Raw genomic sequence first — 542750 nt, forward strand, 5'->3', positions numbered from 1 at the left:
AGCACTGAAGAAAGTATTTAAATGTATTCTGAATTAGCAAATAACAGTGAATTTTAGTACTGTAAAAAAGCCCAAAAAAACAACAAAGAAGCCTTCTAAACAAAAAGCGCTTGAAAATACAGTAAGGCTATCTGGGCTGTTACAATGAAGCGTTTGTGGTGTTTATATTTGTATATGGACATAAATATGTTTTAGCACTCTCTTCACAGTTTATAGCTAGAAGTGTTTCTCAATTGTTGACTTCTCAATTCTGACAGAATGCCCGGTCCTCGTAACAGTTAGAGAGGAGCATGCAAACGTTCCTACAAGATTTTGGTCAGGTAAAGCATTCTTATTTGCAGATAGACTGAGTAAATTAATGCCGTCTTTTGGGTAGCCTGTAGTATTTCAAAGTCGGACCCACGGATGTGGTTCCTTCATCAGTGTTCCCCATGCAGTTGCCTGGGACACTTTCTCCCCTCCGCACGGTGACCCTCGGGGGCAGTGACAGACTGCGGGGTGCCAGGTTCCGTTTGCTCGTGTCAGACTGCTGGCTTACCTTTTTGTGCCCTAGTTCCAATGAGAAAACTAGGGCTGAGCTGAGCGAGGTGTGCAGAAATAGAGGGACTGACTTAGAAACTTTTACAATTTAAAGCACTGTACTTGTTCCACACAGCTGTTGAGAGAATTGCCTCTGGTTACCTCTGGTTTTAACCAAACCCCTCAAAAGGCCATCAGATGTGTATGATCTTATCAAACCTCTTTTGTTTACTGTGGTCTTTTGAGGCTAAATGTGAGGGGTTACGAACTACTCCCCCGGTGGCAGCCCACCCTCTAGCAGCGTGTGGGTACTTGTATGTATTTTATTCTTGGGTATTCCCCCCGCCCCGCTTAGTGCCGCTCCTGAAAGCGTTGCTGGGGGAGGGCATGTGCGCTGCACTATCTGCCCGGTGAAAAACACGTACGTGGGTGCGGGAGGTGCCGGCGGCCTCGCTTAGGGGCCCAGCGCCGGGGGTGCCCCCGCCGGGGGGCCGCGAGGAGCGGGCCGCGTCACCCACCCCCCGCAGGTGTCAGGGCCCGGCCGCTGCGCCGGCCGCGGGGAAGGAAAGGGGCTCGTGGGGGAAGATGGCAGGCGGGCCGGCCCCGCCGGCCTGAGCGAGCACGCTCCGCGCCGCCCTGCCCTGCCTCCCCTCCCGGCCGGCGGGGAGGGGCCGCCCCGCCGCTCCCTGGGGCCGGCAGCGCCGCGGCGGGGGCCGCGGCTGGGCGCAGCCCTTCTCCCGGCACCGCGGCCGCCGCGGGGGGACAAGGGTCGCTCCGCTCCCCCGCGCACGGATCTGCTCCGTGTTTTCCGGGCCCTTCCCGTGTTCTCGGGGCCCGACACTCGAACGTGCTGCGCGGCGCTGGCCTCGGCGCCGCTCGCCATTGGCCGCGCCGCCATAGCCCCATGGGCGTGCGGGCCGCGTATTGGCCCGGCGCCGCCGTCCATCAGCCAGCGGCGGACTGCGTCAGGTTGGGTTGAGCGGCGTCCCCTTCCCTGCCTGTGTCTGGCGGCGGCTGCGGCTGCGGGGCCGGTGCGGGCGGAGGGGCGCAGCGGAGGGCGGCCCGCTCCCTCGCTCGCTAAGATGGCGGCAGCGGCGGCGGCGGCAGCGGCCGTGGCGCGGCTGGAGGGCCGGGAGTTCGAGTACCTCATGAAGAAGCGCTCGGTGACCATCGGCCGCAACTCGTCGCAGGGCTCGGTGGACGTGAGCATGGGCCACTCCAGCTTCATCTCCCGGCGCCACCTGGAGATCTTCACCGCTGCTCCCCCGCCGCCGCCACCGGCCGGCGCGGACGGGCCGCCGCCTCCGCCTCAGGGGGACCCCGCAGCTGCCGCCGGCGGTGGCGGAGGGGACTTCTACCTGCGCTGCCTCGGCAAGAACGGCGTCTTCGTGGACGGCGTGTTCCAGAGGCGGGGGGCGCCGCCGCTGCAGCTGCCCCGAGTGTGAGTAAAGCGGGGGCCGGGCCTGCCGTCCTTCCTCCTCGTAACACCGGGGCCCGGCGGGCCCGGGCCCACCCGCCGGCGCCTCGCCGCACCGGGCTGCCCCGTCCTCCCCGGGAGGACTGGTTGCCGCGGCCGGGGTGGTGCCGCTGCTGCTCGCCTGCGCCGGTTGTCCCCGTTGCTGTTTGTCTGGCACATGGTGCCGTGACAGGCGGGGATGCGACCCCGTCCTAGCGACACGCGCGAGCGAGCGGTGCCCTAGGCCTCCTTCCCCGGCGCCCGGCACCACCCGGCCACCGGCGCCTCCGCCTGCTGCCCTCGAACGTGTCCTTCCTCCGGTGGCTCCGGCCCCGCCGGCACAGCCACCTCCCGCTCCGGCAGCCGGTGGTACAGGTGGGGAGCGTGGGACCCCGGCGGCTGACAAATGGTCACCCTCCTCCCGTGCCGGGTCTTGCACGTAGCAGTATCTGTTGTGAGTTCGGGAGCAAATCCGTCTGCAGCAGTGCTCGGAGGTATTGTAGTTAGCAAATAGAACTGGATACACCCTTGAGTATTGTTTACGTGCTTCAAAGGAAACTAGTCAAGTGGTTATCCACATATCTGGGATTTCTGAATTTAAGATCAGTGCTGAGTAAATTTTGTAACGCTCTCGGTGCTTTTGCAGGATGTACGAGGATTGTTTTGTGCGTGTGGTTGCTTTCTGATTTTGTGGTACTTTCTCCCTCTTTGCCTGATTGTAACGCTTATTTTTATGGGCAAACGGAGTCATCCACGTGAAATACTTGTGCTAGTTTTAGTGTTCTAAAATATGTGTTCCCTTATATGACGACAAATGTATTAAGAGTTTTTAAATGGTAGTACATTCCTTTACCATTACCAAACATTAACAGTCTTTGCAAAATAATTCTCTGGGGGAGTGTGCGAGGCCTACCTACTGCGTTTAAGGATATGTTGAACTGTAAATAAGTGATCTACGTTTTGAGAAGTCATGTGTAGGAAAAGTGAAAGTGTTTTGGTTTAGTATATTTTAGCTGCCTTGACTAAGAAATACCTGAAAGGTTACGCATGTTTTACCTTTATAAAGCACGTGCCATTAGCGACACAGTCTTAATGTCTTTACAAGTTTTTAAAATGTGTTTAGGGCATTGATGGTGTGTGTTTTCTGCTTTGACATCTTAGTTTCCTCACCTGGTTCCTTTGTGAAAATCAAATTGTCTTACCTTTCTGCTTTCTAGGAAATGCTCGTTCTGAAAGGGTTTAACAGTGCCAGTACGTGTAGAGTTGTATAATCATGAATACAGTTGGAGGACTTGTTTGACCTTTAACTGTTACTTCTATTTTTGCTTTCTGCTCTTTAATGTTAATAATGATTTGGCATGTGGTTAATCTATATTTTAATCTAACACATTTATGAAATATAGATCAAATACTTCTTTTCTTTGTAAACAGTTTGGTATAATACACTAATTGCAAGCAAGTCAGTGTACATTATAGATGCTGATTGCAAACAGTCTAGAATTAGTTCGGGTAATGTCAGTAGCATTCTGTTAAATGCTTAAGACCTCAGGAAAAAAAACAAACCCCAACTACTTCTTCATGCTGTCCATGTAATTATTGGATTGTAATTTATTTTAGTTCGTTCTGTCATTGCCACTTTTTAAGTGTAAAGCAAATCCTGAAGGTTTTTTTGTGTCACTTTTTATTGAACAATGATGAAAACTTCTGTGCAGTTAAAATTTCTTCACGAGTGCGTGTGGGTGGTGTTACAGAAACTAGCATTTGCTTGAAACTGACTGTGTTCAGTGATTACACCATTTCTTAGACTGCACACCAGCAGCCTTCAGTTTCAAGATCTGTAACCTGGTTGAAGTAGCTATCTCCTGGTTACAAAATGTAGGTGTGATCTTCCATCTAGTCTTGTAAATAAAAGCTTTGGCTAGAAACAATGGAGCAGTGTGTACACTGGGTGAACTAGGATTTCTTTAGTCAACAGGCATAGGGATGAGTTTTATCTTGAAGGGCAGGCAAAAGCTACAGGGTCATAGTTTGATGATTAAGAACAAGTGCGGCTTCATTGCTTTTTTAAAAAAATAAATCTGTTCATATAAGGAAAGTCTTACTGGAGTTGTATAGGGAAACAGAAGTTTCATTATTTGCAAAGCTTTTTTTTTTTTTTACTTTTTTTTTTTTTAACACAGAAGCCTTCAGGCAAATTCGAAGCAGACCTTATCTGCTTATAGCAAGTCATTACTGTGAACTGTTCATGACTAATATTGTTTGTAGCCATGTTCTTGAGTTTCATTGTAGATTTAACTGGTCATGCTGAAGATGATCTCCTGGATTTTAAGAATCAGTTAGTTACTTCAGTATAATGTAAACAGTAATTAACAGTTGAAACATAATTGGAAAGAAAGTAGTTTTGGTGTGAGTTCAAGATTGATGATTGCTAACCTCCAGTTCAGTAATCACAAGATCTATTTTTGTTGTTTTTTAATCCTACTGTGTTGCCAGAAATATGCTCTGCCTGTGACTTCACAAACATTTTTAATTTCAATGGCAGGTGAAGTTTAAAAAACCCAGGGTGGCCTGTTCCTTCTGATTGTTTTTAAGTGATCTTGGAAAGCAAGAATGGAGGGTCCATCTCTTTTGTCTAATAGTTAGTTACAGATAACTCCAAGTAAAATAGTTACAGACTTGAAATGTCACTAATAATCGTATGTAGTTCCAGTGTCCTTGGCTTGTACACATACACAGCACAGTGTTTAAATATGATTGCATTAATAATGTTATTGAATTTCCTGTTTTTGGAAGGGAAAAACAAATACAACTTTGTGGTCTCCTGCAAAACACATTTTTAACATCTGGGGAAATTAAATTATTAATGTTAGAGTATACTTTTACCCGTAATAAAGGCATCTTTCTTTCCACAGATACAGATGCCATCAAACATGGAGTTATTGTGCATTAAGATAACTGTTCTGGTTGCTATTTTTAATGCTTCCCTGGAAGCCTCACTCACAATTCAAATGTTTAAGGTATCAAGCAGGAGGTAATAGCAGTGGGAAGTGTGTTTTTGTTTTTCCAGTTCTTGACAGACTCACGTAAGTACTTGTGTATATACAAACCAGCTATCATCTTGTTAGATTAGTAAGATGGGGACTGGGGAGAAAACCAGCAATTTTTTTGTTCATGTCCAGTAAGTAGCTCTCTTATCAATGTCATAACGCACAGAGGCATGGGATGAAGGAGGTTTTAGAGTTTCCTGTTAAATACACACAAATCAAAGCAGTTCTATTAGTCTTTTGCAGCTACCTTTAAGATGCATGGACTGTCACTCTCCAGTTCATAATGTTCATGCTTTTTAATTGGCTTCATTTGATGTTAATCAAATTCCCCCTGACTTCAGTGAAAGCATAGTTAAGATATATTGCTAGGTAAATAATAACGTTAGTGTTTGACTTTTGAGGTACTTGGCTTGAAAAAATGGGTTTTGTGCTGGGCGCAGCAGTTGTTGACAGAGCTCTTGTATACAGTTTTTGGAGAGGCAGGATTCCAGACAACTGATACAACTGGAAAAAGCAGACTTGCTCCTGGGTACAACTTAGCTCTGAAGTTGTTTTTGTTTAGTTTTTATTTTTGGGTTTCTTCAATGTGCTTGGTATATTAGCATTTGAATTCATAAAGATCCTGACATGTTCGGCTTGACTGTTCCAAGGTAATTTCTTGTTCATTTTGACAAAACCATAGATTTTGTATTTTAGTAATTACTTCTGGTTTTGTGGAAATAGATTTGTGAATCGTAAAACAAGTTATCATTAATATAAAAACAGCATTTCTAAGTCAGAGCAAAGATGTATCTAGAGTCCATTACCTTGCCTCCAAGAGTAGTCGGTACCGGATGCCTATGGAGGAGCATAAAAATGGATAAAGGAACATGGTTGTGTTGCCCTTGTTTTCTTTTGGATCCCAAAGTTAGAGCTGATTTTAACTCTTTTTGAGTTAAAACCATTTACTGTTTGCATTTTTTTTCCTCTTTTAAAAACGTGGGGTTTTTTGGATACCTGTAAACTTGCTGTAACCACAGCATCCTTGGGCAGTGAGTTCTGCAACATAATTGGAGCCCATGTTGGGAAAAATACCTCTTTTTGCTGAGTTTTTTGAACTTGATGTCTGGCAGTTTCATTTGATGCAACTTAAGTTAGTTCTTTTATAATAAGAGACTGTAAATAATTCTCCCATTCTGTCATTCATTTTGTATTTATACTGCTGAGAATGGGAGTTCTTACAGTAAGCCATGTCAAGTATGTTATACTTTAGCTTAACGTCTACTAAGTCAAGCCTGTATGGCTGCAAACTAAAAAAATTACGTTTTCGTGCTTTTCTTCCTAGTATACAGAGGGCTGAATCCATATTTTTAGTTTGGTCTTGTGGTGTGGATCTACGAAGTGGGGTGCTTACTGCCTTGTAAGTAGTAGAAGCTTTCCTGCTGATGAAAGCCACTGGATTCTGAACAAGGATCAAACATAGCTATCTGCTAAGTAAATTCTGTGGAAAAGTTTGTGTTCAGCATTACCTGAGCAGGAAATAGTGCAATATATTTTAGAGAAGCTATAATGTATCAATGCACTTCTGTCATCTTGTTGCAGTTAAATTACATGCAGAAATGTGATTGCCCTATGAGTTAGAGCTGTGGCTGCATGCATGCTCAATGAAAGTTTCTCACTGGAAACAACTGTTTGGCTGAACAGTTGATGTGAATGGATCGTAACATCTCCTTAGGTAATGTTACTTGCTAGCTTAGGAAGAATATTCTTTGGTTTTAGCTTATGGCTTATGTTTTAAAGATTTTTCTCATGAATACAGGTGTTAGATACTTTAAGAAATCAAACAAAACACTTTTTTTCAATGAATATGTTTGTAAGTATAGATTAATACCTCAGGCTGGGTTGGCACTTGCTTTTTCCCTTTCTTGACAATGCTTTTGATAGATAGAGTTGTTTGTGAGGAAGACAGCTGGCTGAAATGGTTTTGAGCCCTTATGATTGATTTGTCTTCAGAGGAGTATTTTGGAGTTCCATACTGGTTGTATTAAAACTATGAATTACTTGCAAATAACCTCGAATTGTAAAACTAAGAAATGTTGGACTTGGCTGTGACTTATGAATCAGACCTCAGAAATTTTTATTCACTTTCTTTAGCAGACGCTGTGTCCCATGCCGTAATGACTAATAAGGTTAACTGGGCTGTATTTATAGGTGGTTTTTTGGCTACTTTAAAGTAGGATTTGCAAATGTCAAGCTCAGTAGCAGTAGTGTTCTCACACAAGCAGATCTGATTGAAAAGGAATGTGGGAGGAAGAAGGTAGAGCACATTATTTGAAATGAAAATAGATGAGCGTGAAGTTTTTATAGTCATAATTTATGTTACAGTTGTTTCTGTCATCTCTTTTTTTTTCATATTCCCTTCTCAATTGCACACCCCTTATGAGCAACTTCTTTTTGTTTCTGAAACAATGTTGCAAATTGTCATACACCATTCAGGTGGCTGAGGTAAAGCTTAAACCGTTTTATATTTGGAGTAATTGGCATTTGCTTTGCTTTTTCTCTTGTTACGATTGACATGTATACGAAACTTCCTTAATCAATTCTACAATTTTATTGATTTTACAAATGTTCTTACATGTATAGTTAGCTATAGGAGTAAGTACGTTCTTTGTATAGCTATTTAAAATACTATAAACTGGGAAGTCATCTTAAAAAATCGATGGTTTCTTTATTGCCTGTTAAGTTCCGGTTCTAGGACAGAAGCAAGATTAGTGTTGTTTTGGTTTAAAAGTGCAAAGTTAGTATTAAAACTGCCTGTTCCAAGAATCCATAGCTGAAAGAGAGTTTTGAGATTCTTACCTTCAGTTATGATAGTGAAGTAAGAGATAAGTAAATTAAATCATTCGTTGCTTGGCATTGATTAAATCAAGATACAATACTGATATTCAGTTGTGAAATGCACTGTGTTTAAATGTAGGAAGAGACAACTTTTGCTATTGGATAAATGTAAATTAAACAGGTTAATAAATTAAGTTAATCTTTCACCCTTGCTTTTCAAAATGAATGTGTATGATTAATTATAGTTAAGAAGTGCCATAGTTTTGTAAATATTAATCCTTCGTGAAGATAGATGTGTTTTAGAGAATAATTCTGCTATGAAGGAGTTTCTGCTGCGGTTAGTTTGGTGTTTTTGGAGAAATTCTGCCGCTGTTCATTTTGGTGTTTTGTTTTGGTTTTTTTGTGTGTTTTTTTTTTTTTTTAAGCATATGTAATTCTCAGGCACAAAGCAAAAGATTTTTTTCACAGTCATGCCTAAGCTATTCAAAATAAGATGATTGTGCATCTGATTTCCTGTATTTTTCAGTAGATACAGTAGTGCCTCCAAGACCTCAAGTCCCATTAACTTACGTAAAATTATGTAAAACGCTGGAAAAAATATAATTTCAAAGAAAATTGTGAATTTGTCACGTGGTATAGTGTGAGGCCATGTCTTTTGCAGCCTAGAAGGAGCTTTCACAACAATCTTGTGTTTACTAATGAGCTGATGTCTTTCGTGGAACTTCATACTGAACTATTGGGAAGGTGGTGGTTTTAATCTGCTGTCTTGCTTGTTTTAATGATAAAAAGTTGATGTGTAGTGACATTTGTTTCCTGCGACTTCCTGCCTTTAAGGAGTTTTTTGACCTAGATAAAGCAGTCAGAGGGGAGGAACCATATTTATTCTGCAGCTATTCCACACTGGATGGCATAGAAAATAAGCGTTAGATTCTTCAGTTAAGATTTCATCACTACTGTTTTATCACTGAAGTGTGCTAAGGCTTTAGTAAGTTATTTGAAGAGGTAGTGCAAATCTGTATTATTTTGTAATACATCATTTTTTATAGTGCTAGAGAAGGTCTGTACATAATTGGAGTCTTTGTTTCTTCACGTGCGTTTGCGTGATTCTGCTGCAGCTACTGCATGTGCTTGTGTGCTTGTTCTGTCCTTCTCATTAGTGTTGCTAATCATAAACTTTTCCAAAACACTGTCTTCGTGTGCTGTACAGTTGAGTATTTGTGGGAGTAAAATTTTCAATATTCAGAATTTCAGTATGTCTTAATGAATATTGATATGGACACATCACCTTTTTATATGTCCGTGTGCACCAAATAAAATGAAAAACATGAGCAGATTGACAAACAGTTATGTCTGTGCTAAACTAAACATTCCTGTTGACTTCAGCAAGACAGCTCATGTGGATAAAGATGCATATGGAATTGAGCATTTGTAGAATCAGAGCTGTAAAGTAAAAAGCCAAGAGACATGTCATTATCACAGCTTTATGAAGCATAACAAAATTAGTATAAAGTTGACGGGAATTAATTTTAATTCAGTGTTAATTTAAGGTTTTTACATTAAGAATTCTGGAAGGCATCTCCAGCCAACCCCCTGCTGACAGCAGAAATGACTTCAGCTTTAGATCGGACTGTTCAGCACCTTGTCCATTTGAATTTTGAGTATCTCCACGGATGAAGATAACATGACTATATAAAATGCTTCACGTAACTACAAACCCATATTGAAAAAAAAAAATTTCTGTATTTCCAGTAGCAGAAATTTGGGAATACACAGGCTGGTTAGCATAGCGTACAGCTTAGAATCCTGGAACCATAGGATGGTTTGGGTTGGAAGGGACCTTAAATATTATCTAGTTCCACCTCCCTGCCCTGGGCAGGGACACCCCCCACCAGCCCAGGGTGCTCCCAGCCCTGTCCAGCCCGTCCTTGGGCACTGCCAGGGATGGGGCACCCACAGCTACCACCCTCACCGTAAAGAATTTCTTCCTAATATCTAATCTAAATCTGCCTCTTTCAGTTTAAAGCCATTCCCCCTTGTCCTATCACTACATACTTTTGTATAAAGTCTCTCTTAGTTTAGCGTTAAATAATGAAAAAAATACTTGATCGCTGCTTGATATTGTTGATCTGGAGTAAATGCAATTGCTGATAAACATTTACTGATTATATCAATGTTGGTAGATACTGTCCTCACAAAAAATGGACTTGGTTAATCCAGTTAGAAAAAACACAAAGAGAGAGAGAAACTCAGAAGGTATGCAGGCCTACCTAACAGGGTAGGAAACTGTTCTGAAAAGTAGTTAGTAAAGTGCATTTGAAAGTCATGAGTATACTGAGTTGATGTGTCAAAAGCAGTGTGATGTGATGATTGTATGGAAATAGGGGAGCTGTATCAGGCAGTACTGAGAGGTGCTGGAACTTCATGTGGTTCTGGAATCAAAATTTGTGTTAAACAGCCTTGCAGAACTGCAAAGGGTTTAAGGGGATGATTGCTAAAAAGAAGGCTGTAGGAAATCCCAAATAGTGAGGGACTTCAGGAGTTCGGTATGTTTGCCTTATCAAAAAGGAGTGCAAGATGGCTGAGGTGGTGTATATACACTTTTATGGGGATGAATTAGAGTACTGAAAGGCTTGCTAATGTATCCCATACAGCTATAAAACCCCAGAGGCTGTAAAGTAAACTCCAGGGTTTGAAGTAAGCGCATATTTTTTAGCAGTGTTGGAACAGCTTGCTAGGAACAATGGTGGTATCTCTATTTCACTATCTTCTGCTGATCAAAAATAGATATCTTCTTGGAAAAAGTGCTTTATAAAAAAAAAAGAAACCACACACCCACCAACCTTGGTATAGTCAGACCTGGTGATTAGGTGCAGTATAGGTATGGTTGGGTAAAATTTTATGGCTTATGGCTAGAAGAGGCATAGGTAAATGAAGCGTTTTAGTTGTCCAGCCTTTACTTCCCCTGCAAGTCTTTTATAATAATCTCCCATTGGGTTGTAGCAAGAGACTTTTTTTATAATGTGTTTTAACAAGGAGTCAGTACTTGGCTTGTTTTTTAATTAAAATTGTTTATAAAGCATCAAACATCCAGTTGGGCATTTGCTTGTTTACATTTGCCAGCAGTGTTCTCACATGCAAATGATTTTGATACTTTTGTTCATTATCATCTTAGTCTTCATACTGGAGTACAGTATGAAGTTCCTAAGATCATTTTCTTATACAGTGATTCTTCAGAAATTCTTGTTCTTCAAATAAATCTTACATATTGCTCATGAGGTATAAGCCTCTTAGTTTTCTTGTTGATAAGTCAGGTTAGCGTGTAATAGAAGAAGTGTTTACACCTTGTACTGAAATGAAATTCAGATTTTCTAAATCACTTAAAGAAATTAAGATAAATGTGTGGGTTTGGTTCAGAGATATGGACGAGCTAATGTGTTGCTTTTAGAAGTTGCTTTTAAATTCTAATTTTTACTGACATGTTGCAGTATGGGAGCAGATAATTGGCTTACCCTTTTCCATCTTCTTTCCTTTTTTTCATTTTTTTCCTTTTTTTTTTTTTTTTCCCAGCTGGGAAAAAATAGTTTACCTGCCATTGAAGCATCAATTTACTCAAAAAAGTATACCTGGAGTGTTAGTCTCTTAGCATGGGGCATGATATAGCGTTTTACTACTTGTAAGGTAAAAGTCTTATTTATGAACACACAAACACATAAATATCCAGGGGTGGAGTGGGATTTGTTTTAATTGGTTTTGATTTTTTTTTTCCTCCTTTTTTAAGACTGAGAATACATGAAAAATTTGATTCATCGCTTTGTGTTGTCCTACAGACATACTTGGGGTGTTCTAGGTGGAGTATTATTTAAGCAGACAAGGCACATACACACAGTTTATGTATTTTAGTAGTAGGCTGGCTTGTTGGTTACAGTATGAGTGCAGTAAGCGCACAGGGAGAGTAGTTGGAAAGTATAAATGGAAGCTGACTCCTAAGAAAAGAATTTCTCTCCTTAGGTGATGCTGCTATCTTCTGGTCTTTCTGAATGGTGAAGGTGGCCTATGTAACAATAAGGGGAGACAGAGTTTTAAATAAGATTAAAAAGAGTAAGGCTTAGACAAGAAAAGGGTGAGCGTACTCATGCAAAATTCTGTGTGGGGATAAGTTCAGATTTGAACCAGAGCAAGCTGATTATTTAAGCAAGCAAAAAAACTGTAAGAAATAATGGTAAAGGGGATGATTTTAGCACCATGCCATGCAGAGATTAGAAAAATGGAAGAGATTAATTCTGTTACTGCATGGGAAAGATGAGGGTATAGGCCAATGTGTTTTACTTCAGGATATGGACAGGATATTAGTGGTGTTTGTAGTTGTTATGTGAGGAGAAATGAAAGGGGTTTGCTGGGAGGCTTGAAAAAAGATTGGAAAGATCATCTCAAGTTTAAGACCTGAGACTGAGAAGTAGTACAACTGTTATCCTTGCAGAATGTAAGGAGGCTCTGGCTTTGGTATTTAATTTGGGAAATGTGATTCAGAAGAATCTGGGGTCTTGCTCTTCCAGAAGCATAGGCTGTGCTTTCATGAGCATCTGAGCTAATCTCGTGTTTCACTGCTGCTGAAATGAAGCATGGGAGGGGAAGGTCTTGTTTTCTGCAGTGCTTCCAACTGCAGGTTGTGCTGGCCTTGAAGCTCATCAGATGTTCTGTGAGCTGCTGATGTCTGCTGTTTTAGCTATTTTTGGGTGGTTTTCTGTTGCATTGAAGTGGCTCACAGAGAGGTCTGGCAAGCAGTGGAGCTGGCATGAAGTACGTGGTGGGCCTGCACAGACTTTCAGCAACAGTCAGCTTGCTGTGTCTTGTGGAATCATACATTAAGGAATTGCAGTTATAAGAGCCGTTAATGCTCTATGAAATAAAAATGGAAAGGAAAAGAAAGATCCAAAACAGTAGAAGAGAAGACCAGAAATAATTCTAGTGTATGAAAAAAGCACTTGCAATGTAATATAAAAATGTTTAAATCCTGGAAGTTCTTGAGACAGCATGCTTTTTGATAAAGGGGTTTACAAAGTATTTGTTTTAAGCTAAAAAATAATGTAAAAAGTTAATCTAAGTAGACGGGATGCTGAGATGACTTAGTTGTGTCATACCTTTGGTTAATGTGTGCTTTCTGGCCCTTCTTAAAAATCTCGGCATAAACGTGAATGAGAAAATCACTGGAGAAGAAGGGGTGCAAGTTGGCTGTGGATCACCTCATAGCAGAGGACAGATGATTGTATGGTCTTCATTCCATATGCTAAATCATCAATACCTCCTGCTTAAAGGTGGACTTTGCTCCATAGGTCATTATCCAGTTTGGTGGTTTTAGGTACATTGTAGGCTAGGGAAGTCACAAGCTCTAGGGAAAATGGAACATTAGGGATACAGTGAAGGTAGATGGCCCTTGTTAAAATTTTATGTGTTTTGTTTGTAGCTGTATCCCCATCCCACCTCCCTTCTGCCAGCTCTGTTGTCTTGGAAAGCAGACTTTTCTACTTATAAAGACAGGTGACTGAGTAGAGTTTGTGCAGCATTCTATCATCTTACTGAAAGAAAATTATTTTCTAAGAACATTTTTAAACTTTTCTGTATTTTCCATGTCCTTTATTGCAGGGGCTGCTATATCTGTGGTGTTTTTTCACAAAACACATGAATCTGCTGAAGTTGACTATGCAGGTAGATCAGATGTGACTTGGATTTTCTGTGTTGTCTATTGAGGGTCTCTGGTAGGATGCAAACACCTCAATAAAAGAAAAAAGTTGTCATTTGAGAGAGCTTGCTCTTTCCCTTATTTAGGCAGGATAGTAAAACCAGACTGCTATTTAAGGCAAATGTGTTAGTAGTTAATAAGTAAGTTCAGTTGATCCAGCCTTCCAAAAGTACTTAAGTAGCAGGCTTGAAAGTAGCTGTGCACGTGCTTTCTGTTCTGATCTAACTTGACTTCTCACTGTCACTCTGAGGCTCCTTTCAGAGGGGATGAGGTAAAACGTTTAAGAAAAACAATCATTTGGAGGAGGAGCAGATTGTAACAAAAAATGTCCTGCGTTTCCAGTTTAGTACTCAGTGGACTTGGATGCTGACAAAAGTTAGGAGGAGTGAATTACATAAATCATCAGTCAAAATCCTGTTTATAACTTCCACAGAGGTAAGCATTAAATAACGTATTGAGCAAAGATGTGTTAAAGGAAGCAAGTTATTTCCTTTCCTTACACATGTGAATATTCTGGGTGTGGCTGGGTTAGGTTCAGATAAGATTTCTACTAAGTATTCTGCCTGATCTGTCTTGCACACTTGTTTTGGGGTAACCAAGTGAAGTGCTTTTGTGTGTGTCGATCTGACCCAGGATGTTCTTTTATCAGGTACAGGGGGGTTGATGGCTTTGATCCTTTCTGCCCTTTCATCTTACTAACTATATTCGTTTTCGCTTTTTAGTAGCATGAGGGGCTGCAAGCCAGACAGTGAACTGTTATGCTGTTCAAATGATAAGAAAACACTGCTTTGAAGAGTATGCAATCTATTCTTAAGTAACTTTATTAAAATTACTAGATTGGGTAATAAGATTCTCACAGAATGATGACATTCACCCTCATGCAGTCCTACTTCCAGTGATACTATCAGGAGTCAGAGTACAGCCTTCTTCCTGGCAGCACTTTTGTAGCTACATCACTGAGTTGAAGAACAAATGCAGTAGTTTAAGGTGGTTACCCTCTGCTATGAATGTGGGTTCTGAAATGAATGCAGAACTGAGCTCTGAATTTTGGATGGGCTTCACAGTTTGTGGGTGATTATAGTATTACTCATCCAGCTTTCTAGATATTGGTAATCGCTACAAACGTTTTTGGACCTGGAAACCACAGTGTGTATGTCAGTTGAAACGTTCAGATGACAGGCACATTTAGCAACATGGGAGAGATGCAATAGGTAAAAACCACAGTAGAACTTAAGTTTTTTGTTTATCTTCTTGAATTGAAATTCAAGCCTTTGTTTTTAAAAACTTTTCCTGGTATTGGTCTGTCCATGAAGATGAAAAATGCAACTAGCCTGTATTATCAGCAAATTCCAGAACCCTTTAACAGTGCTTAAATGCCTTGGGAGCCCTGGCAAGACAAAATAACCTTCTGCAGTGAGTGCTACAAAGCTGTAGCATTTTGCCTGTTTCATTGGTTAGTTCTTGACTAGCTGCATCCCTTCTCCCTCTTTTTTTTTTTTTTTTTTTTTTTTCTTCTGAAGGACTCCTCTGAGGAGTGCTGCTCTTTGAGCAGAATCACATAGTGACTTCAGAAATTCTTGTGAGCTCATGGAACTGTGTAGGTTCGTTTGAGTGGTTAAGCGGAGGAATGGGGTGAGATGGAGGGAACAGCAGCAAGCTGACAACAAAACAGGCTTTTCTGGAAGTGTTTCATTTTTACTCAGTCTTTGCTTGAATGTCAAATTCTGAATGTCCAGGCTTTCTGTAACAAAACTTTCTTAATTATAACTGAGATTCTGCCAGGATTCTGTTAGAACTTCTTAAAAAATGTAATTTTCTTAGCTGTTTTCTGTTTTGAATCTTCTTCTGTGGGCTAAGGTGCTGTTTTCTCATATAGTAATTTTTTTCTTAACTGCATCATAGGATATAGGAAATACTATCTCTTTCAGGTAGAAGAATTTGGCACTAATGAAATGTTAAAGAAACTTGTCAGAAGATGAAATGGGAAACCTCATTCACAGTGGGAGAAGAATTCAGATCTTTCCACCTGTCTCTGTTTTAAAGATGCAAGTTAAATTCTGAAAGCACTTTGTGATCAAGATTTTTAAAATTCTTTCATTAATTTTGGCCTGTTGTGAATAGCTTTTACTGTCTGCTGCAGTACAGGCAGCCAGAGCAATCATCTGCAAGCACACCCTGGTACACAAATGTTTACTTTTCTGTCAGTAGTGAAATAACCCTGCTTGTTTTATGGTGTGGTTATTCTGAGGTTGGAAGATTGTTGAGCCTGGAAGAGATCACTAACCCCAGCTTGCTACTTAGCTATAAATAAGTTTGGTCTGCTGTGGGCTAGTAAGTACTCAAGATTCTTATGTGAGGTTATTCAGTATTTTCTAAAGGTTATCGGCAAAATGGGTGTTTTTAAGCCTTTAAAGAAAAGAAGCATGCAAACCGAGAAATGAAAAAGAGAGAGGCAAAAAAAAGTGCCAAAGAGACGAAGCATGTGAATGTAAATAACTCAGCCCTCAGTCAGAAGGATAAAACAAAATTTATAAAAGTTTTAAGTTTGGGGTTAGTGTTTTGAAGTTATTTTGGCTTAGTAGTAGCTGAAGAAAACATTACTCATATTTGTCTATGCATATTCTTTGTGTTAGCTGGAATGTGGCTGATAAGTGTGCCATAAAATAATGGAACTTCATCTGAAAATCTTAAAAGTATGGTTATATAGATGACAAAGTAGCCATAATGTGAGAGAGTATGATTTTGACCACTTGAAGAAATAACAGGGTAGTAGACAGGGAGAAGAGGCTGAGGAAGGTGTTTCTGAGGAATCAAATTTGGAGGTTTAATCAGAAACGTTGGCTGTAAAAATAGTCTTTTCTACAGTTTTAGAAATTAAGAAAAACCTGCAGTTGTGGAAATTAACATGGGAGATGACAGCGTAGAAATATGTTGTCCAAGTCCCTTTTTTGTTTGGGGTGACCTGAGCAGGTAGGATGTGGTTTTGGCAGTTTTCATAATACTCTGTTCCATTCTTGCACTGAAATGTGTTTACATGCCTTATCTCCAAGGTAAACGATCGTGTCTGCAACTTTTTCTTTTTGCAGCAACGTATGGTATTAGTTAGGTGGTTTTCTTGTTCTTCCAGTTAAATTTCTTGTCTTGAAGGTCTGAGTAGTTTAGGGTTAATTACTTTTGGATAAATCCAGGTAAGTACCAGGGGGGTTGGGTGCCTGTTGCAGTGACGTTGCATTTCAACTTGGAGATCCCTGGGCTCTGATTAAGGAAGTGTTGGTTACTGGATGTGTTACACTAATGCAATTTTGTCCTACTTAAGACTGTTTTGTCTTTGTGGTAGCTGCTTGTTCAAACTTTCCCAAGGGACTGAAAGAAGAGAATATGTATGACTGCCGTATGTGTTTTTATAGGGACGTTTTATGGTAAATAAATTGCTGACTAAGAACATACTGACAGTGTCTGATACAGAGAGAGCAAGAAGTTGGGCTGATAAAGTTCTTCACTGAGTGAAGGAGACTTTTATTTTTAAATCCGAAAGGACTTAGATACTTGTATTGTGGTGGTTCACACCATCTTTAAGTCATTAGAATAACCCTCTTAAAGGTGTTCTAAATGGAGACAGGATTTGACTTGTGCAGGTAATGATTTAATACAAAAAAATACAAAGGAAAGAGAAATCACTCTAGGGAGTTTAAAATTAAAGTACTACAGGATGGCTATTCAGAAAGGAAGTAAATAGGTCTGATTGTAGCCACTGCTTTGAATGCAGAAGGGGTTGATGTGGTCAGAAATTGGCATACAGTAGTGAGGTGGTGATCCTTTCTCAAATGATCTGTCTGTGTCAGCACTAGAAAACTTTCTTGGGATAACTTTCACAGAGATGGAAATGACTCTAAAGGGGAGAGGTAGAGCTGGCTGTTACAGAAGGCAGGTATTTGAAGTTGCATTTTTGAACTCCAGCTGAATTCAGGGTTTTTTTTCTTTATGTTTTGGAGTCTTAAAACTGCACCATTGCATTCCATTGCATTTCATTGTCATCCGGGCAATGGGCTGCATCATGTTCTGTATTGCTATGTTTGAGACTGTGAATGCGTAGAGAAGTTATGCACAGCTTCAGAGTGTTGCTGTTCTGAAGTTTAAATGCACACACATCTAATCCATAGCATGGATCCAAGCAGAGTTGCCTCTAAGAATCACAGATACTACAGTAGTAATTTTATATAATCTTACATAAACTGAGTCTACTGGTTTTAAAAGTTGCTTCACACTACCACTGGTTATATTTAATATAAGCTTTTCAAACGAGTTAGTGCCAAGCAAAGCATTGTTTGGAGTATGGAGAAATAACCTGCAAGCCAAAATTAGCGTGTATTCATTTTGAGTGGTGTGTGTTTCGTCAGGGCTGCCCAGATCATGTCGTCCCTAAAGGCAGCGCATTTCAAATTTAAATGTTTAAGCTATTACAACATGGAACATGCTGGTGAATGGTGCCAGTAACATACGCTGAACATATGACCAGCACATGCCCCCACTTTAGTGTAGGCCATGAATTATTTAGTTTGTGTTCCAAGCTGTTTATTTCTGAGAGTTTTTTTCCCCCCTCTGTTAGTGTCAAGCATGGAGCCTTTTGTTTCTTTTCTTCCCTTTTTTGCTCTTGTTATTGATTCTGTATTTCCAAAATTTTCTGCTGTGTTTACCAGCACCCCCACTCCTATTTTGTGCTCGTTCTTTTAGGATGCAGTGCTTGGTATCTAACATCGTGGTGTTGTTGAAGCTGTGGAGACCAGTCTGATCATTTTCAACTTGAAAATGAGAGATAAAATGACCTTATACATAATCTTTCGGGACTTGGTCTATATTCATTAGTTAGCTGTGATACCCTTCTTTGTGTGAATTTTTTTAACCGTTACGTTTAGTATCGGTGAAATGGCCATGGTTTTCCTTCATCCCTAAGTCATCTTTGGCTAGATAAAGGGTGTTAAGCATACACTCCATAGGCCTGTTCTGATCTTTAAAACCATTTTTGATCGCAGCTCAAGTTCTCAGGTGGCTTGTGCGTCTTCAGTGGCAGCAACTTTGTGCTGTGGATTCTAGTACAAAAATCTGAGTGAGCGCTGACCCAGACTGACAGTTTTGGGGGGTTCTGGGGAGCAACAGTCAATAAAACTTAAAGGTACATACAAATATGTAGCATCTTTGCACTGCATTTTATGACATTTTTATGGAGTATTACCTCTCTGATGGGGTCAGGCTTGACACAAAATTAATTTGACTTGGTGAGCTTTTTAGAATGCATCATCTTGGAATTATTTGTGTGCGCTGTCGGTAACAGGTTTAACGTTGCACACTTCTTTATATAGATTATTCTTTTAAATTCAGTTTTCTTCTGAGGGTGCACTGAGTTAAAGTTACACTGGTACTAAAAGCTCTTCTGCTTCTTATGCTTACTATATTGGTAAGCTTTATTTTTCAAGCATTTGCAGGTGTTTTAAAGTCTCTCTCATTGTTCCTGGTTTTAAAAGCTGTTTTCTTTTTTTAATCTTCACATTAGATTTGTTTATATAGTAGTACAGTTTTATGAAAACATGGACAGCACTTTCTCATTGTTTTAAGCATACCTGTATATAATATTCGGGCTGTGAAGGTAAGCTGTAACTAACCCTTTGGTTTCAAGGTTAGTTAAAACAAGCTAATCGGGGAGTTAGAGCTGAAAGAACCATTCTGTTCTGTACTCTGGTGTTAGCTCTGGTGTTCACATTGTGTGCTCAAGACAGATTAGTTTACTGGTAGGCCTGAAAAACAATCCCTTGGAAGAGGAGGAGAGAGGCAGGTTCAGGATTAGTTTTTTGTCAAGTCAGAAGTGCAGTTTTTTTCCATTACCAGATGGGAAGAAATGAATTCAGATTGATAAAGTGTCTTCACAGTATCTTATGTAGCAAGTTTTATCAGCATTTGAGCCAATCTAAAGGTTTTTTGCTCTTGAAAGGAAGATCTTGGTCATTCATTCTAGTTCCTGATCCTGGTTCCAGGGTCCACCTGCCTCCTTGCACTGGCTCTGGCACCAGTAGGTCCCTTCTTAGCTGGTTCTCGCACTAGACCCAGGGAATACTATTTTCCTCTTAAAAATTTTGTTTTGCTGGGTTACTTGGTGCTGCATTATTAGGTTGAATCAGCTTGCTGAGGGGCCTGACAAGCCCTACACTTAGCAAAGAAGTCCCTGACCTCCTACTCCATGGACAAAAGAGCTACATAATGTTTCTGGAAACTGCTTCTGTGGGGGGTGTTGGTTCAAAGTCAAAGATGCTATCCACATACCTCAGAAGAGGAACAACAAAAAAAAAAAAGTAAAAGGTGACCACTGGACAATGAAGTTGGACTGGAAAAGCAACAAAAATGTGCTTGTACTATTTTTAGTAGTTTCCAAAATGTTTGTATGGTTGATGGTCCTCATTTTGCACTTCACCACACAAATCCCTTCAAACAGATGTTTGGTAACTAGTTTCTGGTAGTCTCTGTTAAGCTTTGTGTTTTGTTTTTCGAGTAGTGACAAAGAGTTTTAAGGGTTTCAGGTTGCATTTCAAGCTTTCTGCATCAGGTGATGGTGTCCTGTCTCATTACCTTAACAGTTCTTTATGGAAGAGTCACTGGTTCTTGTGACACTTATATAAAATGACTGTTGTGTTCTCAGGAGACAGAGCAAAACTGATTGTAAGATATAATTTTGTAACTGAACTAATTAGTGCTCTTAAGGTCCTCCCAGTGTGATTCCTGATGATAATTAGAGTTGTAGTTTAAAAATACCTAGCGAACCTTTTTGATTCTTTCTTAAAATCGTGACAAACTTGTGCATTAAAGTTAACATTCAATGAAAAACTTGTAATATGTGGAGAAAAAGTCTTGAATCTGTCTTTTTTTGGGGAAGGATGTTAAAAAAACACAGTTTTATGCAGCTTGTTTTTAATTATCTGAGGTGTTCATTATCTTAGTTTCTAGCATTTCTAACTTACAGCCTGAATATTGCTGTCTATGTACTGGAAAAGTGTACCTGTTACTACAGTACCTGATAAGGCCATGGTCATGCCCTCCAGATTGTTAAAAAAGTCTCTTAGATCTTCATATTTCAATACTTCTTCTATTCTCCATTTTTACTTTAATTTTTTAAAATAGAAATTAAACCCAGAAATATTAGCCTTTTCCAGATGGATGTTTCTAAGATCATAAAATAATTTGATGGATGAGTTAAAAATGAGGGAAATGGGCTACAAATATGTTATATTTGTTGCTACTTCTGTGTTTATGAAAACTTTAACTTAGGGGCTACTTTGGATATTATGGTAAATGCCACGTTTTTTATGGTACTTCCTGTACTACATACGGATTTAGAAAAATACATTCTCATGGTAAAAGTCTTTTTGCTATTGTTGAAGGAAGAATAGTATAATGCCTTATACATGGAAATTAGGAAATGCTTTCTGTAGCTAGGGATTAAAATTTCATTTGAACGTAATAGATCTTTCTGAAAATATGAATCTTTCAAATATTGGTTGGTTTTCAAGACTAAATGGAAACATGTTAATTTAAGTTCTGTGAAAATTAGTGTTTGCAGTTCTCTTTATGCAGTAGCATATGCATAGAACTCATTTGCATCTTTTCAGCTTTGCTACACAAGTGGATTCTGCAGTGGAATTTTGAAGAAATCACGTGACTGATGAAATTGTTTGTAAATATGCAACTCTACATTCAAATTTCACTACAGAAATTTATGATTTTATAGCAATCAATATTTGTGCATGACAAATATAAATAATAACAGCAAATGATCTTTTGATACAGGGAAGGTCCAGCACTTAGATATATGGGGAGGGGAGGGTGGGGAGTCTTTCATAATTTGGAGGATTTTTTATGTTGCAGTTTTGCTAGCCCTGTTCAGGGAAGAATGATGCTCAGTTGATAAGCTGGGGAAACCTGAACTGGAACAAATGTCACTTGTTTTTTCAGAGGGATGAAGGTAAGGTGTGTTGCTTTTTTTGTAATCTATGAAAGTTTTGCAAATTTCTACTCATTGAGGGAAGTTCAGTTGTTAGAGCAGTTCAGCAGAATGTTCCTCTGGGTAGCTGTGTGTGAACCTCTTTAGATTTGATGGCAGCTTGCTTTTTTCCAGCATTTCAAAAGCATTTTGTAAACTTAACTACATCAATTTGGCTGCACAAGAGGAAGAGAAGACTGGGCTCAATATTGATTTGTGTTCTGGAAGACTTTAACTAATATTGTGTTTATTTGGCTGTAGCATATAAAGCAGAGTGATGTGTGGTGAAATAGTGCATTATATACTGGGACCACTTTTTTTCCATTTTGATGTTCTGTTTTTAGAAAATTTAATCATCTGGAAAAGCTAAATCACAGAAAAATAATTCAAAAAGGTCTGGAATTTGAAGCTAAACCAAATGAAAACTACTGTCAGAGTCATGGTTATTTTAGTATCAGAAAACCTCTGCTTGGGTTTGGTTCACACAACCCAACTACATGCTTTCTGTTACTACCCTCCCATAGAATATTCTTCATTGTATGGGATTGATCCAGTTACCGTGAATTCTGCTGCTTGTCTGTAGGAGGTTAGGTAAAGTAAAACCAAGTTGAATAGTGTACAGCAGTGCTCTTTATTTAAATAGAACAAGAAATGAAAAGTTATGATAGTACTTGCCACATATTTCCCTCTCCAAAACAGTCTGGTTATTACAAAAAAATCTAGTCATCTGGGTTTGTTTGGCCATGAAGGTTTTTGCAATTTCATTACATTGATATGGAGCAGTGTAGGAGAATGGTTAATAAAAAATAGCAGATATAACATAGATAAAATTAAAGTCCTTTCATATTGCAGACGAGTAGGATGTACACTTCCTTTTCAGCACCTGCAGCTGTGTGTTGCTGGGACATTTGCTTGTTTTGCCTGGGTTGTTCTGCACTGGTACAAGTAACAGGCGTGAATCAGTGACAGTTTTCAGTAGCTTGACAACTATTATTACTCATCTTGAATGGAGAACTCTTGTTTAATTACTGAAAGAAAGCAAATGAAGAGTCCTTTTTTCCCAGATATTTTTCAATATTTAGGATTTAAATTTTAGCTTCTTCTGCTGTATTTTTGGTTTGTTTTTTTAATTACTTTAAATACTGTTTTAGCTTTTTTTCTGTTTGATAATGGGGGGAAAAAGATCCTGCTTCTCATGGATACGTAGGAAATGAGGCTTATATAGCTTAATGTCTTCAAATTGTTCAGTATATAACTGTATAGGTTTTAATTAAAATGCATGCATGTAATGTGCAGTTTTCATGGTGTAATAGTAAAGGACTGGTGAAATGAAAATTTCTTTAGCTCTGTTTGGGAGGATGTGATAAATTGCTTAAGATGCATGTGCATGTTTTACTTTTTGCCATATAGGCTTCACAGCCACTACTTTTCTGCTCCTTAAGCAGCTATTCCTGAGCAACAAAGTGTGATTGAAATACTTCAGTCTTATTTAACTAGTCTCCCTTTTACTGAAGATGTGTGTTTCACCTGGTGTTCTGCCTCTTGAAGTGGTTGTAGGAGAAGGAAGATTTAAGGGATGATCCAGTGGTCTAAACAAAGATTGGGTGTTGGGGAAAAAATATGTTCTGTTCCCAGCTCTGTTGCACGCTTGCCAAAATGACTTGGCCAAGTCACAAATCTGTTTAATCTGTTTTTAAAAATGGGGATAATACTTCATGGGCGGAGGCAGGGGGGGATGATGAAATTTCAGTGCTCTTTTGTAGCATGTTTTATCAAGAGCTGTGCCTTGCCTTTTAGAATTGATTCCTTGGGTTTTGAAGTGGCTTACTTTGTCTGCAGTGCAAACACTTTTAATTCTCTCCCTTTCTGACTTGCCTCCCCTCTTGCTGTTTTTGCAGAGTACTGGTTCTGTTTTTGCCAGCGTTCCAGGCTTTCCCACAGACTTTGTTCCTGTGTAGATGCTACTATCCCTAAACTTGCGTGTGCCTAGGCGTGCAAAGAACACTGGACCTAACGTGTTACGCTGATCTGTGTTCAGTACTTCAGTGTTTTCTAGTGAAAGATGTTACAGCAATGCAGAGCAGTATGTTTATTGGATTACAGCTGAGACCTGTATGGGAACATAAAAATGCTGTAGTTATTTACTAATACATGATACATAATTTCCGTTACTCAGAGAGGTTTTATTCCTAGTGTAGTTTCTAGTACATGTATATCTTCAGAGTTGTAGAAATGTTGTGAGGAATGCTTGAGTGAAGTGGTCATAATCCATTCTGTTTACAGTGGCTGCAATCAACATACTGGCTTTCTTGGTCAAGCTGAAAGGTCCCAAGCTAACCAAACTTTATTCTGTTGAAAAGCTCTGAATGTGCATTCTTGTTTACAAATGGAATTCTGCACTTCCTTTTATGACTAGTAACTTCTGGAAGCTTATTTTTCTGTACTAGTTCAAATTTCAACCTTTCAACGAGAATGGTTATAATAGTTGCATGATAAAATGTTTTCTTATGTAGTAAGTATAGTACAGCTTTTAAATTAAGGTGTCATGATTTTACTTTACCTTTTTGAAGAGAGATTAAACTGTGAGATGACTTCTTCTTACTAAAACATCAGCAAACTTCTACATTTTGGCTAGAGTAGTTTTATGTTGGGTTAGTAGATTAGCTGGGGATACCAGTGGCTCCTGGTAGCAGGTAAGAAGAATAATCGTGTGGCTGGGAACAACTGGTGCAAGAGGCAGGATAGCCTGCCCCATTTGGTAGTGCTGAGCTGTTACATGGCTCTATCCTGTGAAACCACCACCCCCAAGATCACACTTTTATTGCTAACAGCGTGGTTGGTGCCTGTGCTTCAGGAACCTTGGTTTTGTTTTTCATTACTTTGTATAGTTCTTGTTTGGAGTGGGTTTCATGTTGCTTAATATTGGGGCATGCGTGAGTGAGTGTGTGTGTGTGTGTATGTCTACACCTAGGCTCCCTTTAAATTCAGCGAAAAATAGGCAACCCTAGACCTGATTTCCCCAAACCCTTTTAGGCTTTTCCCTTCTATGAAATGTACACCACTAAGTGTCTGTTCATTTTCACTTGCTGTGAAGTTACATGACTAACACAGGTACAGGTTTGCACTTGGAGAAATTAATCCCATGCTTCATGTTTGCATGCTATACACTTTCCTTCTCAGTACTGTTGTTCCTTTATCAGCACAGTGAGAACAGTTAACCTATATTCTGATGAAGATTTTGATTTAGTCTATTTTTTTATTCCTGGACAGACTCCTACTTGCATGACTATGTGACTTATTAAATCATGCCTGTTGTTACTATTCGTTTTTAATCCTTCTGCACTTTCCTGCTGCCCCTTACAACAGCCCACGATTTGAGAACTTGGCACAGTCTTAGAAGAATAGCTCAGGAGGAGTGCTTCTTGAGGAATATTTTCCAGTAACAATGTGTGTGTTGTAGATTAAATAGTTTCATCACTTTGTGGCCTTTCAGGCTCGTTTTGGAGTCTTGATTGGTTCTTGAGTGCCCACACAAGTGATCAAGGAAAGTAGGTTTGTGTAACACAGTGGAGCAGGTCATGCGTATAGAAGTTCTAGAGAGTCTGCACCTTCACTAGAAGAGTTTTAGAAATCTGCAAATAGGCAAAAAATGGAAAAATGGTTTAAGCAGACGTTCTTCAGAGTGCAGTTGGTTTTAAAAAAAAATAATCACAGAATATAACATGAAAACTTGATTTCTGTTGAGATACTCAGCCCAGCAGTATCTGCAAAGTGAAGCAAGTATGCGAAGCCCTTGAACATCAAACATCTTTAGGTAGGTAATTGTGAAATTTAATTAATGCCCATAGCTTTTTGAGAAGAGTTTGAAAAAAGTCTGTTCTTTGACCAGACAAGGAGATTTAAGGGGGAAATTAAACACTGCTGTCTACTCAAAATTAGAGTTGGTAGGAAGCAGTTTTTGTCACTCTTCAATGGCCTGAGTTAGTCATGGATTTCTGTGTGAAATAAAGGACTGTTTTGCTCTTGGAAACGGTGTTCTGTCTTGAAAAGCCCATCTAAAATAAACTTTGCTTCCTTGATTCAGGAATAATCTTTTTTTTTGTGCAGCCTTGCTTCTGTGGGTAGCTGTTCTTTTGGTAATGATTAGGGAGTTTTGGCATGATTTTGCAATAGAATGCAAGTCTCTGATGAGGTAATAAATGAAGTATTTTGTTACTAAAGTGATGTGTGAGTCATAAGAGCTTTTTTTATGATTATGCTTGCGTCAAAACACATCATGACAGCACTTGTTCACTGTCCTTCCCCTTGCTGTTTTAATTGTAAGGAATAGTTAAAATGCCAAGTGCTATATGTTTGGCTCTAAGCAGTTCAGTTTGGTTTGCTGATAGCTTTTTATTTAGTGCTGAGTAACATTACTATCATAACTTCAGTGTTACCATATGAACTTTTGCGTCCCCATGAGCACCCTACAACTGAGGGTGAAATGCCAAGCACCTCTGTAACTAGGTAACTTGGTAATAAAGGATACTAGTGGTTTTGGTTTGTCTACTTCAGCTCAGCTGTGTTTGTAAATTTTATGCTTTATGAAGTTTTTGAATGGTAGTTACTGTCATGGTGAAAGTTTGAGCTTGCATATTTGATAATAGGAAACCATTGTTAAATACAGTTATCTGGAAGGAAGAAGAAATGATGACTGATTTTTACTTTCCTGTTGCAAGTGTTTTGTTTCTGTTTTTTAAACAGGAAGCTATTGTGTTATGGAGTTATGTTTGCTCTGTTGGGACTCGCAACAGCTATTTGAAATTTGACAAAGGTAGAGGCACACAATCTTTTGGACAAATTTTAATTTGCTTTTATAGTTTAGAACGAAATTTAGGGATAGAGACCACACAACCTGACTCTGCATAAGGCTTTTGTGTACAGAGATGCTAAATACCCGAAAATGCAGTGTTTCCATAGGCGGAGTTTCTTTTGTATTCACAGGCTGGGGAGCCTCAAATTCCAGAGGCATTACATGAGCAGTTTTAATGAATTAGTGTCTGGTTTTCCTGCAGCAGATGTGACAAGCAGCTTTATAAGCTGCTTCCCATCGATCGCTGTTTTCCAGCTCTTTTGTGTCTTTCTTTTGCTTAGAGAAAAGCAACGAAGAGCTTGGTTTCTACAGTAACTGCTGCCTACATTCTTGCCTGCAGGCCAATTTCTTTCTCGGTTCCTGCAGCCTGTGCAGGGCTACTGTATTGAATTTCTTTAGGTTTTGTTTGTTTTTTGGTTTTTTGTTTTTTTTTTTTTTCTTCCTTCTTGCTGGTTTAAATATATTGCCCTTTAAGAACAGAGGAGAATGCAGTGGGAATTTATGATTTTGAGATATGTATTTTTAATTAACCATAGCACGTTGCCATGACATGTAGGATAACCTAAATGTTTTTGCTGCTGATCAATACCAGTGTTTGTGTGGTTGGTATATAGAGAAAATGAGATGTCTGACTTCTAAAAGAAGAACCTTTGAAAATGTGTAATAGCACTTTCGTTAATGCTTGTTTCTGTAGCATAATAATGCAGGGGAAGGGTGAGATCAGCTTTAAGTTGTTAACAGAATCATTTACATTTGCAGCAAAATTGCTGTAGTTGAAGAACTTCCGGACAAGTCTTTTTCAGTCTCGACTCTTAAAACACCCTTACAGGAATTGTTGTGAACATAGGGTTAAAAATGTGGTGCTTCTTATGAAGTTAGCTTTCTAGGTGGGAAAGAAGAATTCAACACAGTTTCAAACAGCAGCATGTGTTTATTACTCAGATTGTGTTTGCTGCTAGTGGTTCAGGAATGTTCCTGGTGTTGTCATCAATATTCTGTTGTCATAGGATTATTTTTTGACGCAGACAGCTTGTTCCAGACCCTTCTGAAGGCAGGTTAGCACCATTCCTGTAATGAATACCAACAGCTTTACGTAGTTCTTATGCACTTGCTAAAACATGAGTGAGGAAGTATGTAACCTAGGTTTCCGGCAGTGGGGGGCATTAATTTACGGCTAGGTCCTATTTCCAGCCTGCTTAGGATTTGGTAAAAGTGTTTTGTTGGCCATCTTGAATTAACACAAGGCTACAGCAATATTTCTTGACTTCTGATGATGCGTAGATCTTTGCTTTTGAATCTTAAGATATCTGAGTTATAGACAGATCAGTGATCTTTTTCTTTAGGGTATTTTTTCATCCTGCTTTATGTCACTGTGTAGACAGTGATGGCACACCTGGAAAAGCTCAAAAATACTTGTAAAAAGCATTCCCAGTGCTCAGAATAAAAAAATCTAATTGCTGTTTTAAGAATCTGAGTGTGTTTTGTTCCTTAAGGTATTAGAGGTCGAGCTTGCTATACAGCTCTCGCGTTTTCTGTTTGTGGAGGACATGCTTTGCAACTATTGATCTTCAGTCAACAGAAATCAATCGCAAAGGATACAGAGAATTAAGGGAAACACGCATGAGGTCATGATTCACTCCCCAGAGGAGAAAGCCGTCACTTTTTAAAGGGCAGATGCTTTTTGGGTAACCTCTAGAAGTGTCCTGACTAGTAATAGCCAAACATAATTCAATGTAAGTTTATGGTAAATTAGCCAAATCAGGACTCAGTTTAAACCATGGAGGCAGGAAGGAGGAAGAATCCATCTTAACAGCGTGTGTGTGTACATGCCCTTGTAGGAAGTGATGCTGTGTTCCTGCTGGGGTAGGTTCTCACATTGCTGTGCAGGGTGTGGTCAACTGCAAGCAGAAGAGCATTAAAAACTTCCTTTTAAAAAAGCTGATAGAGGAGTTGGGCTTTATGTTTCTTTACTATAAATTTTAGAAGGGATTTTGTTTTTTCCACCCCCTGTCGGTAGAGAAAAATGGATGCTCCTTTCTTCTATTGCCAACAATATAGAAAGTTTTACAAATACAATATTAAAGATAAAACTTGTGATAGCAGCACAAGGTTATACCTCATGTAGATGAACAAGCACATGTTTAAAAAATTGTACATTGAGAAAGTTCTCGCTGTTTTGGACAATAAGAAAATAATTATAATCTGATTAGTATTATAATATACTGGATCACCCTTTTCCAGTATATCCATTATAAGATTTCCTGTACTAGCATTTTTCTTCATTACATTTCTAAATGTAACTAGCATTACATTTCATAATGTAAGTTTTCTACAGCAGCACTTTTTAATGTAATCCTAGAAAACTTAGAAAAAAGACTTTGTAAAACAAATTTTGTGTTTAAAGAGTTAAGGAAGTGTTTTCCACAGAAAAGTGTGTAATTTTTTTCCCTAATAACCTATGCTTTATTAGTAATAATTTACTGCTGGCAGTTTCCAGGTGGCTATTTAATATTGTGACTGTTTGGATGGATTTATATATCTACCTTCATTACTAGTTTTGAAACCCAGATTTTTAACTGTTGGGTACTTTAAGGTTATCTTGACATTTTGAATCTGCTTTGAAGCAATTCAGTTCAGTTTGTCTTTTTAATAAGTTTTGGGTTTGTTGATTCTGTTTAGGTCTAAAGGTGATGATTCTTTTGTGGAAGTGGACTGCAATATTGACTTCCAGTTCAATTAAACACAGCCCAAAGTCGTAAAAATAAATTCTGGATGTGAATAATTCGGTATGCCTGTTCTTGGTGTTGAACAATCAGAAACCTTTTGGGGTAAGATTCAGAAGATGAGGAAGCTAAGTTTCTTTTGGAAAAGGGTAGGCTGAATGAAATGACCACTTTCTCCTTGGTATGGGAATTGTTGCTTTTCTGCAAGTTAACAGAAGTTACTTCTTTCAGGTACCTCCAAGACATGGAGTAGCATCTTTTCTTACAGGTTTTGTGTGTAACAGTTTGATCTGTGTGAGGAGCCAAGGTCAGCTCTTTCTTTAGAGATGCATCTTTTTCTCAGGACATCAAGGCAAAATACACAGACTTCACAAAGACTGAAATTGTATGTAGTTTTACTTCAGCCTTTAGAGCTTTTTTACCTCCGTGGCATTTCTAGTTGTTTTTGTAAAGTCTGTATTTAAGTCTTGCTTATTTAAAAAAACGATTTAAAACCAATAGCTAAATATAGTTTAATTTGCAATTAATTTCCTAATAAACCATGATGATGGAATCAATAATTAATGAAGCAGCAAATGGAGAAAAGATGAAATTGTGGTGCTTGTTCTTTCATACTGAAATTTACCCGTTAGCAGGAGGTCATACAAATTGTAATTTCCAAGTACTGTGTTCCTATGGACGCTTAATTACCACCCAGCTTTGATTTGCTGGTCTTAGATTTAATTTACAGATGTTATGTAGAAAGGCACAGAGGAAGCAGTACCCTTGCGTGGCTTTCGCACCTTGTGGCCTTGGGGTCAGTGCTGTTACTTGTCAGTGGACCTGCTGCAGGTCGCAGGTAATGCTGGATTGGGGCTGGGGAGTGGTTAATATGCTGGAGGGCAGTGCTGTCATCTGGAGGGATGCTGGTAAGCTGGAGGAATGGACTGGCAGGAATCTTCTGAAGTTTCTGAAAAGTAAAATCCTGCATCTGGGGTAGGTAAAGGCTGGGAATGACTGACTGGAGAGCAGCTCTGCAGAGGCTGGGGGGCCTGGGGGGGAGGAGGCTGTTTAAGCAGTGTATCCTTGTGGTGGTGGAAGCTGGCCTTGTACTGGGTGGTAACAGTGTCTGGTTTTGGGCACCCAGTACAAAGAAAACTGATGACAAACTGGAGAGGTGAGGGGAGGGTTGCTGAGATGCTTAGGGAACTGGCATGTGTGGTGTATGAGGAGAGGCTAAAGGACTTCAGTGTATTTTTATTTTTTTTTTAATTTTTATTTTTTCCCCTGCCTAAATGATGGTTGTAAAAAAGATGGAGCCGGGCTGTGCTGTGAGGCTCACAGTTTGAGGACAAGCAGCTGTAGCCAAGTTGCAGCTAAGAAATTATACCTGGACAAATGAGAAAGCCCCTTCACTGTTAGTGTGGCTAATTACAGGAATGAATTGGCTGCTCAACTGTATCCTTAGAAGGCTTCAAAATTTGATTAGACAAGGCCCTGAGCAACCTTGTCTGACTTGGAAGTTGCCCTGCTTTGAGCAGGAGATTGGGCTAGGGACCTTAGGAGGTCCCTCCCAAATTCAGTTTCTCTGTGGTTCTAGCTGAAGGATGTAAACCAACAATTTTTCCTTGACTTTTAAAACAGAATTGAATCAAAAGTGGGCTTAGAAATGTGCACTATAGTACCTTACTGGTGACTTAATCTTCAAATGTGCATGTCTTCTTACCAGAAGTATAAATAAATTGGCTGTGAGGAGCATTTTTACTGGAGTGATGGGAAAAGACCAACTGGAAGGTGAGTCATAAGTAGATGGGTAAGAGGAATTAGAAAAGGAGTTAGTTTCCAGTCTCCCTTCCATGGAAGGGAGGCTGTATCTAGAAGTACAGTTATTGCCATGGGTTTTGTTAGTCTACTGATGAAATTGGGGAGGAGAAGGAAGCCTGCTGTACTGTTGGAGAAAATCTGAGTTGGAAAAAAAAAGTCTATTTAGTGGTACAGGTGTTATTAATTGTTATTAATTATCTCAGTTTCACTTTGAGGTGAGTTACACTGTTGCCCATGCTTGCCTTTAAAGTATTTGAAGTCTGAAATTGGCAAAAGCAATCTCCCAGATCCTGTCTGGGTTCTTTTAAGTTAAAAAGTTGAAGCTTTTCTTGGTTCTCAGTAAATCGACAAGAGTTTGAAAACTGTCACTCAGATCTTTTAGATCTGTTTAAAATACAGGGGGATCCTTTACATTAACTGGTGTTCAGTGTTGTAGTCAATGTGAAAGAATTGAACTATACAGTTGTAACTACCATGACTTACGGGGTTATTAGTGCCGAACCCCTATAATCCATTTGAATGTAAAATGTGGAGGTGCTGATAAAAGAACAGTAGGATGGCAACTTCTGTCCAGTTTTGGTCCTGGTTCTTGAAGAGAGTTAAACCAGAATAATTCAAAGGGTACTGAGGCACTGAGTGTTATAGCAGGGTTTATGTACAGGGAGGAAATTGGATTCCTACTTCTATGTTTTGGCTCCCCAGATGGAGGCAGGATGGATTTCCTCAGTTTCAATCAGATGGTATTTCAATATAGGCAGAATTACAAGTGTATAATTAGCTTTTCCCTGCAGTACAGACAGAACCACTGAGGGGAGGTGAGAAAATATTAGAAATACAGATGTGGCAAAACTAGACTTTGCACATTTTCCCACAAGACACTTATCTGGCACCCTACAAAATTGCTAAATGCTTTAGTGGTAGTGCCTAGATCAGCATGTCTCCATTTTGCTGGGAGCTGTAAAGATAGTAAGGGTTTTCTAGGGAATAGTTTAAAATAATTTGATGCTGCCTGTGTGTTTTCCAGTAGTCAACCCAGAATGAACTTTTTTAAAAAAGAATAATTAGGATCATGAGTTGCATTTTCGTTGACACCTGTGCTGCAGTTTCCTAGATTGCATGCTGTCCTCCTTTGTGATGCTCTGTAGAAAGCACAAAGCAAGTACCTATCATAATCAATAAATGTACAAAATTATTTGTGTGGATACTGTGAATAGTTGTTTGAAATACATAAAATACAAGGCTGGCCTGTCAGCCTAATAGTGCTATTTGTTTTCATCACTTAAGACACCTAACACACTTTTCATAATATAGCAGTTTAAACATAGACGTTTTGTAAACATTTGTTTTTAGGAATCTGTTGGATCAATCTTGGTTGCTCAGTTTTATTTCCTACTTCAAATGGCATTCTTCAAAACGAAGAATGTAGTTGAGTAGTTGACACCTTGCAAAACTTTTTTCTCCCCCCGCCCCCCCCCCCCCCTTTTTTTTTTTTTAAAGTGGGTTGTGTAGATTAGTTTCTTCTATAGCAACCATCCCGTGGTAGCACATCATGAAACTATTGTAAACACTTTAAACAGTGAGTAAAATCAAATTCAGCTTGCTGTAGACTAAATGTTTGATCAGGTCTCTCCCTGTGGGTGTGCTGTGGTTTTTTAGTTCATTGTATAACTAAAGAATATGCCAAAACCAACTTGATTCTGATCAAATTAGAACATGTTCCTTCCTTTGATTTTGGGAGTACATCTAATACATTTGCGTTAATGCAATTTATTCAGAAAAATCTGTTGGTTAGGATATTCTTTATTCTACTTTTTGGCAGAATTCCAGCTATTAAAAAGCCAACTCTGTTTACAAATATGAATCAATTGACAGATGTGGTCTTTTGATAATATTCAGGTGTTTGCATGTTCTAACCAGATAGTGATTTGTAAGTATTTTGTGTCTTCCTTAGTAATGACATCCTTTCAAGCCCTGCATGTGAAATGTAAACTGTAACAGTAACACATTTAGGTTTTAATACAGTTCCCGACTATAAGTTCCAAGTTTGGTGCAATTATAAACTATACAGTACCATTGACTAGTCAGAGCTCCTGGTTTTGGGGGTGGTGTGTGGGGGGTTCCCCCCCACCCCCAACGAGAGCACCATGTCTCTGCTATAATACAAAATCTGCACTTTAGTCTTACCTGTGTAAGCTGCCCTTACCTTTTTTTGCGAAAGGTGCCCACAGGAGAGAGAATGCATTTAGGTAACGCAGTAATGTAGAAGGGAGATGTCTTAACATGCATACTCACGTGGAGGATTGGAGGACTTTTCGAGTATGTGTTTCCATATTTCTGGCACTTGTGTCTAAGTCATGAAGATTTACCTCCTTCCTGTCCTGACCCCACCCCAGCACCGCAGTACTCTGGTTGCTTATTGTTATTATTATTAGTATGTACTGGGTTTTTTTACTAAGCAATAAGAAATCTAACCAGTGAACGAGCATCTAAAGTTGTGTCCAGTTGTTCCCATGTTTTTCTGAAAGCATTAAGTTAAATTTGCAGGTATGGAATAGCCTCATAAAATATGTAAAACAGGTGACTAAAATTTAAACCTGTCTGTATGTCGAACAGATCTTATTGTTCACTTTCTCACAGGGATTTTATTTAGTCTTCCGCAAAAAGGGTGCCTTTGGCTACCCTCTTTGCACACACCTGAGTAGTGTTGTCATTATTGCTGATTAACTGAAATGTTTAGAAACAGCTGAGACCTCTCTCAGTTGTCACTAAAACAATGTAAGCAAGATAGTTTTTACTGGAAGAAGCAAAGTGACTTGTTACTGAAGATGTATTCAAAACAAAACACACACACAACACTTCCCATCCCCGCCCCCCCAAAATGCACTAAACGCAGAAATTGGTCCATTTAACTTCCTTGCTGAAGTGCATGTGCAGTTTTTTGGCATAGATTCTGTTCCTAATTTAGTACATTGAGCATGTTTCAGAAATAGGTCGTCTGTTAAATTCGGACATGGTCCATACTGAGAAGTAACACTGAGAGGAAAGGAAGGTCATTGTCAATTCTTTCTCTTTTTTCCTGATCCTTGAGCGTGTATTGTAGGAAGAAAGAACCGCTGCAGTGCATGTGGCAAGAGACATCGTGAAAATCAAATGCTGCCTTTGTTCTGTAAACACCCTCAGATTAATTTCGAGAAATAAAAACCAAAACACATGAGAGTTAGTGTTTTTAAGTCTACTCCGCAGCTGAATGTTCCTTCCAATTCTTACATCACTTTTATGTTTAATATATTTTTCCGAGAAACGATCACTTTTGTTTACAGTCTGTATCTTGCATTCATAGCTACATTTTTTTAGGCCTGTTCCATCATGCTGCTGTTTCCTTTCTTTATAAACTTGATCTACCTAGAATCATTTAAACAAACAAACAAACATTTTCTAAGTTTTTTTTCTGGGAATTCTGTTGTTGGAAAGTCCTTTTCATCATGTGGAAGTGGTGTGTAAATACAATTGTTGGTTTAGTGCTGAGAGTAGTCTTAACAGCTTAAGAACAAGGAGGTAGTAAAGTTATTAGAACTGTATTTTTATAGATGCTTTTGTTGAGACAAAATTAAGTTTCTTGTTTGCTCAATCTGTTTATTTACTGAGAAGTTAGAAACAGCCTGTTCTCTTTAATTGGGTATAGAAAGGGAAATACTCAAAGGTGCATTAATTCTGTTTTATTTTCTAAATAATTGCATATTGTTTATTTATCATTACTCTGTAACTTTGGGCTTGCGATCTTTGGTCATATGCGAAAACGGACAATTATTGCAATTGGCTCTTAAAATTCTGCTCTGAAAATGTAGTGCTACAACAGCCATATATTCTGTAAGTGATCGGAATTAGGATTGATACGTGTTTAATTCAATAAGCATTTTAAGAGAAAAGAAACCAAATCTGTTAGACCAGTCTGTGAAACTGGGTAGACCTCAAAGTGGCCAATGTTTATGCTCCCGATTAATTTTAATGTCATGGACCTGCTTGTTCAATTGCCAGTGCTGTTCTTTGGCATCATAATATAATAGCCTTTTGTCTTCAAAATAATACTTCTTTTAGGGACAGTTACAGGATCAGGATGAACCTCAAGAAATATAGAGACAACTCGTCAACTGCCCTTGTTGCAAAGAATTGAGTTTGCCTCAGTTTCTTTCCAAATTTTAAAATTGCTTACCTGGGGACCTTTTTCTGGTCACGTTGATCTTTTTATATGATCTGTAAAATGAAGATGGTTACGGGTGATTACGTAAGATACCATACCTTTTCATTTTTAAATAAAGTTGAGTGATGTGCGAATTATGCAGAAAATACTACATTCTGTAAACAAGTGGCTCATCTATTTGCTTTTTTGGTTTTCAGCTGTACTTTCAGGTTTCCCAGCACAAACATCAAGATAACATTCACAGCCCTGTCCAATGAAAAGAGAGAAAAACAGGAGGCCCCGGAGTCCCCAGTGAAGCCTGTGCAACCCCAGATCTCTCCCTTAACAATAAACATTCCAGACAACATGGCTCACCTGATCAGCCCTCTCCCCTCTCCCACAGGAACCATCAGGTATTTAAACCCTGCAGATTGCATATAGGGCAATGTGTGGTTACAGACTTGAAACAGCTTTTTAATTCCTTTTAAGTATTTTGCTTTTGTGGTAAAAGCTTAGTTGAAGCTCAGCATTACCTGCTTTGGAGAAAACCACCATTCTGCTAAGACAGTTGCATCAACAGGCTTTAATATTAAAATGTAATACGTTAAATGTGTAAGTTTGCTCAGGAGCCTGGCATTCTTAGAACAGCAAAGGAGCATATCTTCTTGCATTCCAGGTGATATAGATTACTTTTTACTCTTGCATGCTTACGGCAACACTTTAAATGAGATAAATTTTAAATTATGCCATGTTAAACATTCTGATTAGTTGCTATCCTCTTGAAGTCTATCATCAGGAAAAAAATGTTCTTTGATTATCATTAGTGTGGAAAATGGACTGATCTCTTACTCCAGAAGATTTGTTATTGATTAGTCATTGCTGGAGGTAAACAGACACTGTACTTAAGATACAGTGTAAGATGTGGAGTTTAGTATAGGGAAGTCTCCTGCACAGGAGATTAATCTGGGTTTTTTACTTGCTGTGCTGCTTAATTTGGTAATCGTAGCCATTGTCCAACTTGCTATTAGGGACCAAACTCAATTAAACATGAGTGACCTGTCCTCACAAACTGGTAAAATGAGTTTTTATGCAATTTTTTAAATTCATAGGAAGTCCATGAGCAAAAATTTCATTTAAAGGCACTGAAAGTTGTGTTTCAAAGTCACATACATGCTTTTGAAAGTTGTTTTTTTTTCTTCCCGGCTCACTTACTGTGTCTTCACTTGAGTGAAGGACTGTTAATGCTTGGTGTTTTAAAATATAGATCTTGTTAATGAAATTTGAATGTAAGGATAATTGACTTCTTTCATGCTTGCCAAGATCTTGATCTCAATATTGTAATGTCTAATGAGATCTATGTAAGTGGTAGAAGTAAGGAGAAAAGACATCTAAACTTGACTGTATACAGGTTTGCTTTCTCATTAAAACTCAGAGAAAACATATCTTACTCAAGAAATGACAGAGCAGCTCACAGATATTTCAGATAATATCATATATATTGCTGCAGTCTTTACCTTACTATGAATTTTCTGGTTTTCTTCCAGGCTTTCATGCACCTGTTGAGTGTAGTTTATTACAAAAAAACCCAAAACAAAACAACAAAAAACATCAGTTTTGAGTCTATTTTGAGAGCAAAGCTTGACAGTTTCTCTTCAAATCATCCTGTTTTTTAGAAGACTTGTAAACTTGCTTTGATTATACCATATGTGTCGCTTTGTCAATATATGCTAAAGTGAGCACAGTAGAGGGATGTTGTCAGTTGATATGTGAAAACATAGAACAGCAGTGACCTATATTTAAAAAAATAAATTAGTTACATGTTTTGGCTCTAATCAAGGAGTCTTCCATACAACACTTAAAAAATCCAGTCTTCCTTGTGTAGTATGTCACTAGTAGCAAATTGTTGGTGAATTTCTAGTGATGTGAAACTTGAAGAATATTTTTTTTAATATGTATTGCCCAACCTACAGTGCCCTCTTTTTTTCTGTACATAAAAAGGGAGGTAGCAAAAACCTTGAGAGGCCAGGCAGAAAAATAAAACTTAACAGAGGTAAATTTGCTAAGGCTTTATTGTATAAGTCTGAATAACGTTCTCTATCTTTATTTGTTACTTGATATTTTGAACCATAGATTCAAGTTAGGTTAAAGATTGTCTTTGGAGATAAGGCTGGTTCTGGGGGCACAGCAGGCTTCCTCGTCCTAATTTTTAGTTAACTGCTTTGGAATTTCTGAGGATTGTGTTGGAATCAGTTGTGTCATGGATTGCTGAGAAGTATGCATCCTTGTAGAGAACTGCCAAAATATTTTTTTGGGGAAGGGGACAGACATCACCTACTGACTGTCTCTTTCCTGTTGGCTAAATGGAGATCATAGAAGAAAAGTGGCTTTGTGCAGCTGTGGTTCCTGTGGACTGTGCAAGGCAGGGGGACAACCATTAGAAAGAAGTTAATGGTGGAATTATATACAATTTTATCTTTGTTTTTCTGAGATGGAAAGCAAAATGGGAGGTATCAAGAGGCACTTCTTTTGTTTGTTTGGTGCTGTCTTTTGCTTTTTAACAGTGTATCTGCTCTGTTGGCCTGACACTGCTTTAAATTAGATGAGTCAGTGCTGATGCATCCCATTTGTATGTGTTTATGATTTTTATACATACATATGTGTGCATATGTATGTGCACACACCTGTAAACGCGTAAAATCATGTTGGGTTAGACTTAAATTAGAATCAAAACTTTTTTCCCCCTCACTGCTCACTGTATTTTCCTCAAATGTGCAGTAATACTGCACAGGAGAGATGATCTTTTTTGAGCAGACTGAATACAAGCATATGGCACAGATTTCATGCAAGATGTGTTTCTTGTTTCAAATGAGTGTCTTAAAATTTGTGGTTGCTTATGTAGTTAAAATGGACTTTTCTGTTGGCAAATCTTACACAAATACAATACAACCTAATAAATCGGTTAATTCCTTTTCCTTTGAGGAGGAAAGCCTGAGCTTCATTTGACAGGTTTCTTCCTGCAGTGATTTTAATTCCCATGGATGAGTTAGAAAGGCTTGGAAGATGGGGTTTATAATGGAATACTGACAGACCCTTAACTGTACTCTAGAAGCTCTGCTAGTGGGCTTTTCTGCAATAAGAGCTTTTTGATTATACGTAATGTGGTGATATACTGTATAACAAAATAGTAGGATCTTCTTTTTATGCTCTACAGTGCTGCAAATTCCTGCCCATCTAGCCCCCGTGGTGCAGGCTCTTCAGGGTACAAAATGAGTCGTGTAATACCATCTGACCTACATTTAATGGCTGACAATTCACAGTCAGAAAATGACAAGGAAGCATCGGGTGGAGATAGCCCAAAGGTAAACATTGTTTGAAATCAATCCCATACATCTGAAGTGAAGACTTCGGAAATTTTGTTGGCTAAAGTGTATGCACTAAGTCGTAATTTAACGTTACAGACTTTAAAAACAATCTGTAGGTTTTTGTGATTAGATGTGAGATTTATTTATTTCTCTTCTCTTTGGGGGTGGGTGTATATATATTTTCAGTTATATATCTGTTTATAGGCTGTTGAAATTTGTTTACTGTTGTATGTTTCTCTGTTTTTTTAATGTTACCTTAAAATCTGCTAATCGTAAGAGCAGAATTGTCTTACTTTCTTTTCTGCCTCAAGATTTTGGTTATCCAAAAGTGCCTTAAATCAAGTTCATTCTGTTCTGTAAGTTTTCATTAGGAAGGGCTGTGTGTGTCTTTAAAGTTTATTGATGCATGCTTCTCTTTTTTTTTTTTTTTTAAATTTATTTTTTTCCCCTTTTACAGGACGACTCTAAGCCACCTTACTCCTATGCACAGTTAATAGTACAAGCAATTACAATGGCACCTGATAAGCAGCTTACACTAAATGGAATTTATACGCACATAACTAAAAATTACCCGTACTACAGGACAGCAGACAAGGGCTGGCAGGTAAATTTGATTTCTGGAATATTTTCTTTAGTTGTGAGTAATACTGGCAGCTGTAAATGGTCATAAGAAGTCAATTGGTGAGCCTAACAGCCCTTCATAAATAGAATTTGTCAAATGAGTGTGTTGTCTTTATCTGACAAGTTGTCCAACAGAGTAGGCCATTTACATTATTCTGTATTGGAAACATTGCTTTATTTGTGGAATGGTATTCTCTAAACTTCTAGGAGGGATACAAACAGACGCTTGGGAAAGAAAAATACAGTTGACACTGTGGATTTAAAAATACATATGCTATCTAGGAATGTGGTTGTGTTCTGTAATTTATAATTGTGTAAACATCCATATTGTTATCTTGAGATAAAATAGCATATTAAACGTTACAAGTTCAGTTTTATTTGAGAACAGTGATCTTGACCATGCAATACAGTGAAGGAACAAGTGTGTTTTCTGTTACCTTGCACTATTATGTGCCCCTTTTTTTATTTGTGCAGCATAGTCTATTTGTGAACTTAATCAAATCTGTATGGAGTTAGACCAAACCCTTCAATCCTGTAGAATTAATGCCTTCTTTTCATTTTTAAAGAGACCAACCTCAGCATTTTCCAGGATGACTAACTGAGTATGAATCAGTCTGGCATAGCCTTTCCAGATAGGCGTAAAGGTTCAGTGCCTTTGCTGCTGTTTTTAGTTTCAGCAAAGGACAGAAGAGCACAATTAGCAGGACCGGCCAGTTTGCCCGTATAACATTCAGACTGCACTGTCGATCATAGAGTATCAATTTCACTGTGTTGCTGCTTAGTACAGTCATGATCTGCAACAGAGGCATGCTCTGAAGTTATTTTCAGGGAAGTAAAATTTGGGGAGACTGGGGGAGGGGAAAAGTGAAGAAGTGATTGACTCCACTTGCTGTACAAGTAGAAGACTAAAGAATACATGCCTGCTCAGTAAAGGAATAGATTTAAAAATATTAATCAGATACTTATTTGTCGTAGGGCTTGTATGAAAGTTTAATCACTCTTAGAGGAATTCCAGGGTTAGTGGGGAATATAACTGTTCCTAGCTTTTTGCTAATGGTTTGGCTAGTAAAGGACTTAGCTGTTGTTGTGGCTAGGAATCTTTTGTTTCCCTTTCACACATAAGCAATGCAGAATCCTGGCTGCAGTTGTACTATCAGATCTGTTTCAGCAACAAGATTCTGTTTATAAAATGTTGGTGTGCTTATTGCCTCCTGTTTTGGAATACCTTGAATATCTGTGTGTATAATGCTTATTTATGTAAGTGTCATGGAACCAAACCTGCATACATTGTAATGCATGGTTAAAGAATTCTGCTTTAGAACAGTGTATTTATTTAGATGTATGGTACTGCCTATTAACCAAAGCGATAGACACAGCAGACATAGTATGTTCTGCAATAAGTAATTAGCACCTATTTGTAAAAACAATTGGAAAAGCTGAAAATCAGATGCTGTTCAGCCAGTAGTCCCAGCTTGCACTGCTGTAACACTGACAGGGCTACCTCCTGTATGATTAGCTCTGATAGCTTTGATCCATCAGGTGTTAGATTACAGTTAGGCTGACTTATGCGATAGATATTCTGAATAATGTTTGAGGCTATATATGCACATACTATTCAAAACGTAGAGTACATACACCTGTGTAGTATCCATATCCTTCACCTTAATAAATAGTATTGAGGTATTGTATAGCCTTGATTTTATAAAAGTCTCATTTTGCTGAGCACTTGAAGACTCCTCTTTGTGAACTTACTTTAGCAGGTACTTTTGGATCTACTCTTTTATTCTAGCATATGGAGAAATAAATACAATTTATAAACATGTTCTTGGCACTTCCTAGTTCTGTTTCAATTTTTGGCAGGGAAGACCATTTTTTGTTTCATCAGCTTGCATTTAAGAAACTATACATGGTTATCATTGCTTTAAGTTTTCCAAACTTGCCATCAGGGTCATGAACTCAGACATTTCAGCAAGATTTGCATTTGATTTTGAAGGTTTTTAAGATTTTTTTGTTAACGTAAAGCTTTTTCTCAATTTCCCCTCTCTTCCCCCCTCAGGTATTTCAGTATGTATGCTTATTGTTATTTTCATCTTCTTCAGTGATACTACTTAGAGAGATTTTGAGTTTATCTATCTTAAAAAAGAGGAACAAAAAATTAAATCATGTGTGTGCAAAGCCAAGCATAGATATACTCACTTCATGGTGTTAGCTGTTTTCCACATCTCTGTGATTGAAGAGGTGCATGTGTTACGGCAAAATGAGGATAAAGTGCAAAGTAGAGTGCAATAATGAAGATCTCGCTGAAGAGCTGTTTCAGGACCTACTGCCATTTGTTGTTTTTCTAGACACACTAAATCCTTGGCTCCTTTGTTGAGACAGACTGGACTGTGGGTGAACTCCCAACAATCTAGCTGCATTTGGAACTTCTGTAATTTAACCTTTTCTTTCTGTATTGTGGAACAGTAGTAGGTTTATCATGTAAGATCAGAATCAGTATATGCTGTATTTTACTGGCCCTCCTCTTAGAGTGAACTGGCAGTTTCTTTGATACCTGGGGGAAGGGTGGTGTATGAAGACTGGTTGGTTGTTGTTTTTTTTTTTTTATAAAAACACTGCATTATGCATAAGTATTTGTAGTGTTCTTACAATTTGTTGCAATCACCATGTTTGTCGTTAGAGAATTGAATGGGATTCCTGTTACCGCCACATTAGCATACTATCTTTTTAATTGTTGGGGAAGATTTTAAAAATGCAAGAGTCCTTTCAGGTTTATGGCACTGCCTTTGCAGTGCCCTGAGTTCTGTTGAATTAAGGAATTAAAAGAGCTGAACCCCGAGTCTCCTATAGTACGAACTGCTGCAGTAGGCCACGTTCTGACTTGGAAAAGTTATATGAATTCTACATATTTTTTTATGTTCCATAGAATTCAATACGTCACAATCTCTCTCTGAATCGTTATTTCATCAAAGTACCACGTTCCCAGGAAGAACCAGGCAAAGGCTCATTCTGGAGGATAGACCCTGCTTCTGAAAGCAAATTAATAGAGCAGGCTTTTAGGAAAAGGCGGCCTAGGGGAGTACCTTGCTTTAGAACCCCTCTGGGACCACTCTCTTCTAGGTAAGGAAAAACAGATGAACAAAAAGACTATGGCTGTTGTTTAATCTTCAGGCTGATACAGACTTGATAGCTTTGGATACAGTCACGAGTTTAGTAATTTAATTTCATCCAGACACAGTATTTGAATTCTGTATGATTTACTAGGAAGCTGCCCCATACACTAGGCTTGTTTTTATTGCTTGTTTGTAGTGTTAAAGAACTGATTCGGTTTGCGTAACTATCGGATTGTTAATGTAAGCAAGCCTTGCTGTACCTTTGGGATTTTTTTACAGAATTATAAGTTTAATTTCTAACTGCCATCTACTGCGTTTTAAAAACTGTTTGCAAAGAAAATTATGAAATACCAGCTACCATTTTATTGAACTTAGAGATGACATGTATTTAGTTCGATAATGTTCAAGCAGAATTCATGATGGGGAAATAAATGGGTTTAAATTACTCCCTCTGTAAAGTTACGGCCTTTCTGCTGGTGCAGATCTTTTATTACTTGCCCTGTAGACTTGAGATTTGCTCATCATCCTTCTCCACCAGAAGAAACGTTCATGTTTCACAAGACTGTTTAGAGAGTCTCCCTAAGAAGGCACCCAGCCACTTCCTCTCCATTAACTATACCTGAAGTTTGCTTTTAAATTCTGTCCCTGTTTAACAGAAGCTTTATTAAAGATCATCAGAACTGCTGTGAGTTGTAACTGTGCTTGACAGAAGGCAGAGGTGCCCTCCTGTGGGCACCGTGTGTTACGGTCTCTTTAGAGGAAGGTCACTGTCTTGCACAGTTCAGAAGTTAAAACACATCAGCTGCTGCTTTCATTTTTAAATGCAGAAGTGCCCCAGCTTCTCCTAATCACTCTGGAGTGTTGTCTGCGCACTCCAGTGGAGTCCAGACCCCCGAGAGTCTGTCCAGGGAAGGATCTCCAGTCCCAATGGAACCTGAGCCTAGTGCTATCCAGCCAAAACTAGCGGTAATACAAGAAGCGCGATTTGCACAGAGTGCCCCAGGTGAGGAATCCTGAAATAAGCGTTTGGGGGTTGGAGGCGGGAAAGGGCTAATATATAAATATTACAAAGGCTGCACGTGTACCCAGAAGTATTTAACCTCCTAACATTTAGAGCAAGTGCTGTTCCAGCACCCTTGATCACTTTGTTACTAAGCAGAGATTGTGCTTCTGTCCTGTATAGGACCCTACTGTCTTGTAACAGTTGTCATTTCCTTTCAAAATGTATTCTTTCTGGTTCAGAAAAAACACCCAAAACCTTTAGGTTACATGGGTTACAGAAATTAGTGAATGTCTTGTATGCATCTGTGGGACGTCATCCTTTCAAAGGTAGGGATAAAAAGCATTGAAAGGATAAAAAGAGAAAGAAGAAATTTTGAGTGATAAGAAACTGCCTATGTTTACCAAAACATATCCCATGATGGGATAAGGATGGATTTGTTTAATTACCTTAGTTTGTATACTTTTGCCATCCATTTTCCTGGTGATACTCTGGTACTCCCAAAGTGCCAGTGGCCGTTACGTGGCGAAGGCAAACAGCCCCAAGCAGAGGCACCAGGCTTTCCCCAGCCTAGAAAGCTGAGTTTTGCCAGGGCAGACACACTGCACACAACACCCGAGTTACACACAAGTTACTGTCTATGCGAAAGAGTGTTACTAAATGAGTATTAAACACAGCTTTGGCACTATAGCTGCATTTGGGGGGGGGGGGGGGGGGGGGGGCGCTTTTGCCCAGGTGATGTACAGGTCTTATGGAGCTAATGCAGCAGTTACCTGGAATGTGTGGCTTGGAACAGCCATGTGTCATAGTCTTCATTGTCTGGTTTTATCTTTTGGATCATTCAGGCATTAGTGAAGGAGGTTGTTAATCCTCTGAGGCTTTAGTTTAACTTTAAAAGAATGACTGGCCTAAAAGAAATAATTAAAATTGGCAGCCTAATTTTTATCTCTTTTTTGGTAGGATCACCTCTATCTAGCCAACCAGTTTTAATTACTGTACAACGGCAGCTACCACAAACTATTAAACCCGTCACCTACACTGTTGCAACTCCTGTGACAACATCGACATCCCAGCAGCCTGTAGTTCAGACAGTTCACGTTGTCCACCAGATACCAGCTGTGTCTGTCACAAATGTGACTGGATTAGCACCAGCAAACACTTACACTGTAGCTGGACAGGCAGTAGTCACGCAAGCCGCGATGGTAACCCAGCCCAAGGTAGAACCTCAAGAGAATGGAGACCACAAGGAAGTAAAAGGTGAGAACCTGTGGGATTAGTTGTTTTGCTAGCTCTTTGTACAGAAGAATTATTATTTGAAACTTCTTTCCAATGAATGCTTGAAATGTTTGGCTAAAACTGAAGATTTTGCACTGTAATTTCTCAGAGATGTTGGAGCTAGTAATGAAATGGTGTGCTTTTTCAGTGTGGGTTGATTGCGTAAAAACAAACGGTTCTTCAGCCTTTTCTTGTTTGTAACAATGTTTTATCTTCTGTTTTTCAGTTAAAGTGGAGCCTATACCTGCTATTAGTCATGCTACAATAGGAGCTGCTAGTCGTATCATTCAGACATCTCAGACCACACCCTTACAGACAGTTACTATAGTGCAACAGGCACCTCTAGGTCAACACCAGCTACCAATAAAAACTGTAACACAGAACGGAACGCACATAGTACCCATCACCACTGCGATACAAGGGCAGGGCAATGCTGGTAGGTATTGTGTCAGGAGGTTCTGTTGCTTTGTAACTGTTAAAACATTAATGTGACCAGTGCTGCATTTTTTGTATTCTGTTCTCCTGTCTTTCGTATTTATACTGAAAATGTAAGTTCCACAAAAAAAAAATAAATTAGAATTATAGCCTTGTAAGGGATTGTTCCTTCCCGGTTGGTAAGAACCAGTGTTTCTCTTCATTGATGATTACCTGAACAGCTATTTATTCTCTTTGTGGTCATTATAGGGATGTACTTAGTGGTGACAGCCCATTCTCCCTCCTCATTAAACCCAGGATATAAACGTGTTTAAAAAGAAGTTCCTGTAAAACCAGTGCCATTAAAATGGTAACTGCTCCCCAGATGATTTGTCAAGAACCAACCAAGAGGAAAACAAGACAGAACTTGCTTGTGGGTTGGCTTTTTGAACTGTTACTTTTCTGTTTTTATTGAACCTGTACTAAAAATGACAAAAATTCTGTAAGATTTTGAGAGTCATCTTGTCTGAATATCATCTTGCCCCTCCCAGGCTCAGCAGTCTGAGTGGGTAGCAGTACTTCTTTGTAATTTTTATATTTTCATGCTTGTTCACAGAATGTTCCGTTTTGGTTTGCTTTGCAGGTGTGCATACAGCATGTTGCAACAGTTTCACTTTGAGATGTTAGCTTTTTTGTCATAAAATATGTTTACAGAAATAGGTTTAGGCTATCTTATATCAATTTATTACCTGTATTTCCACTCTGAAGTCTTTCTAATGGAGTAAATTATCTGCTATTTCCTTTTTACTCTTCTTCCGTCACTGACATTTATAGGTCAGTGTTCTGTCTGCTTCCACTTCATTTCCAGCTTAAGTAAAGCAAGAGCAATCACTGTCAGACCTTGTATGCATTTCTTTTGTCAAAAGGGATGTATGAATTCAGCTGAGAGTCATATGAAATAGACTGAAAAGTTATTTTTAAGTAAGGCATAATTCTTTTTCTCTTTTTTCTGGACTCTGAAAACTCAGCTGATCCGAACATGTTTTCCTCGGTAGGGAAGCCCGATGGCCGCTAGGAGTGTTTAAGAAACGTGGCTGAACACAGGAGTAGAACTGTGATGCTTCTTACTGTTTCGCTGGGTGTGATAGGGCTGTGCTTGCAGTGATGGGTGTTTTCACTCTGAGATTCCGGGGCTGAAACACCTCCTGAGATGTTCAAAATGTGAACAGCAAGTGAGGTGTATTCCATGTCCTGCTCTCTCTGTTGCAGTAACTCCTAAACCAGCAAGAAACCAGGTAGTTCTCAGGCAAAGCACCTCAAGGGGGAAGTAGGCCTGCAGAAATAATTTGTTTGTATGTGTCTGCAGATGTCTGTGTTCACGTGCATACATCTGTATTTACGCACACATTTGTATGTGTGTTTGTCTTTGGAGAAGGAAGATTTGTGCAGCCTGGAAGCTAAGAAATCCAGAGCAGCTGCTGTTCTTCTGACATTTTCTATTTGTAGTAAGATAAGAAGGTGCTTTCAGATCTTACTCTTAGCAAGACAGTTTGGTAGTGCTTTTTACTACCCGTCAGTCTAACTGAAAGCTGTGAAGTCCAAAATAAATTCAGGTCTCTTATTGCAGCATAAAATTAAGTAACTAGATACTTTTTATTTTGACTTTCAGCGTAGGTTTCAAACATTGTTCTTTTGTGTATTTCATGCTTCCACGTATCAGCTGTGGCTGCAGCCAGCAATTCTCTTTCTACTAGAGACACCCTGGAGTGAGTAATGCAGTGATAGTCGTAATGCAAGCTTGAAGATGAGGGATAAACTTCATAGTTTTATTTAAGCAACAATAAATTTGCAGTAAAGCATTTTATTCAGAAGTAACTATGGCATCTGTTCAGAAATAGCGCAAGGAATAGCTTTTCTAATAGAAGCTGAATACTGTTAAGATAAAAGAACAAATTATTTTACAGTTGCAGTGAAGCTTTTTGCATCAGGTAAATATTTTCGGAAGTGTTTGTTCTACCAATAAATACTAAGTACAGCACAGTTTAGTTACGTGCAGAGGTGATATTCCAGGTATTCTTTAGGATAGCTTACTAAGAACAAATATAACAACTTTAGCAGATTAGAATTCCTTATGGATTTCCTGTTTTGGCTCCGCTGGCGGGCAGTGCTGTACTAAGGTCAGCAAAGCAGTGGTGCTGGAGAGGGGGAGCTTGTGTGTAAAAAGAGCAGGTGGTTTGATAACATTTAGACGAATTTTCATGAAGTGCAAAGAACAAGTAAATCTATAGCATTTTACATTATTTGTAAAGGCATTTGACTAGTCAGTTTAATAAAGTCAGGGTCAGTATGAGAAACAGACTGCTAACAAATAGAAGGAACCTTCTGGTATCTCAGAAGGTCTAAGGACTATACTCGCACGTTAATGATGCCTTGTACTATCTCCATGGAATGAGAAGGATTGAAATCTTTTATAGGATGCTTGAACTATATACATTTCTGTTGATCTAATTCTGTTGTGTACTTGACTCTTAATCAAATGCGTCGTTTCTTAATATTACTACTTGTTAAAGCGCTGCCTTTTCCTTACACTGTGGGTAAATGCCTCGCTATCTGTTGAAGAGGATTTGCTGTTGAGTAGTGTGCATCTCATGGCTGCGTGAATTGCAGTAGCTTTTCTTAAATACGGCTGCAGATGAACACGACGACACGACCTGGTGGTGGTCTCCTTCCAGGCCGAGTAACGCACTCAGCAGCGATCCACAGACGTGGCCAGAACCTACTCAAAGGGGATTTTGAATTCACTTCCTAGTCTGTAAGAAATTACTGTCTAGATTGGCTTTCAGACATTTAATCCTTCTCTGTCTTCAGCTCCTCATTGACAAAATGGAGATAATTCCCCATTCTCCCACCTTTGGCCACATCTGCATGAATGTTGAGTGATGTGAGAGAATGTCCTTCAGGTTTGTACAAAGATCAAACAGTTGGACCTGAATCCCAGCTGGGACTGCTAATACCCCACATAGCGCTAATAGAGAAATTCACCATTTTGATGAAAATGCAAGTTTGCTTTCAGTATCATCGGTTTTGCCGAGGATTAGCGTGCTGAAGTTCGTGTTCTCTCTTTACAGCTGCTGCGAGTCCTTTGCATATGTTAGCAACCCATGCGTCCGCATCGGCATCTCTTCCAACAAAGCGCCAGAACGGAGACCAGTCGGAACAGCAGGAACTCAAACGTATCAAAACAGAAGATGGAGAGAGCATAGTCATAGCTGTTAACGTGGACACCCCATCTGTGGCAGTGAGTGATAAAGGCAGCCAGAACTAGAAACTTAGGGGAGTGTTTTGTTTTTTTTTTTTTAAAAAAAAAAACAACAAACTCCATGGTGCCAAAAGGAGACACTTAAATATAACATCTAAAATGTTGGAACATGTTCTCACGCAGTGGGGAAAGGGGCCCTGTGATCAGACTTCAACTTTCAGCACTGAAAAAAAACCCAACACAGGTGGCCTTAAAACTTGGTAATTTAAAGTCAAACTGCAAAACATCTTGTTCCAGAGGCTGTGACCCCCGCTCCTCCCTGCCCCCTACCAAACTGTGTACACTGAGAAATACAGTGTTGGGGAGGGCTGCAGCTTTAAAAAAATCTTTATCAGATTATTTTAAGGACTGAGTATCTCAGTGTAACGGCAGCATGATAAGCGCTTAGTGTGAACTGGTTTCAAACGATTGTATATTCCTTAAAGGGAACAGAGGCAAGGAGCCATTTCCTACATCTTGGCAGCTAGCCTTTCATAACGACCTACCCAATGCAGTTGTTGGTAGATATGCAGTATTTTGTTGTTCACATGTGGAATTAGAAATTTTTGAGGTGTATTTTCATTTCTTTGCAAAATAATGGGGTCTTTGACATTTCAAATCACTCCATTTCTACTCCGGAAACTTTGGAATCACACAATACTTTTCATGTGAAATTTTGTTTGGTAAAAAACTGAATGTAGGGTTTTTTTAACCAATGGAATGATTTACTTTTGTCTGTCCTGTTAAAGTTCAGATAAAGCTACTTTATTACATCTGCAAATTTTCATATTTTAGCAGTTGCCTGATAAATTTAATCAAATTTTATTACCATGTGTAGTGATCAAATGCTTCTTTGGGCTTGCATGTAACTGATTAGAAATTACAATGTAAATGAGCCGTTAACTGACGTAAAGAACTGCTATGAATTTGACCAGAGCTGCACTTACCTGTTTCTCTTTCTGCTACCTTTTGCTGTTTGTTATTTTGTGTTGACTTTGACTGTCCCTGGCATATTTTTCCAGTCTAAAGTAAAACAAGAGTCTCGCTTAATATTGTGTATGTTTAAGATAACAGACTGTTCTTCATTTAGAAAGATGAAATTCTTTATCACAAGTCCTTTTAAAAAGAGTAAAATTATCTTGTCAGAGGTATATTCAATATTTTTAAGCTTAAGCACCCATCAGTAGAAATTAATCTGACCAGTTTCTCCATAACACTTTTGATGTCATACACTGACCTTTTGGGGTCTCCATTAAGAGTAGCTGTTGTGGTTTTCTAACAGTGGCTACCGTATTATTATAATAATTTTTTTTTAAGTGTGTGTTCTGCAGTTGAACATTTTAAAATGTATCGGTAATTTCTCACTTTAATTGTGGTAATAGATTCCACTTTACATTTCAAAATTAAATTTAAACGTAAGGCTGCTGTTCAGTCTTTAATTCACATAACGTCTTACTTCCTCATGCAGTAAGGTGAGTGAAAGCTAGATAGTTGGCTTAATTTGAATCTGATTTTTGTCATTTTCTGTAATAATGATGCATTATTTATATTTCCTTTCCCACTACGAAAGGAAAACTGTATTTTCATGATGGACTGAACAGTTTGGAGTGGTTTATTTAGGCAGCTTTTGGGAACTATTTACCTAAAGACCAAATATGAGAAATCTGTACAAGTTTTGTGTTCATCCACAAAATGGAACTGTTACAATGTCTCTGCAGATAATACATATTAAAAAACTATGAAAAAAAAACTCTACACAAGCTGAATTTATAACAGGCATTTAAAAAAAAGCATAACCTGAAAAGAAACCTTTCTGTAAAATTGCAACATTTTCTTTAGAGGTTTTAAAAATAAAAAAAGTAAAGTTTTAACATACTTTTTTTAAGAAAAAAATCCAGTACTAGTAATTTAATTTGGTGTTGAATGAATTTACTAGAATGTGGTTTATTTTCAGAAGTGAGAATCTGTTCACAACTAGGGCTAGGTGAATAATAGTGTATAAGATTTTTTTAAATAAAATTAAATTTTATTCAGCAAATTAACTAAGTTGAAATTACTCAACAAGTGTGTTTGAAATATTTATGTATAATCTGGGGTGATTAATCCAGTTTATGTCAGCAGTGCCACAGGAAGCGGCATCGGCCCAGACAAGCCGAGGTGATCAGCGCTGTCGCTAACGGCAGGCGGCCCGCGGTAGCCTCTGGGCACGGGTGTTCTACGCTTGCTGGTGCCGGTGAGTTGGCACAAGGATGCATCTTCGTTCAGCTGGAGAAGCCCTTCGAAAAAGCTGTGCGACGTGAGGAAACTGCTTACGCTCTTACACAAAAATCACACGTGCTTATCCATGCTTTGGTGGTGCTGGAGGAGGCTCCTACGGGATCATCTCCAGGGCTTTTGGCTCTGGTCTTTGGTGTCAGGCCTTACGGAGTGGAGTCGTCGGGTTGTTGAAACTGAACCGATCCCTGGTTTGTGTGTTTGTGCCTCCCACGGGTAATAGGTGACGGCGGCCGCGTGATGGCAACGGGCAACACTCCGCCTTTGCTTGCACAGTTGTTACAGCAGAGCTTTGTTTTAAAATGGTTTTTATGATTACTTACATCCAAAAGTGGAACTTGATGTTTCAGCAGTCTGTTTGGATCTGTGTTTTGTATCTTGGTTTAATTTCCCCCAAAAGGTAAATGTTGAGTGGTTGGTAGTTATTAACACAGGTTGGCTTGTGACTTTTTATATAGTTGTGGTTTTATCTATATGTGTGTGTGTGTGTGAGACAAATACCAGAACACACGTTTTTCTCTCTCTCTCTCTCATTTACACCAACTCGTGTGCTGCTTTCTACTAACCTGATTGACCCCTTTCTATACACGACTACACAGTTAAGACCTTCTTACTAAGAAACCTACGCTGTGTCTGACACAGGATGAGTTGATGAAGGGAGTGTCTGAAGCGGGTAAGTGCCTGGGTGGCTTTTAACCATCCCGTTCTTGTTTGTATTTGTGAACTGGCAGATGCAAACAAGCTTTGCTCCTGCTTCTACGCGTTTCTTTCCTAACTATCGATCAAGCCAGACTTTGAGACTTTTGATACAAAAAATAATTCTTAAACCATTCTCCTAGAAGCGGTGTTAGTGTTTGGGGCTGATTTCAGGTATGTGGCCAGGGATTTGCATTAGCTCAGTGATTTGGTTTTAAAAAAACGTTGGCTACAGCTGTATTGAGCTAGCACTGACCGCCATACTAACAGGTTATTACTTTTTAAAAAGAAGCTTAATGAGGTGTGCTCTTTCTGGAATAACTTTCATGAACGTTGGTTTGGTCTCTGATCCTCTCCTTACGCATTAGCTACGTTCTTTTTGTTTCTCATCCGAGCTGGGGAGATGCTTTTGTCTAAAGTGCTAGAAAAACCTGCTGGAACGCTGGGTCTGGTTTTCCTGCCAGTGCTTTCAAGCGTTGGGGAGAAATCAGAGGTGGGCAACGGAGCTCTGTAAAGGGCTGGAATATCCAAAGCTGCAAGAGCGTAACCTATTACCAGAAAGAATGGCTTGTTGTGTGGAATTCCACAGGATCTCTTGCTGAGCAGACCAGAGTTGTTGGCTTGATTAAACAAATACAACCTTTGGGGGGAGAAAAAAAAAATAAAATAATGCAGTAAAACGGGGGCGTTGAAATGGCTTAGTAAGAGCGAGGCAGCGTCATGAGCGTGTGGCTGCGAAACAAGACTGGCTGAGGCGCGTGTTGCGCTACAGCCCGTGCATGTAGGTCAGCAGCGCCGGCCGCAGCCCACAGCTGCGAGAACGAGTCCTGCTCTCACGTTTTGTGACTTCGCTGATGAGTCTTGTATGTTCTGCTTTAATCTGAGCAGCTAAAGGGTCTGAAGGGAAGTACCTGTGTTCCGTGGCTCCTGCTGGCACATGACTTGCCACTGGATTTATTGCGGTGGCTGATGGTTTAGTTTTCCTGTCAGGATTTTGAACTGACACAGGTACTGCAGAAAGAGACAGCAAAATAAGGGGGAGAGAAGGCAGTTAGGTAGATACAAAAGAAATTAATAATCCATCTACTTAAATAGCTGGTGGAAATACATTGTTTTTCAGGAATAGTCATATTTTAGGTTTGCTGTGCAAACTGGGCCTTTTCCTCGTGGCTGCCAGACGAAGGGCTCCCTTGAGCAGGGCTCTCCCCCGCTGCCACGTGTTTCTAGCCGGACAAACGTACTTGAAGGAGTAAATGCTGTTGGACCTCTGGGCTGTAATACTTCTCTTAAGCTAAGAACCTGACATTTTCAAATCTATTTAATCCTCTTTTGTCACATAGATTTCTGACAGCTTGCCTTGCTCCCCGTCGCTCTGCAGCCTCATGCAGAGCAGGGCGTGGGTATGCTTGAGAGGCACCCGGCTGCTAGATCTGGTGTTTCAGAGCCTGCCTTCTGCCGAGCTGTGCCCTGCTGGGGCCAGCGGCTTCCCCAGCCCGCGCGGGAACACGGGGTCCGCACGCGAGGCCCAGACGGTGGGCGAGCGTTCCCCCTGCACGCAGCAGCGCGGTGTGTGGGCTGCTGGTGGAGCCTCACGGCGGAACTGGGCCCACCATAAATCAGTCAGTACGGTGGATATGTGGTTGATCTAATGCTTGAAGTACTATATATTCTCAAAAAAAGTGACTTAACTAAAACACTGTTCCATTGGATCGTAGCGGTGTGCTTATCTTCTATCCCACTTCATGCAAAGTGTGGTTACGCTTACCCCAGAGTGCCGTGCGGCAGCAGGTGCTGTGGATCCTGGGTTCTTCTACATCATTTTCAATCCCTGTAAAGTAGCTTCTATACTTGAAGGTGAGGACGTGCACGTTGTACAAGAAGGGATGAGATGACAGGCTGAGGTACGTATGCAGGGATTCCGGCGCTGGTACAGCACCACTGGCTGCCTGTGCTGGCAGCGCTGCCGTCGCTCTTGCTGTTACACTGGAACGTTTAGGGGAAGTTGTACAACTTCAGCAGAGCTGTAGCTCAACCCAGAAATAGGTTCCTTGCCTCGGGGCGAGGCTGAGGTGACTTCGGCAGGAGTGGTGCTGCAGCAGAGTATGGTACATAAACCCCTCACCGGCTGGAGCGGTCTGCATGCTGTTCTAGTGCGAGCGAGCGCAGCCGCGTGGATCATAAACAGCTTCCAGCTGCACCAGAGAGAGGATCTGAGTCATCCCTGGACAACGGTTTGTAAAGTTCCCCCGCGTGCACCTCCCCGGCACGGCGGCAGCTTCCAGCTGGTCACGCCACTCACGCAGCTGTTGAAAGGTACGAGAGTGTCAGAACCGCCGCTGCGGTGGCGGGTGGGAACGGCACTGAGTGGGCACAAAGCAGCGTCCGTGTGCCAGGCAGCGCAGCCCGGGCACGGCCAAGGCAGCGCCGTTCCGCTGCCGTCCTCTGTTCTGCATTCATTCCCCCGAACCTACAACAGTCGCAAGGTGGCTGCGATCATCAGGGAATACAGCAAAATTAGTTACTTTTTATTTAAAAGAAATAACATATTACAAATAAGTGTGCAAAACAATTTCTGTGGTTAAATACACATAAAAGCAACATGCAACCTTGACATCAAAATCTGCGTAGAAGTTAGTCCTTAGTATGTTACGTGATGCTACAAGAAACTTGTCAAATTTAGATTTGCAGCTAAATCTTAAAAGAGTGAACAGGTGTGGCAGAGTTGAAGCATCTGTGACATTCGATGGCAGCGGAGCAGGACGTTCCCCCCCCGGGTACTGGGTGCTGCGGAGCTTGTGGCCGTCAGGTCCTAGTTGTGTGTCTGTGCATTAGTTCAGCAGGAACTATTAATTGCCAGGTAACAATTTTGGGAAAGAGTTTACAAGTCAGTCAGTTTAGTCTAACCTAACTGTCCCTAGGCCAACAGCATTTAGTAAGCAACATATCCAACTAAAAAAAAAAATAAAAAAAAATTAAGTTTGCAAGTTTAAAGCCATCGCAGATGTTCATTTGTTGTGCTGGGTGTGTAAGTGGCCTGTCCCGTCCCCCAGCTGGGCCGGCTGTGGCGTTCCAGAGGGAATCGCCACTCCAGGAGCCCCGTGTGCCCGTCCCGAGCAGGGGGCAGCCAGTGCCCCGCTCTGCCTGCGGCCACCCAGTGCTGTTTGGCACCTTTGACAACTGGTGCTGATCACTCAGCTCCAGCGGGTGCATGTGAGCAGCAGCCTCTGGCCACACGACCCCCAGCCCCAGCGCACCCCAGCGCAGAGGAGGAGCGTGGCTCCGCGCTCGTCTCCCTTCCATTCCCCCGGGGCAGGGAAGGCAGCGCCCCTGCTCGCCCCTGCTCCTGTAGCCGAGCATCGACGTTGACTTGAGCGTGATCCCTGGTATTCCCCCCCACCCCCAGCCACTCGGCGGAAGTAAAGCAATGCCTAAAATCTTCAGTTTTCACCTCCCTTTTCTAAGGCTAGCTGTACTCTGTCCAGCCCCCGCGGGGTGGCAGGCACTCGTGTGGAACGGGAGTCATGGCACAGTTCAGGTAAGAGAAACCCAACAGGCACAAGCTTGTTGAAAGCCACCTCTTGAAAACTTGAGTTGATGACAGTAACCCAAAGAGATTTTAATGACGAATACTTGCAGAAATGAAAATAAACATATGTAGTCCACTACTTCAGAGCTTGTGATCACGTTGGGCCAGGCTTCTCAGTGAGGTCTGCTAAACTTGATCAGTATTAGACATTCGTACATGTCCCTCCAAAGCTGCGGCACAGCCAAGGCAGTACTTTGACCCCTGTGCTCCCCTCAACTCCGTCAGAGCTTGTCATCCGTCATTTCTAGAAACTGAGCATAGACGTCCCTTGAGCATTCCCCTTTTTGGTTGAATAAGAACTTGTAGTAGCTGCCATCCGCACAAATTGCTGCAATGGAAACACACGCGTTAGTTCCGCTGTCCCTGGAGCGCAGTTCTGCTCCTTTGGTTGGAGCTGACCTCGCCCACCACGAGAACTCCCGCAGTGCCTGTGGGCAGCACGGCCAGCCCAGCTCTGCACCCACTTCCCTCCAGCCCAGGCACCGCTCGAGCCTGCTCCCTTGGCGTGCCGAGCGGCCGGAGCGCTGCTCTCCGCCGACGCAGCCGTGCGGCACCGCCTCGCCCGAGCATTGGAGCCGCTGTAGTTCAAACCTGGCTCTCCCGACAGAACCTGGGGCAGCCGCCAGTACTTACCTATGACAGCGTTTGGCTCTGTTCCAAAGGCACAAATGCACGGAGAGCCTGAGGGAACCTGAAATTTGGAAAAACTCCATTTGGAACTGAAGTATTTGGGGAGAAAGCTGGCAGAGGCCAAACTGGAAGAGAGAGAGAGAAAAAAAAAAAAGCATAACAACTTAGTAAGGTGGTGACTTAGAACTGCTGGGACATGCGAACAAGTCGCAGCGTTCACACTAAGTGCTGCTTGATGGACTTTTTATTGTCTTCTTCCACGTACCGGCTACTACACACAGTTCTCCTTCTAGGGAAGGGAGACCCTACAACTGCCTTCTCGGCTTTATACTTTTAAGTGTCTGCAAAAACCGCCAGAAGGATTGATTGTCAGTAGAGACTGCTTTATGGGAAGTATCCCCAAAGTATGTTCCTGTTAAGACAGCCACTAAACCCCACCCTAACCTGCTGCTGGGAGTTACAGCTCCACAGAGGACAGCCGACACGGGGCCGCTGCTCTACAGTCCTCAGTCTGCACCATCACTCAAGCGCAGCAAATTAATCTCACCACCTCCAGTAGCGCAGGTATTTGTGACTCCTTGACAAGACCAGTGTTAAAAGGTCAAGAACCCCCTGCCCAGCCCCCCCCCCCCCGAGACTTCCGACTGGCTCAAACCCTACCTTGACTGCTTATTTCTTTTAGGGTCTTCTGCAGCAAAAATATGCACTGTGCCATGGTCGCTGGACACGCAGATGAGGGAAGCATCCTGATTGAAGTTAATACTGTAGAGAACAGAGACGGTTACAGTATTTACACATGCAAATGTGGATAACCCCACAGCGTGTGCCGGCACACACCGGCAGCAGCCGGCATACACAGCTCCCCTGCTGCAGGGGCCTAGAGGCGCTGCCAGCCCAGCAGGCCAGGGGCTGTGGCACGCAGGGGGTCACAGCTCCTCTCCTGGAGCAGCTGGGCCACCTCCACTGCAGAGCTACTGCGCTGCCAGGGTGACCAGCCCCTTCAGCCGTGAGCGGAGAGTGTGGCTCATCGAACTGGCACCAGCCGTGTGGGCCGTGCCACTGCTGCTGGAAGAAAACGCACGACCTCTCCCGTGGGGAGCGGGCAGGTATTGGAGAAAACGAGCCCCACCTGCCCCAGCACGGGGCTCGGCAAACGGCCCTTTACCCTCTCCAGGGAGAGCTGCTCCCTGCAGCGAGTTAAGAGTCAAACTTCTGCCTTGGGCTGTCGCGCGCAGAGCGGCGCGTGCTGTAACCAGCGCCCACTCGTCCGTCCCAGTCTCTCATCTCTCTGGGAAGCGTTACACTGCATCGCTGCATCCGCACACTGCGGTGCCAAGTCGGAGGGTGCCCCCAGCTCCCTTTTGTTGGGCGCAGAGGAGCGGGGCTGGCAGCACGCGCGTGTCTGCCCCAGCCCCTCCAACCTGCGCCAGGCTTCACCCAGCTGCCAGCCACTGCTCTCCGGTGAGCAGCGCCGGGCGGAGGGGAGGCGGCCAGGCCCAGCCAATTCTGCCGTGTGCCTGTGGCAGCGTGCCCGCCCCTGGCTTGTTGAAGCTGCCCTGGGTGCTGCTGGCCGGGGTGCCTCAGCACAGCGGCACCCGCAAGAAGACAAATAAGAAGCGATTAAACATACCAGTATATATTGGCTGCCTGTGATCCTCTTCGGAGCTCCTGAATTAAATGCCCTGATGAAGTATCAAATATTCTTATGAGGGTCCCCTTGAAAAGGAATCAAGCGTTACATTAGGAAAACCAGAAGGCTCTCACATCTGTTAATGCATCCTAAAATTCCATCTCTGCCCAGCATGCCTGTGTACGCCACCGGGGTTTTCATCTTGGTATATTTGAGAGAACCTCTCAGTTTTGGGGAAGAATACTCATCTCCCTCCACAGTATCACAACATTAGAATGCTTCGCTATACCATCTTGTTACTTAGCTGCTCGACTAAGTAAGCTCCTTCCACGTGACATTCTGAAGCACGAGTGCGGCCCTGGCATTAGTTTGCAAAGATTAGACTGGTGCAGCCTTTTGTGCCCAGGTTCTGTGAACCCTTTCTCTCTTGCTCCCCACAGCCAGCACTCTATGGTGCCATTTTTTTTTCCACCCGCTAATCAGGCTGTGGATCATCTTGCCTTCTAAGTAGTTCAGTTGAACTAATCTAGCAGAATTAGTTACCTGTCACATGCTCGTTATCTGTATTGATCCAAAGCTGAGAGACCCCATAACAGTCAGGTTACAGGCAGAATACTGCCCTGGAAACTGTACTGCAATTAAGAGTAAACGATGCTTGGCACCAGAGATGTAAAACACGTCAGCATATCCCAAATAACGTGCTCAACAATGCAGCAGTACTGTCGTCTGATGAAGAGCAGGTATAGATTGTCACCTACAGTTTGTGTTATAGACCTGGTTAATAAATGCGTCTCTCCAGTCACACAGCAGTAAGGAACAGAACCCAGCAGAGACAGGTTCAAGGAAACAGCAGCTTAGTTTTAAGACACCAGCTCGAGCTGTTGCTTACAGCGTGTCCGCTACGGCAGCGTGCTCTGTATGGCAGTGTGCCCCTTCTCCTGTTTCAGTCTGAAAATGCCATTTGAACTTCATGCAAAAAAAAGGAATGTCAATACAAATCCAGCAGATTGTTACTCTATTTAGCAATGGAGTTGGCAGTTCTAAGAGCTGTGTTTAGAAGACATGCAGTAATTAAGCATAGTTAAGAGAGGCTATGGCTGCATTTGCTTTTTTAAAACTTTTTAATTTGGCTTGTTGTTGGATTGATTTAATTTTCCCTTGAGAAACTCATTTCAGCTGAGTGGAAGAAGGTAGCGAGTGCTCAGCTCGCCTCAGGCGGATGGGTACCTCTGCCTTGCGTAACTTGGGACACTTTGGAACCCGCTGAACTTTGGGATATGACGCTCGCTAGCTTGGCTGCACTCAGGTTCCCACAGAGACGGCAGGTCTGTGACTTGCTTTGCGTTCTTCCTACATCCCTCTGCATCAGCACAGCCCAAAGGGATTCGTGCTGTGCAGTAACTTCAGGGGTTTGTCAGCGTGTTGTGCCCTTTGGCCCTACCGAACATATGACCACACACAATTTGGTAAATATTCCCAGAATCATTTTATCATCTACACTCTGTATGAAAACATCTGCAGAGTGTGTATGAGAAAGCGGCAGGCAGCACGCCTCCCTCCAGGGCCATAACAGGAGTTAGGCCACAGCAAAACTTAAGTCCTCCAGAATGCCAGTTCTTTAGCCTGTGGTTAAGGTGAATTTAAGCAGAAGATAACAAAGGTGAATGAACGGAAGTAACCTTCCCCCCATCCCCTTTACTTTTAAAATTAATAGTATTTATTGGAGAACACATGAAACATGTGAATTGCCTGGGCCAGATCTTATGCAAATGTCACTGAACGCTCATTGCTACAGTCAGCTACAACATGACCACCACCCTGGGCACAGCCTGGGGATTGCTCTTCGGTATCCCAAAGGAGCAGTAAAGACAAAGACAGACCGAGAATGGGTGTTTCAAGGAGGAGTCTTCCGGTTAGTGATTTCTATGCCTTTCCTACGAAAGGATGCGCCTTCCTATTTTAGAAGGACGTACTGCACTAGAACACACAGTAAGTCAGAGGTAGGAGGGTATTATTCTTACTTTTTCTGATGCCGTTGCAATTCTTGTTCCCTGCAGGTTTAAAGCTATACAGCTCAAGACTCCTTCGTGAGCCGGTATGTCTACAGGAGGCTTTTCTGTATTAGCCAGATCCACTATCTGCACATGCCCAGTGTGTGTTCCAGGAAATGCAAGAAGGGAATTATTACTATTTGGACAAAGGACACAGAGACCTAAAAGACAAGAAAACAAACAAACAAGAAGATAACAACTGTGTAGTTTCCATAACCAAATAAAGTTTTCAAACAAAGTTTCTAAAATATCAGTAACTTCAGAATAAAACATACATGTAGTAAATCAGAATTTCATTTTAATGGCTATTGCAGTATCCGTCCATAAGTGCAGAGCACAGAGAAGTAGGGGAGTAGCATAATTTTAACTTGCTCTCATCACTTTATTTCAAAGTTATCTAGTTGTGGTTATCCAAAATCTGGATGTTTTCAGAGATCAGCTCCATCAGTCTGTTACAGCAAAGCTATTTAAAAAAAAAAATAAAAAAAAAAAGTCTCCTTAGCAGCTCAAAAAGGGTAAGAGTTTATAATAGGCGATACTTTAGTTTCTCTTCCATCAGTAGAACCGATTATTAGTAATTCATGCTTGAACCTGGTTCTTACAGCACTTGCACTTTTTTTCTTCATAACTTTTTGCAGACCAGTTAAGGTAAATCACAATCCCTGCCAGGTGTTCTGCTGACACCAAGTAAATTCCTGCAAACTCAGTCCACAGCTCGCAGAGCAAGAGGTGGGTGTCACAAGAAACAACGTACTTCTGCACCTTCCACCCTGCACCAGCGGCCTGTACGTCAGCCAGCCTGCCAGACCTGCACTTAGCGCGGCCAGCCGTTCCATCGGCGCTTCTAGCGGGTGTGGAAACCTCCAAAGACAGGGACTCCAGGCCTAAGTAACCTCCTGGGTGGGGGCAGAACATCTTCCCCATGGCCAAGCTGATCCTCCCACTCCATCAAGCATGGCCAGCACCCCTCGTTCTACTGTCTGGTACCATCAAGAGGAGTTTGGCCCCATCATTTCCGTAACTGTCCTTCAGGTAGCTGTAAGCCACCAGCTGCCACCAGCCCATCGCAGCCTCCGCTTTACTTAAGTGCGCAGGCCCAGCTCCCTCGGCCTCCTCGGGCAGGCCGCGTGCACCTCCACAGCAGGGCCTGCTGTGCTGGGAGGCAGTCACTCACGCAGCTGTTCTACCCCCCAAGTTTCAGACCCTCCCTTACACCCCTGCTCTTAAGTGTGCACCTGCCACGGGAGCGTGCCCATCTCCCCCGCCTCGAGGCTCCCCTTCCAGACACACCTCCATTTTTCAGTAAATCCTACTGCAACAAACCCTTCGGTCACCCCCAGGCCCTATCCCTCCCGTGCCGACCGGAGCCTACAGCTGGCGTCACCGCACAACACGGTACTTAGCCCGTGGCACCAGTACTCGGCTTGGCTTGGGACAGATACCCTCTGCTCGTTTCAGCAAGAGACAGAGCCATACCTTGCTATTTATTTAAAAAGAACAGTATCAATTTGCTAATTAGGCGGGTTTTGATCCTGTAGAAAATAATTTGCTAGACAGTTCCAGCTCTATTAGAAAAGAGGAACGAGGCACTTCAGTTTGTGTTTATAATTAAGCCTTCAGCACAAAGTACCTCAAGTTTACAGGTTCTTTACAACAGAAAACATAGCTCTTATAGAAATCAAATCTATAACATAACAGGAGTACATGAAAAAGCTTTTCTGTGCCAAGTATAAAATGGTTATTAGAATTCATTAATAAACAAAAGCATCTTCAAAGGACACGACTATCATGCAGTAAGTTAACCATTTAATGATGTAATAGATAACTAATTCAGGCAGTTAAAGATAAATAGCGTGTCAAGAACAGAATAAACTTGCCTTCCATTCCCCAGCCCAGACACACAACTAACCTTTAGGGTTGTAGCAGGTTTCAAAGACGTGCAACTGGTGGGGATTGTGTGTGAATGTGAAAACTTTAATCATCGAGTCCAAGACTACCACAATTCTGAAACAGACAAGAAGTTCCTATGACTTGGGGTGGGTAAACAGGGACATTAATTCAGATTGACAAAGGATTTCAACTGATTTAATGGCTATACTCTCCCCCTTGTAAAAAACACACAACTGTGAGCCTACAAAGCACTTCCATCCAAAGCTGTGACAGCAGAACCCCTCCACCCACACATACACAGGCTCCAGCTGTTAACAGATGCTCTTGCTCTAGAGATCTGCTTGAAATTCCCTTCACTCCTAGAAAACAGCAGTAGGCATGTGAGAATGTTTCCCCACATTAGGGGGCCAGAAAGCCTTTTCCCCAAGGTTCCAGATACCAGTATACCCGAGCTGTGATCCGTTACACCTAATGCTTGCCCCCAAAAGCTTGTTCTACCTTTAATGGCTGGTGTTAAAGCTGGAACTTTTTCTTTCTACAAACCGCTGGAAATGAGTAAGTACAGCGTACAAAACAAAGCTGTGTGTTTGGAACATTTGCTGTACCTACCTATCTCTTCGCAGCTTAACTGCTTTGACTTCTGTCGAAAACTCTATCTCAATGACAGTCTTCTTCTTCAGGTCATCCCAGATCATCACTAGAACAGCGCAGAGATAACATTAGATCACCAAGGTGTATCTAAGATCCACACTGTCTCCCTTATAACAACCTCTTGTGTCTGAGAAGGCTAATCAAGAGGTGCACCCAACAGCTGAGCAGCTACAGAGCAGCATCCTGCTAAGCAGAAGGTACTTAGCTACTACATATCAACCCACTCTTTCACGCAATGAATCACACAGGTAGGAGCTGCTAAAATCTAACCACAAAAGCTGACAATAAAAATACATTTTTCTAAGACAATCAGCTTTTCTGTTTTGCTTTGCGGGTTATCAAAGAACTAAGGCAGCAGTCAGAAAGTGTAGCATGTTCTCCTACAAAGCTTGCCAGCCAGGGACCTTGTCCCCCTCAGGCTGCTGAGCCAGAGTCCCTTTGCCAAGTTAACTGTGAGTGGTCAGGATGTCATTACCAGGTCTTGGAGACTGGTCATGGCAGATAAACACCTGTTAACGCTGCACCAGTAGCAATGCAACTTAACTTCACTATGTTTACTTAAACCTGCTGCAACATCCCCTATAACCTTCAGAATACCAGACCCAGCTCAAGGCATTTGGTTTGGGAGTTCTTTGGGCAGTTTCACACAGAGCAAGGCAAACATTTACAACATCCATCCCTCGAGACTCACCTTTGTTGGGTGGGTACTTCGGCTTTTTTCCTCCACCTACTAGTGCTAAATAGTTGCAACGAAATAACATTTCGACATGGCCAACACCACCTTCTAGAAATTCTGGAAGACAAATGTATTTTATTAGTGTCAGAACCTCTTAAAATGCCATCTATTTTTTACCACAATTACAAGAAAAGCTGGCATTATCTAGCACATCTCTTGGGCACCTGAGAAGAATAGTATCTTCCTACCCTGGCTGACCTTAAAAACCAGAAAATCCTCCAAGAGTGACAGACAGGAAATCTTAACTAAAAGGGCAGGACTTTTTTGTTTGTTTGATTATATTTTTTTTTGGTGCTTGTTTAAAATTAGGATTCTCAGCAAAGTTATTTTTCACAGCAATGAAGATCACTACTGTTGTTACAGGCCTCGTTTTCATTTACAGAAAAAAACGCAGCAAGGTTTAAAAGTGATATTAAAACATGCTGCATGAGAGGAGATCAAGCAGCAGCATCATGGCAGCTTGGTAATTTCTGTAAGAGAGTGGGTGTGTAAGTATGTTTACAAAGACTGTCCAGTTTGCTCAGATTCATTCCTCTCACACACACACACGTATTTCAAGGCTGGTGTTGCTCTATTATGCTAATGCCACGCATTTAGAAAAACACCAACAGTATTCATTAGCCATGAACCTTTTTATTTGCACGGAAATTTGTCTTTATAGACTTCGAGGATTTGAGGAAAGGTGGCAAACGCACATAAATATAACTGACGTACACAACTCTAGTGCTGTTTTCTGGAGCAAACCCATAGCTGTTAGTAAAGGTAAGAAATACGGTCCAGCTCCAGTGAGCCCCCATTCAGTGATGCAGGAAACATAGGGAAAGCAAAACAGATCGGCTGGCACAGCAGCTTCTCATTTAAGGGTGGGTTTTTTTCTTTTTAAGCATCAACTGCAGAGGAAGTAGAATGCGCTATGCTTACGGTGCAGGTGGAAGAAAAACGTATCAGCCAGAGCCTTTTATAACAGAATATTTCTATTTGATGACATTTGAGTGGGGTCTTGGCTTTGTTTACGTAGCTTAGAGGGATGCCTGGCACTCCACTGAGGAGAGGGAACTGAACTGCCAGGAGAGGCCGTAACTCTGGCTTTCAAGGTAGATGAGCAGAGGTAAAAGCAAACTTCTCCTTTAAAAGGCTGTCCAATACCTCCATGCACGGGCAGGTTGCAGTGGGGAAGGTGGACAAAACTCTTTCAAAGCTAGAGAAAAAACTGAAGTTTTACAAGGACTCAAGAGAGACCTACTGTCAGAAAAAGGGATGGGAGAAAACAGCCGAAGTGTCTGAGAAGCTGGGAGGAAGCACTACCATGGAAAGATGCAGACATATCCACGAAGGGTAAGACAAGGGAGGTTCAGTTAGACGTTAAGCAGCACTGCAGTACATCTGGATGAAGAATTTACGTTGGGACCTGAGCATACAACAATGCCTGGAAAGATATTCCTACTGGAGCAGTGAAGCCCTGGATGTCTTACAAGCCCTTGTGGTTTCTTTCCAACACTTCTGAGTGCCGAGCTTCCTTCCTGAACAGTTGTATTTGGACACTACCCACTTGTGCACCAGATCCTCCTCTTTAACTCCATTAAAGCATTTAAAGCACAAAGCACATTTTATTACCAAGTGGTATTATCACCGCAACAAAAAGTCTTAAAATATTTATGAATGATAACCCAAGACAATTTAAGAACACGCAATGTGTTCTGAATCTATGTTAGAACACTTTAATCATTACCTTTACAGTTCTGACAGGTGATGCTTGGATGGGGAATTTAATGGAACCCCTCGATGCAAGACAGACAAGCCACGGTGTAACTGTTAAGACTTAGTTTCATACCCGGTTACAGAAATCAAACAGAGAAGCTCTATCTGGGACCATCTCAGGTAGGTTTAAATACACATGAAAGATGAACAATATTTCTCTGTGTACCTATGCAGCCAGTACAGCCTGACCTCTCAGAATCCACAGGAAAAAGGCAATCTGACTCATAAGAAACATTTCACCACAGGAATCCTGGAAGTATGTCCAGAGCTACTGGCAGGGACAGAGCTGACAAAGAACTCAATAGGACTTCAAGCTGAATTCTGACCCTTTTAGCATGCTATCACAGATGACAGCCCCAAGACATGTTGCTTATGGAATAATTTACTATTACGAATAGAAAATACCTAATCAGCTTTGGCCACACGAACAGTGACTAAAATCTGTTACAGCACCAAAAGTGAAAGCATGCCTGGTTTCATAGGAAATGCTATTTTAAATGCATTTTTTCTTTCATTAAAACCTTTTTATCACCACAGGCTGGAAGTGCTAGGGAACCTGTTCAGCACAGCAGCTTTTTTTTTCCTATATTTAGGGTTAGGATAACAAGGCTAGGTTTCATTTTCCCTTATTTTGATTCAGTTACGTTTGCCTTCTGAGCAAAAGCCCCACTACTTGTTAATATAACTCATCTAGTAATTTCTGTTAAGACATGTTAGTAGGTTTACCACCTTAAGATCCTCCCAAATTTTTTAAGCATACAGGGACTATAAGATTTAGAGCATTAACGGTCTAAGCTTACAGTGCTCTTGCAAGCAATACTCTAAGCAAGTACCAGAACTGTTACATTCAGATCCCCCGTAAAAAGGCAGTGCTCTTATCGTGCTAGACCATCCAGGTTACTGCACAAGAACAGCACAGCTTCTCGATGGCACGCAATAGCACTGCAGCCGGCAACTCTTCTCCCACTTGTGAATAACTAGGCAACTGATCTCCTATTCAGGACTACAAACATTAGCAACAGCTAACACAATTCAGCCTTTGCAAGAAGGTGAGAGAAACTCACCATCAGCCAGCTTTATGCAAATTAACTGCACCTAGACACTGGACCAGGCAGTGGCATAAGTGAGAGTTCCTTTGGGACCAGCATGGACTTCCTTTCTTGAGGCTTTATTCAAAGCCTTCCAGTGATGAAACAGTGAAGGCTAAGCAAAAATCTTACAGGGAAAAAAAATAAAAATGAGGAGGCTGAGCTTCCAACACAGAGCTAGCATGTTATAATAAGTAAGCACTTTACCTTGTTTCTCTTTTTCTTTGAGTGGATCTGCATTATAAACTCGGAATCCATTTTCCATTCCACATGCAAAGCATCCTGTAGTAAAAAGCACATATATATATACACACACACATATACAGTAAATGCAAGATACACTCAAGAACTAAGCAAGAGCCAGAGGGTTAAGACAGCATCACTCAACTGCTTTGTTAAACTCAAGCTGAAGACCACTTGCAGGCTTTGTTAGTGATTGCAAGTGAAAACTGTTCACAGAAGTTGTCCTCTGCGCTGGCCTCTATGGCAAGTTCTCAGTATTCTTTTTACACAGGTGAGAAATCAATGGAAGGAAAGGAGAGCAATTCCCAACCCATCTGTATCCTATCCCATGCACTACAGAGGGAAAGAAACCTGCATTTTAACCGTTATGGTCCAACGGTCATCATGAAGCAAAAGCCCTCTGTTCTTACTCAAGCTGAATTTACACCATGATTAAGATTATATGAAGTATGAGCCATTGCTCACGTTTCCACAGCAGAGGGCTTCTCAAACACAGTTTTTCAGAACTATCTAATGAGAGCTTTCTACTGTCAGATACCAACAATTCTGTGCCAACTGCTTAAGCTTAAACCAGTGAATGATTAGAAGCCAGACTAAAATACTCTGGAAAATAATTCTAGTTCCTTTTATGTATAGAATTATCCATGTGCTTTTTTAATGAAATCTGTCACAGTATCCTGTCCTGCTGTTTTACTTGCTAATGGGTGAATGCAGTTATTAATATACAGAAATGCCAGTGTGAAGTTAGAGCAATTACAAGTCATTAAGAAGCAGCTACTGTTGCTAGAGGCAAACTGATGGAAGATCAGTTGCTACACAATTTACGTGCACTGTATCAAAAATCCAGTTAAGATCTTCAAAGTACTGGAAGACAGATATTCAAATTAGTTTGGTTTTATTCTTATGCACTCCAATGACTGCAATGATTTGAACCCCATGAATAAAATTGAGGAGCTATGTCTAAATGCACCCCTTCCCCAAACTCTGTACCCAAAAATCACAGGGTGGGTGGGGAAGGAAGTTTTCATTCTTAACATAAGGTCTCCATCCCATCTGCCGATAGCCAGGTGACCCATGATCTCCCACACCCAAGACTGGACTGGTTTGCTGTGGAGCGATGGCTCAGCAGCTGGCAAAAAGGCTCAGACTGCAAGAGACTGTTTCAGGTATTCCTGGTGTTAACGGTCACAAACGGCCAGCAACGGTCCCTGCAACACAGGCAACTAACAGTCTTTGTGGTCTGCATAAAAACCATAAAAAAATACATCACATATGCTCACTGAATAGCAAGCGAGCAACATTCAATACATGTCTTCCGCTGCTCATAGCTTGATGCAGGTTAAGAGGTTGGAAGAAACAATATAATTGGTGACATCTTAGTTCTGTGTTATAATAAAACAGAAAAAATATGTTCTTTCTTGCGTAACAATACAAAAATGTATAATAAACTTGATCTTGATAACTATATTAGTTTTAAACCTCCATAATTCGGGGAAAAAAAATGCAGCCATTTTGAAATTCCTTTTTAATACTTCCAAGAGTTTAATTCCAAGTGGGACCACTGTAAAAAAAATACACCCAACCAAAAAAGCGTAACCAACCAACCAAAACCCAAGAGCAACAAAAAACAATAAAAAAAAAAAAAGGTCATCACACATCCTCTGCTTTACAGACCAGTATCTTATGAGGTGTGGGGGTTTTGGCAGTATGTTTGGCAACATCCTTAGGGTTCCTATTCACTGAACTCACAGATACAAAGGAAAAACTACTACAATCCATCTCCACACCCTTCAATGTAAAAAGGAAATAAATTAACTCTTATTTATAGTCACAGACCCAACATACCAGGCTGTTCTAACAGTACAACAGTTTAGCTAAACAGTGAAGAAGAAAAAAGAAAAACACACAAAACCCCCTACTCCCTCAACTCAACTTCACCCTGTCCACAATTTTATAATAAATTACGTGCAGAAGTTCTTGTTTACAAATGTAAACACACACCAGAGTGGTTAACAAGAGTATAATAATTACACAAAGATCAGTAAACACATTGAAATAAAATTAATATGGTTAACTTAAAAGCATCTATCTCCTCCCTGCTCCGTGCATCACACTTCAGTTTGCTCTGCCAGTCAGTACGTAAGGGTGTGAAGCACAGCACCAACACGCTGCCCCCTCGTGCAGTATACTTTACTGGGACAGCTAGAAAGCAAATCACAATGGAAACATTTCTCTCTCCATAAAACAATACTGTACAGGATGTGAACTAACCTGTTTCTGGTAGCTGTAGTGTATAGCCACATAATTATTTTTCCAGTGACAGTTTTATAACACAATATTGTACTTCCAGGAGAGACAAAGGAGGGGGATGCTGAAAGTGTTCTATAGTAAAGGAGCACTGTAAAGTTTTACTTGTGTTAATACCAGCAGCTTATAACAAACCCAAATGGAGCATTCCTGATGCAATAAAACGCAGACACTACATTTCCTACACCACCACTACAGCTCTTCTGCAGGGCTAGCCTCGTGACTAAGATGTAGGCTGCTTTTAATGCCTTGGGAATACCTACGTTTTAACTGGAGACAGGGAATGTGAGCAACAGTGATACTGCCCACACAGTCAATCGTTACTGACAGAGATACAAAGGTCTCCATCACAGCAGCCTCTGAGCCAAACTAGAGAAAGAACTCATTTAAGTAGATTACTGCTACTCATTCGATTCCAGGTTACAGGAACAGCTTTGGAGCCCAGCGTTTCCCATCTGACTGACCCCAGAATTTACCAGTGGCATCACAAACCTGACTGCTACGGCTTGTAAGCTCTTATGTATCAGAGAGCTGCAGAGGGGCTGCCAAAAGAGGGAATTGCTGCAATAATAGCTATGCTTTCTCCCACAGAAAGTTAACATCTCATTTTAGGAGGGGACACACATGCTGTCAAAGAGCCCCTGACAGAAGACAACTCAGATACTTTAAATAAATAATTGATTACAGAATTATTACCCTAACCTGCAGTTGTGCTTGTTCCTGCAGCAAAAGCACTATTCGCCCACAGCCCCAGTGAGGCCACAGTGAGCTTTGTTCTTATAAAAACAAAGAAAAAGGAAGGGTTAAATTAATGACTAGCCTAGAATATGCCACCAGCTGAAGTGGGCATGCTAATGTAAAGGAATCTGCAGGCTTTAGGGCCTGAGATCCAGAAACTGCAACAGTGAAGGCTAGGGAAGTGACTATGACAGGCGCAGTTCCTACCACGTTATTTTCCCTTACTACAGCAAATTTTCTCTAAAGCCATAAAAGCACAGGATCCTACTAATACTGATGGGGTCCTACAGCTAACTAAGCATTTCAGTCCACTACAGAAGATGAAATGAACGAGCCAAGTGTTTCAACACCAAAACGAGTCCACACCTCAGCTTTTAAAACAGCCTTAGACTACAAAGGTGACACAAGGGAAATTTGTCAGAAATTTACACATACACTTTCTGGTATGGTAATTTATTATGATGTTAAGTCTATTCGTTTCTGTAAAGCACTTTAATGTCCTTCTGAAAGCATTAGAAGAGCGCCTGAAACGAGGAGTATACCAGCTTGAGTTTAAGAACCTAAAGTCAGAGTATTCTGCTTTAAAACAACTGAAAAACCTGGCAATATGTGCCTTCCATTTTTTGGGTTACATTGTATTTCTATATTGGATGCCTTTGCCACTTCTTGTTTTTAAATTAAAAAATAAACAGAATCACCCAAAACACAGTAAGGGAAGCACATTTCAGAAAAACTGCAGATGCTAGCTTTATCACTTGTCAGTCATGGAAGTTAAGACTTGGAAAGACTTATTAGATCATTCCTCCCACCTTCCCATCATTATGGGATTGGCTAGTCTTAAATTACTAAGAAATTAGGTTATTGTGACAATATATGCAGACACCCACACTATACTAAGCTTCAGCACTCAAATGACTCATATTTCTATTTTTGGTAGAAGCAATAAGGAAGAAGTGAGCTTTTCCTCTTACCTACTCTTCTTTGAGCAGCCAAAAAACGACCTATCCTTTAACACTTTAAAAAGGCTCTAAACTAGTAAAAAGTTAGCATGCTACCTACAATTCAAAAGTTATCATTCATAAGCAGGAGAGCTCCAGGAGCCTGCAATGAAAGCCTAACATGTTTTTCCTTCAAGCTTTTGTTGTTATTCAATAGGCTGGCCAGGCTGGGTAAGATGGGATTTGAATACTGTCAGCTCACAGATTCCCAAGACAAATCCCTTAATGTCACATCCAATGTACCTTATTAAAAAAAAAAAAAGTGTTTATTTTGCATTTACTGCTACAGAGTTTAAGGAAGCCTCTGCAACAAGGAACAAGTTTTAAACACCAAAATTATGTTCTAAAGGCATTTTTGCAGTAAAAGAGAAGATTACCTTCTTACACAGTTCTCTGTATAACCCAGCCCCATCACAGGCCAAGCATCAAACATTACCGCTTCATTACAGCCCCCTGCAGATCTGAAATGAAGCTCATCCTCACAAATCTCTTTTTCCACCTCTGTTGCAACTGCAAGATGAAAACAAGTACAAACAGAGCTGCTGGAAAACAAACTATTCTATTGTTTTCAAGTCAACAGGATAGCATGAAGAGAGTTACCAAAAAGCTCACTTCATTAGCAACTTGATATGCTACTGACAAAACGTCATCAGAGATGTCAAAACTAAAAACAACAGAATAATTCGTTGTTATTTGTTCAATTTATAATTGAAGTCTACACATGACTTCAAAAGCATCAGCAACAGGTATATGAACTACAGCCTACAATGACAGAAGCTGCAAGATGGTCTTAGGCAAGAGTATTACTTGTTACGACAAAAGGATGTTTCAAAATTATGACCTTCTATTCCTTATTCCACAAAAATGACACTTACTCATGAGACTAGTGCTATTTTTGTATGGCAAAAGCAAGACGAGGCGTATGCACCCCTTTCCTAGAAAAGGGCCTTCCCCTTTCTTACAAAAAAAGAAAATGAATAAACCAAGCATACAGTGAAGCTTTTCAGCAGTCCCTGTATCTGCACTTGTCTGCCAGTATGACCAGTAGTTTTATCCGGAATTTTTAAAATACAAATGAGGCAACCGGAAACAAAAATAAGTTACACCACTGATTTTGAATGCAAAGTGCTTACGCTGAGAAAGGGATATTTTGCGAGTTACCTTTTCAGTAACGCAATTCCAAAAGAACATCCCTCTGAGCACAGGTTTGAAGGCAGACACATGCAGCTCCTCAAGGGAGGCTCGCCTGTTCTAAGCGGTGCAACTCGCAGCAAGCACCACACGGCCGCTCGAGGGGCGGATGGATTGAGGATCACATTGAACGCGGCTGCTGCCCCTCCTCCCCCGCAGCGGCCGGGTCCAGGCACCGGAGCCACAACCGCAGGCCGGTCCCGCAGCCCCCGCCAGCACAGCCCCCCGGCTCCCCGGGGCAGGGCCCGCACCACCACGGCAGCGACCCCGACCGGCCCCGGGCACTCCGCCAGCCGCAGCCGGGCCGCCCGCGCCCCCCGGGACGGGCCCTCCGGCGGGGACCGCCCACGCCCGGTGCCGGTCACCCAGCGCGGCCGGGAGCGGCGGCAGGCCCGGCCCCAGCGCCGCGCTCCCTCACCGGCCAGGGGCGGCCACCTCCGCCGGGCTGCGGGCTCCCGCCGCCTCCCCAGGGCCGAGCCCGGCGCCTCAGCGCTGCCGCCCCGCGCCCGGCGAGGCCCGCTCCCCTCACGGCGCCGCGCCCCGCAGCCCTCCCACGGCGCGGCCCGGCCCCGCCACCTCACCGTGGTCCTGGTTGAAGCCGGCGTAGAGCAGCCCGTTGCCGTGCGGGTTGGCCGGGAGCAGGTTCATGGCTCCTGCCCGTTCGCGTCCGCCCGCCGCCCTTTAAACCATGGCGACGCCCGCCCGCCTCAGCCCCGCCGCGGGAGCCCGCCCCAGCCGAGCCGAGCCGAGCCGAGCCGAGCCGCGGCGGACAGGCCGCCCGCTGCTTCCGACCGCGCCAGGCAGCCCCGCCGAGCGCAGAGGCCATCCACCCGCGGGTGAGGAGCGCCGAGCGATCGAGCGGCGCCACGCCCCTGCGGCCGGGCGGGAATGGCGGCTGCGCCTGGCGCTGAGGCAGCTGCGGCTGGGCGGGAGGAGGAGGGTCTGCGCCCCCCGGACCCGCCTCTGGGGAAGGGATTGTCTCAGGGGCTGCTGCCGGGAAGGGTGCGCGGGGGCAGGCACAGGGCCTCGCTGCGGGGAACGTGGGGCTGGGGCCTGCCCCGCAGCGCTCTCGGGGCTCCTGAGCACTCGGGCCCGTAGCTTCACCCCCGAGCCCCCTGCATGGGCCTGGCAGGACCCTGGGAGCCCCCCCCCCCCACGGGGGTGCCCCCACCTCACGGGGGATCGCCCCGGACTCCCCCGAGGCCAGACCAGGGCTGCAGGGCCGGCTGGAGCCTCCACCCCCGCAGGGGTTCAGGGCAGTGTAGCCCCCGGGCCTCCTCCCAGGTCTGATGGACTATTTAGTAGAAAGCTCTCACTTAAAAGTATTAAAATAAACAAGTATTAGACTAGTACTAACGGAAGAAATACAGTTAGCATATGCTAAAATGGGGGGTGCCCTGACTTGACCAAGAAAACGCAAACCACAAAACCCAAACGCAAACCCTACCACCCCCAGGAAACCCCCAAGCACTTCAAAACTGGGAAGTTTTCAAGACCCCAGACCCTGAGCAACCTGAGCAGAGTTCAATAGTGAATTTACTTTAAGCAAGGTGATGGACCCTGTGGGCTGCTGAGGTCCAGCCTCAATTCGTTCATAGCTGAAAGCCCACGCTGTGTGCTCACACCAGCGCCAGCTATTCCGTATCTTTCACATGCATTCACTTTTCTATACTTGCTCTGTGCCTTCCACGTCAATGGCTTGATGTACTTCAGATTTGTCCGCTGTTTGCAACTTACTACAGCTTTTCAGTTCACAATGGCTCGCACAGTCCTGCAGCGACCTGCAGTGACCACTTGGTACTGCACTTACTCTTTGTGCACTCATCTATATTAAAAAACGATCAGACTGCAGCTTTAGAAGGTTTTGTCTCCTCAGCCAGTCATGAGACTTGAATACATGAATTAACAAGCAAGGAGTGCTGCTCTAGCCTCTCCTTCGTACCTTGTCTTCGTGTGGCTGGCAGGAGGAATAAAGAATCTGACCTTGAGGACACACACGTCCATGCTAACGCTCCCTCCAGCTAGGCGTACGTACTGCATATCAGATACGGAACCAAACTAATGGCCGGGTGGCTGCCGAGGCCAGGACTGTAATTTGGAACAAAGTTAAAGCAGGACGGCAATGCGCAGAAAGAGAACCCGTCACCCTGTGCCCAGCCACCAGTGAAACCACCAGACCGCTCCCCAGGCACGGATGTCTCCCGCTCAGGTTTAACCTCTTGTAGCTGTAAGGCTGCCAGGTCCATTTTCAGCTGCGAAGATGGAATTTCTACAGCCGACCAGCATCATCCCTCGGGCTGCAGCATCGCCCCGCAGCGCACTGGGCACAGACCAGCCTGCTCACTGCCCAGGCAGCGATCCCACGGGAATTCTGCCACCGCACCCAGTTTTGCCATTTACTCCTGCGCTAGGACAAGACTTGCTTTGGCTGCACTTTTCTTTAAGTAGTGATGCATCAGTTGGTCCCTGTCCTGGCATCACTTTGGCATCTTACACTGATCCAGAAGGAGTGTTACAGGCATGTAACTTGATGGCAACTCACAACAGTGAAGATGCCCAGAAGAAACTGGAATGATGCTACACCATCACCTCAAAGGACTGTTATTACTCAGGAGAACAAGTCACGCAATTCCTTCACAAATGGAAGGCTTTACATGTATTATTCTTCCGTATTTCAGTTAACAAGACTGAAGACAGATGTATCAAAAGCATTACATGATGCTTTTAGGATGACTTCACATTCCTGGTGTCTAGTTCAGGTATATCGTTCTTTAAATTCTTCTAAAGGAAGATAAAGACAACCTTCCCCAGTTAAAAACCAGCATAATAGGGTTTCTTTTTTCAGACACATTTATTTATTATTTTTTAAATAGTATTCTTTCCTTATAAAGCAGCTCATCAAGTCACATTGCTTTTACCAGAAGGTCTTTGGCATTTTCCTCCTAGAACTTTCTTGTAGAGTGGTATAAAATGTAATTATTTATATATATATTTTTTTACAGAAAAATAAGTATTTAAATCACAAATTAATTCCCCAAAGTATTAAATAACATACCAAAACTTTATCAAATCTATTACATACACTAACGGGACAAAACCTTGTTGTGTATGTGCATTATAATTATATAGACATTTTTAGCTTAGTTAAGTTAGTGCTTCAAAAGTTACCAAGGAAGCTTTACGAAAAAAATCCAAATGCACAATTGCAGTAATTGTCACGCGATTTGTAGAATTTAACAATGTATACAATACATTGTGTATAAAAAACTCTGCCTGAATATGCAAACCAATGACACTTTTATATTTTCTAACAGTTTGCAAAGACAGGATTTTATACAATTACACAGTAAGTCACTTTCCAGATTTCATGGAATTAAGAACTGAATGTGATGATAATTATCCCCTGTATGAAAACACAGCTACTTGTAAAAACAATGGCATCATGCACATCAGAAACTAAAATGCAGTATGAAAATCCGACAGCAACATGTCACATTCTTTCAGTTGCACCAAACATGTCATTCATTCCAAAGCAGCATTACTGTAGTGAGCAAACTCTAAAATAAGACTTACTTTCCTTATTTTTGTCTATGTACTGTTATAGATACATACACAGAGCACGCTCATCCTTTAAACAAGGAGCCTTCGTGTTCCACGCTTCACAGGAGGGGATTCCATTCAGGTTCCTCTTCCCATAGAGAGCTTAAGAAATTTTACAGCTGTTTCTGGTACAGTTTTTTGGTGGGCTCTGTGGTGGACGGATAATTTTAGCTTTCTTTAAGCTGTTCCTTTTATTGATGTTGCTGGATGTGAGGGAGTACGAGCGTCCATGCATCATCCTGGCATTAAGGCCATTTGCCATGGAGAAAGATTTGAGGTGGCTTCTTAAGGCAACAGGGAGAGGGAGCTTGTCCACAAGGTGCACAGGGGTACAGGAAACTATGGCACGGCAACAAAGGTCCTGCAGACTCAGTACTTAAAAACAGACATAAAACTTGCATTATAATAGCATGCTTTTGTCAGCCACATGGTACTAACGCACCCTGCAGCACTCTGCATGCACTCTGTACTTCCAGGATGAATTCTCATTTCTCCTCCCACAGCCTTTCCCACATATGCATTATTCCAAAATATCTCCTGCTTCAGTTTCCTATTTATATCTTAATACTTAGATGACAGAGGACGTAAGTTCTAGGAAAGATATGTTATTCCCTACAAAAGCAGAACAGGTTATGCCTGCAGATAGATATTTTCTGTTTAGAAAACAAACCGTACAGGATGCCTGATTCTTCTTTTCTGATGTTTTTGCATCAGTGTTAAAGTTTCTGAAAATTGTTTTATATTAATGAACCATAAACCTAAGAGTAAATTTTCACATTTTCAGTGTACATCACTTACCCTTGTTCGGCCTCCAGAGCCTGTCCATTCCATGTCTCATCAATACTATTCTTGCTAGCTCAGTAAAGGACTCTGTAATATTGAAATTACAAAGTGGACTGACTTCAAAAAAAGTCATGCCCAGCCTCTCAGCATAGGCTTGTGCTTGTTCAGTAGACACTTGGCGCTTGAAGGCTAAGTGAAGGCGATTTCCAACGAGGATTTTTGGTACACCAGGAGCATGCTGAGCAAAAATAAGCAATTAAAAAAAAATCAATAGTTTGGCTGCTATTTTCCCCTTCCCTCAATTAAAACAAACAAAAGCTTTTTCAAGATTTAAAGACTAAGTGGGAGATTGGACCAGGTGATCTCTAGAGGTCCCTTTCAGCCTACATTATTCTATAATCCTCTGATCTATAAACATCCCTTCCTCTGAAAAGACAGGCTTGCACAGATGATGTGGCAGATCTGTAGCAAGAGTGGGACTAAAATATGAAATCTTTGCCCTCCATATGCTTTCCCTCAACACCTTTAAAAAAATCAAGACACTTCAGCTGATACGTTTCCAAATTTTAGAATTATAAACATAGAAAGAAAATTATAAACCTGCCATCTTGGGTAACTCTGTAGTAAGCACTGCATGCAAATGCCAGTACAAACAGTAGAAAATATCATACGCACTAGTCTTAGTCATCTGTTAGACTAGTGACACTCTGGGGCCATACCTTACCTCATCTATTTCTTTTATCCATCGATCGATTCCATCAAATGACCATCGATTTGTAATATCATACACTAGTATTACTCCCTATATTAAAAACATAAAAATTTTAAGTTTAACAGAGGCATAACACAGAGAATACTATCTATAAATTCTTCAATTCTGAAATAATCCTGTAAGATGCCGAGCGACTTCTCAATGGAGCAGAACCCAGCATCCTGTGAAACCAAGCCCCGTCCCTCTGTGTAGATTACAGATCTGCCGAGGGGCAGAAACCCTGACTTAGTTTTAGGGTCTAATATATCAGTAAATATTTCTTTCTGTAGTGGACAAGTTTGGTTGATCATACACACATGGCAAGTCATAGCAAATAAATATTTTTGGTCACATTTGGTAGCTTGAAGATTCAATATTCTGTGCAATTCTGGAACATTACAGCTGCATCAGAACCATTACATGTCAGGAATTACAGCAATACTTGAAGACACACTGAAACTCACTATAGCTTCAGACTTTAAGTGTCATTACATTTCATCACATTTTGGAGTATGTTTGTATTTTTCACATTACTCTTTTGACAGTTTTACGTTATCAATTTCTCTTACTTGGCACGCATTTTGAAAAGAGTAGTATTAGCATAGCTTTCACATGATCAAAGTATGATAACGTGCTTAAGTTATCGAGGTAACCGACAAGAAGGCATAAGAATATGTATCACTGTATTTTACTCTGACTCAGCTTTGGTCTCATGGATTTCCCCTCCCCAAAAGAAAATCCTGTCTCTTGTTATTTCCAGTGTTGCACATTATCTTCAGACTAGCGCTGAATCTGCATGCAGTCTACAAATGAGCTACAGAAGCCATCACGATTGTTTGCTAACTCTGCTTTCATTCATCCAGCAACCATTATTTATCACTGAGAAAGCTGTACTTTGCTTACCTGAGCACCTCTTGAATAAGACCGAAATATAGTGCAGAATCTCCCTTGTCCTGATGTATCCCTAAATGAAATAAATTATATATTTTTTTAAAAGGAGTAGGTGGACGCCTATGTTAAGAGTTCAGCTAGATTAACTCATCTGTACCAATCTGTATCAGCTCTTCTGCCATTAGTCATACAGTAGCAGTCACTAATGCACCAGAGCTCTTCTCCCTCAGCAGTTTTTCCCCACTGGCATTCTGCCCTCTCCTATACATTGCTCAGATTTCTCAGGATAACAGGACAAGGACTTCAGACTTCACTCTTGTGATTGCCCTTGGAAAACAAAGGCTATTACTCAAGTGTATGTATGTCACTAAGCTTTGCATTTAATTCAGCTTGAAGAAAGATTCTGTTTTCACAGCAAAATAGAAGTGGGAGGAAACAATAGCTATCACCAAGGAAACTAACGGAAAAACAGTAAATTCTTGATTGCAGCTGAAACAGTTCATCATGAGTCTAGTATGGTGAAGGCATCCCTACAGAGCCATAGACAGCACGGATTTTTAGAAAAGCATGCACACACAAAAAAATATTAAAAAACCATCAAAAATCTTCACTGCATAAAGCATTTGGAAACAAAATAAAATTTATAGTGAAGAACATGATAGGAAGCAGAATTCCATAAAGACTTTTTAAAGGTAGATTTACAGATCTTCAAATGCAAGGCACACATTTCCATCTATAGAAACATTTCCAATCTTGTTTTAGTAAGTGCAAAGAACATCCTTGGCTTTCACAAAAAAAATGAACACACCTCCTTCCTGGCTGCTTCTCAGATAAGTTTTATGTGGTATTTTTGCTAAGCCATATAAAGTGGAAGACCCAAGAAGAAGAAAGTAGGTGAACAAAAATACCAGGTAATGAAGATACCATGTAGCAGAGTACTATTATCCATCATTGCATTTAACATTTGAAACATTATTTTGAAAATCATAAAGGCAAAAACAACCAGTGAAGAATAAATTAAAAATAACTTAGCTTTACCACACAGGCATTTAACTCCAGTAATTAAAAAAGTTCCAAACAAAAATCAACACCAGAATTAATTTTCAAGACAGAAGTGGCACAGGACTGTCTCCTTCTAGGAAGAAAAGGTTATAATCGTAACAATTCATTTTCACCTCCAATTCTCTATTTGAGCACTGCTTGTTCCTAGAATACCTCTCTGATTTATCCAGATTATGGTTCCCCAAAAATCACACTCAGTCTCCTCCTTCTGCACTGACCCTACTTCTCCCTATTTAATGCCGTGAGTTTAGGGAAAGAGGAAAACAATGTACTTAGGAGGCAGCAAGCTGCTGCATTTTTCAAGTTGTATCGCTTGCTGAGTATTTCTAAATGAACCAGAAGATGGCCATCTTCAGACAACCTTAACACAAAAGCATCCTGACAGCCACACGTCTGACCCTACAGGAAAAACATTTGTGTAAAATAATTTTTTTGTTCTTGACATGCTTTTATAAAGATCAAATCGCATCAGATTGTGAACCAATGAAATATGCGCAATAATGCCGGGTTTTTTTCTTCTTTTTAATAATACTGTGGTTATTTAATTGATCAATACTACTAATAAATTGAGCAAAGGGATGTTGTTATGCAATCACTGTATGCTTTCTAAGGTACCTTCATGGTTTTCATTACCAGTATATTCTGTAATCTTCGAAGGCACTTTGAATCTATCTTGAAGGACACTTGTATCTTTTGTGCCTTTCTTCTGCATTTGTTATGCACCTCTCATGTACAGAAACTGTAGGGTTCCCCATTTAACATGAAATAGATGCAAAAAGGAGGTCAACAGAAAGCATGACTTACTCAAAAAGCTAGCTCACCCTTCCTCAGTTGACTATTTCTGAAGCATAAGGGTGAACTCCTGCCCTGAAGAGTTGCATTCCTGTGTCTTTGAAATATAAATTATGATGAAAGTTGAGGCACACACTTACCAGAGCTGTAGCTTGATTCGTCGGCCATCCAGAAGAATCGTTGTAGTCTTGTAATCTATACCTGCAGGGAAGACAACCACGCAAATCTTAAGAGCAGCTTGCAGGTGTACAGTATACACACAGACAACTATAGATGTCAAAGAAGCTGACCATAAAAAAAGTATTTGTCATCAGTACTCTGTGAGGTACTTATGCGTAAGTACAACTTGTCCATATAAAGTTACAAAGACCTTTCATATTACTTAAGCTTGGTCCATTCAGAGCAGATGTCTCAGGCTCCCTTCAGGTTGATAAATGGGCAGTTTTATTCATTATCATGACAATATATACACTTGAAGAGTTTTATCTCTTCAACAATAGAAGGCAGAACTAGGTTTTACCTTTTCTTTCATACATATGGTGCAGACTAAATGCTGTTCTCTTCCACTATTCCCTGGCTTTACTGCCTCTATCATTTCTTCCTTCCTTATCCTCTCTATCCTGTCCTCCTTATCAACTTATCAACTCAAAGACAGCTCTTGTATCAGGTATGTGTGTCCCCCTCTTATATAAAAGCAGCAGATGGTGCTGTAAAATGCAGTAATAAGCATGTTAAGCTTTTAGCTCCTTGCAGAAATGTGAACTGAGGCATCTTCTGCCTTCGGTTCAGGCTCTTACCCGTACCTTTGCAGAAACACACAAACCCCACTGTATTACCACCAGTTTGGGGAGACTGATCTTCATTTCTTAGCCAAAGTGTCCCACTTGTCCAGCAGTATTAAGAAACAGTCAAATCTACAAACCACTAGTTAAATTTCAAAAAAAAAAAAGAAAAAAAAGAAAAAAACCCCAAACCCATAGACAAAGTCTTGAAACACTGAACAGACCAGGACATTGAAACTGTTTGTGCACTGAAAGAACAAGTTTCATCATTTCAGAAATTCCTGAAAACATAAAACATGCAGAACAAACCCTGCATAACACTGCGTAACTCATTCCAGCATCCTGTGCTACTGCTGATATTTCCCGCAGGGTGAAATACCTCCACTAGTTTATCTAAAGTTAACAAGAGACACAGGCCATGTTTAGCAAACACTGACACCTCCCACACAGTGAATGGACATCCATCATTCTGTTAAAAGACATACCAAACACGGAAAATTAGCATTGCATAGCTAGAGGATACACAGCTGAATAAACCTGGCACTGTGCTTTGCATCACAGACCATAAACTACTGCAAGTCGCTCATGTTTAGCCACATGCATAATACAAAATATTACTTTTTTTTATATGGCAGGCATAAGTCAAGTCTGAAAAATATGCTATTACCAGCTGCTGTTTAAGAAAGCACCTTACGGGTTCCTCAAAAGATTTTTGAAGAGGTGGATTCAGAAACTTCTTTATTCTTCAGCTGTTGTACAGGAGAAGCAGCTGATAACACAACCTGAACATCTCTGCAATTAGCATTTGCCATTGATTAAGAATCAAAACAAAAGCCTTTTGCCATGAATCATCAGGAACAGCATGAAACCATGAGACCAACAGATGTGGATTATGCTGTTGCAGAAATCAAATGTCCTTCCAGAACATTATTCACTCATTTAGCAAGACAGAATAGCTTTGTTTGGACATGCAACTAAAATGTATCTCTGTACAAGATGGGGAAGAAAAAGTCTGCTAAATCAAAAAAATTCACCTTTGAAGTAAAGCAGAAAAATCTCCCAGTGCTTAATATTGTCACAAGGATTTTTTTAAATAAACATTATTTTCATAAAGCTACAAATTGAAATCAAAGAACCTGAAACAAGTCACTATCCTTACTGAAGGGTTTGGATTGCTTAAATCTAATAGAAGTGTAATAGATTTTGTTCTTCTCAAAGACAAAATTAACTGACAGAAAATGGAAAGAAATATCATTGAACCCAGGAACATAGTAAGATTCCCAAATAAACAGCATTCAGCTGTTTGGTAAGGACCGCAGTGAACATGAAGCCATCCTCTCTGCATCGATGCTTCGCAGCTGTTACCACACTGTCACTTCTGCTCCGCTACCCACCGTGCGGTCACGTCCACACTGACTCTTTTACGGCTTCCCATGAATTTCTGTTTCTCTTGAAGCCTATTAAAACTTTCTGGGTTTTGCGATGGGTCTCCTTAGGGCACAATCCTTCAGTCATTCAAATTGCTCATTTTATGTTCCACCACAGGCAACATTATTTACAGCAAAGATCTTTTCAGTTTAATAACTGAGGTTCGGTGATCTCCAGTGTGTCTAGCAGCCAGCCATTTAGCTTCGCAGCAGCGAAAAAACCACTGACTCACTTGAATGACATTTGAAGCAATGGACTACAGACCAACCATGGGTCATATCTTTCTAATACAACAGAATAAAATCCAGGTTTATCTCTCAAATTTTTTCATAGGAATTGGACGTTAGCCTAATATTTTAATGGTTTGGTGCTTGTTCTGCATTTGCTTCAGATCTGTTATAACTTACTGAAGTTGAAAGACACGGGAGAAATAAAAACGGGGGAAAAAAACCCCAAGAACATTTAAGATTAGATTCTTCAGAGCTATGCCCTACCAATTCAGCACAGAAAGATTTTATTCAGCAGCACATTAAGTCTTCGAAATGCTCTTAAAACCAACCCTTTTTATACCTGAGAAAGCACGGAATACAAGACTTTGAACCTTGTGCTCTGTTACATTTTAGCTCATGAGCACTACAAGAACTGCTTTCATTGTTTTTATTTATTCCTCTTGATGTGTCCTTTCTTTAGAGTTTAAGGCATGTTGCTCCTTGTAGATAAGTGATGTCAGATTAACAGCTTTCAGATTCAATTAGAACAGTATCTAACTACTTCAAAATAATAATAATAAATAATAAAAAAACAATCCAACTCCCTGCCTCCATGGGCTGATCGCCTTTCACAGATTCAATGTTAAACACCTTCTCCAGCAATCATTTGCTCCATCAGTTTGTACAGATTAACCGTTCAGTGCTAGTTATCTCAGCCACACGCTAACGTCTCCTTCCCACTGTCTGTTTCTATGCCAATAACTGTCTACAAATAAATACGTACATAGTCAGTGGGACTCTGGGCCTGTATTTAACAAAGTCCACCGAAAATATCCTTCAGGTTCAAAGGCTGTTAACTGAATTTGAAAACGCAGTTTTAGGTTTCAGAGTCCTTGAAACCATTTTCTCATAGGCATGATGAGAGTTCAATGGTCCCATCACTTCCCACTTTAAGTTTCCTCAGCTACCTACCTTTCTATATGCACATTAAAATTAAGGTCTAACGTTTCTCTTCAGAAAATATTTTTAACTGTTTCAAGCATATTTGACGAGTGACACAACTTCCAACTCCATCCACTTATTGTTCACAGCAATGGACCCACAGTATCCTTTCGATTCAAAATTCAACTAAACTTTAAAAGCTAAGCCCCATGTTTTCAACATCATGCTGCAAAGATATAAACCTTTTGCAATAAAACTGGACTGTATCTTTTGATATATGTGAGCACGAAGGTCAGGTTGTGCGACGGTCATATTTGCCTTCTGCTTGCCAATTCAGAATAATCATAATCACCACTTTCAAAATTCCACTCTTTTCCACCACATTTAATTACTGCAATAAAAGCCATCTGTTTGAAGCACACAGCTTGCCTATTCAGATTGAAATAGAGACACTAAAATTTTAGATCTAGACTGTATTCTTCACCTCAATTAATCAAGCCATAAACCACAATTACAAAATTTTGCAGATAATTCACTCATGTCAATGGTATGATGGTTTCCCAAATTTTAAAAATAAGCTATTTGTAACAGAAAGCTCAGCTTTATGTTTAGCTTTTTCTATGGTCACAGATAAGCCAATATCACAGCCTATCCTTCAGTACACCTGTTTTCCTTTAGATGTTTAATGGAATAAAATTTAGAAGAAATCTAGCCTTAAAAAAATGGAAGGGCTCCTTAACAACTACACAGAAGCTCTTCATAGTCACAAAATTTTTAGGGGGGCAAGTTAAAATCTGAAGATCTCAGGGCACTTCTAGTTGGCTCTGCTCCTGACTGTTGTCCTTAGAACCAAAGCTAATGGTACGGGAGTAAGAAGTTTGACACAACTTTACGGTACGCCTCCAATGCTAATCCGAAACCAAAATTTAATTAACAAACTCCAAAACCTAGGAGCCCCAAAACATGAGTCAGTCAGGCTGCTGATTTACAGAAGCAGTAACTGGGTAAGTTGCTGTTCATCCTCTTAACATCAGCCTTAGTAAGTAAACAAGCCGGTACTTCACATAATCATACAGTCATTTAGGTTGGAAAGGACCTTTAAGATTGTCAAGTTCAATCATTAACCCAGCACTGCCAAGGCCACCACTAAACCGCATCCCTCAGCACCACATCTACACGGCTTTTAAACGCCTCCAGGGATGGGGACCCCACCGCCTCCCTGGGCAGCCTGTCCCAGTGCCTGGCCACCCTTCCAGTGAAGTTTTTCCTACTATCCAGTCTAAACCTGCCCTGGCACAACCTGAGGACGTTCCCTCTCGCCCTGTCGCTTGTTACCTGGGAGAAGAGGCCAACCCCCCCCCTGCACCCCCCTGTCAGGCACCTGCAGAGAGCAATCAGGGCCCCCCTGAGCCCCCTCCTCTCCAGGCTGAGCCCCCCCAGCTCCCCCCTGAGCCCCCCCCTCAGCCTGGTGCCCCAGCCCCTTCCCCAGCCCCCTGCCCGTCCCTGGACACGCTCCAGCCCCTCTGTGTCCCCCTGGCAGTGGGGGGCCAGAGCTGAGCCCAGGGCTCGGGGGGCGGCTGCACCGGTGCCCAGCGCAGGGGGATGGGCACTGCGCCGGCTCTGCTGGCCACGCTGTTTCAGACACAAGCCAGGGGGCTCTTGGCCACCGTGGCCACCTGGGCACACAGATGGCTCATGCCCAGCCGGCTGTGAACCAGCACCCCCCAGGCCCTTTCCCACTGGGCAGCTTCCCAGCTGGGAGCAGGCTGGAGCAGGTTTGCATGGAAGGTTTTGGTAGCAGGGGGCTACAGGGGGGGCTTCTGTGAGAAGCTGCCAGAAGCCTCCCCCGTGCCCGGCGGAGCCCAGGCCAGGTGGCTCCAAGAGGGACCGGCCACTGGCCACGGCCGAGCCCAGCCGCCACGGGGGCAGCGCCTCGGGGTAACGGATTTGAGAAGGGGAGAAAAATCTGCGCAACAAACTGCAGCGGGAGAGAGGAGTGAGAAGGTGTGAGAGCAGCAGCCCTGCAGACACCCGGGGCAGGGCAGGGGGCTCCAGGCGCCGGAGCGAGACTCCCCGGCAGCCCGTGGGCAGCCCCTGGGGAGGTGGGCAGAGGCAGCGGGTGATGGGCTGACCGCAGCCCCATCCCCATCCCCTGCACCGCACAGCGGGAGGAGGGAGAGAAATCGGGAGTGAGGTTGAGCCCAGGAAGAAAAGAGGAGTCGGAGGAAGGTGTTAAGTTTTGGTTTTATTTCTCATTATCCTACTCTGATTTGCTTAATTTATCACCAGTTTCCCCCGGTTGAGTCTGTTCTGCCCGTGACAGTAACTGCTAAGCACGACCCACGAGCCTGTTGTTATAACATTTTCTCTCCTCTGCCCGGCTGGGGAGGGCAGTGACAAAGCCGCTTTGGTGGGCACCTGGCCTCCAGCCAGGGTCAGCCCCCCACATAAATTCACACCCTCCCCAAAAAGAGCAGGCAAACAACTTGTTAAGTACGTGGGTTTTAAAATCATGACTTAGCTTGCAGTATTTCTGCTCAGAGGGCTAAATAAAAACTAAACATTCAAGGCAGATGACAGTTTGGGAAGAAGAGACAACCATTTGACATCAGCTAATTATTACTTTTTAACCAAAACTAGTGAACTATCCCTTTCCATTAAGAGGAAAAGAAATAAAGAGCCTGAGATCACATTTTATTTTCCTCTGTCCTAACATCTACTTGCCAACAATAGAATAGCCTCTTTACAATCAAGGTCTTGTAAAAGAAATTTCTAAGAAGAACGAGAACTGTTCCCCCCCCCCAGGTGAGGAAGAAGCAGGAACTATGTACTTCAGTTCATCATTTCCTTTCTTCCACTCCAAAAGAAAAGGATATCGGAGGCATACGGTAAGCTTGTTAACTCAAATATTTACTATAAGTTGCAGCTAACATCCTCAGATGAAAGCTGCTATATATAAACATGTTACTGTTTATAAATAGTAGCACTGCAGGAAAAGGGAATGTTATTAGCATCACTGACAAAAAGAAGTTCTTCCTTTATTTCAGCACATTTTATTAATAAATTTGAAATAAACTGGGAAGAGATTAATAACAAGATTGCTGGGACTGACTGAGGTCTTTCTTTTTTTTTCCCCTTGACCCCTTTTTCCACAGATGTGAAAGGATCAAGCGAAACAAGGAACCCGGGGCGATCAGTGATCACAGAACACCTCTGCTGCCTTGCAGATCTATATTCTCCTGCATGTAGATCCAACTGCTCATGCACAACACTGCAAGTCAAGCTTCTGACAAGAAAATTCACATTAAAAGACAAGATCCCCCAAACTACAGACAGCTCGGAAGATGGATTGAGATACGATTGTTACTGACTGGTAGCAATTGTTAGCCAAAGGTTTTTTTAATAGTTATTTAAAGCCAATAACATCCGATAACGATTTAAGAGTGCATGTGGATCACTCAGTTCCCTACGCTGGGAAAGGAACACACTCTTGACATAAGACAACAAACATTAGCTTTACGATTTCCCTGATTGTCTCTCCAAATTATTTGAAACAGAACTCAACATTAAAAAGAATGTAACATCAAGAAGTTCCCAGTTTATAGTCATTGTTACAAAACAGCAACAGGACTCTAAACCAGCTCTTCTCTACTTAAGATTCGCGTTTTATAAGAATTTCCCTCAACTTTTAGTCCATTTAACATCAAAGTAAAGATAACCATAACCTAGCATCAGTGAATTTCATTTAGAAATTTACTTCTATTATAAGTACAGAGGAAAAAAAAAATATATTCTTCTGTGATACCATCTTCTCACTGCTGCTGTTCATCAACTCCTGTAAGAGCTGCGTTGCAATAACAGCTCCTTTGCACACGTCGGGCATTGTTAAGAAGCATTGTACCTTCCTAAAAAACTCAGTCACATAATTTTCAAAGAGCATCAGCTCTCAAGGGCAGCCTCCCATGCACCATCTCCCCTCTACACTCCTTGTGATTAAATAAAGTTTCAACCATGATTCATTCTTTCCGCTTCTCTGGGATACACAGGTATCCCAAGCAACAGCTACGATGTGGTGCTCGGCACACCCACAGAAAGCACAGTGAAGGGAAGCTTGACCGGGCTAAAACAACTGACCCCCAAAAAGTGGAATTAAGTTTTATATAACAGTTGATTGTCCAATATTTTCAGTGCTTGTGGGTATCTTCACAATAATTCTTTATCATAAAGCTTAACGGTGGGTGTCAAATGACCCTGGTGCATGAGGAAAAGACCAGAAGGCAGGTTACGTATTGTTTACAATTCTACAAACAAAGAAAATAATGGGACACAGCCACGCAGCACTTGCCCCTACTGCTATCTTAAACACTAGGTTTGAAATATGGCCAGAACCTGGAAGGGAGAATAACTTCAAACCTACCACAAAATATTAAAAGCAGATGCAATATTTCACATTTTACAGTATTTTCCAAAAGAGAACAATGACCTTTTATGTCATGACACTTCATTAGCAGTAAACCAGTTCAAAAATACTTGGCATGAGAAGAACCCTAAGAACATCCAGCCACTGTTATTCTGAACTACAGGCCTAAGAGCTCATTAAGAACAGTTGCAAGCCTCTCCAAAACTTCCCTAGGCTTTAAATCAAGCCTCAAATAAATTATTCTAATGAATTAAACCACCACTTTTGGTTAAGCATATCAATATTTCTTAACAACTAGAAATATCAGAATATTCCTATATAAGCATATTCCTGTATATTATGAAATTGTAATACTTGTAATAGCCAGATATAACCAAGGCTTATAAAAACCAGTCCAAAAAGCCTACTCCAGGATGCCATCAATACTCCCAGAAGTCACAGCAGTATTTGTCACCAAGAGTAGTAAAAGAGAAAACCCCAGAAATGCAGGTATTTTTTGCACTGCTTGTTAAAAGAGGGGAAAAAAGATTACCTGAAAAATAATTCTTTGAGCTGAACGAGTAATGGATTCTGTCATTATGATGAAAGGAAGATCAAAGTGGGAATTCACAAGTAGCTCTAAGTACAATAATTTTGATTTAAAGATGCCAGAAAGCAAAATTCATATAATTATGGAAAAATTACTGTGGCTTAAAAGCTATCATCCAGAAAACATACAGCCATTGTTCCCAAAGCACAGACACTTGAGGAGGAAGAGCTTTCAAACTAACCTCCAAACCAAGGAACAGAAGACCCAACCGCACTTTCCTAACTTTGGAATTCCAAGTGAAACACATACTGCAGTAAAATCTGCTTCATAGATAACGTTACCATTAACGCTAGGAACTCTCAAGCCATGAGGTATCTTCAGGACTTACACTTCCATCAGGACAAAGAAGGAAATTAAGTCTGGCCTTGGATTATGCTTCCTCTTCTCCCCTCTCCTCCACCACAGCTATTCCAGCAGAGAAGTTGAAGTTGTAACTGTACTGCTTTTCCAGGACAAAAAAAATAACACAAAATGCTAGCAAACAATCTTTGTTAGGATTTAAAGGAGAAAGACAGACTATGTTACTGATACAAAGCTCTTGTTCCATTTATTTGGTTTCAGCTCTCCAAGAAACTAAAATAAACTGATTTCAAGTGAATAGGATCAAAGGAAATTTCAGGTTGAAACAGTCTCAGTAGGTCATCTAGATCAACCTCCTGCTCAAAACAGGATCAGAGATGACGTCTGGAGACTGCATAATCTCGCTTGGGCAACCTCTTCCACAGCTTGACCATCTTCACAGTAAAAAAGTTTTTCCTCTTACCCATTCTGAACCTCTCCTGCCACAGCTCACACCAGCTGCCTCTTACCCTCCCACCACGTACACAGCCCCACTCACCCTGTCCTCCTGACGGCCTCCTCATGGGTACTAGGAGGCTGCTCTTAGGTTACTCACCCAAAGGTCTCTGTTCACCAGAGAGGTGACTCACTAGTCTGCGGCCAAACTTCATTTAAGTTGTCAGAACTGCAGACTTTTCTTCACTTAAAAACTATGTAATTACTTTTCATGTAGTCTTCTGCACTGGACTAGCCTGTCTCGCAGATGTTGAAGACAAATACAGTGTAGATTGGTAAGTGAGTCTGCCTATAAAACTACGGTTCTCAAACAGTACTGGATTAAAGGAGACAAAACCTAGAGTTTATATGGAAAAAAGATATTATACCACATGTATCCTTGGACTCCAGGATCTTCTTGCTTTCGAATCCTACATAATTCTAAAAGGAACTGTGCTTCTTGTCCGAACTGAGAAGGGAAACAAATTTAAAGGTTTAGAGGCTATGAGGTTGTTTATAAGTCCATTTACCATGCTTCTCTTTGATAAAGTATGTGATCAAGTTAAACCACAATCTACTAATTCAGAAGAGGTTTGAAAAGTCAAGGTTGTGCTTTACACAAACTTCACTCAGCGTATTTACTGAAGCAAGCACACAGAGAGATTAGAAGAACAGAGTCCTGACTGACCGAGAGCATGCACTGTGTATAGGGGTTGCTAAAACAATTAGAAAAGAAATATATGTATCCAGATAGCCATGGTGAAAACTGTGCACCACAAGACTTGGTATACTGACTCAATCATTCCACCGAACGCATCAGCTACATGAGCCCCTTTCCCTCAGTGTGATCTTAAGAGAGTATGGAAAAGGCTGCCAGACCCACGGGGTCTCCTCTGGGTTTTCCAGCTGGCAGTTTCATATTTCATGCACTTAAATATCCTGTTTTACGGCACCGCATAAAGTCAGCTTGCAAACAAAGCGTAAGGGCACAGGAGATACATTAACGCATCGTTGCCTCCAAAATTTTGAGAGGATTTATTATTTTGACTGGAAACCTAAATACCTAAAATACCCTGAAAAACTAAAATACCCCTACCCCCCTTCTTCCTTCTTTTAATTAAATCCTTTCTTTTAAAATAGTTTGTTTCATCCAAACGTCTCTAATGGCTCATTCTCTACAAAACCAAGCAAATTAAACATGCAATCCTCAGATACACTTATGACCACTCCCTTCAATACATTCTTTCGGAGTACAAAAGCATTCTCTCCTATTATTTATCAGCTTTGCTGACGCCATATGACAGGAGAAGGTATGTGGGTAAGGTGAGGGTAGTGCTCTGCAGGAAGCCATAGCCCAGAGGACAAGCGAGAGTAATGGCAGGAGCTTAACAGCACGTTCCCAACTGCCAGGATGTGCTCAACATACCCAATACAAAACCTCGGGCAAAATAAAGACATAACACCTGAATCATCAGCCTGGAACACACCCTACAGTAAATAAACAGTGGTTATTAAATACAAGTGATTGGACTGCATATGAAAGTGTGAAAGATCAGCTGCAATCCATCTAGTGCAGATGTGTCCCCCTTGGACTGCACCTCACTTTTGAGCATCACATGTTCACTCTCCTCTACATTTACATCTGCACACATGGCACTTCAACTAGCCATATATTAAGAATAAATGCAGCTTTTTAATAAATAGGTTTTCTTCCTCTGATCCAAGAATGAGAGTACTTTCACAAACCATTTCTCCAAAGTTTTGTGTACCCAAGTACACTTAAAGAATATGCACCATTTTAACAAACACAATTAAAACAGGCATTTATGGCATTGAGATTTTGTGTTATGTGAACATGAAGCTGGGACCCAAAAATAATTTACTGGGGGAAACTAAATAGTTTGATTTTGCAGCAGTGAACGTCTTTCTTTAAAGCTGCATCTTTTGGAGGGCTCATAGCAGCCCAGAGGCGTGTCTACACTAATCGGTATTGAATGTTTCAAAGGAGGTCCCTAAATCACACTTACGCTAGCATAAGAAAAAATAAATAAGCAAAATGGTTTCTTTATGGCTTCTTCCTAATTTATATATAAAGTTGCAACTATAATTTTTAATAATAATTAAAAAAGAGCACATAGATTACCCATTTTCATAAATGAAGCAGCTGCAAAGAAGTCTACATCTCCAAATACTGGATTGGGGAGGCTGACAGGTGCATGAGGGAAGTGGACCTCAGAAAGCAGTCAGGTTTGCATGTTCCTAAGTAGAATCTCTCTTACCATTTTTAACAGAGTGCTAGGTTAAATGAGCCCAAGATGATGCTTATGTTCTTAACTTAGAAGTCAGGTACTTTTTAAAACACATGGAAATCTCCATTCCAGAAATTCTCATCATAGTTACTCCACCTCTGCCTATTAAACCACCAGTTACTACTTTGAAATCCAACACTGCACAAATAAATTTAATGTCTAAGATAACTCCAGAGTAACAGCCTTGGCTCTTCTAGCTTCCTCGTGCTCACCAGCTATCGCTTAATCACCTCCATCCTCTGAAACCACGTGCCGATTTCACACAGAGCTTTCACACCAGCACCCTTCAACGGCAAATCCCACGCACAAAGTAAAATAGCAGAGCTGTTATATTGGCTTTCAGCTTAGCACAAGAGTACATCTCATGAACAATAGCTTTCCCTGCTTTTGACAACAAACAGGATTCCAAAATATTTAGTCTTCACTGTTTATATGCCTACAAAACAGTAAAACATTACTGACGTCACAGAAATGTTTTTGTATGCACGTAAGGGTATTTTCACCACTAGGTCCTACCTGCCCTTCCACCAGCTGGAGAAGAATGACTTTTCTGTCCTAGAGAGGATTCTCACCTTGCCTTGAGTACAGTTCAGAGATTTGGTTCACCAGTCTGAACATTACAGGAACCCGAATATGTTCCACTTGGAGATTTATATCCTGTAGGGTTCCAAAAACCCATGCCTCCTGTGAGGAATCACCGATCAGATCCAGTGGGTCTCAGCAGAACACAGCACATGTATTCCTTTCACCAATATGCAGAGTAACAGCCTAATTAGCATATCAAACAAGGAAGTAATTATACCAAAAGCAGGTATTTACTACTTTAAAAGCCTTAAGGCAGCTGTTCTTCAGCATACTTTGTCACTTGGCACCACTCGTTATTGATGATACTTTCTCTCTTATCCCACCCAGCTGGAAGAGGATACTCTCTTATGTCTTTATAGTGTTTTGTGGCACCTAAGCAAGGTTCATTTCTGGACCTTTAAATCCCCTCCATTCCTGGGCAGAAATGGCATCCTAACCTCGTAGTAATTAGCTTTCCAATTTTCCACAGATTTGCATGACAATTTTGATACATGAGCAGCTGTCATGAACACCAATATTTTTGCGGGCACTAATCTACAATCAATACTGACAGATGATTTTATCTTACCTTTCTGAAAGACTGGACACAAAATACACCCTGTATGTTGATAAATCAGTGTTTGACCTGTAACAGCTTTGCTTACAAACTTGCTGCTCTGCATGGAGTATGTGACTACTTACCTTGCCCAGTTCATACTTTTATATTACAACACTTCAAGACATAAAAGAAAGGAACAATTATTTGTACAGATGTGTTCCACTATATCAACAGATTTGTATGTGGATAAAAAAAGCACCGCAAACTCAAACCAAACATGTTTGTTGTATTCCATTTGAGATGATCCTTAAATAAAACCAACATGACAAACACTAGCCCATGTAAAGTATTTTGTGCAAATATTGCATTAATTTCTTATTTTCAGTCTTATATTAAATGAAATCCAGAAGAGCTGAATAAAATGAGATACAAACATTTAAAGTTAGCCAATTTCTATTCTTATTCCCTTTTTCCATTCTTGTTTAGCTCCCAGAACAAAAACAAGATTACTGCAATATGTAAATGTAATTAAACCAACATATTGGGTGAAACTTAATCCTGGCACAGGCAACCACAGTTTTGGTTAGGCTGAAGGAGCATAAAAGGACTCAAACACCTTGAAGTCTGACCACCTTTCAAAACAGCCTGGACTTCGTCTTTCATGTTGCACACCTGTCTGGGAGCCTCACGGTGATTTTGTTTTTACGTTTTCCCACTCCTTCGTATCTATGAAAAAGCCAGGAGGAACACCAGTAGCCCAAGGGAAACGGAGACAGGCAGCACATCAAGCGGCTGAACAAGATGCACAGACAGAGGGAAGCACACGATCCTGTAGCCTCTCTGGCCGCAACGGTCTCAGGCATTACTTGTAGCAGTAAGAGAGAGCAAATTCAGACAAGTGTGTGCAGGTTGGTTTGAGGCAGGGAAAAAACATTCATGTGAAGTTAAGATTTCAAGGCTTCTTCACTCTGAAATTGTACACTAACAAGCCTGACAAAAATGTGTTTTCTTTGTTCAGTCTTTTGTTGTTGTTGAATAGGCCTTGCTAGGAAACTTAAAGGCCAGTTACTAGAAAAGAACAAGGCACACAAATACCTGGTTTGAATATGTGCATGTGCACACAGTTATTATTTTTTTCCCCTCCGATATGGTTGGGCGACAAGAGTGCTAGGAACAGAAATCATTTAAGCCTACTGGACTGAGTGGGTTTCAAGCCCTCACTGTAGAATGAGCTAGCTTTGGACCCTCACAAAATTGTAAGACAGTAATGCTTTTTGTCCATGAGATGGATACCAGTTGCAATATTAAACCAAAGAAATACTATTCATTTATTAAACTAAAGCAAAACGGCCAAGTAGAAGAAAGTGTGCAATAAAGCAAAACTAATTTTATGAACGGTTTGAAGAAACATGAAAAACCTTACATTGCCAAGCAGGCTTAGGATTTCTATTGCTCCATTAAATCAAGCAAGGTGAGCACTCATTGCTTCAACAGATGTGGGGGTTCAGCCAACAAACACAAAACCCAGCACTGCCCGATTGACCTGACCATCACAGAAAATGCTACAGTATCCTTTACCACGTTGTTTATGAAAAAAGAGGTAAAATAACATGGTAGCATGCTTGAGTGACACCTAACAGGGAAGAAAACACGATGTACTGGTCTCACAAGGTGGGCAATTCTCATCATGACAAAGTTAGCACGAGACACCAACATCAAGATTTGGGGATGGGGGAAAGGCACATGAGGGGAAGCAAAGAACAAAGCCAATCTGAATTAGATTTTTGGGGATTTTTGTTTGGTTGGGGTTCTGTGTTTTTATTTTCCATCCTGTAAAGGAACCAAACCAAACAAACCCAAACAAAAATATCTGTCATAAGTAAGGCAAGAAGAAAGGGAATCGGGTCAAACCAGGATCCACATTTTCAGCTAAAATACGCCTCTCACAATTAACTGCCTATGGAGAAGAATTGCTGCTCCACAGTGCTGTCACCTGGAAGAGATAAAATGCGGTTATAGGTGGTGGAAAAGGGGGAAATAATTTCCATTTTTCTCTTTCAAACACAGCGAAAGGGCAAGAGCAAGTACAAAGTTAGTGGCAATTACTGTTTGCTGAACTTTCTTCACATGCAGTGGATGATATAATCCAAAACTAATGTTGTCTTTCAGCAGTAAACACGACGCTTGTAAGGTAACGCATTAAAGGGGCAGTCATAACCAACACATTTAGAGTAGGATCTATTACTGCTTTACAGACTCATCCTGAAATAGGTTAGATGCCCTATTTGAAGCAACTATTTCTTTCCACCCATGCCACAGAAGCCAACAGTAATGAGATAAGACACTAGATGTCTTCTAGGCACTTAATTTTTAGCATACGAAATCAAACCTCACCTGCTTTTCCTTGTACAAGAACGCAGTTTAAATCCTTTTAAACTGAGATCACGGGCATGCAACTGGATGTTAACAAAATTCATGCCTATTCAAACTTTTAGGAAAAGTTATTTCATGACAGCTAAAAGTGATCAAATTTTGTCCCTTGTGCTGTGAGATAAAGTCTGGTCAGCCTATTTATAGGCAAGCACAATTAACCTCAAAAGGTGTTTATTCACTCAGACACCGGTGCTCAGCAACTTTAAATAACTCTTTTGCTGGAGAAATCCTAATGAAACGGACTGAAGACTGTCCCTAAACGCTGGTGCTATGTGCAAAGAAATACAGAAATTTAATGATGTTGCTGTAAGTTTCTACTGCGATCTTCAGATCATGTTGTGTTTAGGAAAACGTAATGGCTTCCAAATCAGCCACTGATTAGCAACCCATCCTATTGTTTATCATGCTGGTAGGAAAACAAAACAACATTATTTCCCCTTCCTTTCAGCCAAGTAACAGTATTATGAAGACAGAACAGACACTTAACATCAGACTTTTGTGGTAAGACTTTTACCTCCATTAGTTCTGCATTTGGTCTGGTTGGGGATGAGGGGAGGAAACCACAGTCGGCTCACAAAACGAAGTCTTTCAATTTCTCACATTAACAATATTTCCTTTTATTTCCTTATTTTAGTTAGGGTCTATTCCCTTCTCTTTACAGGGAAGAATGGCTTTGATCTGTGTATTATCAGGAAGAGCCACCATGGACTGTAAGTTTGACTGCTGGGACGTGAGCAGCCGATGACTATCCCAGTCTAAACACTCCCTATATGTAAGGGTAACCCAGCTCCCCCCATACGGTCTGTTTGAGGCTGGGCATCCAGCCTGCAGGGCTGTGTTCTAACAACTCAGCGATCGAGACGACCACTTACCAACACCTTCAACTGTTACACATCAGCATCTTTTCAAACATTCGGGTAGGACAACCAATACCCCTGTGAAGTTCTCAATCTAAGGACAGACAGAATTTCTGGGAAGACAAACGATTGTGATATGAACTTAAGGGGATATGAAAAGGTTGCTAGGTGAGAAAGGATGAGAGAGAATTAATCATTTTAAACCCGATGCTCCTGTAAGAAAAGGAGCAGGAGTATACAGGTTTGAACAATCATTCCTTTCAGTCTCCACGTCAAGCAATCCCACTGCAAGAATATCTTAGCATGAAAGCAAAACCAGAACACAGCTGAATAAAAATCTTATTAGTGCAAAACATCAAAATATTTATCTACCTAGTGACAGGACATCTAAGGTATTATGTTCTAGTCTAGAAGCCATTATTTCCTCTAAATTTATTCTGATGAAAAATTAACCATGCTTAAAAGCAAAGTTTCTGCAGCTCTCTAAAATAATTTTTGTGCAGTTGTTCTTACCAGGTTAGAGATCAAGCGTGTCCAATCTACTGTAATTTCAGTTTTGAGCAAGATGTGGGAGAACTATAAAGGCAGGTTACCCAGACAACTAACCTTACCACTTACCTGCCCACCTCCAGGATAACTGCTTTCTAAATTACCTCTATGAATCATGCTCACCAATGCATCTTCCATGGCAGTCCTTACTTTGCAACGTTAATAAAGCTTCTTCCCTTCTTCTTTCTAAACCAGAGCACTTTGGTCATTAAGAAAAATTCAGAGACTAAGAGATTGCACTCCTTAACAGCTGAGCTATATGCTGCTTGTGGACCAGCAGCAGCTTGCAAGGACTTGACTCATCACACGATGCTGGCTTCCCTTCCCATCTCCAGATTTCATGTCATTTTTGTGTACCGACAAAAACAACAGTAAGATGTATAACTGCTGTATTTTCCTGCGAATGAGAACAATGCCAGATTTATTTCTGAACAGTTAAGAAAGTGCCTGTGAAAAATTAATTTGTGGTTTATACAATTAAAGTTCGAGTCCATAGACTTGAGATGAGATATTTACAACTGCTCAAATTCCCATGCTTCATCATATTAAATAGATTGTTTTGTTCTCATTTTCAAGGCCCTTCAGTGCTCTTCCTCTCTCTCCTCTGTTGCTCTTGGCTTTTAACACATCGTCTCTCTCCCCTTCCAATGTAGTCTCAAAGCTATTCCCTTTCATCAAGCTCCACAAGAAAGTTGTCATTTCAAAGCTTATACATGTTGCACATTTTGACAGAATCTTATCATACCACTAGACTTTCTCTTTCCAGTTCAGAGACCTAGCTGGCATTCTGGAAGTGTTAGATCCTAGCCGTTAACTAAGGTAAGGACTAGAAAACAGTGAAAAAGTCAGCGTTTATCGAGTTTTTAAATAAAGTTTAATCAATTAATTTTAAATTAGAAAATGAGTCATAATACCAACAGGATGTTTAGCTCTCTCTCCTTGCATCTCTATTTTCATAGTCCCTGAGCCTGCACGGATTCCTCACAGCTGCATCCTACGCAGCCACACTCAAATGATACAGGAAAGACTGAGGGGATACAGGCACAGAAGGGATATTGGATACAGATCACCAAAGAAACTGGGCAGCTCACGTGCAGTGTTCAGAAGTATTTCAAGCTTGATGCATTCAAGAACATGATAAATCAATGAGTGAAAAAAAATAATTAATGAACTTTCACAGTTAAAATCCTTCCTTGAGTCTAGACAGTATACGTGATTGTGCAAACACTCAGGTTCAGTATGTAGAAAAGCTCTTAATTATGACACTAGTTGCCTAAAATTAAAAATCAGGTTATATTCCTTCCACATTTTACTACCATGTCATCTGTTGTATCTGCCCTTCTCTCCTAACTCATATCCCTCTATTCAGACACGCTCATCTTCTCAGGGCTAAGAACTTCTTTCAGTCTCTGTGACACAGTGACTTTTGCACAGTAGAGTTTGTGAGGTCCTGCATCACCATATTTGCCTAACCTTGTAAAGTTCAGATTGAAAAGACTACAATCCATGAAATAACACATACAAAGTCACAGCCCTGTGCGTATACATTTTGAGGTTATTAGCAGCGATGAAGAATTTCCAAGATGCATGTTAAGTACCTGCAAAATAATCCAAAAAGAATATTTGTATTCTTTGGCTGTCAAGAAATCTCTTCACAGAGTTATGGTGTTAGCCACCCAATTTAAATATTTTTTTCAGAGCAAAACCACAGGCACCCATAAGGTTTACAAGCAAAAGTCTTGAAGGAAGACTGATGAGTTCAGGAGCTGGTCAAGCATCTCGCTCAGTTACGCCAAGATACATTGGAGACTAAAGACTAAATATAAATTCTTACGCTCCTTCAGCATAAGAATTTGTAAACTAGATGGTGTGTGCAGAGCAGACTAGGCACACTCTGCCTTTCCTTCAACCACCTGAAGAGCACGAAGAATAAACACACTGCAACACCCCAAGGAGTAATTTAGCAAAACTATTAAGCAAACATCTTAAAACGTACATTGATGCCTCCAAGGTACAGTCTGACTCATAAGCGATGGCACAGAGCTCTCCTCCCTTCCTCCAGCGCTTCGCTGTGAATCAGTACCAGGAACTCAACATAATAACAGATCCTAAGTCAATGTAAAGCCTTCCAGCGAGTTAGCTCGCCACAGACTGGCAGTATATTAAAGCAATGGGTAACTCGACAAGATAATTTGCTTTTTAATATGCCACATGACAGATTTGCATGAGGGGAGAAAAGATGATGTGGAACCAGAGTATGTGCTAGGCAAACAAGATTGCAGGAGTGGTAAGAGGGGAACAGGAGGGAAGGAAAATAGAAACCCCCTTTCCCCGAGCCATTCCTGGCTTCAAACCAGCCCGCAGCATTCCCAGCTCCCTGTTCCGCAGGCAGAACACACCTGGCATGGACCAGGCTCCTCAGCCTTGCCCTTTAAAAAGCTTAAGTGAAAGAACATACTACAAACATGAACCTTGATCTTAAAGGGCTACTCTTCTGATATTAAGAACACAACAGTGAAAAAAAGGGAGAAAAAACCCCCTCGTTTTCTGACCTTTCAATTAAAGCAGTTTCCCAGCAAACACCTTCGCTGTTTAACAAAGATCCTTGACTAGAAAAACATTTTTGTCGGTATTTCCCTCGACTCACTGATGACAACTCACTGCTGCGCTGGATGAATCCTACCCCTCGATCAACACCTTCCGCGCATTAAGACATTGCTCTTAAACTTGAGCTCCAGAAAGTTTAGCGCGTAAGATCACCCGCGGGGGATTTTTAAAGCCCGACAACAATTCCACCTCCTTTCTGAACACTACCTGCAGCAAAGCTCCATCGGGCCTCCGCCGGCACCCCCTCCCCTCCGGCACCGCCGGGAGCCCCCCGCAGCAGTCCCAGCCCCCCGCACCGGGAGCCCCCCCAGCCCGGGCAGCGGGGCCGCAGCGCGCAGGGCCCGGCCCCCGCAGCCGGAGGGGAAGGGGAGCGGCGGGCAGAGGCGGCCCGGCTCCCGGGGGCGCGGCTTACCCAGGTTGTAGCCGTAGGGCGACTCGGTGGCCCCGTCCTGCAGGCTGGCCAGGATCTCCCCCTTGCCCACGTCGCTGTCCCCCACCAGCAGGAATTTCAGCAGGAAATCATAGGCTCTCACCGGGCTCCCCACGTGGCTCATCCTCCCCGTCGCTTCCCCCGGCCTCCCCGGCGGCTCAGCTCCCGGGGCCCATCCCGGGGCCCGCGGGGGCCAGCTGACGGCAGCGGGCGGCGGGGCGGGCGGGCAGCGGCATGCCCGGCGCTGCCGGGGGGGAGGCACGGGGCAGCGGCGCGGCCCCGTCACGGCAGCAGGGGCAGCGCCCGCCGCACCATCCCGCGCCCCGCCGGGGCGCTCTCGGGGAGGGGGCGAACGGCGGTATCAGCGGCGGGGCACGGCGGGGGCGCGCGTCCTGTCGCGACAGAAGGAAGGAGACCGTCTGCCTCCGACGGAGGGCCCAACCCTTTGACGCGGAGCGCTCAGCGCCACCCGGGAACGCGAAGGACCAGCGGGGCGGCCGCGGGGGCCCCGTCCCGCTCCCCCAGCCGCCGGCCCGGCCGCGGGCTGCCGGCTCCGGGCTGCCAGCTCCCCACCGCCGCCGCCTCACGCCGCCGCTCAGCCTGCCCGCCGCCGCGGCGCTCTGACAGACCCCCGGGCCCCGCCCCCCAGCCCCACCATTGGGCCGCTCGTTTCCGCCCCCGCCCTCCTCAGCATCCATTGGCGCGCCGATACGGTAGCCCCGCCCCCCCTCCCTCCTATAAGGGCGCTGCAAGCCCCCTATTGGCGTACAACAAGCACTAGCCCCGCCTTCCTCGGCTGCCATTGAGGGAAGGCAAACTTGTACCGCCCCTTCCTCGTGCTCCCCGCGAGACACAGCGGCTCAGTTGCTAGGGCGGCTCTAAGGCGGCTATTGGCTCTTTCCCCCATCAATCGCACTCAGTCACCCCGCCCCGCTGCTTTGCCTAGAGCGTCGCGGGGACGTGAGTTCGAGCCCCGGCCCCTCTGACAGCGTCTGGCCGGGACCCCGTACCGCGGCCGCTGCGCGCTCTGCTCCCGGGTCTGCAGTAGCTCCAGCGCACGCAGGGAGACAAACGGCCCTAGGACGCGGGTAGGGTGGTGGCGAAACGGCGGGGAGAAGCCTATGGGAAGTAACAGCCATTTCTGGACAAGGCACATTGCTGGACTTGGCGCCAGCCCGGAACAGGGCGGCCCCCTCCTCCTGCAGGGGGGCAGCCGCCGCTGTCGCTACGGGCCTTGCAGGTCCCTCCGCACGCCTTACTCTGATTTTTAGGGTGTTCCTAGCCAGAAGAGATGGGCTCTGTTTTAACCGTGCCCGCACCAGCACTGGCTGACGTTGCCCTCTCGCCACCCACCTGCAGACGTTGCTGCGTAGCGGTACGGAACGGGGATGAGGCTCGGAAGAGACTCAGCAAGGCCGAGATTCCCTCCTGGCCCTGTAATCCAGCCCGATAAACACATAAACCCAAACGCCCACCTGTGCCTATCCATGCTGCAAAACCTACGCTAAAATGCGGTACTTGGGGAGCGGAGGGAAAGGGGTCATCTTGGAATAAATGCTTGCTCTTCATGTGCCATTAAAATGAATTCAGCAGGTTTCTAAAACCAGGTGCATCACCTCCAACCCCAGGTGCCAGGCTGCTGAGAAAAAGGGCAAGTGACTGGAGAAAGATTTACAGGGAAATCTTGTTTCTTAAATCTTACCCTAATGCATATGTTTACTGCCTAAGCTCTACGCTAGGCCCTTGATGACCACCTTCTCCTTTGCTTGTACCTTATCTGCCAGCAAATACAATTATAAAAACCCCACCTTATGTAAGAAATACTTGTTAAAGTGAGTAATTCCCAAATAGGAAGAGAAAATGTAGTAGCGTCAAACTACTACAGACAGAAACAAAATCGATAAATAGTGCTATGTGTACAAAGTATCACCCCACATAACAATTAGAGCTTCATGAAAGGTCTTTATGTCCTTGTTTTACTGGACGCCACCCTGTACACACATTTTGGTCAAAGCACACCCAATTCAGAGGAAAAATATACACCTTACACACAGGACACTGCACTATCTGCAGCCAAACATAACCCCTACATGGAAAGGTATGTCTATGCCTTGTATTTCTACTCAAAAGAAAACCAAAGAATTCCTTGACTAATAAAAGTCTGTCTGTACAGGTATGATAAAGTGTCAGTTTACTGGTCTTAAAAAAAAAGCCTTAATATGCTTATTTCTATTTTAGGATTGCAAAGAAAGATTGCAAAGAAAGTTAACAAATTCTTTGTTAATTATTTTTTTTTAATTATTATTATTAAATTTGTATTAATTTAATACAAATTAACAAAATCATTGTATCACTCCTTGGTACTTTTAATCTGGTGCCAGCAGAAGAACACCAAAGCACCACACTCCCAGTGTCAGAACGGCAGTTTTCCTTTTAGCATACTCATGCATCCAGCAATTGCACCTCTTTATAATCCAGACATCACTTCATGGAATCAAAGTCTTGTTGGAGGTAGGATAATAAATCTGCAGCAATGAACTACAGTTTCACAGGCTCCAGTGTTCTACTGTTGAAGGTCTACATATAGAACGACAGAGATGTGCTCTTCTTTCAGATGCATCATCTATCAGAGCTTCTATTTCAGTTTTTAATTTGACATAGGCTAAATGCAGTCGAAGTAGTCATTTGTCCTTTTCCTGTGGAAGCAGCCTCTAGACAGCTGGAGTACAGCCCTGGGCATCAGGAAACTGCTGGTCTAATCCCAGTGTGAACACAGGCTTCCCTTACAGACTTGGCCAGCTCACTCAATTCTTTCTGCCTCAGGTTTCCAAACTTATCAAAGCTATCTGCTGCATCTATTACAAATGAATTTCACAGGATTTTAACCACAGATTTCAGTGCAGTGCTTTGAGATGCCGTAAGAAAAATGCTGATGTATGAACTATTCTGTATCTTGCTTTACTGAAATTGTGCACTGTTTGATTTTTCCCAGAGTTCAGTAAGGAAGAGCAGAGAAAAAAACCCAAGTGTTGTCATAAGAGTGCACTTACAATTAAATGTTATTTGCCTTTATTGTTAAATTACAAAATATGAAGAATTTTTCAGTTGTTGAAAATTAAGAACTAATACTTTTCAAATGTCTGTTTTGATGCCATAAATAGCAGAATCTGGAATGTTTCCACTTTCCTGAGTATTTCCACTTCTCTGACATTTACGTGTAATCATGTTTGGAACATAAATCTGTGCCAAGCCCAGGATTATTTTGAGGTCAGCTCATGGTTACACTTTATACAGGAACTAGTGAGCTAGAATACACCCACAAATCTTTAACCCATCGCCTGTCTGAATAATATAAAAGAAAATATATTTGCTAACCTGCTTTCAAGCATTAAGATAACCTGGTTAGGAGCAGCTGAAAGGAGAAATAAGGACACAAATATTGCTCTTTTAGCATGCCATACAGAACTAGGCTAAACAAAAGACAGAACTGCAAATAATCATAATTATCTCTGGATCAGGATTAAGAAAACCCTTGCAAACAGCTGTATTTATGTAAAAACACACACTTTCTAACCCTCACAAAGGGCACAACTTCTTACTCGTTATTACTACAATGATCCAAAAGCCCTAACATTACCCCTGAACTTCTTGTTGATGGGCAGAAGTCTGTGAACAACAAAACCCACTGGCAACTTGGCATAGTCCTTATCAAAAAGAGTGGAAGATAAAGCCAAACCAGGAAACTCTGCAAAAAACTTCTCCAATTCCTGTTTCTGCTAGAAGCAAGAACAAGTCCTCTAGCTTTGATCACACTTTCATTCAGATTTTGCCTCAAATCATGCCCCTGAAATCACTACAGAAACTGTTTAAAACTAATCTATGAAGACATTAACTCTGCAAATGAACAGACACATCAATGACTCCAATTCCAGTATCTCTGCATAATCTGAACAGTGGCCAAATTCTGCTCTTAAGATCTCAGTTCTATTTTGTTATAGGCTATGTTATATATATTATATGTCTCTGTTATTTTGATAATGGAACTTCTCATTCCATTTCCATTCATCTGCTGATAGAGCTGGCCCAAGTAATTAAAAAAACAACAAATGTATTTCTCTTCCTTAGGCTAACTACGTTTGAGGCAAAAAGAGAGAAAAACAACCACTAACAACAAATCTCGATGACTGTCTTATAAATCATCTCCTTCTGTAATGGAAAAGCCTACATCCTTCCTGATCCACCCTCTCAGTCTATCCATAAATGTGGGAGAGGAAAAAAAGACAAAAAGCTCACAGCACATTTCTCATATGTTCACACAAATAGAGGCTTGGAGCCCAAAAAGCCCTAATGAATATTTTCCATGTATGTATATATATTTAAACGACCCAATAAAAGGTTACACATACCAATTACCTTTTCCCTTCTTGTACATACTGTCAAGCAGTAAACAGAAATTAGCAGCTGCAGTGCTTTTTTATTCAGGATGTGTATATTAACTGATGACTCACCAAATAATTTGCAGCCCGGCATGCCAGTTGTCTTCTCCTCCACAGAAAGAAACACTATTTTAAACAGAAAGTTAACCACTGTGGATCTTGCAGGCAAGCCAGCATGCATCAGAACAAGATAAATATTGCTGGTGAGCCCCAACAGGGCAGAGGAAAGGGGGTGGTTCCAGTATCATGCTACAAACTTTTTAAAATACTCAGATAGGAATAAATAATACACTGGGGGAAAAGAGTGGAGGCAGGAAAGAAAGGATTATTGCAAAATCAACCCACACTGCCACATGGCCTTTTGTGGTACACACAAAAGTGTGTGGTACACACACAGGCAAGCCCCGCACTGCACAAACAGCTCTGGTATATGGCTATGGGGTTTTTTTGTAGTCCTCTTAAGTACATTTGGGGTCTGATTCAATAGTTTATTTCAAATGGGGAACAGTAATCTATGGCACAGAGGCCAAAGATGGCATGCAGCAGGCTTAGGGAGGCTTGGAGCTGGAATTTAGACTGAAAAGTGTATCTGTGAAGCAGCAGCTCCCAAATCCTGGCTGCCACTGACCTCCAGTGTCTGCAGGTGTTGGAGGCCTGTGTCCCCTGCAAACAGATGCTCTGCAGTGTCTGTAGCAATGCAATGTCTTGTGGGGCTTGCTGAGTTTCTTCCAGAACACTTAAACTCTAATTTGGGAAGCAAGCTGACAGTTCCTCCTCCAGGTTATCTCCATCCTGCTATTAATGAGCTTGACATGACAATTTTGGCCAAACTTCTGTGATATCCTAACTGATCAGACGCAATCAGAAACAAGTACAATCCAGTCAAATTCTAGGAATTAAAGGGCAATTGCTCTCTACCCTACAACATTCACTATGCTGTTCTTCAGTGCAGCACGAAAAACTTCTTTACTGACAGTATGGAATATTCTACTACAACTTAGTATTTGAAGACTGAGCCACACATTTAATTCTATTTTAACTCCATTAAATCTATTTAACATTTGTGAAAAGAATACATAAATAAGTAAATTGGACACAATAGGAATCTTCCAAGAGTTGCAGAAGTGTCATTAATAAAAATGTGGGTTTTGAATCCTTCCTAATCTCACAGTTCTCTAAAAACTACAAAATGAGAAAGCAAATCTCCTTGATCTCAGAATGGACATTACTCCTTTTCTTTCTGAATAAGAAACCGGGTTCAAAGAAAAACTCACAGCATTATTTTCCATAGCACCTGCTGCTCATTCCTAGACTGCAAATGGAGGATTAAACTCTCCCTCAGCATAATCCCAATCATTCTTTATCAACCATTGCAGACATCTGAATCCAGTGATACTAATCTATCCCTGGTTCTCAATAAGCCACAGATTTTTGGGGTTTAGCCTATCACTGTCACATCCACAAGTTATAACTCCCTCTACAGCCAACACTATTAAGTGAAATCCCCGCTCGGCTACACAAAAAGGCAAGCTAATACATACCATCCAATCAACCTTCTGCAAGTAAGATTTAGCATGCTCATGACATCTTTTGAGTGACTAAAAGCCCAAGCTGCAGCTATCATCTGTCAGTGCAGGATTTTTCAGACTGACACTGAATGTATGCTTCTAAAAAGTACCGATTCTGTTACAAATCTGCTATGCAAATACTCTTGGTACAGGCACTAAATCATACAAATCTGAGATGGGAAATTTCCTGCCCACAAAATGTGTAGCTCATTGGCTCCTGACAGTACATTCCCATCGAGTGCTTTCCAAGGAAGTAAATACATCACACACACACACACAAGGATTGTGCAGCACAGAAGTCTAATATATTGCACAAGTTGCGGAATTGGTGCAAACGCAGCACACTAATGATTTTTCCAGGCTCTGTAGAAATGGTCAGATACAACAGCCTAGCAAAAGTACTCATGGTGAGTCTGCCTGGATTGCTGTAGCCAGAAATCCTGCCAAATTAAAAAAAAAATGTTTCTACATGAATAAAATCCAGATTACTAATAAATAAATACAAATGTAAAACTGTATGGAAACTCTTGAAAAGGTACACAGACTTCTGAAAATAAAAAAACTTCAGTCCTTTCACCACTTGCTATTTTGCTGTTGCACAGGAATTATTGGAGGACCCTGAACTATAATCCTCCTGCACCAAACCTCAAACTGAAAATTTCCAAAGCAAACTCCAGTTTGAAGGTACGTATCGATAACTCTAGATTAATCCTACCTGCTGTTTGTGTGAACTACTATATAAAAGCAGATATATATCCGTAGGTGTCACTCAGGCAGCACAGTAATGCTTGTAAACACCCCAGGCGAGGCAGATGACAGTGAACAGGCAGCAGCGGGGGATAACAGGAGCTGGAGCAGAGATTACAACCAGCAGGACCATACAACGTAAGGGAATAGTAGAGAATGAAAGTACACAATCTTGCACTAAAAAACAAAAGAATAAAAGACCAGCAGGAACTTTTACCAGCTTCTACACTTAGGAAATTGTATTTAAAATAAGAAGTTACTTGCTGAAGAAATAACCAGTTCTAATGGGAAAGAACGTATTTACTTCAGACCTACGCTGGCCAGCATCCAATTATAGCAAGCTGCTCTTGTTATTGTTGAAGAACGGAATGAATTTGAGCATGGACCTTTGTAATGGCCAGAAAGCACATTAAGTCCAAATATTTTAAAACTGTCCACTGCCTTTGTTACATATATTGCCCTACTGGAACATCTTTTCCTTGACGTGCATCCTCTGGATGTACAGTAGGAAAGAATTCAACACACGCCCAAGGGAAATGACTTCAAACAAAGCGGATTTTCGGGCTCTCTGCAGTAAAAACACGTCCCCGGAGCGCGGGGACTACGTCGCACCGTTCCCGAGCCGGGGGTCCCTCCCGGGGGCGGCGCGGGGCCCCCTCCCCCCGCCGGGCCGCAGCCGCGCCGCTCCGCCGAGGCGCTGAGGCGAGGCCAGGCCCAGCAGCCCAGCGCCCCGCTCCTCTCTGTGAGAAGCCATTTTACGCTTCTCTCCCTCAGCCAGGATAGAGCAGCGCCTTCCCGGTCCCTCCCCAGCGGCCAGGACCAAGCCCTCATCCACGGCCAGCCCTGCCGCCCGCTGTACCGGGGGCTGCGCCCCAGCCGCCCGGTGGCCTCCCCGCCTCTGGCGGCGCCATTTCGGCAGCGCCTCCCGGCCGCGGCCCTGGCGGCGCAGGCGCAGTGCGGCACCTGCGGCGGCGGGCAGCATGGAGGACGCGCTGAGGGGAGCTCTGGGCACCGCCGTGCTCCGGCCGACGGGGCACTCGGGGGGCGGCTGCATCAGCCAGGGCCAGAGCTACGACACGGACCGCGGCCGGGTGTACGTGAAGAGCAACTCCAAGGCGGAGGTGTGGGGGGGCAGGGGCTGAGGGGGTGCGTGTGGCGGGCCCGGGGCGGCCGGCAGCGGTGAGGGCGGTCGCGCTGAGGAGACGCGCGGTAGGCTGGTCTTGGCCGGCCTCAGCCTCTTGATGGAGGACGGTTTGCCGGCTGGGCTCGGTAAAATGTGGGCCGCCGGTGTCAGGGAGGCGGCTTCGGTCGACAGCTCCTGCCCTGTGGGCGCCTGGCTGGCGGCTGCTGCGGCCGGGGCCTGCGCTGCGGGCCGGGTGCCCGGGGTGGGGTGGGGGTGGGTGCCCAGGGCTGGGGCTGGGCACTGGGACGGGCAGCAGCGTTTCTGGTGGCATGCTGGAGGCGGTATCGGTGCTGTGTGTCCAGTGCTGTGGCATGCTGTTGTCACCTGTGGCTGGGGTAAGGGTGGTGTGACGTGGCTGCGTATGCTGTGAAAGCATCTGGAGCAACCTGGGAGGTATAAAATTATCCGCTGAGGGTGTGCATCTTTCGTTGTTGTAACAAAACTAGTAATTCCCTGCACATAAGAAGGAGCTTTTCTCAATAAATTATATTTTTCCACAATCGTTGTTCCAAGATTTTCAGCTTTGTTCTTTCAATACCTGGTACCAGCTACTGCAGAAGGTAGTTGCCTGCATCTGGTAGTGACAAGTATAATGCAGGGTACCTGTATGGCATCCTTATTGACAAAAGGAAAGATCAGATAAGAATTACTTCAAAGGTACTCTACGCCTGTGCCTGTACAGTAGCTTCACTGGAAGAACACAAGTCAAAACTTGTATTTGCCTTTAACAGGAAACGAATGTTTTTGAAAGCACATATGCAGCTCTAACCATTCTAAATTTCTTTACTCTTTATGTACGTATCAGGGAGCTGGATGGATGCACTGACGTGGTAACATGGGAAAATATGAGAGGGTTATCCTGCGTTACATTAGGCTGGAAATAGTTTGAATTGATAGGAATATAGCCCTTCTGCTTAGGCCTTTGTTAATTGTGTATTTAGGTATACAGTCCAGTTAGCTACAAGGTAGGGCTTGAAAAAAAACATCTGCATAGATTTTTCTATTCAGTAATCATTTCATTTTCTATGCTTTTGCCTGTGTGTGTGTTCTGAGTGTTGATTAAAGCAAACTTTGCCAAACTGTATTATAATGCTGTGCTGTGTGTGCAGCGGTGGGTATATATCAGCAGTTTCTTTAGAAAAACAAAGTTCTTTGGAAAACACTGTGGGTTTTACTCTATTAAAGTTAACAGCTGACTCTAACCTAGTATGATGGTTTAGATAGAGATACAGCATTTACTGATTTCCTCTGAACAAAGCTAACTCATGTTTCTGTAATTCAGCAGTTCTTCATTCTTAATCTCCTCTAGGCTTTGGAATTATTAGTCTGTTGCAAATTGTCCTTTGGCTGTGTTTCATATATCAATACTAAAGGGCTTGTATTCTGTTTTATTCATTATTTCTTTGCTTTGGCTTTTAGCAAATACTGTAGATTTCCCACATACTCTTTTCCTGCAATCTCTGCCTAAATCTTCTGGAGTAGCATTTCTTTGTGTGTTTAGTGATGTCAGTGGAGCAACTCAAGAGAATAGGTTTTACTTTGTGTGGATAGCAGTTGCAGAAATAGGTCTTAAATTCAGAATGTCTTCAAAGCAGATTCAGTAGGTAGTGGCTTGGGTTCTGAGGATTTCTGTGTGCAAGTGCAGTAAGGGGCATTTGGTTGCTGTCATTGATATTTTGATGGGGTTTTTCCCCCTCTGTCCTCAAGAAGCAAAAGAAATAAGCCAGGAAAAATAATTCTGTGACTGCAGATTGGACTGTTTTGAAGATCAGCTATATTCCTCAGCAGTCTGTGTCAGGAAAGTCATGAAGACTGTGAATGTCATCACCGTTCTTCTATTCTCTCAACTGATGATGTATATTGCCCATAGCTTTCTAGATATTTGCAGCATAATTTCTTCACTGAAAGGGTGGTCAGGCACTGGAACAGGCTTCCCAGGGAGATGGTGGAGTCACCATCCCTGGAGGTGTTTAAAAAACACATAGATGCAGTGCTTAGGGACATGGTTTAGTGATGGCCTTGGCAGCGCAGGGTTAACAGTTGGACTTGATGATCTCAAAGGCCTCTTACAACTGAAGTGATTCTGTGATAATCCATTAATAACATACTGCTTACATTTTATATGTTTGCAGTTTGTACTCCTTCAATTATAAACACGCTTTCTAAGTTATTTTTATGACTACAGAGAATGCTAGAACCTAAGTCACTTCCATGAAGTCAGTTTGTGAAGTGAAATTTCTGTAATTGTAAAATTACTGTCAAGTCTGGTGGTGTGGATTTATCTGTATCTTGTGCATGCAGTAACCACTTGCTTCAAGCTTTTTATTTAACAATTACAGACTTGACTGGTTTTGTAAAAGAGCTTTGTTTACCTGTGACTGATATTCATAGAGACTAATGCTTTCCTTTAACATTTGGCAGGCCAGAAGAATGTTTGAGGGAGAAATGGCAAGTTTGGAAGCCATCTTGAAAACACAAACAATAAAAGTGCCTAAACCCATCAAAGTTATAGACGTGCCTGGGGGCAGTACTCTGTTTGTGATGGAACATTTGGAAATGAGAGGCTTAAACAGGTAAAATATGGTATTATCTTTGCATCCTTTAACCAGAAATTTTGACTGTTACGACAGTCAAGTTACTTGTTTTCAGAGGGGAAACCTGTATATTTTTTTTTTAAAAAAGCAATTCAAGACACATTTGGGAAATTACACAGCAGAGAACTGTATGAAATACTTCATAATATTTCACCTAGCAAATTGGTCATACACCACAAAGTGAGTGTGGTTTTTGTTTAGTTTTGGGTTTGTTTCGATTTCTTTGTTTAGGTTTTTGTTTGTTTGCTTGTTTTGTGTGTGTGTGTTTTTTTTTTTTTTTTTTGGTAATTCGTGATTTTTACAGTAACGAAAATGACCTACCTGATCGCCTGTTTCATGTACTTGCCTTTGGTATAAGAACCAATGTTTAAAATGGGTTGTGATGAGTATGCAGAGGCACTTCCCCAAGACAGTTTCAGATTTTTGGTCCTTCTTTGTGGCACACATGTTTGAGTAAATTAAAATATGGTGCATACTTTTGTCTGATTCCGTTAGGAAAGTGGGCATGACCAATTTCTTATCCCACTCTCAGAAATTCTGCAGCCAGCATAAAGTCTTAGCCCTCATCCTGCTTATCCAGAGAGTTTCTAATTCATTAAGAGCCCTCAGTGAGCTCCAAGAGAAAGAGCAGAAATCCTGTTGTGTTTGGGCTGATTGAGATGAAAAGTGTGCAAATGCAACCTCTGGCGTACAGAATTCAGGGAATAGCTACAATCTGTGTTAACAGGAACAAAATGAAGAAATAACTTTTCCTTAAATGACAGTACCTTCAGAACAGGGAAAGATGTGAGGTCAAAGATGGGGAAAGGAACATACTTTTGTTAACGTGTGAGGCAACTGGTGGTTAGAGTTGTTTGTGATTACTGTAAGACTTTCTGAACTATGTAGGGGATAAGCTTTTGTTAAAAATACATAAAAAAGACACGCTTGACTTCCATCTTCTAGGCCTTTTAGAGAGGAGAAGCTGAAGACTGAGAGACAGAGGTATGAAGAAGAGGATGAACCTTGTGTAGCTTTAATTCCCAAAGACAGTTTGCCAAAAAAACCGCCCCATATCATCTTGCACATGCTTTTCATACAGATTATCTTACTGAAAGCTCATATAGAAATGATGCCACACAGAAATTAGAACTGATAGTTTCTCATTGTTATTAAACTTAAAATTGCTGCTCACTTTCACTATTAATAGTGTTGTCGGAAGCAACTTTGTAAGTACATTTTGTTATATGTTAATGTGTAATCTTTGTAGGAAGAGGAGGTGTTTATAACCAGAGTATTTTGCACATGTACTTTGTTAGAGATGCAGAACTTGTTTTACTTGATAAATCTTTTCAAATAACTCCTGGAATATTAAGAACTGGATTCATTCATGTGTTAGTGTTGCTAAGAGTACTTTTGTTTCTTAGACATTCAGGAAAGCTTGGAACACAACTGGCTGATCTCCACCTTCATAACCAACAACTTGGAGAGAAGCTGAAGAAAGAGGAGAGCACAGTTGGTACGGTACACAGCTGTTAGCAAATTTAACCTAGTTAATGATCTAAAAAGTAGTTGAAATAGCTTTTGTTACTTCAGGATAAGTTTGTTGTCTTACACTAAAGATGTTATGAAAACAGATTTGAATGAAACACCCAGGCAGGGGTCTGGTTTTTTTTTTTTGCTTTTGTTTGCTTTATTTGGATCTCTGCAAGAAAAACATTTCAGTTTGGGACCCTTGCGATCCCAGACCACAGTTTTTGCAAGGATGATGGTATCAGAGGAGATAGACTGCCTCACAATACGATTATGAAGATTATAATACAGCTGCTTTACATCAAGCTTTAAACTTAAAAACCAACAGCAACAACTGTTATAACAAAAAAAGTATTAAGGTGCAATTTTTTTTATTCTCGGTAGAAGCAGCACTGTACCCTTGCATAGTTTTTAAGGCCCATTTGCATTGTAGATACCTAGAATCTTGTCATTAGTATTGGATTTTTGTCTTTGGTTTGAAAGGTAAAGGTCAAGGGCAAATGGAAGTCCAGTTTGTGGATCAGTTTGGCTTTCATACAGTTACCTGCTGTGGCTATCTTCCACAGGTAGGTTGTACTTCATCGAACTGATAGAATTTTAAGTTTACCTTATTTTCCCTTCAGTGACACAAAGGGCCAAAATTATCATAATGGAAATGGATGTATTGCTGTGGAGTCATAAAAAGTAAAAACATTGTTCAGCTGCTGAGGAAAGTAGTGCTTTGGACAGCACTTACAGGTAGCTGCATTGGACATTCATATCTCTGATTCATAGTTTCTTGGGTTTTATCACTAAGACAAAATTATTTACTCCCCTGATTTAATATTTTAAGATAACATTCTGTTAAATGGTAGCATTTACCGTTCTGGATGGTACCAGTACAAAGGCTGTATAATCCTCCAGAGCTTTATTTGAAAAAGAAGAAAGTCTGTCTTTTGTGTGGTGTAGAACTAACATCTGCAGTCCTGTCCCTTCAGGTGAATGACTGGCAGAATGACTGGGTGACTTTCTTCGCCAAACAGAGAATCCAGCCTCAGATGGACATGATCGAAAAGAATTCAGGAGACAGGGAAGCAAGAGAACTTTGGGCACAACTTCAGGTAGGAGGAATTCTCTCAGTTCTCGTTATAGTGATAGCTAGGTATCAGTTGTTTAGATTTCCTTTTTATAAAATGAAATTCCTGTTTGTTGGTAAAGAGACCCCAGCTTTTAGGGATTAAAAATGCACATTATTGTAAGTGATAATGGCTTTTGCCACGTTACCCTCTGCTGATATTCCAAAGTGAATGTGTGCCAAATAGTACTTCCCCTTACTGTTTAGGAAATGCTAGATCGAGTTCACATTTCTCATTCCATGTAACATGTTCATGGTGAGAGATGTATATAAGCAGAAATGGATGTAAGTACATCATTATTCATTTAAGGTTTGCATCTAATTAAGTGACTGCAGTGTTAGCTATTTGTAGAAATCTCTTCAAGGCTGGTGGGAGATCCCTGAGCCTTCTGTGATGACATGGGTGGTGGCTGTTGTTATTAAAGCAGGTCGATATTGCAGCACCAAGTGCGGTTTTAAATTTTTTTTTTTATTGTTGAAAACATTGGATAACTATTCTTCAGCTGCTGGCTTTTATGAAAAATAGAAATCTTCTTGGTTTTGTCAGCACCTCTGTTGACTAGGTCCTCCTGTACTGTTGCAAGTCATGGGTTGGTTTTTAACTGACTTTTAAGTTTCAATTCATATTCTGTATGTGTGCAGATAAAAGTCTACAATCATTCAACTTAAAATGTAGTACTTACACATCTTGCTTTTTTCCCCCTGCAGCTGAAGATACCCAGTTTGTTCTGTGACGTAGAAATTGTTCCTGCTCTCCTGCATGGGGATCTCTGGGGAGGAAATGTAGCTGAGGATGATTCTGGGCCAGTCATCTTCGACCCGGCTTCTTTCTACGGCCATTCAGAGTATGAGCTTGCAATAGCTGGGATGTTTGGTGGCTTCAGCAGTTCTTTTTACTCTGCTTATCATAGTAAAATTCCAAAAGCTGCAGGGTTTGAGAAACGCCTGAAGCTTTATCAGCTCTTTCATTACATGAACCATTGGAACCATTTTGGTACAGGGTACAGAGGGTCGTCTTTAAACATTATGAGAAACCTTATAAAGTGACTTGCTGCTTAAGCAGAATACTTCCTATGTTGCTTGCAAACCCCCACACTGGGTAGTGCAACTACAGGAGTAGTAATTTTTTTTAAAAAAGCTACTAGACCCTTGACCTTGTTGCACGGTTAAAGACCTAGAATCAGTGAGTCCTGCTGAATATCAAGTGTAACAGTGTCATCCGTTTTTAGGATAGTTGGGAATAACTTTGTGAGGGAAATCGCTAAGGAAGGAGTTTATTCAGTTGCACAAAAGATCTGTCAGTGCCAAGAAAGCATTGTGTACTTGAGACTAGGTGAGGTAATACAAATCAAACACTGAGGAGATGGCTAGAAAGCTGCTTATTGCCTTTTGCTGCCCCCCCTGACCTTTATGATAGATTGCTTAGACTCTTTAAGCTCTCCATGGCCAGTTATGTGCATGAGAACAATGTTAACAGGGTATTTTGAAAGTCAACAAGAAAATTATGTAATAGAAACTGAAAAATGATTTGGACTTGCTATTCATTATGCTAATGTGATTCTGTTGGACTGAGACTGCTTCCTGTTCTGTCAGAAAGCTGTGTGAAAATGCTTATAATTTTTCTGGCATGTGCATTTTGGTGCCTCATGGCATTCTTGTGTGCTGTTCTGTGCTTGCTGTTCATTGGGCTCTTACCTACAGCAATTTTGTTTTCACCAGAACTAGCACTCTCTTCTTTTTTTTGAATATGCTTTTGTCCAATAGTGTGCATTCTTAAAGATCTTTTCAGGTAGGACACTTCATGTGTACACAGCCTGTGAAGATGTACTCTCTCACTAATACAAACAGATGTACTTTCTGACTGTTGTCATTGCCCACAGGATAATGCCGTCTGGTCGTGGTACAGGCTTCACATAAATTTTCTGTAGATTTAGACTACAGGTGCCATAAACTAACACTTTTTGTTCAGTCCCCACTATTGTGCACTTTGTAGTTCTTTGGATAAGAGACAGGAAACCAAAGGAAGTTAAAATGCAACTCACAAAACAGTGGCTCTACACCCCTGTCAGAATTTCTTTGAGGATAGCTTTTACAGGCTATTTCTTGTACCTGCAAGATGGTAATACTAAAATTCTACTCTTTTTGATGTAGGCTGGTAATGATATTTCAGTGCAAGCGTACCAGGTAGGTGAGAGGGGTGCATGATTCCTAACATGCATTTTGAGTGTTTGGGAATGACTTTAATGAACTAAAACTGTTTTTCACTGGGTATTGGCTGATTACTAAGGGATTTTTAGTTGCTGGTTTTGCAGTTACTTGTACAAATTGGAAGCAAGTTTAGAGAAGACTATCACTTGATATAACTTTCTTTCCTTAATTCTACTTCTCTTCTCACTGGCTGTTTAACTTTTTCTACAAAAAGTTTTAAAGCCTTGCTTGGTAGAATAGCTATTACTTTTACCTTGTTGCTTAAATAAAGAAGTTTTCCAGTTGATTATTGTCGTCTCTATTTTCTGAATTAAAACCTTACGGCTTGTGTTCATTCTTGGGGAGCTGCTTGCTCTAACCTGTTAAAAGTCCCTTGTCTGTTAGACAATTATGGTCATCAGAGATGTTGATGGGAAAGTGATCCTGGATTTTAATCTGGAGCAGTGTGTCACTGAAGAAAACAGCAGTCAATTGGTTAGAACCCTTAACTGTTTATTTCCATATGCCTGCATAATAAAGTTAGAAGTTATTTAACAAAGTCCTTCTGTTTACAAATCTTTAACAAATCAACATGTTTATTTTGCTAAAATACCTAATTACTTTTTATCATTAGAAAGTGAAAAGTGATACGAAGTTGGATTTTCTGTCAGCCATAGACTTGAGTGATAAATGGTAAGTCTTCAAACATCACCTTTTCCTCATAGAATTGAATCAAAATATTTTTGTGATTGAACAAAAATTGTGTTGTACAGAAACAAATGTATTTAGAGTTTTAATTTAAAGGATATTATGCTCAATTTTTCAAAGCAATTTTTTGCTACAATTGAAAATGGAAGGGGTGTAGAGAGGAATACAAATGGAATGCAACAGCAGGCTTTACTGTAGCATGGCTCCCTTTGTTTTGAGTTCTTATAGAAAGCGGTTGAATCTGGGGATGGAGAAGGGCATGAAATCTTCACTTCTGAAGGCAGGCAGCTGGTGGGCCCTGAAGAAGAAATTGCCGCAGTTCTGTAAAGTAATATTTTTTTTTTCCTTACGTATTGTATGGTTCTGCACTGCTCTTAGAATTGTTCTCTTTGATCATTTTGTTACATTATGTGTTCCAGGCATGCCTTTGTTACTCATCTCTTTCTCTGGTAGTTTAAAGCTAACATGTCTTGCTTGTCCTTCTCATACACCCCTCCCTCTTGGCTCCCTGTGTACATTCTAAATTTGGTGAGCGTGTTTCCTTGTGCCCATGCTCTCATTCTGTGTTTCCTGGTTTTGTATCATAATTTTGCTGACTTTCCATTCCTGTTTCGACGGGGAAAAAGGGTAAAAGAACCACTGAATTTTTCTTAAATATATAATGTACATGTATTTGTATATTGTAAAGCACTGGAATAAGCTCTCATGAGGTTTCTAAGTCTCGTTCTCAAGGTGGATCACAATGTATGTGTGGCATATGCAGTCTAAAGCATCTCAAGTTTCTGTTGAAACCAGATCTCCCTATACCTGTTTCTTAAAGTAAAATTTGAAATGAATTCCCTAGGGAATTAGTTAGTGGGTTGGAATATGATTATGTGTAATTTTAACAATATCAGCCTCTGCCTTGGAGAGGAGTTAGTGGAAGGGAAACTTGGAAGTCTGGACTTGGTGGTTAGGATCATGGAGAGTTCAGGTTGGGGCAGACCTCAGGAGATCACACAGTTCAATCTCCTGCTTCAAGCAGGATGAACTATGGCGACAGGCCAGGTTACTGAGGTGTTTGGTCTTGAAACCCTCCAAGGATGGAGACTGCACAGCCTCTCTGAGCTTGACTGTCCTAATTGTGGATATCCATCTAGTTTGAACGTCTGTGCAAGAACCTGTATTTCTGCCGAATTGCTTATAGTTCTTGTGTACCCTACATTTCACGGTGATACTTTGTTTTCATTCTTGTGGACTGGTGCCATCTGCAAAAACTGCCCGCCCATAGGACTGCTGCACTGTTGTACTGTTTTTCTTCCTGCTTTTCATCCTCACTGCCATTCCAAAATAGATCTGGTGATTTTAACTGATGCTTGTAGCAGAAATAAAAGCAGGTGGGAAGTGGTATATAATTGGCTTGTCATGCAGGCATTGACTGTGACAAAAAGATTTAAAGGGAAAATAAATTTCCGATAATTAAGCTACACCAGAATCACAATAGTGTTATTATTCTTTGTAAAATAATATAAATTACTCTTCAACATATTTTCCAATGAAATCTCAAAAGAATTTTCTGAAATCTCCCAAGACGTGGTTGATACTGCATACAGAGCTACAGCCTGTGCAGTTACGCTGAAGATCAGATGTGTAGGTTTAAAGGAGCTCTGAATCATTTGTCCTTGGAATAGCTCTTTACTGAGAAACTGTAACTTCTGTCAAAGGAAGGGAGGTTTTTATTATGGAAAGTCTTTCCTTGCTCTTGGCTTACGCTGTTCTGTATAGCTGCTTTGTTTTCCTGTGATTCTTTAGATCCTGTTACTCCCAGAGGAGCAGTAAAACGGTCTTTTTTTTCTCTGTCGGTATGCATGGGGTATCTGTCTTCTGGCCAATCTTTGAAAAGAAACGTATTAGAAGCAGTTGTGAGCAAAACGGTAAGAAAAGAACTAGAAAACTGAAGAGTTACGAGCGTAACGCTGAGGCTTGGTCTCAAACCGGGAGCCCAGCAACACCGACGGGGCCAGTCCTGCGTGACTCCGCACCGTGGGTGTGGGCCATGGTACTGAACGCGCAGGGGCAGCCGGCGCTGCCGTGTGCACTCAAGCGCTCTGAGCCCCTCTGAGATGCTTTTGCCTTGTTTTCCCTCCAGCATTTGAAATGATACTGTTTGAAGTTGCTAGACTGGAAACAGTGTGAACAAATGTGTTGGGAAACCAGGCCTTTCACCTGTGCGTTACTAGTTAAATATTGATCCAGCGTGGAAGGAAACAGAAGGCTTTCCTATCTCTTGGCTACTATGTAAGTGATGCAATATATTTGGAGTAACACAGTCCTGTGTCTGGTTTAACAAAAAATGAAATAAAACGTCAGAATGCTGAAAGAAGTGTTACAGTCAGTAACTATCGGCATCTTCACTAGAAATTGTAGGAGAGAAGACCATGGCATACTTGACTGCAGAAATTTCGGGTTCAGTAGTAATATTGGGGATGAAGATCTATTCTCCTTGCTTGTTTTGGTTTTTTTGGGGGGCTTTTGGGTTTTTTCCTTACAGGTAAATAGTGAAAGATACCCTAATTCATTTGTCTATGCTCATTGTAATTTATTTTGTTGTCAAAAAACTTTATTTCTTTTCCCCAGATGCCCTATTGCAACCTAGAGTATGGTTCCCTCCTTTCAGCAGTTGGAGGCCATTGTTCTAATAGTAGGGTACTCTTCAGGGCTTCATATGTCCTGAAATTCAAATTGCTTGGTGTTTTCACTATCCATAAGTCAGTCATATGAGTCATTTTAACTAATTGCCTCAAACGGTCTGAGATCTACAGCCATAATCAAGTTCCTTTGAGTGCATGTGCACTGGTTTACTGTGATTTTATGTACGTGCTGAGCACTTCTGCTTTAAGCTTCATTTGGTTCAGGCACAGCTGTTTGCTTTAGCAGCTGTGGCTCACTTTCTAGGCACAAATTCTCCATGAGACTGTATGGACAAATTACCTAAGACTCCTACAGTAAGTGCTGACTCTTCTTCTCTACCTCTCCCCAACATCACTTTCTGCAGCTCTGTTTTGTGAAAATCTGTTTTACAGTAAGTATACCAGTAATGTGATGATCATAAAATATTACAGCTGGACTTTGTAGGATTGCCAAAGCAGTCACCGGTTACTTTAGACATATAACGCAAACATCCAACCAAGATACATAACATCAAATGTGGATTCTTACTGTTTTTGAATACTCTTCTGTGCTGCATCACGCTCTGATTCCAGGCTGAGCTGCACTTTTCCAGCTTGTGCTTTTACTCTATAAGCAATACCCTGCTCAAATAAATTGGGATGTTAGAAAAGTTCCTCCTTAATTTGTCTCTTTGAGGCCTGTGTTCCAGCTGTTCTGTGTACCATAAGGAGCTATGTTCGGAGAAATCACTTGGTTTAGAAACAACTTGTGCTGTACCAGTATTTTTCACTCCGTTTAGGACTGGAGCCATTTGTGAATGTCATGAAAAGCCTACCTAATGAAGCCAGTATTAGTCCAGTAATCATTCCTTTCTCTGTCAAACCCAAATAGCTTACATGAATCAATGCAAACAGTAGTGAAAGAGGTGAATGAAAGCAGGTGCAACAGTGGCAACAGAATCCAGAAATTCCCTGGGGAGCTGGTAGGCTTTGCTTCTCCAAGTGAGAACAAGAACTGCAGTCTTTTCCATGGATTGTAATGTGCTAGGAGTTGGTCATAGCCACCTAAGCAAATACGTGTAATCTTCATACAGACATTAAAACAAATGTTGTAGGGTCTGGGTTACGATAACATGTTTTAAAGGTTTGATGATTTATACCAGAGGGTGTCCGTGCACTTTACAAGTATGAAGTGATTGAATGCAGCAGTACCCAAGGGATCTTCTTTCTGTGTGTTAGATTGTGAAAGGAGATAAAAAAGGGAAATGACATCCTAAAGATCTTGTTAAACCTGGAGAAGCATAAAGGAACAGTATCCTAAATTTCTTTATTACCAACTTGATGCTTTTTCTATGAATTTTCACCTGATGATGTCCAGCCCTGAGCACTTACTATTTCACCGATTTGAGGGCACTTTCAGGCAATGAAAATCTTTTGACTGCTTCTGAACTACGCCCCAAGAAGGGAAAGCGTTCTAAAGATCTTAGTGATGACAAAAATACTCCAGTCCACACAAAGAAACTACAAGCAGAGAGAAAGACCCACCACCCTTTCTACATATTTCTGGTGGCTGACTTAACGGCCGGCAGCGTGATTTAATTACACCCGTACGGCCGGCAGCTTGGGTTTGCATACCCTGAATAACCGCACGACAACACGGGTGCGCGACTTGTAGTGTTGCGTTGACGCGCCCTCTGGTGGGCGAGTTAAAAATGACCGCTGCGACAGCGCGAGTGGGGCTTCGGGAGGGAAAACGGGGCCAAACTACAAATACCAGCAGCTCATCACAGCTGAGAGAGGACCCAGGACACACCTCTCAATTTCATTGTAGCAAATATTCCTAAAGATATTTATTTTTCATGTATGCCTATGGGAAACAAAGCATTTTTTGAAATGTTATCTCTGGATTTACATTTGGTTGTTTTTTTGGCTGCCTTTTTTTTTTTTTTTTTTCCCATTTGGTGGGTGGCCCTTACTACCTCATAGCAGAGTGACAGTGAAAGAAGGACCCAGACCTTTAATCTTGTTTTGCACTGGATTTAGCCGAAAGCAGCTGCAGCAGCCTGGAAATTGCCATGGAAAAAATCCTTAAAACGGAATTGAAAACTTCTGTTCTGAAGGCATTTGGAAGCTCGGGAGGAGGATACATTAGCAAAGGCCAAGGTTATGAAACAGACAGTGGACGAGTATTTGTTAAGATCAACCACAAACCTCAGGTTAATGCTAGCAGATATTTAACTACTAATATTGCATGTAGAGAGCTTTTTATTTTAAAAGCACCTGATTTTCAGTAATTCAGACTTCTGCATTTTCAGGCTGACTTTTAATTATTCCTGTTTTCCTTTCAGTTTGTTTTTTTTTTTAAGCTGTAGTCTGTTTTACATCAAGTATTAATGCATCAGGTTTGCTTAATGAATAATGAGGTGTAATGCAATGCGATAATCGTCAACAACAGGAGTTGGCATCGTGGTATGTGAAAAGGAGGCTGAGTTTTTGTAGTTTGTAAAAGCCTAAAGCTGAATTTGCATTCACTGCATTACTTCTCATGTTTCAGTTGAATAGTGGGAGGGAGAAAACTGCACCAGTGCTAAAACTCATGTATTATTTCTAAAGCTACAGAGACTTCAAACTTCCCCATTGCTTTTGGTATTTCTAGCAGTGAGATTCTTGCAAATTTTCAGGCAAAGCTCCTGACTTTTTCTATTATTAAATGAATACTCAATTGCTTTTTATAATAGCAGAGTGCATCAGAAATTTGCTTTATCAATATAAATAACATCCTAAAACTGCTGTGAAGAACAGCATCTTTACTTCAAAAATGCAAAGTGCAGGCTTAATATTTGTGCTGTCATCTCTATCTGGCTGCCATGGATCCACATGGGAAGGAGAACCAGTTTAAGGATTCAATCTTTCACTTCATTTAGTAGTGATCACCTGTGGTTTTGAAGGAGGAGGTCTTGGTATTATCCCCAGAGATACTGTTACATCTAAGTAGTTTGGTAGTAGTTCCATAAGCAGCTGGGAATCATGGTGAAATGTGCCTACTACCCTGGAATGAATTTGGGAAACAAGTTAGAATTAAGGTATTCAAGTCTCCCTTTTATGGACTGAAACCTTGCTGCAGCTTGTGTTCTTTTATCAAGATGAATTAACTCCTTGGAACGTTGTAAACAAGGCTGTTTTTCCTGAAGTGCTTGTTGCAGACATCCATCGTTTAGCCCAAGGATATTCTTATTCTTTGACAGGCTAGAAAAATGTTTGAAGGGGAAATGGCAAGTTTGGAAGCTATTCAGAAAACCGATATTGTAAGAGTGCCTCAGCCTATTAAAGTAATTGACCTACCTGGAGGAGGAGCAATGTTTGTCATGGAGTACCTAAAGATGAAGCACCTCAACAAGTACGTCTGTACATCTTTCTTTTTACTATGTTTTGGGGCATATCTTCTTATGCCTTACAGTCACTCAGAACTTTCTGAGAACAACCTCTCTGTTTTCTCAGACTTTGTATCTGTCAAGTTCTGTGTTTGTGTATGTGCATACATATTAAAAAAAATATGTTTCTGTGTGCGTGTACATACACCTTCCCCATATTTTGTTCTTCCCTGGTTTTTCCCTTCTCTGCAATAGAAATGGCATGCTCTTGCTAGCCTAGAGCTTTGTATGCTGGTCCACGTGTGCTGATGCTACTAAAGTGAGTGCGGTAATGGCTGAGTTGAGCCCACCTTTCCCTCGTGAGATTTTTCATGTGAGTTTCTTTCCCAGCCTATCAGTTTTCTTTAAACTGACAGCCTTCTTATGTTTTTGAAACCTCTGCTTCTCTAAGTGTAATCTTCAAGTATGATTGAAGTCAGTCAACAAGGTCGAAGGCACAAGGGTGAGGAAGAAATAAGTGGATAGATAACATGAAGTTCTAGCTCATTTATCAACGAACCTGAATGTGGAATTCAGGAGTCACGGGCTCCTGAACATAGGCTTTCAGGAACTGTCTGCTTTGTTCCAGGCCTCTATGGGAACACAGGGATATGGCTCTTCTGGCGGTTGTTTGTCCAAGCTATCTATTTTTATTGGGAGAATAATGGCAGTTCCACAGCCTCCCCAGCTAGTCTGTTCCAATCCCTTCCACTCTTCCTAGGAAAGTTTTTCCAATGTCTAATCTCATTCCTCCTGGTTACAATTTTAAACCCGTTATTTTCTACCTACTCTGGGTATGGAGAAGAAATTAGTTTCTGTCCTTGCAGCTCCTGTTCAGGTATCTGCACAAAATATTTTAATTGTTTTTCAGTTGTCTTGTCTTCTGCTTTAAGCAACCTCAACTCAGTCCTTGCTATGGTTTCTTTTTAGACTGACTATTATTATTGCTGCTCAGCTGATCTTGAAGTATGAGGCCCAAAAGTAGACACCATGTTCTATTCTCTGCTTATTAATGTGGAGCTGATAAGGATTACTTGATCCTCCTGCACTCTGTGCTCCTGTTTATACAACCTTGTGTTCCGTTTACCTTTCTTGCAAGAGCACTGACTTAGGTTCGTTTTGTCATGTTACAACCCATTTCTTCAGAGTTGTCTAGTCATTTGCTCCCTGTTATGTACTTCTGAAGTTGATTGAGGTTCCATATTTGCCCAAAATATACTTGGTCATGTTTCATTGAGATTTTTCCTCCCCCGTAATAATTTGTTCGCTTGTCTTGTTTGAGTTTTGATTTGGTTTTTGATCCTACAGATATTCTTCAAAGCTTGGAGAGCAGCTAGCAGATCTTCACCTTTATAACCAGAAACTTGGAGAGAAGCTGAGAAAGGAGGGAAACACAATTGGTAGAGTATTGATATCATGTACTAAATCAAAAATGAAATAATTAATTTGGCTGTGGTACAGTAGTGCATTATACTTGTAATGATAATTAAATACTGGGACGCTCTTTCATGACGTACGTCCCTCATGTCCCTATGCCACACTTCTCAAATGTACATTATATTTATATAGGACCTATAATTACTATTACAATTTTTAAACGTATCATTTTAACCTTTACAAAACTAAATTAATTTTATTTTAATTATTCATTTTGTATATACTTAGTTTCATAAAACTATGTGGATACTGAAATTCAGTAAGAAGTAGTGCTAATATTTGATAGAACTTTCAATATTTCTTAAGTCAAACTGAAAATTTGGACTACTTGTCTTTTTCAGTGTCAGCTGAACCTTTCAGCCTCATGTACTATCAACCTCTTAAAATGTTCTTGATATTACAGATATCCTCTCTTTTTGTTTACTGTTAGTTTAGGCAATTGTTACAGAATATGGTCCCAATTAGTAAGCCCATAATTAAGTTCTCCTTTAAAGATGTTAGGGATGACATTTTTGAACTCAAATATGTAGCAAAATATACAACAATTGCTGTTTCTTGAAGACAACTGTAATTCAGCAGTGTAAGGTTGTGATCCAGTTTCTATTAACGTAAATGAAAACATCTTCCATCACTCTTTGGAAAGTGGATTAAGGTGTAAGTGGAAAAAAAAATAAAAGGAAGCTATACAAAGAATTATTCTTTTAGAGTTGTTAGTATTAAGACCAGAACCACCTGTCTGTATCTGTCTTTCCTGTGACTTCCCAGGTTCTACTTTTAGTAGTAGACATATTTTAATCCATTATTTTTGAGTGAAGGCCTAATGAAGGTCATAAATAATCTATGAATTAAAAATAAGCTGTATTTAATGACAACAGGTTCAAGTGTTGGGACAGTAGATTTTGAATGTGGTGTCTGGACTCTGTTCCTGAACGTCTAACTCATTTATACAAAGAAAAGTCACTAACTGTTACTAATTGTGCCTCCATGTCCATTCAGTATCAAGTTTAAGAGAGTTCTTTCCATCTTTAGAGAGGGTTGTGACCATGAAATAAGTGTAACTTACTGCTTAAAATTATTTTGTATGTCTATTCTCTGAAATTTAGTTCTGTGTCTGCAAACTTTACCATGTAAGGATCTTGAAACTCCCAATATTTATTTTGTTTCTTAGGTAAAGGAGCAGGACACTCTGAGTCTCAATATGTGGATAAGTTTGGATTCCATACAGCCACTTGCTGTGGTTATATACCACAGGTATGTTCCATGCCTGTGAAAGCTGACACATACTCATACAGTTCTGTAAACTCCTTATCCAAAAGCTTGTTTTGTTGGCCTTCAGCTTTATGATGACAGTTTTGCTTTCACTGTTCCATTCTGATCTGACAGCAGGGGAATATGACGGCTATTCAACATACGTGGCTTGCTACTGTGCATGTAGCAAGCAGACACAGTGGATCGAATTAAGAATTTTAAATTATGTGGTAGTTTTTAGCTTAGTGACACTTAATAAAGCAAGCATCCCTTCACATACTATGTCTTTGTTTTTGTTTTTTCTAAATCCCTACTTCATGGTCCTCGAATGGTAAAATCCACTACTCTTAGAGTAACACATGTAACACATCATGTAAGACATTGGAAAGGGCTCTCAGAGATAAATCAGTCATTTGCTGGCTTTGCACATGGTAGAATTTCATTCTGCTATTTAATTGAATGAACTTCCAATATCTCAAACTCTTTGCTAATTACAACTTTTCACAGAATTAGAAACACATTACCCAGTAAAAAAATATGAATTAATAAATACTTTTGCAATTCCAGAAAGATTTTGGAATATAATATGGAATAACTGAAATGATCTCACCAGAAACTCTCCATCTAAAAAACATCAGGAAAATGTAAATGAATGAAAATAGCCAGAACTTCAATTTGGATCTCATGTTAAGAGACAACCTAAGCATGGGACAGGGCATCACTCCCAAAAGGACAATTGACGAAATGTCTAATAACATTGTGCGTAGGTCATACTAACATTGGCTACAGCGTTGTGTCAGCATTGAACATTTTAACTTGGATATCTATGTATTATTAATACTGACTAAGTATATGTTAAAATTGTTTATTACAAACCTCTGTATCATATTTTCTAGGTGAATGAATGGCAGAACGATTGGCCTTCCTTCTTTATTCGTCACCGACTCCAAGCTCAATTGGATTTGATTGAAAAAGATTATGGAGATAGAGAAGCCCGAGAACTTTGGTCACAGCTAAAAGTATGAACCACAGCTTAAATCTGCTTTTCAGAATGTTAGAAAATATACATTAGTGGAATTTTAAAGGTGTTTTATAAGCTATTTGCATAGCTTTTATATATATATAAAATGCATATTCATTGTGAATTATATATATTTTATATATATATATAACACCAGTACATGTACTAGCTTCACAGCTGGTCCAACAACATTGTCAGCTGAAAAGAATTCATGTTGCTCTTTCAGTTTTTCAATAGACAGTGAAAATAAACTTGTAATTCAGCACTGACATTTGCTTCTTCGAATACAGCTAATAATAATAATGTGGTAAATCCTGTCTAAGAACTTGGTGTTACAAAGCAGTTAAGATTCTGCTGTCCAGGCAGGTTGGTTTGGTTTTTTTTTTTTTTTTGTCAGTTGGTCCAGGCTCACAGCTGCGACTGTGGTTCAGGGGACACTCCATGCAGCACTTGGAAACCCACCAGGAATGTGTTCCTCGGCAAGCTTACATCACAGATCTGTTCCTTAGTTCTGCTTAATTGGTACAGGTGTTTACTGCTGCCCTTTTTTGCCACTGAAACATTTTAATTCAAATGAAATTTGTTTTATTTCTTGTGATGGCCAACACTATTCATGCCTAGAAACAATACATTAATACTAGGTGTTGATACCAGACTGTGAATTAAATGATTTGCTAAGCTCTGTCAAGAACAATCAGGACTGTTTATTACTGGCTTACAGTTTAGGTTTATGCTTGTAGCTATCAACTTCAAAAGCACTCCATGAGGACTGAAAATAGGCAGTAATTGACTAGCTTAGTCTCTTACATACTACAGTACTTTATTTTATTTAATAGTTTCTTCAAAACTCTTTTAATGGTTACATATTTGTCCGTGCTTTTTCAGCTAAAGATTCCTGAAATGTTCTGTGACATCGAAATTGTTCCTGCTCTCCTGCATGGGGACCTGTGGGCAGGAAATGTGGCGGAGGACGACTCTGGGCCAATTATCTTTGATCCTGCTTCCTTCTATGGCCATTCAGAGTTTGAACTGGCCATTGCTGGAATGTTTGGGGGGTTTAGCAGCTGTTTTTTCTCTGCCTATCACAGTAAAATACCCAAAGCTCCAGGATTTGAGAAACGAAACAAATTGTATCAGCTCTTTAATTACATAAACCACTGGAACCATTTTGGGACAGGATACAGGGGATCTACCCTAAACGTAATGAGAAAACTTCTAAAGTAACCAGATAGGTTTGAGAAATTAGTAACGAACAGCGCCTACTTACCAGAAGTAACGCAAACTAGGAATTAATGTTGATGGTAAAACACCTAAGGTGTAAAAGGCTTAGTACACTTTTGAGCCTCACTAAATGTTAAGAGTGATTGTGTAATTTTTAAAATATACATTAGTTTACTAGCACAGGTTTGTATGCTGCTGAAGGAAAAGACTGCATTGTTTGTGAAGAGTCCACTAGGTTGGAAAAGTAGCATGACAGTCAGCCTAACCTCACTCTCCGTAGGGAGTCTCACTTCATAGCTGCTCTGTTTCCACGGTTTGCATCTTGCCACGACTCCTGTGTCTCTACCAGCAGTTTGTTGTTGAGAGCTACTGTTGTGGGATTGCGGTGCTTGAAATAATAATCAGTTCCTTATGTCTCCCCTCTTTTATTCTGTTTTAGTTTTTTGTCTCTGTGTCCATCCCCTTTCCCCTTTATATTTCTGTTGTCTTTCCCATGTTAAGTGTCCTACTTGCAAAATTTAAATCAGATTCTATGAATCTGAAAATGAAAACATTCTCTTTTTGATTTTAAAGAGTAGACAAAGCCCTTTGGACTGCACTTGGAAAGCGTGTATAATTAATATAATTTCTAATATGTATTTTAATTTAATGTAATTTACTTACATGCATTTGTTTTTCTCTTGCTACGAGAAATTTAAATTACGGTGGTATTTCCTAAAAAGGATGTCTCTGTAGTTCCTTGCTAATTAACTGTATGGTCAGAAAGCGGGTTGTTACCATATGAGTTTGATAATAACATATCATAGTTTTAGTATGGTATTTCAGTGTGTTATACTATGATAGTAACATATTTAAATAACTTTGTAAAAAGATAGCAAAAAGTGGGAGGGAGGCTTAGTGTTTTGGTGATGAGAAAGCATCTGTGGTGCTGGGTGGTTGGTGCTTGATATATTTTCAGTTTTATAAAATGATGTACAGTAGGCAAAGCCAGTCTGTTCTGCCAATGCTGGATTATTGAAGGAACAGTGTCAAATTAGATGGCTTTGTAATGTTTTATAATGTTCCTAACTGCTTTATTTTTACAGAAAACATAGGCAATGAGAATGTGGGGAGAAAACCATGCAACAGAGATGTTGGCATACAGTGTGAGCTAGAGTACATTAGCAAATCCATGCTTTTTTTAAATGGAATAAAGTGGTAAAGAAAGTAAATAAACATTTGTTGGACTGCACTTATATGTGAACTGGAAGATGTAAGCAAGGATGACTGAACTTACATATTTAGGCTTCAGACAGCTGTCATGACTAATACCTAAAATTTTATATTAAAAAATGCTTAAATTGTCTACTTTTTTCAGCTTTAAATAGCTGTACTATAAAGATTTCATAAAATTTAATGTTGTAATTGAGATAATATTTTAAAAAATGCATTTCTCTGTAAATATAATACAAACAGTTAAAATTTTTTACTTCCTTTGAATTTGGGCTACAATTAGGGTGAAGCTGTCACAGTGTGGTTATAGTACTTAGTACAATTATAACAGTGGAGAAGTGGAATAAGAGAGTTAGAACACAGCTGAAATCATAGCTGATATCTAGAAGATCCAGGTCTGAGGAAGCTGGTATCAAAGTGCATGTGTACTAGAATTTATGAATGTTAACAGAAATACATCTGTTACATTGGAAAGGACATGTGAACTTAAGCTCCTTCTCAAATAAAATACATTGCAGAAACTAGGTATTTGTGATTGTGGTTTGCTTTAATGAATTTGGGCCTGCAGATAAGGGATTTGGGTGTGGCTGGAGTTGCTGGATACTGGGAAAGAGCAGTTACCTGTCCTAAGGTCCTGACCAGACTGAATTCTTCCTGAATTTCCTTTATAACCAGCGGAGCTGAAGGAGCACCTCTGAAGGCAACTCATCTCGCCCTGACCACCCATTTCAGTTTGGCAGCTGGTCTGATCCTTTGAGTTTATTCTCTGTGAGGTTAAAAAGATAACCTGAGGTGACTTAGTCAATGGCTAATTCAGAACCCAGCTTTACTTTTCTAGTGTTGGTGACATGTCAAGAGAGAAGCGGAAAAGCAGTGCTGTCATCTGGTAAAATATTCAGGGGGAAAGTGTGTGGGAAAGGAAGTGGAGATGTGGGATGTCTTGGGCCGAAATATGATAAAATATCTTTCCGAGAAAACTAATGGGAAAGAATATGGCATGAGAGATAGTAACTGCTGTGAGGGAGTAGACGTTTGAGTCGTCCCGCTCCCTTCCCTTTTTTTCTGTAGTTGTAGCTTTCAGCATTCGATTTTTGTATCCAGAATTTTATAAGGTTTAGATAATGAGTTATTATGTTAACCATATAATAGACAGTTTTGGCGTGGCTAGAGTGAGAAATGGAGAAGGTCATGGATAACGGTGTAACCCAGGTGCCTTCCACACGCCTTTTGTGCCCTGCGCAGCACTGAGAGCGCTGCGGGGGCGCGGGCAGGGCCTGGGCCGCCGCCCAGCTCCAGGCGCCTTCCCCAGCTCGCTGAGGAGCCGCAAACCGCGGGCTCTGCGCTCCGGCGGATCACGGAATCGGCAATAAACGCTGCAAAGCGCTCCGCCTGCCAGGACCGGCCGCCCCCGGGCCTGCCGTCTCCTCAGCCCCCCAGCCCGCCCTGCGGCCCCCTCAGCCCTCCCGCCAGCCTCCCCTCAGCCGCCCGCCGGCCCTGCGGCAGGGGCGGAGCCGCGCGCGGGAGCGCAGCCGCCGCCGCACCTTTTGGTCCCGCGCGGCGCCCCGTAGGAGGGAGGCGGGGGCCGGGGCCGGGGAGTGCCGTGGCCGTTGCCGGGGTAATGCGCGCGGGTCGCCCGTGGCGCGGGTCGCCGTGAGGGGGCGAGGGGGCCGCTCGCCCTCCCCGGTGCTGCCTCCGGGAGCCGGTGGCTGTGCGGGCCAGGCGGGGAGGGCCGGGCCGGGCCGGGCCAGGCCTGCCGTGGAGGGGTGCGGTGGGCCGCATGGCGGCGGGCGGGGCCGGGCGGCGGCTCGGCGTGAGACGTGTGTGAGGCGCGGCCGGGGCGGTCCCACTCCGGGACCCCCAGCTCCGGGACCCCTGACTGACCGGCCGTTCTGCCCAGTTGCAGGGAGCCTCGGGCATGGCTCTGGGCGAGATGGGTGGCGCGGCGCCCGAGCCAGAGGATGGCAGGAGTCAGGAGCCGGGGGTCGCCACCACGAGAAGTGTCCTGGAGAGTTTCACGGAGAGCCAGGAGGTCAGGGGGCTCATCGGTAACCTCAAGGGGGTCTTTGGGGACCTGGTGACTCGAGAAATGGCCGTGGAAAAATTCCTAGGTGAGCACATCATCCAAAGGGAGCACGTTCTTGTGTTGCTTAGAGCATCTTGCCACCAAAAAAGGTCCAAACTGTTAATTTTCTATTGGTGATAATGCTGGAACTTTATCAACAGGTAGTTTAGAGTTATTTTTCTACTCATTTGTTTTCCAGATATCTGTACCGTTATTGTAAGGTATTTAACTGCTGTAAATAAAGCCCCAGGTCTTAGATTTAAGACAACTGAATTCTGGCCCATGTTTAGCTTCCAGTTTCCTATTCAAATGCAGACAATAATTTAGTTGAAGATTGTATGTCTGTCAAAGCCATTTTTATACCTGATTACTTGTTTAAATTTCTTTGAGCTTTAAAGAGTTAGTTTCATATTTTTAGTTTCATAGGAAGTATGAAAGGCAGCTGAATCCACACAGATCTTGTAATTGTTTCTGAGTGAAGGCAACTTAGATCTTAGTAACAGCTTTTTTGCCATAGAACAAAAGCTGTTCTGCTTCTGGACCTCAGCTGAATGTAGAAGTGTTATAATTATGTACATGTAGCAGTGCCCTAGGTAATTAGCCTGTTATAAAGCACATCTGTGTATTGGAGCCAATATCCTGACCGGGTGATTTGCATGTTAATGCAAGGTTTCACGTATTTACAAATCAAGCTAGCATTTTGCAAGTATTGTTGCAAAAATGGTGAAATTGCAAAAACTTGCAGTCAAAATATTGAGCTGGTGGGTTTTTGACAAAGAGAGGTAGACAATAAACCAGAAACCCCAGAATTTGGAAATTTGACCCTGCAGAAGCTTCTCAGTAGTATTATACTCAATTGACTTAACTGGCTGTTCCATCTGAGGAGTTTAATGATGAACATGTAACTTCAGAAAGCAGTAGCAAGAACACTTAGATTTGTGTTGATGATTCAGTGTCACAGGTGAAATGGTAGATTTGGGATAGAAAAGTCATTACTGAAAAATTCTCAAGTGTCTGAAAGGACATCTTCTTCTCCAACAGATCATTTTGCGATGCCTCTCTGTCTTCTGTATCATGTGTACTGTCTCTGTGTATTTAAATTGTATTTATGAAGTTTCTGCATGCATGTCGTTGCTTAGTAAATACAGTGTTAATATCCTTAAAACTGATAGGTACTGTACATGTTGTTCAATATTTGATTATAATATTTAGTGTCATATGGTATCATTTGATCTTTCTTGGGCAAAATATCCCAAATATGGTAACAGGCTTGGTGTGGCATGTAACATTGACGCTTACGGAATACCTTTAATCCATATGCAGATAATGCCATAATAATCAGTTATGTATCATATATGTTGATATTGATCATATATCATAATTATAAAAATTATCAGATTTTGATGCAGGTCTCCGAAACATTCACAAAAATGTGTTGTTCATTTTTTTTGGGAACTGTTAGAAATGGAAGCTTGGAAGATAGTTTAATCTGCAACTATAATTTTCTAAGAAAATTTAGGAAGATCTTTTTTTGAAATAATAGCATTAGAAAACCGGTGATTTTTCACTTCATTCTTTTCAGCATTTAGATTTAGGGTTTGTTTTAGATTAGCTTGCCAGACTGATCTGGGCAAAGAATTTGGTAAGATGAGGAATTTGCTGTTACATTCCATTTCTGCTTGAGAGCTGTTGCTTTGAGTGTTGATGGAATTTCTTGTATTCGCTAGTTCTGTTATTTGTACGCAGCTTAAGGTATCATCAATTACAGTGGGCAGTTATGTGATGATTAGGAGATCAGGCTTTCCTCTTGACAGGAGACAGCACTATGGTATCGGAGTGGAATTACACGAGTTACTGCAAGGATGCTGTTGGACTGGCTGGTGTCTTTAAAGTGGTTGCGCATTGTCATCCACTGGTCAGCTACAGCGCTGTCAAAGCTGAGTTATGTCTTAAATCTAGGTGTTGATGTGACAAGTGGAGAAAAGGGATAGTGAGCAAAATTGTTTGAGAGAGAAACAAATGCAGGAAAATGAGAGGGTAAGAAGGTATTTTAGTTTTGTAATTAAAAAGCTATTTTCTGATCAAATACCTGAGCCAGGCAATCCCCAGTGCAATACTGGATCACTTGATGATCTCTTACAATATCCAGCTTTCATTCCTGTAGCTGCTTTTTGTTGATTCTAGGTTTAAATTGAAATGCTTTTGTTTCTAAAAGCTGTGGCAAGTTGTTCCTAGTTTTTTTTTCAATATTCAGTTTCAACTTGTCTTTCTTCAAGTCAGTTCCCAAAAGGAAGGTAACATATTATTGGCAAGATTTAAGTAATGTGAAAAGTTTAGAGGAGTACAGATAGTAATACCTACAGTTTGTATTTGTCAGGTTAAAATGTGTCAAGGATTCTTTGTTCTTTGCTGAATTATTTCCTGCAGTGCCTATACAGTGTTTCAGTACAGGTCTGCAGTGGTGGAATTATGTCTTTAAATATGTTCTGGGCACGGGAAGGAAGATACCCAGGTATCCAGGGAGGGTTTCCCCATGACTCTGTCGGCCTCAGAATCAGAAAAGTGTCATGGTACTACACTTCTAGATGTTGAGGTATCTTTGCGTGTGTGTGTGTTTTTAGAGGCAATCGGTAATTTGACATGCTAACAAATAGAACACCGTGTAAAAGTGAGTGGGATTCCATATGTTTAGGAAGAATATGTGAACAGCAAGGCGGGGAAAGCTGTAAAGCAGCATTCTGGTCACTGTGTGAGTAGGAGTGCAGTGTGAAGCTGGTATGCCTGGAGCAGCTAGTCCACAGTGGTTTAATGTCCTCTGTTTGCAGAGTTCCATCAGAAATCGTGTGCTGGCAAGTTGTGCTTAGGAAAGGAGAGCCCCAAAGAGCTCTGCACTGAAGGACAGCAGCAAGCGGAGTGATTGCTTGTTTCACCTAGCTGTGAGATTTGTCCATAGTAATTAGAGAGACCCCTGGAAGGGAGTTTATGATTCAGTGTAGGTAAATGATTGCACTAGGGAAGGGGGAAGACTGTATTTTTACAGTTACTTCTCTGTAGTTTTCTTCCTTCTTGACCTTGCTTACGGATGGTGGCAGCCAAGGATGCTGAAATCTTAAGCTAAAGCTGTCTGGAATCAGGCTGTATCTCACAATTAATGCCTGTAAGAGCTTTTAATTTGAATAGTTTATTACAGATACATTTTCCTTTTCAGGTATAATGGACAAGTACCAGGAGCAACCTCACTTGTTGGATCGCCACTTAGGTAGGAATATCTTCTTGAAAAAAATTTTGAATCAAAATCTTGAAAATATGTTAAACTAGAAGGTCCATATTTGCATTACAAGATTGCTGTGGCTGATATTACTCATTATATGACTACTGTCTCCCTCTCAATTCTTAGGAGTATGAGAAACTGTAAGCTAACTGCATGTCGTCTCACTTATTTTCCTCTCCTTTCATTAGAATGGATGATGAATTCATTGTTGGATATAGCACGAGACAAAGGATCTCCTCCCCCTCTAGTTCACCTGGCTTTTAAATTTCTTTACATCATTACAAAGGTAAGAAAACCCCAAATTTAACATTCTGTAACTGCAATGTTTTAAGTTTCCAATATTTTCTTTGCTGTTTAACTTCTAAATATGCCACATTTTCAAAAATAGTAAAATAAATAAACGTCTAAGTAATGCAATGAAATGTTTTAAACTGTACTGTGAAAGATTAGTTCTTTTTTTGTATGGTTTTCATGATAGCTTATGTTATTTAATGATCCAGAGTAGTAAAAATCAAGGTCTGACTGCAAAAAGAATTGCAGATGTTGAGATACTGAGCGACAAAACAGTCATAATGTTAAAAAAAGAGAGTAAAGTATGATGAAGAATTAGATGGACTATGGACTTTCCATCTGAGCATAAGAAAACGTTTTTTGGCTTTAAGGATTGAATACTGGGATAGATTGCTCAGAGAGGTTGTGGAGCCTCCACCCCTGCAGATACTGACTATCCTACAGACACGGTCCTGATCAGCCTGCTGTGGGTGGCCATGCTTTAGCAGGAGAGTTGGGACTAAAGAGTCTCCAGAGGTCTCTTGTTTTAAAGTTAAAGAATTATCATTCCATTAGTTCTTTCTGAAGGTATTTAACACTTTAATCCATATCCTTACTGTTCTTGCTACATGAGGGTCATACACAAGAAGCTCCTCAAAGGATCTTTTCTTCTTCCTCAGTACTTGACCATGCCAGATAGCTTACTACATTTTGAAACTTTTTTACAGGTGAGAGGGTACAAACTTTTCCTCCCACTGTTTCCTCATGAAGTAGTTGATCTACAGCCTGTTTTGGATCTGCTTGTAGACCAGAATCCAAAAGACTCTGAGGTGAGAACTTGCTGTGCTTTTTGTTTAACTTTTGTTTCTCCAGCAGAAAAAGCTGATGAACAGTATAAGAAAAAAGTCTGGAAAGAAATGTATAAAGCAGTGATACAACATCCTGCCCGGTGTTAACATCTGGATTTATTATGGAAGTCATCTTGTCAGAAAAGAGGTGTCTTTTTGAAAGGAGAGGTCTTAAGTTTTTCTTTCATGGGATATGTTCTAAGGATTTAGAAGTGATGGTGATAGAGGTGCAAGTAGAATCTTTATAACGACTTGTATAAGGGAACAAATGAATTGAAACAACAGTAATAAGAAAGGCTGCGAAAGATACTGAACTTCTAAAAGGAGTAACTGCAAAATTCTCTTCCTGCTATGCGTATCATTAACAGTCACAGTAATTTAGCTTGAAGTAATAAAAGTAAAATCACAGGAAACTGAGTATTTAGGTTTTACATATTTATTCCTATTTCTTAATGTAAAGAGGCCGTTTTTTAAACCTTTGAGTTTTGTCAAAGTTGGCACGAGAACTTCTATTTTGATGAGGAAATGAAGATGATAGTTACTTGTCTTTTTTTAATTTCATGAAGTGTTTTATTGTTACCCAGTCTCCCAACATCTGTCTTCAGATCTGTGAGGGGGTTTGGGTTTTTTTCTCCTTTTCATTTGAAAGGAGGGAGGTGAAGATTTGAGAAAATTGCACAATTATGGCAATAGGCATAAATCACTTGGATTTCTTCCTGTTGATAATATATTCCTGGATGTGGAAAACTTAACACAGGATTTCAGATATTTTTTTTTTACCTGTTTGTGATTTGAAAAACAGTGTGACACCACTTCATGCTGTTTCCTGATTTAAAGTTTTATTTGGCTGGGAATGTTCTGTGCAGGAATTCTGATTTGACAGATTATGTAAGCAAAGAATTTTTAAGCAGGGATTGAGATCATAGAATGGCTGGTGTTGGAAGGGATCCATAAGGATCATCGAGTCCAATTCCAAGATACTGTAGTTGATATATTTTTGAGTAAGGAAAAATAATTCCAGAAGGCTTTAATAAGGCTGAATTTTAAGAGAGATCATCATGTATTATAAGTAGCAGAAATCATGGATACGAAGACAATAATTGTATTGCTGCTCTAAATTAATTTTCTAATGAACGTCATCAATTCTGACCGCTTTGCTGTTGATGTAGTTGTACTGCTTTGAAAGTTCCTTCTTGTCTGTCTCTGAAAACACACCTGAAGTTGTTTCAGTAAACCCATGAAAGCAATACGTAAGAAATGAGGATGAAAATGTTTCTCTCATACTTGTGACTGGAGGCGAAAATGGGCTGCAGGAAGGAGAAACAAGGGAAATTGCAACAATCAGTTTTCCTTTGGGAAGAAAATAAACTTATCTGGATCTCAGGTCCAGAGGAGAGGGTCCGTTAATTTTGTTACAATTTTCCTTTTTGGAATCGCTTGTAGTTCTGTCTCTTGTGGTGTTTCAGAGCATTCAGGTTTGGAGTTTTCTCTTTTGTCATCTTACTTTGGAAATTCTTGGAGCTAGTGGATAGCTTGTGCTCCAGGTACTTTGTTGGAATATACTCCAGAAAACGGAGTACACATTTTGTTTTTCCATTTTTTTCCAGACTTGGGAAACTCGTTACATGCTTTTATTATGGCTCTCCATGATATGCTTGATTCCTTTTGATCTGGCCCGTTTTGATGGAAGTATAATTTCTGAGGAAGGGCATGCTCGTATGCCAACAATGGATCGCATACTTAAAATAGCAAAAGTAAGTATAATACATCTTGTCATACTTTCAAACCTGTGGTATTTTTCTTAGGCTTAATCTTTCAACATGTAATAAATTACTGTCTTTTCAGAATATTAAAGTCCATATTTTCTGTACCTAATCTCTAAAAAATTTCTCCATAGTTTTGGAATCTCAGCATGTTCTTTGCTGCTTTAGTGTCAGATGAGTGTTACTTGTTTTCCCTGAAGTAATATATTTTTTATGACTATCTGATATGAATGTGTGTCTTTGATTACATTAACAGCTTTTAGCATTTGAAAATACTACTATTTTTTTCTGCAAGCTAAGTTTGATGACTTATATAGGAAATTAGTGTTTGATCAGGGTGAGTAAGTAGCATTGGAAGCTATGACCGCATGAAGAATTTTCAACAGAGATAATGATGTTTCACTAGGCATAAGCCAAAGTGGCTAACTTGTCATGCCTTAGAATAAAACAACCCTCTCCCCCAAAATACCTGAACAGCTTAGGTATTTGACACTTGCAGCACATCAGTGGCTTATCACTTGCAGGCATGTAGTAGCACAAATATGACTGTAAGTTAAGGTTTCAGTAAAGGTAAACTTGCTTTGAAAGACACTTTAGAAGGGAGACTTTCTTGCCTGAGATATGGTTTGTTAAATGGGGATTTTAATTTTTTTTTAATCTTAAGCTCATTTTGTAATCATCATAATTACATAATTTATATACTCATAATGTTTGTCATTGTACATGAATATACTACCTAATATTTACAAAGTTATGTAGTTGTTAAATCTACATGTATGAATTCTTTTACAGTTAGTTTTCTTTTATCTTTAGTGTTACTTGGTTGTCAGTGATAAGGCTCGAGATGCAGCTGCTGTACTGGTTTCGAAGTAAGTCTCTTTTGTGCTTCTTGGCAGAAAAGAAAAAAATCTAGCTCCCATTTCTCCTGCCATTTTTTAGTCTGACATACTACTAATGATAGTTTTGGGAGGACTGGAAGTTGCCAACTGTATGTGGGATGTTAAACTTGCTTGAATCAGATCCAGTAGTGTGTTCATATTGAAAATACTGTATTTTCTTCTGCTTGCTAGAGAAACAGTATCCATCACAAGTGATACAGGTCTTCACTCTTATCAGGATGCTGTTCAGGTTGCCTTCTAGGGACCCGTTTGTGCTACAGAGTTTTGGAAAGATACAGTTATTTACCTTGCTCCTGATTTTTGCAGTGTGTTGCACAGTAAACAGAGAATTGGTATCTAATATTAATGGCTTGATGTTTCCTAACAGTATTTCAGTTATGTAATAGGAAATAGTAATGCTAGAATTTATTTGCTTAATTTCACTCTTGTAATTTTCTTCATCTCTCCTCCAGAAAACAATCTGTTTTCTTAGGTTTATTGTTATCAAGTAATTCATCAAATGAAACAGGTGTAGGATAATGGAACTTTCTAAATTCCATTGTTTTACATGGTTGGTGTTCAGACACTGAGCAATTTGTGACAGAGGTGCATTTGTTCTGGCATTTTTTGCATCACTTCAGTAATACTGATGCTAGGGTTGTTTATAAATTTGAAATAACGAACTTCTGTATCTCTTCTTTCTTCTCTTAGTGCGTTTCTGGAGATTGTAGTTTATTTTCATATGCATCACAAGTGAAACCAAAGACCGTAAACTGTGCTAGTACACATGTATCTTCTTTTTCCGATATATATTACAGTACATATTCCAATATATTCTAGTGGAAGAGGGCTTTAGTCAGCTCAGTTTGTCATTTTGGTTTTTCTTTTTTTTTTCTTTTTAAAGCAGGCAACCCCCTGAATCTTTATGCTTGCATATACTATATCTACACTAGAGGGCTCTGCCAACGTAGTTTTGAGAAGCAGATGCTCTGTAGGGTAAGGAAGATGAAATGATGATAGGGGATGCGGGTAGCTTTCTGAACAATAGAATCAGTGTTAAATGTTTTTCTCTGGATCAAGGCACAAAATCTGTGGGATGACTTGTATCAAAATAGTTGTTAAATGTAACATTTACTGGAGCAGATCCTAACTGTCTTTTTGGGAAATAACTCTGTACTTACTTAAAAATTATTCTGACCTTCAGTCACAGGACTCAATGCTTTAGAAATTTGTATTTAGTGAGTATAATGCTACAGTTCTGAATCAGATGACAAAACAAACACTTTTTTTGTTTTACAACTGACAGTGTCATGTGGAACATTCATGAAGGAGCTGAGAACAGAATCATAGCTCTCTGGTGACTAGTCCTGTACTTTTCTGATTTCTTTTGAAATATTTCAGAGCAAAATCTAAGTGAATACATGAATCATTTGAATAGTCTTTAATAATCTTGCATGTTACATATTTCTATGTGAGAGAATGTAGGTTTGTCTCCTTATCCTAATTAGTTTTTGCAGGCATTTTGGAAGTGATAATTGGAAGTTGCTTTTCATGTATCTGCATTAGTAATCTGCCTTGTCACAAGTTGATGGAAGCAGAGGATTTAAGGTGAACGTGTGACATAGAATGATTTACTCTTGAGCATTCATATGTGTCTGAATGTGCCCTTTATCTTCTTTGCTTTCTAAAATCCCAGAAAAATACCCTAATCAACCAACTGTGGTAGGCTTTTGAAGGTACATCCAGTATTTGGAAGCCTTCTCAAGTAAGGATGACAGTAATTTAAAAAGATGCTTTCATCACGTTATACTAATTGAATTTGCACTTCATTTGCACTCCAGGGTATCTGCATAACTAAATTACTAGTGGAAGCGTGTATATAGTAATGTGATTGACTACAGCATTGCATTCAGCAAAACCTTGTGTTCATGCAGTGCTCACCCCTGGATTTCAGGGGGATTTCATAAGTGCCTTGCATCCTAATGCAGGGTACTATGCAGGTGTGTTATTAGCAGTTGTGTTATGTTCTTTTCACCTCCATTTTATTGGCTGAACTAGTTTTTATTAAAAGTATGTATTCATAATAAGGTGATAGAATACATTAAGCTGGTTTTAGTAGCAGCTGCGTCAAGCTGTGTAAGGCTGTAATGGGAGCAAAATTATTATTTAGTGTACTTACAGTTATTTAGTTTATTATGAAAACATATTTTCAAAATAGCTTAATGATTAAAACACTTCACCAGGAATTAGAGGATCTGGGTCCAAGGCCTCATGGCCTTGATGCACTTGAATTCACTGCTTTCACATCCCAAACCAGTTCTTCAATGAACGAACGTAGTTCTTCTGAGATGAGGTCACTGTTTCATCTTCTTGAAGTTAGACTGTTAGATAGGCAGGAACACAGAAGTCCCGGGACAGACAGAGAGATAAGATACAGGAGTCTAAGTCTGTAACATGCTGAGTCGGAAACTCCCTGGGGAGGAAGAGGAAGTCTGGATTCTGGTTCCTGCTCTAAGGAGTTTTTGAATTTCAAGTGAAGTTTAGAAATGCCAAGACCCAAGACATCCTGTTTTCCAAAGTAATTTACTTTTCATAGGGCAAAGGAGCTGGAGTTTGATTCATGAATTCTCTTTTCTGTCTGTTCAGTGACTTGGTTGCAGTAGGAGGAGATGAGGCTTATCCTTATCTTGTTTCTAGTCTGGAGGTTAGGGCACTCCTTTGAGAAGGTAAGGTTTAAACTCCTTTGGGCTGAGAAAGGCTCTAGGAACCAGTTCATCTGCTTCACAGGTTACTTCCCTTCCCTGCGCTATTGTGCAAAAGGCAGCTTTCTCCTTGCTGCTCTGTTATAAACCAAACCACCCCTCCCCAAATCCTCATTGTTCTGTTGCTGAGCACAATAGATAACGACTTTGAAGGCAATTCAGGTGATCGTATGTCTGCTCGCAGTTTCCTGTGTTGACTGTATTTAATATTCCTTGTTAGCTAGCGCTTGGTACAGTTACCCATTGAACGTGTAGATGTATAAAGTAACCTGATACAGGCTCAGCGTGCATCCTTCTTTAAGCGCTATGAATTGTACTTTGTGGGCTTTCCCATGTACCTTGTTTCCTTTGATTGCACTGAGAACAAAGTTTCTTAATTTAGCCTGAATCTCTGCTGCAGCAGGCCCCTGATTGTTAGGTGCTGAGAATACTAAATTGGATAAGAGAAGCAGGTGCCCTATCTGGAGCTTGGCTGGCACTGATGGTGGCTGCGTATAGTTTTATGGAAGTAAAGTAGTGAACCTCTTTGGCTTTGAGATGGGTAAAAATGCATCCCTCATCCCATCCATTGTGTTAAATAACAGGTGTTTGACCTTTTTAAATATTTAAAAAAAAAAAAAAAAAGCACCCTGATGATTACACTTTACGGGCCTGGCTGATAACAGTGCAGTAGGGACCAACTGTTGATTTGCACCGGTTTTCAGATTTGCAGAATAGCTGTTCTTAGTGAGAGAGGTGGAGAATCTTGTACTTATTTCAGCTTTTTTTGCTAATTCTAATGGAAATACTTTTTACATGGGACCTTTGGAAACTTTGTTGCTTTACAATTAGGATGACAAATCTCTAGAATCCAAATTTATATATTGTTTTGAAGTGGAAGTGAAATTCTGGGTCAGAGCCTTGCACAGAAACAGAAAGGCTAAACATATGATGGTTTGAATTCTTCTCACCCTCAGTGATCTAGGAAAATATCAGTTAGAGAATTGTTTTTAGGAACTGCAACTAGTTTGGATAGCAGGAAAAATTAGTTTTCATTGAGTCATAATGTTAGTAACTGAAGTGTTTTGGTTTTTTTCTGTCACAGATTTATTGTCCGCCCTGATGTCAGGCAAAAAAGGATGGCAGACTTCCTGGACTGGACACTTTCGATGTTATCTAAATCCTCCTTCCAGACCATGGAGGGGACTGTTGTTACGAATGGCATGCTCCAGGCCCTGGTAAATATTGTTTTTCCTTTAAAAGATAGATAATTGCATTTATGATCTGCTATGGTAGACCTTTAATAGCAAATGCACAGAGATGTTCCTGTTCATTAAAAAAGGATAAGATAATACACAGCTAGAATTTCTTCCACAACAGTTTTGAAGATGTAACTTCCTGTGCATGTATATTTTCTTTAAGTATTATTGTCATCACCGAATGCAAATGAAGTTGCCAGCATAGATACTGATAAATAACTCTCAAAAATGCTTTAAAATATCTGATTGTGCATCAGTAGTCATTTCATAATTCACTTTGGGTTGGTTTTGCTTGATTTTTTTTTTTTTTTTCCCTTCTGCTTTGAACTAAACCCTTGAAATAAATTAAGAAATTGGAACTGTACAAAATGAAGAGGCTGGGCTTCTGAAACTGTAGTGGTCTTTCCTAGACTTTACAGAATTGGTAACCAAAATGCAAGTGATTCTTGAAAGTTGCATCCATTCTTCTTCAACTGAAATATTGTTCTCATTAGTTTTAATAAGGCATACTAAACTTGTTAGACAGTGTCCTCCAATAGTCTGAAAAAATGCACCGTTTCCCATGTTTTTGCTTGCTAATCTGAGTAAGTTTTTTGTTAATGCTCCTTACCTTGTGGAGTAGCAATAGTTTATGACTCAAAAGATCTGAATTCTTAGTTTGGATTTTAAAATTTATATACTATGCATGGAAAAAAATCTGTAATACCTGAACCACTACTATATGATAGCACTCCTCTTGTACATTATAAGAATATCTTTTTATAAAAGCTTTCTTGCAATTTTACACCCTTAAAAGTGTTGGTGTGCATTTTGAAATACCGGAATAACAGTTTTTGTATCTGTTCCACTTACTGATGTCCAAATGTACTTGTGTGGAACGGGACAGTTTGTGTGGCTGGGTGGAGTCGGTCCTTCTTGTTTTTGTTGTTGACCAGAGTTGAGGTAGTGCAAGCAAAGAAAGATGACATGCTTTTTTACAGTCTTTGCACAGGTTTAAGGATTTGCTGGTGTTTGTATGAGTTTCTGTAATTTGCATAAATTTGCAGCTTTTTTAAAATAATTGCTATGAGGACTTGTATGCCGTACGTTACTAAACATCAAAGCAAAGTTCTGGAACAAGTGTGTGTGGTGTGTGGTTTTTGTTTTGTGTGGGGTTTTTTCCATTTTTTTTTTTTTTTTTTTTTTTTCTCCCCTCTAGCAGCTCTTCCAAATCAGAAGATATAAGAAATAATCTATATTTAGAATAACTTAGGACTTGCTGTTTAAGCAGGAGGAAGCAATATTTGTATGCATTGCAGTATGTTTCAAAAGACAGAATGATGTTTCATCATTTTATTGTCAGATCTGGAAAGGGAGACTGACTGCCATTCTGCATGCATGATGAGACCTGTAGGATGTATAATACATTAGTGTTTTGTCATAATTCCTTTGAGTTTGGCTTTGGCTCTATCCACCTGTTCATTAGTGCATACTAAGCGAAACAGGTGAATACTTAACAAGTAGAATCGAAACTAGAACGTGATACAATATACCTGGAAGCAGAAGCCTGCCTTCTTGCATTTATATGATTTCTTTTCTCCTCTGTGAGGTAGGAGAAGGTATTTATCAGCCCAGTGTTATTTGTGTCCTACAGCTCGTAACACCTGTTGCAGTTGGTAGGTATGAGCAGACTGAATTTTTAAAGTCTTCTTGTGTTCAGTCTTCAATTTTTAGTTTCAGTTACTACAATGAATTATATCATTAGGGAATAAAGATTTCCAGAATGATACATATGTAGGTATGTGTATACAGACATACATAAGTGGCATAGGAAATATTTATTTCAAGAGTTTAATATTAATAATTTTGTAACACAGTTGTAACAACAGAATGTTATTAAACCAAAAATATCTGCTGAAAATAAAAGCAGTCTTTAAAACAAGTTTACATGTAACATTTTCTCTGAAACAGCCAAGATTCTAGCAGTCTGTACATAAACATAATAAACAATTGCTAAGTGTGTAAAGCAGAACACATCCTATGAGAGACAACTAAAACTTGTGTCAGCAAGCTCAAAATTCTTTGCCCTTGGATTCCTCCAGCAATTTGTTACTTCAGGAGTCAAACTGTAGTTGCCTGGCCATTTCTCACTGAACAAGCAGGAGAAAAAAAGACCATTTTTCAGTGTCCAGGCAGTACAGCAAGGCAGCTTTTGGGAAAGCGGCAGGTTTCGGGGATGTAACCCACCAGGGTGGGGATAAAAAAATCTTTCACTTCATCAGATCAGTTTAGGGCTGCCCCCTAACAGTGGATTTCAGTCAGGTTATGGTACTATACTGCTTATGGTCTGCATTTAGGAAATAGCTTGTAGTGAAATTGGCATGGCAAAACTGCTTGAAAAAGACGTGAAACTCTTGCATTTCAATGAACTGAAACTGCAAGTTAGGTACACGATGAGTGCTTCGACGTTGCTGCACTTTGATCTGCCTCTTCGTGGCCTTAAGTCTTGGTGATTAGGTATGCTACTGTTTAATCTAACTCAGCGTTATGTGTAGAACAAGTACTACTGTTTCATGGTTCTTGTTGAAACACGCAGCCTGCATTACATATTTTAATTCCACTGATGCTTTTTTCTTTTTTTTCTTTACACCTGTCGTCAGTAATATATCATTTCACAACAGGTGTGCACTAGCAAGAATCTTTCCTTACAGTATTTCAGATTTGGTTTTTAAAACTGCCCTCTTTTGTTGCAACTAACGTTGCAGTATTGAATTAAATTCACTTTTATGCTTGGATACTTTGTATATCTGAAGGATTATAAATGTTGGATTAATTAGAAATTACTACATTTTTTTATACATTTGTTTACTTGAAGGAAACTTCTAACCTGTTTCAAGAATCTGCATTTTAAATTCTCTTGGTCTGGAGGTTTGCTTTTAAACCTGCCATTATATCAAACAGCTTTTTAGTTATTGCTGCAGGGTGTAGCACTCCCAGTTCTTGCGTGACAGAGATGTCATCATGTTGAGGTAGCCTTGGGCATTGAAACTTATTAAACCTTATTTGTTTTATAAGTGATTCAGTATACAAGTGTGAGTAATAATTAAAAAAAATAAAACGCCCTACACAGTGATCTGATGAAACTCGAGAGTCTTAAGAACAGGGCATTTCCCTGAGCTGTCTCTAATGCAAAAGTTATTTAGCAATAGCTACATGCTTATGTAAATTTTGCTTCAGGGAAGAAAGAACTCTCTAAGTCTATTCTTTCAGACCCAGAGGCACAAAAATAGATTATTTCCAAACAGAATGTTTCCCAAGTCTCAATATTTTTGGCATTCTCGAAGAATTAGAGATGCTAGGATTGTCTGTTGGCGTTATTTTTTTAAAAAGGTGTTGTTGCTTAGTGGTTTTGTGATAAAGGTATAAAAAAAGCAGTGTTGATGTAAGAAGAAGAAAAAAATTCTTACGTCTGCAGGTACCAAGGGCACTGACCTCTTTCGGGTTATCCTGTATCTCCTCTCTGCATGGCCACAGAGTATTCTAATGTGGCCTTGTCTGATACTTCCCAGTTCTTTCCTTCTCACCAGAAGTACCGTGGTTAGTTGAGGGTTCAGAAGTTCTGTTACAGTAAGACAGGTCATTTTTCCTGTTAGCATATAGTGCTGTCTCAAGCTGCTATTATTATTTTTTTTTCTTCTAAGTATTTAAAATCTGGGGTTTTGGATAATCTTGTTAAGATAGAAAGGAGCTGTTTCTGTTGGATCTCTGTGTGTTAGTCTAAACTTCTTAGACTTTCAGCTGATAATTTAACTGAAGATCTCATGAAAACTGAACTCCTTTTGCCACCCATTTAACTGGGCTCTGTGTGGAGGTTTGACCTGGCAGATACATGTGACCCACAAAGGAGTACTATTTGCGTTGAAGACACAGTAAGAACAAGGGATTTAACTGATCTGTTTTACCATTAGCTGCACATACGATGCATTAAATATTCTCTGCTTCGCAGTGAACTTACTCTGACAGCACGTCCTCCCTCCCCTTGTTTACCTCCCCACATCTGGCCTGGAGGCAGGGATGGCTGATAGCTTTGCCTGGGCCTGGATATTGTGTGACTACTAGGGGGTGCTCCAGAGTAATGAAAGATACCATTTTCTGCTCTTCCCACAGAGCTGAAATTATCCTCCCCGATCCCTGACTGGGCTGGTTACAACCAGGGGATAGATTCAGAGTTGTGTCTCCTGCTCGGCAGGAAGATACACTTGCTACCAAACAGTCAGGCCACCCTTAATGGTGATTTGTATAGCTTGGGGAACATGTCCTGGAGATGATCCCGATTGATACATCTCATGAAGGTCGGGCCTAAACTGGGTTATGCAGACAATTGGAAGGTGTGGTGTGTTTCTTCTGTGATTACTAAGAAACTAGGCTTTGTTTTCCTTGCACCATGCTATTTCTAAAGCAAAACCAGACTTGACAGTCGTCATTGCTTGCACACCACTGATTTTCTCTAATTTGTAGGTGGCTTAATTATTTATAAGAGATGGAGTCACATACTTTTCAACAGTTCAACAGGTTGGGTAACTTGTTGTATGCTGTATGTCCTCATTAAAGTGAAGAGACCATGGCGTAACTTTGATTGCCTGGATACTCTTAACAGGCAGGCTCCTTACTTTCAGTATGGTTAGTTGCTGACACTAAAACGTCTATGCAGGTGGCAAACCAAGCTTATTAATTATTTTGTTTGTATCAGATTTTTTGAAATGGTGTGCCTTGGATGTTTTTCTTCCTTCAAGGCAGGAAGTTTAAGCTGCATATTGTAATGGCGATTCATCCTTTTTTCTCTTCTAGGTTTTTTTTTTCCAGGTTTTCTGTTCATGCATCATGTACTTTTCAGTATAACCCCTGTAAGCTCTAGGTTTGCAAGGTTTTTCTGAGACAGCAGCTTTGCCTTACATGTGTGACTGTTTGTAGCATGTGCTGGAAGAAGTTATGTACCCTTTCCCCCTTCCACTACCCCAAAGGCCAACATCAGTTAGTCCTCTTTTATTTCCTGTGGACAATATAGCTACCAAGCTTAAAGGTTTGGGAAATTTTGGCTTGGGAATGCTTTTGCATGCTTTGACTCATAAAGAAGTAATGAAAACTTCTTTTCTTGACTTCTCTACAATTGGAGAAAAACCCCAGATACTGGATTTCCTGCTGTGTTGAATACCTGTAGAGTAGTTCTCAACAGTTCGACTATTACCCATTTACTTCTGTAAAAATAGTTTTAAAATGGCTGTTGAACTTTTCTTTGATACAGAGAAATACCTGGTGGATCACTTGCTGAAACACAGTCGTCTGGTAGAGGGTTGTATCTGACCTGCAATGTATATTTTTGTGCAAATAGAGCTTTCTTTCCTTTCAGACATTTGGCATTTGCAGCTGTGTTCATTCCAAAATCAGTAGGTAATGTATTTTATTGAACAAAACCTATGTAAATATTAAGGCAAATTTTTAGTTATTAATTTAAACACAGTAGATACAGTGTTCTTTGGTTAATTTTTACTTCCCCTAAAAACTTGTGTTGATAAAATAAAATCCCTTAATCCATCTCAATTGGTTTACAGCAGTTGCTGTGATGATTTTAACATCTGAAAGGATATTACAAATCCTTGCATTCTGTTTGAGAACAGATGTTCTGTGTTGAACATTAGATACCAAACCAGCTTATTTTAAGTACACAGTGAAACTGCTGTAGGGAAACGGTGTATGTTTCACTTTTTTGTTTGGAAAATAATAGAAATGGTTGTGAAATGGAATCTGTCAAGTTCACTGTTCTAAGTGGATTCATAGGTGTGTGAGGCTGTTTTCTTGCTTTTTTCTAGAAAAGCATTAAAGTTTTCTTGTGTAATATTTGAAGAGTTTTGTCGTTTCCTGGTGGTGTCTTGGTTAATTTCTTCCCACATCTTGCTTCGAGGTGGTACCTTCTAGTTACGTTTTTCCTGAGTAGTCAGAACTGAATTCAAATTTGGCCTTAAGGATGTGAAAACTCATGGAGAAACTTGTAGAAAGGTGCCAAATTTAGGAACCACATAAGACTGAAAACATGTAGTTGTTCTGAGGAGTCTATTGCAGGAGCTCCTGGGCAGTATTCTGAGAAGTGTGAGTGTAGATATCCAAATGCATTTGTCCAGGAGCATTCCCAAGGGTATATTTAAAAAGCTGTTTCTTTACATTATCGCTGCTTCAGGCATTATACTGTGTTTTGTTTGAATATGCTTGAATATAATCCTAATAATTTAGAGGCCACCTGTGTGTGTGTTTGCTCTTAACTGGTCTTTTATACAGAAAGAAGTAATTGTGAAGATGAGGCACTGCAGAAATGCTGTAGTGTCTCCTAGCATCTGCTACAAACTCGCAAACTTTGTGAAGAAACCATTTGATAGATTTTTTTAAAGCAGAACACAGGAAAAAAGTGATGAAGAGAGGAGCTTCTGCATGTTTCAGCAGAGGTAGAAAAACTTTAGAGGTCCTGTAGATTTGTCAATTATACCAAAGGTTTGCAGATTTTCTGTCATCCTTTCTTCAGGCTTTATAATACAACCAGATTTGTTGTATGTTAGTTGGAAATATTTTTGTTTTGGATACTGATATGGTATATTGATAAAAGCTATGCTGTATTTATACTGTTTGTGTTGGTAGTTATTTCTGTTAGCTGTTCTTCTGAGTCTGAAGCACTTCTGTAGCATTACTGAAGTAAGCCTTACAATTGCCTAGTTACTCATGAAAGCATTAAAAATCTTAAATAATCCAATATTTATTATGAAACTTTCCTATACAGTTTGTAGTATGGCTGATCAGAAGTGCTAATTTAGGATCCTAAAATGCACTTTAGTAACAAAACAAAATAGAATGGGTACATAGCCTAAAGGTGTTTTTATTGCCTTTGTTGCTCTTAACCACACCTGCAGTATGGGAGGCATGTGTGTGTTTGGTATGTGTGAGAAAGTACATATTTTTAAGGTAAGTCTGTTCTTGTTCAACTCCTAGGCATATTTATTAAGGAAGATTTTTTTTTTTTTTTCTGGTGGATGACAAAGAAAAATAAGCAACTGAACACAGTAGTTTTGAACCATACTAAGTGAACTGGGGAAACTTTCCATGTGTAACAATTTTGTCAGGTGTTAGTAGTCCATTGGTTTCACTGTAGTGCTTGGGTCTTCATCTTACTGGGCTATTTGGTTGTATATAAAATTGTTTTGGAAACTTTTTGCTCTTTGCTTCTTTAAATCCCTCATCTCAGGAATTAAAGTTTGCCTGTTGGAGGTATGTTTGTAGCAGATTTGCACTCAGAGATTTCTGTAACTGGTTTTGTTTAATATGGAGTTCTCAAAAGCTGTTGGAGAAACAGAGTAAAATACTCAGTAGTTGAGCCTGTACTGCGTCCTGTCTGTCAGTGTGCGGTTACTACTAATAACAGCTTGCTCACATGTGTCTGCCTGTCCTGCTTCTCAGCGATGACCAAAGGGTTGGTGTGTACTGTGCGCTGGGGTGTCCAAGTCATGATCAAGGCTTGTTCAGTTTGGGGCATTCAGTGTCAGGAATCCCAAAGAGGATACAGCGTTCTCCTGGTTCTTCTACCTTTATTCACGTTCTACACATTCTGCTTCACTTTTTAGAGGTTCAAAGCAACGTGAGCTGTTGGAGATAATAGCTGCTGTGGTTGCACCTGCATTGAGCTTGTGTGACCAAGCACTGAGCTGGGTGGTTCAGAGGCTGAGCTGGCTAAAAACTAGTGGCTTTTTTCCCCCCTTTTTCCCTTCCTTTCTTGCACTCTCTTCTTTTTGCGTTCCCTGCCCGCCCCCCTCCCTTCTCTCTTGAGTTTTTTTTGGCCAACTTGGCTCCCTGAATTTGTGGCCTGTGTGATTGTATGGATGGGAGGAGAGCGCTGCGTTTACAGTATCCTTACTTTACAAAGTAGTAAAACTGCAAACTGCTCCCTAAGATTCTTTTCATTCTATGCTATTTAAATTATTAAACACTAAAGATTATTGCAAGAACATTAAAAGTCATTTTAGAATTACATGCTTGATATATTGTCTCTTAGACTCTTTATATTTTCATGTCTCTTTTCCCTATTTTAATTGTAGGCACAGTTATTTAAACATGGCAAAAGAGAAGATTGTTTACCATATGGTAAGTTTGTAATATCCTGATTTCTGTCTCTAAAGCCATTCCAATAAAAAAAAAAAAAGAAAGAAAGATTAAACTGATGACAAGTGGTACTGTAAAGAATGAAATCAACAGGGAAGTTAGAAAGCATGCAAAATGAGGGGGGGGGGGAAAAGAAGAGATGACAGTGAGGGAGGAGCAGACACCACTGGGGAATGCTGTGTTTGAACAGCTTACCAAAGAATTTGGCAGGTGATCCCATTGGCTATTGCTGTAATACAGGAGCTGAACACAGAACACACAAACTGTAAGATGTAGAAAATATTTTTTAAAACTCATTAGAACAGGAACTGGTTCTATAGATGTTACTGCTGAAAATTTTGCAGAAAATCTTCAAGTTTTAACATAAGCACCCAAGTATCAATAACCTGCTGTGTAGATGACCCAGCTGGAATCGTGTAGTGATGCTGTCAAAATGAAAAAGCTTTTAGTGGAAAGAGATTATAATGGATGCAATTAGGGATAGACAGGTACCCAAAAGGAGAGCAAGGAAGTTTCTGAACAGTGTAGCTGCATGCTGGAATTACATTCATCTCATGGTGAACCCTGGAATATGGTCAAGACTGTCTGCAAAATACTAGTTTGTTTTTTATTGATAGCATTAAAGAGAGGTAGGGAAGGATGGTGGCTAATGACAAAACACAGCAAAAGACCTTGTCCGTTTTATGCAGTGTATCAGAGCCCCAGAAATGGGGTTTGTGCTGTTGACAAGAATCAAGCTATGATGTAAATCACTTTACAATGTTTACGTTTTCACTTAGTGGAATTATTTTGACTTCCAAAAAGAAACTTCATAGATCTAGTGCTGGAAACACTTTTGTTCTCCCAGTTATTAAGTCTGAGATGCAGATGCTTCCTTAAAAAATACCTGAGATATGGGTAAAGGCGGAGATAAGATAGTGAAGACAGAATGGAATGGCCTATGTGCTGCATAGCTGGTCAGGAAGAAACAGAAAATATTGAGGAATGTTGTTGCATAGAAATAATGGGCAGCACTGTGGAAGCTTAAAGAGTACTAAGACTGCCAGATAAGCAGAATGATAGGCTAGATGAAATATGGTATAACACAGAATTATGTAATCCCAAAGATGAAACTGTGCAACACAGTAGTCATAATTAATATGAAAAGAACGTATTTGGCTCACAATGTTAACCTTGCTGGTAAAATGAGACGTTTTGGTCTATGGTATATAGAAAGGATATTCTATAAAGCTATGGCTCTGGTAATAGAAGAAAAAATCAGGGGCATACCAATGAATACATTTACTATATAAAAGACGGAATGCTCACGACTGAGAAGCAAATACTCAGACAGAAACTGTTTGGGATAAGAAAGTACGAGAGACAAAAAATATCAAAGATTTTTAATTATTACAGTTTGTTAACAGATCTCAGAATAAAATAGGAAAAAATTAGACAAACGTCAAAGGAATACACTGTTTAAAATCTTTTGCAACATAGAACTTAAATTAAAAATAAGCACTAGTCCTGAAGCTATTTGCATGGCTCTGTAGATATTTTAGCAATTCAAGAGTTGGCAGGACTTGGAAGAGGCTTGTATTTATATATTCTTAATTTTTTTTCTATCTGTGAATATTGATGTTTCTGCAGTCTCTTCCTCCTAAACCATTAGTCTCTCTAGCTTTTACAAGTGCAAAACGTTTGCTGGTTGCTGGAAAGTATCAAAGTAATAGTCATTACTGGCTTTACCTTTTTGTCTGCCTGTTGTGTTTTATTAATATTTTAGTATGTCAGGATAAATCATAAGGCTTTCCAAAACCTGAGGAGATTTTTAAGTCACGTCCTACAATTTCCCAGACTTTGAAACAATTGTTGAATCTTTGATCTCTTAGAATTTTGAAAACCCTAATACAAGACTGGAGCAAGAGGTTGCAGCATATTTTGGCAGCATGATTCCATATTTGCAGTGCTTATAGAATGACAGGTCCTTCAGAGCCCAAGTTGTTAGTCTCTATTAACTAATGATCAGCCTTCAAATCAATTGTTAATTCTTTCAGGGTCAAAATGCAAAAGGACTATTTTATTTGTAACAGGAATGTGTTCCTTGTGAAAATTTTGAATCCTGGAACTTTATACTAATTAATCCAAGATTCTCCTTTTGTCTGGGTGTTTGGTTTTTTTTTTGGTTTTTTTTTTTTTTTACTTTGCTGGACAAATAACTTTGTTACCTTTGATGTGCACAAATGAAAGGTTTTGTTGCTGATTGTTTACACACACACAGACTATTTCTCATGTCTAAATGTTTATGGGCATTCATAGTCATTAAAATTTCTGTGCCAGAGGAGTTAAGTTGGTGCTGCCTGAAAATAATAAATGAGAAAAGGGAACTCTTTTCTTAGTATGCAGAAAGTAACTGCAGAGCAGATGAATTAGATTTTCTGACTCATGGTTCTGTTAGACTACTGAAAATTCTTAGACCCCAAATGATACTTCAACATGTTACTTCCAGGGAGAGTTAGAGGCATAAATACTCTAAGAATCTAGATCATTATATTTTTTATAGTCAAAAGTAATCCTTAAAGCAATCCTTCCTGTTGGTAGGTGAATGATATCACCACTATTTGACCAGTGTCAAAGCTACTACAAAGTAGGTAATAAGGCATTTGCATTTCAGTAATACCTTAAAAATCTAAATCTTCTAAAGAACTTTCAAAACTTTACAAAGCATTGTTACTGAGATATTTTTTTAAAAAAGTTCTTCTAGCATATTTATTTTCTTTTACAGCTGCTACTGTACTTGAGTGTCTTGATAACTGCAAGCTGTCAGAAAGCAATCAGATGGTTCTTCGCAAGCTAGGGATGAAACTTGTTCAACGACTTGGACTGACATTTGTGAAACCGAAGGTAGCAAAATGGAGGTTAGTTCAAAGCTGAAACAGTAAAAAATAAAATCCAAAAGCAATCAAAAAACTTAAAAATATCTAAACCCATATATTTGATTACTGGTCTTTGGCCCTCCCAACCTCCCCTAAAAAGAGAAAGAAAGAAAAAAATCCATGTGCTGTTTGGGAATGAACATATTCTTTATTTGCACGATTTGGAAAAAGTAGGTTTCTTCCACTGTTTAGTTTCCTGCATTTCTTTTCAATTTTGGTAGTAAACTAGTGCTGTGACAAGCCAAATCTTTTGACTGTTCATGTTGCATGTTACACAAGCGAAGCCTATTCCTATATAATGCATAACTTAGTAAAGATGGGAAGACAGTGACTTTTGTTACTGAAGTTGATGTAATACAGTTCTGTAAGAGTGAACATAAGTTTTTCCATTACATAGTTCTACCTTGATTCCATAGAAAGTTCACAGGGGAAAAGTGGTTTGCAATCCCACTTTCGTTTTGCATATTAGTCAGGTTTTGGTGTCTGGTTTTACTTATTGCCAGAAGGCAAACTCTTTTTTAGATTTCTCGCACTGATATTTTAAAATTGCAGGCTCCCTTGGTGACTATTTTTATTGTATTTCTTTTACCAAGTTTTGAGAACGTCCTTAGGCATAGAAAATTCTTTTTAGGTGGAGAGTGTACCTTGCCCAATGGCAAAAGTCAGTTTAGCATGTAAAGTATAGCTTTTGTAAGAATGTATTTACACCACAGGCTAAATATTTGACTGCACCTTGGTCAGAAAGTACTAAGCTAGCTTTAAAATTTAAAAAATACATTCTAATAAGTTGATTATTTTTTTTTGCTTTGTTTTTGGACAGGCTTTTAGGGCATGGGAATGTTGCCTCTCCCTATTGTCAGCAGTGCAAAGTAGGTTATACTGAAACAGGAAAGGGAGAGATAATGAAAAGGAACCATTTAAATAGTCTAGCTCTTCTCACCTTGGAAAAGAGACAACTGGGTCAGGAGGAAGGAGAATGAGATACTTTTCCCTTTTCTTTAAAGCAGCCACTAAATAACTCGAGAGCTGTGCATTGGGAGGTATAGGAACTGGACAAGCAGGCTTTATGACAGTATGTACCTATTTCAGCTGGAGCTCAAATCAGAAAAGTAAATTAATTGTGTCTGTTTCTTGCACAGATACCAGCGTGGCTGTCGCTCTCTGGCTGCCAATCTGCAAGCTCAGGGTTCAGTTGTGCAGAATCAAATCATACCAGTTGCTGATGATGAAGCTGCTGATGAAGAGGAATATGACATTCCAGGAGAGATTGAAAATGTTGTAGGTGTGTTAAAACTGGACAGAAAGTACCCTAATGCTTGCAAATTAAACATACACTGGAGAACATGTAATAGGGCTAAGAAAGTCATGTGGGTATCTGTGCTAACGTGAACAATTGGAAGACTATAAAATTTCAGTCTATGCAACTGATTAAAATATACTATATTTTTGTCAAATTATTTTGATTTCAGCATCTCAAGCAGAAACTCAGTACTGTAGCATTTGTTTTGGGGTTGGGGGCTGGAGTTATTGAAATGCATTTTACCAGTTTTATCCAGTAATAATGAAGAGATATCTTGAACCTTTCACAGATGGAAGGATGAGTTAAAATTCTTAATGAAACACAACACAAAAAATTGTGTTACATGAAAGCTAAAGAATTATGGCTGAAATTTTTAAGCTGTGGCAGCATCAAAGGAAGAGCGTTTTTTTATTAGTATGTGATCATAGAGCAGGTCTTCTGCTAGCTTGCTGCTGGGTGTGCTGTAAATAAATAGGCAAAAATTGCATCAGAAGATTTTGTAGCTGAATAGTTTAATGAACCACTGAAAGAAGCACTATAAGTTCCATCTTAAGTCTTCCACAGTACTTAAAATTTCAAACCAGATTTTCTCTTTTAGAAAACAATTTTGATTTTTTTTGATTTCAAGTGGTACTTCTGTGACTAATAGAAGAAATCTAGATACAAATGATTTTATTTCAACTGAGGCAGTTGTGTTAAGAGGAGAATGAATTTTGAACATTTCAAGATATCTTCCTGTTATTAATTGAGAATAATTGTTTTTTTTAAATAAAATTATCTGCAGAGCAATTGTTGGTTGGACTGAAAGACAAAGACACTATTGTCAGGTGGTCTGCAGCAAAAGGGTAGGTTTCTTATGGTTACTCTAAACTAATAAAGTAAACAACATAGAAATACAGTCCGATATAATCAGTGTTTGATAATTTGTGTGTAATGTCAATATTCATGCTTCAGATGGCTTTAGTACAGCTTATGGTATGAAGCCATGTTTGTATCTTTTTCTGATATGAAATTGGCCTAGTCTTTAGGAAAATTTCAGATAGGATTGGAAATAAACATTCTGGGTAAGACTTGATTCGAAGGGTAAAGTAGCATTTCTTCAAGATGTGGTTTGGTTTTTTTTTCTCTTCCACATTAAAAAATGTATTTCTGTGTTAAGTTCGCTATTGTGTAGCTTTTGCTTCAAGTTTGAGATTGTTGGTTTAGGGTAATGTTTTAGGGTAGCGCATTGTCATCTTGAAGTCAGACATCTTATTTTAAATTTCCAGTAATTTTTTATAGGACTTATTCATCAAATGCAGTACTGATGAGTCACTATATGCTTTTTTTTTCTCCTTTTAACTTCTATAGAATTGGTAGAATAACTGGAAGACTTCCAAAAGAATTAGCAGATGACGTGATTGGGTCTCTGTTGGACTGTTTTAGGTAAAAATCTTATTCACACTTTACATGCATCTGAAACATGTCTGCTTATGAAACAGGAGGACAACAGTTAGGAAGATAGGTCTAAAAATCTTTAAATTTTATTGTCCTTTTTCTCCCACATTTCAAAATCTTCTAAGGCACACCTTGACCCCATTCTGAAGTAATATGGAAGGACAGAATTTGAACTTTGGGAAAACAAAAATAATTAAAAAAAAGAGCACCTTAACTTGCTGCTTTAAAAATTCCTGGTGTGCTTAGGTCTTGAGTGTTTGCATCTTCAGAAACAAAGTAGGACTGGAAATGATACTCAGAAGGGTTCTGAGGATCACCAGAGATAAGAAGCAATCTCTATGTGAGGGGAGGCCAAAAGATCTAGGAAGCATGAGGAATAAATAAATGGGGTATGATAGAAGTTTACGAAATCATGAATGGCATGGAAATGAAGCAAACTAAAGTATCAGGTGGCAGGTTTGGTACTGCCAAGGAAAAGGTGGTAGTTATTCACACAGCATGGACTTAAACTCTAAAAACTTCTTGCCACAGGATGTTGTAGATGCTAAGGAGTGTATGCTGGAACAAAAGTGTTTTCCTTTTCTGCGAACTTGTCCCTGATCTGCTAGAGTTTGGAAGTGTGTTGGCGAGTGTTGCAGTGTGCTTGTTGTTATACCGTACCCAAGGCCTGCACTGTTGGCCATGTCTGAGAGAGGCTTCTGGGCTAGCTGGGACATGGCTTTGGCCCCATAGAGCTGCTAGGATGTCCTTTTGATGCGCTTTATTGTTGGATGTCTTGTTTCTGTATCCATGTAGAGCATGTAAAGAGCTAAATTATTAAACAACTATCATGCTTTTTTTTGTATCAAATTGTTCATCAGGTCTGCATTGGGTACTTGAGCTTTAAGTTCTAAATTAGTGTTTTAGATTAAGCTAATAACAGAAAGAATTCCTTTATTGACAGCAAAAAATATTGGTAATGTTCAGTTCGTCACTCAGGTGTACTTGGTTTTAAAAAATTTTCTCATATTGGTTGTGAGTACAAATTTAAAATACCAGCTCAAAGGATAACCCATCAAAAAAAAGAGGTATGAAGTCTTAAAAACTTGCAAGGAAAGTATCTACTTAGCCGATACTTCCACTGTTACTGTGATTAATTTAAGAGGTGCTGTTGATCTCAATTATCCCTGGAGCTTCAAAGACCTGTACTCACTCTGTTTTCTTTCCTTGTTTTTCAAGTCATAGGGATGAGTAATCCAACTAGTAATTGAGTGACCTGCTTTCTTCAGAAACACCTGGGAACAAATGTAGACAAGGACAAAGGGAATCTCTTCTATATTCTTTGCACTAAATATTTAGTGACCAAGATAAAAATAAGTCAGTTTCTCACCAGATATGTATCTTGGGATAAGAAGGGATTCCTTCCATGTAGATTGATTACAAGAAAGGAGACAGGGAAGAACTAAACGGTCGTTTTTCACAATGTAGTGAGATTATCAGCACAGTTCCACGGGGGTCTGTATGAGCACTGTGGTGTTCAACATGCTCTTAAAGAATCCTGAAAAAAAGATGAACAACGGGGTGAGGAAATCAATTGATAGTTTGAAGTTAGCTAATGTAATGAAAACTAAAGGTGACAGAAAAGAAAATGTTATATAAGCCTAAGTTAAGTAACTAGACAGTAAATAACATACGAAATACAATGTCTAATGAATGCAAACTAATGCACTTAGGGAAAAATGCACCTAGCTGTAAAACGGTTATTGCTACTCAGGAAAGAGATGCTGAAGTCACTGATGGTTCTGTCAACATGTCAGTGGAGTGCTCAGCAGCTGTCAAAAAAAAGGCAGCAAATGGAATGTTAGATGTTATTAGGAAAGGAAGAGAGAACAAAACTGAATCACTGAAAAGTGATTTAACTGATGGGGATTCTTCCAAGTGGAAAGAAATAGTAGAGGGATATAATGGAGAGATATAAAATCATAAATATGAAAGAGGGAAAGCAAGTAATTGTTTACTATTCACTCTTTCTCATAATGCAAGAACTGGGAAGCATCAGGAAGTACGTTTTCACGCAATTATAATTAAACTGTGGAAGTCATTGCCACAGGATGTTATGGAAGCCAAAAGTGTAAAGGGAGTTCAAAAAAGGATTATACAAATTAATGAAAGAGAGTCCCATCAGAGGTTATTAAATATGACATTCTGGCTGCAGCCTCTGGCTTGGGATGTCTCTGTGTGGCTGATTGCCAAAGCTAGGAGGAGGCTAATGGGGGAATGATCCTTTACGCTTCATCTTTAGCTATACATCTACTGTTGATCCATGTCAGAGACAGGATACTGGGAGAAACGAAGCTTTGATATGACCTAGTCTGTCCGTTCAACGTTTTATTCTTAGATTCCTATCCCTAGTTTAATACAATATGAACTTTTTGCACGCTTAGTCATGCAATGTGTAACCTTTCCCCTTTTCAATCCCATATCTGCCAGTCCACCAAAAAATGTGTGCCATTTTTTATATTCTTTGCTGTGTTTACCATAGGTTGCTCTGTTCTCTTTTTATGTTTTTTTAAAGGTGGATAAACACCACTGTTGCTTACTGCATAAGCTCGTACAATGTGTTTATTGGGAACTATCGCTTGAACCTCTCGTGCTAGTTAAGGACTGTGTTTGGCACTAAATTCATTAGTTATTTTGGGTATGTGCTGTAAATCTGCATCTTTTGCCAGTGTACTGGAAAGTTGTTTTTTCGGGATGAATTTCAGGTATTGTACTCCTCTGTACAGAGGTTACATTTACATTGATAAATGGGTTTTTTGCTTATTTGATCGTGTTTATAGCAGCACTTATGTTGCACAGAAAGGGAAAGAAAACATGTTCAACTTGTCATTCTTATATTTTAGAAGTCTTAACAGGATTAATAACATGATAAACAGATGCTGGTTTGGATTATGTGTCTTTTAAAATGTTAGGAATTCACCATGAAAAATGAAATCTGAAAAGGGGAGGCTAGTTTTAACAGAACTTGTCTTTGTTCTAAAATTAGTTTCCAGGAAACAGACAATGCATGGCATGGTGGATGCCTGGCTCTGGCTGAATTAGGCAGAAGAGGATTGTTACTCCCTTCCCGAATTTCAGATGGTGAGTTGTAGTTGCTGAGTGTTAGTAAGTTCATGAATTAACAGTATTAGAGACTGAATGTGTGGCAATAGACTGGAATTTGCTGATGTGAGTGTGCTAAGTAATGACTGTAGTGTTGAATTCTAGAGTAAAAAATACGCCTATGGGGATATTTAAGGTACTTCTGTCAAAAGCGTTGTCTTGGGCGTGCCTTTTTAAATACTTAATAAATTTTTCGATCCAAAATGAAATTAGTTTCTTGGGGTTTTCTTCTTTCTTCCTGCCTGCCATGTTTCTCTGTACAGATGTATAAAAATAATTCTGTATGTCTCTGTATTGTGTCAGTGTCATTATTTAAATAGAATATATTAAATAATTGATGACTAACTTTCACTTTAAAGCTATTAGCTTATGCTGTTTGTTTCTGATTAAATTTCAGAGGCCAATTTTGCATAATTTATACATAAATTGTTTACGTTTTTAATGGGTTTTTGAAATATTAGGATGGAAAGAAAAATAACAGGGCAGAGGATTTGTTACTTTGTGTGTTCTGTATGTATCAACCTACATTGAAGTACAGAGGTATTAATGTGAAAGCAGTAGTTCTCTGTGATTTCGGTCAAGTTTTTATAGAAATGAAATGAGAGAAGCATAATGTAGTAGTACACGTCCACTATTGGGCACTTTTACAGTAGTATCTTGGGCTAGATGGTTCTTTTGATCTCATCTGCTATTCCTGTGTTGAACAGAGAAGTTGAACACTGCATTTTCAAAAATGCTTCAAAATTGTTTTTTTAATTAGGTTGCCAGATCTTTTCTATTCTGAAGATCTGTTGACTTGTTCTGGAAGAAACTGTAAAATATGGTATTTAATACAGTTAATTATTCTGTGTCGTGTCCAATATGGTATCTGTTTTGTATGTGAGAATTTTTGTGCAGCTAGCCTTTTTTTTTTTTTCTGTTTTCTAATTACTTTTGCCCTTGTATGATAAAGATGAAACAGTTAAAAAAAACCCCAACTTTAAGAATGGGAAGTCATCCAAAGGTAAGCCTCTATTTTAGTTCTAACAAAACTGAAACTATACACCTCTGTCAAAGAATCAGGGTAGGTAGTCATGCAGAAGTCATGAGTGAATCCTAGCTCTGCCAGTGATTTGACCTGTGCTGTGAAACCATCTCTTTCACTTCTTAGGTTGAATTTTTGTAAATGTAGAACAGGGGTGTTAGTTGTATCCTTTTTTTTACTGCAGAGGTACAGTGAAAGTGTATTGCTGCCTGTGAAGGTGATTTTAATATATGTAGGTTTGTATGTAAGTTTTCAATAGGTCCCAATTGCATAACAGGTAGCCTTCTGTTACTGGGGTGGAAGAATATAAAGGTGAGATGGCAGAGGAAGGGAAGGAGAGAACACAATTGTGGCAGCAAGGTCTTTCTGGGAAAGAGGCATGAAAGGTCTAAGGAAGAATTATTTTATAGGAATCAGAGTGCTAAGAATTCCAACAGTTGTTATATAAGAATATGGGTAAGAAACCTAATCAGACACTACCTTGAACAAACTGCAACTCCTTTGGTTATCTGATATTCAAGAATGAGTTACACAGAAGGCAGAAAGGTATGATATTGTGAAGGATGAGTAAAAGGGGGTAGTCTGAATTTGTAGGTATAGAATTTGGAAAGGCTTGGACATAAAGTGGGATGCAGCTAGTGAAGAATATAACTGGTAATGACATCATGTTATATATGTCTTCATCAGACTCAAACCTTTATTGCTGAGCAGATATAGGCTGCAGAATAGCCACGGCACACTTCACATTGTTCCTCCTCTGTTTTTTTTCCCTTTTGCTTCCCTTTTGCTTTAATGGACCTTGTTTTCCATTTAAATTAACATGAAAAAAATAATTTTATTGAATACTGTTTGTTCTAGTTTTAATTTGCAAATCTGTCTTACTCAGTTTTGCTTTATCTAAGTTAGCCAATCCACTTTTAATGTAGAAATTCAAAGTCCATTATAATAATTTGGAGAAAGACAAAGGAATGAATTCTGGAAGTTGGAAGAAAAGCTAGCAGTGGTAAGAGGGGTCTGTTTGAAAGGCAGACTTACGTTCAAATTGTCTAACAATGATTTCAGAAATTAGGACGAGTGCAAAGTAATATTCCTAGTTAGGAGTAAGCAACCACAATTCAAGATATAGGCTGTTACTTCCAGGCAGTGGTTATGCAGGAGAAGTCTTAAGAGTTCATGTGGGTCACCCACATGAATCAACAATTTTATTTAGCTCAGCAGAACAAGATGGTGGAAAAGAAGTCGTAAACAGTGTGTGGTTAATCTGTCCATCTCACTTGATACTAGAATTCTGACACATAGGGATCTTAGGGCATCACACTTAAAAGATCATTTAAAGAAAGCTAGCAGGAATCATGAAGAGAGCAGAAAATAAGATTGACAGGGAAAGGCTGAAAGAACTGAGGTTATTTGGTTGAGAGAAGACAGAACTGAATGCTTATTCTCTTCCTCTTTAAAGAAAACCTTTATTTTTGACAACTATTTTCAGTAACCAGAACAAGATTACAGGTATAATGTGCAGCAAGAGAATAGTTAGGTAAGCATTAGGACTGATTTTCTTACTCTAAAGGAACTGGAGCCCTACAATATTTCATGGACATTGAGTTAGAAAAATTTCTGTTAGGAAGGACAAAAATAAAGTTATTCAAGTTATGGAGAGCTGTTTGACTGGTTAACCTCTATGTGGTTCCCTTTAGCCCAGTTTTTATTTAATTTGAAGAGTGAAGATGAGGTAGACTTCACCACTGGAGCTTGTTTCTATGAATAATATCTGTATAGAGATGGTGAAGAATAAATTGTATGGAAAACCACCACAAGGTTTTTCCCTGTTGATTTAAAGACATTCATATCAACAATAAAATAGATGAGTTTTTTCAAAATTATGGACAAGGGAAACTATGAAACTTCCTGCTTCTATGAAACTTTAAGAGATTAGTGAGGCAGATAGCTTAATGTAGTTTAAAAAACAGCAGCGATGACACTAGGCTCTGTAGGTTCATGTTTGGAAATCATGGATTTGATAGCATATGTCCCTAAGCTTGAAGCTTTGAACTTGGCCTAGAAAGAAGCTCTTTCTCCTTGTTTCATCATGTACTGATGTCCAACTTCATACATCATACTTTCTTACCACCTTAACGTGGTAATTTGAGTTAACTGGACTTCTTCTGTTACCGTATTCCCTTTGTTGAAAAGCAGATTGATATTCTTGTCTTTTGATAATCCAGGAAAAGCTTTTATCTATAAAAGACTAATGTTTAGGCAGGTGAGGATGTCTATTTTCTGAATAATGAATCAATGAGAAATTTATACCCATAGTTCGAAGTGAATAATGCTTAGTCTGGGTTTGTTTTACTTAGACTGGTAGTGTATACTATGCAAATTTACGCAGGGTGTTTATACAGTGGAACAGCCTTATTTTTGTTAAACTTTTGTAGAAGTTTCGCTAAGTTGGACAGCAGCTTTAAGGCAGAGGAAATTCTGAGGTTTGTCACATGGAGCTAAAATACAGATGGATTAATCAGCATAATGAACTTCCTTCACTGAAGGAAACTCCTTTTTTAGTGTTAATTGGTATTCCGTGCCAAATTCTACTTGTAAATTGAGACTTTGGCTAGCAATTTCTGTGCAAATTTTTCTTACAAAATATGTCACAGATAGTGTAGTGAATGTATTTGTGTTCATTAATGACTTCCCATATACTTTAAGTACAGGTCACAGATTTATTTGAAAAATTGCAAGTTTATATACATAGTTATAGAAGCAGAAAATAGTTTTAGGATGTATGTAGATAGAAGCACACTGAAACTAATAATTAGTGATACATGTATACTGAAATAAGACCTTCACCAGGAGAGTTGGCCTCAGGTGAAATAAATTATATAAATAATCTTCTAGGCTTGGAGTTTGAAGGTTGCCCAGTGTCTGTCTAACCTCAGGAGTAGGCACCTACGTTGTTTAGATCTTCAAATTTTTGGTGTTGTTTTCATAGTGGTTCAGTTAAAGGTGGACATAAACTGCATTTGTTAAATTGGTGCAGGCTTTCTTTGCTTTAACTTGAATCTTGTTTTTAGTCAACGTAAGAACAGCTTGCTTATACAAGGCTTGGATCTGTTTGTTTAAACTGGCATCTGCCTCTGAGTAACAAATATTGACCTGTTGTTTTGTGTTATGTTATAATAGCAAGGTGAATTCATACACAAAACAGTTTTTACAGTAAATTCTAAATAGCCAGGTTTAATCTTAAGCTTATTTAAACTACTGCACAGTGAAATAAAAAGTTTTTCAAAGAAAAAAGAAAAAAACCCACTATTAAATGAAATTAAGCCTGAAAGACTATGACAGTATGTTATTGAACAGTATTGTTTCTAGAGCTTAAGCATCTTTTAAGAAAAGAAGTTGTAAAAGTTATTTTACATTAATACAATTGCAAAAACCGTTAAAGATTCATCTAATGTACTTTGGCTTTAGTAACGAATGCAAAAAGTCACTCATCAAAATCTGAGCTTATACAAGGGAAAGTTCAGTTACTTAAAAATATTAATATAAAATTATGAACATTATTTACATGGGAGGAATTGAATATATCTTGTCAGGGACCAAACCCAATAAGAGGCGGTTTGTAGAAATTTTATGGTGTTGCTGGTAACTAGCTTCTATGACCAGACACTCATTGGAAAGTAAAGTATTAAGATATTCTTGTTCTCTTCCTTAAAGTGAAGACTCTGCTACAGTCATTTGGCCTTACTCTTTTAGTTCCTTGCTGTGATTTTGCTGATTCTTTCTGATTTGTCCTTTTTTGTCCTTTTACTTTTTGATTGCACTGAGTATCCTGAATATCAGAAGAATTAAGAGTAGGTTCTGTACACGAAGCATTATCGTCCTGAGGACTCTGCCCTTCGTTGTCCATTCTAGCTTTGCTTGGGCTGTACGCAGCTAGCTGACAGAGGGCTACAGCTGCTGTTTGTTTCTGTTCATCACAGCTGTCAATTATTCTTAAGTCTTGAGCTTCATTATGGTGAGCTGTGAAAGAAGATTTGTCACAGGCACCGTTAACAGGGTTCTTGGGGTTACATGCATCTGCTCCGGAGGTTTCGTTTTCGGTGTTTGGAGAAGTAGCAGCACCATTATCATGAGATGGACTGTGGAATGATGGTTTTAGGCTTACTGTGTTACAGGAATCTTTTACCGAGAGGTTCAGAGGCATGTCTTGCAATTCCAGGAAGTTCTGACTTTCTGTTTTGGGTGTCGTTTTGTATGCATGCTCATGTGTAGGTCCTGTGTTTGTATCAGCCTTTTTTGAAAGATTAAGGGGAACTATCCCTGTGTCGTCTTCTGTGTTGGACAGTGAACCTTCATTGTTATGGCTTTCGTTCTGTGTGTGTGAATCTTCATCAGTGACGTTAATGCTGAAATAAATGAGGAGAAAAAGAGAATTCACCATCAGTTGCTCTTTTACATTGGGGCTGAGGAAGTGAAGTGGGCAGGGAGGAAAAAGTCTGGCTAGAAGTCTGGTAATTCTGTTGTTTCTCCTTTAACCCTCCCAAGTCCCTTTTACCATACACATTGCTGTAACACAGGTATTTCCTGAAATACGCAGACACATGCATCGTAATGGTATTGGAAATACCTGATACACTTAAGGAAAACGACTGGTCTACTCACTGTAGCAACTGTGAGTTGTACTATGCTTTGCGCAGTTAATATAGAACAAATGATCTCGATGCTGTAAATGTAAATATATTTATGAGGCATCGCATGAAATGTGCCCATCTATCTTTGTGTGTCCCTAGTAAATCTGACAAGAATTTGCAAAGTGATTTTATTATTTTACCTGGTAGGTGAATCTCCTCTGTCTTGCTGTGTCTGCACACTTTGAAGCGGAGTTGGTTGATCAGTGCTTTTTCTCACAGGTTTAAAAGCTGTGAAGTTTTCTTCTGGTTGATCATACTTGCCAAGCGACGTGGAAGATGACTTGTTAGAGAGGTCAAATAAGCCTTCGCATGCATGGCTTGTCTGGGTGAAGTTGGTTGGGCTGGGTCTGCCAGGGGAGCCTGTTGCCGCGCTTCCTGCGAGAGGGCTCATTTTAGCATTCTCTCTTTCATTTTGGTCATCTTTGGAATGACTTTTGGCATGCAATAATGTCATTTCTTTTTCATAATCTGCTTGTTTTTTATGTGAACTTAGAGGGTATTGTTGGGATGGGCTTAAAGAAGCTGGATACAGCAAGGTAGTTTCTTCCATTAGATGAGAATTTTGATCTCTGTTAATACCAGCTACATGTGAAAATCTGTAAAAAGGATCTGTTGGCCTACAAAATCCATATGGTATCGGAGGAGTGGAATGATATTGTTGGAACAATCGATAGTGTTCATACGCTGATGGATTTATGGGTTTTGGAAGCGGGCCAGGGTGGGGAAGAAAGTGTCTTTGATCTTGTGTGCCATAGACAGACAGAGCAGAGCTTTCACACTCTGAATTACCTGGAAGCAAGTAAGGTGTGTAGATAGCCAGCCTATGCTCATAAAAATGGGGCGAGTACTCAGGAATCATTGGTTGCATGTAAGGTGAAATGGAACCAAAGCCTTTTGTAGGAGCAATTTTATGTGGAAACTCTGGGAGGAAAGGAGAACCTGCTTTCCATGGGTGACTTGGTGCATGGAACGCAGACTTGGTGTGAAAAGGTGAACTTTTGTTAGAGAGTGATACAATGTCAGATACTTCACTAGTTTCTGGGCCTTTACTATCTCTGTGTTCTCCTACAGGAACGAAAGCCGAGGGCCTCACGATGCTGTCCAAAAGAGGCTGCATGCTGATGGCGCTTTCTGCTGTAGTGCTGGCAGGGTTTAATTCCTTCTGCATCACAGGTTTTTGTCCTTGAATTGCTGTGCTTGTTGCCTGGTTTTGTAATTCAACATTTTCCTTGGCATCTTCTTTTGCAAAAGGATATTGAGGCTTTGAATCGAGATTTGACAGTCCGTTTGTGACAGATTTGGAAGAAGTTGGCTTGACTGTAGATTCAAGCTGATTGATCTGTTTGGGCTCCAAAGAACTGGTCTTTGGACACTTGATAACGCGATCCTGCTCCGATACTAAGGTAATTGAGTTCTTGCAGAGGCCATACTTCATGTGGTTGAAAAGATGGGATTTCTCATTGCAAGTGAAGGGGCACTGAAAGCACTTGTACTTAAATGGCTTTCCTGGTGGTCTTGGGATATAATGAGGCTTCTTTGGTTTACGTTCTTTGAGCAGACTCATTTTTTTTTCTGCTTTAAACAATTAAATGTAATGGTTCTTTATAAAAACTTTATTGTGGTTAGCTTTCCTCAGTTTTAGCCTCTTGATGTTTCCAGTTTTTCAGGTTTCTAGAATCCTTCTTCCCAGGTGAAGAGAGGAAGCCAACTCCGGCGGTGTCTCAGGGAAGAGGGGGTGCCGGAAAACAACACTTTTGCAACTGGCAGTGCAGGAACTGTAACACAAAGTTTAAAATTAGCTGTAGTGGAATATTGGAACTAAATACAAAGTATACACTCTTTTAACTGTATTCCCCCTCATATTACATATGGTGTGTTGTGCATATTTTATTTTTTTTAACAAACCAAAAATGCTGGGTGCCAGACTTGAGGTTGATGCACATTAAACTGTGACATCCCTCTGCACCTAAGCATGGTCACAGAAGTGGCCTAATTTTCAGCAGTGCTAGTCACCTGCCTCGCTACCAGCTTGAAAGAGTTTTCTTTGAGAACTTTTGGAATGTTCATTCAGAAGATGAAAGTAGAAATCTAGGTGGAGCTGTTGAGAGAGGAGTGGAGGTGGGTAGGATGAGAAGAGGCAGGTCCTGGCAGCAGCTGGATATGGGGCAAGCCTGTCGGGCCGGTTGGGGAGAGAGGAGGGAATTTCCTGCTTTGGTGAAACGAGGGTGGAGTGGACTGGGTGCACTTGGGTAGCTGACTTGGCTCTTTCAGGACTGACCAACCCCCTCTTTCAACTGGCATGGCATTTCCTAACAGCCTAATCTCAATGGGTACCTCAAAAGTGGCCAATCTCTCGAAGGATAAAACCACACCAATTTTCTTCCTCTTCCTAATTCAATTAAGAGAAATGAGTACTGCAATATCTGACTAATAGAATCTTCTGCTTGATAAGCACATTTCACATTCTTGGGCTGTGTAGCACCTTACATATGGCGTACAGTTAACGCAGACACACAAGTGTATTAATTCAGGTTAAAAAGTGTCTGGCAGTAATTGATTTATACGGGAATGATCCATCTGCCTTTCTTCAGAAAAACGAAGGTTGTGGATACTTTATACAGCCTAATGATTTGCTCAGTAGATAAGTCAGGAGGGCTTGTATCAGCTTGTTCCATTATGTTCACTGATTCTGAAGGCGTGAGAAACTCTCAGAGTCAAGTTCTCATGATTTTATAGGATGTGTTATGGCAGAGATCTAAAAACTGATGATTTCATCATGAACTATAAGCATCATTATCAAAATGATGACTGTTGCAAAACCACGTACTGTATCTATTGTGTTACCCGAAACTACAGGAATACTAATTGTAAGAGTGACTAGATAACTTGATGCTTGTTTTTTTTTTTTTTAAAAAAGCTTTTTACATAGACGTTTGAATTAGTAGTATTAAAATACCAACTTTATGAAAAGAATTGCTGGTAATTACATGCTGTGAGATTTCAGTTAAAGTAGGGATGTTTTGCATTTCTTAAATCGGAGATTATTTAATAGAAAATGACATGCAACACATTATGAAAACTGAAGGCAAGGCTACAGAACTGCTGCTTGTTTCATCAGGTATAGTAATTCTAGAAAATTGTATTAAATGTTGTTTCTGTTGTCATAGGAATATTAGTTTTGTTAAAATAGTAATTGTGAAGGCACTCTGAAAAATGCAAAATTGCTCTGTAAGTAAAAAAAAGCTTGATTGTTTTTTCTTAGTATTTACAAATGATTAAATGTTGCAATAGCCTAAAGAAAAAGGAATGTGTAGAGAAGTAGCTTTTTATTTTTCAGGTTTTAGCAAAGCTGTTTTGGTTGTTTGAGTTGGATACTGATACTGTAACAATGGAAAAAAAAAAAAAGAATTATATAGCAGCATGTTAAAGTCATGCCGTTGAAGCCTGGTTAAAATAGTAGTTAAATAATTGAAAAAAAAATCATATCATATTTTACAAAAATAAATAATAATAGCCAGAATTGCTTTGAAAGATTAAGAATAATGCTTTTACATTAAAAATAAAATAAATAAAAATTGAGGTGTAGGAGGGGAGGTCCAGAGAAGAAACCGGTCTTTCTTTTTTTTTTTTTTTCCTTAAGTGAGCTTGTTGCATTTATTTTTGACTAATGATGTATAACTAATGTGGACAGTCTGTAGGGGACTTGGTCCAGTCAGTTTGTACCTGTTGCTCTTTATATCTTCTTGGAAGCACTTGTACTAATTATTTTTGAAAAAAAAAAATATTGTTGTCAAAACTCCATTGCATTCTTAGTTAAACCATTTATGATAACAGTCTGAATTTGCATTCAGGTGCAGCTCTTATAATAAAGAGATGTTAATTAGATTTTCTTGTTCTGCTAGCTTTCCTTTGCTTAATAATGAAAATTCCTGTGTGTCCTGTTCCCCCCCACCCCGACTTTGTACTTGGTATTTAACTTTGAATCAAGTTATTCCTGTTCAACAGAGTATTAACTATCGTTTCTTAATAAGATAGAATGCATTGTTGCAGTTTTAATGTTAGAAATTTGGAGCATTGGAGCTTCTTTGCCATGTGCACAGCAGGAAAGGATTACAACAGCTTTTTTTTTTTTTTTTTTTTTTTTTTTCTTGATTTGTTTTGATGGCATGCTCAACCTGCAGACAGTAGTGCTCCCAGAACCTGGTGCTCTGACTTGGGAGGTGTAGAACAAGTAGCTTATTTTAAAGGTTGTTTACCCTTTTGTTAACATAGACTTGTGTCAGCCAGATTAATGCTCTGTTTCTCTCTTTTACTATTTAATCCCTTTTCTTCTCATGGTTTAAAAATGCCAGTAATAAAATATTTCTAAACGCAGACAAGAAGGATAATTTCTCCTCCAGTCTCTAAGTAAAACATAGGCGTATCTGGCAGAGGTACATATTTCATAATTAAAAAAATTTAAAAGTACTTGATCCCACAGATATAGCTGGAAAAGACATTAATAGTTTAAAATAGGTGCAAACAATTAAAACTGTCTCTATATAAATAATGTTACAGTTGTACAATATATGTTTTGTGCTACCAAAATTAAAATCTAGTATTAGAAAGAAAAATCAAAATAAATAGTTGCTTTTTCCTTAAACTTGAATGGCATAACTTATGGTATCTTTTTAAAATAGAAAATGTTCTTCAGTAGCAGGATGATAGTTTTCATGTAACTTTTTTTTTTTTTTTAGATTGAGAATTTATTTTCTGTATACCTGATTTTTACCAGTGCAGATAGTTAATATTATTAAAATTTTCTCTTTCTAGCTTTGAAATGTAGTGGTATTATTTATTTATATTTTTATTGGAAACAGATTATTCAGATAATATTGGTTAAGCTGGGGTTGTCTTATTTGTCTGTTTTTTGTCAATACTGTACCTCCTCACAGCTTTCTAACCTGTAGCCCTTTCCAGCCTGAGACTGATAGCTGCAGGTTTTCTGCCTTTTATTTTTGAAAGTTTCTTGTTGCTACCTCCTTGCCTTTAATATATTAGCAAGTTCAGAAAACAAGAATATTGTTTAACATTGTGTACGTGTGTGTATAAATATATAAACAAAAATGTACGTGGGTATAAGTGTATACACACATGCACATATGTATTCATACACATGCATACACACATACATATATATGTACATATATACATGTGCGTGTTGTTTTTTAGGTTTTTAAGTAGTCTAAATTGTTTAAGATGCCCAGTTGATCAAAGAGGAAATTTCAAAATGTCTTTTATTACAAGCAGGGATGGTAATTATATTTCTTTTTAGGACACTGCTTTAGCAAACTACGTAACAGTTTGTCATGCACACTCCATTATTATTGCAGTATCCTTTTGGTGATGTTGATCTCTCTGACCAGGAGTACTCACCGGGGTGGAACATTTTGAAGGACATGCTATAATTAAAATATTGTGATGTGGCATTATTGCATAACTCAAGGACATGCCATTGTCACCTACCTAGAGTGTTGCAAGAACAAGATTTGTGAGTTTTATTCTAGCTGAGATTTTCCAGTGATTAACCACCACTCCCTTCTAAACTTCCAGTTCCTTTAAACTGAAAGATAAATTTTAACGCAACTGTTTGTTAATGAGGAGGAAATATGGGTGAGAGGAGTGGGTTGGCAAGGATGGGAAGGGAAGTGTGTGTTGAAGGTATGGACCGAAGAGGAGCGCGTGCTTGTGTGTGAGTGCGCGTTTGAGAAGTAGTGCAGAAACAGAGATTAAATAATTGGTTAGGCAGCATGGATAAGAAAAAAAATAAATTTTGTAAATATGAAGTTAACAATTCGATGTCTTCATAACTTTAATTGACTAGAGAGAGGATAGCTCAAAACAATCCTATTTTCTGTGCTAAATTCCCAGAAGCTGGAAAAAATAATAAATCAAAACTGGAGTATCTTGTTTTCATACAAGCTTTTCAGATTAACCCGACACTATTGTATGAAGAATAGTTGGCAGACGAAACATAGCAATTTTAAGCAATACAGCTTTTTGTCATATTTCAATATAATACATTAACTTCCTGTGTGAAAAAAGGTGCTTAAAACACTTTTCACCAACAAGAGCTAGTTATTATAAAAACTTGCAAGAGTTAGTTTTTCTCTCTCAAACTAAAATATTTCCCTCTCCTGTTGAAACTTTGTGCTGAAAGCTGAAACTGGTGCAGTAAGCGCACCTGCTAGGAGTCACCTAGGCTTGGGAGACAGCTGAAAAGCGAACCCTTCTGATCTGCTTTTTAGTTAATACGAACTCACTTTATTTGGAAAAAAAATGCTTGAAAGAAATGTACTTACCGGATACATAGGTGTCTGAAACCTTCAAGGGGATCCCTGTTGGGAAGCTGTAGCTGTCACTGCTGAGAGAGAAGTACCTGTTCTCTGCTGGATCTCTAAGTGAAACTGCAGGAGGCTGTTTCAGGGGAGGGACTTAAGAAGTGTAGGAGTTGAGCCCTCGGGGTGTAGAGATGCACCTGATATTACTCCAGCCCGAAGCTACGATTCATTTGTTTGCGTCCACTGCTTTCATTCAGCATTACCTCAGCATCTAAGCTATCGAAGCGAGCTCTTGTCACTTTTGTGCCCTCCAACAACCAAGTTTTACTCTAAACTGTAGGTCTGTTCCTCTGAGTAGCAGGCTGCACTGTGGGGTCAGAGCTGGCTCAGGGAACACACCGAGCTTTCAATGGCTTTAACGGCTGTAGAAGTGACTCGTAAGCAGCAGAATTGACTGTACACAGGGGGTAGCTAAGCTTAAGCATAATAATTTTTACTCTTTTATTAGAGACTGACATTTTTTATTGAACACCTTTGTAGCTTTAATATTCCTGCTCTTGTTTTCCTCCCCTTCTCCATTTTTATTTAAATCTTTTTGTCCTTCATGAGTCTCCTTTCTGAAGGCGGGACTGAACTAACTGCAAGCTTGCTTGCCACAGGAACCTGCCAAAGCTTGCCTATAATCAGCAGTCAAATGTACAGATCCTGTAAGTGGAAGAGAGTCACCTCAGGAAGAAATTGATTAGCGCGTCTGTGTGTTTGTTCAGGAGCTGTGAAATTGAATGGCAAAAGGAGAAAGTCAACTGATCATCCACAGATTAGTACTAGTACTTGTTTTTAGTTAGGGTTTATAAACGACAGATTTATTAGTGTATTTGCCAGTCATCTAGTGACATTGCTGAGTTGTTTAGTGAAATAATTACTCTTGCATACTGGTTGTTGAAAGGAAAAGCTTTTGATAGTTCTAGCGCACTCTAAAAAACATTCCTGTTACTGAATGTTAAAATAAAGGGGGGGGGGGGTTGGCTGCTAATTCTAATGTTATTGAGACATTAAAATTTTTGTTCAAAACTGTTCAACTTGCCTGGGTGAACATGATAACCCTCTTGTTTCACCCACTGTTCTATAGATAAGGCAGTTGCAGTTTATTGAAACTTTTAAATACAGAAGTATGATGAATTTTATACTTGGCAAAAGTATGGTCTTTTGAATGAAAGTTGTTAAGGAAATTGTCACTACAAAACCTGTTCAGGCAGTGGGTAAAAGTGGTTTCAAAATCAGTCTCTAAAGCAATGTCTTAAAAATAATTCTAAAGGTGTGGCCTTTATCTTGATGGAATGACTTACGGACATCTGCTTTCCTATCTAGGTGCACAGATCACCATCCTTCCCCTTGCTATGCCAATGTAGTTTTCTGGAAATTGTTTTCCTGAATATAAGCAATCACTAAATTTAAGGTAGAAAGGTGGCTCTTGGGGTTTTTTTAATTATTTTTTTATTACTATGTTCCTACAATGCAGTTTAGCAGTGTAAAAAGATGTCATATTACTGTCCAGTTGTTTGTAAATCCTTTGGCTTTAGATGGAGTAACAAGAGTGTTTGTAGTTCATCATTCTTCCATTTAGTTGTTTTGAAGAAAAGTAGTATATCAGAAAATAATGCCTTCAGAAAAAGATCTTGTAATGTCTGCATTCAGAAGCATCTCTGAAAAGATCTAAGGAGTAAAGTCCTTTGCTTTTTCAACAGAAGATGTTTCTCAGCAGTTCTCACTCGGTAGCGAATAGCCTTTCTTTTAGGTCAGTAAGTTTGCGTGCCATATCAATCTACGTAACTGTCCTCATTTTTCTTCTGCAAATGTGGGTCATTTTATGTTGTCTGAAGGAAGGTACCATCAGGTTTCTTTTTTTGCATGTGGTGGTGTGAAGGTAAGTTTCCTTGAATAGTCAGATCAGTTTTTTTGTTTTGAAAGAAAATTCCAATTTCTATCATCTAGAGGAAGTTCCTTTAATATAGGTGACTGAGCTGGAGTAAGAGGCAGTCAATATTTGAACTTTAATTTTATTTCCTACCCCCTTCTCCCTGGTCTGGTATGTGGAAGGGGACACATGATGTCCAGTTGGTGCCTCGACCCGAGGGAAGTAATGTTTTAAATCTTACCTACTTCCTGGAATTTGCTAATACTAGTCAGGTCACCTGAAATCAGCTGTGAACAAAGTAGAACTGGAAAAAAAAGAACAGCTAATGTAAATGCTCCTTTCTTGGTGCTTGGATGGTATTAAAAATTCAAATCTGGGAGAGAAGATTGATTGGCGGACCCCAGAAAAGGAACATGAGAGCTTCTGTTTGTGTATACTTCTGGAAGTAATAAGTCTTTATTGCAGTGGTGTTTCATCACTCATTTTTGTTAACTCATGATACTTGCATTCTGAGTGTTAGATACACTGAACCCAGTCACCTGTTGGTAGCACCCTTTTCCGTTTACCTGAGCACAAGTCAGAATTAATTAAGAGCACCAGAACTGACGTAGTAAAATTTGGATTTATTGATACTTTTATCCCAGGTTGCTTTCTTTAAAACGGGATGGTTTTCGTATCTCTGGAGAGCTGAAGCATTAGTTTTATATCTTCTTTGGTGTAGAATATGCCGCTTTGTTCCAAGTTCTATTTAACATTCAGTATCAGATAAGTGTTGTTTAGCTGGAGTTGAATTTCATAGGTTTACTTACCATAGCATAAAACTGCTGTTCTATAAATGTTACAAACTTCCTTCTTTGTGTTTTTATATGAAGTTTTTGGCTCAGCTTTAGCACTGAACAGAAAACAAACTGTCACTAGCAGAAACCGTATATACAGATGGGATGAACATAACCTATTCTTGATACACTTCTTACCTAATTTTTATTTTCCTCTTGCAGTTCAAAATTCCATTCCCCAGGTGTATGAAAGGGTGCCAAGTGTTGCTCTGGTCAGTTACCAACACCTCCATTAATCAGACAGCTCCTAACTGTCTGCTCCAACACAAAGAATGGCCTTGGTGGCTGGGTAGTTCTGTTTTGACTTCACCTCCTATCAGTCAGGACTCTGATGCCAGCTTTTAGGGGGCGTCCACTGGTTGTCAGTCATCAGTAATGTTTCCGTATCTTTAGAGATGCCTTAATGTGTGAACTAGTTACTTATTCCAAGAAAAAGAATGGTTGTAGGTAAATGTGAATAATCTCATGTAGCTGATCACTGATAGACGTGGAGCTGGTGAAGCTTCGCTTGCCATAGAAAGGGAACATCTCAAGAGCTGCGTGACAGACAATAATCACTTTTATCTTTGCCATCTTAGTTATGTATCTAGATGTGTGGCTTTGAGCTAAATGTTCAAGCAAGTCCTTTTGTCTTTCTTTGATCATTTGAATTGAAGTTATTGACAGGTTTTGCTATCTGTATTAGCATGTTTGGACTAGGTTATTCTATACCATTCCCAGAAGGGGGCAAATGTATTTCAATATAATTGCTGTAACTCATGCTGTGCCCCAAAACCTTACATGATTCTTGTACAGTATTCTCATAATTATTTTCTTCTATCCCATATGAATAGTTATTAGTCTTAATGCTTTTGGAATAACACCTTTGAAATGTGCCTTTGTTTTTCATAACGATTCCAGTCCCTGACTTTGGAGATATGTCTGGGCAGATTACCTTGCTGATGTTTGTCAGCCACTTGTTCATGATTACTAGAGCAAATTATTTGTATGGGAAAAGAATAAAAGCTTAGTAGTTAATAGCAACTGCAGATCATATTTTTAGATATTTATTGTGGCCTGCACTGTTAGTGTTTGGCCTGGAATGAGGATGATCTTCCTTCTGGTTCCCATCCTAACCCTTGGCCAGTGAAACGTCTTGGGGGAAGTAGGTAACATCAGAAACTGAGACTGTAGGCAAGACCATGAACTGTTTATAAGAAGAGATTTTTAATAATAATTATTTTCACTGCTAGTCATTCTAACAGAGTTGTAAAATGTACCTTTCTTCTGTTTCTACTTGATGCTCTGATTATATTTCCTTTTTAAAATCTATTATTTTAAAAGTGATTTTCATGCAGAATGTTTTTCTTTTCTGCTTTGAATGCAAGACTTATGCCAGAGATTGAGACAGTTCTCTCACTTGGATGAAGTTTTTCTCATATGATCTGGTAGTAGGACCTGACTTGTACCATGTGCAGTTCTAGTACACGTGAAGTCAGTCCCGCACATTTTTCTTTGAGGCGTAACTGGCGTTGTGCGGCTGCGGTGCCGCTCTCACAAAGCGAGCAGTGAGGCATCTAATGAATACTCCTAGGCGCAAAATATTTTTAGCTTTGAGTAATTCTTTGAAACGTGCCAAATTTTATAAAGATTTTATATCATTACTATATATTTTCTACTATATAATACATTTTAAAAATGTAGAGTATAAACTAGCAAGTGATAGCTGATGTTTTATTTTATTCCATTGAAAAAATACTAATGCTGCGGGTCTTGAATTGTAGTTTGTCTGTTATGTTTTTGAATTTGAAGTTTCATGTTACCATTTAGCTGTAAAATTTCAGTTGTTTTTAGAATGGATCATACAACTAAATTTGCATGTTGATAAAACATCTTTCCCTCCACAAAATGGCCAGAAGTAAATAAGAATCAAATCTTATGATCTGATGATGTATTTGTGTGAATTTCTACATCTGAAATTACAGCACTCCTAAACGAAACGAAACATTTCTTACTGTACAGCATATGTTAGGGCCAAAAACTTATATTTTGGTGTGGTTTCAGTATGATTTCACATCTTTTGTTTTGCGCTCTGTTTGTGGTTTGGTAGGCTTCAGGATTATATATAGGGTTTTTTATTTATTTGGGTGGGGATAAATACTGCACAAACAAGAGAATCCTAGTTTACTTGAATTTCTGGTTTGCTTGTGAAAGGACATTATTAAAATTTCTCTTGATGACAGCATAGTATAAACTTTCTAGCTAATAAAGTGTGTCATATATAGGAACATGAAACTTCCTAGGTGTTCTTAATATGTCGGTGGTGAGATTGAAAGTGTTCAGCTGTTGAAGTCTCTCAGCAGCTCGCTGGCCACTGAATAGTTGCAGCTGTCTGCTAGATGGGTAGGACCCTAAACTTTCTCTACTTAAAGCCAGAGAAAGTCTCTTAAATGAAATTAGTGGTACAAGTAGTAGTGTTTCACAGTCAAAGATAACTTGCTTTTCTCTCTTTTTGTGTGTGTGTGTGTTTGCGCATTATGTGATCCTATTTTTACTATAAACCCAGATATGTTTAAAGTAAGGTTGGAAACATTTGCATCTCTGCCGACTAAGAAAAGAAAGCCAGAGAAAAGACTGGAAGAACTGTGTGGTTATGTTTGCAATGAATTGGTGCTTATTTTGGGAGGATTCCAGCCAGAAAGATGTCATTTTCGATCTGCCTACTGTCTTATATACCCTAACCATTCACAGTGAATAGACTGAAACAATCCAACAATCCCTCTCTCCTTTTTTAACTGTGGCAACAATGAAAACAACGTTTAAACAGAAGACGATAATGCCGATGAGATACACAGATAACAGCTCATTTGGAAGTCTGATACTGGTGGGTCAATGCAAGTGATCCAAATCTTGAATTTTATTTTTTTTAATCTCAGAATAAATGGAAGGGTTGAAATGGAGTGGAAAAAAACCCACCAAAACTCGTGAAGAATCAGGCTTTATTGGTTCTGTTTATAAATTGCTTTCAGAATAAAAGGAGAAACAAAAAAGTGCAAGAAGAAAGTATGGAGCATTGAAATCCCTAGTTAAGTGCTGTTAGTGAGGGGGCTGAGATAGATTTGAGAGGGGACCTTGCAGGTTATGATGCCTTGGGATTCAATGACAAAATCATATGTTTTTTACTTTTTCAAAGAGGTCAAACACAATGCTACCAGTATTCAAAAAGACCCTGACTTAGGGAAGTATTTTGTGTATTATTTCTGAATGGTAAGCATATTGTTTAAATACAAGACACTGGTTCTTTCAGTTGACATTTTTTCTCTGTTTTAAAAATGTCCTATTGTCAAGTATATTTTTTGTGAAAAGTTTGTATGAAATTAAGTCTTTCCTGCTGTCAGGTTTCAAGTAGATGTAGCCAATCTCAATAGCAGATGCTGCAGCTTTGTAGGAATGTCTGTGTATGCATGACTTCTGTGTCTGCAATTTTAAAATTCCCTTGGCTTCTGTTGCAAATATCTTATTAATTTTGTTAGAGTCGATCTGTGCTGTGTGGTAGTACGGGATTGTCTGTGTTCCTGGTACAGAGAATACTTGCGTATTTGCCAATACTGATAAGAGGTTGGATTCCTGTGTATTTTATCTGAGAGTACAGAGAATGGTGCTTACTGATATTTATATATAGCTTGATAGCCTTAACACAAAGTCTGAAAAGTTCTACGCACAGTGAAAAAAGGAGCATTTTTGCTCGTCCAATTTCACTGTGCTGTTTATTAAAAGAAAAAGAAAACCTAACAAAAAGTAAAAACGATAATGCTTTCAAGTATGTTGTAGAAAGATATTTAACTTTATATTTAAATAGTCTTGTAGAAATCTATTATTTAACATCTTGAAGTTGTTTATATATACTCTGTTTTTAAGGATTGCTTACTGTGTTTTCATATTCTAGAATAAGTTGTTTATACTGATTTGCAGCTGCCAGGGGTTTTGGAGGAGGACGCATCAGGAAGCCAGGCTTCTGAAATGCGTTAGTCTATTCGGTAGCGGTAGTTAATTGTGAGGCTTTTGGCGAGATTCCAGGTACTTTTCATCATAGATACAGGAAGAAATGAAAAAAAGATCTACCTGTCTTTGGTGGACTCTTAGAAAATAGAGAACACCCAAACCTGAAAGGCTGGTTACAGAGGAATTCCTTTTCTCTAACCCCCAGGTGAACTTTAAAAATGATGGTCGGTCTTGAAAATAGTGTTTTAAAAAGTTATAATGCATATGTCACCGCAATAGTTTTCAAATTAGCAAGGAAGCATTAAAAATAGTGCAGATTTTTTTTTCACTAGCCAACAGGTATGAGCAAGAATAAATGCCATAGCTGAAGCTGTAGCAGGAAATGTCCCTCCTCCAGTGCAACTGGGAAACGGTATAAATGCTAAGCAGGGAATAAATGACAATGAATTGCTTCTAGCTTTTTCACTGTAGGGTTTATATCAGTATTGCACAACTTTAGCCTAAAGGTTGGGGTTTCTTCGGTGATTTTTCTTTTCTGACTTGCAGTGTTACAAGTTTACAGAATTTTTATACTCCTTCAGAGTGATTCGTTTGCTTAGTAGGATTCCCTCATAAGCCTGTTCCTTCATGTCCTTAAACTGCAGTTTGCTCCTGTTGAAGTTAAAGGAAGAGCTCTGTTAGCCGTAAACCTGTATGAAGGTCTCTAGTATGGCCTTGGGCGTGAGTGGGTAGATGAATCCCCAAAATACTCAGCGCTGTGTGTTTCGGAGAAGGTAGATCAATGCTGTGTGAGGTCAGCGGCAGGTCTTTCGGTGTAGCCAGGTAGGGGTGCTTAAAGATTTTGAGTTTTTACGGCTGAATTACATAATGATACTGAGATAGATCTGGATTTTGGCTAGTCTGTCTGCTTCCTCGTTGGCCCCCTGCTACGCTCCAAAGCTCACACTGATTTCGGTATTGTTGCACTTCTGCAAACCTGCCGTTAGTTTATTGAAGCAGGTACCTGGGAAATGAGAGCCGGTGTGTATTTCTTGTAAATACTGGATTTAAGTAATGCGACTGGTATCAAACAGTAAGTCTCTCGCGGAGCTGCAGTTAGAATGTAGTTCTTTAGGGCAGCATCCAGCTTAACCCACAATCCCTTCTCTCTGCCTGAAAGCCACCCTTTGCATTACATACTCTCCTCCCTCAGCAGCGAGGCAGACAGCAATCTCCTTCGCTGCCCAGCTGTGATTCATCGCCAGAGCAGGTCTTTCCTGTGTCTGACTGAGATAGGTCCATGGAAAAAGCTACCACGTGATCATATAATTAAAGACTTTCTTAATTCATTACGTAGTGAGAGACTGAGCTGAGATTGCAACCAGACAGACACAGCCCTTCATAGTCATGGGTTAGAAAATGCTTATTTGGTTTGTGGATAAGCATATATATAGCCTTACATACGTGGGTCAGTGTTAAGAATTGTGAGAAAGTTATGGCAACCTAAGAGACTTCACCTGTCCCATTCTCCCGTACCTCCTGAGCGTGCATGACCTGTGGTACTGTCCCTTCCCTGGCAAACTCCTACCGAGGTCAGACCCGGCTGCAGGGCGGCGAGAGGAGAGGCTGCCGGCTGGCAGGTTTTAGGCACTTGCCCCACAGGATGCAATGTCAGAGCATTTCACAGAAACATTGAGAATTTTTTGACAGACACAGCGGCCACATGCATTTTCTTATCCTCGCTGGAGAATTTATCCTCTGGAGGAAATAGTCCTTTAGGAGTAAATTCTAAAGTAGACAGCTTGTATAGAAAATGAGAACAAATCATAAATGTTTGGCAGAACTTTAAACAAATACTTACTTCTGATAATAGGCCTAACCTGAAATTATCTATGTTTGCATCTGTGTTGATATATTAAATATAACAGCCCTAATGAAGTTACGATTAGGACCTGCCTCTTTTTCTAAAAGAGGTTAGTGCGCCATGTCAGAGAATGTGGTCTGAAATCTGACATTCTTTACACTGAGAAGCCCGGAGTTCTTTTTTTAGCATATGAATGATAGTGATGGGTATGCTGTTTGAAACACAGGAAGCTGACATGCTGCAGATATGGCAGTTTACACTTTTTTTTTTTAATGCCTGAGGCTTGCAAAAAAGATGAACCTACGGAAGGACACTTCTGTGATGAGTTTCGTTGAAGAAAAATCTGAAGAATAAAATTACTATTCTTTGTATTGGTACTTATAACTGTGTTTAAGCTTCACAATTCATTAATTGCAGTGTTTGTAGTTGCTCTTACAGTGACATTGTGTATAACATTTCCTTCAGTAATAGCAGATATCCATTTTTTTGTAGTATTTTTTCTTACATTTTGTAATTCTAAAATAGAATGTTTTGCAATATTATTACTTAGGAATTGAGAAGTCTTCCCTGCATAAACAGTCCATATAAAAGTGTAATGCTTATCGAAGAGGCGAGATTAGTTTAATCTGTTTTAAGAGTGGCATATTTTAGTTTAAAATTAATTTAGGCAATTTGTAATGAACTTGAGATCCAGTGAAAATTTGTTTTAAATGAAATAGGGTTGACGTGAAATTTTGCAATTTTCTTGTGGAGACAAGACCTGAGGCTAAGGAATGGGGTTTTGTTGTTTGTTCATTTGTTTAATTGCTGTATTTGTATGTTTTATATGGTAAACATGGCAATAAATAAATAAATACATCTGACATTAAAGTGACATAGGGCTCCCAATGGCATGTGTTACAGTCTAGGTTTGTGCAAAGTATTGTTTTTGAAGGCACTTTTAAAAAGGAATGGTACGAGGCATTTTTATTTACATACGTGTGACCTTACAGTATACAATGTCTTCCATAAGTCTTCTTACCTAGTTGTTTACTGTCTGTCACCTGCATCTGAAAGTTGCTAAGCATCGGACTTTAAAAAGCAAAATATCTGTGCAACCTGTCTCCAGTATGAGAAAAAAAATTCTGCTGTTTGTAATGCTTTGAAGCCAGAAGTCGTTTCTGTATTTTCACAAGGCTTGAGCAAAGAGCTGTGTTGCAACCTGCAGTTATGTTGTTAGGTAAGGCAGGGTGGGGTGTAACAGGTGCTTATTAATACCTCTAGGCTACAGGTAAAGGTGATTGTATTTTCTTGAGCGTTCACAGACCTAAACAGGTGGATATTGTTTTAATAATTAGCTTGAGAGTGGACACTATTTATCCTCTGTTTTTAATGGCAGACTTCAAATGTAGATCTATGAAAGAAATGGTAACTGTTAAAGTTAAGTAACATTTCAAGTCTTGTTGTATCTCCCAGCCTCCTACTTTTAAATAAAAAAGGCATGTGCGTAATTTAAAAAATAATTTGTCTCCGCTCTTAAAAACTAAAATAAGCTTCTTCTGGAAGTTTGGCATTGTTTTCTAAAGCTTATTGTATTTATTTTGGGTTTGGTTTTGTTCTTTTTATAAATTGATTTTAGGTATGAATTGGACATGGTTTTAAATATGAAAAATTGAAACAATACAGAACAACACAGTACAACGTTGTGACCACACTGAATATCTGGGAGATGATTATAATGGTGAATTGCAATTGCATAACAGATACAAAATGCAGGAGCTGACTACAAAGCTTTTGAACTTCATTGCTGCTTTGTATATCAGACGCTTTAGAAGAGCATGAACGTGACCAGTTTAAATCAGAGAAAAATGTTAAATAAAATTTAACACAGCATTTTGTGTTTAGACTGGAGACAAAATGTGTACATGAAATAACGTGAACGCAGAGTCTGTCCAGCTGTGGATCAGGAAGGCCTTTTCTAAGATATTTCAGTTACAGTGGACTGAACACTACAGATGGTTTTGCTGGTACTGCTCCTTCATGACTCCTTGCAGCCAGGCTCTGCTGACACTGCAGGAAGCCAGAGCAGAAAAACCCCTGCACTGTGTTTGAAGAGCTCTGGGGTAAAGAGTGAGGTGAAATCGGGAATTTTTGGTAATGTTTCTCCTGGATTTTTATGACTTAAATACTAACAGGGAATGTAATTCTGGACCCACTTTTTCAAACACACAAACATTGGTAAGGAGCAGTTGTTATGTAGGATTTCCCATGGTCCACAGTTCACCAATAAATATTTGACCAGTGGTATCACAAAAACTTTTAACAGATGACCACTGGATCAGCTTTTCCCTTGTTGTTGTTGTCATCATCATCGTTGTATTTATATTTACTTAGCCCTCACTGCTGCAAACATCACCTTGTTTTCCCTGTTTGTCCCACCTTGTAAATGTCCACTTGTGTATCCTTCCTTTTCATTATCCCGCTCTGCTCTCCAGACTTTGCACGGCTGCTGTTCCTGTTGCAGCAGCAATGCTTTCACTCCCAGACACAGGAGCAGGACATCAAAGAGGTGTGAGTCCAAAGGAAGCTTGAGCTGCTTGGAGTACTGGTGCTGGTCCTGGCATTTTCTCAGTGTCAGGGGTTACAGACCCCTGGCAGCATCACCTGTTTTGGAATGACCCTCATAAGCCAGGTGCCATTTGGTATTATCCCTACCATTTGGGACATTAATGCCCTGAATTGGAAAAAGATGGTTTTTTTTCTTTCATGCGGATGATACAAATGTGAGGAGCTGCTTGTGGGTTCTTCCACATCCCCCGCAGTGCACAGAGATGGGAGTGCGCTCACAGCTGCCTAAAGCAGCCGGGGTAATCACCCTGTGCTGAAGGAAATTTGTAGCAGCTTTGCAAAATTGCCTTTGGCATCTGTTTTGGTGTTCCTGTAGAACCGGCAAATTCCAATTTTTTTTTTTTTTTTTCATCAGTTGATGCAGCATTTTTCAAAACAAGCTAGTCAACATTTTTAACGATTTTTATTGCAGTTTCTTTTGGAACTGGGAAGTGCCGGGATACCCATCCATCTCTGCTGTTTCTTTGTTCCTGAATAGGAATTGCTGCTTTTCCCATGTAGTTCCCAAGTAGGTTAAAATGAATTACCTTCTCCAGTTGTGATGCATATATTTTTGTTTAAAGTAGCAGGCTTACAGCGATGAACTGTACATTGAAGTTTAATTATTTTGTGATTATATCCACTCAAGTATATCCAGACACAGTTTGTTGATGAAGTACAGTTCAGTGATCCCATTTCTTGTTCCATGGGATCACCTTTTGACAAGTATTTTCTAAGGAAAAAAGATGCCTTTGATAAATTTGGTACAAGAAAGAAATTTGATAAATTATTTCTTATTTTTCTAGAGGCTGTTGTTTCTACAGATGTTATTCATTTATTAAAGTCATGCCATTGAGAGATAGATGTATTCAAATTAGCTATCTGGATTTGCAGATACCAAAAGAAAGCCCTCCGGGGAGCCTTGCATACATACAGTATTTCTTAAACTGTGGCAGTATATTCCTAGAACTGTGTAAGGGAGTTCTTCAAGTTTCTGGAAGCTGTCTTATCTGTAGGAAAACATTCACATCTGCAGTTTTGATGGGGATACAAGCATGGAAGTGAAATTCTTTACCTACTTGTTTCCCAAGCTTATTTTTGTAACTTGCTTATGATCAGTACCTCCATTATAAGGCCTTAGTGATAAGATTCTGGGATCTTAATTTTTCTTTACTTCTGTTTTACTACTGTTTTCTTGGTTTCCCTCAATGTGGTATGAAAGAAAAGGAAAAAAGAAGAAAAAGAAAAAAAATAAGAGCTGTATTCTGCTGCTGTCCTGCTGCAGTGGCACCATGTGGTTCCAGTGCTGAGCCTGGGCTTAGGCTCTCTGCAGCTGCCTTGCCTCTGCAGCTCCCTCCATAAAACGTGGCACAGAGATGTGTGTTCTAGTGAGGTCGGTGGCTTTTAGGCCTTTGTTGGCTAAAACATACTCGAACCAAAGTTCTCTGGTTGTCGGTTACGTCAGGAAACCATGCTTGATAGGTGCATTTCTAAGAGCTGCCTTGGATAAGACGGCTATCGTATCAGTTGGGTTTTGGATCATGGTTTGTTTCATGAATACAGGTAATGCCACTCTTCTCCCAGAATGAAGCTCTGTGTTTTTGAGTATATGTGTTGTTAAAGGCATCCTGACACTGTCAGTCAAGGGTGATTTTCTAGCTTGGCAAGGAGAAACAGAATATTCTAAACACGTATCACTGAGTAATAAAAGGTATCAGTGTTACTTCTTATGTAACCCGCTTGCTTTAATCCGCACTGAATTTTGTGTGAATGAAATAAAAAAATAAACTGCTACTGACAAAGAAACAAAATAGTGCATTAAAAAACCCGACACTTTCTAATTGGCTTCAAAATTAGTATGTGTTAAGAGCCATGCTTTCTTTTCTTTCAGAATACACAACTCCACCCTGTGTCTTGTCTCTAATGATAACTGTATTCTCTTACACCTTTTTTATGGGTCACTGTATGATCCTAATTGTTGCTTTTGTATGTTTTTTCAATTTAACAGTTGTCCCTGTCATTCTGAAAGCACTGACGTATGATGAGAAGAGGGGAGCATGCAGCGTGGGCTCCAACGTGAGGGATGCCGCGTGCTACGTGTGCTGGGCCTTTGCTCGTGCTTACGACCCTGCTGAGCTGATACCGTTCATTAACCAGATTTCAAGGTAAGTTGTGGCAATAAGAAACAGCTATTTACAGTTAATTTTTAAATCTATTCAAAGTTAGGAAGGAGACAGAAGTTAATCTAATAGTCTAATTCTGTCTCTTCTACAAGTTAATAATCTAGGACTCTAATGCTCTATCTCTTAGACGTTTAAAATTAGATATTGACCAGAAGTGATACATTCATTTAGGGGAAATACCTTCATGCTTAAGAAGTAGCTGATGTGTCCCATATAACATGAATGAAATTCATCGATCTCTGGATATTGGTCACCAAGGAATGGATATTTTTGTTTCTCTATCGTAATTTTTAAGGAAGTTAATTGATTCGTGCTAACAGATATGCTGAATATCTTAAAGAATTGAATATGGGTGGGATGATGATGATATAAACAATACCATTGTCTTTCCATGTGGTTGTTGAAGTCTATAATTTCTTCCTGTTGTATTATGGTGCACTTTAACTTTTTAGATTGAAATGCATCTAGATATTTGCTTATCAAGTGTGATGAGTTTATTTCCTTCTGTTTATCTGTTGTAAGAAAACCAAAGAGAAATCCAAAGAAATTCACTGTAAGAAGATTCAGAGAAAATAGTGGAGGCTTTGAATGTGTGGGTGTCACCTGTTGTCTGCTTGATCACCGGCTTTGTGGTTAGCTCAGTGGAACAGATTCAGGAAATTTAAGAAGATACGGAACCTTAGCACAGTAGAGGTAGAAATACCAAACCACTTTAAAATTGGGGAGTTGCTTTATGGAGTCATAAAGAGCTGGAAATACTAGAAGAAGAGAAAATTTATGGAAGAAATTACTTCTTACCTTTTCAGGTGAACACTTGTTTCTATTGATCCAGGCGTTCTGGTACTTTGTCAGATGGGTATTGTGCAAAGAATACAGCATGTCTTTATTGACCACCTTACAACTCAAGTTGGATAAGTTGGGTGTAAAAGAATAAATTACACTTTTGCTCTTCTCTAAAAAGCCATTTCGGAGCCTCCTGGTGCTTCCATTCAATTTATAATTTTTGTTTTGAAGTGTTCCAATTCAAAGATTATTTTGAATGAATAATAAGGTCTATAAGGTCTCCCCAGAGCCTTTTCTTCTCCAGGCTGAACAACTGCAGCTCTCTCAGTGTGTCTTCATAAGAGAGGTGCTCCAGCCCCCTGGTTGTCTTCATGGCCTCCTCTGGTCTTGTTCCATGAGAGAACATGGGAGAAGTTTTTTTTCTCTTTATACTTTCTGTTTTTATAGAGTACGCCATTCCAGAATGACTGCCGTACTAAACTCTGCTTTGCAGTTGAATGGAAACGCATGCACACACTTCTTTCTCAATCTGTGGTTTCTGTTTAAAAAGTAAAATTTTGGAAAGATTTTCAAATCACAATCTATGACACTGCAATGGTGGACCACAACTTGGTGCAGCCTTTCACTTAATACTGATCATATGTTTGTAGATACAGATTGTTTTTGCCTTTTTCTTTTTTCTTTTATCTCGTGCTTTTCCTCCTGTTTGCTTGTGGGATTCTGTCTTCAGCATTTAGTCTTTTTGTTGGCAGCACACTGGCTGACATTGCAAGGTGTCATTAATGGATGATTTGCACTGCAAACACAAAGAGGTAGCTTCTAACAGTTTCTTGGCAGATTCTTAGTACAACCATTGATAGCAGCAACTCTGGTGTCTTTGTCTGAATTTGACAGGTTTTGATCAGTAGTCATTTAGTGTTATCTTTTTAAAGAGAAAAAACAAATTGGACTGTACAGTGATTTGTGGTCCTGGTTCAATTTCTAGGGTCTGCCTTGCTTCCAGATTGCTGACAGAACTATTTCAATTTCATCCCAAAAGTCTGGTTTGGAAACACAGGATTACTTACGTAGCTCAGGTTCCCAAAGAATATCTGACTTTTTCTTTCTTCTTTAAAGCCTTTTTTAAGGTTCTCTGGGACAATCTGTAAGCCTTACATATCCTGGTGCACTGTGGTCTTGCTGGGCTTTGCTGTTCTTTGTCCTTGTATCCTCACTTTCCAGTGCTGCTCCTTTAATGCAGGGTCACACAGCAGTGTCTCTTATCTGTGTGGTACTTGCTCCTGGGGTTTTCTAAGACCTTGATAAAATCTTTCTGTCTAAGAACTTACTGTCAATTTTCTTAAGGCCCAACACTGTTTTTCTTCTTTTTTTTTAAGCTGTCATGTCTTTTCTCCAAAGTAAGCAGGCAAAAAATTCTAAGGCATCTTAGCCTTGTGTCTCTAATAAAGCAGTTTCATGTTGTTTTGATGATGTTTCATCTACAATAGCGTAGATGCTAAAGGAGGCGATTCTGGAATCATCAAGCTGTGCTGGAACGTGGTGCCATCCACTGTTTCTGGATGGCTTTTGTAACGAGAGTGCAGTGCTTCAGAGTAGACCTGCTTTAGTTAAGCATGCTAGAAATAATGCTAATTGCCATAGTAAGTTATTAAAGAAATGTTTTATTTTGAAGGGCCATATTTAATGCCCTCCTAGCTGAGTTCGTGGTAACTTATATATGCTATGAAATTCTTAAGATAAATGTACATAAAGACGTATTTGCACAGTGAAATAATCATGTGGTTACATCTTGGGTTGTATTGCTATTTTTAATCTAACCAGCACAGGTAATGGCAGCAATGAAGACACAGTGACACCGATGAGCAGAATGTTAACAAATGTTTCTAGCAGGCTGTTGTCAGCTGTGCAGAATTATTTACTGCTGTCTTTAAACTCACAGGAATACATCTGTATTCTCACTGTGAGCAAATCGGGCAAATCTTCAGGATGAGTAGAGCCATACCAATACTAAAGTCTGGCTCAAAACTGGTGGTTTGGTTTTTTTTTTGGTAGATTTGTTCAGCAGCCTTATTGAAAGTAAATCGTCTGCTTCCATACTCTGACTTAGTTGAAAAACTTTAAGGTTTCTTTTAAGGTCTGGCAAGTTTGTTCCTTGTGAAACTTAGAAAAGCCAAAGTGTGAGGCTGTAAACCTTCTATTTATCAGAATTCTGATCTGTTTGTCAGAATTCTTTTTCTGCTCATGATGCTTTGAGCAATATATTTCTTTTACTCCTTTACCCTGCCATGGTGCAAACAATGTTGTTCTCCATACATTAGATGCAATCTCACCATTTTGATTTTTCATGGTTTGTGGTATTTTGTTTTACTGTCACAAAGCTGTTAGTGGGAACTTGCGGAAAGGTACGAAGGAGGTTATGTTTCTGAAGAAGCTGCTGTCTTTTTGTCTGAACAGTCTTCAGACTGTTCTAGAAACAAATAGCTTATGTTCTCTTTAGGAAAATCTCCAGTGAAAATAATTGTTATCTTCTGCCTGTGGTAGTAATACCAGTGAACACTGTGGCTATGCCAGTGACAACAGCTTCACGTCGTTTGGAATAAGTTGGTGGAGACAAGCACGGCCAGGGGGAAGCTGAAAATTGCTTGTGATCGGTTGTAAGGTGTTGTGGCTGGTATATACTTAGTTTTCTAACAGAGCTGCACAATATCTTAGCAAGTATTAATGCTATATTAAGGCTTTACTTAAAAATCTTGGTAGTTACGTTGGCGATACGTTTCCTAAATCAGCTCTTGAAGGTAGAATTGCCGCTCCAAAGAGAAATGGTGAAAAAGAATATTCAAATAAAGTATGACACACAGTTTCACCTATTGTGTCAGCAAGCCGATAATTACATACAGCTTTTTTTTAAATCTAGCCTTAGGTGTGTCACTGTTTTACTTAAAGAAGAGTCATACTTCTAGCCACAAGCAAATTGTTGCTACCCTTAAAAAACGCAGAACTCAGCATCTTGAAACAAAGTACATAATATCCACTGTGAGCTGAATTACACAGCAAAAACATCTGCCTATACAGGAATATAAAGTATTAGATTCTTACAGAAAAATAATGAATTGTTTACCAGAAAGGAAAATACTACCTCCTTAAAAAAAATGCACCGAGTGTTTGCTTTGTCCTGGTGCTAGAATTGGCAGAGGGTTTAATCCTTCATTCATGGTCCTTAGCACTGCTGTTTACCTGGCCGGAGGAGCACAGGTAATGCTGAACTGGGAGCGTAAGGAGCTGGTTGCTACACTCAGACTCGAAAGGCGAGGTGGTCATTGTGGCAGAGTAGGCGCCCTGGGTGTAACTAGAAGTTGTTGAGGTAAACAGTGAGCTGCTTCGTGTCTTCCTACTTCATGTCATGGCCTTTGGCACATGATGTCGTTTTGGCACATCTTGTTGGGAAACTCACTTGGGTACCAAAATACAGTACTATGCTATAAACTGGGTCCTGCCCCACAGCCCGTTCAGACTGGGGTCCAGTAGTCACAAATTAAAGCAGAGGGGTAATTTGGTGGTGAAGTTTATTTTTCCTTTTCTTGCTTGCAAAGTTGTATCATCGTGTAATGGAAAGACGTTGTTTTCTGTGTTTTCAGTAGTCAAGAGACATAAATAATTCACTTTTGACTAGTGAAAAATCCCCTTAAACTGGATAAAATCGATTTTTTTAAAAGTAAAATTTATGGCAATGTTTTAAAAGAAATATCTGTCTCCATATTCAGTGATAGCTGTTTCTTCTCTGCTTTCTTGTGAATGTTCTGTTATTAAGTGATAGAATTGTCAGAATACTGAAGTTACAGGCTTAGATTGGTATAGATCATAAATCAGCCCTTTCTGACCTTACTACTCTTCTTTTAAGGAAAAAAAAAAAAAACCCAACCAGAAAAAAGTTAGAGAACACTTGTTAGAAATATTCACCTGAGAGTATTTCTAATAGTACCTGTTCGTATTTTTACACACCGGTACTTTTTCCCTATCCATATTTCAAAAAGATACACTTAGTCAGATTTGTTTATTTATTTTTTAAAGTCTCGTTAAACTAGTTTCTGAAAGCTTGCTTGATCTGTTCAAACTATAGGACCATAAAAAGAAAAGTCTTGGCAAAGTAGATGAAACTTGACGTTTATTGCAGGAGATAACCTTACTGCGATTTGAAATGCATGTATTGAAGTCGCCATTCAAGCATATATTTATAAAAGCACCGCCAGACTGAGACCTTTTTCTCTCCCAGTCTCTACGTGCATGCTTTCTTTTTAAGCCTACCTATGGGGAAAGTTAAGCATAATTTAATAACTTGGAAATACAGGTAATTTGATTCCTGCCCCCTTGGGTGTGGAAGTTACTGTCTGTAAAGCGGCAGGTGCACATTAAGAAGCTGAGTTGTTTTGTTTAAAACCTAAACAAAAAAATAAAAAGGAAAACACACTGCTATTCTATTATACAATTACAGTGATTAAATTGTTGCTGGCTATCTTAACTATTTGGAGCTGTTGCGTAGTCAGAATGTAGTTTCATTTATCTGTCATTCAGTGGTGTAGGTAATCAATAAATGAATCATTATTTAGAAAGATCTAATTGCTATCTCCCGTTCAGCAGAATACTAATACAAATAGCGCGTACAGTGTGGGAGAGCCGGCGCTTTGCCTTCCCTGCGGTGCTGTGTTGTTTTTGAAGGGGGGGGGGGGAAGGAAGGTGTGGCTATGGGTGAGTGATGTAGCTTGCTCCAGGGCAAGATTGTCCTGCAGAATTGGGGAAATCTGAAGCATTGCTCTGAGCTACATCTTGTGCCATGATGAAATATTGAGAATAGCTTTCTTCTTGTATGTACGTGAACGTTGCCTTCAGAGGAGGGTTGTGTGCGGACTGTGTCTCGCACTTGTGTAAAGTTAGCTCCTGCAGGGGCACCACATGCCTTATATTTTTTAATTTATTTTTTTTTTTAGTAGCAGCACTTGTAACTCCTGTTCTAAGCATTTTTCTGATCACTCTTTTCTACTTGTTTAGTTCTTATACTTCCATCATTTTACCCCAGAACGCTGGGATTAGAGTACCACACTGAGCCCTGTAGGCTGTTGGGTGGCTGGCAGAAAGTGTTAAGAGCTTGGTGTCAGCTGGGCTGGAGGGAGTGTGGAAGTACGCAGTGTAGAAGTGGGAATAGTCACTGCATTTCTTCTTTTCTTCAGACCACCTGCTTCCCTAGATTAATATGAGGAATTAAATCTGAGGCTGTAGTCCTGAAGGGCTTTTTTCCCTAGCAGTGCTGGCTGAGGAGGCACCTTTGCTTGCTGCTGCAGCTGAGCGTTGCACAGCTGCATGTTATAAAGTGAATGGGAGTGGCTTTTTTTTTTTTTTTTTTTTTAACCTAGCAATAGAAAAACTAATCGCACCTAGATCTGTTTTCATCATCCAGGTCACTGCATAGCTGTTCCAGTTGGGTACTGGCATGACTGAAGAGGTGTGGAAAGGGCTGTGTGCAGCAGCTGTCTCAACAGACGCGGGTCTGACTCTGGTCTCGCCTCTGTTTTTTAACTTGCCTGTATTGTTCAAAACTGTTTTGCTTTTGATGATTGTTATGCCTTCCCTTCCCTAATGTATAGTCAGGAGGAGAGTTTTCTGTCCTGTTACAAGTTAGGCTTTTCCCTTTTTTGGGCTCAGGAACGAAATTTTGGTTTTGTGCCAAATTGGCAAGAGGTTTGAGAGTTTCTTTCTTTCTTGCCGCAGCTTCAGGGTGGTATGCTTGAGTTAATGGTAGCAAATTCTCCGAGGTTAGCAGTACGATGAGCTTCTTGCTGCTTGTGACTAGTATAGACTAGAAGTGCCTGCTACAGGTGATAAAGGAAATTCAGATTTATTGTCTGGTACACCTGGGTAACTTGGTATTTCTGTGTTCTGATGTCTCTCACCTGTCTGGCCTCTGCTCTCTGCTGCTTTCTGCCTTGTCGGGGGAAGGTAATGAGATCCGTGCTGGGCTGGGGGAGTGAGGAGCTGCTAACATGCTCTGAGTCCTTTTAACTTTCCCTAGCGCCAGTTAAGTGAGTACTTGGGGGAGAGGGGAAGGGACAGGGAAGAAAGAGAGAGTTATTAGTTGACTGATAGAATTGCAACTTGCTTTTTAAAGTCCATTTGTGTTTATTGTACACTTAACTGCTTGTCGTGCAAACAGGCTAAATATACCTCAAGGAACTACAGAAGGTGTTTCATAGAGACTGCAAGATGCAAAGCTGTTCTTTGCTCTACCTGTTGCTAGTCAGGTGTGGTACGTTTTAGGCAAGTCAAGACATGATTCTTCAACCAGCTTAAAAAAAATATCCCACTTTGTTTGACATAAACAGTTTCTTTATGTTAGGAAATCCTGGTGGAGTATCACATAAACTCCCACGACAAAGCAGACAGGTGAAGACACCTTAGACATGTTTCATCTTACGCATGTTGCTTTCCTTGCTAATCCCTGTGTTACGGCAGACTGTGCTGCGTTTTCAAATGGGAATTAACTTGAAAAAGTTATTCGTGTAGTTTGATAAGTTTAAAATGCTTTATTAAAAGGATTAACATAAACCAGCAGCTGTGGCATGACTTATGAATATAATGGGACTATGGGGGCAATGACAAAATTCCTGGGTTTTTTGTTTTGTTTTTCTAAACATGGTACTCGGTTGCAGCGCTGAATAACTCAGGCGGCATCACATAGAGAGTATGTTGTTCTGCTGGTTTAACTTACACAGGTTTGTCTTCAGGTAACAGAAGAATAAGAAAAAATGGAAACGTAAAATTTGATGATAAGGTGAACTCTTGTTGTGTATAATAACCTGAAACTGGTTTCCATTATATTTAGTCAACCACATTTTAAGTCTAAATATGAAATTCAGATAGCAGTATTTATATGCCAGTGATGGTTTTCTAACATCTCCAGTTTGAAAAGACTTCATAATCTTCCAAATCAATATGTTAATATTTAATACGTAGGTCCTTACACTCATCCCTCAGTGTCCCTTTTAGGTCACTCTTGGACACAGGACAGGATTTTGGTCTGCCCCAGCACGGCTCTTCTGAAGTACGCTGTGACTGCAGGGTACCTCGGGCGCAGTGCGGGCGGTGCTCTGCGTTCTGAGCTTCTGGGCTCACTGAGGGGGTTTTGTCTGTTGGGTTTTTCTTTTTGTTTTCTCAGAAGAGATCAATATGGAAATATTGCATAACTGGCAAAATAATGTTTTATCTTATAGTCCATGTAATTGGAAAAGTTGGGAAGAAATTTGCTTCTTTTTGCTTTCCAGGATGGTTTTCACCCAGTTACCTCATTTTGAATGTTTTCTTCTATAACTGAAAAATTTATGGGAGCTATTCGTATCATTAAAACAATATACTTCTTAAGTATCCTCTTAAAATTAAGTTTCTCTCTGTGCCAGAGAAGAAAATAAGCAAGCTTGGTGTGACAGTGATGTATTTGGTCCAGTACTTTTTCAACAGTTTGCCACTTCTGCTTCCTAAGGGAATGCTTCCTAAAAATTTGCTCTTCCAGTCACTGTCGTTTGGGTGACTTCCTTTTGTCATGTAATGACCTGATGTCTTTGTGGCAGAGAGAGGAATTGCTGACGCAGGTACAATTAAGAAAGCATTAACTGTCTTTAGAACGATTTATTGGGGTTTATTTTAATTTCTTCTTGCTTTCTGTCTCTTGTTTTCCTCAATGGAGATAAACTGAAATTACAGAGGCAACATTGATTGTGCATTTCAGCGAATTTTAATAACACATTATTTCTCACTGTAGGAAACTGATAGCCACTACTCAGGGAAGCTCGATATTATCAGTGTAATTAATATCTTTATGCTAAAGCAAAGCTATCTGGGATTTACTTTTCAGCCAGTATTTATTTCCTGGTTTGCCTGGAGTCAATAAATAACGTAATGAAGAGTTGCAGAGTTTGAAAGGAATAATTTTCTGCTTAAATGATTCTCCTGAAGTGATGTTTATTTGTCACTGAAGTTAATTGAATGCTGGAGGTGGATTTCTAAAGCTGTAGACTTCCTGCGCTGGGATATATTTTCTCTCTGCTGCTGCACAGCACATTTCTGACAGGCAGTTCTTTTGAGGTAGAAGAATTAAGCTGCGCAGGGTTACCAGACCTCATCACAAAGGAGCAGTTTCATATAATCATGTCTCTGTATCTACATGTCACCTTTTAAAAAAACCTGCTTTGCAATTTATCGTGCAGGCCTCTGTTTAGCAGGATTTACATATTGTTTTCTGATTTTTGTTACTTCCAGGATGTGATTGTTCTTGTAGAGATCGCTGCAAGTTTCTGTGGCTTAACTTTTAGTTTTGCTTAAGCCTTACCTCAGGCTTGCTGTGCATTTGGCTATTGAGAAACCGTATTTCCAAGTTTGAATTTAAAACTGTGTTGTACGAGTCTCACATTAGAGATGGTAGTTATATCTTGAGTTTTAAACTCCTTCTACATTAAACATAAAAAACCTTTCTATGCAGTTCAATGTATTTGCATACTCCTTATGCTTTGATACAGTAGGATGGTGATTGTCTCTTTATGCTATGGAAAGGCCACAGCAAACTAGAGAAACAAGGAAGTACACGGTTATTTTAACGCAAATTTTAATTTAGGCTTGTATTTATATATAATAAGCTCTGTAGAGGAAATGTTGCATGTTTTGCTTGGAAGTCGAAATGTTGAAATGGTGTGACACATTTCTTCTCATATTTTGGTACTAATACTCAATATTTTATTTCCTCAGTGCATTGGTTATTACTGCAGTATTTGACCGTGATGTTAATTGCAGAAGAGCTGCTTCTGTAAGTTATCACATTCTAGCTTATATGTTTCTGTTATTCTATGATTGTTTTAATTTAATTTAATAATTTGTAGACTTAGCTCTGTAGAACTGTGCTATGTAAACAGTATATTGTTTTTTGAGCAAAAAGGTGGTTTTTTAGATCTTTAGAAGTATGATGTGACTTTAGATTTTAAATTCTATAATCCATACATCCACATTTCGATTTATGGCTACAGTTCACAATCTGCTGTATTGTTGTCATGATGGTTAAGATAAAGTATCTTAAGAAAGAGCTATTTAGCATTTTCTAGTATCAAAGATGAAAGGGTCGTACGAAATATACAAACACTGTATCTTTTTCAAGCCACCAAGTTGGTGAGTTTTGTGAAGTTACACTTTTCTAATTGTTCATCGACTGTTATATTGTAATTGTGGTAAGTTGGAAATTTCCAAAATAATTTTTCCTTTAAATGTTTTCTCAGTTATTGTATAAAACTTCTTCTGTAAGACTGGGAATTTTTAGAAGGTGGTGGTAAATCTGTTAGGCAGATACTGCTATCTGCTTAACAGGACTGACACCTGAGTATAGTCTGTTGAGCCCTTTGGTAGAAAATATTTATGCTATTGAGAACTGAAAGGAATGAGTGATTGTTCTTAGAAGGAGGGAGTTTATGAAGGAGAGGCTATAGAACTTGAGAAGAAGAAAGAATGGACATCTTTGAGAATTTAAGTTAGTGTGTTGTATACATTGAACTTGCTTTCTTAAAAAAAAAAAAGTTTTCTGTTTCAACAGATACATTCTCTTATGGAAATATAAAAAGCCCACCTTATTATTATATTAATTCAAAACAGGACCAAACAATGTCTGTCAAAGAACCAGGTGTCTCTATTACTGAGAATGCATTTAACAAGCAAAAAAAAAGAAGAAAAAAAGAAAAAAAGGCAGTCTTTGCAACATGCAAATTAATTAACAGGTCTGTCTTATTTTTTGACTGAAATTTTGAAAGCTAATGGATTTATAACATAAGGAGGATTTCTCAGGGATACCTGGATAGCATCCTTACTTTTTTCTAGCCACACCTCTGCTTGAGAGTTTAAGCTGTTGAATGAAGCTGCAGCGTAATTGCTGGGGAAGTGAGTCAGTCGCTTGTGTAATCGTATCACAAATTGCTTTGTCTAAATAGGTTAAAACCAAAGCATGGAAGCTACAATGCTGTGGATCACCAAGTACTGATACAACATGTTCTTTGCATACTGTACAACTAATGAATATGGGCAATGCTACTTTTCCTCAGACTTCAACTCCTAAATTTTAGAAACTGCAGAATTTGTTATTCTTGGTTGATTTAAGTCACCTTATTCAAATAAAATCTGTAGAGGAGAACAAAGGTAGCTTTGCTTTCCTGCAAACTGCACAAGCCATTAAGGAGTATAGATGGTGAAAAGTAAGGTATTTATTTGCTCTATAGGAATTGTCCTAAGATTCACTGGCAATATATATAAAGAAGAGAATTCTTTTTAACATGATTGCCACTACAAATGCACTCCTTACCTTTAGTAGCTTGATCTAATTGTCTTGTGTAATCTTCATTATGTTTCTATGCTTAAACATAAATGATCATTTGACCATGAAATATGGTGCTAAACCAGATACATTTATTAATGCTCCAAGCTTAGTGCAGATTGTGCTTCTGTATTTCAAATGAGTGCAAACTACAGTATGTTTTCTTCTTGCTTTTCTACTTTAAACCAAGCGATCAAAAACAGTCTGCAATTCAGTTATCTTCAGTCAAATTAATTCTTCCATTAATACATTCTGATTTAGAGCTGGTCAAACATTGGAATTGCTGTTTTGATGGATAGTTAAGGAAGTACTGAACCCTTTTTTTCTCATTTTAGAAAGTCAGGCAAAGAAATATTTCATGTTCACCAGGCATTACTACATTTTTGAAGAAAAATATCTGGGAGTCCTAAGTATTCCCAATGATTGCTACAGTTAGATACATATTTAAATAACTAACATGTTTTACTAGATTTTCCATCTATTACAATATGCAATATATTCTGATGCAGAACACCAATGAAACAAAATAGCATATAGAGATATTTTGAACCCTGAGGTTAGAGTGAGTAAAACAAGACTGTTCTTTTGACGCTCCAAAAGCATATTGAGCTGACTTCTGCAGCTCTTTCATGAATAATCATTCTAAGGAATAATCACGTGAATAAGTGATCTCGGATTGGGCTCCTTTGAGCTCTGACATCTTAGAGAAGATTTTTTATTCCTCTTGGTTGGCTGATAGTTTCTAAAATCATGATTTAGAGAATGTTTTAATATTTTTTCGGGTTCTTGGGGAAAGCAAAGTGTTCAGGTTACAAGGCTACTTGGTCATCCTGGTTCTGATATCAAGGAATTGTGAAGTTAAGGCCTTTGCATCCAGTTTTTCCATCTCCAGAAGAGGATTGTATGAAAAATTAGTATTACAAAACAATTGAAGTATTTGGCATCTTTAGGAACTGGCAGTTGTTTGAAAGTGTGATTGAAATAGTAAAATATTCAGTTAGTGAAAATCTCTTTATTATGAAGAAAAATCTTTTGTGAAACATTAAAAAAATGCTAAAGGAAAAAGGATTTCTGTGAACAGTAGGAAATTGCCTTTTCACTTGGATGAACAATATGCTTCATTATTTTCATATTTCTGTTCTACTTTCTCTGATAAAGCTTTAACAGAATAATATTATGGGGATGGTTTTCCTTGTAACTTTTTCTGTTCAACGAACTCGTTCCAACCCAGGAAAAACACATTTTTGTTGCTAAAATTGGGATTAGATGCTGTTCTAGAATTTAAATAGTCAGTGTGTTTAAATTGTCACAATTAAGTGTCTCCTGTGTTTAAATTGTCACAGCTGGAATGTGCATTGTCAACAAAGCCTTCTTAAATCTGTGGTAAAGTTTTCCAAATATAGCTCTAAACACTCTAGGGTTCTGTTTTTATGTTCCTTTGAGGGCTTTTTCTGTTTTTGTTTGAATATCTTGGGTTTCATTGTAAATTTCCCATTAACTAGCTGAAGACTTATTTGCAGAAGCACCTTTTAGTGTTTGGTTGGGTTTTTTGGGTTTGTTTTTTTTTTTTTTAATGCTCAGCAGTGCAGAAGCTGAGAGAGGTTCATGGTGATACATACAGACCTCCCTCAACCTAAGCAACCAGCTGTGAAACAAGCTGCCATACAGTTTTAGTCTGCAACTGGAAAATTTTCTAGCTACTGAGCTATGTATACAGGAATTTACTATTTTTCTTCATACTTTTATGAATTGTAAATTCATAACACAAGTGTGAGAATCTATACCAAACTGATTATTTTTCTCCAAGCTTATTAAATTGAAATCATTGACAAATATATTTATAGTAAGGCAATACTAATATCTGTCTTTGTAAGCAGCAGTTAAAGTTACATGTTTTTTATAGATAAAGTAATCAGGTATAAATTAACATGTACATTAGACATTTAGAACACATCAGATTAATGCTAAGTATTTTTGCCATGCTGCTGGACTGTTTTGTAGATCTTTATGATTGTCTTTCTAAGTTAAAAAATGAAATGGTGATACAGTGGTGGAATTTTAAAATTCCTACATTTGGTAAACAAAACATGTGAAATCTTTAGGTACAACAGCTTTTGTGCTGCCACATTCTATATAGGCCCCTATACATCTTTTTCAAGTGATTTTGCCACAGTGTATTTCAGTCCTAGGCCTATGGATGTGTTCTAAGTGGAATAAAATCCTCACTGGATTGAGACCAGATTTACATTGTTTGGGTATCAAAGTTTCTGATTTAAAAAGAAAAAAATAAAAAGGAAGAAAAAGGCTTTACAGATTTTGTACCATTAAGACACTTGTCTGAGCAGTGCAGTTTTAAAAGAAACTGTAAAGCTGTGATTTAAATGTTAAATCCCTTGGACATGATATCTGAGAGCATCATCCTTGCTGAAATGTCCCTATGCTGAGCAAAAGGGTCTCCATAGCTGGAAGGGGGATCTAAAGGTGATGTGCAAGCGAGAAGGGAAATGATGCAGGGTGACATGGGGCAACGTCCCGGCAGATCCCGGCTGGGAGCGGCTGTTGGTGGGGAAGCAGAGTGGAAAAAAAGCCGTGTCAGAAGCTGGGCTCCAGCGTACAATAAAGAGCAAGTGCAGGGCATTGCTACAGCACGTTCCTGTTCTGGAAGCCTGCGTTATGTGTTGCCCAAGGGTGTACCTGCGCCGCTGCCGCCGCGGAAGCTAGCCCATGCAGCTGTACCCGGGGCAATCCTAACCGGGTTAGCCCAGGGGCACTGCAGCAGCAGGCTGCAGTGCAGGCAGGCTGAGGTGGGCTCCACAGCCCGCCAGGGTGCTGGGTGAGTGCTTTGGAGTCAGCCGGTGCTACGTGTCCCACAATGGAGAGGCTGCGAGCAGGAGCTGAACTAGCCCGGGCACGTCTACAGGAACTGGAGTCATTATCCAGATCAGACATAACCTCAGCAACGCACCAAGGGGCTCCTGCTCCACCTGCGTGCCGGGAGTGCTTGTCCGTACGGAGGGGCCGGTACCCTGCTGAGCTGGGTTCACCCTCTGTTGTTACAGGTGGATTACCACATGCACACTGTATTTATGTAGGAAGTACAGAAGCTCTGTGTGTCAAAATTCTTGTGGCGTTTTCAGTAAAGATTGGAACTTCCCCCTGTATGTTACATTATCAAATGTCAGGTGACAAGTGCTGTCCATTGCTGGAGGTCTCTGTAGATAGAGCAATAGTGATGTTCTCTCCTCTCTGAAAATCATTAATGTTTTCCAAAGTTCTTATTAGTACTTATGATTGTATACCCTTTCAAGGAACAAAAAATAACTGGCTTTTTTTTCGGAGAAAATTTGAGTGGGGGGCAGGGAGTTAAGTAGGTTTTATTCTGTATGCCATACAAGTAGAGAGATTAACTTTATGGTTATATTTGTTGCATTTTGCAAGATTTTGAGTTTGTTTAATGCAAAACACAAGAAACATACATGAATTTTGTTTTCAGGTTTTGTCATTGGAGTGTTTCAGTGTGCTTTCAGATGTGTATCTTTTAAATAAGTATTGCAGTCCCAATATTTTTTTGTCTGAAGTTTCGTTAAGAATCAGCCTTTGCCTACTATTGGCAATTTGTGTTGACATGGTCAGACAAAAGCGAGCTGTCTCAATTTCTGTTGTCTACAGGTATTGACTTTCAATTCCAGTGCGAAGCCTTGTGTCACTACTCAAAAGCACTCTTGTGGGTGTGTCTAGTTTAATGAACTTGCATTCTTAAACTGCTGTCATGCAACATACAGCTTTAAGAACACCAGAACCATAGAGACGCTGAAACAAAAAAGCCCTGTGGGCCTGTTCTACTGACAAAGCTTACTTTATTTAAAAGAGAAAAGCCATGGGTCATTTATATTGTTGTGTGTTTTGAATTCATGATCTGGTGTTTATCAAAAAGCAAACCTGACTCGTTTTGGTATGTTTGTTCTCTGTTCCTTAGGCTGCCTTCCAGGAGAATGTTGGGAGACAGGTACGGTAACTTTCCTGAATCTTCATTCATTAGTGCCTTGGAGGCTACTGTAAACGTGTAGTACCTAAAATCAAAATTAGATGCTGTGGCTTCAGAGAAATTGAGTAAAAGGTTGTCACAAAATAATTATTTTCATTATCAGCAAACAAGTTATTGTAAAAAAATTTTTCTGAAATGTGAGTTTTATTATAGTGCTCTAGTTTTGGAAGAAAATGAACTTTCTGGTGATTTTTAGTCATTCTGAAAAACAAAATCAGTATGTATGACTGCCATTATACACCTTGCAAACAGCAATGCTCTTAAAGCAGGAAAAGTCAATTTTTCTGTTATTTTTTTGTTTCATTGACTTTCTAGTTTTTAATAGAACAGCTGAAGTGCACAATCTTTGCTGTGGTTGGTGATACAACAGTGAATTAGGTTCAGAGTCTTCAACTCAGTGTTTGGTTTTGCCTGTTGTACCATGATGTACCATCCAGACATTTTGAGATACCTGTTACTTTGGGAGATACCCGAGTGCTTGGAAAAAGAGTAATGTGGTAGGTTTCTGTGTAACTTGGCAACATTTAAGTAGTTAAAATGCTCAGACAACTTTGATTTGCAACCTTGGAGGAGAAGTAAATAGGGTAAGGACTTGTATTTCAAAGTTTCCTGGTTTCTCATCTGGAATATACAACTTGGGGGGTGGGATGCGGTGGTGGGAAGGGTGGGTGGGTGGTCCAGCTAGTGAATTCTTCTGACAGTGGGGCATGTGAGCATGATTAAAGCAAATTTTGTTATCAATCAGCCATTCTTTGAGGGACCTTTGTTAAAATGTTGTCTGTCTTTCACTGATTTCATTCCTGAAGGTCTCTGTGTTATGAGCTGGGTATTACTCCTTTAGCACTGAGGGTATTAAGCAACGTGTTGGTGGTTGGTGTGTGTATTTCTAGAAAGAATTAGGTTAATAGCATGGAAAGGGTGCAAGGAGACTAGGAGGAAGAGGGTAGGTATTTTTGGTGTCCTGACCCAGCTAGGTCTGTGATAAGTAGAAGCCAGCGTGATTCTTGCCTGGGTCTGTAGTTAGTGCCCTGGAGAGGCTGGTTAGTCATGGCACAGCAGCCCAGCCTGGATACACTTGGGAATGAAGTAAACACCTTACTGTGACTTCAGTTCCAGGTGACAGAGGGCTCCTGGGTGCTGCTGGTTTAGAAATCCTTCTGTGTAGCAAAAATTTGGTGGAGTTTTTTAATTTCTTAATCAGAGGAGTACAGTCTGTGTTAGTTAACAACCAGAAAGTTTCCTTATTGACTCTGCTTTGACCCGTGATTCAAATTTGTCAGTGTTGGTAGAACACACAACAATTTTAGCTTATACGTTGGCACATGAAGGAGAAGTTTGCGGTGAAATAGTCGGTTTTCATGGCATTAAGAACACTTTGGGACTCCAGCTGGTTCCTGCAGAAGTTCAGAAGTCCTAGTTACTGAACCATTCCTTACCGCCTAGGAAAATGGTTACTTAATCAGCGGATACACCCTCTGTAGTTCTTTCCCTGGATGTAGTATGTTGAAAGAGACACCCTTTCTCTGAATTGGAAGGAGCTAAAACATATTCTTCATCTGAAGTATGCTGATATTGACTAGGTGGAGAAAAAAGTCAACCTTGCTTACTTTCTGGTTCCTGCCCGCTTCACCTTTGCAATTCAGCATGCCCTGAGTCCAAGAGCTTGCCTTTGTGGCCTCGGAAAAAGAAACCGTTGTAGCTTACACTTCATGGAAATGCGAACTTTGAAAAATACGAATTTTTTAAAAAGTTTAGGTCACAAAAATGCACATACTTGTGATTAACTAAACTTTGATGTTGGAGAAGTAAGTTTTCAGTGTTCTGGCAGAATAGAAGCTGTTGGCTGTTCCTTGGAAGCCCGCCTCTGCCACTGTCTGTGATCTCTGTACTCATGAACTTGGTCTCAGGAATTTTGCTGTCTCACTGACATGCAGTGTGGCACCGTGACCTTCGGTGAGATGGCATCAAATCGGCACACTGACAGTCAAGTAATAAATAGCAAGGTCCAACTGGCAGCTAGAGTTGAAAATTTTTTAGCCCTGATTTTCCTTATGTAATACATTCGTGTGGATACATTCTTATATATTTCTTTGTATGTCTTGGTGTTTGGCCACAAATCATACTGAGGCGTTTCTCCTGTGTACATTCTTCTCCCTAATCAGTGTTTCACTAGTTTTTGGAGAGTGTTCATTTCACCTTTGAGTTATTGGTGCTTCCAGGTAGTCTCTTGGATAAGCCACGAATATTGTGTCTGTCCTTCTTGGTTTGCTGAGGTTCCAGGCCTTGTTTTTTTGGACTGTTGGTGTTATGCTTCCCAGAAGAAGACCTCTGCAGTAGCTCATAGCTTCCCACTGCTTGCAGTATATACTTCTTTAATTATTCAGGCTTAGATCTAGAGATATTTTCCACTATTTTTGCATGACTATATTCTAATGTAGAAGGGATGAGTGAGCTGTAAACAAACAAAACTGTATCATATCCAGAACCTGTACTTCCACATAGCCCTATTGCTTAAATATCATGTGATTGTCCCTTTTGTAGGTGAGCGTAGTGTCTTTCAGTTGGCTGTTTTCCATTTGGACTTAATTATGGCTTGTGGAGTCTTTGCTGCCTCTTCCATTCCAAAACACAGCTTTGATGCATGGTAGTATGTTAAATCAGCCATAGCCAATCGGAATTCTGAATATCTGACTTGTATTGCTTATATAAGAAGGCAAATTTTTAGATGGCAATTGCATATTTAGAAAGATAATTTGTCTTCTAAAAACAGAAATTTTTGAGCGCTGATGTCAGAAGTGTGATGCTTCTGTAGGATTCGGTGTTTCAGGCTTTGCTGGGAACCAGTGTTATTTTCAAAAACAAACCAACCCAATTCTTTTAGTTCATTAACAATTCATTTTAAATATAAACAAACAGAAGTAATTGAACTCCCATGTGTTCTACATGTGATGCATTTCTTGGTGCCTAAATCTCTAATTTTATACTTCATAAAAATCACAGCAGATACTTGTTCCTTCACATAAACTAAAACCATGTTTACATTTATCTAAACTTTCTTGTAGAAAAATAATTTTTTGTGTACATACATAGCCATGCATTCACCAAATACATATTTGGATATGACTTGAAGGTAAGATAGCTATTGCATAGTTTATTACCTGCTGCTATTTATTTTGACTGATTATCATTGACTCATAAGTGAAGCTAGGTATTTTACTGTTTATATATCCGATACCCTTTATATCTTTGATACAAGTGATTTTACTATAAATTAGAAATGAAACTGTATTTTTTCAGTGCTTGGTGAGTAGTAGTAGATTTGTTTTCAATAATGTTGCCTATTTGGAAAGTATTTTCCGTTTCAAGATAATAAATTCTTGGGTTTTTCCCTCTTCCCTATGCTGCTTCGTAGGGCACCTTTCCACATGGCATAGACATTCTAACTGCAGCTGATTATTTCGCTGTTGGTAACAGAGTTAACTGTTATCTGACTATAAGGTAAGTTTCTAAGCATTAGTTTTCTTAAACATGAGTGACCCCTTTTACATAAGGAAATATATGTCTGATTGTTTCACCTTACTGAACATTATGTTTATTACTGTTGTTTCCGAATAAATTAAAATTTGTTTTTTCTTATTGCTGCATCAAACCACTTCTTATGTGTAAGACACAGTGAAAATGTGACCATGATTTCCTTGTCTGTGTGGAGGATGCAGCCAAGAGGCAGTATTCACAGGTGTCACGGAACTGTGTGAGCTGGTCTTAGATAAGAGTGGGGGATTTTGAAGTGCTGTAGTAAAAGGAGAGGCTGTTATGATGGCAGACAGACTCTGATGTGTGTAAAAAAAAAATAAAAATAAACTAAAGCCCATTTTAAAAAAGACTTTGCACAAGTTGTTGAATTTGTCATTTGTGCATAGACCTTTAACTTGAGTGGCTGTATTTCTCATAGCTCAGTAAAAATCTAACCACAGTATGCAGTTGCATTTGAAAAATCTGATCACTGCAGGATGGAGTCTGCAAAGACTGTAATGGGAAATACCGAAACTAGTGTGGTGATGCTATAAATCAGTAGCTTGTCTTGGAATACTGTCTTCTGTTCTGGTCAGCTATCGGAAAACGCAATAATGCTGAAGTCAGGGGAATTCAGAGGCAAGCAGGGTGCACAGGATGACTAAAACAAACATAAGATTGCACTTCCTCATTAGAAGATGAAAAAGACTCAAGGCTGGGTTCGAGCTTTAGTTGTCTAAGACTGTCTAGCCTCTCTCCGTAGCCAATGCAAAGAGACAGGCACCTACAGAAGGTGATTCAGATCATTTTAAGATAGGTCAGATAAATTGCACTATGGAGTTGCACGTTGCTCAGAAACCAGCAGGTTAGGAAGGCTTGAAAAGGTTATATTCTTGGGGAACAGAAACAGCAAACAGATGTGATGGTGTATGCCATTGCCAGCTTTGTGACTTCCAATGAGCAGTTTTTTGAGAAAATTTGCACTGGAACCCTCTATCCTCTCCTCGACTATTACTTTTTTTTAATTATTATTATTAATGTCTTCACCTCCATATTGTCCCTTTTGTGCATTATCATTTCAGGCTGTACGTATGTTTACCTTTTACCTACTGTCATTCCTTCTGGGGTCCACACCCTCCTCCTACGTTGATGCCCAGAGCTCCCGCCTACTGAGCTGAGGTGGGGAGACGCGGTGGCTTGGTATTCGATGCTGCTCTAGATTCATGTAACGTCCATGGGATTTTTGTAACTCTGGCTTTTTGTACTACTAGAAAATCGAAAATATTCAAAATTGACAAAGCAGTTTCTGTTTTCTCTCTTTTTATAATTTTGGTTTGAAGACTAATATTCTACTTACTTTTTGAGAGCTGAATTATTAATATATTATTTATTTTCAAATGCTCATTTATTACTCCTTTCATTGTGAATTCCAGGGTTTTTGTAGGAACATTACTTATCAGAGTGGAAGTATTTTTGCTGTTGATTTCTTTCTTCCACTCTTATGCCTGCCTTTAAATTGTGCAACAGAAAGAATAAATTTGTGCATTCTTTATAACTAGTTTTATGCACTTAGCGTGATCCCTTGAAACCATGTTCAGTGTTATTAATCCAGCTCTTTGTAAAGTATTTGTCATCTCATTCATTATTTTACTTTTAAACATCTTTACCATTTTGCTCTTCAAGCAGGATGTCATTATTGGGGTCAATACTTAAGTATTTCTGTATTTTTTTCTGAGTAACATCGAAGGAGAAGTACATAAGCATATATTTGGCTGCACAGAAAACAGATGTCATTATGATGTGGTAGGAAGAATGGGTCTTTCTGATTGGTATGCCTTAAGGTGGTGTAACTGTTTATGTAGCTGGAAAAAGCTGCTTGAGGTTCATATGCCAGATCTAGAATCTTTAGCTGCCCTTCCCCCACCCAGATAAAACAGTCCTGGGACACTTTGTATGCCAGCACAGTGCCGCTATGTGAAAGGGAGCTGTGCGGGTGTGAAGGTTGGTAAGCTAGATTCCTCAGAGCAATAAAAGCTTGAAAAAAATGTATCAATTTCTACTGCTGAACTTCGTTTTCATTAATAAATGTTGGTATATTCTTGTAGAGAAGCAGTATCATATATATATATGATACATATATGTGTGCGTGTATAAATAGTTGCTTATATCCTTTTAAATCTGAATAGTTTTATGCAAGTTTTTCAAGCTGGATGCCTTTTTGAAACTTCTTGCTCGTGTTCTTTGGAGGATTCAGCTCAAATGTCATAACTATTTCTGAGGATGGAAGGTAGAGGAAACCCGTTTTGTGTGAACAGGGAGTAAAGAATTTATGTAATTACAGGAGTTCTGGGAAGCAGAGTTAAGGGAGAAACTTCTTAATCTAAGTAAAGTGGGATACAAAAATCTTACCATCAACATTATCAGGAAGGCTAGACTTGTATCCAAGGCTATGTGCATTACTCAGTAGGGTAAAAGAGATGAGGACTGTAGTTAAAGCTACAGACATCGACCAAGAGATCAAGTTTGATGACCTGGGCAAGGATGTTCCCAGTAAAATGGCTGGAAAGAATGGTGAGTGCTAGAACTAGCACCCAAAAAACAGCTACGAAGAAGAGACCTCAAACACGGCATGGGAAGCGTGTCTATTATTGTACGGTCTTCCAGAACAGGGAAAGGAAACAGAGAGTAATGAATTCTATCGTTTCTCAACTGGTTGTTGATGCCAGCAAAACCAACTGTGTAATCCTCCTCTAGGGCTCGCAGCAGCAGTAGGTAGTACTTGTGTATCCTGTATTGGCTCAAGGGGCTGAGGTCGGTGCTGTGGATTTCAGGATTCCTAGTCTTCTGATGAATTGCAGAGATTACCAGTATGGTAATATGCAACACTATTTGGGTTTTGTCTTTGTTTTGCTTCTAATTACGCACACATGTATTAATGGAACACTATTATGGTTGTAAAGTTAATCACTCAAAAGATATGAAAAGGTGAAATTAAGGTAATCTGTGTGTCCTTAATTTTGTCCCTTTATGCATGCCGTTTTGACACAAACACGTTGTACTGATTGTTTAGCTTTCCAAGATTATTTAACATACATCAGATATACTGAAAAAACATTTCACTTTTGTTGACCTTAACTTTCAGTAGTTGATGCTTCTGAAGATTGGAAAGCAAGCGTGGCTGTAAAGTTAGATAATTATGCAGGCTACCTAGAAAATTAATTCTGGTGTTCCCTTACCTCTTAGCCTTGACTTTGTAGCTTGGACATTTTTGTCAGAATCGACTTTTTGTGTATGCTTGATTTTTAAAAAGGACAAATTAAAAGCTAGTATTCAGTTTGGGACCATTGTATTTTTGAAGTTGTAGCATGTTTCTGTAACTTAATTTTACTTTGTACTGTGGATTACATCATTGATATGTTTCTCTAATCTGAAATAATTAAGTTAATATACACATCTAGATTTTATAGAATGAAACAATGGGAATTAAATATTTATTTTTCCTTTTTATTGCTATCAAGCTTTTTGTACGTATAGTGTTTTTTATAAAAAATCTGAAATTTTTACAAAAGTGATTTAATTTTTTCAATAATTGTAAAATATTTCCGATTGTGTTATTTCATTCAGCTGCATCTCATATAGGAGAAGGCATATTTCAGTAATTTTTTTGGTTGCTTTAGAACTGGAGGTTTTAAATCGTTGGAGTAGCTTGTTTAAAGTGCATGCAGATGTTGATTCTTGTACTCTGTCTACATGAACATTTCTTTTGCAGTGTGTATATTGCTGGCTTTCCTGAGTATACACAGCCAATGATTGATCATTTAGTTAACATGAAGATTAACCACTGGGATAGGTAAGTTCATAAAGTCTGAATATGAATATCCACAAGTGACTATTCTGCATATCATGCTTTCCCATATTATTTTTGTAATTTTTACTTACACTAGAGTTTGCAATAGCATTTGACTGAAGGAAACTGGGTAAGTAGTAGCTGATGTTATCTATACCTCCCTAGCATACTGTCACTTAAAACATGTTTATGAATTTTGTCTTTTTGCCATGACCTCAATCTGTTAATAGATTAATAAAACACATTTATATGGTATATAGTGTATGTGAGGGGTAAACACCATCACCATACAATTATCATAATTGAAGTAGATTTCATGCATAGAGATGGTGCTTAGTCATATTCAGTGTTCATGAAGATTAAAATATGTATAACACAAATGAGATTATATCAGTGCTGATAATAGTTTGCATCATGAGAAATAATAATAGTTTACTGTAGTGTCCCTGCCAATGCATAGAATGAGCCCTCAGGTTCTACCATCCACACTTATGTTTTTCTTTGTCTCTTTCAGCAATAAGTTCTATTCATATAGCTAAAAGCTAGCTGTAGGCTGTCTGTTTGGTCCGTGGGTTTGTGTTGTTGGCTTTTTTTGGGGTGGGGGGAAGCATAGGATGGACAGAGAATACTGTATTTTTGCATATTGCTGAGGTCTTTATTTTGGTTGGAGGTAGAAGACCCTTCCTGATGTTACTTTTTTTCCAATACGTTAGTTACTTCTACTAAATTGCTAACTCCCAAAAATCCAAAAATGCTTTTTTATATCTTCAGTGTTATTCGAGAACTTTCAACCAAAGCTCTGCATAACCTTACTCCACGGGCTCCTGAATACATGGCAAATGTGGGTAGGTAACACGTAAGTTCCGCATAGCATGCCATACCAACATTCCAGCTTATGTAGCAAAAATGTACTAAGAAGATTTAAATGTGCTCCATGACTTAATAAAAACTAAGACTTTACCTGCAACTTAATACAGCATAGAGACACTAATGGCTTTACCAGTCTTCAGATTTTATGCAAAAATTATAAAATACTGCCACATCTTTTTTTATCTGGGGAGTGGACTTTAGTTATCCAGCTATGCTGGACCCTACCAGTTCCGAGACAAATAAATGGGTGTAGCTCTGTTGCAACTCTTCAGGCAGCTATCCCTCGGATTCCTAGCTTTAGCTTTGTTGATATGGCTTTGATGTCATAAAGGGTGAGGGGATCTGTTTTGTCTTGTCCGGTCTGACATCTTCAGAAGAATTCCTTTTTGACTGCTGTGTGTGTAATCAAACGCTCCCTGGCATGGATTCCGGATCCTTTGCTCAGCCCGTCCAAGGTTCTGAGGCTGGACTAGCTGCTCTTTGGTCTGGCTGAAAGGCAGCAGCTGACACCCAGCGGGCTGTAGGTACGGATCTTGCTGAGGCTCCTTGTAGCGGTCCGGGGAGATGCACTGCACATGGAAGTGCAATTCCATGGAAGTACAAGCTTCATTTCCCTTACCGCTCAGCCAGCCCAGTGCCTAACAGCAAGTATGTTACTTTATTTACGTCAAACAGGGAGGTAGTTGAGCGGACAAAATGTCTTGTTGTGGTTTAGTATGCTTTGTCAGTATTTACTTATATTTTTAAAACTTGGTTTTCATATAATGGACAGGATATATTGGCCTAACTTCGCAGAAATGGTTTTCCCGTATTATTTCTAGGCAGACGTCATTACATTTAGAACTATGATCTGTCACTATGCTTTGATTTTTTTTAAAAAATAATAATTATTTGATCTCTTTCAGTGTTGCCAAGACTTCTGCCTTTATCAGTGGGCACAGATCTGCATACACGCCATGGGGCAATTCTTGCCTGCGCTGAGATCACCCATGCACTGTGTAAATTAGCAGAAGAGAATAACAGGTATAAATGCAAGATTATCTTGACTATAAATTTTCCTTTCAAGTCTCGTCTATTGAAAGCTTCCTGAGTATAATTATGGAACTCTCCATCTTATTGAACTTCTTTTCCATTGAATTTTTGTTTGTTTTGATCAGTCATGCCAAACCTTCACGTTTTATTCAATGATGCTATAAACTTTAGTCTGAATTCATCATCAGGAAAGTGAGATCGTTTGCTGCCTTACTTGAAAGAGTTCAAAGTTACCATTTAAATATAGATTAACCCCCCTTTCCCAATTAAGTATGCTGTCTTCCTGGTGAGGGGGACAGTCTTTTATCTTCAGTGTTAGAGAAGTACCTCCTCAAGCAGCTTGTTGAGTTGGACTGATTTAATTGTTGCTGCTGAATGCTGGTCCAGATATATATGTGTGTGTGCGTGTATGTATACATAGGGAGAGAGAGAGAGATACATATGGGTGTATGTGTGTGTACACAAACACATACTACATATAGGAGATGTAGCCAGAGTAGTTGGCAGAATTATTTGGAGATGTCTTTGCTTTGATGTTGTGATTAAAGAAATGAGTCATTCAACTTTCTTTCACAAGAATCACATGTGAAAAATGGTTGAAAACCTTTATTGCAAAAACTGCAATTTGAAAGTTGTGTTAGCAGTAGAATTTTATACTAGCATGACTTAAATTGGAATGAGCAGCTGTTTAAGATCGAGGCAGTGGAAAGTAAGGCTCCAGTGTGCAAACTTCACTGAAAATAAATACAGTTCTGCAGGAGTCATAGATACGTGTACCTTGAAGAAAGGTATTGTAAGGAAACAGACAGACTTTCAGGGTAATTTTTGTCTAAAAGTTGGATAATTACTCTCTGGTTAATCTTTTTTATTTTACTTCTGAGAACATTCTGATGCAGTCATACAAAGGTATCTAAAGCGGTGACATCTAACAAATCTGATGTTGTCATTGTTTGTACAAGCTGAATATACGGAGATGAATTAAAATAATAGATACCAAAGTGTGCACTGATTTTTATCGCTTTAATTATTGACAAACAAGAATTGTATTTACCAATAGTGTCTATTAAAAGAATTTGTGTTAATCTTAGATTTCCTTTTTCAAGTAAGTTGGAAAGCTAGAGAAAAAGAGGCAGAGCGTTTTTAGGAGTAGGAAATATTTGAAATTAGTGGAAAAATTGCAGAAATGTTGGAGTCCAGAAATACAACTGAGCTGAGAAGTGTATTTGGTATATTACTGGTTATAATGCTGTTAGTAAGTGACACTAAATTTTTAGAGTCCTTTAAGAATGAGCTTGCTACATGATAAGGAAAGAACTTATGTTATTATGTTTGCTGAACTATTTAGAATTAAATATTGCATGTTTATGTTGAGCATAATTTGGAAACCAAATGATTGTTTTTCTGTTTGCAAGTACAATGAAGTCAGAAGAAAAATTATAGCAAAATTAGGAAACCAGTCTTAAACATTTTGTATACCTTTGCAGATCTGTAACATACTATTTCAATGAAAAGTCATTGGAGGGACTTAAGCAAATCCATCAAGAGGTTTGTATCAAGTATAAATGTATATTTTTACCTGGAATGTTGTATTATTTTAAACAAACAATTAAGACAGCTGTTCTCCACCTTCCTCTTCCCTTTGCCAAAAGTAAACAATCTCACAAATACAAATTCGGAGATGCATTCCAGACTGCCTGATAGCCTTGCCCACGTGTCTTACTCCAATATAATTTTGTATTTGGTCCCTTTGTGTTCTGCCAGCTTCATGGCTAAGCCACTTTCTCTGCTGCTGTCAGTTACACTTCTGAAATACTGCGTGTGGTTTTGCTTTGTCTTCCTTTCGCCTTCAGTTTCTTCTCCCTTTCTGTACATACTGACTGGCCTTGCAGATAGATGTATGGCTATTGCCTTAATGTGACCATGCTCGAGAGATCTAGTGATTCCATTCTTTTTTTTATATTTTACTTTATTGGGATTTTGTTGCTAAATCCTCGCATCCGTAATTTACCAGTTTATAGATCTTGAAAATCATATTCTGTATTTCATCTGATCCATTGTCTTTATTTCTCCTTATGACAAATGAAGTCTTTGTCCTGCTCATAGCAGTTTCAAGTGCTTCTGTGGAGATAATTTTGCCTGACTTGTCCCTTTAATTTTAAGTCATCCTGCGTTCTTTGTTTTTTTTTTTTTTCTTTTGGCTCCTATTTCTTTCCCTTATGGAACAGACAGTACTCCAGCGTTCAGGCTCCTCCTGGTTTTCTGCAGTATCTGTAGTGGCTTTTAGTCCCAGTTCTGATGTGCTAAAGCTGTCAGGCTTCACTATTTAGCCGTTACGCTTTAAAGTATGTAGGTGCTTGCTCAATTCTGTGCATAGGTGAAACCTTCCGCCACAGGTTGAAAAAGCATCTCTCTCTCCTTCAGTTTTCCTATGCTAAAATGCCTGAAAGCTTCCTCAGCAGTAGCTGTACTGTTACAGTGGCCTTATTTTGCTGTGATACTTTCCAGTTTCTGCTGTTGTCTGTTGTTATAAATAATCTGCAAATTTGGTGTAAACTCTTTTTTAAAAATCTGGGGGTTTGGGGGGTTTGGTGTTTTTACTACATAGAAATTTGATAACCTTTGATACAGTTTTTTTAAGATGGCCTATAATTTAAAATGAGATAATACTTTTTCAGTCACATTTGAACTTTTGTGCAAGTTTTTTTCTGTTTAATCTGTAGCTAACAAAGTTGTTTTCAGACAATGCAGTATATCATCATTTTAAAAAGGGCCAGCTGTGGAAAGTAAATGTATTTTAAAAAGCCAAACTAGCTTCCAGGGTATGTGCAGGAGCAGCTAGGATTTGGAATTAAGAGAATTTATGGATGTGTTAAATTGATTTTCTTTTGAATACAAAATTCATATGGATGTAGAGAGCTTTTCTTGTAAAGATTTACCTTTTGAATTTTATTGATAAAATAATCCGGTGTTGCCTAGCTCACAGTGTGTAGATGTTGGATACAGGGAGGGAAAATGGAAACACTTGCATGAAACTCTGCTAACATGAATGTTTTTTGCTTCCTCCCCCCCCAGCTTTGCAGTCGTCAGTTGTACAGGTGAGAAAATGGATGCAAAAATTATAATTTTTTGTATTGGAAATTATCAATTAGAGGTAATGTGAACAGTAGGGTCTTGGTGGGATTTTTGGTTTGCACAAGTTAGTTGCAGCTGCTATGGACTGCCGGTCCCTCACGGTTCCCCCAGATGCAAGCACGTGCGTTCCTTCGGCTTTGCCTGCCTGTTGCAGAGGCTGGTGCCGTTCTGTAGTGGTTGTGGTGTCTGGAGGGCACGACGCACAGGCAGGTCAGGTTAACGAGAAAGTGGTAAGTACTGGTCTCGGTATTGTGATAGAGACAGTTAAAGGAAAGAATGTGGAACAGAATGTGCTTGCTAATCCGTGGCTTCAGCAGTGTGTAATGGATTTCTTTCCCATTATTCATCTCTACTGTAGTACTTGCGTGGTTCAAACAGGTCTATAGAAATGACCTTTAATAAGTTAATGAGTCCAAAATTTATTTATTTTTTAAAGGAGCTTCTATCTAAATTCTAGAATTACTTTCTTCATCCTGTGTAATGAGTAGGCCAGGAGGATTACGAAAGGCTCAATGCGATTTTTCAACCCTTGGCGCCAAAGAAAATGTAAATGAGTTTTCACTGAGTTGGTTTTAATTTCCTATTTATTGAAGCTTCCAGGAAGTAAAAACAATTTGCCTAAGTAACTGTTAAGTAAATGTGAATTAAAACTGGTATATGAGTTAAGAGGTTCTTCCTAAATTTCAGGAAATCAAAACATAACGATTGACTTGTATTCCCTAATGATTGTATGTGTGAGTGAGGGTCTTTTTCTGCTTTAACTGACAAATTCTTTGAGCTTTTGAGTGGTTTAGTTCACTTCTTTGAACTAAAAATAGTTCTGAAAACAGTAAATATTAGTAGTTTTTGTGTAATTAATGGCAGTTCAAAGAATTTCTATGTAAGTTTTTGTATCCTGAAACTATGTGAAAAAATGTTGAAATTTACTTTTTGAGGGTTGTACATACTGATATGAAACTTCCATTCCAAAGGTAGCTTGTACTGGTGGATGGTTCTAATGCTGATACTGTATATTAGTGTCTTTGTGGGTGGCTCTCTTGGCTCCCATAAATTCTTTAATGTCAGGGTGGAGCTTGGGTGTAATTTGTTTTTGTCATAATGTGCACTTCTTGCACTTAATGGTATTTATAAGATGCCTACAGAAATGTTTTCATTCTAGATAAGACTTGTAATTCAACTCCAAGCACAATTGATTCACTACTGTTTACTCTAATACTTAGGCTGAGACAGAGCTGTCTAATATAATCCATATTTTAAAATATTGGTATGCATGAAACATTTTAAAATAGGACAAGAAAAATAAACTAGGTTATAAAAACAAACCAGCAATTTGAGTATTGCTGGGCAAGCATTTAGTGAAACAAGCCAAACTTGTTTCATGATGAGTAATTATTGCACATAATATTCCAAAGATTTCCATTTGAGAAATTGCTACCGGGAATTTTCGGTGTAACAACATCTTGTAGGAATGTTGAAAACCTGTGTGTTTTATTTGTGTTACTAGTTTTCAGACTGCATTAACAAAAAGCATCAGGCCACATGTCTCAACTGTTTATTAGATATTTTGCTTTCACTTCTGGCAACAAAGTAGCTGTCTTTTTGTGGGTCACATGGATTTTAGTGCTTTGGTCGAGCTTCTTTCAGACATTGTGTTGGCCTGTGAGAAAGGAAAAGGAAGTGTGAAAATGCTGCAATGCTTTTTTTCCCCCCTTTTAAGAGTTGTAATTTATAAAATTTAAGTTGGAAAATGTGTCCTGGGTTTCTTGATTGTCTAATGCTCTAGGATTCCATTGAATCCATAAGTACCTCAAGTAAAAAAAGATGAAGCCAAAATGCTGTAATGGAGACCTTCATATAACTCGCCATCTTACTTTATTTAGCAGCTCTTGTAATCTTTTTAACCTGAGTTTGAATGATGGCCATGAATTATCCTTCAGACAGGACACAGTCCAAGTTTTGAGCTATACTGCACAGTCTCTCAATTTTGACTATGCTTGAAGCAATCAAATTTGTTTGTTCTAATTGAGAAAATCCTGTCCTCTACTGTAATAACATTTTTTTTAAAAATGCAAGTATCTTTCTGTCTTCCTGTGTGTAAGTCCTTTACCGGGTTTACCATAGCACGCCGAAAAAGGGGAATGCAAGTCCAGGCACATCAGTATGTACTTCCTTCCATTAGTCTGGATTCTGACACATTTGATGCACCAGTTTGTCTTGAGGAGCTAGTTGGTTTGAGCATTTGCATGTGCACTTCCAGGTGAGCATTGCGCAGTGAGCCTGATTTTCTGTATTAAATGGGCACTAGTTAGAGCAAGTCCTATGCAAACCATGCCACTTAGAGTATTCCTCCATTGTGCCTCTTTTGTGCTATACGGGTTCTAGAGTTCTAAAAATTGAGCTATATTTTCTTTGCTTTAAACATGACTTCTGTATATAAAAACCCAAGACAAAAACTTGTGGCATCTGTTGCCTTAAGCTGTCTTAGTTTGGGACTGGAAGTCAGCCTGCCACTTTAAACGTGGTGTTAATGATCAGCCCGATTTGTATTATGCTTCCACTGAACCAGCACAGTTAGTATCTTTTTTTTTTTTTTTTTTTTTTTTTTTTTTTTTTTTTTGTAGCAGGTACATTTCTGTAGTGCATCTAAGACCTTGTGCTAGTTCTCAGTACGAAAAGTTGTCAAGAAAAAATATTTTTAATAGTTCTGTTAAGATTCTTTAAAAAGGCATCATCTGATACAAGGTTCTTGACTTAATATTCAGCTGAATAGGTGTTCAGAATTATTTTTTATCTCCTTTCTTGTAGCCGGTTCTGAGTCTGATAATGTAGGTCTCAATACACAGAGCTGGGTCACGAGATAATGAGGGATGGATACGGAAGCGCTGCAGATGAGTGTGCTGGGCTTCCTCCAGGCAATTGCACTCTACCTCTGTATTTCGGCAAATGTTGTGTTTATTTGGCCTCGGGGGTGCCCCTCGGAGCTGGCTGTGACATTGGCACGGTGTGTGCTAGCGACTGCTACACTGGGTGACGCGCTCAGCGCAGGGTGCCGTATGCCGGGGTTTGCTCTGAGCTGCTCTTGTCACATGTGAAGGGACGGGCTGTGGGTATCACACGCCCAGCTACGCGAGACGAGCAACTGTTGGTTTTTAGAACAGTAGCCAGTGCAAGTTCGACTGTCATCTCCTGCATTGCAGCGTTTCCAGAAGAGTAAGGTAGCCGGTGGCTGTTGACAGGTGCTAGGTCAAAGAGAAACTCATCTCATTTCAAAGACCTTTAAGGTCGCAACTAATCTTGATGGTTTCAGGGCAAATGTGTTTCTTGGCAGTCACCTCCATAAAAGAGTTTTTTAGGCCTATTAACTTAATCAGCAAATAATGCCAGCCTTGCAACAAAGCTCACCTTAACAATTGTTCCAATTTTTTTGCGTCCAGCCACATGATGGTTCCAGGAGATCATGCTATACTGTGTTGTGAAGAGTTACAAGGTGAAATTCTTTTGCTACGAACTGAAGTCACTGGGCAAACTCTTAGTTCCATAGAGCAGGATTTCACCTGGAGTCTTCTGGTGGTAGTATACGATACAAACAGTGTAGGGTCAGCACGTGAATTTACAGTAACCTAAAAATAGGTGTTTGTCAGCTTATAGTTCATTCTCTGCATCTTAAAGGGATGACCACAAAGGCTTTGTTAAATACACAGGTTTTTTGTCTGTGCTCAAAGGTAGCTCTTTCCTCCTCTGTGTACCTTGCGATAGAGCCACTTGGTACTTCCAAAGCCCAGAAGTATACAGCCTGGACCTTTTACGATACCTCAAGTTTTACTGAGGACAAAGAGTTCCCATGGAAAACAATTGGTTACTATTCATGTGGACGTGAAAATACTTCTTCAGCAGGTGTTCTTAGCTTCCTGGAAATCCAGCATTTGCAATTGAATCTCTTCAGCTATTCCAGTAGTTTTAATTTCAGATTTAGATGTTTATGAAAATGTATATGCTATTAATTTATAAATAGCTTCAGTTGCTATTATTTTTATGATCTTAAAGACGAACACTGAACTTCTCACAAAACCCAGGTTTTAAATAATTAAAAAATATAAATTCCACAAAAGTACCTTGAAGTTCTATATGCAGTGCAAACAGCACTGCTGTTGGTTCTGATCCAGGCCTATGCAATTTTAAGATAGATACCAGATTTCTTAGGTCAGTAATCTTAATTCATCAGTTCTAAAAGGGATTATCTATTTTGATTGTATTTTCCACAAATAAATTGTGACTCATCCTCAGGTGTTTCTAGGAGGGAAGCATTGCTGTAGAGCTGCACATAGGCAGGAATGCTTAGGAGGTCATGGGACTTGGGCACTGCATCGGTCAAGTTACAAACTGAGTTAATAATTAAACCTTGAAACAGGTACATATAATGTGATTCAACTTGTGGATGTGTCTTTAGAAGCAAAAAGGGAGAATACTGACTGTGCAGCAGAATTCAGAATCTCTGAATTAGGTAGATCCGTATCTTTTTAATTTAGTGAAATACTGTAGAGCGAGATAAAGTTAATAGAAAGATGCACATCGTGTTTGACAAACTAAACAGTGACTGAGGAAAGATCTAGAATTATGATAGAATTATCAGTTCTTACAACTGAAATATGTATGAGCTGTGGAAAGGAGAAAAAAATTTGGATACCTTGATGGACACAGTGATGTCTAGGCAAAGAACTAACTTGAAAAGTTCTGCAGAGAAGAGCATGTGGTGTTGCAGTGCCTTCAAAGATAATTTGATTATAGTTTCTGCATTACGTGGAAATCTGACTATGCAAATCACTGTCACCATTCTTCATTCTTGCACAGGGACAGTAATCCTCAGTGGAGCTCTAAACTCTGAAATTAAATTGAGCTGATGTAATGCCAGAGGAAGGGAGAGCTGTCAGATTATTAATGTAAGAGTAGCTCTAAGTGGCCTGACTTCCTTATTGGCAGTGTGAAGAAGTGGAGAAGAGCAGCCTTTATGACTCAGTTCTTGCTTTGTAGTTTGAACAGAAGTCTGTATCTGAATCCTTGCATCAGCAGACTGTGTTGCACACCAAACAAATTTACAGGATCATTATTTTATACTCATTTGCAGTAAGACAACAGACAAAAGGCAAGGAATGGGTGAGGACAAAATGAAGGGAAAAGAAATGTTGAAGAGGAAGGAGCCTCACCGTGTCATTCTATTTTTGCCACTGTCTCGACTCCTTGCATCATTTCTTTGTTTTCTAATTTAAATTTTTTAGAAGCTGGAGAGCAGACAATGTGGCAGGAAGGTGGGGTAGATAACACAAAGACCTTATCAGCATGGAGATGTGGAATCTGTGCTTGCTTGCTTTAGTGATAAACTGAGTTGTAGATTATTGCATTAGCTTTATATATTGATTGTCAAAAGCAAGTTTCCCAATTAAAGGAAGACTGATCTATGGCAAATGAGAATATTCTGGAGCTGATGTCTCTGCGTTCCCTGAAAATCCAATGAAAATGTTGAGCAGTCAAAAACCCAGTCGTGTTACAGGAGGCATCTACTTGTATGGGATGGAAAAACTTGTTTAAAATGTTTAGGCTTTTGAAGCTCATATAAAAGGGTAAGTTGGAGAACAAAGTTCTAAGGGTTGTTAGGGTTGCTAGGTTTGCCTTCTGAGCATAGCTACTAATTTTATTGTGGGGAGAGAGGAGGAGAGGAGGGAAGAAAAGGTTTAAAAGAAGAAAAAAAAAAGAAACCCAAGCAAATAAACAGAAAAGCCTTTGTTGTTCCTCCTGCTTGCTGAGAGTTTCTGCCAGAGCGTGGTCATACAAACAGGTGATTAAGGGTTTGGCACACCTCAGGGAGGAAATACTGCAGGAGTGAAGGGGAGACAAGAATAAGGAGTCGAGGGAGGAAATATCCAAAGGAAGGGCAGGGGTCAAAGGTTCATAAAATGGAAAAATTAAGCCATGGAGGGTGACACAGAGCAGAACACCCTCAGCAGCGCTGAGGGCACCTTGGGGATATCCACGTAACCAGCAGGCATTGCCGAGCGCAGTGAGGAGATGTCCCTCTGACAGAGACATGAGATGCTGAAGACTGGAGACAGGCCCTGCCATCGTCAGGGTGCTCCCGCTTCTCCCCACTTTCTGCCCAGTTCAGACTGTCCCTTCCTGGTGCTGCCGGTGGCCAGGCTGGTGTTCGGACAGGGCAGCTGGGCTGGCTGAGCCTGAGGTCCCAGCTGGTGAGACCATCCTTACGTTATATGCTCTTACTTCAGGAGGGTCCGAAACATCTTGTGTCATTTCTCTCTCTCCTTTTCTGCTGCGTTGGAAGTTTTTACCCCCTCGTTTGTGGTGATGAATGCAAAACGACCTGGGAAGGGGCTTTAGTGGGGAGGGAGGGGGAACCTTGCCAGGAAAGTAAACCAGTTAGCATTTATGAAAATGGAAACTGGTAAGTGAAGTTTCTATTGAATATTCCAGAGGTGAAGATTTTGTTAAAAAATTGCATGTAATTGCTTTTCAGTCATGGAAGTCAGAAGCTCGTAGAGGCTGTATGACTGAAAAGTCCTGTGGCAAGTCCCACAGGTTTGGAATGCTTCTGAAGCAAGTGAAAAGCAGAATGAACTTGACAGTCTTCTATTATTCACATTAAAAATTAAAAAGACTGGGACCATGTTTCTCCAAGAAGAATGTTAAATATTCCGGAAGGTTTTGTATAAATCATGCTGAAGTCAAGACAACAGCTGATTTAAAAAGAAGTAGTTCAGAGTTGGTCAAATACAAAACTGCAGGTATTTTGTGATCTGCTTTCATCCTGAAATGGTTTTGAGATTTTTGTTTTTCTCGCTAGGCAGTGTGCTGGCACTGCTCGTGGTGGGTTATTTGCTGAGGCTCTGTTTCTGCTTTACAGGGGTTTAGGTGGAGAACTGATGAGACCAGCTGGTAAGTATCACCACTGTGGTGTGAAAGCAGAAAATATGCAGTAATGAATTCTCCCCTTTACTTTTTTCCAGTTTGTTTTGCAGATATTGTGTTGAATGCATAAATAAAGTATGCACAGTAATTAAAAACATACATAGTTTGGAGGCCTATCAGAAGATGGCTACACCAGAACATCGGTTGTCAGCACACTTGTGAATAACGCTGTGTAAGAGTTGGCGATAGTTCTAGGGTTGATGTCACACATTCTCTCCTGTTGTGGCACGCAATGAATTTGCTTCAGGATTGAATTAGCTTCTTTCATTGATTTACTCTGATTCCTCTCCAGAAGACATGTGAGCAGTCCACTGAGACAGATGCGGTCACGTAACTGATGATTTTACAGCAATACATGTGTGTGCAAAGGTGAAGAGTAAAGACCGTATAAACAACAGCTTGTGGAACGGGTGGTATCACAGGAAAGTTGATGGGTTGTTCACATGGATTTTGAAGATTGTTATATATGGAACCACTGTAAAAAGGAAGGGCATTGCAGCAAAAAGTGTCCGTCCTGGTAGCCTGGGTGGATAAGGAAATGATGCCAACTTGAGTTTTCTGCTCGTGGTTTGGATGGAGGAAGTGCTGCGCAGCAGATTCTGGCTTTGAAGATGTGAAGCCATCCAAACCTAGTGGGTAAAGGTGTTTCAGTACCAAGATGGAAGAGTGATCAAATAGAAGGGGTACAGGGGGCAGGGGATTTTTGCAGTCTTTGAATGAACTTAAAGTCTTGTGACATGATAATGCACGCTGAAAGAATAGGTAGGTTTTTGTCATATGTTTTAGCTTTTAAGTAGTGGAATATTTCATAGTTTTGGAGAAGCACAAATGACAGTATTTTGGCATGATACAACTGTGTAGGTGGAATAAGTAGAATTGAAAATGTTCCACAAATTGCCTGCATGTCTAATGAAGATGATGGTCTCAACCACAACAGAGCTTAAAGAAGTGTAGAGAACTAAGGAACTTGGAACTAATTGTACTTAACCTTGTCTGTGAATAAATATTAGAACAAAGAAGCTGACATACAATATTGAATAGAGTTTGAGCACAGGGAGCCTGATTGTGTGACATTACCACAGTGAGGACTGAATGCAAGAGTGGATTTGGAGCCCAGTAAGCTGGTTATAAATGAGGAAGATGATGAACTGTGTGCAGAGCCCAGAGTAAGATTCAAAGATTAAGTTGTGGGACGAGAGGAAAACAAAAAGGTGGTATTATATAGAAGCTTGTTCTGTCCTCTCCCTCCTCTCTACCAGCCCTCCACCACTCTTAAAGCAGTCAGATAGTGAGTATGGATGTATACCGATCTGTTTTATTTGAACTGATCACCAGGAGGTGAAGGATCCTGTATTCCCGAAGTGCTGAGTTTTCATTTGAGCAATGCAGTCAATCAATTGTATAGTAAAAGTTGGCAGTGTTTTCTGTGTTAATTGCTATTCCCCGGAACAACCTTGAAACACTAAAAAAAAATTCTATTCCGAAAGTGGGTTCGTAAGCATAGAATTAATTTAAGTTTATAGATTTCAAATAATAAGGACTTAATTATTGACATTTTCTCATATTCTGAGTATCAAAGGAAATAAAGCTGCATCCAGTTTTATAGCTCTCAGCTCTGTGCAGCGAACAGATGCCAATCCTTGAAGGTCCAAAAAAGTGCTAATAAGAAGTAGGAAAACCTTTCATATATATTTGAATAGTTTTTTAGTGGCTGTAGCATTGTCCTTCTCCAGGCTGGTTTACAATCAGTGATGCTACATAGCCCCTTACAGACCGGTATAGGAACAGGAAGGTGGCCAGTATGTACATATATGTACCTTAAATGGCAGAGGGGGGAAAACATACCACCAGACAGTAGATTTGTATAAGTGATGGGACTAACTCGTGTCAGAGAACAGTTGCTGCAGAGCAGCTTTTTTTGTATGTAAGAATCACAAGTGTAACTTCCTTTAAATTTCTAATTTCACGGTTTGGACTTCTATTCGCGAATTTTCTTTGGTTTAAAATTAATGTAACTTGATATGGTTATAGCTCCAAAATTGCTGCAATTTCCCATTTTTTTTCTATTTATCCAGTTACCAAACTTATTTTCTTACAGTCTGCACTTTAATTGAAAAGTTGTCGCTATCAAAAATGCCATTTAGAGGAGATCCAATAATCGGTATGTCATTTTTAAAATAACTTTCCGTTATCTTAGTTGTTATTCATTAAGCTAAATTATTAACAAAAGATGCTTTTTAAAGAAGAAAGATGAGTGAGATTGGGCGGCCTAACAAATAAAAAAATACCAAAAACATACACAAATACTGCAACAGATGGCAATGTTTTTTGAAGATGTGTTTTTAGCTGTTTCCTAATGTGGGGGGTTTTCCTGTCAAGTTTTCAGCATCACCAGACACAGTGTTTGTGCTGTAAACTGTGAATTTAAACTGTAAACCAAATGAGAATAGCTATACTAATTGAGAATCACAATCTTGTTTATTTTGGAAAACCAAGGAAATACATCAATATGTATAATTGCGGGTCTTTGTGAAAAATAACACAGAGAATGTTGAAGTTCAGGAAGTAAGAAAAGTTAATACCATTTATGTGCCTTACTGTTTCAGGTGGCTGGCAGTGGTTAATAAACGACAGTCTAAGAAGCCTCCCTCTGGTTTCAAGCACTGCACGACAGCATATAAAGGTACAACAGTTCCTCCTTCATGTGGTCCCATTAAATACAGAATTAGAACTATTTTTGCTTTCTGATGGTGGATTATTTTCCATGAAATCTAATTGATTCTTAAATGTTTGTTTCTTAGATTGGATCAAGAAGTTTTTTGTGTTTTGTTTTGTTTTTTTTTTTAAAAAAGAGAATTCCTCAAAATTCAAATGGAGCTTTTTGATTAATAGTTGGCCAGCTGTCACAGAGGTTGTTCTTGTGTCTACATGTGGACCAAGGGCTTGGCAGGTGCTGCCACTGACGGTGCGCTGGGCTGGCCATCAGTGGTCGCTGGCGGTTGCTTGAAGCTCCTGGCTTCGGCTGCACGGTTGCGTTGGTACGGTGTTTTGTGTCCGTTTTGGTGTACCTGTAGTATGTACAAGGTATGTTGGTATTTGGTAGTTTCAGAGAGCTTTGGTGAGAATTAAAAAGAAAGTCTGGATGATGTTCTCAGGCCTGATGTACTGAGATCTTTGTTAACAGTGAGAACACTGTGATCAACAGTTATTCAGGACAATGTGCTTAAATTTTCCATGAAACACTGTTGCAAATCCTTTTACTGTGCTCTCGAGCTACTCTTAATTCTGAATATTAAATCCAGATGGATATGTTTCATGATATTTTATGTACATGATCTTAACGTCTCCAGTTATTTGCCTTAATTTTCCTGAGTAATACCATGACAGTTTGATCTTCTGCTCTTAAAGGCTCTACTGAATTATAAAGACAATTTTTGAATGCCCTGTTTGAGCTTATAGCCATCACAGAGACTATTTGAATATAACTTATTGTGTTCATTTTGTTAGGTTTTAAAAATAAGATAAAAAGCCATTGCAAATATCTGGTCGCTCATCTTTTAGTCTTCCTTGGAAGACAGAGTAAACCAGAATGTATCCAAGTCACTGAAGAAAATTAAAGATTAAATTTGAATTCTTGGAATATTCTTTTGGCATTAGCAATTTTTTCAAAGAGTTTGTATGTCTTTATAACTGGAACTTCTAAACCAAACTTAGAAGAATTAATTATAGACTTTAGAGAGTTGTGATTTGTTCGGTTAATATTAATCAGTGTTGAGCCAAGTATGTTTAGTAAATATCAGTTCTCACTTGTTTCTGTATATATTTTAGAGAGAAATAATTTTAAGGGCAATACTTAAGACATTAAAAAGTAACCTTTTTTCCCGGCATACGGTATACTCTGCCCATGTAACTTCATGCATTTAGAGTGAAAACCATTCTTTTTAGAAAGTGAAGGATCTGAGCAACCTGATCTAGTTGAAGATGTCCGTGCTCGTTGCAGGGGGATTGGACTAGGTGATCTTTCAATGCCCCTTCCAACCTACAGATAATTCTGTATATTTTGCTATTATAATGCCCGTGGTAGGTAGAATATTATGTAGATGAATACTGGTTTTCTTTCAAGTCCTGGATTTTGCATAGAAAACAAGTCTGAGGTGTCTTTGAGGGTGGGATGAATAGGCTGTACAGGATGCCTGTGTTATCATTTAAGATTTCTTGTACCCAGAGAACATGAGTATTAGTGAGTATCATTGCTGTTAACATGGAGCGAACAGTGCATAGTTTTTGTATGCTTTCAAATTTATTATAATTTTGGTTAGCATTATATTGTTAGCTAAAAAGTATAATTTAACCATAAATTCTACGGGAAAACTTGTTACATGCTTTTTGAAATAGCAGCTATATTAGTTCTGTGTTCTGCAGCAGTGACCGAAACCACTCTAAAGATGAGGAGGTGCAGGTGCAATACACAACCTTTGGTCCTTTTCTAAACCAATTAAGACTGAGACACAGTGAGGCACAGGATTGTAATACTGGATATTTTGTGTTTTTTTTTTTTCTGTGTTTCCTTCCTGTAGCTTTCTGGGGATAAATGGTTTATTTCTTATCAATCTGGCACCAATATATTGAAGATGAAATAACGGCTTCTGTATTTTGTAATACTGTGTCATCCTGGAGGTCTTTCAACTGAACTGAGAATAGTTGATACATTACTATTGATGTCTTAAATATTAATTTAGCTTACTGGTACTTTTGAAGGAATAAGAGTAGAAACTCCTGGATTTTTTTTCTTACACAGATTTCCTATTCAACTGTTCTTAAACCAGTATTGGGAAAAAATGAAAAGAAAGTAAATGTCAGTAGCTGAAGGGAATATTTTTTGTTTAAAAATCCACTCTTTTTCCTTAACCTTTTAATTCTAAGCACAGTTATCATAAAGTATGACCGTAAAAATATATCAAGTTCACAGTTTTGCCTTTGTTACAGGAGTCGGCAGTCTCTGCACTGGCTGCGCTGTGTAACGAGTATTACATCAATGAAAAGGGAGAAGCTGATCCAGCTCTACAGGGTAATGACTCATGTTTACAGCAGAGGCAGAAAATACTGGGCTGGACCTAACTTGCACTTTGGAGGTATTGGGTAGAGTGGGGAGGAGCGTCACTGATTTTAAAGGACCTTAAAATGGTTCAGGAAAGAATGGTAAAACCAACTGAAAGTCTAGGAGATGTCTCAGGGGTTGCTTGCTTTAGACTGAATGTCTAAATTCAGTCTAAATTTAAAAATTTATATTTAAAAAAGAATGCAAGGTACCATAATAATGAATAGTAGGAAAAAGAGATAGCTTTTCTATTCTATACTGTAAAACAAAGAAGCAAAGAAAATATGTGTTTATGGCAAATCTTGAATTTTAATGAAATTCATTATGAGGCATTTATGTCTTATTTGTGTCTTACTATGAAATTCATAATGAGACATTTTCACATCATATTTTGATAAACTCTATGCCAGAGATCTTGGCTGACTTTAAGGAAGAAGAATTGCATAGGCATAGGAAGAATAGCCAGGACACACAAGAGTTCTTGTAAATGCACATATGAAACCTCATCTATTTGGATTTGGATCAGTGGTACAAGAGTAGGCTTAAACTTTTGTCAGAGGCATATAAATCAACATCTTTTTTTATATTGGTTTTATTGGACCTTTCTTTGTTTTAAGTATCAAAGGATATTGTGTCCACCAGAGACAAACTACTGCATTGTATAGATAGATAATTTAAGAAAAACATTTGAGTTCTTGTTTTGATTTAAATATTATATATATTTTTATATATATAACAAAATAGTGATTTTTTTTTTTTCTTTTCCATTACTAAATCATTCCTAAATCAGGTAACAGAATACGTTATTATTTATTTCTATTACGGTAGTTCCCAGAATTAACCAGATATCTATCACATATATTAGTAACATGCATTCCCTGCCCTAAAGAAGCTATGGCTTATATATAAAAGCAGCATATCCTGATTATTAAATCTTTTCTGTATTGCTAAACCTCTGCATTTTTGTAAAAAATAAATCTGAAAATAGCGCTTTCCTTCATGCAGGCTGGCACTGCATGCCTGATTTTTTTTGTAGGCAGTATGGCAAGATGTGATACGGTACTAAGGCAGATTAAAAAAAAACAAACCAATAATCTCAGCAAAAGGTAATGTTTTCTAAAAACAGAATACTTTGGGCAGGAGGAGATAATGCTGAATCAAGAAAGCAAGCTAAAAATGAGTTAAAAAGTTAATAGATCACATTCTATGTAAGGATGGAGTTTCAGACTTCTATGAAAGTGGACCAGGAAGCTCAGCCAGATGTCAGTGTCAAGAGGGAGAGAGGATCTCCTGGAAGGACATGCAATGATGGCTGCAGCCATAGATGCCCATGAAGCTTAATTGTTTTTTCCTGGATTCTCGGTTAACTTCTAGTCTGGCTTGTGCTTGAAGGAGTCATGGTGATGTAGCCATGGTGGTCTGGGGACATAATTACGGTCAGATTTGTAGATAGAAGTACATTTTTTTTATTAGACTTCCTGGAGTGATTTAGAGAATAGAATCGTGAGTTGGAAATTTTTCTGTTCTAAAAAGTCTAGTCAGTTCTGTCCTGATGATGCTTTTATTTGCCTTGTACTGCTCTAAAGCCTCTTCCACACATTGTAACAAAAGCGCCATTATACATGCAAGCATCTTTTAAAAAGAAAAAAAAAGTGTATTTTCATCTTTGTGTCTGTAAAAACTATGTATTTGATGACCATGAAATTCTGTATGTTGTGGGATTAAAATCCATTACTAAAAGTCCTCCCCATGATGCCTGATACATGCGTGTCTGCGTGGGAGCTGCGGTGCAGAAGACATTCAGTGACAATGCAGGTCATTAGATAAGTCAGTTAAAGCAGGCCTAAACATGATGAAGGGGATCAGGAAATAAAAAGGCTTTTGGTAGAATTTTACGGGTGTTTCACTATAGCTCAACAGATTAAAATGAAAACACAAATCAAAGTGATTCAGCATTCTGAATCTGTCCCTATAAGACTGCAGTTTTATTGAAACTTCTTTTGCCTTGATTGTTTGTTACCACCTTTTCTTTTAGTTTTTTCTGTCTTAATGTGTTTGGTTTTGATGACTTTATCTTTTAATATTCTTTCAGGATGGGTTGTGTTGAATTAATGTTGTAGACACCTCACAGGCTGTGTTTTATGAGGCTGAAGACTCTCAGAAGAATATTAACATTTGCATTACACTTGCGAGCATAATTACGAAGTAGTTATAAGTAAAGAGCTGCTCTTCTATTGTCATGTCTTAATTCTATGTCGTTTGGCTAAAATGTCATTTTAAGTTTACATCAGTCAAAGGGAACACTGTTGTAGTCTTGCTGTCTAAGATCATCTTGCTGTCTAAGCAAGCACGGCATCTTCCTATGGCCTCCAGACTCTAACTTTACACTCCAGTGGTTTGGAAATTTTTGAATAATAGATGTGCTTATATGAAGGTATTGCTAACCTTTGGACAGGGAACTAGTTCCATGATGTGAGGAACTAGTTGAGGCCTGCTGATTGCATAGGGACTTAAAAAAAACAAAACACCACCACCTCATGAGTTACGATTAATGTGTAATTCCTTATGGTAACTATTCTTTCTTCCTCTAGAAAATATTGCTCAATCATTTGAATCTAAGGTGACAGTAAGCAATGGCACAATTATGTAATCTTCCTACAATCTCGGATTCTTTTTCTTTGAGGATTGAAAAGTACATATTCAGTAAAGCGATTAACAAGGCCACCTTTCTGCTTTTCGAACCAGAGCCGTGTTTGCTGCCGCTATCTTGGTTGGTCTTAGAAGCACATTTCTGGAGCACGTTGTTTTTCTCTGCATTTTGCAGAACAGTTCAATATAGTTGCTGAGAAACCTGGTAAAGGAAGGATTGTCTGTTAAGTCTAGGATAAAAATCACAGCAGAAATACGCAGATAGATTCCTGACTTCTCTTTTTTGGTTTTTTATTCCTCCTCACTTTCTTCTTCACATTGCTTTCCTTCATTGTTGAGCCTCCTTTTTCTATGCCCAGTTCAGTTTATTCTTGTGCCTTTTGTCTGTGCTGCTGTTTGGAGGGCCATCGTCCCTGTCCCGCCGTGTAGCATTGCACAGACTCTGAGCGCAGCATCCCTGCTTTGAAGTGCTGCTGCTTTTGAGCTTTCTCCTGCAAAAAGCCCAGTATTATTTTTGTCTCTCTATAAAAAGTAATATGAAATTATCTCATTGCTTAGGTATGATCTCTGTGTGTGTTTAAACCCTGAGCTCAACTGAGACTACTCTGGGGGGGAAAATGTTGAATGACCTTCACAAATCCAGAGACATCTCTTTCCTAACGCAGAATACTTGTCTAATTATGGAAAATGATGACCTGTAAATATAAGAGAACTTGTTCCCCTGTGTTTGCATAGAAATTTGTGCTTATACTTATTTTTTTTATTTTTAAAACATTATATCTTCTTAACATTAAGAACTTTTTTCTCTGAATGACTAGTATTAGTCTGTCTAAAAATCTGACTTTGTATATAGAAAATAAGAATTCATTCATGTAACAGGGAACATCTTAAAATTTTTATCTTTTTTCTGTAAGAAATCAGAGGTGTTCTGTATTTTAGTTTAATGAATTTTAAAACTTTCTAGCTGCTCTGTTTGGGGGATCTTTTCCTGATTTTTTGTTTTGTTTGTTTGTTAGCTGACTATTTAATGACAGTGATGTGGTAGTTGCTTTTCACTCTGCAATGGTATTTTTTTCTAGATGAGCTGGTGACACAGTATGTTTCAGAACTGCAAAACACAGAGGAAATGATTCGTTGTGGCTTTTCAAGAGCTCTTGGGGCCCTTCCAAGGTTTCTGCTAAAGGGCAGGCTCCAACAGGTTAGAAAATATGAACATTGCAATGAGAAGAGGGCACACAGTATTTTGTATGAAACCTGTGATGGTAATCAAAGACATAATAATGATCATAATTGGCCTTTGTGAAGGGGGTTTGGATTCTAATGAACGGTAACTGCAGAAAATCATCATGAGTTTAGCTTGACATAGATTCAGATAATTAAAGTTTACTCCTGCTTTAGTGGTTTAATGAATGGAAAAGCCAGAGACTGAATTATCCTTTTGCTATGGAACATTTGTCCAAAGGGAAAAGTGAGGCATACTGACAGGTCCCGGTGAGAAACCAAACACTGTTGCCTGCTTGGCGCTCTCGTACCTGATTGAGCTCATCTTGATATGATATCTAAATTTAGTATTTATCATAAATAATGCACTGGATTTAAGTATCTCAAATTTTATATTTTTTCAGGTTTTGGAAGGTTTGAAAAAAGTTACCTTAATTTCACCTGCAGACGTGAGCTTTGCAGAATCCAGGAGAGATGCCTTAATAGCAATTGCAAAGTATGTTTATTGTCTTTATTTTTGTCTAATTTTAGTTCTTTTTCTAGAAGCTTTCACCTGTTCATTCTGCATTCTGTTGTGGGCTTGTAGCGTGATTCTTGGAATTACTTACACCGTGACATACACATTTTTAGCGTGGGACTGTACGTATCTCCATTATTCAATGTATCTTTGATTCAGAGGATTTTCTCACTTGTGAGGATGTAATACAAATCTGATGGTGTGTTTGTGGGGTTTTTTTAATCAATTAACTGACTAGCTAGAGTATACTTTAAATTTCGCCTTTCTCATGGGCTGCAATTTAGTGAGCTTTATTGAGGAGGAAGAATATGTTTTTTCCACATCCTTAATAAGAAGATTGAATTGGTTTAAAGAAATTGTACTTTTACTCTAAAGGAGTATTTTCTGTGTTGACATGCCACAGTGTAGTTACTGTTAGTAATATCATAGTATGTATGCTCTTAAACCATTACAGTGGAAAAAGCCCATGTCTTCAATGTAAAGAAGTTTGTTAAAGATCAAATTCAGTGCACACTGTATTAGTCCTTTGCTCTTCTTGCTTGCTTCATTTTAAGGAGAGTTCAGAAACTGACAGGTGCTTCAAGTGTGTTCCTTTTTGTTACTGTGGACATAAACCCAAACAGCTTATCGGAGATTTTTGCCTTGCCAGTGTTCCTTTAAACCTGAACGCTGATCGGAAATTCTCAGGTCAGATACAACACAGTAGGCTCAGAAATATCTCCATACTGTTTGCAGCAGATGTTACAGGTGTTTAAGAGTGCTGTACGTCCAGGGAATGCAGTTAAGCAGCAGAACAAAGCTATGATCTTAATGTTTCTCCTTGCTAGTGTTGTGGTGTCCCTTACTTCTTCTCTTTTTACAGGGTTTGCCAGACAGTCGGTGTAAAGGGGGACGGATCCCAGGAAGAATATGTCTGCAAAGATAACATTGCTCAGATTTATGCTACCCTGCTTAGTGGTGTGACTGACTACACCACAGACAGCCGAGGAGATGTTGGAGGATGGTAAGATGCCTTACAAACTGAGACTTCAACTTAGCTGTCAGTTTTGATGTCTAATGAAAAATTGATGTCTTTTCAAAACCTGTTAGAAATAGATAGCTCCGAGGTTTGAGTATAGTTAGAAATACACTGGGGGAAGAGGAGTAGAAAGTGAAAGGAAAGACTGACAAGAATTGGTTTGTCCTTCGCCTCAGAAGTTAGGAAGGTGTGGGCTAATGTGTTTTAAACTGGAATTCAGTCTTATTCTGGTTTTGTGGATGACATTCTTTGCTTTTAGTGAACGTCAGGAATTTATTGAGTTGCAAGAAGTACAGCGATGTAAAACATTGCTTCTGTTTCTTTGAAATAACACGTTTACTCCCGCTTGGCGAGCTCTCTGGTGTGCATTGCTCTCGTGGGACGTTTTGCCAGGAGAGGGAGTAGTTGCCTCACGTGTTAGTGACATTTCCAAGGCTGGTGACAAGGTGGATAAAAACTTTATACAATGTGCATTGGTGTTACTGACTCTTTTTTTAAGTCTAGGGTTTCAGTGATTTCAGCTACGAGATTGGAAGAATAATTAAATCCTAAGTCTGTAGGAATGTATCTACTAATGTGAAATCTATAGGATAGGTGTAAGGTTAAAACTGTAGCAGTCTTATTTTTGACATGTTCTTCAGTCTTCACAGTTCCGTTAATATATTAAGCAGATTCAGTATATAGTACCGCATTCGTCTGGAGGTTCTGTGTTCCTTCAGTAACAGTCATCTGAAAAGGCAATTTCTAAACTGATGAACCCAGAGCGCTATGAAGGCTGATATCCTCCTTGGGTTTGTGTCTGATTTCTAAAGAAGCTGGAATTGGGGATGTAACATAACTCACTGATCGGAAGTTCCTGCAGTCTTTGAATGTGGTAGACGGAGCAGCAATGAAGATTTCATGTTACTCACTTCATCGCGTAGAATTCCACAAGGTAGTTAGAGAGTGAGAAAACCATGTGAAATTTCTTTAGAGATCAGATGAGTACTAAGGAAACATACAGGCTCTCTTTTCAGGGTACTTTTCTGCGTGTATTTAGGAGCACAAATATGCCGAGCCTGAAATAGTCCTTGTTAATAAAAAGTATTAAATTATCAGAATTCAAGAATAAATCCAGTATCCGCAGTTTTAAAATATATGCTGATTTTGATGCTGTATAGAAGGCTCAGAGCAGTAACATTAATCATTATATAAACAAGCAATAAACTAAGTAAATGAATGTGATAAATTCATTGTAGTTGTCTGTTAGTTGTTGGACATTGATTTTGAGTAAAGTGCTGTTTTTGAAAAAGGCTTTGTAATGTCTTAATCCCTAATTTTGATTTGGAAATATGCAGATATATGTTGCTTTTAGATATGATTCTGTACAGATATATATATTCTATACATATCAGCCCTGTTTTAACAGTATGGGCCATGCTGTTTGTATGGTATGGTAATGAGTGGTGGTACATATTTGACTTGTCAGGCAACTATATGTAACGTCTCAGGGTACAGAGATGTGCGTTCAGGATTGTAAGTTAACAGCCTGTTGATTGTTCAGATCTAGTTTCTGAATAAAAACTATGCTTCTGTTACGTTCCAAGCAGGGAGTGGGGAAAAGTACTGCTATGAAGTAATTTTGTTGGTTGAGGATTTCCATATTTTCCCAGTTTATTAAGGAAGCTCTTGTCTAACAGTGCTGAGTCACGTGAAAGGCTTTGGTGTTTCATTTCGGTTGTATCATTGCAGAGCGTTTGTATGAAACAACAAGTTTAGACATTTTTTTCAGTCACTGTCCTCTGAAGGGTGTTTTCAGCTGTAGCTGATGAACATAAAACATAATTTTCTTCTGATTTGAGTGGTATCTATGTATTGTAACTGGCTGCAGCAAAGCTGGCAGAGCTCACAGGTGATGGTTGCAACCTGTGGTGGTACTTGCTGACTTGGGAAGGCTGCAAGGGGTGAGACGTTAGCTGTATCTCGCAGGGGAGGGTGTGCGCTCCTCCTGGCTTGTTGTGATGCTTTCTGTGACCAAAACAGTCCCAGTGGTTTGCTCCCTTCTCCCTGCTGCAAGCAAAACAGTCCAGCTCTGGAGCGTTGGCTGTTCAGCCTCAGCAGCCATGCATAGCATGCTGATCCCGGTTCAGATCCGGTATAATGGTACGTGATGCCAAGTGTGCATTGTATCAGCTTGGGAACTTTTTGCTTCGGGTCAGATTTCTGGTTATGTCTGTTTTAGAATTCTGTCCTACTCAGTCTTGACTTTAGTGTCATTACTGTATTTGTTAGCCCCAGGTTTACTTTGAAAAAAAAAGAAAAAAGTTAATTGCAGTGGCATTCTCCTCTTTAGGATTGCTCATTAGATAGCTTGAATGCAGGGGCAGGTGCTGTAAAGTACATCTGTAATTACAGTGAGGACTGGGAGCTGCTGTAACACACCCTAGAACCAACTATTTCCTAGTGTAGGAGGAACATTTGTGATTGTGCTTTTTTTGTGCAGTGTTTATCTGGTTTTCATTGCCAGCGATCATTGGGTAGTTTATACTGCTGTCAAACTGTAATGCTTGTGCTCTACCTAATCGTTATCAGTCGCTGAGATCTCGTCGGTTCCAGCGTGAGTTGCAATTATCACTACTCTGACTTTGAACAGAACGTGAAGTGTAAGTTCTGCAGAGCAAAGCAGAAGAAAGATGGTTTGTGCCATGTTAGTATTGGGCACGTTTTTAATTGACTAACCTTGTTCCTTTAGGGTACTTGATTACAGTATTTACAAATGAATTGGAAAAGTACACAGGGCAAATAATTGAGGCTGCTCTTATCAGCCTGAGTTAATATTTGTATGTTTCAATTTTTCTTGGTTTGCATAATGATACCCAGCTCCTCAGCCTTCAGTACTGGTCGTTAAAATTGTCATATGACAGGGAAATAATAACGCAGGGCAAGAAATCACTAAAAGATAGGTGTGTTTGACATCTCAAACTTAGAAGAGGAAACAAGGATGCAAACTAGTAAGGATCAAGAGCAGGTCATTCCAGCTTGCGCAAGAGAGGAAGGAGCTTGGCTTTCCCTCTCCTCCTTCCTCCGCTGGCAAAGAAGCAGGAGGGAGGTGAATGGGTCTCTGGCTCAGAAAATGTAGGAACACGAGAGAGGTGGAGCCGAAAGAAGAGGCAAGGGCCCCCATATCCAGTGGAGAGGCAGAGAAAGGGAAGAGATAATAAGCTTTTTGCTTTCAAAATGAGGCGAGACGCTGCAGTAGGTAAGAGCCTGGCTAGGTATAATTAGGTATTCGAGTTAACTTCCACATCTGACAGCTCTTGCTTAAAGTTCCCCATACCTGTTGTTTGTCCTTCTGTCTGTGTCTTAATTTAAAAACAAAACAAAACTCTACAAAGTGAAAATTTTCAAAGAAATCCTGAGGAAATTAAACTCCCAGCACCCATTAAAATTCAAATGCGCTTTGAGCACCAGATTCTTTTTAAGCTTCTTTGGCAATGCCAGCCACAATCAAGTCAAGAAACGTGTAAATTAAAGGGGGGAGGGGAATCCTTTCTTACGGCAAACGGTTGGCTGCCGAGTACTTTTGTGGCCTTTCAAATATGAACGTTTTCTCATTGTTTCTTCTAAACCATTGACTAAGATGGAAAGATATAGGGGGAATTGCCATTTCTCTGGAGAGACCTTGCCTTTGGTGTGTAATTTTTGTCTTTCTTTAATGGAATCGTGGGAAAGTTTAACCAACTTTACTTTCCATATGCAAACTTTACATTTCTTTTGACAGATTGTTTGCTGGGACTTGTCCAATCTGTCTACAGGTGTTAGACATGAATATCTAATAGTCAGCTACTATATGAAAAACTAGGAAAACATACTTTGAAAGATTGCCAAACTTGTATTAAGCTACTTAGGAAAAAATGATGTAATTTACCTTTTTTACCATTATAACAAATGTCCCACCCGGTTTTAGACTACATAGGCAACTATTTTCAACTTGTTTTGGAAATCAGAAACAAGAATCTGTCTTTTCACAGTAGTCAGGTGAACCTTTTCAAACATTTCAATTTTTTCTTGTTACTTTGAATTTTTCCCAATGTCAAACTTAACTGCTGATGTATTTATTTAAATAAATACTGGTGTAACTAAGTATGTAACTACTCCATGTAACTACTCTCTGTTTCAACAGGGTACGTGAAGCTGCTATGACAAGCTTAATGGAAGTGACGCTTCTGCTGGCTCAGAATGAAGTGGAGTTAATTAATGCCAACGTGTATGCTACTTGTACTATTTTTGTGTCTTATAACTACATTCCAGTTCATACAAGAAAGTATTGCTTATATATTATATACTTAATCTTCTACTGAGTGTGACAGAAATTTTGATAGAAGTCCATCAAACCTATACCCATACAGATGCTGAGAATATCGTATCTGTTTTTTGGAGACTAAACTTACCGAGAGAAACTGGGTGGCAGTCGCACCTTTGAAATACAGTGCATCGGTGAGATTTGGTCTGTACTTGCCACCTCTGTGGAGCATGCCAGTATTGTTCACTTCAACAGAAAGCAGACTTGCCTGCTTATCTAGGGCACTGCATTGTTAATTTGGAATGTGATATAATGTGGAGATGAGTTTGTAGTCATTTCTGTCATCTTTGCAGAATTGTTAGTAAGGAAATACAGAAAAATACTGAGCTTCTGTTTTTACTTTAATGATAGAATACTCCTAACAGTAGAAAAAGAAAAAAGAATACTTACCAGTTTTTAAGCATACATTTGGCTGCAGAAAAAAGAATACTTACCAGTTTTTAAGCATACATTTGGCTGCAGAAAAACTTTCTTAATAATGGTGTTGGTTTATGGACAGAGCATGCCCAGTGGTTAGCTGAATATATACATGATGTCTTTTTTTAATTTAAAAAATCCCAAACTTGGAAGGAAAATACTGGATTCTGTAGGAATACACTACTCCACCAGTGCCTGTTGTCCAGGGGCACTTTTGGTCTGTTGCAGAAATAGATCATTCACGTGAAAACTAGAGAAGGACTCCTGCCAGCTGGATCATATTTTCTGATTATTCTGGGTTTTGCTGTGACTGAAGGAATTGTAGCTGGTTTTACTATCGTTAGTTGTCCTTTCTGAAGGTGTAAAGCACCTTGTGAAACACAGTATTGTAGCTGAGAGTTTAGTTATGAATGTGGGCAAAACAGGATTTAGTTAAAAACAAGCCAGAGTTGAAGGAGTGATAAATTTGGGATACATAAGATTTGGGATAGACCTTGTCCTCTGCTACGCGAGCAGTTTTCTACTTGAAAATGTGCTCTTCTTAAGGTTCCTGCTCTATTTCCTTCTGAAATGTAACAGTTCATCCAGACCATAAAGCCACCTTCTTATCTTTTTGGATCAAAGGTGGTATGTGAATATCAAATACTGTGTAATATTAACATCATGATATTTTTTGATTGATTTATGGAAGATAAAGCTTTAAAGATTCTGTCACCATGTTGATGTCTTAAATCACTTGTACGTTCATTATAGAGAGTTAAACCAGAATACTTCCGTAGCAGGATATTTTGGTATGTTGAAACAACGTCAATTTCAGTATACATTCTCATTACATTATGTGATTGTTTTCTTCTTTGTAGCTGCAAACAGATTATGTGCTGGCTGGCTCAACAGTCAGCTGAAAAAATAGATAAATTTCGAGCTCATGCAGGCTCTGTGTTCCTTACTCTTTTACATTTTGACCGTCCTCCAGTTCCACACATACCTCATCGAGAAGCGCTTGAAAGGATATTTCCAAGGTAATATATTGAAAAAGTATCCTAAACCACTGGAAGTAAAAGATACACGCACACAGTTACATGTAACTCAAGCAACCTGATGTAATTTTTGTGCCCAGGTCCCTAATATGGAGGAATATTTGGTGCTGTTTGTCAGAATTTCATTAAGTGTCCAATAAATATGTATAAACATATAAAATGTTCAAAAGACAAACTTACTGTATGAGTTCCTGTTAAACCATCGTTTCCTAAGGAGACAGGTCTTACATGGTCATGCTGCATAAGTTTTTCTCTGGATCCACCCCAGTAATTTCAGACCCCATCAGCCAGTTCCGTGGTGGATGGTAGAGATCGTGTCAGTTGGTAAGACAGAACTGCTGGGAGCTGTGTTTTGGTAATCCTGCTATTTATGAACTGTCTGGTTTATAGTCTCACTTTCTCTTCATAATGTGAGAGCTGGAATTTATTGGTAGTCGCCCTTCTTGTTTGTTCCCCCCCCGCGCCCCCGACTGGAAAACATTGATTGATTATAATGGCAATTTTTAATTGTGTTCTTTTAGAGTAGTGGGAAGTAGTTATCTAGTATAGAATTTCTGGTTACAGCAAGAGCTGCAGCAACTCTTTCATGAATGGTGATCATAATACCTGATTGGGATGAGGAACATCCAGCTTTGTGTCCCCGTTCTGTTCAGCAGAATCTCACCCTCCTGTAACTGAAAAAGTGCTCTGCCTGCTGGGACACTGCTTGATCCGTGGTGGGGGGTGTCAGCCTTTCCTGGGATAAGTCTGCCTTTGTGTCAGTTGTTGACTAGCTGTTGGTGGGAGAGAACTTGGAAGGGAAAGCAAGAAAGAGAACTTTTTTTCTCTTGGTGTAGGGAAAAGTGCATGTGAAAAGAAAACTGTGGTTCAAATCCCTCATCTGAATCAGAACAAGGACTTGAATTGCTTCCCTTTACTGGCAATGGCTGAAGTTTTGATTTGTATTTTCCCCATGGGCTTGAAGACCAGTGATTAATTTGATTTTTAGGTAATTCAGAGACTTTCTTCACTGACGTGGTGCTTGAGGATGAGGAGCTATCATAGGAACGTATGGGGAGGAAAGGCAGTGCACACATACAACACTTCTTGTCCTTCCCCTTTCCCCAGGTCAGAGAAGGAGACGCTAAACTGGAACGCTGCGTCCGAAGCTTTCCCTCGGATCACCCAGCTGTTGGGTTTGCCAGCGTACCAGTACTACGTGCTTCTGGGTCTCTCGGTGTCTGTTGGTGGATTAACAGAGACAACGGTAAGAAAGCTGAGCGGCTTCCCTGCTTGGTAGGGGAGGGCATTTACCTGATAAAATTGTTGACTAAAGCGTTTAGTCCGTTACAGTGGATATTGCAGATAGTTATTGCAGATCAGTTATTTCAGGTGTAAGATTTCTAAAAGAAAACATGACACTTTTAAGCCTGATGAACTTCATATTTTTCATCTTTAGAAGTATTATTTTCTTGACATACTGAGCATGTAGGGAACAAGGAGAAAGGACACTAATTCCTCATTTCCTGGCATGACAGAACCTGACAGTTCCAGCCTGTTGGCTTGATCAACTCGTGTTTTATTTGCTCACCCTTCCAAGCGGTTACCCGAGGACTGGCCATTCAGCTCAGTGTTGTGGGTAAACCGCAAGGTGATCACTTTTTTTAAATGAATGTTCTCATTTTGTAACCTGATGCAAAGTGTTAACTATTAGTTGTGAGTGTGATAACAGTATGTTCAGGGTTTTTTTTATTTTTTTATCTTTCTACAAAAGTACCAGAGAGATGCTAGAAGTTACATGACAAAGAAGTATTATTGAAATATCTGCCTGAATCCTCTGAGCTTCGCAGTCTCTATTTCATTCTCCTGTGCGTGAGCAGTGTCTTTATCGCTGGTTTTGGTAGCCAGTTATGCTGCCAAAGTCGTCCAGACTTTATTATAATTTCAGTGTATCCTTCTGTCCTTGTACTGCAGCCTGTGTTGCTAGTTTCAGAATTTTGGATTTCCAGATATTTGGCTTCTGACTTTTTGGTTATTTGATGTAGCCAAAGATGTAACATACATAAAAGTAACTACTGGGGTAAGCGCACGGTTCAGTAGGACACTACAGAGAAATATCGGGCCAGTAACAGAATATTCTGGCCTGTCAGTTAAACCTTTAAGTTGCAGTGGTCCTGTAGCAGAGCAAGGAGGTTGCGAGTCAGAACCCTAAAGGCGTTCAAGAGTGTTACTAATGAAGATTGCCATCTCTAATTAAGAAGGCTGGTAGAAAAGTGGTAAGTGTCAGGAAGCACAGTATTTGTGGGGAGAGAACAGCTCCTGCTGGGCTGGCAGAAGGAGGGAGGTGATCACTGCAGCTTGTCTCCCATGGCTGCGACTTTTCAGTCTTAGCGTGAGCTGTTCCGCGTGTCCCCAAAGGATGGGGTTTGCCTGGTGCCGTCGGTTCTGCGCTTGTGCCCGAGCTGTCCACACGCCTTTGGGTTTCCTGTAGCTGAGAATTTGGTGTCTGTGCATTCTCATATATTTAAACCAATTTTGAGAATTCTAATGTTTCTAAAATGGCAGCTAATTATATAGCAACGGCTATTTTACAACTTTGAAAACATATGCTTATTGGTTTGTGACAGTAATTGTCAGACAGACAATGTAACTCTTAACAGATTTTTTTTAATAGCAGACATGCACATGAAAATCAGCTTTTAGTCAAACACACTTAATTATAGGAGTCTCCACCAAAACCAAAGTTATTTGTATAAGTATAAAAAGAGAGGAAAGTTGTGGAGAAACAGACATGCTGACCGCCAACCAGGGTCAGAGGAAAATTCATATTCAACATTTTAATATCTTTTTTTTCTTTTCTTTTTTTTTTTTTTTTTCTTAAAGTTTTGGTTGTGCTTGGTTTTGAAAAGTGTAAACAGTTCTCGCTCCCTTTTCTTTTTTACCATCTGCCAGTATATTTAAGGGAAACCTTCTGTACTGTTTTTAAAATAGGATTTTGAAATGTTAACTTTCTGTGACCCTGCATTTTTCCTTGACGCTAAAGGCTCGTTCTGGTTAAAATATTCTTAAGGGCTTTGGCTTTAGAAAGAAGATGACCTAATTCTCTTTTGAGCCAGACAGAAGTGCGAGGGAGGCTCAGAGTGTAGGGTACTTACACTTGGGATTATACAGTGTGTAGTGAGTTAAATTTAATATTTTACATGTGATATGTAAATCAGAGTTGATGTGCCTTCTAATGACTTGTGTTTCAAACTGTTCTATCAAAGCCTGTAGTGTTCCTTGCTGAATATCCAGGGACTGATTTAAAACATTAACAGTAAATTCTAAGAACTGTTCTTGTTAAATCCATATGAAAAGCAAATTTTTAAAATCTCAGATAAAGTAAAAGGATTATTCAGGTGCGAGCTCTTGCAGTAACCTGTGTGTGTTCTTGTGATATCTCCTTTCTTCCCCCTCTCTCTTAAAAATATACATACACACAGAAGTTAGAAAGTGAGAGGATTCTCGTACACTGCAAGATAATCTGAATTGAAATGTCAGTTTGTCTTTAAGTCATCTCAGGCAATTAGTAGGAGAAAGGCTCCACTGTAATTCAGTGGTCAGTGGCTATTTTTCCGTTGTTAAAATTGCTCTGCAGTATATTTAGCAAGAGTAGTTCTTTGTTTGGCTTTTTAAAGAGATTTTCTGAAATGAGCTGTGTGGGGGATCTCAGAACCATTTTGGTGGCAGCATGGTTGCTGAAAGAATTGAGCATTTGAAGTAATCTGGAAAAACAGAAGATGTCATTCCCTTTGGGATTTGGCATTCTGCTGCATCGCCTTGGTTCAAAGGGCACTTTTGCTGTGTAAAAGAATCTTTTAATTATGTATCTGGCCCACAATTATGTGTATTTCTTATGGCTGCATAAAACCCCCTCTCAGTATATGAAGATCAGAGCTATACAATGCTGTTCTTTCTCCAGTTCACAAACCCTGTAGTTTCAGGGATCAGGATGTAATTTTGATATAATTTAATTATTGTTGAACTAATTTAAAATTTTCTTAAAGCACAGAATGTCCTGTGATTCCCCTCCCCCCACAAAATTGTATTTTAAAATGTTGTAGAAATTTGAAGTAAAACCTTTAAAAAGAAAAAAAAAAAACCAGCAACCTATTTTGAAAATCAAAAGTTTTCTCCCAGACCACTGCCAGGGTTCCAACGTGGGATGCCAAAGACCTTACCAACTGGAGAAGCCAGTTCCAAAATTATCTGATGAATGCACACGTATGGTGAAGCATGCAACAAAAATTAAGCTCGTCAATGGCATATGGATGTCAACATTATCTATGTGCCAAATACACGATACGATTTATGTTTTATGTTCCTCAGAATGTACTCATTGTTTGCCAGGGATGGTTATGATGGCATATACCTTTTGGAGCAAGTTGCTGGGGTTTCAGCAGCTGTATTAATTCTTACAAATGGAAATGCTGGGACGTTTGTAGATGATGTTTTAGAACATCTGGTTACTGTGACAAATTGTTTGCAAATAAATGCATATTTGGTTTGAAGCAACCGGACCTAAATTCCAGCTTTCTTGGTTGATAATTCTTGAGCAAAATACACTTGAGAATAATTTCTGACATGCTTTTTAAAAAAAAATAAATAGTGTGAATTATGATATTTCTACTTCTCATCAAATATCACTGACTTGAGTCTTGTGAGTTACTGGCCTCCAAAAAAATCAATTTATTATAAAGAGTGTTGCAAGTAAAGCAAGGGAGAAATGGTTTCACTTGTGCTAAAATTTAAATGCTACGCAATTTTTTCTAAAGTTACTGGGAAAATAGGCTACTGCCACTTCAGCACTGTAAATTTGTCAGGATTAGAAATGATCCAAAACCAGCGTTATTTATTGAGCGTGACATGGTTTCTTCTGCACGCGTTACAGGAATGTCCTGACTGTGAGTAGGTCTTGCTCTGTCCAAATACTTCTATGAAAACGGGAGCCTTTAGCAATTACCCGTACAACAGATTTTGTTCGGGCTTTCCCAGGAGTTACTCCCTTGACTTCCACTGGTGGTGTGTTGGGTGCAGACGACTTAATTTTGTTAAGAGGCCTGGGGCTCCAGGGAGAGTGGTTAGAGGGGCGGCCGACAGCCGTTAGGGTATGTCGATCTACTGAACATCTTCAGCACAGGCTCTTCCTTTCTCATCGTGCCCCACGGGCTGTTTGGTCAGGTCAGTCCAAGGTAGTGCTGCGCAGTGGGAACCGGAGCCCTTGTGTGGCTTGGGCAGCTTTATAGCTGACGGGTGCCTGAGCGGCTGAATGCTCCGTTACAAACTGGATGCCTAAGCTCCTTTTCTCTTGGCCATATCGGTGCCACTCGTTGCTTGAGTCCGGTCTTTAAAAGTGCTGTACTTCAGTTTTGCAACAAGTCAGCTAGGAAACAATTTCATGAAGGTTTGTGTAGATGATTATTTCTCTGCCACGCAACTGTCCAGAGCTGTGACTGCCTTCTCCCCGCACTGGAGCTACGCTTCCTCATACTTTCCCCCTGATTCAGGAGATAATATCTTTAGGAAGTAAAACACTTCAGATTTATCATCAGATGAATGGTCCCTTTGAACGCTGTTCGCCTTATCATGTATTGCCTGTCACTCAAGTATCTGCTATTGGCTTAAATGATGGGACAGTTAAGCCTTGGCAAACCCTGTTTTTACTGTGTTTAATAAGAACAAGGTCGTTCCCAGGCCTCCTCTTAAATTCTTATCCAAAGCTGTCCCAGTTCCAACCCATTAACCTCCTAATTTCCTTTCCCTGTCCTCATGGAACCCCAGGGAAAGGTAAATGTCACACATTTGATACAGTGTGAATTCTGTGTTCTGCATAGATGAGGAAGAAATTTGGAAGTGGTCTTCTCTGCAAATACTCATGAGCAGTTTAAGTTGTAGCTCTGATATTGTCCTCATAGGTTATCTGGGGAAAAAAGGAGTGTTCACCTGAGGAGGAAATATGGGTTTAACCTGTTCCTGTGACGTTATCTTGCTGTGTTGGAGTTTCTTCCAGTAAAGTTCGTATGGTCTGTGCTATTTGGAAATGTCCCATTTTTAAATCTCCTAAGCAGTTATATGATGGTTTATCCACACCTGTGCTTTTGTATTGTTTAATTACTTGCTGATAAAGAAATGCTGACTTAGTTATACAGTTTTTCCAATTATCCTGCTACTCTGTCATGGTCTTGCTCAGCTTTGGAACATCCTACGTGTGCTATGCTTGCTCTTTTCTTTTGTGCCCATTCTTGCCTTTTCAATCATTTCAATCTGCAGGAAAGGCATTGAGTAATTAAGCTTTCTTCAAAAAATGGTGTAAGATTTGCAAAGTACTTTAAAAGACAAAAGAAACAGGAGTGGAGATTACACGGTTGACCATACACATTTTCAGATCTTTTCCTGAGATTTGGCTCAGATGTAACCTTTCTTCTACTTAGAACTGATCTCTGCTAGTGTAAGGTATTAAGACTAAAGTATTTCTTCTTTATTTGTAATGGTCTTAAATGCAAGGATTATTTTAAAGGGTAGCATACAATAATTAATCAGGTTTTAAGTTTTTAGGAAATCGCTCTTCCTTACAGTTGTATATCCTGTAAAGACCTTTCGGTGCAGGGACACAGTTCCTGCTCAGCGTACTGGAAAACTTACCGAAAGAACCTCGCTCCATTCAGTATTTCGGTTTACTGTAACTAGGTTTTAGAAATGTTGAAACCATTTTTACTGAGAGTTGGCTATCATTTTGAAATGCAGAATAACTGAATAATTTCTTGAAACTGCTTGACTTTTTTAAAGAAATATTTCTGCTTCTGTGTTGCCCAGGGTGTTTCAGCATGGAACAAGTTGGTAAAATAGCAGCTGTGCTGCTCCCCAGGTCGTGCGGATTGCTGGGCCCTGTTGTCTGCGGGTGGGCTGCAGCCTTTGAAAATGAGTTCAGAGTTTTGATTCGAGGCTACAGTGTTTCTTGGTCCTCTCTGTTGATGCACCCATAAACATTACAGATATAAAATCTAATTTAGAAAAAATGTTTAAATAGAGGTTCTTCTCTTTTGCTTTCAGGACACTTGTGACACTTCTCATACGGATCCATTATTATTTTTTTTTCTTTTCATAATAAAAGGGTCAAACTTTGGGGAACTGATTGCACCTTTGAATAAGCTATCAAAATGCTATGTATGAGCTGAAGAAAGAAAATCTCCACCAACTAAACCGGCTTAGTTATTGCCTACTCTCCCCCCTTGACTTGGAAAACTATTTAACCCTTGCAACCAAGACTGAAGGCTGTGTGTACTTCAGAACTGATCTACCCCTCCCGCCCTGCCCACAGCCCCCACTGTAAGCCAGTTTCTTGTAGGGAGACACCCCCTAACCACTGCACCCCTGTTCCCCAAGTGACCTGACCAAGCCCCAGCAGGACTGATAATCCTTCACGTCGGAGTCAGGAAAATACAGACATCTCATTAAGTTTATCCTTGATGAGATATATGACTTTGAGTTAGCTTCTGTAACAAAAAACCCCATTTTTTCTTCTTGTCCCTAAGGGAAGTCAATTAGTATTTTAAAAGATGAGCCTGGAAAATACATTCCTACCTCTCCCAGGAATGGAAGATGTGAGCGTTAGCAGTGATGTTGGTAGAGCCCGTTGCGGTCCCTGTCCCACTGCTGGGGCTGTGATGTCGGCTGCCGGGGGGCACGGGTCCCGCGGGGGGAGGGGGGGCACGGGTTCCGCAGGAGGGGGGTCCTGCCCGAGAGGGTCCGGCAGGGCTGGGAGAGGAGAAGCCGGCCTGCCTGGCTGGTGCCAGTGCTGGCTCCCAGGGGTTGGGGCCTGGCGGCAGGTACCCCTGGCACGAAGGCTGGATGGGGCCCGTGACGTTTAGCAGCTGGCGTGACCCTTCCGTGGGCTGCTTCCAGCGGACCCTGAACAGAAGCGCTTAAAGCCTCCTGCCATCTTCCCAAACCAGCTGATCAACGCGGTGAAGTTAGCCCAAGACTTACCATTTCTGAGTTGTTTTTAATTTTTAGCTGGGTTTACCGCTGGTTTGTGTGGCCGCGCCATGTGCCCAAGAGCTTGTCGGCTTTTTTCATTTTCAATTACGTCAGCTTGTTTAATAAATATTACCTCTTGAACTTCTTGCGTGCTTCTGAACTTGCAGAGCCATGACAATATTGTTATTTGAAGTAAAGCAGGATGATCCTAGCGGTTTGGGGAGGTTTTGTTTGGCGGGAAAGAATATAATGAACCTTTAATGTGGTCTTTTTTCCTACAATGGCAAAACTTAAAAGGAAAAAACCAAACCTTCCTTAAAAAAGGATTAATGAAAGTAAAATAGCCGTCTTCCTGTCAGAGATCGTTACCGAATTTATGCACTCGGCTGCTGTGGCAGTGTTCACGGGGCGGGTGTGCGCCTCGTGGCGCGGGGGATAAAGCGTGGTGCGCCGTGCAGGCGGCGCCTGTGTCTTGCGGTGGGTTTGTTCCCCCTGCCCTCACTGCTGCTTCCTTCCCCCCAGCTCCGATACTCTGCCCAGAGCCTGTTTGACTACATGAAGAAAATCCAGCACGATTCCAGTGCTATGGAGAGGTTTTGTGAGACGTTGCTAAAGGTCTTTGAGGACAACCTGCGGAATGACCGGTAATGTTTTCCTGTTGCTTTCTTATTTTCAACAGCAGGACTATTAGAAGTCAGATGTATGGCATACCGGTTTTACCGTGCCTGGGTAAAGTATGCCTGAGCCCATGTAAATTTGCGTTAATATATCTGCTTGGTACAGCAGTGCCTTTGGTAAAATGTATAACAAAGGAGTGACGATAGAGTATTTTACATTTACTATAACTTAATATTGTGCATAAGGTAATAAATGTCAGTTTTTATATAATGCAGTACTGGGGGTTGTATATTGCTGCACACTTTTCAGTGTAGTTCAGTCTGCGTTTCATTTAGGTAGTGGTTTTTTGCACATACTTGAAGTATAATTTCCTTGCAAAAGTTTTTCTTTAAAGGTGACTTATTCTGCATAATAAGATGAACTTCTTTAAGCCTCACTTATCAAACATGTGCAAAATAGAAAATATTCCCTACTGGAAAAAAACCCCATGACTATTAATAAAGTTTTCCATTCTATTTTATCTGTATTTTATTTCTTGTCTCAGCTGTTGAAGTAGAAAACATGACCATGGTTACTCCAGCTGATGTGTTGTGTGTTGGTTCATTTGGCAGTTACCTGCAGTGAGAAGGTGTTGTAACTTCTGATACATTTTGTGGAATATGTTGTTTATATACTAGAAGATAAATTAATATTTTCTACTACCGTTAATTGTGTTTTCAGGACACTGCAAGTTTAAACCAGGCATGTTGTTAATCAGGTTTTTTCCTTTTGGCTGTAACGGAATGCCCCCCTCGCAGCCAACACACAGAAGTTACTGAGCAACCCTCCTCTGTGTAAATTAGAGTTCTAATTTAAATGTGTAGGTCGATAGGAAGTTTCTTTCTTTGCTTCTAATTAAAAATACTGTATATGTGTATGCCAAGAAGTGTATTTACATTGTTAAATTATTTTCTTCCGCCAGGGTGTCTGTACCTCTCCTGACTATGCTGGACCAAATGCTGGCAAATGGCTGTTTCGATTTATTTACCAACCAAGAGAAGTAAGTTGCTGAAAGTCTTTTTTGTTTGTTTTCCACCATGCAACATGCCTCTTCAGTCTTACTCTGGCTGATGCTAGTGTGGATGTAGGTGTGGGTGTGTAGGACTCTTAAGCGTGAGTGTGTGTGGAGATAATGTTTTAATTTTCCTGAAGCGGGACAGCGGTCACACATCCTGGCCAGGTAGCCTTGACAGGGTCTTGATAAAATCCTCGGCTCTCATACCAGTGTAGAAGTTTGTTGTTGGTTCATGTTCACCAACCGGTACGTTAATCGGGTCTGATTTGCACGTTTCACCTGGCAGGCCTGGCCAGTGTCGGACCCGTTTCGCTCCTTCCCTGCACTGGCCTCCTGCGTGCAGGCTCATGGGGCACGTCCTGGCTGCGCTGTGAGCCTGTAGCCACGGCAGTGTCCTGGGGGGATGCTGCGAAACAGCGTGCCTACCAGCTGTTGGTTCCAAACCCTCCCTGCTTTTGTCAATGTGAGTATCTCCAAAGAAGTTAATTAAGATTCTAATAAGAATAATAAAAAAGGCATGTCCCAGCTTCTCCACACCGAGTTCCGTCTTCAGTTCAGGAATGGATAAACAGAGAAAGATATTCCAATGTGAAATCATGGGGTTTTGCAGATGTTTCAGAAGAGAATTATTTTAATTTCAGTAATATTAAAATATATTCCACAGACATTCTCAGGCAGCATCTTGGCACATCTATAAGCATCTGCAGAATTGTACAACGTGAATCCTACAAGTACATATACCTGGTTTGGACTCTCTTGATCCAAGTATTGCTGACAGCACATGATTTTGAAAAGTTTTTCTCAGTCTAGAAGACCCAGTTGAGTCTACTCTTGTTTTGAAGTGTGCATTTAGATAGTTTCTCTTAAATAACATTTGGTAGGCCCTTTTCAAATGGGAATTTTAAATGAGTCAAATTCAGATGGAATGAATATTGCTTGTTCAGTTTGGTAATTGTGCCAGTGATCTGGGACTTCCACACAGGCTCCAGTCCACCCCACTGGGGAAGATGTGGGTTATGGGGGGAAATGCCAGGTAAAGCCTGGCTCCCATGTCACAGGTCACGGAACAGAAAGCGTGTGGTAGCATCACTGCGTGTGCTGTGTAAGGGACACGCAAACTCAGTCCTGTGGTGCCCTTGCAATGCCTTATTAAAAAGGCCTGAAATAGAATCCAGGGGATTATGGGGGGAGGGGGGAAAGGTTTTGAAGCTGATCCAAATGTATTTGCTTCCAGTTTGATGATAAAACCAAAAGAGAAAAGTAATAATTATACAGCCCTGTGGATCATTTTTATGGCAAGGGAATGAAATACCGGCATGAAGTGCAGGAACTCGTGCTCATACAAAAGCTCTGGGAAGCCAGAGCTCTGGAAACTTTGACGACAACTAGAAAGAGACAGAGAATTTAGTTCCTGCGTGTGAGTGTGTTGGTAATACATGTACCGCATGGCTGGGAGGTGATGAGGAACGAGTTCCGTGTGTGCTTCAGGGCGAGCGAAGTGACCCTGCTGCCCTGGGTTCTGCGGTGCTCTGAGGGCCCCTGTGCTATCAGCACATTCGGTGCAGCGTTTGTGGTTTCTTACTGCGGCTTAGTGCCCTTCGGGTGATGGTAGGGGTGGACGAGCACTGAGCCTGGCTCCGAGGCTTGCCCGCCTGCGCCGCTGGGTGCCATCTGCTCCTTTTTGCATAGAAGAGAAGCGTGACCTTGGGCCCTGTTTCTTTACTCCCTTTTCAAGGAACCATGCCATAAAAATGTAGAAATACAATGCAGACTGAGCCCGACAGTTGAGACACTTTACTGGGTGGCATGGAAAGGCCATGTGTGCATGTGCTGTCGGGTACTTTATGTAAGTGTGGCTGTAATAACAGGGATGAGGTGCATGGCTGCTTTTAGGAAACGGTCTTACTGCTGGTGAGCAACTTCCCAGTTGCTTCTGTTCTGCTGGGAACGTCTTGCCATACAGCAAATGGGAAACTTTTTGGAGAACCTGGGGATGAAACATCAGCATTCCTTGGGGTGTTTGGCTCCCATTTCATCTCCTTCCCTAGTTTTTTACCACATTAGCCTGAGTGGAGTTTTAGCAAGGGAACTTGGGTTGCAGGATGTTTGGCATCAGGATTATGCTTATACCAGCTACTTTAATCAACTGTCATGTTATAAAGAAGGATTTGCAAGTGTATTTTCAATTTTCAGATGGATATTGTGCACTATCCTGGACCGTTTTGTTCTATTAAAACATCAGCTGTCCAGAGCAGGTAATATCCTACTCTGCTTAATTTAAACAGGATTAATAGCTGCTGGCTGAATTAGTTTGCCACTCCTCAGGAGCTCCGTGCTCCCGTTAAAGCTCATTGCCACATGGTGTCACTCCTACCCCGCAGAGGTGTAACCTGCGCTGTGTGCCTGCGCCTCGCGCTGCAGCTCCAGGTAGGGGACACGCAGCCCGGCGTTCCTGGTGTGCCTGGCGTGCCTGGTACCTAGCTCCTGGCGTGCCTGGTACCTAGCTCCTGGCGTGCCTGGTACCTAGCTCCCGGCGTTCCTGGCACCTGGCGTTCCTGGCACAGTGTTGCAGGTGAACTTCAGCACTGGGGACGCTCCCCTTATGGCCAGTCTTGTCACCTCCGTGTGGGAGGGTGGGTCAACCACTGGCTGTTTCTCCTCTGTTACCACCATTTGGATGCTCGTGGTTAAAGGGAGAGTTATTTGTCCTGGTGGGTCATTCCTCTGCCAGGGTCCCGCTGAACGTCCCGGTGGGGAAGCGGTGTAGGGTGAATACCCGTCCAGTGGGGTTTGGAGTGAAGCCACTCCAGTGTCACCAGGACAGTCAAAAGGCTATCAGAAGCAGCTTTACTTCGTTGTGCTATGGCTTGTTTTGAATCTTTAGTGTGAAGAGCAAAGCCCTGCCTGCCATTTTTCAGGGTGTTACTTCCTACTGGTCTTAAGCTGGTGTAAAGCTGCATGTCCAGCGCAAGAGGTTCCCCCTCCCGGGAACAGGCAGGAATGGTTTGTATCGCTGCGTGATGAATGGCATTAGAGAACTGTTCCAGGTTAAAAATACCCTTCTCCCAGTAAAATTCAGCTTGAGGTAGTTCCTCAATCTGTCCTGCTGTGTGCTCACAAATTGTGCCAGAATAAGGAGGGAAGCAGTGCTGGTGGGGGAGGGGAACCTTTCCTCCTGGCAGCAGTGCAGGCGTACGATGGCCTGAAGCTGTTGTGAAAGCTCAGCATCCTTCACCTGTGATTCCCACCCTGCCCTGCCTGTCCCCCGCCCCAAACAGGGCGGCAGTTTGTAGTTGAAATGTCATTTCTTCTCTGTGGTGGCACAACCCAAACCCTCCTGGTTTCATTTTGCTGCACGCTGTGAATTTGTGCAGCCGTTTCCATAATGCTGTAGGGAGAGCTCGTGGGTTGGAGAGACCGCGGGTGGCAAAGGCCGGCATGCTTGAAACAGAGCCGTGTCAATAAATATTGGGCTCTTTTAAACTCACCAGCAGCTACACTTAAAAGATAGTGGTGACTGTCAGCTCCCTGCTGGCAGTGGGACAAGGGATAGGGAGAATAAAGGAGAAGGAACCGAAGCTGCTTGCAAAACTGGCACTGGAGCATTACTTTCTGGGTACGGGTCTGGAGCTGGAGTCATTCTGCTGGTCTCATGAGTGAGCGACCACCATGGACGCTCCGTTTGCCAAGAGCCCGGGTGGGTTGCTAGTTCCATGGAAAGGACGGTAAGATCAGCCTCGTACTGGGTACGATGTGAACAGCATAGCCTTCGAGTGACAGTTCAGGATCTGATGCTTTCTGGACTAACACGTAAAAGTGGTGTTTCTCTGTGTGTATGTATTTTACAAAACAAGTGTTTGTGCATTGTATATGAACAATATTGATTTGGCGATCTCGCAGGGTTTTCAGATGGTATGTGTCCCCACGGATCCCTGACTAACAATTTCTGTGTATTCCATGCTCCCACGGAATTTGTTAACAGCAATTACACTGCTACAGCATAATAAACTATAAAGGGCAGAGGAGGGGGTGGTGGCTGTCCTCTGGCTCCAGGGCCAGCCTGGCGGTGGCGGCTGGATGGCCGAAGCTCGGTTCACCTTTAGGAGGAACAAGCCCGCACCGTTTTGCAGGACAGCGTGCGCCCAATTTACATAACGTAAAGGCTTTAGACTGATCCCTTTTCCCCAGGCGCCAGCTCTTGTTTCTGCTGGCATTGTGCCCACACAGGAGAAGGAATTTTCTCAATTTCCTTTCAAGAGGCCAAGCTATTTGAGTCGTTTGAGATCACACATAGGTTAGGTTTAGTTATTACAAATGTGAAATTGGCAAATGACAGAAAGGAAAGTGCATCTGTTTTAAACACAAAATGCTGCACATAAGGTTAGGTGTATTAAATTTATTCCAGATGCTCTTGTTCCAATTGGCCTCTTTGTTCCTGTACTTCTCAGCGATGTCCCTGTTGTTCAACCGATTTAAATCTCACCTAATTCGCTCTATTGCCGTTGTTCTGTGCTGAAAGCCAGGCATGCATTGCAGGTATTGTAATTAGTTGTCCACACAATGTCTTTGTGTAATTGGGGGTGGGAGGAGGAGAAATTTCACCAAGGTAGGAAAAAATATACCTCCTTTTAATATTAAGAGAGCAGATACGCTCTTCCCTTGTCTACCTAGAGACATGGATGTCTGTGGATGCACACGCGCTCTCGCATGCGGATTGCCTGTCGTTCTCATCATGTGTCTCCTACGTGTGTGCTTCCCGTACGCTGCATGTGGAAGCGGTGATGTGACCGCAGGCAGCGGATTGCAAGGAACTTTATCAGCATCTGGTGGAGGTATTTGAAATCAGCCTTCCCCAGATTCTTGGTCCTGAAAGCGCCTGTCAACTCTGAAAATTTCTTATGAAGCCTCAAGATGAACACTGAAAACCTGGCAGTTTTCTTCCTCTTTTTGTGTGCTTTTTCTGGACCATATTGAGCCAGCCGTAGGCAGCGTTCTTTAGCTTAATGGTTCCATGGTTTGTTGTCCAGGTTTTTTAATCAAGTCAATATTTGCCAGTATTTTGTTAAGAATTTTTGAGAAGTAATTAAAACCCACTAACTCTTTTCTGGAAGACTGTCTATAACGAGGTGCATTAACTTAACAAAACATTTTGTCACTCCTATAAACATCTTGTTTTAAACATTCTGGTTTTCAGCAGATGACACTAGACAGCTTTTTTGAGTAGTTTTTATCCACAGCTTTGAATCATGGTAGCAGAAAATAAACGTTACTATTTTTGCTTTCAGCTTTCCATACACAATGCAGTGAGGTTTCCAAAATATGCAGTCTAGAAGTAATTGTGCTTACTAGGCAAACATGAAATAGTTTCTTTTGCATCTATGGCACTTCAGCTTTGAATGTCGCAAGAAAAAGATTAAATAATTTGAACTGAAATAAAAGCAATATTCCCTCTTTACTTCTCTTTAATAGATCCTTGGAATATACTAACAATACTTGTGTTTGTATGGGTGTCTGGGAATGAGCTGTGAGAATCACGTTTCCCACACTGTGTGGAAAAAGAAAAGAATTTGCTAAATATATTTAAAGATGGATTCATGACTCGTACACACAACAGAACTGTAAGCCCTGTGTTTAATTACGTTGTCTGGAATCACTGAAGGAATTTGGGCTATGAAATGGTTGCATATTTAAGAACAACATCCATCCCCTTTTATGTAAAGTTTTGTTGAAGGCCTTAAGGACTGACCGCGGTGATACATCAGCTAAGTAATTTTTGTTTGGCTATAAAATCTTTTCATTCCTGACACCGTATTGCTGATCACACCACGCTTTGCTGTAAACACAGGCCATGGCTGGCCAGTTATCATGCCTATGCTGAATCAGTTTGGATAACTAGTTCATTCCTCAGCATACAGGTAGCAGCAATGTAAATAATGAATAGTCATTTATTCCATTCAGTTTAAAAAAAAAAAAGAAAAAAAGGGCCAAACATGGTGGCCAAGCTCACTGTGTCTTTACCAAAGGCCACCTAAAGCAGGGCGTGCTGTTGTGGAAGGAGCCAGTACTGCTCTGTGTTGTGGTTTTCCTCCTTTGGATGGTAATTTGGCATCTTTGCAATCATTAATTGTGTTTAAAATTCTAGTGAAATCTATTGCTCATCTTTTTTTTTTTCCCATTTTCAGCCACCCCTTTGCAGTGAAGTTATTTTCCCTTTGTAAAGAAGAAATCAAAAGATCCAAAGATGTCCGGAAGCTTCGCTCCAGCATAGGAGTGTGAGTTGGTGAAATAAAATAGCCTTTTCTCTGCTCATAAAAAGTAAAGAAAATGTAAATTACCAGCTGTAACAGCTAGATCCATGTCCTGTGTAATAGAAATGAAAAATGCACACAGATAGGTGTAATAGGAGGTTGTCAGAGTCATATTTGTGGGTGGTTGGAGTGAAAACATGAAGGATCTGATGAAATTAAACTACTTTTATTCTTAAGATTACTTAGGGTATGTTATTCTTACTGGTAATTCTTACAGATGCAGTGAATCATTTCCTTTTTGTTTGTAGAGAGCTCGACTCATGCCAATGCAAAATGTATAAAATATGCAAAATCCATTAGATCTTGTACGTGCACTGGAAATTGCTGAACGTTCTTGCACCATTCCTGGCTGCAGGGTGAAAGCCCGCAGCGCAGGCAGCAGGGGCGGCAAACCAAACCCAAAACCGCACCGGGAAGGGCGACGTGGGGTGAGGGGAGGAGGGAAAACACCAGCCGGAGCATTGCAAGGCAGTGTAAGGGTTTGTGGGCAGCAACCTGGCAAAATTATTCAGGTATAACAATGGCAAGCAGTGGTTTTATTGACTTCCGTATCACTTACTGGTCACGTTTTCAGGGTGTACGAAAGCCTAAACTGAGGTGCAGCCCATGTTTCCCTCATCGTCTCTCCTGCAGCGCTGCCCCGCCGTGTGCAGCCGGCCCAGGCTCTCGTCTGTGAGAGCCTGAGTCACACGTGGGTTTTAGCGCAGACTTTGGTGCTGCCGGTGAGGAGCTTTAAGCCGTATTTGTCCTTGGCATAGATGTGTGGCATCTCAGTAACCCTGCAGGATTTTGGTGCGCTTACCCGCCGTGTTTGCTTTCCCACAGCACTTAGAGCTGAGATTTCCTGGGGGCAGCAAAGTTTGCCCTCCCGCCCTTTTTTCTGGTACACGTCATTCTGATCCTCAAAATGTACTTTTGCAGTTCTAACACAAGATCTATTTATTTCTTATGTCTTCTAGGTTTTGTGGCCTGATTCAATTTCAAGGAGACATGAGAGAGAAAGTTTTCTTCCAGTTGTTTCTCCTCCTTTGCCATCCGTTTCCTGTAGTAAGTATTGCAGACATGGCATATTTATCACATGTATTATTTTAAATACTTTACAAGTAAAAACTAATTCAAAGTGCATGAAAGCAGCATTTTTAACAGATATTCATGTATAGAAGAGGTTTTATTTCTCAAGGGTCAGCTATCTGCAACGCTGCCACCTGAAAAGGCTAATGGATGCTTGCAGCGTGCCTGGCTGTTCCACTTGCCGATTTTCCACCTTCTGTCCTTACTGTTTTAAATTAGAAGCAATTTAGGTGCCTCAGTCATTTGTTTCTTTTACACAGCACCCAGCCCAGGGAAGATTTGTTCACCGTTTAGGGCTTGAAAGCGCCAATCAGATAAGTTACTGTTAGTGTTGTGATATTTCTGATAGTAGCAACACAATAGTAATTCTGGTTCGAGAAAAAATATATTTGTTCCTTTTGTCAGGTGGGATGAAAACTTGTGCAATGCAGGAAGGTTTATCAGAAGTTTACCTTGTTGATATAATGCACTGAAACAGAGCATAAACCCCCGAGTTATAACTTCTGAGTATGTGTAAGAGGAGATCATATGTGAGATACTACTATCTTAGGCCTTTAACATTTTTGTTGACTTAGTAAGGTTTGGAGTTTTTTTCACTCTACAAAACCTGGGAGCCACAACTCGCAGCTGCTGTGACAGCCGGACACCAGTGGCAGCTCGCAGTGGCTCCGGGGTCAGCACTGGGGTTTCACCGGGAACATTTGTGGATGTTCCGGTGCGGATGTGAGGATCCGCTGCCACTGGTGGCCGCCAAGCTGCATCTATAGTCGAGTGGGGGAGCAGAAACAAAGGCTGTCAGAGGTAATTGCAGCCCATGGGGTCTTAAAAGTGGCTCGAGAACGCATTGAATAGCCTGGTGTTGGGCCAATGCAAACCAACGCTGTTTATTCTAACACCGTTTACTTTTGCCTATTGCTTTTTGTTAAGGTTGAAATCAAACGGTACTCGGCGAAGTTGGATACTTCAGATTTTTATTCCAACTGTTCCCATGTTGTGTGTACTTGCTACACGAGGAACTGTTTGCAGGAAGGGCACACTGTAAGAACCGAAGAGAGATCATTTCAATTTCATGTTTTTTTGGTACTTTACATCATAAATATATTTTGGTTTTACAAATGGGTCAGTTTAGTTTGGCACTGCTGCTTCAGAAAAAACCCTGGAATTTCTTTGCCTTCCTTTGGTTATCACCAGGCTTTCTTGAAACACCAAACCAGGATTTGTCTCTGTTGCAATTTTGCTGTCTGACATGTAGTGTGTTCCTATACATTGTACTTCAGAAACCAGCCTCGCTCGCTTTTTCTGTGCGCACTCCAGCATCGCTGCTGAACAGCGCTCTGGGAAAAATACTTGCTGCTGGAAACCAGAGTGTAAAAACCTGATGTTACTCACATTATCATCCATCTCCCAACAGTTTTTATTAAGAGTTTCTTTGACTCTTCCACTGTCCAGGCTGGGAAGTCTGAGCCCACAGCAACCAAAGTTAGAGCCAGACTTTGGCTCAGAGTCATTTCAAGAAAAGAAACGTTTCTGTTGGGCCAGTCTCAAACATTTGTGCCCTGTGAGGGACAGAGCTGTCACCTTCTTAATCTGAAATCCTGCAAAAGTGGAGTGAAAATATACCAGATGTAGTAGCGGGAATTTCCTTGAGGTACAGAGATGACGTCTCTTCCTGCAGCAAATCGCTGGCAGGGGCAGGAACAGAGCGTCGCTCTGAGCATTACAAAGCGCCCACCATAAAATGATGGTCAGCGTGAGGAACCAGTACTGGCACTGGGCTCTTCCATCCAGGACTCTGGATACTTCACTAAAGCTTCCTCGGCCTCTTCCCCGTAGGTCCGGAAGACAACGGCCAGTCAGGTTTACGAGATGTTGATAACCTACAGTGACGTGGTGGATCCTGCCGTTATGGATGAGGTCATGACTATACTCAGCGATACCAACTGGTGAGTGAGTGAATTTGTTGCCAGACAGTAATAAGAGCTGAAATTGTGTTTGTACCGCAGAAGTTAAAGGAACGTTGATGCCTTTGAAAGCTGATGGCAAGGATGCTGTAAGAAACAATGGTGTAGTTTTAGCTATTCATTGCTTCTAGGCCAAAAAGCATTGCTGAAAGGAATTCTTCTGTTCTAAAGAACCATCCAGTATATTGTCCCACTGGAAGCCGTGTGTATAAAATCACCACTAGATAAGGTAAAATATCCATGTTTTTCTAACAACTTAAAAAGGGAGGAAATCTTGGAAATTCTCCATGAAACAGAGAGAGACTGTGCTGTGCAAACAGTCGGATGTCAACTGCACAGACAGTTTCTTGGCATTTATAAGCACTGGCAGGATTTGGGGAAAGGAAGGATCTTTGCAGGCTGGAAAACAACAGCATTAGCAGAGCAGCTCAAATCTCCCATGAAATGTAATGACTCAAAATGCTACAAATATTGTATTCGAGCAAATATTTTGACTTGAACAGTTCAGATGTTTCCCAAGCATATGACTGCATGAATTCAACAACTGCTTTGATTCATTTTTTTACCTGCTGTTACCTGTCACCTTAGCTCCTTGCTTGGGCGGGGGGAACAGGGTCCGTCCTTCGCCAGCAAGACTCAGCGAGCAGCAAAGGGCGTTCTGGGGCGGGAGGAACCTGTTCCGTCGGCACCCTTGGAGTGACAGGAGGGGACACTCACCATGGTCTTGGCACTAGTTTATTCTCTTTCTGCGAATTTTAGCATTATGTGTTACAGTCACTTGGAAAAGTTTATAAAAGACTTGTGCCTCAGATATTTGAGAAAATACGGCATTTTAAGATACTAATTAGTTTATTAGTTTTGCTGCCATGTTAAACGTTTTTCCTTGTAAGAGTTGACGGTCATAGGTCTACTAGCCCAGCACCCTGCCTCAAACAGCAGTCAAAGTTAATACATGAGAACAGACAGATATAAAAAAAAATATGATTTATTTAGTCATTATATTAAATGGCTTTTTGTCTTCATTGACATTTCATGGAAATAAATGTATCTAGCTATGTTTAAAGAACAAATACACCTTAAGGCTGTGGTTTACATTTTTTCAGACTGCAGGCTTACGTTATTTAACTGTTAATTACTTTCCAGTTCATTTCTGCGCTGAGCTTAAATAATTTTATATTTGGGAAAAGAAAACTAAGTTTGTCATTGTAAGCAGTGGCTGCTGCTATTCTGAATTTTCCAGCTCAGAATTAGAATAACTGTCTCAGATTTGAAGAACTGGTTATCAACAATTCTGCCTGTTGTTAAAATTACTTATTTAGTGTGATTCAGTGCTCGCTTATGAAACCTGAATTTAAGAGCAGGCTTGCTCAGAAGTTACATAAAGAATTTGTTAACAGAAACAATTGAATAGGCTTGGATTACTGCCGTCACACAGGGATGTTTACAATACCAAAATTAGAAGCGGTACACACCAAATTGCTACAGAAAAAGCGGTGGTAGCACAGTTCTGCTCATAAATGGGTTACTAAACCAAAGCAAAATAGTTGTAAAAACCACTTCAGAAAAATAAATATTGTGTTTTCATGTTGTCATTTTTAAGGTGTGACTGGCTGCCTGTTTTATTGTCTTAGCTCAGGACTTGCTCTGAGTTCCCTGTTGCCATATGCCCATTGCACTAAGATTAAAGATGAAGAGCTAGTTTACTTAAAACTTGTTTTATCGTGGTAGGCTTGAACTGTTTACAAAGGAAGAGGTTTGAAGTCATTGCGAAGTGTCAGCGAGAGCGGCTTGTTCTTCTCAAGCTCTCCCAGTGCCAAAGCAATCGTAGTAAATTCTGAATTACAATAAGCATTAACATCCGGAAGCCAAATGAGAATTTGTATTTGGGGAAGACTATAATTACTGGCATATGCATATTTGTTCGTTGTTGAAACTATAGACAGTTTATGATTATAAAATTCAGAGTTAAAAGAATTACTTTATATAAGTTTTGTTTAGCTACAGGAAGGTTTCCAGTATTAAATATGATAAATTGTCCAAGGTGTCAGAAAACCAGAAGTTAAGATTATTTCTAACTTGCCCTTTATGCTTTCTCTCTGCAGTTTTGAACTCTGTTTATGTGCTAAGAGTTACATTTTTAAATAGCACATTTATAGTTTTTGTACACTGTTACATGTACAAAATCAGGTACAGTTACATACAAGTAACATTACAGTTACTTAAGAAAAGCAAAATAAATCTACTCTAAATGGTGAATAATATTTGGCAGTCTCCAGTCCCACAGCATTCCAGTTAGTGGTAGATTTTTACAACATGCAAAAGAATGTTGTCTGTATGGATTTTTGGCATTTAGGGGCTTTTTGTAACTGACAGTTCTTGAGGAAATTACCTCATCGACATGATACTACTTCAGAAACTTTTTAAAAGGCTCACAAGTTTTAGGTCTGGATTTTCTGTTTCAGGAGAAGGCTTCTTTAGATTGTAGAATGTTCTCCAAATCCACTGGCATTTATTTTAATTCTTGACGTGAAGTAGTCTTAAACAAAAAAGGAGCTGTAGCTTTAAATAAAAAATTAGTGAATGGGTTGTATGAATAAGTGGGGATTTTTTGAATACAAAAGCCTAAAGGAATTGTCTTGGACATTTTACTAGTAACGGGTCACTTGTGGAAGATCTGGTGTATGTTTATGGTTTATCTGGCTTCAGGTGGTACAAAAATGTTACATTATCCTTAAAATGTGACACACACCAAAAACTTCTAAGATTTGAAACCTACGTGAAAGAACAGACGCGTACATAGCCATATAATAACAAAATGGATAGCTTAAGAAGTTGTATGTATGTAGCTAACCTCGGGGTTTTATTTCTGAATTAACTGGAAAATACTTCCTCATGCAGGGAAGCTGAATTGCCAGTAGTACGAGAGAAACGCAACTGCCTCTGTGATCTCATGAAAGTGCCCAAACCGCAGCTGGTATCCAAGGTGAAGTACGGAAATGTGCTCCGGGGGGGTCTGTAAATACCACAGGAACGATCAGTTGTTCCCCCAAGCCTGCCGGGAACTTCTGTGCAACAGCTGCGGTTCTGCGCCGGTTCCTGAACGTACCCGTGTGCACCAGGAGGAACGGCCTCACAGCTAACTCCAGAATAGATGGAATTGCTGAAACTGTTGGCTTAAGCCCTTCCACTCTCCTTTCTTGAAACCATTCCAGGCTTGCAGTGTGACATCTTACTCAAACAAAATGCAGGAATTAAATAATGCAGTACAGATGTTTCAAAAACTGCTCGTCTGCCCTTTCTGGGGAAAGAAAAAGGGATTAAAAATTCCCCGTCAATTTCAACAGCAGGATTATAACCTGAGATGTTGTGCAAACCACAGAATTCTAACGCTGCCTAAGAGGAAGAATATAATCTAAAAGCTATACGTTCATAGGATGACAGACAACTTAGCCATATGTAGGTCCCATTTCATTTTAATGCAGATAGTTTGGAATTGCCCGTCTGCTCAGTATTGCAGAAGTACAGAATTTTTCAAGGGGTTCTGAGAGGTTCCTTTCCTCTCTGTCCAAAGATAAGGAGGCTGAATTATTACTGGTTTAGAGAACATGTGTTAACATGACAATTCACAAAGAAAAATTATTTTTGGGTATGCAAGAGAAGGTGGAAGTGCTTGATGATCCAAGGCTTCTTCCCTGGCATCACAGGCACCCACAGCATATAACCTATTCTGTAAACTGATTAAGCTTAAAACCAGTGGTATATTAACTTGCTCTTGGGCTTTGTGATTTTTATTGTTGTTTTAGGAAGGTTTTGTTCTTTGTAATTATTTTAGAATGCAGAAACATCACCCATGCAGTTGTCTTTCCTAAGCTTTTCCTAATTGGGAAATACCTTCCTTTTCTGAAATACTTGAACACCATTATTTTTGTGACTAGAATTATGCAATGTTGCCCTGCACAGTTCCACTTCAGAACTGCCGTAGCATTTTTCACAGCTGCAGCATCTGGGGCTGAAAGCCACCAAGTCTTTTCTCCTGCACGGCCGCTGAGGGTGACCTTGGCTAATGGTGTTTTTAAACTGCCGGCTGCACTGGCTGGCTGGGATGTGACTGTGCGAGTCCTTGAGGTCAGCCAGTTCCTCCTGTGTAATAGTCTCATCATCCCTTACACTGAAGGTGCTTCCTGCTGTAAGTAGATCCTATATTTTCCTGAGTTATAAATATATATATCTTTAAAAAATTGGTCAGAAGACTAATACTCAAGACATCCATGAATAGCCTTCAAAGACACCCTGCTGCCCCCATGGCAGTTTCTTTACCCATTTTCCAGTTTTTACCGTCATGTCTGCAGGTTTCTGCTTTTAGTAAGTTTTAAGAAACCTGTAACTAACATTTCTGCCATTCTGGAAAACAAGAATCTGAACCTCTCACCCATACAAGGAATTGGCTTTAGAGCAAAAATTGACCTGAGCAGTGCTGTTTTCTAGTCAACTAAAAGAAATTTTATGTTCAAATGAAAGATGTTACAAGGTGAACTCCCTGATCTCAAAAAAACTTACTTGTTCCTTAGTTTTCTCCTCATTTTTCAGTCTCCAATAATTATCTCCCAATGTAAACAAAATAATAAGAAACAGCCAAATACATGTATCGGTATTTCAGATGGAACTGTCACAAGCAGTATCATGTGCAATCTGGAAGTTACGTGCTGATTCTGGAATTTTACCTTTTTTCTCCTCTTTTAACATAAACAAATAGTATAACTGTTAGCAAAAAGAGTTAAGCCTGCGCCTGCCCTGAGAACTGCTGGAGTTCACTGTGAAGGCGATACTGAACGCCAAGGACTCCACAGCTGCCCAGCTGTCCCTAGCAGCAGCCAGGCTGTGCTCACACAAGAGCGCACAACACTGCTTTTCCTCGAGAGCTCACATATCCTCAGAGCAGCGGAGAAACAACTGAGAAAGCCAAGCCTAACATTATGAAAAGGTGAAAGAAATGGATTTCAGCTGAAATCAACACTTACCCTTCCTTTAAAACTTGTCCAAATAAAATTTGCTAGAGGGTAGTTAAAAATTAGTGTTAAAAAGGACTATAAATGTTACATCTTTGTATGTCTACATTTTCTTCTTGGTTTAGTTTACTTAATTACATGATTGGGATACTGCTAAACCAGTGATGCGTGCCTACTCCACGTGACCTCTTTTTTTCTTTCTGTCTTGCAGAGTTCAGTGTAAGGAAGTCGCAGGCGCTGCTTTGTCAGCTGAAGCTCGTGGCTCAGGTAGGACTGGAAGAGTTTGTGCTGCAGCATCCTGACAAAGTGGATTCTCGGCACGAGCTGTGAAGTGCACTGTTTGACAAAATAAGAGGCAGAGATTATGTCTTAAAGCGGCACTGTACGATGTGCCACAGGAAGGCAAGATTCATTGTTTTTAGTTTTTAACGTCATTATCTGTAGCCACGAGATGGCGGTTTCTCTTCATCCTGCTGTCACGACTGACCTGGGTTGTTTTTTTTTTGATGTCGGTGATTTGTACTTCTACAAGTCTGAATGGAGCCGTTCAGCCTGTGCTTGCTGTACACACATGAAGTATTAAACCTGACTTGCTGCATTAGTCTCTTGAAAGAATTGTTTTTAGCGGTAAAAATGGCAACACTGAGTGGTAATTAAGTCTTCCTGAATATAGAAAGTGTCTCTGTGGATAAGTCTGTTATTCTTAGGCCATGGACGAACAAAGGACTTTGTGAAACAAAGGTTTCACTTCAGCTAAAGTCAAAGCCTCTCTTAATAGCTTTTTATATAACCATTTCAAGCAAATGTGGGGGTTTCTGTGGTAAAAACTAGCTTTAGGGACTGAAGCTTTATTTTTTTTCCTTTGAAGAACAGAAGTGGACTATACTTCAGGCCACTACTAGAAATTTAGATCATTTCTTATTGACTATAAAATGAAATGGCTATAACATTTCTTTTTGGTAAGATTAATGTGACGGGGAGGACAACAAGATATTCTAATTACACTGTGTTGTTTGATGGTACTCATTAAATCCCACTATCCCAGCACTTCAAGTAGAAGAGCGGCGCTGTCACACACACCTATGAAAATGTGAAAGGAAGGAAAAATTGGGGCAGAGGAGCTAAACCCAAGCCATTTCCAAAACTACAACCTGCCTGTCTCTAAGATTCTTTTTAAGAAGATAACAATAAATTACATAATTCAGTATTTCTGAAGTATACTTGCAACCTGGCTGGCAGATGAAATTCAGCGTAGATCAGGGTTACTGCCTGACCAAAACCTGAGAAGGTTCAGTGAAAATTACGAGCAGCTGTACAGATGATCGTCTGGCTGCCAGCTGATGTTACAGACACACCTGTACTTCTCACGCAGCCCCGAAGCAGAGGGTGCCACGCTTTGCCAGCTCCAGCGCTGTGCGGAGCTTCCCCGCGGGCAGCACCAGCTGAGGGCCCCGAGCAGTGTTTGACAGAAACCTCTTGGTGCTTCTAGAGGTTATGGGCTTTGCCTGAGATGTTTGTAAGGCTTCCCTGTGGTGACAACCCTCTGGCACACCTCTGGCCTGTGTTTGGTGGTTATTTCAATTAGAAATACAATTTAACAATCAAACTGAGTTTGGTAAACAAGTGATGTGCCATAGTAAAATGAGCAAATAGCATTATCCACGGTGTAACTAGGTGCGCCTTAGAAAGGGGTTACTCAGCACAAAGATTAATTTAATGAGGCGCAAATTACTAAGAGATTCTAAACCTCTGAACGCTTTGGTCTTCCTATACACGGAGAATAACACAGCTTCAGTGTCACGCCTTACCTTGGTTTTCAGTTAAAGTGGTAGTAATCCATCCCTTCCTTCAAGTTCAGCATGTTCAGGTTTGCTTCAAACGCTCCACCTGTCAAATCCTGTGAGGGGAGAAAAAGAGAATTAGATCAACCAGATAAACACATTTCAGGTTGTAACAGGTTTTGGTAATTCGGTTCTTTAGACCACAGAAGAAAGTCCCATTTGCAGAACTAAACATAAATAAACTGAGGCTCAGAAATGTTTCCATTCAAAAAGCAAGTGTATGTCGAGAACTTGGTGTTCGTATAGTCGGGGGAGGGTGGGGTGGGGGGGATGTTACACAGCTCACTGTGGCGCCTCTGTCACCTACCGGCACACGCCACCTTCCAACGCAGGCATCTCCAGAGAACAGACCCAAGGAATGAGTCTGACAAACCAGTGGGTTTTGTAGATTTTGAACAATGATTAGCTTGGCTGATGAAACAAACCTTTCATCGAGCAAATGAAACATTTTGCATAGTTAACAGCATTTCCTTTGGAGCCCTGGTTACATTATCCAAACAGGAGCCTGGTAGATTTGCTCCATGAGCTTTGGTCTTCCTGGAGTCCTTAATTCTACGGATCTTCAGGAATGGCACCAAAAAAAAAAAAAAAAAATTAAAGTTTACAAAACTATAGGAGGCAGGTGAGAGAGAGAGTGCTGGTTCTTTTGGCTGGCCCAGAGCAGCAGCGATGCTGTTCGAACAGCGCACAAGTGTCTAGGGCAGGACAGTACGAAAACAGAGTCCAACTGAGACTGGAGTTAGAGGAGGCGGAACGCTAGGCTTTGGCTGGAGTAACGGATTTGAAAAATTGCTCTGGGATCTTTAATGAACCTACGTTCAGAAACGAAAGCTTCTGTCCCACGTGGAGGACTGTACCTCCCAGCTCGCCTTGGACTCATCAGCTGAGCTGCTTATAAAGGCACTGGTAGCATCTGGGCGTTGCTGGGAGGCTCCATTCGAGGAACGCCTCCGTCTCCATCAGCCGGGAGCCTGGTACCCAAATAAGCCGACCTTCCCCTCCAAACCTCCGCGTTGTTCCTGCTGCCTGCGGCCGGTTCAGCCCGCTCGCCCCCACCAGCCACAGGTGCCCTTCCTCCTGCGCTCTACTGTCACCAGCGTCAAAAAATACAGCAGATGACATCACGTGACCCAGAACAACAAAATCCATAACCACCAGTCATAAAATTCATAAGTGAGCTCTGATGTTTACATTCCGTAAAAAAAAATTCTGTTTAAAAAAAAGAACAGTAATGAATAATTTGGGGAAGGGCAGGAAAGGGCCCCTGGCACTGGGCTTTTTAAGCAAGGCCTCCACTTCCCTGAGGTAACCAGTTTCTTATCTGAGCGATAAGGCCCTAATTGTGAACGATGCTGAGTATTTTTTGTAATTTTTTTTTTTTTTTTTTTACTTCTTGAAATCAAGACTACTTGATGGTATTTAATACTTTGAAGGACTGGGTCCTAGTTTCTCAATTCAGTTAAGATCCCAAACCATCACTGGTCCAGCAGCAAAACTTGCTGCTCTCGTCAACCGGGAATTCTGCTCAGAAGTGTCAGCCTTGGTTACAGCCTTTAGCCTCCACTAACGATTTCACAAACCCAAGATATCACAAGTTAGGACACAGGGTACAAAACGGTTGCGTTTAGCTTAAAAATCAACCTGCTCTAAAGAAGGGTTAAAAAACCACAGAGATTTATATGTAGAAGAGCCCAGATGGTAAATTGAGCAGGAGAGTTAAAACGAAACCTTCCATTCCCAGAGCACAAGACTGAGGTGACAGAACACGGCCGGGTTGTACAGTAACTGGCCTAACAGTGAATTCACTGACAACTGCATACGATCAGACTAGTTTAATTAGGGAGACGGAAAAATAAGAATCCCTTTCATTTCAAGCACTTGGCACCCGTGCCAAACCAGAGCACAATACATGATTTCTAAGCATTTTGCTGTATTTACCTCAAAGCAAGAGAAAACACCCAGGGCAAACAAACCCTCGGGTGAAGCGGGGCCGCGGGCAGCGACGCAGTTTTGACGAGCTAAAGCCACAGTTTTATTCTCTTCAGCAGAAACCCAGCACGCACACAGAACAGAATTTCAGCTCCAGACTGTTGCGAAGCCATTTTAAAATACAAACTGAGCAAAAGATCATGTCAGATGACTGCTTTTTAAAAATGATTTTATATGGTAACAACCTCATGGCAGTGGTAGCAAGAAGGAACTGCCTGAAAAAATAATGAAGAAAACCCTGCTCCGGGTACACGGCCAGCAGAGTCATTTCTTGCAAGTGACCCACTTAATAAACATATCTAATCTTCAGAATTACCCTCTTAGAGCTGCATAGAAACATGCAGGTTTTGTCTGTACCAAAACTAAAAATAATCCCCCACCACAAACAGCAAAATAACACTTTCTTCTTCAGAAGCATGGTGATGAACTTACTTTGGGAAATAATAATGCTAAATCTGAAAGACTGGGATGTTTAGGAATTTGTTAATGACTTTTAATTAATTAATTAAATTATTTTTTTTGTTATGTTATGACTTTTAATTAATTAATTAAATTAAATTAAGAAATTATCTAAGAGGACGTGCAGCTAATTCTGCCTTACATGAAGTTCCAACAGTTCCATGCAACATGGAGCTGGGTTGTAGCTGTTGCATCGGCAGCCGTCTGCCAAGAAACGTCCGTACGTTCACTGGGGGTGTTGCACACTTGCTGCACGACCTGAAACAGAGCTGGGGAAAGCTACTGGCCCAGAATGGTTTGAAAATACAGGCCATTTGTAACTCTTTTAACACAGGACTCCTCTTTTTCCCCTCACAGTAAGCACAAGGATAGTGCCCTTTTTTGCAAAGGAATTTTGTCTTTTATATTTTAATTGTAAATACATTTAAATTAATTTATTTTAAATACAGTCTTTCTCAGCAGTCTGGGACTTTTGTCACAGCAATGTTTTTTGCACAGTTTGATCTGATAAATCTGGGTGAACAGCATCAGAGAGGGAGCAAAAGCTAGCACAAACCCCAACATTTTTCATTTGATGCAGTCTTAATATTTTATGTAGTTATCCCCATCCTACTTCTTCCTGTGCTCCCACTTTCAAAAAGCGTGCTGGAAGAAGAGATGTAGAAAAGGTGATTAAAGAAAAGCAAGTGGGAAGTTTTGCTTTTAGCCGTGAATTCAGATGTGGGCTGCACAGCAAGCGAGGCAAACGACCTCCAAATACAGCAAAGACTAACGCTCAGCATTACACTGGCCCGCGCTCTATCAACATGAATGAATGAAAAAGTTACTCTGCTTTTCTCAACCCATTTAGAAACCATTTCCTTTAGTGGTCAGGTGTAGAAGCGTGAAAGCTGCTGCAGGCAGGATACCCGAGTATTTTAAACCACAGACATTTATCAACTTGTTTTGTTTTGGTAGAAAACTACTTTCCATGACAAAACTGCTGCTGAAAACTGTGGCCATTTCAATCCACCCACGACCCTCCAAGTAGGAAGGGCGGAATGTCACGGATTCTGGCAGCCTCCACAAAGACGCTCAACAGTAATAAAACACACAATGTATGACAATGGCTGAAAGAGGCTGCTAAAAACTATTGCTTAAGGTCGGCTGCGAAACCCAGTGGTGGAGAAAAGGAGGGTCCAGCAGGCTTGGTTGTGGAGTGGGACTCGGAGCACCGCTGCTTGCTTCCCGAGACCCTCTGATGCCTCTCCACTGGGTTTTACTCTTCCTACACTTTGGCACAGATAGATCTGTGGTGGTTTATTTCTTTCTTACGTTGTCTGTGGTTTCGCAGGTGATAACAGGGTATCAGGCACTGCTAACAGAAAAATTTGCTTTCAGTTCTTTATTATAAATCTGGTTTTCTAACAGTCTGAATCTATGTCTTCCTAATATTAAAATAATAACATGGTGTAACAACATAGGTGTGCTGTGAGGCTCATATTATTAACAGGTATCCGTCTGTTTAAAATCTGTAGAAAAGGAAGCTCCATTGCAGACTTTCACTGTGGTGTTACGCAAGTTTATCATCAGCATTGGTCTTGTCTCTTTGGCCACTATCTTGTTTTCCTGATGTGTAATGCTGCTGGAACTCCATGCACACTGAACTTTTTTTACTTAGAACACTAGGGTGTTCTCAGCATCAGCTCTTGGAACACCAGCGTTCACAGTATCAACTAACGCAGCCATGAAGTGAGAGGGTAAGGAGGTAACTTGCCTGCAGTTTCTAGACATTTGCCTCCATCTGAATGGCTATTGACCTTAAATTCTCCTAAAAAGTGAGCTGCTTCAAAGACAGATTCCAGAAGCAACTTTACAAACTCTGAAACTGTTTCAAGTAGGTCAAATTGTATTTCCAAAGAAAATACTGCTCACTAACTTAAACGATACTATGGCCTGCAGTGTTCTGTGATCAGCAAGTGGATTTCCACTCAGCTCAGTGACCATGAGTGGAAAATACACTGAAATCACAACTGAAGGCAGGGACCAGAGTTTTCAGACAAGATGTTGTATAATAGTCTCATTGTAAGGGCTTCGCAAATTAAATGTGCTTTATAACAGGTTGCACAGATGTTTTGTCTAGGGACTTCCACCCACCATTGTATGTAGTATGAAAAATTAAATTAGTTGTAATATTACTAGCTTATCCAAGAGTTTATCAACCAACAGTACATGATAATGCCCTAAGGTACGTGCAGTCTGGCTTTGCTACGCATAGTTATGATCTCAGAGTTGATCATAAGTTGGGAGTGCGAAGTTAAAAACAGACTGCACCAGATGCGATGAGATTCAGCTAATCAACCTCTGAACAGACCTGGTACAGCACTCGAACGTTGGTGTTTATACGTAGCTACAGGTTTTAGTTACTGCTAGAGACTTGTTTAACTAGAATGTATTTGCAATTTTGCTTTAAAACCTCTGCGTCATCCCATACATTGTGCTTTGCCATTTTAAATATAACAGCAAAATAACTGCTGGTTATCATCTTCTAGTTAAGTTATTAGGTCAATTAAACCAGTTGAAATAAGGAAGATACCACAGTCGGGCACAGAAGAGGCTTCAGAACTGGCAGTGGCAAACAAAATGGTTTTTAAGGTCTGATTTAAAAAACAAAGACTCTGCTGTACATAGGGGCTGCAGAACACGAGGACTAAACAAGGCCAGGTGGCTGACTGTATATGCTTCTTTGTGTATCGAATGTTGTTGGGCAAGAAAGTAAACCAGATCCAAGCTCCTTTACAGAAGCTTACTTTTTATTATTCTTGTTACTACTTTACTTAATAGTGCTGTTTTCAATCCCCAAAACACTCTGCACAAGCAATTTGATAAAAAAGGCCATTCAGTTGCATAGTAAAAGCTTCTGGGAAAAGCTACGTACAGTAAAGAGAAACTCATTTTCATAAGGAGCACATACTGATTTTGACATTAAGCTCGGAGTAAAGGTACTCACCAGCTTCACGCAGATAATGAAGGGTGGAGTTGCGTCTCTGAAGTGACATATAGGAATTTGGGGTTTTGGTCTCTCCTGCAGGAAAAAAAGCAGCAGACATGCACACATGGTTACTTGTTAGCCAAGTTTTAGGAGCTACTAAACACTAAAAGAGGAAAGAATTATTCTGAGACCTCGTGCTAAACAGTCCATCTGGTCACATGCTTCCTCTCATTATTTTGCCAGTCACTTCCAGTACCCCTTATTTTCTTACCATAATCTTTCCATACAATTGCGTTTCTTTGTTCAAAGTTACACATTACACCAGGTCTTTCTGCTGCTGGAAGGAGAAGGTCTCTCTCCTCTCCTCCACTGCTTCCTTACCTCCAAGCTCTACTTTTAGCCCTTTCCCAAACAATTCCCTCTTTGATCTGATTGCAAGGCTTTCACAGCCTACCCCATAAAAAAAAAAAAAAAAAAACGCTCATTCTGTTGTCAGCAGGTTAATTTTCTGCAGCTTTAGGGAGCTCCATCAGCTTACAGTGCCCCCAGAGAAGCGTCAGAGCAGGCACAGGAGCATCTTGCCCTCGGTGGGAGCTGTTAATGGTTGCGCCCAGCTGGGACTTCACCACAGATCCAAACCAGAATCTTCCAAGGATTCACAACAACTGCGGTACAATCTTCTTTACAACTGATCTGACAGGATGGGTGTGTCTTAGGAAGACAAGCGCACGGGATCTCTGACAACGATGCTGACAGTATCCCTGCACTGGTAGGTGGCGAGTCCTCACTATTCCAGGTCAAAATCCTGAACTCCAGTTGCTTTCATGCAGCTGAAAACACTCATTAGCTTCCTGGCATAGAATCTGGTTGTACAGCCGCTCCGATCCAAGCTAGAGCACTGCGCCTGAGGGGTGCCCCTGCTCTCCCCCTCCCCTCCCCCCAGGCCTGCTCCCATCAGATACAAGGATCGTGCAACCTCAGGGTAATTTGATTCACAAGATAACTTGCTGGAGACCTTTTTATTTTAAGGTTCCTTTTCTGCCGGATCAGCTCGCTGAATCAAGCCGTCCTTTGGCCACAGATTGCCAGACCCATCGCAAGCAAAGCAGCGGGGGCTGCGGCCGGGGAGCGCGGGCAGAGCACCCTTCCGCACACTGCGCCCACGGGATCTGATCCGATGCCCAGTGAAACTACGAACTGTCTTTCCACCAGCTGTTGCCGGTAGTGACTCTGGATGAAACTTTACTCCAGGTCTTAATTGCTATCATGAAATTAAGACTGCAAAAAGACAACATTGTTGGGGTTTTTTTCTATGTGGTTTGTTTATTGCCCTCTAAATTTCATGCTTCCTTGTCTAGGGAATGAAGTGTTGCTGCCTACAATTTTAGGCTCCCAAGGAACATACCAAAGTTTTATTCAGATGCAGTATAACAATAATATACAGATAGGCTCCAATTAATTGCAGAAGCTTGCTTTAATAGATATTTGAATTTCATTCATCATGAGCCACATTCTACTCGCACTTAAAAGAAAAAACTGTCAGTGTTTTACTATGTTTTACTCCATCATCAGAACCCTGTCAGAGTACATATATTTTTGTCTTTCCAAATGGACTTCAGTGAGCGTGAGGTCCATAGTTCTGGCTCCAGAGTTTGCACTCCAGCATCAGTCCCCAGCTATCTAGTCTTTTGTCACAGTCTCCTTACCAAAATCAGTTGCTATAAAGTATTTAAAATCAGTGACGTATTCCTTCATCACATTTCCCAGAACACTTCCAGATCCCACTGAAGAATGCAAGAGTACTTACAACTCACCTCAGATTCTTCATAAGTGTAGAATCCTTTTCTTATTTTCTTTTCATCAACATCACAAAATGCAGTTACCTGGAGAAACAGAAGCAGAGCAGCATTTCAGTACCGTTCTGTGCTACCAGCAGGTATTTCACCTGCGATGTACCTAAGTAACGCTACAGGCGTGTGACTGAACACAGGAATAGGGCAGCGCACCCTGGTCCTTCTACAGAGCTTAAAAATTTATTAAATCTGGGTGTATCATAAGGAGCTGGGCAAATTTTGCAGTTGTATATGAGCACATTATGTTTTTATAAACAGGCGAACAGGTGATCTAAGCTACTGACTGTGTAAAAGAAAACCTCTATGAGATGATGGGTTTTCAGTTTAGCAAACTAAAAGCAGAGACTAGCCGCCTCATCTTGGCACTTCCACTGAACACCTGAAAGTAGGTAATACAAACCTTCCGCTTTTTGCCCACCCCAATCATATAATCTACCACCAGATCCCTCCGCATCACAGTGCTGCGCTATTGCTTTGGATGCTCTGGGAACACCACCCTCAGTTCTAGGTCATAACACACCGTGTCCGGGCATTCCTACAGGTTTGGACTTTGTGTTTTTCAACTGAAAAATTCAGCAGATTTGGTGTTTAAACACATACAGTTACTGCTTCATTTTGGGTATTCTTACTGTAGCTATGGAAGCATTATTTGCAGCCCTAGCTGCCAAACATTTCAGATGGTTTTTTATGTGCATTCCTCATAAATAGGCACGCAGAATACACACCTGCTATCCAAAATACACAGTGGCCTCATTTTTGAACCATTAGGTTGCCAGTAACATTTCGGAAGACTTTGTAAAATAAACATAGCTATGTTTTCCTCTAACTTCCACTGGATCTATTCATATTATCTACACAGAACTCTTACACTGAAGTGGAACAGTTAAGATGGTTAAGGTCTTGCAGAAATCAATTATTCTGGTGCAAGTTGGATACCAGTTTTCCTATCTTTTTAATTGTTGCATTAAAAATTGATTAACAACACTTACTGCTGAGAAAATTTGAAAAGCCGAACAGCTGTTTATTAATTTATTAAGTTAGAGAAGTCTGCAAAAGGCTGGCTTAGTTTCTGTGTCTACCAATCTGTCTCACCCATTTTCTTCCCGTGGTTAAGATAGTTTTCTTTTACCTAAAGTGACCTCATTCTGTCTACACAGAGGAGAACACTGACATCAGTGTCATAATGCTGAACTTTACATCCTTTATTGCTGCTTCACTCCCGAAGCAGTGCCACAGCAACAGCCCCAAACTGCAGAGGAAGAGAACTGTTACACATCTTGTCAGGCAATGGCCAGATAGAGCTGCGTTCCCTTGCAACATAAAAGGTGTTTCTACAAAAAATAATTCAGAGCTATTTCCACAGTTTTCTATCCAAATCCTGAAAAACCGTATCAGTTCTTCCATTAAACATCAATGGAAAGAGAATACAAACAAAAATAGCAAGGGACTACAAATATGGCTAAACTTACTAGCCATTGCACAAGGTCTTTGTGGCTGATGCAGGCTGGGTTAGACAGCAGCAAACATGAGCAGCTCCTCTGAGCACAAAGGCTAAGAACCAGAACCTCTCTTAGGCTTTCTTTTTTCTTTTAAACACAAGCTAATAGACTCTACAACCCTGGCCCTATTTCCATGACCACTGTAATGCTTTATTGTAGCTGAAAAATCAGATGGTGTGACTTAAGCACTGTAAACTACATCCCAAGATAGGCTCTGCCCATCTTATTTATACACGTACACACACGTATATAAATATGTATATATATATGAAGGGAACCAAGTAGAAGCCGCTGTGGGAAGAGGTTACTTAGCTGTACACTTTTCATTCTGTATTGGCCACCTTTAAAATTTTCCAATATTCTGCAGATCTCAGTTCCAGCACTGATGTTTTACTGTCCTAGAACCTGCGAGCACTATCAACACACTTCAGCAGGACATGCCTTCACTGTCAGCCTAATAGAGTTCTGGGAATAAATACAGTCCAGTACACTGACTTATCTCGCAATAATTGAAGCTGTTTTTTCCAGCTGCTTATACTCCTGTGGATTTAAAACACCAAACCAAACCACCAAAACTTTTGCCATAAGGTAAAGTGAAATTCTAGCTACACTTTAATGCCAGTAACTGGGAATTCACTGTAAGATCTGTGCTGGAAAGTGTCACGCTGTTCACCTCGGCACGTTATAATACCGTTAACAGAAACTCCTGAAGGCTGCATAGATTTCTTCTTAACATGAACGGTGTTAGAGAACCAGAGATAGTTCTTGTACCACTAGATTACCAATAATCCTAACGCTTCCCCTCATCCTGTGCCCTAACTCATACTACCACGGGTAGAGGATTTTGCCTTTGCCCCACCAACGCCCCAGCCCACGGAACTCCTGTGACAGCCGCTGTGCGAAAAAAGAGCTTGGCAGGTAAATAACTCTGTGACAGATTTCCCTTGGAAGACGGAAAGGACTCACACCTTTTCCTGAGTGACCACTAGGTACCTCCATGTACAATTATCAATGGTTTCAGCCAGCTTAAATCTGGTATTTACAATATTATAAAACAGGTCAGGCCTGAATGGGCAGTTTTTTCTGCCAGACGGCACACCATGTGGGTGGCCTGAGTCAACCATTTTTCTGACACACACTATTTATTTTCCAATTAAAGAAAATCTATGTGTGGAGTCTAATACAGGTCTTAGGCACAGTTGTTTATCCTATAAGGAGAACTCAAGGCATCAGGCTTATATGAGCTATTTACTTTATACTATCAAGATAAACCCAGAGTTACCTATTTATTTTCCTGCATTAATGGGCTTCTTTCTTGTATCTTTTATGAAGACCATCTATCCATACATGGACTACAGTCTCCCAGGGAGGAAGCTATGAATTATAAAGCTATAAAGCAGTCCCAAGGCCGGTCCGCCCCCGTCCTTTTAGCAAAACGGCTCTTTCTGCAATGCCTCTGACAACATGACACCATGGAAGCTTACAGAGTCCTCAGATCACACTTCAGTTTAAAACATATTAATGATTACGTATTTTTGTTTTGAATATCACCTGTATGAAATTCTGCACAATTCCAAAACACAGGAAAGTGACTGCTATTTCTCTCAGGTAAAATTTGGAAGAGACAGCTAGTATCTGTTATATACAAGCTACATAATTACTTGTATAAATGTGGATCGCAACAATATACATTAACAATGGTGTAAGGGGAAAAGGAGTAATAGTTTTCTTCTTCATATGAGAAAGTTTATATAGCTCAAAAGATAAGATATTTACTCAAAAAAAATCTCTGGTAGGGAAAGACATGTTTGAGGAAGATAAAAGCACTTCTCTGGCTGGTTCTTTTTCATAAACAGAGCAGCTGTGTGAAGGGATGCACGGGCTGGGACTATCAGACCTCCCTGTGGTAAGAGGAGATTAATGGGCAGCAGATTAATCCTACTGCAAATGTACAAACTAAGAGGTCTGCAAGAGTGGGCTCGGAATGCAGCTGTAATTACCTAGCTGTTTGATCTGTGCTGCTGTTGCACAGGAATTAATAGCTTGTTTCGTACTTGACTTGTTTACTGCCTTGCTGGCTACTGCAGAGGATGTTTCCTTACACTTCCCATTCCACTCAGATTTCCTAATGGAAAACCAGAAAGATTCATCAGGCTAATAACGTCCTTTTATGGTAAAAGATCCTCACAGGATTTTATTCCCTTACTTATTTTCACCTGTGGTCTGCTTTAGGTTTGTAATGGTCATCTACAGAAAGAAACAAAACGTAATCGCAGCAAATTCTCAAGATCTGTTGTAGCTGGAACGACAAGAGAGGCGAGTGTTACAAGGGAGAGTGAGTAACTTAGCAGAACATGACAGAAACAACAGACCACCTTTTTGGTAAATGGTCACCTGCACACTGCCTCCTCTCCCTGCTCATTACATCAATCGGTCTTGTAAAACTCATCTTTAAAGAAGACAACCTGCAAACTCTCTACAAAATCCTGTATGAGATCTTCCCTCCTGCATTCTCTCCACATCTTGTGCAACCCTTCATTTGTTTTAAACTTCTCGTGACCCTGTCGATTCTTCTATTTATAATTCTTTCATTCAAACTTATATAAAGCCTTAGAAGCATGTTAATATAAATCTCTGCAAAAGTTAAATCAATTTTGGCCATTCATGTCAAAACAAAATAACCGAAAGCATTACAATGCAAGTTTAAATAGATACAGTTAAACAGAAGAGACATGCAGAGCCATAAACATCTCCCAGTATGCCATCAGCGCAACCACGACACTAGCAAGCAACTCTCGGTCACAATTGGAGCGATTTTCCATTATCAGGGTGCTGCTTTTCACAGAAGCACAGACTGGTCAGCGTTGGAAGGCACCTCTGGAGCCCACCCAGCCCACCCCCCTGCTGCAGCAGCTCTCCTAGAGATGCTGCACAGAGCCACGTCCAGGCGGGTTTGAATGTCTCCAGCGAAGGAGACCCCACAGCCTCTCTGGGCAGCCTGTGCCAGGGCTCTGCCACCCTCAAGGTGAAGAAGTTCTTCCCCATATTCAGCTGGAGCTTCTTGTGCTGCAGTTTGTGCCCCTTGTCCTGTCACTGGGCACCACTGGAAAGAGCCCGTCCCGGTCCTCTGGGCCCTCACCCTTAAGGTATTTGTGGACAGTGACAAGGTCCCCTCCCAGTCTTCTCCCCTCCAGGCTAAACAGCCCCGGCTCCCCCAGCCCTTCCTCGAAGGGAGATGCTCCAGTCCCCAGATCACCTCTGTAGCCTCCGCTGGCCTCTCCCCAGTAGTTCCCCATCTCTCTCAAACTGGGGAGCCCAGCACTGGACACCACGCTGCAGACGCAGCCTCAGCAGGGCAGAGCAGAGGGGGAGGATCCCCTCCCCCAACCTGCCGGCCACGCTCCTCCTAATGCACCCCGAGACCACACTGGCCCCTTGGCCACGAGGACACACCGCTGGCCCATGGGCATCGTGCTGCCCACCAGCACTCCCAGGTCCTTCCCCGCAGAGCTGCCCCCCAGCAGGTCAGCCCCAGCCTGTACTGGTGCAGGGGGCTGTCCCTCCCCAGGGGCAGGACCTTACCTTTCACTTCACCTCTTCAGCGTTACAGCCATGACAGACACTGTGGGTATCTTTACATCCCAAGCATGCATTTCCTGACTGCCTGAAGACACTCTTCCATTAAAGACAGCAGTGTCTTCCCTATTTGCACATATATGTAACAAAGTTGCTCAAGAGAATTTTAATACCAGAATCCAAATGCAGAATAAGCTTCTCAGTACCGCATATACAAAATTTTCCTAATTACATACAACTGCCTTTATACGCAACAGCGTGGGAACTAGTTGCAAGTGTCTTGTTTCTCTAGACCAGGTAACTGTGTCAGTTATGCCAGTAACTGTTCAAGCGCACATGCCCCTGGAGCAGCAACACGGGCATTGCAAAAAGCACATCTTCCTGAGCAGGAGCAGCAGGGAGGCTTCCCTGCCGTAGTTCAGCGTGAACTGTTTGCTGTAGTCTGAAACGAAGCCTCTATTTCACCCCATCTCATTTTAGGATGCCTTACACCTGGACTTAAGTGAAGCTTTGAAATTTCATCCCTCCGTTGTCCCCTAGGCTCTCTTCTAACTCGTTTTCACGTTGCCATTCTCTCTTTCGCTGCAAAGTCAAGGGGAGGTGTAATATTCTTCCCTCTATTTATGTTTCTTCGTTTTTACATGCCCCCACTTCAGTCCCTCATATTGTCGTTCATTTACTTTAGAGTAGTTAAAATGCTACAAAACTTAAACATTTCTTGGTTTTGTGAGTGATCACAGTTGAAGTACATGGCTTAGTGATGCTGCTCTTAGAAAAAAAGTGAAAAAAACTAACATGATTTTAAATGGTTAATGAGCTAGGAAAAAGGGTGTGCAAAACATTTCCTTGAAGCTTTTGAGTTTGCCACCGGTGGATAGGGTTGTCACAGAGAAACTTCATGGGCTCTCTGTATACTAGTACTGTTTCCATGCCACTAATTAGCTGATGCTCATTTTGTCCTTTCCCCCTCCTCTTCTGTTAGCTACTTGAGCACTATTTTCAGCTATCGGAAATGACACAAGATGTTAATGCTGAAGTTCTCCTTTTAGCTGAAGTTTGATGGAGAATAAAAGAGCAGGCAAGACAGCTCAGAAACCCTCCAGGCATATGTAGCATCCCAAAAACATTTGGTTTCCATCTTCAGCTGCAAATTATAGACAAGACGGATGTGTTTTAAACAAAAAAAGGTCTGTTCGTCTTCATTCTTGCAGAAATGCTAATACAGAACCACTGTCAACTGTCAACAGCGTGAATCAAGAAGGGGACAGCCAGGAAACAGAATTTCCCTAAGAATACTGAGATCCTGGTAATTAATTCATAAAAAGCCCTACTAGTTGAATATTTTTTTTCTTGTGTTGCTGTTTAGCAAAAATACTGAGCCTTGGATTTTTGCCTGAACTCTTTGGAGACAAAGCATTATTTTAATATTCACCATACAGAGGTCTGAAGGAAAAGAGAGAATACTGCTTAGGTGTCCCTTTCTCTTTTAACATAGCCATAATTCCAATTCAGACTGTTCTCCAAACAGACTAAAGTAATAATTTATTAGTGAGTAGAGACACAGACTGCTGCTTCCTGGAATTGCCAAAATTTTGTTTCCTAAAATGCTGACTGGCATGCAACTTACACAAAAACCCAGTCAGTATAAAAAATAAAACTGGTTTGTTTATCGGGTTTTAAAAAGCCTAGAAATATTCTTTTTTTGGAAAAGATGTTTCCTTACACGCACTAAGCTTGACACCTCAAACTAATGAATTCGCTTTCTGAAGATTTAGTAGAGTTTAGGGTTTTTTTTTTCACAATTACAAAATAATACAATCGGTATAGAATAGGGTGGTTTGGTTTGGTTTTTTTGTGGGCGGGGTGGGTTATTATTTATTCTGGAAGTACCTGTCCCAAATTTTCTGCAGGTACTTACTGCCAATAATTTAGAAAACAACTCAGCTGTGACTCCACATTACAACCAAAATCAGTCTCATGACATCTTAGGAAATTCTGAATCTCGATGAAAGGATGCAGCAGCAGTGAAACGCAGCATAGGTAAAATTTTCAAGAGTCTAAACTGACTTAAAGTATAAAACCAACTGAAATTAAATTTAGACAGGTAAATTATACAGCTTAATTAAATTATACAGCTTATCCTGGCAATTTTACCTGCATTTCAAAGGGTATTAGACCTTTTAAGATCACACTGCTTTACACAACTGGACCTTCAGAGGAGAATACGGTAATTGTACTGATGTAATACTTTGTCTTAAGGGGCTTTTGGAATTGTATTTTAAAGGTGTCTGTTCTACATAATTGATGAATTCATATCCCAGGGCCTCCATTTACAAGACAACACTAGATTCTACTTGTAGATTCAAAACGATACTGAATCTCTAGTTTTCTCACAATTAACAGAATATATGAAAGGTTACATCTTGTTAAGGTAGTCTTTAAAGGGTGAGACAGGAAAAGTATTTTATTGGTTTTAGGGCTAGGAAAGGACGAAGCAACAACTATTTACAACCTTTGTTCATATGGGATTTTAGAGTCTTTGGCAAGAGTTGAAGATTAGTCACAAAATACCTGAAGGATTTTTCAGGAAAAGTACAATGTGGAGTTTAACTAGCCTCCTCTTACTGTTACTAATTTAGAATAAAATGAAGACTTCCATGAATTACCCTCTTTTTTAGGCATAAATGTTATGAAGTTATTTCCTGAAACCCCAGCAGCATAATCCTTTGATTAGCATTCAAGAAGTGAGACGTTTTAACTACTTCTGCAGCCTTTTGCCAACGCGATACCATGAAACATCAGGGTAACAATCAAGCTTCAGTTCTGACTGAGATGGATAGACTTGGGATCTCACCTTTGGAAAAGCTAGGAAGTTACAATGGCAATCATAATGAACCTGAACTACTACATAAAACTAATGCTTTAATCACTAAAGATAGCTGATTTCTGACGAAATCAGTGTTATCTAAAAACTAGGCCTCTGCTCTCGCTTAGGAGCAGCTTTCTGAAGCTGTTTATCTTTGTTGGTTGGTGACAAAACCTCAGGATGCTTCAGGTAACACATCAGACAGTAGATAAAGTTTGATTACTTTTATATAAGGTATTAAGGATCAGACTGACTGCATTTTAGCAGTAGTCTCCTGCAGTACATTTGCAAAGTGAGTCATACTTGGCTCGGGCAGCTGCATCTGGCACGTCAGCTTGCTAGGTGTGCCTGGTAGAGTATCCAGTAATTAATGGGTTAATGCTCAATGCCGTATCTCAGTATCAAACTAAAGCATACTGGGATATGTGCAATTGTAACCTTGACAGAAGCAAAACTGTATTATGGCCTACAACGCTGCCAAAGCAAACGTTATGTAAAGGGCAGCTGCAAAGAACGTCAAGACCCAGTTAATTCGACGCATGCAGTCAGTGCTGCATTCCGGGAACGAAGGTCGGTCCTTACTGAAGGAGGGGTAAGTAAGTGCTGGGTCTTTGGCAGAAACGTGGCAAAACCCCACGTATAGTATTTTTCTCTTGCCCTTTGTCACCTTGGCAGTGACATCTTCAAATAATCATTACGTTTGCTGAACAGGATGTAAAGTGCCGAATGAGTCACCTATAGAAGTAGGTGGCAAATGTAACCCAAAGCTAGAGATGTTCTATCTTAATATCAATCTCCATTTTGGCTTGGAACATAAAAAGAGAAGAAAACAAAAGAACCCAACACCTAAGATGGTAAGACACTGCTAGAAAAAGTGTCTATTTTTTCCATAGCATCTCAAAAGTCTACCAGACAAGCTGCTATCTCTCTTGGAACTTCTTTCATAATTCTCATAATTTTTCAGACAGAAAAGTGCCGTGGTTGCTAGTAAGTTAGTGGAATTCACAAAGTGCTCTGCGAAATACTAATAAAAGCGAACATTTTCATAAACCTCCCCCCGCAAGTCATATGCACACTGCACTGCATGACCCAGATAACTCAATACTTTTAACGGACAGTTCTGCCCTCTTCAAATTAAGTAACTAATTGGAGACACAGGGCATTTCAACTTCTTTCCTCATACAGTTCACCCACTGCCATGAGATGGCAATGAGAGAGGGGTGGCACTGGAGTATCAAGCAGGGACTTCAGGTTCGTGCTGTGTATTTATTGTATGAGTGCCTCCCACGTCTGTCCAGTAATTTCAGCTATGAGTATACGGATTTATTTCTTTCTTTTCTGGTTTTTTGGGTTTTTTTGTTTGTTTTTGATTGTTTGTTTTTGTTTTTTAATGTGTGTGTGGTCTGAGGGCCACAACATTAATCAGGTTTATATAGATGTTTGTCATTCTGTCTTCCCATCTGTATTTTTTAAGAAAAGAAAACACATTCAAGTAATAAAATGAATGTTCTGTGGCTCTTTATAAGAAACAACCATTTGACATTAGCCCTAAAGCCTTTATTGGACAAAAAGTTCTTACACAAAAGAAAATGTTATAAAAGTAAGGTATGTAAACTCTCAGACAAACCTCTCCTGAGAAATATCTGCCATTGCCAAATACAAGCAACGTCCACGTTTTCAACTGATTGTAAATTGATTTACACGGTCACGTACAATAGTCTCTACTCACCTATTCACCCCCTGTTCCACCCCTATTTTTAAACAATCAAGCTTTTGAAAAGGCAGTTACAGTACAACTACTCTTTGTAACATAAACCAGGTTGCTCAGCATCCGATAGGGACCTGTCCCGTTTCCATTTTGGAACTGGGCAAATATTATACAAGTATGAAAAATCCTGGACAAGATAGTTTAGTATTATACCATCCAAATAAAGAGTTACTCTACCCACCTCGAGCACCTGGCTACTACATTGTTAGTTACACAGTCGCAGGCCATAAACACTTACACAGTGTGTCTAACCTATTACTATGCTTAGTCACCAGCAAGCAGGAACATGTGTGTACATGTTACACTACATACACACTGTACACTCTAAATACAGTAATATAGCATTTTAAAAGAAGAAATACATTATGCAGAATATTGAGAATTTTCCCAATTAATAGTAATCACCAACTGGTACTCTGGGGACAAAATATCTTGGCAGAATTTTGCTACGTTACGTTAGAAGCAAGGAGGCACAAGGAAGAGAAGAAAGTGGTTTTGTACAGATGTTACCCGCTCTGACTACTCACTTTTTTCCGATTAGCTGGTGACAAGCTTCTGTAGAGCTTCTTGCCTTGCTTGCCAGCATTCCAAATGGTGAACGACGTCCAGCAGCTCAGGACTCTGTCTTCAAGAAACCTGACTCGGTGATTCCAGATGGTTCCCCTGGAGAGTTAGAAGAAGGGTGGAATCACCATCCTTGGAAGTGTTCACAAAACGCACAGACGTGCTGCTTAGGGACATGGTTTAGCGGTGGACTTGGCACTGCTGGGTTAACGGCTGGACTTGATGATCTTAAAGGCCTTTTCAACCTGAATGATTCTATGATTTTATTCTGTGATTTTGACCTTTAAAACCTTTACCATTATTCTATACCTATTTGTGTATTTACATACTCGCACACACATAAACCTGACCAAAATGATTCACAAGGAAAAAAAAAAAAATCACATGAAAATATTATATTAGAAATTTCCAAGGGAAATGTGTAAACTGTTGCTGGGAATAAAAAGAAATTCTGTGGCAGTTCTTAGACTTTATTTTCAGGATAGACTTGAAGCTATTTAAACCACTACTATTTTCAAGATACCAGATAGAAGATCAGAAGAAGATGAAAAACTGTGGCGTTTCTTATCACTTTCAATCAGGTATGCTTTTAAAACAGCAATTCCCCACCCTATAATGTAATATTTAAGACTACATCACTTACAATGGTTTAAAAAGAACTGCCTGCTGTTAAGAACATCTGTTTTATGTCCAGGGTTCATTTAATATTCATTAATTAGGAACCTGTCTTATACTTAATAGTTTTCTAGATACAATAAATTAATCTCCTCAATTTCTGGCTTGACAGATGAATCTTCCTGAGCTACATCTCCTGCACAGGGCACCTTGAGCTGAGAATTTCTTTCATAGCAAATTCTGATAAACACCTAATTGTCTTTCCTTTCTGAAAGCATTTCTTGAAATAGGTTTTTCCATTTGCTTTATCATGGCAAAACACGATACACTTTGTAACAATTGTTACAACTTGTTCTACAATTTGTAATACATGTTGTGATCCAAGAAAGATGCTGAAATTAGTTAAAGCGATAACAGAAAAAAACCCACCACCTAATAATCTTCCTGTGAGGTCCTATGGTTGTCTTGGGAAGCACATTGTCTGGCTATATCAAGTTGATATTTAAACACCAAACATATCAAACATATCAGGTTGATATTTAAACACCAGAATACTCAAAGAGTGTTTCTCCTGCTTCAAATAAGGCTTCTGATTCACAAGTCAGCACAGGTTAGCGTAGGGCAGCTACAGTAAGCTACTTCTTACTGCCAGTGAAGCTTGTGATGTTACAGAAAAATCAAAATCCATTCACGTTTCCGTGATGTTATGGATCTAAACGGCCCAGGTGGGTAGCCAGTCAGGAACAGGAGCTGCTACAGCTACGCTGTGTCAGTCATCCTCATCAGTGAATCGCTCTGCTCTGTCTCCTAGTTGCAGTTTTGGATTATCCATAATCCTGGATGCATTACCAACTCCAGTTCTATTACAACACTGTAAAATAAATGAGTATGATCGCTATAGATGTCTGATGATCTGGCATTACAGTAACATCTGATTTCTATAAAACATTTTCAGATTTTTCCTTTTTGTCATAGATTCTTAAATTTCACAAAGCCCTGTAACAGTACAAATCTAACATTCCAAATTTTTCTTCTGAATTATACCTCTGAGGTACAAATAGAACATTTGAGGTTACTGAGTTTACCTATTAAACTTACTTGTTCCCAGATGTTTGTTAGCAAACTTTTCTAATATTTTAATGATAGGAATTTTGTGGTTTTATTTGCTTTGTTCCTTCACAGCCCTGAGTTATGGTTTGAAAAACACGCAACCCTCATAGTCCTAAAACACATGGATTCTTGCTGGGATTATTAGTTAGCTCCAGAGAGCCCACTTCACTTCACTGGATGATTTTTGAGCACAGCCAAATCCTGCTTAGCACTTCATCACTGATTGTGGTGTGGTAACTTAGAAAGAACTTCACACTCAAATAAACGTACCCAAGAAGAACAGCTACTCCATATAAAATTTCCACACCGTTTTGAGGACTATGGCTGTGCACCAACACTCCAAGCAATGGAGCAAAAAATAGTCTTGGATTTGATTGCGGATCTCTTCTAATGCAACCACAAGCTGCATTCCTGCTGCAAAGCTTTAGCTGCTGCTGGCATCCTCTGACCTTGCTTTTGCCATGTTCATTAGAGCATACTATATTCCCAGAAGGAAAGTTAAAGGAAAAGAAATATGAAGGTCAAGTATTTTTCCAGGATCACTTTACTGGAAATTTCAGAGCTTCTGCTACCTTCTAAAAAGGAAGATTATTGCTTTACACGTAAATGGAAAGGTTTTAAAACTGACTGCACTTTGAAATGTGACTTCAGAAGGATAACACGGAATTACATTCCAGAGGTATTTCAGAATCTGTTCTGGTACTTGAGTGACACAGGCAAGTTCCTTTTCTATTTGAGTTTGCAAAGCTAAGAAAGCTCAGGAAAAAACCAGGCAACCTTACAAGGCATTAAAAGAATTGTCAACTAACTTCTAGTTGTAGGGCATGCACTGGAATCTACACCCAGGCACACAGAAAAAGTTTCTGATTGTCATGGAAATGTCCCAGAACGTTCAGTATTGGTTGCTTGCAGACAGGATGCACTTGCTGTCTGGGTGATGGGTGCCTATATTCCACAGAAGTCTCTATATGGGTAAAATTCAAGCAGACCAAATCTCGTTGTTGGTGATCACCCACAAAGATTTCAGACTGAGGCAGATTTACTGACCCAATCTTATCTATGAATGTTATATTGAGAAATGCAAGGAGGGAAAGGGAATCACACCCAGAAATAAAAGGATATGAAAGTTATTAAGCTCCGAATTAGTTAGATCACTGTTCAAATACAACAGTGTTTTCAGACAGCTTCATTTTAACACCAATAAGTGGCTTGCCTAAATATCTATTCTGGGTTGTGAAAATGAAGCCAATGTACCCAGCACTTGGGATTTTTGGCTTGTATCACTATGAGACATTCTTATGAAAATGCTGACAGAAAAGAATTTAACAAATCACATCCCCATATTGTGTGTGCCCTTTTAAATGAAAATTTTAACTTATATTGAACACTTTGCAGTCTTGAGTTAACCTTGAAATACTTTTAACAGTGCAAGCCAAGATCATCAGATGAATACAGAATTGAGGGGAGAATTTGTGGCTGAGCCTTAGAGTGACAATCGCAGAGTTAATCTTTGTGAAAACTTGCTCTGCACAAACAACCTATCTCACATGTTCCAGCAAAAGGTAGCTTAGGGGGTGGCAGAAGAGAGAGTTTCAGTTACCCCCTTCAGGTTTCCGGTTCACCTAATTTGCCACATGTTTTGATGTTTCCAGAACAGATAACTGGGATTCCTGCCTTGAGGGATAAGGGAATGCCATTTTCCCACCCTTTAAGAGCCAGTGCAGGTGCAACAGACGGGAACTGTAGCAACGTGCAAAGGATGATTAAAGAAAATGCCTGCAACGATCTAGAAATTGTACAAACCACTACTCAGAGACGATTCTCACAGCTATTTTCAGATTTTGCATTATTACATATTCATAGCCACCAGCAAAAACTAGGAGGTATTATTGCTCTGCATCATCCCAAGTCAAGGCTGCTTTTTCTGCCCATTATTAAAGTGAGCAGTTTCCCAGTAGCTTTAGTACCATTTCCTAGCCTGTATTCAGTTAACAAGATCTTCCTCAGTCAGAAGGTGGGATACAAATTCTTCTGGCTGCAGAAGTTTGTTCCCACATCCTAACAGTCGTCGTCCTTGACCCAAAGTCTTGAAGCACATTATTTTTTCCCATTTCATTCATTTTTTGGTCACTTCTTTATTTCACAAAATGGATGTCAGACGTATACATTATTCCACTTGGAAAATCATTCTTGAGGCTTACATAATTTTCCTTAAGACCTCACTTGCCGTGGCCCCTCAGTACTCATCAGTTATGTAGTCAGGAAGGAAGACGAGGAGCCAAAATTCTGCAGGAGAGAAACGAGGGTATTCATGCAGTGGGTGAGAATGACTACGAAGTGTGTTCCTCAGTCCCGAGCAGTTATTACCATACCATCCACCCAAGTAATGTAACAATGGAGCTCTGTTAACATGCGTGGTGATCCACTGACCGAATACAGGAGTCAAGAAACATCTGCTCTACTCCTATTTTGAAATGACAGATAATGTGACAATAAAAGCTATATGATTTAATGCCTGAGCTCAGTTAAACCTCGCCATATTGCTTGACTGCCTTTCCCCTCCTGCCCCCAGTGAGGCTACATAAGTGAATCAACAGAGCAAAGACAGATGTACAAGTACTTGAGAAATGCACAAACACAAGCCCGATATCCTAAACAGCACTGGAATTTCAGGCATTGATTACCATCCACAGTAATACTATAAATCTATAAATCTGACCTTTTCTATATCCATCGGTCCTGAGCGCTGCTCAGGTGACCCCAGGCAGAAAGAGGAGCTGTTCGAGTGAACGGCCTCTGCCAGCGGGTTTTGTTACTCACAGCAGGATAAGAGAGCTCTGTGTTATAGGTGAATCTCATCTGATAGATAAACCAGAGATTGAAGAACAGAACCTTTTAATCACAGCCAGAGCTGAAAGAACAGATTCTTTATAGCTAGTTTTGCAGTCAGGATTCAAGGTCCTTACAATCCACAGGAAATTCAGAAATTAATCCCATTTGAACCTTGACCATACTGGTGATTAAACTGATTTTTTTCTTTTTTTTTGGGTCGTCGTTCTGTTGAACTTCATGTGAACTTATTAATTGCTGGACTATATCGTCCAACTGAGTTATTACATTTACACTGTTAATAGGTTCTATTAATGTCTGAGTTCATCTTCAGGTCATGGGTCATTAACTGAGGCATGGTTTGCATTGTGGCCTATTTTTCATGAAAGGCTTATTAAGACAGACAGACACTATCAATGTTAATGCCATTTACTTTTCAAGAATCTAATGAGGTCATTAGTTTCCATGTTTAATTGAAGTGCCAAAAGCAAGCATAGAAGATAAAAATGCAGTTGACCTCATCTTTATTTCAGTTGTACAGGAACATATTATGCTGTTCCTCTCTCCTGCCTGTTTTTGCATGTGTTTTTGCAGGAAATGAAGGAGGCATTCCTGCACTCATCAGTGACACGAGACCCTTGCCTCCGAGTACCTCTAAAACAACCAAATGTGTGTTTCAGACCAAGTGCCTGTTCTTCGCTTAGATGACACTGGAAGCTTCTAGTGCCTGAAACCAGATGGTTTCAATCGATTACGTAATTTTGGTTATTTCTGCAGACCAAGCTCTTACAATATTATACTCATTCTGAATACACGGCATATGAAATTACCATAAGCCTTGTACATGCACTTCACATTTTCTGCATAAAAGGGAATCGCCTGAATCTCAGGCAGAAGGTAGAAACCTTATTTTTGGCATATATTAAATTTCTGTTGACCAAAAGCTTGTAAACTGCTACAAAGGTTAGCTACCTGCCCCAACTGCCTGTCTTCACGAGGAACGCTACCTAAAGACAAGTACAATGTTTCATTGCTTGCCTTGCTCCAAGCTGACTTTCATCTCGCAATAAGGTATGTTGTTTTATATACAGTTCCTTTTTCTCTCCTTTGGCAAGATAAAAATCTATGAATTTTACAATGTTTTTATTATACACCAAACTTTCTTACTACAGTACTTCTCACTATCAAGCCAGCTCTGATAGTGCATCAAGTCAGTGTAATGTAGCTATGTAGCACAGAGTACACGCAGCCCTAGGACACAAGCTGTAATGCAAGATAAAATAATTTAGATCTAAGATACGCAGTAGATGGCATTTGGTGTTGTAAATTCCTGGCTAAAGAGAAGTTTCTGAAAACTTGTGTTGCTCACTCACGTTTAGCAGGTATTCATCTTAAGACTTTAGATGAAATTACAATGAGAACTTTTATATTTCTGTATGCACCTAATGAAATCTAAATACAGACACTGTACTGCATTCTGAGTCTGTCACCCACCCAAAACATTTAGTAACGCAGACTAACGCCTCCAGGGTAAGGGAGAATGCAAATAAGGATTTGTTTCCTGTTTCACAGATACTTTCACCTCTGGATATTTGTTCCAGAAGGATAGTAATCATAGGAAATGACCTAAAAATCATTCATGTTTACAATTATACATACTAAATAAAAAGAACTAAATGTCGCTTGCCAAGTAGTTTTATATATATACATATTAGGAAGTCTGAAAATGCAAAATCAGGCATTTTTTCCCTGAACAGTAGTGAAAGACACTCATATAGACTGAAATCAGCCCATAACAGACTAAAGCAACTGTTGTCTTTGCTGAAAAGATTGAATCATACACCTTTGTATAAACAAGTCCTATTAACCCGCTCTATTCTTTTAAGACTGAAACTAGGCATAAACTGTTGAAAAACCCAAGCCCAAACCAAACAAAAACCCAACAAGTTTCCTACAAGTATCATTTTGATCTCAGAAAATTTATTAACCTGGTTGTGAGTTACTACTTCCAAATGCAGGTTTAGGCTAACTGAAAAATCACAGACAACATAGGCCAATGGCAAAAGGCAAAATACCACAGAAAACTGCTCAAACAAAACATGCCATAAGAAAAAAAGAGACTTCTAGAAAAGGTAGATCACTCATTAAATAAGGTGGGGTGACCAAAAGGCAAATTAGGAAGGACTCAAATTATCAACTTAAATCTTTGTGATGCGTCCATTAATCTCTTTTTGTTCAGTGCACTCAGTTTTCAGAAACAAATGCTGGTCAACCCTTCGCAACTTAGGCAACAAACAGGGGAACGAGCCAATATGAAGAGATGTTACACAACCTCGTATCTGGAAGTTTGCACAAAATATTATTAACAGCAGTACCAGCAAAAAGCCAACAGGAAGAACGGCTAGCCTGACTCCTTAAATTGAGACAAGAAAGGTGCCAATTTGGACATCTAGACTGCACATCTGAAACAGCTTACAGTATTTCCACATTCTCACAGTATGTTGTAATACGGGGTGCTTGTGCCACACAACCTTGTAGATCTGAATAAGCAACAGCTTGCAGTAAATTCAAAACAAACTCATTTCCAAGAATAAGATGTTTTCCCACAGATACAAGCAACAGGCTTCCAAGAGTGCTAGCATCCCACGATGCGTGGCTGAAAAGTTTGTAACTAACTGCCAAAATGATCACACACTGAAAGAGAAAAAAACCTCTTACATTTAAACACCAATAAAACGAATTTACTTCATATTTGTTTGCAAAATGCAAACAATATCTTCTGTTTTCTTGGAATGACTGTTTCAGAGTTAAATGATTTTATATACATACACATATATACATGTATTTATGAAGATCTGTAACGACATTAACCATGAGCATATTTATGCTAGCATACTGTAGTATTTACAACAATACAGTAATTTGGTGATAGACAACTAAAATGCACACAAAAATGTTTTGTTTTAAGAGTCAGTTCTACAAAGCCATACAAATAGAACTGACTGAAAAGTGTATTTATATCATCAATCAGTAAGAAAACATTTTACTTATTTGCCACTGCGGGACTCCTAAAGGACAGTAAAACTCGTATAATTTTTCATTAATGTTAATGCATAAAAGAGAGAAACTACTTTGGCTCGGCTTGCAGGACTTCTAATCATGAAAAACACCTTTGATGGGCAAAATGAACACATACAGCAATCAGCAATTTAACGTTTTCTTTAAGGGTAGACCAGCACCGTAAAAGCAGTAAGCAGCAGCTTACAAAGAAGCACCTGAGATAATTACTAAACATCCTCAGGTATTTTTCAAATCTAATTATCTGATTTAGACCTTTTAAAATAGGTAAATAATATATGGAAATGCAGCACATTATCAGATGAAAGGTTTAGGTTTCTTATTTTTTTAAAGAGCAGGTTGGTGTTGGTGTTACAAGTTTCTGTTTACTTTCTAAAAATTGAGACAATTCATTTTAAAATTAAGCTTTAAATTTAAAAATATTTTTTTACATTATGGTTCACATGGCAAAAAACATGACAACCAAAACCTCACATATTAAAAATCCTAACTGAAAACCCCAATAAAATGTCACCACCAGGATATATTTCAAACACATTCTTGCAATTGTGTTCAAAGTATTGAAGAAGTTATTGCTTCACCGCTTGCTTTTGCCATGTTCAGCAGATGACATACATAATCATACGAAGTATTCTTAATCTGCTTTGAGGGTAAGAAACTCAGATGCTTTAGATAACCAGAGAGGTTATTCAGGCAGATTACAGAGTCTCACATGATTCCCAGCTGAAGGAACGGTAACTGGAATTTGAGAAAACAGTACTGCTGGAACACAGCCCCCAAAATACTTCATTGCTTTTACAATACCTATTGTGAAATTGTTTCAAAAACAGCTGCAAAGATGGAACGATTTCTTAGAATATTTTCCAATGTGGAAGTGCCCTCACCCCGTCCCCGCCTTGCTACGTGGCTAGCACAGGTACGCTGACCGCGGCTGGCCAACAGCACCCGAACCAACGGTTTCAAGTCACAATTTCAATCCCAGCATTATCAAAGCAAATGATAGAAAGAACAAACAGAAAACTAACCTTCCACCATCAAAAGAGGATACTTTTCTGTTAACATAAATATGATAAACATATTCTGTTAGGGTTGCTTTATAGCTTTTCTTTAAAACAAATAATGAAATACAACCAGGTAATTATCTCACTGTGTGATGTATTGAAGACATTAAGCATCTTTGCTGCCAGTTATCCAAGATAAAGCTAATTAATATTTTCTACCAAAAAATGCAACTTACTCTAGGATGGAATGAGTTGCAGCCTGTGGATGGTAACGGTACAGCAGGAGGCAATGGTTTACTCGAAAGACTTCACCGCCCTTTTGGATGTGCTTATAAAAAAACAACAAATCTTCTGGAACACCCTGGAAGAGAAGCAGTTATTTCAAACCAGGAAGTGACAGTATTCACAGTTACATCTGAAGACACATTTTATTTTTGGCCAAATGAAGGTTTATAATCATTTTATTCATATAACTTCAAGAAGACATACAGAAATAATCTAATGGGTCATTGAATAAACCTATCTAACAGAAAAGATACAGCTACTGAAAAAGCAAGCAGTGCTATTTAAAACTGAAGTACAGCTGACCACAAGGACAGAGGTGGAAAAATAAACACGATCTCATTTTGACAGGAATGTAAAGCTTGGTACAGGTTAGTCCCAAAAGAGGGGAACCCAGCTGCTGAACAGTTCAAGAGGCCTGAAGTAACCAAACAGCTTTCAGAAACGGAGCAGTACGTTCAGAAGAGTGTTTTTTCGTTTTACTAGAATTGTCACTCTTCTTTGGTTGCCATACGAATACGTATACTGCTCTCTACTCAGAAAAGGTGAATCAGGCCCCATAATAAAAGATCTTTAAAAAAACCACCCTTAATAAAAGCAACCTCAGCAACATCTGAAAACAAAACTTTTTTCTTGCAACTTACTTCCACAGTACATTCTTACTAATGGGATTGCAAGCAATACTGTTGAAACACTGCAGAAAAATAAACTCCTAGAATTGTGGTTCTATCAGGCTCTAAGAAATATCAGCGATTCCATGATCATATGTGATACTACCCACCTAAAAAAGCAGAAAATCTTCATGCCAGAGATACGGTGTCAGAAGGGCAATCTCATGGCACATACCATTCGATTACATGTCATAGCATATGAAAGATTAAACTCACCTTTAAAGATACAGCACTATACCAAAGCTAAAGAATTAGCATCTATTTACATTTTGCAATGATGCAACTTCTTGAAATATGGCTAGAACATTTAATTTTTCTATGTTTAAATACAGATTTTTCTTTCCTCCAACCCAGTGCTTAAAAGGTCACATGTTTTTTTATCAGGCTAAAAATCTTTGATATATAAAACCAGGTGGGCCAAATAAAATATTTAAATGCAGCATAGATGAAAGATAAGATGATAAAGTTGAGGAGGAAACCAAAAGAAGGGAAAGATACTGAAATACATTTCTTTCTTAGGCAATATCAAATATATAAATAATGGGCGTAAACCTCAACTTTAGGCAATCTATTTTAACACAGAAATATAGTAAGAGCCAAAGTTTAAAAGGGAAAAAAAACCCCACAACTATTTTCCTGATTACTACAGCTTGTGAATTTCTTCCACAATTAAGAAAAGGAAATTCTCTAATTAAAGTGCTGAACACAAAATCTCTCTGTGGTTTCTTCTGGCCTTCTAGTTACAAGAGCCGCACAGTTCAGTGCCTGTCCTCACACCCACTGGCCTGAGCTGCTGAGGGGGTGCGAGGGGAGGAAAAGAAATGAGGCAAAGCAAGCTTGGAACCCTGGAAAACAAATCCAACACAGTCATTTGAACATATGATATTCAGAATCTGAATTTTGATTTTTCACCAGATTAATGTGAATCTAGTGAATTACGTGAATCTAGTGAACTAGATTATGGTGTTAGGAGAAATCAGAACTAAATCAAGGTCTGTACTCTGCAGCTCCGGACTTCACTATATGATTAGACTGATTTAAGACACCGAATTGACCTGCACTCCCAGACTGATGAAAACGGACCCTGGTCTGACCGCCTGCGCAGGCAGTTATCTGTAGCTCTTGTTTGTCTGCGTAGGAACTTGCCTGTCTTCTAGTTTAAGAGCTGCCAGGCAGAAGAAAACTTTTAGAAAACCTCATAAAATTCATGCTTTATATAAACCTACTTTGAAAGCCACAAAAGAAATCTGGGGGAAGGTGGATGAGCAGACAGCAACCACAGTCAACAAGAACATAAGAAAAACACAGACTCAAGTTCTTTCCATTTGTCTTGCAGCCCTTTCTGTTTTCTTCTGACTCTGGACTTTGATGGAGATACTGAGAGTCAGCAGCAAAGTTTAAACCTTTTCTCGTCTCCAGTCACACACTAGACTCTGCCAGGCAGGGCACACGTTTTGTAGCACGCTGGCTTACTGCAATAGTCATATTTTGATTCAGATACATGATTACATCACATATGTATCTGCAATTCATTTTATTTTGGATAAGCATTTACATTATTCAAGATACCAGTTAATACGTATAATAAAAAAAGAGAGTTACTGCAAAAGTAAAAATATCTTTCCAAATGCTGCTGGGTTCCGAGCGCTCTCGTGTTTTACTGTAACTTGGAGGAGCACTTTGCAACCAGGTGGCCCCCCAGGACGAGCAGGTGCCTGCCCTGTGCAGCAGTGTCCTCTCACCTCACACAGAGCAGCGCTGCCAGGCATTTTTCAGGGGAGGGAAGATGCCGACTGTTCCAGATCCTGCAGGGATGGGACTTCCTATGGCTCTCAACATGTAAGCTTGTTGCAGCACAGGAGTTTCTTCTCAACTGAGATGTATTATGGGATCCAGATGGCATTTTAAACACCAGGAATCTTTGTCAAACACCACAATGTTCAAAGAAAAAGCTGTTTAACCACTAAAGGGATATTTTGATGTATTTCTGGAAAATTAATAACCATAGCTAAAAGTATCAATTAACAATCCAGCATTTCAGCAATAGGCTATGACATAAATAGTTTTCAGCATTAATAAATACGATTAAATTCCACAGTTGACATGTTACTGGACTATATGCAGAATTTTCCACATTATAGGCAAACCCCGACCCTATGTGTTCTGCTACACTAAGGAAGAAACTCACTGCTCTAACTCAAGGTTGTGCTCATCAGCTACTGGTTACAACTCCTAGTGAAAAACAGCCTCCACCTGCTCTGTTCTAACCAGCACGCACTAGCTGTATGCAAGATCATCGTTTACTTTAACATGTTACTACTAAACAGCTGAAGGATTTGTGTTTACCCAGTATTTTGGGCAGACACCACTTGCTGTGCTGACGGTTGGCTGTACAGATGAGAGGACTGTTTTTGCACAATGGGATATCAAACAGAACTTAACTTTAATTACAGCAATTCCTCGTTCAGGGACCAGACTAAATATTCCATGATTCTTCTGCTGTCATCTTCTCGTTGCTCACTGTTTCTTACTCCTAGCAGATCACTGTGCATGAAACAGTACTCCAACTACACTGTCCTCAACATATGTATTTGGCAAGGAGATGCAAGCCACCTACCACTACTACCAGCAATTCTGGCTACAATTTTTGCAACTCCACTATCAGTAACGGTGAGGAGCGGCAGTAGAGATGAAGTTACTAATCGGCAATTTTTTGAGGACTTTTAATGAGAGTGACCCTCTGTGCAATGCTGTAAATAGTAACACTTGGTGAGAGATCATGTTGTAGCCATGGGATGACCAACCAACAGTTAACTACTGCAGAACTTCAGGCTGACAGAAGTCTTTTTTTTTTTTTATTTTGGCTACTTGGACAGAACTGACATTAGGTTGTACAGGCATAAACACAACATTAAGACCTGCCTTTTACTGCTGAACCTGATACAGGAGGCTGATTCTGTGGCAGAATCAATCCGTCCCAACTTCCTCATCCATCTCTTTTTCCCTCTATTCAGCCCTCTCTGTCATACTGGACATACATCCATACATCCACCACACACGGACAGGTACTCTTCCCCATCCTCTTCCAGCTGACAGGCGCTTTGAGGCAGCAGATCCTTGTGAGCAAACCCAGTGGGGATTTAGCCCACGCAGAGCAGTCTAACTAGTGAACATGGGAAATCTAACACCAAATGGTTTATATTCCAAGAATACATGCATTTATAACAAAAAGTGATGACAAACAAGAAAAGGGAGGAAGTCTATCCACACATGAAAAAAAACTTTAGGTTTGGGAAAGCTTAGCCCTTCCTTTTGATCAGAGGCATCAAGGAATATTTGGCTATAACTTGGTATGCTTTTTGGAAGCCAGAGAGCAACATCAGGGTAACTGCTGGACAGAATAAGCTAAATTGCTTTAATTCCTCAGAGGAGCCTGATATTGACGAATGGAAGGAATGAATCAAAAAGGAAGTAACTTTTGATTCCATACTAACCTGTTTCTTACAGGACTTTGGAAAGAGTTTGTTTCATTGCTATTTTTTAAAGTAACACATTTCATACTGCACATTTTAGAACACTCATTAAAAAAAGAAAAACATTTCAGCATTAATATTACACTAGAGCTGCACAAAAGCACATCAAATGGCGTATATTACAACACCTAAGATTAAAGAGGAAAAAAATGTTAGAAACTCAACACCATTTAGCAACAAAGCAGAGATGCAGAGTAAAAAAATCAAAGTACTTTTTTTAAAAAAAAAAAAAAATACATATGCCCACAGCTGTCCAACAGCATTTCCTTAAAGTCTTGAGCTAAATCTTTGACTTACAAAAATAACACATACAGAGGGGTTGGTTGCATGGAAGTGAACACTCAAGACACCCTATGTTAAAGGAAGTTCTCCTGCCTGGGGAACAAATGCTCTTCTGCCAGGTGTTAAACTCTTACTCGCCCACAAACGCTGCTCAAAGAGTGCTGCTTGCGGGGAACAGCTCCTACACTGCTGGAAACCGCTACATATGAAATTACAGCTCTTCTCCAATTTAAATGTAAAGGTGAAAAAATTAGGAACTAAAGCAATTTATCAAGAATTATCCATCCTTTGGTCTTTCCCTAAAGAAGAGTTTTGTATTCAACGTCAATTGTATTCTTCTTTTGCAATGAACAACTTCCTATTCAAATGACTTATTTCAAGGAGAAAGTGTTGTTAATAGAAAATATTCCCTAGTTTAACTTCCTTTAGGATAGTCATCAGAGGTATGCAAGCAGACTAACCACAAGCTAACTCCATATTTAAATAGCTATTAATAGCTTCTCTTAGCTTCTCTTCAGGATTATCCAAGATACTCTTAAGTCTCTCTTTCTGCAGATCTGTCACTTCATTTTTTTGGCTCCCATCCAAATCATGTCTTTACATAATTTTGCCTGGATTATAAGACCCAAAGCCTGTAACATTTACTTCATTGTTTGGGCAATAACAGGTTAGAGGAAACTCTAAAAGATTGCATTCATCCAAATGTATTGGCACAGAGAAGTTCAGTTAAACAAAGATGATGGGGAAGTCAAATGGATGTGAGGTGGTAAATTCTAAATGACATTTAATAACAGACTAGCAAAAAAAGTCATTAGACACGGGGTACGGGGTCACTTTCCAAATAGCTTATAGAGTGCAATTAATCATTGGCTCCACCACTTTTTCTTTGCCTTTTAGATCAAATACTGATCTCTGTTCAGCCTTAACTATATCAAGACAAAAACATTAGTGCCTGTGTTTTATCCAGATTTTTCCCCAGAGCACCTTGATAGGTTATTTGACAGACTGACCGTATTTTAATTCATGTTCCAAAACCCCAAATTCCTACTTAGCCTTTTAGCTTTCAGATGTTACTGTAACTGCCTGCCTTTCTGGAGGGAATGACATTTGTGTACTCTGGCAGAGACTAATGGAAAAACGCATTAGTTAGCACTTCATAGCCTACAAAGTTATCTTAGAGCTTTGCAGCATGTGCTACAGTCTCCTGTGCACCAAAGGATATTTTGACACCTCCTCTATTCATGTTTTCTGTGACCTTTTATCACAAAAATAGATCAAAACTGAGCTACAGACACCTTGTCCAGAGCCACACTTTGTATTCAGAAAGGCCAGTGGCTTATAATGTGCTATTCCATCTGGGGCTCATTAAGAATAACTTCCCTCTGTTTACATTTTGAGATTAGTTTAGAACTTTAAGGCTGTCACTCCATTTTCTAGTTTTCATACACTTTATGTTAAAGTTAAATACAGAGGTGACAGGAAGTTTGGGACCAAGTTGTGGTAAAACTCTAGAGAAAAACAAGTGTGGCGTATTACAGTTGTGATGTCAAGAATAATAGCACTTGAATAAAGCCAAGACTGTATTATCTGCCACATTTGTTGGAGTGAAGTCTGGAGGTTAGCAGCGTTCATTTATACAGTTTTTAATTGTACTCAAGATTTCTTCGAGCACTTATCTAAAGAAACAAGCCAGGTTGTTTTATTTAGTGCCATGACACACAAGTGACTAGAACAAAAGGACAGCACACCAAAGGAGACAAATGTGCCTTCCCTGTGATCTCCATTTGGACATTCAAAGCAAGCAAAATATGTTGTCCATCCGAAGAATACATTTTTGTAGAAGTACACAAGGTCTGTTAGATACAATTGCAAAATGTTGGTTTTGTATGCACATTGAAGTGCACTATCAAACATATGAAGCAGTAACTTTGCTTAGCTAGTAACAGACACCACGTCTACCACTGCGCATGACTTAGGTTCCCTGCTGTAACAGATGATACAACTTCAAATCTGCTTTTCATATTATACAAGACCATGTACAATTTTTCCTCAGCATAACTTTTTGTGACCCTTTTGGACACAGTTATGACTTTTAAACAGTGGTGCTAGCTTTTAGAAGACACCAAAATTATAGAGGCAAAACCAATCGTGCAGATAACGTCACACGCTAATTTTCAAGTGTGGATGCTGTAGGGTTAGGTAAACTCCTGCTACTTCTTTCACTAAGAAAGTACTACACTCTTTATCCAAATCAGTTGGATAACAGGAAGATTATTTCCCTTTAGTTTCCTAAAAATTAAGTCAGAAATCCGGTTCATGTGACTGTCCTAGCACTGGATAATATTTAAAATGTTACTTAATACAATAGCAAGGCCCACAAGCCTATAATCTTATTCTCAGCACACCATTAGAGCTTCCTAAAATCAACTACTTTTAAGTACTTCTACTTTAATTGTCATATATCAGAGTTTGCATAAATATGACCTCCACCATTTTCGTTAATGCATAAAGCAAACCTGCCAGGTTCTTAGCCACCATTTATGAAGATACTATTTAAGGTTCTGCTTGGACATTGCCACAGTGATCACATAAAAGGAATACATTTTCAACAATCACAGATCTTGACAAGAAAGGGCTTTATTTCTAAAAACATTTTGTAAATATTAAAAATAAATAAATAAATCAGTTTCACGTAATGTCTGGATGGACAGAGAGATAGATGCATACCTACCTGTAATGCAAAATAAAGATTGCATCATAGCTTATATGCAACAGCTTATAGCTGATATTCTATCAGTCCATCCATACTATTAACATAAACATCAAATCACAATTTCTTCCATGGAAGAATTATCCTCCATTTGTTCTAAGTGCTGAAATATGAAGAACAGGTGTTTGGATTTAATTCCAAATGAGGATTGCAGCTTTTTGGCATGGAAATAGTTTAGCAAATGGAGAAAGGGGGCTGAAATGAGGGGATTTGTTGGCCTGTTTCTTTGTTTACTTGCAGCAATATGATACTTACAGGTCGTACTGTTAAATACTAACCCAAAAATGGAGATAGAAGTGATCAGATTAACATAGTCAGATCATGGGGTCAGGGCAGAACATACACACACGTGGATAAGATCCTGAAGTACTCAGTACTAGTTTATAACAGCTCTATTGATACATAGAGAAAAATCTTTCTTTGCCTCAAAGGAATTATTTTCAAATGAAAATGAATGAGATCAATGCTAAATCCTTTACAGCGCTAAACGCTGAAAGATTTAGGACTTGATTTTCTGTACTCTAAACCCACACAGGACAAGGTTTGACGACTTTTTTGGTATTTATGGCTTTGTTCAGATCTGTCATCACCCTTGTTCATAGGGTATTTTTTTGAACATCCTCTGTATCGGCCAGGACGTGTTGGACACTTCACAATAGGGACAAACAAAAAGTTTAACTTATCATTGGTAATTTTTAAAAATAGGGCATACCATGCATTGTGCCTGAAAAATCATTAAGATTAAGACTGTCAGCGTATTACATCTGAATAACCAGTGGCATAGTTCTAATTATAGAGAGAGTGCAAAATAAAACCAAAAAAAAAAAACAACCCACCAAAAAAGAACAAAGAGGGGAAAACCCCCAAAACTACAAGCAAAAAGCACAGAACAATAGTCTGTTTAACTTAACCTATTGAACTTTATCATTAAGCTTGCTGTTCTATTGTTGTTACTCTGTTTTAGCTTGCCTGCTTTCTTTTTTGAGCTTACTAACAATGCTTGAGAAGTTAAGTCAGATGGTTCTTCAGAGAGTGAAAATACAATGATAAGGAATAATAATAAAAGAGAAATCAAGAGCACGGGTCAGCGAATGTAGACTGCATTGGGAGCCAGGCACCATTCCCAGCTCTTCTGCTCACCCGCCATGTAATTAAGGGCAAATCTTTTCACCACTCTAAACAATTCTGTTCTCTGTCCACCGTCTCCTTAAATTCTAATTTTTTTGGCAGCCCAAAGAATAATATTTGTGTATCCTCATACATACTGTCATGGTTTAACCCCATCCAGCAACCACACAGCTGCTCACTCAGGACACATACATGTGTATGCTAGTATGTATATATACACACACTGCATGGCACAGGAGGGCTCCATTTAGAGGCTATAAAAAGAATAAGAATCATAATATGTTGTAGTTTAAATAATAAATTAGGAAATACGCTGAGCAGATTTTTCTTTGGAGTACTGTTAAATGAAGGCTTTCCAAAAAAAATTCAGAACCACCCATTCTAGCCCTAAACTCTCACCAAAATTGCTGGAAGCAAAACCTCTCAGGTCCAAACCACACAGAACGGATCCAAATGTGTCTGAATTAGATCTATTTGCCAACGTATTTCTAGTACTACCACAATAAATACTGCCAACAGACATCCCTGGATTTTATTCCATAAACATGCTGATGAGCCTAAAGCAACCAAATCAAACTGAAACAGGAAATGTATAAAGAAAAAGAACACCAAACTGTCAGTGGAGGAATGCTTCTCAGATAACAGTCATTTTTTATACTTATATCTATCTACCTCTGTAATTTGTAACCTCTTAGTCCTGATCCTTGCAGAAAAGCTACTTAAAGTCTTCCAAGGACAAGCCTGAGAACTAACATTGACAGGTAGACACAAGACAAGTTGATAAATGAGATTTAACGATAGTAGTTTGATGGCACACTGTGACCTCCCCTCCTCCCACCTTTCTTCACCTTAGGGATATAAATTGTTCACCTTCTGAGAATCTCTGCTATCCTCACCCTTCTTCCCTTCCAAACTCTTTCACCAAATCTACCTTACCATTCAGAGATGGTTTATAATGAATCTATGAGCTGACCTTTGTTTAGCTTTCAGATCTGCTGCATCTATTTCAGTGACTGAAGAGGAGCTTGAATGTCTAAATTCTTCTTTAATTTTTCCAGGTATGCTGACATATCTAAAAAATCCGTTCGATTTATCTACAAAGCCCATCTCAGTTATGTCCTTAAATCACCAGTTACCCTAAAACAACTGTACTTGGTTAACGACTGTTTTTAAAAGAAACACATGCCACCCCAAAAAAAACAGGTATACAGTATGACCCAGATATTTTTAGACCTCAGTTTTTATCCACATCCCTTTGCCTACTGTTTCTTAGTAATAGGTTTAGGGCTTTCAGAGGCTGTTAAACAAAGAGATGCTTCCTGGACTACCTATCATCCATATCTTCCATAGCACTCACCTTTCCACCCTCATCAAATTTTCCAACGTGAAAAAACCATTCTCGAGAACAGAACCAGGTTGGCATGATCACAGTAGGTCCATGGGAGGTAAAAACCTAGGAAAAAGGTGAAAAAAACCTAGTCTTAATTAACAGAATGTGTTAAAACCATAGAATGAATTAAAACCAGCGTCTGTGAGGAATGAAGTAGACGTTACACATTCACCTGAAATACTGCAAATACTTACGCCTATACTTAACCTTCAGCAATTTTAAGCACTGAAAAACGCCAAGTACTTAAAATTTAGCTTGTACTTAGTGTTTAAACTGCGGTGTATACCAGCAACTTTGAGATGTCACAACCCAACAGATTAATCTCCTTCCAGCTTCATATTCCATAACCTTCTCTTCTATCGTAAGTTGCAACACCTGTAGGTTACTTCAAACTTTATTTCAAATTTAGAGAAGTATACTGGAAATGACGCTTCTGTTAATACTGGTAATGTTGATATTGAAGTGAATCAATTGAGACGAATCTTTAAAAATTAAAGTTCTTAAAATTAACCCTACAATTGCTGTGTGTTGATTTTCCATTTTATATTCCTTATACATATATTAAGTAGGAACTTTCATTAATCTTTTATTTCACCAAAGACACTTAAATCTTAACCAAGCTTGGACAAGTAAGATGCAATTTATTTTAAATATGACCAGAGCACTATGGATTTGCTACCCAGTGGTACCTACCTTAAAAGGTTGCTGAAAACAAAATGCTTTAGGGACCGAAAAGGGAGTGGCTATTAATTTCATCCTCTTGACTAGTGACAGCCAAGAACTATACAAATCGGTCTTTGCAGCTTTAAACAAACTTGTTGTAAACACAACTGTGAAATAAACCAGAATCTGGATTACTGAAGGTAAACTGGTTCTTTCTTTTATTACAAGATGAAGTATCCAGACAAACAAGAGACTGAACTTGTCAAACAGAACGTGCAAAGTTAAGACAGGAAACTATTCCTGCTTCCCAGAACGACACAGAAAATAAAGAGCACAGCCTGGTTTACGCAGGCCAAAGAAAGAAACCTCACAATTACTGCCAGTCGTCAAACACGAATGAAAATGCTGATCTTGTGAGCAGATGACTTCATAGCATGCTACAGTGGTAACATTAATATTCCTGTGTAGCTGACATTTTTAAACATCCGTCCATGAATGTAAATTTTGTCACGTGCACCTAAGCATTTACATTTTAAAGGTGCTGCTCTTGATTTCAGCCTGGGATGGAGCTCCTTAAACTCTTCTTGCCTGGCAATTTCCATTTCCACAGATAAACACAGATTTAAAACCCAAATTCTACATGCTAAGTTCTATACAGACACTTAAACCAACTTTCCAAATAAATTAGATTAGAAATCTAATCAAAATTCAACAGGTGATCTGCTCCCACTTTTCTTATGGCATGAACCATCTGACCAAACACAGGCATCCACTTTAGGGTGAGGCACGCTGCATGCTAACTCCAGAAACAGAACGATAGAACTCCACTGTCCGTAAAGGGGTCCTAGGGTGACTCATCTTGGTACAGACACTTAAATTTTAGGCAGTCATACTTAGTCAGATTAAGCCCATCATTTAACGGCTACAGCTTAACACATTATCAGCTTCTTCATAACTGACAAACACTAGCTTCAGAAGTGCTAAATGTCAAAAACTCCCCCCAAAAGTCAGTGGGAGCTGAATGAGTCAAAACAATCCCAGAAAATCAGAGCAGACATGATTACTCAGTACATGGTTATTAGCTCCACACTAATTAGAGGGGCAATTGAGTATGGCCTGAACCAAACAATGACCAAACAGTAATCCTAAAAGAAAACAACAGTAGGGAGAAAAGCTAGGCTAGAATGCCTTGCATTGAATCGAATTTCTGAATGAAAGAAAATCTTCAAAAGAAAGTCTTGAGCCTATTGGTATACGTAAAATGTGTTTGGAGAGGCTACAATGCCATTTCCTCAGTGCTGCCGGGATTATTAGAGAACGTAAATGCACTTTATCTTAAAGACATAGCTCAATGTAATTAGTCTTGTTCACGTGCAAAGAGCATACATCCCAAAAATCTTAATCTGTGTTCCATTGACATATATACTTAAGTGAAACCAAATAGAACAAAATTGAAACACCGAGAACAAAAAACCATTAAAATGTCACTTATATCAAAATAGATTATGACATGATGATGATGATGATGCAGTCAGGATACCATCACACGCTGCCTACCCTGATGTCTTTGCTAAATCAAACAGTTCTCTATGGCTCAGTGTCCATCTCGGAAGAGACACTAGAGGGGAATCAGACAGACAAAACTGAGACTGATGATGCCACATATGATTTCAGGGTCTTATCCTTCAAGAAAGTCTTTGACCCTGGAACAGCAAACTAGCTAAGAGTCAATGAATTTGTAAACAAATGTTTCTATATGAATATTTATAATGTGATGTCAAAATAAACTTTAGGAAATTTAAATTCATGCTGCTGCCACAATGGACAAATCCATGCTCCCTTGTCCCTTGCTATGCTAACAGTAACGTTTGGGAAGCTGAAGTGCCGTGGTCAGCTCGGTTTTCAGCTGGATCTGCTCCCCGATCCAACAAACCACAAAAACACTGGTATTACTACTAAGGAGGATGGAGGAAAAAGGGTACCACAGAGAGAACAGCAGGACCGTTCCTTTCAGCAGCAGTATAGATAATCCATAAACAATCTTTAACCTGCTAGGGGGACCCATATGATCAAGTCTAGTTTATAGTACACCTATATTAATTTAAGAGCTCTCCCACTCATCCTGCCCCTGGCTTATTCATCCCAGGCACTTACAAAAGCATCGGCACCCACCTGACCCCCAGCCAGCGAGATCAGAGCACTGCATCAGTAAGAAACCTATTATTGTACTTTTTTTTTTTTAGGGTTAATTTTCTATAGCCTTAGTTTGAATCGGTTCACTGTGGGGTCAGACTAGCAGTACCGCTGACACACTGGAGAGGGAACAAGCTTCGGAGAAGCAAACAAGACCTCCCTTCTTGGTTCTTGCCCACAGTTCATCGGTCCAGCTGGAATCTGAACCGGCACCCTCTGCCCAAACACTTCCACTGATGGGAGAACTGGCTCAGGAAAACCACTGAACTCCTAACAACTCTACTGAAACACTGCAGCATCTGCCAAACTTTTGACAACTACCTTTAAGAGCTTTTGAAATTTCATCCTCAAGAGGAAAAAAAAAATAACCTCAACCTTCTACAGTTTAGAAATTCTAGATTTCAGCTTGATTTAGTCAGATGGGAAAGTCTCCTCTGGATTTCTTGTTTTGCCTACTCTTGTCATACACTCTTGCCAAAGCATTAAAAAATGGTCAAATTGGTTTACTCTGTGATAAAACCACAACTTCTCACTTTATGAGATTGACACTCAGGATTCTATCCATAAATCTTTCAGATTGCATGGACTGGAACCAGAGAAACAAAGAGGACATGCTAGCCTTAATCTGAAAAATCAATCAAATGCAGAATTTGAATTATGATGCAGCTCTGTAACTGCTGTTTAGTTTTCTTGGAAATGTTCTCCAGTTCTGCCCAATAAATGCCCTGTCTCACCTTGGAACCTCAGTGGGTTTTCAGTCCTCCGTGAGGAATTAATTCAGTGAATTGGAAAGCAGGCTGGACCTGTGAACCTTTCACACACAGCTGTATTGGAAGATTAATGCTTAATAACAGTTGTTATTAATACAGCACACTGTATGCCGTACAGATTATCTAAATCTAATCTAGCTGAATGAAACCAACTTGTTAAAAACCAACCACAGAGCTTGTAGATGCAGGTATAAATCTGTTCAGATTTAGAATTCCTGAAGAACAGAGTGTTGTCATAACCAAATTGGAATCCATCTTCATCAGTTCCCAGGGGATGGAGACAGGCTGCTATTTCAGCACTATATTCACTAAATTATTTTGAACTTTTATGGTCATCTGGTTTTATTCCAAGGACCAAGTAGCAAGTAATTGAAACCGGTTTGTTCTTGCTAACTGTTTGGCTATCAAATTACATTCAACTATTACAGAGACTCTCTGAAAATAAATCTAAAGAATATAAAGAGTTGATAAAGTGACTTTCATTTGTTGTGTTTCAAAGCTGTCAGCAGCACATGTAATCCTGGTCCCCACTGATGCTCACTTCAGATCACGTCAGCGTTCAGTATGAAATGCAAGTTCCAACACTGAGAAAGGCATTCATGTGTTTATAGTAACTCTTCAAGGAAAGTTCTATTTCCTGAAGCAGCAAATCAAAATCTAACAGCAGTGTGCCAAAAGAATACATGCAGATGGTGAAACAACCTTATCACAGTATGTCATGCAGAACACAGAGAGGAAACCAGGCAGTTCACAAAAACAAAAGATTTAATCAAGGGCCCAAATTGCTTTCCAATCTAACAAGCTAATTCCCCAAAATACACTGCACATTTAATTCTACTTATGCTATAGCATTTCTGAAAATTATGTCCACACAGATCAAGGATTAGAAGCAATCTCTTATTATAAATAAAGCTTTCCAATACCCAGGGTCACACATTAACACATTAGGTGTAAAAGAAAATGTAACAAAAGAAAAAAAAAATATCACATGGTGAAAGGCCACAATGATTTTGTGAGCTGCAGGCAGACCACAGGCTAAAGGACATCGTCACTCCTGACTTAGAAAAAATTGTGTTATGATACCAGTGCATTAACTCAGCGATGGATGTACCAAGACATTACTAAAGATTACCAGGTGCATGTAGTGTGACAGAAGAGGTATAGAAGGTAGGGAAGAGAAGAAAAGACTCCTTATCCTACTTCAAAATAGTATTAGGCAAATAATATTTAAAAAGAAAAGAAGAAAATCATAACAAACTTTATTAAGATTTAAGGAAGCTAAACACCCAGTCTGGTATGGATTACATTCAGTTAGTTTATATTGTACGGAATTGTTTTACCCTTTCATATGCCTACATAAATAATTGCCTGTATCACCTAATCATCACATGCTTCGACTTTAGCTGAAAACCCCTGCTTTGAAGAAGCTGGGGTCTGGCACAGAAAAAAAAAAAAAAAAAAAAGTACATTTCAGAAATAAAACATGCCATGACTCTCCATACTGAAAGGCTGATATATACATAGTAATTCTGGTACAGGCTTAAGTAAAAATCAGCATTACTTCACCTTCACAATCCCAAATTCTACTTAGCAACAAACTAATCAAAAAGAATTCAAGAGGCCTGAGAATTGCTAATGCCAATGAAAGCAAAGAGCATTCAGCACCTCCGAGAAGGTATTCCAGTCCTGCTCCCAGAAAATTTATGACCTATAGTTCCTCATGATTTCCTCAGGATTTGAAGCCTTAATGAAGGCTGAAATGTTTCACAGTTTGCAGGAAATAACAGACTCTTTGCAGGAACTGAACCAGTGATAGCAGCTGTAGATGATGCTTTCTCAGTTGCTGTATCTGGGTTTTTATCTAGTGTTTCCTACTACTATTTGAAGGGACCTACACTATTTATTTTCTCCAGCAAGTAACTAGATTACACAGGTAGTTCCCTTTCCAGTATATAGCTGGAGAGCAGAAGTACTGCACTGCAGAGATGTTCTCTTACACTTCTGAGTACAGTCCTTCCCAGCATTTCAAAACTTCATTGAGGTTCAAATTAGGATACTATTAAAAAAAGGGTTAGAAAAGTGCTATCTCCTTCTCTCTTTGGTCAATCTTCCACAGAAACATAGCCAATGATCAAATCTGTGTACAAGCTGTAGTAATAATAATTTATGTTTGATACTTTAACCTACACAGCCACTGTATGATTGACAGTTAACTTTTCTTGAAATATATGTAAAAATTCTTAAGCCTATTCCAAGGTGCAGCCAGTCAGTAGTATAGTACAGAATATTTACATAACGAAGTATTACATGATTTATGGAGTACCAGGAATATACACAGATTATTTTTTTTTAAAGGAAACAAACAAACAAAAAGATTCTGCATTCAAAGTTATTAGAATCCTAGTTATATAGACTAAATAATAACGCTTGAACGTGTTCATTTTTATACATAGGCTGTTTTCCTGAAAGCCCAGGAGGTTAACCAAGACATAAATGCTATTACATTAAAAGCTGATGTTTGCTTCTTGTTTTATCTTTTTATGCGGAGTGAAAACTGTTCATTAAAACATTTATAGTAGATTTTTATACTTTCTAAAGTATACCTAAATCTCAAGGGACACAATGCATGAATCTCATACAAATCCCTCCTCCCCACTTTCCTGTATCCCAACACTTCCAGTTCTCACGAAGTAAGTGGACAACAGCCAGAGGAGGAAAGCTGGGAGAGCAGCAGTGCTGGCATAAAAAAATTTGAATTTGTTTTGTTTGAACTGCTGTCATGAACTCTCTCATTCCTCAGAGATTTTTACATTCTTAGTACTTTTCACCAGGCCATTCACTTTAATACAAACATGATAGTCCTCTTTATAGATATTTGACAATTATACTAAAACATAGAATTCTATACACATAATATTCCCTATGTGACATAAAATTTTAATATCAAGCCTGTGCACTGTTGGGTGTGAAACTTCCATCTGAAATGAGTAAGAGGGCGTGTATTAACATGGCATCACCTCCTCCTGACATCCCTGGCTACAGCAGAGCACCACAAAGTGAAATGCAGGGTAAAGGCTGTTTATGTCGGGCTGCATTCTACCTACCTTTTTTTTTTAAAAAAAAATAATCTGCTGCTGAAAGAAAATCTGTTTACAAATTTTCTAGAGGTAAATACATTAACTTTGGGTTTATAGTCTAGTACATATGTATTGAATTAGCTGTGTTTTTGCTTTACGTGAGCTAGCCCATGCCAGCCTCATTGTGCTGGATAATTGAAAGCTGACTGACTATACTGCTGAATATCTCTTTTTTGTAGTTGAATGCTCCTAGTAAAACTCAATAGCAAGAGCCATTCTTCTAGGCTTTTTCAGAGCTTTTCTCTAGTAATGACGATGAATTAACCTACTGCTGAAACGAAAAGAATAGATGCATGCAAAGGGAATAGCCTGTATGATTTTAGCATGTCTTACATCTTTTTTTCTTGTCTGTAAGCTGCTAAAAGTGTTCTTTGTAACATCCATGCCTTAACAAGTCTCTCTAATTCTTGGAGACTTTCCAGTATTTAAAGAGTCAAGTATTTACAATGGAAGAATTACTCCATCCAGCAAAATGAAGCATTCTGTACCAAGAGGTTGTCTACTTGGCTTGCTGTTTATGCTGAGCTTTTACCAGGAAAGAAAGAAAACAATCTGCTTAAAGTTGTATTAGCAGATTCTAAATTGGGATGAGAACAAACAAGAAATCTGCTAAGAAGCAACACTGACCAATGCTCAGGTAACAAATCTTAAAAATTATCTTTCCATTTGACTTTTGGACACATCATATTTTTGCAAGATGAAGACTGAATAGGTCCTTTAGATTTTGAGACAGTACCCAAATGAAGGTAACATAATGGAAATATTCTAAGTTATTACAAAAAACTGTATTTTTAACATAGTGATTTTAATCTCAAAGATCCACAGAAAACAAAAAACAACATAAATGTCCTTTTTGTAATGACAGGACAATTCTAGTCTTACAAAGAGTTATAAAATCTGTAGTGTTCATCGAAAGACTATTTGAAAGTAAGTACTAGTCATTTACTGCCTATAAAAACATCAGCTATATTTGTGACTTCTAGAATAATATGTAATAGATGACAACATATACAGCATGAAGATAATGATGCGAGCCCTGCAATTGTCTGGAAAATCCTCTTTACTTTGGATTCACACCGTTACCTCTGAGGAACATCTCCTGCTTCAGTGGTCAGGAGTGCCAACTCCAGGGAAGTGTATGCTGCTGCTGGCTGAGCATTTTACTAAATTTTTTCCTTTCCTACCCATCTTCCTGATGACTTCTGCTCCAACTTCATCTCCCTACATGGTGTGTAGCAAAAAAAAAAGACTACCCTGCTATGTCCACTATTAACAAAGTAGTCAGTTGCTTGCTTCTCTACAACTTGCTAGTAAAGAGGAAAACAAACTCACGTAAGAAACAACATATGAAACTTTTACACATACCACCTTCTATAATTAATGTTCAGTTGATATGGGAATAAACCTCCAGGTAAATCTCAACTTCAGCAAATTTTAAAATGCAGGTTGTTTGAAAGAGAAACATGAAATATTTTTGAGAGTTTAGGTTTATCCAAAACATATCCTACCTACTAAGGCTCACTGATGCCCCTTTTCAAGTGAATGCTCATGTTCTGTAAGTTGTATGAACTTGGAATTGGGGGGACATATGAACCTCAGTTAAATCAAAGAAATACAAGCATCTTCTAAATAAGTATGGAATTGTAGGTAAGGAGATCACTTTTGAATTTTAAAAGTTCAGCTGTGTGCTAATGTACATGCAAAAGATTCACCAGAGAAACAGTAAATATGCAAACTTGCTGGGTTGGTATCAACACAAATGGTATTTCTTTTGTGTGGTTTTCCCCCCTATAGACTTTTAACTTTTAGAGTAGGCAAAAAGGGAAAATTTAGATAAGATCTTAGAAGACAGATTTTGATTATGTGATTAACAACTGCAATAGTAAAATGTTTTCTTTAGGAAAACAAAGCAAATTTTACCCTAAATCTCTCCCTCATGTCTTCCATCATATCACAACTCTTTGGGGGGTATCAAAGTACCAAATACTTTCCACTGTCCCAAAAGTATTTGATTTGCATTCTGTATCATTTCAAAATTGTGAACAAATTAAAAGCAGAAAATAAAAATCAGTTATTTAATTAATTTTAAAAAAGAAATATTACTTCTAGTGCAAGAAACAGTAACACAATGTATTTCACGGGGGGAAAAAATGAAACTCAGAAGAGTTTTGTTTCACAAAAATGGCCTAATACTAGCCTTCTGACCTTTGTTTCATATCTTTTACACCACAATACACTTTCTCATAATGATACATACTAACTGAGGGGAAAAAAACCAGTACCTCAGCAGAAGTTTTTACACACACATACATTTTTGGTAATGAAGGGGACCTAATACATTCAAGAACCCAGTGACCTGTTACAACAATTTGTTTTTCAGCAGCACAGAAGACAAAACTGGAAAGACCTCAACCAATCTTGAGAATACGCAGAAATAAAAATTAAGTGCCCATCAATTTGTAAAATCTGAGAAAAAACAGAGCTGAGAGCACTACAAAGCTTTTCCCTCCTATCTGCGTTCTCTTGTTTCAGCCTCCCTAATAACTTGTTGATGGGTTTATATGTGGGATTTGAATTTGTAGGTTCTTTCGCTGCCTCCCAGCCAACAATCTGATCAGCATATCCTCTTATTTGTGACTGCTTATTCTATAACCAAAACTCTCATAGCATGGGTAATTTGAAGGCCATACCGTATCCCTGCAATTGGGTTCCAAGTATGCATCACTCCTGACATTTATTCCTACGTTAAGTTCTGTCTGAACCTGGCATTCCCTGTCACTGGTTTGAATTAGTTACTGCTATTCAGACAGTCACTCAATCTATCCAGCATGTTAAAATATTTTCTAAGTCTCAAGAATTCCATGATAAGAAATAAGGTAATAAATAGCTTAAGATCTTCCCAGTGGAGCTGGTATGAATTAGCTTCAAGGCACTTATGCTCCAATTAGAACAATGCAAATCAACAATAAAGAACAAGGATTAGGGCCCAGATTAATCCTAAATCAGAGATGTATAAGCAAGCAGCCCAGGCAATATGAGTCCTCTCTATCATAGAGAATTTCTGCCACGGGGCACCTCAACTCGTCTGAGATCTCTGTTGCCGTCTCTAATGAATATAGTTGAGCCCCTAGAGAATGAAGCTTCTAAATTCACTAGTTCAGGCAAGCACCTTTAAATGGGTGAATATCTACCTAAGCCTCATGTATCCATACATTCCTATAATCAGGCTATTATAATTATCCTCAAATGGATTAAATTAATTTCTGTAATAAGTAATCACCTCTAAAACGCTGCTTTGGTATGCTACATGGATCTGGTAATAAGTGCAGCTAAACTGTTCAAAGAATTAAGAGGAAGTAAATTCTGCTACGCATATGAAAAAGATCTTTTACATTCTTATTTAATACCTTTTTCTTATCCTGTTCTGCAGAAATATTTACATCTAAAAGGATAGTAGACACATCCTATCTGGCACGCAGCATCTATCATGAGTAAACAGTAATGGCATCGTAGAAACATGGCAGCAAAAAGGGTCTTGCTGTAACTTCAAAGAAAAAGTATTAATAACTATCTGAAGGAAGCCAACCAGATCAGAAAAGAAAATGTTGTTTTTTCAGCTGCCAAAAAGCTGAAAATCAGTGGAGGAAATAGATGCTAGAATTGTACTTAATGTAATTTAAAATCTGAAAACAGAACAGGAATTTTGGCCATACTGAAAACCATGGTTATAGCACCAGCTGGAAAGAATCTACTAAGCAGCTCTTGCGGTTTATATCTCTGAAAGTTTCATGGGTCACTCAATATAAACACCTTTGTTTGTCACACACATCCTGCTAAAAATGATTAAGATTTAAATGAGGTTTCAGACCTCTTAATTACAAGTTCTGAAAAAAGGTAGCATAAACCACAAAACCACAGTAATAATGCATCTTGGAAATATTGCGTTTAACAATATTTAATAATCCTAATTGCCTTGTCATTACTTTGTAAAATCTAGATAAAGTCTTTGATAATTTTCCCAAAAGTCAATGAAATTTGTAACAAGAACTTTGCATATTGTACTTGTAAAAAAAATGAGGTAAACACAGCAATCCAGGAAGAACTTTCAGCAAAGTTTTCTCTCTGTTTTTTCCTAATAATTGTTGATGCAAATGATTATGAAGGTAGGGTCCAATCTTTTCCATAATAAGGGAAGACACAAGTTTGGACATTCCTATAGGGAACAGCAAATCTCTCTGCCACATGGATGGAGTGTTCAGTGTTACAAACTAAGCAAGTGAGGAGTTTCACTGAAACAAACACGTCAGGTAACAAACAACTGTCATTTTGAAGCTCAAGTACAATGCCAGTGTAACAAGAAAGGAAAATGAGTAAGAGCACTAATCAGATCTCCCAATAAGGCTTTAACCAACTTAGCTTTCTATTAAGCACAATCGATATATCAACAATACTTACTCTTATTTCTTATAAATATTTACTATTCTTTTTATTTGTTGCATTAAGACATTATAACTTCTACCTACTATTTTAACTCTAGATACCCACTGAAATCTATGAGAAATTCAGCTTCTGATTAGCAACATACAGGATATATAAACCTGAAGCTCAGAGTCCCTGTGCAAGATGCCAAAAAGGCCCAGCTCTAGAATTAGGGCACCTCTGCCCTGCAGTATCCCGGAACACATTCAGAGTTCCTCTTGGCCAGTGCGGGCAATTCTAGCTGTTCAGAATCCAGTTCAGAAACACCTGCATCCTTCCCTGCACTGCCCAAGAAATCTAACTCTCTGGGAATTAGACTCCCGTGTTTAGTTTCATAATATCCAACATAAGCACTATAACCTCTTTTTGGAAACGCAGATCTCTGCCGTTTTCAAAACTGTACCACTTCACAGGGGAATCCTATGTAAAAATAAATTATAGAACCAGAAGGATCCATGTGTTGCAGTAAGGGAGTCTAAGTTCCAAAATCAGCATAACCTCAGAAATAATCTTTTAAATCCTGATTCAGGAAACCATTGCTTTAGTAGCATATACGTAGGCAGGCTGTCTATGTTTAAATATTTAGCTAGGTTGAGACACTTATGAACAGCGTTTTTTCACACATGCACATGTGTTATTACAGCAGATTTTTTTGTGAGATTGGAAGGAGAAAAAGGCAGCTTTTTAAAGAGAAAATGGCTCTTCAAACATACACCAATTCATCTATAAAAGCTACATTTATGTTGCAAAGGTTGCTCATGTCATCTCCACTAGCTACGTCTTCTTTTCTAATTTGAATTCAGCAAAAGAACTGCAATTTGTGACCTTCCAAAAACAGCTGAAGCATTTTAGCCAAGCACCCAGTTTCATGATAATAAACATGTTCTTCCCCTTCAAAAAAAAATTCAAATACTGCCAAAAGACTGTAAAACTAATGAGGTATAATACCTTCAGGATTTGTTATTCTGGCATACTTCAACCAACACTCTGTGAAAAATGACAGCAGCGCTGGACCTATGAAACAGCCCGTGTTAGTGCAATAACTGGTCACCAAGGTACCAGCCAAAGGGAACTCCAGCAGCAGTTCTCTGGACACAAACCCTCAAACTCAGCAACATCACTTCTAAATATGCAAAAAATACTGACTAGCAAGCCTTCCAGCTTGCTAATGAAAATGAAAAGAAGACATCAGTTCTTTAAAGCTCATGGAACATGAAAAGACATCCTGTTCAGTTAAAATGTCAATTTATTTTCCTACTTCACTCAAATGTGAGGAAACTTGATTCTAAAAAGAAGTAGAGAATATGGTGCTGTATGTTACTGCTGCTACTTGTGCTGTACAACTGCCATGGAGATTGAGGAAAGAAAATATCCTCCAGGCTGAGAAAAACCTCCTTTTAACAGAATTACTAGAGGAAATGAGAGAAGTACACTTACTTTAATCCATACACATGCTTTAGCTGCTTCCCTGCACCAGGTGTGCCAGGTTTTTAGCATTGAAGCAAGTGTGACACTTCAAGCACTTTAATTTGAATTAGATTGTTTATAATAACTTCTTCCCTTCATTTCCAAGGGGAACTTCTCACATGTTTCATACTATACAATGATACTGTGTTTATACCAACTGCTACTTAGAAAAAGACATAAACCAGGTTTATATACAGTATCTGCAAAATGTAAAGTTGAAAAATTACACCAAGCGGCTGTTCAGTGTTTCAAGTTAAATGCAAGATGTTTCTGTTTCCACTTATATCAGTGAAAATATAGACTACCTTTGCTGACTTCAGTAGAATTACTGCATCCAGTGCAGAACTGGATGTAATGTTTATACCTTCTGACCCATAATACATTTCTGACATACCTACAAGATCCTCTGCAGGCAGATGCGAGCTCTCTTGGAGAGAGGAGGTATGTCACTTCAGGCATGGTGCCATGCCAAGCCTGGACACAGGGCTTCCAATCAAATCAACGCGTCAGCAAAATTAATTCATAACTACTTTGACCTGGGATAAAACTCATCATCAATGAATGCATCAACATACTCAGAACAGAAGACATTTCTGCTGATGTATGAGGCCTTCTAAAATGGCCTGTCCAAACACCAGGTCATTTGGACATCGAGAACGTACCTCACACTTTTTAAGAAAGTATAAATATATTAAACCACAGTTGCAATTAAAACCTTCCCATTTCATACACACAGAATAAAATACAATAGAACAGAACAGATATTTCAGTTGGAAGGGACCTATAACAACCATCTAGTCCAACTGCCTGACCAGGTCAGGGCCGACCAAGTTAAAGCACGTTGTTACGGGCATTGTCCACATGCCTCCTTAGCACTGACAGGCATGGGGCACTGACCGACTCCTCTCTCAGAAGCCTGTTCAAAAATAAGACACTTTTATTTTACCACCACCAAAAGATGATTGGACAAGTTTTACTCCGCCTTTTCGCCTTACTTTTGGTACTTCTGTGACGGGCTGGGCTTATTCTCAATTTCCAAGTTATAAAGTTTCCAACTTCCAAGCTATCAGTCCAGATAAATTTCTGCATGTCCTTTTCATGAGCATTCCCCTAGCATTTGCCCTGCTAATTCCACTAGACCCCACTGGTCACCCCACCCCATCCCACCCAGTTTCTCTGGAGTGCCTGGTCCCACAGCCACCCTGCAGAGGGTTGTACTGATGGGGTGGCAGCAGACAGCAGTTTGCCTTTCATGTCACTCAAATTCAAGTCTTCTTTCTATGGTTGGAACTTTCATTAAATGAAGGAAGGCTGTGTCTTCCAGTTTTACTGTAGGCAACACAAAATAAACAAGCTGTCCTTTGAAGGAAAAGAATAGGAAATTAACAAGGTCTTCAAGGATAGGGGAAAAAAAGAATAAAAGAAAAAAAGGAGAAAACAAAACTTCCTATGCTGTCACAGCTGTTCTGGTCCTTGCATTCTGTTTAAATACTTTCCAGGCTAACAGTCAAACAGTTCAAAATAACATCATGCGTATGCTGTACAAACCCCACCAGATCTGGATTATCTCATTTCTGCTGCAACATGAGACCTATCACCTCTTCACAAGAACTGAAATAAATAAATAAAAGGAAGCTCTTAAGATCAATACCATGACAAATGATTCAAACTTCATCCTTTCTTCTTCTAAATCTTAGAAAAATAATTACATCTTTTGATAACAAAATGTTCATTGTAGCTCAAAGGAAATAGTGTATTTATGACCTACTTTTTTTGGCAGACGTACACCAATACAAGCTACAATGCTATAAAATTAGTTAAAAAAATTTTATTTCAAATAAAAAGGTATGTACCGTGAGGGGTTAGTTTAGCTATCCTTGTAAGCTTTTGTGTAGCTCAAAAGATATCAGTGGCTCACATCAAGTATTCAAGTTAAAAAACACCCTGCTTTCTTCCTAAAAACAATGCATTTCCTAATGATGACACTTCATAAAAACCGCAAATTACTCTAGCTTCAGTACTCATTTACTAAAAATGAATCTCAATGTTTACTACATCAAGTAAGTCAGAAGTACTATGAAAGAAGAATGAGTACACAGAAACACGTTCCTCTTGGATTGCTATGTTTTAACATATGTTATTTTCACAGGGTGGCAACTTTTAAAATCCCAAATTAAGTTTTTTCAGTGATGAACACTGATACAAAGGTTTGGGTTTTAGACATATTTCATGCACTTCATTCCTTCCCTTTATGAAGAAAGGTCTGGGTCAGTGTTCTTTTTGTTTAAATCAAACTATGCATAGTTTTGACAGCATCTTAGTATTTCACTAATTTATTCAGTCTTATGACCTGTTGTCACAATAATCTTGTTCTAAATTGTTTAGACATAATTTCTTCTCTTAACTTACTAAGAATAGTAAGGTACTTGGTATTCCCCAATTCAATATAGTTTCTTGTTAGGCAGCTGCAATCAGAAGATATCCTTAGCATTGCAGTGCTTTGCAAATGCAATGATGATTTTAAATGTTAATATTAAAAATAGCAACAGAATTTAAAATCCCAAATCCATGCCATGTTATAAACCATAATCTTGTCATGAATGTCCTTTATGTTCTAAATATTTCCATTCAGTTGAAATAAACCATCCTCTTTACAAAAATGTGAAAGCAAGGCTTTTTCTAATGTAAGAGAAAACTAAGAATTTTCATGTTTTCCATTTGCAGCTCTTCCTGAGTGCGCAGTTTCAAAACCAGTTTCAGTCAAACCTGTCAATGCTGCGCTGCTCCTAAATGAACCCTCAGACTGCAAATGAACCCTGCTGCTTTAAAAAGTAACGGCAGAAATGTCTTATATGCTGCTGTGTGGGCCTGTATTACAATTAATTTTCAACAGTTGGAGAAAAGTATGAGCTTTTTACAGCATGTTACTTTGCCATTGTTGTTGCTTTTCATAAACAAGATAAATTGTCCTGTGTCCTACAAGTCCCAGGCAGCCCAGCCCTTGTGCGGTGGGGCTGACCTGGGCTGGTGGCCAGGTGCCCACCAAGCCACTCTCATTCCTCCTCCTCAGCAGGACAGTGAAGAAAATAAGATGAAAACCTCATGGATCAAGATAAAGGCAGTTGAATAAAAAAGAAAAGGCAAAGGCTGCACATGGAAGCAAATTATGAGAAAAAAAAAAAAAAAAAAGATTTATTCTCTACTTCCCACCAGCAGGGCCATATCCAGCCGCTTCCTGGGAAGTGGGGCTTCAGTGCACACAGTAGATGCTTTGGAAGACAAATGCTTTCTTAACAAATGCTCCTCCACCTTTCCTTTCTCTTAGCTTTATTGCTGAGCATGACATCGTACCATAGGACTATCCCTTTGGCCAGCTGGAGTCAGCTGTCCCGGCTGTGTCCCCTGCCAGCCCCTCGCCCACCCCCAGCCGCTGCGGGGGCGGGAGGGCAGGTTGCAGACAGCTTTGGTGCTGTGCATCACTGCTCAGCAACCGCCGCAAGGCATCGGTACCTCCAGCTACACATACAAAGCACAGCACTATATGGGCTGCTATGAGGAAAGTTAACACCACCCCAGCCAGACCCAATACACCTTGATTTGTATTTCAAAAAATGTTTTTAAAACAATAACAACAAAAAAAGGGCCGTGCATTCTGTCAGTAAAATCTAGCAATCTGCTTAAGCTGCTGTGCTTCTGAATATCTGCAAATATTTGAAGTTACTTTGTTAGTAGTTGATAGTGAAGAAAACCATGAGGTTTTAACATGTTGATCTAAAAATACAAAGCTTAACTACATATTTAGCCCTCAATTAAAAGAGTAAATAGTTTCCCCTAAATTCAGCAAAAAACAGAACATGATATTAAAATCTCAACTAAGTAACTCAAGATCTAGTGACAGATCACAAGTTTCAATCCTGTACGGAGAAAATTCTTTACTTAAAAAAGTCTTTTAGAACTCATAGATGATTTATGTCACCCTTCGGCATTTCTCTCTTGGTCTCATAATAAAAAAGGAATTGTTAACAGAGTCTTCTGATCAAAGAGTGTCACTAGGAAGCAGAACATAAATTTTTCTTTTGCTGTTTGAAAAGGTAAAACGATGTCTTCTGGGAGAAAAAGAAAAATAATCACAAGTAGAATTATGAAAGAAAGATTCAAAGATAAAGGAATAATAAAATTCAGCTCTGCTGCTAGATATGCTGTCAGCCTCCTGTGCAGACGTTCCACACTAAGAGCGCCCTGCCACAGTTCAGGTGCAGACTGCTGTCATCTCTCTCAAGGTGACAATTACAGTATCTGACCCGTATGCAGCAAAACCAGACCACATTCAGGTTTCAGTATGGAATAGGTAACCGAAGCAATACAAGGAGAGAGAAAGAGAACAGTGGAAAGGGGGGAAGGTGATGGAAGTAGAAGCACCCTGCAGAAGACCCTAGGGCAGGACCCAAAATCTGCAGATAGGACTGCAAGAACGGGTAGAAAAACATGCAAGGCTGGGAACAGTGAGCAAAAAAATTGCTTACCTTTGCCTCCTGTATGCTTTATTCAGGAAAAATGCCAGATTTTGCATGGGTAAAGAAAGCAGACCATGACAAAAAATATCTACTGCTTTCATCAGCTTATCCCATAACAGAAACAACTCACGAGACCCTAAAGTCTGCCTATCTACTCAACTCAAAAGAGGTGATGTTGTGTATGAGGCTAATACCTTTCAACATGTTCCAACACATCTCATTAATTCCACAGCTGAGTCTAATTCACATGAAGTCTTAAAGAAAAACAAAAGTAACATGATATACCAATTTATTTTATAAATGTCTGTATTTACAGACTAAAACATGTGGATTCAATCTACACAATTTTATTGATGAGCTCCCTAAATCCATCCTAAATCACCCTACACGAAATAGATACCTGCAAATTAATTTTAATACGTTTTTTCACTCTTTGCTGAGCCACAGATGCTATTAGAATATATCACAAAAATCATGTTTACAGATTTCATAAGATACACGGAACATGGAGAGAAAAATTTCAACCTTTCCATTAATTAAAAAATTCCTTCCTTTCCATTAATATTTACTTTTTTCTCTGGAAGTTTATGATTCACAGAAAGCAGAAACAAGAGATGAGTTAAGGAAAACAGTCAAACACTTTTTATTTGTTTTTTTCATAAACATTGCCACTCAATGGCATCTGCCTGAAGGCTAAGGTTTAGCCCAGTATACAACACATTCCTAATAACAGGAATTCAGATACTGATCTGATAGAAAAAGTCACAGTAGCAATTATGAAGAGAACCCAGGGGATGCACTTGCATGGCATATATATTTGGCATATACCAAAATAAATCCAACCAAACATAAAGCTTGTTCACAGTTACGCCTCATTTCATATTTGAATATAGACCACATGTTTGAGGATTAAGCTGGTGAACCCAATCTGTCTCTTCCAGGAAACAGTAATGTAACAATTGGACTATAGAACTGTCAGTTATTTCATATAGACCAGCTGTGCATGAAGCATGCTGTGCTCCAAAACACAGACTTTTACTACAAGAAGATCTTCTATAACAAGAACCTCAAACTCAAACCACACCCACGTGTAATTGAGCCAGCAGCCTTTCCACAGGAGAAAAAAAACCCTACACTCATTAACACTGCAAAAATGACACCCGCTGCATTTCAGAGTTCTCCCAGTTTGAGATGGACCTCAAATACCCCTTTTTTAATTTAATACTTGATTTACTAGGAAAGTCTTTTTTATCAGTTTGTATAGGAAATAAACTTAAAAAAGAGAAATTGTACTTTCTCCATCTACTTTATTGCTACCCAAATTATGTTGCACCAGACAGCAGGCAGACCTCTATGCAGAAAATAGCCTGCCAAATTCTAGAATTACAGGTTAAAACACAGACATGAGCCAAATGAGCAGCACAGGATCCATAAATCTCAAGCAACACTAAACTGAACTTATTTTTCCTTTTGATCTCACTCATCAGATTAACCAGGCTTTTCCAGTGATCAGTACCTAAAACTTTGAAAAAAGACATACAGAAAAGCTGACAGTTTTTATAATTCATTTCCAATACTTATGCTTTTTTTTTTTTACTTTTTTCAAGAGCTGATACTTGCATATGACTTCAGAGGTATACAGGAAAGATGGGTAGTAAATCCTCATGGGGAAAAAGGCCCCTGTTGCATCTTGTATTGCACTTCTAAGAAAGTAAACGTTAATGTTATGAGTTATGTTAATGACTTATGTAAGTCATGTTTAATCATATATGTTTTGTAAAAAGCTTCCAGGCAGTAACAGCTGAAGCGAGAGCCACAACCTTGTTTACATGAGTACCTCTTCTTCCTTTAGAAGACAAACAGATAAAGCAAATCAGGCTGTTAAACGAACTATAGAAACAAGTCAGTGAAGCCTCAGCTAGGAACCAGAATGAAATAGAAGAAATAACCACTGGAGCAATTCAGACAGTCACAACAGCCTTAAAAAAAACATGACTCACGAAGTTACTAAGAATGCCCCTCTCTCAAACAATCAGAAGGTTCTTGGGTTTGGATGCACATTGATTTTCATTATTTGAAGAGTTTCCCTCTAAAAACTTGGCTTATGTGACGGTATTACAGCAGCAGGGTACGGTTCCTTCAATCTTTTTTAAAAATGCACAGGAAGTGTCTCCTGCAGTGGAGAAGTTAATTTTGTCCTTCAGATCACCTGACTGACTTACCCAAACACACATAAGGTTACACAAGCTTATGCACAACATAACCTTATTCTGCATATATACCCTTACTACATAACAAACACGCAACAGTAGAAATACACACATATTGGAAATGTCAACCTAAACACAAAGATGGATGTGATTTTGTGTACGAATACACCTGAGGAACAAGACAGAATCGTTGAAATTCTGTTCCAAGCTGACACCACAAGACACTTAAATCTAAAGATCCAGTGCCCTTGAGTAAATATTTCCACTTGCAAGCAGCACTGCTGACTGTCAGACAAGTGCTTATTTTTTTCTTGTATAATAAATGCTTCAGGAATACACCGATGACACAAAAAGGCCATGATAAAAGAGCACACATCCTGTTCCAAAATTTTACTTTGCAGCATTTATATTCATCTCCATATATTTCCAGTCTTATGACAAAATTCTGTGATACAAGAACAGGGCCTACAAAGAGACTTCGAACACTTCATCGGAATACGGCTTCAAGAAACGAGGTAAACATTTTACTTCTATTATGAAACGCTGACATGAATGGTTCAAACGCAACTGCAGGCAGGTCGGAAGCACGCCTTCCCTCGGTGATCAATGCAGCGTTAGCATTGTAGGCTGTGGGCTTTGGCAGCTTCCCCGTGTCACACTGTGGCAAGCATGATCTGAAAACTCTGAACATAATTCGGTATTGAGACAGGAAAAGAGATTAGAAATGAAAATCTTGTTCAAAGTTGATACTTATGCCAGACCCACCAAGTTGCTTAGAGAAAGCTTTATACAGAGAGTTAAAGCTGCTTTGTTAGGCAGCTTTAGAAATATTTCGAGCTGTGGGAATTTCTCCCCGGTTCTCTCTTCTCTCCTCCCTTTTTTAAATAAGAACTTTTATGAACCAGTATTCAGCTCCAAACTTCAGAAAGCATACAAGGCCATTGGGTCATCTGCATTACAATGCCTGATTCATCATGTATTTATATCATAAATTATGTTTCACTACAAGAAAAATAAAGCCTTGTCAAAATGAAAATGCTCAATTTTGACAGTTAATTTCTATGCCTGATCAAAAAATAGATCCCACCAATAAGTCTCATTAACTTAATTTTATCTGATGCATAACCATATGGAAGTAGAGGGGAAAATTACAGATTCATAATTTTATTATCTGGATCAGAAGATTAATTTTGAATCAGTGAAGAGTGGTGTTACACAGCTATAAACATAGAAATTGTAAAGATATTAGACTACTAAGCACATCTGTATTGGTTATAACCATATTTTAGTAACCTTAGTTTTTTCCTTATGAAATCTAGAATACTTACCTTAGTAGTTTTAAACTTCAAGTGATCTCAATTCCTCTCTAAGAAAATCTTTATTTGGGACAGAAATATTGTATATTACCAGTTTTATTTTGTGTTGTTCCCTTCCAAAATAATAGAAGATTTTGGGGATTCTGTTCTCCAAAACAGAGAAAAGTAATGTATGAATAAACCACGTTACACTTGTTATATACCCATGAACGCAAACAAATTGTTGTCAATTTTCATTCAGTAACTATGGAACTTTCAAAAATGCCCTTTTCCAAATGTCAACTATTTCCCAGCAAAAGAGCTTATGTAATTCTACAGTCTAATCATAAGACAAGGTATCTGAATTTCTGAGACGTTAATGTCTGCATTTATTTGCCTTCATTTTCTTTTCCCCCTCCTTCCTGCTCAGCGGGTCCCTGGGCTTGAAACCTCAGCATCTAGTAAGACAGTCTGTCCTGTCCCTGGGGAGAAAGGTCCGGTTTACAACCTTCTGGCTTTCTAAAGTGCCGCTATCAAAAAAGAAAAGGAAAATTCAAACAAACAACCAAAACAAAGGTAGGAAAAAAGTGGAAGATTTTTAGAAAAACATGGAGAGGCCAAAAAGTGAGGAGAGCGCTAATCCTCAACTCAGCAAAGTCTGTGAAAACTCCACTAATTCAGCTGAGTGGTTAACAAGGATTTAAGGTAGAGAAACATCTTACCCACTTGTGCTCAATTGGTAGCAGCATCTTTACAGATACTGCTTTGATCAGGTACTTTTTCAGATCTCTACGCTTGAACCTTTGCAAATCTCTGAAAATGTGCATGTGGAAACTGCTCGTGGAGAGCACCAACTTCCGTTAGCAGAACACTCAGGATGATGGAAAGCAGCCATCACGCTGGGGTTTTATTTCTAACGAACAGGCTGAAACATTAGGAGGCTTACTTACAGAAATCTGTTTTCTGAGCCGAGAAAGCTGTACCGTGATTCACTGTCTACTGGCATCTACTTGACTGTGTTGGAGGAAGCGCAATCTCCGCTGACAAGGCGTCAACAGGAACAGTTAAGCCATCTCAGAAGCCAGGATGCTGTACACCACCTCACCGTTAGCAGAAACTCTCCTGTTATGTACAGACTATACTATGGGCAGATGCTGCCAATACTTTGAAGCATTTTTGAATGTGTTTGTTTCTCTGTATCACACTAGAAAAACCTCTTTATCCTTCAGGAAAATTATACACTGGTTCAGGTGTTTGTCATCCTTCTTGTTTTCAAAATAACCCTAGAGAATTGTTCACATGGACACTTCCCCTCTTGTACACTTGTATGTCAACTAGTAAGTCTGGATGCAAATCCACATGATCATGAAGCACAGTATTAGGGCAGGAAACCAGCATTTGCTCTTAACACCACTTCTAACAAAATGTGGCAAGTAAGTATCACTTTCGGCCTTACACTATTCCAGATTAATGCATCTGGAATTAATATGCCTGTACTCATATATTAATACACAGCACATCATAAAAACCAGACCGTGACTAACTGTTGGAACAAGGATAAATATAACCAGTTTTCTACCTTTTTTGAAGAATATTTTCCAATTTCTACAGGCTTTAGATGCAAACAATAGAGCTTCAGAATACCATCACTTCCAAATAGCTTGAAAATATAAGTGTCACTGACAGATTTGATTCAATGAAAATGACATTAACTGTCAACAAACTGAATACAATGAATGAATTAGAATTCCTTTTCTTCATTAAACTCTCCTAATGACACAATTACTGCTTGTTAGGACAAGTTTCCTACACAGTCCTTCTGTCAACAACAAATAATCAGCTTCATCCACCTGAAAATTCGGATAAACTGTTTGAAATAATAATGGGGACCTTGCATAAGTCCACTCTTTGTCTTCATTCAAAGCATGTTCCAAGCAAACAAAAACCACAGAGGAGATTCCATGAGATTGAACAGTGCACTCATCCGCTCAGTTATCTTTCTAAGAGGCAGATATTTTAGGTTCATTTAGGCAGCTATACAAACCATTACCAGGTGAAAACATGATCCATTTTCACCGGACAACCTTTTAAACTTGTCACAGAAACGTTAGCATTATTACATTCAGTTTAATCAGTAGGAAGAGACATGACCCCCAGTCACGAGCCTGGGAGAGAGCCTAAATCACATGCAACAGAAATCTGCCAGCTCTACTAACACATCAAAGCAATTTTCTTCCCTTGACCACCTACAGCAGTTTACCACATTTTCTGATATGCCAGTACTTTGACCTGGGATTCACATATAGCGAATCCTCAAGTTTTTCACCTGGAGCCATGGGGTCTTGCCTTAATCCACCCTTAATTTTCTCTTTAATTCCCAAAATGAGGGATCCCTGAAAAATGAGGGAGTATGCTGTTCGATTTCTCTGCCAGTTTGTTGGATGGAAATCTGATTTGGCCCCACTGTCTTACCCAATACAAAACTAAAGAAGTTAGCTCAAATTAAAAATTTCATGCATAGAGCAGAGTAATGCATTTTCAAGAAGTTATTAGTGTTTTTAATACAGGATCACTGAATGAAGCGTTGCAAACTGTGATGATACTAAAATAACCATATGAATCCAGCAGAGAAAGAGTTTTGCTCGAAATCTTATATGAAGACAAATTCCCTAGATTAAAGGATTTAAGGAATGAACTGTCAAGCAAAGCTTCTAAGGGTATTTACAACATGAATCACTATTTTAAAAGCCATACAAAACTTTCCTGTACTGCCCAAAGGAAGTCAATACAGCCATTCATTCTAACTTCCACGCTAATAGCCCAGTCAAGCTATGTCACAGTACCAACTGCAATGCTTAATAGACCACAAATGAAAAGGTATCCTCCTTCTTACAGGAATGAGAAATAAGAAGGAAATCAGAATGTCCAACTGCCAGATACTTAAAGACCCGGCTTCAGATTCTACACAGCTACAATCACAGAAACAACAGTTGGAATATGTAAAATTAAGGAGGAAATAAATTTACTGGAGTAGCTCAAAGTTTCTGTAGCAGAATAAACATATCCAGAAATTCTGATATCCTGTTGCCTGCACAACATGATGAGAAGGATTTAATGCTGTTAGAAAGACAGTAAACAAGAACCACATATCCACATACTTGTTTGTGTCTTCTGCTCTAAACATGCAGCACATACACGAGAGGAAAACGCACTATTTTGCATACTGTCACAAATATGTCAAAGGCTATTTACAAATAATGAGTGTTTGAGATGACACACACGATGTCAATGTTTAAAGCTTCTGAAATAAAGTTGCCAATTGAAATTCTTCTCTCTTGTCAGGGCTTTAATATCATCATGTCACTACCTATACTGCATAAGTTCCTGTTATGTTTTTTTCTAACTTTCATTCTATTCTATCCAAATAAGAACATTACAAATACTTATTTTCCTAGTACTACCAATAAACTCACTGGTATTCCATATCTTTGTTGTGTAACTCAAACGATGCATATGTACATAAATATGTACATGCAAGATCTGAAAAATACCCAGTGCTGGCAGGTGCAAAATTTCATCTGCTACAGCCAGTTTTTATTCTTTTAGCTTAACACTGGGCTCAGTACTAGCCTGGATACAAGTAGAAAGACAATTTGCTTTTGATTTTTGAAGAGCTCTAAGTAAGTTAGAAAAGCTCTAAGAAACTTAGATGTGCACCTCTAACTTTTGTTAGAGCCTTTGAAGCTTCTAGCAACATTTAATTGATCGATACATTTCCATCCAGTTCAGTAATTCAGAGGTTAAAGGGGACAGACTGGCAGGAGGAGAGAGGCTTCAGCTAGTTCTTGTCAGTATTGAATTGTAAATAAAGGTTTAAGCCACTCAAAATTCTGTCTTTTGTGCTGATTTCATAAAGTCTCCACAGATATCAATTAGTATTATTCAAGGCCTACAGGTGTCTGAAATTCCTTAGATGCCCTGGTGATTTTAAAGTGCTTTTAAATGTATGTTTCTATAACCACCATTATGCTTTCTAAACAAGCAAATTAAAATTCCATAGACTAGGAAGGCAAGGATTGTTTCAGTTCATTAGAGTCTGAGCCCCAACTTCCATTTTCTGAAAATCCATTTTGTTAGATAAGACAAAGTTTACACTGCATGAAATACTTCTCTTCATTTTCTCCAAATACTTACTCAAATTAGCTCTACATGTTCCCCAAGAAGCTTCTCAAAAGTATGCACTTTTGGTTTTAATCAAAGGATATTAGCCTAACAGATAGCACATTGAACAAAACTAAAGTTTAATTGTGATTTATTTTTATAAGGGAGAAATCACAGTAATTAATAGAATTTCCAGATGTAACTACTGATACTCTAACAAAGGACAGTTTAATTCTCCTAAGCCAAGTAAGCACGAGGGTTAGGAACTGGTAGGCAATAAACAGAATAGATTAAAACTAATGTTAAGAGAATGTATTTGGATGACCTGTGAATAAACCAATGAAATGACTACACATGACAATCTCGCAAAATTCGGTATCATGGAAATGATCAATTTATGTTCTTCGAGAACATACACACTTTCTTGGCACCAGCAGTAATCTTTGCTAGCAACTAAAGATACCTGTCATTTTAGAGGTGCTTTCTTCATGCTTTCTAGTTAAAGATGAACAGAACCAGAAACAAAACCCATGGGAAAATTTCTAAGTTACAGCTACCATCAAGCTAGGATCAGCTCAAAGGAGGAAAAAAAGGAAAAACATTTGTCTGGATAATCCCTGTGAAGTTTTTCAATAGGCAACTGTCACGTAGGTTTCGTTCGTAGCGCAAGAGCACTGTAAACTCAGTACTTCCGACTGAATCTGCCCCAGCTACATCTGAGAAAGGGCTGATACCAACACACAGCATGTTAAAACGCTTTATTAAATAGCTACCTAATGCAATGTCTCAGTTCTGAGAAAGCCTCAAATCTGCCTGTTGCTAAAACTGCAAGTAGAGATTTGCCCTGGTCAAGAAGACTCTGTGTACATGTTGTACTGCTTCCCTTGCTTTGTGAAAGGGATGCTCATACCTTCCTGGAACACCTTTATAGAAATGTGATTATGGAAGTGAAGCTAGAGAAAAACAGCTGGCATTGCAGAAAAGTCTCTTATTTTTGAGCAGTTGAGCAGAGGCTCAACTACGATTTTTTTATAATATAATAGGCTTTGTTCATCTACAAAATATCTATGATCTTTAAAAAAAGACATTTAAAAGCATTATCAGTTACCATCTATACAAGACTGGGTATACAAGACCTATTCCCCTATGTTCTTCTGAAACATATATACAGTTGCCAGTAATTTTTTGTCTGGTACTTTACCGTATAAATAGCCTGTTAGAAAAGTCACCGTTACCAGCAGTGCTCCTCCCCAGCTAGATCCCTCTTCCAGCTTTGCCAGACTGTCTTGTTAAACAGGAAGCTGAAACATATAGGTTTTCTTTTTTTAAAAAAAAAAAAAGAAGATGCTATCTTGGTTTACACTTTTTTTTTAATAAACACTACTTTTAAGTCTTCATCTGAAAATAATTCAGACATTGAGACTACCCTTCAACCAACTGCTCCCCCAGCCATCAGTAACACAATGCTAAAGGAAAAGCAGAACTTTCCATAATTCATATTCATAATCAAACATTTTCCTTAACCATTTTTGCTTTAAAATAATGTGCATAGACAATACTTCATATAAACCACAATTATCAAGTTTAATTGTAAGAACAAACCTGTTTTATTCTATTTCTTGAATTTCTATTTCATATAGGGCAAATTAAGTGCTACTGAAAACCATGTTAGAGGGCAAGAGAGACTGGACTGGTGACACCAGAAAGGAAGACAGTGTATTGAAGCAAGGCAGAGTTTGATTACTCAAGACAAAGGGGAGTGAAATTTGGATTAAAAAAAAATAACTTCCATCAGATTGTTACCCCTCTCCCTTTTGACTGAAAGCGCTGTACCGCGAGTTCAACTGCACTGATCCATAGCCAAAGGGGAAGAGGTGGCCCCGTGGTCCCCATGCCCACCGTCCCCATCCTGGCCTCACGTGTCCATCCCCTCCCTTGCGCTGGTTTTGGGACTCCTTTGGCTCTGTGATGAACTGATTCAGCTCGTTAAGCTGGCAAAAAAGGATAGCATCAAATGAGAAAAAAAAGAAGTGAGAGGGAAAGAGAGGGAGGAGCTTGGCTGCACGCTTTGGTGGCAGTAAGCCGTGAGATCAGCTCTGCTGTCTTATGTAGCTGCACTACGAATGTGAAGCTCCGCAAGCCCGAGCTGACGTAACTGCACACCGCTGTAGTTACGAAGAGGATCTGCTGCTCTTTCCCTCCTGGCCACACATCCCCCACTACTTCCCTTGCTACAGCCCTGCTGTTTGTCTGAACCCTCAGCAAGTCAATTCAGCTTGCTAAGCAAGGAAAATAAAATAAAAAAAAACCCACATGTATTTCTCTCTCTATTTCCTACCTGTCTAGCAAGCTAAATTGGCTCAGTCAGGAGGAGACGAGCACCAGAAATGGCTCAAGAGAGGGCTCGGGGTTGCCTGCTGGCACTCAGGTTTTCTGGGCGGCAATGAGTTCTTAGACAAGCTCAGCAGCTTTTAAGGAACCTTTAGGCTGCAATGCTCATACCCAGCTAAGTAAACGACTGCCTTGCTTCTGCCCCCTCCCTCCATTGTGCCAGCACAGGTGCTCCTCCACACCTTGATGAAACCTATTAAACAAACTCGAGAACTTTTTTTCTTTTCTTTGTAAGGAGCTGAATTGGCTCATTAAGAAGTCTGCTAAACCCCTGTACCAGCAAGGAAATGGGTGGGATCGTGAAGAAAGGAGAGAGGGTAAGACTTACGTAAACTAAAATGTCAAAGAATCACAGCTTAAAAATACAGTGAAGTGCATCTAAATACAGAAGCCAGGATTTTACTGAAACCAATCTGAAATACGTATTTACTCTATTCTAAGACAAACGTTTTGCTGAATGATGCTTCATTAAAAACTAAAATAGTCATTGCTGCTTTTTTTAGGCTAACAAAGGACAGAAATGAGACGCACAACTTTGCTTTACAATTGTGTAAAAAGAAAAGATACTTTGTAATGTTTTCTGTCTACTATTTCCAATATCACTACTAACGAGAAACCTTCTACACACCTTTCTTGCTTTCACAGCTTTTTTACATAATGCAACAGCACCTACAAGACAATCATAAAGGATCTAATACAAAGGACCCAGAGACAGACAGTGCTATTTTCTCTGCAGCACGCAGAGGGGTAACAGCCACCAGCTTTCTGATAACATTAAATGTCACCTGCTGTCCATGAGCCATGCCTTCTGAGGAGATGGCTTCTACAGTAAGGACAGCTCTCAGTATTTCTCCACACACACAGTGCTACTAATTAACATGAAAAGAATATTATATATCAAAGCTGCATTTGGTTCAGCTGTAAACAGTAAAGGATTCCCTGATCATACATTTTTTTCTTCAGATTTCCAGGTACAGCTGAATACTGGTGCTCTAAGTAAATAGTCCTGTTAATCTAGCAATTAGATAATACTTCAACCCAGATCAGACTGATTGTCTCTCACTTTTAATCACACATATAAAATCAACCAAATGAGCAAAGTGGAGGTCGTCTTTCTAATCCAAATTTTGCTACAGATCTCATCACAGTCTTCATTTCTCCTGAAAACAAGGAGACAGGACTACTCCGCTTTGCAGAATCTAGAAATTTGGAAATGCTGCCATCGAATGCTGTTGAAAGATGTCGCAAAGAACTGCAGGAATGTAGCCTGTTGTGCAGACTGGAGAAGGCAATGAAAGAACAGAATATTCCCCTCTTGGACACCACCAGCAGAGTGGTACGGGTGTCCTTAAAGAATGAAAGACCTGATCTGTTCTTAATTCAGACACTTTTCCTTCAACGTGGAGGTCTTTCTGAGAGGCCTGCACTTATTTCCATGGAAAGCCTGAAACTCAGCAGAGTCTCTGGGCTGGCAACCAAACGGGATGCACATTCAGCTGCAAAGACTCCTTTACCAGAGTTTCCTGGAGCAAATCCATGGCAGATGTTTTTGAAGCTAACAAGGTTGGAAATAGGTTAGCCAGTGCTTGTCCCATGGCTAGGTTGGCTCTGCTTTCTTGCTTGAGGAAGCGATGAATCCTGAAGCTGAGACTCATTCAAAATTCAAGCGCAATCAAAGTAGGATTTCTCTCTTGGCCATTTTCCAGACAGTTCAAGCATCAAGAATGCAAATCTGAATATAGAATATGATGCCGAGATTAAAGGAGAAAAATAGAAGGCCTTCAGAAAAGGCATCCAAATAGGTGAGGGAAAACACTAACAGATGGAAAATCAAACAGCAGGTTTTCCTGACTCAGAGGTGGGTGAGATAATCAATGGCAACAGACAAACTCACACTTAAAGGAAAGTCACCAAGCAGTTAAAGCTCACCTCTACAGATGCTGGAAAAGAAGTGTTCCAGTCCCTTAGGGCAAGTGATAGGCTGTGAGAGCTTACACCAGGATTCTCTACCAAAGGACCTTTCTGTCTGGCTGCTGGCTTATCTGCCAAAATAAACTAATTAGTAACATAGTCCTTTAAAGGAGCTCGCTTCCAGCTTAAGAAAAGTTATTAAAAAACCCAACCATTTTCATGCTCTGGTTTCAGCTCTATTCAGAAGCATATTCAAATGCAGTTTTGATTTTAGAGTACATTACATTGTATCTTAAGGTTCATGGAACAGACAGATGTGCTTATGCAACACATGGGTGACAATAAGAAGGATGTCAGATATTCTAGATATCAAAGAATGAAGTCAAATTTTGAAAGATGCAGTTGTGATGTTTCTTCTATAAACCTTTGCCTAACATTGCGTTACAGAGGCGACTTTCCACACTTTAACTATTCCAGGGCTTCAAGTATCATCCAACCTATTCTTATACCTTTGTAAATAATTACATCATATTGCCTTATGTAAGACACTGCCATTCATGTTCAGTGATTGTAAATTCAGGCAAATAATCCAAACATTTCAGCCCAAGTAAAGAGTGTCACATATAAACTTTTATATCGCCTTCACAGGTGGATATGTGCCCATTGCATTCCCCCCAGAACATTAAATCATGGCATCATATCACAACAGGCTTTTGTTTGTCATGATGTTCCCGGAAACCAATGTGCCAGACTTGGTGATACTGATCTTTAATGACGGTCAAGTCCTTGAAACAGCCACAAAAAAAAAGCATCTCAAGAACTTAAGAAATGGTTGATTATTAGACAAAAATACGCATCCTTTTTTAATCAGGTTCTCACTGTTTTTAGAGATCAGTCCTGTGACAGTTCAAGTCACGCACTTTTGTATTAAAATTCCAAGCATATGTTCCCTTTCCAAGAGTGAATACATTCCCTTTAAGCTAAGTGCACAGATCTACGAATCCATACAGAACCCAAACTTAGTGGGTAGAGAACAGTCCAAATATCTCAAATGGCTGTAACTCAAGTAATTATCAAGAAAATGTACTTGAAAAAGTAGCAGCTGAATGGAAGAAGGATAAAAATCAACAATTCAAGGCTGTGAGATGAGAATAATAATGGATTTTAAATTAAAACAATGCTTTTTTTTTTTAGAAGTTTATGCCAGACATAGGGGTTTTGACAATGAGCTGAAACCATTTTCTTTTTTTCCCAATTACACAAACAAGTTCTTTAGTCAAATACCACTTGCACTGTTGTTCTTTTTTTGGCGCCTAGAGTAGTGAAATAACAGATACTTTATAATGTAAGAAATAGAAAGTTAAATTCGGTCACTTCTGTCCAAAGTTAAGAAAGCCATAAGGTCAGTAGCTTCACTTCCACCAAATGAGTCACTTAACCATTTTTCAGCTGCTAGTATTTATTTTCTGTCAGACAGTAAAGAATAGATGATCTTTAAACAAAATTCTTGCACATACCTCATGATTCACTGAATACTGTACAGTCACTGGTTTGATGTCAATATAAAAAATAAATTCTTAATCTGTTTCATAATTCATACCATGGCCAACATTTACTACTGATAACCATGTTCATATACTGGTTTGTTTTTTTTCTTTTCTGAGATGCTAGTAGAATAAAGCCGACTGTTCACTTTACCAGGAAAAAAAACCAACAAACCAACTAAAAAGAACCACTTCCCTTTGGTGTTAAAATACACCACAGCTTTAGATTTGTTTTAAGTTTATGCAGCTGACAGAATTAAGAATAAACATGACTATACAAAAAATGCTGACACAAGTATTAACCATAGAGCAGCCGATCTTATGCGCGTGCATAATAATGAACTCCCTGATGTAGTTTTCAACTTGGAAAACCATCTGTGTCTTCTATTTTAGATTCCTTTCAACAGTTAACAACTAAAGGCCTTATTCATGAGGTAAATTTACCTTGGGAAATGACCCGAAAGCACAGACTGTACTCTTGCTATATACAGTAGCGCACTATTTTCTGAAGATTTATCACATACATTTCTCAGTGAGAGATTACATTTCATGATTTCCAAACCTGATTATTTTTTACATATTATACAGCGCTTTTTAGAAAAAAGGATTTTTTCACGGTCCTTCTCTTCTGAACAGACTTACCTGGCTATATAAATCTTGCAATTAAAGGATTTAGGCTCAATCATTTTATTCTCGACTTTTATTGTCTTATCTTTATTTATTGTTACAGCAGCAGCTGAAGGAAGCATTTGCAAAGATCTCACAAGGAAAAATTCTTGTTGGCTTTTCACACTGTAAGTGTCCAGCCAGCTTCTGTAAAATCACACAATAGCTAGTGAATTATAGAGTGTGTTTTTTGATTTATTGTAAGATTTCTGCTTTGGTAACATGGATCTCCAATCAGAGAACCACATCCAAAGTCTAGATGGCACTGGATCCTGGTTTCAGTTCATTCTTTACTTTGGCCATGATGTGAAACATAAATCAACTATACAATGTGAAACATAAATCAACTATACAATGGAATGTAGCTGATATACGCTAACACTTCTTTGATGCTGAAATGCAGGGATCTGACACAAGAAAGCCAAAGAACAAGAATATAAAGATGCATGGTGAATATTCATATAACTATTAAATTGTAAGCGCTATTCTTCTCTTGTCTGGCTAAAGGGTATGATGCCATCTCCCAAAAGCACCATCCCCCACTCAACTGAAGAAAAAAATAAAGTGTTACATTTTAACAAATTATTAATTTAGTTTATATTTTAAATTATTGTCTGTGTAAAACACTGTAGCTCTGGATGACAAACAACTTGGTCAAATACTTATAGGTAAGGATACAAATTTCCTTTAGGTTTAAACCCTTCTCTGCCAAAATGTATTCCAGGCTATTTTCTAAAAGGATAAAAGTGCAAGTAAGCTTTACTCATAGTAGTTGAAAGGTGTCTCAAATTTTAGTTATACCTGTAGTAAGAAACTTGGATCTCTGGGGACAGAGGAAAGCCCATTTGGTTACTGACACCCAGAACTCAAGGAAAATGATTCGGAGCTGTAAAGGCACAAAACCAACCTCCCCACAGAAGGACGGGTTTGGAGCCAAGTGTGTAGGTACGATAACATAGCTATTCGGTATGAGCATCTTCAGAGTTCTGATTGGTGTTACAGAACTCTTGGTTCATAACAGCTTTGATATACATAAAATCTATGCATTGTTTTCCATCAGTATTTTACCGATCAGGAAGTGACAAGCTACACAAAATATTCTGATACCGTATTTCACAAGACTATTATATGACAGATACTCTTAAGTACCAGGCATAAAATAATACCATTCTGGCAACGTTTCAACTCATAATGGTCAAATAGTGATAGGGTCTCATTTTTAGAAGCTGTAAACCATAAAAATGAAATACAGCTTTTCACACAAGATTTTATACCTTTCCAGTATTTCTACATTTCTAAATAAAAAAAAAGAACCCATTTATAAGTTTTTTCATTTCATGGCCATATCAAGTTGTTTGAGAGCAATATCAATTATCTGTGCCACCTTTCCTAGCACACTGAGGTTTCCTTCAGGCACATTTGCATGGCTGAATTATTTTTTTTTTTAATGAGGCATAGCTTTCTCTTGGTACAAAACGCTCTTACTACATTCTCCTAATTTTTATGTCAGTTGGGATTATCAACTCATTGGAAATTTAGTTTTTCTTTTACCATATCTGTACTCTCGGTTCTGCTTTTTCTTTATATCTTTGTATATTTTCTTCTGCAACAAAATCTCCCAGCCACTGACAGCCTTACTTCGCAGTGGCTATTTTCTCATCATGTCTCGCAACCTGATTTGATTACATCTGAAAATTTGATGGGCTTTTTATATATTCAAGTTCAGGTCTTCCAATCACATTTTCCCTTATTTTTTAAGTCTCTTTTCTGCATTAAGGTTTATTTAAATTAGAATTTCTGTGCTTTCAAAAATCAAGCATCTCAAGAGGAAAAAACTTGTTGAAAAAGGAATGACCTCACTCCTTCCTTGTAATGTCTTCTATGGGAAAATTAACAAAAAACAAAATCAACAGCTAAACACAGAGGAAAGAATTTGCAGGGCATCATAGGAGGCAAGAACAGAATGAGAACACTACAGGCATCTCAGGATACTCTGACAACTGATCTTAATAAAATGCCTAGAAATGACACATTTTAAACCAAACTTCAAAGAACCAGATGCAACATGCACAGTACAAACTGGAATTCACCCATAATTTCCCACCGTGAAGAGTCAGAAAAATATAAATATCATCCCATTTTGCCATTATTGCCTAAAGATAGTAGACATGACAGGAAAGCCCGGGGAGGGGGGGGAGGGAAGAGAAGCACATTTGTCTGTGGTTACCTCATCCTCTTGCACACTGCCTCCTCACTTAATTCTTCTGGAAATACACTTTGTGTTCTTTTATAAAGATAACTTTCATTTCCTTTTCTGGGAGTTGTCTATCAACAGTCATTATTATAGTGCCCTAACTATGTCAACTCCACGTAAAAGTTCCAGCCTTCTATCCAAACATCCTTCAGCTTCTTTCTCAAAGGCCTATAAGGAAACACAATATAGAAGCACTGGAGCATATGTCTATGCATCTCTACCATTAAAACAGAAAAATCACTGACCCAGAAATACCCTGAACCATGTATGGTTCTCTAAAGGCCACAAGCAATCAACAGAACGTATCTTGGCACTATATGAATCATAGCAGTATTTTTCTTTTTTTTATCTGTTTTTTTCTTCAACAAGTGTAATTGTAACCTCTCACGGCACGTGATGATGTCTGAAAGAAGGCTAGATGTAACATCAGGGTGCCCCAGAGTCTGTGCAAATACACTGACTTAAATTAAACTAGAACTCAAACCTGTGAGAAAAAAGGATTGGCTTCAGTATGTTTCTTGATGAAAAACCTTCTAAAACCTCTCAAGTGTGGCATCCAACTGAGTAAAGTGGAACAGGATTTTCTCTCCAAAACATAGTATGGTACATTTTCATAGCAGGTAGAAATGAAGAGTAGACTGGAACTCTGTCACAGCAGTAACTGATGGGACTACTTGGCTTTTCCAGCAAAATTAGGTTTTTTATTTCTTTATGTTCCCTGCTGTATGTTGAATGTGTTGGTTGCCTACTTATGAAGTACATGCTTGTTTGCAGCACAACTTAAAAAACTCCTTTTTTTCCCTCCATTTACTTACACAGTACTAGTTATTCTGGTAGGTTTTTAATACCTCATCCCATTAAATAAATCAGAAAGTGATGCTCTGAGTATTTTGTTACATCATGCCAGGGAAATAAGCACTTTTAGTTGCTGTCATATCATGACCATCTTAATTTGTGGAATGTCTTCTCTGAAATTCTCTCAAACAACTGTTTACAATTGTTACATGCGTGTAGTACTATGCATTTTCTTTGATTTTGATGTACAAAAAGAATTGCTTTATGCCCAATCCTGTACTGGATCTAAACAATGAAAAAAAAGCAAGGATGTCTCTCATTAAATGCTTACCTTAAACATGCTACTGCCTATTTAAATAAAGAATAAATTAGCAAGCAGCTTTAAGATAGCACTTCCTAAGATGTCTAATATACAAAATACAATCATATTGCTAGAACTACCTTGTCAGCAAAGAAAACATCAAACAAACCCTAAACCTACTGGCTTCTAAGCTGCACAATAAGATTATGTGTCTTGTGTAAATATACTGGCTACTAAAATGCATGCTTTAAAGCACAAACAAAAACCCCCAGTTTTTCCGTGATGTTAGTCAAAGGCTGATTCTACAATAAGGACAAAGACAACACTAATTTGTAACTTAAAGGAAGAAAGCCTAAAAAGTAGGCAAAACACCTTCTAATATGTTTGCATTCCTAAAAAAATGGCATAAAAACTCACAAAGCTGCAGTTCAGATTAAAAAAGAGAAAAAATCCTTTGTTCAATGTCAATGACTTAATAACAACCTTACATATACAGAATTCCAGGCTGCCTTCATACACAAACTGCCATAGTGACAGTAAGTCAGTGAGTCTTTCATACACCAGTCCCTTTGATCCAAACATGTAAGAAGCTCATGCCCAAACACACTCACTGCATTTTCATGCTTCAATTCACAAAGGACAGAACAGCAGTTTTAGTGTCAGACTTGTTAAGCAAGAGCAGGAAGATAATCCAGAAACAGTCACAGTTTGTTATTTTGTTCCAACAATAATTGGCATTCCTGATCAACGATTTTTTACCATTGCAAACAATTTCTGAGTGCTAATATAGCTCTTTTGATGGTTTACCAAATTCACACTAAGCCATGAAAAACAAACCCCCAAGGAATTGGAAAAGATTTGGCAATTTCAGTTTCCAAGGTAGACAAACAAGTATTGTTTATTTTGCCTTCTCCTCTCAGTCTTTTGCATACAAATTACCTTTCTTGAACTCCCTTCTCTCCTTTCAGATTCTTTCCTCCCATATCTCTCAAGACAACTTCCAAAACTACGGTCCTCAATAAGCTTCCCAATCCTTTCCTTTCTACTGACTCTGGGGAAAAAAAAAAAAAAAAAAAAAAAAAACAACAAACCCCACACACCACAAACGAACCCACATGCATAGCATTTCTTATCCCATTCCTGGCACCTAGTAGTCTTGGTGTCTGGTGGGCAGAGCAAACCATTCTATTAAATTGTGATATGCTCCGAGGGTTTCACAGCAAGCAGCTAAGAATGCCCTGGTGTCTGCAGAGAGCACTTGTGTGTTAGATTTGAAACAACATGCTGAGTTCAGCAAAAAGATTGCTGGACCTTGCAACTGCATAAAAAAGCTGTCAGGGTGAGAGAGGGAAAGCCATTCATGTTCGATGAGAAAGGTAGAAATATTTAGGTTTAGAACTATTCTGACTGAAAACAATCAAAGACTAAGGAAAAAGAGGCATTTTGTTGTCTAACTGTACTCCAAACCAAGCCTTTATTGATGGAGCAGAGACTTCTGGCAGGGAAGGTGGCTGATCCAGAGGAAAAGTGGATGAACCCAGGGGATGCAAAGAAATTATCTGCTGGAGGAGAAAAAACAACAGAGAAAACGGACTGCAAATGTTCAAGAAAAAGAGGCAGCAGCAGAGGCCTGGACTGAACAATAGGAGGATATCTCTGGGTATCAGTGGACTAAAAGTTCAATGGCACTATACATTCAAAAGCGGCGCATATTACTGACGCTGTTTATATTGGTAGGTGTAAAGGTCAGCTACTTATGGGCACTTAATGTCAAGTGACATTAACAAGGACAAAACAGGATCCTACTTTAAAGTTGACACTGTTTTTACTGACTTCTAATGAGATATAATCTGAAGGGCTTTAAAAGAGAGTAGTAGCCAAAAGAAGTCTTGCTTAATCTAAGAACAACTAGCTAAATAAATGCCATTAGGAGTGGAGAGAAAGTGTTAAAACTCAGTTTTGTGCTAAAACAAACAAACAAAATCTCTTCAATTGAAGCTTAAAGGTTCTCACTTCTTCCATAACAGAATACAGATCATTTACAGCTGTTTGGCATCTGTTGCACTTCTACCTAGTGAATGCATTCTCTTTGTCATTAGATATCTCCAAACACATGAGCTGGAGCACTCGCACCCAGTTCACTGGAGTATGAGCATCCCCATGTTACTGAATGTTCCTTATGCATTTCTGATGGTGAAAATCAAGATCTACTGACCTACAGGTACGGTAATAGAAAAGCAGTATCTGTTACCTATGCCTAAGAAAATACATTTTCACTTAGTACTGCCATTTAATTTGAAAGACTCTAAAAGCATCACCCATTGATTCAAAGTAATATTTTTATTAAGTACATTGTTAGCAAAAAACCCACCCAAACTTCTTGCAGTTAGAAAGGCAGAAAAGTGTCAGTTCTTCTGATTTATGATCACAGAAGACCCATGTTTACTGCATGATTCAGAAAACGTAGTTGTTACTTAGCTGCAGTATTTTGCAAATGCAAGATGAGACAAACTTTTGGGTTATTTTGTTTTGAATGCAGAAGTTTTTGACCATATGAAACCAATTTTATGTTTGCCACTGATGCCAAATAATAATAAAAAAAGTGTATGTATTACTTTTGGCATCAAATTATTATATACTATCACATGGATGAAATAGCTCAGTTGAAACAGCTGTGCAAAGTACTCAAATTGGCCTGCTTGCTTTCTCTTTGATAAAACTATAGCCTGCTTGGAAATTCCTATTTTTAACAGACCTCAGTTTGGTAGGCTTATTTGGCAGTCTGTCATCTTTCACAGGCACATACTCTCTCATTTTCTAGCAACTGCAGACATACAAATTTCCTTTTAAAAAAATATCATCTGCACATATCCACTTAATATATCAGATTCAGAAGCTTCAAACCTGTTAAAGCAGGAAAGAGTAACAGCAAAGCACAAGTAGAAGTTCAAGATAAATTAAAAAACAAGATGTAAGAGTGACATTTACCTATTTCTCTCTTCTAAAACTTAAAAAAAAATATATATGTATCAAGTTTTCACAATAATAGAAGCACATCTATCAAAAGCGTATTTGAAATTAATACATGCTAGCTGTGTAACAGTGCCCAAAACCATGAGGAACAAACACTTTTTCGAAATGCAGTATTTTAAAATGAATGAACAGCAACAAATGTAAAGTTCTGGTCAAAAGATACACAAACTTCAAACAGTTGATGTGCATGTAAAAACACTACAAGATGGCACATGATTTGCATACAGAGGCTACACCTGGACACAAATATAATCCAAAGCTCTCATTATTTGTAAATTCCTGACAATTAGAAGCCCTGAAACAACAGTAAATAACACTATTTAATGCCAGCAGAAACACACATTTGCCCAACATAGGACACTAGGACAATGCCACAGACTATTCATGATTATGGCTAAGGCCACAACATCCTTGCTTTTAGCAGAAGTGGAAGAACTTTTTCAAATATTGTTAGAATTATTCCCCCATCCTCCCTCGCACCGCCAAGCTCTGCACTAAGATTAATGAAGTAGTTCACACCTTTCAGAGCTACAGGAAGCTTAAATAATGACTAAATATTCTTCGATTATGTTTTCAGACTTGTCTGTACAAGTTTCTCAAAACTCAGATTCTGATACAATTACGTTGCTCTCTCTCTCTCTCAAGGAACTACCTACTTATAGCACAGTCTTATATCAGAATATTAATAAACTCTTATTTTCTCAGATGATAATTATTATAGTTTATTGGAGGGCCAGTGGCATAATTCCTTGGTAAAGTATCCCAAATTCAGACAGGCTTCATGAAAATACATTTTAGAAGTAATTATGGAAACCGTTCCTGAATAAGGGTCTGTTCTTGCAAAAGGTAGACAAGCTACTTTTCTTCACCAATTGCTCACACCTAAGTACACACAATCAGTGAAGCAGATGTTGAGTTTTCACATACACAACATACAAACAACATCTTTTTTGCTTTAGAAAGAGGTTTGACAGAGTTATAAAAGCCAAAAGCTTTTATTTTTATTATCATTATAAACAGACAGTAAAAATATTACTAAAACATTTTTGGTTTGCTGATGTTGGTGACAGGTAACATTTCTACAAACACCAAAGTTACCAGGAAAAAATTAACCAAACATCAAGCATTGAATGGAAATTCAAACAACCTTCAGAATATGTAAAGCAGTAGCACAAATATGTAATGGTTTTAGAAATAAGTTTATTTCCTTGTAAAATTTATTATTTCTGTTTTTAGAGCTCCCTGGTAAAAGGTCAAAACTGAGAAAGGATTGCACTTCAGGCTATTCATCAAAAGTCCTACAAACAACACTGAAAAGCCCCAGTGTTACAAAGACAGAACATCAGTCTGGCTTCCCACAAAATAAACTGTTATTTAGCTTGTTAATTTTACTTGCAACTTTGGAAAGCTCCCAACTCGACCAAATAATATACATCAAGTCAATATTAAAACCACAAGCGATGCCACCCGTCTCAACTAAGCACTATTAGCCCCTCCAAAAAAACCCAGAACCACCCCCTGCCCCCAAAACTGAATTCCCTTTCTCTTCCTACAAGTTTTAAACCTAATCATGTACATCAATAACTAGCAACTGTAGCACCTTAACAGCCCTTTTGTTGAAGTTCTCATCATTGTATCCAAATACATTTATTTTCAGAAATTTTATTTTAAAGCTCCTGGGCTGGCACAAATGAAGGTAAGTAACTACTAAGAATTTGCCTTCATTCAGGATTTTTCATACTTGTAAATATACCACCTATATTGCAAAATATATATACCAACTCTGTCACTTAATTTACCAATTGTAACATCTTCTGAGATGGTGGGGGTGGGGGGGAAGAACCCAAAGGCATTTAGTTTACTATTCTGAGATTCCAAATCACAATCATATAATTCATAGAAAGCTGACCCCATCTAAATGGGGACACTCAAATATATGTGTTAAATGCAAGTTGAAAAATTTCTAGCGATTAAAAAAAAATTCAGTAGCCTGGATTAAAAAAAACTTGGTCCCTACTTTTAAGCTCTCCGATGGTTTGCTTCCTGGTCTCAGCAGAAAAACAAAACCAAATCCCCTCCAACTTCCCTTGTTTAACATCCCCACCCTGCTACATTACTATTGCCCATCAATATAATAGTCTATATGGCATAGCTTAGAAATTTCTAGAGAAAGTAGATGATATTGTAATCTCATAATTCATGCTACAATAAAGAAAACGTAACAGCTACCATTTTCAGTATGTTTGAAAGCAAATACTGCCTTAATTTCTATATTCACTAGATATTTACCCTTCTTAGAATGAGGTATTGCATTACACAATTTGGCCTAACATTTGGCTACGGCTATGTTATCAATATGAAACAATGGACATTTTTCAGTTAATTTGTAGGTAAATATCTTGGCATGACACATTCTAAATATGTGATCTGGCACAGATATCTTAATATTTATGCAGGAAAGTTACAGAAAACTGTCATTACTAATACATAATTGTCCTGCCTCTACAGGGCTAAGGATGGTACTCCCCTAGGCAGTGTCGATGGGTGATGTGCTCCTTCGCTGGTACACGTCCACCTGCAGCACCTCCACACACCCAGCAGATGCATTGGCCTCTTTCCTACTAAAAATCTCTATGTATTAGCATTGCTTAGGTATTATTTCTAACAAATCAGCACAAGCCCTGCCACAGCAACAGTAGTTTGCCATTAAGACCCAAGATATGTTATCATTTTCTCTAAGCTGAATTGTGTTCTATGTCTGGCTGCTTGCACCTGGTATCCTACTATAAAAGAAGACTTTGGACTTCACCTATCCTTAATACAGAACTCGAAACTCAAGGTTTAGAGAAAACATGCTTGCTACTGAGGCATGTAATTTCTTCCTTCCTCTTTATTCTAAAATTATTCATATTACCTACTTGATGAAAAAAAGCCCAAGCAACCTAAGATTTGAGTCACAAAGAGAACATGGTAGATTCTTATCACAGGGACCCTTTACGCACTGAACAGTGCAATGTGTGCTGTCCTCAGTCAGACAGAAAATAATTTCTTGTTTCTGAATAACAAAACATGTATTTACTACAGATACTGTCTCAGCCATTTAAGTAAAATTTTATACTTTGCTTCTGTCATTTTACCAATGCTCTATTTGTGTTCAGTAGCATCCTCTATTGTACAAAACCAGCAAGGTGACAGACCCAATTGTTAGAACTTGACATTAATGCGCTCACATTTCATGGCCACAGCTGTATTATAAAAGCCACAAAAGAGTGAATTCAAATATAGCAGAACACCAGAAGAGTTTTTTTTTCCATTCCCAATTCTAGAAACCATCTTTCTGATCCTGAAGAGCAACCAGGCACACAAAGTTTCTTCTCCTTCCACTAAAAAATATTTTTGTTTATTCTCCTCTTCCCATTACCTCCAAAAGGGCAAAGGATGCTTTCTGCATCGCTACCTAAACCAGTTGAACTTGAAGATCAAAATCATTTATTTGCAGAAGAAAATGTTATTAAATTTCCATCACTAATACATGGGGTGTTATACAGCTCTACCAACAAAGGAGAAAACAGGAATTCATTGGACATGGCATCAGCAGCATCTTTACTTCAACAACTCCATTCTGTTTGAGACAAAATGAGCTATAGTTAATATTCTTTTAACTACTGGGAAATGTCTGTCTACACTAACATGTCAAGCAGAGGAGATGCTCCACGTTACCTGCAACCATGAAAATTAAAAAAAAAAACAAAAACTCAAAAAACAAAAAACTGCTCTGAAGGCAAAAGAATAGCAATTAGTCATTTTTAATTTGCAGGAAATAGCTACATTTAAGTCCTTGAATAAAAATACATTGAAATTTGGGGAGGGTGTGTGTGTGTGCGCTTTAAATATGGTTCAAGCTAAAAGAATTAAAATGTGAAATGACACGCTGGCAATTTCTGCAGTAAATGAAAGGCTCAGCTGTTCTACGCTTTCTAAAAGGAGGAGTCAAACATCTAGCAAAGAAACACAAAATCCATAAAAAGCTTTTAACCCCCATTTTTGTATCAATAGACACAGATCTTACAAACCAGAACACTGAGCCTTCTAGCACCATTATTCTTTCAGCCCAGAGACAGAAGCAAGGCCTCACAAAAGTGACTTTGTCTAACGCCACTGGGCTATGGCCCCCCGAACCTGCGCCTGCTGACGCCCAGCGTGCGGACAGGAAACCGCTGCTGCCTTGAGCCTTGATCTACCCACGTGAACTGAGCTCGCTGGCCGACCACAGACTGGCCTCTGTTCTCTTCGTAATTGTCAACATCTGCTCTGCAGATCTATGAATAATTTTATGACACACACGCACAAAAATATCTCCTACTGACTCTAAAGGTTGTTGGGTTTGGTTTCTTTTGAAACGTGCAATCTGACACTGAGATTAAGAGAGTGCCTGTTTCACTCATAGGTTATGACTTACGTTCTTCTGAAAGATGCCACAGAAGTGGAATTCAGGGTAGGTAGGAAAAGCCATATATGTTGCTAACTGTTACCTTCTAAAATCAGGTGGCTGAATAAATGTTTGCAGTTGAGATACTACATCATTTTCAGATAGGGTAAATGGAGCAAGCCCACTAGTCTGGGCTGCACAGTGTCCATCTCCATGAGAGGCCATTCCTCTGATTACTCGATCAATGGCAAGTACAACAAGCCTCAACTCAAACATCTTACTCCTGAAGAAGTGAGGATCCAGATACACCAATGGACACGTTCAATACGACTTGAGTTTCAGTTGAAAGAAGAAACACATCTGCGGACAGCTTAGCAACATAGTTATTTGAAAACTCAACTTCCCTGCTCTTTCAAGCAAGACATCAGGGGTTTCTGAGATGGTCAAGCATTTGAATTTAACAGTTTTTAATTTATTCGTTTCACAATCACAGATTTGTCTATATATTTAGGGGTTTTTTAATAGAAAAGTGCCAGTATGAGAGATATGGCTAAAACTCTGGGGACATGGCTGCACTACAATTTTAGACTGTCATCATACCTGGCTAAAAAGGAAGAGAAGTAAAGAAAATCAGAGATGTACAGATGAATTGCCACCGGCTTATCTGCAGTACTCATTAGCGATGCTACTCTTCATGATCAGTAAAAGCAGCAGAGTGGAAACAGAAACCATTAAAGAACAAATGACAAGGGGAGTAAGTACTTGCTGATGTAATTGTGACAGTTTTCCAGGACCGGAACATAACATGATAAGGCTTTCTTGACTGTCTCCTGCACATAGCATAGGCAGACTGATAGCTACATATGGGACAAAACTAGAAAAAAAAGAAATCCCTTCTCCTTTAGCTTAAATACTCAGGAAATACACAGAAGGAAAAGAACAATGAGAAACATAAAGCTAAATGTGGTCGTTTTAGTGTCTTGCTGAAGCACACCCTTACATTCAGGTCCGTTGCAATGACCTCTTTATCTCTCTTTCTGGCTTCTATTACAATAAAGCTGAGAATTTCCCTGCAGTTTCCCAGATGTAAATGTTCTGACAGTAAGACTGGCTCTTACTAGCTTAGGTTCAGTATTACCTTTCTGGCCTGGCAGTGCTCTAGATGAAGCGTGTCATAGTGTACGAGCACATTCAGTTTAGCCCTACTTAGTAGAGGTCTGCAGACTACATTGTAGAGTCTGGTTTCTCTCAGAAACACTTAAACCTGTTCAAATGCAATTGCCAACCTGATAACCAATCTGCCTCCTTTCCCTAAAACTTTGAGTCAATAGATAGAGCATCTCACAAATAGAGTATTATTTTCTTCTGAATATGAAGAGAATTACTAATCTGCCACTTTCTTGCACTTATGGGTGATTACACTTCAATTTCTTTACTAGAAACTATGAAGTGATTTGCTCCTTGCAAAATGAATAAGCAATTAAGTACATGGTGAACACGTGGCTCTTTAGTGAAGCGTCAAGAAAAGACAAAATTATTTAGGGGAAGAGATGAAAATGAGAAATTGAAAACTGCTGAATGCTGACACAGGCGTAACAACCTATTCTAAAAGTTTGCAGTGAAAAACAACAAAAAAAACTTCAGAACACACAGAAGAAAACATAGAGTATGAGACCTGGCCATACAGTCCCAGAGTCACCCAAAATTACACAGACAGATGGGTTTCAGAAAAATAGAAGTCTGGCAAGTATATTGATATACTTGCCAGATATACTTAATATTGTATTAATTAGTTTTGATATAGTTTATTAACTGTCTATTATTACATATTTATTAATTATAATGGTATGCAATTATGACAGTATAATTAATATTAATGTATGTATTAATTATATAAAATTGATGATAATATTAATATACTTATTTGAAACAAATTTCAATTAAGGTGTATTTAAAAAGTAAATAACACTACTACATGATACTAAGCACAAATTTAGCCCCTATTTTACTAGCTTTTCACAAAGAACATGGACATGACTTTTGCTCCAGACAATTCACAATTCTGCTGCAAAGGTGCTTACAAAGGACAGGGTATGACAGATGGAGAAGAGAATAAAAAGCATGAACATTAGATGAGGGAAAAATAAAAACAGACACACCAAGAAAATTTAGTGCAGAAGGCTGTTTATGCTAAGTGGCTGTGGAAGGTGCATTTGTATAGCATGCTGCAGTCTGATTTAAAAAAAACAAAACCAAAATGATGAGCTATGCTGGTACTAATTACTTTTATAGAAGTGAACCCACATATGGGCTTTTAGTAGTATGTTCTGGCATGAAATCCCTAATCAGATTAAAAAAAACAACTTTCTACAAGCTTACAAACTTAAAAAGCTAAATTATAGACAGCACACTTATTTTGCCTTTAGTGGCAGGATAAACCCTCCCAAGTGATAAAGACTAAAACACTATTTTAAGTAAAATTTGAACTGTACTTTAAACAGGTTGTCTTATAAAGTGGTAAAGAGAAATTAAAATAATCATAATCCTGAGATTAGTAAATTCATGACTATATTTATTTCATTCTGACATTATTAGGATACAGGTATGCAAAGAATTATCAAAAATAAATATAGACCTCTTGGCATGCTGAGAAATTATATGCCAGAAAATAATTATTCCTTTTATGGTACAAACTTTCTGAACACCTATCTTTTATGTTGACAGGCACGCTTAATATCTACTCCAATAAACTCAACAGCTTAAATTAATAGTAAATGTTGGAAAATACTTCAAATTTGTCCAATTTTAAAAAAGTATGGTAACATTTGCTTTTTCTGTCTCAGTAGCTCTGAAAAAATCACTATAATTTGCAGCAATTACTAAGCCAGCCCATTATACTTTGTTTACCAGCATCATCAGAATTTTCAATTTCACTAAGGTATTACATTTGTAAAATGAAGGATATAAAACTGCTGGGTTTACATTTCTCCTCTGCTGTCTTTTCCTGTGCTGCAGGAGCAGTCATTGCGAGTGACGCAAAAGGTTAAATCCACCCACATCATAGAGATCAGCTCACCCAGAGAGGTGGCAAAAGCCCAACAGTTACAGTAGCAGCCAGATGCAAGGCTGTTTCCTTCCTCGTTATACACCCCATGCGCTGCAACCGCTCTCAGTTCCGTTCGGACCAGGGCTGGCCATCCCTCCGCTAACCACAAAGCAGATGCCTACTCCACCTCCGTCACATGTGATCACTCTAGTTCTCAAAACGCGAGCTGCATACACAAGCACTCCTTCTAGAGGAACTAGATACGCTAACCATCCTTAAGATCATCTCCTTTCGATAAACGAAGACAAGTATCTATTCTCTATGCAAAACAACACTGTGCACTGCTACAGTTGATCCAACCTAATGCTCTGAAAAGCTCCCTATTATTTTTTTATTTGCATAACTTCAGCTCAAGAATTTCCAATCACAGTTCATTTGGCCAAGGCTGTACAAACAGGATAAAAAAAACCCTATCCCAGTTTGTCATGCACTATTAAAAAAAATAAAATTGAATCATTCATTAAACCTAGATCCTTATACTCAAAAGCTGTTAGTCTCAAGTAGAATCTGGGGTTTTTTTACAACAAAGAGAGAAAAAAAAAAAAGCCTCAAACATAACAGTATAGCATATATTGTTAATACTTATGAGAGGATATGGTGGATGTAAATATTTTAAAATCCAGCTTCCTTAAGTAGTCAAAAAAATCAGAAAGCAAGAACTACTGTAGAGACAAATGTCAAACATGGCAGGGTGAGGTCAGTATAAAAAAATATTAAGAAACAGAATCTTGACTGTGATCAAAACAGTCCTTAGACCTACTATCCATTATGGCAAATGGTGCTTTCATGCTCACACACTCAGCCACTCCAATTACTATGGAAATTACTGAGCTCTCCTGAAAATCTGGCCCAGTACTTTTATCACAGAAAGCTGAGAACAAAAAAGGAAGTTATTTTCCAATAATCAATAGAATGCACTTCACTCACAGTCATACTCGATTTTTAAAACTATGAAAATAATGTTGTGTGTGCAGTTGCAAAAGACAAATGTTTTTTCTTATATATAAGGCTATATAATAGGGCGCTGCACTGCAGTAAAATTATGTTGGAAATCAGTAATTTTTATTACACTAAAAGACAGAGTAAAAATATTCCCCTTTTTTGTGGAAACAGCACTTTGATTTTCAAATTCAAAGAAAGAAAATTACAGGAAGTTAAGGGTGTATCTGCTCTGTGCTCTCACATATGGAGGACCAGCTGAAAAATAAACATCACTAAATTAGTTGGAAACTTGTATTTGGAGTAGGCTTGCTGTTATGAAAGAAAAAAAGAAGTCAGGGCTACTTCAATATCTCACCTATCATTTTAAAAGGAAAACTGGGTTTTGTCTCTCCTCTGTTAGACAGAAGTAAAATTTCCTTAAGCTATACAAGGCAATGAGATAGAAGCCCAAAGTGAAGCTCAAAGGCTCTTTACTTGCAAACTAGCCTATGAACAGGATAAATGTGGAAGACCAAACAATAAGTAGAGCATTCAGAAACTGTAAGTTATTAGTTCCATCCACATCCCTAACTGCAATCCAGCATTAATAACCAAGTCCTGATTTTAAGTTCTTGCCCTATTTTTCAAAGTAACTTTCAGATATTGAGGAGAAATGGTAGTAATAGTTTGGAAAACAAATTACGCATTTCTGAAAATTTAATACTTGACAGTTTTCCTTTACACTTGGCATTACCTGTCCAGCTCTTATAACAAATGCCTTCAGAAAAATGCTTTTTTAGGATGCAAAAGAGATAAACTACTTTTTACCTACTTAATTTTGATGTCCATCAAGATCATATTACTCTCTTTCTGCCATACAAGCATCCATCGTGCTGCAAGACTGCATTCATCAAGAACATCTTGGAACAGAACAAAACTTACTGTACTCCCAAGTTGCTTTCATATTATATTACAATGTTTCTGTTCCAATTAAATACTACCACATATTATGAATCACATTCAAGCCTTGTTTCAGCATGCAAATTATCTAACAAAATATGAAAAGGAAAAATCCAAATTGTTTAACACTCTTTGCCCTATGGTATACCTTTAAACTCACGCAAAATTGCTAACACACAAAGCAAAATCTGCATACATTTCTGAACTACTGCAAACCTGTTTCTAAGTTCAAAAATATTTGACCCTGATATGCCTTTACATGAAGCCTTGCTAGGAAGTTCTAATTGTGCTTTGAGATCACAGATGTGGGTAAACCACTTCTCATTAAACTTTTTAGAACTCCATGAACCCTTTTGACACGCACTTTCAAATGTAAATATAAACATTGACTAGCTGTGAAACTTTGTTTCATTCTCCTCCAGAGGAGAAAAAGGATCCACCACAACAGGAAGCAGCCAAATGCACACACAATTCCACACAATCTAGCAGAATCTGCCATAATTAGGCAGTTTGTGACTTCAGTTCTTTTGCTCAATAGAACACAAACGTCAAGACTTTGCTATTAATGGCACATTTTCAGATAACATAGGTGGAGGAAGAGGAAACCATGACAAAAAATCCCAAGAAAGCATTGAGTACCTTTTTATTAAAGGACAACAAATACAAGTGAGCCATTAATAGTGGCAAAGATACTACAGGGGCTTGGGGTGGGGGTTGGCGGTGGGCAGGGGGGGATATCAATCAGCCTTTTAATGCTTTATTCATTCTTAAGTAAGAAAGTCTTACCCTCTGTCCAGTTTCCCCTTTACTAATACAACCAGACAACAGGCACTGCATGTATTGCTTTCAGATTGCCACCTCAATTATTATTTCAGATCTGACACACTGATGACTGACCCTAGCATGCAAAGGTAGAATTTTATAGTCTGCAAGTAGACAAATCAGATGCTTTACACTAGAGAAATTCAATCTCTGGCCCACCTGGAAAATTCATCCTACCCGCAATGTACTCCTACCAGCTTTTTACCAGTAAGAAGTTGCATGTTGAGGTACATGATGACAATGCAATAGTGACTGTACTGAATTTATGGAAAAGGTCCAGCCACGTTCCCAGATCCTTCTTGCCTTAAAAGAAAAGCTACAAGCTTGACCCAACCAAAATGCTGGATCTGTTTCCAAACTGAGTATCTATAATAATTCTTGACATGCAGCACGAGCTTCTATCAAATATTAATTAAACTCTAATGTAGGAAGCTTCAGTAAGCAAAGCAGCACAGCTTTTAAACAATCAACTAAATTTAACAGGCACCTGTAGCAGCAGAGAAAAGTAGGTGTTAAGAAACTCTAACATGTTAATTACTGTTCTTCTATCAGGTGGTTGGGAGACACTATTAGTAAGAACTGCAAATCACCTGTGAAAACTTCCAACACAAAGAGCTGAGATGATCTGCCAAGCACAGCATGTATCAGGAAGCAACCCAGCACAAGGAGACATACAGGACTGTCATGTTTTGTTCAGACTGTCACTTTTCTAAATTAGGACAGTCTAGTCTCATCAACCATAGAGCCCGCTCCTTTTTGCAAGAGTCTCCTCACATGTCACTCTAAGCTTGCTGTCTGCTTTCTAAGTGAACAAACCCATGAAAGCAGAGAAGTCTCTTGTCTTTGGGGAAGAAAAAATGGTAGGTCAGATGGAATTATGCTTCAGGTTGAATATAATACTTCACTGGCTGTGAGACTAAACGGACCTAAAGTAGTGATTTAACAGAAATGGATAAGAACTCAGATGTTTTACTTACAGTTAGCAGCAATCCTTAAAAACTACTTGTATAAATATTTGTGCAATTAACCCAACCTTAAAACCATTCAGACCTTTTTATTTATACAGCAAAGTAAAATTTCCAGTGTACAAAAAGGGCTGCGTGATCAAACTTCAATCACAATTCAGACTCAGATATCCTGCAGGATTAGTTTTAATCTACGTTTTTTCTCTTACTCCAACATCAAACCAGTCAGTTCTCTTAATTTGTTTGGTTATTTTCTTCCTGTACATGTAACTGTGCTCTGCACTTACTGAACAGTTTTGTGGGTTTTTTTTTTCCTGTTGGCCAGAAAAATAGTAAGTCTACCAGAACACATATACATATATTTTAAGGCTTATATTAGTACACCTATAAAAGTGTGTTTTAATCACATTGTTTATACAGCAGATAACCTTAAAACAATCAAATAGTCATCTTTTTAAAAGTAGTTTTCTCATTGTTACACTCTCTTTGTACTCCCTTACTCCCACACCACACTCTCTGGGGTATATATTCTGAAATTTCACGCATACCATAAAGTATCTTTGGAATGTTACAGTATAATTGTTTAGAGAAACATTTAATGGATGAGTAAGCATCAAGAGGCCACGGCTAAGGGAAAAGAAAAAGTTAAAATGCTAGAAGCGTTTCGTATTGAATGATCTTCTCAGCATGAGGATGGGGATAGACATTTGATCCAAAAATCTGGTATTGACTCAAGTGATACAAAACCAGCAGCCAGGCATATGAAGCCATCCAGCCACCTAACAAAACATCTGCTACCACCCACCTCTTTCAAACTGGACTTTAGTCACTGTCTAGTAAAGCAACTCCATGCTATAGGATATTATTTAATCAATAGCATGAATATTATGGTAGCAGATTACATGATCTTGACAAGTGGCTATTTTTTTTTAATTGGTTGCTTGGTATCCCAATTTACAGCACAAATAATTTGCATGTACATGATACAGAAATGCAACAGAAGTAACTGGAAAAAAGGCTGGGCACCAAGTACAGAGACAGCTAAAAAAAGCTGAACATTCTTTCACTACAGGAAACTGCTGGAGACAATATCCTGTAAATTAAAGCCAATTTTCCTGAATTCCCTGAAGGACTGCTCCTCCCAGAGATTCTACAAATTCATTCACAAAGGCCCGTCATTATAGCTTTCTTGGGGCTTATTTAGTGAACAGAGTTTAAAAAAGCAAACCCAAATTAAAACATACGGTGTATCGGGGGCAGAGGAGTGGGACAAATCAGGCCTAACCTTACATAATTGATTCATATCCTGATTATTACAGCACAGCTGAGATGGTTTTTACTCCCAATTCCTCCCCATCCCCATACCTTTTTAAGTTAAGGAAAAGCAAAATAATTACCTCCCTACCTGAATTTTTGATCAGAAGAATGGATACTGGGGCAGGAGAGGTGCCATGTGCTGATGTGCAGTTCTTTTAGCACCAGAGCTAGAAAAGCCCAGCTTCCTGCAGGCTTGTGTCACAGCTGAAGCTTTTCTCAGGATTGGGCACCTAAAATCTTCGTCCAAGTGGATTCTGTGGTGTTTAACAACATATGAACTGCAGCTGGTGCAGTACAAAGTCTCCTAGCTTCATACTTAACACGGAATTTTCAGAAGTCTAGTGTCTTTGAGGAACTCCTATTTCTGTGTTAAATTTGGTGGAGAACAGGTAACAAGTTAAAAAGATAATTAGTGTGATTCTATGACTCTTATCTTGTTAATAAATTCATGGACAAGTAGCACAACTTCTGTTATGCAGCCTTCTAGTTCCAAAGCCAATATATTTTCCAAAATTACTCATCTATTTGTAAAATGTATGAATCTAAATGATACGGAAAAATAATGGATTGCACATGCTGCTTAATTAAGGCTTTAAGAGATATTTGTAGGCGCATAAGCTTGCAAGGGACTTCCCAGGTCACTGTATTTGCATCCTGCTATCAGAAACACTGTATTAATAATCTCTTCCAGAAGACATACATCCCCATCTTAAAATTAGTTTCTTTTTGCTAAGCCCCTCCATAAATAATATCAAAATCAGGATATTTCTTTTAATTTCCAGCTGAATTCATTAAAGACTCTATCCAGTGGCCACCTACATGAAATACTTCAGATTGTGTAGGATAAATTTTTACATCCTCAAGTTTTTCTTTTTCTTCAACAACACAGTGATCCAAATGTTGCTGTCAGAAAAATTCACTGGTTTAAATCTGCAGCTTTTTTTCTAATACCATACTCAAAGGCAAATCCAAATATTCCATGGGTAACTTTTTCTGAAACTATTTTCACTTGGTGAATTATAGAGAACCATAATACTGCTGCTGATTGTAAAACAAGGTCTATAGATTACTTGTATTACAATTACCATACCAGAGCCTGTAAGTATGTCTTTGGGGGTTAGGGTAATGGGGAAGACAACACAGTTCACAATGAAGTCTAACAAACAAGGGTATGTTAATCTTTTCAGCCACTCAAATGCAGAAAAATCAAAAGCGAATGTCTTTCTACCATAGCAACACAAAATCCAACCCCAAATACTTGCATGTTAATGCCTGCTGGGATATTTTCTGCTAACCATCCATTAGATTTCTTGTAATACTCGGTACACACATACCTCCACAAGCTGGATTGATTTCTTCCACAGTTAACTTGTTTTTGCCAAAGTCTCTTTTAGTTCAGCATTGGCTGCCTGCCTAACGAAACAAACTTTCTTTATGCCAAAACTGTCATCTTCAGTTGCATGAGACGCATCTTACAAACATGTATAATGAGCCCAATGTTTAATGTTTGAAGAACTGCTATTTTAAAATGATCTCCAGAAAGACTTAAACAGATACAGAAGTGGTCAATATCTATCCAACCTTGGTGGTGGGGGGGTGGCAGATCATTCTCAAGACAGATTTTTTTCCTTGTGTATTTCAATACACTTTTTAAAGAGAAAACCCTAAACTAATTATTAGAAAATGAAAGCGTATGCATTTAACCACAGACCGCAAGCCTCACTCCAAACCCAAAGCTGAAAGCTTCATTCTCACTCAGTATGAAGTCATCACTACATCATGACCACGTGCAGCATTAACTTGTCTCTTATTGAAACTACTAGCCTTTAAATACAAGACCCTGATAACCTTAGTAAGTTATCGTGTATTGCTAACAGTCAGACTGAAAAGATCCATCTAAATAAACCTCTTGCTCTATCTTTCTGCCATTTCAGTAACAGCTGAAACAAGAATACCTGTGTAAGAAGTTGTTCTTCAGTTAGATTATTGATCCAACGAGTATAACGTTCAGTAGACTCCAGTGGCTCTCTTCTGACTTGGCAACCAATAATCTAAAGCAAAATGAGATTAATCACATAGTGTAAACTGTTGTGCGCCCACATGGCAGTAAAACAATATCATAAAATAAGCATTCAAAACACAAGAAGTCCAAAAATCAAGATTATCTATACAGTCCTTATTAGCCCCTTCTATGTTCATAATACAAAATAATATAATATAATATGTCACCACTGCTCTGTTCAAATGTTAAATAGTTACAGACTTTCAAAGGTGTCTAGAAGACTAACATTGCAAAGTGTATTTTCAACAGCTTCAGTCTTGGGAATATTTGAACCATCTTGGCTGAAATTTTCAAGGGAAAAGTCATCCAAAGGCAGACATTTAGAATGCAATCTTTCAATCAAAATAGTTAGTTTGGCAAATGAAAATTATAATTTGGATGACACCAGACAATTGTACCAACAGTGCTATAACCTATAATACTGCACATTACTTATAATTCATGTAAAATGGGGTGGGGTGTGGGGTATGTGGGGGGGGGTGTGGGGAACAGAAATCTGTGTTCAGGTTTGTCTCATTTATGGTAGAACAATGTAGACACCCCATTTTGCTTTGTTCACTTTAGTACTAGGTACCCATCTGAGCAACATTTCCTTCTTTAATACTGTTCTGTAGCTATACAGGTTAAATATACATTTTAATATTCTGAACACCTACTGATAGAATAAATAGCTTCCAACATGCAAACAGAATATTAGAGGAATTTCATACTATCTGTAACCGCACAGACACATATTCACGCAATTTCATACAAACATGAAACTGTTTACTCTGGTCAGACAAGGAAGAAGCCAAGGAGAACCCTAGGAGTAGGACTACACAGAACTGCTGTTTGCTGCTCCCGATGGTCTGCAGTCTATCTTCAGGGCACTACAGGACTTATTTATATAAGCAAAGTGAGCTGATTCTGGTTTATACCAACTACTGCACTCTCGTCATACTTTAACTGTCCACTTCTGTTCCAGACTGTGATGGGTACCTCCTGCTGAGGATGTGCTCACTCACTGAGAATTAACACCAAAGCACAGGTATTAGCACTTCTGAACACTAGCTTCAGATAATCAATTTCTGTTCAAGAACAGTGTGGAAAACTTACTTGGTCTATTTTCCACCCTAAGCATTCATAAGGAATGTTAAGTGTATATACTGAGCGCAGCCAGTTTAAATCTTTCAGGTATCTCTAAAGAGTTTTAAACCCCGCACAGATGTACGCAGTCAGGCTAGAATTCTACATGTGCAGTTATGAATACTCTTGATGTGGGAACACAAACACCATGAAGAGGTCTTGCTGAGGGACTGCTGGCAATGAAACATCACAATTTAAAGTATGATTAAATACAATCAAAATAACAAAGATGAAAAAAAGGAAAACATTATTTGCTTACCCCATCAGAATAAAACAGAATGTCTCTGAACTACTGTAGTAGTTCAGACAACTGAACAGTTGTCTCTGACAACTATGAATTACTATGAACAATTTCAATCCTTATCCTTTCTCCTGAATTACAGCTAAGTAATACTAAGAGATTTTCAGAAGGTTAGCCCAGAACTGTCTCAAACTGAGTATCAATTAGAAGAGTTCATAGATACGTTTTTAAAAGGGGCACTCCACAGATACAAAACTTCACAGAACTTGCATCAGGTATATGCAGATTCTGTTCTGTGAAGATGATTTTTATTTAAGAATAGAATTACACACAGAATTCTTGCTAGTATTCATTAACCAAGACCTCATTAACCTTCTCTTGCATAACCTAGGTTTTTATAACTTACAAAGACACTTTACAAAACTCTGCATAAAAGTCGGAATGGAAAAATTACAAAGCACTGTTTTCTCAAAAGGTATTCTGAAACAATGCACTATGGAAACTTAGTTTCTTTATTCAAATAGTCACAGCCTAAGCTAAACAACTCCCAAACAGCTTTCACAAATTAAGACATAAAAAGGAGAATCTCAATTTTGTTTTTCTGAACACCTAGTTTTCAATTAGAGCCAAGTGATAAGTGCAGTCATCTCTTTCTATGCAACCTGAAATTTAAATGAGAAGCAGAGGACAGTTTCACATTTTTTTATATTAATTTCTGATCAGTCTGACCATTTTCATAGATGCTGTTGATGGTTTAAGCAATCTAAAAAAAATGTTGAATCCAGGTGCTCAGCTAGAGGACTGCAATTCCCTAAAGTCCAAAGAACAAACTGGTTCAAATCTCAACTCCTTATACATCCAGAGAGAACTGAATGGGTTTGATCAATTATCTCTACATACACTGAAGGAGAGGTGAAGGCAGACAGAATAACTGCTATTAAATTGGATCCTGATGGCTCCTTTCTATATCATACATCACATTTTGTAATTTCTAGAGTATGACTTGTATTCTTAGCCAAAATTTCCTCCTCTTTCCATATAGCCACACAGATAATTCCATTGCACACTCCAATTTACTTCTCTGAATTTTGGCTTGTAACAATGATTCTCTACTACTTACTGTATGTAGGTCTTAAAATACTTTGAGCCTTTTGGACTTGAAAACACCATAATTAGGAAAAAAAATTCATCAAATAAAAAGTTATTCAGGAATTACTGTTATTTGCAGAACAGACAAAACCAGTGGGTTACACTGAATATTGCCATAATTTGGTGCAGAATCCTTCAAAGTGTAACTTTACAAACTCCTTTATCAACCTGCATGCCTAACAGCAACACTAAAAAGGAAGAACAGTAAAATCAATGTTAAGAATTAATATGAGAAAGAAAAGCTGCTTGGTGGAAAAAATTAAGACAATACAAAATGTAACTTAGAAAAAAAATGTCAAGACTCCATATGCTCATTAATGTCCTCATTTCTTTATACAGTATTTAGTATATCATACCTTCTCCCTCATACCTTTGGCTTTTCTTACTCTTTTCTAGTTTGAGCTCCAGCACACATTACTGATGAATTAAATGCCTCCATTTAAGTTAATAGAAAGATGAGGTTAACTTTTCACTCTGTCTTCTTCCTTACACACTGAATAGGATCATTTTGTAGACAATAAAATACCATAACACATACTTAGCAATCCTATACTTGTTTCATATATGGAATTAAAGGAAGACAGAGAGGAAAAGAGGGATTAATGTATTTAAAACTTTTTACTAAAATGTCTTCCATAGTAGTGACTTTAAGTTTGCTTTTTCCTAAACGTGCTATCTACACATACAACTAAAGTATTTATTTCCAGAAGGCTTTCTAATTATTCCTAAAAATCTATTCTTTCACAAGCAAATTGAATTGCTGTCTTCACTCCTCCTCATCCAAAGAGCCAAACCCACAACCACTACCTGACAATTCCTTTCTTTAAAAGGAAAGGAACAAAAAAGCCATACTTGGTGTTCTTAGTGGCCTTATGTAAGATTTCCATGGATGTACCAAACCCATCAGCAGGGCACATAAAAAGCGAGGATCTCCCTCCTGCAGAAGACGGTATTGTAAAACATCATTTTACCACATTCTTTAGTTACGATGATATCGCAGCAAAACACAAGTATGAATGCATGTTATTGAGAACAGCTGCGTTTTGATCTTGCAACACAACAGGAAAATAACTACAAATGCATAACAAAGTTAGCATTTTGTAAGAAGTGAAATGCTGAAACTTCCCTCTCCCCTAACATAACAGTGAAATGTTTTGCACGGCGCAGACTTCCTGCTTGCTTTTCATTTTCAGAATCAACACCGCTCAAGACTGCTTTTAGCATAATCTTAACAGATGTTTTACAGACAAATCTTAAAATTGTTGCTATGCAATCAGATTTATTTCTAGAACCTCAGCCAAAAAAAATCACACACCTTTCTGCTCTTTAGCTATACCATTCCTTTCCCAATGGGACTCAGACTCATGACGGGGATTCTTGACTTACACGGTTGCAAGATAAACATCACCAACACAGAGTGACTCAACCTGAGCCTTTGGTGCAGTGTCTGCAGAGCACAGCTCATTTCACCAGCTCCTTTCATCCAGTCAAAATCTGGATTATTTACAGCACAAACAGCTTCCTCCAGTTCCCCAGTGTAAGGTGTGGCATCAGAAGCAACGGCACACCGTTTCTTTTGCATTTCCTCCATGTCTCTCAGAGCTTTTATATCAACCTCAATGAATATTTACTTACGGCTTTTAAATTGAAAGGAAAGGTTTTTCACTGTTGCTTCTTTTGTAAGTTTTAGATTTTATCAAAGCATTTTTTTCTGGCTCATTTTACACCCATTCAGACTTCAGAAAGTACAAGAAACTCTCCATATCAAAAAAATCCTTTCGATATTTTGAGTATCCATTTCTATGCAAAAATGAAGCAAGTTTCAACTTTTTGATCTAATTAGGCAAGCTTACTTTTATTATTACAAATGCTGACTGTATACTAGCATATACTTGTACCTAAACTATGTAATATCTGCCACAAATGCAATATGCTTCATATTCCAACTGGAAACTTGCTGTAATGTGGTATTGGTATTACTTGTATAGGAAGAAGAAACATGAACCATAAACAAAAAATGTGTCTGGCTCACAGCAAAGGACTGTGGCAGTTCATGGAAGAGCAAAGCTCTAATCATGGCAATCCTTTCTGCTACAACACAAGATGAAGCAATTTACTTTCTAGACAGGCAATTACTTTTTTATGCTTTAAATGTAGTTTACAGATTAGTTAGCTATTTACTTAATTGCAATCGGCACTGGCCTCTACGGAAAGAAATACAAAATAATTTATAATTTATGGCAGCAAGAGACAGTGACAGATAAGAATATTATGAGCATAAAACAATGGTCTGGTTTTATCTAAACTACCAACAAACACATACGCTGACAAGCCATACAAATAACTTTAAAAAATATAAATGGCTTAAAATGAGCTTTGTGGGGTGAAGTGGCCAAATATAAGCATCTAGCCTACAGCCCTGTGGCCCTGCTGGCCCCTAACTACAGCTTCATAGAAGGATCAGGCCTCTGGTGTCTGCGAGCCCTGGTCTAGATGGTCTCAGACAGCCTGAGGTGTCAAAATAGCATTTTATGTCTATGCTTAGGCACCTGATGCTCTCTTCTTTAGTAACTCAGCCACTTCACATGGTTAAGACTGGAGTTCATGAACCTGATCAGAATCAAAGTCACCGATGTGTACATTATATCACTACGTTGAAAAGATTTTCAGAAGTTAGAGCACTATAAAACTATTACAATGTAACTATGATACCATTAGAATTCTACAAATAACAACATAAAACTAGAATAATGTGGTTCTTCATGAAACAGATGCTCTAAATTGGTCACAGTACACTGGGCTAGCCATGAGGTATGAAACCTAAACCTAAAAAGCACGTTCAATGACTTGCTGATCAATAAAGGTCAGAGTTACGATCACGTTCAGAGGAACTAGCTGGGATTATTAAACACATTACAAAATTGTACTATGAGCACATATAGTCAGTGTTCTGTGAGTTACAAAATTGTTTCACTGAAATGCAAGAGTATTTCAGTCATATCACTGGTATGTACAAAAATCAGCATTCTATACCCAGCAGCAACATCAGCCATCTGCATACATGCCATAACTTGTTCCAACTTTTCACTAGTATTTGTTTTTAAATGCAATATTCAGGTAGAGGTGTTCCTTATTTTTGTCATTTTAGGTTTTTATGTTTTCCCTTGCACATATAAATGGAAAAGGAAGAGGGTGAGAGGGAGCAAAGATTAAATGAGTTGACAGTAATTAAAACCAACACACTTTCTGCAGATGTGGCATTTTTGGTTTTTTAATCAGTACAACTTCCTCTAGCACAAAGAATCTTTCTTATTCAGGAGACAGCCTATGGGTCAGAACCCTCCTGTTGTACTACAGAGAAAATGAAGATGAAAAATAAATTGGTCTCCAATTTTTTCCTTCTTAGTTTTATAAAAAGGGGAAATTAACACAGGCAAAAGCATAAACTCTTTGTAAGGTAGCAGGCACTAGGTATACATAGGATTTCTTCATATAATATAACTTCTTTTAAGGAACTTTGTTTTATGAAGTTTTTTTAATTAACTAACCAATAATGATACTGAAGCAGGTATTGGGGAAAAATGCATTTTTAGCAAGGAGAAATCCACAGCTTTCCTGTAGAAAATAAACTCTTTTCCTCAACTTATGGTATTAAATGAAAAACAACTTTCAAAGGTTATACAAAGTACAAAACTTACTACACACTTGAGAAAGAGTGTGCAGTGTTGAGTTTCGTGTTAGAAATATGACTGAATGACATAAACCTCCTAGAAGAGAATGTAATTAACTACTTAGTGAAGCTTTAATTAGAAGTATCATGACATCTGATCCTAGATAATGTTCTACGAGCAGAGATTCTTCAAATAACAGGAAATACAGGAAGGATTATCTCTAGTGCACAACACCTTTTCCCCCAATATGCCTGTTTACGAGGGCTCACAGAGGGAAATTTCCTAAACTAAAAAAGCTAATAGGAGGCATTTACCTTATCCTGAATGTAAAAACAGCTTTTGTTAATCGTGCCTACATCTTGGTGTATAAAGAAAAGGTAGAATTCACTTGTGCTGTCTTTAAACCCTACTTTATTTTTTTTGTTGTAGTCATTTCCATCCATCCATCCCTCCATTGATGTGTCAGTGCAAACATATCCTGAAATTCAGAAGAAAACTTGATGGGAGAGTGAGAATTTTTCTTTTTATCTTCCCTCTGTATTAATTTCTATGGTTTTCATTCACATAATACTTTAAATATTATTTGGTTGTAAAAATGTCTATAATAAGTCTCATTTTCTTCCTGGGTACACACAGCCCCCTTTATAAATACATGTATTTTCATGTATTTGTCTAAAAGATCAGCAAAGCTTCAGGTATTGCTGCAGTGCCTCTAACACTAGCTGTTAGAAGCATGGATCAGCAGCACCCCTAGGACGTTTTACTGAACTCTCAGGTAAAAATCTACCACGAAAAGAGCAATTGATCGAGACAGTCCAGGATTTCTTTTCAAGTACATTTATGAAATAGTGCTTGTAGCATAATTGTTAATTGCACAGCTGTGACTAAGCATTATCTCATCAGATCATCCATCTCTCACAGGAAACATGATTAACACAACCCCCCACAAGTCTTTAACTGTAATTTACTAAGAACAGCTACAACTTTCTTATGGTAACTAGCATGACTGTAAAATTAAGATTTAACTATTGAAATGCCTAAGTATTGATTAAGATTTTTTGCCAATGGCAATAAGCATTGTTTCACTCATTTTAACTAAATGTGAGCAAGTGATTACACTTATATTAGTAAATTATTCCTTCACCCGATTAAGGAAAAGATAAAGAATATTTGGAATTGTATGTTAAAATCCATTTTAATTACAGAACGCTGGTGCAGTGAAGCAAGATCTTCTTGAAAAAATTATCTGCTCTGTTTCCAGTTCTTATTCTTGTTACTTGGAGCAAATAATTAAAGCTTTATACAGCTAAATCCGTATTTCGTAAAAATATATTGGGATATATGTATATATGGGATATTACTGGATGGTCTTCCTTCAGATTGTGATAGTGCTATAGAAGAACCTGTCCATAAAATGCTAATCATTAAGAAAATAAAATCGTGTCAATAATAACTCTCATTTAGGACTGATTTAGCTGCCATTTAACCAAATTTTGCTTCTGCTATCATGTATTTAATTAAAAGTAACAGCAGCTACAAAGTTCACAAAGTTTATTTAAAACTCGAGAAAATTCATATTTGGATAATGTGACAAAATTATAGGGTTGTTAGTCCAAAAAACTGTTACCTGAAAGATGAAGAGAGATTTACAAAATACAGCCGTTTACCGAGTACACTTTACACTGAGTTCCCAGACAAGTACAATAACTAAAACATCTGCTTTAATGAGTAAGAAACTTCTATGGCACAGCAACAGCTAAACAGACTAGGTATTTATACCAAGAATTAGCATGTCGGATTTTCACCTTACTAAAAACAAGTCTTGAAATTTTGTTGTTAAAAGTACTGATTTTATTTCTATTATATTGTCTTTGTCTAGAGGCCCATGACCTTTTATTTTTCAATGCAGCACAATGATGAAATGATTGAAGATACTAGTGGTTTTAAGAAGGGTTTTGTGATCATCATGTAATGCAATCAAAGAGGAAAAATGAATGGAAGGAATATCTTTATATGGTTAAAATCTTTCCAAAATTATATACTGGGGCAAGAAGGTGGTAAAATGTATTTCCTCTCTCCTCTATTTCCAATGAAGGAAACTGTTCTTCAAAACACACGACACCTGTGAGGTAATTTCTATTAGGTGTAAAGACACAAAACACACCCTAGTGTATTTAAAGCATGTTTTTAAAATTATAAAATATGTTAGTAGTGCTGACTCCCCAGGGAATCCTTTAGATCAGATGAATATCCACTTCCACAGATGTTCTTATCTTATAACAACCAATTTTTAAGAACACCTGTTAAACATTCTACTTGGCACTGGTTCAAGTCCGAAGTCCACAATAGAATGTTTTATGTTTACTTTCAGCACATTTTTAAAAAAAAAAAAAAAAAAGAGTAATTAAAACCCAAGGAAGTCTGAATTTTCTTTACTGAATTTATATGAAAAATTAGAAGGCAAGGTGGCATAATCAGAATGAGCACAGATGAGTATCACACCACACCACACGTACATTTAAAAAGGATGTTGTCATGCATATGAAATCATGAAGTGTGAATGTCACATTTTTGGAAAAAACTTCAAGTAAGTATCACTGAAGAAATACTCAGCAATACTACAGCAAATCTGTAGTTATTACATTAAATTAAATGAATTTCAGAATTCCTTTTTGAAGGTAAATGAGTAAGCCCCAGTATGCTGATAACTACCTTGGGTAGGAAAAAAGCATCCGACCTCAGAAGCCCTCATTCAAAATCTGCCATCCTGGGATGAACAAGATCTAAGGGCTCAACCTCTGTATAAAGGCCATGGCACGTATAATCTGAATTTGATTCAAATTAAGAAAACTCTTTGGATTCTGTTGAGATGCTTATACAACCAGTCCTTTGCACAACACTTAAGAACAGTCAAAAAGAGCAGTATGTTTGCACAATTTCTATTTTAAACCAAATTTCTCTTGTGTCTGTAGCTCCACAAAGTATGATTGGATTAATAATAGTTATCACCACTGCAAAACATAAACACAAGGAGGAGGGGGGGTCTTAAGTTTTAAACATTTTACATTTCAGACATAGTTTTAAAAATATAATATGCTGAAAGTCTGCATTAAAATCAACCATTCATGAATATCAAACTCTAGTAATCAGAATTGTTTGATGGGGTTATTGGCATGTGGAGGCCATATTAAACACATATTTAATTACAAAGTGGTGTAAGTTGGGATGTTTCTCATTTGGGATATTTGATTAAATGTAGAACAGACTTAAATTGACATTGTGACTTTGAAAATGCACTGCGGTTTTTCAGAAATACCAAATTAAAAAGAATCTTTAAGGAAGCTGCCTAATAAAAAGCAAAGACACAGCTGAATTCCAGCAGATCTGGGTGATATACATGGAAAGGCCCAATTAATGAAAACCACCACAAGAATAATACTCTCACATTGTCAAACAAAGAATTTTCTTATTCTTCAGTGCAGAAAAAGAGAAAAAGAAAAGGAATCATATTTTCTCTTCTTAAACATACTCCACTGTCACCACTTCAAGAACAAAACCTTTGCACAAGCGCTGCTCTAGTTTCTACCCTTCATACCAAAACCAGATTATTGAATTATTACCAACAACTTCAAAAAACCTCTAATGACAATTTCCCTAAGTCATAAACTTACATATTTTTGTAAGTATCTATACTGGATAGCCTTAACAGAATTACACTTTCCATAAGCTGGAGAAAAATGTTAAAAGACTTGTAGTTTGCTTATGGCGTGCAGTATATGGGAACTAAGTATAAAGTATTAAAGTTCTAATGACCAGAATAGTTAGGCTAGTTATTGAAAATATTTCTCTGGACATTTTTTTCTCCTACATAAAAAATAAACTGATTTTGGACAATCAACAATTGTAGGTAATGACCTCAGGAATATAATCACATTTTCCCCTGTCCATACCAACGATGGACCAGAGTGTCCTCAGATCTACTTAGCCCATTCAATAGAGCAAACTCCTACTAACAGGGTTAAACAAACAAATTTGATCTACTCATCTATCCTTCAAGACATGCTAGTATCCAGTTAATTTCTTTTAAGAGCTGTTACATTAATTAATGCTTATATTAAAGCTAAACTCTATAGGCACTGCTTACTAGGACGTGCCTGGGCAACACCCACTGATCTGTCTCAAACATGCTGAGTAAGGGAGACAGAAGGAGAGCTGATGCAAATTAACTAAGGAGAATCAAAGATTACTTAAGTTCTACAGGATGAAGATTTTAATCAACTTCATGTCCAAAATAAAAAGCTTTATCAAAGAAAAATCTGCTAAGCTATATGCAACAACTGGAAGACAAAAAGGGAGATTGATAAAACCCAGACTTCAGTAGAAGACACAGAATGAGAGAACACCAACAACAACCATTAACTTGTTGCACACAGGAAGCACAGAATTCAAATGGAGGGATTTTTCTATTACACCAAACACAGAGGTAATATTTAAATGTTATGTAGTTGTGTCTAATGACAGTTTAGTAAAGCTTCACATATGTTTATTATCTTTTCACAGCTGCAAAATTACATATAAGATACTACTTACCTATTTTCACAGTCAAGACTAAAACACTGTCTAATCCAAGCAGACAAAAGGTAGTAAGATTCCTCCGGGAATAAAGGCTCAGACTACAGAACAATGTCATTGAGCACTTCCTTAAAACAGCAGATGAGGAATGGCAAAGCCACTCTGGAGGCAAATCTGCATCTTCTCCCTCCTAAATGAAGCCCTTGTCCACTGCATCACACGGCTTCAGCAAGACCTGACCTAAAGCTCCTGAGAGCAGGTCTTTTATAGGCAGATACAGCCTCAGTCTGCCCATGTTCCAGGCTGACCAGAAGCTGTAACGCTGTTGTGTGAGAGCGGATACAAACCCTGCTAATACTGTTGTAAGGCAGGAACTACTAGCTAGGGTTCAGCACTGCTCTAATCACAGCCACAGAGTTTTCAGACGAAGCAAGATTTTGTCTGCTAACTTCCACCATGAAGATGTACTCCTAATACAGCACGTATTTTTTCACTGTGTAACATCATACTGTGATCCAAATATGCTGAATAGTTCATGAACACATTTAGACTTCAGGTCACTTCTCAATGAATTTCCTGAAGACTTGTAACTCCGCTAGAATAGCAAAAGCTCCTTTGCATGGTTTTCAGTTTAGAAAAAAAACCCACAAATGCACCAGGTGCAATTATATGAAAATCCATACAAGTTTTTAGAGCTTCTGAATTCCAATTAGTATTATGCAACAAAAGACTATTTGAAGAACAAGACACAGATACAGGAGACATGCGTTATCTTGATTTTGCCAGGTCTAGCCACACAAACAAAGCTACCTTGTTCATTAGATAGAATAAATCCACCTCTAAGTGCAATTACCCGACTGCATAATAACAGTTTTGACTCCCAAGAGAAAGCACGCAAGAGGAAGCACAGCATGTACTCTGAAAGGTAATCTGTTATTTTCAGTGATATTTTAACATTAGACTAATAAGAAGATACAGCAAACAAAGGGCTTTAAGATCTTTCAGAGGTAACCAAACTCCATTGGTATGTGGAATGTAAAAACCACTACACACTGAGGACTGCCAATATTCCTAAAGTGCTACTATTGACTGCCAATGTATAAGGTGGCCTCCCTCTTTATTTTTCTTCCCATTTTTATTTTTTATCCCATGTTCCCTTTCATCATGAAGCAGCCTGGCCTGTCACAAGGTCGATAAAACAATCTTCTGCCTTTATTCCACACTTGTGATAATAAGCAGGAACAAAAACCCCACACATTAATGTGATATACTATAGCACAGCTGCTCAGTAAAAGGCTACACTGAAAAGTTGCTGTTGTACAAGCCAGTGCTCTAGTGAGTGATGCTGCACTGGAATTCTATCACAAGAGTTTCTACACATGCAGTTACACACCTGAGATGAGATGGAAACAGTTGTCTGGATGTTTTTTCCACTAGTTGAGTACACAATGTCTTAACTACTCAGCCAAAAAAATTACTTAAAACATACTATTTATATACAGTGCTCTTTTTGTATACAAAACAACCCATGCACACTCTGACTTAAAGAACTGCTCTGATATGCGAGACGAGACAGTATTTAGAAACTGGTCCAGACTACATACAATTACCTCCCTCCCTCCAAGGACAAGAGCTAGATCTAAAATATGGAACTCACTGATAGAATATACAAGAATGTCTGTTACTCTTTTTGCAATCAGAAAAAACAAAGCTCAGTATTCGTTAAGCCATTCCCCACAGAACTGCTCTCATGGATTAACTTATAGAACCCCGTCTCTAGCCAATGTAAAAATATTCAAAATATTGTCAATTTTTAGCTATTTTGGAAAAGAATCAGATCTCATTGTCATGACAGTGACATGAACACTCAGAATGCTGATCTTAAAAGTTCTTTTCCACATGATTATCTACTTCTTGTACTACTAAAACTTCATTTTAATTATACCTGTAAGAGAGGATCTACTCATTTTGTTGTACACTCTTTCTGTTACTACTAAGAAAACCTTTACTTGCTATTTCAGATATTGATTTAAATTAATAAAGTGGAAGCTAAAAGGACTGACATGATCAAGAATCAGTGAAATCTGATCATTTTAGTCACAAAAAAGAGAAAGTGAAATGATTCAAACTAGTGCTCAAATGGGGGGAGGGGAACAGTCTTTCTAACATGTAATAGAAATGTGTAACAGGTCTAGGCAAGTGGAATGGCCCAGGGTACAGTGACAATATAAGAAACTTACCTATTAGACTGTAACTGTTAAGTTCAAGAAATATATTTGTCCAGACTAAAAGACAAAAAAAAAGAGGGGGTGGGGGGTGGGCACACACACCAAACCTAAGTTTAGTTACTTTGTGAGTTTCAGTGGTAGTGGAGGAGAGACATCCCATGCCTTTGGCCTGGAGTTCTGCCTTAAAGAGAGGATCAAGCTCAGCTATCTCATTCATTTGTTCATTTCTCCAATTCATTTGCTGATTGTGCAATATTTGTTTACAGCTTTCCCAGGGGCAGATGAACAGGTCTGCAAACTACCAGTGCCATGCATTGTTCAAGTTCACCCAATCCAATCAACTACCTTACAGTAACATTAACCACCAACAATAAGCAGAATTTAGTCAGTTGGTTAACACATTCAGATAATGCAATAGATTTAAATGACCTCAGGCATCGCACCTCTTCATCTAAATCCAAGGGGTACAGAATATGTCAAAGATTTGCTTTAGAGATGCAAAACAGCAAGAATTTCTCATTGAAGAAATGCAAATGGTTACATTGTCTCACATGCCTAGGTATCCTACATGTTTGAGAAAGAGGCTAGTAATTTCACAACAAAAAGAAAGATGTTCATTCTGACACTGGTACAGATTCATCTCTTAGGCAGTGAAAACAAAGGGAAATTATGTTCTTTAACTTCTATTGCCCGTTGTTTAGGAAGACGCAGGAGACAGCGAGGAAGAGCTTAACTATTTTATAAGCAATTCTGCAGAAAGAAAGGGATATAAAAATATGAAGTCACGTGCTGTTCATGCGCAGTATTGTGGGGGAACGCACATACTCAAATTAGACAGTAGTGAGAGGAAGAATAAAGTAACACCATGCTCAGCAGACAATATGGTGTCCAAAAATATTCAGTATGGCTCTAAGACAGATGAGAAAGTCAGTGGGTTTTGAGTGTGAAGAGTACATCTCATTTTAGCACACTTCTCCTTCCAGTATCTGGAATCCTTAGGAAAAACTGGGTGAGTATTCCGAGTGCTGCACTATTCTGGAAAGCCTCCATAATGGCACAGTGGCCTGGTACATAAGCATCTCAGGCGTAAAGCACATTCTAGAGAAGCTCTTTCATGGTACTTGAGCTCTCCAAAAGTGTACTCAAACCACATTCAGCAATTTAATCTTTGCATGCTCATAGCAGTTCCTGGTGCAAGCACCCAGCAACGAGACAACCTGGGAGCAGAGACCACCAACCACCTCCTCCTTCCTTGAAACAAAACGCTTTGGGACTTCTTAAAGGGCACTACTCTGCTCAAATAAAATACAGAATAAATGTAGGGAGTGTGTGTGTGGTTTGGGAAATGATTTCCTGGGCTACTCTAAACTCAGAAGATTTGTTCAATAGAACACTAGTATGCACAGAAAGTTGGATCTCCTTCAGAAGAACGCAAGTAGAAGTAAAATAAGATATGAACACCTGATTTTTTCAGAATTAAGGGAAATGTGATCTTGAATCTTCCCACTCATTAGCTGCTAAAAAAGCATATATAATTCGTGGTTGGTAAATAAGCAACACCTGGCTTACCCTGGATAAATGGGATAGATGCTGCTTGTAGGGATAAACAAAAACTAGACCAAGAAATTTTAGTAACAGTTGTTCATTCTCTACTAACAGTCATTTCTGATCTGATCAGAGCATAAGCAATTTGATGGCGGCATGCTTATATGCAGCATAAGTGCACATGTGCACTGGACAACCAGTGCCAAGAGGCTGGTAGCTATCATATTATCAATACACAGCGCACTGTCCCTAAGCTTTCAAACTGCTAAAAGCAGGTATTCATATTGAGGCAGCAGAGCTTAAGAATCTGTAGTTTAAATACACAAAGTCTCAAAAGCTTGTGTCTTCTGAGACTGTCCTATTTACAGAACCCTTGTCAACAGGACTTTGAGATAATATAAAATATTCGACAGCAGACAAGATGACAGCAGTCCTAGAGAGCTGCATTTACTAAAATCACAATGTATTAGTAATTTGTCTTTTGAGATCCAAAATTCTCCACTCTACATGTTACCGATGACAGAACAGTTCCATCCTACAAGGTTTTTTTAAGAAGTCTTCCAGATAAAATGGCTTAAGAGAGTATAAATTAATTTGCTGTTGCTCTTTCAAGTATGATTAAGTAGTCTACAATACAGGAAATGAGAGTGATACAGCCACAGGCTGCTGCAGGGTTACCCCACTCATATTCCAGTACCTGAACCTGGGGGCAAGCCTTTTGCTTTTTCAGAGATAGACACATGAGTTTCTTTGAAGAAAACTGGCTGGGGAGTCATTCCAAAGGCATCTGATATCTTTGGTTCCGCAGTTTAGTAACCAGGCCTCAAGTCAGGGTAAGGCAATCTGCATTTAAGAATAACATGAACGAGGAAGTACCTCGGGGATTAGTTAGGATATGGGAGAAGACTCCTCTCAATGGAGAAAGTTGGGAGACATTTCTTACCTGTAAATCTATACTAGTAACGACAGTAAACTGAAGCCTCCAATATCAGAGCCCACTGGGAATACTAATCTTCAAATCTGGCTCTCAGTAACAACCAGCAAGGCTAGGATTAGGAACGGTTTCTGAAAGTACACAGACTACATAAAGTCAAAAATCCAGGTCAGAAGAAGTTGCAAAACAGTGGAAAGTCCAAGTCTGCAAATTAGAATTTCAGGAACAAACCAAAAAAGCTTACTGCTTCACAGGCATTTCTCAAGCTTCTGCTTTTTCTTTTTTTTTTTTCTTTTTTCTTTCTCCCCCTCCACCTACTCTGGCTTATGATACTGACTGAAGCTAGTACCAGAACTTTAAATACAGAACAGAACTTTATTCGAACATCCTCAACCATCTTCCAAGGCCAGAATTTCAATGACACAATTATTCTGAGGACAGCAGAGAGATCACTCTTCTACGAAAAGCAGTCCACCCTGACATTGGTCAGTAGATTTGTGGCCAGGTCAACTTTTACTTTGCCCAAAGTAACTCAATTTATGTCAGAACTACTGGGGGGCTCTGGACCAAAGTGATCTATTTGCTCATCAGGAACAGCTGGCTATATTCCCCTTTCTCCTTTCAGACCTCTGAATTAAGAGTTCTATCAAATACATTAGCCCAGAAGGTATACTTCTCATATATCTGGCTAAGATGGAGTTAATTTTCCCCATAGCAGCTCTCATAGTGCTGGGCTTTGTATTGGTGGCTAGAAAGATGTTGATAACACACCAGTGCTTTGGCTATTGCTGAGCAGTGCTCGCACAGCATCAATGCTGTCTCTCCAAGTCTCCCCTCAGCAGTAGGTGGGCAAGATCTTGAGAGGGGACACACTCAGGACAGCTGACCAAAGGGATATTCCATACTGAGTGACCGCTGCTCAGCAATAAAGCTAAGAGAAAGGACCAGGGGGTGGGGGGACATTCATTGCTGCTACGTTTCTTTTCTGGAGGAACTGCTATGCGTACTGAAGCTCTCCTTCCTGGGAAGTGGCTGGACATTGCCTGCTGATGGGAAGCAGAGAATAAATAATTTGTTTTCCTTTGCTTCCATGCGCAGCTCTTGCTTTTCGTTTTATTAAACTGCCTTTATCTTGAACCACAAGTTCTTTCCATCTTATTTTCTCCACCCACACTGTCCTGCTGAGGAGGGGAGCGACAGTGTGGCTTGGTGGGCACCTTGCGTCCAGGCAAGGTCAACCCACCACAAGTACCACATATTAAAACAGGATCAAAATTTTAGATTAGTATAGAGCATGGGAAGAACAAGTTTGCGTTGCTTAAAATGTATCATGAAGACATATCCTTCAGTCTACTCAGGCAGCCAGTATTACTTATTTGATTGTAATTTAATAGTTCATGCTGAATGTTGTTAGGCAGTAAAGTACAACTGTTTCGTTTGTATTCTGTTAAAGTGTTTTTTAAATAGACTACAAACTGTTTAGTTTAAATAAGTCCAATTAAGGAAAGTTTTAATATACTGATACAGAAGTCACATACACAAGAAATATGATAGATCTTAACACTCGTTTCCATAAAACAAGCTTACTGGATCAACTTGGCTCTCCAGTTTTTTTGCATTTTACTATACAATTACATTAACTGATTGATATCAAACAAAAACAATTGTCGATGTATCATTTTATTATGTTCGTAATGTAAACTAGGTTAACTGCTACTCAGGTACTACTAAAACCGTAAGCTGATACATTACATTGTAGGGATTATCAGACTTCATAAGAGACCTAATACAGGTGGTGTGATGAGCAGGTATACATCCCACCACTAAGCAGCAGGTTGTCTGGCAGACATTCCTCAGCTGAAACAACTACAATCATCTCTACTTCGAAGCAAGTGTGTTTCAGAGGAAAAGTTCAAAAGGTGTTTAATTCCAAGAGTGATAATCCTGAAACTGTCTCTTTTATTCTGAGACCTAAGGAAATACCTTCTTGACAGTTCAAGTCAATTGACCTTTTCCAGAAACCTCTTGCACATTGACATAAATCTCACAAGAGAAATTGTCAGAGATGTGAAAACAGTAAGTCTATTTTTGCTGAACATTGGTGGTAGGAATACAAACTCAGTTTTCAAGTTTATAAAGGAGTATCTATTGCAGTAACATTGACAAATAAATTGCCATAACAAATTATTTGTATTTATTGTTTTCAGGTAACTAAAACATATACACAAACTTTCTCTAAAGGATACTGGCCCTAATCACAGACATGTATTTAAAATCAAAATTATATAGATAATAAACCAACTATCTCACAGAATGTTTTTGAGAGTTTATTTTGTAAGTATAAAGAATGGCACTGTAACACTGTTTTCTTTTGCAGACAGACATAGGGAGAAACATCAATTTAACTGTATGCCAGTTTATTAATGATAACAATCCATATGTTCCTTACAGTTTACAGTTTCTGTAAAAACAGATAAACCATAACTGTAGCCAGTCCTTTGTAGATTTTCACATTACTCAGTAAGGTTACACTAAAAAAGGAATTCTCCTTTAGATTACATACTGTAATCTATGTGAAAACCTGTATACTTCCTTGAAAAATAGTATCGCTGCCATGATGAGATTTGGTTTACTGAACAGAGAAAATAAAAGGAAGAAAAGAAGTTCAATCAAAGCTACTATTCAGTGCAAGGATTAAAAATAAAGGCAAAAGAATAAACTGGTTATTGCCTTGCCTCCACCAGCCCTACTGTGAAATTTTCATATCCTTTTAAAGATGTATCCGGCACTCTATAAAAGCAAAACACACAAATACACACAAGAAAAAAGTACTCACACTGTTTGGGTGTTGAATGGCAGCTTCGTGCTGCAGTCTAACCCGCTGTGGCATCATCACATCATCCTGGAATAAATAGCACACTGTTACTGGACATAAAAAGGGTCACAGTACAGTACTCAGACACACATTAGAATATGCTGCTAAATTACCATCATTTTACTGGCTTGCAGTCAGAAATACAAATGGAACAAGTAATGAGAGACTTTACATTTTTAGTGGATTAAACTCAATTCTCTTCAAATTGCAAGTGATCAAAACCACTACGCAGCAACAGTGTTATGATCTCAACGTATATCTTATGGGCACCCACACATTTTACATTTCTAAGGAAATTCACCAACTCTTTAACGCAGTACTAGCAGTATGCGTGGACAAGGAACTAACCTTGATTAAAAGCATGAGATTTGAGACATTCTAGTGAAGTGAGGAAATGTTCTTTGTACTCTGGCTGTACCTTGTTTCATTGATAAGGAAAAGCTTCAGTTTCTAGATCTACTCATACATCATATTTCATGAGCAGAAAAAGTAGTATTTGTGAAATGACACAATTCTAAGAAAAAAAAAGGAAAAAAAACCCAAGAAAAAAAAGCCCACCACACACATAAAATGCATCAGCATTGATAGCGTCTTTAAAACACACCACCTGGATTTAAATTGGACGTTAGTACTTCTTTCACTTGTAGCATAAAGGTCTATTTTGTTTACATAGAAAAATACAGGTTGCCTTGTTAAGAGTTAATAACCTTGCTATCTTTCCTTGAACAGATAGGAAATACTCCTTTCAAAATTTTATTATTTCCTGTTCAAAGTTATATCCTTTCTACGCTATGGTTTTACAATCTATTAAAATGTCCAACTGTTGCACAAAATTTCTTCCCTAAATATAGTCTCCTGAGGTTTCTACCTATATTCTTTTCCATTTTGGTGCCATATTTCTTCCCTTTTAAAGAATCAGTTCAGTCTTTCTTAGATGCTGGTTAAAGCTAACACAGCCTATTTCTTTTCAGAGTATTTCCAAATGACCCTACCTTATCAGGCATACATAATTCAAAGGAGCCCTGAATTCCTGTTCTACATCCATTCTTGTAACAGTTACTCACATTTAAATAATTCTAAGGAAATTCCTTAATAAAGCCAAAAAACCCAAACATTGAATTTCCAGCTTTCACATTGAAACTTTCTGTCAAACTAATAGCAACAAAAAATATATTGGTGCTTAAATATCTAGAGCTTAGAGGGCTGAATGACCTTGATATAAAGGTGATATTATAGTATCATCAAAAACAATGCAAGGATGAAAAAGTTTTTAGAAGTGCATCTAACTATTTAATACAATTCAATTTTAAACATAAAACAAATGAATAATAAAACTGACTTATCACACGCAAGTTTAGAAAAGATGGAAGGAATAAATTATACAAAGCATTTTTCTGCATTTCGTATGTAGGATATTTTTAGTAATAAGCCTAAGAGATGTTACTGTTTTGCAAAACCAATAGAACAGAAAAAAACCTTCTGATTTCTCAACCTCTGTACATCAGTTACTTCAAAATTACAATGATATTATTTACCATCTAATCCACTTTATTACCAGAATTCAAGTACTGTACCAAGCAAATGTTCCAATAAAACTTTTACCCTATTCCCAAGAGGAACCATTATCCTATTTCTTTGTGCCAAATACAAGGCCGATTTTTGTAAATTAAAACCTGATTTTCATATAAGCAATAGGAAATATATTTTAACTGAGCTTTGTCCACTCCGTTATGAATTACTCAGGATTCTTAGATGTCTTCTTGTTAAATATAAAAAAAAATGTGAAGACAAAAGAAATCCATCAAAAAGTGAGGAATTTCAATGCTTAGAGCAACGTTACTATTATCCCTTCCAATACACAACATATGCTCTTGTGCTAAAAGATTCCACTGTTTATGATTCTGCACAATAAAGATAATTTACTCATGATAAATTTAACAGAACTCCGCAAAGATGAAAAATAATCTACTTGATTTAAAAAGGTTAAAGCAGCATGGAAGGTATTCAAACCAAATTCAAATATCCTATTCACCAACGAGATCAATGTTATGTTTTTATAAGTAGACAACTTGACAGGAAAGCTCTAGTTCTCCATAACAAAACATTAGGTCATTTTGATGCTTTTGGCAAAACTAACATGGCTACAGATTTGGGTCTTAGGCTATCATCAAGATCATCAGTGTTGTATAAAATCCAGCTGAAGAGGGGGCACTATAAGCACAAAAACTTCAAAATGCCTTTTTTTTTTTTTTTTTAATACAGCTTTGTTCTTTAATGCTGGAAAACTCTATGAACTCTTATCCTGAATGACCTTTAGAATTTTTTTTTAAATAATTTTGTCTTTTTTTTTTAATTAAGTCTTACACATACAATGCACTGCTGTATAGTTCTCAGAGAAAGAGCAAGAAAGAAAAAAAAACCCCACCCAAACCAACATCATAGTAGTTTAAGACATAATCCCAAATAAAATAACAAAGCAATTAGGTGATGAGGAAGAACAGCACAAAATACAAATCATATCCCAGGCAAAACTGAGTCACATCAGTCATTTAGCTTTTTAGACTCAGATAGGGCAACAACAAAACAAAGCTAACTGCAAAATCCAGCTTCAGCGCTTTACAGATTCTTAACTATTGATGACTGGGAGGTAGCCATAAAGTGGAAACTAAAAAATATTTACACAGAAATAACATTAAAGAATGTGATTGCATTCTAGAGCAGTGTTTAGAAACCAAATTAAATTCTAATGAGTAAAACTAAAAAGATTGTACCACAAAATAAGAGCACTTCAAAAATTTTTCAACTTCATAGGCAACCGATCGGAGTGAGATGCCCAGCTATGCACCGTACCGGTAACGTTCATGGAGTTCAAGCACTATAGTATTAGACAACTAAGATGTTAAAGTATTTTATCCAGTTGCACATTATGTAAACACAATTTTCTATCAAAACTGTTGTATTCATGATACTGAATTCAGCAACTGTGCTGCCAGACTGTGGTTTCTGCAGTTAACAGAGTCTAGTCATCTTTTTTTGGTTTAAAACTAAAACCAAAACCTTAGTAATTAGACAAATACTTTCCAAATTAGTTTTCACTCATGTCGCGTCAGACCAAACAAAAAGTACACATCTGAATGCAGCTGCTACATCAAAAAGGGAAGCATATTTAGTTTGTTTCTGTCTCCTAGGTGCAAGGAGGCAAGATAACAAGGCTAGCAGTGAATTACACTGAATACATAATTTAAAAAAACGGAAGTTTGGCAGAAGTTTCCACTGAAATTCAATTTTCCCTGTTAACGGGTCAGTCTCTAATGGTTGTCTCCTAGCAGATATAAGGCAGACAGGATGAAGAGAGATTTCCCCCACTGAAAGAATGGACAACGGAACAGATTTAAAGTAAATGCTAGATGAATGTGTGCCTTCACTAAGCATATACATGCAATAGAATAGCTAAATATAAAAGAACCTGTAAGGATATCTATTTTCATGTGACCCACTCACCAAACTTAATAGAAAAATTAAGAAAAATCTCAAGTAATAGCTGGGTTTACTGTCATGTAACATACACATAACTGTCATGTTACATACACACAATGCAAACAAAGCCAAATGAACAGGTAAACATAAATAGAAACCTACTTTAGGCACTCAAAATAACCCAGAATTTATAGGAATTTTGTTGATTACAAACATGTTTCCTGTTCTCCAGCGTCCATTCTGAGTAGGGAAACAATTTGCTGAAAGATGGGAGAATGAAAAGGACTTTATTTCACATGAAAAGCCAGTAGGGATTTCTAAACAAGCCCAGATGTGTTTCTGCCAGTGGGAGGCCGTGATCTCCGTCACCTTTTCTGTCCGACAGGCATTCTGCCTGCTTGTGTTTGCAGAAAGCTGGCTTGTTCCTGTCAAGTTCCACACCACCTAGAGATGCTGCCAAATCAGAAAAGCTAGTTATACAGCTATCAGCTGGGCTGTCTTCCTTCCAACCTGAAGCACCATTCTTTATAAAAACACACATGATTTGTACTGAGATAATTGTTTTGTTTCCCTTTACTCATATGTTTAGCTGAAGAAAAGGAAAACCAAAGCAATAGACGGAGCTTAAGAATATTACTCAAAGCTGTTGTTGTTCCAGTATGTGTTTCTTAAATCAGTTTGGGTAAATTCAAATGACAAGCATTCACTGGCCTCTTCAACCAGGCTGTCCACACTGTTCAGCTGGACCACACTGAACTCCACAGTGATAACTCCATGGTTTTCCCTGAAAAGCGGGGGGGGGGTTGCACCTCAGAAAGTAAACAGACAACTGAATGTACAATACACATCCGCTTTTTAAAACCAAGGACAAGTTCACATAAAACAACACCGTAATTATAGCTCAGTAATGAAGTGCTTTCTTAAGCTGATGTTACAGCCTCAGCATCACATGCATTTCCAAATTCCTTTGTATTTGGCTGCTAAAAAAAAAAAAAAGGAGGTGACACACTCCCTCCTCGCAGTAATACAATAATAGCACCTTCTTTCCACTGCAGCTATTACACATAAAATACAACCTGTAGCAACACAAGGAGAAATGTTTGACTTGCTAAGAAACAATATGGCATCTCTAAATTCTTTCAATCCATCAAATGGGCATTCATTTATCCTGCACCTGCTCAGACTCTAGTAAAAATCTTTCTTTGCTGTTGTTCAGTTCAACACCTTGAATCAGGGAAGTAAAAGGTCTGGGACCACCAAAAACTGGCCTGTCAACAGCACAACCAAAGCAAACAGACTGATGCTAGGCAGTTTTCCAGAAGGCAGGTTTTTAAAGAAGCCCCACACTATCAAACACATTAGAATCGTGCACTCTAATGGCCACATACAAGTCATCTGAGCAGAACACATCCTACTGATCTGTCAGTACTTGCAAGATCTTAGTGAAAAAATACTACTTTTCTGTTTCTGCTTCTGAAATAAACTGAGGAAGAAGGGGACAACAAAGAAAACACTTCAAAGTTTAAGAAGCTGACTTTATTTAGCACCTTTCTTTTCTTGAGCATGGCAACAAAAAAGTCTACATGGGAGGATATACATGGTGGTTTTACACGCCTGAATGACTAGTACCTTCCATTAATATAAAATTAATTCTAATCTTTTAATGGAATCTTTAAATTAAGCATTACTATTAATTGATCAGGAAATCTTTGCTGCTGAAGCAGCTCCCATCTTGGTACATTTGTTCAGCAAAGGCAGTCATGCGTCTTTCTATATCTAGCTCTTCTGTAGTCACTGGAGATCACATTGGATCTTTCTCACAGATCACTGAGAAAAAACCATGTGTGTCTACAGGAAAGGAAAGCAAATAACTCACACAGTGTTCAATAGCAAAGTCAGTAAACTCAGACAAGAGTAAAACCCTCACTGTCAATTCCAAATACCCACTTTAGCTAATAAACAGATGAAAGTTTATGTAGGGAGAGATTATGACAACTAAATTCTGAAGGTTTGCTTCTTCATTTATGAAACAGAAAAGTAACATTTCACATTCCAAATCTGTTTTTAATAAATGCATGTTTTACATAACAATAAAAACAATTATATTTTGATGTTCATTAGCGATTCAGAAACATGCACAATTCTTCTGGGCAGAAGGGGCTTCTGGTAATGGAGTTCATCACTACATCCACTTACCCGCTATTTGAATATCAGCTTACTTCAGTTTTTAAATCAGAGGATCACATTTGCAAGAAATAGTACATTAAAACAACATCAGAAAGCAAATGCATGAAGTCTGATCACTGCTTCATCTCCTAAGCTATACAGATGTTTATTTGAAAGTAAGGAAGAACATTTCCAAAGTTTACTAGTGCCTGTAGAGTAATGTAACGGCAACTAACAAGAAACCCATCTTTCCAAAACCAGCAAGTTATGGGGACTGTAAAAACAAACAGCTATGTTTATAGCTGAAAGCGATCTTGAATGCTGGAGTTCCTGACACATCTACTGAGTCTGGCTAGCTAAGGTCCAACCACCTTCTTTCAAGACCCTTACGAACACCCCCGCCAATGAAGTAGTTTTGAACTTGAAACTCAAGAAAAGCATGCAATTTCATAGCAATTAAGAATTAACATTCCCAACTTAAATCATACAAGCAAATCTCACAAACGGAAAGGCACAGGTCAGCAGCTGCCAATTCAAACATGGGAATGTCGATTCTGGTGGTCCACCCTCACTTTTGGTGAATAAAACTTCACTGTTTCCCTGTGTCATTTTCAACTATTAGCAAGCAGTGACACTGTGTTAACATGGTTTAGAGTGACATCTTTGAACTGACTAAGAGTCTCAGAAATAGCGATACATTGCCAACAGAGCCTTTCAAAAGACTAAAACAAGTGTGTAAAGGACTCAAGTGAATATGACTGGGTTTGAAATATTGCAGGTCAAAAAAGGACACATTTTTATATGTCTTTTTTAACAGTCAGGAATGACCCAACTACATATTGATTACACTTGAAATAATGAGAAACTACACATATTATTAGGATGGAATGAAAGCATGTTCCTTTTTAAAGTAATACAGATTTATACAAGTGTAGGTATGTTTAAGTGCATGTCAATGAAAAAGCAGTTCAGAGCAGAAAACAGGATTTTTAGTGTAAGAGTTCTGCTGTGCTACAAATGGGTAAATGATTCTAGCAAAGATGGTAAACACCCCAGAGAAATGACAAACTAAGGTTACAATAAAATGCAACTGGTAAAGTCATAACTGCAGACAATCTGAAGAAGAGTAGAGCTAACAGTGAAATGTATTTGCATAATTAGTTCATTCTATTGTCATATTGACTGAAATTTCCTGGTGGGAAAAATGCCTCAGTAGCTTAGAGGTGAAATCTGTAACAACCACCACAGCAAAAAAACCTCCACAACAGCTATTAGTCAAACAGCTGCCACTTCATACTAGAATAGGCTGATCAAATTCTGACAGTTCTGAGCTCTGTAACCTTTTTTTCCACATTTCTTCCCAATTTGTTGTCCTCACAAATCTGTGTTGAGAGACATAACACAAGCAGCTTGACTCCAGCTGGAATGGCAAGCAAAACGGTCTCTCTGGAGTCAGTACTTCCAAAGATGCTCCCACATATGTTCGCACATTCATTTCACTCAAAGAAGTGAAATTAATGTACAAGGAACCAGGATGTATTTCTTCACCTATATGAAATGTATACAGACTATTGACCCAGCCCATTTCTCTCAATATCCACCTATAGCAAACCTGAAATTATGGCTGCACTTCTGAAGGTCGATTCCCTGGCACTAGTGCAGCACATTCCAAAAGGCTGAGATCAACATTCCTTCCTAGAGAGCTTGCTATTGGATTGGTGACTGAAATGAAGAAGGTAGGTGGTGTGCAGAAGCAGACTTGTTAAACAGCTGGCAACATCTGTGTTTCAGCTATTATCACGCATTTACTAACTACAGCCAAAATATTGAGCAATTTTTAGACTTGTAACAGTTTCCACATTCATTTTATTTCCTCCAAACTGTTTTCAGCAAAATATGGTGGTAATAAGGAGAGACAGTAGAAAATACATTTAATTAACACCAATCATTTAATATTTCTTTTGTATCAAAATTAGGCTTCTGATAGTTCAGAATGCCTTCTATTCTGAAGCATCTAGCTGAACAGCAGGAATAGAAATACATAGAACAGAAAATCTTGGTAGTTTCTTCCATGCTTACCCACACTAAGTCATAAAATTCTCAAATCACTTTGTGTAGGTCTCAGCTTAAATATAAATTTATGGTAATGATAATATTGCACAAATCCAAAATCATCACCTGTTACATTCCTTAATAGTTGTAATTTGTTTCCCTGCTGTTTTCTTATCCTGCACAGCTAGTCAGCAAACAGAAACAACACAGCATCATGAAGATGCACTCTATATAAACACCATAAGGTAAGTAACGAATTAAGGATTCTGAAGAGGTCGCTATAAAAATATTAATTACTTTTATTTAAAGACTTTTATTTTCCAGTTTATCGCTAGTGATTTACAAACAGCTAGATCTATCTAGATTGACAAGAAAGACTAAGCCAAAATTTACCTCAGTAAATGATTCTATACAGATTTGAGACAGAAGATATGAAGCTCCATGGCACGAGAGAACAGTAGGTTAACTTCTCACTCATGCGTGGACTCAGACAACTTCAGTCAACATAAGTATGTACATAACTTATCCTATGTACTCCCTAGAATGCCCCATACAATATGGTATCCGTGAAAGCCTGCAATACCTGAACTTCGCAAATCATAAGATCTGATTTTTTTCATTTTAGATATGGAAACAGCCTCACTGACTCACAATACAGGAGACTTAAATCCATGGAATCATTCATATAAATTAAATGGCACTTGGATTTCTGTCTACTTGAAGTAAAGCAAAAAGAACTGGATGCCGAGTTCATTCATCTCAACAAAACTGGCATCACTCCAATTACTTCATGGCATAATTTATAATGTCCCTATACTCTTTCAAAATCTGGTGACTCAGGTGATCAAGAACAGAGCAGCAGATTTTGCGTTCACACTTTCTCAAAATAATTTTTTTATGAAACAGACACTAACACGCAGTGCTGGATATGAAATACTTATTTTTTGATGTATGACAAACCGACATTTCCAAACACCATTAATTCACATATGTGATTGTGAATTCTGTGTATTAAACGATCTTCAAAATTTTGTTTCTGAAATACCCATATATACCCATATATATATCAGATATTGCATCTCAAAGCTTCACCCTCCATAAACTTACATACAAAGATTTACTTGAAATACACTCTGTAAAACAAACAAAACCCCCAAACCAACAAACTGTTAAAGGGAAACTAGGATAAAGTCAAATAAACTAATTTAAAAAGGCACACTGTGTTGCTAATAACTTAATAAAAGCAAGAATAAAGGCCAGGAAAGCCACTTGCAAAACTTAATTTCTTAAATGGTATAACAAGAAATTTCTCCTGCACTTCCGTGGGTCAGAAGAAATACACCAGCACTTAACTGTGTCTTGCAACAGTACACTGATTAATTCACAAAATTTTAACACACAAAATGAAAAAAATCCTATCTAGTTGATCTAATAAATGGAGTTTGCAAACTGAAAGATTACCCAAATTAAAACCTGTGTGCTTATAAGGCTGTAGTTTACATCCCTGCTCTCATTACACTTTCTAATAAGCACAGACAATCATAACATTAAGTTGAATCCTACCTGAAAACCTACACTTTTCAGCAGCCAGTTCATCCTAGTACTACACTAAACCATAGTTCAGAGGAAAGAATCAGTCTTCAGGTGAAATTACATGAGATCAGTGAGCCTTAAAGGTCCCGCTCTTCTTGCCTGATCCTAGCCACATGGCACCGTTCCTCAGATCAGCTATGCACATTTGTGAAATCCTTCACTGCATATTAAGCTGCATGAAGTCAGATAGTTATCTGTGGGTTAGTGAGCTGAATGGCTTCACAGAAGGTATCCAACAAAGGACAGGGAAAAAAAATTCAAGATGGAAGGTGAGACCTCTCCTATTTTGCATTAAAAAGCCAGTAGATTAGCTCTTAGTTTCTCATCAATATAATTTTCTGAAGAATGTGGGAAAGAAAAATCCTGAAAACACCTAAATACCACCCTTGCCCACCCCTGCTCACAATAGCATGTGAAATCCAATAGGATTAGAGAACAGCATGAGGCTGTAGGCTTTCTACAGGTTGGAAGACAACTTTATGGCTATAAATAGTAACCAGCACATTTAACTGCCAAACGCCTTTAAACAGCTTGTCTTTAAGGCAAACCAACAACTACAGTAAAAACAAAACAATTTTATTGACAAAACTAAGTTAGATAAAATGCATTAACTTACTGAATCCAGAAAGCAGAGATAGGTTCCTGAGCTCTGAATTACTGCCTGATTTTTAGCAAATCCAACTGTTGAAAACACAAAGATAAAATTATGCAGTAGTTTTTAATGTTTGGGGTTTTTTTTAAAAAAAATCTTACTACAGTCAGGAATAGATGAAAGAAAATACAAAAATCAGTATCAGGCAAAGTACACAATTTTTCCGTACTTAAACCAAGGTAAATATTTAAATAGTATACCTATTTCAGTCGTCTTCTTTAAGTGATTATCAGTTGTAGGTGTCAGAATTCTGCCACCAAGTAGAATTAGACTACTTTTGCTAGCCCTCCATACAGACAAAACATGCAATACATATTGTGAAGGGTCCAGCTACCTAAGGTTCACATCCAGTACCTCAGATCACAGAATCACAGAATGCTGTAGGTTGGAAGGGACCTTTAAAGGTCATCTAGTCAAACCCCCTGCAATAATTCAGATGCTGAAAACCCTTGGCTGTATATACATTCATCTCAAGTCATAGCAAATAGTAACAAATCATAAAAAGGCAAAGAAAGAACAAGAGATTGCTAGGCAATTTGTTCTTCCCATCAGGGGGCCAGGTCCTCAGAAGAACTCAAAAAAAGTTATGTTCCATTATGCTTGTTAAATACAAAGTACGGAAATACAAAAACTTCATGCGCCATTTATGAATGGCTCATGTAATGCAGAGGGGAGCCAAAGCAGAACAGTATTATGTACACGGAGCACAAATCCAGCTTATTTATACTATAACACGTTATACCATCTATGGAAGACCACATTGAAATATAAATCCAGTCAAACGACAACATTGGCATCTTGGGGTCTTGTAGTTTCTGACACCTTGACGCTTGTTGAACCTTTTACCAAGCCATTTCAGACAGTTGAGCCAGAAGAAACCTTTTTTGTCAGCTTAATTTCTGAAGCAGATGACAGCACTGGAAGGTCAAACAAATGGCCAAAAAAAGGAGGGGGATCAGGAATACATCGCCCAGGGTAAGGATGGGACTGCAACAACCAGCAATACGATGAACTCAGCTTACCACTGAGATACATCTGCAAGGTAAGAGTGTTTACCTAGGATAATTGTCATATGTAGACAAGGTCTACCCAAGAACATTCTGGTCTTTGAGTTCTTCTCCTGGGCAACATAATAAGAAAAGACCATGCTATATCCAGTGTTACTCCAAGAAACGCTACATGAATTTCTCTTAGTCATATATGTAACATTTAAGTTTTGTTTAAAGTCTTTATGGAACCAAGTCAGGGAATCCAGCAAAAGATTGCTCTGACATGCAAAATGACGTGAAGGTATGCAATACTGTGGGGTTTTTATTCTTTAATGGGAAAATTGGAGACATAAAGCCAGAAAATTTCACTATGAAGCGGAGCAGGGTAATTTTAAATAATATTATCCCTAAAGTTCCTGATTTTGCATTTGAAAAAAGCAGACTTCTCTAATTCTCTACTTTTTTTTTTATGTGACATAGGTTTAAGTTTGCTAAGGAAACAAATTTCACTGGGCTCAAAGGGTCACTTAGTTTTAACACACATGCTTCTTGGCTATTTTGCTGAGTTGTCCAAGTACAGAAAAAGACTTATGACTGCATTTCCTACTGCCTCAAAGGAACATTATGTTAACTACCAACAGAACACTACTAATAAAGGCTCTTCCTTATAATCATGTTATTCTTTTCTTATGTAGTACAAGTATTTTAATCCTCACCTTCCCTTCATCATGGGTTTGTTGGATTTACGCTCTTACAGTATATTTACATATTACTCGTTCTACACATATGAATATCTAATATCACATATACCGTTACTCTCATTCTTCTTCCTATTGGCAATAAAAAAGCAGCTGGCAAAGTCAGTAAGTAGCTACCACAACAGCAGAGCTGATCCTGGCATGAGCAGTTATAGTGGGAAACAACTGATGCAAGTTAGCAGGTCTGGGCATGCCGAACAAGCAAAACCCTAATGCTGTGGAGGTCCCTGTTAAAGCAAGAGGTAAAACAACAGGATAGAACTAAATTTGCCCAACATCAGACAAATCAGTACTCCCATACATCATTACCAGCTGTAAACCAGCCTGTACTTACATTTCAGTGCTGTCATTACTACACCCCAATATTTCAACAACCTTCAGTAGAAAATAATTAAGTACTAGGAATCGACAATGCAGGAAAAAAGTGAAGGAGACTCAAAGGCAACTACAAGATGACAATTATATTACTCTATGAACTTTCTGAAATATTTCAGATCTCATTTTCAAATACCTCACTTTAATTTTTAATATTTGTGATGACAAAAGGTTGGGAAATATTTCTTTCTCGGATTAAGCCAGAAACCATCCGGAAGCGTTTCATATACCAGCTATTTTTTTAGAGGGGAGAGAAGAAAATACACATATTTTAAGAACTGTTAATAAGAGAGATATAACTCCCTGCAGAAGAAACTATATATTAAAAATTGTTTCACCACAACAAATCCTATGTTTGGCATGAGTAAAAAATTTTCTTTAATATTACTCTACTGAAGAAAATCAAATGTTTGTGCCAGGTCTCTGAGTTTTGTAAGGCCTGCTTACTTGGTGAAAAGAGCTTGTTACCATGGTTACAGCCGTAAAAACTTAAGCCTCAGTGAGATATTAACATTCCTCACTCTTGGAAAGAAAAAGGTTTCCTTTTTTTAGGCAAGTGACCCTTTCTTTTTTCCTAGGTTCCCCCCCTTTCTTTTACATGTTAGAAAAGAATCAGAAATAAATCCTAATCTTGTGTAAATAGTTGAAGATGTGAAGCCTGACTAGTACATTGTTTCTGTACTAAAGCATCTTCTTTTAAAGGAAAGACTCCTTACAGTTGTAACTAGTCCTTAACATAATAAAAGTAAATCACTGAAAGCAAACAAATACTATGGATTTCAAGTAACCTGCTCCTAAAATGTAACAACCGTGAAGAAAAGATGTCCTCATTTTAATGGTGACCCGAGACTGACTTCCACATGAATAAGCTTGGTTTTGTTGTTTTAGAAGAACTATGCATTTCATACTATTATTTAAAACAATGCTCACAGCTGCATTCGCCCACCCCCAATTTATTAAAGATTTGTTCAGGTTTCAGCTATCCCTACACTGACAAATGCACATTAAACCAAAAAATAATCTGACATACCCCTAATGGCACAATATACTCCTTGTAGTTCACAACTTGAACTCAGCTTTAGGTTCAGTTTCCTGATGTGCAAAGGTGAACTGGCTTCAGAATCCTAACATAAATTATTGTCACAACATTGCACCTGTGTGTTCTTGCAAACTAAAAACTAGTTTATACACAACTAATACAACACTCTATTAGGAACAAGACTTTATACATAGAAAATGGCTTCTAAAAATGGAAAATAAATGATATAACAAGATAGTATTAACAAAAAAAATTGGTAACCCACTTTCCTAACTACCATAATTAACAACCTCTGGTATTACACTTTGACTTGAGAAATTGCAACCCACTTTGCTTCTAGATCATCAACTACTAAGAGAAGTAAGATCTGAAAGGAGACTGATCAACCAATAGTTGTGGAGTGGGAGAAGATAGATAAATTTCCAGGAATACAAGCCATTCTTGACATCGCTGAACTCCAGCTTAATCAGTTACTCAAAAGAGAAAAATTCCCTTTACAAACCTTGCCTGTCTTCTGTCATCACCAGCTCAATAATGCTAATATTACTAGTTGCACTGTCAAAACAACACCATTTCATGCTAGAGATATTGAAATACTGAAAATATTTATAGTAACAGTTATGCTGTGTTACTTCAGTTACTTCAGTCTGACAACTGTTTGAAAAGCCTTAAAGAAGTCTGTAGTCAAAAGAAATTACAGTAAATAAAGCCAGGGGCTATACCACGTTGTAGATGAATTCAGTGGACAAACTCCAATTCATTTGTGTGTTTCAACAAGGGAATGAAAATTAAGCCTTCTGAAACAGAACCTGGCTTTTTCATAAGATCATCATTTTGAGGAGACTGTAATAAGCCTAGGTCTCTTTCCAGTTACAAACAGGACATTTTGTTAGAAACCAGAAACTGACCAGCTTTTGTGTTACAGTGTTTCCAAAGTGGGTCTTTTAAGTGAGATAACTTAAAAGACACAAATTTGCTGTTCTGCTTGTTTTGTCCTGTTGGTCTCCAGGACACAGGTATGATCTTCCAATTTCACTGCCATTCAACACCAGGTTCTTCAAAAAGCAATAGACTTTTATTCCTGTTTTACATTTTTGCAAGCTTGTCTGCTAAAAAACCCTGCATGTGAAACAGCTGAAACAAGCAGCTGAAACAAGCAAAACTAAAACCGTTAGAGATATTTGTCTGTTACCTCCTCCAGTGGATAAATGTAATTCGCGTTGACATGTAAATCAAGAGGGAATCACACCATACGCTTATCTGGTACCTCACTAAACATATTGTTTTACCCTTTGTGCAAAAACTTTGGAGTTTAATGAGAATTTTTTGCTCACATCAAAAATTTCTCGAAATCTCTGTTTTGATCTGATTAAAGGGATATAAAAATGTATTTTGTTCTATTTCAGGGTCTATTCTAAAATACTGAAAGATATTTACTTTTTAAGCATTTATGTAAGAAATGTGGGATTTCTTTTTTCTTAAAACCCATCTCTGTATTTACTTTTTAAGTATTTATGTAAGAAATGTGGGATTTCTTTTTTCTTAAAACCCATCTCCTGAAGATAAATCAGGTATCCAAAAGCCACAGTAAAACTGTAAGCACTAACAACACTGTGTATGCTACAATTAAACAAAATTCTTTTGCAGAGTAGAACACAAGTGTTAAGCCAAGTTCTTCTTTCCTGGACATATAAACAAATTCCTCAGAGCCATTGTACAGAGCCATTCTACAAAATCAACAGGACCAAATTAAAAAAAATGAATTAGTTTTGAAACTGATAGCTCTGGAAAACAATGTGTTAGGTTTTTTCCTTTGCAATGCAAGTGGCTACAAAGATGCTTTTCAAACTAAAAAACAGACGATGCCTATGATAACAGCCTAACTCAAAAAAATCACTACTAAGCTACATACCGCCTCGAGGTTGGGATGAATCATTACTACCAATGACCACTGAAACACCAGCATCTTCCAACTTGATCTTCCATTTTTCAATTATTTCAGCTGAACCATCCTAGAAAAAAGATGACATAGATGCAGCTATTTTAATTTGTATGGTGAACAAAACTAAAAATTCCTGTCAGACAGTATTTACTTGGATAGTATTTTAAATAAGGACTGAAACATACCTTACTGGCATCATTAAAAACTGACAGCTCCATGGTTTCTTTAAAATCTTGCTCCCAAACCGACTTCAAGCATTCATCTAACCAGCATTCACTATTGTGAACAGGCACAATGACAGACTATAAAAAGAACAAACAAAGATCCAAATATATGTTAGTAAGCACTATTTTTGTTTACTTACAGTATAAGAATATTCATTAAAAATGGGAAGCATCACAAAAAATGCATCTTAAAAATACAAAAGTAGGCAAAGATCCTTTATTGTCATTACAAATATGTGATTCACTTTCCTCTCTACCAAACTTTTTTTTTTTTCTGAGTTCTACAAGATGGCTTTTGGTAGATGTCCAAGGAAACAAGAGACTACAGAACCAAAAATGCTAGCAAAACATCTATAACACCACATTAACCTGTTCCTAGCATTCCTGCGTTTCTTAAAACACTCTATGTCATCCATTAATGCATCTTACTCATCAATTTTTCTTTAGGCTTGCTGCCTAAATGGAGATGCTCATGTACAGAGCCTGTATGCTTGAGCTGGAGCTCTAGCCAAGTTTTTAAAATGATTCTATCTAAAACTGCTATTAAGCATTTTAGAAGATGACATATGGCATAGTTCCATAGTCAACCATTTCAATTGCAGGCTTGCCTATTGTAGCCTCTATTGGTTCAGCCACATATATGCAAAGCATGAAAACTTATCTGAAATATTTTAAAATCAGTTAGAAATCAGAGATGATTTCTCTGTTCAGTTACTCACTATTGTTCGAATTACCCCCCAAAACCCAACAATTCTTTCTCAGAAAAGAATACATTCCATTCACAGAATGCAAAGTCCTAAAAAATTAGCACAGTAACACTCTGGCTATGCTTGTAAAGGGAGAGGCCAAACCCATACCTGTTAAGATTGCTTATAGATGGGGAACTTAAGGCAAAGAGCCTAAGTAATGTAAAAAGTCTCATGGGACATTCTAAGAAGTTCCTAGAAACAGAACTTAAAACTCTATATCTTGTGGTGCAACCATAAATACATAGTTTAAAGAATCAGAGGATTATTTCCTATTGTAAGCATGCAAGAATCTTAAGAAACAAAATACAAGAATACTGAAATTGAATTATTCAAGATTTAGTGACATGTGAGCACATGTACGAGGTGTGAATACATGTAAATGCATGCATTAGTAGGCAGATTTTATGGACATTGATAAGTATATTTTTTGGTTTTTAGGGTAGGATGTATGTACATGCAGGTATTACAGAGTGTGATGTACGGTACAATGAATAACAAATAAGAAACTTAACACTTCACAGCAAAATAAAAAACCCTATACTTGTCTAAAATGAATGATCATCTTGATTTTTGGCAGGATGCTATAAGAGGAAAAAGGGGTATATAAAAAAGGTAGGAGGAAAGCTATCTAAAATTTTAAGCAAAGCAGGTCTTTGACTTGTGTTTTGGAGAGTAAAATAAGTAAAATAAGGAGAAATAGAAAATAAAAACGTGAAATTGACTACCAAATAATTATAATTACAAAATACAGACAAAAAATATTTCAGAACTGTCTTAGATTAGTACTTTGAGATTAAAAAAATAAGCAAAAATCTGAGTTTCTACACCAATATATTGAATTTACTCAGGATTTTAATATCCTTTATGTCTAGATGGCAATTAAAATAAGACCCTACACATTCACACTAATCCATTTTACACATTTAGAAAGAAAACAAAACGTTCTCCGATCCTTCCAATGACTATATAAACTAGCTACAGTTTTGCACATCCAGAAAAATCAATGATTTCCCAATCTGTCTTCTAATTAACTTTAGTAAAAATTTGACTATGCCATCACAAGCTAGTTTGATATTGGCTTGAAAACTGCAAAACTGGAACTTCCTTGGTTTTTTTCCATGTACTCCTGTTTTAAGTCAGGACAGCAGTACAAAATATCAAGATTATGTTTGCACCTCTCTTTAGGTTTAACTGAAAGCAGAAAAAACAGTACTTTAACGGCAGAACATATAAAACAATCCACAGATACCCGATGGCACTAAGGTACTCCGAACTCAACAAAACAACTTGTATTAGCATGCTCCTAAAAACATTACTGTGAGCAAGTTCTGCTTCCACCGTACTGTCACAACAATGTTGAGCTAGATGCCTGCCAAAAATAAGGTACAGTGCTGATGGCACTTCTGTGTAAAACCTGAAAATTTAACAAATCCACAGAAATAATTGTACACAGCGATATAGTTAAATACCAAGAGTACTGCTAACATCGTATACTAAGGATTCCTTCAGTTCTACCATTCTTACTTGGTTTACTGGTTTTCTGTGTTGTTTTGTTTTGGGTTTGTTTGTTTGTTTGTTTGTGGGTTTTTTTAAGGCAAAGATAAGTTAAAAACTGCAGAGCTATATTTTCATTTCTATGTTTGTAGCCTGGTTTAAAAGTTAGAGTCGGTACTTGTCCTGAACTAGCCATTCATGAATTGGCCTTTAGTATCGTGTGACTGTATCAGAATGCTTCAGTCTTGTTGGTTTATTTAAAAAGGGAAAAACATGAACCAGGGCACAATTTCACTTACAGGTGCAGATTCGTAGTAAAAAAAACCAGCTGGTAGTAACCTCAAGAGACAGCGTCTATTTCTTCTGTCCCAAAACAAGATCAACTGCAGTTGCATCATCGCTGACAAACCATAATCTCCAGGAACAAAACTACCAGCCTTGCTAAGGCAATCACTAACAGCAGGCGTACGAGACCTGGAATACAGTTTTCCCAAAGTCTGAAGTCCTTTTGCTGCAGTTTATGCCAACTACTGCTTTCCAATCCCAACACAGACTATTACTCGAGTTCTCTTTGCAATTCTCTGGTTCTCTTCTTCATGTGTTTGAAGACTGCTACCATAATAGTGAACTACAGAAACATGCATAAAGCTCTTTCTAAGTGATTTTGGGTCAATAAAGGGAAATAAATTGCAAACAACTGCTGTATTTTTGTCATTACAAAATCAACTGAGTGATAACTGAGTCAGAATTGGATTTGAGCATTGTGACACTACCTGGTTGTCCCTGAATTTCACACATTCTAGAGTAAGACCTGAAGTGATTTTAGTTATTTTTAGTAATGCAGTTTTGCCATCGCTAAGCTGAAGATGATGATTCTTGACTTTGCTGCAAAATAAATGTTGATGTGTGGCAAAAACGACAGAATGTGAAATGGTTAACAGGTAGTTCAACGCCCTTTCTTCTACAAATCAATTACTCTACCAAAAAAATCCCTTCCTCCGTCAGCTAGACCACTGGAAAACAATACATCAATCACAAGACTGGAGAAAACTAGAGAAATGCGATGTTTTTAAAAAGCGTCAGAAACTGCACAACTGAATGTTTTGCATGCAAGAAATCCCTCATTTCTGGCATGACCACCGTCATCCTCTACTAAGAATATACATATATCTGATAAACAGCTCGAAAGTGAAAACTTCTTTTCAGTTTCCACAAATTTCAGTTTAAGTAGACTCCATCCTGCTTCCATGTCTGAATGCAGAAAATAAATGGAAAAAATAATTTCAACAGTGCTGATGGTTTTCTAAAAGTCAGAAGCTGTTATTTGTGAATGAAGTTTTCTTATGAGTCATTATTCCAAACCATTTAGAAACTCACGACTGTTGGCAGAAACATACTAGTTTTGTCAAATCTCGTATCTGGGATACTTTAAATAAACACAGAGCGATTTCCAGGCCACAAACTTTGATCTGCCTTTAGGATCTGAGACTCCTGTGAGGTTGTGAATCGGTTTTACCTGCCCATTGATCTGTGCGTTTCTGCTTTTCAGATAGTCTGTCTCGATCTCAACTGCTGCCAAACCGCACCAGTTGTACGTGTGTAAATTTGTAAAAAAAGTGCTTTACACAAAACCAAACAAAACAACACCGTCACAGGGAGTAACAAAAGTATGAAGAGTGGTACGAAAATTTTAAAACTATCTTTTCAAACTCCGTGTAACCGAGCACGCCCGGGCTGTGAGGAGAAGCAGCGCAGCCGCCAGGCCTGGAACCCCCCCGCTGCAAACCCGCGCCCAGCCCAGGCCCAGCACCGCGGGGCCGCCCCCCTCCCGCCGCCGCCTCACACGTACCACCTGCACGGCGCCGCCTCTCCCCGCCTCCGCCATGGCCGCCTCCGCCCCACGGGGAGGAAGGGGGGCCGCTCGCCCCGTAACGCCCGCGAAGGAGCCGGAGCTGCTGGCCGGGCGGGGAGGCGGTTTTGGGGGAACTGCCCCCTGCCCCCCTCAGGGCAGGCCGCCAGCCCGCCTGACGGCCCGGCACCGAGCCCCAGCGGGAGGAACAACCATAGATGAGGCGGCTGGCAGGGCCGGAAGCGCCGCCGCCGCGGTGCGCGACAGTCTAGGGCAGCGGGGAGCAGCGAGGCGCTGAGGCGGGGGCGCGCGCCGCGCTTCCAGGGCGCCCCTGGCACGGAGGCGTTCGCCGAGGCACCCCTGTCGGGACAGAGGGATGGCTGTCTCGACATGGGCGGCTGGGCAGCTGTGTGGCCGTTCTAAATCACTGCCCCTCGCTGGGTGCGCGGTGTCACCTCCGGCGCTCCCCCGGCCTGGCTCGGGGTGTGCTGCCCAGGCCGTGGCGAGGCTGAGGGCCCTGTCTGAGGGCACCGAGTTCTTAAAATAAAAAGTGCCTGCAGTTTCCCGCTTGTTCTCTAATTCTGTTTTTCACTTGTGTGTCTCCAGTTGGCACTTTTCTTCATCAAGACTGCTCTGTCCAGTGCTATCAGTGCCTTTTCTTGTTTTTTAATAACCTTTAAAAATGAGATAATATTTGATGGTGGCAATGATATCAGTATTGATAGTTTACTTACTGAAACTGTGCTTGTGCAACCACTTATTCCCCTGAAAGTTCACAACTAAAAGGGATCGCAAGACCAGGCCCTATACAGCAACCTATTCAGAATTTTTAAAATTTGCACAAAGCAATCTTTGTTGAGCAAAATCCTGAGATTATCCCTTGTTTATCTGAAGAGCCTGTTAAACAGCTAGACAATTCAAGAAGCAAACAGAGCAGAGTTATCTTAAAATGTTCGTTGGCACACAAATCTGAGAGCTGAGGAGGTGAGGAAGACAGCCAAGCAGTAATTCACCCTCAGAATCTATTTCAAATTATCTACACAGCTTTTCTCCATCCAGCCCGAGTTTTAATCTTTCTGTGAACAGCACTGCTAAATATGATCATTTCTTTTTCTGGTGACAAAGGCTGCTAGCACTTTTATGTTGCCTGCATGCCTTGCTTTATCTAGGAAAGTGTAGCTGAGTATTGCTTTACTCATGCTGAACCAAACAAAAGTCCTAGTCAGGGCCCAGCACCTCATTATGCGAAGCAGTGCACAAAATGCAGAGCAAACCCTATGCTTCCTTCCCCAAGGAAAACAGAGAACCAATCAAAACCACCAGAAATGTTTTCTTGGTTATATTCTGCAGCTGATCACAGAGGGTAATTAAATACAAGCATCTCCTTAAAATGTGATTTTCATTTGGGGGGGAATCTGGGCAGACTTTTGAAGGCCCACAAGCATGCAAGAACAATCCAGTGGGATTTTCAGTGCAACCTAGGCGTCTAGCTCCATCATGAGCGTCATTACCTACTGGCTTTTGAAAATCTAGCAGGCATTTCTGTGTTCTTGGGCAACTAAATAGTTTTCAAAATATAGTCCATTGTTTCAGTGCCTATTCCTCTTTCATGTGGGTCAGAATGGAAAGCAACCTCCTAATGGAGGAGGACATGACATACTCGGAAGCAAGCAAAAGCAATTTGCTCCTAGTTGCACTTCCAATTGCTCTACTGAAACATTTTTTGGAATGCTAGGTCAAAGCACACAAAGCAGTTCTTACAGCTAAAAGCATTACAGAACCAGAGATAATTCTCATCATACTAGCTTTTATTTCTGATAAAACAATATCTTGATCATTACTGTGAACCTACAACTTCCAAATTCTGGAGGCTTTAGCTATCAAATAGAAATTTTCTTCATCTTCATGGAAAGACATAGTATCTAGATATAGATACTTCATGGAAAGACATAGTATCTATGGTTTGCTTCCTTTACATTTAACTCTCATTTAAAAAATGACACAGACTAATTATATTAAGGACAACTTGGACCTATTAACTTGTGAGGACAGATCTCAACCAACTTCACTGGGAGTTAAAGAAAAAAAAATAGAAAAGGAATATTTATGTAGGGTTTCCCTAGTGTTATTTAGGCCAAGTAGTCTTGGGTTTAGTTTCTTTTTGAAAAGGTCAGACTGTGACTGAGAGGGAAAAGAGCATCCTTAGTACAAATCTGTTGTTGCTGTGGTGGAGCATGTGGGCATGCTACAAGTTAATGTAGTTGTATCTTTGTTGGAAAGACACAAAGAGTGAGTATAGAGTTTTCTTGTAACACATTTGTAGCTGAATTTGCAAGCTTCAGTACTAAAGTACTTCCAGAACACACCATGTTGAAAGGATCATTCAACATAGTAGGTAAAATACTCAGCTTAGAGCTAGTTTTGAAACCACTTCTATTCAAAGAATGCTTTGAACTTCCAAAAGTGCTGTTATTTTCATGAAATGTCACAGCTGAGTACAAGAAAAGAGGGATGCGATATTTCTTATTAAAGAACCATAGGGCAGAATGGGGCTTCAGAAGCTCATCTAGTAGCCCTGCCGTCCTGAGAAAGGATCAATTTTGTCATTACCACCAAATACCTACTAACCTGTTCTCAAAGGCCTTCCTCCAACAACGGAGGCTTCATAACATCCTCAGACAGTTTCTTGCAGTCCTTCCTATCTTCACCCTTAGAAAAAAAATATAATATTTAACCTAAATCTTGCTGTGATTTCCAAGCCCCCTCAAGTTTGGCAGGCTAAGATCTTGACCCCCTAGGAAAAAGATCCAGACTTCTATCATCTCCCCACATTTAGAGCTGTTAAGCCTGAGCCTGTTGTATAAAACTTTTCTCTTTTACACAAAAGCTTCTTGCTATCTCTCTCCCTCTACAGACTAAAGTCTCCAGCTCCTCCATTTGAGTCCTCTGTTTCTAACAACTCAAATATTGTCCCTAGGCAAAAATTATCTTCCTACCTTATTTGATTCAGCACTTTGACCACATTTTAGGCCAGATGTGAAAAGTTTTACTGGACTATTAAAAAAACCCAAAACAACAGAAATCAAACAACAAAACCCCCAAAACCATATAAACACCCACAACCAAAACCTTAGCACCCTATCCTGCTTTTTTGCAGGCATTAAAAAAAGAACAAACCAAAACTAACTTCATAATCAAACACACTCAGTCAATGCAAACAAAGAGGCCAGTAACCTGCCAAAGATAAGACTAGAATCCCTTGCAAAGGACACAGCCCAACATCCCTTAAGCTTGTCTCTCTGCCCTAAGAGGCTCCCTCAGCCCCCTCCTCAAGGGGTCCTCTGATAGCCCTCTCCCCAGTGTTTTTATCCCCTGCAGCTGTGTGCCTTCTCAGCTGCTTTCTTGCTAAAGCCTATGTTAACCCATTCTTTGCCTGAGAGGGCTTGCCAACTCCATCCCAAATCTGTTATTCCTTATTCACCCTGCATACAGAAAACAAGTCACTCCCTTCCCCTCCACAGCCATGATTTATGTATTTGCAAGCTGTTGTTAGGTTTCCCTCCCATCTTGCTCTCTTGTTTAGGTTATGCGCATCTGATTCATTCAGTCCTTCCTCACTGGTCATGCCTTACACCTCTGTTTATTCTCACGGCTCTCTTCTGGACTCTCTGGGCCCTTTGCATCTCTGCTGGAGAATGAGACCCAGTGCCAGACGCAGTATTCCCGCTGGGACTGTACCAGTGCTGGGCAGAGCAGGATTACTTCCCATCTCTTGCAAGCCATGCTCCTGTTTGCACAGCTTAGTGCAGTGTTTGCCTTTTTCACAATGGCTTGACACTGTTGACTCCTAATCAGCTTGTGATCTATTATATCCCCTAGATCTTTTTCTGCATGAGAGAAACAGTATTTTAGCAGTTTTATTCCAGTCAGCCACATGAGAAGAAAATGAGTGAAGTAGTGTGAGTGAGATTATCTGCTTTGTGCTTCAATACCAGAATTGTTTACTGGTTTCCAATTAGTTACATGTGTACACCCCGTTAAGGGAGTTGCACGAGTGTTGCTAATGCCTTCCTTTGGCCTTCAGAGCCTTTATTACTAGTGGGGACTAGTACCTAAGAGTTATTTGGGCCAATTTCCCTTGTACTCAAGACTTCAAATATTTAGCTGAAACTGCAGGACTAATTGCCCTGAAGAAAACCTCTTATAAATTAGACATGTTGAGTTTGAATTAACCTCACTGAAAAATGCTGTTGCTCATTAGAGAAGAAGTCTTGTGTGATACATTTCTCTCTTTGAAACATTAGCTGTCGTTATAAAGGATGTTGCTGTTGCTTGTTTCTTTTTTTAAAATGAGTCAATCTGAAGAAGCCTGGGGTTGTTTTTATGAGTTAGCAAATGTCACAAACATTCTCTTAACAGGAGTACTGGACTTTGGTGCCTTTGTGGGTGAGCTGGAAAGGTCCTGTTCATTTCAGTACCAGTCCACACCTCCAAACATACGCTCTTCTTGCCCACCACCAGTCATCCCACTCCCTGTGCACTTTCATTTCATGGCCTCTCATCAGCCTGCTGGGCTGCATTGCAGTTTTGTGCAGGTTTCCTGTTCTGCTTGAGCCATTCTTAGCTGCTCTAGTTCAGGCCCTTGAGGATACCTGTCTGTTCAGTGTGGTTTTGTGGCATTAAGGCTGCAGGAGGTAAGGTAGTGCTAAGGGAGAGGGACAGTTGTTCCACAGAACTGAACAATATCAGTGCAGGTTTTTCTTTGCCTAAGGCTTCAATAATTGAGCAATCTTTTGCAAAGTTAGACTTCTATTTGGCAATCTTTTTTTAAAGGATTTTTTTCTGTATAAAGCTCTATTTTAAAAATACAATAAAAGAAACAACTGTAGCTTTTAGCTGGTGAAATCTGCTGGAGAATCCAGTGATAGGCAGTTGATTATGGTCTCACCATCTTGGTTAATACAGTTTGGTTTTTTTATTAAGTAACTGATCTGAAACCCAGTAAAGTAATAATGGTATTTTCCTTACTTACCCGAAAAGCTTTAGAAGTAAGTTATTTGGAGGAAAAAAAGTCTTATTTACAAAAGATAGCAAGATTCAGATAATGGAAATGGATAAAAGTTAGCCTTGAAACCCCATTTTCCTAATCTTGACAAGTTCCTGTGTGCCACAAGTGATAACCCTTGAGAATCAAAGCTTCTACTTGAAGAAGAATAAACCTTTAGAAAGTTCAGTGTAGGTTCTTTGTTTTTCAAGACCATACCTCTGTTTGATCTTCTTGATGACTGAAGTGTTAAACACTTACAAAATGAAGTTACGCTAGAGAGCTGAGGAAAGTAGGTGGAATTGTATATTTCCCAAAGAGTCACTGGTAAATTCATACTGTCCACAGTCAGAATTGTGTTGAACTTCAGTACCTTTGGGAGCTTAAACTTCTTTGTATATAAGTACAGGAAGCATCTGACATTTTAAGATGGGAAAGTGCTTAAAGAAATAAATCATATCCCTACAAAGGAATGTATACATAACAGGAACTGGGATGTGTATAATATGCAGAGATCCACAAGACAATGTATTGGATGCACATCTTTATATGACATACAGACAGGAAGGGAAATGAGTAACATTTTGAATTATGAATTAGCCAAAGGCCTCTGAAGAAAAGATTACAAGAATTGTATAGCTCTAGAGAATACAGCAACATTTACTTAATACATCTTTATTGAAAACAGAATTCAATAGGTTCTTTAAATCTTTATACTGCCCTACAAAAGATATCTTATTATATCATATCTTATTGTATCTTTTAATACCATTCTTAAAATACTTATCTACTCTGAAAAGTGGGTCTTCGAGTACAGTTTATTGTGAGTAATTCTATTTCAGTTTTGTTTAATTTTCAAGCAAAGATTTTTTTTCCATTTTCCTGTAAATGCCAATTCTTCAGTCTCACCCTGCGTTATGAAATTCAGAGTTCTTTCAGGTTCGTGCATCTTCAGTAAAACAGATTTTACAGCTTTGCTAAAGGTAGTAATACTGCTGATAATACAAAGGCTAGTATAGTGAGCAGTTTACTCTCTTTCAGCTGTATTGGCTGTGTGTTGTAAAAGAGTAGTAAAGATGTAATTCTTGTCAGAAAATTGACCAGATGTGAGCAAAACAGAGACAGGAAACTGTTCTCTTTCAGTGAAAAGCTGTTACTCCATTTTTATGTACTTTCTTTGCTGAATGTAACTCTTCTCAAGGCCAGGAAGGCTTTTGAACAGCCTGACAAATGTGCTGCTAACCTGGGGAACTCCGGCCCTAGGAGGAAACAAGCCAACGAGCTGTGCAAATGGTATCTGTGACAGCTTGTTACTATCGTATAGTGGCCGTGGCTCCTGGGCTGTGGGAGGGATAGAGGCACAGCCCCAGTGTGAGAGCATCTGTCAAGTCAAGTCTCGTGACAGGGACATCCTCATTTTGGGCCACTGAGCCCAGCTGGAGGAGGTGTGGGCTGCTGTGGGGAGCAGGAGGTGATGGCACCACCAGGCTCTTGGGTCTGCACGGCACTGCTGCTTTGCCCTGGCCTCAGAGCAGCTGGGAAGCCGTAGCACCATGCAGCAGTAGGGACTGGGGGGGCTGCCAGTGCTGGGGCATGTGAGAGGGAAAGGAAAGGAAGGTCTGGAGCCCTTTAGACCTCAGCAAATCTGTCTGTCTAGCAATCCTTTCAAAGGTCATTACCAATTCACAATAATTCTGTGTGAATAAACGGACAATTGTGTCAATTTTTTTAAGTAGGGTTATGACATCTTCTGTGACATTACAGATAGCATTTGGCTATCAAAACTGTTTTAGGAGTAGGTCTTTGGAGACCACATTGTTGTGCTAGCAGGATATAAGAGATGACAGTAAATTATTTCATTGTGTAAAGGCTCCCTGGTAACATCATCCTGATGCCATTAGAGCCTGCAATAAACCACCATACACAAAAGACTCTGCTTCTCCCTCCCTGTGACAAAATCCTTAGTTGTCTACTTCTGCTGAATACTCTTATTCTTTCCATAATCAACCCAGCTACTTCTACTTCTATCTAAACTTTCCCTTCCCAAATAAGGTACTTCTTTTTTTCTACTGCAAAAGAGAGATTAATTTCACTATCTGGGAAGCCACGATCCTCATTTTGACTTCAAGTGAAATCAACCAAAAATAGTGTTTTGCTGACATTGCTATGTTAGTGCCACGTCCAATACTCTGCCTATTGAAACAGAGTTCAAGGACGTATAGGTGTCCAGCTCCATCGATAATATTGGCCAAGAAGCAGATCCTGCAGGTATTTAAATACTGGGGCAGCTGTATATGCGTGTGAGAAGTTTAATTTTGTTTTAAAACCTCCAACTGTATAAAGTTGTATTTGTTAGTGTTCTCATCTTGGGTTCTCAGATTATTTATGCACCCAGCAACCCCTGTGCCAGTTGTGGTTACTATGCATGTAAACTTGAACTTTGACATTTCATACTGTTGCAGAACCTTGGTATGTGCATTCCTTTATCTTCCCACCGTCCCTGCAGTTGCTCTTCATTATTGTCAGTCCTTATTAGTTAGAAAACTACATTCCGTTTTGTTTGGGCCAATTAACTGGTTGGAGAGAGCGGCTCTTCTAGGATCCCCGCTAACTGTGTACCACCAGCCATCATTAAACAAACCTGAGCTCTGCTGCACTTTTCAAAACAGCAAATTCTTGTTTCTCCATTGACCAACTTGCAAAAACCCTTCAGACTTTTGGATATTTCACTCTCTTTATGACAATTAAAGGGGAAAAGACATTGTGTAGCCAGTTAAATGAGAGCTGTTGTGTGAGTTATTGTTGTAATTACTTTATATGCATTTTCATTTGTTTAGGATGCTGTCTTCCTAAATGCCAGGGAAGAAGAATACCAGCAGAGGAAACAGTCCTTGTGCTGCTTCAATATTGTGACTTGCAGCCTGTCTGAAAGCATAACAAAGACTCGATTGTGCAAGTGCCCAGCTGATCCAACAAGCAATGAATAAGTGAGCAATGGTCAACAGTGAAGGAGTGGATATCACAGAGGGCAATTCAAAAAGTTTATAGTGCTGTGAAGTGAGGGAGCCATGAAATGAAATAGAACTAGAGATACAAAGATAATCAACCATTTGGGTTAGTTCTACTTTTTTTTTTCCCTTGAAATGGTCCATCATTTTTTGATAAAACAGGGAAAAAAAAAAAAAAAGACTGTAAACTTCTAAGAGATAAATCTTCCAGTACAGAAGAAAGTAATCTCATTCCTTCAGTTTAAACAAAAGATAATTTGAAAACAGGATCTGGCCTAAGTGATGAATGAAATCTCCAGAAATCTACTTGGAAGACATGGTAGGTAGCACGAAGCAGGTCACTGTTAGGAGGAGGAATTACAGACTATCAGATTTTTGTGTCCATTCAAGCATTTGGGTCCACATAAGGCCCAACCCAGTCTTGTCAGCATGACCCTTGGGAATAAAAGAATAAGAAAGTTTTATATGTAACAAGAGATCTCCAGTTCTTCATGGGAGCACAAGTATCTAGTGAAATCCACAGGAGGGTGGATTCCCTTTCCTTCAAAGTCTTACACTAGTCTTTTTACCCTTGAATGGATTTGGTTGGATTTTCAGCCAGAATCCTGTCCAAGAAAGCAGAAGATACATAGGCACATATATTAACAAGATAGCAAAGTTCAGATTTTATACTTGCATACTGCTTCAAGGACTTCTCCCAAAAGCACTAAAAGAAAGAAAGTTTGGGTGACCACAGCATCTTCTAAAAATACTAAAATTTATTCTGGCTTCATGGTGTTTCAGTGTAAAAATACTTTCTAATTTGCTAGTCATTACTTGTCAGTTTTTGTTAGATTTCATGGCTTGTCACTGTCCTTGGGACCTTTCAAATTGAGATTTTTTAGCTTCAACAAGGCCTGGTCCCTTACCTTCAGACTTTCGTGTTGTTTTGCCTTTGCCACTGCACTTGCAACAATAAATTGGCAGAGCATCATGAATTTGCACCAACTGATTTTCAGAGTTCCTCATCAACTATATTCAGCATCATAACACAGAGAAATGACTTTCAGAACATCATGCAAGGAACTGAGCGGAGACTTTGAGAGAGAACCTAACTCACCTTTTCCTCAGTCTACTACTTGATCAGTGGAGCATTTCTGTCGTCAGACCTGTTGGCACCTGAATGAGAGTGTCATCTGACCTAATAAAGCCATGATAGCCAAAACATGCTTTGAACCAAAGAAAAAATCAGTCTCTTTCAACAGATGCATTGTTTGTAATCTGGAAACTTTGCAAAATAGATTCTCATCTGAGCTTCAGGTCTCTCTGGAGGAGTTTTTTTTTGCTGCTGAGCTGGCGCTAAAAGGGACAGGGGTGTGCAGGGCCCTTTACCCCTTCCTTCAGATACATCTGCCCTGCAAATACTGCCACAAAGCAGCACAAAGGACCCTGCTTTGCAGAGCAGCACAGATCTGATTTCGTGATCTGATCCATTGTTTTTCCTTAAGCAAATATGTAATAATGTCGGAATTTATGGATTAGTTAGACGATACCCAATCTGCTTTAATCAGTTAGTGCTATTCCTCACAGAATGTCACTGACGGGAGTACGGTGCAGAGAGACTGGGTATGTACAGAGAGCTTTCTTAGTCTTTTCTCTGTTAATGCTGCAATATTTGGTAAGATATCACTAAGTTGGTGAATGAGTTTAAGAAGAAATGAAAATTCTTGTGCTGTTAGTCACAACTGGGCAAACCTTGCAGCCCTTTTTCTAGTAAAACTGCCATCGTATTCAGGGTAGGGGGAAAGTTTGTTGTATAAAAACTACTCCATGGGCCAAATCTTGCTCACAGGAGCTTGTCAGCCTTGCTCTAGAAAATCACCGTTGCCAGATCTGAAGTTGATCTGAGCTCTGAAAAGACCCGCTGTTGAAAATTAAGTGTGAAATTTGAAAATGATTAAGTTGAATTATTTACCTTGTTAGTTCATCATGTCTGCAAAAATATTCTCTTTCCTTCTAGTAACCTAGCAACGAATACACAGTGCACAATTATTTTTTCACAATTTGTAGGAGAGCTGCATTAAAATGCATGTCAGTGTCTTTATTTCATGACAGGCATGTAGCAAGCAGCACTGCAAATGTTTGTTTATCCTGGCAAGGGCTGGATTTGTTTAGTGTAACTTGCATTAGCTTTGTCTCAATTCTGAAGCAGAAAGGAAAATACATTCTTGTTTTCAGACCAGTGTTACAAATACTCTCTTTAGCTTTGTTTTTATTATGAGAAGTGACCACTAATGGATTCAGACCTGTGTCCTCTGCTAGCATATTCTCCCACCATGTACTGGAAACTTCTGAGTAGGTTTGAAGGACTGCTGGTTGCACAGTCTGAGTCTACAGGTTGCAGAGATCACGCAAGCTGGGGGAACTGGAGAAAATGAAAAACTAAGCCAGCCAAGAGGATATACATCAAGATAAATATCAGCTTCACCAGTGGCATAAATAACGTTTTCTAAAACAGGAAATTAATGTTCATTAGATGGTAGAAATAAACTGGTCCTCTTGAAAAGTCCTCAGATTAAACGCTGGGTTTCTGAGTACTTTTTGGCAGACATTTTAAATACCTAGGTTATTGTGAAATGAAAAGAAAACACTAATTCTTGTGGATGAAATGCACAGGACTATCCCCAAAACAACAATATGCTGAGGCCTCTTTCGAGTTGTTTTTTTTTTTTTACTTCAGCTTTATCCTGTCTCAGGCATGCAAGCATGAGTTAATGCCTGCAACCCAGAGGAGTCTCTAGGCTTAGGCACTAAATCCTCTGCCTGGGTCCCCAGGTCCTGAGACAGCATTGCTGTGTGGGATGGCAAATGATCTGTGTTTCTTAGCCATCTTTTGTGCTTTGTGTTACCTTTCTGATCCTCTCAATAGGCTGCTTGGGTCCAGACATCATTCCCTTCATTGCTTTCCAGTTTGATGTGCAAAGAGCAAAACGCAAATTCCTGTCTGCATAGGCTGGGTTGCTTAAGAGTTTAAGGTGTTTGGGGGCGGAATGGTGAGAGAAAAGCACCGGAATCATTGCTACAGTGATGCTGTGGTCCTTGGCTTGATGAAAACCAAGCTGTGTGGTTTGGGAAAATGGTCCTTGATATCTTAAAGCTATGGCTTTAGCACCATCACAGAGCATAGATGTAATCCTTACTCCACTTTAGACTCCTTGGCCAAGATTACACCTCACTCAGCCTCCCTAATCTGCATGTATTTCAGCTAGCTGAGGTGTTTAACTTCAGAGCAGCTAGCCAGGAGTGTAGTCTCCCTCTGCAGTCAGCACGGAGAGGCAGGCACTTGCAGAAGGTGATTCAGCTCTTACCTGGGCTGAGTTACCGAGCCTTGCAGGTGGGCTTCGCTCCCCATTTTCTCTGGGGGACACATGGGAGGAGAGCACCCTGACTTCCCTGCTCAAAGGCCAGCGTTAGCCCCATGTCTTACCCTGCTTGGTATCTGTGAGATGGAAATAAAGCCGATGAGGAAAGAGAGACATTTATTTGTCAGCAATCTAAAAAAGAAATATATACACATTGGCCAAACTACTGATTTGCCTTAAATGTCTAACTATTCATGGTAAATGAATTTCACTGCTATCAGAGGTAGCATCCCTGTGTCCACATTCCCTCGTGCAGCGAGAGCGAGCCGATAGGTGGTAGCTTCAGGTACACCTACGGGTTTGGCCACATCACAAGTCTGGGCATCTCCGTTTTTTTATTTATGTATTTTGGTGCTATGTCTTGTAATTAACTTGTCCAAATAATGATTCCCCCCATGTGCCCCCCCCCCCCCCCCCCGCCAACCCCGAGTTTTTCTGTTTATTTGACTAGACTGAAAATACCTAAGTCTCACTTCTGTGCCTACAGCGAAATCCATTGATTTGGGTGGGAGCCGGTTGGGATCCTAATGCAAACATCCAGAGGCGGAAGCTCAATTGTGCTGGCAGCAGGAGCTGCCAGTTCAGTGGGGAGCTGTTTGTTTCCGAGCTGCCTGTGTCCAAGGGGAGAGGGGCAGCTTTGCTCCCCCGCCTCCTCTTTCAACGCTTCTGTAATGCTGCCTCACTCTTTAAAATGCAATCTGTATATTGACACTGTTCCACCAGAAATACTGCTGTCCTACGACTTGATTGCAGGCATGCAGTTAACACTTAACTTCTTCTGGGAAAGATTTGCTTATTTTTCTTTAAATGCACGTCGTTTTCTGTTACATTGCAAAGGCCAAAGCTTTTCCATTTAAAATGAAAATGAGAAAAGCGAGACGTGAGTAGTAGTGATTTAGGAGTAATAGGAGCTATGCTCAGATATTAGTATTAACAGAAGTAAGCAGGAATAAACAGAAGGGTTTAGTTAGAAAGGATGAGTGTATTTTCATTACTGATTTTAATTTCATGAAAGCAAGTAACACAGTCCCCCCTCACCACACACAAAGATTTCCCACTGTCTGTTCAGCTGCTGAACCTCTCCCTGTTTTGTTATTTTGCTTACTCCTGCCTGTCCGCTGGATGTACCTTTCAAATACTATTTATTTCTTATTGCTCCTCTATTAATTTTCTATTGTCCCCTCTGTCGCTTGTTGGAATTCTTAGACTGCTCTCTTTTCCCTCCTGTTTTGACATGCATGCTGTTTAGCTATGGCTTTGCCTTTCCAGAAAATACCCTGCTTCTCCTCCTTCCTCCTCCTCCTGTGAAGTTTCAGATTTCCCTTCCTGGCAGCCAGCGAGGGGCTGCACACCAGGCACTAGCCGTTGGGTCTGCTCTGTAACCACAGGACCTGATTCACCTCCTGCAAGCTGAGTAGCGTGAAAATAAATCAGCTGAGAAGGAGCTGGTTGGGAGTTGCAAAACACAGGGACACATGGTGAAACCCACACATGGGCTGGGTAATGACCAGCAAGACTCTCAAAGAGTTTGCAGTTCTCCCATACATATTCCCTTGGGGACAGCAGGGCTGAGTGAGACCCTTCAACAGATTAGCTCTGCCACACTGTTTAAACCAGCTTTGCGTGTTCAGCTGAGATGTGCTTAACCCGAAATCCTGCATCTGAAAGTGCCCTTACTATGCCTTCGGGCTGGGTCCCGGCTTGGCAGGAGAGTTTTGTCCCTAATATCTAGGATCTAAATGCAGCTTTGAAGAAAATGTAAATCCAGACCTGAGCTTGAGCCCATCTCTAATCACCGCTTGATTTTGTTTTCTCCAGATCTGCACATTTGAGCACTGAAGCAAATTAGTCATCTCTCCTTCAACAGGTTCTCCTCGTGCAGCTGCCTGTGCTGTTTGTGCCTGGGTTGGTAGCCGTGACAAGTAAATATTTAAAGTAATTTAGAAGCAAGCATCTGAATTGAAGCTGTAGATCTTCATCTTTGAGTTACTCCTTGAGGAAGGCAGTGGAGCTTTATTGGGGTTCAAGTGTCTTGAGTGTACGAAGCTGTTTCCAGAACCTGTATCTCCAGTCCTGCCACATTAGGCCAGCGTAGTAACTCAGTGGCTTCTGTTTTCAGAGCAGTGTGAAGCCTTTGCTGCAGAGGATTTATGTTTCCTTTTGCCATTATACAATATTTTCCTCCCAGATTTCAGTGAAGTTCTACCCTTTCTGAATTGTAAATGCAAAAAAATTACTGTTCAGAATGTTCTCTCTTGAAAAGATGTTTGCTTTTCACAGCTCAAACAGAAAACAGCTCAGTGCATCCAAAAGCTGCCTCACCCTTTGAGCGTGTTCCCAGATCCCAGCCAAGAGCACTACTATGGAATAGCTGTGAGTAGCCGGAAGAGCATTGTGGGGATTGAGATGCAAATGAGCGAACCGAGCAGCCCCCTTCGCCGCAGAGGTTCCCTATCTCCCTCTGCCCCTCACTTTTGAACTGGGGGGGCTTAACCTGGCCATGGCTCTGCAGCCAGAAACCCTGGCTCTACGGCCGCAACCCCCGGCTTTGCTCCTTTGTAAGACTCGTCAGCCTGGGCCAGATGAAGAGCTGTATCACCATCATGAAGGCACTGCGGACAGGAGGGGCTTTTAAAGCCCCCACATTGCCGTCACTTTTCTGGGTCCCCAGAACTAAATGCCGCTGCCTTTTCTGAGTTCAGCGGGGGAGAATGAAAGGCAGAGGTAGTAGCTACTGCAAAATAGCACACACTGTTCTGTGTCTTAAAAGTTCCCAGTTTTCAGGCAGTTTCAAAAGTTCCAAAGCGTAACGTGAGCAGCTGCCTGGGCACTTGTTTGTTTTATCAAATGCAGAGTCAGAATATTGCAAAGGAAATCAGATACAGTAAGTTGGGGGGCATGCAGAGGGTTGCACATACAAACACACGGAGGAATAAAGCAATACGGTGTTTTCCCTGTATGCTTTTCTTTCCAGTATGAGGGAAGGAAGCAAAACATTCTAAGAAAACCTCCTTCTAAAGAAATAATCAAGGCACTGAGCTCTAAAGCCTGTGTCACTGCACATGACCAGGAGAATGAGGCATTTTGCATTATTGCATGTTGTCATCACTTTGCTCAGTGTTGTCCCTGCATGCTAATTACATGTTTACATGCATTGCATCATTTGACATAATTACTGTAATTATGTTAATACTTCATAATCAACAGAACAGTACCTGTAATTTACCAAACAAAACCGACATGAAAAGCTAAACCCACAAATGGAAGGGGATACACTGTGAAGGATTTAATCCTCAGTGCAGAAGCAGGCAGGAAGCACTCAGAACTGGAATATCCTGGTTTAGCCATTGGATCCTCCCAGACAGCACTGGGGCACTTTGCAATGTGTTTTAAAAGGTACTAACGAGGGTAACACACCAAACTGTGAACGGGGTGTAAATGTTTAATGCTCATCTGTGAACTCTCACCTAGAAAAATCAGTGCAGTGCTTTCAACAAAGCTGCCTGACAGACACTTGAAAGGACAACAGGAGACTGAGAAACTCAGTGATCTGGAAATATTTTAACCCCTCTCCTATCTGCGGATGTACAATATCAATCTCGACCCCCTTGTTACTTCTTTGAAAGGAATACGTGGCGCCTGGCATATCAGAGCGCAGTCTGCTAGCAGCTGGATCCTCTACCCCCTGCCCCCATCCCGGGTTTTTTTTCTGTTTATCTTAGCCCGGGTAGTTTGGGTTTGGGGCCGATTCACACCCTGCACTTCCCTCACATCCTCAAAAGCATTTCTTTGCTTCTGGTTTCTTGCAGAAGGGTCTCTGCCACCAAGGGTTAAGTATCTAAAGTCAACTATGGGATAACCAGGGACATTAAGACAAAGAGTTATCTGGAGTGTTCATTAAGTGTTGGAGAGTCCCAAGTGCTTCCTGGTAAGTGGAAACACAAGAAGGTTCCAGCTAAATTGTCAATCTCCATCCATTCAGGAACCACGCCCAGGTGGAGATTCGGCTGTGGCAGAGTAACCTGCTGCAGTGAGCTGTGCTGCTGGCACCCACCTGGCCCGGGGACCGGTGGCAGGGCACTGCTGGCACCCAACTAGCCTGGGGACCGGTGGCAGGGCACTGCTGGCACCCAGCTGGCCTGGAGAGTGGTGGCAGGGCACCGCTGGCACCCACTTGGCTCCGGGACCGGTGGCAGGGCACTGCTGGCACCCAACTGGCCTGGAGAGTGGTGGCAGGGCACCGCTGGCACCCACTTGGCCCGGGGACCGGTGGCAGGGCACCGCTGGCACCCAACTGGCCTGGGGACCGGTGGCAGGGCACCGCTGGCACCCACTTGGCTTGGGGACTGGTGGCAGGGCACCGCGGGCACCCACTTCGCCCGGGGACGGGTGGCAGGGCACCGCGGGCACCCCCAGCGCCTTTCCCGGCCAGACAAAACCTTTCCTCCCCCGCGCTCGGGGGGCATCGTCCTTCCCTGCGCCCCCCGGCAAGCCCGGGGCCAGCCCGAGGCGGGAGCCGGCAGGGCAGGGGGCTGAGGCCCCGGGCCACCTGCCAGGGCCCGGGCAGGCAGCAGTGGGCCGTGCCGTGCCGTGCCCGCTGGGCAGCGGCGGTCCCCGATCCGGCGCCGCGTTTTGCTGGCGCAGCAAGTGCCGGCCCGGCGGGGGAGGGCGGGGGACGGGGAGGAGCCGGTCCCCGCGGGCGGCTCGGGGAGGCCGGGCCGCTCCCGCCCCTCAGCTGGGAGCCGCAGCCAGCCGGTGCGAGCTGCAGAGCCGAGCCGGAGCGGCGCAGCGCGCAGCCGGGCATGGGGTAGCCGCGCCGCCCGCCATGTAGCGAGCCCCGGGCGCTGCGCGCATCGCTCCGCGCCGCCTGCACCGCGTTCGCACCGGGCCGGGGGGTCGCGGCGTGGGGGGACCATGCGGAGCGCCCCGGCCGCCGGGCTCCTGCCGCTGCTCCTGGGGCTGCGGCTGCTGCTGGGCGGCGGTGCCGCGGCTCAGTACTCCAGCGACCTGTGCAACTGGAAGGGGAGGTGAGGAGAGACCCCACCGGGCTGGGGCGGGGGGGAGCGGGAGATGCCACCGCCGCCCCCACCCACCCCCGTCCTGTCGGGGGAAGAAGTTGGTGCCGAAAACAAAAGGGCGAGCCCTCCGGCTGCGGGACGGCACAGGGCGGGGGGCTCTGCCTCACTCCCGGCGGAGCCGGCCCCTCTCGGCGGGCTCACCGCGGGGCAGCGGCCCCGGGGCGGCGAGGGATGGAGGGGCCAGGGCGGGTCCGGCTCCCCCTGCCCGGCAGCGCGGTCGGTGGGCTGGGGAGAAGGAGGAGGAGGAGGGCGGTGCCGTGTCCGCCGCGGAGAAGTTTCTCCCTGCGACTGTCTTCCCCGCGGCCCCCGGCGCCCCGTTCCCGGCGCGAGCCGCCCGTCGGACCGGGCAGGCTCGGGGCAGCCGCGGGGCCGCCCCCGGCCTCTCCCGCCGCCGCGGCCCGGGTGGATGCGCTGCGGGTACGATGCACCTGCGGGGCGCCCTCCCGCCCTCCCCGGGCACCCCTGAGGTGGTGGCGATGAGCCCCGGGGGTAGGGGCTGGCCCGGCGCCCTCGCTCCTGATTTATTGTAATTGCACCGGTTGTGAAACCTCTCCATTCTCAAGTGTTTATCTCCCAAATTATCTTCCCTTTAATTGCTTATAATAAGTTTAACGTGTGTGGTTGGGTCTGTGACCTCCTCCGCTGGCTGCTCGTCGTTTTAAAAAAGCGACTGCTCGCGAGCAAGCGTTGCTGTGTCAGGCTTTGTGAACCTGCAGAGTAAAACGTTTTGACTCTAACGTTCAGCTCAGGTCTGATGTTCTTTAAAATAAAACGTTGGCCAGCTTCTGTCAGTAGGGTATTTTGGAGGAGGGAGAATTCAGGGTGCGGAAACAGCTGGACTGACTCTCAACATCATAATTTCTTAGCTGTTACTGTCTGAAACACGCAGATGCTTGGGATTTACTTTTTTCTGAACTTTCTTGGCTATTGATGCGTAGTTAATTGCAGTGAATCCCCTTGAAGGAGAGTCTGCCTGATAGGGACCAAACGTATGAGTTTTGTGGCAAACTCCTAATTACATCATTTTGCTTTATCAACACCCCCAGCCCCCAAAGCTGTACCTGCTTTCATCCCTCAGCATCCAAGCTGCAGGCTGCATGGACCTTACTGCATGGTATGGTAACATGCTTTTTAAAACATGACTGACAAACCCCAGTAATTCCATCCTGTTTGGCTCTTATTTTTGTCCTGTTAGAGCAAGCAGTGACCACCCATGTCACCTGAGCAGGGCTGGAATAAGCAGTGCCTTGAGTATGCACTAAGGGGGTGATGCTTGGGAGGGTGGGGTGGGGGGGAAGTGAAATATCATTTCCTGTAACTGAGTTTGGGGTGAACTGGTGATGCAAGCTTGGACTCTCTTGCCTGTTGTTGCTCTGGTGAGCTTTGTGATGATGCTGTCAGGGGCACAGGGAAGGAAGAGATGCCTTCTTGCGCACACTGCTCAGCTTAGGTGCCTTCGCTGTGTGCGACTCCCAGAGTCCAGGTGGACAGGAGGCTTGAGAGGAGATGAAGTAATCCAGGCTGACTGTGGCCTTACTGGTAGCAAACAGTTGTCAGCAAAAATGCTGACAGTCCTAAGGCTGTTAAATATCATCTGCTTTGTCCTAAAAGACTAGCAGTTAAGAAGGAAAGAAAAGTAATTTGATGTACCAGTAAACACCATCTAATTAAATATTGCAGTGTGGATACTAATAGCTGTATGGGTCAGAAAGGATATTGTATGTGGAATATGGAATATAAGGTTTTGAAGTCATGTGATGTTTTTTACCCTAACTAACTATTTGTAAAAACCTATGAACTTAGCTGCCAAATAGTCTTTCTTCCCACAATGAAGTTCTAGGTTGTCTTGTGCTGGCAGATTTGAGAGTCCAGTCATCTCCTACAGTAAACCTGAAGATATTTTCTCACCTTTATCTACATGTCCATATTAAAATGCAACAATCTTAGAGGAAGAATATTTTGGGTATGACTTTTTTCTTTTCATTAGCTTGTAGAGAAGTGACAAGCTTATATCCCTCAGTAGGGTGAAGAGCTTCAGTAGGGTTCCTGTAGATACCCTTCATGCTTCCAGGGAAATCTGATGCAATGCACAGCTTGACACCTGCAATTTAAGTATACTCAGTAGTCCATAGCAGCATCTTAATAAATAGCTTGGCAAAGAGCTTCCAGGAATGCTTTGTCCATAAGAAAGCAGAAAATTCACTCTGATGTGTGTTTGGTTATTAGTCTTGCTGTAACTTCGGGCTTCGTGCTGCAATGACCTTGATGCTTTGGGCAAAAGTGCCTCAGTGACATGCTGAGAATATGCTAGTCTGCTGGTTTTGGCTGTAGGCTGTAGGAGCGAGAATTCAGCTCTGATGTGGCTGCTTATGTCCATTGATCTTGTCCTCTGTACCAGTGGATGCTATGGAGAAGTCTCGATGCTCTCTAAAGTTTGTCATCTTTAATTAAGAACTCCAAGTTAGGAGCAGAAGTTCCCTGTCTTGGCTGAGGGGTGCTGGGAGGACATGGGGTACTTCCAGGGCTCTTCAGAGCACCTGTAATAGAATAAAGTGAACAGCTAAAGTAGATAGCGTGAATATTCCTCCCACTCCCTTTTTCTTTAAATAACACCTGTTGCACGTTGCAGCATAAAAGCTTACTGCAGTGATACCGTAATGGATCTTTCAGGGCAGGCATAGGGGGATGGCTGAAACCAGAAAGGGAGAAGAGTGAGGAGACAAACGCAGTGATTCAGGATGTCCTCATGGACTGGTATGAGGAAGTAGTACTTGTTGTAAAGTAGTCCCAATAAACAGCACAGATTTGAAAGGGAGGATGGATGGCTCCTCCGTCACTGTAACTATGAAACAGCTGCCCTATCTTCTTGCCGTATACTTAAAAAAACAAAACCAAAACTCAAATGAGCTTGAGGGAAAAAAAACACAAAAGGCTTCTGGACCTCCATTATTTTACAGACGTGGTGTGTCTGATGACTGGCTAGTGAGAACTAAACAATCTCTCAATGTGGTGACATGTCATTTTGACAGAAAGCAAAGTGACAGGTTTTACTGGATGAAGGTGGTTGCTGTTAAGTAATGTGAGCATGTATTTTGAAATCTGCTTAACTTTTGAGTCATCCTTTATTATAAGGCTTAATGTGTACAGGTACTTGTGCTTGATGTATCTGTCTAATGGCATCACTCTTGCCTGTGGGATATAATTGGCTTTCAGAAGATAATTTCAGAGTCCACCCTGTTTTTTGTTTGAACAGCATAAACGTTTGAACAAAATGAATGTTAAGGCTTTTTTCTCTGGCAGAAATTCACTGCCTCGGTGTTGTGGTGATCACTTGCAACAGCAGTTTCACTGCATGAGTTCAGAGTTTTGCCCCTGGTGTCTTCCCTCTGTTTAAGCACTCAGGATCCAGGGTGGAATTTGCCAGTGTAAGTCCTGCGAAACCTCTGCAGCTTGTTTTGATGTCTTGAATAGGAACAAGTGATGTGTTGAGGGTAGGTTTTTGCCCCTTAGCTGAGGGATAAGCTTTACACTCTTTAATGTTACTTATTCACTGCTTGCACATAAACAGACTTCTGTGTTTTCTGTTGAGTGGCATCATGTGCATGCTGTGGTGAAAACTGATTTTGTGGGCCAGATGTGGATTTACAGTCAACTTAAAATATCCCATTGCAAGTTAAGTTTCCTGGATGTGTTAAGTACTACTGAGTTTGAGAACAAGAGACTAAAGGTCAAAAACTTGTCCCTCTCTTCTCCTCATCTGTGTTCTTGATGTGGCTTTCAAGATTATTCAAAAGCACATGTTTGGAGGCACTATTGTTATTAAATATGACTTTTTTTTTTCTGAGCTTCCTCATGTAACCTCTATCAAGTGGGTCACACTGACACTCACAATAATGAGTCACGTCAACAGTAAATGCAAACCATATGTTTGGGGTTTCCCCCTCCCCCCTTCTTTTGCACATGGCTTCTTGTTACTTTCTAATGCTGACTTGAATTTAGACCCTGTTCAGCACCTGAATATAGCTTTAGGGTGGGTAGCTGTGTATTTGGAGGTTTCTGTTGAGAAACCAGAACTTCATGTCATTGTACTACATTAAAATATGTTTTTTGCCACAGATTTCCTGTGTAACCTCAGACGAATCACTTAATCGTTTTCTGTTATTTTCTCCCTGTCTTGGTTCATCTGCCTGCAAGTGGGAATGTTGTGCAGCTTCTCTACAGTGTGGTAAAGCAGACCCACGAGCTGTGTTGAAGGGTCTCATTTTTGGGTGGTGCTCTACAGGCATAGAGTAAAAGATGCTTATGTTTGGGAGCTAGGTACGCAAAGCGTAGGAGGAGGAACAAGCTTGGTGGTGAAGTGATTTGCTCATACATGCATAATAGGTTTGTGACAGGACAGGGACTGAGACCAGAGGATTTTTGCCTAATGGCCCAAATATTGCAACCAATAAACCAGGCTTCCCACAACTTTTTCTTTTAACTGGAGTGCCTACAGCACACAGGTAATATTAGTGCTTTGAGTCACTCTGGGTAAAGAACTTGTGGGGCTGGTCCAGCATCAGTGACAGGCAGCAAGAGCTGTTTAAAGCTGTCCTCAGTTTAGGACGTGGGCAAGCAAGTCACAGGGATTTACTAGTCATCCTGCTTTAGCATGGCAGTTTGCTCTCCTTTCACCAGCAGTTGGCCCTGGGATCCCCTTTCCCATCTCTGATCACTGCCTCTCAAAGTGGCTGTTGGGGTGTTAATTTTTGGGTAAATTTTGTGCTTGGTAAGGGGACAGGACTGACGGTGACCCTGTGCCCTAGCAATAGTAACTGGCCACGGGCTCTCTTTTTTGCTGAACACCCATGGCTGTGTGAATGCTTGTAGCCCATTGGAGCTGGGCAGTAAAGTGCTAAGTCAAGCTTAAACCTCATACTGGGGAGAAGTGGGGGAACAGGTACATAGCAAAGAAAGCAGCATAGTTCAGTGCTTCCCCAGCTGTGACTGGGGAGTGTACTGTCTTCTCTCCTCTCTGTACCTCCCAGTTTGGAGATCAGGGCTGCCCAGCTGGGCAGGGGGTATTGGTAGCATCCAGAGCATCCCTTTGCTCCAGGTCACAGGGCGAGCTTGGCATCCCTCCCAGTTTCAGATCCATTGGGAATATAGACTTGGAAGGGGAACAAAGTACTCTGAAAAAGGTGGAGTCTGATCTGTGAAGCTGGAGAACGTGCTGGTTTAAGCCACCAGGAAGGGAGTTCAAGCGTACGTGTTTTACTCTGTATGTGCCAAGTCATTTGCTACAGCTCAGGTGATGGGCAGTAACCGAGGCTGTAGTAATTTAATTGCTTTTGATCATGTGCTTATATCTTATTTAATTTTAAAGTCAATTGCTAGTGGTTTGACTTTTTCTTTCGGGAGATGATTTGAAATTGTCACATCATATTAAGAGACAAGCACTTCTGACCACCGTTGAACTGGATGGGCTAATACTCAATACTGCCTTAGGTTTCCTGCATTTGTTGATGTGGGTCTTTGAAGGTTTGAGGTTATGACAGTCACGTTACTAGCTCTGTCATTTCTCTAACTTTCTCTTTCTTTCTTCCCCCAGCGGCTTAACTCACGAGTCTCACAAGAAGGATGTTGAACAGGTCTACCTCCGCTGTTCTGAAGGGTCAATAGAGTGGATGTATCCCACGGGAGCACTCATAGTCAACCTGCGACCCAATACTTCACCTGCCTCTTACAAACATTTGACTGTTTGCATAAAGCCCTTCAAGGACTCTGCAGGAGCAAATATTTATTTGGAAAAAACTGGAGAACTGAAACTCTTGGTCCGAGATGGAGATCGCAGCCCCAGTAAAGTGTATTGCTTCAGCTATGATCAGGGGGGGCTGTTTGTTGAGGCCACTCCTCAGCAGGACATTAGCAGGAAGATTACAGGCTTCCAGTACGAACTGATGAGCAAGGGGATAGCATCGGATTTGCACACAGTTTCTGGTGAGTTCTGGGATATTGGTCATATTTTCACGTACTGTATTGGATGCATAACAGATGGCAGAATGAGCGAATGGGAAAGTGGTTGGGTCTGAATTTCATGTGCTTTTAAGGACATGTTTTATAAACAGGCTATTGCGGAAGAAGTTTTTTTTTTTCTGTTTTCTTTTTTGTTGTTGTTGTTGTTTTTTGGAAGCTGGTAGCATAGGCTGAATTCCAGATGATTTGTTAAGGGCTGCATTGTGGACGATTCTCCTCTTGCAGGCATGGGGTGAATCACAGGAGCTGGCTTTACCCTGCAGTGAACTCCAGTGTGAACTGGGCTTCTGAGCCTTGCTGTAACAGTTTTCTAACTACTTTTTAACTCGGTTTTTAAGACCCCGCTGCATGTTTTGAATAATAAACATTTAAACAAGGAGGAACTCCTTTTTCGTGGGTTTCTTTTTCCCCTCTGCAACTACTGCTACTTGCTGACCTAATTATTCCTTTTTTTTTTAAACAAGGAAAATGGTGTGTTCCTTCCTCAGCTCTGCTTATTACACTCCCTCGAGCATTACTGTGCCATGGCAGAGCTCTTCAGCACCATGACAATACTTTCACAGTGGCGGTGTTGTCTTCTCTCTCAACCATTATGAAAAGCAAGTTTTGTAGGGAGGAGTTTTACACCAAGGAAGACCTTGTAGGAAGGGGGAGTGGACAAACTGAAAGAGTTTACAAGCCTGTAAAGTCTGGTTCTAAATAGTCAGCTAAATACCATTTGGGAACAATAGCTCTAGGTGTAACCTAATTGTGCAAATCAATTAGTTTGAGAAGAAGAAAAACTAGCATTTGTAAAGGATGACGGGGGAAGGGGTAATTCTCTTTAGATAGGCGGTATCTGGTTTGGGCATCTCGTCCCTGCAGAATTGCCTCTAGCTTTTATCCCCCAAACCAAGGGAGATTTCCAGAACAGCCTGAGGAATAGCAGATCCAGGGTAGTTTGTCCCAGATGACTAGGGAGGTTTCAAGGTTCAGGTATTTGAAGTGGGGAGGCCATGGTGACAACCAGATTTCTCCTTTGAAGTGGAAGAGCGCAGGCAGCCCTGCAGCAGGGTGAAGAGCCCTCACCGCACCCTTGAGATGGCGCAGGGTAAAAGCCGGTGTAAAGCCAGCCTCTGGCGCGGGGCGCAGGCTGTGTAGGTTCTGCAGCAGTGATGCCATATGCTTTGCCTGAGATGCTACTTGATAAGCAGTGGTGTGGCTAATTAAACTGCTGTATCATCTGGGCATTGCATCCCTTGTCCTTTTTTGGGATAAGCGGTTGCAGAACTTGAGTCCCAGCCTCTCCCCACCCCTGGCTGCCTTCCACAACAGGACTGTGGATTTATACGTTCGTATATTTGTGCATACTCGCCGCCCTGCTAGCGTTTAGATGTCGGCAGACCAATTCAGATGTGGCTTTTTTTTTTTTTCTTCAGTACAGATCTTAGTTGGGCTGAGATGAACAGTTCTGAGCTCAGCGAGGTGGTAGCTGGCTGAGGGCTAATGCAGTGACCCCGCTAGCTGATAGATGGCGTGTTTGCCATTAAAACAAAAAACCTATAAACACAAATATTCAAATATTTACGTTGCCTTCTTTACTCTTCCCGTGTGTGCAGCTTGTAGCTTAGTATCGAGGGTTCTGCGTTTTAAGCAGACTTCTCTGCTTCTGCATTTTGCTGCAAAAAGAGTGCCTGCTGCAGAGCTGTTCTCCCAGTAAGATCGTTTCTGCAAAGATGAACATGCTGTGCAGAATGTTAGCTATGTAGTAAAATTCCATTGCAGAAAACATTAAATACATTGTTTAATCAGTTATTTTGAGAATGTTCCCAGATTCAGTGCTTCTTTCTTTGACAAGCTGTGAGGATGGAGGCACAGGCAGGCTAGTGATAAGTCACTTAAACTTACCAAGAAAACTCCTATACTTCCCCCCCCTCCACAAATAAAGTTGAAATTGCTTTTGCAAATAGTAAAGCAATATGCAAGAAATACTGCTTATCGCTGCTGCTTTCAGTTTGCACACAGATATGGTTTCTCCTGAGCTTTTCTAAAATCAAGAGGACTCACTGCTAGCATACTTTAACATCACAAGCCAGCACAAACTGCTGTGTTTTTAGAACTAAGTGCTCTTCGTTCCACATAAAATCTTGGAGATTTTTAAAGCTGATGGGAGTTTTTTTCAGAGACTTTCAGAAGTCAAACTGAGGACTGAATCCAATTACAGCCTTCCTCTTTGATAGGCATATTAAATCACTTTTTCTGTGACTGCTGTATTTTCAGCTGTAACAGACACTGGTTGAATTTCAGTGCTGTCTTCTGAAACAATGTGGTAGGCTATCAGCCTCAAGCTCCCAGTGTCTTGTTTGGACAGAAGCAGCTTTTTAATAGTTCATCAGCAGAGCCTTCAGGGCAAACTAGGAATCTCTATTGTATTTTAAATTATTTCTCTTGCCTTTTTTTGGATCCTCAGACTCCGGGGAGGGGCGTCGGGGGGTGAAAACATGATGAAAATGCCATACATGACTCTTTCCACTACTCAGTCAGATGAGCACTTTTATTCTCCTATAAATATCTATATGTCTGGGGAAACTGCCAAGTAGCTGCCTTGTGAGGCTTCTATAGAGCAATATATTTGGGGCTCTCTGCAGTTCGTGGACCTCCTTTCTTCTGGAGCTGCTTCTAGTTTTGCTGTGAAACCTCCAAAGAAATGCCCTTTACTGAGCTGTTTATTTGGAGGGGAAGTTTACAACCCATTGACTGAACTCACTGGTGACTTCTGCCTCCGAGAGGAGGCTCAGGCCGGAGGCAAGTGCTGACCTTAAAGGAGCTGAAAAATGGATTTAAGGTTCTGCATTTCTCTCCAACCACACTTCTGTCCCTTGGTTACGAACGTGGCTTATGGCGTTTTTTGGCTGTTGCACACTGGAAAAACGAGCTTGCTCAATCTTGGTTGCAGTTTGACGGAGTTCAGCCGAGTGGGCAGTGCTGTGAAGAGGTGACAAAGCTGTGAGCTGCTGCTGCGCAGGGGGCAGAGATGTGCTGGCAGAGCTGGGCAGAGGAAGCGTGAGCTTCCTGGTCTCGCTTCGCACCCAACGCTTCATCTGACAAGCACAAATATTGCGATGCTTTCTTACCGCTGCGGAGTGGGGGAGATGACTATCATTAAAGACCCAGGTGTGGGGCTCAGCAATCCAGCCCTTTCCTTGTGCAATAACTGCTCGCTAACAACTTCTCTTCACTTTCCCTAAATGGTGTTTGTTTCCTGGTGATAATTATTGTACTCTACCCTTGAGTTTACTCTCTCATCCTGACCTGGCATCCCAGCTCTGATTAAAGAGTGTAAGTCATCTGTTTAATACTTTAATGACCTGTTGTGTCCTCAGAGTCCTGACATTGCAGGGTGCATCAACAAATCAACAATGCTTGGCAGGGTGCCTGTGGTTTAATTAGAAAACCTCAAGTTTTATTAGTTTACAGTCATTCTTTCCCACTTAATCAGAGTCTAGCAAATAATTCAGTAGAAAACACACAGGTTCTGAATTGGCCTTTCCCTTTGGGAAGATTGAATGGCACACTGCAGTCTTTTCAGTTTTCCAGATTTTGGGGGTTTAACCCTTTTCTTGGCTCCGAGTCTGCCTTATCGCATTCTCTTAAGACTTCCCTAACTGTAGGAAGTATTGGTAGCATACTGATAGGTTTCATTCAGATTGCTGAAATTTGTATGGGAAGGTTTTTACTGTGATAGTGACAAGCAAAAAACCACGTTTCTGGAGGTTTGTAGTTTCTTAAGCTGGGAAGGGGAGCAAAGGCAAGCATGCCGCAAGTGCTTGTCACCATCTTATCTGAGTAGTCCCTAAGAAGGGTCACCTTGACAATCCAGACATCTTGATGGGTGTGTTCTCCTCTTGGTACCCCAAGTGATGGGTGACAGTGCTTTTGATTTCAGATTAGGTTTTGGGCTGGACCCCTACACAGTTCCCATCCACACTGATGGTCCATTACCTTCAGCTCAGGCTTGCAGTAGGGCTCTGAAGCCTTGGTGTGGTGTTTGCCCAGCTGAAGAACTGAGGCACTGTGACATTTTGGCCCAAGGCCATTTGGGAAGCAGCAGAACTTGTTTAAGTTGTTGAATTCTGTTGATTCTAATCTTTTCTGCTTGTGCTGGAAGAAAATATCTTTTCTGCTTGTGCTGAAAGAAAGCACCCTGGGTATCGGCTGTACTGCCTGTGCTGTCAAATAGGTGGAGATTTTGGCAAAAGTGGGTTTTGGCCATATAGTTTCTAAGAAGTTGTCTGAAGGTGATGATCCACATGAGCTTCTTGGCTCTAGTGGAGTGTGTTCCTGGCCTAGGTCTGCCTTGCACCGCAGCAAGCTGCTTGGGTTAAATTCCTAGGAAAAGTGTGAAAGGCCCTTGAGAGTCATTTGATTTTGAAGTTCTTCAGCTTCTGCTCAACTAGTTTGAAACAAGAATCTGTGGGTTCGACCCAACGTTTTGGAGAGGAACTTCTATCCTCTTCCCCCCTCCCGCCAAATGACCTTTATTGTGTTACCTAAAGACTGTTTCAAGAGTGTCGCATCAGAGCTCTGGATCGTGCTTTATGTAAGCTGGGTAGTTTGCTTTTCCCATTGCACATTCATTCATAGGGATGCCTGTAATGTGGTTGTTAGAGCTCAGAAGGTAAATTGAAAGCCCTTTCATTACCCACCCGCTTTTGTGTAGTAAAGAAGTCAAACTTTAACACAAATGTCCCTTTATCTTGATGGCATCTACCAAGTTAGTGCAGGTTCTTTTATACGTTTTCTTTATTAATGCTGGGTACCTGGCTGAGAATATTAATAGATAGGAGGTACGGCACTCAAGTGGGTGTCTGAAAAACAAGGCAAAACTGGATAAATCTAGTTAACTAATTAAGAACAGTGTTCAGCTATTTCCTGTATGCTGTTAATTCATTGGCCTGAGAAAAAGAGCTTGGAAATTAAGAGAGCTCATAAGTATTTGGGCTATGCCGGTGTTTCTACTAACATAATGGCTTTTTGAAGCACCCCTCTTAACTTTTGATCTTTAATGCAGTTTGGGTTTGGCAGAGGTGGGGCACTAATCTGCCATACCTGCAGGTATTCTGCCAGGTGTCATTGCAGCTCGTAGGCTCCTGATCTCAAGCTTTCCTCTGGTTGCTCCCAAACATACAATTTATTTTCTTTTTCTTTCTTGGAGACTGAATATGCTGGAGCAGGGGATATGCTGGTGTATTTTTCATGTCTTGTTGGAGTGGAAGCATTCTTGCTTTGTGTCCCAGAGGCCGGAGGGCAGGAGGCTGTGGCTGGCATGTCCGCCCTCGGCCAAGGGCTTTGCGATGTGGAGATGGGGGTCAGTCCCCGCAGCACTCATCTCATCGCTGCCGTTGGCAGAAGAGGTGATGGAAGGAGGCACTTGGAACACTTAAACTGAAAGTCCCCATGACTTTTATACTTAGTGCAGGTTCTGCTTGAGTCGTTGTGACCATCCGAGATGCTGGCACCCTGCTGCGTGGTTGGGGGAGAGCACAGCTGTGTGCCGCAGGCTGGCAGGGGTCTGTATCCCAAAACACCCCATGAGATCAGGAAAATGGCTTGCTTTGTAGTCCTTCCTCCCGCTTTTTGCACAGGATAAAAGCCTCATACCTCTTAGGCTTAAGCTGTGTTAGGGGAAAAAAAGCAAGTGTGATCTGGTTTGATTTGCTCAGAACTGGTATCGCACTTCTGCCATCAGGGCTTGCTGGCGAAATGCACAGCAAGTGGCAAAGTCGAGGGGTCTGCTCTGTAAGTCCAAGTACACGTTGTCTGGGTGCCCCGTGAGGGAGGCTCACTGCTGCAGCTGAAGCTTTGCTGCTGTTCGGTATACTTTTTCACTCTCTAAAAGGTCAGCAGCAAGTTTTAAGAGAAAACCACCAGAAAACAACCTTTAATGCTGTTGTTCCAAATGCACATCAGTTATTGGCCTTATAAAGGACCATTTTGACGCTGCTGCTTTAGGATATGTTGTTTTCTGAGTAGTTTTTTGTGTGCTCACCTTCCTTGCAGGGAGGTCTTCCATAGGCACTTTCACATCTTTTCCCCATAGTAAACGATCACACAAAACTAGATACAAGTAACTTGGTATGTATTTGAACAAACGCATCTTAAGGTGGTTTTTGAGGGCACATCACTGAACTGGGTGTCATGGGTCAACATCTGAATTGATCAGGCTGGCTGCTGTGTAACAGAGCCTGGAGTGGTGTTCGTTTTGGGGAGCTAGAAACCTGCTCTAATTATTCACGTGCCTGGAGTGGTCAGATTTGCAATGGGTGATTGATGGGGAGTGAGAGTTTGAGAGCAAAGTTTTTGAGTTTCTTCCCGTGTGTGAAATGATTCCAAAGTGCAGTCCTGATGCTCGGGGCGTGCACAGGCTCTTAGTGTTCTTAAATTGAGCAAGGGTGATCTTTCGGGGATCTGAGCCTGAGTAAGGTGAAACATGTTGAATTGAGAAGTCTTCACCTAAAAAAAACCCCAAACCCAAACCAAAATTGGAGGGACGCCCTAATTTAATCTCTCCTTCCCCGAAGAAAATGAGTTTGATAGCAGTCTCCTCTGGCCCTGCTTGTCCTTTGATGTTGCCAGGACAGTAGTTGGTTTTGCGGTGGGCAAGGGAGGTGACAATGGAGCTGCAATGATAAATACACAGCTGCAGGGGAGAGGGGGTAAGAAAATAGCTTATTTTTGCTAGACTGGCCACAAATGCCGTTAGTTTATTTCCCAACTCAGTGGGCAGTCAAAACCAATAAGCAGTCAGGTGTATTGTCCGGGCAGCTGGGGCTCTGCTCTGCGCTGACCTCTGTGTACCGCGGCAGCTCGTCCCCAAACAGAGCTGCAATCCAGCCGAGTTGCTTGGCAGTCCTTAATAATGCTCTGTGCTTGCTCTGCAAAACTGTTTAGGTTGCTAATTCCAGAGGCTGTAGTTAAAGAAGGGATGGGAGGGTGGGGGAATCGCATTCCTCTTCCCACCCCCCACCTTCCCGAAGGAGTAAGGAACTTACTGAAACATGGGCCAAATTTTTCCTGTGTTAGGGCCTTGATTTGCACAACAGAGAATCTCTTTGGCCTTAATCTGCTGGAGAAGCCAGGGAATATGTAATATTGCACAGATACTTGGAAGTTACCCCTGGATCCAAAGCTGTGATACGTGAAATCTGACCTTGGGAGGCTTAATTCTGGGTCAGAAAAGCTGCCACCATGTGATGCGCAGCTCGGATCCAGCATTAGCTTCTGCTGCTAGTTGGAATTTGTGGAAGGATGTTTTTTGGTATGGGTTGTGTGGGCATCTCCTTGGGTATCTTTTTGCACTGCTCTGACCCCTGTGTGGGGTTTGGCCATCGATCCTGCAACAGGTATTAACTCTGGTGTTTGCCCGTGTCTGTTCTGGAGCGAAGCCCTGCTGCTGGGAGATCTGTAGGGATCCTTAGTGCTGGGAGATGCACGTGGAGCCTGGCCTGTCTTTCCACTGCCTTAACCCCCCCTGCCGAGTAATTCCTGTTCATAGAGAATGCACCTCTACCCCACCAGAGCTATTAGTAGCTTTACACCAGCTTCATCTATGTGTAAGTGGATGTGAGAAATTTAAGGGGGAAAAAAAAAAAAAAGGAAAAGTCCAAGCTTATGTAGAACCAGGTGAATGACCTTAATATGACAAATAAATGTGTGTTGCTAGGTAAGAAAGGGTGTATGTATCTTAAAGCTTTTCCTGTTACAAATGGAAAACCTTAAGTAACTTTTTCTTGGGTTAACTGGGCAATGTTATGGCATTGAGGATCTGACTGCATGGGATTTAGCCCTTCCACAGTCCTCCTCAAGAACAGGCTGATCAAATAAACATGGTTTTAAAATGAAAAGTGGCCTTGTTCCTTCAAAGCTCTCCCACATACAAAAAGAATTTGATTTCTTCTTGAAGAAGGACTGTGTGGATGTGAGTGCACATATGCTACCTTTTTTTCTTTTTTTTCTTCGCGCCCCCCCCCCCCCCCCTTTTTTTTTTTTTTTAAGGCTCACTTAATCTTTGATCTGTCATTACTCCACTCTTAGGGTTTAACTTTAACCAGCCACTTGTTACTTAATTCTATTGCCCTGCTCCACGGGAGGCATTGATGGACCGGCCGAGGAGGAGGGTGGCGGGCGGGAGGGAAGGCTCTGTGTTGTGCTCCTGGTGGGTTTCCAGCCTGGTGGTGGGTGCTGGCTCCCACCTTCCCTACGGCCTTGGCAAGGAAGCAGGGGGGGCTGTGGCACCAGGGCTGCACGCCCGGCTGCGCAGCTTCCCCAGGGCACAGGAGGAAAAACCACCTGACTTTTTCATTTTCTGCCTTGCAAGCACTGTATGATATGTCAGCTGAGTGTTTCGTTAGCTGTCAGGGACAAAACCAAACAAGACATCAAAACTTTCTTTATAACTTCATGTTTTCCTAGAGCTGATCAGTGCGTGCTTTTACAAGGCTTTGGAATGACATTTTCTTTAGAAAAAAAAGATATTTTAGAAGGGGATGAGCCAAGCTATAAATCTTTGTGGGTTTTGAGTCAGTAGAAATATTTGTTTTGGTCCTGTGCTGCCGGGTGGTGGCTGGGCAGCGTGGAGGTGTGATGCTGCAGCTGCTCTGGTGGGGCAGCCAGGAGAGAGGTCCTGCCCCAGCTGCAGGGTCAGATTGGGGGAGCCCCTCATCCGTCCGGGGACACCTCTGCCTCCCAGCAACTTGGCCATCATCGCACCTGCCCAGTGCTCCTCGTTCCTAATCTCCCTTGGGCAACAGCGGTAGGTTTGAGGAAGGAGGGAGGTATTTTCTGTGAGATAAACAAATAGCTATATATTTTTAATGGGTTTATATTGGTGTCTTGTGCGTATACAGCAGGAGGAATCCCTGGCAGTTACCTTGCGGCCTGCTTTTCTCTTTAATTGCAGTTAGGAAGGGGAGGGAGAAAGCAAAGGAATGGCAGGTGATGGCAAATGCTGCTCGCACGGAAATGTGGGCTAGTGCAGTTCCAGAGATGCTTCTTGTTTGCTGGGCTCATCTCTCTTTGGCTGCAGTTCAGACAGAAGGAATCTAACTGAAAATCTGATCTGCTGGGGAGGGCTTTTTGGACACGATAAATTGCAGACTTGATTGTAACTGAGGACTTTTATAGCGCTGGTGATGCAACGGGTAAGTGTAGGAGCTGGGCTGGGAGCTGGCACCCATCCTGTTACCATTACGTCACCGTGCACCCCAGCGCCAGGGTTTGCCACGGCAGTGTGGGAGCCCCGAGCCCAGCCCCGTGCCCCGAGCACTGCCCCGCGGTCTGAGGGTGCAGAGGGTTGGGGAGTGATGGAGGCTGAACTGCGCCCCTTGGCCGCATACAGCAGGGGGGGTCAGGGAAGGGAGGGAGATGGTGTTTGGGACAGGCATTATTTTTTCCCGAGGAGCAATTGACAGCCCAGAGGAGGTGGGACAGAAAGAAGTGTCTGAAAGATACGACGCTTCTCATAATTTCTCCTGGATTGATGCAACTTGTGCATTGGCCTGGATATAGAGTTTAACAGTGTTTAATACTGCTTGAATAAAAACTGCTCTGTGGGGGTTTTTTTTTTCATTCCTTTTTTTTTTTTTTTTTAGTTTTCAAACAAATGGCTGTTTGTGTTTCAAGCTGACCTTTCAGCTCATTTGTTAGAATGGGTGCTGCATCTTGGAACAGCAAAAAGGCATTGACTCTGCAATCCCAGAGGATCCTTACGTGCTCTGTAGCTGCTGAGCCAAGTTTCATTTTGAAAGCTGTTGCAAATGGAGCTTGCCTAGTACCAAATCTCTTTCTCGTCCTGTTTACATAAATAGTATTCTTTGGTTCTGAAGGACTTTAATACCCTCTTGGAAGACATTTCTGTGAAAAGATACATTTCTGGTTCGTGGTTTCTTGTCTTAACATTTCTCAGAACACAAAGGTCATCACATCTCTAATGGTGAGGTTTACAATATGCTTTTTTTATTCTTTCTTTGCAGGAAGGAAGTGGTATTAGCTCAACTCTCTTGGCACGACCCATGCCACAGCATATGAGAGTCTGCATCTCATTAAACTTATTTGCAGGTTTAAATTGTTCTTGGCCAGTGTCTGTATTTTCCAAATTACTTCTGGAAACTTGTGCATATGTGCGAGTTGAACTGAATGTTAGAAACGAGCTAAGGCAAGGAACTGGAGGTGACACGTCTTTTTCTGAGGAGGTAAAATCACAAGTATCCCTGCTTTATGTAAAGAAGTCAGAGGAGAATCTCCATTGCAACATCATGGTTTTGGTCCAGCTGCTGAATCACCATCTTGCCCTGTACCAAATCTTGGCTGTGTTTTGGCTACAGATGAAGGGAGTCTTTGAGTTTTGTGTCTTTGCTCATGATCCTTGTTCTGAGCTGCCTTTTCTGCTCAGCACAGGGGCTCAGATTAACTTTCTAGCAAATATGGGGATGAATTCTTCTGCCTTCAGAAACTCTCTCAGTATGTTACTCGTAGCACTAACCTATTCATCGAAGCAGCACAATCCCTTTGGATCCTGTGTCCAAGGCTTATTGCACCAAGTGGCTGGGAGCAGCACCAGTCCAGCGCTTGTGTTTGTTCCCTGACTTGGTGTTTTCCTACATACTGGAAAAAGTGCAGTGCTTGCAGAAAACCTTGTAACTCTATCCCATCCAAAGACAGGAAAACCTTGTAAAACAAAAGAGTGATGAGAGAGCTCCTCTGTGTGTTGTGACTCGGTGTCATAACTTCTAGCCCAGCTGTGGAGATGCTCTGTGTCATCTGGCCACGTTTTCCCTCTCTGCGTGGCTGCAGAGTTAAATGCAGGTGTGCTGGATGCAGCGCTGCTGGCCTGAGCTCCCAGCTAGCGTGTGCATTTTACACTTGAGATGTGCTGGCGTGCAGATGCATTGATGTAGTTTAGATGGTGTTTTGGTGTGGGGGTTGTGAGTGTTTTGAGGTTGAATGTTATTTTGGCGTGCTCAGGAAGAGCTTTCTGAGGGGGTGAGGAAAGTTGAAGATGTATCTAGAAAGGAGATGACTAGTCAGAGCCTGGTAAACCAGGGTGGTTGTTGCCTCCATGGCAAAGCAGCAGGTCTTTTTGTTTGGGACTTGAGCTGTGAGAGGTTTGTTCCATGGCAGAAGCATTGCCTCTTCAGAGAGGAAGCCTAGGCAAACTCAGGAAGAAGTAATTACAACAATTCTACTTTTTAATTAGTCAAAGCAAGATCAGGGCAAGATTATTTTTTTTTCTTGCTCATAGGATGTTAGCCCTCAACCTCTTGTCTCCCAGCTAAATCACTGATACCATCATCAGTTGAGAAGTAGTCATTTCTGCTTAGGATTCAGAAAAATGACTGAGAAATGCACAGTCATTGGAGAAACCGCATCTATTTTTATAACCTGCTCTCGGAAGTCTGTACTCCCTGTTTCCAGGAAGGACACTCATCCTATGATGCCCTTTCCAGTACAGTTGCAATTACAGAGCTGCCAGCAAGAATTTGAAGGGTGTGGGTGGTTTTTTTGTTCCATATGAACTGATGTTGATGTCAGGCTGAGAGCTTTCATCTGGGGGATGCTCTGCTGGGGCCCCTACACTGGTCCAGCCTGAGGTGCTGCAGTACGGGCTTAGCTTAAACCAACCTGGGCTGCAGCAAGACCCGTTTGAATGTCTTCTGCTGAACGTGCAAGAGGAAAGGCTACTGGTTTTAATCAAAAGATTTAAACCTAGAACTAACAGAAAATAATGCTCCAACCCTGCCTGGGCCTCCTCGGGAGCTTTTGATACTTAAAAGGTCTGATTGCTCTTCAAAGGCTTATTCAGAAATACTGACGTGTGGGTGATGTGTGCCACGGAAACTGGAAGAGTAGATCAACCAGCTCGATGTTTCCCTCCCCCGCCATCCACACCTCTACCGCACTGCACGCGTATACAAGCTTCTTAATAAAACCAAAGGGTATTCCTCGGTAAAGCGGTTTTCTGCAATTACTTTGTGTTAAACGTTTTCACTTCTGCTTAAAGGGTGTTTCTTTTCCTGTGCGTGCTGCCGGAGCAGCGATGTGTGCTCAGCAGAGCCTGCCCCGAGCTGTGGGGTGGACGGGGAAGGTCTTCTGGGCTCAGCAAGAGGAACTTTGGGACCAACAGTGGGTAGAGACCTGCAGCCTGCTTCATCTGGTCTTTGTGATAGCTGTGAGGTGGTGGAGTGGGTTGAGAAGATTTGGGGCAGCCAGAAGAGACTTCTTACATATAGGTTGGAGGCTGGTTTTGGGGTAAGGGAAGGTCAGTGGGACCCACAGGTGGCTGTTGAAACACAAATATTTCAGAAGAAGGTCAGGCCCATTCAGGTGGTTTCTGTGCCACCCGCAGCTGGAGGCAGCACGTCTCCCTTTGGATGCGTCCTGCCGAGAGCCACCATCCTAAACCGTGGTGGTGGCTCTTCAGATGTCTCCCGTCTCCTATTTTCAGAGGATAGAAGGGTTGTGTGCAAAAGTCTCAGACCAAAGGAGGAAGGACTGGAGGAGTGTGAGTGCTGAGAAAGGGTGGCAACACCTGCCCGCACCTACTGGAGGCAGGAGAGACTCACCATCCATCGCGGCACTGAAGGTGCGCTGAGATCCATCTCCAGTGCAGGAGGGGATCCTCACCAGACAGCTCACTCCCTGGTGCTGGCTGGGCTGGGGACCTTCTGGAGCTCATGGCACCTCCTTGGGGCACGTCCCTCTCTCCCTGAGCATTTCTGCCTCCCCGCGGAGAGGACCAGCAACGTGTTTGACAAAGCTGTTGGCCAACAAGTGCAGTCTATTGTTAGTATCCCCACGTCCTCCTCGGTAACATCAGGTTCAGAGGGCAAATCGCTCAAAGCAGCTGGGACATGACTGCTGGCTTGTGAGGAATGATGTAATTACATCTCCCTCTGCGGGGAGGTGAATAGAGAGGCCTTGGGAGGCACTGGGCTGGGGGGGTGGAGGGAGAGGGCTGCCTCAGGTTACTTCAGGTCAGGATACTGTCAAAATCCATCAAAGGCATTCCCAGGAGAGTCGGCAGCCGACATGCACAATGCAGGCTTTATGCCACCGGCGGTGGAGTTGAGTTATAGGCATCTGGGCTTTAGAGGGCTTCAATAAAACGTTGCTTTTTTCTCCTTTTTTTTTTTTTTTTTTTTTTTTCACCCTTCCCCTGCTGCTGTGTGAATTAAGGCTCTTTGGCTTATCGAGTTTAAAGGAATTAGAGCAGCTGACGTTGATATTGTTGTTGATGCAAGTTCATAGACTTGCTTTTGGAAGCAAGAACCTGGGCAGCCCTCGAGACATCCCCAGGGAGCCGGGCGGCCGGCAAACACAGCCAGCTTGTTTAGTAGCTGGGCCCAGAAAATGAACATCTTCACCTGCTGTGCCTGAGTGAAGTGCTTGCTTTGGTTTTCTTTTTTTAGTTAGAAGGATGCTTCACATTTTAGCCTGAGGTGTCCGGAGGAGAACACCTGCCGCCCACTCCCGCAGGGAATGAGCGCTGGGCAGCTAAAATCACTAACGTGCGGCATAAACACGCACATTCCTCAATGGCTCTGGCTCAAAAGAAAGTGTAGGCATTGCCTCCTCCTAAGGATTTCTTTTCTTTTATGAGACGGTATAGGAATGAAGCTTTGGTTGTAGCGAGCGAATGTTATTTGCTTTGTAATGGTCCATTTACCTCGGCAGTAATCCTTCACGACTCGCTTTCCATCTGTGCTGGCATACCTTGTTTTTGCCACTTGCAAGATGTATTTGATACTCTGTGAATGCAGATGTGGGAGTTGTTCCACAGAAGAGGATTTCTGTTCTTCATATGTCTGGTATTGCAGGGATGGGTGGTGGTAAATGGTTGTTAAATAAGCTTGCATGCCACCAAACTGCTGTGAGTCAGCATGGATCTGAAGTAGGCTTTAAGTAATGATCTAGTGTGAGCAATGCTGAGCGCTTTTAATTTCCTTTTGAGTTTAAAAAGGATGCAGGATTTTGCCAAGAGTCCACAATTAAATTTATTTCATTCCGTGTATACATGGAGATTTGTTCATTTGATTTATTATAGTGTCAGTGTATTTAAATGGAAGGAACCACTTTTAAAGTATTTTGTTTTTCATCTTTAATGCTGCTGCTTGTGTTGCACTCCTTTCAAGAGCAAAAATGGCTTAGTCATTTTGGTTTATTTCAATTTTCTGATGGGGTTGGATGAACTACAGAGATGTCTGGTCTAAACCAAGACTGTTTTCACTCAGACTTGAAGAGGCTGAGATGCCTTTTTATTATTAGATTTTTGCAGAGCAAAATATCTGAAATCCAGTGTCTGAAATCCAGCTGTGGATTTTGAGGCTGCCCATTAGCTGTGCTGCACTGTAGAGCTGCTGTCCCCGTGAAGATGCTGTAGCATTCACGCAGGTTTGCAGGTTCCCCCCGTTCGGTTGATCTGACTCAGGTGCTGATGTGGGCAGAGAGGGGCTGGGGCAGAGGGGCACCTGCCCTGCGGGAGTGTGGTAGGTGCCATGAATGAAATGACTCCGTTGTAGGATGTTACGTGACTATTGTAATTTTGTCAGATGAAACTTGGATGTTTGGTCTAGCCACTAATCAAAATCTCTTGAGTCTAAAAATTAAAATATCCTTAGATTGAATTTATTATAGTACTCCAGTTACGTCCAAGCTTTGGCTGGCTCTGTGTTTCTCATGACATTAAACAGTTTCCAAACTTTCCCCAAAAAAGAGAGCTGAAATGGTACGTGGGGGGAAGAAGGGCAGTAGAGGCTGACTCCTTTCTGAGGGCCCTGGAGGCATTCAGACTCGCCTAAAGAGAAATGCCCGACTATTCCAGATGCTTTAACAAAACTATTTTGCCTGTTCCTTGTGTCTTCTTTTGGAGCTTTTTAACCTTCTTGAATGATTCCTTCAAACATCCCTACCCAGAAATGTGCATTTTACATTCTCTTTAATCCTATTAAACAGCGTGTTACACTGTGTATTAATCATCTGACTGGAGCAAATCTGGTGGATTTGGTTCAATAATCCTCCTTTCTGGATCACTGCCTTTCTGGGACCTTGGAAAAAATAAGAGATTTGCCATGTCTTATGTTAAAGAATGGCTTGTGCTGTCTGACGGAGGAAGGCTAATAGCTGCACACTGGAGGCACGAGCTACGCGTTGTTTAGTTTAAATCTACTTCTTGGTGCAATGGATAAACTTCTCCGGGCAGCGGGTGGGGGTGAGAGGAAGGGTGTGACTATTTGGGAATCTGGTAACCAAGTGTTTTCAGATGTTGAGGTTCAAAAACTAAATGTTTTGGGGTGGGGAGGAGTGGAGTAGCTTCAGCTTGGGGTTTGGTCGTGGGCTGTGTGGTGAGGATGCTGTAGCTCCAGTGCTTCGCTGTGTCTCTGGCGTGAGCCCTGCTCTGCTGTAGCCTCTGCGTGAGTCCAGGCAGCGCAGCACACCTGATGGGTTCTCGTTTTTTCTGACTGATGTGAAAGAGCCGCTTCCAGATGGCATCGAGTGAAGGATGCGGGCTCTGATCCTCAGCTGCCAGTGGACAGGCATAGCATCGCTGGGCAGGGCAGACCCTGACAGTAAGCAAATTCCTGAGCTCAACAGGGTATTATAGAAACATCTGTACGGCAACTACAATACCTTCTCCTCAGAAATAGCTGGCTGAGTACAAAGAGGAGCCACATTCTTGCATTGATTAGATTAGTGCAGATACCCAAACGTTTCCAGCAGTACAGGAAATGGTCTTTGTGCTGCTTGAGCTCTAACAGATACCAGCTCCACTTTCCGCTTTGCCTTGACGCCCTCAAACACATGCGCTGGGTTTTTTTTCCTCCCCTCTTTGCCTCTCCCACTCTGTAACCTCCTGGATCTTTGATGTGGTGATAGACTAAATGGCTGTGAAATAGCCCGACAACACTTGATAGAAATTGTAAGAAAGAAGCTTTGCCATCAGAGTTGAAAAGGCACATGATCTTCAAAGCCTTAGAGAGCTTTGAATTTACAGCAGAGCACTCTGCAAATGCACCCAGTATCAAAATATATTTTGCGTAAGCGCAGCGAGTGTGTGGGGTGTGTGCTAGATAATATATCCCAGCAGGAGTGTTAAAGAGATCCATATTCCTCCTTCAGTACAAACATCTCGTGGGGACTAGGTTAGCCTCCACGTCTGGTAGCCTTATTGATGCCTGACAGGTCTTTGGACCATGCGTACGCGTGCGTTTGGTTAATTCTGATACTGCTGTGTTTATTTACTCTTGTCTGGTCCTTCGCTAATTCTGACCCTTTCTCTCCAGCTCCCTGCCGACCATGCAGTGACACAGAGGTCCTCTTGGCTGTCTGCACTAGTGATTTTGGTGAGTTGTTGCTTTGCTTCCCCCGTCTCTTCTCCCCCCGGTAGCTCACTTGAATGTGACATCCATAAACACAACACTGATGGACACTACTTACACTTGGCAACTTCCACCAGCAGTAGATGTAGCCTGAAGGGGCTGTGTGTGTGACTGGGGGAGGAGGACACGGTGTGAAGGACCAAACCCCTGTGCCCAGCAGGCACTTCCCCAGGGTGGACAGAGAATGACCCAGCAACCACAAGTCCAAAGACTTGCATGCATCTAGGAGGGATCTTCACTTGCTGCCCTAAAATGAACAGTTGATGAAAGACCAAAAGTTTCAATAATTCTCCATGCTTCCCCTTTTAAAGGGGAAATTGATATTAGTTGGTATCTGTAATGGCAGAAGAACAGAAAGCACATTGTCAAGGAACATGAAGCACGTTCATAACATTCTCATTAGAACTCTTCATCATGATTGATGCTGTTTTTCTGATGTAATTATTTTTGTGTTTAAATTTAATACATGGGTGTCCTTTGCTGGACAGGTTACAAATATAAACTGTAAAAAACGCAAGTACATACGGGAGGTTACTGATACATAAAGTTAACTCTGAAAATAACAAAGGGCCAAAACTGGGGCTGGTGTAGTGACACCGGTGCCCCCTGAACTGCCTGGCTGCAGGGGGCTGAGTTGGGACCTGGTTCTTCAGAGGGGTTTGGGGTAATTCGTCCTTACGTCCTTTTTCTGTTCCCAGTGATCAGAGGCTCCATTCAAGATGTAACGAACGAGGCAGAAGAGCAAGAATCCATCATTCACGTTGGTGTCAACAAACTGTACAGGCAGAAGAGCAAAGTCTTTCAGCTCACTGGGGAGAGTGGGAACTGGCGAGGACAAATAAAGACCCTGCTGGAGTGTGGGGTGAAACCAGGAGATGGAGACTTCCTTTTCACGGGACGCATGCACTTTGGGGAGGCCAGGTTAGGCTGTGCCCCTCGTTTTAAAGACTTCCAAAGGATGTACAAAGAGGCAAAAGACAAAGGGCTGAACCCATGTGAAATTGGCCCAGATTGAAATCCCCTGTCTGGCTGAAGATTGCTTTTAGCGTTTGGCCGGGAATATTTCCTGGCTGCGGTGAAAACTGAACAAAAATGTTAACTGAGAGCATGGACAGATCTGGAGCACAGGCTGAGACCCCGCAGGACACGTCTGCAGCCTGCGGCGCTGTTAGACTAATGGAAGCAACAGAGGTACGAGCTCAGAAGGCTGCCAAGTGAGCAAGGCTGGGTTTTTAACCAATCTTGTCCTTATGAATTAAGTTATTATATTTTTTTAGTGACTTCCTTAGGAAAACAAAGAAAACTCTCATGTCTTAATAAAAAACCCAAATGAAAGCCAACATGCCTTTGTATCTTTTTAATACTAATTTTTAAAAATGTCTTAAGCTGATGTAGCATTTGGTATGGCGTATTCTGTATAAATGGCCGAGAATGTGATAGAGCATGGTAAAACATCTTAACATTGATGCTTTGTAAAAAGCTTGGTGTACAATTCAAAGTTGTTTCTTATGACAGAAATTTATGGAGCCAAACTCTTGTGTGTGTGTGTGCTTTTTTTTTTTTTTTTTTTTTATTTTATTTGAAAGAATGTACAGTCACTGCCTGCAATTTTTTGTCCAGGCTGGTAAATTCTTTCCATTCCAGAGAAATAAAGGTCCCTGGATTTGACACATGCTGTTTAAAATCTTGGGTTTTTTTCTTCTCCATAAGGCTGATCTCAGCTAGTCCAGATGTGCTCATAGATCAATTCTGGGCTGCTCCTCACTTATTTTGTGGCTTCTCTGAGCAGAAACAGTTCCTGTGAGGCTTCGGGAACCGCAGTGTTTTTCAAAGGGGAAGCGGTAGCTATTTTTGGAGATTTGTAGACACGTGTCCAGGCAAGGCTCTAAGTGTTCTTCTCTCTGATGCCTATGGGGTTATTTTGGGAACAGCTCCAAAGAGCAGGCTGCCCCTTCGTGTTCAGCTTGAAGCTTTTAATTGTGCTGGCTGGTAGCTCGGCACAAGGCGGACATTTGTGCCTGCCTGTGAGTCCTGGGGGATGTGACCAGGCCACCTTGTGAAAAATAAGCACTTTAATCAAGGGGGGGGCACTTTTGCAGACAGCGTCCCATGGAAGGTACAGGAGCTCTCCCCCCTTGTTCAATCCCGTCGTTCTCTGTAACCAGCAATGCATCACTTTAATGGTACCTTCACAAGGATTTTTAACCTCTTGCCCATGTTCATTCTTCAGCGCCTTCTACTGCTCCAACTTTTATTTTAGGACAAGAAGTTCTTTAAATAAAAAGTTTCCACTTAGTGACTTTGCCTCATCCCTCATATCCCTTTTGTGTAACTGTTGTTTCTGAGGCTCAGAGAGGGCGTCTGGAGCGACTGGGAGGATGGTCTTCTCAGGTGGATGCAGGAAGGTCTGAGATGGGTGGGACAGAGATGTTCCACGAGACTTACTGAGGGTAAAACCCACAAGGTTGTACCAAAATATTGGTGTGAAGTGGGACCAAAATCCTTCTGAAAGTATTTCTGTAGACTTCTCTCAGCAAGATCCGTTCCGTGGACCTGCTGGAGAAGCAGAGTTTCTTTTAGCTGTGTTAAGATGATCCTAAGAGGCTCTGAGAGACCGACTACTTCTGCAAAGACCCTAAACCCCATTTAGCACCCACCTATCTGCTGCCTTCACCCTGGCTGCCTTCCAGCCTCCTGGAAGCAAAGCACAAACCCAGCACCCTGGTCTGTGGGGTTCGAGGTTCCACCCACGCTGCTTTTGAGTTTTAAGATCGATGGGCCAGGACAGGTAGAGGTCCCAACCCCTCTCCTGCAGCATCGCTTCCACTTCCCGGGGTCTCAGCCCAGCTTTCTGTTGGTTTTTAAAAACGCTTCTGTGATTTAGCACCAAGATAACTCCTGAGTCCATCTGAGGGGGCATTTCAGAAGCCCTGTACCTAACCTCTCCTCTCCTGTTGTGTTTCATGAGCCTTTTCCAGCGCAGAGTGGCTGCTGGCAGGATGAGGAGGAGAGAACAACATGTTCCTGGAATTGTCTCCAACCTGCCCACTCTCCTCTTCCTATGAGAGGCTGCGGGAGCGAGGGGAAGAGGCCGAATTAAGTGTTCAGCCAGTGTTCATGAGGACGGTGCTAGCAAAACAGTCAGGGAGGCTTTGGCCCTGGACTTCCAGCTTTGGCTGCAGTTTGATTTTTTTATGGCAGTTTAAATTGTTTGTAGACTTTTTTTTTTTTTTTTTAAATGCCCTTTGAACCACACTTGGAGCCAAGCAGTGAATTGGTGCCTTTCTTTACTCCGGTGTCTTGTTTGCCTACCCGAGGAGGAGCAGGGCTGTGCCTTCCCCCACCTCCAGCAGTACTGGCCCCGTTCCCTGCTGAAGTGCTCTCCCCCGGCAAGCTGCCTGTATCCTGTGAGCTCCCTGGAAATCCTTGGCAGGAGAGAGAGTATTGCCCTGCGATTTTTGCTCTGCAACAGCCTGTCGAGCTGCAGTGTCGGAGTGCTCTGTCGCTGCTACGCGTCCATCACGCTGATGGTGCTCGCACGCCTACAATTACCGAGTGTTGGAGGGAGTGGCTGGATGAGCAATAACTTTGCTCAGAGCCCAGTTCTTTAATCAAAGTGGCATTAAGATCTTGCTCTGCAACATTTTCTCTGCACCCCCGTCCCCCTCCAGCCCTTGTCCCTGTCTTGAGCCTTTGTCCCTGCAGCATCACAGGTTGGCTGATGTGCATCAACCCCAGCAAGTCACCAGTAACTGCAGGACGGGCTCCCAGCCGCAGCCCTGGTGCCACATCTCTCAGTGGCTGGCTGCATGTGCGCTTTGGGCGGTGGGAGGTGAATGGAGGGATTCCACCCACTGCCCTAAAATCCAGTTCCCAAACGCTCACCCTTAAGTCTTGGGAACATGATCACAGCTTGACCTATCTGGCAGCAGAGTCGGGGATGGAAAGGATGGGTTAAAAATTACTGTCTTTGCTTACTTGTGCCGACTCCACTCTGTGATGAGAAGCAAGTGACATACTGATGCAGCATTGTGTGAGGACATGCGTGTTGTCACCTAATGAAAAATCTTGGCTGAAGGTGACTTGAGACAGAGGTGGAGCAGGTGCTTGCAAGGCGTTGCTTCTCTTACCACTGCAGCTCTCTGAAGATGAAGGGCTTCCTCTTGATACCTAATTAACATAATTGAATTCCTCTTAAAAGCAACAGACTGACTTATCTGTTCCTAAGAAAGCAGAACTAATGAACTTGAATTCTCTTTGTCAGAGCCCCCCTCAGTTGGGCAACCTGTAAACGGGCACAAGGTGTCGGCTGTGCTTTTTGCATCTGAACTCTGGTGAGCGTGTGGTTCGGGTTGTTAGTGAAAACACTTTCCATCGTAACTCTGCTTCTCTGATTTTTCCATAAAGCGTCATTAGCGAGCCCACTGGCGAGCTCAGTCACCTCCTAGGTAAGAGCCACCCAGAGCTTACTGCAGTGACAAATAGGGAGGCTGAGAAACTTGCGTGGGTGTCTGCACGGGTCTTTTTGAAGTCTATCAGATGCTGCCTGCCTGGGGGAAGGTTTGCTGTCTTTTTGCTGTCTTTCATCCTGTGGAGAGACGGGATCATCTCCTCCAAACACCATGACCTCAGCACCCAGCATGGACGACAGCGAGGTGGCTGTGCTTGGTTCACCTACAGCCGGACCAGGAGATCCTGATTAAGCCACCTGTTGATTCCGGATCAGGAGGAGCAGCCCTTTTTCTCGAAGCTGTGCCAACAGGCTTTGCCTCTTGCATGTAGCCGTGGCCATGCTGCAGGGGGTGCGTGCCCCACAGACCCCCACCGGGCCGTGTCCCATCCCACCCTCAGCCCAGCTGGCTGCTGAGGTCGGAGACGTTTGTAGGCAGCTTTTTACCAAGCTCTTTCCTGTTCCTGCCACCTTCTCTCAGCTCTGTTGTCCCACTCCTGCTGGCCATCCCAGTTTCCGTGCTCGGAAGCATCAGATGTTGCTTTAGCACCAATCTGCTGCTGTCTTCTCCCCTTAAGGGAGAAGCACCTTGTCATCAGTGTGGCTCAGCCTGTGCTCTGCAGGGCAGGGAGCTGCCCTGATGTATCTATTGTGCCAGGGCACATTGTGGTCTGGTCCTCTGTGCCACAGCTTCTCGTACTCTTGACAGTCGGGCTGTGGGGGAGGACACCATGGCCATGCTCAAGTGAAACAGCACCAAACTGTTGGCACCCTGCACACCAGCATCAGTGTCTTCAGTACAGACAGAGACCTGCTTGGTCCTGTACTGCTTGAAATGAGAGGGGGAAAGATGTGATTTGAAGTGAGTCACCCTGGCAGAAGATGTGATCTAGCTCTTGCATCAAGTTCCCCTGAGTGTCCACAGGCTGGGGAGGTGGCTGTGCACCCAAGGACCTGCTGTGGTGCAATGCAGCAGGTGTTTCCTGCATACTTTGCCTTTGAAGTGTAATGGGACTTGAATGAGCTCAGCCTGACCAGCTGATGTGGTGCAACACCTCCAAAGGAGATATGAGCTCTCCTCCTCATCACAAACTTAATTAAATGATACTTATTTCTGGAACTGGAAAAGTCTCTTAGTGATGCTTGTCAGAGATGCTGGTTGAATGGTAAATCAGGTTAAGCAATATTAGGACCAGCTGTTCCAAATTGAAAACCAAATTGGTTGTTAGTAAAACAGAAGAAATATTGGGAGGGAGACATGCAAGCCTCTGAGAAGGGTTAGGAGCAATACAGAGCCAAACCAATGTGCAGAAATGTTTTGACAGCAGCAAGATTCAGGGTTGGAGGAGAGGAGCTGCTGTGGTGAGGAAGGAGAAATAAATTTTCTCCTTTCCAGCTTGACAGAAGCGATTCCCCTTTCTGCTGCAGAGCCAGCCCTCTCTTTCTTCAGCTGACTTTGATCCTCCTTTTAGTGCGATGAGCCAACCTTCCTCTGGCTGGCTGTGGGTGGGCAGGAGTGTGGCGTGATTCCAGGTGCTGGAGCAAAGAAAGCGCCTTCTCTGGGCCATGCCTCCTCCTTCACCATCAGTCTTTGCCTCTGAGCCTCACCAAGAGTCACCGAGGGACAGACCCTATAAGTAACTGTGAGCACTTTCCTCCTCCTCCTCCTCTTCCCCCTTTCCTCCTGCCCTACCAACAGCAAAATGCTTAGCAGCAGTGAAAACAGAATGGTCCTGTGAAGTTCATTTTGGGGTGTCACCTCCACCTCTTGCCCCAAGCAGCATTTGGAAATCTGGGGGCAGAAAATATGGAACAGGGCTACATATAACTGCTCCCTTGTGTCCCTTCCCGGCAGCTCTCCCAGGCTGCATGCTGGAGCCGAGCATGGGCAGTTGGGATGCCCAGGGAGACTGGGAGCACACCAGTGCTGGCAGCAGGTACTGGCACCGGTACGTGGTCATGGCTGCAGCCAGCACCTGGTTCTCCCTTCCGCGCACTGCGGGATGTACATCGTGTAGCTGGGCTGAGGCCGAGCAGCAGTTTCTGAGGGAGCACCTTCCTTTTGGCCTCTGGGATAGGAGCATCCGTGGGGCCATCCAGCTGGATCTAAGTGAGAGCAGAGGGGACAGGGGAAGACAAGAGAAAGGGTAATTTTCAATAGTTATCTCGCCTAGTTTAAAGAAATGCGTCTCATATTTAATTCCTCTCCCTGCAGGGGAGATGCAGAACTTCCAAATATAATAATGTGGAGGAAGCTGTGGCGAGCAGCTTTTGCATGCATGGGGATGTGCAACACCTCAACGGGGCCCAGATCGTAGGAGAGGTTTTGAGGAGACCGGCAGCTCCGAGGGTGGTTGACCCTGCCCGTTGGTGGCCGTGAAACCCAGCAGCAAGAACTGCAGGAGGGGCTGCAGGGCGCTGGGGCGGCTGGGGTCTCCTTCCCCAGCTGGAGCATGTTGAGCTGAGGCTGCTGTCGGACGTGGGCGCAGTGTAACCCGGCTCACAGCTCACCCCAGCTGTGCTAGTGACAGGGCATGTTGCTGTGAGCTTTTCCAGAAGGTTTGTGGGTGACCCCATGGTCCTTGCATGGATTCAGCCGGCCCTGAGCTGTGGGTGGTGAGGGGCTGTTCCTGTGTTCGGGGTCCGCAGCCTGCACAGCCTCACCCACGTGCTGCCAGGGCACAGATGGGGCTGCCAGGAGTGCGGAAAGGAGGGGAGAGGAGTGTCGGCTGGTGCTCACAGCGGGGCTGACTCAGGGTTTTCTCCCCAGGGCCGCGTGCTGACTCGGCTGCTTTGCCTTTTACTGTTCTCTGCAGCAACCAGGGGCATCTCCTGGGGCTCCGAGGCCATGGCAGTGCAGCAGGAGTGAGTGGCTCGTTGGGTTTGGGAGAGTCACGTCTTGGATTTTTTGGAGTGACAGCCAAGAAGTTGCTTCAAGGTTGCTTCTGGGTATACATTCTGCACTCCACCAGGGGAACATGTACTTTCCAGCCGGGACTCATTTCTGGAGCAAATGTGCATTGCAGCAATGCTGCTTTGCTGCTGTGTCCCCCCCGCGGGGGTGAATTGGGGCACGGCAGCTTATCCTCTGGCTGGCAGAGTCTCACTGTTTTTTCATGGTATTACTCACACATGTGTCAGAACAAAACTACTATGGAGGAGGCTGGGTGAGGTGGTGATGAGCTGCTGGATGGAAAAACACCCCACAGAGTTGTTGTATCCCACTGGGAGCGGGGCTGTGCTGGGCGTACAGCACCTGGGACCCCTGAGCCTTGGCTTTGCCCTCCGCAGCTTGTGGCCACGTAGTTTTAAGCGCTGAGCCGCCATGTGTGGAGTATCTTGTGCGTGTAATGAAGATCTACCTGCACATCTAATCTACTGGAGGGATCTCCCAGTAATAGCAGTGCGTGGGGTGCTGGGTGAGGCTCCCTGCTCCGTCTCATTGCAGCAGGTTGCACCTCTGGGGCTGGCAGCAGCGTGTTGCTCACAGGCAGTGGCGTGTGCCGTGTGCGTCGGGGAGCGCAGAGCCAGTTCTGCTCCACGGTCCCATCCTGCGGCGTAAGTCAGTTGGGGGATGTGTAAGTGAGGGTCCCCCTTGAGGCTGCCACCTCTCACACGGCTCCTGGAGAGACCACCTTTGTGAAGGAGGACATTTCTTAGTATGGAGTTTGGGATGATGCAGGACCCTGCTCATGGCCGAAGGGATGCTGATCCCAGCAGCTTTGCTGCCAATTCCCGGTTGCCCTGAAAGGTTGACGGGTCTTTCCTGATGCTCCTTCCATCAGCTCTATGGGCTCTTCTCTGGGTGGGAGCCTGGAGCCCTGAGATCGAATGCTACTTAGTCCTGACCACTCCTGCAATAAACATGTTTATTCTACACTAAATGAGCTGAGGGAGAAGGGCTTTGGGCCAAGCTTCAAGGAGAGCCCTGCTGCCACGTACAGTGGTGAGGGCTTTGTTGTCCTGCATAGAAACCTGCTGAAGTTCCTTATTAAAAAGGAAGAGATGAGGAAGGGGTGGATGAAGCAGTGTGGATGCCACTGCCACCTCTGGGGAGTGGGGAGCCGGGGCAGGTGCCCATCCAGGACCATGGTTGTTGTGGAGGGGTTGTCCCATCACCAACCGGTTTCTCCGGTTCCTTCGGGAAGCACCAAATCCAGCCAGAGTCAGACTGGTTTGTGCAGAGGTTTTATTTGCCTGAAGATGAAAAAAACCCAAACAACCAACCTTACAAAAAATCAGTTCAGTTGCCTCAGCCTGGAGTTGTGTTTTTAAAGGGAGCAGTGCAGGGGGGGTCTTGGGCACCCCCCATACTGCTCTGGTGTTGTCACCATGCTGGAGCCTGCCCGGGAGCTGAATTACAGTGTGGTTTTTAAGAGACGACAAACAAGGACTCGAATGAGACACAAACAAACATCTTTCATTACGATCTGGATGGTGGAGTTTCTTGGAGATGTGTCAATGCTTTGCACGGGAGCCGTTTGTCGGGTGGAGACGACGGCGTGCCAGTAACACCATTTGCCTGTGCATCGTCGGCTGATGGGAGGATGAAATTCAGGCACAGGCATGTCCCAGGGACAGCTTTCAGCATGGACATCGTCACACAGGGCTCGGGCTGCTGCTGCTGGTAGCAGCTGTGGTAGCAGCTCATCAGCAGCAGCCCGAGCCCTGTGTTGCGATGACTGGGGCAGCCAAGCTTGTCTTGCCCCGGGGCTTTTTCCTTCTGACTGTGCCATCTTACCGCTCTTCTTTGGGTTGTTCTTAGTCTGCTTATTCCAGAGAAATCCTATTTGCCTATTATTGTGCCCCAAATGCAAAAAGGTTTTGTGTCTTTCCCAGGGCAGAAAAATGCTTTCAGAATCCACCCCAAATGCTGCTGCCCTGCAATGGTTTTCTTTAATCCTCCAGGGGATGTTTTAATCTGTGGCTGTTTTTTGCTAGTAACACAGCGCTGAACATTTGTTGGTGTGTATGTGGGATGCAGGGACATCCCAGCCCTGAATGCTGATGGATGCTGAGCAGCTGGGTGTGAGTGGTGGATTTTGGACAAGGAAGACCTGGGCCAGCCAGTCTGGCTCAAGCAGTGAGTAACTTCAGCCAGTGAGTGCCGTGGTCCATGGGGACGTGTCCCTGCCTGGGCTGCTCTAGTTCAGTTGCCCCTTAGCAATGAAAGAAGCCCAAGTGCCTTCTGCTGACTCATGGATGCAAACGCCTCCTTACGCCATGGTTGTAAACACTGCAGGAGTGGCTCCTGGGGTGGAGAGGATCTAGTATGCATATTAATTGTGCATGAGAGACCTTTAAAGGTAGCTAAACCAGAAGCTAAACCTTGGCCTTTATTTCACTTTTTTTCCACTGTTTCTGAAGGCCATCAGGAGGGACAGGTTCAGCCCGTGAGCCAGGCCAGCCATGTCTGCCCACCTGCGCAGGTTTGGTTTGGCTTTCTGCCTTCTCTCCCCTCTGATTACACGTGCCCTTTGCTTCCCCCTTCGTGACACAGGCCCCTCTGCAAGCAGGGCACGGGCGATGGGGTTAAGCAAGCCCTGTGTTTGGGGAACTGCTGCAGAGGCAGCAGAAGTGAAGCCGGGTGGAAAAACCCTTTGGCGCTTGTTGTTGAACTTCCAAACGCGACGTGGCCTTGGCTTAGCACCTAAAACGAAACTACCATTTCCCACAAAGCCTGCGGTGTCAGAATATGTGACTCTTGGAAATATCAGGGGGTAAATGTTATCTGCTGTGACATCGGTTATTGGCTGTAGAGGTGGTGGGTGGCTGCTCCGATTTGCAGAGCTGATGGGCGATGCGCTCGGGCTCTGCCTCCCGCTGGGCAGCGTTCCCTGTTGCCAGCTCTTGTCTGGCTGTTCCCCTTCTCTCCGTGGCTTTGGCTGCAGGCTGGGATTAGTCTGTCACGGGTGTGAAAGGGTGCAACCGAGCTGCTGTGCCATGCCTGGGCTCCCCATGGGTGCTTACCCAAAGCCTTCCAGGGCTGCCTTTGCCTCCTTTGCCCTGGCTTGCCGGGCAGTGTGGCCGTTCTTAGCAGATGGGGCTGGGATGGGCATGAGAATGACTCACTTTTGCTTATGGGACCCCTGTGGGTCAGGCAATCTGACTCAAAACCACCATGAGCTCAGCACGGAGGGTCTGTGTTGTGGCATCCCGCAGCCTTGGTGCTGGGACACTGTTCACGATGGGGTGAGTGTCCTTGTCCCCTGTGAGCTGCAGCTGCCCTTGATATGTCCAGGCCAGAGCCTCCTGGACATGCTGGAGAGCTCTCCTGGTGTCCATGTGCTATGGAAAGAGGAAAAAGAGTCAGAAAGATCCAGACTCTCTAATACTCATGCAGAGGTAAGTGATGACACAAGTGGAGCATGGACAGATGGGTGCATGGGCAGACCCCCAAGCCGACAGCATTGCTCTCTGCACCCAGTCCAGCCGGCTGCTTCTCTCGGGGACACCAAGCACCAGCATAGGGGTGCTGGTGGCCCTTGCTCTGGCCTGACATACACTGTGGGTCTGCTTAAACCCTGAGACTTTAAGCACATGGCCTGTCCATATTGTCCCTGGGGTGCTGATGCTGCTTGTGGCTCTGGGGAGCTGAGAAGGACCGGGCTGGTGGGGAGCAGAGCCCACAGTGCCTTGGTGCTGCCTGGGCTGGGGAAGGCTGAGACTGGCTGTCTGGGGGAGTACGATGGCAGTCACTGCTTGATACATGGGCCAGCATGTCCCAAAAATTGGGTGCTTATCCACAGAATGGAGCCTGGGCTGCCCTGGTTGGCCCCTGAGCAGGAGAGACTTGCCCTGCTCACGTCCTGCGGAAAATCTCTGAGTAAATCTGGCGCATTGCAAACCGTTGCTGTTGTTTAGATGGATGTGAGATAGTTCAGCCTGGAGCTGAGTTCAGCCACCGGGCTCTAGAAGTTTAATGCATACAAATGCCGCTGAAGAGTTAATTGGAAACAGAGTGTGGAGGAAAATAAAGAAAGACCTTTTGAGGTCTCAGCTGCTCAGAGTAATATTTGGGTTTGGTGACTCTCCGTATCTTAGAGATGGGAATGCAGCAAAGCTCTTTCAGTCCAGAGTATACATGGAGCCCGACAAGATTGTGGGCTAATATCAACAAACCTTTTGGAAAAGCAGATCCTGTCTGCTCCAGCAAAGCCACAGCGTTATTTTTCTTTCAACAAATGTATTGAGACAATAATAATGCTGTGCAGATTGGTTGTCCCTGGCCTACATGATTTATTAGGAAACAGAAACAATTGCAGTTGCTGGAAAAAAAGAAGAGCTTTGGACATGGTTTTTTTTTCTTCTTTTTATTTTCTTTTTTCCCCCTTGAATTCCTCATGAACTAAAAAAAGGCCACCTAGTCTGGTCCCAGGAGAGGGATTGCCTCCCTGCTTGCATTTCTTACTGGACCACCAACTCTGGGCTTACTGCTTAAATACTTCAGTACTAGGGAGGAGGAGGGGAGCGAAACAGTGCTGGGGGGAGAGGCTGGGAGAAGGTGATCCAGCCCTAGAATAACATTCCCAGGCAGAGAAGCAGAGCAGGTCTGGAGGAGGAGACCTGCAATCTGTTTCTAGCTGTCGGTGAGTCAGGGACAAGTTGCTTCCTCTCTCTGAGCCTCCCTTCCCCTCTATTTATCCTGTTTATTTAGTGCAAAAGCAATTGAGAGCGGTGCTGCTGGCCGTGTGCATGCTGCACCGGGGTCCTCAGCCCGGCTCCCACCTGCAGGTGCAACCAACGTGCCAGACCTGATTGCAATTCCATGTTGCACGCTGTGCTCACGGTGCTGGTGACATTCAGGTCTTGCCCCTCGGCTCAAGCAGGGGATGGCTTTGCTCTAGATTGGTTTTAATTGTTGCCTCCTCAGTCAGTAAACCCGCCAGGGAAGAGGCAGGCAGGCAGCTTCCTGGTGCCAGCAGCTTTCCCCTCACTGCTCGGAAGTTGCAAAAGCCGTGAGCTATTTGTTTTACAGAGTGGAGCATCATGCCATTTCTGGCGGGCACCCCAGGCAGCCAAGTGCTGGCTCTGGCCATGTCCCCTCACCCCCCCAATGCTGTTCCACACTTTCCCACCCTGCCCTTGCCTGTGAGGAGTAGATGAACTCTTTTGCCAGAAGGCCAGGTCTCCTCAGGACCGTGGGTTTAGGATGGTTCTCCATCAAGGGGCAGCAAGCCCTCGGGCAGCAGGATGCAGCCCTTTCATAGTGTGAGGTTTCCTGACCTCCTTGGCCCACTGGTGGCCACCCAAAGCTCCACAGGAGCTGCCGGGGGCCATGTCATCCCCCCCCCCCCCTCCCCCGCACCCCAGTGCCGCCGTTGCAGGGCGGTCATTGCTCCGGCAGTCTGCCTGGAGTGGGGGCGGCCAGGCTGGTGCTGGCCATGTACCCAGGGGAGCTCACCAGCCTTGATGAGAGGACAAGGCTGTTCCTCTATTGCAAAAGCCCCTGATGCAGTGGTGGTAGTGGTGGGGGTGGGGGGTGGGGGTGTTTTTCTTGGGATGGGTGTGAGCAGCTCCCCAAAACACCCCATGGGGTGAAGGAGGCCTGAGCTCCACCATGTTGGGGCTGAGCCCAGCCTGATGTAGTCTCGCTTGTACCAATGGCCCTGCACATCGGTTTTGCTGCATTTTCAAAAAAGAAACCCATGGTTTTGGCTAATAAAGTGTAAGGGGCTCTCTTACAGCTCACCAAAGTGTCTCTGATTGCTTTATTGAGGCAGTGGGACCAGGTGCTTCGGCAGCAAACTGCCGACCAAGTGTCTGCGTGAGTAAGTGATATCATGGTTTGCTTTGCCTTCAGAAATGACTAAACAGATTTTCTCTGGTTTCCAGTTGACCCCGTGGCTCCCTGTCAGTGATGGGAGCAGGCTGTTCAGGTCTGAGTAAACGCTGTACCGACTGGCCCTGAATCAATCTCAAAAACTGGAGATGGATTCAGCCGGTAGAGGAGAAAGCTGCATCCACAGCATCCAGCTCTCACTGTTACTAAATCAGGGATTGCTGGAAACATCTCTGATTCGTTCTCCAGCTGAAACACAAGTATTTTGCATTTGCCTGAAAGGATTAAGTTTTGAAAGCTCCTGCTCTTCTGGCTGGATGTTTTCCTCCGAAGGGTTAGTTAGCCTCAGTTCCCAATTTTAAAGAAAAATAAAAAAACAGACAGGGGGTTGGGGGTGGTTTTCCTCGGTGAACTTTCTGTTCCGTGCCTGGAGTCAGCTCAAAAAGGAGTCAGAGCAAATTAGCTATATTTGATTATTGCAGGGGGCTTTAGGAGCCCTGGGTAATTGCTGCATTTGGTTCCTTTTCTCTTGGGTTTCACTGACATTTCAGATAGTAAATGAGCAGTTCCTTCCCCCTACAGATGTTTTCTGTTGGTCATAGTTGGGAAGAGACCTTAGATGCTAAATCCATGTATTTAATTTGTGGGTTTTCTAGGCTTGTTTAAATCAGCGTGGGGCACAGCGCTTGCTCGGCTCTGGATGTTCCTGCTGTTGGGGCACGTGGGGTGGACAGCAGCGGGGGTCCCTTAGGTGGCTCTGGGGAGTGCAGCCCTCCCGCCCCTCCTGCCTGCACAAAAGAGGAGGTAGAGAAAAGTGAATCTCAGTGGCCAGTTCCCCCCACCAACAGTTTTTGAATTGTCTGCGGCTGCAGGGTGCTGGGTCCCTTCCCTCCTCATCCCAGCTCCTGCCAGATCGGCTGAAGCACAGAGCGCTCAGACAAGCACAGCGGGATCATGCCAGAGAGGTCCTGGGAGGAATGAAATGGATCCGGTTGTAACCACCCAGCTCGCTTTTCACCCTCAACCTCTTTCTGTCAGCGTTGGAAAACTGCTGGCACGGGGCCAGGTGGCGAGATGAAAAGGCTCGCAGGTGCCCACCATCCTCCCACGGGCTGCCTGCGGCGCTGGGGGCTGGATGGAGCGGGGCTGCGGCCGCCGGGCAGCGCTGCCTGTGCTTCTGCTTTCTTTGCAAGTGTCAAATCTGCACGTCTGCTGCCGCAGCCTTGAGCTCCGCTTTACCCCTGGATCAGCGAGTTGTTAGACACAGGCCAAACCTGTGCGCCAGAAAGAGAAGGGAGATCCAGCTCTTTGAGCTGGCTCTGGGTAATTTCTCTCTTAATATAGGCACATACACACATCTTGGAACATGATGGGATATTTCTGGGCTCCCAAGCTTTTGCTGAACTCCTGCAGGCTCTAAGCATCTAAGCTTAAGGGCTTGGACAAAGTCTAAGCATCGCTTGTGTTTTTGGGAGAAAGATTATGTCAAAACTGCCTCCAGGCTTTTCTTGGCTCCCTGGAGAAGGTGCATCAGCCTCACTGGTGCTCAGCTGCAGACAGAGAAGCAACCAAAAAAAAAAGCTACAAAGCATAAATGATCTCCACGCAACCAAGCACAGCTCTGGATTCCTCTGCACCAGAATACAAAGGAGGAGAATCCACAAGATCTTAACATTTTTAAATACTGAAGTGTTTAAAACGTCACTGAGCAATCTCCAAGCGGTGAAGACTCGCTCTGCCTTTGCTTTGGGCTGGTACGACAGGAGTGCAGGGTGGCTGTCAGGCTATGGCAACGATTTGGAGGTTTGTAGCCCAAATTCTGGAACCTCCCCAAGCTGGCTGCCGCACTCAGACCCACTCGCACAGGTTTTCCTGTGAGAAGGCAGCAGGCTGCGGGGGCCCGGTGACCCGGGGTTACGGCGCTGTAGAGCTTTGAGACCCTCAGCCAGACCTGAGGGGCCTTAAACCCCAAAACACCCGGTGGGGTGACAAGAAGCCTTTGAAGTTCCCCGGCTCTGCCCGCGCCGTGGAGTGGGGTTGTGAACCTTGTCGTTCTCCGTGAGAATGTTGCTTTTACAATTAAAACCCACGCAAACCCCCGGCCCTCGCTACCGCCTGTGTTACCCAGTGAGATATCTGACATTTGAGACAGAATGGGAAGTCAAAGAATGTGAGGAATTTGGTGACTCAACATAGAGTTTATTATACCAGTCCTACCGTTTAAGCCCATGTAATGTAAAATTGTTTTACGGCATGTGGCACAGTTCTGTGGGTTAATTTATAAGCAAACAATAATTATTCAAATAGGAATTTTTCTCTGTGCCTACATAAACTTGTTATCTGTTTGGCAGCAGGGGATGCTGCAAAGAAATGTGCATTTACATTTTTTGCATTGATTCTGTTTGCTTTTCCTGGAGCAGCTCAATGGTGCATTGACTGCTGGGGCTTACTGCTGAACTTGACCTTGGAGTGGCATGGAGATAAGCCAAATGTTAAGAGAAAAGGAGCCCTTTGTGCAGAGATGCCAGTGTATTAGGTCTCACTTTTAGGTCACACACTTGTTAGGGGTCCCTTCAAAGTGATGGATTCTTCTGCTAAAATTTAATGATGTCCGTTAAATCACAGGGTCATGAACTAGTGCATGTGCTGAAAGTGGTTTAGCTGAGGGACCATGAAGACAAGGCCTTGTGTCAGGAGACTTCCAAAGCAAATTGGATTTTCCACACAGCGATGGCTGCGTTTGAAGGTCTGTCAGTGGCCTGTAAAATTCTCCACCAGTGATAACAAGGCAGAATCGCCAAGCGCTGAAGCAATGCCATGAGCGTTACAGAACAAATCCCTCCTCTCTCAGCACATAATAGCTTATTGATCATCAGTCAAAGAATTATCCTAACCAGCAAACAGGCTGGAGGAGGCTGCTCCCTCTCTGCCGGGAGATTATCCAAGATCTCCTGGCTTAAATCTGCCAGTGGACAGCTGGTGGATTTCTGAGAATGTTGGTCTGAAGCCGAGCGGCTGGGTAGGTGAATTTTAGGTTGTGTGCACAGAAAAGGGTGAAGCAACTAGATGTCAAGACTTGGATTCCTGAGCAGCCCTGTGGGGTCACCTGGCCCTGCTGATGTCCCTCCCCAGGACAAGACCCACCAGTGCAAGCACAGCTGGGAATCTGTATGGACAAGTCGGTCAGTTCCCTGGTCTCCTGATGCTCTCCTGTCTCTGTCTCCCGATGTCTCCCGATCTCTGTCGGGGTGTTTTAGTTTAGGTGCTGTAAATGGTAGGTGCAAGGAAGGACTTTACCGTCAGCACGCTGCGAGACGTGGTCACTTGTGTGGTTAGATGCTGATCTGATGGGAGGAAGGCACGAGATGATCCTATTTTAGAAGAGAATCGGCTGGAAGGGGGTGAGCCTGCTTGCTTTCAGTTTATGGCAAGAAGAGTCTTGGAAGTCTTCCCTCCCTAGATTTCCTGCGCCTGCTCTCTGCCTGGACGTGGGCTGTGTGGCACCTGCTGGGTGGGAGATTCTGCAGCTTGTGTGCAGATCCATAAACAGAGAGTTTTCCACCTTCTGCATTGTAACCCTTGAGGACAGGACTTTCTAATTGTGATGTCCTTCCACCCCCTCACAACTATTTGTGTAAGGATTACACATAACGAGCACTTCTGACAGGCTGCTGAAGTCATTGAAGCAGAATAACCTCTAGCCCAGCTCCGGTGGCTGCGCTGGAGTTGCGGGAGGGACGATTTGGCTCATTACGTAGCATCCTTAACTGCGGTGGCTTGCCAGGCATCTAATTGTGGACCCAGGAGGTCAGGGGTTCAGATTGAGCTTAAACCCAATGCTAACAAATGGGGGAAGTTCCAGTCGTGATGGCAGTATATTTTAATGATGAGGTCATGTAAAATATCTGTTAAAGATGACTTCTGTCCCAAGCATGAGAAAATCAAGTGAAAGCTAAAAGCCCCAAGGAAGACACCTCAGAAAATAGTCCAAGTCCCACTGGTCTGTTCATCTGCTCTTTAGCTGCTGTTATTAAGAGCTTTCATGTGCTGGAGGAGGTACATGCAGCCATGGCTGCAACGTGTTTTCAGAGCAGGTACCACCGCCAGACCTGATATTTGAGATTTGGGGCTCTTCATAAACCTTACGAAAGGATGGTTTAGAGTCACATGCACTTCCATTATTTAATGTTGGTGGTCTTTTAAAGCCTAATGGCACAAAAGCATTTTTTGAGTTGACCTGAAGTGAGGTTGCACCCATTCTGTGGGCCTCAGCTTGAGGTTCCAGGAATCAGGAGAAGCTGGAGCACCCAGGGAATCTTAGCTCTAATCCCCTGCCTGCCCTGCATCTCCTGCTACTACAGGCTGACTCTTTAGCTTCGTTATTTTCCTTTATACCATGGTGTCATGATACCTTGTGAAGATGAAGAGGGTGATATGAGTGTTGAGAACAATTGCTATAATTAGTTTGCTTGTCTGGGTTTCCTGATGGCCCATGTATGTTTGGGGGCTGACATGCTTATTGCTATCATTCCACCATCTGTACTGGACATGTATTTGTGAAACCAGAAAACAAGTTTCTTCCTTCCTTGGTTAAATACTTTCTCAAAAATAGTAAGGCCGGGTTTCTGTATTTCTCTCCCTGCCCTCCCAGACCAGGGATGTTAATTTTCCTCCCCATTCCATTACTTTTAATCCATTTTACAAGTAATCCAGCTCAGGCAACCGCAGCCTGAATCATCCACACTGAATCCACAGAATACCTGCCTGTGCTGCTGCTGCTGGTCTCCAGGCTGGTTTCCTTCCGTTCTCACACCAGTTTGGCTGAACTGGCTTTAACAGTGGTCTGGAGGCAGCGTGCCCTTGTGCCAGCGGTGTTAGTGCTTAACTGTGCCCCCCGGCCCCGAGCTTCAGCCAGCACCGCCACCCCCCAAAGCAGGGGGAACTCGAGCCCCGTGCTCGCCTGGCCCTGACCTTTCTGCTGAGGTTTCCACCGTGAGGATGGGTGGTTCCTGTTTCCTCACCAAGGGAAGCTGCAGGCCAGCAAACGGCTCTTGCAGCTGCTCGGAACAAGGAGATCCACCGTCAGTTTGCCTACGTGAGGTGAGGGAAAGCCAGGACCTCCTTCCTGGGCCAGCGGCGCGGGTGCTGCTGGTCTCGGGCGGATGCTGGACCGGGGAACGCATCAGTCACGCATGTGCTGGCCACTGGTTTCACTGGTCTGAGCCCGGAGCGAGTGATGGAGAAGGCAGTTCTGGTTCCACCCAGTCTCTGAAGGATTTGATAGATTTTACTGCCAAAACAAAACAGCATAAATCATCTCTGAGTGCGGAGCTGTCTGGCTCCCTTGGAGGGAAAGTGCAGTCAGGGCGGGGCAAGAGGACACAAGGGTGCAACACTGCTTTTGTGCTGCTCTGGTACAAATCCCCTCCAAGCTGCCTTCAGCCCAGTAAAACTTGGGAGGTGGGTGGCTTTGTCATGGCCATGTCAAGTGATTTCTTGGAAGAGAGGGTGCCTGGGGACCACTGCCGGGGTGATGCTGCATGGAGCCCGGGATGGCCCAGGGGTTTATCCTGTTTCCAGTGCGATCTGTGTGCATGTTTATGAAATCTATCTCCCTGGGTGATGTCATGACACGACGAGAAACTGGGTCATAAATTAAAGGAAGAAAAAAAAATAAAATAGACCCCACTGTGGGTCAGATGCTGGCAATAAATTCAGATAACAGCTCATCAGTGCCTCTTCCCTTGTTCTTGTATGTGTATGCATATTTTTTTCCAGTTGGGAGAAGATCTGGTGAAAAGCAGCTGGTTTTTATTTGTTCTCCATCCACATCTGATTAGATAGTCTTCCTCCTGCCCACTGAGACGTGCTCAGGAACATTCCCAGCCCCTCTGCTCGCTCATTTTCTCGGGCATCAAGGAGTTTGGGCTCATTGGAGCTTTGTTTCACAATCTGACAGCAATTCAAAGGTACAAAGGGCTCCTTCATGATTACAGGGCTCAGGTCCCACCATGCCGGGGGACATGGCCACATCCTGCAGTGGGGCTGTCTATGAGGTGCTATGGGTTTGGGCCTGGGAAGGTAGCACTGGGGACATATTTCTTTCCCTGACATTAAGCTATTAATTTGTTTTTAGGCAGTTCTGGGGCTCTGCAGCCCAGGAGGAGGGTAGTTTCCTTCCAGGCTCTGAGAATGTGCTCACCACCCAAGGTGATAGGGAGGCAGCCATGCTGTGGGGAGGAGAGCGGGTTGTGATTTTGGACCACTGGGAGAGGGCAACCTGACAGGTAGGTAGGTAGGTGAAGGCAGGGCCATGTGTACCCCTAAATGTATTGCTTACTAAAGGCTAAACAAGGAAAATGGTGAGCTTCTGGCTTGTTGAAGCCAGCATGAAAGCTCCTGTCAGATCCACCAAACATCAAATCAAACCTTTCCAGGCCAAGCCTGTAAGGTTTCTTCACACCAAGTTACTGGAGGACTCTCCCATCAAAGGATTTTGTAGGCAGATGTCTTCTTCCAGGAGATCCATATGAGTGTTTTGCTCAGGGAGAGACTGTTCTGGTCCTGTCCTGCCTCTGCCTTCCCTTCCCCTGGCTGTGTGGCTGCTTGGTGAGATGAAGATGTCTGGTCCTTCTCTCTTCCTCCTGCTGCAGCTGCCAGCTGGTGTCCGGATCCTCAGTGCCAGCACAAACCATTAGCAAGGGCTGTGAGTCACAGGATGGATGAGCTCGCTACCGAACCAAGACTTGGAACCAGAGCTTCCCTGCCCATCAGCCCTCCTGGAGCATGAGGAAAAGGGCAGATAAGCTTATCTGAGCCTGAGAACTTTTACTTTTTTTTTTTTTTGCTAGATGGGAAGGGGATCTCCCATGACAAGTCTGAAGCTGTGGTGTTGAGCTCCCGGTGCTGTGCCTGGGCAAGTCCTGGCTGCGCTCCCCTGTCATGTGCTGAGAGTGAACTTGCAGCTCACGTAACCCTCACCTGTTAACCGAGGGGGCTGTGGGCTCAGAGGCTTCACCTCGGGTTCCCAAGTGAGTTTCTGGGAGTTGCAGGTGAATTCCTGTGCAGAGGATGAGTGGGGATCGCAGAGCCCCTAAAGCAGAGGTTCCTGCAGAAGAGGGGGAGGGGTGTGGCCCTCCTGCATGTCAAATGTAAACATGGAAATAATAAGGTGGGAAACATTCTTGAACTTATCTCAGAAACAAGCTTTCTTTGGGTCAGCTTAAATTTCTGGCAAAAACTCAGGGCTGATTTTATTCCAAACTTGTTTCTTCATTCCCTTTTATCCATGCAGCTTCCATGCTAAAAGCTGTGGAGGAGATTCAACCCCATGGAAAGGAGCAGCCAGTGCCCATGTGCCCCTGGGAAGTGTGCTGAGCCCTGGGGGTTTCCATGGGGTGCGGGGCGCAGCCGAGGGGAGGGCGAGGGGGGATTTACCCTGCCCAGATGCTGGGGATGACACAAAACTTGGCCCGTGGTGCAGCTGCTTTGGCCTGCAGTGGCTGTGTTGATGCAAAACCTCCATCTGACTCTGTATCAACAAGTTCAGTTTTGAAAAGAAGGATAACTTGTTTTATTTTACCAAAGCTGGGTGAGATAGTGAGGTTTCTGCATAGGTTCTGCAGTGCTGAGGTTCAGGTATCAGTTGCATAATTTCCTGTGTTATTTCAGCACTCTAGTCTTTTTTTCCTTTTTTTTTTTTTCTTTTCTTTTCTTTTTTTTTTTTTTTATGAGCTTCTTTGCATACTGGTTAAGTCTTATACAAGCATATGTTGGGTTGGAAATTTTTTTTTTTTTTAGTATTTTTTTTGGCAGAGAACTCCTGGCACATGATACAGCACTCAGAGCCATCAACCATAGCTGTGATACAGATGTTCATTGCCTCTATAATCTTTCTCGTATCAAGCAATTACCCTGAGCCAATTTCTTTATTTTAAGCACCTTGTTGTGGGAACAGAGCTGTAAATGCATGAATTGCTGAGTTCCCTTATACTTTTTTACAGCAGACAAACAAACAAACAAAAAAAATCAGCAAAGGGTCTCAATGAAAATCAAACGCGAAGGGTGTTTTAGATAAGAAAGGACAGCACTAACAGTTTACAAAAAAAAAAAAAAAAAAAAGAAGTCCCTCTGCAAAGAGATACACTGGAGGGGTGCCAATAGCACATAGCTGTGTGGAGACTAAATAGAACCAGGTGAGTTTCCTGCCATTGTGGAGTATCAAATGTGATTTCCATTTGTGATGGACGTGCTGTTTCTGCCAAGATTGTCTGGAGGTTTTCATTTTAGGACTTATTATTTTTGTTGGCCTAATATAGAGCTACAGCCCCGAGCGCTAAAAGGGAACGTTGCAGCAATGACATTCACAGCAGATGAGGGAAAATGCCCTTATCAGAGCGAAAGGCTCTTCCTGGGAGAAGGTTTTTCTCCTATCGGCAGTGTAGGTCTTAGGATTGCTTCTAATGCAAAACAAATGGGAAAAGTCTAATGGGAGGAAATGATGCTTTAGCATTGATCCTCACTCTAGAGCCACCAGGTAACATCTTTGCAAATTAAGGACCTGGCTCAGTCCAAAAATATAATTCAAAAGCTAGGTGTAAACCTGAGATCCAGATCAGGCTGTTTTGCACTTCTGAAGTGTTACAAAGAGGCTGGCAAGCTGCCTTATGACAACAACAGCAAAAAAAAAAAAAATACCATCAGAGGAGGTTTTTCTCTCCCAGAGTGATGTGCATGGCTGGAGCGGACGGGGCCCTGCTGCAGCTGCAGGCTGGGTGGCTGTGCCTCACCCTGCGCGGGGACCTGAGGGGCTGCCTCGGTGGGCGATGCTCCGCTCCCGCCCGCTGGTGCCAGTGCCCACTGTGATCTCCAGCTCAGGAGAATGTGGTGCAGTTCTGCTCTGAGGCTGTGCCCGGTGCCCCTGTGGACGTGCTCAGGGGTGCACAGTGGTCCAGCTGTGCAGCACATGCTAAGGGAGCACCACGATGTAGGAGCAGCCCTTTGTTGCGGCTCGGAGTGCATCGAGGGCGCCGGAGCCAATGCTTGGATTGCCTGGAGCAAGGCCCGAAGGGGGATCTGCTTACATGAATAACAAGAATATGCAGTAAAAATAGTTAATGCTAATGATGTTCTGAAAGGGATATTAAACTTGCTGCTCCAGGGCTAAGCGATCTACAGCTATGAGAGTCCAGAGTTAAATCGAACGTGCTGGAAAATGAATCCAGATCTGCTACTGGATCAGGTGGTGGGAGCCCTGAGACATAATGATCTCCTGGAGTCATGAATTTGGCATTTTTCAGGCTTTTGCAGATGGACTTCAGCTGATTTCTGAGCAGCAGTTGTTTACTTATAAAAATGCCTAGTAACTGAATGACAGCTTTCTTGTGATAGATGATTTAAAACAGAAAGCTTCTAAGGAGGGCAGCTTCCCTGCAAAATCCATACCGGTTTTGGAAAAGGTACGGGCATTTGTGTGTTCTGTGCCTCCTGCCTGAAGTACAAATCTCTCCCCTTAGAAAGTAAGTCATTAAAATCTCGTTTGGGTGACCATGGACTAGGGAAGAAGCAGGGGAAGGAAGCGCAGATAGGACAATCCATTGTGGTCCTTCCAGCTGCCCAGGATATGTCCCTTTGCTACGGAGTGGCCACAGCAAATGGCTACTGGGTGTACTGGTGCAGTGGTTATGGGCTGGAGTGGAAAAAAAAAAAAGGGGGGGGAGGGGGGGGGGCACCTGTCGTTCACAGGTAGATGAATGCACTTGTTTAATGCTGTGCCTCCTGAGGCACCTGAGCCAGCCCTGGCCACCGTCCCACCTGGCATGACCTGGGATGTTGCTGGGACCAGCCTGTGCTTCAGGAGCACGGCCCTGGGGTGTGTGGAGTGTGGAGGTGCCAGACTCATCAGGAGCGCCGGGATCTGTGACCTGCCCTGCAGAGCAAGGGGACGTGGGCCAGAGCAGGACCTGGGTGTTTTCTGAACGTTCTGGTCCTCTCGCAAGGATGTTTGCTGTGGCCAAGGTCATCCCACAGGAGTGGCACTGCCACTGTCGTCCTGCTGGGCAGTTTCTGTCCCTGCAAAGCCGCATTCCCCAGCTGGTCCATGTCCCTGTGCCATTGCTCGGCCCTGGCAGAAGGTTTGACCAGCCCAGCCCATCTGCGGGCCACAGCCACCTCTGGGAGTCACCACCTCGGTACCAACCGGTTTGTTCCATTTTCCCCTCCCCCATTCCAGGTTAGCTGTAGGAAATTATTAGAAACAGGAAATAATGGAAACACGCTTCGTAAGTTGAGGAAGGGGTGATGACACAAACGAGGAGAGGTGATGCATTAGAGGGGGCAGTGACTTCTGCAGCTGGAACAGGCTGAGGGGAGCACTCACAGACCTGGCACCCCAAAAGGGTATATGGCTCCAGGTGCTGGTGTGCAAGAATTCTTGAGCCCTGTTCCTACCATTGCAGCTCCATAGGAATGAAATAAATTTCTTCACCAAAGACTGAAGCCATCTGCGGGCTGCAGAGCAGTTTAGCTCCCTGACTCAGACCCAGGAGAGCAGCTGCTACAGGGGAAAGGACAGGATGGTGACCCTGGCCTTGTGGCCATAGTGGATCTGGTGGGACGTTGATGCTGGGGTTGGCCAAGGGGAAGGGAATCATTCCAGGAGAGCAATGGGTGCAGAAGGGGCTGAAGCAGCATGCTTTCTGCCCACCCTCTGCACATCTGGGTTCTCAGCATCCTCCCACCGACCCCTTGTTGGGCCCAGGATCAAGAGGGATTATTCACATATTTGCTTGTTATTCTGAAGTTATTCAATTGTTTCTGGAATAGCTGAGTCTGAGCTGGGATTTTGTAGGGATTTTGCAAGAGCCTCTGTAATGGACAGAAGTTGTTCACTTCTCAGGAATTCTCCAGACCCAGCGGTCTAGGGAAGCTTCTTCTGTCAACAATTGTTGATGGTGTTGGTTAGCACCAACTCTTCCGTCTGACAGATCCTGCTACTCTCTTCCAGGACTTTCATTTACAGGAGACTTCTGGCAGCCTGCTGCTTCCTAGATAGAGAAGCCAACAAACAGTCTGTTCCTTCTCCTCATCAGACTCATAATGTCATCTCTTCACAGACAGAATCTCATCTGTTGCTCAGCCTTGGTGGAAGGTTGCTGGTTTTTTTCTCCACTTCCTTACCAAACCATTCATATTCTGCATGTATTGTTGGGAGACCCATAACGACTCACCATGATTTTTTTCCTAAAAAGATGGTAGGGAATAGGTGCATTTGGAAATGTGGGTCTGATTTTGATATTTTATTTTTTTTCCCATTTTCCCTAAAAGAAAAGAACTATGAGGCAGGCTCGGAGCAAGCTGGGGTTGCTGGAAGCCAAAGATAAAACGTCCACAGCCCACCCTCAGAGGGTATAAACTGTGTTTAAGGCTATGCTGTTGCAGCGGGAACAACTCCTTTGTGTCTCACAGAGCTTAGTAGCTGTTCTGCCATCATTGCTCTTTGAAGTGCAGGAGCAAAATTAATTTCAGGAGAGAAATAAATGGATTTAGAGCAAGGATGAATTTGGCTTCTTGTGCCACAGGAATGCAAGAAAACACCCAGCAACAGAAAGCTAGACAATGCAAACCTCACATGAATCTGGGGAGAAATTTTAATCCAAAGTGCTCACTGACCTTCACTGATGCTCCCCTTCATCTCACCAGTATTTTGCTCTCCTCAAAGCCAGCTCCACCACTGGCAAATCTTCAGAGAAGCGAGTTCTTACACAAACAGGAAAGCAGACTCCCTTCCCACTGATTTAGGTGGTGTTTCCAGTTCATGGCCAGAGGACACAGGGGCAGGGAGGTGTGTTTGCCCCACAACCAGGTTTGAGACTGATCTGGGAGAGACTAATTTCCCAGGTGGGCAGATCTAGCCCTTCCTGTGTGTCAAATTCAAAGCCAGCTCAGGGCAGAATTCAGAAATTTCATCTGGTTGTCCTGTGGGGAATGATTTGTGGTCCTGTATGCTTCACACGACGCATCCAGGGGCGTCCGAGCAGTGGACCCTGTCACCAGCCTCTCATGGATGCATTTCTCAAAGACTGCCCGGGATGTAATTCAAACCCATTTCAATTTAATGAAGTGAAATTAAACATGATGATATCTGGGACAGACCTTCCTGGATCTTCTCCTGTGACTGTCACAACTCCTGCAGCAGCATCTGAGATCATCCAAGCACGCAGGGACCCAAGCCCCACCGCTGTCTTTGATCTTTTGTTACCCAGCTGGGATGTAAATTGGCAGAAGCCATGCTGGAGGCAGCAGGAACAGTGAACTTGTTCCACCTCTACAGGCTGAACGAGCAGGACAAGAGGTGATTTTAGGAAAATAAACAGCTTGTCGGGATGGTGAGAGGACAAAGGCTGGAAGGAGCTGATAGGGGCTGAGGTGGGATGGCAGCGGAGGTGAGAGTGATCTGGGGAACCCTTTGCAAAAGCAGCCAAGGTGGCTTAGGTGCTCCTGTAGCAATTTGCCTAGTGGGGCCAAAAAGGAGCTGAAGCCAAAAGGAGGGTCTGCTGGCCTCAAGCAGTTGAGCTGGAAAACCGGGCAAGTTGGTGTGGAAGTCACTGGGGGTATTTTGGGGGTCCTTTTTTACTGAAAGGCCAGAATAATTAGACTGTGCAATCCCATTTCTGTGGAGAGACAGAAACCGGAGCTTGTGCCTATAAGCGGCCTGGACAAGCTGAAGGGGGGACCGGCAGTGCAGCCTTGTTAGGCAAAGGTGAGCTCCAACGTGTGGTGGTGAAGGGGGTCTGGCATGGGAGCTGGGGATGGGCTTCAAAAGGGAGCTCTGTAGGGTCTGGGGCAGGGGGCTGCACTCCGGAGCAGGGCAGAGGGCATGTTGACTGGGTACACTGGGAAAGAGACCCTTCTTGTGCTGCTGGCCTTGACCTGTTTGCAGTTCAATGGGAATGAGCCGCAGAATTACAACAAAGAAGTTTTCCTGATGGACCAGAAAAGCCTTTGGACATGCTTTTTCCATGGAAGGCCAGTTTGAGCCTATTATAACCCACAGCACATCTCCTAGGTGTAGGGCTTGCTGGTAATGTGTATATATTACTCCTTTAATAAAAGCAAATGACCACAAGGAATGCGTCCATTTAATCTTCAGCTTGTATAACCTGCAAAAAGTGGAAAGGGTAAACACTCGGCTGATGTTCCAGGCCAGGAGGTTTTCTCCACATGGATCTGGCGCACGCACCCAGCCTGTTCCTGACACGCTTCCAAGAATCCCTGTCTGAGTCCCAAAAAGAAAAAACCCCAACTACTCTGTGTCGAGAGAGGCCAATTCAAGACCCAAGGTGCACGCGGCCTGTGCTGGTCACATTTCCAGATTCTGAATCATATCCTCCACGCACGCAGCCATCTCTCTCCATCTGGGTTTGGGCTCCAGCGCTCTGGTGTCTTCTCTTCCTGAGCTGTGCAGCTTTGCGTGCTGCCCTGGCTGTGTTTCTGGGGATGGTCGGAGGTGAGTCTTTGGTGGGCTGTCAGCAGAAGCATCCCTTGGCGCTGCTGGGTTCAGCTGCGGGAGAAGCTGGCTGCCATTGCTGTATCTCCTGGGGCAGGGTAGGTGGAGGGTCTCTGAGGAGCCGTCATGCACAACCCCATTTGGGAGGAGAACGGACAGAAATCTCTTTGCCCACTGCTGGGTTTATCCTGGGGTGACCCCAGGACCTCCTTACCCCTGGGATACCTCCTCCCGCTGCTCCCACACCCATGGGATGGAGACAGCTCTGGGTGCAGAGCTTGGAAGGAGGGAGAAAGATGGGAGCAAGGTGGTGACTTCCCCAGCCAAGGGTGAGTGCTGGCCTGGCCCAGGAAAGGGGGCTGCCCCCAGCCCTTGCACGGTGGCCCCGAGCCCTCGCGTGGCTGGAAATGCGCTTGCTGCTGGGTACGGGCTAGGAGGGACTCAGGCTGGGAATTATCTGCTTCCTTTCCAGTCCTTTCCTCTGCTCACACCCTTGTACTTCCCCACCATGCACAGCTAGTCCCATGTATTGTGGCTTGGTCATGAAACAGCCTAAACAGAAAGATAAAAGGGAGAAATCTTGATTAGATCCTGTATATTGCTTAATATCCTTAGAACAAGGAGAAAACACTTTGGGTTTGGGGAGCATGAAGGTGCAGGAATATGCAAACTGAGAGCTGTGAGGGCAGTGCACGCACACATCCTGACAACCCAAAAATACTCCGGCTGATGCCTAGAGGAAGAACTGTCTTTTACAACTGAACAGCTGCCAGGAATCCTTTTTGGCTTTGCTGGCCTCTGTGTCATCCTGCACATTAGATACATCTTGGAGCTACTGCATGTGGGTGCATCTGCACTAGGTTGAACTAATCAGGCCTTTGAGAATTCAGGTATCCGAAAAGCCAACCTGTCCTTATCGAGAAGAAAATGTTTGCACAAGGGGAAGTGAAAACAACATGGAAAGAGGTGAAATCACTGACTTCAGGAAAGTTCATCACTAAACATTGCCCTGCAGGACTGAACAGTGGCATAACTGCATGGACAACAGGCACTGCTGTGTTGGGTGTGAAACACAAGCTGGCTGGGGGAAATTGAAACACACTCATTTCTTGAAAGCTTTATGTGGCATGGGTGAAACAGGAGGTGCCCGTGTCCGCCTGGCCGGGGCCGGCCTGCCGGGCTTATCGATGGGAGCAGCCCCGGCGCCCCGAGTCCCTGCGCCAAGTGCTATTTTGGCTTGGCCAAAACAAATGGCAGTTTCCCCTCTCTTTGCAAGTTTTAAAACATAGGTTGTCATGTGAAGGAAATTGTGCCTGACGATGATGAATGGTTGTGAAATACCATTTGCCAGAAATATTTCTGGATTCTGCAATTTAGTTGCAAATTACAGAACTCCAAATGCAGCCTTCTGGGGAGGATAAAACCAACCTTCCCCGGCCATGCTGGCGGTCATACCCCTCTTTTCCCTTTTCCTTCACCCATCTCACTCCACCCAGCCATTTTTAGCTCCGGGGCATTTTCAGAAGACAACATTCACCCTCTGACAGCGGTGGCTGGGATACGCTGTGGGAGCCGGGCTGCAGGCGGAGGAGCTCTGACAGCTCACATCTGCTGGCGGTCTGGCCCCACACCCCATCCGAGCTATTTCAAGATGAGCAAAACGGAGTCGTTGGAAATTGTGGGTTAGTTCAGCAGTCTTGGCTATCGTGCTGGATGGCGCTGAAGTAGGCATAGCAACAGGAAAGGAATGTTCCCTGTAAAAAGATAACTGTGCTTTGCCGAGGACGTGGAACAGTAAAGTTTGTTAAAGCAATCAGTATGTGTCATAATGTTTATTTAACTGAGAGCAGGGACGATGGAAAAGCATTGCAGCTGTGGGGAAGCCCAAGAGTGCTGAGGAGAGGAATGGGGAGCATGGATTTAGTAGCTGTCTTCCCCCGAAAAAGAAAACAAGCTGCGCTATCAAGCAATCGATGGGGCAGATAGCAGGAGAGTACACAAGGTAGCTGACTGCTAGCCCTTCTGGAGGGGTGAGGTTAGAGTTTTATTATCTGAAGTTCACTTTCAGGTTAACAGCTTTGAGGATGTGGTTGCAAATCTAAAGGGAACAAAATTTAATTCTTTTCTAAACATAAGCTATTTCTGTTTGAAGGCAGATAACCTTTTTGGCTGTGTTATTTGCCAGTGGTAGATAGAAAGATTAGAGCAGTAGAGTGATGCTTGAATTCCTCCAGCAAATGAAGGGGAGAACTTGACACCACAGAGTCAATGTGGGGCCAAATTCTGCTTTAGCCCATTTCCTGGGGAGCCCTTGCAAAGAGAAGCTCCAGCGTGACTCCTTCTGCAGGAGGCCAAAGCAAGGCAGAAACAAGGCACTCGGTGATTTGTACAGCAATAGGTGAAATCAAATATTCAGCCCAGTGCCCTGGCAGCGGGATCTGCTGGGCTGCAGAGCAGTGCCAAGGGATGTGGGAAACTTTCTGGGCTTGCTGCAAGAAATAGACAACACCCCCCAAAAAAACCCCACAACAACAAACAAACAACCCCACCCCCCCCCAAAAAAAAAATAATTGCTCCATTTTTAAAAACAGAATTTAAAATTGCTTTTGCTCAAAATTGGAAATGATGTGAGTTTGAGGGTTTGTTTTTCTTACAAAACATCAAATCTGTTTTGGGAAATGCAAGTCTTCACTCTGAAGATTGTATTTTAGTTGAAGGCAACGTTTTTGTATTGGTAAAGGGGAAATTATTGTCTCAGTTGTTCTTGGGCCATCTAACAGCGAGTCAGCCCAAGTACTTGCAATACCTTGAGTAGGAAACAACGCTGCGGTGGCTGCCCAGGCTGGAGCCATCCTCTTCCCCTTCCAGCTCTCCGCATCGGTGTGTGAAGGAAGCCTTGCAGAGCCCTCCCTCTCAGATGCAGGTCACTGGCTGCCTCCAAACTTGCTCTCCTCTTTTCTCAAGATATACAGCCCCTGTGACACCTACCACTCAGCCCTGCCTTCACTGGAGAGCTGGCACATACATGTTTCCTCCAGGGATCTGCTGGAGCAGCTCTGCCATGCACATTGCTCTTCTGCTCCTCTCTGCCAGCTCAACCGTTATCTCTGTAACAAACTCCAGGCTTCCTGGTCACCCTGCAGAAGAAAAACCATAAAGCCCATTTCAGAGACCAAATTGCCCATAATTTACATGCCTCTCCTCACTTTGAAACGCAAGACGGCTGATGATAACATCGGGAGTGACAGAAGTGGTATCTGTTGCTAATTACAAGCTGACATTATGGTCAAGCAGAGCCATGGGGCCCCTAAAAAGCTTATTCAAAGTTGCTTTTCTCCCACTTCAAACACAGGCTGGACACAATGCCAGGCATTTTCCACCTTCAGAAGGAGCACTCCCTCTGAACTGGCCTGGCAGCTCCTTCTGCAGAGGAAAATTTGCTCAAAGAAGCAGCAGAGGTTACAATAGCCTGGTCTTCACGTGGACCGAGCTGACCCTTTAATGTTGTAATTTGTTCATTTTTCATGGGGAAAAACAATAGCCATTTTGGTTTCCAAAACACCTTCACCCTCACAGGCTCTTGCAAGCTGTCCCAAAGCCTCACTGTTCCCACAGCACATCTGGGAAGGGTCACCACTGTCAGGTGGTCAGCGGAGGCACAGAAGTGCAGTGGGAGCCTAAGGCTGCTCCATGTCGGAGGAGCACAGTGTGGGTGCCTCGGTCTCTTTACCCCAGCCACCAACCTGCCTTCTTCCCTACAGCTGGGGAGAGGGCTCAGAAGTGTTGATGTCTATTATTTTTTTGCTGTAACTGCCAGACACTCTGTTCCTAGCACTATGCTCCATAAAATTTATTTTTTCCACCCCGCTGTGTTTTTCAAGCGCTACTTTCCCCTGCACAGTTCTTGCTGATGCTTGCCCCGTGGCTGCTCATAGGACTTCTGTTTTTCTGAGGCTGTCAGCATTCACCAACACCGACCTTAAAGCAAGAGCTCCGGACGAGAGGTCATTGCTTCACTTTTGCCCGTGTGCAGAGTGCTGTCCCACCCTGCATCTCCAGCAAAGCCGATTCAGTGACCCTGTTGCCATGTGGCATCTCCCTGCACCCAAACCTGCATTTGCCCTACTTCTGCTCAGTGCAAAGCAGCACCGGTTCCTTGACAGCGTGTTTCAAACATTAATTAAGCTGATGCAACCCCATGCAGGGACATTATTGCCAGTTTAAACCCACCTCGTCTCACGTTGGGCTGCAATGGAGGGTGTGTGAGCGTGGCTGGGTTACACACAGTGAGTTAAAAGATGCTGGTGGATGGTCCTTCTGTGGCTGCTACAAACATCAGCCCACAAGTCTCTAGGGTGCTGTTGGGTTCCATGCTTCACTTGATTCCTACGGGCTTTCTTTAAGCGTTTGCTATCCACCAGTAAAGCCCTGGTACAGACACGACAGAGCTTTACCTGAACTGGAGCCATTGTTTGGATGGAGTTACAGCTGGTAGCTCCCATTGATGCCTAAATAATCCCTGTAACCAAAGTGGACACAGCTTCACCTTTCTACCTCTGAAATAGGATGCTTATCCTGTGAACTGAATTTGCTGGCAGAGATGTGGCATCAAGTCGTGAAAGGTGGGAGGCAAACAGTAGCCCCTTGAGCCCAGGACCACGTGGCTAGTGCCCTGACCCACAGCGGGAGCAGCACAGGCGGGCACTAGCCGGCTGAAGAGTGCCGACAAGGTGCTGCTTTTTCAACCCTCGGTGCAAACCAGAGCATAGGTCTGCTGGGGCTCACCAGCGGTGGTAGCAGGGCTGTGGATCTGGTTCCTCCCATCCTGCAGCCGCAGCAGGGCTGTGGAGCTGTGCAGCATGGTTTGCTCTTTTTGCAGATCTGACAGCCTGCGAGGGAGGGGGAGCAAGTCAGGACAGGTCTTGGGGTTACCTGAACCTGGATGCAACCTCTGGGGTGTGCAGGCTGGAAAACGTGCGCTTTGTAACACCACATCCCTGTAGTTTTGAGGGAAGCAAGGGTGTGGAAACACATCCTCTGCCTTCCTCCTATGCAAGGAGTCCCCTGTCATCCCTGGCCCCAGAGCAGATCCTCCCCCTTAGCAATCACTCTGCCCTGGCAGTGGGAAAATCTTCCCTTGCAGGAGGGAGGCAGCACTGGGGGGCACGGGGAGCTGTAGGGCGAGGCAGCTGCTGCCACGGTGCACAACCAGAGTGGTGAAAACAGGGAGCTGTGGTCGGTCTCTTTTTCCAGGTAACAAGCTTCAAGTTGTGCCGGGGAGGGGGGGAGGTTAGGCTGGATGTTAGGAAAAATTTCTTCACTGAAAGGGTAGTCAAGCATTGGAACAGGCTGCCCAGGGAGGCGGTGGGGTCACCATCCCTGGAGGCATTTAGAAGCCGTGTAGATGTGGTGCTGAGGGACGTGGTTTAGTGGTGACCTTGGCAGTGCTGGGTTAACGGTTGGGCTCGATGATCTTAAGGGTCTTTTCCAACCTAAATGGCTCTATGATTCTATGATTCCTATGCCCTGTGGGACTTCTAGCAAATCCCATTAAAATTGGTGATTAAATTCCCATTAAATCTCCCCACTGTGCTTTCTGGGCTTTGCCACAGCCCAAACTGAATTCCTTCTTTCATCCTAAGGACAAATGAACGATTGTCCCACTGAGCTCAGTGGCCCTCATGTCTCTGGTATAACCTTCAATTTTTTCCTGCAGCATTTGCCCTTGGCTGGATGCTGCTGTGTAGGCAGCAAAATTTCATCCTGACCACATTTTCACAGTGACATGATGTGGTGCTCCATGGAGCTCCCTTTGGGACCTTTCTCCATTGTCTGCTGTGGAAAAAGTGTCTTTACCCCCAGTCTATGGAAAGAGGCACCAAAAATAAGGCTTAGGGGACGCAGCAGTCAATAAGCATATGGATCTGGCACTGCGAACCTGGTTCCTGTAAGAACTAAAGGAGAACGTGTCCAAGCAAAATCTGCAAATGCTCCAACTACACAGCGGGTAGTAGGGCCAACACAAAGAGCTCTCTGCACCCTGCCTAATGGGGGGTAAATAAAAATCCTTGTAGAAATGTTGCTGGTATGAATTTTAAGGCATTCATTCTGTTTCTTAGATTCTTGGAAAACAAACTCCTTGGAGCATATCGCACTGCCAGTCCCAGCCTCCAAGCCTGCCCAGCGGCATCCCCATGAAGGGGATGTCCCTCAGCACCAGTGTGTCACATCTCAGTGGTCTGAGCTCTGCTGGTGAAAGGCATTTTGTAAAGCTTCTGCTGCCCCAGCACCCCATCAGGGCCATGCAGATCTCCAGCACCTCCTCAGAGGTGTGCCACACGGGCTGGGAAAGATGATTGCATCAGGGATTTGGATGCCCAAGTAAATCCTGGCAGAGGCTTTGCTGCAAAATGTGAGGGTGGGAACATGATCTTGTTTTCTGGTGGTGAAAGGAGCAGAGGCTCATCCGTGCAAACCTCCAGAGGTGCTGGTCTGCAATCCTCCTGGCAAACAGGGATTGCCCATCACAGCAGAGAGGGGCATGGTGGGGTGGTCTCCCTGCAAGAGCCAAACTCTCCTGGGGCCCTTTTCCAGTTTCAGGGGAGGCCACTTGACAAACACCAGGAAAATCTGTTGTGAGATTTGCTTGGTTTATACAATTAATAATTAATGGCTCATTGACAGCTGCACTATGCAGATAAACCTTGCCCTTCCAGAGAATCATGGAATCATGAATGCTCAGGGTTGGAAGGGACCTCTGGAGATCATCTAGCCCAACGTCCTGCTGAAGCAGGCTCTCCTAAAGCAGGTTGCACAGGATCGTGTCCAGCTGGGTTTTGAATGTCTCCAGCGAAGGAGACCCCACAGCCTCTCTGGGCAGCCTGTGCCAGGGCTCTGCCACCCTCAAGGTGAAGAAGTTCTTCCCCATATTCAGCTGGAGCTTCTTGTGCTGCAGTTTGTGCCCCTTGCCCCTTGTCCAGTCGCTGGGCACCATGAAATTGCCTGGAAGGACAGACAGAGCTTGCTGTGTTGGGTTTGGTTGCAACAAATCACACATCATCTTTTTAGCTCACCAAATTCAAGCATGAAAATCGATGACTTGGGCAAACTGCACCTCGGGAACTTTTGCCAGCACAGTGATGTCAGTTGGGGTGTGGAGCCTTGGGTTCCTTCGGTGACATTTCCAGATGGACTAAGAGCTCTGGCAGACAGCCTCGGACTCTGCTTTCCATAAGGACCCATCTCATCCCACCCCTCCAGCAGGATTTCTGTCCCTTGGCTCCTCCTGCTCCTCACCTCCAGCAGGTAACTCCCCTGCAGGGAGGCTGGCTGGTGCTGCGGTACCCAGCGTGAGCAGGAGCAGCTCAGGGGCAAGCACAAGCCCCCTCTGCTTCGGGGGCAGATGTCTCCAGGTTGGGGAGTGGTGGCAGAGCAGGTACACGTTTTTGCACCTGAAGTCACTGCATCTGTTGGGTCAGTGCAAATGAGTAAGAGTTTAAATGCTCCAGCTAAACTGTCACAGAGAACTTTCCCAGAGGAGTTTATTTAGTCTGCTGAGCTGCTATAACTGTAGGTAGACCCAGCAAGCTCTTTCTGGGAGAAAATTTCAGCCTAAGCTTTTCACAGTGGTCCTGCCATATGTTCCTCTGTGGTCACCTGTGAGGTGGTGTGAAGGTGCTGCTGGCTGAGATCGCTGCTGCCCCAGGCTGTGCTGCCATTCACTTGTGGGAGTGGGGCAGGTGGGGGGTATGAACCTGGGAATGAGGTGGCAGCCTGCTCCTCCCCTTCAGGTCTATTAAATCAATCAAGCCACTTTACCTGCAAGTTCATCCCTGCTTGGTCCTTGTTTCATAGAGGTAAGTGCCTGGGGACTGTGTGTCTGGTGGGGGGTGGGGTGTTTGCTTGGGCACCTGGTGGTGGGTATGTAGCTTGGGGTAAGAGAAGCTGATACAGTTTTCAGAGGAGAAATAGCATAGCTGTAATTAACAGGAATCATCAAGTTTACTTGTCTTGAAAGCAGTTGGGCCTAGGGCAGGAGCCCTGGGGTTGCCTTCTTGGAGAATACTGGTTTTGAAAGATGTTGTTTAATCCGTGTGAGAGCTGCTTGTGTGATGCTGAGTGTGAAGCTGGCACCTTGGAATAGCTTCCCTTTGCCTGTGGGCTTGTTTCCCCTGAGGCTGTGGGATAAAAAGGAACATTTAGGCAGATAAGGACAGCATAGCTGGGATGAGCGCTTTGTTTTGGTTTTTAAGTTTTGTTTATTTGCTGGTTTGTGACTTGCTGAGTATTGAAAAACCCGAGGGTTCCCTAGAACGTGGCTAGCGTGAAGCGGCTCTTGCTGTCCTGCCTTTCCTCTCTCCTGAGCACTATTGTGGGTAACTGGAAGAGGCAGGAGCTGCAAGTAAAGGTCCATGGTCATCTTGTACCTGGTCTAGGGCTGGAGGGGAGCACATGGGTGAGGGCATTCAGTTTTGTGAGGCAGCAGCCTCCCTTTGCTGGCCGTATGGAAGTGCTCGTCCACATGTGCTATAGACCACCAAAACCCTTATGGGGTGCAAAGCTAACTTCAGAGGCTTGGAGATCTACAGCTGTACTTGTGAAGGAAAGAACAGAAGAGATGAGCATTTGGTCCCTCCTAGACAATGATAGGGGACATATTTTGCAGCTCTCCTGGGTGATCTCTGGAAGCAAATCCTCTCTTCCTGCCCCTGAAAGCATTTTTAACAAGTACCAAACGTGTTCTGTCTTTCTTTTGGGAAACCAATGGTGACCTGAGGCACCTGCAGTATGGATTTTGTGCGTCCAGAGAAAGACAACAAAGCTAGTGAAGGGTCTAGAGAACATGCTCCTGTGTGGAGCAGCTGAAGGAACTGGGGCTGTTTAGCCTGAAGAGGAGATGGTTCAGAAAGACATCACTCTACAGCTACATGAAAGGAGGCTGTAGGGGGTGGGGGGTGGCGGGGTCGGTCTCTTCTCCCAGGTAACAAGTGACAGGATGAGAAGAAACAGCCTCAGGTTGTGCCGGGGAGGTTTAGACTGGATAGTAGGGAAAAACTTCACTGGAAGAGTGGTCAGGCACTGGGGCAGGCTGCCCAGGGAGGTGGTGGAGTCACCATCCCTGAGGTGTGTAAAAGCTGTGTAGATGTGGGGCTTAAGGACAAGGTTTAGTGATGGACTTGGCAGTGTTAGGTTTCTGGCTGGACTTGATGATCTTAAGGGTCTCTTTGAACCTAAACAAATATAAGATTTTAAAGGGAAAGACAGGTGGCGGTTGCTGCCCTAGGTTTTGGGCACCCCCTCCATAAAGCACCCAACTGTACGGGGAAAAACTAGGGGATGGCTGGGGTTGCTGACCTGGACATTGCCTTGTGAGCGATCAGTGTTCAGCCCTGAAGTGGAAGTGGTCTGTGTGGGACTGGTGGGTGCTTATGAAAAATTGCAGGCAGAGGGATGTACTTGACTGTTCCCAGTAGCCACCAGGGTGGCCATCCCATAGGATGGGGATGAGCTCCCAGGGAGCCACTGCAGTACCAGGTCCCTTGGGCTTGCTTGGCTCTGCAGTAGGCTTCATGAGGATGCTCTGGTGCATGTCTCTGCGTGTTATTCCCTCTCTGTGACCACAAAAGCAGTTCTCAGACAGCCCTTAACCCCTATGGCAGTAAATACTAGTACGTACATGTGTACATGCACGCTCTGCCCTGGAGGAATGCTGGAAGCTGAGTGCAGGCTGCAAAGCCCTGTGATGGATCACTGCTCTGCTCAGGAAAGGCTGGTCCAGGGTTGAGCTAATTCTGCAACAGTGCAGAGATGCAACGCCCTTAGCAAGGCGAGAGGTGTCAAACATTAAAAACCCGTGACTACCTGACTGAGGGCTTGCAGGAGGAGCTGCTTCCCCACCTGTGTGGGCTTGCTCTCTACAGCAGATGCTTGCTGCAGCCAGCTCGGGCAACTGAGAGTTGAGAAAAGCTCTCCTCAGCTCTAGTTTTGACTTGGTGCCTGGCCCCTGGTTAGTCTGCTGGTTGATGGGGGTGATGCCGTGTAACCAAAAGGCTTCGTCACCCCGTGCTTGCAGCCTGCAAAGCCTCTGGCTCGGGATGTGTTGCAGAGTGCATTTGCAATGCATTTCACAAGCTGTGGCGAGGGGCTCCTGTGGCGCAGGATGGGTCCCTTTCAGCCCAGGTGATTTGAACGGATCTGCTTTTTGTCTTGAAATGTGTCTCTAGCTGTGGCTTATCCTTTCCCTGTTCTAACCCCCTCCAGCTTGTTGGGCTGGGGAATGTGCCCTGTGAACATCTTTCCTGGATGTTTGAGACGGCTGAAATGTCAGATTGACCTTTTGAGTTTTTTCTTTACTTGAGGAAGAAGGTTTCTATACAACTCGTGTCATGAATCAATCCAAAGGGATGCATTTTTCTGCACCAGTTAAATAAAAGACCATTAAACCTGACAAATGTTTCCCAGCTTGCCTGTGCTTTCACGTAGTGTTCAGCTATAAATATGATCTGTGCTTGTAACAACATAAACAACATGCTACTCAAAAGCAGGAGTGACTATATACACCTCTCTTTCTATATTTCGTGGGCAGCTTAAAAATATACACACAGTCCTAATATGTTTACTTAAGCAGGAAGCAGACAAATAGTTTAAGATAATGTTTCAGCCTATTGTGAGTTATATGCTCTGCCAAGATTGTTTCCTTTATGTAGTAATTTTTCAAACACAAAGAGAAAAAGCTGAAAAATCTTGTCAATTCCTTAATTATAGGAAAGATTTGCAGGAATTTCCACTGCATTTCCCTCTCAAAGTGACATTTGAGACGGCTGATAAGGGGAAAAGGAGATTAAATAGTCCTAATTCTTTTCATATACTATGGGGACTAATTCCTCTTGCTCTCACCACCACGTCCAGCTGACTGGCTTGCTGCTGATGTCCCCTGCTTTGGGAGATCTGAGGGGTGATATGAGTTTGAAGGCCTGGAGAAGGAGGGGATCAGTTTAAAGAAAGAAGATGCTTAATTTGCAGGCAAAGCTTATTCCGGATTTGGTCACACCCTGTGCTTATGCTGGGCTTTCCCCAACCCTGCTCTGCTGAAATATCTTTTGGCTGACATCACCAGTAAAATGGGACATCAGAGCGAATTTTAAATGGTATGGTGCTGGGGTGCTGGCAGATGATGAAGCCTCATCTCTGGCAGGGTGACCAGTGGTCTGCAGGCACAGCCTAGGGAACCAGCCGAAACCTTTCCATAGGCTTGGAGAAGGGCTGAGTGAAGATTCTCCATCTGTGAACACCACCCCAGGTTGGGCAAATGACCTCTTCTCTCCCTTGTAGGCAGGCTTGAGTAGGGTGACTTGGGAGTGGTCCTCTATGTCTTTGTACCTGGCTGGAGGAATGAGTCTCCATTGCCACGTCCTTCCCCTGGCTGGTGCAGTGAGATCTGGGGCAATTTTCCTTCCATCCATCCCGCAATACTCTTGTGTTACGTGCTTTCTGGGGGGGAAAACCCCCAGCCCCATACCCAAATGTGTTTGAGGAGCCTGCTGCCCTCCAGCCCTGGGGCACAGTCCCCTGCCTTACCCCAGCCTGCAGCAGGAGCCCAGGCGAGGACTTCACGCCAAAAATTGCAAAATGCAATGAGCCGACAGGCTCATTGGAGCCAAATTCTGCCCTCGGCCATGCTTGAGCACCCGGGGTGAATTTTATTTTTGTCTCCAGGTCGGTCAGGACAATTATTTAACCTTTTGTGCACTGTGAGTGCTGCCCTGGTGGGTGGGGGAGCCCCCCGAGCTTGCTGGGTGCTGGGAGCAGGGGGAAGAAAGGCAAACTGTTTAACTTGCGAGATGCTTAGATGGGCTACAAATAGCTTGGCTGGTGCGTATTCTTCCCCCTCATCACCCCAGTGCGTGTCTCACCCGGCACCATGGGAACCCAGAGGGACCACCGTCTGTGCCCATGGCAACGGCTCCTCGGGTGCCATTCCTCCTCAGCCCCTGGTGCCGAGCAGGGCTGTTGCAGTGGCTGGAGACCACAATGAAGGTAAAGAGGAGAAGCTTAGGACTCCTGGTGTCGGGAGTAAATTAAAGCTGGGTGAAGAATGAGGATCTGATGGCAGTTTCCCCAGCCAGGGATCCTGTCCTGAGTCAATGGGGACACTCAAAGCCTGAGGAGCAGCTTTGTGGGGTGTCCTAAATCTGATGGACAGCTCTCTGATAGGCAGATAAAAGGCAAGGATGTATAAGGAAATAATTGTGATGGGACTGGGGCCTAATTAAAAAGGGGTTTGTTGGTCAAAAGTGAAAAGAAAACCGCAGCCTGAGAAAAGGCCACTGGGAGCAAACAGATGGGATGAACTCTGACCCTCCAGCTGAGAGGGGAAAGGGAGGTGGTGGGCGGCCCTGTCCCCTGCCAGGGTCTGTGGGGGTCCCAGAGGCTGATGGGCAGGACTGAATGCAACCTACTGGCTGCTCCTTCCAAGTGGGTTCCTCCTTGGGATCCTCCTGCAGCAGCACATGAAGGTGCCTGCTTAGACCTGCCTCTGGGAAGCAGGGAAACGTGATGCTTTGGGCAAGTTCTCCGGTGCCCAGCAGGGTCTGCGGGATGCAGGTGCCACAACTGCAAGGGGATTAGAGGAGATGTGCCAGACAGCTGTAGGGCTTGCTTGCCTGGCTCTGTGAATAAAGTGCTTTTAGGTTGCTACTCTTACAGCTTCCTTAGGACACATTGACCCCAGTGTGGGGACATCCGAACTGCCCTTGCAAGGGCTGACCCCAGCCTGAGGCATTTCATAAAATCCCCTGTGGCCTCTCCTCCCATCCAAACACCACCCAAATTTAGAAAACTGTTTTATCTGGGTCCCTGACACACCACCGCTCTGGGTGTAAAGCTATACAGCATCATTTTTCCACCCATTGATGTGGTGTAAACACAGCAGCGGGTGCAGTGACCCTGGCTTGGCTGCAGTGAGTCCCAGCAGGGTCTGCACGGAGCTCCTGTGTACTGCCCCCCCCCAGTGCGGAGGATCTGCTGGGGGCGATGGTGGGAGCTGCAGGGGACAGGGGACACATCCTGCTCCCCGCTCCCTCCAGCGCTGACCCTGCAAAGGGCTTGGGGCTGCCGGCAGGAGCCGAGTAACTGACACCGGGTGCAGTAACAGCATAACCGTGCTCATTAGGGCTGTTTGTTTTTTGCAGTGAACTGTGTGTCACGCTGAAAACTGATAGTGCAGAGAGAAAACAGTGTCCCTTCTTCCCCTACCCCACTCATGGAAACAAAAGACTTTTTACTTTTTAAGAGATATGGGTGACTTGGTGAAATAATAAAGGAGCTGTTAAAGAAGCAAAAATTCCCAAGTAGAGAGAATAAGTAAAGGGTTTATTATTTTATTTTTTTTTAAAATTCCATTCTGTTTTCACAAAGCCCAAATGCAAGCCTAGCAGTAAGCGATGTGTCCCTGCAGTGTTCAGAGGGGCTCGTGACAGAGAGAGAAGGTGGCACAGGCGGCACTGAGCTGAGCCCGGGCATGCTGGCATGTGGACAAGTCCCCCCAATCACTCAGTTGTTGACTGACAGCCTTGTAATCCCATTGAAATCACCACTGAATGGACCAAGGGACTTGGAGATGTGGCTTGGGTAAGTACCCAAATTTCCTGATCCTTACAGGAATGTTAGAGCTGGCAAAAGAAGTTTGGCAGGAAACGGGCCATCTCTGAAGGTTTCTGCTGCCTTGTGCTGCTGCTCTGACTGCTGCTAGGAAAGGCCAGGGGTTGTGACACTGGAAACCTCCGACAGCTCTGTTTGCATTTCCCTCTTCACTTGTAAATGCCCTCGGTAGGTCGGAGATTTGTGTGGAGTCCTTCTATATTCAAGCCAACTTGTGTGCATCGATGGTACCACGACAAACTAAAACAGAGATAAAATTAAACGTAAGAGTGACCTTTCAGCAAGCAGAAATGACTTTGAGTTGCACTTTTCTTAAAGGACAGGTGTGTCCAGCACCCTGGCACAGCTGGGTAGGGCAGTGTGTGTCTCTATATAGCCAAGTCTTTTTTGCGCTCGCTCTATTCTAGTGGCTGCCTTGCACCTCGATCCGTTGGGTGAAGTGCCCTGTGTCTGCAGTCAATGACAAAGCTGAAAGGGAGCTCTAAGCATTTGCCCTCTGTTCTTGTTTTGGCTTAGTCTAATTTATTCTAAAAGGCTCTTTTGGCTGAATTCCCCCTCCATGCCCTACCTACCCTCTGCTGTTTCTGTCTGCCTTTGCTCAGAGGTGCCGCCAGTGCTATCTCGGAATGGAGCTGCAGTCAATGCGCTGATAAATCAGCTTGTGTTTGTTCAGTGTAAAGCATCGCACTGTTCCCAGCTGTACTGTTGTTCTTGGCTTCAAAGTGTCTTGCTGTTTTCTAATTTGAATCCAAGCCCTGGTTCCCGGGCTAGTGCAGCGGTCTGCCCATGTGCAGCCCGGTGTGTGCCAGCCAGACGGGACCTTGGCCCTGGCTGGAGGTCTGCAGAGCGAGTGTTTGGCGTTTCATCTGCTGATTGTGGCTCTGCACCTGGAGTAAGGAAGGCACGTGTCTAGTGAGATGGCTGAGCTAGAGTGGCCAGGGACTGGCAGACCAGATTTTGTTATGTGGTCTTGGCTCTGCCATGGGTATCCTGCGTAGATGAGCTGCTCTTCAGTGGCCAAGGTGTAAGGCAAGATGAGGATGATAACCCTGATCTGTGCTGCAAGAATCGCGTAATGGTGAAGGGATTATTTCTCAGCAATGCTAGAACCAATGTAAAACTGTCTTTTTAATTTTCCATTTAATTTTTCTTTTAATTGTTCTTTTTTCCCCAAAGTTTCTGATTTTCTATATAAGTGCACAGGGAACACATTTAAAATCAGACTCTGCAGCTCTCCAAACAAGCCATAAATCTACATATTGATGTAGAATCAATAATTTAGTCATGTCAGCAGGATTTTAAATATTTTTTGAAACCTAGTAAAAGAATAAATTATAGGGAAAAATGTGCCAGCCTCAGAGGATGGCACTTGCCAGCCCATGGGCTGTATAAAGCAGTGTTCAGCGCAGCAGAGCTCTGCATGTGGAGGAGCTCGGGTAAGGAAATCTCGTATCCAGCATCTAGATATAATGCCCTTGGTATAATTCTCCTACTGGACTTCACAGATGCAGGAATGAGAGCCCAGATGAGAGAAACATCAGAAAGAGGAAAAAAGAAATATTACTTGGCTTAGGGTAGGTAAGGGCAAACTTTGGAATATGGAAGGACTGTGCCGTTGCAGTGGTTGATTCAGCCTGGTGTCCAGCCTGGAGGAGGGTTATGGGCTGATTCTGGCACCTGGTTGTTAAAAATCTGGATTTTTCCATGGAAACAGTTACTGCTGACTGTCCCATTCACAGTTTTATTCATTAGTTCCAGGTGAACCCAGTGTTTTCCGTAGTAGCTGGCCAGAAGGGCTTTTCTGAAGGCTGGTCCAGGTGACTCGGTGTGCAGGAAACTGGATTTTGCCCCAGTTCAGAGCAAATGGTATTATACGTTGATAGAGCAAACCTGCAGAAATGGCAAGTATCAGCAGTCACAGCCAGATTCATTAAATCACTTCCATTCGAATAAACACCCTAACTTATTGGGATTTCAGAGGTGCTCAAATACTAAGTTTATGTTGGATGCAGAGCAATGTTATCTCTGGAAAATAAATGTAGCTTCCGCTGGAGTAATGGGGCACAGGTCAGGCATGAGTTTTAATACTTTTTTTTAAAAAAAATTTGTCTTTTTTAAGAGCTCTTTGTTTTCATTCTTGAAACATGCTGTCCTGTGCTAACTACAGCAGAGCCCTGGAGTGAACCTGTGCCCACTGGCACCTATTTATCCCAGGTGATCTGCATGTCAAACCCAAACATAGCCCTTTCCTACAGGCTCCCTAGGTTAACTCTGGATTGATGCCAGAAAGATGTATTTAATCCTTTGATTTCACTGGGGTTTCCAGTCAAGGCAGTGATGAATCTAGGGACATGGAGCTAATTTTTATGTACTGTGGTGTCATCCTTGATTAAAACCAATAAAACTACAACAAAGCTATATCTGATTTTGTATGAAAACAGGTATTTTCATTTTTGGTGCTAAATGGTACAGGGATGGGGGTGAAATTTATATAGGACCTTATATAAATCACCACTTGGCATTCTTGGGCTTCTGCAGTCCTGGCTAGTGAGCAATCCTGCTCCCACAGCTACGCTGATGTCACTCATGTTGCATATACAAGGACATAAGTAAAAGCCATATTCACGATGAATTCCACCCGAGGACACAGTGCGAGCAGTGCCTGCCAACCCGGAGGATGAGGTCATTGCAGGAATTCTTTACATTCTGTTTTCTGCATAGGGTGCCCAAGCAACGAGAGTAAAACTATAACAATAACCAACAAATGGGAAGTTCTAAATGGCACCGGGTCTGGTTTTTTTTTCTACCCCTGACCCCCTTCCCCAGCAGAATATGGAGAGAATGAACTGTTAAATTAGGTTCTGTCTTGATGGAGACTATATAAAGTCCTGCGAACAGCTCTGTTGCTCATTAGGAGTGTGTATATAAGGGGCTGCAAAGGCCCTGGCCCCAGCCTATCGGTACTCCCAGTGGTATCCGTACTATAGGCCATGTGATGGGGAGGCTTGTGAGCTGCTCTGAAGCTCTGCCATCCGTGCTGTGGCTTATTAACCATAAATAAAAGTAATTCTGTGAGTCCTGAAACTGCTAGGGCTCAGTTTACTGTTGATTGGTGTCTGGTGGCTCGTTCAAGTTTTATTAATTGTATTAAAACTGCAGCATGAGCTCCATCCTTCTTAGATGCTAGAAAATCCGGAGTAATAAGAAATGTTGCAGAGTAGGTTCCTCAGGGTATGACAGTGGTGGGTTTTTTTCCTCCTTGTGGTGGGGGGCTTGCCTAACCCCTTTCCCCTGCCTCAAGAAGAGATTTTCTGGTGTGCAAAAGACTGTTTTTTATGCTACTGCCTGCCTTCCCTGGGAATGGTAATTGAGCTCCTTTCTACTGACTTTCTTTTGCCAAACTTGAAGTAAGCTAATATCTCAGATCTGTAGTCCCTGTCAAAAGTGGATAACAGGCTCAGATGCTAGATATGATGAAACATGTGTACAGCGTGACTCCATAAACCTTGTTTCATTTGGAAAGTAGGATAAAAGACCTTAGTAATGAATGTGAATCCTTGTGATTAATGAGCAAAGCCAGAGAGCCTTCATTTTGCTCACAGCTATTCTGTGGGCAAAGGCTGTCTGTATCTGACAATTTTATTATTTCTGCTATTTGTTCTTTCATTTCTAATATAGGAGGCTTCGTAGTTTTTTCCATAGATATTGGGACCAAAAGCAACTTTAAATCATCCAGGCTGTGACCTCCTGTACAGCACAGGCCAGAGAATTTCAACCCTTATTGAACCCAATAACTTGCATTTGACAAAAGCATGTCTTCCAAAAACCCATCCAGCCTTGATTTAAAAGGCAAGACGTGGTAGCTGCCTTGGGAATTGCTAGAAAAATAAGGCTTCTGCAGCTGCCTTGGTGTTGAATGTTATTCTCAAGGGAGGGGGGGGGAAACAACAACCCTAGCTTGTTTTAATGTCTCGGCAGCTCCGGTTTATGACCTTGTGCTGTTGGTATTATCCTTCAGCATTTAACAGCACTTTCCTGACCAGCCCTTGCTCTGGGTGTTTGTTATTCTGGGCACTCACACGTTTTGGGAGATGTCAGTCGGTGGGATGGTGGTGGGTCTGGAAGGGTTCGGCAGAGGTCTGACTTCTTTTCTAGTCACAAGCGATGGGCACCGCAAGAGTTGCATAAACACGTTCGCGCTGGGACACTTGCACCTCCAGAAGGTCTGTGGTTTCTCTTCTTCTCCAGGAAAAATTAAGGCGCTGCCTTGCTCCCTGGCCTTGCAGGACTCTTATCTACTTGGATCTGAGCTGAGGCCATGACTTCTTTTAGGGAGGTTCCCCAAACAACTGCCAGATGGCAATCGCATTCAGTTCCGCCGATCCGGCCAGTTTTGAACCACTGACAGCAGGGTAATAACTGCATATTCCTATCCCCTAAACCAGCCAAATCCCGAGCTGGGCTTTCTTCCTTCCTTGTCCAAATGTTTGAATAAGTGAAGCCAAGTTTTCTGTTTTTTATGAAATAATATTGCCTTGATTCATGTAGATGTTAAATAAACATGTAAAATAAACAGATTGTGAAGCAGGACTGAATGCAAAGCTGAATTCCCATGGTCCTTGGCTTCGAGCATCTGGTCTCCTGACCTCCAGTGTGGCAGGGCAGGATGCCTTTGCTTCTCTGTGTCTTTCAGATGGACAGGCTGCTGTCATTTTCCCACTTCCATGATTTTATAGAGAAAGGGTTCAGGACAAGCAAGACCTAGAAAGACTTCCAGGGAGCGGTTAGGTCCTGAAGCCAAAAGGTCCCATGTCATTTATGGTTTTGGACACCGAGGCCTCAACATCCTGGTGGTGGAAATGCCTTTCTTAACATCCATCCTCAACCTCCCTTGCTGCAGTCTTTGCCCCTGCTGCTTGCCTCTCCTGGGATAAGTCTGCAGCCTCTTGTCACAGCTCTTTTATGCCCGAGCACCACTACGTCTCCCTTTGGTGTCTTCTCTCACAACCAGGGAACCCAGGGAGCAGTCACTTTTTGGGAAGTGCAGCAGTTAAATGGACAGAAGTTTGGAAAAACCCCTGTCATGTCTACTCCAGACCTGCTGTGGTGACCCTAGGCAAGTTCTTCCATCTCGGTTTGGCTCTTTCATTTTTATCCAATTACCAGTGGTCACGTTGCCCAGTATTCCCTCTCTGTGTGCTGGACTCCTCTTCCCCAGTGGGACACTTCTTATTGGAATACATAATTTTTAATTTAAAAAAAAATATTCTTGGCACCACTCCCATCTCTCCCTGAACTCATAAGCAATCTCTGCAAAGATTAAAGAGCCTGAGCTGACAGGGAAACAAAGAACTAAGTCACCTTGCTGTGCCAGGCTGTTGCTCGCTGCTCCTTCCTCAGCGGGGGTTGCATGTAGTGCTCTTCTCTTTCCTCCTTTGAGTAAGGTTCGTGTCTCCATGTGCTTCCCAAAGCCTCAGGCTGTGAGGGTGCTTTAGAAATAAATCATTCTATCACCCAATTGCTGTAGTGTTTAATTACCCCCTACTTGATGGAGATGTCTGGAAACATAAACAGAAGGGATTCCAGCAGTTCTCACAGTGTCTAAATGTTTGAACCACATTGCGTGCTCCGTGCTCCATCCCTTGCCACCCTTCCAGCATCTGCTTGTCTTTTATTTGCAGTGCAGCATGGCGCTCTGCACGCTCAGTTCTGGGTCTGTGAAGTACTCCTAACCAGGGAAGGTGGCTGCAAAGCAGGAGGGAACCATGAGCACTTGCTGATCACTGCACTTTTGAAGAAAGATGGAGTGAATGGGCATGATGTCACCCCCAAGTGTATAGGGATTGCAAGTTATCAGATACTTGGCTCTCCACGTTTAAATTTATTAATACATTTTAACCCTGATTAATGAGTTGCATGAAACATGAGTCGTCTTACTTTCACCTGTGCTGTACACTTATTGTGTTCTCTTGCAGCTGACTGAGCTCCAGGGGATGGGCGAGTGTAGGCATGCTTGATTTCATGACCTCACACAAACCAATTACCTCATTTACAAGCAGCATTATGCTGTGCTGAGTCAAAAGCCAGTTTTACAGCATTTTAACACCAGGAGTTAATGTTTCTTTTCTTTCCCTTTCAAGAAAGGAGCTGTCATTCATCCTTTCCCTTCTTTAAACCTGATAGATAAATCTGTTCTGACTTTTCTGGTGTGCCTCAGTGAACTTCTCTGCAGGTTTAGGCTGGTATATAATGAGAGAATTTGGGTTACCTTTCTTTCCCATCAGCTTAGTAACAAAGTGTGTGTGTGTGTTTCTGTTTTTTTGGTTTTTTTTTTTGGTTTTTTTTTAACTTTAATGAAAGGCTGGGGTGCAGTCATGGGGATGCAAAGGTATTGAATCTCTACTACTTGTGCTGTTCCAGGAGCATCCACCTCTGAAGCACCTTTGGAATTCCTAGGTACTGTATTTCATTGTTTTCCTGAGGTACATGAAAGTTCAGAGGATTATCCAGAGTTTACCCAAACTCATTAGAAGCTTTTGGTCTGGACTAAGATCTGGAAACTTCACAAAATTAGAAGCAACTTGTATGAGGTTTCCATTGCTCCTTGGTTTTGCCACAGTGGAGGCATGAAGACATCAGCTTCTCTTGTGGTATTATGGCTTCAGGTACATGCCAAAGCCAACAAAATGCAGAGATGTGCGAAAATGCTAAAATAAAGCATGGCAAAAAAAAGTTAGCTTAATGTTTTCAAACCTCGGTAAAGGGTTGGCTTGAGTCTGGCTGGTTCAGCTTTGGGCTTCTTGCTTCATCTGCTGAATCCAAGACCAGAGGTCCTGGTGGATGCCAGGAACCAAACCCTGACCATGGTGTGGCCACTGTGAGCAGCGGTGGAGCCTCTGGAGCTTGTTGAGGACCTTGTGTTGCTCCTGCGAGGGAGGGACAGGAGATTGCTTGAATTCTGTCCAAATCAAAAGGTCAGACCCAAACTTGGAGTTTGTTTTGTTTGGGTGTTTCTGCTTCCAACCTTCTGTCAGAGCAACAGAGGTGGGCTGGGCTCCTCCTTGGAGCACATGAAGTGGTTCTGTTGGGTCTCTGGGGTCTTTTTAACCCACTGGTTAGCCTTCATGGCAGCAGTGAACTGTCACGCCAGCCATACTTGCTTTGGCCAAATGGGATGGCTGTGGGGGCAGCCTGGGCTTTCCAAAAGCCCCAGCTGTTTCTGTAACTGAGGAATGTGTGCTGGTGAGCACTTGATCTAATTATCATCCTTTGGCCAGGGGTTGTCATTCCAGTGTTTCTGCTCACTTGCTCTGTTCCCCATGTGCTTGGCATGATGGTAGCAGAGGTTGCAGGAGGAAGGTGAAGGGCTCTCTTTGGTGCAGTGGATCTCCAGGGGACTGCAGAGGCCAAGGAAAAGCTTGTGTCCGTTCCATGTGCCATATTGGAAGCAGATCATTAACCCGTTAGCCCTTGGCTTTGGCTGCAAGCTGTGGAGCTGTCAGTTCCTCCCCTCCGTGAGATGAGAAATCCATGTGGAATTAAGCACGTGTGGCTGGGAGGATGCATTTTGCTGGAGGTGGGGACTGGGCTGTTATGTTTGCTAAATGGGAAGTTACTTTTGACTCTGTCCTGCGATTTGATTTTTCTTTCCTAGTTAATGGTGGGAGGGGTTTGGGTCTATGTAGCTATTCTTATGCAGTTGCTTTTCAGGTGATGGTCAATCATTCCCAGTCTAGAAAGGGCCAAGGTTTCCCTAAGCAAACAGGGGGGTGAAGGACAGAAGGAACATCAGCTTGGACCTGCCACCTTCCACAGTCAACACCATTTTCCTCTTGCTCTCCATTTGGAGATTACAAAAGACTTTTCCATCTACACAAGCCCTGTCTGAGGGAAACCCAGGAAGGGGAGCTGATTCACAAAAAGGCAAAGCAGCTCCAGATGCAAGGCCAAGTGTCCATGCAGTGGAGAAAGCAACCGCGCTGAGCAGTGCGGAGTGGTGTGGGGGTGCTGACCTATTAAAGCCAGTGGAAAACTTTCTTGGGTATGGGATTGCAGAGTTTGGCCCTGCAAATATTCATATGGTTGGTTTTGTGGTTTAATCTATGGGCCTTCCTGTAAAAATAAGAACTTTTTTTTTTAAACAGGAGCTCCCTCTTTCCCTGCTCTCTGCCTGGTCTCCTCAGCTCCAGTGAACAGCTCTGCTTGCCTGTCCCTCCTCCCCACCGCGGCATGGCACAGCTCCCCTGTCAGCAGCACATTGTTCTCATTGACTTTTATTATTCCATGGGCTACATTACTATGTGCTTTGATCTCGTGTCAGACTCACTGCCCAGAAAGGGGGGAAAAGGTTGGCTTTTTTTATTTTTTTTTTTTTTCCATCTGCTTATGCAGAAAGGTCAGGCAATGGAAGGAGATAAAATGCCAGGGAAAGACTGTGAGGTTTTTGAAGTCTTCTGGTAGAGAAAACACTTTAGATATGTTGAGTTGAAATCTCAAGGAAAGACTAATTGCTGAATAGCTTTTATCCAGCTCCACGCCACAGTGCCACCCATCCTTGTCAGCAGGGTGCCACAGCACTGACACAGGTGCTGCCAGTGCTTAGCAGAGAAGGTGAATGAGGCTTGGAAAGAGCCCAGGCTGTAGTTTGTGGGTGGTGGGGAACGGACGCCGCCATCCCCAGGGTGGTACTCTCACCCTGCCCTTACACTGAAACTTATCCTATGGGATATGCTGAGCTGCTTGTGGGGATGCTGTGGCAACAGCTCTTGCTCTGCTCTGGCAGGTTCTTTGGAGCCCTGCTCTTACTGCATGTCTTGGCTTTTCTTCTTCTTCTACCCCCGTGCCTGTTCATGGTTGCTGTTCATGGTTTTTCCTGCCTGAGGCTCTCAATGGGAAGGTGCCACCTCCTCCCTCTCCCATCCATGATGGTACTGGTGGTGGCATAGCTACCGCTGCTGTTGTGCATAGTGCAGGAATGTAACTTGGGAAGACTTCACTGAAGTGACTCTTAGCAAAAACCATGGTGGCGATGGATCCCACTGTTTCCAGTACAGGGACTGTCTGTAAACCCAGGAGCCGTTCTTGCTGCTTGAGTTGGTGTAACACTGGAGGGACTGGCCAGGGCAGAACTGGTGCAGGAGGAGGGTAGGGAAAAGCACCTCACTTCCACGCTTGCCTAATGTACAAGTTGTTAGGTTCATATTGCCCTTGGGTGTTAACTTTTGTAGAACAACTGAGCTGCTGGGGTTGTGTAAAGCTGAGAGTGCTTTCAGGGGGAAGCTGTCTGAGCATGTGAGGTGGCGTGTTTATGAATAACGAATACTGGTCTTGGGACTGGTAAAATTCACACGTGGTGTGTATTGCCAAGGGCTCTGCTAAGATAGCTCCCCAAATGCAGTCCTTGCACTGCTACTGCAGTTCCAAAGCAGTCATGATGGTGGGCAGCGCAACTGGGAGGACATGTTGCCCAGGGCCTTGGAGCCCCAAGATGTCCTGGAGATAGACCTGGAGGGATGTGTTTCTGTGACCACAGCAGCTTCCTCTGATCCCTGCCTGCTCATCAGCAGGCGAGGGTGGTTTGAGCCAGTGAAAATAACTCCAGTACTGCACGTGATGTTAATGACCCCTCAAGAGTCTCAGCACCACTCAACACCCTTTTAATCTCCTGGCGTCAATACAGGAACAGAAGAGCTTGGAGAAAGCATGTACATTATCACGTTGTAGAGCAGCTCTTCAAAATCTGAGCTCTTTTAAAACATTTAAGCCTTCCCTGTGCTGTTCAAAAGTAATTATTTTTTTTTTAAACCTCAAGTTAACTAGTAGGTCAGCACAGTAATGTGCAAGTCAGTTAACCTATGGTGTCTTGTTACTTCTCTTCTGGAAGGGTGCTTTACTTATTTCAAAGATTCCACCATGTCTCTATCAGTGATTGACAAGCTTAGTGTGACACATAAGTGACAGTAAGATAAAAGGAGATGGCATCTTATATCTGATTTGTATTCCCTTATTTTAGGCTAAACCAAGTGACGGACCCCTATGAACTGGTTTGTTTCAAAATAAACCAGGCTTTGTAACCTGACTGTTCAAGAGTAGGAGCTAAAACAGTTCCTGGATGCTGCAGGTTCTGTTTGCAGGTCTGATGATCCCTGGAAGAACCAAATTTTCTTTATAAACCCTGGATTTGTGTACAATGCAAGTGTACTTTCCTTTCTACAGCCATCCAAGCAGAACCTGGGGACATGTTCACAGAAGTTGCCCCCGTGCAAAGTTTCAGCTCACCAGAAAGGAGAGATCCTGCATGTAGGGGCATGAGCTGCTGTGCAAGACCCCTCCAGGGTAAGGCTAGTTAGAGAGCTGGCTGAGGTCCAAGGAAATCACGAAGCATTGGAGATAGAAAAGAGACCTGCACCCAGAGAACCAAGACAACTAGCAATAAGTGCCCATTACGTGAAGAAATATCCTTTTCAAAGGATCCCTTAGGTTTGTTGCGTCTCAACTATTGATGGACCTCATAGTTTTCTTTCCATGTAGTGTTTGGCTTGTTGTCTTTGTGTAGTTACTCAGTAGACATTACTTCTTAATACTCACGTGAGCAGTGCAACAGCTAGAGGGTGGGCTGCTGCCGGCTTGCATGATTGTTTGCAGATTGATGGCAAACGAAGGGCTTGTGGTAGGGCTGTGGTCCTGTTGGGCTGCATGGTCCAGAACGTAGAGTAGAATGTGCAAGCTGGCACCCTGATTCAGCAAACCCCTTGGAAAAATGCTGCTGTCCTGCTAAAATAGGTGAAACTTCCTGTCCTTTGAAGGACAGCTTGAGCATAAGTTCACTTGAAAGCCTGTGTTGACTGAGTAGGGATGTGAGAAAATAAGAGTACTTCTGAATAGTGCTTTCTCACGATTTGAACAGCTCTTTTGCTTTTGCATGTTCTGCTCGGTCAGCCTGGCTGTGCTTGTGGATGTGGAAGAGCCTCGTCTGTGCGAGGCAGTGGCTGTTCCCTACGTGTCTGAGCACTGTTCAGTGTAAGATCGCAGCCCCAAACACGGGACTTACCCTACCATGGTGCCTTCCTCTGCTTATGTCTATGAAAAGGGCTCAACAGAAAACTGTTCATCTTCACTCCTTTGACGTCCATGCTCTTACTCTCTTCTTGAGTAAATAGCTAGCCGCCGTCCTGGTGGCGTGCTGTTGAAGTGTCTGACAAAGGAAATGACACTGATGTTCATGTTAACACTCTGACAATGTAAAAATAGCTGGGGTGAAGCCCTGCCCCTGAGAGTAACTCTTGTCCCAGTTTAGTGCACCCTTATTCAGAGCAGAGAAAACCTATAATAATTATAAAAAGAAATAAAGGGATGTTTTCCCGGACTTTGAAAGCTTTTGACCTTAGAGAAGAATGCTCTATTTATAACAGCAGGACTGTATATTTTTAAAAGCCTAGAGACACACGTGTGCTGAGGAGTCAAAGATGCTCTTTGACTCCAACTTCTTTTTTGACCTCTGCTAGATTAGTGAAGATATAATTTGCAACATGACCCCCAGAATCAAAAGTCTTTCTTTATTAAAAACTTCGGAAATGACCTCACTAGGGAGTTTGAACTGATGAATGCATAGATAAGAAATCCTCTACTGAAGCTGCTTTTGAGAATTAATGCACAGAACAGATGAGAATGTGGACGTATCTGGGACAAAACTCATTCATTAAGCTGTGCAGCTAAAGAACTAAAAAGAAATGAGTAATGGCTGAAGGATTTTAATATATAAATAGGGTTAGTCCTGTATCTAACTAAATTAGATCTATCGAGCAAAGTATTTCAGCACATGCTTGAGTGAATGCTTCAGCATTTTCATGGTTTTACCAAATGTAGGTCCAAAAGTGCCTATTCCAGTCATCTAATTATATTTCCTCCCAGCACTGGCCAAAGAAATCCACCTCCTGGTTTTAGAATCTCCTACTGAAGCTTTAGCATGTACATTAGAGCGACCCAGCTTTGGTTGCTGGAGATGCTGTTGTTGATTACTTTCCTGTTTTGGGCAGTTGGGGTCACACCACCTAAACCCTCCCTGCCTCCCACTTCTGTTGCTCTGTGCCTTGAGTTGTTTGGTGGTGCAGGGAAGTTGCTGATTCATTAGTTTTTCTCCTGTGGCTGTACCTGAATTTTAATTAAGGTTCTAGTGTAGGCAACCAGGTGGACAAACCCCACAGCAGAGGAGGGACAATATTTTCCTTGGTCCCACGGTTACCGCAGGTCTGTTACCGCTGACAAATTTAGCTGTTGCCTCGTGAGCAGATGGCACCGTGGTTTACTGCAAGAAAACCTTCAGGTGCCGAAGGAAAAGGACAGAGTGATGCTTGTGAGAAGCCAGAGAGCATCTGCAAAAACAAACAGCTTTGTGACCAATTACTGGGGTAAAAATAGTGAGTCACTGTGGTAAGACAAACTTTTTTAGAGTCAAGTGCTGTTCCTTTGGAGCTTTTAAAGTTTTGCAGAGAGCCAGGGCTGAGATTCGCTATACTGGGAAATTAAATACAATACTCAGAGCTCACTTGGGTAACTTAAAAAGGTTTGGCCATCTTGTCTTTAGGTGAACAAGGAACCGTAGGAAAAAACCTTTGAATGGGTCATGTTTTTGCTTTTCTACTAAGCCACACTGTCAAATCAAGCATTTCTTGGTGTCAGCAACTTTGAATCAGAAATGGTATTCTGCTGGGCTTCCAGGCATTTTAAAGCAAAGATGCGGGTGAGTTAAGACCCTGTCCAAAAGAATCGTTGGCACTGTCACAAGCAGCGCTGTGACCTGAGCGGGCTGCCAGGCGCCCTGGCCGGGAGCTCTCTGGTGCAAGGTGATGCCTCCTGCTGAGCTCCCGTGGGGATCTGCCATGCAGCTGTTTGCCTTTAAAAAAAAACCAAAAAAACCAAAAACACAACAAACCCCAAAAGTAGTACTGGAATGATTCTATTGAAGCTGAGAACTTGGCAGTTGGGCATACCACCCACTTGGATGCCGGATGCGCGGTGTTTGGCGTCCGGGGAAGCTGCGGAGGGCTGGGACCAGAGTGCCTCGCTGGCCTTGTGCTGCACCTCTGCTGAAGGCGAGAGTTTCGCCGAAACTGAAAGGGGAGAGCACAGGCCCAGCCGCACTGCGTCTTCCCAGCGGGATGTGCTGTTAGACTAAACTACCTGAGGCATTATGGGATGGCAAGTAATCCCAGAGGGGGAACCTGAGCTTTATAAACTGAGGGCACAGTGCAAAACAGTTGCCAAGCGTGTAATCTCTGCTTATTATCTCCCTAATACACATCATCTGATTCACTGCCAGAGCTCGCTTCCGTCCCTCTGTCTTGCTACACCCCCCTTCCTGCCTGCGCGGGAGATAAAACGTGTTGTTGTAACTGCGCGGGGGCCCCTGGGACGGGTCCCGAAACCTTGGCAGTGAATTGCCCTTCATCTCTGCAGATTGCCTTTGACATCCTTGGAGTTCAAAATGTGAAATAAATACATTAGAGTCATTATATTTATATATGCACACACATAAAATATAAAAATATGAATGTCACATTGAAAATCCAAGAAAAAAGTATTAGCCGGTTTGTGCTGGACATAGAGCTCAGCGGCGAGGTGTCAGGGTTTCCTGTGTGTGTTTCACTATTTCCTCTCTGCACTTGCTGTGATCTCTCCAAGGCCTCGGGAAGCTCATGTAAATGGGGGTTTGCCTCCTGGGTCAATGTCAGTGGGTCCCAATTTTTATTTCTGCTGTGGGTCATATTGGCAAGAACTCAGAGATTTGGTTTTTTGGTGTGTTGGGGGTTTTTTTGTTTGTTTATTGGGTCTTGGGTTTTTTTGTGCAGGACTACTTTTTTTTTTTTTTTTTTTTTTTTTTTTCTTTCCTCTGCAAACAGGTCTCTGAGGACAGGGCTGTGTGTGTACAGCCCTTGCCTGCCTCTGTAACCCTGGCTGTCATGGCTCCAGGGGCTGGAAGGGAGATGCCCAACGTAACGCAGCAGCAATCTCCGCACTGCCTTTGGGCTGTGCCGGGGCGAGCTGGGGGAAAGAAAGAGGCTTGTTGCTGAATGCCTCGGCATGGGGCTGAAGGCAGAAAGGCTGTCATCCTTCCGAACTGAAGTGGAAAAAGCAGTGTCCTCAGCACATGTAGAGCTGAGATGCTCTGTCTGGGGGAGAAGGTCTGTAACTCGCAGCCTGACGAGAGGAGCAGCTTTGCCTCCCTGCGCTCCTGTGGCACTTGGCATTGCCACGGAGCACGGCCAAGCCGCAGAACTGAGGGCACAGCGAGTCATCCCTCCCCTCTTGCTTTGCTCCACAGGGTCCTTTCTGCAGCAAGCAGCCTCTAGAAACTGCAGAGAGGTGTGGAAACAGAAAATATAAAAGTATTGTTAAAAGCTATGGCCCTGTTCCTGGTGGGTGGCTGCTCTGTGTTTATACTGGGGGTCAGACCAGATCTAAGTGGTCCCTTTTGGCTTCAGAGTTTATAGCTTTACGAACGCCTCTCAGCATGCACTGCAGGGCCTGTCTCTACTCGATAACGTGGCTGTATGAAAGAGTCATAAATCAAACCTGAAATCTGGCAGGTTTAATAATAAATCCCAAACTTGTGCCAGGTCTGTGAACTTTTCGGTATAACTGAGGTGCTCTGAGAGTGAACCTGAGAAGTTTGATGGTTGCAGGAGTAAAACAGGCAGAACTTGTCAGTTTTGACCCCAAATCAAGGAAAATGTTGTGGTTTTGGCTAAGTGGGGCTTTGTGGTTTTTATTAACCTGAGGCTCAAAGCAAATGTGTGTTTGAGAGGGAGTGGGGGATGGAAAAAGAGCATGAATTTAAATGGGAATGCTCTTTTGTCATGTTTCTCACTGCTTTTACTTGGAAGAGGGTAATGCAAGGAAGTGATGGTTTATCGCTGTATCAGGAGAGTAAATAACACTATGGAAAGCCCATTTTGTTCCTGTGAAGTTCACATGTCCAGATTCCAAATCCCACGTAGCCTACTGACTGATCCTTTCTTTTCACTTTTGCTTGCCTCCCCCAGAGTCCCTTTGCGCTGTGCCTCCACTAAACAGAAGCAAATTAATTCCCTGATGCGAGTTCAGATGGGGGTTAGTGAGGAGCAGAGAGGGTTCCTTGGTAGCTCTGGGCTCATTTTGTGAAGGAGGAGATATTTCCTGCTCAGAGAACGTAAGTGCTTTTGGGTGCAAAGATCCCCAAGGAAATGCCGCTCCCGTGCTTTTTCCCAACCTCTAACTGCACTGCTGAACAAGCGCTGAGCAGCACCATCGACGCCCTCAGCCTCCTCCTGTGAGCCCTGCAGCATCCCCTCAAGTTACAAGCTGGGAGAAAAATTGTTCCTATGAGTCTGTTCTTCTATCTCTCAAAACACAGCAACTGAGCCAAGCAGCGGGAAATGGATTTTGCTATCATCTCCACAGCAAGGAGCAGTTTTAGGAGAAAAAGCTTCTCCTTTTGGAGAATGCAATGTTTCTGGTGAGCTTTAGCAAAGTACAGTTGCTGGTGCCCAATCTAGTAGCTGTACTTGCTGGGTTTCCCAGCTCTTACATCTAGACTCTAACTGGGTAGTCTCACGGTCAGTATATCTGCCTGGTGCCTTGCTCTGACGCTGCCTTCGGAGATATTCAGCACCTGACACTGCCTAAGTCTTATTGGGAGCCAATGTTTTTGAAGATGTGGGTCCCTGGGCGAGGCTTCAATTCAGGCAGGTGCTCAGTGGTAGTCTCAAAGTTCCAAAGGACCCTACTTGGTGAAATTTGTAGCGAGTTGTGAGGTACTTCTATTGAAAAATCTCGCTAAGCATCACTGTCTGCTTATGACTTAAAGATTATTGACTTTATTGTTTATTAGCTCTTTTTTTTCTTATTGCTCTTGATCACAGGACACAGCTGCTTGTGTAAGTAAATGCAAAATACAGGCATGAGTGAAATGTGCAGGGAAGTCCTTGGAATATGGGTCAGGGCAGAGGTGGCTGAAGACTGAGGAGGAAACTTCCTGCTCTGGGGACAATAGCATGATTGATGCCCCAAAGAGCTGATTTAATCCAGTTGAATTATTTCATCGTGAGGCATAGAACCGCGATAAAGAGGCTTCCTCCTCTCTGGATTGATGCAGGGAGGCAGCAGATAACAGGATTAATGATCTGAGCCTGCGGTTCGGGTTTCATCCCCAGTCGCAGTATGAATCAGATGTGACCCTGCTGACTTGGTTGCAGTTATTCCAGAAGGTCAGGGGTTTAATGAAAGGTGGAATTGAGCCTCCTGATCTCAAGGAGACTGGCTTTCTGGGCATGATTAATTTTTCCAAGTCAAACAGATCTTTTGGGCCAGTGAACAAGTCTTTGTTCAGTGCTGGCAGGGACGTGTTAGGAGGAGGAGACTTCCCTGCTCCAGGCTAGACCTCTTGGGGCCTGCTGGTCTCAAATTAGGATGTCGTTTATAGGTGACGAGATGTTCATTGTGTGTGTGAGTGGTGTTCGACCTGCTGGCTTCAGGCTGGGAGTGTTTATTGGGGTTGGAGCTGCACAATCTGGGCTGTTTCCTTCATGTTTGGGGTTTGTTTCTTTTTTTTTTTTTTTTTTTTTTGTTCTGCTCAGAGGCAGTTTTTTAACTTGCAGGAAATATTTGAAGCAGGGATGAGAAAAAGGCGGGGGCAATTTTATTTATTTATTTTTCAGCTGAAACAGTTTCCTGACCCAGCCTGATGTGGGGCTGCGCGAGCACTGGGGCTGGTGCAAGGGCTGCAGCAGGAGCAGACGGGCAGGGGCATGCGGTGGGGAAGGGACTGTCACTTTTTAGCAGCAGCCACGTCAGTGTTGGACTGGAGCACCCCTGTAACTGCACCTGGTGAAGTCCTAAATGCTCAGGAGGGCTTCAGCAAACGCAGCTGGATTCCCTTTTGCCCTCACGTCTCGGAGGTTTCTTTAGCTGGAAAGACCCCAGTGGTGCAAAATAGCTGTTCCCAGAGCCTGGAAGGGAGCCATGGATAGTAGGCTCAAGCCTTAAAATATGCATGTGAATGTAAATTGTGAACACCTCCAATGCGCAGGCTGTTTGGATCCACGGCCTTAGCCTTGGCCTCCTTTCATGATGATCAGAAAGGGGTGGAAAATATTTATGCTAACAGATTGTGAGCAGCTGTTTTAATGAAGCTTTTATGTACTAGGCAAACTTTAAATTGCCCCAAAATGGGACACATGTGTTTTATAAATATACCATTATGAAGAATTGGGGAGTAAGAGGTTCTGGATCCAGAAGGCTAATCCTCCTACACTTATTTATTTTAATAAAGAGTTTATATGTTGGAAAGAAACAGTGTAGAAAATAAGTGTGGGGCTTTCCAGAATGCAACCATGCTTCAAAACTGTGGCAGTGAAGAATTAACCGCTCTGGATCCAGCGTGTTACTTCTTGATTCTGCACACCAGCCTATTAAAAAAGGTTTCCACCCTATTTCAAGCAAGAAAATACCGATCAGGTATGGACCCCTTCCTGTAGGAAGGTGGCATTTAGAAGATGAGTAGGTTGTGGTTTTGGATCCGAATCTAAGCTTTGGAATACTTTCAGTTCTCTGCTTTCTTAGCAGATGATTAAGGGTGAGGAGCCTGATTCATGAAGTTCGGTCATGTGTCAAATCCCGAAGTGCATTCCTTAGGCAAAACTATCAATTGCTTAATGTTGGTGCAAGCCTGTCAAAAAACCAAATTGAAAGGGGGTTTTGGAGCTAATGTCCTCTTTATCTGCTTGTCAGCTCTGTCTCACGTAGGAATGCAAAATGCTATTTTGGAAAGATTTCCTTTTACCAGTACCATTGCCATCTCCTGATCTTAGGAGCCCTTAATTCATAAAAATGCAGGTGGGAGCACAGGTAATATGCATGCAAAGGCATACATGCACTCAGTCTGCCAAATAAAACTGGGGATCCTGCTTAGAAAGTTCTTGAGAGTTAAACTTTGCTTACTTATTCAAATAGCATGTGGCCCTGCTGATCTGGGGAGGTTGTCATGGTTATCCCACATCAGCTGATGTCATCTCCTTTTCTGTAGAAATAAGCGCTTTTCAGCTGACCAGTTCAGGGTAAAGCTGTTTAAAATGCTAAGGCAGCCAGAGCGGCTCACTGGGGTCTCTGCTATCGGGGAATGTATAAAAGCTGTGAATCAGATGGCACTGCTAAATTGTGGAGGAATTGATGGGGAAACTAGTACGGACATGCTTGGATGGGGCAGCCCCAAAGGTATTGTGGGTACACAATGGTGGCACTGAGGAGAGCGGCAGAGATTGGGATCGCTGGGGAAGCTAATTGAAGCAGTTGAATAGACGGAAGGAGAAAGGCAGTCAGAAACGTACAAAAGCACAGAAAAATGAACCACTAAGTTGTTTGCCTTGTGATTTGGGGATTTAAAATTGGGATAAGGGTGCTGAGTGATAAATAGCTTTGGGATGTTAAATGTCAGGTCTGAGGGTCTGTGGCTGGCATCTGTATGTCCAGCGTTTAAGCCTTGCATGAATAAGAGCATTTTGCTGGTGAGGAAGAGCCCTTTGCAGCACACAGAACCTGACACCCCCTTTCCGTCGAGCAGTGTGGTGACGGCTGAGCCTCGCAGCTCCAGTGCAGCTGGGGGGATCAGGGCAGCCTCGTGGAAGCAGGAACCACATGCCAGATGTGCAAAAAACGTTGGGGACCAAACGTTCACAGCAAGGTTCAGGAAAAGATGAGAGCAGGAGTCTTAAAAGCTTGCTTTTGGGGATAGGATGGATGTGGTGAGGGGTATAAGCATCAGTCAGTTGAAGATGCTACACCAAAAAGCACGTGTTAGGGCGTCCTTGCACCAGTCTGAGCAAGAAAAGCAGCTGGGTCTGCTTCAGAGGCAAGAGAAGGGCTTAGACAAACCATGGCAGAAGGCGGCTCCAAGGTTTCCTTTACCACCCGTGGGTAGGTATGGAAAGGTGCTCAGTTCAGGGCTGGAGCAGCGCAGCTGGGAGGATGCCTGCCTGGGCTCTCGGGTCTGGTGAGGGTTGAGGAAACCTTTCTGCAATTTGGAGGGTTGGACATGCTCTGGAAACTACGGAACTGGGAGGGTCTGAATATCTTCCTGAGTTCTATTCCTTTATCAAATGTGGTTGAAACGGGCTGTGAGGTTTAACAGCTTCAGGGGGAGGAGTTGTGGAGAGGAAAGGACAAAGAAATAGGCAGTGGTGCTGCAAATGACTAATTTTCTTTGGAATCCTGGCTGTAAAAATAACAATCCTACTCATCGTTTTACAAATGCTTTTACAAGCACTTAAACATGGGATGTTAATGTTAGGTGTTGACCAAAATGCTCTGAGCATGAAAGCTTCATTAATCTTGATGAAAACATGTAAAATGATAAGATAATCTGTACTCCCAGTCACAGTACTGTAAACCGATCACTTGGTTTCACACCAGTGTAAATGGGAGAAGAATATGGGGGGGTTTATTTTATTTTATTTTTTTTTTCCTTCTCTTTTTCTGTATTGCTGGGGGTCTATGTCCAAACTTACTCTTCCAGGCTGGGAGTTATTTTTTTTTTTTTTTCTGTTAAGGAAAAAAAATTGCAATCCAGCCCCTGGAGGAAACCTGATCAGAGACACGCTGACTTATACACACACTCCAGGTCTATTGATCTCCCCCGTCCCCTCTGCCCTCTCTGTCTGTAGGTTATAGAAACAATGTCTGTCAGCAGCAAGTCTGCTTTCTGTGCTGGCTATTAACTCTCTGGCAGAAGGGAGTCTGCTTTCCCTTTATGGGGTCCCAAGACCCACAACGAACTTAACAAACCAAGGGGAATACCTCCAGGAACTACCCATTTGTACACAAAGCCCAATGTTGTCTTAAAAAAAAAAAAAAGCATCAGGACTCTCTGGTTGTGCAAGGGTTGAACAAATCTAATTAGAAATGCAGAAAATATCTATTTAAGTCTGATGTTTGGGCAAGTATCAGATGTGTTCTCTTGCAGAAGCTCGGAGTGCAACCTGTTGCCTGTCGCCCTTTGTTTTATGACTTTGCACAAGAGAAAAGAATCATAATTTCAGCTACTGGGCAGGCAAATATTGAGACAACTTTATCCTACAGGGACAAATCCTGTGAGAAAGCAAATTCCTTTGGCTTTCTTTTCCCCCAAAGTTAAAGATCAGTTCAGTGCCACTCCAAGGCACTTTCACCAAAATCCGAACCCTGTGCCAATGGAGCCAGTATGAAATCACAGCAGTTCACTCTGTGGTTCTTCACATTCTTGTAGGGAAGATGGGAACGTTGTGCTGGGGACTTTAGATCACTGAAGAACAAACTTTCAATCCATCTCCTCATTCCACGTGCCCCAAATATAAACTATTAGATATCTTTGCTCTGACTTCTTGCATTGAACTGGGCTGTATCCAAGGGTCTGACAGGGTCCTCCCCAGCGCTGCAATCTGTTCACACTTGTGCCTCAAAATAGAACATTACAATTCTGTTTATTTTTCAGGCAGCTCATCCTGCCCCTTCAATTCACACACTTCTGCTACATATTAATAACTTACCCTTGTACTCACAGTGCTGGTATATCTTCAGAGGATTTAAGAGTCTTTTTTTTAGGAATGCAGTCGTGAGTCCTAAAAAGCAATGTATCATAACAGAGCTGGATCTAGGATGGCCCTTGGAGAAATTCAGCATAGCTTTTGAGTAGTGTAACATGCTGTTAATCTCCATTCTCTGCATCACCAAGATGCTTCAGAAGAATGCCCACTCTTCATTTCCAAATTCTTTGCTTCATCTGCACCCTTTGTGCTTGTGAACACTGCGTGTTTGCAGAGGTGATGCTCCTGGGGGTTTATTTGCCTTGCAAGAGTCCAGCAGCCAGTGCAGCAGTTGCTGGGATCTAGTCAGTCTCTGCTGTCTTCCTTGCTCTCCTTGTTTTTATGTAGGACATTCCAAGGAGAAGTTAGTGGGAAGAAATCCACAGTCCATGGGTTTATGGTAGCTTTTGAGCCATGCACGGCAGTCTGTCCATGTCCATGCTGGACCACATGTGCTGCAGTGCTTCCCAGCAGCACAGGCGCTGGAATGGGATGGAGAGAGGCTGAAGGAGGCTAACGAGGCTTTGCTGAACGCTTTGGGCCATGTTTCCATTGCCAGACTCAGGCTCAAGTTTGATTTTCATACAGATTCCCTGGCTGATGCCTTAAAGGCTGCAAGTCCTCAGAGAAAATCTGGAATCAGTTTGGTGTGGGCCATTTGGTTTTAAGTAGAAACCCGGTATAACTGTAAGCTCTTGACCAAACTTTTCTGTTTTTTTGATCTCACCCAGACAAGCAGGAACTGAGAAAATGTCAGTGTGAAACTGTGAGCCTAAACCTGAGCGCAGCCTGTGTCCTCCTTGCTTTTGACTTCTGACAACGAAGCTGGCATCTGTCCATGGGAAATCATGTGGTGTCTTCACGTTGTAACTGGGGATTCAGCTGAATCACCGAGTTTTAGACAGCATTAAATGGAGATTGGACTGGGGGCTTTGGAAAGGTGAAAGATTCTCTGGGTCTGTATTGAGACCCTTGAAGTCTGGCTCCTGCTGCCAAAAAGTGGGTCTAATATATTATTTTGTCTGGCTTTCCATTTGGAAAACTGCTCTTGACTGTCTCTCCTTTGCTACCCCTTCAGATGGAATACACGATATTCTCCCCACTCGCTATACATGCAGAAATTCCCGCTAGCGTTTCTGCTTTCATTTGTCTAAAATATTCCTGTTAGATGTAATCAGTGACTTGGCATAGCATGGCTTTTTGAAACTTTACTCCCTCTGCCTAGGCTCCTCTTCACAGCATTTCCTAATTGGTGTGAAATCTCTCTCCTTGCCCTGCAGCTTGTGTCGAAATTGCTCTTCTATAAATTGCTGCATCCCTGGACCTTGTTAAGCCAGGGGGATGTGGGCTATGCTCAGTCCTTTGGGGGCTCCCTCCAGCTTGCAAAGGCATCTCCTGTTTCAGCATCTCGCCTTCCTGTAGGGGAATCGCGTGTATGTTCTCCTGACCTACTGCCTGGTGGAGCTTGAGGGTTCATTAACCTGTAGTAAGGGGTTTTGGTGTGCATTGCTACTTCTTAATTTTTGTACTCACTGAAGAAATTGTCTGCTATATCTGTTAATCTAGCCTATTCCTCTGGTGTGAAAATAAGTTCAGTTACTGTAGGTAGCTCTGTCCTTCGCTGTGCAAATGTTCCTGTCCTCTTCTCCCTGGCTGTACAGTTTCTTGTTGGGATTTTTTGATTTTCCCATTTACACACTTTCTTAGCTGTAGAGCAAATAGTTTACTCCCAGTGAAGTTGACTCTATTTCCAGGTTTTTTTCTGATGTGAGCCAAGATCCCACGCAGGGTTTAGCTGCCTAATTTATCATTGATTTCACCCTGATGACATGGTCCTTAGCGCCTGTGCAACTGGAATCGGAAAGGGGGTGCTGGGAGGTTGCCCCAGGACTGCCCCGTGCAGAGATGTGCTGTCCCCACTCTGCCACTGGCCATCTGTGTGACTTTGGGCAAGTCACGGGGCTGGATGGGGAATACTGGAAGTCATTATTTTCCTTCAGAAAATTTTGCCCAGAGTTTCAGACATCAAAGATAAGGCCTTGAGGCATGACTATAATCTCGGTAAATAAACAACCACAGAAATAATTTGGGTGTACAGTGTGCTGCTGTGGAGCAGTTGCAGTGTGTTTATGCTGCCAGTGAAGGGAAAATAAATGAAAGTGGGTTTTGCTCAGGGGTTTTTTTTGGTTATGTTTTTTGTTGTTGTTTGAATGGTTGGCTCCCCCAAGCCTCTGAGTAAGGCAGCGCACAGTCCCACAGCCGTCAGTCGCCATGCTCCTACATTGACTGGCTGTACATTTCTGAGGAAGACGAAAGAAATCTCTTGGCAGCAAGTGCTGAGTAACCTATACATAGGGGAAAGATTTTTCTTAATCTCTTAAAGGTTGGTTTATGGCTTGAAGGCTGAAGGCTTTCTAACTCTGACAAACGTAAGCCTACCTGGAGTAACGTTAGGTGCCATTGTCCTGACAAACATAAAAAAATTCTCCTTTGATTTCCGATAAGCAATGAATCTTGAGAAAGCCATGTGCCAGTGAGTAATCCAGATTGTCTGGTTGTTGTGTAAGGAGCTGTGTAAGAAGATGTGGCAGCAAGCAGGACGCCCTGTGGATGCTAAGTGGTGTTTAGGACTTGTTTGCTGACAGAAGTGAAGATCGCGATGAGATAGGTGGGAATTGCAACACGGTATGGCATAAGAGCTCTTTGTCCACGTAAACAACACTCCTACAGCAGGCGTTCCACAGTGGTAGATGTGATGTTTTTTGGAGCAGTTACTTGTACTTTTTGCAAATTGTTTTAGAGAAGGAGCGGGGATGTTTTTTCCCATGAGCCAAATGTGTTTGCAGAGCACCTCAGCCAGGGAACACTGGGCTGGATTGGGGCTCTGCAACAAAGCAGTAATTTAGTGCTGATGGAGTTAGGGCAGAGGTTGGTGCTACAAGTTAAACGTGACTTATTAGTCACAAAGTACACCAGAGATTAAAACCTCATGAGATAGGTACTCTGAAATTAGTGTTCCTCCAAGTTTCTCTTGTTATCAACCCAGCTGGTGCCTCAGAAGTGCCTTTACCAGGCTGCTGCCTCAAGGACGTGCTTTGCCCATGTGCCACCTCTTCTGCGGCAGCAGCAGCATGGGCAGTGTTGGGCCTGTGGTCCTTGCCACCTGCAACTGACCTCTTATCTGTGCAAAGAGAGGAGCTAGGGCACCCAGGGGTTCCTCTTCCCTTCCTCCTGCCACAAGCCCACAGGGACTTTCTGGCACCACCTTTCGGGCAGGCCAGTGCAGAGGCTGTCCTACCAGCCTTCGGGAGGCAAGGTCCCAAAGGAGCTCCTTGGGAAAGCAAGTGCAGTGCTGAGCAGCAGGTGTTTGCAGGACAATATCCTAAATGGATCCCAGAGACCACTTCTACTCTTTATTCTGGCCCCTGTCTTCTGCTGTAGTGGTATATCAGACTTCAGTGACAGAGGTTTAAGGGAGACCCCTTGCTGTTCTCACCTCTGTTTTGGGCAAGACTGAGCTCAATTGCAGGTAGAAAAAGGCCAACAATTTAAAAGAAAGGTGGGGAAATCTTGGGCTGAGTATGGAGTGTGTTGCTGCTTGAAGTATCCACCTTTTTATTTATCAAGTGCATCCTTTGAGAGCAGCAGGAGAATCAGTAAACTGTAACAGGGTCAGTGTAGGCATTAGCCTTCAGTATAGTTTTTGGCTTGGAGGAGCTGGTTGCACGGCTGGTTTAACAGCCTTCTATAACCTGCAGAGCAAATGTATTTGCTTTGGCTGCCAAACAATCTAAACACTCCACCGAGAGCTTTGGCTCCACTGCACATGTGGATTTATCTGCATTTGTTTCAAAGCCGTGTCAGAGTTGCAGCTGGTGGCTCCTCTGGCTTAATCTCATCTCCATCTGTCCTAACAGGCAGGCAAGTACACCTGGGTGCAGAGGGCCCCGATGAGGTGCTGTGCATCCCTACTGCTCGCCCAGGCCACCGGCCATGATTCAGCCTGATTTACACACGCCTCACCCACTCTCTGCTTTAATTGCTCTTGGCTACACCTACAAAGGGGTTGATGGAGGGCTGAGATGCTCTGGCCCAAAACTCCTGAAGCCCAGAGACACTGCTGGTGTGTCGGTACTCTATATCCAGCACTGAAGTTCTTCTGAAGCTGAAGTTTTGCTGCTGGCATGCTCAGGAGCTCCTTGTCTTGGCAATATTGAACTTGGTTGGGAAGTAGCTGCTTGGTAAATGCAGAGCTCCCATGCCTGCCTTGACTGGGAGGCTTGGGCTGGCCGGTGGTCTCTTCCCATGCCCAACAGGAACCCCTCCAGCTCCACAGCAGCTAGCAAAACTATGCCATCCTGCGTCGAGTGGTGTTTCCTTGCTCTTTTCTTTCTTAAGCAAATCCATCTGCCACCCCCTTCCTTTCCACTTTGTTTTTCTGAGCGTGCTGGACACAGGTACCGAAGGCACAGGTCTTTCAGAGCAGGGATCAGCAGCTGGGGGCTCTGCCTGCTGCCGAGGGTGGAAGCAAAACGAAGAGTGGTCCAGTGATGCTTAGAGTTGGGCGTGTGTGCAGCTTTCCAAGACAAACACAAGCCTGCTTCCCTGCTAGCCCTTCTCCCGCCCTCCAGATTCCCAGCGCGTGACTCTGAGCAGGGTAGCGGACACCAAAAGAAAGTGCCAAATTCATTATTTAGCTTTGTCGGCTCAGTAAAACGGTCTGATGTTGGTAGGAGGTTGTTTTCATAGAGAAAGCCTTGGAGAAAATAAAACAAAACCAACCTCCCCTCCTGTCCCGGGGCCTCACTCGGTTTCAGGTTGGGGCCAGGGCTGCTGACTCATCAGATGCGCAGGTGCCGGGAGCCTTCCCCGCGGGGAGCACCACTCGCTGCTGGCCCTCGGGGATGGGGTGCAGGCTGTGCCCCCGCTGTCACTGCAGAACCCATCCTGGACCCCCGATCCCCTTATTCTCCTGGGTACAGGTCCACCAGCTCTGCAGTGTGCTGCTTCGCATCGCAGTTACATGCATCTACTCTAGCACATAATTTGGCACAGTGCCTCTCTTCTTTCCTTTTTCTGTACCACAGGAAGCAGCATTTATAAAATCCCTAATGATCCTGTCAGCTTTTATACATTTCCTGTCTTGTTTTTTAAATGAAAGAGGAAAACATCGCACTTTTGACCTGAATTACTTTGGGTTGCGTTTGCTGGATGTGTTATTAGTCCCTGCTCTGCTTCGCTTCTCTCATCCGTGATGCCAGGATGGCTGTGTCCCCTTCCATGTCCTTATCAAAGGCCTGGCAACTTTAATGATTTCCTTAACACCCCTTCTTCCCGCCTCTGATTCAGGGAGAATCTGGGCTCTGGTTTAAAAAGTCATGTGAGAAATTTGTTTTACCTTTTGGATTTGTAGAGAAATCCTGGAAAACATGAATCTCTCTCACCCCGCAGACTAAATACCAGAAGGCAAATAAAAAGAACTTGAACTCTGTTACTTAAGATGAAACAGCCTTGATTTTTAAGCTAAGTTAGGTTAGGCTTTTTTGCAAGTGTCTTATTTTAAACCATGGCACAAGGCTGACCTTCTGCCCAGTGTACTTGCAAAATTACCTCTTCACAGCAGAGTATCTGGTTTGATGTGTAGCTTACAGCATTGACACCATGGATGGATTTACTGGAGGATATAAATTGTCCTGAGAACTCTAACCATGTACCTGACAGTAGATTTGAATGCCGCATTAATGCCATCTGTTTTTTGCAGTGCAGTTAAGAAAGAGCAATCCAAGTGACAAGCCTCTGTCTTCCTATGCCAATAGCCAGGGTTTTCAGGGTTTTCCACAGGCAGCCCCCATCCCTCAGGCACGGGAAGCTATAGCTGTGCTGGCAGAAGCCCCCAAAGCCAAGCATTGCAGCAGTTTGTTCTTGCTGGGTGATGATATGTTCCAGCAATCCCTGTTCGTCCCAGGGACCGTTCCCCACCAGTGCTCGTGGTTGCTATAGGAGGGTTGTTTCCTGCAGGGCATGCAGCAGGGGAGGGGGTTTTCTCCTAGAGCACTCCCTGGTGTGCATAAAAGCAGTGAATTTTGGGCCGGTTTCTGACAAAAGGTAGGGAAGACTGCTGACTTGTATCCTCATTACCCTGAACCTTCCCAAAGTTTCCTGCATTGGTGGAAAACTCAAAACCCCAGACGTTAACTGCTGAGTTGAAAGATGTGTTATTCCATCCTCTCTTTGCTGCCCGTTTTTTTTTTTTTTTTTTTTTTTTTTTTTTCTCCTTCTTTCTCCAGAAACCCTCTCTGAATACCATTCCTATCCATAACTTTGTGAAATGTGGAGGCCAAGTGCCTGGAAACTGTATAACTAGCATAAGGCCAGCTTCTGAGCCGACTTAGACACAGCATTGCAAATAAAAGTAACTGCTGGAGTCATTGGAGCTTAACCAGACTGAAAACTAGTCTAAGTAAGCAAAAAAATACTGCTCTGACTGCTATAAAGAGGTGTTACTCTATAGCATTTATGAAATCACAATGGTATAACCAGGTGGCTTGAGCAAGGAAAAAAGTGGTTGAGTGGTACATAAAAAATTTCAGGCTCACTTTCTTCACCCTAAAATAGGGAGCAAATGGCCAAGGACATCACCGGTTAAGCAGGCTATTAAATCAGCTTCAGGGGGAGCTGGATGCAGTTTTGCAAGGGGAAGAAATCAGGAGGACCAGCTGTGAGCTGGATATTTTGCAGTTAAGATGAGGTAATATGGTCAAATATGTGCCTCTGCAAGTGAAGTTAGTTATTTATTCCCTTCAAAGATTTTCTTATGTCTATACAGTCTGAAGATTATTTTTACAGTTAGTATCAGCCTGGCACAGGCCAGACTTGTTCTCCTGCTGCTGGTACCCCTGAAGCAGTGGAGGAGCAGCCAGCTCTGAAGCCCAGCTCGTGGGCCCTTTGATCAGGGTCTGCAGGATTCCCAGTGACCCAGAGGAAGCCACGAGCACAGATTATCTTTATCAGGCGCTCGAGCTGAGGTTACATGAAACAAGTCAGAAAGCAGCTGGACTGATACTGCTGTGTTTGACTTTATCAGCAGCCAAGAATGGGAAGGCTCGGGGGAGCTACACTGAGTTTACCAGGCACATCTGCATCATGAGGGTGGACCCCCATCTGCTGGGTGCGTGTGTCCGGGGTGGGGTACCACAGAGCATGATGCAGCCTCCCTGGGGCATAGTGTTATGTATGCATGGTCTGCTTTTTCCTTTAGCATCTTTAGGTGCAGGTTTTTGTCTTCAGGATGAAGTGGAGGAATCTCTTGATCCTTGTCCAGCCTGCTCAGCTCCACTGAACTGGCCCCTGGGTGCCTGGAGCCCCCTCAGTGCCCCAACACAGGGAGCCAAATTGCTCCTGGGCTGGCTGCAGCGTGTGCCTGAGCAGGGGTTGCCCCTGTCCCAGACCACCGCAGCAGTGGCACCCAACTACTTTCAAGCAAGCACTGGGCTGTGGCACAATTAGAGCCCTGAGAGACCCCCCAGACCTTGCTGTGTTTACCTGGGCGTGTTTGGTGGGAGGCAGGCTGTGAGCACGTTGGGGTTACCTGGTTCTCTGCTGACAACACAGGCTGTAATAACCAGTTCCTGTGGGCCAGATATGCAATAGCATAAAAAGCTGTACAGGATGGTGTTTGACACCCACTAGTGATGGGGAGGCACCAGTGCTGTGTTCCCAGGGTGATTAACAGCCCTGGTGTCACACGTCCCTCTGACTTTGGTGCCATGCTCCGTGTGTGTGTACCCATGCCCTGGTCAGCTGTGCCATCCTTTCCAGTGAGCTCCACTGCTCTCGTTGGAGCTGGGCTCCTGCCGTCCATCGTGTCTGCCTCAGAAACAAGGGTGTAAAAGTGCAGGAGATAAGCTGCCTCCATCTCCAGTGAAGGCTGGAGCAGAGCAAAGATAATGGCTGGGGCTGTTGTGCCCATCTGCACCAAGTGGAGATCAGTGAGTCTGGGTCTAAGCTTGGGTCTACGCTCTGGAAAGTGAAAGCTGGAAAAAAAAATTGTGCTCCTGTTGCTGTGTGTGCTCTCTGGCATTGGGAAACATGCTCAGCACTGGAGACTTACCCTTTAAGGAGCCTTTCAGCAAATTTCAGACTTGAGCAAGACAAAAGGAGACTTCCGAGAAACACAGCCAAAAAGAGGGAAAAAAAAAAAAGGGGGGGGGGGGGGGGAAGAGAAATATTTGCTTTGAGATTCTGCTTTGAGACACTTGGGGTTATCTGGGTTTGGAACCTTTAAACTAAGGGAGAAGTCAAAGAAACAGAAGACGTCATCAGGGCATTGTGATGCAAGACGATTTCTTAACACACACAGATCACTCCTAATTTTAGGACATTTACCCATACTTAGCTTAGAGGCCAGAACTGGAAAAACCAGCAGGGTGTTCGGGTTTCTTACCAGGGCGTTTGGTTTGCAGCCCCCATGGTGTTCGGGTTTCTTACCAGGGGGTTTGGTTTGCAGCCCCCATGTTTAGCAGAAGATGCGTTTTACTGGTCTTACACAACCCGATCTTTCCAGGGCCTCTGCTGAGCTTTCCATCACACGTAGTCCCCTGCTCCCGTCCTCCTCCTGCTGCGGCTGATACCGGTGTTACTCAATTTTGAGACCTCAAGCACACAGGGTTCTATAATTCAATCCCATTTCCAGTTCTTACTGGGTTCCTTGAGGCTATTTCCCTCAAGGGCTTCTCTCAAGCGTGTCTCAAACAGGTTGCTCCACGTTTTGGGCACCGCTGGTGGCCGTGTCCCCTGCCAGCCTTGCCCCTTGTCACCAGCTCGCTGGCATTTCTGGGCTGCCTGGAATAACATGGCAATGCCCTGGAAAGCAGTGGGAAAACAGCAAAAATCATGTTGAAGCTTTATTTTTCTTTCTTGTTTTGACAACCTCTGGCAAGACTCTAGATGAAAACAGAGGGGCTGCAGGAATGATTGAGGAGGGATTTTTCCGTGTGGTGTTTTTTTTTAAGATAGGACTTGCCAGGAAAGCCACCCACCTGTTCAGACAAGGCCTTGATTGTGGTAGACGGTGGCGAACAACTGAGTATCTGTGTTCCCCTCCAAGAGCTGCAATTCCTGGGTTATTTTTAACAGATTTGCACACCTCTGTTTATTTGCTCTCCCTGGTGCACATTCCTCAGTCCCTGCAATTTCCTCCATAGCGCGGCCAAAGCTGGAGGCAGAGAGGAGCTTTCTGCGAGCACATGCTGTCGCTAACGGGAAAGGATGGAGACGTGGTGGTTTAGCCCAGTACCTGTTCGATATAAATCACAGTTGTGAGCTTTGCCTCTGGGGTCCTTGAGAGTTGTCCCCTTGCACAGTGATGATGCCCTGCCACCTCTCCCCTGCCTCTCTGGATGTCTTGGAGCTTATAGGGGCCGTATCTTCATCTGCTTTTCATTTCCTTGGATGCTGCGGGGCTATCGGCTTGTTTTGTCCTTAAAGGCAAATTGTTGCTCCGCACAGTCTCCAAGACAAGGGAGCTGTTTAGTCTGCTGTGGATTTTTTGTGTGCTTAGAAAATGAGAGAGTAAATGATGTCTTGGGGGTGGAGGCAAGGGATTTATCAGTGCAGAAAATCAGACTGATCTGTAGGAATCTCATTAGATGTGGATGAGTCCTTAAGTGGTAAAAATAATGTCAGCTTCATAAAACAAAATGCTTGTGGACTTGAGCGATGCTGTCAGAGCCTGGCTGTCAGTGTGGTCTCCTTACCACAGTCCCCGAGAGCCTCATTGATGCTGGTGTGCATCTTCTCAATGTGCCTCTGAAACAGGAAAAGAATTCCTTATCTGTGTCAGCGGAAAAAGCTGAGGAGTGGGGAGATTGCCACCTGCCTGCCCTGCGGGACAGGTCAGGCTCCCAGGGACACCCTGGGTCCAACAGTTTTGGCTTAGCCTCTGTGACCTGCCCGAGCTCATGCAGGAATGTCCACCGCAAAAAGCAGACTTTTGGTGTAGGAGTACCTCATCCCCAGGGACCACCCTTCCATCCCCTTCCCTTTACCACAGTTATGCTGATTTGCTCCTTGGGTGGGTCTCTGCTCTTTTTCTCTGTGCACGGGACATCATCACTCGTCTGCACAGGTAGGAAGGCCGTTGGACAACTCTGTTTCCTTTTATCCTGCATTTTCTCTCTAGGTTTGCATTAACCCTTGGTCTAATGCATTTTCAGTGTGAGCCTGCATTCCTTACTCCTTACGTCGAGATCTTTGGCCATCGCAGCATGGTCACTTGGCAAGGTTTAGCGGTTTGAGGATCAGCTTTGAAATATCCAGACTCGTGAACCACAGCAAAACTGGCTCATCCCTTCCCTGTTTCCATCACAGCCAGCTCCATTCAGATGCAGGAGCGGCACGTGGACTCGGTTGGGCACGACTAAAACCGGCGTGACTTCTGTTAGGGATTTCCTTGGTGACCTAAAACCTGCAACAATTCTGCTGCTACCAGAGCTGCTCTTTAGGAGAGGTGCCCGTTGGCCTCATTGTGGCTTGATGTTGGCTGCTGTGAAGAAGGATCTCAGAAACCGATGTCTGAGCAAAGTGGCATTAGCCTCTGCATCCCTGCACCCCCCCTGCCTCACCCTGAGCTGAAATTTCCCCCCTCATTTGCTGCTGTGCCATGCAGCTGTCTGGGGTGGTACCTACTGCTGGAGCGGTGCTCAGTGGGGCTCTGAGCAGTGTGTGGTGGCAAATCGGTGCGCTTTGGGATATGGTTAAGGATGTATACTGGCTGCCCAGGCTTAGCTTTGTTTGCAGGAAGGTTGTAGGATCACAGAGATGTTTCTACTATAAATGTGGTACAGTTACACTGGCTGTAGCATATAGTTTTGTGTAGGAATACATGGAGAAGAGAATCAGGTCCTGGCAGAACATTTCACTTTTTGTTGTCCTCCTACCCAAGACAAAAGCAGCTTTCCCCGGGATGGCTGAGTCCTAAGCAGGCGTTGTGTGTGGATGGAGATGTCCGCTCATGGTGCACTTGGAGACCGTCTGTTTTCACAGAGGAGCTGATGACCTCTCACATCTATCTTAACTGCTGGGTGGTGATTACTTGGTGATTCCAGGCACAGTATCAGTATCTAAACATGAAATGACGGCGGTGATCCAGACAGCGCTGAGATTAGGAGCGCCTCTCCTCTCCTGCCACCCACCACTTGCAGTCTCACAGCAGTGGAGCTAGAAACAATAGGAGCAGATACCCCGTGCTGCTTTAATGTGGTTTGGCCACAAAACTATGTACACTCTAACCAGCTTGCTGTATGTTAAACAAACAGGGAGACTCCTCGTTGTAGTGAAAGCAGAACCATTAATAACATTGTTTATAATGTGCTTATTTGCTGATTTGGAGGTCAAGCATGTTTGACATTCCCACTGCTCAAAGGGGGCTCACTTAGCAAGGACCTCTGCTTTACATCGGACACATCTCCTTTTTTTGTAAACCACATCGACATTTTCCTGAGAAATGTTTATGGTTTGGAGGTCGCTGACATAATTTTAAACATCTGCTCAGCCCAGAAAGGGAGACATTGTAATTGTTCCTGCCGTGGCCCTCTTAAGCCTCAGTTACTTCTTTCATGCACCATGATTCATGTGTCATACTCTTGCTTATGTTGAGCATCTTGAAATGCACAAACGGCAATTAATCCAGTGCCAGCAAAAGCAAACAGCTCAGCACCTGCCACTTGCCTGCTGTCGCTGTGACTTTAAAGAAGACTCTTGAAACTAATGTTTCATGTGCATTGAAGCCCAGCCTTGATAGTGCAGTGGAAGCGGGCTTTGCCTCCAGCCTCCTGTGTCAAGCAGGCAAGGAAGATCTGGACACACGCTGCCTAACTTCACACCTGCTTTGAAGGGACCAGCTGGAGGCTGGGGAAGTCACCCAGCAGGTGTGGTCTGTGCTGGCTCTTGGTCCTATGGAGGTCTTCTACCATTTTATCAGTAACAAAGACACCTTTCAATAGCTGGAGTGTGGTTATTGCCAGAGCCCTTGTCTGTGCTGATGGTTTGATTGCTGGCTCGTCTCTGTGTGATGAGGTTGAGGGTACCTGCAGCTTTGGCTCAGCAGGGCTGTGGGTCAGTAAGAAGAGATGGCAGTTGTTTAAACCTTTGCTTTCTTCTTTCACTCCAGGACCTGACAGCTGGGATATCTTCTGAAAACTCTGGCCGACCTAAAAGTGTTCAAAAGATGCCTTTCTCTAATTTTTGTGTACCATACTTAACATTCCTTTATAGCTCTCTGTCTGCTAAATGGGACTGTCTTATCATTCAAAGCCTGAAATGGAGGTAGAGTTTGATGTGATGATGTCTCTAGAAAATGGCTGATGACAATGACATGATGAATGATTTACAGAAGTAGTTTCTATTTTTTGAAAACAACTCATTTCTCTGCAAACCAGATCATCAGACAAGCAAGGCAAGGGAAGTGGATGCATTATCAAGCTATGAAAAAAAACGGGCTGCTTTTCAAACATGAAAAGAGATACCTGAGGGCTGCTAAAATGCATTTTGGTGAGGAAAGCAAGACAACAAACTGCTTTTACTGTAGAGAGAACAGACCAGGATTCAGAGCTGTGCATCTACCACCTCTAAAGAGGCACGCAGAATTGTCTGTCTCAACATTTCTACAATGAGCAACTGTACACCCCTGCTCCGAGGGAAGGAGCAAGTCTCTGGGGGATTCCACCAAAGCACAAGTCGGGGGTTCTGCATGCTTTGGAAATCTGGCCCCTCTTGTGGATCCTGCCCTCTTAAATCCCAGCTGTAAAGTCTGCCTTTGGAAACATCTTTGTAGAAGTGGGCTTGGAGTTGTTGGTCAGCCTGTACGCCTGTGCTGGCTGGGCAGGGTGACCAGCTTTGTCTGCCTTTCCTGCCAGGGTTCAAGGTCTCTTTTCCTTTTTCCCAGGTGCTGATTTTCAAATAACATGTGGGGACTCTGTCCTGAAGACTTTTACCCATGCCCTCGCATGTGGCTGGTCCTGGCCAACTGCATACAGACCTCTTCGGGGGCGTGGAGGCTTGCAGAGAGTGTGATCACAGAAGACTTGCTTCTTTACAAAGCTTAGCTAAAAATAGGAAATTATGTAGATTGTCATGGCAGAATTTCAAGTTCTAAATAGCTTTTTAATTTTATTTTAATCCTAGCTCCCTAAGGAGAAAAGGATGGCGTGCTCATATGGAGCTATGTGTATGTATGTTTGCGTGTGTTTGTTTATCCATCCATTTTCACTCCAGTTTTTGAACCCCTGGGCCAATTTCAGCAAAATCTGACATTGTGATAGTGGTTTCAAAGATGTTAAATCTCTAAAAATGTGTGGAAATAAGCAGCTCAGCAGAAAAGCATTTTTATTAATAGCTGCAGTGAGGAGAAGATTGACATCTAAGCTCAGTCCTTAGTAGACAGCAGAGAATCCACGCGGGGGGATGCTGTAAATGCTCCAACCACAGAAGGCATTTCAATCACAGCACATCCTTTATTGTGCACCAGAGAATCCAACCACAATGCAGAAATCCCCAGGAAACTACCCTGTGTTATTTCTGCTGCTTATAGAAAAACTCATCTGGCCTGTTTGTTTGTTTATTTGCGTTTTGTGTTTTTTATTTTATGGGGAAGCCGCAGGGCGTGACATTTTAAATTAGGATTATATTGCTATAGGAAATGGTGAGAAAGGTCACAGAAATATCCCTCACTTGGCAACAGAAGACCTTTAAAACCATGTCCTGGCTGCGCTCTTCTGAGAAGGGTGTCGCGGCTGTGCTGGAGCAAGGCGTGCGACCGTGGAGCAGCGTGCTGGGCAGCCTCTCGGGTGGCAGGGGTGTAGCTGGGGGGTTAACGTGGCCACCCGGCCATGCTGCCCCGGTACCTCTCCCCAGCCTCACCCTCAGCCACTCTGCTTGCTGCCATGCTGCTGCTGGTTCCCCTGGGTGTGCTGTGCTGCGGGCAAATAGAGGCTGTAATAACTCAGGACCCATGGAGGGACCGGGCTTTCGTATGGTAGCAGTGGTGGGATTCATCTCACCAAATCGCGGCTGTCTGCAGGATGTCCAAGGCAGGTGCTCTGAAGCATCTGACAGGGTTAGGATGCTGCTAGATGGGTTTGTGATCTGCCTCTGAAAAAGGTGTTTTCTGTAAGATCTTTTTATAATCGGAATAGACAAAACCAGAGTAGCCTCTCCCCAGAGGTCCCTCACCTTAAGATAGGTGGAGGCCCGTCCTCTGGGGGTGATTGCTTCTTGTCATGGACCACAACAGAGGCCAGGATGACCTGTTTGGATGTGGTCACCTCACATGAAGAAACCCTATTAAGGGCAGGTGAACCCTGCTCAAGTTGTTCTGGTCCACAGCGGTGGCTTCTCGAAAAGAGATGTTTTAGTGGAGGGTTTTAGTCCACCTCTACCAACAAGCTCAGCTCAAGCCTGAGACTGAGATGATGAGCAGATATTGCTACCATCCAGCTGCTGTGAAATCCCCATTCTGATCTGAAGCATCTGACAGGGCTAGGATGCTGCTAGATGGATTTTAAGTCTGATCTGCCTCTGAAAATAGTTGTGATTAGGACAAGCACCTGGTTATGGGGGCATGCTCTGAGGATGCTCACATCCTTCTGCTCAGTAAGGGAAATTACAGATGTGGTTGATGTTGGCTGACTAGTGCCTGTGAACATTTGAGCACTCTTCACAGTGGCAGCAAAGAGCAGAAATTAGAGGAGATGTTGGAAATCCTAACTGGTAAGGGCTTTTCTGGTTACGTTGACAAACAAAGATGAAGTGTTTAATTTTTTTTTTCTTCTTCTTTGGAATCTATTTGCTGATGTTCTTAATGTGATGAGGAGGCAGCTACACTGCTGCCACTAACCGAGCCCAGCTGATTCTTGCAAAGAAAGTTTCTGCTTGCAATTACAGTGGTTTTTTTGTGATTATGGCAGCCTCTAGTTCTCCTTTTGCCGTTTCTATCCGTAGCTGTATATCCAAGTGTGGGGGTGTGTGACCAGATGCACACTCTTTCATGGGTACTCTGCCCTGATCATGTTTTCACTCTTTCTATTATTTTTGCATGCTGTAAAAGTTACGAAACTTGAAGAAAGAAGCCAACAATGTGGCCTGTTCTAGGCAAAGATGCTCCTTCTATGTGGGGACTGGGGTGTTGGAAAGACTGACACTTGTTTTTGTCATAAAAACTGCTTTTGCTAACTGCAGTCTGGCTTAGTAATACCTCTGCAAGATCCTTGGCAGTTCTAAATACCCTTTTGCTATGCTCTCTGCAATTGTTTATTTTATGGTGTCGACTACTTTGTATTGTTAGGACATCGTTGCAGGCCAATATTTTACTTGGCAAAAATCTCTGAGTCACAAGCTCAGCCTCTCAGAATTTCCCACTGTGAGTGATCAGCAAAACCTAAGTATGCTCTTACATCTGTGAAGGACTTCTGGGTAAAAGAGGGGGATTAGCAAAGAGGTGATCTCAGCCGCTTGCACTTTGCATGCAGCATACAGGGTAATTTAACAATCGCAACTTAAAGTGCTGCAAGATGATGCTTGTGACTCCTCCCCAGTGTCTACAGCTGTGAAGTGCTAAAGCCTGCCACTCTGCTTTATTGGTGGCTGGAGACCAAAACCAGTTGGAAATCTGAAATTAAAACTTACCCCTTATGGAATTTGTCATCCCGGAGGTGTGAATGTGCACCCTTGTGTGTACACACGCACAGGGAGGCTCACAAGCAGCAACGGGTTGTTTTAGGGTCAGAGATGGGTGGAAGTGGATGTTGTGTTTGTGGATTTGGGCTTGTGAAGTTTCTCTTATTAAAAAGTACCGAAACTCCCATCTGACACATGATGGGTCAGGTTCTTCTGACAGGTAGAGGAATGTGTGGATTCGGAAAGGGGATTTACTGAATGGTGAGATGGCTCAGTCTGGATGTCTCATCACCATGCCCTTAGAGTTTGATAGTGGAGAAATTATTGCTCTTTTTTTATTGAAGCCTTGGCATGTGGTTGTTGGTTTTTTGGGGTTTTTTTGGCTGCCAGGCTTATGCATGTTTTCTCTGGATCAGCCTTGTACCTATTGTTTTGCAGTGAAGCCACCATGTCCTGGTGAACTGGAGCAGGAACCTGTTGCAGTGAGTCACCAGGCAGGGCATGCTGTAGTCGTGGTAGCCTGAACCGAAGCTGCAGGAAAGCCCTGCGCCCCTCCAGCAGGCTACGTTCCTCATAATGCTCCTGCCTGTGAGGAGCACAGATGGGATAATCTCCCCCAGCTCTGTTCCACAAGAGCTTCTTCCCCAGTGAACAGCTTTTTCTGTCTTGCCAAACTGGCTCAGCGCCAGCAGTAATACCTGTGGTGGTGCTGGGCCAAGGTGCTGCTGCACCCTGCTTCACATGGTCCTCTGGCCGCAAAAGAGCTTGCAGATGTAGTGGTGCTTGGCCAGGTAGCTGTACCAAAAGGCTCGGGGACTGGAGATGAAACCAATCACCAGCAGATGAGTCCTAATTATATAGGAATGAACCATCACAGCTCACACTTTTGTCAGTCAGAAGTAGGATCTAAGCCTGGATTGCCTGAGCAGCGGAGGGCGGGTTGCATTTCATCCCAGGAGAATTTTGAGGGTTATTTTGGCGGAGCACAATGGAAAAAGCATGGACTGTGGCTGCCTTTGCAACTCTTGGCTGTGTGGATGACAAAGTTTGCCTTCTGGCCTGCCAGGCCTTTTTGCCTTCATTAGCACAACTTATTTTGGAGCTTTTTTTTTCTTTTCTTTCAGTCTCCTTCTGGATGGTCTTTGTCCCCAAAGCCCACGCTGATGGGAGCATCCAGCAGATAAGAAAATGGTGTGAGTTATGTTTTGCATCATCTATGGTTGGAATTTCAGTGCTGCAGGGTCAGCTTTAAATTATCCCTGGAGACTTGGTTGTGTTTTATAAGCTGGATGGCTTGGCTTGCAGCCGTTTGATTTTTCCAAATAGTATAAATCTATAGACATTTGCCTTTGGTGCAAAAAATCTCCCCACTTCGAAGTCAAGAATAATTATTTTCCCAGAGCCAAGGTCAGCAGCTGGAGTCAAATAATGGGATGAAAAAGGCCACTCTTGTTCCTTTTCACATGATTTTTTTTGAAGTTATTTCAGTGCATTAGCATCTGCCCCTTGCTCCCATGGCAGCCCAGACAGAGTTCCTTAACTCAGGTACAGCTCCCAGTATGCTCCAGCAGGGCAGTAATTTTCTCTAAAGATGAATGCTACTCACATAACCTGGAAAATCACCCCTGTCGTCTTCTTCAGCTTCCTGAACAAAACTTTGGAAAACCTGAGTTGAATTAGTCGTAAATATGGTTATAACGGGACAAAAGCCCCGCACATCTGTCAGTATGATCCATGCTGTTGTCAGAATGGATGTTTTGCTACACTTGATAATTTTTCACCTTAACCCAAAGTCGCAGAAATAGAGGGGTGAAAAGGGGGGAGAGAGAAAATGGTTTGGAAATCACGCTGGGGCAAGCCTTGGGTTCTGCTGTTGTGGGATTTGCATCTACCCGTTAGAGCTCGAAGTCTGCTCTGGACTTAGCGAGGGTGCGTGGGCACATCTGAGTAGGACGGGTTTGGGGATATTTATTGTCGACCTCCCTGGGGCAGTTTAGTTCTGCTTCTGGGCACAGACATGTTGCCAAGTTGCCATGGGGTAAGGAGCTGCCCAAGGCCACCAAGCCATGCCGACCCCTGGCGTGGGTCCCCCCTGCTACAGGCACGTGCCAGGTTGTGAGATGTGGCTTCACCTGCAGTGACAAACGCACAGAAAACCACAAGAAATGGCATGCAGCTGGTATTCCCCCTGCCTGATGGTGGGTGTTCCCAAAGATTTTCCAAATGAGTCCAAACATTCACAATTACTTTTATTTTTATGGTGAGCTAGAAACAATGTAGTTCACATCAATTGAAATCTTTTATTTGGATTCCTACTTTTTCAGGGAGAAATTATCTTAGTAAGTAACTTGCACTAAAATTGCCAATTTCAGTTTCAAAAAAAGAAGTTAAATGGAAAAATTGGGGAATGCTAAAATTTCTTCCCAAGACAATCTGAAGGGGACCAGGCTCTTGCTGTGCACCTTTGGAGCAGCTGAGTCCCTTGCGGGCCAGGGTGCTGCTGTGCTGGGTGACGGGGCTGTCTTGTGCCCTCCGGCCTCTTCTGCTGTGGCTTTAGGGATGAGGTCCTGGCCAAGACTTTCCACCTGGCTCTGTGGAGAGGACTTGGGATGCAGCAGGGAAGTGCCCCACTGCTGGCCTGACTGGTGGTTTGGAGGAGAAAAATGTACTCTGCATCTGCACGATATAATATTAGCTATATCTAGCATGATTTTTCCTTCAGACTGCTGAATTTTATTAAGGATTATTATTTCAGGCATCCTTTCCCCCTGCTACTGAAAGACCATTAACATGGAAAACAAACCCTGCTCTCTCTGAGCCCACAGATCGTTTTGGTCTGGACCAGCTTGTGTCAGAGTGACATAACCCAAAAAACCAGTAGGAACTATTTGACTGATATTCTGCTGCCAGAAATATTGAAGGTTAAAATAATTCTTGGCAGGGTCTCCCTCCCCTGCGGATCGCAGGTGTTGGACATGCCGATTCCAGCTCTGCCTTTGCTGCTTTGGCCTCTTGTGTGGCTGTGAAGCAATTCATGGCAGGGAAAGCCAAGAGCGAGGAGCCATGGCCGAGGGGGACGGGCTGGGCTTGGGCCAGCACACGTTTCCCACTCCAGCTCCGCGGCTCCCGTGCTCTCAGCTCAGTGTGGATTTTGCTGTGTCCTGGTACTCTGTGGGACCTGGGCTCCGAGGGCTTTTCCTGGGATGGGGAGGAAGGCACCTTGGCCTTACTGTCAGCCACTGCCTCCAGGCCAGGATGGGGCTCCTGGCTCTGCAAAATGAGGAAAACTCAGGCAAAACCCAGATCAGGCAACATCAGTGAGATGCAAAAAGGTTCTCCATCAAAAAACAGTGGAGATGGCTGAGGGGAGGGGATGGGTGTTGCTTTGCAACCACAGGGACACTTCATTCCACGTAGGTGCGTTTTTCCTTTCCCTTTATATTACTTGTATGTCAATATTAAGGTGTTATTTGTTCTCTCTTCTACATAGTTGATGTGTTTCCCTCTTCAGCTTCCCCAGTGCTGGTTGCATTGCCTGGGCAAACACTGGTCGTGTTCTGCTCTGCCCGTGCTGAGCGCTGACCCGGGGCTGCCCGGGGTACCAGCCGACAGGCGGCTGGAGGGGAAGGGTGACAGCCGAGGTGGCTGATGTCCCTGGAGCCTTCTGCTCCAAACCCCCCGCATCTAACATGACCTTGGGTAATTCGCTGCTTCTTTCCTGGTCTCATTTCCAAAACTGTTAAATAATAAAAATAATGATTCCTCCCTTCCAAGGTAGGTCAACATCTGTGTGATCAGCCTCATTAAGAATTTTAGAGGAATGGGCCCACTTTTGTGAAACAGTCAGGCTCCTGGCTGGTGTAAATCAGGATGGTTTTGTCACAGTTGGTCAGAGCAAAGCAATTTTGTACCAGCTGGAGATGCGCCCCCAGACACCCCCTTTCCGGCTTTACATATGGGCAGGTCGTTCTGTGAAGTATGAATACAGTTTTCAAATGAATTGAATCTCTGTGTAGCGAGCTTTCAGATCAGTGGATACATCACGTTCCAGTTTAACACTTAATAAAACTTTCCATTTTCAAAGCAGTCTCTAAAGATTGCCTGATCAAGCCTTGAAATCCCCTCCAGGCAGCAAGCAAGTTCTATGAGCCTCATTTTACACAGCAACAGACCCCAACACCGGGGTCTGGGCTGGCATTTTGGAAAGCTGCCTCTAACTGTGGGTGCCTTCAGGTTTTATGCCCGTCCTCCAGCGTGCCGAGGGTGCTGTCAGCCTTGCTGCCGTCATGAGACGGTGCTCGCTGAGTGTGTGTTCTGCAGCTCGTGCTGAGAAGTGGGAGGGTGATGGCAAAGCTGAGGGAGCCAAGGCGGTTTGGGTGATGGATGCACACAGGCCATGCAGGTGCTGTCGAGTTTATGGTCCAGCTGCACTGTGGGTTCCCAGCTCATCCCAGACCTACCAGCTCCAGTGGGGCAAGAGGACCAGATTTGGAGATCCTAATTATTTTTTTTTCACACTGGACGTTGCCTTTTGGGCTGTTCACTATAATTCCTGGTATCAGGTGAGGAACTGTTGCCCAGGCAGCGAGGCCGACTGTTTGCCCTCCTGTTTCTCCATTGCTCTGCACCTGGTGTTGCTGTTCCTACGTGTCCCGAGTGGGTGTATAATGGTTCCCACTCACATTTCACAGGTGCCCCAGATGGGTAAACAAGGTGAGGGCTGGGATTGTCTGGTTCAGAGAGCTGAGATGAACATACCTTCCTGCACAGTTTATCCCGATAATATGTGCTTCGTACCCATGGGTCATTCCCTCCCCACATTCCCACAGAGTTTCGCTATCTGTGGAAGCAGTCTAACAGAAAGTCATGCAGAAAAGACTCCAGTAAACACTCAGCAGCTCTCCCTCGCAGTCCTGCAGCCTAACGAGGCATGGGTTTATTTAAGAGGCTGAGCAGGATATGTATTTTCCACATAACGAGAAGGGTGTCAATGAGGTCTGTTCCCTTCAGGCTGCCTGAGGTGTGCTCATCTGCAGGTACGAGCCCCTCCAAACCAGGCAGGGCACCCAAGTCCTGTTTTACACGGCGTGTTCTCAACGCAATCTCTTCCTCTCTTTAAGCCTCATAAGTTGGTAACTTTTTTTGGGAAACAAAAAGTTTGCACCAAGTTTATCATCTCCTGTGGATGGTCACTTCTGATTTCATTTGGCTTTACACCCGTGTTGTACTAGCAGAAGTGGAAATGGGAGTAGCTACAGTTCCACCATGGGCCACAGCTTCGGGTGGGTTTTGAAGAGAGACAACTGCCAGTCCTCTGCGAAACCTCAGCCCTGGTTAAGCCACCTTGGCATCAGGTGGTGCTGGTGGATCCTGGCAGTAGGTGTGGAGCACACCTCCCACTGCTACCATGAGTGCAGAAAGTAGTAGAGTAGGAGGTAGGATCCTCTCCACCAGTGGTAGGAGGGGAGATGAGACAGGGCTGGGGAGACCTGGGTGGTGGGAGTCCAAACTTCTTGATAAAATGACAAAAATCAAAGCTAACTGCGGGGAGGTGTGGATTACTAAAAAGCTGCCTTGGCAGAGAGAGGTTGGGCTCAAGAACGGGGTGAATGAGTTGGGTCTCCAATCGTTAAAGCCATGGATTAAATACAGGACGTGGGACTTGGGGGCGGGGGGGGGGGGGGGGGGGGGGGGCTACTGGTCAGGTCCGAGACATCTTGGCGTTATCAGCCAGCAGAGCCTTGACTCGTGATGCAGGGGTCAGTCTGTCGTGTTCGTGGAGGTGCCAGGATTGCTTGCATTGAGTTCGCAGGAATGAACAATTCACCAAACCGCAGTTTAATGTAGCATTGGATTTGATATCAGAACGTTTTTGAAACAGAATCTGAATATGTTTATTAACTTTTTTTTCCTCCTGTGCTGTCAGTGGTGAAGCTTCAGGACCAATTTATCTGTCCACAGGTAGAATTATAATTTTAGATACCAGTAAAACTCGACCTCTGCTCATAAGACCGTCTTTTCCACCCTCATTAACATTGACATAAATTTCCCTACGACAGAAAAGACCAAAGGGCTCTGTAAGAGGCAAACATTGGACTGGAAGGACAGGAAGAAATGGTGCCACCCAGAAATTAAGTCCAACGACTTTGCTTGGAGTTTTGGCCCATTCAAATGAGTGGTGAAATTTGCATCAGCTTCAGCTGAGTTGAGATGAACCTTAATCTGTTACAGATCAGAACCCTTTGCTGCTTGTAATGGGAGCAGCGTGAATATGGGTTTCTAGGCTTCAGGCGAGTCTGATCATGAGTTGGTTCACAGTTGCCTTACTGAAGCCAATTGCAAAAGTCATCTTGACTTCAGTGTGACCAGGTTTGGGCCCTGAGGCTATCTTAGCCTTTTAGTCTGTCAAGATCAAGTGTTGTATGAATTCAATACCTGATGAATCACCTCTCGGGATATAATTGCAGGCAAAGGGGTGTATTTGACAACCCAATATGATCCTTCCCTCTTTAAGTACTAAGAAACTAATCCAACTAAATCTCCTGGCAGCAGACATCTGAAAAAACACTGGAAACTGCCATGCCATGAACGTGGCAATATGCTGTAAAAATAGCTTTACACTGAAATGCTATTTTATTACAGCAGTTGCTATAGTTTCGGGGTCTGGCAGAGCGTCTCTCCCCATAAACTCTGGCTTTCAAGGGGGGTGTTGTAAGTCAGCTGTTGTGATTCCTATTAGGCTGAAACTTGGCACTGAGACATCTGTACGTTAAACTCATCTCCTGCAGGTCTTCCGAGCTCGCTCAAAGTACGTGTGCGTGGCTTGTGCACAAGAGGAATATCAGCACAGCTTCACGTGGCTGCCCTGGAAGGCTCCTTTCTGAGTTATAGACAGCAGAGCCTTGCTGCAAGGCAGGAACGGTCCTGAGGGCAGCCAAGGGCAGGAGCGGTTCTGTGTAGGTGCAGCAGGGTGAGCTGGAATACCAGTGCGAAGGTCAATGTCTTTATTACCGTCTCCCTCTGTTTTCTGTGTTATATTTTGCTCTTTCCAAGGTGACAAGGTAGAAAATGAGAAAACCCATCTGTGTTCCTGGATCTCTGCTTCCCTGAACAACTTCCATCTGTCCTGAGCAGTGAGACGTGGAAGCTGCAGGGAAAAGGGGAGGTTTGAGTGTGCTGTGCCCCACAGCAGTAGGAAAGAACGTGGGTGCAGAAAAATTCCCCCCTGCCACCCCGGCATCACCAGGGAGAAGCTCAGCATGAAGAGCTGGCATATCTCCCACCTCTCGTGCAGAGGACCAGCGCTGCCTCTCTGCAGAAGGCAGATGTTCCCCTGGGGTTATTCAGGAGGACTAGAGGCCAAGGTGTGGACAAGATGGCCACGGTTTTAATTTCCTGACAACAGTTTGCAGTTATTTTTGATTAGCAAAATCGAAATAGGTTGGGGTTTTGTTTGGGGTTTGGGTTTTTTTCCCCCCAGTTAGCATGAAGCAAGCCACCACTAGATACATCCCACCTGGAGGTCAGTGTTTCCTGTAAAGGTGAAGATATGTCACTGCAAGATGTCAGGAAAACTAAAGCCTAGAAGTGAATGATTTGTTTGGGGTCACTGCACAACTGAGCTAAGCAGAAAGTGCAGTTATTTGTGTCGTGGTCTGTTGCTGTTAGCTGAGGTCCTGCATACACCCAGGCTCACTCTCACACAGTATCAGTGTCTGCACGGCTGCAGGAAGCTGTCAGTGATGGAGGGGCCGGGCAGCATCCCGCCGGGGGGGGGGTGCATCCACATGCAGCTCTTGAGAACCCCCAGCTCAAAGACACTCAGGTCAGATTTGCCATGTTAGAGCTGCAGAGAAGGGAAGGGGCAGGAAGGTCTTTCTTTTTTTTTTTTTTTATTTTTTTATTTTTTTTAAATCCTTTACATCCTCTGGTGCCTCTGATCCCATGTTGTCACTGCTCAGGATCACCCATGCAGCAGGGGTGATGCCATGCATTACTTAGAGTGGGGGAACAGCCCTGTTGCAGGCAGGTCACTCAGCAGGTTTCTGTTTGAAATTTAGGCAAGGTCTGGATATTCTTTTTATTTATCCTTTTTTGTTCTTCTTGCCTTGGTGGGACAAATGCACCCCTGTTGTTTCGGGGCCAGCTGTGCTTTATGCAAACCAGATGCCCATCGCAGACTGCTGTCAGGTGTTGCTGCCACTGGCCAGCTCGTGCCATGATCTGTGATGGAGAGGTCAGTTTGGGAAAGCTGAAGCTCTGCTCCAGCCCAGTGCTCTTCCATGGTACCACTGGTGTCCTCGTCAAGGCACCGAGGCTGCACAGGGCCCGCATTTCTGCAGCATCTCCAGGTGGGACCCATCTGAGCCTGATGCAACTGTGCAGCCACTGCCTTGGGGAAAAGATGCTTTCAGAAAAAGGGAACACAAGGAGCCGTTATCAAGAGAAATGTGAGATGGCCTGTGGACAACAGTCTCCCACTTGCTCCTACAGAGCCCGAGGCAGGCAGGGGAGATGAGAAGCCTTCCTCTCCATCCTAAGCCAGGGCTTGCTTATGAAAAATGAACCACGTGCCCTGGTCCTTGCCACCAGCTCCTTTCCTTGTGGGTTTCTGTGTGCTGCAGTTGCATTTTGCAGACATCTGGATTCAATAACTCTGTTGATACAGCCCATAAAATTAGAAACCGAACACTGCGGAAGGCAGAGGTCAGTGAGTGATTCATCCCAATATAATGCACTGGGGCTGGAGCGCTCCATGACTCAGGATGGGGTTTTGCGGGGCCCTGGGGTGCAGCGGGGGCAGCCCCCTGCCCACGGCTCCCTGCGCTCCGTGAGGAGAGGTGGGAAAGCAGGGGGAGGCGTTCATCTTCTCCGGCATTTCCCTGACCTTGGAGGGAGAGACCTGGCACCTCCCGCCTCCGAGCATCTCTGCGGCTTGCAGAGGAAGTGCTGTACATCCCGTTATTGGGAGGCTAATCGAGGACTTGGAAAAACTGGGCTCATTTCCTCTCCACAAACTTCTTGTGTAACTGCAGGCAAATCCCTGCTTTCCTTCTGGCCTACTGCTGTGGCCATAAAACCAGGACCTGAGCCTTCTGAAAGTCCCATTTTGGGTGGAGAATTCTCCATGTCTGCATTAGTTTATCCCTGCCGTGTGCTGGGTGACAAGGCTGAACTGCAGCCCTGGCGTGGGTCTTCCCTGCCCTTGCAATGCTTTCCAAGCACCTGAGTACCCGTGCCATCATTCCTATGGAGGAGAGGGATGCAGTGTCCCCTGACTGCTGTCCTGGCTGGCCAAAGTCCTGGCTGGAGATTGGCTCTGCCTGACAGGTCCCTCGTTGCCAGCTGGCAGTGATGCTCAGTGCCCTGAGCCTTGCTATGGATGCTTTCATCACCCCAAACTCCTTCCTGCCCCGGTGGCTCTGGGTCACCTCTGTCCTCGGCCAGGTTTGGCGAGGGGAGAAGTCTGATTCCCTCTTTGCAGTGCTCCATTGCTCCTCTCCCCGGTGAGCAGAGCTGGACCTGATGTTTCATTCTGCAATGCACCAGCCCCAGGGCTGAGCAGGGACCAAGGGATGGGTGTGGGTTAGGCTGCTTATCTGGGCGTCTAAAGCCTACTCTGTACTATATTAAAGTGGACAACGTATTAAAATGGAGAATGAAAAAGGAGAGGAGGGGATGGAAAAGTTCAGAGAGCAGAGCATAGATTCAGACTGAACCGCTGTGCTGCTGAGCAAAAATTCAGAAAGCCCATAGATGCCTGCGTGCATGCCAGCTGGTGTGCACGCGGGCTGGGGAGCATGTGTGCTCATCGCCCTGGGTTTACCTTCTGATTTCTGAGCCTCAGTGGTACTTGCTCACTTCACGTTCTCTCTGCAGCCAAGAGAGTGAGAAACTGCATATTTGCGTGGTGACAGCATGCAATCATCTGTCTCCAGAGCACAAAGGCACTTGCCAGAGGGATGAAAGATTGTTTTCATCATCATACGTGTGGGCACTGACTCACACAGGGATACTGGGTGGTGGGAGAGAGGGATTTTGAAGTCAGGAGGAGAGCCAGAGCCTGAATCCTGCAAACAGACCTTACCTGCAGGGCTGCAAAGGCTTTCAGGTGGCGTTTGCTACAGCGCGATGTCCCTGGTGATCTTGCCTGGAAGTTGGTTATCACCTGGCATGTGTGCCTTGGCTCCTGTAGGAGATGCAAGGCAGGGTGGTCAGAGCGGGACAGCTGCTCAGGCTGGCAGTGGCAGCAAGCAGGCGGCAATGTCACACCAGTTTCAGACTGGGGATGTGCACTGGCCAGACTGAGGAGCTGGACTGGGGCTTGGCACCACTGCTTTGGTTCTCACTGACCTCAGCAGCAATGGTGTTTGCTGCTCCTGATCAGAAAGAAGAGGAAGGGTTTAAGCCACCCTATGCAGGACCCAGTCTAGACAAGAGGTTTTATTACAACTATTGTGTTTTATCTTAATCATTCGTCCATTTTTATTCCCTCCACTTGACCTCAACACACTGAGACCACCGGTCCTGTTGGCATGAAACCATGTTTTCCTACTACCCTGTACCCAAGACGATAATCCCCAGAGCCATTTCCTGGGCAATTTTTTGGGTGGATAATACCTGTGGTTTCCCTTGTATTTGTACAAGTACTTCTATCTGCAAACACACAGAAGAGCTCTCAGCCCTTGGTATTGCAGAGAAGCATCTTATACGTCCAAGCCCTGATGACTCGGAGACTTTTCCCCCCCCTGAACGCTCAGCCTGGGTGAAGCCGTTAATCTCCCAGCCTGCGACACGCTCTTTCACACCCGCCCTGCCAAATCCCTCACTTTGCTGGGAGGGAGCTCGCTGACGACTTGCAGTGTTTATGGCTTCCCAGGTGCTCTGGCACAGAGGGGTTTTGCAGCTCGTGTCACTCCTCAGGGCTCTCAGAGGAGAAGGCACAAGCCACATCACCCGGGGGGGCAGCCTTCCCCAGCCATACCTGTGCCGAGTTTTTTGTGGGAAGGGAGCCTCGTGGCATTGCTGAGCGTGGGTTTAGCAGCAGTGGGGAATAACGTGGTGTGGGAGGCGGCTGCCTTCAACCTGTGGCACTGATCCTGGTGTGAAGTCCCAGGGAGGCTCCTCACCCTCATTCCCCCTGTTGCTGGTGCGAGGGGGGTTCCTTAAGGTTAAGGTGGGAGATGGGATTTTTGCAGAAACCGCAGCAGCCAATGCTGGGCAAGTGAATTGCCAAGAGAAGGTTTTGCCATGAGGCTCTAGGCTGGGCGTCAGCAGTGTGAGCTGCTCCGTGGTTCTAAGGTCTGAGCGTGGATTTGAGCGCTGGCCTGGCAGGTGCTGCGATAGCCCAGAACTTGGCCAGAAGGCTTCCGAGGTGGAAAGTCTGGCTGCCCTGCAAGTGCTGTGGGAGCTCCCAGTGGTGCGGGCTGTGCATGGGCAGCATCGCGCGACTCCACAGCAGCAGTTCGCGAGCACTTCCAGTGAACTACCCAGTGCGGATCTTGCTCCCTTTAAGGTGACTTTCAATCCCGTCTAACTTTGCTGAAGGCAAACTGATATTCCCTGAGGAAGCACAGGCAGGATCAAAGACCAGCAAGATCTTTTTTCTGGAAAGTTTGGCTGGATTAGGCTAGGCTTTTATAAATATGCAGATCAAGTACACGACCTGTGTTTCATCTCAAGGATATTTTATTAACTTTATTTTTTTGACTTGTTATGGCTTGAGTGTGGCTTGGCTGAATGGCTTCAGACTGTTAATAGCTTTGGCCTTGGTGCAAGCCTGTGCTGATAACTAATTTGTGACGGGTTTCTTTAATTATAGATGCTCTTACTTTTTCCCATTATTGCAGTCTGCGTGGCAGATGCATCTTTCAGAAACCATGTACCCAGGCCATGAGGGATTTGTAAAGGCTGTGGCTCAGCTGGAGCGCAGGCGCGGGCCACACAGGCATCAGGACATCTGCAAGCATAGGACCAGACATGCGCTGGGAACACCAAAGAGAAAAGTGGTGTGTGGAGCTCTTAGTGAGAGGATGGAAGCTCAATACCACTGAAAAATCACACCCAAGTAGTCACAAATGACGCAGTCAGAGTCGTCAGTTGCAGATGAAAAACCCTGTCTTTATCTCTCCCCAGGAGAGTTTCTGCTCTGTGGTGGGGGCTGCAAATGTCTCAGAGCCCACAGGGTGCTGTGGAGACTGAAGCACCTTTCCAAGGGGGCATGTGGGGAGGAAATGCCCAGCTAGAGGAGGGAAAACAAATTAATAAAAGCTCTTTCTGTTTTTCTAATTGCTGGTGTTGAAAAAAAAAAACCAAAAAAACCCCCAAAACAAACCCCAACCAAAACACCACAAACAAAGAACCTGAGAGGAGTTGCGGGTGGGACAGGAGCTCAGTTTTGCTGTGTTGAGCCCCGGCTGGTTTCAGCGATGCTGTTCACTGCGGCCGGTGCCCTTTGGGGGGACTGAAGCAGATCAGGCTGCCCACCACAAAGGGAAAGGCAAGTGCTGAAACAAAAGGCTATGCTACCGGCTCGGCGGGCTGGAGAAGCCATGGGGTCCTGACTTAGTGCAGAAATCAGCCACAGTGGGAAGGAGAAGTTAATTAGATGGAATAAATCGTGTTATGGGGCTTGCTGGTAAGCTGGTGCAGGAGAGCCGCAGTGGCTGGAGAGCACCTTTGTGGGCAGCACTGAGGGTAGGGCATCCGTGTCTGGACATGCTGGCACAGGACTGGGGCTGTCAGGATGATCTGACTCACTGGCACCAAGGACATGCTTATCAGAGCCCAGGGGAAAATTCTGGGCTTTGAGGTGCTGCTGAGCTCTGGCAGGTTTAGCTTCGGGGTAACAAGAAAGTGTTGGGGTGCAGGAGGTGTTTGGCATTTGGTAGGTCCAGCTCCCCTCCTCCCATTGCACTTTTTGCTTTTCATTTGCACCCCAGCACCAACACCCAGCAAGGTAACGTGCGTCATGGTGGTGGCCTGTGTGTGACATGCAAGTGCTGCATGGTCTGAGCCCAAGGGCTCCCCGTGAGGCGGCTCCTGCATGGGCACCCATGGGTGCTCTGCTTTTGTCCTGCGGGTCGGACCCACGGAGCAGCCTGGGTGCAGCGTGCAGCCGGAGCTGCCGACTTCTGATTCACACTTTGTCTCTGGCCGGCCAAACCACACATGCTCTGAAGCCGTGCAGCTCAGATCTGAAAAAATACAAACCTCTTCCAGTGTCCCCCCCGCCCCTTCCTTTGCCCCAGCTCCGAAAGCAGAAGGAGAGTTCAGGAGTTTCACACAGCATCCAGTTTCAGGCAAATGTTTTCTGTAAAGCTAATTGAAAATATTCCTTCGCACTGTTCCCACTCACACGAGAGTGTTGGGGGGGTCGTGGTTGTGGTGATGTTCCCGTGTATCCTTGGGATGGGGCTGGGGCAGCCGCCGTCCGGCACGTGGTGCTGAGCAAGGTACTGAGTGGCTACAGTGGGAGCAGGGAGGTTTTGTCAGAGCCTCATAAACTGTGAGCTTTATGGCAGCTGCTCACCCTGGGAGAATAACCGGCCCAAAGAATTTATGATGCAAATATTCGTCCCAGACTTTTCGGAGGCGAGTGTGAAATGGTTTAAATCATTGGGATTTGCATAGCCTGAGCTGACTGGGATGTGTGGCTTCCTGTGACAATGTTTTTACCAAAGCCTCTCTCCCTCATCTTCTAAGCTTTGATGCCCACCTTGCTCAGCAAGGCCCTGATGCTGCCTGGGGTGGTAGCCGTCCCAGGGGACTCACACTAGACCCCATGTGGGGAGGCAATGGCTCATGGCCGTGATTCCCGAGGGACCCTGGTCTCTCTGGAGGGCTGGATCCATCCCCAGGCTGCCGACAGGATGCTCTGCCTGGATGCAGCCCCATCACGTGCCTTTCTGGGTGCCGGGTTCAGGCGTACGGACAGGGGCAGGAGCAAGGCTCCGTGCGGAGGCTCAGGTTTAGGAGCTGGGCATTGACTTTTGGTGAATTACCTTCACGTTCTTAGTTCTCCGCTCACTCGTGAGTGTCACAACAAGGGAGCCTGGAAAGGCGCCCAAACACACCAGAAAGGAATCTAATTTCTTTTCGAGGGAGTTGCTGCAGAAAAACATTTGAGTTATTTGCTAAGCTCTAATAATGATACTTTGCATTTGCATTGCAGCTTCCACCTAAGGGCATCTTGGCACAGCCAGTAATTAAACCTCCAAGTCCTTGTGAGAGAGACAAAGCCCTTTTCTAACATTTGACAGACAGCTAAACTTTGGGCCAGGGTCAGATTAAGTGGCTTGCTCGGAGATGTACATTGAGTGTGCAGCAAATCCAAACTCAAACAAGAGCTTCACTCAGCCCAAAGAAACATTTGGGATTCTGGTCCCTCTGCTCTGCTCCAGTTGGCTTTTTGTAAGCCTCTGTCGACTGATGGCAGCTCAGAGACATCCCTTTTGGGTATTAAATGCAGGAAGGTCTTTTGTTGGATTTAGGCAACAAGGAGAGCTAATTGCAAATTCAATTTTTGGTTTAGAAAATGCAGCTCAGCCTGCATTACCTTAGCAGCCACAGAGTTATCTCTTAGGACTTTGCACCAGCACTATATTCGTTTCAGGTCTGTTTTCTTTAGAGCTTTATGGTCAGCAATTAATGGTATAATTACACGTTGACATAATGATGGCTCCTGACACGGCAAAGCTCAGGGGCAGGGCACTGTGTGTCACTCTTTGTTTGTTCCCGTTTCTTTATTTTGGAGGGTGAAAGCAGGCAGCTTCGGGCTTTGCTCGGAGCTGGCTGCCTGGTGCCTGGGAGGGGAAGCCTCGTGTGCTGGCACTGGCTTGGACGGCACCAGCATCCTGCAGAAACCCTCCTGTCCCCTCGCTCTGCTGGGATGTCTCCGGTCATTTCTTGTTGCCCATCCTTCTCATGGGCTGCCTTCATCCGTTGAAGGCAATCCTGAAGGCAGTGACCCGCTGGGGATTCAGCACAGCTGGGCACCCCTCCGTGGGGCTGGGCTGAGCCCCCTGGCGCTGCTCCCCCTGTGCCTCTGGGCTGTTCCTGGGGTCTCCAGGCCACCTCCCCTCCATGCAGCGCCTTGGCTGAACAAGAACAGATCTGGAAGTGGGGGGCTGAGTGCACTCTGGGGGGTTCCAGCATGCAGGTACAGGCAAGCAGGGGCACACGATGTGCTTTTGGGGCTCTTTCCCATCAGAGGCTGCACTTGGTGGTACAGTCTCACAGGGTAGTGGTGCTGCACATGGGATGAGGTCTTGGACCTGCTCTCTGGTCCCCTTCAACCTCCCCAGCAGACAGCAGGGACTTCGATGGTGAGGACAGGTCTCCTCACCCTGGCCTGTCAGGGGACAGGCAGACCCCAGGGACATCTGGCAGAGTTATTTTAGGGTTTATCAGCTACGCTTGCTGCCCTAGGGATGGGGATTTAAGCTCTCGGGTGTTTTCCCTGCTTCCAAGACACCCAGCCCCTGTTTGAGCCCCTGCCGTGCCCCAGGCATGGCCAGTGCAGCAGCCAGTGCCACCACAGCCCTGGCACCCATCAGGTTACAGCCAGGCTGGAGGGACACGGTCGCCCATGGATCAGACCTTGGCTGCTCTTCCATCCCCATCTACTGGCCGGGTTGGAAAAGAGCTTTCTGGGAAAATTTCATGGGCTGCACAGTTGTGGACAGGCACCGACCCTGCGATCCCTGTGCCACCCCCACCAAATCCTATCCAAATGACAGGATACTTCCCAGATCAGTGTCAGGTCTCTAACGATGCTTTGGAGTTTGTCTTCCTCCTTCTCATGTCTTCCTCCTTCCCACGCTGGGTCTTAAAGAAGAAGGTGATGCTGGAGAGCTGGCATCTCCACCTCCTTGGCCCATTGCAAATTCTGCACATCCTTGGGTGAATTCTCAGTTTTCTGCTTTCTCAGTGTATTTTCCCAAAAACAAGGAGCAGAAAAACATTCCTGCCTCCCTGAGAGGCTGCTGGGTGTGTGTCGTGCTCCTGGGTAAGGCTGGTTCACTCTTGTTTTCTCACCCCCGTGTGAAAGAGCAGTAAATCCCTGCAAGGTGGGACAGAGGCTGGATGCAGAGCAAGGGCGGGCTGGTCCTCATGGCTTTTCTGTGCTGGTTTTGCACTGCTTCTAGTCTCTTCATTTGCCCCAGCTGTAATCAAACCCATGCAAGGTGATGGCACCAATGTTGTGAAGGTGCTTTACTGGTGGAACTTGTTCTCAGTGGTAGGAAGGGGACAGTGATGCTGTGGGCACTGGGCGTGCTGCTGCCAGACTGGACATGTGACAATGGACAGTTTCTCCTTTGCGGGCAGAGGGGGTGAGTCAGGGTGATGAAAGCATGGCAGCAGCCGCACAGGTGCTCCCAGCACAGAACGCAGCTCGGGGATGCCTCTGGGAATTGCAACCATCAGGTTTTGCAGGTTGCCGGCTGTGGTGGCTGAACCCTTGGAAGACTTGAGTCCCCGGAGCACAGCACCGACCTTTGGTTTTAATTGATTTTCCAACTTGGTTGATCTCTCCATCTCAGTGCTTGGGGAGAGAAAACTTCAAGGGGGGGAAGCCCTATGCAGACAGGAGGCCTGGCCCATGCCCAAAGCAATAAAGCACCAGAACAGAAAAAAAAAAAAAAGAGAAGACAATAAGGCCTCAGAAAGCCCAGCCCAGCAGGAAGGTTTACTCTGCCTTCTAGGCAGCTTTAAAGTCACATTGTCTGATTATCCTGCAGCATGAACAAATTAGCCTGTGATTTAGATGGAGGGGTGTAATTACCAGATATCAGACATGGGTGCTGCCGACCCCTTCTCATCCCCGGCGAGGCAGATGCTCACACCTTCCTGCCCAAGCAGGCACCAGGTGTTTCCTTGCTCCTTGTGATGCTGGCAAAGCTGCTGGTAGCATGAGTCTAAATTTCTACTCAGGGAGCGCGTGTCTCTGGGGATGCATGTTGCAAGCGGGTTGTGCCAGGAAGATGGTTTTTCTGGTCGCCCACTGAAAGGGTGATGGTGGTCCTTGGCATTGCATCACTGGGGGGATTCTGCTGGCACAGGGGCACAGCCCAGGGGAGGCGGAGTGAGGCCAGGTACCCCTTGTTCCCCCAGGGTATCATTGAAAAGGGGAAGGTGTTTGCTCAAGGGAAGGGATTTCATCTCCTGCTCACTCTCAATGACATGATTTCCAATGTGAGTTTTTTTTATAAAATGGTACTGACAACCCTAAAAATGTTCTGGTGTTCAAGTGTAACATTCCGAAATCCTTCTGCAGTTCTTTTACGAATTTCTGCTTTAGATCAGATGCTCATCCTGTGTTTGGGATGGTGGGAGAAGTTGTGGATTGAACAGGAGCAGATTTCCCTGCATCCTGGGGGGTTGGACATGCCTGTCCGGCAGCTTCAGCCTGCAGGGATGGAGGACCCACTGCCACCTGTAAGCTCCACTCAGCCCTTTCACCTGAAGTTTTCCTTTCAGATGCATTGACAGGGCAATTTCTGCATTTTGCAGACACAGATCTGAGAGGAAGAGAAATCCTGGCAGAAAGAAGATTGATAGGTGGCTCCTGTCATAATCTTGAGATCAAAATGCCACCGACTGTTTGCAGTGAGGTCAGCTTATCCCTGTGCTGCTTAACAGCAGCCGAGAGCTGTGGTGAGAGGAGCCATCCCAAAACCCAAACCAGCCATAACCATCCCTGTGCTCAGAGACTGAGCCACAGCCTGGGCTGGTGTGTTTGAAGACACGTCTCTGTTTTTGCTGTCAGGGCCTGTTTAGCCTCGGTAAACCCTAGGGATTGCACAGCTAAAGCACAGCCCCTCTGATCTCAGCTCCAGGCTCAGCTTTTTATGTTTAAGAGGAAAAAAAAAAAAAAAAAAAAGTCTTCTAAAGGCGCAGCCAAGGCAGTGGTGATGCAGGACCTGGGGATGGGCTGCGCGATTATGGATACTGGCTGCGACGTCTGCACAGGTTACCCTGCAGGGATGATGTGCAGTCGCAGATGGGTTACTAAGTGTCTACTTCATACATCTACTGCTACCAGAAAAAAAGATCAGACAGTAAGTTGTACCGGCAGCTAAAAGCAGAGTATCTACTGAATCTCAGGCAGGCACTTGAGCCTGGATTTTGTTCCAGTAGCTGCTAGTGATGGCTGAAGCGTCACACACGCTCCCAAACCTGGCGATGCACTGAACCATCAAATGTGGTGAGAAGTGGGACACAACTCAGCAACAGACAGAGGGTGCTGGAGCCCCCTCTGCTTAGTGGAGGATTAGGAACGTGTCCAAAACCCAGCATGCGCTTGAGTGCTTTGCTGAAGTTGAGTGGATCCAGGGTCTGGATTCTGACCCCCCGCACACCTTATGGGATTTTGTATTAGCTTGAATCCTGGGGAGAATGTAGTTATGCTGCAGTCATGGTAGCTGACATAACATGTACATGGGACATGTATGTCTCTCACTTGGGCACGGCATGGGACATGGAGAGGGCTGTCCTCGGTAGCTGATGTGTGCAACAGACCCCAGCGCTCCACAGCTGCGAAGGCGGTGGCAGACTGGAAGCACTGGTCCGCTGGGGAGACTGTCACCGAGTGCAAACTCGTTTGGGTCCAGTTACTTCAGTGCAACAAGTTACATTGTGTGGGAAGCTTGTGTACCATTCCTCCTGCCATCTGCTGGCAATTAAAAATCTGGCCAGTAGTTTTATTCCAAGGAAACAAAAATGTCCCTTTCTAGCACCAGTAGGAGACTGGATGATGCTGGATCCTTCAAATTGCCTTATTGCCCAAATCCCAATACCAGGCTTCTGGGCTGAGGAACAGATCTGTGCAGTGGGGCAGTGTTTATTGTAAAATTTTGTGTGTATGCAAAAAAAGTGCTCAGATTCCAAAGCCCCTGTTTTCCAGGCCCATCTGGAAGGTATTTTTTCTTCTGACACATTTAGCAAGGGTTTACCAACAACCAGCAAGATCTGTTTTGGTGAGCGGTGCTGGGAGCTGGAAGGGAGCTCTGGGGGTTACTTTAGCAGGTTTGAACTGAGGGTGGGAATCCTGCCTTTGCCCCAGCAAAAAGGAACATGATGAGAAAGGGGGGTGAAGGTGGGTAAGGAGCAGTGATGTTTTGCTTGTCTGAGCAGGCTGGGTCCTTTTTGACCACATGAGCTGTCGCATCGCCAGCCACAGCCTCTGTGGTGGGATGCAGGGCCATCTGCTCAGGCAGGCCAGTGGCACCATGGCTGTGGCACAGGTCAGGCTCCGAGGTCCTGCAGGAAGGGGCAGGGTGATTTCCAAAGGACAACCTTTCTCTTGTGTCTGAACCCGGCAGCTCGGCCATTGCTGGCTTCGAGCTGCAAGAACAGGTGTCTCGGGCACTTCGTGTTGGAGATGTGGAGCGAGAACTTCATGGAGTCTGGTGATGGTGCTAGGCTCCAGCTGTGGTTCCTCCACGCTCCCTGGGCTTGCAATGAGCTCTGATGGCACACTGCATTCCTGCTTCTGCCTTCCTGTCCTGGCTTATGATGGCCTTCCAGCGTGCAACTCCCTCATGCTGCTGGAAAACTCTTTCCTGACAAAGCTTTCAAATTTTCTGCTCCTTTGAGGGTCAGTTGTTATATTCGGCTCACATTCATTATGCAAATGCTCCATCATCTTGAGTTTGCTCTTCTTCAAGGTGGCCAAACAGCTCAGCTCTTCAGTGTCCCACTTCAGAGCACCTCCTAGCTACTAACACCAACATGGAAAGCAGCAAGCATTGCTCTGCTATCACAATGCAGGGATTTTTTTGAGCTCCCTCAGATTGGCTTGAAGCAGGTGCTGAAGGCTTAATAAAAGGTGTCACATAATACAACTTCCAAGCATTTTCACTACTGTTTAGGCACTGGGAGAAATCAGCTTAATCAGAGCCATCTGTAGAGATCTGCGATGCAGGATTGGATGGCAGAGAAACTGGTGGCTGCTGACTTACCCCCAAAAAAACTTGGCTGCAGTGGTGCTGGGCTGTGGTTGCATTTTTACAAGCCATATGTATATGTGTACGTTTGGCACTAGTAGAAGTGCCTGTATCAGTCTGTGGAAAGAGATAAATGACCCTCCAGAGGCCTTAGGAAGGTGCTGTCATGTGCTGAGTTGGGAGACCCCTGGGGTGGCAGAGAGAGGAACCTGGACCACAGGGGACCATTGCTGTAGGAGGGCAGTAACCAAATAACTCCTCTGTCCCTGTCTGGTCATTCACCTCACTGGGACCAGGGATGGACCAGTGCTGAGCTTTTGGAAATGCCTTTCCCCTTCCCACGAGTGAGCCCATGTCCGCACATTCCCCCCGGGGTGGCTGCCCAAAGCGTGTCCAGCACGTCTGCCAGCCTGCCTGCCATCCCAGCGCACCGGGGAGCCCTGCCAACAGAACACGGGGTGCGGGCATGTTTGTGTGTGCTCTGCAGCGGTGAGGAATCACTGTGAGACTGTGGTGAATCCCAAGGTACAAGCGTCGTTATCTCTCCCTTGATCTCCTCTAAACGCACACCGAGACTGTCTGCCAATTTTATAAAGGAGTCTATCTTCACAATTATCCGTGATCCCCAGTGATATGAGACATATAATCGGTGTCTCCTGACTTCTTGTCAGATTAATTACCATCAGCATATGTATTTTCTGCTGTTTTCAGGGGAATCCGGTCATGGGAAAGTGAAGAAACAGCTCTGCTGATTTCAGTGGGGCTTGCGGGAGGAGGGAGGGCACCAGGGTCTCGTGGCTCTGTGGTGGGATGTCCACGTGCGGTGCTGCTTCTGCAGGTCTCTGCAAGCCCGTCCTGCAGCCAAGGCTGGCCTGGGTTTGCAGGCGATACCAGCAGGACCATTGCTCGCTTGCAAACGTATATTCTGTGCCACAGGACCCCTTCCCCTGCCCGTGAGAGGCGGCAGAGCAGCCATGCAAACCCCCCCGGTCAGCGTGGGTGAGCGCTTGCACAATGCGCTCTCTCGGCTGGAAGGGTCGGACTCGTGGGGGAAGGGGCGGGAAGGGAACAGGAAAAAGGGTTTGGGCTCCTGGGGAACTGCACGAGGCTCTTCCCCTTCAATCCGTGGGCAGCAATAATTCTGGCAGCTGCTCCGCTTACGGTGTGGGCTGCTTTCATGTGTGTGTGTCCCCTCCCGGTTTCTCAGGCTGTGGCCCCACTCTGGAAGTGAGCCGAGGCATGGAAACCTAATCCTGCACGGGGGCAGCGCGCCTGTCCCCAAATGCTTTTGGGATGGCAGCCACCCATTTTCTCCCCTGTAAGTCCAAAGTGACGCTCAGCAGCATGTCCCCCCTCCTGGGCTGGGGCCAGGTGGGGGATGCTGTGCGGGTGCTGCTCCGCACGTGGTACCCGTTAGGGATCCTGGGGGTACAAATGAGCGGGCAAACCAGGGAAAAGCTGAGGCTGCAGAGAGCAGTGGGCAGGGCTGCCAACCCCTGCTTCTCCCAGCTGTCCCCGATTAGGAACCCGACATGCTCTGAACAGTAGCAGAGGCTCCTTTCCACGGCTGTCGCTGGGCTGAGCTCCCACCGTGCCCCGGCCAGTGGCACTTTCTCTGCTGTATTTTATGAGGCTGGTGTGATGACTTGCTGTTCTGCTGCTGGGTTTCACCACCTCCTCCTCCCAGCTGCCTGCAGCCAGGGGGATGCAATGCCTCCAGCTGGCAGTATCCCTCGGGGCAGAAACCCCCTCATGGGTTTATCCTGGTGGGGTCCTGCGGTGTTTGTAGCATAGACCTGCTGCTGGCTCCTGCTTGGCCCAGGAGGATGTGTTGGGGAGAATAAACTGCAGCTCCCAAAAGACAAACCTAAATTCACTTTTTTCTTAAAAGATAGCGTCTCACTTGAACAAATCCATGAAGACACAGAGGGGGAACAGCTAGTTCTGCATGGAGCGTGGGAAGTGCCTGGCTGGGAAGCGTGGCCGGTAACTGCTCCTGAGTTCAGCAGCACTGAATGGCCAATGTGGTTGGAGTCACTGTGGTTTTGTTCTTTTTTTCCAAAATATAGATAAAATCTGACATATTTTCCCAGAAATCTCTGTATCTCTTCCCCCTCTCTCCCACTGACAGAGGCTGCAGAGCACAAATGTGTTTGGAGCCCCTTGGGCCTTTCCCATGGAGCACTTGGCTTGTTAAAATATTTGACATCAGGGTTCTTTATTACCTGCAATAAAATGCCTCTGCTAATCTTTAACATGCAGCATGTCAGAGAAAAAGGATTGCATTAAAAACCTGTTTATGGGAGTGTTACTAAAACTTGTAAAAAGGAGTAAAAGTGAATGATGACTAAAAAAACTTCACTTTTGTGACAGCAAAGGGGCTGCCCAGCCAGACGGTGCCCGGCAAAGCTGCAGAGAGCCGTTCGGTCCAGACCTGAACCTGAGGCTCAGTGTGGGGATGAACTAGCACCTCGCTCCCTCCCCACCTTTGATTTGCAGTGATTTCCAAGGCAGCTGCTTTTTTCCCCTCCAGTCTTAATTCAAAACTTCTCTTTCAGCCAGCCAGGGTGGAAGCACGTCCGCGCTGCACAGCTCAGCCTGCCTAGGGGCACGGGAGCCGTGGCACTGCCCCCTCCACCTGGCACTTGGGCTCAGCCTTTTAGCTTTCCCTCTTTTATATACTTTGGATGGTGTTTGAATATTACAAAACTAGGCTTTTCTGCATCATTTAGGTTTTTATAAGGCTGCTGTTTACTGTGATACCTTAATATCTTGTGGGTTTTGATATTTTCATCTGTTCTCCCCTTTGGATGAGTGGGGAAGGGAATGATGCGGCTGTGGTCCCAGGGTCAGATGGCAGTGCCATACCTGCTGCTTCAACCACCTAACAAAAACATTTTCAGCCCTTTAGAAGTACGATTTTGTCTCAGCTTCTGTTCAAGACAAGGTCTGGGAGTGTCTGAGCCGTAATTGCACGGACATGCCTGTTCCCAGAGCTCAGCTATTGGATTTCAGACAACGGAGAGGAACAGCATCAGGTGTCACATTTTTTTCTGCTGCTTCTACTCCACAGTCTATTTTTAATATCATTTTTATTGCACTGAAGATAAACAGCAAGTGGACAAGTTCCCATGGGAATCAGGGTCCATCCACCTCTCACGTCAGTTTAGCTGAGAGGAAAGTACAGTCGCGTGAGAGTCTCCAGCGCTTTTGGTGCGGGAGTGCTAAGATTTCCCCTCTTTTTATGATTTCATTATATTTACCAAAGCTGGTTCAGATTAAGCCGTGAAGCCATCGCTGTGCTGCCCCGTGGTGGGGGGAGGAAGGGGAAAGGGCTGCTCCTCTGCACCTGGCGCTGGACTCTGATGCTGCCAGGGCCGGGCAGGAGTGGAGGCACAATTAGTGTCACCCCAGCTGCTGCTGACAGCAGCTCTGAGCAGGGCAGGGGGGTGGAAGGGGCTGCAGGACCTGCCTCTGGCCACACCTGTGTGATCCTGGAGTGGCACCGACATGCTCTTGCTGTCCCCAGCTTGTTCACAGCTGCTTTGATCTGGGAAAGGGTGTCTGAGCTGGCCCAAACCAGGATGTTTATGTAGCATTGCCCTGACTTAGGCCTGGGAGATGTACCATGGCTCTGTGTCCCACCAGCCCTGGAGAAATGCAGCCAGTGAAAGGGGTGGGCTGGCTACCCCCATCTGGGAGGGAAATACCAGCTGCCTTGGGTGCTCAGATGCTGAGAGCATCCTTGGACAGGACGTTGGCCTGCCTTGTTGGTCCGGGCATGACTTGGGCACCATTACGGTGTAGTGATGAAGCCAACGGACCAACTGACCTGAGAACACACTGGCCAGCATCAGTGTATGGTGAATGGCAGAAGGTCCCAGGTGGTTATGCTCTGTGTGAGTAGTTTCTGAAGGACAGATGCTGTTGAGTGCTGGGACAGCACGTGCTTGGACGGGGAGGCTGAGCATGAGGCCAGCCATAGGATGTCCGTAACCCACAGGAAATCTGCATCCATGTGTGATGACAATGGAGTTGGTGACAGATCCAGCAAACAGCGGTGTAAGGAGGGGGAAGGAGATGTGGGAAAGAGCTGTTGGATGCAAAAGGCATGGGAGAGCTGGAGCATCTTCTGCAACTGCAGTCAGGAAAGTGTCTGGAGGTGGGACTGGTGCCATCTGGGCAGATGGGTAATGGCAGATGGAGCCAGGGGGGACCTTTGTATGTGCCTACTTCATGCTACATCTGCCCCTGGGAATTATGGCATTAGATCTGGAAGAATTTCTTGCTTTTATGCTGGAAGCTGAGACCTCAGAGCAAGGACCCCGCCAGATGAGGCCTGGAGAGAAAAACTCTTTTCTGTGGTTGTGTTTTTGAGAAGCCAAAAGTCAGAGTGAGGTTTTCAAAGGCAGCACTGCCGGCCCTGCTCCGCAGATGGGCTGCCTTGCACCCGCTCCCATGCATCTCCCTCTCGTGAGCACAAACCAGGCCTGCGCTGCTCAGATCTGAGCTGCTTCATGTAAATCACATGTGGAGCAGCTGGAGGAAATCGGTAGGTGAAGGATTGGAAGTGGGGCTGGGATCTCAGTGAGGGCATTAATAAGGTGTTTAGTGCAGCCTGCAGAGGCTGAGGCTTTGGTTCAGGGAGCCTGTGGCCCGGCAAGGTGCTACGGGGGGGTGGCTCATCCCCAGTGTCCCTGGTGGAGGTGGCACAGTTCCTCATCTCCAGGGGATCAGTGGTTCATCACTGGGGCACCTTTTAATGGGACACCATCACCAGAGCTATGGTGCTGGCCAGGATGCTGTGCTGACCCCACACTCATAGGGATGCTCAGACCTGTGCCCTCTGTGCCTTCCTACAGGTCCTGACTTGGCCAATGTGTCACCCTTTCACTTGACCCAGGGATGACAGACGGGCCAGGTCCCCTCCCTGGGTGCTGCCCTGCTCCATCCTGGGCACACCAGCCAATGCCCCATGGGTGAGCAGAGCCACGAACCTGCTCAACAGGAAACGCAGCCTCCTCTATGCCAGGGAAATCTGCTCCCCACCTCTTGGCTGAAGGTCAGGGCTGAGCTGGGGGGAGATTAATAGCTGGTAACTGCTGCCAGTGAGGAATCCAGGAGGTGAGACTGATGGTCGTGGTGCAGTGTGTGGTGACAGACCTCTCACAGGAGTTTCCAAACTTCTGCTTCACTGCAGCACGGTACCTGACATTCTGGATGGAGCAGAGTGGAGGATCCTGGATTTGGGTTCCTCCTTGGCCCTCACCAGAGCAGAAGCTGGTGGTGGTGTGACCATGCTCTCCATGCACATGCCAGGGACCTGCCCAAATGCCAGGGCTCACCAGGCTGCCGCAGCCCCATCAACACGGTGGTGCTTGGAGGCCATCCCAGTGCTGCAGACACTGAGGCTCCGTGCTTCCCAAATATCGCTGCCCTGCGTGGGCTGAGTCACCACCTCCTGGACGTAAACCCAGCAGATGGTTTCATCTCACACCCTTCAGCCTTGCAATGTTTGCTCACTGCTACCTTGGCAGTTGGGAGATGCTTAATGGGCTCCAGTGCCTCCCTGGGGTGTGCTGAGTCATGGAGGGGAGCTGAAATCTCTCCCTCTGCATGTCCCAATTAAAACATGGGGTTTGCCTCCCGGAGCAGGACAGAGCGTCATTGCCCTCAAACCTGCTCCAGCACCTGAACGTGCCAGCGGTTGTTCTCCCTCCAGGCCTCCCGGCATCTGCCAAGTGGGGACCAGGCAGCACATAGGGCCCCGAGTCAAGGGGAGGTGAATACCTCCTTTGACACCAAGAACTAGACCGAAACTATGTCAACGGAGAGAGCCGGGGTGGCTTTTCCTGTTTTTCCTGTTGGAGGCTTTGAACTGTGTCCTGCAGGGTCATCGAATGGGGAGACACCTCGGGCTCCGATGGGGAGGGTCTGAAATCCTAGACCCTGGGAAAGGGGAGATGGATTGCCTGGGAGAGGTATGGGTGGGAAAGCCCACATCCATCTCCAGGGCATTAGCCAGGAGCAGGAATTCCGGGACGAGTAGTGACCCATGTTTTCTAGAGTGATGGAGGTGGCTTGGGGTGAAGGAGGAGAGCATCTGATGGTGGGGTGTTCCCTTTTCGGAAGGCTGCCTTTACCCTACATGCAATGCCGTTCTGGCTGGTTTAGCTGCTGTGGGTAAGAGTGTGGTCTAGAAGGAAAACGATGCCGGTCCCAAAGCACTGGGGACCTCAGAGCATTGGTGTAACTTGAAGGCGACTCCTTGGCTGCAACCCACCTCTGGGTTTAGGAACCCCACAGGGATGTTTCGGGATTTGCTGTAAGATGCTCACTGCCCAGGCTGGGCAGGTGGCCCAAAGTCAAGAGAGCAATGAATGGGCACACTGATCCCACAGGGGCAGAGGTTTTCCCAGGACTCAGTGATCCGTTCTGCTCTTGTACAGAGGCCAGCATAGACCTCAAACCTCTCAGTTCTGTCCAAAAAGTGGGTAAAAGCCGCTGGAATCCCAGCTCAGGAAGGGCAGGTAGAACCTCGGGGTCACTCATGGCAGATTCAATCCCCTCTGCTGTGAGGGCTGCAGTCTGATTTTATGGCTACAACTATAAAGACAGAAAAGCTGGCAGCACGGGACTGTTTCTCTTGGTGTACAGGAGGGGGTTTTCTACTGTGCTTTGTTGTTCTGCTGGTGGAGCGAGGGGCAGGTCCTCCCTGCAGGCCACGCTGAATAGTCCCTGGCTTCACAGGGGGTCTGCAGGAGCAGCAGGGAGCGGTGCTGGTCCGTGAGATCAGCTGGACTGGGGCAGCTGGGCCAGCAGCCTATACCCCTGCCCTGCCCCCCCGAAGATGTATGTGCAAAATAAATGCTGTTTTGCTGGTCTGTGAGCGTCTCAGGGTTTTGCTGATGCAGAGGAGTCAGTCCAGGGTTGCAGCTTGCCCAGTCCAGGTCTGGTGGGGAGGCACTGGGTCTCCTCAGGGTGGCTTTTCCCTGCCACCCCCTGCCCAGCTGCAGCAAATGGATGTACTGGTGTCAGGCTGCAGCTTCAGCCACCCAGTGAATATCACTGCCAGGTTGAAGCTGGCTCACCAGACAGTCCTCTGCCTTATTTTTATTCTTCTGCTGACATCTAGTGTGTGAGAACCTGTAACACAGTGCGCTGGGTAGGTTGGAAAATTTGGATACGGGACAAACTGGACTGTTTCTTGCCCTATTCACCCCCAAATAGGCATCAGCATCTGCCCCTGGCTCCTCTATGGGACCTTCAGTGACCCAGGTGCCCACCAGCAGGGCAGGATCCTGCAGACTGGTATTTTCAGGTGGAGCTGCTGACAATTAATCCTAACCAGAGTAGGAAAATGGAGTGGGTTGCTCTCCAAGCCTCTCATGCGATGCACCCCTTTTTTGTTGGGTGGGGAACGTGGTCGTGGAAATAAGGAGCTGCTGCATTGTCAGGGAGATGTCCCCTCCACTCGGGTCCACCTCTGGGGTGGCAGCTCTGCCAGGAGGTTCGGTGCTGTGCATCTGTGCTGGATGGGAGGAGGGGGGGGGAACAGGGAGCAGCAGCTCCCTGAGTTTCTCTCTCTCCCCTTTATTCTGCTTTTGGTCAGAGCTTGTGGTCTGGTCTCCAAACATTATCTCAGGTCAGCGAGTTCTCCTGTTAAATTAAGTCATTTTAAATGTCTGCTGGTGAATAATGCTTCTTAATGTTAACTTATCATCCGGCCTAGTATCCTTGCCACCTGCCCCGATACAGGGGTGCTGGGAGCTGCAGGGTGCTGGTGGTGGCCCAGGTGTAGGGTTTGTGGTGGTGGCTTCGTCCCCTGATGCTGCACTGAATCCACAAGCTGGAGGAGTCTCCTCACAGGGCACGGTGGTAACCTCTGGAGGTGACAGGTGATGCTGGCTGTCCTTAGCATTGCCCCTTGTACATTTCCCTCCCTGGTAGTTTAATTTTTTTTTTTTTTTTCATTTTGTTGTGTCTCCTCTATGTCATGATAGGATCCCAGCTCTTGGCGTGGAGGGTTGTTATCACTCTGTGACCTCTCCAGGGTTCAATGGGCTGATCTTGAGCACCCAAAATGACCCAAACTCAGGCTGTTGCTGTGGGATGACATGGGGAAGCTCTGCACACCCCAAAGCATCATCGAGGACAGAAGGGACCACTACTCAGAACTGCCCTGGGTCGTGACTGGTGTTGTCCCTACAGTCACTGGCACAGAGCATGGCACCCACAGGTGGCAGAGCCCTGGGGCTGGGCACACTGGTACCCACCTGGGGCACCCGGCCCTGCCCCACGTGAGAGTGCTGGTCCCTCGTTCCAGCCTGGTCACAGTAAATCCTCCTAATAGTGCTACAGGATGTCCAGTGGCCTCGGGGCTCTGTTGTGTCACATCACAGGATGGAGATGGGCAAGTGCTCCTCTGTCCTTGCCTGTAAAATGTGCCTTTGGATAAAAAGTGCTGTGGGAAATCTCATGCTGAACCATTTACACTGCTGTTCACATGACTTTATTTTGTAAAAAATCCCTCTCAAATCTTGCCAGAAGTCAAGGTTTATTTCCCTATCCTACGGGTATTTAATCCTCATCTCATTAACTTTCATTTTAATGTACAATTGCTGAGGAGAGAAAAGAACCAAAATACTTTGTCTTAGGGAAAAGATCAGATATAAATTTATCCTGAAGCCATCAGAGATGCTTATCGGCATGTTTTTCTCTCTTCTCTAGCTGCATGAGCTTGCAGAAGAACCAGTTTTGCTCAGCTTTGCCTTTATGAGAGGAGAAATTCAGCTGGGCAGCGAGTCCCTGCTCAGGATGGGTTGGTGATCTGAGCATGGGATAGGAAATGAAAAGCATCACTGCGTGGGATCACATTAGAGCACCCTGGGCAATGGAAGGACTTGGCTTTCAAAAAAGAAGAGAGATTTTTTTTCCCAATAATTTATGCAGAAAAACATCCTCTGAGTGGGGTGTAATTTATTTCTGCATTGAAACCACCTGCTGCTCACTTTCAACTACAACCAGCCCAGGTTTACAAAATAATAATAAAAAGAAGTGTTAAGTGTAACTATGAAGCCAGATCTCACCTTCCTCCTCATTCTTTGCTGAGGCCGTACCCAGGCACAGGGCTGTCCGGAGGCAGAGCACACCAGGGCGTTCAACCAGCCCCATCCACGAGCGCTGCTCTGGGTAACTGATACTGGTAAAATTACTTTTTGCAAAGCTGGAATGAGCTTTGCTTAAAAACTGAACTTTTGCCAAAATGTGCTTTTGCCAAACATCATGTCAGCAAAAAAACAATAGGAAAGGGCAGGTATTTTTTCCCATTTTGGTACTTCCCAGCCATCATTCCCTTATGTTTCCTACTTTCTGTATGAGGTTAAAACAGGAGAAAAATGCTCTGGCTGCGGCAGGTGGAAGCACAGAGAGTGATGGAGGTGGAAGAGGGAAGGCTGAGACCGCTCGAGGGGGTGTGTGTGCAGATGGGGCTGAGCAGGCAGAGCTGCCCCACCGTGGTGAGGACAGAGCTAAGCCACAGCATTGCTGGGGGAGCTTAGGTGTGGCTTTGCTTTCCTTCCTGCCCTCCAGGATTGCAGAACTGGCTTGCCAGGCTTTAGGGAGATGTTAGGAAATGCCTGTTCCAGGAGAGCTGCCCCCATACCTGGGGCCATCGGTCCTATCCCTTCGGTGTGGGGCCAGGAGGGCAGCACCTTTCTTGGGGGCAAATCTGGCTGGAGGACATCATCAGTGGCGAAGGTGAAGCAGATGGTGGACACAGATTTGCCCTGTGCAGGCTGTTTTTGAATGGCACTGAGAAAGCAGCCAACATTCAGGAGAGCAAAAAGGATGAGATTTACCTGACTGCTGCTTGGCCAAGAAGATGGAGGTGGTGACATCCTGCCTCACCTGCCCAGAGCATCACCAGGCTGCCCTGCAGCATCCCTGCTGGACCTGCAGCATCTCCGCTGGACCTGCAGCATCTCCGCTGGACCTGCAGCATCTCCACTGGACCTGCAGCATCCTGTTAGACCTGCAGCATCTCCACTGGACCTGCAGCATCCCTGCTGGACCTGCAGCATCTCCACTGGACCTGCAGCATCCTGTTAGACCTGCAGCATCTCCACTGGACCTGCAGCATCCCTGCTGGACCTGCAGCATCTCCACTGGACCTGCAGCATCCTGTTAGACCTGCAGCCCTCTGAGGACACCAAGCTGCTGCCCTGCAGGTTAGAGCGCTTAACCCCATAACCAGAAACTTGGTCATGAGTAAACAGCCTGGGTAAGGGATGGGTAAATATTTTTAGGTAGAACCGTAGAAGCAGGTTTGATAAGTAAGTGGGAAAGAGTGTTGAAAAACAGTGCTCTTTGTCCTGTATGGATCTGTATGGATTTACTTTCTCCCCCTGGGAGGAGGGCTCTGCTTCCAAAACAAATGGTCATTGCCAGTGTTGGAATGGAAAGTTTGATAAAACTTTTGGTCCTGTGCATTTACCAGATGCTGTGGCTGGTGCTGTGCGAAGGGCATCTGCCCCGGCTGCCTGGAAAGTTCTGCTGTGAGGGTCAAATGGCCTGAGATGTAAGGTGAGGTCTTCACAGACCTCAGTGACCTTGCCCTGACAGGGATCCCTCTTGCCCAGTTTCAGATTTCTCCATCTCAGGAAGGTGGAACTCCCTTATGTACGTAGGATTTTGCTGGAGAATTACCCTTTAACTCGAGCCTTGGTTATATCATCCAGCTGCCTGTTGGGTGCATCTTTGGTGAACCATCACTCCCAAGGGCATCAACCACTCAAACAGCAGTGTCACCAAGTGCCAGGTGTGACTAAACAATGTCACTTGTAATCTTCAGCAAAGTGTGAGCCATAATGGAGCTTATAACACCCAGAATAGTCACAGTGGTTGCCTACTGTGACCAGCTTTGTTACAAACTTTCCTGAAAAACAATCCCAGTCCCGTGTTTCAAAGCTACTGCAGCCACAGCTGCCTCTGTGCTGTTGAGTTTTCCCTTTCCAAAAAGGTGTTGGAGATGCCAGTGTTTGCAGGGGAGGTGCCCTGGGGTGGAGAGGACCCGATAGCAGGAGACGACTTGAAGGATGGTCCAACAGGGGACTTTTGTCCCATAGGCATCTGTCCTGGATGTGGAAAGCCTTGTGGGAGGGTTTAGGCTGCTGCTGGTGGTAGTGGGGACAGCCCAGCAGGGGTAGCAGCCTTTCTGGAGGAGAAGGTGAGCGTGGCTGGGAACCACATCAACAGGATAAGGACCCGCTCAGAGCACAGGCGAGCCTTCATTGAGAATAAGCTCAGACTGGGGAAAATGCCTGCTCACAGCACCAAGTGCCTCCTTGTAAAGGCAGGATAGCTTGGGGTGTCTGCAGGGCTGGGGGAGCAGTGCCAGCCCTGCCTGCGGCAGCGTGCATACCTCCTTGCAAAATGCCTACAACATGTAGTATCATAGCCTAAACCAAGTGAATCTTTATTTATTTTTGTGGCTAGGATTGCTGTGAACTCAGGAAGAGCTCCGGGATGGATGTTCTTCCCAGCATTTACATCAGTCTGAAGGACAAACTGTCTCGACTCAGGTGGGTTGTCGTGAAGCTTGGTATCTGCTTGTACTTATCTTTGCAAAGCTGCAGCTGAGGGCATGTACTCGCTTACAAACAGCTCTGTGCTGTCACTGAGGGGGTAAAGCAAAGGCTCAGAAAATTGCACGTGGACCAGGATGGAGCCCACCATACTGCCCTTTCTCTGTGACAAGGTCATTGCTTCAGCGTTACGCTGGCTGCTGTGACAACGAGCACATCAGGCCAGCAAATTCTCAATTTTTTTTTTTTTTTTATTTGCTGAAACTGGAACTTTTCAGAGGTCCTGATAAAACTTCCCTTAAGGACATGTTTCAAATCTAGGAGGGACTTTCTTGTCAGACCTAGAAAGAATGAGAAACAGCCAGATAAAAAGGGCATGAACTCATAGTGTGAGCAACAGAGACCAAACTCCCTGCTCATCGTGCTCGAGACAAGATGCATGAACTCACCATCCCAGTGAGTCCCTCGAGACTGGGGTCAGGCCAGGAGCTAACTCAGTTTATCTTCTGGTGAATAATTTCAGGTCCCATCTTGACAGGGAATGGGAAAACCGTGGTGATTAGGAGATGTTTTCGGAGCTGACAGCACTGTTTCTTGCCTGGCTTTAGTGACAGGTTGTGATGAGGCGTTAGCAGGTTGTGGGATGATCAAAGGGAGAGGGCAGGGATTCCTCAGGCCAAGAGGGATGCTGGGTCTCACTCCAACGCCACCTTAGAGCAGAGGGCAAGAAAGACCAGGGGTTTATGCCTCCCCCTTTGGCTTTGTCCTGGTCTTTCCTTAAAATGATAAACAGCAACAGTCAGCTGATAATGATTTAATACGTGGAAAGCCTGAGCTTTATCGCTATCCCTATCCTGACTCCTTTTATGTCTCCAGTAGAAATCTCATGAGCAGCAAGATATAAACCGGCTGAGTTTGTACCCACAAAAGGTAATGTAGCTGAGCCTCATAAATCCCACCGGTTTATACATATCAGCCCCGTTTCTTCAGCAAAGGCAAAACTACCAGGTACCAGCAGTGATGAAGAGGAGGGCTGTGGTCAGGCCTGAAAAGCAATTTGCACCCCAGGTGTCAGCAGAGGTGGGAGCTCAAGCACCAGCGCTGCAGTGCGGCTGTGATGCTGAACTGGCCTCACCCCTGTTTTCAGGCAGGAATAATTTCTTAGAGAACCAGCGGTGGAGGCAGCCCTGCAACAGCTGGGATGCCTCTAGGCGGACGGGAGCGTGTCTGATCACAGCGGGACACACCGCCTCTCATTCCTTGTCCGGCTTTGCATGAGCCACTGGCAGATCCTGGAGCCAGGGAGTCCCTCCTGACCGTTCCCATTGCGCTGTGTGGCTCCCCGCGCCCCACCTTGTGTCTGAAAGTGCCAAGAGGCTGATGAAGCGTTGCCCAGCGTGAGCCTGGAATCGGGCCCCAGATCTGCTTGGGCTCTCAAACCCCCCCTTTGGATGGAACCCCTACAGCACCGGCTGGCAGGTTCTCATCCTGCGGACAATGTGAGGAGCTGGTCCTGCACAGCCGGGGACCATTGCCCCTGTCCCCATGGTGCGCAAGTCCCAGGGACCATGACCCCTGGTTAGTGTGGGGGCACAATCATTTATCTCCTTCTTTTTATTCCTGAAGAGATCGTCCGGATCAAAATGATGGTGTCTGCAACGGGACCACCCAACTGTCACACCTCTGCCCTACGGCTAAAGGCAAGGAGTGTAGGTCCTGGGTTTGGTGGTTTTAATACTGACTTGCCTTTTGGGGGGAGGTGGAGGTTGGTAAGAGATTCCTGGAGATACTGAGTGAAGCATCCATCTCGCCTGTCTCGGATGCACGCCTCCATCGGTGCTGGTGCAGCACGTTCTGCAGGTGTCTGTGTCCTGCCGCTGACTGCAGAGAGCCTCGGAGACTGGCTTAGGCTCATAAATGTCCTTAGGAACCTAAAGAAAAAGAAATCCAAATTAAATAAAGGTTTATGGATTAAACTCCTTGATAGGAGACTCTTACAAAAAATTCAGTTTACTTTCATTCATTTAAGGAGAACTAAACTGAGTCACGGTCATTTTAATTCTGCTAAAAATGGTACAAAGAAGTTTAATGTGACTTATCTTAATCCACTTGAAAAATCAATTCAGATTAATTTTCTTGAGTGTCTTGCATAGTTTGCCTTTGATTTTTCAGATGCTAATTAGTTTTACTGTGCGTGGCTGAGACCTAGCATGACCATAGTTTCCATCAGTCACAGAAAATGCTTCTGTGGCTATGTGCAGACTTTAAATACAAAGCTCATGTGTTGGATAAGTAGGATGGAGAACGCTCCTGGGTAGGTCCTGTAACAATTACAAAGAATCACTGTGGTCAGCAGGGACCTCTGGAGGTCTTGAGTCCAGCCCCTCTGCTCAGAGGTGGGGGGCAGGGGGCAAGCTGCTCGGGGCCATGTCCAGTTGGGTTTGAATACCTGCAAGGATGGAGACTCCAAAACCACTCTGCGCAAATGTTTCCAGTATTGGACCACCTTTATAGTAAAAAAGGTTTATCTTATGATTCAAACCCACTTTTTTCTATTTTTCTGTTTCCTTTAGCATGTGATGCAGAGCCGAAGACAACCAATAAGTGACCAGCACTGCTCCCTGGGAACAGCTGTGCTCGGATCATCCTGGAAGGTTTGAAATATCTGACAAGAGTCTGTGCTTCAGCTGCTCCTGGTCTGAGACTGAGCTACCTGGGGCTGCTGCATACCTTGGCAAGAGGTGCAGAAGCATTGATCAGACCGACTGCAAAAGCAGCAGCTGCACCTTGAGGAGCAGCTTCACCTGGAGCACCCTGCAGAATCGGAAGGGGTTTTCTGCATGGCACAGTGATGTGGAGATGCCCCTCAAAACGGATGTGTTTGGTAGGACAGGGGTCTACCCGAACTACCCCAGTGGGACCTTGTCCTTTCATGGGGTCACCTGTGATGGTGTGACCTAGATGCACCGGTTTGAGTATGATTTTGCTGAGCCTCTGTACCCCGACTTTTGGCTTTTAAAGAAAGAGAATAGTCAGGATAAGGTGGCTGGGGGAGACGCTGAGGAGATCCCAGCCTCCTCACATTCCCTTGGGGAGCTGCTCCCTGGAAAGCATCTGAGTCAGAAGAATTGGCCTGTGCTTGGGTTGCAGCTGATGCCAGCGCTGTTGCCGTAGGTAGCTGGGGGAAGAAGGGAGCGACGTCTGCGTAAAGGGTCTCGTAAGCAAACGTGGTGCTGAGAAGCCCGTGGTTTAGAGGTGGACAAGGCTTGCTAGTTCACACAGTTGCTTGTCCAGTGGCCAGTGCGGCTCCCAGCAGTAGATCCATTAATGTTCTGTTTAGTAGGAGTTAAAACCTTTATTTTTTTTTTAATTTTTTTTTTATTCCCCCACCCCTGCCAGGGATAGTGATGTGCCACTGCGCTGCTGCCCTTGCCGTGCTGGTGCGGGTGGCAGGCGGTGGCAACGGGGGGTGCAAGGTCCCTGCCGGGCTCCCACCCCCGGGTCTGCGCCCCCAGCAAGGTGCTGTGAGCTGGGGGGCTGGCAGGGGCTGGGGCAGCCGGGCGGGGGGCGCTGCCCAGCGGCAGAAGTGACCGCGGCGCGCAGCCCACAAGGGGGCGCCCTCAGCCCGCGGCTGGCGCTGCTGCCTTCCGCCCCCCTCCCCTCCCCCCCTCTGCCCCCTCCTCCTCCGCCCTGCAGCCCCCGCACCCCGGAGACCCCCAGCGCTGCCGCTGTGTGCGCCTCGTTCGCTGCTGGGGGACCCCGCGGAGGTTCTGCGTTACAGGGGGTGGCTGAGGGCTGGGACCCCTCAGAGGACCCCCATTATGGGGGGTGGACTGAGGGCTGGGACCCCGCGGAGGCCCCCTGTTACAGGGGGTGACTGAGGGGTGGGTCCCCGCAGAGGACCCCAGCTACAGGGAGGTGACTGAGGGCTGGGACCCCATAGAAGACCCAAATTATAGATGAGTGACCACAAGTTGGGACACCACAGAGGTCCCACGTTACAGGGGGGTGACCGAGGGGTGCTCTCATGTTGGGTGGTGTCTTACCTGCCCCAGCACCCCCGCATCCTGCCCATGCTCCTCTTCCCCTTGGTGGCTTTTGGCTTGACCGCAGCTGTCAAAGTCCAATGGTAGCAGAGGGGACTGTCCCATCGTGGGCTAACTTAGCGGTGCACGCTGCAAAATGACCTTTGGGGACACAAAGTGACATTTGCAGCCCCCTTGCACCCAGGGCTGGGGAACAAATGGGTGGGAAGCAGCGAAAATTCCCTGCACACACCGTTGCTTTTTGGCAGGATGGGTCAAGCCGCAGGCGGGGAATCAGTGGAGCTGCACGGGCTGCTGAGAAGCTCAAAACTTGCACCCTCCAGAAGTCAGCAGAGCCAGAAGAAAAAGAGAAAGAAACTTCTACAAAGCACCTTGCAGAGATGGTGAGTCCACTGTTGCTCCATTCTGCAAGTGGGAAAACTGAGGCAGGGGTTGAAAAAACCATTTGCCTGTGGTCACCTAGCACAGGAACGCATCTTGGTCTCAGGGGGTCTGGTCAGCACCACGCCGAGGGCAGTGTTAGTACCGAGTTACTGCCTTTGCCCCAGGTTCTTTCAGCCTTGGAGCTGTGATGGATAAACATTTCTTGTGCTCGCTGTACAAAATAAAACCAGAAGTGGCAAGGTAGGGTAGAGGAAAAGAAAAGTCACCAAGGCATGAGAATCTGCTCTTCTACTGCTCACCAAAGGGCTGGCCTGAAGACAGATTTTAATTTTTGAAAGTTTTCCTGGGGAGAAAAAGACAAATAAAACACTGAACAAGGCCAAACCAAAGCCACTGGCTGTTGAAATCCAAATGTTTAAAGTTTATTCTCTTTTAACTTCTATAAAAAACATGTGAAATGGAAAAAGAAATCCGCTTTCTTATGACCCAGTAAGTCAAGAGTTAGTGTTTCACAAAATGGTCCAACAAGATCCAGTGTCTCAGAGATGAAGCTGGACAGTGGCACCTGGACGGGAGATGCCCATTTCCACAATCAGGGCACGAACAACCAGGTCCTCTTAGCAGATCCAGGTGGACTGCCTGCGCTGCCAAAGCCCGGTGTATGCGCGGGTGGGCAACCAAAAGAGAAGCTGCTCTGGTGATGGGTGGAACAGCTGCTGCTTATAGAGGCTCTTCGGTCTGTGCTACAAGAAATGTCAGATTACACAATTAAATCAGTCCCTGTTGGTTTTAAGCCTTATGGATCTGTAATCCTAAGGGTGCACTGATGGATTTGCTGCCATTTTACCCGTATTCATTGCCAGAATATTTTGTTCCAAGACACTAGCCAGAGCAAAGGGGCTGTAAATTGTACCCCTGCATCAGCCCTGGCAGAAGTGTGTCTGATGCTGTAGAGGGTCCAGAGGGGACAGCGTGGCTGAAGCAGAGGCTTCCGACTGACTGTGTGGCCTCAGGGGGCTTTGAAGTGAGGACACAAGAAGCACTCGGACTTCACTGAGCCTCCGGCAGCCCCAGCGACAGGGCAGAGCGCTGCTTCTCCTCTCCGTGCAGGCTGAAGCTTCCTTTCTCCTGGCAGCAAGCTGCACCCACACCTGGAACACCTCTCGCTGTGTCCATGCCTGCACTTGTTCTGCCAGAAATAAAGATTTTGTGTAGGAGAAGTGTGCTTCCAGTTCACCCTGGCATGGACAGAAAGGAGAAACAGCCACAAAAGTTGCTCATCTTGAGCTGTTGCAGCCATGGGACCAGCCATGGACCCAACTCCCACGTTCAGCTGCAAAAACAACTCCTGTGCCCAGGCTCAGCCCCACCCCCTCTTCATCCCCAACACAGCTCCGCCAAATTCCACTTCCCAACACCCATGTAGTGGGTGCTCCCAGCTGCAGGCAGGGATCATGGTGGTGGCACTGTGCAGCCCCATGTCCCTGTGCCACAGCTAAGGACAGCGCTGGAGAAACCTCCACCCAAAGCTGGCTCTGCTGCTCTGCTCAGCTTCCACTTTAGCTTGGCAGACCATGCCCGGGAGTTACATATTTTATCCCCGGAGTGCCAAGCTGCTCCATCCCCAGGCTGCATTCAGGGATTAGCATGCAAATAAGCCCACTGCTGCCTCAGACTGCGATAATTAAAAGTGAAGTTGTAAAACAAGCAGCATCAATTTTTGGTGCACATCCCCAGCAACACATGGTGATTGGACTGAGTTAGGAGACATTTCCAGCTACGCAGCAAACTCTAAATAGCCTGGAGAGAATACATGGGAATTTAGCTTGTGCAGCAATTTCAGATGTCAAAACAAGTTTCCTTGTTAATATGAAACTATTTGGACTTTGCATTTTTAATTAAAGCTTTTAATTATCCAACTGTATTTTATTAGCTTTTATGAAGACAGCTGCTTTAAATGCTGTAAGCCAAATCTGTGCTCTGAAGCACTACTTGTCCGAGACAGGGTTTCGGTTGTGAACAGCCTTCGTTGTGAGTAAATGGGGTTGTTTAATTTAAACTAGAATTTACTGTCCCAGCTTGATTGAAACTCTTTTATGGCATAGACAACAAATAGCCTTGGTGGGAGCATTCGTGCGCCCTGTGGCTGGGGGGGGGATGCTATGCTGGCAGCTCAGGGACTCGCCTGTCAGCCCTTTCCAGGGTGAGCATCAGCTGCTTCTGCAGGGGGTTTCTCTGCCCACCTCCCCGGCCTCCTCACATTGTTTTGCCTTGGAGCACTAGACCGAGACTAGAAGGTCCTGTCTGGAAGCCTCTTGCACCCTTGTGATGGGTTTTGAGGTGCCGAGGCCCCAGAGCGGGTGCTGCTGGAGGGTCCCTGTGGAGCAGCCGAGTCAGCCTCCCCGGTGCGGGGGCTCGGGGGAGCTCGCTGGGCTCTGGTTTGCAGGAGCTCACGCTTGATAGCTGGTTTTCTCCTGTGCCTGCTCTTCAGTACTGTGATTGCAGACGATCTTTATCAAGCAATACTTAGCGCTTGTGGTCCGGGTCATGACATGGGTTACTTTATTCATTGGGCGTGTGTTATTTACAGCTGCAGGGTGGCCTCTCTTGGTTCACAGCAAGACAATAGTTTAACAGGTTGTGGAAGCCTTTACGTCCCGCCTGTGCGGGAGAAGAGGTGAAGAGGAACAGAATATTTGAAGACAATTGCAAGACAAGAGCTGACAGAACAGGGTTTCTGGTTGGAGCACAGCCCTGTGCTGAGCTCAGCGCCAGCTTCATGGAGAGTGCTCTGGTCCGAGACGTTACTCTTCATCACTGTCAAAAATCAGCAAAATGTACTAAATCATCTGTAATGTGCTGAGAAGAAAGGCAAAGCAGGCAGCTTTTAAGCACTGATGCAGGTCAGTCTGCAGGCACCGGGAGCTGGCGGGATCGCAGGCTGAAGTGATGACAGCCGTGCATGAAGCTGGAAGGGCAGCTCAAGACCCCGCGTGTGCGTTCCTGCGTTAAGAGGACAGATCAAAAGCCTTGGTGCTGGGCAGGACTGTTCTCTCCAGACCTGTGTGTAGCTGCTGGCAACGAACTTTCTTCTGTCCTCTTCTGTCTTTCAGGGGAGTTTAAGCTGGGATTGATACAAGTGGGAGACTGTTCAAAGGAGATGCCACTGCCTAGCGTGGGGTGTAGGGGCCGGAAGGACAGCAATGCAGGCACAGGTAACGCACACGTCTATATGCTTGTGCGTGGACATGAATTGAATGTCTCCTGCTTGCTTCGCACTAGCGCCTGCGCTGAGCACTTGTACCTGCGCAGCTTTGCAGCGCAGACAGACGGATTCCTCCGACGGATGGATTCAGAAATACCTCCCAGGTATCCCATCCCCAGTGAAAGCTGCTGTTTGCACCAAGGGCTGCCCTGTGCTTGGGGATAGTTTTTCTCTGATGATCTGTGTCCAGCAGTTCACTGGGAGGGGCTCTGACACCCAGGCAGGGGCACGTCCCAGCAGACCTCTGGAGGGAAGTGACAGTGGTGGGGATCGTGTCCAGCTGGCGGGTGATGCAGGTAGACAGAGAAATAGAGCATGGGGACTTGGTTGGGCTGGGGTTAGAGGAAGATGGCTCTGAAAATCTTATGATGTGAGTCCTGGTCAAAGTCCCGTTGTCTGGCTCTTAGCAAGGACTCAGTCTGACAGCTCTGCTGTGTCCCGGTGAGTTTATTGACTCGTTAGGAAAAATCAGGCATCATTTGGTGTCATTTCATTCATCTTTACTTTCCTCTGCCTGATCTGAGTCTGATGCTAGTAGTGAAACTCAACCTTCTCCAGCACGGGGCTGGAAGGAGCCGGTGCCGTGAGCGTGCAGCAGGTACCGCTCCTGGGCGAGCGGCAAATGGGGCACTTGGCTTCTCGCTGCTGCTGGTCACTTCACCAGGCAGTGGGATTGTAGGAGGGAGGGAAAGACTGGAGGGAGGAATAAGAAAGCTAATGAACCTGAGAAATGGAGACAAGGAGTCAAAGTGGAGCTGGAAAGGAACAGGCTTGTTGTCACTTAATAAACATGTTTGTACTGCTGACAGCATTGCCCTCTGGATTTGTAGGGGCAGATTTTGGGGGGAAGCAAGGACGGGCTGTGGCTCTGTGGGGACGCCCTAGGGAGCAAATCCTGGGGGGCTTCAAACCCTGCTTCTGCCTGGGGAAGCAGCACATGTTGGGTCCTGTGCAGTCGGAGAGAAGTAATAAAAGGACTTGAACCTGGTGCCAGATCTTCTCAAGCTGAAGGAAGCAGCAGCAGGCTGAGTACCTCCAGGACATGGACTGAGACAAAGAGATGAGCAGCAGCAATATCGGGTGTGTGGGACAGCCGCAGCGCAGACAGGACCTTCCATCCCGCTCCACGGCACTGCTCGGGGCAGACCCGGCTCCTCTGCACGTGAGATCTTGTTTCTAGGGTACTTTAATGTATCTCAATTAAAAGGGGCTGGCCTGCAGGTGACACACGGTGTAGAATGTTGGGACAAGATACAGGGAAGGAAACACTTTGCTTGTTGTACTGCTCTGTGTGTAAAAAACATTCAGGAACACATGAAGGTTTTAATGAAACAAAGTGTTTTGGAAAGACCCCAGTCTTGCCTGAAAAAAAACGTATTTTAATGACTCGAAAGTGTTGGAAGTCGTGAACAAATCTGTCTGGTTCCACTTCAGGCATTAAAGGTGGGTCAGAAAAAAGGTACCAGGAAAGCCTGAATTCTGAACACTCAGCGATGAACCTGCTTCTATGCAAAAGCCTCAGTCATTAAGAAGAAATGAGTGAAAGAGGAGTGTTGGGTGTTTGCTGTAAAGCAGAGCATGTCAGGATGGGGAGCGCAGCAGCAGCAGCTCCCTGGCTGTCCCTGCTGGGCTACCTTGGGTGGTAGTAGATCCCTTCTCCTTGGTCCTCTCTGCTCCCAAGGGTTGGAACAACTGTGTGACAGCCCTGCCCTGCACGTGGCCTGGGTGTCCAGTTGCACCAGCCATTGTGGCCTGACCCTACCTGGTTCTCAGCGCTGTTTTCTGGGGGACTTCTGCAGCAAAGATGCTCTGGGACAGGACGGCATCCCATTCAGCAGCACCAGGGCTGTGAAGAAGACCCCAGGACCAGCAATACCTTTACCTGCAAGTATTTGTATCTCAATACCAAGAAGTGCCATAGGTTTTCATTCTCCCTTTGACTGCCCCTTTTTTTTCTTCCCCCTTAGGATCTTTAAGGGGAGGTTTCCAGAAAGAGATGCAGTACTCTGTGTCAGTATCCGGGCCTTGCTGCAGCTGAGAGCTTGTAATGATGAAGATTTAATGCAAATCAAATGGACTTTTCATCTTAGCAGAAAAGTATTTACAGCCCATTAAGTAGATGGGAAAACTGGTCATTTTTTTTGGAGGGGAGCAGAGAAAAATAAATAGTGCTGTGTAAAAATGTGGCCACAAAAGGCTCTTAGCTTGAGAAATTTAGCCTGAGAAATTTATCAGCTTTGGGGATGGAAAACTCATCATTTATATATAAAAATATATCACTTTTAATTACACAGCCAACTTCAGCTTTACTCATTAGTTACTTACGCTACTCTGCCAAGTTACACAGTGGCGAGCTGGCTGGAATATTTTATATGGCATTTTATCCTGGATTAGAAAAGTCAGCATATGGCTCCACCAGCCTTTGTTTTCACCGGTCATAGGGTAGGGAACTGAATGCAAAAAAATGGAGAAAAACTGGAAAATAGGATGGGAAGAGGAGGGTGAGCGCCTGGGAATGTGCTCCTGCATATGTTTGGGATGGCTGGCTCTGGCACATGTGGGTGCCTTTGGGTGTGCAGCTCTCTGCAGGCGGGTGCTCTGCTATGAGGCTGCGCAGCCAGGGCTCCTGGTGAGGCATCAGGGACGGGAGCATCCCGGGTGAAGGGGCTCCAAACTGCCTTTCTTAGCTCTGACCCCTCTTCTTCACCTGGATCACATCCGCATCTCCTCCCGACTGATGCTTACGCCATCTGCAAATACCTCTGATAAGGCCCTGACTCGTTGCTGGGGTAGCCGATTTCTGCACCTAATTACTCTCGCTTCTAAGACAGTTTTTCTTAATGCTTTGCCCGAAATATTTCCATTTGTAGCTTCAGGCCCCAGCACTCCTTGTTTTACCATTTCCAGATCATTTGAATAATCCCCCTTTCTCCTTTGATGGTATTTCCCTGGAGGTATTTATAGCATTATCACACTCCCCATTTAATCTCCTTTCTTACAGACTGTATAAAATTAAACTCCTCCATCTCCTCTCCCTTGTCTGCCATGTCCTCTCAGCTTTGTATGTTTGTGGCAGCTTGTTTTAAGGCGTCTCCAGTTCGGCGTGACCCCTCTGATACCCCACGGGAAGCCACGGCCGAGGGCAGCCCACC

At 42.0% G+C, this 542750-nt stretch overlaps 10 protein-coding genes across 16 annotated transcripts; 5 read left to right on the top strand and 5 right to left on the bottom strand.

Annotated features, from left to right (window-relative positions):
* The first annotated feature begins 1191 nt into the window (after window positions 1-1191).
* Window positions 1192-50276, top strand: FOXK2 (forkhead box K2). Its single transcript, XM_055797197.1, has 9 exons — window positions 1192-1960; window positions 35373-35567; window positions 38366-38513; window positions 38974-39120; window positions 42061-42254; window positions 43075-43250; window positions 44208-44504; window positions 44749-44958; window positions 48065-50276. Exons 1-9 carry the CDS (start codon window positions 1602-1604, stop codon window positions 48259-48261), a joined length of 1923 nt encoding a protein of 640 aa, XP_055653172.1. The 5' UTR covers window positions 1192-1601; the 3' UTR covers window positions 48262-50276.
* A 748-nt stretch (window positions 50277-51024) lies between these two features.
* LOC114010646 (uncharacterized) lies at window positions 51025-53661 on the bottom strand. The gene is made up of 4 exons (XM_055795114.1): window positions 53504-53661; window positions 52970-53214; window positions 52116-52215; window positions 51025-51844 (listed from the first exon to the last, which is right to left on the bottom strand). The coding sequence occupies exons 1-4, from the start codon at window positions 53659-53661 to the stop codon at window positions 51562-51564; spliced, it is 786 nt and encodes a 261-aa protein (XP_055651089.1). The 3' UTR covers window positions 51025-51561.
* A 47-nt stretch (window positions 53662-53708) lies between these two features.
* WDR45B (WD repeat domain 45B) lies at window positions 53709-71514 on the bottom strand. Of its 4 annotated transcripts, XM_055797199.1 has the most exons (11): window positions 71283-71510; window positions 69888-70020; window positions 65432-65506; window positions 62334-62435; window positions 61601-61688; window positions 61011-61105; window positions 59072-59262; window positions 57051-57136; window positions 56081-56182; window positions 55424-55545; window positions 53709-55118 (listed from the first exon to the last, which is right to left on the bottom strand). In XM_055797199.1, the coding sequence occupies exons 3-11, from the start codon at window positions 65487-65489 to the stop codon at window positions 55012-55014; spliced, it is 951 nt and encodes a 316-aa protein (XP_055653174.1). In that variant the 5' UTR covers window positions 65490-65506; window positions 69888-70020; window positions 71283-71510; the 3' UTR covers window positions 53709-55011. The 4 variants fall into 4 exon arrangements, with proteins under 4 accessions (XP_055653174.1, XP_055653173.1, XP_027634947.1 ...); XM_055797198.1 differs by lacking the exon at window positions 69888-70020 and having other exon boundaries at window positions 71283-71513; XM_027779146.2 differs by lacking the exons at window positions 69888-70020; window positions 71283-71510 and adding an exon at window positions 65201-65351.
* A 1828-nt stretch (window positions 71515-73342) lies between these two features.
* RAB40B (RAB40B, member RAS oncogene family) lies at window positions 73343-98644 on the bottom strand. The gene is made up of 6 exons (XM_055797201.1): window positions 98015-98644; window positions 78721-78781; window positions 76739-76799; window positions 75809-75886; window positions 75100-75322; window positions 73343-74676 (listed from the first exon to the last, which is right to left on the bottom strand). The coding sequence occupies exons 1-6, from the start codon at window positions 98154-98156 to the stop codon at window positions 74405-74407; spliced, it is 837 nt and encodes a 278-aa protein (XP_055653176.1). The 5' UTR covers window positions 98157-98644; the 3' UTR covers window positions 73343-74404.
* A 7086-nt stretch (window positions 98645-105730) lies between these two features.
* FN3KRP (fructosamine 3 kinase related protein) lies at window positions 105731-113680 on the top strand. Its single transcript, XM_055796143.1, has 6 exons — window positions 105731-105904; window positions 108388-108539; window positions 109967-110058; window positions 110556-110638; window positions 111050-111172; window positions 111895-113680. Exons 1-6 carry the CDS (start codon window positions 105764-105766, stop codon window positions 112231-112233), a joined length of 930 nt encoding a protein of 309 aa, XP_055652118.1. The 5' UTR covers window positions 105731-105763; the 3' UTR covers window positions 112234-113680.
* A 134-nt stretch (window positions 113681-113814) lies between these two features.
* Window positions 113815-126802, top strand: LOC101910565 (fructosamine-3-kinase). Of its 3 annotated transcripts, XM_013294907.3 has the most exons (7): window positions 113815-114066; window positions 114301-114409; window positions 119975-120126; window positions 121448-121539; window positions 122745-122827; window positions 123721-123843; window positions 124731-126802. In XM_013294907.3, the coding sequence occupies exons 2-7, from the start codon at window positions 114329-114331 to the stop codon at window positions 125067-125069; spliced, it is 870 nt and encodes a 289-aa protein (XP_013150361.2). In that variant the 5' UTR covers window positions 113815-114066; window positions 114301-114328; the 3' UTR covers window positions 125070-126802. The 3 variants fall into 3 exon arrangements, with proteins under 3 accessions (XP_013150361.2, XP_013150360.2, XP_005232060.2); XM_013294906.3 differs by having other exon boundaries at window positions 113815-114409; XM_005232003.4 differs by lacking the exons at window positions 113815-114066; window positions 114301-114409 and adding an exon at window positions 114434-118945.
* Window positions 126803-127786: 984 nt separating this feature from the next.
* On the top strand, window positions 127787-257286 carry TBCD (tubulin folding cofactor D). Its single transcript, XM_055794773.1, has 40 exons — window positions 127787-127893; window positions 128176-128386; window positions 131549-131599; window positions 131800-131897; window positions 132610-132711; window positions 134337-134483; window positions 135306-135361; window positions 139217-139349; window positions 147482-147527; window positions 150310-150442; window positions 151600-151742; window positions 152545-152605; window positions 153111-153185; window positions 156223-156317; window positions 181540-181696; window positions 191282-191339; window positions 196861-196890; window positions 200342-200427; window positions 204212-204292; window positions 205061-205134; window positions 206065-206182; window positions 207676-207736; window positions 209264-209286; window positions 216234-216265; window positions 218397-218459; window positions 218905-218981; window positions 221285-221366; window positions 225125-225243; window positions 225671-225762; window positions 226646-226786; window positions 230964-231047; window positions 232421-232579; window positions 233705-233843; window positions 241115-241236; window positions 242172-242249; window positions 248447-248536; window positions 249532-249619; window positions 251477-251586; window positions 254503-254587; window positions 256822-257286. The coding sequence occupies exons 2-40, from the start codon at window positions 128194-128196 to the stop codon at window positions 256831-256833; spliced, it is 3594 nt and encodes a 1197-aa protein (XP_055650748.1). The 5' UTR covers window positions 127787-127893; window positions 128176-128193; the 3' UTR covers window positions 256834-257286.
* On the bottom strand, window positions 160135-168481 carry ZNF750 (zinc finger protein 750). Its single transcript, XM_005232002.4, has 3 exons — window positions 168392-168481; window positions 162191-163825; window positions 160135-161765 (listed from the first exon to the last, which is right to left on the bottom strand). The coding sequence occupies exons 2-3, from the start codon at window positions 163612-163614 to the stop codon at window positions 161045-161047; spliced, it is 2145 nt and encodes a 714-aa protein (XP_005232059.1). The 5' UTR covers window positions 163615-163825; window positions 168392-168481; the 3' UTR covers window positions 160135-161044.
* On the bottom strand, window positions 252574-385283 carry B3GNTL1 (UDP-GlcNAc:betaGal beta-1,3-N-acetylglucosaminyltransferase like 1). Of its 2 annotated transcripts, XM_055794774.1 has the most exons (13): window positions 384751-385283; window positions 380620-380736; window positions 380405-380504; window positions 375296-375360; window positions 365353-365418; window positions 346945-347040; window positions 294653-294748; window positions 284866-284990; window positions 275960-276095; window positions 265685-265753; window positions 263889-263963; window positions 258419-258507; window positions 252574-256946 (listed from the first exon to the last, which is right to left on the bottom strand). In XM_055794774.1, exons 1-12 carry the CDS (start codon window positions 384784-384786, stop codon window positions 258427-258429), a joined length of 1062 nt encoding a protein of 353 aa, XP_055650749.1. In that variant the 5' UTR covers window positions 384787-385283; the 3' UTR covers window positions 252574-256946; window positions 258419-258426. The 2 variants fall into 2 exon arrangements, with proteins under 2 accessions (XP_055650749.1, XP_055650750.1); XM_055794775.1 differs by lacking the exons at window positions 375296-375360; window positions 384751-385283 and having other exon boundaries at window positions 380620-380636.
* Window positions 385284-400937: 15654 nt separating this feature from the next.
* Window positions 400938-425376, top strand: METRNL (meteorin like, glial cell differentiation regulator). The gene is made up of 4 exons (XM_055797465.1): window positions 400938-401230; window positions 406872-407260; window positions 423613-423672; window positions 424407-425376. Exons 1-4 carry the CDS (start codon window positions 401118-401120, stop codon window positions 424721-424723), a joined length of 879 nt encoding a protein of 292 aa, XP_055653440.1. The 5' UTR covers window positions 400938-401117; the 3' UTR covers window positions 424724-425376.
* Window positions 425377-542750: the final 117374 nt, after the last annotated feature.

The sequence above is a fragment of the Falco peregrinus genome, chromosome 2, assembly GCF_023634155.1.
Source record: "Falco peregrinus isolate bFalPer1 chromosome 2, bFalPer1.pri, whole genome shotgun sequence".
NCBI classification, from domain to species: domain Eukaryota; kingdom Metazoa; phylum Chordata; class Aves; order Falconiformes; family Falconidae; genus Falco; species Falco peregrinus.

Bases quoted from the DNA above. Each gene is read 5' to 3' on its own strand.
- FOXK2 (XM_055797197.1), top strand. From the start codon at position 1,602: ATGGCGGCAGCGGCGGCGGCGGCAGCGGCCGTGGCGCGGCTGGAGGGC. The intron at 44,505-44,748 runs GTGAGAACCTGT...TCTGTTTTTCAG, and splicing joins AGACCACAAGGAAGTAAAAG to TTAAAGTGGAGCCTATACCT. The intron at 44,959-48,064 runs GTAGGTATTGTG...CTCTCTTTACAG, and splicing joins ACAAGGGCAGGGCAATGCTG to CTGCTGCGAGTCCTTTGCAT.
- LOC114010646 (XM_055795114.1), bottom strand. From the start codon at position 53,661: ATGAATGCAGAACAGAGGACGGCAGCGGAACGGCGCTGCCTTGGCCGT. The intron at 53,215-53,503 runs GTGAGTGGCGTG...GCTCTGCTGAAG, and splicing joins TCGTACCTTTCAACAGCTGC to TTGTACAACTTCCCCTAAAC. The intron at 52,216-52,969 runs GTAAGCGTAACC...CTCTTTCTGCAG, and splicing joins CTGCCGCACGGCACTCTGGG to TACCTGTGTCAGTTCAAAAT.
- WDR45B (XM_055797198.1), bottom strand. From the start codon at position 71,349: ATGAACCTGCTCCCGGCCAACCCGCACGGCAACGGGCTGCTCTACGCC. The intron at 59,263-61,010 runs GTTAGTTGTGTG...CTTGTCTTTTAG, and splicing joins AACCTGCTACAACCCTAAAG to GTCTCTGTGTCCTTTGTCCA. The intron at 55,546-56,080 runs GTAGGGTTTGAG...TCTCTCTTCCAG, and splicing joins AAAAGAAATAAGCAGTCAAG to TTTGGCCTCTGCCAGCTTTC.
- RAB40B (XM_055797201.1), bottom strand. From the start codon at position 98,156: ATGAGCCACGTGGGGAGCCCGGTGAGAGCCTATGATTTCCTGCTGAAA. The intron at 76,800-78,720 runs GTAAGTGTGTGC...TATTTCATTTAG, and splicing joins CGAATCAAGCTACAGCTCTG to GGATACATCAGGACAAGGGA. The intron at 75,887-76,738 runs GTAAGCAAAGTA...TTTTTAATATAG, and splicing joins CTTATTCAAGAGGTGCTCAG to GGAGTAATACTAGTGTATGA.
- FN3KRP (XM_055796143.1), top strand. From the start codon at position 105,764: ATGGAGGACGCGCTGAGGGGAGCTCTGGGCACCGCCGTGCTCCGGCCG. The intron at 108,540-109,966 runs GTAAAATATGGT...TTTGTTTCTTAG, and splicing joins GAAATGAGAGGCTTAAACAG to ACATTCAGGAAAGCTTGGAA. The intron at 110,639-111,049 runs GTAGGTTGTACT...CTGTCCCTTCAG, and splicing joins GCTGTGGCTATCTTCCACAG to GTGAATGACTGGCAGAATGA.
- LOC101910565 (XM_013294906.3), top strand. From the start codon at position 114,251: ATGGAATGCAACAGCAGGCTTTACTGTAGCATGGCTCCCTTTGTTTTG. The intron at 120,127-121,447 runs GTACGTCTGTAC...TTGATCCTACAG, and splicing joins AAGATGAAGCACCTCAACAA to ATATTCTTCAAAGCTTGGAG. The intron at 121,540-122,744 runs GTAGAGTATTGA...TTTGTTTCTTAG, and splicing joins AAAGGAGGGAAACACAATTG to GTAAAGGAGCAGGACACTCT.
- TBCD (XM_055794773.1), top strand. From the start codon at position 128,194: ATGGCTCTGGGCGAGATGGGTGGCGCGGCGCCCGAGCCAGAGGATGGC. The intron at 200,428-204,211 runs GTAAGTTTCTAA...TTTCTTTTGCAG, and splicing joins AACTGTTATCTGACTATAAG to TGTGTATATTGCTGGCTTTC. The intron at 206,183-207,675 runs GTATAAATGCAA...ATACCTTTGCAG, and splicing joins TTAGCAGAAGAGAATAACAG to ATCTGTAACATACTATTTCA.
- ZNF750 (XM_005232002.4), bottom strand. From the start codon at position 163,614: ATGAGTCTGCTCAAAGAACGTAAACCAAAGAAGCCTCATTATATCCCA. The intron at 161,766-162,190 runs GTAAAATAATAA...CATTTATTTCAG, and splicing joins AGAGGAGATTCACCTACCAG to CATTAACGTCACTGATGAAG.
- B3GNTL1 (XM_055794774.1), bottom strand. From the start codon at position 384,786: ATGGCGGAGGCGGGGAGAGGCGGCGCCGTGCAGGTG. The intron at 263,964-265,684 runs GTGAGTTGTAAG...TTTTTCCTGCAG, and splicing joins ACACTTATGAAGAATCTGAG to GAGAGACCAAAACCCCAAAT. The intron at 258,508-263,888 runs GTGAGTACCTTT...CTCCCCTCACAG, and splicing joins TCATTATCTGCGTGAAGCTG to GATTTGACAGGTGGAGCGTT.
- METRNL (XM_055797465.1), top strand. From the start codon at position 401,118: ATGCGGAGCGCCCCGGCCGCCGGGCTCCTGCCGCTGCTCCTGGGGCTG. The intron at 407,261-423,612 runs GTGAGTTCTGGG...CTTTCTCTCCAG, and splicing joins GGATTTGCACACAGTTTCTG to CTCCCTGCCGACCATGCAGT. The intron at 423,673-424,406 runs GTGAGTTGTTGC...TTCTGTTCCCAG, and splicing joins TGTCTGCACTAGTGATTTTG to TGATCAGAGGCTCCATTCAA.